The 405026-nt window shown below is 43.5% G+C and overlaps 2 protein-coding genes and 1 non-coding gene across 6 annotated transcripts; 1 reads left to right on the forward strand and 2 right to left on the reverse strand.

Annotated features, from left to right (window-relative positions):
* The first annotated feature begins 63643 nt into the window (after nt 1-63643).
* Nucleotides 63644-314088, forward strand: EGFLAM (EGF like, fibronectin type III and laminin G domains). Of its 2 annotated transcripts, XM_044387045.3 has the most exons (25): nt 63644-63820; nt 115106-115184; nt 121712-121770; nt 203195-203304; nt 204377-204460; nt 207235-207261; nt 213328-213445; nt 214714-214849; nt 232349-232515; nt 263014-263120; nt 263708-264026; nt 264655-264755; nt 265854-265954; nt 267902-268046; nt 270501-270690; nt 279301-279426; nt 280768-281011; nt 284077-284188; nt 288633-288749; nt 291187-291367; nt 299142-299220; nt 302682-302825; nt 309021-309104; nt 312020-312123; nt 312914-314088. In XM_044387045.3, the coding sequence occupies exons 3-25, from the start codon at nt 121743-121745 to the stop codon at nt 313066-313068; spliced, it is 2979 nt and encodes a 992-aa protein (XP_044242980.2). In that variant the 5' UTR covers nt 63644-63820; nt 115106-115184; nt 121712-121742; the 3' UTR covers nt 313069-314088. The 2 variants fall into 2 exon arrangements, with proteins under 2 accessions (XP_044242980.2, XP_026362628.2); XM_026506843.4 differs by lacking the exons at nt 63644-63820; nt 115106-115184; nt 121712-121770 and adding an exon at nt 134559-135333.
* Nucleotides 314089-324119: 10031 nt separating this feature from the next.
* LIFR (LIF receptor subunit alpha) lies at nt 324120-398614 on the reverse strand. 3 transcript variants are annotated; one of them, XM_026506849.4, is made up of 20 exons: nt 398316-398614; nt 374772-374932; nt 372841-372955; nt 370003-370142; nt 364114-364277; nt 358618-358792; nt 356522-356776; nt 352132-352261; nt 351522-351691; nt 349534-349679; nt 348178-348340; nt 345588-345658; nt 342742-342955; nt 340323-340502; nt 339118-339219; nt 338374-338541; nt 334512-334673; nt 333306-333399; nt 331647-331725; nt 324120-331267 (listed from the first exon to the last, which is right to left on the reverse strand). In XM_026506849.4, exons 2-20 carry the CDS (start codon nt 374911-374913, stop codon nt 330644-330646), a joined length of 3294 nt encoding a protein of 1097 aa, XP_026362634.2. In that variant the 5' UTR covers nt 374914-374932; nt 398316-398614; the 3' UTR covers nt 324120-330643. The 3 variants fall into 3 exon arrangements, with proteins under 3 accessions (XP_026362634.2, XP_026362633.2, XP_057168189.1); XM_026506848.4 differs by having other exon boundaries at nt 398303-398614; XM_057312206.1 differs by lacking the exon at nt 398316-398614 and adding an exon at nt 386041-393665.
* On the reverse strand, nt 344546-344735 carry LOC113260990 (U2 spliceosomal RNA). The gene has a single exon (XR_003318211.1). It is a non-coding gene; the product is annotated as a U2 spliceosomal RNA (small nuclear RNA).
* Nucleotides 398615-405026: the final 6412 nt, after the last annotated feature.

Consider the following 405026-nt stretch of genomic DNA (forward strand, 5'->3'; position numbering starts at 1 on the left):
GGTAGGAATATGATTATGGTTTTGAACGCCCTTAGAAAATGCTGCAGGCAGAGGGTCTTGGGCATGAGGGGGTGGCTGCAGGAGTTCAAAAGTATTGCATTGGTGTTTACAGTGAGTGTCAGTTGCTCTTGGAGTAGAATGGAGAACGGAGAGCCTGGGAAATTCCCAGAGTCAGGAATTTGAATAAGATCACCTAGACAGAGCACTGTTGAAGTGCCTTGAAGTTCAGGCTAAATAGGGATAGAAATGAAACCAGAGGGGCTGAAGGAAAAGACTAGTAGGGTGGCCTCAGTGTGGAAGGTTAGCCTCAGAGAGAGAAGACAGAGACGGTGGTCTGTCAGGATAGCTCCACAGTTGGAGCTCTTGGTAGTGAAGATGTTTGGAGTGATGTAAAGAACAAGTGTGGAATTGGGCCATGTTGGCCGGCACAAACACTGGATTGTGGGTGTCAAAAGAACTGTGAGGCTGTCAGTGATGAGTGAAGAGAAAATCCCAATAAAAATATTTAAAGAAAGTTTGTGGAAGGTATTTATGGAGTTTGTGTGTGTGTGTGTATGTGTGTGTGTGTGTGTGTGTGTGTTTTGGGGGTGGGGGAGTGTGGAAAAAGGGAAGGTTGTTACTGTATTCATGTTGTCTCATACTTTTATTGCTGCCTCCTTAATTCCTTATGAATTGAGCCAACTTGGATCTTACTCTTATTTTATACAATCCATGTGTTTTCTCATGACTTTGAAATATGCCGGATGTAATGTCTTTTTCTTTTATTTTTCTTTGTTAATCCTGTTCCTGGGGAAACTTCTATGCAATGTCTTCTGCCAACTTATATTTTTCTTAAATTAATCTTTGGTATCTCTGCCAAGGTTATTCTAAATACCTCACACCTGGCCTAAAATTTCCAATACAAAGTTCACTCCCCTGGCTGCAATAGCAAAGAAGGACAAGGAAAGCAAGAAAGAGAGGCTTCAGGTTGGAGATGGGGAGGGAGAAGGCAAGCACACAGATTTTAAACAACGGCGGATACCATTTTTTGTGAGTTCAACATTTGAAAATTATATTAAACCCAGGGTTGCTTGGTTTTTGTTTGTTTGGTGGGTTTTTTTCCCCTCCTCAGATGGTCTCAGGATGCAAAGACATGAAGTAGAGGGAGAATTTTGTCTGGACAAGGATGGGAATTAAGAGGAAAAAAAAAAAAAAGAATAACTCAGACTTTATGTTTTGCTTTGGTTCTTCAGTGCTGAAGTTCTGCACTTACCGTAGCTGGAGTGCAGCCTAGTCTATAATCTGTGTGTGTGTGTGTGTGTGTGTGTGTGTGTGTGTGTGTGTGTGTACAAACTAAGGAACCCTTTAACCCTCCAAATCCCTTTTGAGATGGTGTCAGATCCTCCCTTCACCTTTTTAGTATTTCAGTGATGGCTAAGAGAGGCACAAAGCTGAAGACGCTTAATCAGGCTCATGAACCCACTTATAATAGAAAGCTTGCCTCGATTTTTTTTTTCCACATCTCCACCCTTTCCTATTCTAAATCTCTCTCAGGAAGATTTTATTGTGGAAGAGGAGTTAGAATGACAGTTTGGTCCTACTCTCTTTTCTCCACGTCCTGTCCTGGAAGAGCCAGAAAGGTGCAGCTGATTTTTTGCAACTGTGACAAAAGGAGTTCCTCCAGGGGCGGAAAAGGCATTTTTGCTGGAGGAGCTGGCTGGGTGCCGCTCTCATTCCCGTGGGTGAGTCACCGACTGAGAGCAGAGGCAAATTAATGAGAGATAGAAGCGGCTTCTAATGAAGAGACCTTGGCAGGAGGAAAAAGTCAAAATCTGAGCCTTGGGAGCTTCTGTTTTCAGCTTATACTCTGGCTTTCACAACTAAATTTTAGCTTTGAATGCAAATAAAGAACATTAATTTTGTTCATTCTTTGTAACCTTCTCCTGCCTTTTTTTTTTTTTTTTTTTTTTTTGGCGGGAAGAAGAACCTGAAAGGAGGAACAAGTAACTTCTAAAGCATGCAGTAGTGTCTTGACTTAAGCTTCATTGTTTAAATTCTTTAAGACAATTTTCCTCTTGCTGAATCCAAGGTTAGGTGAGAGGATTGTTGTTTGAGGTTTTTCTCCCTTCATGCTAATGAAATATCTTTTTCTATTTATCTTTCATAAGCTGTGTTTCATCACTTATAAAATGAGATTTACTTTGGTCAGATGAATTTCTATAACTCAGCGAACCTTTGAAAGGTGGGGGTAAAGAAACTGTTTTTTTTTTTAAAAAAAAGAAAAGAAAACCTGTGTTGGGCTGTACTTACACACTCACACACACACACACACACACACACACACACACTACTTTTCTTTCACCTGGAGACCACCAAGATCGTATGGATGGTGGAGAGCTGGTCTGGTTTTTGTTTGGATTGGGTATTTTTATTTTTAATATTTGTCTTCTGAGTCAGAAGTGGTTATCTCTTAAAAGAAAAATTTGATGGCTTGAAAGCTGGGTGTTTGTGCTTTCCCCTTCGAATGTTAACATTTAAGTAGCCTTCAGTGTGCTTCAAAGTTAGCACCCCACTAAGATAAATTAGTGACCTTCCCCCTACCCCACCCCTGCCCCCATGCACTGGTGGGCAATTACCTCTCTGAGGCTGGCTAGGAGCCCCCGTCTGGCCTGAAATGGGCGATTCGGTAGGAGACTCGGTCAGTCTGGGTGGCTTGAATGCCTTGCCAGGACAATGGTGGCTTTTCATGAGGATTTAGTAATCTGAAGAATGCAGCAGCCTGTCCTTGAGAGGAACCTGCTTCTGTTGATATGTTTATGTGGTTTCCGGAGGTGGGAGGTGGAGGGGGTAGGGGTTTGGGGGATTGGGGGTGGGGAGTGACATGTGGATTGCCTGGAAATTTACAAGTTAGTTTGAACTTAATTTATTGGAACTTTATGAAAAGTTTTTTTTTTTTTAAAGTCACCTATCCAGTTTCCTGACACATCAGGTTAAAGATTGATGAAAACGAGGTTTTTCTGTTTCAAATACTGACCGTGATTACTGAAAGACCCTACTTCCATCACAGCATACGTTTCATGGTAGTTTCAGACAGCATCTTCTGTAAAATTCTAAATTCTACCTTTTCTGCCTTGTCTGTCTGCTGATTGAGACACTGTACTTGGTATATATTTTGCCATCCTGAATGTTTGTGGCTTGTCCAGTCCATTCCAGCATGGTGCCAGTGGTGCCAAGATTGGTATCCATTAATGTGCCTTATCCACCACCATCAGCGGTGGGAATGTGCCTCCATGCCAGCTTGCCAGCATGAGTTATGGAGGAGCATGTGAGTGGTTCCATGTATGTCTATCCCTGCTGCTGCCTTAAATGCAATTCAAATCAGATGACCTCCCAGGAACATATACATTGCTGTCTCCATAGGTGGAGGGCTATCCTTGTTTCTGCAGGTTTCGTACAGAACAAATCATCTATGTGCCCACCACCCCAAGCCTCCAGGGAGGAAATCTTTCTCCAGGATGTTGCAGGCACTCCTGTCCCAGGACACTGTAGTATTTGTAGTAGAGACCATACCATTGGGCTCAAATTTCAGCTTGGTCAATCACTTACCCTCTCTGAGCCTCAGTTGTCCATAAAAATGAGGTTTACACTTCCTAAAAGGACTGTTTTGAGCTTTAAGTAAGATAGTGAGTGATTTCCCTAGCATAATGCTTGGCAAAAAGTAGGTGCCAGATAAATGTTAATGAGAGCAGTGTACTGAACAGGTACAACTTGTGATAGAGTCAGGAGAACGTTATTTTTGCCTCCCTTGGTACCTTTCAACTTTATTTGGCGGTGGTGGTCATGTTCCCTTAATCCAGATGAAGAATCAGGCAGGCTGTGACTTCTGTGCTCCTTCACAGGAAAGTGACAGCCTTGAGTTCCTTTTAGTCACATAGTCTTTTTTTTTTTTTTAAAGATTTTATTTTTTTATTTGACAGAGATAGAGACAGCCAGCGAGAAAGGGAACACAAGCAGGGGGAGTGGGAGAGGAAGAAGCAGGTTTCCAGCGGAGGAGCCTGATGTGGGGCTCAATCCCAGAACACTGGGATCACGCCCTGAGCCGAAGGCAGATGCTTAACGACTGAGCTACCCAGGCGCCCCTAAGTCACATAGTCTTGAATCAGAAGACAAAGCCTACACTGTAATAATAAATATTCTGCACTTGACCTTGCAGCAGATCTCCCCTCCACCCTCAACACCTTGCAGTGGTCCTGCAGTTTTCCTGGTCTCAGTTCTCTTCCTTCCCTACTCACCAATGACTTTTTCTTTTCCCTGCATAGAGTGGGGTGGGGGGATGAGATAAGGGGCAGAGCAGTTCCTAATCAGATTGTTGGGACCTGGCAGATGGCTAAGGCTTTCCCTCATGGGAGCCTCTTTGGGATCCCTAGGGATCCCTGCAGGGAGGGCATCTCCCCCCTGCTCCCTGGAGGGACACAGCCCCATCTCTGTCTGACTCGGCCTTGTGCTGCCTCTATCATTGCAGGGCATCTGGCCATCCACTTCCAGCCTCCTCCATCTGAGGCCACCTGCTACCCACATGACTTCCACAGGCTCCCACAGTCCCTGGCAGTGCAGACCCTCCCAATTCTGGGATGCATTGGACTCATTGAAGGGGATTCAGGAAAGACCCTCATGGTGTACTCCTCAAACCCCTTGGGAAGGTAGAGGGAGAGAGTGCTCAGAGCACAGTTTTCTTCTAAGATTTCTGCAAATATTCTCTTCTCTCCATTCTGATTCCTGCTTTACGTTCCAGGTTCTCAGAGCTGTTACATTGAGAGAGAGAGAGAGAGAGAGAGTGTGTGTGTGTGTGTGAGAGAGAGAGAGAGAGAGAGGAAGAATCTGTCTCATATTTACCTTGTTATCCTGATATTTATCATATTGACGCCTCAGTCTCAATTGAAGCAGGAAATTTCCCCCTTCCCACATAAAAGCGGTTACTGTAATTTACCATAAAGGAAACCTTAATTGCTGGCAAAGATGTAGCAGAATAGAACCTTCGCAAAGAGTAAAAGCTGGTGTCCCAGTGCAGACAAAGCCCATGGTTAGAGCACTTGAAAGAAATTGGTATTTGGTATTTCAGAATCAAAGTCATGATGGTGAGAAAAAAAAAAATCAGAACTTTGTTGAGTTTCCTTTAATTTATTGTTTAGTTTTGTTGTTATTTTAAATTTCATAAGTTTTGGGGGCAGCAGGGCAGCTTAAAGCATCTAATATTCTTATCAGGTCCTGAGGGGCTGAGAAGGTACCAGATTTTCAGGTTTTACACTGACAGGGGCTTGGTCCAAGCCATGTACACCCTCCTCTGCTCTTCAGCCCTCAGCCCCCGCCTCTGTGGGCTGATGTCCGTGCGGCTTATGGGGCCCTGACTTATTTTTGCCCCCTGTCTTCCTGTCTTCTAGTCCAGAACCCATTCCCTGGTCCGTCAACCTGGGCAAGCCTCCTCTTATTGTGAGGTGGGCACTACGTTCCCCCAGAGCCTGCCTCATTTACCGGTAGGCTGGGAACATGTTTTGGTGCAGCCAACCAGTGGCACTTTCTCCCTGAGCCCTGCCCTTGCACAGCGTGCCCAGAGGTGAGAGGTCAAGGTTTGGAGGATCACGGAGTGCTAATCCGACTGCCCAAGGGCCGTGTGACCTTGGATGCATTACCCAGTCTCTCTAAGCCTCTGTTTCCTTAAGCCTACAAGGGGAAGAGTATAAAGAGTATCACATACGTGGAGTTTGTGTGAGGGTGAAACGAGGTAAGGTGTGTAAAGCAGTTCGCTCGGTGCTTGGCACGTAGTAAACACTGTGAAATGGCTCGCACCTCAGGAGATTCGGATTCTGGACTCTGTATTTTTCACAAGTTTCCCTGGATGATTCATCTGGCGAATCCGGTGGGCAACACTGTGGACACCTCCTGTTTGTGCCCTGCGGAGTCATCTTCATCTTCTGCAGCCAAGTGGTATGTGGGTCGTGGAGGCAGCTGTGCCCTCATGTTAGAGCTGGGTCTCTGGAGTAGGAATGTCTGCAGGTAAATCCCTGCTTTTCCATGAGCTGGTAGTGTGTCTGTCAGGAAGCTCTTCACCCTCCTGTGCCTCTGTTTCCTCATCTGTAGTTCGGGGAGAATAATGGTAACACCTCACAGGGCTGCTATGAACATTTAATGAGTTAATATATGCAACGAGCTTAGAGCAATGACAGGCACACAGTAAGCACTCACTAAATGTTAGCTACTCTTACGTTTACTTATTTTGGAGCACTCATCACATACCCTGATGAAGTCTTACAAACTAATTAACAAAAATTTGAATTCTTCTAAAAATTACCTTCATTAACTAGTCAATTCGTAAGTAATATACAAACCACAACTCTAAATACAAGCAATCCAAAATTCCAAAATGTAAATGCTAAATATTAAATAACTAAGTGTTAAATAGTAGTAACTATAAAACAATTTAATAATCTAAGCACAGAAAGGCCTGCTGCATACAGCTATCTGATCCAAGGTTTGCTTTTCCCCACATTTAAACTCTTTCATGGCTTTAGTTTAAAAGTCTTTTTTATGTTTCTCTTTAAATCTGTAGAACCTGTACATTGATTTAACAAATTTTTAGTATCACTTTTTAAGGTCAGTTTTCACTAGATGATCCCATTTAAAATATCTTTAAAAATATCACTTTAACAACATTTTTTAAAAATTTGAAGGTGAAGTAATTTTTTCTCACTAAAGGATCATGGAGATTATCAAGGAGACTTTCACTCTAAAGGAAAACTAAATAGGGCCTGAAAATTTAAATACTTTGGTTTTTTTTTTAAGTCTTTATGTTGCACAATTCATAAAATTCTAATAGGCTCCAGAACTAAGTACAACTCAATTTATAGTTAAGTTTGGTGTCTGTACTTGGAATCTACAGCCTGAGTTTTCAGTGCCATTATGAGCAACGATAGTTAGCAGATTGAGTCAAAACATCTTTGCACATGCCCTTGATGATTTGAGGGGGATGAATCATTAGAAGGAGAATCACTGGATCAAAAGGTGTGCCCCTTACTAAAGTTTTGTTGCATATCAGCAAATTGCGTTCCCCAAAATCTCAGCCAGTTCATACTCTCACCAGCAATCTATGAGAATGCTTGTTTCTCACACACTTACCCTAACACTTGTTAATGTTATTTGCCAATTTAATAAGTTAAAATGGTGATACATTGCTTAAGCATACAACTTTATGCACTTTACTAGGAAGGTTGAACATATTAAATCTATTTATTGACAATTCCGTGTCTTATCTTTATGACATATGCTCATGTTCTTTGGCCATTTTTTAAGTTTGTCTCTTTTTCTTATTTATAAAAGCTTTTTATGTATTAAAGAACAAAATCATCTTAAGGATATTACAAATATTTTTTCTACTTCTTTGTCTTTTTAACATACTAATTTTAGGTATGTTGGAATTTTAAAACTTTTAGCAACTTGAAATTTTCCTTTATGATTTTATCCCTTTATGATAGGTCTTACTAACCTCAAGTTTCTGTAAATATTGTTTTCAAAATATCTAACTCTTTAATAAATTAGGCATTTACTTACTTTGCTTTTCCAAATAGTTGAACATTTATCTCAGTACTATGTATAAATCACACCAAGAATAGTTCCTAGTACATACTAGGATCTCGAAAGAATGTTTGGGAATCCATGAATAGGTAACATAGTTAACATTCTTATTTAGGAGTTAATTTATTGGAGTTTAATCAAGCATTTGCTATATTTGCAGAATGAAGAATAGACTGAAATACTCATATATATTGCAAAAGATCACGAACCTTGAAGAAATGAGTCTGTATAGAAGGATCTAGACCATGGATATCTTGGAGTCATTTCTTTATGTGACAAGAGCCACCAATAATATCAAATTCTGAGAAGAACAGAACTATTTTGACAGGATGGCAGAACCTGTTGGTTGCCTGCCCAATGACTACTGCTCACTTTTTCTTTTTAGTAATAAAAAGAATTATTAGACACGAGTCAGCAACATGCTTAGGGAAGATGGTTCCAGGACAAAAATCATGAATCACCTAACCATACAGTGGTAATCCTCTTTCTTTTTTTGGTCAGTAGTTGGCTTAAATGTGGGCATGTAACTCAGTTCTGGTTAATGGGACCTGAGGGAAAGTCTGCTGGGGGCCTCTGGAAAATATTTATGTGTGCAGGAAAAGGAAAATGAGTAAGGGGAGTTTTTTCCCTCTGCTTTTCCCAACATGTGTGCACATGTGCCCCCCTCCCCCCACCACTTCCTCTCTTTGGGTATTGTCATGTGAGGCTGTGATACTTAGGACTATGGCAACCATTTTGCCAACACGAGAGGAAGATTTGAGTTAACTTTCTGGAATAGTCCATTCTCTTGACTTCTTATTATGTGAGATGATGAGCTCCTATTTTAAAAAACCATTTTTAGGTGGTTTTTTTTTTTTTTTTTTTTTTCCCTGATGGTGTCTAATACTGTTCTCTTGGGTGAGTTAGCCTTTCTGGGCTTTGGTTTCTGTGAGATAGCGTAGATGGGCTGCATGGTCCCGTGCAGATTTAAAACTCCGTGATGCCAGCTGATGACTAGTTGCCCTCTGGAGGATCTTTATCATCTTTATTCTAAGAGAAAGTGCTTTAACTCCTGAAATACTATGATAATTAACATCTGTAGAGTACTTTTTGCACACATTATTTCTTGTGAGCACTATAACAACTCTGAGGAGTAGGCATACCCATTTTGAAGGTAAGAAAATCGAGATTCAGAGAAGTTAGTGACTTACCCAACATTTCGCTGGTAGGTTGACTGAGACTTAAACCCAGCTTCTTTGGCTCCAATTCCATTTCTCCTTCCCCTGTGCCTCACAGCCACAGGAACCATTATCTTCAGTTGGTTTATAGCAGCAGACAAACTTCCAATGTGATTAATTTCTCCTTGCTGTCCAGATGATCACTGATCACTCGGAAAACAACTCTATGAACAGCCAGAGAGTCCAAAAGGAATTTTACCACCCACCAATGGATTCTTTTTTTTAATGAACTTACAGGGTCAGGCTCTGATGTTTATATGAAAGGAGATAAAGCACACCTGTTCTTCTGGGAATATACTTTAAGGAAAGGAGAATATATGACTTATTTTGGATAGGGTATTTATAACCTACTAATCTATAAACTAAATGATGAATTACCAAAAGTCAGAGTTCTGCAGGCTGTGGCAGAATGCAGTTTACAACCTGATCGTGCTGTCCCAGCACCAAGAGGTAGAGGAGAGAGATGGTTATGACAAGTAGGGATGGGCTCCCCATTCATCACAACCCATTATCGATGAGTCACGCTGCAGAGCTCGGGGACATATACCTGCGTCTCCATCTCCAGGGCACACAATCTTTATAGCAGGAGGGAGGTTAACATTAGCTAGACCTCCCTTTCACTTTGCGGGTGAGGAGATTGCCTTTATGTTATATCCTGAGCATCTAGCACAGAACCTGGCCTGTAACCTGGCCCGTACCCCGGCCCATAACAGGCACTCAATAAATATTTTCTGCATCCGGTTGTTGATTAATGAAGTTGAAGCCTAAAGAGGCGAAGTGACTTATTCAGAGTAAAATAACTAATAAACAGCTGAGCCCCGACTTCTTGTCTCCTTAGTTTCATCTGAACGATTTAGCTCCAGTAAAACTGGAAATCTGGACTTTGTTGGAGGTCAGAAATCATTGTTTTAATTCTGTCTCAAAATGTCTGGGATCCAGTATAAATACATTAGTCACTAAAAAAAAAAAAGGAAAAAAAAGGCCAAGTGTATCTTCCTAGATGAGTAGCAAACATGGGTTGAATGATTGGAATAGCTTTGGGAGTATTTAGTCATGGAAATCTGCCTGTCTTCCAAAGCTGTTCAGAGGGCCCAGGGTGGTCCCTGGTCAGTCTGAGCAGTCCCTTCTCTATGGCTGGCATGGCCAGCCTTGGAGAGATGCCCACTAGGTCACAGTCATAACTTTCTTATAGTGCCTGAACTTCTAAACATATGTTAATGGCATAAATGTGATCCCCTGAGCCACCTTAAAGATAAAACAAAGGTGCATACTAGAATCTTAGATTCTGAAGAGATTTTATCAAGGATCAGGGAAGGATTCAGCTACTTTGCCTTGATAATAAAGGAGATGAAGAAGGAGAAAGGACTCTGCGCTCCCTGAAGGCAGAGACTGAATGATGCTCATTGTTTTGGGCACATAGTTTGTTGAGCAAATGAAAATTACAGTTGTATTATATACATATGCATGTATTAACTATTCACATGGATGTGTTTGTCTGTATGTATGTGTATATGTGTGTATGTTTATATGATTGGTTAGATGGAGCAAACACTCTTCTCTGATCTCTACGAGCGGACTCATTGGTCATCTTTCTTTTGACAGTAACCCAGGGTCTCCCAAACATAAAGGGAGATGATCAATACAAATGGTCCCGTTCTGTGGCTCTGACTGGCAGAGAAAATGGGATCCACAAATGTAACAAGATGTTTCCTGAAGGCTACTGGTGAAGAAGTTTCTTCTCTTTTCTATGGAAGCCATCTGGAGAGATTCCCTCTTTCTGGTGGACAGAGCCACTGCATTGCACAAATCCAGGGGCACTGTGGTATTGTGATTCATAATAAGAATTATATATTTGGTCTTCATGCCCATTTCTGACACAGAGCTTCTTTTTTTTTTTTTTTAAAGATTTTATTTATTTATTCGACAGAGATAGAGACAGCCAGCAAGAGAGGGAACACAAGCAGGGGGAGTGGGAGAGAAAGAAGCAGGCTCATAGCAGAGGAGCCTGATGTGGGGCTCAGTCCCACAACGCCAGGATCATGCCCTGAGCTGAAGGCAGACGCCCAACCACTGTGCCACCCAGGCACCCCTGACACAGAGCTTCTAAATCCGTTGGAATTTCCTAAGAGATGAGTGCAAGAAAGGGATCTTTTATTATATAAATGAGTGACATTTGGAAAGCACCTGAGGTTTGGGTCTGGTTGCCAGGAGAACCAACCATGTGATTAGAGGGTTGGAACTTTCAGTCCCACCCCCTGCCCTCTCCTCTTAACGAAGCTTCCACAAAAACCCAGAAGGACAGGGTTTGGAGAGCTTCTGGGTTGGTGGACATGTGGAGATGCAGGGAGAGTGGCACTCGTTCTCAGAGAAGGCATGGAAACTTGCTGCCCTTTCCCTCTTTGTTTCCCTGTGCATCTCTTTCATTTGACTGTTTCTGAGTTTTACACACACACACACACACACACACACACACACACACATATATTTTAACAAACTGGTAATCTAGTAGGTAAAATGTTTCTTTGAGTTCTGTAAGCCACTTTAGCAAAAAACAAAAAACCCCCAAAAACCCAAGGAAGGAGGTTGTCTTTAGAACCTCTGATCTGTAGTTGGCTGGTCAGAAGAACAGGTGATAACCTAGACTTGCAACTGGTGTCTGAGGTGGGGGAGGAGCAGGCTTATGAGATTGGGCTCTTAACTGGTGGAATCTGATGCTGTCTCAGGTAGATAGTGTCAGAATTTAGTTGAATTGTGGGCACCCAGATGGTGTCTGAGAATTGCTTGATGGTGTAGAAGCCTTCCCCCGACTTCCTTCAGAATTGGGTGCTCAGATCCTTGTAGGTATCTTTGGCATTATGATTAGTTCAGTTCCATGAATGGTGTACTGTAGAGTTGTGCGATATGGTGGACCTGCCAGTGGACATGAGTGAGGAAGCATATATTCCCCAGTAGCTGTTGGTAGCCATCTTGTGACCATAAGGGAAGCCAACCTTTGGGTTCAACACAACATGTGGAAGACAGATTGGAGGACAAATGAAACTGCGCATTTGGTGACATTGTCGAGCTACTGGAGCAAGTCTTGCTGAAACTTTCTACATCGTTATCAGGTGGTACCAGATTTCCTTATTGTTTAAGTTGGTTTGAATTAGGTTTTGATATTACTTGTAACCAAAAAGGTCTGAACAGACATACACAGAGCAATGGATACCTTAGATTTGTAGCATTAGTCTAATCAGTGTAGACACCCAGGTCAGACCATTGGATCTCAGAGAGACTATTTTGTCCTGAGTGTCCAATTTCACACCCTATTTATAGTCACCAGATAATTACTGAGTGTCTGTTTCAGCTTGGAATAGACATGGGAATGTCTACACACATTTAACAATTCTCTCTAACAAAACTTTAGCAAAACTTCCTTTACTCGAGGCACTTTGTTAGGTGCAAGGCCATAAAATACAAATTTAAAATACTAAATGTGTTTAAAACATCAACAAGACAAGAACCCGGCCTTTAGGAACTTACAGTTTCATGGACAATAGGGGCTTGTAGAGGAGGTAGGAGAAAGAAGGAGGCCGCAAATGCCTCCTGTCATATAAGGCACAATTGTTAAATATAAAAAATGAAGGGCAAATACATTGCCTAGGAGGGAGAAACTAATTCCAAGATGGGGCATCAGCAAAGGGGTCAAGAATAAGTTTGCCTATGAGCTGGACTTGAAGAATTCACAGAATTTCCATAGCCAGCAGTGAGGATAAGGGCATCCCAGGCAACAAAGGGTAAGCAAAGGCCAGGAGGCAGGAAATTACGAATGAATAATCTAGTGTGGCAAATGCTGGTGTGTGGGAGTGAGGTAGTGAAGGATCAGGCTAGAAGGTAGAAGGTCCAGAGTATAGGGGCCTAAAATGCTTCTTAAAGGAGCTAGACTTCATTTAATAGTAGAATGGTATTCATACAAATAATAATAACAAGTATTTATTTTGTGTCAGGAATTGGTCTAAAAAGCTTATGTATATTGATTAATGTAATTTTTACAACACCTTCATGAAGCGAGTGCCATTATTATTATTCCCATTTTATAGATGAGGAAACTGAAACAGAGAGAGGTTAGGTCACTTGTCCAAGGTCACACTGAATCACACTGCACTGGTGGAGGCGGGAGTCAAACCCAGGCAGGCAGGTTCCAAGGTCAGATGAGTAGTTCTGTGCCTAGTGAGGACTCAGGCACTACTGTGGAGAACACATGGCAGTCAGGCTGTCCTAGTAGCTCAGGCAAGAAACAATGAGGGTCTGACTATGTCAGTGGCAGAAAGAAGGAAGGAGAGAAGATAAAGTCAGGAGAGAGATACAGAGAAGGGAGACTCCATATAAGGATTGCGAACTGGGGCATTGACCTGCAATGTTTCACAAATTGAGCTTTGAATGCATTTTGATGTTGAATGTACTCTCTGTTTTCTTGTATCACACCCAGACTGTTGCTATATTTCCCTCTCCAGCCTGACTTTTGAAAGCTAATACATTTATGACCCTTGATTCCGTAGAATTTGATGTAAGGGAAAAATGAGTCAGAGATGAATCAGAGATGTCAAACTTGGGAGTAGCATGGGGGTGGCGGTGTCATCATTGATGTGACGTAGCATGATGAGAGGCCAGAGAGAGAGGACTGACTGGCCAATCTGGGATATGAGGAGTTGAGAGATTTATGGAACAGGCTTGTGGATGGCTAGAGGCTATATGGAAATACTGCCTAGAGCTGGGGAGCTAGAAATGGTTCTAGTTGTAGGGGTAGAGAAACGAGTTAAAGTCATAGAAGAGGTGTAGGGTGATGCATGAGGGCTGGGAGAACATGCCAGGAATGGAGGGAGAACTTATTTTCATCGGCTTTAACCATTCATTTGATCCATCATACTTAGCAGGCTTTAACTATACAGGTTTAATCCAAAGAAACCAGTGGTTCTAGAGCCTGGCTGTACATCAAAGTCACCTGGGGAGCTTTCACAATGCTGACTCCAGGCCTCTCCTCCCCACTGTTGAATTAATTTAGAATCATCTGGGCATGGGGTATAATTTTTGAAGATCCCCATGTCCGAACAGGTAATCCGACAAGTAAGCAACACCTGGAAAAGTTATCCACAGATCCTAAACTTTGTGGTAGAGAAAGAGAAAAGGAAATGGAAGAGGCATGCCAAGCCCCAGTTCTAGGAAAGCTCTGGTATTGTGCCTATTGCCCTCCCCGGAGTGAAAGATAGTCAGATGTTTGGTTAGTCAGGGCAAAGGAAATTACTGGACCCGGATAATGTCTGGAGTTGACAGTAGCAAGGCTTAATGCTTAGACCCTAAGTGTTATATGGAGCCTAGTTCAGCCCTTGCTTCTAAAGCCAGGATTGGCCCCCATGACAGCAGTGGGACTGAGCCTGCAGGTGGCAGGCACATGGCCCAGCTGTGAAGGGAGATGGGATAAAGATGTCAGGAACCCGATGGAACACTAATGCCTTTTAGTGAGCACATGGTGAACTTAGCCCATCTTTGACTTTAGAAAATAAAGTCATCATCAAAGTAAAAACAGTAAATAGATAAATAGATAAAAATGCGCCAAGTGACTTTAATGTGAAGCTAGGTGGATTTTACTGCTCTAACCTGATTGAACTGCATTTCATTCACTATGGGCCAAAGCAAGTCAAACAAAGAGTTTACCTAATTCTAATTATTTAAAGTAAGATATATTTTTTCTGACTGTAAAAGTAATAGATGTTCATTGTTGAAAATTTGGAAATTGTAAAAGGATAAAAGAAAATCAGAATCACTCAAAATCTTACAACTGTGAATAACTGTTTAATTGTGTTTCTCTCTGTTCATTTTTTTCCCCTGGGGGAGCTTTTTTTGTTTTAAGTTTTTATTTTAATTCCAGTTAGTTAACATACTAACTGGATGTTAGTAGTTATATTAGTTTCAGGTGTACAATGTAGTGATTCAACAGTTCCGTACATCACCCGGTGTTCATCGCAAGTGCCCTCCTTCATCCCCATCACCTATTTCACCCATCCCCCCCCACCCACCTCCCCTCTGGTAATCATCAGTTTGTTTTCTATAATTAAGAGTCTGTGTCTTAATTTCTCTCTCTCTTTTTCCCTTTGCTCATTTGTTTCTTAAATTCCACATATGAGTGAAATCATGTTATTTGTCTTTCTCTGACTGACTTATTTTCCTTAGTGTTATACTCTCTAGCTCCATCCATGTCATTGCAAATGGCAAGATTTCTTTTTTTTTTTTTTTATGGCTGAAAAATATTCCTGTATGTGTGTGTATGTGTATGTCCATTCATCAATTGATGGACTCTTGGGCTGTTTCCATAACTTAGTTGTTGTAAATAATGCTGCAATAAGCATAGAGCTACGTGTATCCCTTCGAATTAGTGTTTTTGTACTCTTTGGGTAAATACCAATAGTGTGATTGCTAGATCATAGGGTAGATCTATTTTTAACTTTTTGAGAAACCTCCATATTGTTTTCCACAGTGGCTACACCAGTTTGCATTCCCACCAATAGTGCAGGAATGTTCCTTTTTCTCCATAGCCTCACCAACACCTGTTGTGTCTTGTGTTGATTTTAGCCATTCTGACAGGTGTGTGAAGTGATACCTCATTGTGGTTTTGATTTGCATTTCCCTGATGATGAGTGATGTTGAGCATCTTTTCATGTATCTGTTGGCCACCTGGATGTCGTCTTTGGACAAATGTCTGTTCATGCCTTCTGCCCATTTTTAATTGGATTATTTGTTTTGGGGGGTATTGAGTTGTATAAGTTCCTCATAGATTTTGGATACTACTCCTTATCAGATATGTTATTTGCAAATATCTTCTCCCATTCAGTAGATTGTCTTTTAGTTTTGTTGCTTGTTTTCTTCACTGTGCAGAAGCTTTTTATTTTGGTGTAGTCCCAATAGTTTATTTTTGCTTTGTTTCCCTTGCCTCAGGAGGCATATCTAGAAAATAATTGCTATGCCCAATGTCAGAGAGGTTACTGCCCGTGTTCTCTTCTAGGATTTTGTGCTTTCAGGTTGTACATTTCGGTCCGTAAACCATTTTGAATTTATTTTTGTGTATTGTGTAATAAAGTGGCTCTGTTTCATTATTTTGCATGTAGCTATCCAGTTTTCCCAGCACCATTTGTTAAAGAAACTTTTTCCCATTGCGTATTCTCTCTGTTCATTTAATTTTTTTAAGATTTATTTATTTATTTGACAGAGAGAGAGAGAGAGCACAAGCAGGGGGAGTGGGAGAGGGGGAAGCAGGCTCCCCACTGAGCAGGGACCCTGATGAAGGGCTCTGTCCCAGGACCCTAGGACCATGACCTGAGCTGAAGGCAGACACCTAACTGACTGAGCCACCCAGGTACCCGTCTGTTCATTTTAAAGTATATGCATATATAATAAGTGACTGACATCATGTTATAATTTTATATAATTGTATTTTTCACTTGACATTATATCATAAGCATTTCTTCATGTCATTAAAATGTCTTTGGAGACATAGTTTTAAATGGCTTCATAATTTTTAATTTGCATGGCTGAATTATAATTTAGTAATTATTTGCCAACCTTTGAACACTTAGATTTTTTTACTTTTTTATATTATAAATGATCCTGGTATTCTTCATGTCCAAATTTCAGATTAATTTCATAGACTGGGTTCCTAAAAGTAGAAACACTGGATCAAGGAGTATATTTTTAAAGTATATTCACGACTGTGGCTAGTTATGCAAAAATGGGATTGTTGGAAGGAGCCTAGGAGGAGTTCTGACCACCTGAAGTCAGGCCCAAAATTAATCAGCAGCTAAGGGTCACACACATACACACACACACACGTGTAGCCACCAGGAGGGGCATTATGAGCACAGCACCCAACTAAATCCATGTCCACTACATGAAAATTCCTAGAAATGAATTTCTGGGTCAAAAAAAGTATGGATATGTTAAAAGTTCTTAGTGGAAGTGGCCAAATATCTTGCCAGAAATGTACCAATTTATCCTGTTTCTGGCATTGATTAATATATAATATATATTTATTTAAATATTTATGTATATATAATTTTCCAAAATTTGATAGCTGAAAAATCATATCTCATTTTGTCATTTTAATGTACTTTTTTTTTTTTTAACATGTAGGGTTCTGAACAAAGTAGTATTCAGATATTTGTATTTGCCCTTCTTGAACTGAATCTTTGTTACTCACTTATTAATTGGGATCTTGGCTATGTGAATTATTCAAAAGCAACCGTCTTTACTCCTTCACACCAGAACTCCTTAGCAGGTTTTGGAATAGCCATATAGTTAAGCAAAAGTGTTTGTTTCCTCAAATAATGCAAGGGGTTTCAGTTTATACTTCATGTACCTCCTTAGTGTGCCAAAGATTTGAATCTTATTCCAAAAGAATGTTTAAAAAAACACAAAAGCTCCATATAAAAGTCTTAAAATTTCCCTTTATTAAACATGATTTAAAAGCCTTTGATTTGTAAAGTACTAAAAAATCCCTTTGCCTTGTGTGGGAGTTGCAGACACCGTTTTTCACTAGCTGCCAGTTGATTAGTACTTGGAGAAGAAAAATACTTCCCTCATGTAGGCAGAGGAATAAACCTATCAAAGATTAGCTATCAGAGTGTACAGCCTGGGCTGTTTATGGGTAAGTCAAAGAAGATATCAAAATTATGGGGTTTTTAATTACTGTTAAATAACTCTTGATGTGCCAAGTCAGGAGGTCCTTAGTTTTATGTTTCTAAAGAAAAATTGTTTGAGGCTAAACAGTTCTTGGCTCCTCAGAATTTGAGATCATCACCCTAATGAGGAGAAGAAATCTGTAAGAAAAAGGACCTAATTAACCTAAATTAATAATTTTATTAAGCAAAAGAAGACGTTGAACATCAAATGGGAATAAGACCAAAATCTCCTGTTTGACCCTCATTCCACTTTCTCCTCCATCCATACCATTCTGTAAGTTTACATGGCCAGATGGTTCAATTCATAGTGCTTATCACAAGTGTACTTTTTGCAATAGGTTTGATAAGTCCAAAAAAAGACTCAAGTTTGTTGAGTCTGAGGTCTCAAAATATTCCCAGTGACTTCATCAGTTCTTAGAATCACGTTGAGCTTGTAAATAGCTGGCCTGTCAGGAACCTCATAGAGATAGGCTCTGTTTGTATTCATGTCCAGTCCTGTCCCAAGTTTCTATCTTTCAGCTTTATAGGGTGGAAGAGGGAAGGGGCGCAGAAGGAGAGTGGAATGCTGCATACAGCACTTGGTTGTCATTAACCTGGCCCACCTGGGCTGCTCTTAAACGTCGAGAGGGGAGGGAAGGTAACACTACAGGCATTTGCAATTAATTTAGATATGTATTTTTCTCACATTAAAAAGTTAGAAAAGAAAAGTCTCCGAGGTAAGTTGCCAAGCTCCAGAAGGCCCTCTGCTGTCTTCTGTTTGTGCACTACATTTCCCTCCTGGCTACAAGATGGCTGCTGGGCCTCCAAAATCTTCACATGACATCTTTCCAAACAGAAAGGGATAGAAGAAGGCAAAACGTTTTCATTTTGTGACTGGCTTTTCATTTCATTCTGTGGCTGCTATTTCAAGAATAAAGTCTTTCCCAGAAACCTCCGGCTAACTTCTACTTATATCTTATTGAGTCACCTGACCTAGAACTTGGTCACCCGAATGCTACTGGCTTCACTGGGAAAGCTGAATAGGCCTCTTATAATTGGTTTAGACCAGTTGCACTCATCTCCTGGGGTGAGCACATTGCTACCTAGATGAAACTGGGGCTCTGCTAACAAGGAAGGTGAAGGACTGGCTGTCAGAAAGCAAGCTCCAGGTACTCTCCTGGCATAGTTTACAACACCTTCCACTGGCCACTTTACAAAGTAACCTTCAGTATGTGACACGACTTCGTAGTATACCATTAAAAATGAGGAACTGGGAGAGAGAAAACATGTATGTGCTGGTAGTGGTGGGAGGGGCATAGAGATGAAGAAAAGGGAAGACCATATGGATCAACTCAAAGCAAAGAAACCAGTTCACTGAGTACCTACCTCTTCCATGCCTGGCATGGTGCCAGACTATGGTCTGTTTCAGAAGTGCTGTAAATGTATGCTGTGGGCCTTATCTGCAAGGGGCTTGTAGAGGCGCTTTTAGGCAAATAGGCTTGGGCAGTGGAATGTAGAAAGGGCCCACAGTGACTACCTGGCTGAATACAGACCAGCCCATCAGGCAACCCATCTTCAAATATCCATAGGCCCTAACTAACCCAGGGGCTACTTACAACCAGGCATAGTTACCCAAAAAGGGAGACTTCTGTACATTGCCACCCTCCTCACCTTCCCCCTTTAAAAACAGCTCCCACCCGCTGCCTTTTTTCAGACAGCCTCTCCTTTGCTATTCAGCCCTCCACTTTTCTGCAGTGTATTCAGTAAACTTCATGTCCTTTGCTCTGCCTCAGGTGAATTCTTTCATCTCCGATGCCACCAGCTTCCACCTGATCGTTGCCCCACATTTGGGGGCCAACATCTGATCAAGAGACACGCCATTTAGACACCACAGGAATTACAAGCTGTCCTGGTACCAGTGAGAGAACATAACATTGCTAAGGGCTAAAATGTAGCAAAAATAATGACTAGAGGAGATCAGGGTGAGGAGACATCACTGTGATTTGGAGTCTGGAGATGGCTTCAAGAGTAAGGGGTTTTGGGGATGGGTGGGATTTAGCTGAGCAGTGAGGACATTCCAGGTGGGAGAACGTCACAGATCTGGGGAAAGGACAGTCAAAGGCTGAACTGAGAGTTAATGTGTGTTTGGGGGTGGGAGGACCCATCAGGGAAGAAACCTGAGTTTGGAGCAAATTTGGAAAGCAACTGCTAGAATTCTTGGAATGTTAACATTCCAAAGTGTACCTCTGAGAGTAAAATGGTGTCTGACGAGTGAGGTTTGCTTCACGAATGTTCCTGGAGGAACATTTTTGTTGTTGTTGGCAGCACAGTTTTGCCTCTAATGCTTACAGATATGAAGCCCTGAGTTCATTGGTTAAAAATGTTACAGATGGGGGTGGGGCTGGGCTGCCTCCTTCTGGGGACAAATGTCCATTTGTCTGTTGTGCACGTAGATTGCACAAATAAAACATTCCTTGTAGCTCTGAACTTACATAGTTTTGCATTCAGAGAAATAGAAATCCTGCTCTGGCCCTCCTTGAAGCATAATATCCATTTTCATTATGGGTTTTCTTAAAGGGTGCCTACTAACCTCTTTAGACATCTTGCCCTTATCCCCCCAATTTCCCCAAAGCAACATGCTTCCATCCTGTTGACTGCCCTCACTCCTTCTTCATACACATCACAACTTTCCCAAAATCCTGCACCCCCTCTCTGTGTACAAAGATCCACAGTTTTAAACTTGACTCAAGAAATCTACCTGGGAAAGGAGAGTGGAGAGCTGACCCTATAAGACTCCTACAGGGGTTACAGGGATGGGTGACCATGAAATTCATACAGATCACTTCTATCTCAGTTCCCATCCAGTCCACCAGCCTAATAGACCTAATTTTTTAATTGTGATAAAATATATATAACATAAAATATGCCATTTGACCATTTTTTAAAAAGATTTATTTATTTGGGGTGGGGAGGGACAGGAGGAGAGGGGGAGAGAGATCTCAAGCAGACTTCCTGACCCGGGGCTTGATCTAACGACCCTGAGATCATGACCTGAGGCAAAATCAAGAGTTGAATGCTTAGTCAACTGAGCCACCCAGGTGCCCAATTTGACCATTTTTAAGTGTATTATTCAGTGGCCTTAATTACATTCACAGTGTTGTGCAACGCATCACCGTATCTATTTCTAAACCTTTTGGATCACCCTGGACAGAAACCCTGTATCTTAAGCAATAACTTGCCATTCTCCCTTTGGTAACCTCTAATTTACATTCTGTTTCTCTGAATTTTCTTATTCTACATATTTCATGTAAGTAGAATCATACATTATTTGTCCTTTTATGCCTGGCTTCTTTCACTTAGCATAATGTTTTCAAGGTTCATCCATATTGTGGCATGTATCAAAATTTTGTTTCTTTTTATCACTGAATAATAATTCCATTGCATGTATATACCACATTTTGTTTATGCATTTTTCTGTTGATGGAGATGGGTTGTTTCCACCTTTTGGCTGTTGTAAATAATGTGGCTGTGAACAATGGCATGCAAGTATCTGTTTGAGTCTCTTTTCAGTTCCTTTGGTATATACCTAGGAGAGGAATTGCTGGATCATGTGGTAATTTTATGTTTAACTTTTTGAGAAAATACCAGCCCGTTTATGGTGATTACACCATTTTCCATTCTTACTAGCAATGTACAAGAGTTCTAATTTCCCCACATCTTCACCAACACTTATTTTCCTTCTTTGATTATAACCATCTTAGCAGTTGTGAAGTGGTAAGTCATCATGGTTTTGATTTACATTTTCCTAATGACTAATGATATTGAACATTTTTTCTTGTGCTTATTTGCCATTTATATATCTTCTTTGGAACAATGTCTATTCATGTCCTTTGTCTATTTTTAAATTGAGTTGTCTTTTTGTTGAATTGTTGGAGTTCTTTATATATTCTAGATATTAATCCCTTAACAAATATATGGTTTGCAAATATTTTCTTCCATTCTGTGGGGTATATTTTCACTCTTATAACAGTGTCATTTGATGTACAAAAGTTTTTAATTTTAACGAAGTCCAGTTTATCTATTTTGTCGTTGTTGCCTGTGCCTTGGTGTCACATTTAAGAAAACATTGTCCAATCCAAAGTCTTGAAGATTTTCCTATGTTTCCTCTAAGAGTTTTACAGTTTCAGCTCTTATTTTTTTTTATTTTTTTTAAAGATTTTATTTATTTATTTGACACAGAGAGAGACAGCCAGAGAGAGAGAGGGAACACAAGCAGGGGGAGTGGGAGAGGAAGAAGCAGGCTCCCAGCGGAGGAGCCCAATGCAGGGCTTGATCACAGAACGCTGGGATCACGCCCTGAGCCGAAGGCAGATGCTTAACGACTGTGCCACCCAGGCGCCCCAACAGTTTCAGCTCTTAAATTCAGGTCTCAGACTCATTTTGAGTTAATTTTTGCATATGGTATGAGGGGAGAGCCCAACTCCATTCTTTTGCATGTGGGTATTCAGTTTTCCTAGTACCTTTTGTTTGAAAAGACAGCCTTTTCCCCGATTGAATGTTCTTGGCACGCTTGTTGAAAATCAACCGAGCAAAAACGTGAAGGCTTATTTCTAGGCTGTTGGCTGTTGATCCTATTCTATTGATCTACCTGTCTATCCTTACGTCAGTACCACTGTTTTGATTATTGTAGCTCTGTGGTAAGTTGAAATCAGGAACCTGGAGCTTTAAATGCAAAGAAGGCCTTTTCCATTTTGAGAAGTCATACTTTCTCTACCTAGAAATTGTTCCAGTATTGAGTACAAACATTCCCGCCAGCCTCTCTACTTGTTGTTTTCTCTACTTGTTCCAAGATTGGCCTTCGTTTAGGTCACAGTTGGGGCCAGGGGGAGGCTCATCATTTTTAGCTGGGGCAGGACTAAGGGAACGCCTAAAATAAATGCACTGAGGTCTTTCCACGGGAGTTAGGTTGGTTTTGTTGTTGTTTGTTTTTTCTCCAAGTACAGTCAAGAAGGAATGGAAAATTCAGAGCAATCCCAAATAAGGGAGCGAATGTTAATGAGAGGACATGAATATCTGTCAGGTTCTAGCCACGAATATGGAAACCACTTCAGATATTATCACAGAGAGAATTGAATTCAGGAAATAATTACAAAGGGGTGGAGAATTGGTGAGACTAAACATAGAGGTAACCCAAAGATGAGAAAGAGCAGGAAACCCACGGCCACTCCCTAAGTGATATGAGCAAAGAAAAGAAGCAATGTTACCAAAGCCTAGGGTTCAGTATCACTCCAGGGAGGTTGGAGATTGTCAGGCAGGAGGAGGGGCCACAGAGGAGATGCAGCATCTGCAAGAAATGCCACCTGAGGCTGAACAGGTAGGGGAGAGATACCCTGACCTTCCCTGGGGCAGGCCAGACCACCAGTAGCTGAACCCAGCCAGAAGTTACCTGTCTGAGAGCCTGGGGAAAGGCAGCCTGCAGGGGTTCCCTGGTGCTCTTTGCCCTCCCCCACCTTACCCCCCAGCAGTGATGGAGAGCGGAACAGAGAAGAATGCTGCAGAATGGATCTGAGGCTATAAATTGGCCCAGGAATTGTGTACAAGGAAAGCAGGATCCTCCCCTCGTCAGAGTGCAGGGATCTGACTTGGGGCATGCCATTAAAGATAATAAATTCAGTAATGACAGCAGTGTTACAATTACTGAGTATGAGATGTGTGCAAGGCAAACTACTAGGTCTTTGCAAGTTAGCTACTTTCAATTCTGAAAGCTTCAGTGAGGTCAATATGATTGAGTAGATTTAAAGACAGGGAGAAAGAGGCTCAGTTAACTGGCTTGTCCAAGCTTGTAACCTGGAAAGCCAGAATTGGCATCTGGGCACATCTCTCTCTCCCCCAAGTCTGTGCTCTTTTTTTTTTTTTTTAAATATTTTATTTATTTATTCGACAGAGATAGAGACAGCCAGCGAGAGAAGGAACACAAGCAGGGGGAGTGGGAGAGAAAGAAGCAGGCTCATAGCAGAAGAGCCTGACGTGGGGCTCGATCCCATTTCGCCGGGATCACGCCCTGAGCCGAAGGCAGACGCTTAACCGCTGTGCCACCCAGGCGCCCCCAAGTCTGTGCTCTTAACCATGAGGTTTGCTGCAAGGCGAATAGGTCTGTGAGAACCGAAATGTGCCCTGCTGCTGCTGTTTTCCTCCTGGCTGATTGTGACAGCCAGAGAGCCATGGCAATGTGAGTTACCCCCAACCAAATTGTGGACAACATGGGAGGAAAGGGGTGGTGCCTGGAGAAGGGGAATTTAAAGAACACTCTGCCCTCTGGGTCAGCATACTACTACTTCTAGAAGTAATTTTGCCTTCTCTCCAAGATGAAGGAAAAATGAGCAACCATGTGGAAAATTCCTTCCATTCCTTAGAAGTGAGAAGCAAGAGCTCATCTCTATAGCATGGCAACTAAGAACTGCCCCGAGGAGGCCCACAGACAGCCTGGCCGGGCATCAGGCTACCGGGGTGGAAGATTTGGGGGAGCTCTGAGGTGCCCCATATGTGTTTGACCCATATGTGTGCTTTTCCATTTATTCATCCTTTTGTCATCAGTTCCCCCGTGTAAAACTCTTCCTGTGGCAGATGACTTCAGGAGTCCTTATGGAATGAGATCAGCTGGTCCACCAAAGTGTCTCCGGAGTGAAGGGAAGTGTTTTCATCTAGCAAATCAGGTATAGGTCCAGCAGGATCTGCACCCCACACCCATCCCTCGTCACCTTGTTAATTTTCTAACTTTGTTTTTTGGTACTCTCTCCCTAGCTCACTTGCTCCAGCTACACTGACCTCTTTGCTGTTCCTTGGACATGTTTAGCACGGTCCTGCCTCACACAGGGCCTTTGCACTTACCATTCCATCTGCGCAGAACACTTTTTACTCATATATCTGTTTTATTCTCTCCCTTATCTCTTTTAGATGCTCTACTCAAAAGTCACCCATGTCAGTGAGGCCCTTTCTTAATTCTTTTAAAAATGACAAACATCCTTCTCCACTACATTCCATTCTCCTCTTTTTTTCCCCATAGCACTTAGCACCTGTACTCAGACTCTAGCAGGTATCAATCAGTTGGGGTAAGAAGGGGAAGCATGTTAAAATCCAGATTCTTGGCCCCACTCTCAGTTTCTGATTCATTAGATTTGGAAATGAGCATGAGAATCTGCATTTTTCGGAAGTTCCTAGGTGGTGATGCTGATACTGATCCCAGGACCGTATTTTAAGAACCATTGCCTATCTACCCATCTGTCTATCTCTCTATTAGCTATCTACTAGTATATATATTCCAGGTTTATTGGCTTTTAGCTGGTTTTTTTTAGTAATTAAAAAAAAAGATGTTTCTATCATTGTACTCATTCTCTCTTTATATTATTTGCAATTCCCTCCCCCCATTTAATCAGGCATATGAATTTTTCAAGAAACCACCTTTCATTATTCATATTCATTATTCTCTCTCTTTGCCTCATGGTTTACATCCCTTATTTTTCTTTTTTCCTTCTTCTTTATGTATGCCCTGTTACTCCTCATCTTCCTGAGTTGAATAATTAGCTCATTTTCCAACTTTCTTGTTTTTCGTTACATATATTTAAAGATTTCACTAGTGCTCTAAACACTGCTTTAACTGGATCCCACATAACGTTGAAATGTATGGCTTTCCTTGCCATAAAATTCCATGTTTTAGATACTTTCTATCTGATTTGCTGTTACACTTAAATGTTGTTTAGTAGTATCTTCTTTCTTATTCAGTTTTTTCCTTTTAATTCCAGTATAGTTAACATACAGTGTTCTATTAGTTTCAGGTGTACAATATAGTGATTCAACACTTCCATACATCACCTGGTGCTCATGAAGATATGTGTGCTCTTAATCCCCTTCACCTATCTCACCCACTCCCCTCTGGTAACCATCCATTTATTCTCTATAGTTAAGAGGCCGTTTTTTGGTTTGTTTCTTTTTTCTTTGTTTGTTTGTTTAATTTCTTAAATTCCACATATGAGTGAAATCATATGGTATTTGTCTTTCTCTGACTGACTTATTTCACTTAGCATTATACTCTCTAGATCCATCCACATAGTTGAAATGGCAAGATTTCCTTCTTCTTTATGGCTGAGTAATATTCCATTGTGTATATATACCACTTCTTTATCCATTCACCTGTTGGACACTTGAGCTGCTTCCATAATTTGGCTATTGTAAATAATGCTGCAATAAACATAGGGGTGCATATAGTGTTTTTGAACTAGTGTTTTTATATTCTTTGGGTAAATATCCAATAGTGGAATTACAAGATTGTATGGCAATTCAATTTTTAATTTTTTGAGGAACTTCAGTATTGTTTTCCACAGTGGCTGCCCCAGTTTACATTCCCACGAGCAGTGTGTGCACGTTCCTGTTTGTCCACATCCTCGCTAGCGCTTGTTGTTTCTTCTGTTTTTGATGTTAATCATTCTGACAGGGGTAAGGTGATCTCACATTGTCATTTTGATTTGCATTTTTCTGATGATGAATGATGTGAGCATTTTTGTGTGTGTCTGTTGGCCATCTGGGTGTCTTTTTTGGAGAAATGTCTGTTTGTTCATATCTTCTGTCCATTTTTAATTGGATTATTTGTTTTTTGGGTGTTGAGTTGTTTAAGTTCTTTATATATTTTGGATCCTAACCCTTTATTGGATATGTCATTTGCAAATATCTTCTCCCATTCAGGAGGTTGTCTTTTAGTTTTGGCGGTGGTTTCCTTTGCTGTGCAGAAGCTCTTTATTTTGATGTAGTCCCAATAGTTTTTTTTTGTTGTTGTTGTTGTTGTTGTTGCCCTTGCCTCAGGAGACATATCTAGAAAAATATTGCTATGGCCAACATCTGAGAAATTACTGCTTATATTCTCTTCTAGGATTCTTATGGTTTCAGGTCTCACATTTGGGTTTTTTTTAAAGATTTTATTTATTTATTTGACAGATAGAGATAGTGAGAGAGGGAACACAAGCAGGGGGGAGTTGGAGAGGGAGAAGCAGGCTTCCCGATGAGCAGGGAGCCTGACTTGGGGCTTGATCCCAGGACACCGGGATCATGACCCGAGCCCAAGGCAGACACTTAATGACTAAGCCACCCAGGTGCCCCTCACATTTGGGTTCTTAATCCATTTTGAGTTTATTTTTGTGTATAGTGTAAGAAAGTGGTCCAGTTTCTTCTTTTGCATGTAGGTGTCCACTTTTCCAAACATCATTTGTTGAAGAGACTTTTTCTCATAGCATATTCTTGCCTGCTTTGCCGGAGATCAATTGACCGTAGAATCATGGGTTTATTTCTGGGCTCTTTATTCTGTTTCATTGATCTATGTGTCTGTTTTTGTGCCAGTATCATACTGTTTTGATTATTACAGTTTTGTAGCATATCTTTAAATCTGAAATTGTGATACCTCCAGTTTTGTTCGTTTTCTCGATGATTGGCTATTTAGGGTCATTTGTGGTTATACACAAATTTTAGGATTATTTGTTGTAGTTCTATGAAAAATGCTGCTGGTATTTTGATAGGGATTACGTTAAATCTAGATTGCTTTGGGTAGTATGGACATTTTAACAGTATTTGTTTTTCTAATCCATGAGCATGGCATATTTTTCCATTTATTTATCTCATCTTCAGTTTCTTTCATCAGTGTTTTATAGTTCCAAAACACAGGTTCTTTTATCTCCTTGGTTAAATTTATTCCAGGTAATTTATTGTTTTTGGTGCAATTATGAATGGGATTGTTTTCTTATTTTCTCTTTCTGCTAATTCATTATTAGTATACTTCATTATACTATACAGAAATGCAATGGATATTTGTATATTGATTTTTGTATCCTGTAACCTCCCTGAATTCATTTATTACTTCTAGTAGTTTTTTGGTGGAGTCTATAGGGTTTTCTATACATAGTGTCATGTCCTCTTGTCTTCTGCATATAGTAAAAGTTTTACTTCTTCCTTACCAATTTGAATGCTTTTATTTCTTTATCTTGTCTGATTGCTGTAGCTAGGACTTCCAGTACTATGTAGAATAAAAGTGGTGAGAGTGAACATCCTTGTCTTGTTCCTGATCTTAGGGAAAATCTCTCAGTTTTTCACCATTGAGTATGATGTTAGCTGTGGGTTTTTCAGCTTTATTATGTTTAGGTATGTTCCCTCTAAACCTACTTTGTTAAGGATTTTTTCATGAATGAATGTTGTACTTTGCCAAATACATTTTCTGCATCTATTGAAATGATCGTATAGTTTTTATTCTTTCTTTTGTTGATGTGATGTATCATGTTAATTGATTTGTAAGTATTGAACCACCCTTGCATCCTAGGAATAAATTCCACTTGACTATGGTGAATGATTTTTTTAATATGTTGTCAGATTCGTTTTGCTAATATTTTGTTGAGGATTTTTGTGTCTATGTTCATCAGAGATATTGGCCTGTAGTTCTCTTTTTTTTTTTTTTTGGTAGTTTCTCTGGTTTTGGTATCAGGGTAATGCTGACCTCACAGAATGGATTTGGAAGCTTTCCTTCCTTTTCTATTTTTTGGAATAGTTTGAGAAGAATAGGTATTAACTCTTCTCTCTTTATTTATTTATTTATTTATTTTTATTTTTTTTTAAAGATTTTATTTATTAACTTAGATTGAGTTTTACAAAACTGGTTCTTTTAATTTTTTTTATTTTTTTATTTTTTAAGATTTTATTTATTTATTTATTTATTTGACAGAGATAGAGACAGCCAGCGAGAGAGGGAACACAAGTAGGGGGAGTGGGAGAGGAAGAAGCAGGCTCATAGAGGAGGAGCCTGACGTGGGGCTCGATCCCGGAACGCCGGGATCACGCCCTGAGCCGAAGGCAGACGCTTAACCGCTGTGCCACCCAGGCGCCCCACTTCTCTCTTTTTTTAAAGATTTATTTATTTTAGAGAGAGAGCACATGAGAGGTGGGGGCAGAGACAGAGGGAGAGAGACTCTCAAGCAGACTCCCTACTGAGCAGGGAGCCTGAAGCAGGGCTCAGTCCCAAGCCCCTGAGATCGTGACCTGAGCCAAGACCAAAAGTGAGACCCTTAACCGACTGAGCCACCCAGGTGCCAAAGGTATTAACTCTTCTTTAAACATTGGTAAAATTCACCTGTGAAGTTGTCTGGTCCTAGACTTTTGTTTGTTGGGAGTTTTTGATTACGGGAGTTTTTGATTCAATTTCAGTCTGTTCACATTTCTTGTTCCTTCCTGATTCAGTTTGGGGAAGTTATATGTTTCTAGGAAATTATTCTTTTCATTTAGGTTGGCAATTTTTTGGCATGTAATTTTTCATAATATTCTCTTACAATTCTTTGTATTTCTGTGGTGTTAGTTGTTATTTTTTTCTTTCATTTATGATTTTATTAGTGTCCTCTCTCTTTGTCTTTCTCTTCTATGAGTATGGCTAAAGGTTTATCAGTTTTGTTGATCTTTTCAAAGAACCAGCTCCTGGTTCCATCAACCTGTTCTATTGTTTTTTAGTTTCTATTTCATTTATTTCTGCTCTAATCTTTATTATTTTCTTCGTTCTACTGGTTTTGAATTTTGTTTGTTCTTCTTTTTCTTGCTCCTTTAAGTATAAGGTTAGGTTGTTTATTTGAGATTTTTCTTGCTTCTGGAGGTAGGCTCTACTGCTATAAACTTCCCTCTTAGAACAGCTTTTGTTACATCGGAGAGATTTTTGGACCATTTGTCTCCATGTATTTTTTTGATTTCCCCTTTGATTTCTTGGTTGACCTATTCACTGTTTAGTACCATGTTATTTAACCTCCATGTGTTTGTGGTTGTTCAGATTTTTTCTTGTGATTGATTTCTATTTTCATTGCATTGTGGTCAGAAAAGATGCAACATATGACTTCTTTCTTAATTTGTTATGACTTGTTTTGTGGTCTAATATGTAATCTGTTCTGAAGAATGTTCCAGAGGCGCCTGGGTCACTCAATTGGTTAAGCATCTGACTTTTGATTTTGTCTCAGGTCATGATCTCAGGGTCCTGGGATTGAGCCCCATGTTGGGCTCTGTGCTCAGCGGGGAGTCTGCCTGAGATTCTTTCCTTCTCCCTCTGCCCCACCTCCCACTCTCTCTCTTTGTCTCTAATAAATATATCTTTACAAAAAAAAAATAGAATATTCCATGTGCACTTGGAAAGAATGTGTATTTTGCTGTTTTAAGATGGAATGATTTGAATATATCTGTTAGATCCATCTGTTCCAATGTGTCATTCAAAGTCACTGTTTCCTTACTGATTTTCTGTTTGAATGATCTATGCATTGATCTAAGTGGAGTGTTAAAGTCTCCTACTATTATTGTATCACTATCGATTACTTTCTTTATGTTTGTTACTTGCTGCTTTGTGCATTTGTATGCTCCCATGTTGGGTGCATAAATATTTACAATTATCATATCTTATTGTTCCCTCTATAATTATATAGTATCCTTCTTTGTCTCTTATTCTTGTTTTAAAGTCTATTTTGTCCAATATAAGTATTACTACCCTGGCTTTGTTTTCACTTTCATTTGCATGATAAATGCTTTTGCATCACTGCATTTTCAATCTGCATGTGTCTTTAGTTCTGAAGTGAGTCTCTTGTAGGTAGCATATAGATGGATCTTGCTTTTTTTATCCATTCGGTCACCCTGTGTCTTTTGATTAGAGCATTTAGTCCATTTACATTCAAAGTAATTATTGATAGGTATGTATTTATTGCTATTTTGTTACTTGTTTTATGGTTGTTTTTATAGTTCTCTGTTTCTTCCTCTGTTCTCTCATGATTTTCTGGCTTTCTTTAGTGATATACCTGTGTTCCTTGCTTTTTATTTTTTGCATATCTATTACTGGTTTTTGATTTATGGTTACCATTAGGTTTGTATATAACATCTTCTGTATGTAGCAGTCTATATTAAGTTGATGGTCTCCTAAGTTTGAACACCTTCTTTATTCCTCTCTCCCCCACATTTTTAGGTATATGGTGTCATCCTTTACATCCTTTTATTTTGTGAATCCTTTGACTGATTTTTATAGATATACCTAATTTTACTGCTTTTGTGATTCCTACTTTTCTTACTCCTACTTTTTAAGGTCTTTCCTTTCCTTTCAGAGTCCCCTTTAACATTTCTTGTAGGGCTGGATTAATGGTGATGAATTCCTTTAACTTTTGGTTGTCTGGATAACTCTTTATCTCACCTTCTATTCTTGGCTTCAGGTTTTATTCCTTTCAGCACTTTGAATATATCATGCCACTTTCTTCTGGCCTGCAGAATTTCTGCTGAAAAATAAGCTGACTGTCTTCTGGGGTTTCCCTTTTATGTAACTGTTCTCTCTTGCTGCTTTCAAAATTCTTTCATTATCATCATTTTTTTGCCATTTTAATTACTATGTATCTTGGTGTGGACCTCCTTCGGTTGATTTTGTTTGGGGCTCTCTGTGCCTCCTGGATCTGGATTTCTATTTCCTTCCCCAGATTTAGGAGATTTTCAGCTATTATTTCATCAAATAAATTTTCTGCCCCTATTTTCTCTCTTTTCTCCTTCTGGGATCCCTATAATGTGAATGTTATTACACTTGATGGTGTCATTGAGTTCCTTAAGTCTATTTTAATTTTTTATCATGATTTTTTCTTTTTCCTGTTTGGCTTGATTTCTTTCCATGACTCCGTCTTCTAGGTTGTTGATCCTTTCTTCTGTTTCCTCTAGTCTACTGTTTATTCCATCTAGTATATTTTTAATTTCATGCTTTGAGTTAGTCATCTCTGATTGGTTCTTTTTTATGTTTTCTATTTCATTGTTGATGGTCTCACTGACATCCTCCAGAATTTTCTCAAGTCCAGTGAGTATCTTTATGACCATTACTTTAAATTCTCTGTCAGGCATATTACTTATCTTTGTTTCATTTAGGTCTCTTGCTATGATTTTGTCCTATTTTTTCATTAGGGACATATTCCTATATCTCAGTTTGTCTAGGAAAGTCATTTATATATCCTGCTCTTGAAAATAGGGGCCTTATGAGGAAGAGGTCCTATAGTATCTTGCAGTGCAGTATCCCCTGTTCACCAGAACCTGGCACTTCAGGTATGTCCCTGTGTGTGTTGCTGGGCCCTACTGTTGTGGCTGATCCACTTTTTCCTTCAGTCATGTGCAATGGCTCTCTCTGCCTGTTAGGGATAGCGTTTGGTCCCTGTGTTGTTATTGGGCCAGTTTGGGGACATCCTGGTCTTGAGTTGTGACAGACCAGGCATTTGCCAGAGACATAGTAGCACTGAACTACAACACCCTTTCCCTGTGTTGTCCCCTGAAAAGCTTTTGTTGGTGGGCAGGGCCTGCAATGCGACCAGATGTCCACCCCCAGCCTACTGTTAGGGCTGCAGCCTGACTAGTGTGTGCAATTCTCTTCCCCTCTTCCCAGGGCAGGAATCACTTTGTAGTGGTCCTGGCCCTTCTCAGGCCTGCTTATATACTACCAGGCTTGTGACGCCACTTTGGATGGGCTCCAGCTAAGGGTGTATTGAAGGGGGCAGGTTCATAGGAGAATGTGGGGGCAGGGCTCCCAGTGCCAGCAGGGTTCATGCAGGTCTGCTGCTGGAGGGGACCTGCAGCTGGTGGGACCTTGGCTGGCTAGGTTAGAGGGGGCAGATCTACAGAAGCTTGAGCCGGGGTGGTGGTGGGGGAGACATGTGGTAGCAAGGTTTGCAAGTGTCTGCTGTGGGAGGAGACCTGAAATCAAGGCCTTGCTAGCAGGGCCACTGTTAGCAAGTTAGGTAGCCAGTGTTTGCACCACACTGATTCCTGCAGGCATCTGTGTGCCTGGGTTGGTGGTGCAGGGGGAATGGTGCCCCCCAGCTCCTTTGTTGCCGGTCAAGTCTCCCAAGGATCCCTGCCCCTCCAGCATGTACCCTGAGATTAGTAAACAAATCTCCCACTCGTTTATTCCAGGGATTTTTCAAACTGCGTCTTCTATGCCGTATCTCCACAGGCTGTTTGTTGTGCTGTTTCTTTAAGGGTGGGGATGCAGTTTCTCATTCCCCTCCCGCTCTCCCAGAGCCCAGCCTGCTGATTTTTTAAGTTCCATGTGTTAATCCCTGCTGATGGTAAGAACTCACAAAACTATGCCCCTCTAGTTTTCAAAGCCAAATGTTATGGGACTTCGGCTTCCCCATTAGAGTTCCCTGTGTGGGTGCCTGGTGTGAGGGTCTGTTTCTCTCCCCCTCACTGCTGGTGGTATTCCTCCCTTCCACCAGTGGTCCTGCAGGTCCCTTTAGCTCCCAACCACATCTTCACCCTTCCTACCGTCTTCAGTGTGCCTTTTCTCTACATTTGGCTGGGGAGACTATATTCTGCCCGTCTTCAGGTTCTTCTGCGGGTTATTTACACTGATGTGGGTGTTAGTTGCATCTGTAGATAGAGGTGAACTTAGGATCATCCCACTCTGCCATCTTCGCCAGAAGTCAGTAGTATCTTTTTTTAGTTTCCAGACACATGGAATTTTTTAAAAAAACTATCATTTTGTGGATTTTGACTTTTACTGCATTGGGTCAAAGAAGTTAGTCTGCATGATGTTGATGCCTTAAAATATCATGAATCTGTTTTTTGTTTTTTGTGGGTTTTTTTGCAGCCAAGAATGTGTCCAAGTTTTGTGAAGTTTCATATGAACTTGAAAGGTTATGAATTTTATTTATAGGGAATGAAGGTATAAATGTATATATGTTAGTACTTATATTATAGAATATATATAGTGTTGGACTTATATTAATATGTATTAGCTCTTCTTATTCATGTTACTAAACTCTCCTGTACATATACTTGTTTGCTGTCTGCTTGATCCACTATTTCCTTCCCTCTGTTTCTTCTCATTGAAATTCCTGTTAGAAAGATGTGATGCTTCCATGTTTATCTTTCATGTTTACCATGTTTACCTAGGTTTCTTTTTTTTTTTTTTTTAAGATTTATTTATTTATTTGACAGGGAGAGACACAGCAAGAGAGGGAACACAAGCAGGGGGATTGGGAGAGGGAGAAGCAGGCTTCCCGCTGGGTAGGGAGCCCAACATGGGGCTCTATCCCAGGACCCTGGGATCCTGACCTCAGCCGAAGGCAGACACTTAATGACTAAGCCACCCAGGCATACCTACCTAGCTTTCAGTTGTTCTCTTAATCTTGCCATCTCTTCTGTCTTTCTTGATGCCCATGGGGATAATTTTCCAACCTGAACATCCAGCTTGCAAATTCAGACCTTGTATCTGCTGTTTCCTGTCCTGCAGTGAGGATGGGGTAGAAATCGTGCCAGGGAATGTGAGGGAGAGAAAATGACACAAACAACAGCTCTGTCCCAGAGGCTGGCTGGTGCTTCAGCTGTGCCTCACATTCTCTCTAGCATAAGGTCATCATCGCCACCCCCCCCCCACGCACCCCACAACCCCCAGCCAGCTGGGTCCCAGTCAAGACTCTCCCCGAGGGTTTCCCACAGTGTTTGTGTTATTTGGCTGAGCACACTTGAGCTCCATCAACTTCACCATCTCTCCTGGAGCATCTACAACCCTGGGATCCATATGGGAGCCAGCAGCTCATGAAGAGTCACTTCATGTCCATCCCAGCTTATCTGTGCATCCCAGTTCCCTGTTTTTATAGCCACTGCTTGTCTTAATTTTAGCCTTTTCAAAATACTGCAAGAAAGAAAATACCAAGAAGTTTGAGATCGTTTTATTAGCAACAAATGTCTGTCAATATTAATTTATCCCATGTGTGATATATGAGTGAGGTAAGTGCCAAACTATTAAATTCAACTTAAATAACAGGAACAGCGAAGAATGAACTGAAATTCTTGGCTAGTAGAGTAGCCACATTTTTTCCTGCAGACTTGACCTGCTGAAGTTCAGAGGCCTGAAGTAAAAAACTTCAACAGAGGTTGAGACAAGTACTGAATCTGGGATGATAAATTTCTCAGGATACAATCCCCAAGATTTTAGCAGAGTACTTCTTCCATAGAGTTGCCAGACCTTGCAAATAAAAATATAGGACACCCGGGGCGCCTGGGTGGCACAGCGGTTAAGCGTCTGCCTTCGGCTCAGGGCGTGATCCCAGCATTCTGGGATCGAGCCCCACATCAGGCTCCTCCGCTAGGAGCCTGCTTCTTCCTCTCCCACTCCCCCTGCTTGTGTTCCCTCTCTCGCCGGCTGTCTCTCTCTCTGTTGAATAAATAAATAAAATCTTTAAAAAAAAAAAAAATAGGACACCCAATTAAATTTGAAAAATTGCTTTGACTGCCAAATTTTTGTAATCTAGTAAAAAAAGATGAATACAGGACATTGAAGGGATCTTGATAAGGCTAATATATGACTCAGGACAAAATCATTAAATACAGGCCGTACCCTGTATATAGGTCACCTGACAACTCGATTTCTCCATTCACTAACATTACTGGACTTTAACAGGCCTGTTGGTGGCTCAGTGTCATGATGCGAAAGGCCTTTTTTCCGTAAGTGTGATCCATGACCACCATGGGAGAGAATACTTGACATCAGGACCATTCAGAAAATACCAGGACAAGCATTTGCATAGAACTAGGTTTTCTCTATGGCAGAGGTTCCCACCCCCAATGTACATTAGCATCACCTGGGGATTGGGTTACCAGATGAAATACAGGATGTCAATAAGATTTAAGTTTTAGGTAAATATGAGTAGTTTCTTCATGTAAGTATGTCCCAAATATTGCATAGGATATATTTGCAGTAAAAACCAAACAAATAAAAAACCCTCTTCCTATTTATCCAAAATTCAAATTTAGCTGAGTATACTGTATTTTTATTTGCTAACTCCGTCAACCTTACCCAGACAAAGTAAATCAAAACAAATGGTGGGGTCTGTCTTTTGGTCCAGTTAAAAATCTCTCCAGGGGATTCTAATGTGCAACCAGAGTTGATGACTCCTCCTCTGGAGTCTAGAACAGAGCTTCTCAAGCTTAGATTTTAGGTGAATCACCTGGGATTTGTTCAAGTGCTGATTCTATAGTCTAGGGTTGGGGCTTGGGATTCTGCATTTCTCACAAGTTCCAGGCAATGTCCCACAGGTCATGGAACTTCTTTGTTGACCAAATATTTAGGAGCACCTGTGGGTTACATAGTGCTAGATGGGCCTGGGGTAAAAACCTACAATAGCTGAGAAAAGTATCAGCTCCCCTTCACTACCCACAACTGTCGCTAGCGGTTTGGTGCATTTCCCAGGTCTTCTCCTCACTTAGCACTGCAGTGGTACCACGTAAGATGGACAGTTCTTTGGTCCAACTTGTCTTTAAGAAGCTCCTAGTGGTTTTCATGCTGAGTATAGCATGTACCTGGGTGCAAGAAGGAAAATCTGGTGTGTGTGTATTTGGAGGTGTGTATTGGGATGGGGAAGGCAATGGCTGGTGCAGTCCCTGTCCCCTGAGGATCTGCGCTCTGGCCCCACCTGACTTGGCAGCCTCTGTTGGCCCAACTGAAGCTGGCGTTTGATCCCCAGAAATAATCGGACACAGAAAAGATTTTAGACGCCTTAGAACAGCCACGATAGCCCTGCAGAAAATCATGGGGGTTTGCAGAGGTGCTTGTATGTGAAACAGATAGTGTGGGATGGATGTAGGTACAAGTGTGGCAGGGAGATCTGTAGAAATAGGTCAAGTAAAGTCTTTGGTACTAGTGGTGGGGTGTGTGTGTGTGTGTGTGTGGTGTGTACGAAGTTCAGGTTTTATCCTGTTTCTGAGTGGAGTGCTTGAGGCCTTTGCTCCGTCTATCATTCGGCTCCTCCCCATCCCCGTTGCTTCAGTCATGTCTGTCGTATACACGTGTGCACACATACACACACATGCATACACTTTTTTTTTTTTTTTTACTCTTAGGGAAACTCTGAGAGTTTTGGTTATTGTTAAGATCACCAGGAAAATGTTGGCTCGTTCCTCTGGGTTTGTCTAACCTGGGTTATAATCTTTAAAGCAATGCACGTGACAAAGACCTGGTCACTGTGAAGTCTGGCAAGTGTGGAAACTGGAAGAATCATTCTGAAAGGACCATTCACCAGACCTGCCATTGGGATGTTACAGAGAGATGGGACCATGTGGGTTCCTGTTCTCATCTTGCCTGGGAGGTGGGGGCAGATTACCTGGAAAAGCAGTATTGCTTGGAGAATAAGATTCAATTCCCATCTCAGTTTTGCGAGCCTAGAAGTGGCATGACTTTAGGCAAGACACTTGACTGCTCTGACTCCGTTTTCTACTCTAAAAATCGGGCTGGTGCTACTGAAGAGGGCCGCTGGAGGGTTAACGAGAGAAGATGCTGGCAAAACCCGGCACAGTGCCTGGCACAAGGCAGCTGCTGATCAGTATTAGCCAGCTCTGCCTCTGAGGAGAGGTTCTGTTTCCACGACAACTTCGTGACCTTTGCATCTCTAGTTCTTGTTCCCAGACACGTGCTCTGAGGGAAGAAGGCCGTAGAAAGCAACAAAAGTGCAGTTCAAAGAGAACTGCAAAGCCGTGTATCAGCAGCCCAGCTCATGTTTATGAAGAATGGCATTTATAGCTGAGCATTTTCCAGGGTAGCATATTTCAATAACACAAAACAAATCACACAAAAATACCAGCACACACACACACCCCTTAAAAAGGTATTTACTATTAATTTTACAAGAAGTTGACTGAACTGTTGAAAGAATGTTGAAATGAAAAGCCACTTCTGAAATATCTCTTCATGCTCAGAAACATTTTGGTGTATTATTAGCATTATTCCTTTTAATCTGGAGGCTCTTGGCCGCCCCCGCCTGCGTGACTGAATGAGGAAATGCTCCAGTTTGGTGAGCGGGAGTATCGCTGGTTATCTCCTTGGTGAACATTTGTCGATTCCAAATGAATCATCACTTGGGAATATCAAGAAATGCCATTTACCTATTTGACCTGGCGGAACTGCACTCAGTGAATTAACTATTTGAGTTTTGTGCCAGTTATGCAGACAGAACATCTTTTCAGAGGCTGGGGATGCCCTGATTTTCTTCTTAATTTACGATTGCAAAAATAAATTTAGCGCCTCATTTTTAAGCACTGTAAAGTGAGCAGACGGAGGAGGGAGTTTTGTTTTCAGTCTGACCAGTGTGGCCAGACATAGATTGTGTTGTTTTTGTGAATAATGACCAAACTCATATAATCCAGCTTAAATGTATTTTCGTATGTGTATACACATATGTATTTAGGTTAGACTATAAATATGAATTATATATATATATGTTAAATACATTATGCTATAAATGTATAATCTCTCTTCTCTCTATATATGTCTATATGACTAACATACTACCCCTAAAAAGGAGGTAACTAAGGAATATTCAATGAATGACAAGGGGAGATAGTAAAATAAGTTGAAAAAGGTTATAGACAATATTAGAGTATGATCCTCGCTTTGGAAAATTACACACACACATACACACGCAGAAAACATACACAGCAAAAATTAGGGTACATTACAGTATGTGACCAGTGGTTATATCTGGGTGGTTGAAGTACTGGTGACTGTTTTCTTCAGGTATTCTGTATTTTTTGCATTTTCTTCAATAAACATGTATTATTTTTTACAATCAGAGAGAGAACTCCCACAATAAATGTTGGTTTTAGGAAATGACATAGAAACTCCAGTGTTTTCTCTGGCTTCAGGTCAGTAAGCCGCCTTCACTTCTTGGTTTTGCCGCTGAGACCTCACGGGTCCCTCCACCAGCGTGGCCAAGGCTCAGGGTGACCCCTGCAGCAAGATGGAGTACTTGTAGGGTTGCTTCCAGCAGCACCGCCCTGTCCAATGGAGAAACAGGTTCAACTGCCATTAGGCTTTGTACCTAAAGACCCAAAGGATAAGTGACCCCTGGAGTCACAGAGTTGAGCTCTGAAGGGCCTGGCACTTGGCTGATACTCTATTACCACCATGTTGAAAATCTTATTAATTTTTGAACAGAACCCCGCGGTTTCATTTCTCACTGTGCCCTGCAGATTCAGGCAAGACCAAGCTGGTCTTGCCTGAACCTCTGACCTCCCAAAAGCAGAGTCAAAGATTATAAAAGGAAAGCAAAAAGAGTAACGTCCTGCCTCACGTGTCTGTTCTGCAAGAACACCATCCAGGTTGTGTTTACTGGGAGCATCATATTTCCTCCATAGCATTTCACACTATTTCTGTTTATTAAAACACTGAGCAAACAACCTCAGCGACGTTGGAGGCTGGTGGTGGCTTTCACTCAGCTCGCGGATTAATTTTTTTATCCTCTTTCAGTTATGTGTTTGCTCTGGAGTGTGGCTGGGCGAGAGGATGTTCCTGGCCAAGCACCACCCTAATGGGGGCTGTGGTGACACGTATGTGGCCCTTCTCTCAAAGATTTCAGAGTGACCCTTGTTGTCAGCCACTGGGAAAGGCTGCTCTCCACTTTCTAGGCTTGTGCCCTTCAGATTTTTGCCCTAGGACAATGCTCCCACTCTCTCTTCTGTTCTTTTTGCTTAAAGAATGATTTTATTCCAAAAAATGCAATCGATAAACTTCACCTGCTTTGTTGGGTTGATGCACCGTTTAAAAGAAAAAAAAATAAAGATTGCATTTCATTTTGAACTACTTTTAAGGAAACTGAACATTTAAAATGGATGACAAACAACAGGCTCATTATTGACTCTGTATTTTGCAAGAAAGAGGCAGAAAACCAATAGTGAAGTCACCTCCATGCTTGCTGCTATTTTTGGTTTGCAAAATATTTAAAACTGCATTTAAAATATTTATATTGAATAGAACACAAGCTTGCAGTGTGCACCATATTGCACTTGCTGCATTCTGCTCCTGGGCTGAGGCTTGCTCTTAGCTGGCGAGGCTGGTGGGGTCTGGGGTCACCTCCTGCCCGGCTGCCCTGCATTCTCGGCTGAGCCCCCAGCTTGGGCTTGTCATCTCCGCGTGGGCTCCCCAGCTCCGGAGCGCTGGCCCCCGTCACAGCATGCCCTGATTAGTCTTGGTCTCACTCGACCCTGTCCCAGGAACGGGGCTTCTCTTATTACAAAGTATCATCCCACCTCAGCTGTTGAAACCTGGTCATTTCGCACCTGCTTCTATGAATTCTGAGTGACTTGTGTATTTGATGAACTGCTCACTTCATAAATTCACCCCTCCCCACTTATCAGCACTCGGTCACCACTCAAGTGTGTCCCCATTCAGCTCTCACGGCAGCACCAGAAGGAGGCCACTTTGAAAGCCTCTGTTCACATTAAGATTCCTAAATAATGATTTTAAGTCTGTCTGAAAACTTCCAAAGGCATAACTAACAGAGGATAAAAATTGGTTCCATAGCCTGACCGGGGTGGGGGGGTGGGGGGGGCAAGGGGACAACCACCTACCCTTAGTGCTCCCCTGTGCCAGAGAGCCAGCTGGAGGAGAGAAAATGCAGCATTATGTTCTTCCTAAAATTAAAGTAGAAGTCTGGTTCACCTTCTCACCCTCTCTTGGGGATTTGTTTGTTTGTTTTCCCTTTGTGAAATCAGTGCCTGGGTTCTTTTTCCCCTCAAGGATTTTCAACACCACTAATTGCTGGAAATACCAAAATGCCAGGGGTTCCAGGGCACTTCTGGCATTTTAGGGCCGGCTCAAGACCAGGAAATACTTCAACTTTGGTGAGGGAACCTGATCTCTCGAGGTTTCCAGCCCAGATAGTTTGAGTATCCCAGCCCTCTCCAGCCTTGCTGAGGACAAAGCTGCCTTCTCCCTTTGTCTCCTGGCTGAAAAAGAATCTTCTCTCAGGGCAGATTCAGACAGATTGGCATCGACTCTTTTCTAGATTCTCTAGAGCAGCAGTCATAGTCTGTGTGGTCTGTGGTATTTGATTATGTGTGTGTGTGTGTATGTGCTTATAGGTGGGTGTCTGAGCATATGTGTGTGTGTGCACTGACTGTAGACTATTTGGGAATCTTACAAATAAGAAACTCACTACGTTTACACTTATGACCCTAGTGGGGAATTCAAAAGGTGAACAGTCAGTAGCATAACCCTGAGCTTCTACTGACTGACAGCCCCAGATATCAGTGGTTTGAGAACTCCTTTCCTGACTCTTTTTCCAGCTCCTTCTAGAGAGAACCAGAAAGGCTCAGGCTCACTCCTTGGGTGAAATGTGCCAGGCCCAGGAAAAACTCAGTCCTGACATCTCTCCTCAGAGCAAACCCTTACCAGGGACCAGCCCCAGGAAGCACAGGGTGCATAAGCTCCCAGCCTGTCTGTGTGTTTCCCCTGGCTCTGTGCCCTCACCTGCCAGGGGATAAAGGTACCCACTCCTTGGGGCGCCTGGGTGGCACAGCGGTTAAGCGTCTGCCTTCGGCTCAGGGCATGATCCCGGCATTCCGGGATCGAGCCCCACATCAGACTCCTCCACTATGAGCCTGCTTCTTCCTCTCCCATTCCCCCTGCTTGTGTTCCCTCTCTCGCTGGCTGTCTCTATCTCTGTCGAATAAATAAATAAAATATTTTAAAAAAAAAAGGTACCCACTCCTTAATAAGATGTACAGTTACCAGCTGGGATCAATTTTTTGTTTCAATCCAGATGTCATCTGCCTTCTGAGTCTGTCCATTTAAGTATTCTGTACCAGCCCTTTGAGGACTTGACCTCCAGGCTTCATCAGGGTCCCCTATGAGATTGATTATTTATTTGTTTGTTTATTTGTTTGCGAGAGTTGGTAGGGGGTTGGTAGAGGGAGAGGGAGAATCTTAAGCAGACTCCACACTCATCACAGAGCCTGATGTGGGGCTCGATCTTATGACACTGAGATCATGACCTGAGCTGAAATCAAGACTCTGATGCTTAACCAACTGAGCCGCGCAGGTGCTCCTGCTATGGGATTTTAGCTGAGTCACCTCAGTGGCTCCTTCTGCCTTGGACCAGCCCTTTGGACTCCGACCCCCACCCTTGAGCACGGATGCTGGATGGGATTTTGGTCACTTGCGTGGGGTTCAGAGAAAGGAGGTATTCCTTCTCCAGTGTGAGGAATAGCCGTTCTCATTGCATTGCTGCTGCTGCCACAGACAGCCACGGGCTTTAGAGACCTTGTTCTGGTAACGCTGCCCAGCTGCTTTCTGCCCCCCACTGCCGTCCTTCCCAGAGGGCACGCTATTAGGTGTTAGCTACCTCATTGTCACCTGCCATCAGCAGGGAAGTATACTTTGGAGTAGTGGCTGCGGCCCACTGGATGAGATTCTTCTGGTTACTTCTGCTGCTGCCACTCTTGAAAGCCCCTCTCTATTGGGGACTGGGAGATAAATTCCTGAGAAACTACCAGAAACCACTCCTCACGGCCCACCACGCCAGAGACTGTCTGTGCTGCTCTACCTGAAAAGCTGAGTAGGCAAACCCACACTAACAGTTCTCTCCACTCCTGCATCGCAGCTCTTCTCTTGGCCTCTCCCAGGTCTCACGTGGGGGATCTTTTATTTCCACGCACCGAGAGAGCTAGCACTCAAGCCCCTTTAAAAGTGCTCAGCTTAGTGTGATGGGCACAATAGTCCCAAACCTTAAATTTGATATAGTGTATATAACACAACCCACCTCAAAGAAGATAAGGGGCCTTGCCCCCAAGAGGCTCCTTAATAAGAGAGCTGCTACCTATGCTCTACAGAATTATTGCTTCTTCCTTGCTAGGCTACATTTCCCCATTCAGCCTCCCTGCTACCCTAGCTGGGGTATATATACATGCAACCTCAGAGGCCTGTGGACCTGAGCTCTCCCACTCTTCTCCAGAGGATCGCCACGCTCAGACACATACACCTGGGTTGATACAGAGACTATCAAATGTTGAGTCACACCAGACTCACCTCTTGTTATAATTGCATATTACTTTAGTTCATTTCAAGAGATACCAATATGATAGCTTTGGCGTGGGGCAGGGCATCTGATAATTAGCAAGCTGCTTCTCTTCCCTGGTGGTTCTGAGGCAGGTAGCTCAGACATCCTTTTGAGAAATGATGCTTCACAGTCTTCGGGTTACATCCTTATTGTTTTTTAAAGTAAATACCAGCTAGTAGTATTAAATATCAAAATAATAAGTAGTAATTGTATTGTGAGTCTCTGAGTTAACTGAGATTTCTGAGAAGTCTGAAACTTTTCTTTTGGCTGGATGATCTGCTCTCTTCTCTGTGCTCGGATCTCTGAGTCATGGGAGCCTAGAGAGCAGGAGACCAAGAAGGTATTAAATGGTTGAAACCTAACTATACAGTGAATCTAAGTGCTGTTCTCATATCACACAAAAATGATAGAGAACCGTTTTTCTGGTATGTGTGGGGTGGTCTGTCTGGGGTGTACAAAACAGGTACTTTGGGAGTCCCCAGAGAGAGGCTATCAAACAGATGGACAGTTATCTTCCACAGTCACCAAAACCACAGTGAAGAACCAACTGGCACAGACATGCCGTTGGTATTAAGACACTGTGGAAAACACCGTGATGAGTGTTGGCAAGGATGTGGAGAAGTCAGAACCCTCCTATGTCGCTGGTGGGAATGTAAAATGGTGCAGGCACTCTTGGCCAAACGGTTTGGCAGGTCCTCAAAATGTTAATCACAGAGTTACCATATAATGTGACAATTCCACGTCTAGTTATCTACCCATCATAAATGAAAAGATATGCTTGCACAAAGCCTTGTAGGTGAATGTTCATAGCAGCATTATTTATAACAGCCCCAAAGTGGAAACAGCCCAAATGTACCTGAGGTGATGAAGGGAGAGACAAAATGTGATACACTGTGACATATTATTCAGAAGCAAAAAGGAATGAAGTACTGATACATGCCACAATATGGATGAGCCCTAAGAACATCGTGCTACTTACAGAAGCCGGTTACATAAGACCATGTATTGAATGGCAGCTCTGCTGAGACAGATCCGTAGAGACTAGTGATTGCTTGGGGCTGGAGAGTGCTAGTTAATGGGTGGGAGGTTTCTTTTGGGAATGATGAAAATCTTCTAGCATTAGATTACGGTGATGGTTGCACAGCTCCGAACGTACTAAAAACATTGCACTTTAAATTGGTGCATTTTATGATGTGCAAATTATATCTCTAAAAGCTGTTTTTTTGTTCTTCTTTAAAGAAGACACTCTGGACAGAAAAGATAGTGATTTCAATCATAAGCCCATAATAAAAAATCACAGGAGCAGACACAGGAGCGGTGTCACTTGGTCCAGGGTTTTTATTTGATTAAAGATTCGGCCAAGCAATACTATGTTCACAGCTGGTCTAGGAGAGTAAGTTATCTGGTGACAGGCTCCCTGAACCAACAGGTTCCATGTCCCCAAGTGGTTGGACCTTTGCACTGCAGAGGGTAAGCATGCACTGCTGCCCAAGCACACCCCCGAGGGCAGAGTCTCAGCAGTCCTGTGCCAAGCTCAGAGTGTTCGGCCTCTGACCTGTTAGCTAAATCTGGCCCAGGCAACAAGCCATGATCCAAAGACCATCTTCGTGAAAACTGTGTTACTTGTATAAAAACCTTTCTATTTTGAAAAATTGCTCCAGGTGCACCTGCATTTGTAACTTTATTTGGTCCATTTGGCTGGAAAATGGATGGAATTTTTCAACATGACCATTTTATAGCCTGAAAGATAAACTTTTTTTTTTGTTCTGCTTCAAATATTCCACTTGTTGCTAAGATTCTGCCAATGAAAATTGAGCTTTACCCTTAGAATTACTTACACTGTACTCTGAGTATTGTCCTAACCTTAGAAATGGAAACTCGAATTTGGCAACTTCTAACTCTGAAGCTGTAACATCCTTTTTTTTTTTTTTTTTTTCCATCTTATGAAGTTGCTCTACTCCTCAGCAAAGAACTTGGATATGAATCTGAATTCTACACCTCAGCCTTATCACTAAACTGTGTGCATTCTGTTGAGAAAATACTAATTAAAAGTTAAATAGTGCTGGACAGGACTTTAGGGAACCCTCGGTTTACCCTTTCATTCTACAGATCAGGAAGAGCTCCTTTGGAAGGTTGCGACCATGTCAGAAAGCTAGTTATTTCAGGCCTTGGTTGATTCATCTTTAAAATGGGATATATTATATTTTCCATTCATTATTACTGTTGCTTCATTCATAGAATTACAAGGATAGAGTAAGGTCATCTTTGTGGATGTGTTTTGAAAAGAACTTTAGAAGAGCTAAATAGTATTTTTAATAAACACATGCAAACTCAGTTTTATTCTGAGAAGGTTTTTATCTCTACTGAGAAAGTTTGAGACCCTCAGTGGGGTCGCAACACTAGAGTGGGAACTTAGTGCTCTCGTCTGGTGAGAATAGAAGAGTTAAATCAGTGTCTCATGTCTCGGAGGGAAACTGTATTTAATAAACTGTGTTTCCACATGTCTTTTAATACTCATCAGCTTTATAATTTTTCACTGAGATTAGTTTGTAGAAATTGGAGCAATGAGAAAAGCTTTGACGTGATTTCCTATATAAGAAGAGGAAGGCTTGAGGTGAAACTGTTCCCACCATGCCACCAGGATAAGAGTTGTCTTGGAGCAACCACAGGAGAGGGTTTGAGATAAGGCAAAGAGTTGGTTCCAGAAACTGATATTAGAAAATTTAAAATAGATGTAAACTGTTGATCTAGATATGGGAAGATGGGGCAATTTAGATGTTCATGGTTTTAATTTGAATTGAGGGAATGTTTCTGAGGACTGTATTATGTTATGAGAGCAATGACAGATTTCCAAGCCAGTACAATCATGTAAATTGTGTCAAACATACCCATAACTAAGTGAGGTGATAGGTTTCGGAGAGAAATCGGTCTGAGGAAGTATAGAAATACAGTAAGAAACTCCCAGGGAAAATACATGGAAAAAAACTCAAATGAAGCCAAGACTTTACAGGAATATGCACACCTCTTAATATATTCTTTGAAAAAAAAAAAAAAAGTGAGATGCTTGGTCAGGCTCAACGAAGCTAATTCTTCATAGAGAACCAAGGAAAAACAAATTGCGACTTTTCTTCCAGCTAAGAGAGAGAAATTTGTCATGGTAGGTTTTCTGCAAAGTTGAGTGAGCTTCAGAATTAGATGGTTATCTTTATACTAAAGCCCACAACTGAAGATGTTTTATGTACAGTTCAAGTGGAGAAAAAAATTGGAGGTGACAGCCCAAACCATGCTCCCTACCTCTTGAGAACCTCTCCTGCCACCATCATGGGGGAGGGGAGACCCTATGGCATACCTTTATTGTGTAAACTCTCCCTCATTGTGAAAGCTGATTGGATGAGTGGGGGACACCCAACCCAGGTTGAACCAAGCAAATCTTCTTTTCCCAGAACACAGAATTAGGATTCTAAGATGCTGGCCAGATTCAGCTGAACTTTTGAGCCAGACTCTGATGCAAAATTGGGTGTCAGGTAGAAGCGTCAAAGGCTAGTCTGCAAAAAGGAAAAAACAGAATGCTGCTCGTGTGCAGACGAAGGCAGACCACGTGGTCCCAGAGAGGCAGAGGAACTGACTTGAGGTCTGAAAGCTCTACAGTCTCTGGTCTAATTCCTTCTAAGCCTATATTTTTCTCCATTATTATAAAATATCCTTCTGGATCCTGAAAATAATTTATTTTGGGTATTTTGTTTTAGAAAACTTTAAGCTATAACACATTTTTAAAATGTCATATGAATATCATTCACATTATTACGTACAAATGCCACTTTAACGAGAGAAGACACAGTTCTTAAATTCCAACATAGTAGGGGCTCACTAAATATTTGTTGTTGAATGAATGAATCTTTCTTTGACAGGTATTTGCTGGGCACTATGTAGTATTGAGATAAGTCACGTATTAATCCTGTGTTTCCAAAATTAATGATTAATGCCTTTGGAAGATTGTTGTACCTTTCATCGAAAATATAAATGAAAACTTTTTATGGATTTGCTAGAACACATGGCCTACATATGCCATGCAGTTATATTTGCATTATTTCTGTATAAGAAATTTATTGTCTCATAATAGCAATTAGGAGAGGAAAAGTGATGTTAGGCCTTTGAAGATGTAGTTTATAGAAAGAACCAGCAGTTGAATTTTCTACGTGGGAAAGATTTCGTTCAGAATGTATTCATTCCCAATATTGAGATGCTCTGTAGATACCTGAATGTAAGGTTAAAATTATTTTCCTTCATTTTTGAGTTAGACCTGGAATCAAATCCTATTCAGTGTCTGGAGAGAGAAATTTAGTGCTTGTCTAAATTGCATGACATTGTTTCCAGAATCACCCTAAAGTTGTTTGTGATCATCATCTCAGCTACCCTGGAGAAGAAAAAGTTGATCTCTACTGGATACCTTTACATTGATGAGTGACCCCACCTGAGGTTGATTTACAGGGGTCTTAGGGACACAGGTGGGGTTCATTAACCTCAGCTGGCCTTCAGACTGATAGAAACCAGTCATTTGATGGGATAAATGGTGGCTTCTGGTGATTACCACATTAGCTACACAGCCTTTTGGCCTAGAAACTTTCTGAAAGTTAATATGGCAAGATATTTCCTGAAATGTTCAACTGTAGCTGCCTATTTTAAGCCCCAAATTGACAATAAAATAATTGCTATGCTGTGATTTTGAAAGGATAGGTGCTATATATTTTCTAAAGCTGTATGCCATTTGAGGGTTTTCTTATGCCTAAATTTGAGAAATTGCAGTTTTTATTAGCAATATTATTTCTGTTAAATAAAATTTAAATAATCAAAATAATGAGAGAGTAATTTAAAGATGTGAAGGAAAATCACAAAGACAGTTTTATTATTTTTTTTTCCTAACGTGCAGAGTCAAATTCTCATATAGTTCAGGGAACTAGATGGGTCTGTATTTACCACTAGTCATGGCAGCAAAGATGTGTATGGGAAAGCAAAGGGGATTTATTTTCCTCATCTTTCAAAAAGTCCGGAAGTAAGTGGTTTAGTGGCATTGGCTCAGTGGCTTAGGATACCAAGGCCAAGGTATCTGGGAAGATCTGGGAGGAAAAAGAGGTAAATGGTGCCGGCCTGAGAGGTCTGTCCTCCTCTAAGCCCCACCCATAAGGCTCCTTCTGCTCATACCTCATGGCCTAGAACTCTGTCTGGGGAGAGCTCACACCTCCCAACAAAATGATTTGTGAAGAACGGGGGCAGTGACTAGCAAGTCTGCCCCGCTATCTCCTCAAAGTAAAGATGAGGGGTAGTAGCCTAAACATCCCTAGAAATTAACACCTCGCTACTGATGTATGTATCAGAAGTATCGCCCAAGTGTATCTAAAACTTGTTTGAATCTATTTCTGTTTTCAGCCAATCTACTTAATGCCACAATCAAACTCAAAAGTGGTTGTTTCCAAGTTAGTATTTTTCAGGGGGAAGATAAGAACACAGTGGTCAGACGGTTATGAAATTTAACCATTTCGTGGTCCTTGCTCACTTCTTAAAGGACAACATGGGATCATTAATACTTAGACTTCCCTGTGTTCCCCGCTCCTCATCCCTCCACACACATACCTGTGTTCAGACCTTTCATAGAAATGAAATTCCATCTGCCGCTATGAACTAGACTCTGTCCTGGAGGCCCTTGGCGTTCCAAGGTCTGGCTGTTCTCAGAGGTTCAGGATATACAACAATTTGTGATAGAACTGAAGCAGGAATTTAAATCCGGTACGTATGCCGGACTGGATTCGTTTTCAGTGTTTCTCAAAGTTTGATTCAGTGATCACCTGCATTAAAAAGGCAGTTTCCTAGCCCCCTAGGATACCTTTGAAACCGAATCTCTGAGGGAGAGCTGAGGAAAGGTGCTAGGGTGCCACAGGCTCCAGGAGGGCAGGGGCGATCCATTTTCCCTCCCCAGCTGCAGCGCCACTGCCTGGCACCGTGCCTGTCGTGGGGCGGCACTCACAGTTATTTGTTGGAGGTGAGTCTTCATAATGCTTCCTATGGTCCTGGACACTGTTCTCAGGACTTTTTTCTGTGATAGCTCATTTAATTCATTGCACAGCCCTTTGAGATAGGCACTGTTGTTATTCCAGTGGAGCCAATGGGAAACAGAAACAGAGATCAAAGGACTTGCCCAAGGTCTCTGCTTATAGGCGGTGGAGCTGGGGTTTGAACTCAGGCTCGGAATAAAATTAATGATGGACATTGAACTTAAAAATCTTAGGTTCAGTAGAAAGAAAGAAAGAGACAAAGAAGGAAAGAAAGAAAGAGAAAGAAAGAAAATGGAAGGAAGGAAAGAAGAAAGAATGGAAAGAAAAAGAAAGAAAAAGGAAGGAAGGAAGGAAGGAAAAAAGAAAGAAATTACTAACAAATGTAGAGATCTATGATGGGTCAGAATGTATCTCTCAAAGAGTGTCAGGAGATGGTTACAGTAGACACTGCAGATACAAAGATGAATAAATGGGGGCAGTCAGACAAGTTAATGGGGCAATTACAAATAGTGTGACACGTGTGGTGAGAGGGAGTGGCCCATGTGCTGGAAGCTCTTGCAAAGCCAGAGGAAGGAGTGGGAGAGGCAGCTGGGGTGGGGTTGTGGGGAGAGTTGAGACTGGAAGTTGATGGAGGAAGTTGTTTGCCTAGATAAGGACACATGTGGAGCATCAGAGAGTGATCCAGAGCAGAGATGGGTTGCTTGAGGCTTCTAGAGGGCATAGGGAACAGAATCAGAAAGTGGATGAGCTCAGGAGCATGCATTCATCTAATACCTAGTCATTCTTATGGCCGTTCAATATGGCCAATAGTTGTTGAGCATCTATCTGTCGTATGCCAGGGACAGAACTCTACTCATATGTGAACTATGTCACCTCATCCTTGCTGCAGTCCTATGAGATTGTTAGTACCCGATTTTATGAATCTGAAAAAAATGACAGAACAATTGACTTAGCCATTTGTAGGAAAAACCAGATAGTTCATAATGTCAAACCTTCAAATTAGCAGAAAGAAAATGTCCAAAAGGTTATTATGAGGAAACATAAATGGCATACCAAATCTGATGAAGTCATCCTTTGTACACAATTCACTGTCTTTTCTCTTTAACGTACGCATTTGTCAGTGCATTCTACTGAGTGTCAATATCATGAGTGTTTCGTATTTTAGACAATTCTGAGCACTTCTCCAAAGCTGAATATTTCATATATGAATGGGATGACTTTCCCTTAAATGTAGTTTGTCACAGATGAAGTGGAAACTTTCTTTTGTCAAAGGGACAAACCAAGTCTGTATGAATCTGAATGTGCAATTTGCTTGCTTGTAGGCCAGGGGTGCCTGTGTGTGCACGAGTGTGTTTTCTTCTGCACACACAGGGCTGCTGGGTGTTTATGCATGGAGGACACATATGTAAAGGTATTCCTAGTCACAATTTCTCAATTCCCACATAGGACTCTAAACTTTTATTTCTTTGTGTAAGGCTGTAGACATAAAACTGAACAATTTTGGGAGAAAAAAAAACCTTTATTTTTGTTTTAAATCCTTCAAATTCATTATATTTTCAATGCTAACAGAAACAAGAAATTACCCCCCAATACAGTGAACTTTAAAAGGCTTCAGAAAAATACAAATTGGCATAAATTTCATAAATAATTATTAGAAACAAGTTTTAAGTGAACAGATAATTTAGGAAATTATTAAATTGATGAAAGGCTTTTACAGAAATTAGCTACAGAAATTGATTTCTGGAGAATTGACCTAGAATTCTTCCTTATGACAGTAGCATAAGATACAGGTTTATTTTTCTCTTTTGTAAAAGAAGTAGGTCTACAATCCAGATTGTTATGGTAGCTTATAAGGCCATCAGTGTTCCAGGTTCCTTTTATTCTTCTTCTTAATCATCCTTAGTTAGGGTTTGCCTTCCATCCTCAGGGTTACTTCGTGGTCTAAAATGGCTGCTAAGGCTCCAGCCATCACTTCTAGGGTTTAGACAGGAAGGAGGAAAAAGGGAGAGGGGAGCAAAGGACAGAAGGTCATATACCAGCTGCCTGTTCTTCTTTTAAGGAGTTTCCCTTAAAGTCCTACCTGACAAGTGCCACTTACATCTCAGAAGTCACTCCTAATTACAAGGGCAGATGAGAAATATAGTCTTTCAGCTGGTCACATTGTTTCCTGGAATCAAATTAGGGTTAGTTTGGTAAGAAAAAAAGGGATAATGGTGGACAGTCTTAGCCACACTACACCAAAATCCTGAATTGTTTCTGTACATCAGGGCTCAAATTTTAAGGAAGGAAGGACACCTAACACCATCCTTTGGGAACTTATAAAAAGGATGAAATCTCAGGTCACTGGCCTAAAAAAGGGCCACTGACAACCCATTAGGCAGCTATTAACCTAAAGTCACAGAAACCTTCCAACTGGGGTGAATAGTGAAACACTGGCTCAGCGATCTCTCTGGCCTTTATGCTAATGTCTGCCTGAGAATCACCAGACTTAACCCAATCCCAAGTGATATGATAAAATGTGACGGAAGAGAGGACAGAAGAAAGGACATTACTGTTATTCCCCGAACTTTCAGGGATGACCACGAAAAGATGTGTTTTTTTCCCATCACATTTGCTGAGGTGTAGAGCAGATGGAGTTACTTGTTATGCAGCGTAAATGGTCATATTAAGCTACAGCATAAACTGTTGGATCCTTTGAGCTCCTGGTTGAGTTGGCCGTGCTTCGGGACAAGGATGTGGGCTTTTTCCCATAAAGCCTCTCCTGCTTCAGCACGGGAAGTGCCGTGAGTGGAAAGTGCTCAGTGCAAAGGATAAGCTTCCTGCCTGATGAGTAGTTCATCCAGAACAACACCATGCTACTGGCCCATCCTGGGTGAGGCATGGGATTTGTGCGACATGTCCTGCAGTGGTGTCGAGTTTCCACTCCCGTATTTGTATTCATATTCATGTTTGAAATCGACTTGGGCTCTGCCATCGCTCTGAGCGTTCTGAAAATGGAATAACTGAACGTGCGATAGACACTCCACTGAAGACAGTCCCCTGCAGTCTGTGGCATGGAGCGACTTGACAGATAAGACACACCAAGGAAATTGAAGCCATTGACAATTGCTTACCTTCTTCCAAAAGTCTTTGGATTATACACACGCTACCAGTTCTACTTCCTTCCTCTTGCTCCCTCCTTTTTCCTTCCACCTGGAGCCTTTTGTTATTCTAATCTTTGCTCCAAAATCACCCAAAGTTTCTGGAGCACCCTAAACGTGCTCTGGGCCCAACTTTCCTTTGATGTGTTGTGTTCTATGAGTCAAAAAAGATTTTTATCCTTTTTTGGTTTACCCAAAATTATGCTGAAAGTACCTATGTTTGAAGGGAAAAAAGTTAATTCCTTGGAAAGGTAGCTGGGGGAGAAAATAGTGTGACAAGGGGGCTGTGAGGAAGACAAAGCCAGCGGCCCCTGGCGCTGGAGTGGGGAGAATCAGGAGCCTTTGGGACTGCAGTCAGCAATTCCACTGAGCAGGTCCGAGGACAGCCTGGTGTGACGGCCTCTGCGTGTCAGACATGGACCTGCCTCCCAAGGACTGGAAGCTGCTAGATACATCACCTTCCTCCCTAAAGAAACTTCAGGCATTGACATTGCTGTTGAAGGATTTATAATTGTGTCAGGACTCAAATTTTGGGCTGAGAGTTTGGGAGTTGTTGTGGAGACGGTGGAGAGAGTGGAATGCCATTCGACCACTTCTCCTGAAGATGGAGGACAGCACTTTGTAACAGAAACCTAACTTGAGCCACATATGTTATTTTACTTTTTCTAGTGGCCACATTAAAAAATTAAAAAGACACAAATGAAATTCGTGTTAATAATCTATTTTTATTTAGTGCTATACAATTGACCCTTGAACAACATGGAAGTTAGAAACACTTACCAACCCCTCCTCCCTACAGTCTAAAAAGCCATGTATAATTGTCTTTCTCTGCTTGACTTATTTCACTTAGCATAATCTCCTCCAGTCCCGTCCATGTTGCTGCAAATGTTGGGTGATCGTTCTTTTGATGGCTGAGTAATATTCCATTGTATATATGGACCACAGTTATCATATGGTTTTACTCATTTATGGAACATAAGAAATAGCAGGAAGATTGGTAGGAGAAGGAAGGGAAGAATGAAGAGGGGGTAAACAGAAGGGGGAATGAACCATGAGAGACTATCAACTCTGGGAAACAAACTGAGGGCTTCAGAGGGGAGGGGGGTGGGGGAATGGGATAGGCCGGTGATGGGTATTAAGGAGGGCACGTATTGCATGGTGCACTGGGTGTTATACGCAAACAATGAACCATGGAACATTACATCAAAAACTAAGGATATACTGTGTGGTGACTAACATAACATAATAAAAAATTATTATTAAAAAAAAGCCATGTGTAATTTTGACTTCCCACAAAACTTGACTGCAATAGCTACTGCTGCCTGGAAGCGTTAGCAGTAACATAAACGGTTGATTGACACGTGTCCTGTGTGTTATATTATTATATACTGTGTTCTTGCAATTAGGGAAGTTAGAGAAAAGGAAATGGTATTAGGAATATCATGAGGAAGGGAAAATAAAGATCACGAGGAAGGGAAAATATGTTTACAGTTCTGTACTGTATTTACCAAAACAAATCTGCATATAAGTGACCCACACAGTTCAAACCTGTGTTGTTCAAACCTATGTCAACTGTACGTCCCAGATATTATAATTTTAAAATGTAATCAAATATAAAAATGTTCATACTTGGTGATCTTTTTTTCTCTTTGTACAAAAGTCTTCAAAATCTGGTGTGTATTTTGTACTTAGAGCACATTGCAGTTCCGACCAGCTACATCTCAGGTGCTCAGTAGTGACACGTGCTAATGGCTGCGACATTGATCAGCACACTTCTAGGAAGATCCATTGTTTCAGTATATCAAAGCTACTTTCATCTGTCTTCCCCATGACCCCTCCCAGGATCATTCTGAAATCTCTCTTTCTACTTGCCCCCCTTTCCCCATTTTCTTTTCCAGTATTCTCTCTTTCTCTCTCTCTCCTTTTCTTTCGTATAGCAATGACCTGTATAAGTCACTTTTGGAATCATGAGAATTGAGAAGAGAGTCAGAACCAGAAAGAAAGGGACAAAGAGAGCTTAATTTCATGGGATAGTAGAAGGAATCTGGGACAAATATTATGTAGTTCTAGCTCCAACCATGCCACATCAAGCTCCAGGAAGAAATAATATTTGTAGGTGAATTGTGTATGCACAGGAGTTTATTAAATTTTCATTCATAGTGAAAAAGAAATACTAAGTCTCCTCTATGACTTAATTACTTGATGCGCATGTGTTTTTCCAATAGTAACCATATGGGATCTTTCAGTTGCATAGAATCTATTTAATTGCCCAATCTCTATGAATTAGCATCCACACCCATGCAGAACATGTAGGAAACATTTTAGATGCTACATTTCTCTTTGCTACTTGAAGCCTCCCAACTCATATCCCCATTTCTTAGCAAACAGGAACAGTATATACCCTTTTCCTTCTTCCTCTTTGATGTTCCAAGACAGTTGAGCAGCGCCGGCGGGGGGCAGGCGTGTCATGTAATGTGGTGGTTGGCTCTGAACTGTGAGGTGTAGGTTTTGCTGGGGCTGAAAACTGTTTTTCAAAGTCTTGAATGTATAGGAAGTCTAGTTTGGGCTCCCAAAGACATTAGCTTTTCCCCCCAATTTCCAAATTTTGCTGTGCTCCTATAGTACTCACTAGTACCTATTGTTAAATCCATCAAAGATCATTTTTGGTTGATTCTAGGCATTTTTCTTAATTACCCCAATTCTTCCCTCTTGTTGGAATTCATGATAGCTATAAATATTCTTTCCAGAGTTTGGATTTGGGACCCTATTGACATGCTGCCTCAAAGTCCTGATCCCTTGAATTAAAATAAGTCAAACCACTGTTCTGCTTCTTAAGTAGAAATCAATTCGTTAGGTGAGTATTTTGATTGCTCATTCCTACATTTAGATATAATTTTGGTTAGATTGCCTTTTCCTACCATGTGCTAGCTTGACATTAAACATTACTCTCATTTTGCTTTAGCCTCACTGGCTATGCTGAGCCAAAGCTTGTGTTGTTTTCTGTCTAGCTTATCCACCACCCACTTCATTTGACCTTATAAACATGTTTAAATAGATTTCTCGGATAATGACCATTTTAGCTGGCAACTTCCCGTTTAGATATTATAGCAGGCACAGTGCAAATTAGAGGGCAGAGCAAAAGCACTAAGAATCATGAGACCCTGGATAAATATAGTAGAACCGCTCAGCCTCGGTAGGACAAGGCTGGGTTCTGATCCCAGTTTACCCACTGACTCAGGGAGTGACTCTGGGTAGGCAGAGTAAAACAATCATTGGTTTCATCCACCGGTGACTAAGTCATGTTGATCTCGATAATGGGGGCCAAAGAAAGAGTTTACTGTCACAAAGACACCTCATTTCCATCCTGGGTGTTTCACTGTTCCCTGGACTTGCCTCTCAGTTCATGCTGAGGAAAACAAAGGCACCCTTTATGCACTATCGGGGGGGGGGGGGAGACAGGGTGATCACCAGCTGGCCTTATCAGCATTAAGACAAATCTTTCTAAAGGTTAGCAGATGAGCAAATAGGAAGAGCCAGTCAACCTGATATTAAAAGGGGACCTTTAAAAGGTGGCTTTGTTCAATTTTGTGTTCTCTTTTTATTTATTGATTTATTGATTTATTTTTTTAAATGATTTTTTATTATATTATGTTAGTCACCATACAGTACATTCCCGGTTTCCGATGTAAAGTTCGATGATTCATTAGTTGCGTATAACACCCAGTACACCATGCAATACGTGCCCTCCTTACTACTCATCACCGGTCGATCCCATTCCCCCACCCCCCTCCCCTCTGAGGCCCTCAGTTTGTTTCTCATAGTCCATAGTCTCTCATGTTTCATTCCCCCTTCTGATTACCCCCCTTTCTTTATCCCTTTCTTCCCCTACCAATCATCCTAGTTCTTATGTTCCATAGATGAGAGAAATCATATGATAGTTGTCTTTCTCTGCTTGACTTATTTCACTTAGCATTATCTCCTCCAGTGCCGTCCATGTTGCCGCAAATGTTGAGACCATATGCACCCCAATGTTCATAGCAGCATTGTCCACAATAGCTAAATTGTGGAAGGAGCCGAGATGCCCTTCAACAGATGACTGGATTAAGAAGTTGTGGTCCATATATACAATGGAATATTACTCAGCTATCAGAAAAAACGAATTCTCAATTTTGTGTTCTCTTGATATAATGTGCTTTACTGCTCTATGATTTCAGTAATAACCCAGGTCCAAGTGATTCAGACTTTCATGAAAAAGCCTAATGTTCTGCTCAGCACCCAGCCCCAAATTTTGCATACACTAGCTGCCTAATGGATGTTGAGAGAGTGAGTGAATGAAGAGCTGAAGAATTAGGTGTGAATAAATTGGAAATGGCCTTGTTTATATTCTTTGACACCAGCTTTACTTGTGATTTTCCAAGTGTCAGAGTTCTCAGATCTGAGCTGCTTCACGTCTTCTTTTTTCTGATTTCCAGAGTAAGGGATGACTTAGGAAGCATTTTCAGTTACTCTCTGGCCATCTGATGGGTCTTTTACATTCAGTTATTTGCAAGAGATTATACTTTTTTGACTTAGTAGGGAAATATTTGGGATAAATTTTCACCAGTCCTTATTAAATAAACCGAGCATATGCCCCTCCTCATCCCACAGAAATATATTTCCATATTTTCTGAGTTGAAACAAAGGAATGAAAAAGTATAATACATAAGACTGTACAGCAATTTAATGAACAACTGGATTTTTGTTCCAAAATGCATACAAACAAATCTGTGTGTTAGAAGAAAACACAACCTGTAAAACAAATTACAAAAAAATTAACCAATGCATATTTTTCTTTTGGAGAAAGAAGAAGCAACTTCAAATGGATGAATGATATTACTATTGCCTAGTTAATAAACATGTCACCTTATACCATTTAGTTCTTTTATACTTTTTTTTTACCCCAAATACCTTTATGCCCTCATAAAAATTGCCTGAGGCAAGTGGGACAAATGTAAGACTCTGCTTGAGCAGAGGCGCTGACTGAGCTTTGCCAGGGATCTTGCAGTTTGTGAAATGTGTGTGTGTGTGTGTGTGTGTGTGTGTGTGTGTAAAATGAGTAACCTGGGGCAGATTCTGAATGTTCATTAAATGGTAGGAGTTCAAGCAGTGGTGCTGCCACCTCACTGTATCGGGGAAGCCTTTTTGAAGGAGGGTGTGTTTATGAATTTAAAGGATTAGTGAAGCTGAAGCAAATGGAGAGAATTGATGTTGGTGGATCAGGGACACAGAGAAAGGAGCAAAACCAATGCCAGTAAGTCTAATGGTTTTCAAGATTCCTTTGACCGGATCAGTTTCCAAGTACAGACTGTAACTTAGACTTTGTATGTACTGATTGAGTTTGGGTCCTGTTATGACTGTCACAAAAACCAGATTCTGTTGGTTTCCTGAGATAGGCATTGACAGCTTTGGAACAAACTTCAGCTAAAGGATATGGCATCTCTGACCAGGAGAGTAGGGGACTCTGCCCTGCTCTACTCAGATCCCCTCTCAGATCCCCCCTCCATTTTACCATTTTGGTGTTCTTGTCTCGGGGTTCTGCATATTTTGTTTCCTTGTGACCCTCTCAGAAGACTGCTCCTTTGTTTGCCTGCATCCTGAAAGCCGGAGCACCTGAGGGTTTATATCTCCCTGTGCAGCCCTTGGCCAATGACTGACTGGCAGAAAAGAACGAAAGTCCAGACACATTGCCTCAATTTGGGATAAACTGGGAGGTTTACTCTACACTCCAGAGTTCTTTTGAAAGATCAGGCTCAAATACCCTTTGTGACATTTTCTCTAAAATCACGACTGTACTTGGCTTTTTCCCTTTCCTGTCCACCATCCATCTTCTTCTACCCCCTTATGAAACAAATCTTCAGAATTGGCATCTGGGAGAATTGCCCTAAAATAAAGAAACATGACAGTCTTCCAATGTGGGTAAAAGGTCTATAAAAGAAAGCCAAGAGGGAGGGGGTAATAATGTAGCTGAACCAGAAGTGAATCTCTTATTTTCAAGCATAGGAAGACTCTACTGTGCATCCTTTCTTCCTCCAATTCTAAAGCAATGAAAGTTTGATAACTGTTCTCTGAATAGAAATGCACAAGCCTGGGGCGCCTGGGTGGCGCAGATGTTAAGCGTCTGCCTTCGGCTCAGGGTATGATCCCGGCTTTATGGGATCGAGCCCCACATCAGGCTCCTCCGCTATGAGCCTGCTTCTTCCTCTCCCACTCCCCCTGCTTGTGTTCCCTCTCTCGCTGGCTTCTATCTCTGTCAAATAAATAAATAAAATCTTAAAAAAAAAAAAAAAAAGAAATGCACAAGCCTTTCCCTCCATCCTCAACATCCCTAATAAAATCTGTGTTCATAATATGCAATTTGGAAATGTTGATGACCAAAAGCATAATCATAGTCAAAGCCCTGTATCACTGCTCTGTACCCACACATCTTCTTGCTCATCCCGTCGATGTTTACCAGGAGGCAACTTGCCAGGAAGGAAATCAGCTGTGGGGGCTGCACAATTTCCAGGAGCCAATCCATCAAGAAGGCATTTGTGCCTTTCAGGCGTGGGGGTGAAGTAGAACAAAAGTAGTGTCTGTTTGCTTGCGTCATGAGAACAGCACTGAGAGAAATTGCTGCTGACCAACCAATGACAGTTGGTGGAGCCCAGACTTTTAACGCCAACTAGTTGCCCATCAGGAAGGATAGCCAAGAGATGAACCCACCACCATGACTCTCTTTCCTTCTGTTTGATTTTTTTCAGAGGGAGTGCCAGTCTGTAAATCCTGTCCTCATGTGATGATTACTCCGTTGTGCATCCACTGACACTAGTATTATACAGAATTTCTAAAGTTCAACTGTCCAAAAATAATACCAAGAGCATTTCTGGGTATAAGAAGAGAACTGACATATGGACCAAATCTAATGATTTGTCTGAAACTGATCAGCTGAATTTTTATTTCCTTTGTCCCCTTCTAATCCTTTAAGAAATATGAATCAATCAGTGTTCCATTGTACAATTATTCCAAAGCAAGGAATAATCAGTAGCACTTTATACTTAAAAGGGGGGCTTTCAAAGTGCATCACACAGAACAGGACATTGTGAAGTCACTGGAAAGTAACTTTGTGTCTCATGAATTTTGACTTATCGAGATGTCAGTCTTAATAATCATTATTGTTAATGACTGAATTCTAGAAAATTTTATACAAAAATTTATGTTAAAAGAAATGTCACCTAGAAGATGTTTTGAATCCCTTGATAAAATTAGGATATGCTATTATTAGTGCCTTTATCCACCATTCCAGGAGAAAGCATATTTTGTTTAAAAAAAGATTATTTTGACACAATTTGGTCATATGATTCTCTGAGTCCTTAAAGATGGGACTTTGTAATCACCACTGAAGGAGCTTTACCAATTCTTTTTTTTTTTTTTTAAGATTTTATTTATTTATTTGACAGAGATAGAGACATCCAGCGAGAGAGGGAACACAAGCAGGGGGAGTGGGAGAGGAAGAAGCAGGCTCATAGCGGAAGAGCCTGATATGGGGCTCGATCCCATAACGCCGGGATCACGCCCTGAGCCGAAGGCAGGCGCTTAACCGCCATGCCACCCAGGCGCCCAGCTTTACCAATTCTTGAGTAGAAGAATGAATGAACAAAATATAATATCATGGATCCAGCCTTTATTCATTTTATTTAGTACCTCTATCCTCCTAAAATGTTATTTACACTGTGAATTGGTTTTCTAAAATTCTTTTAAAACAAAGGAAAATTCAGTTAAATCACTCTTATTGAAAATGCGCATTTAGTAAAGCCTAAATTTATGAGATTGACAACTTTACAGTAGTTGGTATCTATCAAATAGATAATCCAGACTTTCATCAGTTCTATATGATATCTACAGGACACTGGCAGGAGAGAGGCTGCCTTCCCACATATCTGTTTTTATCTGGAAGGAAATCTTCCCAGAATCCCCCAAGCAAGTCCTTATGTAACATTGGCCAAGATTGGATCCAGGCTTCTTGGAACCAATCACTGACGAGGGAGATGAAATTATAGTAGTTTAGAGTCATCAGGATTTGCTCCCTGAGTCAAGGAAAGGGGGAAGGCCTGAGCTAAAGGAAGGAAGGGGAGGAGTGGATGGTGGCCAGGAAACCAGCACTGTCTTTTCCAGGAATTCAGCTTCTCCTGCCACTACAATGCGGACAGATGTGTTTGAGGAGTGTGATGTGACTTTTTGTAAGGGTGGCTTGTAGGTATTAAGGTAGGATTGATGGGTGAACCTGTTTGCCTTCACTTCTCACTAACGAGTCTTCTGAAAAGTCTTACCTTATTCCTTTGGGTTAGATGATTTTATCCAGATGACGTGTGCAATTCTGCCAAAAAATACTTAGGTCTTTATTTTGTACTTCACAGGTTCTTGGTGGCAGGTCCAGAGTTCTGGAAATCACTTCCCCAGCTATCATGACTCTGTTTGAGTAGAAGTTCTCACCAGGACTTACTATATATGATGGGTTCTAATTGAGGATTGGGAAGTGGGAGGTGTTATAAAATAGCAAAGATGAATTCTTTAGACCTTATCCATATACATATGTAAAAGGAGATACCTGTAATTTTTAGGACATTCAGTATCGGGGCTCACTTTCACCTGGTGTGCACTGGTAGAGTGTATTGGCCAACATCCATTCTGTCACTGGTGGTAGTCCACGTTGTACTCGTGAATGAATGGTTTGACTATCACCATTGTACAAAATGCTGAATCACAAATTTAAAGAATAAAACAAGTAGAGAAAAATAAGTTCTGAAGCCTCTAACTTGAACACTTTTATGCTGGTACACCCTGTGTTAGATATGGCACCTACCAGTGATTTTATGTCTGTAGTATTGAGTATTAATATATGGACAGAGAGGAAATTGATGTAGTTCAGACAATTAAGTGGTATGTTCAGAAGATCCTTTGGCTTATGAAATATTTTTCTCAACTAGAGTTGATAGTACAATCAGAAAAGTTTCCAGAAAAAAACATACAGATGGTATATCAGTTTTCTATTGCTTCTGTAACAGATTACCAAAAACTTAAGTGGCTTAAAACAACACAAATGTATTACCTTATGTTTCAGGAGGTCCAAGTCTGAAATGGGTTTCAGTGGGTTTAAGTAAAGATGTTAGCAGCTTGTATTCCTTCTAGAGGCTCCAGAGAAGAATCTGTTTCCTTGCCTTTCCCAGCTTCTGGAGGACGCCTGTATTTCTTGGCTCGTGGCTTCTTCCATCTTTAAAGTCAGGAGTGGCTGGTTGAGTTGCTTTCACACTGCATGACTCTGTTATTATCCTGTCTTCCTCTTCCATAATTAAGAGACCCTTGTGATTACAATAGTGGACCTACCCAGAAATCTGGGATAATCTTCCCATCTCAACATCCTTAACTGAATTACCTCTGCAAATGTAAGGTAATGTCTTGATTTACAGGTTCTGGGAATTAAGATATGAATGTTTTAGGGTGGACAATTATTCAGCCTGCCACAGTGGGTTTCCCAAATGTCAGATTTTAGTGTTTGATCTTAGAGAATCCAGTCTGGCCACCATCTCAAGCATTTTCTTTCTGAAGTTTGTGACTAGAAGACAGGATTGTTTTGTCTCTGGTAGTCATGGTGGTGGTGAATTGGAAGATGGAAATAACTATGAAAAATAGAAAAAGTTAAGTGGGCTGGAATCAAGAAATATTTATCAAAAACTTACTGTGTGGTAGGCTTATGCTAAGTGCGACGGGCAACAAAAAAATGGAAGAAAGCACAAACCTTATGTTTAAAGAGCTTCAAACCTTAGAGGCAAAACACATACACGAATAACTCAAGTTTGTACATTCACCCATCATTTGCTGGGAGGAGTACACTTCCTTGTGCCCTCCAGATAAGCTGCTTTACTTCTACCCTAGAGGCTTGTCTTGGAGTATGCTTCTCTTGATCTCAGGGTCGTGAGTTCCAGTCCCACATCGGACATGGAGCATACTTAAAAAAAAGTGTAGCAATCATTAATCTGATTTCTGATTTTGAAAAGGTGTTCTCTCCAGAATCCTGCATCCTCTGGTTTGTTAGGATGGAATGGAGGAAAGGAGAGAGCAGAGAGAGGGAATTTACATGTATTTGTCACCTACTGCATGCCGGCGGTTTCACCCAGCTTCCTTTACCCGCTCTGGGGGATCTGTCATATTCCTCGTGCTTTTATAGGTGGAGAAAGTGAGGATCATAGAGGCTTTAAAAATACACAGAGAAAACCCCCCAACCTCCTTCTACGAGGTTGTGTGGTTAATAAGTGGGAGGCGTGAGATTTGAAGCCAGAGCCCTCCGATTTCCAGAGCATGTGGTTTTCTCTTTCTTCCAACTCCCAACAGGATTTGTGGAAATATTTAATTGAAAAATGTATCTCTTTGTATTCTGTTACTTCTAGAAACTTGAAGAAGCATTTTTTTTCTTCCCCCCCCCCCCAGTCCTAGTGTAGTATCTGCCCCTTGTGTAAGATCTGCCCCTCGCAAGAGGTCTGTCTTTTGCTGTTAAAAATATCATTAGAGTAAAAGCAGCTGATTTCCTTAGAAGTGGGACTTCCTCTTCTGTAATAACCCAGAGCCTATTTCTCCTCTCCGTGCCTTTCAGTCCTTTGTCCCTCACCTTGCCTCTAGCTCTCTGCAGTCCATTTAGAGCCATCAGCATCTTTATTTTTATTCAACAACAGCAACAATGAACTTGTAGGCTGTTTTTGTGCCAAGTGTGGTGGTAAGCTTTGAGGACACTGTGCTGTATTCCTTGGACTCCCAGAGCTTATATTCTTCAGAGTGAAATAGTTTAATGCACGGGGTCTCAACCTTGGCTACACATTTGGTAACTTAGAAACATTTGGCAAGTATTTTTTTAATGCCTGGGCCGCTCCCAGAGGTTCTAATTTTGGGGGGTCTGAGGTGGGGCCCTGGCATGAGCATTTATTATTATACCCAGACAATCCCAGTGGGTAGCTGGTGTTGGTAGCTTTAATTAATTGGTAGATTTCATGTGTTGCCCATCAAAGGAATTAGGAAAAGGATGTTTGGGGCAGTTGTCAAAAGAATGTATCCTGAATGTGGAATTTCAGACATTGTGGCTTTGGATAAAAAAGGTAGTTTGGTGTTTGGCGCTGACAGCCCTTCCCACTGACCCTCGGTTCACACTGGGTAGTGACTTAAAGGGACCTCGATGCTCAAGTCAGCCTGGCCCCACAGCTCTCCGAGCACAATTCCCCGTGTAAGCTGACTGCAGGTTATGTGTCGTGTTAGTTACCGCTTACTAAGGGCTGCCTGCCCATCACTCTCACAACGGCCCTGTGAGGTGGGCCTTCTGATTTTCATTTTACAGACAAAGAAACAGGAGGGCAGGTAACAGGCTGGAGGCCACACAGCTTGGACGTGAGACAGCCAGTTCCAGTGCCGCGCTCTAACCCACAGTGCCACATCCCAGGGGCGAAGAGTGTGGTGCTGAGCAGGCTGCTTTGAGGAGAGGGACCAGGAGGAATCATTCCCAGAGCCCTGGAGTCCCTGCAGCCCCTGGGCCATGCTGTGGCCTGGCTAGGGTCGGCAGCTTTTGTACCTGGAGTTGTGCTATGTGCAATTACCACTAAGCCCCTGTCTCCCTGCTCGACATCGCTGCTCTTGGAACCTTAGCAGCATTTCCATTCTGCACTGTGTTTCCAGAAATGAGAGTCTGAGAAAGACCTTGTATGTCACATCTTCCCTTCCCCCTTTCACTTGCTTGTTAAGGCTGCCAGGAAATTTAGGGCTGTGCAAAACTGGGAAGTGACAGATCTGCGTCTTCGTCATCACCATTCTCTCTCATGTACTTTCTTCCCCTTCGTGGAATCTAGGACCTTTAGGCTTTTTAAGCAAAACTTTCTCTCAGGAAGGGGTAGGATCAATTCATTAGACTACGGTGTACATGACTGACAGCGTCCCGTGTGCCACCTTTCCCAGAGACCGTCCTATTTTAACAGGTGGCAGAGTTCAACCTGGGAGTCCGACACACATGGACTTGAATCTTGGGCTGCCTGCTGGTTATGTAACATTTGGCAAGTAACCTAACCTGCCTTAGTTTCAATTTCTTCATCTCTAAAAAGAGAGTAATATCTCAGAGGAGATATTTATGAGGATTAAGAAGATTGGAGAAGGAGCCTGCGCGGTGCGTGGCACAGGGTAGGTGCCTGTTCAGTGTTGTTCCTTTTTCTTTTCACCCAGTAGCAGAATTCATGCATCTGTGAGGCAGGAGGAAAGTTAAGCAGGGACACATTTCTGAACTCTCTCAGCAGCGAATGACCTCCTGTTTCCTTTCCTCCGTAGACGACACGGGGTATTGTGGAGGAGCACGTGGAACTTTGCCCAGTGAGTGCCTCTCTCTCTCTCTCACTCAGACACGCACACACACACACACACACACACACACACACACACACTCTTTCCATTGCTGTGAGACATAGTTGGGTCATGCAGGAAAGCTGTGACTATACTTTGCGCCTAGGCTTCTTGTCAGTCCCTCCTTCCCACCCTGAAGCCTCCCCTGAAATCTGAGGCTCTGGGGCCTGTTTGGATACATTTTGGACAAAAGCACCTCTTGGTCTTTCTTTCTACAGAGGCCGAAATGCAGTTCCTCTGAAGAAAGAGCTAGCGGCCGTGTCCCGCGCAGTGTGGCTGAAATGCTACTGTGCTCCCGAGTTTGCACCTTTATTCCAGTGCACTCAAAAGATGGCTGCTATTAGGGGCGCCTGGGTGGCACAGCGGTTAAGCGTCTGCCTTCGGCTCAGGGCGTGATCCCGGCGTTATGAGATCAAGCCCCACATCAGGCTCCTCTGCTGGGAACCTGCTTCTTCCTCTCCCACTCCCCCTGCTTGTGTTCCCTCTCTGGCTCGCTGGCTGTCTCTATCTCTGTCGAATAAACAAATAAAATCTTAAAAAAAAAAAAAAAAAAAAAAAGATGGCTGCTATTAAAGAACAAAGCTAGCCGGTAATGGCCAAGCTTTCCAGGGAGCTATGTGCACGGCCTCCCGTTCAGCGTCTCTCTGTCATCCTTATGAAACATCCCATTAGACTTTCTACTGAGGCAGAAAAACTGGGCTGACAATGGAAAGTGAGTTATTTAATTGATATTACCTTTCCAAGTTTAAAGCGCATTTTTTTCATAATTGTTTCAGAAAAAGAAGCCTGGATTTGAAGGCTAGGTTAGGTGAGCTAAGGATTGTGGTGGAGCTGGCTGCTGCATCGAAATTCTTCTGACGTTGCAGATTCTGCCCAGTTACAGCAGGATTCTGACTTCCCCTTGACTTGACTTGGAGTACAGGTCCAGGCTGGTACGCTGCATTCTGGGTTCAAAGCCCAGCTGGGCCACTTACTGGGTGGTAGACCTTGGCAGTCATGTAATCTCTCCATGTCTCTGTGGCCTCATCAATAAAATCAGCAGAGTGATAGTACCTTAAGGGTCTTTGTGAGGGTGAACAGAATTTAGGTCATGCCCTATCACTCTGCCCAGAGAAAAGTCAGCAAATGCTTCTGGCTCCTGCCCTTTCTCCTCTCTATGCAACCAAATGTAGTTGGTCCAGAGCAATTACATTTGATGACATTACATGAAGTGGGCCTCAAGGGCAGCATGGAGGGAAAGAGAAGTCACAGAGGGAATATACCCTGTGTGTGTGTGTGTGTGTGTGTGTGTGTAGGTAAGCCCCAGGTTTTGAAACTCAAAGTTTAAACTGTGAAAACTCCATAAGGAGAGCTACCTTATGGCAAAGAGTGCAAGCAGGAGCCCCAACACCAGTGCTAGAAAGAGAAGCCATTTACCTGGCCTGGCTGTATTGACTCCCTTCAAAAATGTCATGTTCATAGCGCAGGACTGGATGAGTTAATTCAAACCAAGTCAAGGCATTAATTATCTTGTGGAATAAATAACAATGGGTCATGCATTTCTGAGACATGTTTTTGAGACTTTTTTTTTCCTTTTAAACCGAAGTAGTCCTTCCTGGCTCCTGAACACAAGCCATCCTCATCTATTTCCTAAGATAATCCATTATAAATTATGACAGGTTCCCAGGAGCCTGGCGGGCAGCACGGCCTGATCTGTGCCCTGGTCTCACTTTTCTGTCCTGGTCATCTCCGACAAGTTCCATGCGTGACCGGTCAGAAGACGGCTAATTCCAGTCCAGGCATTTTTCAGATGAGCCTCATTTTATTTTTAATTTCCCCACAAATGCATGCCAGGCGCAGATTTCGTCAGTTACAGACATAGCTCTCTAATCTGTGCCGCCCTTCCGTAGCTCAAACTACCAAATGAATTAAGGTCCAGTTACATATAAAAGTGATTATGATCAGCGAAATGTCTGCCCAGAGTGGCCTTCCCCAAAAAGGGCAAAGATTTGAGGCTTTGACACTCCTGTTGGGCCATGTTGGGGCCACTGTACAATAAAAATGAATGCATCGACAACCTTCTCAAACCTCCATGGCCTTCAGATTTTAGGGCTCAGTGGCCTCTGGCCACCATGTAGCAGAGAAATAAATTATTTTCTCATGTTGGGTGAAATTATTTGTTTTCTGTCTTCATCCAATAATATTTCTTTTCAGGAGAACTGACCTCATCCTTTTGAAAACTTCCTCTTTCACCTCTACAGGCATCTGGCTTTTGCTTGTAAGCAGATGAGTGCTCGAAATCCTGACAGTTGAGGGGCAGGACTCTACGTTGTCTTTGGGATTCTTGTTAGGCTCATCTGCACATTTCTCAGAGCAGTTCGGAGCTGTGCAGGCTCTCTCTTTTCCCCTCAAATCGTCAGGGGCAGGAGCACCTTGAATAGGCGTTGCACAGAAGTTAATAAGCTAAATTAGGACCAGGGAGTGAAGGAATAAAGGCCATCCCCCTCTCACAAAAAAGTTCATAGTCTACTTCAGAGAAGAGGAAATATTTCCAACGATGCATACTTAACGTACTTTATTGTCTCAATATGTTAATGGGTTGTGTACAAGATAGAACAAGGAATGCTGTAGCAGAAAGATTATTAGGGACCAAGGGAAAGTATGTGATCTTGTACGATCTTGATCTGCCTCTCTCCAGGCGTTGGTCCTCATGAATGTAAAATCTATAATATGCTAGGCTTCTGCAAAGAGTGGCAAAAGAGCTGGGGAAATGAGGAAAGCCTTCCTCCATGGAGATTCTAGAACAGTGATCACAAAAGCGTAACCAGGCTGATCCTGAGGGGGAGATCTCAGTAGCCCCTCGATCAGGCCTCCTACTGTGGCTTTTTCCCACCTTCTGTGCAGACCACAAAGCAGATGTGGCAAAGTTTGTTCAAGCCCTCCGAAACAGTTCTGTTGGAGTGAAACGCAGTTTATTAAAGGTCCCACAAAGTTAAATCTGAACCCTGAGCAGAGCCTGAGGCGCGGTGGTAAAGGCGGAGGACATGCTGCCCCCAGCGGTAGAAGCGCGTGTTACACCGGCTCCCTCCCGCCCGCAGGGCCAGGGCCAAACTGCCCTGGGGACAAGCCAACCTTGGTAGTCGCCCAACCTGAGAATCTTTTGAGCTCTTCCTGTCGCCATGCCCCACCCCATCCCATTCCACCCTCGCCTCTTTTTTCTCCTCCCTGGCAGCCGCTCTGTTTTCAGATGTTTACCCTGAGTGAGGACCTCAGTGGCGGGCAAGAGGCCTGGTGGGGTTGGGGGGGTGGGGGAAGATGGTCCCGAAAGAGGAATTCCTCAGGGAGGCTCTAGGGTGCATCATAGGGATGCCTCCTCTTTGTCTCTCTGTTTGAGAGATGGTGCGGATGTGCTCTCCCTGGTTGACAGTGGTCTGTTTCTCTGGTTTGCAGTGTTTTAATCCTAGATTAGCCCAAGTCAGATGCTTTGGGGGAACACCGGTGTAGTCTGTGCTCCCAACGCCCCATCTCAGTGGTCTCCGTTTGATCAGGACATCCGGATTTTGTAACCTCGTTTTGTAACTGTTCCCCCGGCCCTGGTGCCATCCTTCAGAGCTCTGAGGACATGTAACTGGAAGCCACTCCGGCTCCTCTCCCCCTCTGCAGCGGACCCGTGTCACCTGCCGCCCTGGCATCATCACCCAAGCATGCACTGTCACACTCCCAACCGGAATGTCAGCTTGCTGTTTGAGATTCACACCGACACGCGGTCCCCAGAGGGCTCCTCCCGGAGCCAGGGCGGCCTGCGCTTGGGAGCACATAAAAGCACAGGAGTCCCCTGGCTTTTTGGCAGCACTTCAAGCGCTAGCCCAGTGAGGAGATCTTGACAGCATACTTGTAAACTCCACGGGCCCCAAGGGCTCAAACACCACCATATTTATGCTCACGGGCTGGAGAGCCAAAATAGTTGGGTTGTTATGCAGACATGGGTCTCTTAGTCCAGGCCAGCATTGCTGACACCTGTTAATTGGCATTTGAAAGGACTGAGTTGAGGGGGGCGGGGAGCCTTTGGAGCTGCTGCCAACCTGTACCTGAACAGCAGGGAGTCCAGCAAGAGTTTGACCCATCCCTTGGGTAAGAGATTCCCTGGTGGGATGAGCAAATGAGTCCAAGGGTTGCCAGAAGGGATAATCAGAGAAGGAAGAAAATAGGAAGGAGGGTGGGAAGAAGAGGCACCAAGAGGGAAAGAAAAAAATAGAGGGTGGGTATTTTTAGATATGCTAACACAGAGCTTTGTGTGTATAGCGCCCTGAGCCCTGTTTCTGCAGCACCAGTTCTCCTGGCCCAGGTGGGAGCAAGCCTGCCTTGCCCCTTCTCTCCTGAGGCTGTGGACCCACCTGCATTTCAAGGTCAGGAGCAGGACCACCTCCTCCAATCACCCTTCTCTGAAAACCCCAGAAGCCCCGCTGTCTTCCTCCTTGGCGCTCTTGCTATAACATACACTCCCCATTCTCCTGTGTGCCCCTTGGGTTCCTCCCCTTCAATTGTCCCCTCCCTGCTTTGTTGATTCCTTGGGATCACGACTGAGACTGTCTGGCCCACACTGCCCACCACAGTCCAAGACTCAAAGTAAGCTCTCGGTTTCCAGGCTCTTGGGTTAGTGTTCTCCTTCTGGGTGTCTTTTTCTCTTTTCCAGTTCTAGGCCTCTCACCCCAGGTCCCATTCAGCAAAGCACCCGCTCCGTCCCCACACAGCTACAAGCTGACCCAGGGGGCTCTATGAGTCTTCTTCCTCATACCTATCTCAAGGTTTGGACAGTGCACAACTTGACCTGAGGGGAAACTGGGCTTATTAAAAATTATTTCTGTATTTCATTATTAGTACACAAAAAATTTCCAGAAGATCCATAAATTTGAACTGGCTTATGTTCCAAAAGTCAGCTTGAAAATTTGTTGTTTGAAACTGGAAGTCCACAGAAACAATATTGTAAATGAATTCGTTCGTTCATTCAGCAAATACATCTTGAGCACTCCTATACGGCAGGCACTAGTCTACATGCTGGGGAACCTGCAGGGAGCACGTGTAAAAACCCTTGTCCTCAAGGAGTGTGTACCCTGGTCAGGGGAGGCAGATAAACCACACAGATAAGTAAAATATACGCTGTTGGATGATCCTAAATGCCATGGAAAGGAATAAACTAGGGAAGGGGAATGACGAGTGCCAGGATGGGTCTGGGATTCTAACTCAGGAAGGCCTTATTTGAGAGCAACCTGAAGGAGGGAGAGAGTAGGGGAGGAAAGTTCCAGACTCAAGAGTGAACTTTTATGTTCAAGGAACAACAAGAAGGTCAGAGTAGCTAGACCAGAGTGAGCATTGGGGGTAGAAAAATATTGGTTGGTTTCCGTGGACACCCCACTGGTGGTTGACTTAGCGCTATAACAAGTCTGAGCTATAATTCTCATTCAATGCAATACACATTTACTGAATGCCTTCTCTTTCCCAGGGATTAATGCTAGGTGCTGTTACTAATTCTCTCAACTACCATAACCATGGCTCTATGGGAATATCTCTTGAGTGTCAGCTGGGGAGGGTTAGGGACATATAGAGCCCACTCGGTAATATGGAGGCCAGACAGGTAAGATGCAATGCCCAGTAGACAAAATCTTCCTCCTGGAAGCAGCTTGGAAAATTAGAGCCATCTCTTCTTGATTTGCTTTTACACCAGATGGCTTCAACCATCTGGGGTGATTAGCCATCTCTTGATTTGGAGACCCTGGCACTTGATTTGTGGCTGAGTGTTGGTTTTTGACACCTTACCTAAGCTTCTTGATCCTTGATTTCCTGGTAATGATAATGACTGCTTTACCTTTTTTTAGTAAAAATTAAATGAGATTAGTATACATAATAGAGCCTTGTAAAACCAAAGTCTACTGTCTGAGTTATGATTTTGGAGTAGTCACTCTGTCTTCTACATCGGGGAATAAAGGGAAAAGGGATCAGAAATAGAATCTTTCAGTGACACCTTCATAAATGGAAATTGCTTGTCAGTTTTATGTTGGCTGTCTAATCTCTGGAAACGGTGATGGGGACAGTGAGTCTGAAGATGGCAAATAGCTCTGCTAAAAGATCCAGGTAGGAGAAGGAACAGGTCAATGAAGGAAAATTGCCTGACTCTAGAGGGGGTTGTGGAGTAGAATTTGAGGAAAGGTATATGAATCGTTCGCAACTAATGAATCTTCGAACTTTACATCAAAAACCAGGGATGTACTGTATGGTGACTAACATAACATAATAAAAAAATATTATTATATAAAAAAAAAAGAAAGAAAGAGGATGACAAGACGATAGACCCAAGTGAACCATTACAGAGGTAAAATCCCATTTCCCCTTTGGGCACTGCTCTTTTCTCTCTCATTCCCTGCATCCTTCGGGCTCCATTTTGCAGTGCGTAAGCCACTCAGATAGCTCTGGTCCTACCCCCCTGGGCCCCAAGCCATCCAGTACCTCCCGTGTCTGCCTACTTTTCTTCCAGTGCCCTTTAAAATGGGGGACTTTATGTAAGAAGAAAAATTTCTAGTGAGAGAACTCACTTCCTTATTATAAGGCAAGCTATGCATTCTGGAAAGTCCTTGTTATTAGAAAGTTCCTTCTTCAAGTCACTTAAAATCCACTTCCCTGTGATTTTTTATTCCTAGGTTCTGGGTCACCCTCTGAGGGGCTCAGAGGTATTCCAAATAACTCTTCTTCCGAGACACCGCTTTTCAGATATCTGAAGACAGGTCACTGTCCCCCTCAGCTTAGGATTTTCTCCTTATCTTTGGTGTTCTTCACCGTCACCATGAAGTATCTGGTTTTGTTTTGTTTAATTTTTTTAAATGCTTTCCTATATATAGTATGTGCTTTCAATTGGAGGATTCATGACCTTCTTCAGTTCTTCAAAATTCTTAGCCATTACTTCAAATATTTCTTCTCCCCCAACCACTCTTTTTCTTTCACTGAAATGATAGACACTATATTGGAACTTAACCAGTCTACCTCCTTGTCTCTTCCAGCTCTTTCACAATTTATCTCTTTCTCTTTCCAAGCTTTGTTCTGAGTGAATTCTTCAGAACTGCCTTCCAATTTATAAATTCTCTCTTTCACTGTGACCAATGTACCCAATACAGTTTAATTTAATTTACCTATTTTAATTCCCTATTATTCCACAGAAGCTGAACTCCAGAATTTGGCTTCTAGCCATGGATTATTTTACCATTCTGTTTTAAATATCTATTGCACGAAATGTCTCTTAATTTAGAATATAGCCTTTCCTTTTAATGTCCTCCTTTTACATTTTAATTGTCATAGCTCTATTTTCAGAACAATAAGGTCCTCAAACTGGGAACTTAACTCTCTGTCTTGACTTTCCCCCTATAGTCCTTGAACTAGCCTCATATGCTTGACCTCCTGAATTTTCCCTATCAGGATCACTGTCCTCTGAACTCACTCTCTGATGCCCAGAATGGAATGCAGAGTATTACAGTGAGTGCCCTGTAAGTCAGAGACAGAGGACACTGAGCAAGTAGGATTCTAATAACACGTTCTTTTATAGAAGTGTCTATAACAGAATAACAGGAAGACACCAGAGAAATTTCTTTGAGGCCTAACCTGTGTAAGTTTCAGGGATATTCACAAGGTCTTCAGGCTTATGGTAAACAATGCCTCCTGATGCAGGGAAAATCAGGCCAAATTCTGGGTAAGAAGAAGGGACAACACAGCAAAGAAGTCAACAAAGGCCAGCAGGAAAGAGTTTGTGCAAACAGGAGGGCCATCCATGCATTGGCTTTGGAGGTGATAATGGTTCAAAATAATCAAATGAAGCGTATCCGTATGGGCCTCAGGTGGTTCTTGACACCATATGGATCCATGTCTGTCTTCTCTCTTGTCAGTCCAGCACGGTCTAACCATAGGTAAGGTTTGCTGGAGAGCAGTTGGAGAGCAGAAGCTAACTTCTCTGCCCCAGGGAAAAAGAGTTCTCCCTGTTCTCAGCAGAAGGATGGGCCTGGAAGCAAAAGGTGATCACAGGTCATTATGATTGTTTTTCAATTTTTTGAAACACCTGGGGTGAAGCCATCTGGTGTAAGAGCATAAAGTGCCGACAGTTATTAGCTCCTTTCAAAATAGCGTGTGAAGTTGTCTGCTGAAGAGAGCATGAGTTCTTGATGCCAAGCTTTTGAAACCTCAGCCTTATCACTTACTAGCTGGGTGATGTTGGGGTGGTTTCTTAACCCCTCTGAGATTCAGCTTTTACTAAATGGGATAATGATATCTGCATTATTGTAAATGTAGATTAAATGAAGCAATGCATATAAAGGGCATAGAGTAAGTGTTCGATTGTTAATATTCTTGGTGCCCATTCCTTTTACTGGGTGTGATTTGACGGAACTGGGGATGGGGAAGATAGCAAGAAGGTGAAAAAAATGAAGGGGATTTTTAAGAATGGAAAGAATCGTTAAGGACTGTTGCAAAAGGGCCTGAAGCCACTTTGGCCGTTAGCAATGTATGGACTCCAGCGCTAAGTATCGCTCACCTCCAACAATTAGGGGCAGGTGGATCTTCATGTCTTCTTCCTACACAACCTGGCTACAGGGTGGTAGGCAACAATAAAAGCAAGTCTCAGATCCCATTCTAACCACATTCGGACACTGATCAGCAGTCAGGTCCCCAAAGGATCCCATAAGCTCAGAATGTCCCCACTCTTGGTTATTTTAGGCAATTTGTCAAGCACATTACTCCTTTCGAACAGATTGCCTGTGTTCTCTGGGTCCCCTAGTGTCCAGTGCCCTCCCATCTTTCAAGACTCAGTTCACACATCACCTTCTATACAATAGGAGCAGTGAGTAGGGGCCAAAAGCTTACAAATCGTTTATAGGGCCAGAGTAGGGAGCAAGGGAAGGACAGTGGAAAGAGTTGGAACTAGAAAAGGAAGTCTTTTCCCACTCTTGGTTTCTACAATAGGGGATTTTCCCTACCCACACTCCCAACTTCTGTCCACCCTTAAGGAGGTGCAGTGACATCTCTGATGGGCACATTGCAGAAGAATGCTTGAGCACGTTCTGTTCAGCCCTGTCCTCCGTCTTCCTCTCGGGATCAGAACTGTCTACCACATGGAAATCTGCTCCTCCGTGCTCCAGTCCACATGGCTGGAGCTGTGTGTGGGAGTCTGCCTAATGGGGGGTGGGAGGTCAGTTGACAGGCCTACTGGCTCTCATACTAAGCTATATTCTCCAGTTTAGCCTTTATCACTAATAAAGGTGGTGTTCCAGCTATGTTTGCGCCCTTGTTTTATTTCACAATTTTCCCAAAGCCCATGTGGGGAGAAGGGATGTTATGTGCTGGGTGCCCCACCAGGCAGATGACATCCAGACCCTGGAGGGCTTGGAATGCTCTGCCTTGAGTCTGGAATCACAGGAGGAGAGGGCCTACAGATGGAAGCAATAAATGTAGCCTTTGTAGGAAGAGTATGGATCCGGGTGTCAGGAGAACTGGGAGCAGGCCCAGCACTGCCACTAACCATCTGGATGACTTTAGGCAAGTTGCTTAAACTTCTCAGGCTTCAATTTCCTCATCTGTAGAATGAGTTGGTTTATAAAAATCTCTAATGGCCCTCTCCAATTATATAAACTTTATAAAGGGAGGATTTCCTCACAGGAGGAAGTTTTGAACATTGGGGCAGGTTATGGAATTTCTTTCCTTGGAGATCTTGATGAAGCAGCTGGTTTAGCATTCAATTTAGATGAGAAATGTTATTTGTATGTGCCAAGTATTTAATTACAAGCATAATGTGAATGCTTTCATTTAATCTTCATACCAACCTATGAAATAGATGATATTATCATTCTTCATTTACATACAAGGAAACTGAGACTCAAATTTAATAACTTTCCCAGGAGCCTATGAGTAGTAAATGCCAGTGCTGGGCTTTGAACTTGGGCGGTCTGGCACCAAAGCTATGCTATCCAGCACTCTACTGCACCACCTCCATGCTAAGGGGTAGCTCTGGGTTTTTTTCCCCAAAAGCCCATCCCAATTCATGGTGTCTCTAGAGGGACCCAGTTCGCAGCTTCTCAGACACGTGCAAAAGGCAGGTGCTTGGCCAGTGAGAGAAACCGAACTCCTTTTGGCTGTCTCGTAGCTCTGTGCCCTCAGGTTTGACATTCAGGGGTGAGAAGCACTTGTTTGGCAATTAATAATGCCCTGTGTGTGACATCTCTTGTACTGATGTCTTTATTGTTGTTCAGTTTCTATGTGCTTATGATTCGTCTTCTTCCTTAATATTGACTGCCTGATCACCACACCAGAAACTGTTCTACATTCTTCAAATGTGTTACTTCATTTCACACTCTCCACAGTCCTTCAGGGTAGGTACTATTATCCCCAGTTTACAGCTGAGCAAACTGAAGCACAGAGGGAGAGATACTATTCTACTATTGATAGGACATAGACATGGACTCTCTATCCTGAGTCCTAGACAAATAGTTGCAGATGGATCGATTCGTCAAGGTTCATATATTTCAAAGATTCTCTTTGCCCAAGGCTTGCATGGTCTTCTGTTTATTCTCTGTTTAGCTATATGTCCCTATATTTCCTTTGTTGGCTGTGTGTAAGATGCTGATTGAAAATCGAAACAGCCATCCAAGTGTGGGCTGTTCCTAAAGGCCTGTTCTCACCAGCCCTCGGGAACCCACAGGAGCCTTCCAATCCAGAAGGTGCAGAATAACTTGTGCTCAATAATTTTGTATTAATTGACTAACATATTGATGGCATATTGGTTTGCTTTGTGATTTTTCTGGTAAACATATTTGCTCATTCTTTTATGAATTTTAGGCCTGATAGAATTTTTCTTGCTTTTTGTTGTTATTGTTCTTCATTCCCCTGACTTTTGGCTTTTCTTGCTACTGAGAAGTAGAAATAGGATAAACTGAACTCAGCAGAATGAGGGCTGCATGAGCTAGCTATGCTTTTCTGAATTGTGTGTGTGTGTGTACACATATTTTTTGAGGGACTTGGGGGCTATGAAAAATAAAACCCTCTCCTCTCTGCCTCTTGAATGTCCTATGAATTGTGTCTCAGTGTCAAAGCTGCAACTTCTGTTTTTTACTTTGGGCTCTATCAATGAGCATTTAGTCTTCTCCAATGAGAATGTATCCACAGTGGACATGCCAGTCTACATTAGCATTATGCTTTGCAAACCAGCCCACCTAACTGTAGCTGGGATAGCAATGGAAGTGACAGCAGCAATAACTGACACAAATCAGAGGCTAGACAGATTTGCAAACTGAGGTCAATTTATCCTGTATGCCCAGCGCCTCTTGTGTCCTGATCTGTTTAAATCCCTGGTGGAAAAAATTAGTTTTCCATAAGAAGAGTTAAACAAAAATTCACACAATAGGCTTTTTGCCTCTTCATTGCTGACCCTTCTTTGGTGAACACTCTGCTCCAAAGCTGCAGGGAGAGAAATCCCAAATTCAACCTTGGGCATGTTTCTTTTGGCTTCACTTGTGACATGTCTTTAAACAAATGTTAGCATTTTGCAACTGTGAAAAATACCAGGAATACACATTTCTTCATAAAACCCAGGACATTGTAAGTATTAGAGCATGAGCCCTAACTCCACGACTCTTGCTGTGGAGAATTAGTGTGTACAGCCTCCTTCCAGTGTGTGCTTAGGCCTCTCCAGACCAGGTGATGCACATGGCCATCTGGATAGAATCAGCATCAGCTCGGCAACAAGTGCTATGAGGACCCTGAGGCTCAGTTCTCTAACTGGAGACTCAGTCTCCACCTGCACTGGCTGGTGTGAAGAAAATATGGATACACTGAATGCACCTAAGGAAAGGTGATGCGCGTCTGCAAATTCTTGTGGCACAAGTGGGAGCTATGTTAGAAATTCCTCAAGAATGCATTGCACAATAGTGAGATCTGGTCATACAATTCATGACCGTCCTGGGATAGGGAGTGAATACAGTCCATCCACATTAAAAATCAAAGCTAGGCAAAGAATATGAAGAGGCAATTCACAGAGGAGGGACATGAATGGCTGCTAAACATATGACAGAATAACTATTGTGATGATTATCAGTAAAAGGCAAGTGAAACTACAACAGGTGACCATTTTATGTCCATCAAATTGGGCATAAAATGCCTGACATTATAGAGGGATGGTATGAATGTTACATAGTGGGAAATCTTGTGCCCTGCTGGTGGGAATATACATCAGTTCAAGTACTTTAGGAAAAAATTGGCATTATTTAGTCAAGGTGAAGATGTGCATTCCCTATGCCCCAAGTAGTCCACTATTATAGCAAGTATCCTGTGAGTGCATTGTTTAAAAAAACAACAATGCAAACAACCTAATGTCCATCAGCAGTGCATAAATAATTAGTGGCCTCGTCATATAATCATTGCTAGACAGGGCTGAAGATGACCAAGTGTTACATGCATCAACATGAAAAAAGAAAGGTCACAAACAAAATGTTAAGAGAACAAAAGTCACTTGTAGACTAATAAATATCATATGACACTACTGATAAAAGTTAAAAGTAGGCAAAAATGCCACATAATTTTCATGGATCTGTATATATGTGTATGATAGAAGTATAAAGAAATGTGTGAGAATGAAAAGCACAAAATTTGGGATGGTGTATTTTTCTGGGATAGAGAACACATTTAGGGAAGGATACACTAAAGGTTGTCTATTACACTGACAACTTTTATTTTTTAAGTCAAGTAAGTAGTCATTGTATTCTTTTTATATCATTTTGTATCTCTTAAATATTTTATAATACATTTTTAAATGTTCCTTTGAGGTGCCAAAGAATTTGAGAGATAGAAAGGCCTTAGAAATAATCTAACTCAACAATCACCTTTTAACGTGATGACAAATAACTAAAATCAGAGATGAAAGAGGAGACATTACAGCTGATACCACGGAAATACAAAAGATGTCCCAGCCAGACCCATTAAACAAGAAAAAGAAATAGAAGACATTCAAATTAGAAAGGAAGAAGTAAAATTATTTCTGTTTGCAGATGACATGATCTTATACGTAGAAAACCCTAAAGATGCCACACAAAAAAGAAACAGAATAAACGAATTCAGTAGAGTTGCAGGATATAAAACCATCACTAAAAAGTCCATTGCATGTCTGTGTATCAACAGTGAACAATTCAAAAAGGAAATTAAGAAAAAAAAATACTGTTTACAATAGCATCAAAAAGAATAAAATACTTTGGAAAAAAGGCTTAACCAAGGAGGTGAAAGACTCATACACTAAAAACTACAAAACACTGATGAAAGAAGTTAAAGAGGACAGAAATAAATGGAAAGAGATCTCATGTTCATGGACTAGAGGACTTAATACTGTTAAAATATCCATACTTCCCAAAGCCCATAAACATATTCAGTACAATCCCTATCAAAATCCCGATCAAAATGGCATTTTTCCATAAAGAGAAAAAAAGTTGTGAAATTTTATATAGTATCTCAAAGGATCCCCAAATGACCAAAACAGTGTTGAGACAAAAGAACAAAACTGGAGGCCTTGTACTTTCTGATTTTGAAGCATATTGCAAAGCTGTCATAATCAAAACAGTATGGCATTGGTATGAAGAAACATAGACCAATGGAACTGAATAGAGAGATAGGAAGTAAATCCTCATATAAATGATCAGATGATCTTTGACAAGGATACTAAGGCTGTGCAGTGGGGAAAGGCTATTCTCTTCAGCAAATGGTGTGGGGAAAACTGGATATCCACATGCAAAATGAACATGGACCCTTATCTTACACCATATACAAAAACTAACTCAAAATAGGACTGAAGACCTAAATGTTAGACCTGAAACTTTAAAATACCCAGAAGAAAACATAGAGAATATCTTCATTACATTGTAGTAGGCAATGATTGCTTGTATACGACACCAAAAACATAGGTAACAAAAGCAAAAATAGATAAGCAGTACTACATTAAACTTAAAAATTTCTGCACGGCAGAGGAAGTAATAAGTGGAATAAAAAGGCAACCTCCAGAATGGGAGAAAATATTTGCAAACTTTATATTGTATGAGGGATTAATATTCAGAATATATTTTTAAAAACCTCCTACAACCCAATTTAAAAAACCAAATAACCTAATTAAATGGGCAAAGGACTTGAATGGATTTTACCCAAGAAGATAAGGAAATAGCCAAAGAGCATATGAAAAGTTGCTCAGTATCACTAATCATCAGGTAAATGCAAATAAAAAACACAATAAGATATCATTTCACACCTGTTAGGATGGCCACTATTAAAAAACAAAAACAAAAACAACCCAAACAAGAACAAAACAGAAAATAACAAGTGTTGACAAGGATGTGGAGAAATTGGAACTTTTGTAAACTGTTGGTAGGATTACAAAATGATGCAGCTGTTATGAAAAGTGGCATTGGGGTTTCTCAAAAAATTAAAAATAGAGCTACCTATGATCCAGCAATCTCACTTCTGAGTATATATCCAAAAGAATTGAAAACAGGAAAGCGAAGAGATATTTGTACACTCATGTTAATTTCCACATTATTCACAATAGCCAAGATCAGGAAGCGTCCTAACTGCCCATTGATTGATGAATGGATAAAGAAAATGTAGTATATACCTGCCGTGGGATATTCTTCAGGTTTTAGGAAGGAAATCTTGGCATGTGCAATGACATGGCTAAAACTCAAGGACGTTATATTAACGTAAGTAAGCCAATCACAAAAAGACTGCGTGACTCCACTTATATGAGGTATCTAAAGCAGTCATACCGATTGGAACAGAAAGTAGAGCGGTGGTGGCCAGCGGCCGGAGCAGGGGAAAACACAGAGCTGTTGTTCAGTGGATACAGTTTCATTAACATAAGATGAGAAAGTGCCAGAATCCGTAGTACAACACTGTGCTTGGCAGAAGGTTTAACAGTCCTGTACTGTACACTTGAAAATTGTTAAAAGGGCAAGTTTATGTTATGTGGTTTTTACAGTTAAGAAACAAAACATAAACATAATGAAAGCAAGGGCCAGACTGACAGATGTCTTGCCCAAGATAGTGAACTAGTTAGTGCTGGGACAGAATCGGGGCTAGCCGTGTCCAGATCATTGGCCTCTTCCTACACCTGACCACCTCTCCTTATTCTGATTTCTGTTTTATTTGTAACACCATTTCAGAGATGTGAGGTGGTCTTTTGTGATGATGGCTCTAGAAGAAAATCAGCTCTTTGCTGAATAATGATATGTCTGAATGTTTACTTATGTCTTTGTGAGGCTTGCCCGTCGAACTTCCATAGGCTCTTAAACTGACTTCTTGACTTTATGGCCGGCAGTCACACATTAATGTTTTGCTCAGCTTTCTATGCCTTTCAGAGGTGGAGCTCGAGGCCCTGGGGAGGCAGTTAAGAGTCGTGATTTGCTTACTGGGTGGAATGACAGCTGTATTATGGAGGGAAAACGGAGCCCCAGGAAGGTGCAAGGCCTTCTCCCACGTTACGGTGCCATCCTTGAGGGGAGCAAGCTCTATTTTAAGTTCACGTTAGGTTCTCCCCCTCACTTCAGAGGGTGATTATCTACCTCATTCTCTAGCGGTGGAAAATGATTAAAATACAGAAATAAAGACGTTTTAGGATGTGCAGGCCCACCTTTTGCCCTTGGAAATGACCTCCCCCTTACCAGTCTCTGTGTTACTCAAATCTTAAAGGTTAGGTGAGAAAAACATAAAGCATTTCCTTGATTCTAAGGACATTTTTCTGCAGATTTTCATAACCGTGGGAAGCCTTGAAGGGGAGAGGGAGCATGGGTAATGCTACCCAGAGCAGGGATATTGGTGTTAAAATAAGAAGCCCTTGCCGATGGAAGTTCAGTCAAAGGCATCCTGAGTCATAATTCAGTCCTTGCCGTGGCAGTCGTAAGTCATGATTTCCCGAACACTTCACGGGTTCCTGAGGGTAATTAGGGCTGCCTTCTCAGGGACCTGTTTGCCCAGTTTGGGGCACAGTTGGGCAGACAGCCCCTCTCTGGGGCTGGGGGCTGGGCACCTGGGCCTCCAGCCATTTGGTTCAGCTCAGGTTCTTGGTTTAGAAAACAGAGGCTGCCGGTTGTTTACACCGTCTTCCCTGATGATTTGCTTCCTTTTCGGTGAACTTGACTAAGCTGGGTTCCGGGAAAAATGCCACTTTGCAAAACACAGGCGGTGGCGGAACCGGGGTTCCGGGTGGCCCAGATGCCCAGGACCCCGCTGCCTCGCTGTGTGGGAACGGCAGGAAGCCGGAGCCCCTGCCTCCCACGAGGTGTCTGCTGGCACGCCTTGGGCTCCCGTGACCCGAGCGTCTGTGGAAAAGCTGTGCACCCTGAGGGCCGGGGATCTCGCCCCTTGCATTCCTCATTCTCAGGGCACGTTGATCCCCTTCTGGGCCTCTGGCCTGACCTCTGGGTCCTGGATGTTGGCACGGATTTATGACCCTGAGCTGCTTTTTATCTCCTCGGGAAGTAAACGTTTTGGTTGGGAAGTTTTTCAATTTCCTCCTGGCCTGGACCAAACCGCTCAGATTTCTAAGGGTGAGAGTCCCCTCTCCTCGTGGGTCCTCCGTGCACTGGAGTGTGATGGGGAGCCTCACGCTGCCTGGGGCTGAGCAGACCTAATGCTGCGCGCAGATCTCAGGCCCCTGCCTGCAGGCTGGCTCCTCTGTCCTCCACGGGACAGGACCTTCCCGAAGTGCAGGGGAGTGGGGGCAGGGGCATAGCCATGGGCCTTCCCTTCAGGTCAGCCACACCTCCCAGGACAGGGTAGAAACCGAGCCTCTCCCCAGCTGCCCAGGCCATTCTGATACACCCCAAGTTTTAGAGCTCCTGGTGTAGAGACCGTCCAGTGGATGGAACAGGGTGCAGCGGATTACGGTCCTCCTCCTTTTAATCCTCCTGAAACCCTATAGTATCATCCCCAAGAAAAGAAGATGAACCCCGGACGGTCCAACAGTGCCATACATTGGCTTCTCACCAATAACCTTACTCTATTTTTTTTTCTTATGTGAAGACATTTTCATCCAATTACACACACATCTTTTTTTCCTCTGCAGGATCCCCTCCTTCTAACTCCCATACTCACCCTCCCACGCAGATTTCCCTCCTAGCCTGGTGCCCGACACGACACGATGTCATTTGAAAGTCAGGGAAAGCAGTGAAGTCTGGGCATCCCTTTTATACCTTCGTGAATATCTTCCGTTTGGATGGGCCCTTTTATCCTGAAACGCTTCGCCCACTTTATATCCCGGGATAACTTCACCCACCACTGAAGTCCCGCCAGCCGGCCTGGGAGGGTGAGTGGCAGCTGTTGCTCTGTTTAGGGCAGGAAGTGAAGAACATGATATTCAATTAAAACTGCGGGGGGAATTCAGCGAGACGCAGGGTCTGATGGAGACTGATGGCCCCGGGAGATCTGCCGGCCTGAGTTCTATTCCCATCTCTGCCACCACTCACAGGGGTGACCTTGGGCCTGTCACTAAAACTTTCTGGGCCTTCGTTTCATCTGAAACCTGGTGGTGATGATACCTGCATCCTCACAGGGATAGTTAGGAGGATTAGGGAGATTAGGAAAATACACAGGGCTCCTTTGATCCCGTCAAAGTTAGCAGTGGAGGATGGATGGATGGTGGGAGGCTGGGTGGAATCGACTGCCAATTACAGGATGTCATTTGAGGTGTAATGAAAGAGTCTGCCAGTGCCCAGACACCTCCTGGACCAGCCGGCCGGGTGGCCCTGAAACCTGGCCGCTGGACGCATGCGGGGAGAGCACGTTAGCGTACGGTGGGAGGCACAGTCCACCCACAGCCAGCTCCCGGCTTAGTTTCCCAGGGGGGACAAAGGGCCCTGAGTGACTGAAGCACTGGAACAGGTCAGTGTGAGTGGAGGGGGGGTTGGTACAAAGAGTGAGAGCGCCAGCCTTGGGGTGATCGTGGTGAGGGACTTGCTGGGGAAGGGAGTGGTGTTAGAGAAACTGGCTTGAAAGCCACTCTAGTGAGTGTTCGGTGACCACTAACAGCAAGACAGCCTTCCCGAGGTGACATTTCCCGATGTCTGTCCTCTCTGAGACACTGTACGCACCGTTTCTTACTGACCTTCGCTCTTCCTGGAACTAGCTGTGCCGGACATACATGTTCATGGTGCCAAGAGAGACATCCTCGTGACAGCTGCGTGGTGGCGATGACCGGGCTGTGCTGGCCGGTATTACCGTTCTCATTACGTCTGTCCACGTTTGTGCGCCATCAGGCGTCATACTAGGGCGGGCGGCGGAGTCCTGGGACTTGCGCTGGATTCCTGGCTCTGTCCCTCTGCTCTGAGACCCTGAATACTTGCCCTTCTGGGAGCCAGTTTCATCATCTGGAAAAGTGGGGTAATGGTTCTACCTCACAGCGCTTTCCAGAGAATCGAATGAGGCGGTGGGATGTGGGAAGGGCGTGCGTACATGGCAGAGGGCCGTGCCAAGGTGAGCCGCGTCATGCTGCCATAGCCCCAGCGTTTAATGGCCTAAAGCAACAAAGGTTGATTTCTGACTCATGCTGCGATCTACCACAGGTCAGCATAGGGGCCGCTCTGCTCACTGAAGTCACAGTGGGACGCAGGCTGATGGAGCAGCCCTGAACTGCTGGGTCAGAGGGGAGAAAGAGCATGGTGGAGTCTGCATTGGCTCGTAAAGCTTCTACATACAGTTCATTAGCCCAAGGAAGTCACACGGTTATAGCGACTTCAGGACGGCAGGCGAATACAGTCCTATCGTGTGTCAGGAGGAGAAAGAGCCGGAGTATTTATTCACAGCCTTATCTATGGCAGGCACAGTTGCTAGTGTACAGGGATGGCTAAGATGTGGTCCCTGCGTTCAGGAAGCTTACCCAGAACTTACCTCCAGATCATTCCCAAAGGTCTCTGAAAAGTCTCCAGATTCTGCTGTGAATCCCCCTCTGCCTCACTCTCACATTAGAGCCTTTGCTAAAGGCAGCTAAAACATCCACCCTTCTCCCTGGCCTCTGGCACTGGTTGTAAAGAACCCCAAGGCCTCACTTTCAGAGCTGGTGTCCTGCTTTTGTCCTTCACCCGGACTGTGAGGAGGGGTGCCCAGGCAGCAGGCACCTCCCCGGGGTTCAGCTAATTGGACCATGCTTGAATGCTGCTGGGAAGAACATCTCTTCCCTTGCCTCAAGCCCTTCTTGTCCCAGACACATGCTGGCCTGGCTGTGGCTCAAGCTTGGGTCTGTCATTCTGGCTTTGGGAAGGAACAGGCAAACTAAGTCAGGCTTTGCCCCTTCCGACCTCCCTAGAACCATTTTCCTGGTCTCCTGCCGGAGTGCTGACATCTCTGACACCCCTTCTCCACCATCCAGAGATTCCTGGCATGGCCTGAGACTCACCAAAGTTTTCCCTCCTTTCTCCTGAATCATGTCCCTTCTCCTTGGGCAGTTCAGTTGGGACCCTGAAAGAGAAAATAAAAAGGGTTAAAGTAACATAATCAGTAACAACAACAAATATAATAGCTTATCGTGTGCCTGTTCTTAGGTTCTGTTCTTAGCGCTTGACAAATATTAGCTCATTAAATGTTCACAACAAGGCTACGAGATAGGGATTATTAATATCCTCATTTTACAAACAGGAAGGAAACAGCCCCAGAGAGGTTAAGTAATTCATCCAAGGTCACACAGCTAGAAAGTGGCAGGGCTGGGATTTAACCCAGCAGTCTTGACTGCAGAGCACATGCAGATCATTTTACAGCATAGCAATTACTTATTCAGTGGTTGAGAGAGATGGTTGAAGTTATAGATTGCAAGAGCCGATCACCCCAGGATGCTCATTTTGTGGATGGAGGAGAGCTAGCCTTCTGGAGGTATAATGAGGGCATGACTGCCCTCTGGTGGTCACTGGTATGCATTGCCACTTAGAGTGCACAGAGCCCAACCAGCCGGCAAAGTGCTTCACAGGAGAATTCAGAGAACGAGCTGGCAAATAACACATGCAGCTTACATGCAGCAATGGCATATTGACTGTTTCTTTCTCTCTGGTTTGATGCGTTTTACATTTTTTCCCCTGGAAAAAAAAGAAGGGGGGAACAAATAGCACACAAGCAGCTCTCCACCTCTGTGAGAACAAGCAGAAGAAAACCACAATTATGCAACTATCAAATAACAAGTCTATGTGTTTATTGTCATGGAAATGCTATGTAGGGTAGATGCCCATGAAATGTCATCCTAAACAGATGCAAAAGCACATTTTCAGTCGTTTATAACTAAGTTAGGGTAAAATGCTTTCCTAAATTAATCAGGGTACTTTGAAACCACTATAGAATGTTGCGTGCAGTTAGAGTTCAGCCGTTTTAGATTATCTGTGTTCAAACAGAAATCTGAGGTTGTTTTTTGGTTTGATGTAGAAAGACAGAGGTGGCCACGTCTGACGAGGCTGTAATCGGGTAGCATGGCCTGAGAAGGAGCATTTCAATACTGACTAGTTTTCATGGGGGACCCTGGCTTCTTAGAAAGCCTCAGCCAAGACCCATCAGATGAGGTGGCCCTGCCCAGTAAATCTTCAGGGGAGTCAGGGAAGCATGGATGGAGAGGAGAGGGGATCCCCACGTGTGGACACAGAACCTGATCCTGGAGGCCGTGCCTGGAGATTGGCCGGACGAAGCCCCCCCTAACAGGTGGCTGACTTGAGGACTCCTGGCTTCTGGAGCTTGGGTTTTCAGCCCCTGGGTGGGGAATGATCAGCATTTGCAGCTCCTCACTTGGCTCTTTCAAGTCTCCTTAAGAAGACGGAGCAAGGTATTCACATACAGAACCCAAGTCACACCAAGAGCAATCCTTCATTGGTCAGAGATCCTCTGTATGTTTTTCACCCCCTGCCAACACACCCCACTTAAATAAACGTGGAAATCACAAGAAAACTGCTGATAGGAAGAGTTAGTAAGGGAGACCTACTTTTAGGACATACCTTGGGATGTGTATGTACTCACCACCACCCACAGGTCATGCCTAGACCATGTACATTCGTATCCTGTCCTTGGCTAACTTTTGCTCCTCTGTGACCATGCCTTCAAATCATTATCTCAATGGGCCACTTGCAAATCCATTTTCTTACTGCTCCCTCTGTCCCAGGGTCCCGACATATCCAACTGCCCCATAAAGGACTCCATCCAGTTGTCCCTCCATACCCTCACATAGCATGTCCAAAGCCAACCCCAGCATCCTGTCCTTGGGGGTGCCTGTCCTTGACTTCTACATTGCTTTTAATGGTGTCACCGTTCTCCTGGTGATTCCAGTGCAGAACCTGAAATCCCTCAACTTTGCCTCGTGCTTCCATCCCACCCACTGGACCTAGTCACTTGCTGACATCTCTTACATCTATCCTCTTCTTACTGCTACGCAGCCTCCCCACCCCATAGCACGTTGTAGTGGGTGAGTTGAACATGGGTTCAAATCCCAACTCTGCTATTTGTTACATGTATGAATGCAGACTTTTTACTTAATGCATTTAAACCTCTGGAAAATGGAAACAATATGTACCTCCTAAGATTGATTCCTTCCATTCAGGGCTAACGTTTCTCACCAGGGCTAACTGGCTAACTCAGTAGCTTCCTAATTAGTCCTTGCTTCTTGGCTCTCAGTCATAAATACTGCTCGAATACTCACTGTTTCCTGGGCACTGGGCTAATCTCTAGGAAAAGAAACATTAAACAGTTCACAAGTCCCTGTCCTCATGAAGCTTGCAGTCCAACAGAGAGCATAAAATTCTCTCCTTCCAGTGATTTATTTTCACTCTTCTGTCCAATGAATCTTGCTGAAGCACAGATCACACCATGTCATTTCCCTGTCCAAGACTGTCAATGGCTCCCCATTTCCCATCTCATGACGTATCTATTCCTTTGCTTACATTCAAGCCGTCCTTAATTAAAAAATTCCTTATCTCCTTTTGTAGCCTTGTTTCCTACACACCCCCCACACCCTTTATGTACAAGCAGAACTACTTATTAGTATGTAGACATTTGTATTTTTGAAAATTGATCACTATTTCTGTTTTGGAGAAATCCCATGACCATGGGTCTGGTGAGAGGCAGAACTCCCTTCACACAGAAGCAGGGGCACATAGTGCTTCTCCTCTCTCCCTGGATATCAGGACATAGGGGATGACCGAGGCTCCAGCAGTCAAAAACTCTCTTCTGGGTTCTGTATTTTGAGGGAGTGACAGATCCCTTGAAACACTCAGATGGTATCAGATGAAACACTCAAGGGGTTTAGCTGCGGATTTCTTAGTGAGGAGACTATTTACAGAGGTATGGGCAGGTTTATGGGGGTTAAGAAAACCAACAAGAGGTGGTAAAGTCTCCCCCACCCCAAGAGTAGCTATGCCCTCAGGGTGCACTTATAAAGACAAATCTAGATAAAGCTTATAGAGCCCCTATCCCCAAAATGTGGCACTTTCCTAATTTTGTCAGCAAAAAATCTGGGGAATAACAAGAGTGTATTCTTGGGTTGCCTGACCAAGGAGGGAAGGGGTTAATTTTAGCTGGGACTGGGCTTATCAATAAAAGAGCCCTTACCAGTGAATTTAGTTCAATCATCTGGAAGCGATCCCTGCTGTTAGCTAGGTTAATAGTCTGAAGCCACTAAATGACGTCAAGATGAGACAAATTTCTTATGATGATGTAGAACCAGAAGTGAAAGTGGGAATGCTGGAGTACAGTTAGCGGCATCCATCCTCTGTGTCTCTCGAGAGGGTCCAGGGACCATGCTCTTCACTCACACCTTCGGAAATACCATCGGGAAGGAGACCCGCCGTCTCTGAGTGTTGCTTTTATGGCTCTTGAACGTGGAGTGGGTATGCTCGTGGGAGGCTCTACAGTTGAAATGTGTTCCCTGATTTCAGTGGGGTTGGAGAGCCACTTGGGCTCTCCATAGAAGCACTTACTGGACAGAGACAAAGGTGTGTGTTTACTGTAATGGGCAGCGGAGCTGACTTGGTAATAGCAATGATCTGACTCACAAGAATCATTGGCGGAAGTTAATTGATTCTGAAGTTCCATGAGTATATGGATAATTCACCAAAGTCCTACTTGATTTGTATAAGCAAAAGTAACTTTCAGGGTGAGAGACTGTGGATTTGCCACAATTTGGGTAATATAGACACATGGCCAGAAACTGACCTCTGAACACTGAGACACCCACTGCCCTCTCAAACCCTGACTCCCATCAGGGAATCAGGCCTAGGAACAGTGGAAGGGGGAGCCACTTCGATGTGGGCAGAGAATTGACCCCAGAGAGGCAGGTAGGGTTCCCGTGCCTGACCCCTGCCTGCAAGGCAGCAAAGCCAGGTGTCCAGGTGTCCACCTGTTGGGGAAGAATCAGCTGTGACAAATGGAGCACCCAAAGGGCTCAATTTAACTGGGTCACAGGGGAAATCCATATTTTTTTTCTTCTTGATTTCACATTTTTGGGTAAAGTGATCAGTTTAGTGACAGAATTGAGACTTTAGACTCTGTAAACACTGACGTGATAGCATGCTCTGCTGATTCACAGTTTACCTGTTTAGTATGAAGGAGGACCCCTGCCCTACAAAGAGGACTTGTGTCTGGGAAGATCTCACTTCTTTCAGATTTGGCCCATCAGATCGCAAAGAATTATAGTGTCTGGAGAGCAAAGGCCAGAGTCTTTGAGGTCTCTTTACCATTGATGAAGAAGTGTCGAACCCAACAGCACTTGATAATGGGTGACCCTCCTATTGACAGAGTGGTGAGCAAGATACTCTGCTTGGTTCAAGTACTCCAGCCCACTGACCACCTGGAAAAGTCCATCCTGTTGGACACCTGGTGGTAAAGCGACATCCCTGACTCAACGAAACACCTGAAGTATTTTGATAGACTAAATTGAGAACTTCTCTCTCAGGCTCTGATGCCTAATTTGAAAGTTATCAATAAAATTCATCCAGTATGATATTAAATAAGCAACTTCTAGATCTTGTGACCATGTGTCTGACTTGAGCTAGGCCACCATGGCAGAAAGTGACACTAGGGAGCCAGAGGCAGCACGTGAAGGAGTTGGGTGCCTTTAGAAGGACTCTGTAGTAACACGTCAAGGACACACTACAGCTCTTCCTCACGGCCTTCCAAAGATACCCAGAGACCACTTACCAGACTAACTGGGTACTGGGGAAGGCACTATTTTGACACTGACTATAAGCTAACAAATTCTTAGAGCCTGAAGAGGGGGCTTATGGAGGCCATTGAAGCATTGATGAGTGATATTTTGTCCAAATCCACATCAAATATGGCTTTGTGAGATCCCAAGCACATCCTGGTTATTTTACCTGTCCGTGAGTATATAGTTAAAATCAATATTTCAACAGAAGAATCCTTACCTGTGGAGTAAGATATTTTATGCTTGGAAGGACCCCAAAGACCCCAAAAGCCCTACCAAAAAAATTTATTTTAAAGATTTTATTTATTTGAGATAGAGTGAGTGAGAGAGCGAGAGAGCGCGCAAGAGCAAGAGCGCAGGGGAGGGGCACAGGGAGAGGAACAACCAGACTTCCCGCTGAGTGGGAAGTCTGACTCCCGGCTGGATCCCAGGACTCTGGGATCATGACCTGAGCCAAAGGCAGACACTTAACCAACTGAGCCACCCAGGTGCCCCTAAAATTCTTTTTAAAAGTAAGACAACATTCCTGGGTTGGTGAGGAAGGTACTCGTATAAATTAGTGCTACTTGAAAGACTCAGGGGTGATGATTCCTGCCAGGGATGTCCCAGTGCCAGCTGTGGGGGTCCGTGGTTCCAGGACTGTTCCAAGTAAAGGCCCCTCTGCAGCAGTCCCAGACAGCTGGGGGACACCCCCAGTAGTGCAGGAGAATGAGCTGCTGGCCATAAGTAAGATCACCCCCTCTTTGTTTCTGCAGTCATAGGGATGGAAGCTTCTTCCTTCAGCTACAAATCTCTGGTTTGCCTGGTCTTTCTGTTTTTGTTTCCTTGGCTCATTCAGTGTTTTTGTAACTAATTCCTGAATTAAATCCTCTATGTTAGAAATGTTTAGCTTGGTATCTGTTTTCCAGATTAGGCCCAGGATGATACACTATCCCTCCTCCAGAGTACATCCCTAATGCCTTCTCCTCCGTGAGGCCTTAACTTTGATCCCCCATCCAGAGGTAATCTATGAACTATTTGTGATTAGTTATCGCTTTTTGAACATCTTTTGGCACTTGTAATTTTCCATCTAGTATGTAATTCACTTATTTTATCACGTCCAATTTCCATTAGATTGTAATCACATCGTAATCATTGTATTTTCTACAGCAACTAGCTAAGTTCCACACACTCAGCAGATGTTCTGAGCAAACACTGGTTGATGTGAATTGATGTTCCAAATGGTAACCCTAAGATCTTACAGTATCATCCCTCCTCGATGATTCTACTGCTTTTGCTATGCTGTAATAGTTGTACTCATAATGTAATCATTACATTTGTGGGGGTTTTTTAAATAGTAATATTTTTTTATTATATTATGTTAGTCACCATACAGTGCATCCCTGGTTTCTGATGTAAAGTTCGATGATTCATTACTTGCATATAACACCCAGTGCACCATGCAATACGTGCCCTCCTTACTGCCCATCACCAGTCTATCCCATTCCCCCACCCCCCCTCCCCTCTGAAGCCCTCAGTTTGTTTCTCAGAGTCCATAGTCTCTCATGCTTCATTCCCCCTTCTGATGACCCCCCTTTCTTTATCCCTTTCTTCTCCTCTGCGGTTAAATTGCAAGAAAAAAAAATCTGTCCAGTAATTTCCCAAACCGAAGTGAAAATATTTGCTGTCCCTATTTCCTGCCTTGTACTCATTCATTCATACACGTCACACAGTGCTTTACACAAACATTATCTCATTTAAACCTCGCACGATGGTATAAAATAGGAACGAATACCCTCACTTCACAAAGTGCTGAATGGCCGAGTTTGGGCTCCTGATCCGGGTCTTTTGACTTAAAAGTCTGGAACTCCTCCTTGCGTTTTATTGAAACTGTGGTCTGGCAAGCCAAGGATCATAATTCTCTGAGTGCTTTCTCGCTGCTAACAGATGCCATTAGCCATACAGACTTCCATGTTTTATACAAAGGTACAAAATAACAGATTATTTGTGATTCCTTTTTCATATGAAATAAAGGGGAAAATGGCCGTTTTATCCCTTCGGCATAGAGAATGTGGACAGTCATGTTCTCACTTCCACAGTTCGTTGCACGCATTTATCAGATTAGCACTGGCTTAGAAACGCACCGTAGAACCTCCCAATAACGTGGCAGTCGCTTTTTGATTGCTTTTCAGAATTGTACTGCCTTGTTCTCCCGAGACTCTGACCAAGGTTTAGTGAATTACAACTGAAATGCTCTAGGCAGAAATTGAATCCAATCCAGGCAAAGCTCAAGCGATTACTTTTCTCCCCCTGTTTACTATTTGGTGTCGCATCCGTGCCACGTCTCGTATCAGGGGCTGAGGTTATAGAAGCAGATATCCTTTCTGGGCCAGGAGACTAGGGGCAGCATACGTGCCCTGGTACAGAGGGAAGGCTCATTCCATCACTACCCCTGTATCGGCCCCCAAACACCTGAAACTATAGCCCCAGGAAGCTCATCTTGTACTTGGCCGAGGAAGACTTCTTCCAGGGCCGGCTCTATGAGGTGTTATTTGAAGGGTACTGGAAATGTCCAGGCATGAATATCATTCTCGGCACCGCACCCCTTGTCTTACGTTGATATCTAAATTCCACCAACCATAAGTCATTTTTTCCTTTCCAGCTGATTTTTTAAATTTATTTTCCTGAGGAATTCAATACATTGATTCTGCTTATCTGATCTTGTCCAGTCCCCTTATCTGATCATACAGTTTTGGCTTCAGAACCTTAACCACCAACCTAATATAGGAAAACATGCATAGAATACTGCTTGATATATAATAAGTCCTCAAACAAGGGTCATTATTACTGTCGTTATTCTTACTATTATTAGATTTGTTTTGTTGGCAAAATCAGCTACTAATGGTTTATTGAACACATACTGTTTTAGGTATTGTTCTAGGTACTTAATTTACTATTTGAACATTGCAACCACCCTGCAAATGACATCCTATTATTTGCCACATTTTACAGGTAAGGAAATGGAAGAAGAGAGGCAAAACATTTTTCCCAAAGTGGGGGTGAAAACCAAAATTTAACACAGTGGCGAAAGTGGCGAAACCAAAATTTAACAGTCCACACCCCAGCAGTGGAGGAACTGAAGGCAGAGGGCAGCGGCAGTATTCTAGCAAGCCACCTGCGTCTGCGAGGGCTCGGAGGTAGAGCCTCGCTGAAAAAAATGTTTGAGGAATTTGTCTAGACAAAAGGAAAGATTCAAAGGCTTGTGGCATTAAGGAATAGTATGGGCCCTGGTTCGCCCCAAAACCTTCAGAATGGGGTACATAATACTCTGTGGGAAAGCTTGGACATAGTACGCCTTAAGGCAGGAGATGCATTGGAAATATGGTTCTCAACCGTTCTTTTTTCGCATGGGGTTTATTTGCTTGGTGACTCCCCATGAGTGTGCTTGGGTCTGCGCACCACTGCCAGCCTTGACCTGTGTAGCTCCCCTTTACTCCTCCACTCAGGAGAGCGCACTGGAAATTAAGTGAATGAAAGTGATGTCTTTGGACCAAATAACTTTCAAGGGCATTGTTCTGGTGGCCCCAATGGGTTATCTCCAAGGGGAACCTGAACTTTCATGCTTCCTGAAGGATATCTGTGGGTACAGTTACCTAGAGAGTTAGGAGACTTTTAGACAGAAATATGGGAACCAGGAAAAGAACAGAGGCATGATCAGGCAAAACCAGATCCCATGAACACAGTTTAGACGTGGTAGAGGAAATGGTGGTCACGTCATCTACCTACTTTCCAGCCCGCAAACGCATGCTCCACTCCCACCCTCAGGCTGCAGAAGGGAGTCCAGACAACCATGGCTTCTGAGTGGGGGCTGGGCTGGGCTGGGCTGACATCAGGAGTGCAGCATGGCTGTTGGAGCAGAATGAGTGACCATCCCCCAGTGACCAGTCTGGCTGGCTCTTCTTTCTTCTCTTTCTCTATTCTATTCTTACCACCTTACAGCTCAGTCGTCACTTCCCAGTATCAACAGTGTCGGCAGTGGGGAAGCAGAGTGGGGGGCCCACGTTGCTTATGTTGTCACCTGCCTAATTCCAACATAATGTCCCAAAGGTGGGGCAGGGCAAGGGTGGGGCGGGGTGGGTGGGTGCTGTAACTGTCTGAAATGTACTACAGCATGAAATACGGAAAGACATGAAATCAGCTACATACATTGTGAAACAGTTCAGAAATTTAGTTGTTATGCTATATCACACCTTATGTTTACAAAAACAAACATATCTGTTAGCACTCTGCAATGGGGAGAGCCGCCCTCCCAGTTATTCTCCTCATCCCCAACTCCTTGGATTTGCCAGCGAGAAATCTGCCCCTTTCCCTTTATGTCTGCATTTTCTTTCCAGCCTTCCCGTCTCCCCTCCTGTTCTTACCCACCCACCTCCTTCTCCACGTCCCTCTCTTCACACTCTCACTTGGCCACTCCTCTTTGTCATCTCTCTTACAGCTGCTGTGTGATGGTAAATGAAAATGAAAAACCCCAAATCTGAGCAAAAGTGACTTCCTTCTCCTCACTTTTTTCCAGGGGGTTGGCATATGCATGTAAACATTATTCTCTTCCCACAAGGCTTGTACATGTTGAGTTGGAAATGGCGCGCTGCCATGGCAAAGCTTTCCGAGCAGAGCTAGTAACCGAGTTCCTCTGTTACCTACAAGTTCTGTGGTGCCCTATGTTTAGGAGAAAAGTGAATGTCAAGAAAGCAAGCATAATCAATTTTCTTTTTTTTTATTAGTTTCAGAGGTGAAATTGAGTGATTCATCAGTTTTCAAAAGGATACTTCTATATAGTAACCGAGTGCCACAGAAATGCTATATAACAAATAAGCGCAAAAGCGGGATTATTTATTTCTGCTCACACAGCTGCAGGTCAGCTGGAGGCGACTGATCCAGGCGGGGCTGGGCTCAAGGCTGCAGGTTGGTTGCAGTTCTGCTCTGAGTCTCTCCTCACCCTTGGATCGGCGGGATTCTTGAGCATGTTCTTCTCCTAGAGAGGACAGAAGTCCACCTGGCCAAGCACAAGTCAAGCCTCATATCTTCTAACATCCCGCTGGGCAAAGCATGTCGCATGGCCACAGCCTAAGTCAGAGGATGGGGGAGTACACTTTGCTTCTAGTAGGAAGAACTGCAAAGTCATGTGATAAATAGTATAAATATGGAGAAGGATGAAAAGTTGGGGCCACTGAACTCCATCTACCACATTCCCATCTCCTGAGATGGGAGCTGCCACACTACAGCCATGAAGAGCCAGGATGTGGACGAAACCTTCATTTTGGTAAATGCTGGTGGCATGGGGGCGCTCTTGAGGCAGAAGCAGTGGGGCATGAAGGAAGTCAGGCACAGGAGCGGCCATGGCAATGGGACGCCATGTGATCATTCTTAACTGCTCACAAAGGATTACTTTCCAGGATCTTATCCGCTTCCTTTCATGACCTTCAGGCCGTCAGTTGTCTACTTACAGCCTCCATTTTTCACCTGTAGAATGGGCATAAGGGGAGAGAAGGGACAGAAGGAACTACGTGGACTCCAAGTTTCCTCAGACTTAGAAGTTTACGTTTTTGAAAAAAAATATTAAAACATTCTTACCTCCCTTGCCTTTCTCTCCCAACATTGTATTCACCCAGCAAGACCTCAGCCCAACTTTCTGCCTAGTGCTCCCCGGAACCCAGGCAGGCTCAGGGTTCCTGAAGGGAATCACACAGCAGCGTTGGCCAAGCCCACTTCATACTTAAGGCCGGTAGCTCAAATGGACTCTCACCACTAAACAATGTCCTGCATTTTCCTAATAAATACACAGTCCGAGCTTATCTCTCCTTGCATTGCCAATATTTTTTCCTTGCCTTGTGGTCATTAGGTGACCTCACCCCATAACTTCATAGAAAATATGGAAGTAATTAAAAATACTTCACTTTCCCTCCAGTTTCACCAGTGGACCTTCAACTCTGCTCACTTCATCCACCCGCAGCCGGTAGGAGCAGCCACAGGTCAGGCAATCGGTGAAGGTCGTGGAACACGAGCAAGAAATAGGCTTTTGTTAGGGCGCCTGGGTGGCTCCGTGGGTTAAGTGTCTGCCTTCGGCTCAGGTCATGGTCGGGGTCCTGGGATGGGGTCCCAAGTCGGGCTCCCTGCTTAGTGGGAAGTCTGCTACTCCCTCTCCTTCTGCCCGTCTCCCCCATCCATGCTCTCTCTCTCTCAAGTAAATACATTTTTAAAAATCTTAAAAGAAAAAAGAAATAAGCCTTTGTATTAGGTGTGCTCCTGAGACTTTGGAGTTATTTGTTAATTCAGCATTAGTGAAGTCATTCATAATTAGTGAAAGCTGGCTAATGTTTTTTGTCCTTTATCAGATTAATACATACGATGAAAACAGCTTTGTCATCAAACGAATCCATGATCTAGAGTTAAAAGACCCACATTTGATATCTAGATCTGACATTGGATTTATTATCTTGGACAAATCACTTGCCCTCTAAACCTCATTTTCCTACTTTGTAAATTGGAAATAATAAAATGTTGTGGGTTTTTTTGGTTTTTTTTTTGATCATTGTTGTTATTTTTTCTACTAGAGCCAATAATCATAATTACTTCCACTTTTTGTTCTCTCACTGTTGAGCGCTTACCGGGCACTGGGGCCCAGCACGGGTTTAATCAACACCATAATGTCATGAAGATTTATTATTCCCATTTACAGACTTAGAACTCAGGATCTTGAAATATTAAGGAATCTGGCAATGGCCACATGGCAAAGAAGAGTAGATACCAGTACATTTGCAGAAACTCAATGTGTTGAATTTAGCAAGAATTTCAACTTTACAAAAAAGAAACATAAAAAAGAAATTTATAAACTCCAACTCATACATTTTAGAAAACCAATATTTTTATAAGATTCAGTGTTCTGAATTAGAATACCTAACAGACAACAGCATTGTGTATAGGTGAGAATTACACTGTATTTGGTTGTGTCTGGATTACAAACCATTTTTTCTTGCTTTCACCACGAGATGGCGCTCAAGGCCAACAAGCGCTAACAAGCCCACCCTGTTTGGTCCTAAGTCACTTCCCAGCACAACTTGGCCAAATATTCTGGCACTTTCACGACAGGCCTCATACCATGCTCATTCCAGAGGGTCCAAGCTGGAACAACAGATCAGCATCCATTTGGGTTGCAGATATCTGCATACCTTAGGCCAACTCTCGGACTACATTTGGAATTTTTTCCCCGTAGATTTGTTAACATTTTCCCAAGTAAATTTACCTTGGAAACTTCGTTTTAGAAACTTCAGAGGTCCTCAGCCCAGAAATGACACACCTGTCTATTTCTGACCAAGATATGTTATTACAAATGTTACCATTTAATGCAATAAATTGAATGTAACTTAAACTTTTGAGTTTATTGTTACGTTAAAAATCGCACTCGAGCATAGCCCAGGAAGAGCACTATGGGTGAAACCTGGGAGCTTATCAGAAATGCAGAGTTTCAGGCTCTGCTCCTGACCCACAGGGTCAGAACCTATGTTTGAATCAGATTCCACAGGTGATTCGTATCACATTCGAGTTTGAGAAGCACACAAGAGCCACGAGCCCACATATGGTCTTCCTGTAAATTCATTTTAAAAAGTGCTTCCCTGCACGCAGATGTAGCTGCAGATGTCTGAGCACAGCAGGATGTCTGCACCCACAGCACTTTTCGCCAGGGGCTCTCGTGCTTGGATTTAATCTGCACCTTACACAGCAACCCTGATTATTGATTTATTGATCGTCATATTGTGTTGTCTCTCCCTTCCTTTCTCTCTCCCTCCCTCTCTCTCTGTTTTCCCTTTTTCCCTCTCTCCTTGCCATTTCCCATTCCTCTCTATGTGGAATATATACCCAAAGATCCACCATCATATATATGATATATATATGTGTATGTGTGTATATATATATCACTATATGTACATGTCATATGTATATAAAATATATAATGTATATATCATAATATATCATCATATATAATATGATGTATATATATTATATGTGATATATATCATATGATATATAATATTTGTTTAAACAGAACACAACAGTTTATCTTACAAATGTATCTGTGGAAAGCACTTAACAACTTTTAGCTACTTGGAATATTTATGTCACATCCATTAGCCCTGGTAATCAGGAGTTGGTTATAACCTGAATCCTGGGATAAACACACACCTACTCACAAACTCATGCCAAAAGGATGGAAGGGATTGATTAGGCATCCATCTTTTCCCCACCATATTCCCATCAAACCCAGTACAACTTGTATATTTCTTTAAATGCTTTGGGATCTTGTTTAAAAAATAACAATAAAATATTCATTCTCATCTTGTTCTTCCTAAGCCGTTTCTGTCTGATGCCCAGCATCCGAGGAAGTAGGTTAAATCCTCCTCGAAGGCCCTGGCCTGGGCCAGCCTTCCCTTTGGATTAGTCCCAGGGACAGTGAGCTCTTTGGTTTCACATGCCACCAGCTGAGCTAAGTGTTACCCAAAAGAAGATTAGAAAGGCCAAAAAAGCCCCTAGAGGAGCACAGACAAAGCGGCAGAGGTAGATGGGGAGAGGGAGGGCAGGAGGACCAGTGGGAGAAGGGAGGGGGGGAGGAGGGCAGAGTGATGAAAATATGGGCAGAATCGATGATGATCATATTCCCCATCTCGTGCAGAATGACATCCGAAGTCCTCCCCAGGGTCTGTTACCTGTCCTCCTCACCTTGCCCCGGACTCAGCTTTATCCCCACCGGTCCCCGCGGATTTCCATAGGCCGTAGGCGCCCTCTCACCTCCGGACCACGCACGCAGGCTCCTGCCTCAGGGATTTGCCCTTGCTCTTACCTGTGTTGACGCATGCTTGCCGCACGCATCTCCAGGAATCCACATGACTTGCTTCCTCCCTACGTGGAGTTGTCTGCTGGGAATCTTGTCCCTGCCCCCGTTGCACCTTCTGACCTGCTACTTTTCAGCCTTTATCACCTCTGGACATCTTACATATTTGCTTGCTTCTTTGTCTGACTTGCTGGGCCAGAGGACCAGTTTCAGGAGAGCAGGGACTTTGTTTTGTTTGCCACACACCCTCCAGCACGGGGGACAGTGGCCGGCCCAGAGTAAGGGGCAGTGACACTGCTCCACGGAGGGGGCTTGAGGACTTGCTGCGTGCTGGGGGCTCTCCTAAGTACTTGCACATAGCGACCTGTTGGCCCACAACAGCCCTGTAGGGTAGGTTTTGTACTGAAGAGGAAACCCAGGGAGAGGAGCGAGGTAACCTGCATAAGGTTTCTTTGGGTTTGTTCTGACTTTCCATTGACCCGGCTTTCTCCAGTGAAGGATGCTGTGGAAGAGGGTTGGGCAACGTACACCTTGCTGGTCAAATCCAGCCGCTGTCTAGTTTATCAAGTTCTAGTGGAACACAGACATGCCCACTGGTTTACCTATTGTCTGTGGCTGCTTTGTGCTATGGTGGCCACGTTGAGTAGCATGACAGGGACCCTATGGCCTGCAAAGCCTAAAACATTTACTAACTGGCCCTTTACCGAAAAAGTTGGCTGACCTCCATTCTAGAAAAGTAACCCCCTCTGAAAACAAAGCGAAACCCATCGTGGTCATCTGCTTGAATGCGGTGGTCCAATCATTGTGTTTGATCATGTCTTTTCTAGGCATTCAGATGAACTAAGAGAAAAAAACCTCCAATTTGAATTCAATAAATATGTGTTCTCATCTCTGTTCTGTTCCCAGTTAGCTGTGTGACCTCAGGTCTTCATTTCATGTTGTGGGATCTGTTTTCTCATAGAGAGCAAGAACAATAACAATAGCTTTTGCTAAATGCCAAGCTCTGTTCTTGGCATTTTACTGTAAAATGTTGATATTTGATACTCCAAGTTAATCCATTCGGATTTTCATAAATATTCGGACTGCCCTTCCAGGCAGACAGTAGAATTGTGCTTCCACACCCACATAGAAGTAAGTGTGGCCATGGACTTGCGTGGGTGAATGGAGTGTTGGAGCAACTGTTAGGGGATCTTCCAACCGTATGTTAATAGCTTGTGCACATGCTCTCCTTCTTTCCCCCCGCCTCCGTCTTTCCTTCTCCCATGGCAACCAGAAATGTCCCAGAAAGTGGATGCTCTCTCAGCTGAGTCTCAGAGCGTGGAAAATGCAGAGCAGAACCCCTGGTTGATCCTCATGGAGCATAAGCATTCAATACACTTGTTTTTGTTTTTCAAGCCACTGAGATTCAGGGCTGTTTGTTACTGAAGCAGCAGCTAACCTGCTGACTAATAAGACAGCCACTAAGATTCTTTCCAGGTCAAATTCTGGAGTTTTAAGAATACAAGGACCTCTTCCTCTTCAGGGGTAGGATCTTCACTGTTTTTGCCGTGGGAAGATAGTCCCCTGTGATGGGGAGAAGTGATAGGTGACCACTAACTGTATCTAGGATATTTCGTTCGGGGTCAGGAAAGGGTTCTTCTTGAATGAAGATGGTAACAATGCAGTTCGCCCTGTTGTTACTTCAGTTATAGTTTTAGGCGATCTTAACCCCAAATATCTGCATCTGTGGCCACTTTAAGATTTCATCACTGCTCATTCCTGTGGGGAAAGTACTAAAGGCTTTTATTAAAATGTGCGTACATGCAAATGCACGCAGGTGCGTGGTTACAGGAAGGGTACTACGTTAAGTTATTAGCAGTCATAAATAAAGACCAGCGCAGCAAGTTTTATTACCTGGAAGGTACATGAACGAGGCCTAAGAGAGATACATTTTGAAAATGGGTGTAGGAGAAGGCTCCTACATGAACATTTCCTGGAAATGGAGAAGCCAGAGCAGCCAGGGTTCAAGGTTCCGTGGCTTGAGGGAGGACTGAAAGGGAATAGAGGAAGAGGGAACAGTACAAATGTTGATCACTCTGCCACAGTTCTGAATCTCAGTCAGACCTAGAAGTGGGACGAGTTTTAAATGTGAGAAAGTAGAAGAGAAAGGTTGGGCATTTCATCAGTGTTATCAATTCAATTTTAAAAAGATTCAAATTGGCACAAAACAAGGTATAGGGAGTGTGACAGAAATTATGTGAATTATAAAGCATGATGTGTAGTCTCCATAAGCCTTTTACTTTTTTCCCTGCTCATTGTTAGAACACTTCCAGATTGCACGTTCGATTGATAGCGTAGGGCATCTGAGGTGTAGAAGAGTCTGCTGGCTCAGACCAGCAGACTTGCACCACACTTCGGCATTGGGTGGAATTATTTTACAAGGTGGAGGATTTTTGTATTGTCCTAGAATGGGCAACTGGTGTCTGTTTCAAGATGAGCCACGGGTCATTCTAATTTGTGGGTGGACTTCTGTGTGACCAGCACAGACAAAGCCAAGTGGCAGCCACGTTAGGAGGCCTGGCAGATGAGCCTCCGTGGTGTGAGCCATTGCCCCTCCCCCCCAACAATAACGGAGAGCGTGTGCTGAGTGCGTACTCTGTGCCAGCTCACGGTCCTCCTCTGCGCACGCTGGCCAGCAAGCCAGCTTGTCACATGGCTCCCGAGGTACCATCCACTTCTGTCGGGGGCTGCATGGGCACTCTTCACACAGAATGCAGCACGAGTGCACTCCCAGGAGTTGTACAAAGTGGTGGCCTTCTCTCTCTCTCACCTCTTATTGACATCTCACCCCCCAGACTCCATGTAGATGGACCAGCTTTTCCAAGGCATAGGTCAACTTTTCAAGGCTCACTCTTCTGGGGTCAAGGCAGGAGGGAGTGGGGTCCCTCAAGAAGCTGAGTGGGTGGGAAGAGATACGGAGTGCACTTGAACTCATGTTGTATAAAGGAGACAAAAGAGGCTCTGGGGCCAGAATGGGATAAGGGGCTTTGGGAAGTACAGGAACTCCCTCTTCTATTGGGCAGAGCCAGAGAGGAGGGGACTGCCCCCCAAAAAAGTCTCAAGTCAGGATGCTATGTTTCAGAGAACCCAAGTAAGTAGTACATATGGTTAACACATTTCAGGAATTTAGAGGGCTGAGAAGGCTTTGCGGACTAAATAATATTATTTCTTCCAATGTGCTTTGCTTGCTTTCTTGCTTTTTCTGTCCTTTTTTTTTAAACTTTGAGTATATATTGCTTTTATAATCTAAGAAGGTAACAGCTATTTCTTTTTGACAAAATTAACTCAAGTGTGTTGGAAAAAAGAGGTGCCAACATCAATACACACCATTAATTTATTATTAATTATTTATGGTGGTTGATAATAATGACAATATTTTACATACATATAATTATACAGTAATTATAATTTAAAACAATTAATTTACACTAATTACTGACGGCGCGGAGAATGAATGAGCATCAGCCATGGCATGGGATGCATTTACCTCTTTCTACATGTGTGTCTAAGGGGAGGACGTAATTCTGGCATCTGGACGATCAGGACATGGGAGCTTCTTATTTCTAAACGTTTGTCATGTCATGTTAACATCTGTGCTGGGTATATCTAACCCGTTAGTAATTCTGAACTGAACTGAAAAGCACCGTTTTGATATTCAATAAACCTCTGGTTTGAGGCAAGGTTTTTATTATGGAAATTTTCTTTTCCTGACACACCAGTGTTACTTTGATGTGTTCTGGTTTGAGATTCAGAGGCCAAATGCTACCCAGGTTTCTAAGCTTACAAATTTTGGAACCACCAGCATATCCACTTGAAAATGTGGCCTTTCAAATTAATAAGATTTTGTTTGAGTCGTTTGAACTCATAATACACGCAATAGCAAAGAGAACAAGTCCCATCGCATCTAAAAAGCCCTGGGCGATTGGGATTTTTAGCCCACATTATTCTCTAGTGGGGACAGAATTTCTTTATATCAGCATACATATGAAATTTGTGGGGGGAAAAGTCCACATTTCATGTTTTTTCTTCCTTGCATGTTCCTCAACCTCCTTTCTCCCCTGTCTCTGTAATTCCCTAATTGTGTGACTTCCAGAAGCTCTGTGAAGGGCCTGGGGATTCGGTGTAGAGGAAAGACGTCGTACAAAATAAAGTTGCTACGCGGGCAGCTCCACTATTTCAACGTGAAGCGTTTTGAGCATGAGGAGCACAGATATTTTCTGACAGCAAAGGAAAATGAGATGAACAAACTAGTTTTTGATTCATTCTAATAACACTGGCAAGCGATTTCCTGTGGCACTCATGCGGTTGAGAAAACCATGCTTAGTTTCCTCTGCAAGATGCACCAGAAACGTAAAAAGAAAGATTAGTCCTGGAGTGGTAGTAGCTTCTAAATTTGGAGCTATAAAGAAATTTGAATTCATTCAACTTATTCAGAGACGAGAACATTGATACCTACATGAGTTAAAAGGTTCACCGAAGACCATCCAGAGAGTGGGAAAGTCAAGTTCAGAACCTGGTCTCTAGCTCCCAGCCACTCCTGCCTTTCATTAGATTATATTGTCTCCAGCAGGGGTCTGAGTCCATCCCGCCTCTCTCTTCCACTAAGATGTGCTTCACTGTAGCATCAGAATTTGGTGCCATTTCGACATAAAGCTTATGCCTTCTAATCTCTGTAAGTTGTATAAAGAGCAGTAGAGAAAGAAAGGCAATCCCCCTGGCTGAGCCCACATGATGGGAAACACGAGGAAGAATGACAAAGAAATGAAGACATTGGATTTTAGGAAGTACTGATGAACGTTTTGGTTTATACTCATGAGCATGTATTTTTTTAAATTTTCCTGATTCCACCTCTTTGCACTGAAATGTTCAGCAGTTGGATTCCAAGTTGAAATTCCAGTTCAGGGAAGCTGAGATGAAGCTGTGTTGACTCTTGTTTTAGTATGACCTAAGTGTCCTATCTATGCCAACTTGTTCATTTTTTTCTTTTCTGTGCATTAATGATGCCTTCTTTTTGCCTTGAAATTTAACTCCATAAAAAATCCTGTTTAACTATTCGACTTGCCACAGCCTAAACAATTCTCCAATCAAATAGTCCCGCCTAGCACAATACCGCCTCTCAGAAAGCCAAAAACATCGATATGGAGCAAACAAAGTGCAACTGTATTGAAGTTGTTTGATAGCCCGCCAACGTGCAGCCCACCAACGTGGGGGGGGGGTGCGGAGGAGAAGGGCAGGGCGCAGAGGAGGCAGAGACATCCACAGTAAGAGCAGGGATTTTGCTTTCAGAGACAAAGTTAGAGAACATCTTTTTAAACACAATATGTGGGGTAAGAATGCAAAGTGTGATCTAATAATACAGGCTCCAGCATCAGCCCTCCCCAGGGAGAGAAAACTTACCTGGAAAAGTGAAGCAGATGGACGGCTATTGCCATGGAGATTGTTAGCTGCCTAGGACAAAGCTCTCTGGGAGTCTCGGTGACATATTGGGGTGTTCGTTAGATGGGTGAGGGTGTTTTACCAGGCCAGTGAGACCTGAGTAGTAAATCCCAGTGGTGTGGACAGAGAGTCTTCACATCCTTGAAATGGTTGTACGTTATCAGGAAGTTCATTCTTTCGTGGTCAGGAAAAAAGGAATGCTTGGTTGGGGGCAGGGGAACATGGAGCCATCTGTAAAAGTGGCCTGAAGCTAAGGAAGAGAGTTTTTTAACAATAAGCCATTGATGATGAAGGATTTCAGAGAGGAGGCAGAGAAGATATTAATGGAAACCATGGACGGGTGGTGGGGCAAAGCAGAATGGGATCACATCTTAAGTGCCCCCAATGCAAATAGTGTTCTGGCTTTTCATCTTTAGGCTTCTATGGAAATGTATGCTTCCTGACTCTTGCATGTGCAAATCAGCTGAATGTCACAGAAAAGAGATGTGTTCCTTCCCCTGTTGAGTTCTGTGAAGCACTGGATGTGGATGGGAGGAGTTTTTGAAGTCAAGCTGTAAACTTTCTTTTGGTGAGATTCATTTATTAAAAATGCCAATGGCAATAGGCTGTCAAATATTGCCGAACCAGGTTTTAAGGGTACAAACTGAAAACTTTGAGATTTAATTAGTCATTTCCCTTAATTACGTTTTTATTTTGAGAAAAACTTAAATCGTTATTTCTCTTTCATTGCTAGAGTATCTTTCCTCTGTATTTGATGAGCTTTGTCCTGGTGACACACAGATATTCACGCCCCTTTTGCTGGTAACGTAGTTCTGAGCCAGGCTCAATTTTATAAACCAGAGTTAGTTTCATCATCTGTCTCAGGAATTCTCAAATGTTGGGGTGCATAAGTAACCACTGAAAGCCCGTTATATTATGGCCGCACTCCCAGAGATTGGGATTCAGAAGGTGAGGGGCCCAGGAACCTGCACCGTGACACTCCAGGAGGTCCTGATGCTCATGCAGCTGGTCTACCAGCCGCACTTGGAGAAACGCTGCCTTGCTTTACCCCTTCCTGTCACTGTCCCCTTCTGCTCATCCTGTACTCCCTCCATTTCCCACTGCCACACAAAACTCTTCCAGTTTCATGTCAAGGGGAAACCCAGGTGACCCCAAACCTTCTCCAAGCCCATCCCACGTGTCAGTGGCACCCACGTACTTGCCCAATCTCTTGCACCCTTTAACATCAGTCTCCAATTCCTGCTCTAAATGGCCTCTGAAGTCGGGCAGAGAGGGAAAGAGATTGGTAATGGCTGTGCTTTAGGCAATCTCCCAATAGGCGATCACAACCATCTCTTTAGTCCTGGGGTCCATGAATTACAAAATGAAACAGCCGGGCAACACCAGTAGTTCTCACACTTGTTTGGGAGGCAGAGTACCTACAAGTCTTGTATAACGCTGTAGAATTTAACATTTACTTACTCCCAGGATACGAACTGTTCTAGGATATAAGCACGGCTAGGTCATAAAAAGAAAGCACTTCCAGCTGGTGCTCCCACCTCCCAGTGTGCTTACACTAGGAGCCCAGCCTCCACATCGTGAGGCAGCCCGACTCTAACAGGAGGCAGTGACTCTGTAAGGAAGCTGTGTCACCCAGGTGTAACGGCTGGGTTAAGGGGCAAGGAATTTTTGCTCTGTCGGCTTTGGGATAATCTCTCATCATCTACACTTGTGTTGCTGAGCTTAAATGTTTTTCATTTATGTCCATTTAGGGGTTTTTTATGGCATCCCTGGTTATTATAATACAAAGTTTTGATTTTATTCTAAGTAAAATGGGAAACTGTTTAGGGGTTTGCTATTTATATTTTATAAAGATAATTCTGACATCATGAAGCATGGTTGTGTAGACAAATAAGGAATCTGGGAGTCTGTAGGAGGTTATTTTAGGAGAAACATGGTAATGGTGTGGGCAAAAGTGGTACCAGTGGAGAAGAAGATAATTGGATAGAATTGGGATGTGCTTTGGAGGGAGAGGTGACAGGATTTCCCACTGGATTTGTCATGAGGAGAAAAAAAAAAGTGTTCTCTTAGCTTTTTCCCTTGATTTCCTGGTTGGAAAATAGACTGTTTTATTGAAATGGTTAAGATGGAGGGAGGAGTAACTTTGGGCTGGGGAGATGCAGAAATCAAGAGTTCTCTTTTCAGAACTCGTTAGTCATCCTCACAGATATATCTAGTGCAAAGAGGGCTAAGTGTGGGGTGGCGGGGACAGGTTGAGGCTGGAAATGTAAATATGAGCATTGTCAGCATACTGATGCTGCTTAAAGTCTTGGGGCTGGGTGAGATCAGGGAGAGGGGCGGTTCGGAAAGTGAGGTGAGGAGAGGCAAGGCAAAGCCATGGACAGTCTGTCTGGAGAACCGATAGGAAAGATGGAGGGGCAAAGGGGGCTAAAAGGAGAGCTGAGAGAGGGAGGTATGTTTATGTAAAGGGGGAATAAATGAATAGAGGAAAAAGAAGGCGGAGAAGGAAAGAAATTACCACAGAAGCAAAGTCTTTGAGACAGTGAAGGAGGCCAGATCCTGAGCACAAAGGGAGGAGTGGTCTTTCACTGGAACAGGGACAACTTGGGACTGACAGGAGTGGGTACGGACCAAGCAGGCCCAGAGGCTTTGTGGGAAGATGGAAGAGTTTGGCTTGAGTCACTTGCTGTGAACCCACTTGTTTGTTTATTTGGTAATCCTTGTGGCAGTCCTGTTTGTAGAAGTCAGCTGGTCTGCAGGAGGCTTAGAGAGGTTCAGGCTGGCTTTACTGGAAGGTGTTTGCATTGCAGTTAATGAACTCAGAGCTAAGACTGGTCCTGGAGCAAATGGGAAGGTACATAATGCTTATCTTTAGAAATTCTCCCTCCCCCACTACTATTCTTCACCTCCTCATCCCTTTGCTCAACATTCTCGAAGTCCTTGGATAACTCAGGTCAAAAACAGAAAGCATCCAATAAACTTTGCGACCCCAAGCTGCAAGGGTTTGAGTGTCGCTCTTCCCAGGACTGTTTGACTTTTTAAACAGGCTTTTGGGAACAGAGACGGCTGTTCCCAAAAGAAATCCCGAGAGAGGAAATTCAGGCTTGGAGAGGATTTGCAGGGAGTGGCTTTCCACGCTTAAATCCCAGTGGAGACAACAATCATCAAACAATGAGAGGACTGAGAAACAAAACATCAGCCAAACCACTGTATACAAATCTGATTACTACTCACAGATGATTTGTGTTTTATCTTTCAAAGTATTTAACTGTGACATAGCACATGAACCATCCTGGTTGGGGGGAGACAAGAAGGGGAAGGAGGAAGGAAAGAGGAAAGAAAATATATTCTTGGGCACAGTTTATCATCATAGTTTATTGACTCTCTGTGGCTGTGTAGTAATACTTCTCTAATAATCCAGTTATGTATTTAGTAGCAGCCCTGGTAGGTGTGTCCAAGCATTGGGATTATAATGTATTCTAGATCAAAGTGGACTTGGTATGAAAGCTGGCTTGGTTATCACCATCAGTCACTGCCCTTATCTTTAATAATAAGATACACAGTTTCAGACAAAGTGTTTATATGTGTTGTATCAGAGGCAAAGTAAAGAAATATAGCTTGGCTATTTCATGATAAGGAGAAAAGCAGACTCGTTCTAACATCCGCAACAGTAATGTCGATGGCAGTATAGCAGCTGTCATACTGAGCACCTACTGTGTGCCCAGCACAGGGCTAGGTAATTGATATTATCCCATCTGATTATTTTCATTTCTTATTTTTCAAAAGCCCATGATTTCATAAATAAGCACCAGTAAGTTTGCAGATTTTGGAAGGTAAGGTATAAGGTGGCCCTCGAAACTTGCAAAGGTTAAGGGACAGTGATCTTTAGCAGTAGGATTTTGTCAAGTCCAGAGAATATGTGGTCACTGTGTAGATTTCTGCCTTAACTTCCCCTTCTCCACCCAAGCCAAAGGAAACAACATACTTGCCCTCTGCGTTTGCTTTTTTGTCTCAGTTCTACATCTCTGAATTATTTCCAGACTCTCCATGGATGGTGAATGCTATGTAATGAAAATAGTTTATAGGTCAACCTACTCTTGCTGCAGAAAGTTCTCATTCAGCATTAACCTACGGCTGGCCCGTTACGGTTAACCAGCAGCTCACATAGAAGACTATGCTATCTTAGGTGGGCCAATCTGGTGGACAGAAGCTGGCAACATCCCAATCACAAAACCTGCGTTTGAATCTCAGCTGTTTATTAGCTGTGTGGCCTTGGATAAGTCCCTTAGCCTCTCTGATCCTCAATTTCCTCATTAGAAAAATAAGGAAATCCTGACCTTCTTGTGAGGATCAAATCGGAAAGTGTATATGAGCACACATACTTGGTAAATGAAAAAGAGATGTTGACTTTGCTGATTTTTAGCACCTCTCTGTCTTGGAAGGAAGTGGGCCAACAAAGAAAGGGAGAGAGAAGGAGGTGGGAGAGAAAGAAAGTACTTTGAGGACAGGGAATTGGGAAACATTTGATTACTGGCTATAATGACGAATCAATTTCAGTGAAAATAATCGCGATAACTAGCTAACGGTTCTCTCTCTCTCCCCCATCCCCAATAGATTTTTATATTTCCCCCATCGAAACGTTTGTAAAGAGGTAAAATTGCAGATTACATCATCACCTTCTAGGGCTAATCCTAATCAGGGGAAAAAGAAAACAGTGTGGAGGTTTTGGATAATTCCATAGCTGAACAAGATCCCCCAAGTAATTGAGAATTGGCTGTTTACACAGTATTGTTTCATGCTAGTTAGCGAGACGGCCAGTCCAGGTGACACATAGTCAGGCATCGCGCACCTACACCCTTGCCCCACCCCAGACACAAGGCACAGGTGTTTGACCTTGACCTAAGTTCCGCCAAGTCCAGGACAGTCTGGGCTGCATTTGGGATGGCATACTCTGTGTGCGCTCACTGTGTATGTTTCATACATGTTTAAATAGAAGTCTGCCACGCTTTCTAATGACTGTGGGGAAGATGAGGCTCCCTGTCTGCAAACATTACCTACTTGATGCAGAATCAAGAAACTCTTTCCACTAGGGTTTCTGAAAAAGTATCACTGGAATGTTTTTGGACGATGAACGTAGTAACAGGCAATAGTATAATTATTAAGTGAAAACTATCGTGTATGTATAATAGAGTTATAAAATAAATTAATGTATAATTGCATGAAATCTATTTAGCCTTTACTGGTGCTTATTTGGTGTGCCATCTTAAATTCTGAATAAGCTGGTATTTGAATTCCCAGAAGAATTTAACAAATAAAACCCTCCCATTCTTTGTATTATTCTGGACGCTACCACAATGGAATAAATAATGCTGTCAATCAATGCTTGTGCTAGGAAGGCTGTGATTTCTTTTACTCTCCAGCAGAAACCACATGTCTGGGGGCTCATTAGTAAGGGCAGATGCTGATATCATTTCGGCAGAGCGCGGCTGGAGAATTAAACGCTTTCTGACAATAAATAGGGTCAGCGGTCACCCCATACATGTCCAAATCTTTGGCCCCTCTCCTTGATCTGGGAATGGAATGAGGTGGTTTTCCCAGAGGCCACTCTGTCACTTTCCATGTCTGTCATCACACAGGAGGTGAGAACTCAGCCCTCAGCTGAGCGAGCTCGCTCACGGGGAGCAGACACTTGAATGGCTCCAAATACTGGCTGAAGGCTGCTGATTCCCAGTGAAGCCAGCCCGTATCCCTTGCAGGGCTTCATCACAGTTTCCCTGTTCATTCTTTTCATAGGATTTGCCAGGTTATGGAAGAGGCACCACCTTTGGAAATAGTGAAAACAAGCATGTGGATCGATTTGCTAAAGCCTGCCCTCCGGCACGCAGGGGAACAGGGAAAATCTCTGGGGGCCAAGAAGGGACAAGACACAGGTCTGTCTACTGGAAACAGAGCAAGTGTGTTTGCTGTAGAATGAAGCCCCGACGTTTTAATGCAGGCTAAGTGGGGATGGAAATCCTAATGCCCAGGGCAGATGGCCATTCTTCGGTCTTGGCCCTGCTGTATGCATAAATATTCCTGAGGTCAGAATCACGCTCTGTCCATGATATAGGGAATTACTGAACATTCAGAATGAAAAAGAGTCTAACACATATTTTTCCCCATTGTGAGAATAAAGTAAAAACTTCAGATTCAGTCTCCAAAACAACTGTGATCCACTCTGTTCTGTGACCCTCACATATTCTTCTTTTAAACCATTAGGGGGCGCCTGGGTGGCTCAGTTGGTTGAGCCTCCAATGCTACTGCAGCTCAGATCCTGGTGATCTCAGGGTCCTGGAATCGAACTTGAGTGGGGCTCCCCACTCAGCGTGGAGTCTGCTTATCTCCCTCTCCCTCTGCCCCTCCTCCCACTTGTGCGCTCTGTCTCTCAAATAAATAAATAAATAAATAAATAAATAAATAAATAAATATTTAAAACAAACAAACCATTAGGTGTTGCCAAAGTCCCGGGCAGGTCAGGAGCACCACAGGGAGACCTGGCAGCCCAAGGGGGGCCGTTGAACAGCCCCAAACCAGTGTTCAAAGGCTGAACTGTTACCTAGAGCTCAGATTCTAAAAAATGGTTTCTTGGTATCTAAATTACCGAATTTGGGATAAATTCTTTTTTAAAAAAATTTCATTCACGTGAAACCATTTTCCTTAAAATCGAAGTTTCTAGAAAAGAGTCTTGTTGTTTGTAGGAGACTGTTTCCTTTCTGAAAGGTACGGTATGTACTATTTCAGGACTTTCTTCCACTCTCTTGAATGGCGAAGTCTCCTGTGGCAGAAATGGGTAATCCCTCACCAAACCTTTGTCCTTTTCCTTCCAGGCACACAGTGGGGCTGCCTGTCCCAACCTCCCTGGCAGTTAGGTGGGAATGGTCCTCAAGCTTCACCAGACTGCCCAGTGGGTTCCATCACACAAAAACATTGGAGTCTCTGCCCTGGGGGTGCTGGGGTCACAAGACAGAAGGACCCAGCAGTCCTGAATGACTGCTTGGAGCAGATTCCTCCCCTTCCTTCTTTCCTTCTCCCACTCTCCCACCAGTTCACATTCAACTGTAGTATGGGTGCGAAATCAACAGACGTGAACGGCTTGTTTCAGCAGTCTCCCGTAGTGGGGTAAGTAGGGCGGAAGCTAACATTCAAGTTGACGTTAATTCTGAAAGGTTTCTGCATCTAACTGGCAGGCATCTGGCCCCCGGGCTTTCATCTCTGTGATCCTCAGCAGAAAGAAAGCACCTCATTCCCCAACATTCTTAGACCAAGCTCTCCTATGACTGTATCCACGTCCATCCTGGGAAGGGGCATAATGGACCTGGTGGGGAGCAGCATCTGCCTCCATGTGCCACGGTCGTGTGAAAAGGCAGCTAACCAGCTCTTTACCCAGGAGCCTTAAAGCAGCGAGCCCTAGAAGACTCAACAGCATTCTGTCATTTTCTTTTCAGATTGATATTTCTTCCAATGCAGAAGCCATGGCATCAAAAAGATATGTATTTATTTTTTTAAGTTGGCTTTAAACCAAAAAGAAATTTTGATGTGGTCATCAGATTTGGTAATTAAATGACTTAGGAGATTGATTGCCAGTGGTCAAGCATATGCTTCTGGCTATAAGTTCAGCTGTAAATGACTTTTTTTTTTCCCTTTGCTTTTCCTGGTTTGTTTAACTGGAAAATATTTTTCTGTGGTTCTATTTTAATGGGCTCCTAATGATGTTGTAAGTATTTGCTTGTACATTACTGGAGAGCAATGGGTTCATAAGCCTAATGAGGTTGATGGTTATAGAAATTCAAATTAAAATCACATCTGTAACACATGCAATTCTTTTTAAACTCAATCTACTTATCAGTAGCTAATGCACTGATATTTGACTTTTAGCCTTTTGCAGAGGCATATGGGCAAACAAAACACCTTAACGAGCATTCCTAGGTTCCAACACTTGAGCTTCAAGGAAGCATCTAAGGCTCTTAAAATTGGCTTTGTTCTTGAGCTGCCCAAATCTCCCTGGGGCATCTCATTTTTAAATTTTTAAAATAATTTAATTTATTGTCGAATAGATAATTCAATGCTTATAATGTCCAAACAATATAAAAGATCATCTAGTGAAAAAAATAAGTCTTTCTTTCTCCCTTGCCTTCTGGAAACCGAGTTTCCTTCTCTAGAAGTCATCACTGTTTACTTTTCCTATACAGTTGTCCCTTGAACAACAAGGCAGTTAGGGGCTGACCTTCCCCCCACCATGGAGTCAAAAATCCACGTGTAACTTTGACTCCAAGAACCTAACAACTAACAGCCTACTGTGACCAGAAGCCTTACTGATAAACAGTTGACACATATTTTGTATGTTATATGTACTATATACTGTGTTTTTACAATAAAGTAAGCTAGAGAAAAGAAAATCCTATTAAGAAAATTATAAAGAAGAGAAAATACATTTATTGTACTGCAGTTATTGAAAAAACAAATCCATGTGTAAGTGGGCTTGCACAGTTCAAACCTGTGTTGTTCAAGAGTCAACTGTATATCATTTCAAAAGTTTTCCAGATGTATTTAAATAAACATGTATATATTCATTTTCCATACAAAATGTAGGCTAGTGACATTGTCTAGAAGGTCTTTCTATATCAATACATAAGGAACTTCCTCCATTTTCTGTATAGTATTTCATTTTACCGACGTACCACATTCTGTTTAACCAGACCCTATTAATGGACATTTAAGTAGTTTCCAGTCTTTGGCTATCACAATGTTCCAGTGAGGCGATATGCCCAGTAATGCCATGTTGTGCTTGTGAGAGTGCCTGTTAACCAAATACCAAGGAGCAGAAGATAGGGGCATTTTTAATCTGATAGATATCACGAAGGACTATAGTTACATTATAATGTCTTTGCAATGACCAGTGTCAGACTTTACCACTAGGGGAAGCTTCCCCCAGAGAATTCCCATGAAGCACAGAGCCAGCAGCTTGTTCAGCCTCTCTGGGCCGAACTGAAGGGCTAAGTAGATACAACAGCCTAGACCTAAAGATCACAAATTTACAAGATGCAAAGATGGTGGGGCTTGGGCAGGGGGAGGTGTGAGAGGAGTGAGGGGGGTAGGCTAGTGACATTAAGAATTAAGGCCAGCCTGGCTGAAGGTGCCAGGAAATGCACAGGTTGGGGAAGGGCAGCTACCTGGGAAAGATCATTGTACAAACGTGGAGAGAGAGAGAGAGAGACCAACCCCACAGGGCCTGAAGTTACAAGACCTGTGTTTGAGTTCTTGCTCCACCACTTACTAGAACTGTGTGACTGTGGACAAATTAGGATAGCAATGCTTTCTTTACAGGGTTGTTGTGAGTGAGAAAGAGGACGCATGTGTAAATACTGGTAAACAGTATGAATTTCACAACTGTTAGTGGAATCTGAATGAATTAAGTTTCGGCATGTTTAGGTCGAAAGACTACTCACTATGGAAAGTTCTCAGAACATCAACTTCATAGGAGCAGCGGCGTGTCTGCCTTATTCACTGCTGTGTCCTATATACCCAGAATTATGACTGACTCTGAATCGGGCCTGAAGAATATTCACTGAATGAATGAAGTTCAGGTCATCTCTACACAACTGGGGAAGGACACGGAAAGGCAAAGAGAGAGGCTGGTTATGGCTGGAGATACAGTTTTAGGAGTTATACATTTATGATTATTAGTCCTAACATTATAAGGAGAACCTAACAATGTAGGTATTTTATGAAAATGTGTTGACTGAATGTGTGAATGAATGAATGAAATTTTCATGATGCTTTCAGAAATTATTTCATGAAATAGATGGGCTCCCTAATCCTGGAGGATGAAGGAAAGAGTATTTTTATTTGAAATATTTATATTGGGATCCCTGGGTGGCTCAGTCAGTCAAGTGTCTGCCTTTGGCTCAGGTCATGATCCCAGGGTCTTGGGATGGAGTCCCACATCAGGCTCCTTGCTCAGTGGGGAGCCTGCTTCTCCCTCTTCCTGCCACTCCCCCTGCTTGCGTGTGTGCTCTCTCTCCCTGTCTCTCTGACAAATAAATAAATAAAAATCTTTAAAAAAAAAGTGAAATATTTATATTACAGTGATTTGACAGTTAACAAAGTTACTCCATGTTTTATTTTTCTGTAGTTTTTAACTATTTTTTTTAAAAGATTTTATTTATTTATTTGACAGAGAGAGACAGCGAGAGAGGGAACACAAGCAAGGGGAGTGTGAGGAGGAGAAGCAGGCCTCCAGCCGAGCAGGGAGCCCAAAGCAGGGCTCGATCCCAGAACCCTGGGATCATGACCTGAGCCGAAGGCAGATGCTTAATGGCTGAGCCACCCAGGCGCCCCTAACTATTTTTTGACCCATGTTCTGGTTGAAATAGATGAATGCATTCTAGTTCCCTTTTGTTGGCTACATAATTTTAAAGCCTGCTTTAAGTATTAATGTGGTTTATGTCTCCATATGGGAATGTATAGATAAGGAACTTTGTCACCAATCAGGGATCAGGTTTTCAAAATTACATTAGGAAATTGGGTTAGATGGTCTTGAATGCCCTTTTTTGTCCTAAAATTATAGAATTCTATGAACAAAATCACAAGGGGAAGACTGCGGACTAAAAAAAAAAAAGTCCAAGGTCTCTGTGGGACAGAAGCCTCATTATACTTGGGAGGTGATAATAAACACCTCACATTTATAGAGTGTTTACTAAAAGCCAGGCCTCACATACTTTGTTCCACTTAATCCTTACAAGCCCTATAAAAGGGTTGTTGGAAATTCTGCCTGGTGACCAGCAGCTGGAAAGGAGGGGATCTTTCTAAGCACATACCAGAATTCAAAGCAGCAAAGTTGCCAACAATAATAACCTTTGTCAAAGTAATTGCTGCCCCAAGTCAAAGAACGGTCTTCCACTGAGTTGAAAGGGCTGTTAAATCTGGGGGTGGTCTCTCCAGCCCCAAAGACATGCAGAGATAATGTCATCTTTGACTTTGAAGGACTGGGTTCCGAATGACACGGAAGCCTGTGCTGTTATGACCTCATGGAGTAGGGCTGTTTTGCTTGCACTTTGCCTTTCTCTAGAATCAGTTCTTCTTTCCTTAATTGGTGATATGTCTCCCTTCTGTCTGTTTTCTACTTCTGTTGTGAACTGGCCTAAGCCAATTTGGCAGCATAGAGTTTTCAAGTTCTTTTATTCATGTTGGATGTATATCCATTATCAGAGGTGAGTGAGGACTACAGATCTCCAAGCCCATCATCATGCTACAAGTAAGAAAAGCAAGACTTAGACAGATTATGCTGCCACACAACAGTGATTGACAGGCAGGCATGAAAGCATGCAACTCAATGACTTCAGATCTTTGCCCTTGTAAATACACCAATTACTCCCCATTTAAATGGCACATTCAGGGCAAATGCCATAACATTGTAGAGACAGGGTTCAGTTAACCTTGTAGTTGCCATCAGGTAACCAGAATCCTCCAAGCCAACAGTGGACTTAGGACTATTTTAGAACTCAACCTTGGGAAACATTTTAATGTGTGAAGAGATCTTTATCCTTAAACCCCGTCCATTCAAGGACAGGCAGTGTTTCTACACTATTCTAGTTTAGCAGTTGACAAACTCTGGTGTACAGGCCAAATCTGGTCTGTGCCTGTCAATAAAGTTTTGTTGGAACATAGCCATGCCAATTCATTTGCATATTGTCTGTGGCTCATTCTGTGCTACAATGGCAGAGTTGAGTGACTGTGACAGAGGCCGTTTACTTGCAAAGCCAAAAATAACAACAAACCTTTACAAAACAGGTTTTCTGACCCCTGCACTAGCCAATCCACATATATTAAGCAGTGCTGTTTTTGGCAATGAAAATCCATCGCTAATATATATTTTGCTACTTAGCAAAATCTCTGGTGTGGATCAGGGATAAAGATAGCTAAAAGGCTTACAGCCTCTGAAGTATGGACTACTTATTAGTTACAAGATGACACCCCTGAAATGTGCAAGTCCTACTCGGGCAATAAGAGCTTTGGAGTATTTATTAAAACTAACATACTTTTCCAGAACGTTGCCAATTTTGGAATTTAATTGCTTCTCAGAACCCATTTTCATTAGTGATTATGATTAAACCTTCAGATACTCTTATATCAATAACAATATTAAGCCCAGAGTTTGAAAAGTATGTTATCCAAATGGATCCCAATGCAACAGCTAAGATAGAATAAGTTTATTATTATCTCGTTTTACAGAATAAAAAGCCTAAGATCTGAAAGTGTATCTCATTTTCTCACAGTTGCAGAATTGGTTGAATCTGAAGCTGTTCATTTTCCAGATGTGATAGTCCCTCGTCTACACCACAGTAACTTCCCAGTCACCACTCATGGATCATATTTTTGGAGCAAATAGCAGATTTTAATTTTTGGTCAATAGAAATGTATTTCCTCTTTCTTAGAAAGTTCTTGACTGTTTTGCAAACTAACTTCACCTCCTTTCTTCATGTGTGTTTTATTCTTGAAGTTGTGGAGCTACCATTGAGCTGCAGGATTGGTTCCTGAGGGTGGGGAAGACATTTCCCAGAGGAATCAAAGGAATGAAGGTAAATGTGGAAAATGGATCTGTTTCATCAACTGCATAAAATGAGACCCTACAGGCTCAAAGAAGCCTTTGAAGGACCACCCTGACTTAGAAGCCTATAACTATAGCACAGTGTAACAAGGCTCCAGTGCTGGTCATAGATTCATACATGTTAGTTAAAGAGGAAGAAGCTCATTATTAGGTCAACAAATTCACCCCACTTCACCCTTACAGTACTGGATTGTTCTCTCAGTTGTGTTCGGCTGCATGGGAAGTTCACTTATTATTAATTGGCTAGGGATTACTAGAACTGGTGTGGTGTCTCTCCAGCCTTTTCTTAGCCACTTATCGCGATGGCTCTGACCCTCAGTTACCCATAATTTATTTCTCCCCATCCCATGATACCATCTTGGCTGGATTAAGCCCATAGTTGGTGCTGGTGCATTTTGCCTCTTCCACCTGCAGGTTGAGTTGGGGCCTTTCCTCCAAGACAGTCTTTTCACATACATGGGCTCCAGTGGACCCGTGTTATTACCAAATCTTGTAGGGAAGGAAAAAGGGGGACAGATATTATACTCAGGTATAAGAATGTTAAGATTTGAGCTCAAGGAGTAAGTTAGAGGTCTTCTTTCCATACCCCAGAGTGATTATCTGCCAGTGACTTAGGTCATAAGTCATATAACTGTTTAGATTTTAATAGCAAGTGAGTGGCCCCATTGGAGATTTAAAAAAATTCTTTTTTCAAGTTTTATTTTATTTATTTGAGACAGAGAGAGAGGGAGAACATGAGTGGGGGAAGGAGGGCAGAGGGAGGGGAAGAGTGAGAAGCAGACTCCCCATTGACAAGGGAGCCCGATGCGGGGCTTGATCCCAGGACCCTGGGATCATGACCTGAGCTGAAGGCAGATGCTAACTGACTAAGCCACCCAGGCGCTCCAGACTTTTAAATTCTAAACAACTTTAAAGCAACAACTTAATGGTGTAAAAAGACAAACATAATTTCAAGTGTGCGTCCATTGGTGAATATCACAACAGCAATAATGTTAGAGAAATTCCCATGTGTGTTGAAAAGACTTAAGTCTCTTAAAGACAGCTTCTCATTTCTGAACATCTGGGAATCTTCTGTGTGATTCTTCTAGTTGACTTTTGATGATACGTGGAAATAGCACTCTCAGGGTTAGGAACAAGACAAAACTTCCAAAAATTTGAGTTTGGGATTTAATATTTATGATCCATTCTCAGTGGAAAGAGGAAAACAATGAAATCTTGAATACAGATTTTGGGGGAGAAAATAAGTTAATTTTTAAAATAATTTATTTTCCCTAGAATACTAACTTTGGGGTTATGTAGTGAATCTTTCAAGCTGGGTTAAGTTATCCTGTGGTAACACACAACCTCAAAATCTCAGTGGCTTTAAAAGAAAACAAAACCCACCCAGATCTATTTTTCATCCATATGATATATCCATTGTGAGTATTGACTTCACTCTGGGACCCAGGATTACAGAATTGCCACTCTGTGAAACATGGCTAATTATTGTGACGGACAGAATAAGAACTTTGGAGGGGCTTGAACCAGCAATTAAGTGCTCCAGCCCAAAGTCATGTTTGTTCTCAACTTATTTACCAGCATTGGTCACATGCCCCACTTAATCACAAGAGGCCGGGAAGTGTAATCCTACCAAGTACCCGGAAGACAGAGAGCTAAGAATATTTGTAAAATAATGCTAATGACTTCCACATGTCATTAAAATTGAAGGCACAAGAGTTGATCTGGAGTATGTTCAAATGCATGCACATCAAATGCTTCTAGTAATGATATCTCTGACTTTATAAAAATGAACACTCACCATAGCAAGAAACTCTATCCAATGGTTCCCTGCACTTGGGAGAATGAACATCAGACTTTCCCCCAAAGTCTAAAAAACACTGATGCCTGGGTCCCACTCCAGAGAGTCTAATTTAATTAGTTTGGGGTGCAGCTTGGACATCAGGGCTTTTTTTAAGCTCCCTGAAGTGATGACTAAGGTACACCTAGAGTAGAAAGTCATTAGTCTATTATATGGGTTGGGGTTTTAGGATGATTTCGAACTCCCAGTATCATCCATCCATCTGTGTGGTCTTAAGTCAACTTCTCTGGGTCTCTGTTTTATTATCTATGAAATTAGGAGTGGAATACAAAGACTTCTACAGATCCTTGCACTCTTAAAAATCTCTTATAGACCACTGACTTCCATTTAGAAAGTGTTGCAGACCTCAAGTTAACGTGTAAATGCAGCCAGATTACTTTGTAAGTTAATCTGGCTAAGCTCCTGTAGTTTCAATAATGGAATAAGGGCAATAATTGGAAAAAGTCTTTATGAGTTAAGTAGTTGTATTTTCCCACCAAACCAGGAAGCTGGACCAGACTTGAGAATAAAGTTATGTTATAAAAAGAGATACTGAGTTCACTTGATCCCTTGGTTACATGTGGACTGAGGGTGAACTTCCTGATCTGAAATGAAAAAATTGTATTACCTAAGGCTATTCAGATAAAAATAAATTTAAAAAAGCCACTTCCCTCAATTCTTCTTGCTGAAAATGAAAAGTTAAAGGTTTCACAATTTCTTCACCATGTAATCCTATCTCAGTGCTGTCAGTGTCTTAATAGCGTATTGATTGGCTCATATGCCCGCTATCTTTAAAGAAGCATTATCACTCTGTTGGGCCAAACATGAGAAACTACTTTTAAAGACCTTTTTAAGAGTTTTTTGATTTTTCAAAAGCTTCTTGGGGGCTTATTGAGCTTCTCTGGCAGCTGGAATTAACTCTACAATGCTCTTTCTCTATTTCTGACAACGTGAATTCATCTGGAGCCGGCAAGTTATCAATGACTTGCAGGAGGGAGACGATAAGGAGGCCCTTGAGATAAATTCATGTGGTAATTAGTTACATGGACACCTGTATTCTTAGGCTCTTTCTAAGTGCTACCATTGCGTTGGAAACTCGCGATAATTATCAATAGCCATCTAAAATATGTGACATTGACGCCACCGTTAAGGGGTAGAAAATGAGAAGAGAAGATGAATTGTAAAAATTAAAACTGTTAGTGCGGAAAATAGCATTAAGCTGGTTTTCAGTTATCAAAATGCCTGGCAAGCTGAAATAAGACAAAAATCTTCATTTATAACTCCACTGTAGTTATTCAATGTCTGTATCTCTCTTCTTCAATGATTAAAAAAAATGCATCAGAATAATTTTTATTGAATGCTTAGGAAAATAATTTGATGATAATGCACCAAGATGTTATCACTTTGGGTGATGGTATGATGGGTGGGTCTTTTTTCTTCCTTTGGGAATCTCTGTGTTTTACCACTTTGCTCCATGAAGCATATGTATCTTTTGGAACTGGCTTCATTCCTCACCGTATTTTGTGGAAAATTACTTAACCACCCTGAGCCTCATTCTGTACCTCAAAATGAAGATAATAATAGTATCTACCCCAAAGGGTTGTGGTAAGTATTAAGTTTAAAGCACATGAAATAGCTGATATTTGACCATCTTTTGACCGATGAAAATTGCAATTTGAAATGGTTCAACAGAATATTAAACATTTAGCTTTATACCTGACAAATACTGAGCACGCAGGAAATACTAGCTATGAAAGAATGTTAAGGAAATATAGAAAGAACAAATTAAAAAATAGAAAAGAAATAATATGCAATCTTTTAAACATCTGGCTAATTGTATAATTTAAGTACAGTATACGGTTCTAGAAAAGTTGGAAAACTCATACAATTGGGTAACCACAGCCAATATATATAACAGTTTTATATTCCCCCCACAAAATACATCGTGCCTCTCCACCCACCGCAGCCCCTGACAACCACTAATCTTCTTAATGGCCCTATAGTTTTGCCTTTAATATGGATTTCCCCCAACTTACTTTAATTACCCAAATGTGTGGATTTGCCTCCTTATGTGGATGGACAGCTGCCCCTTCAGAGGCAGAAGGGAAGCCCCATCCCTCTGGCCGGCCACTAATGGAAGTTACTTGAGGGAAGATCCCTTTCGCAGGGCGAAGGATGTGGGTTCAGGCTATGGAGGGGGCAGCGAAAGGCATTTGCTGAGGCTTTACCTTGACAACTGGCTTGTTCACAGCTCGGTGGGGTAAAGGAGAAAGGAATGTGTGCAGATAGCCCATTTCATGACTTTTCCAAGCCCCACCATGGTTTTTAAACTGATTTTCCTGTTGATTGAAACACATACAGCTGTTGGTCAGAGGTCACATGACCTAAGGATCAATTTAAACCCCAGATCTCCAAGTAGAGTTTAACAGAGTCCTCCTTTGAGAAAAATGCCCAATGCGTGGATGGAGGCAAAGCCCTCAGCTCGCGGATGCTGGCAGACTTTCAGCAGGATCTCGCTCATGTTCATGCTCTTTGAGGTATTCTTTTTTCTTGCCTTCTTGGAAGATCTTCATCATATCACTTGCATGAATGTAATTTGCTATAACATCCAATGGACCAAACTTTATAATCTTGAAATTAGAGAGTCTCTGCCCCCCCCACCCCCCACTGCTCAGCCTGGCCAAACAAGTCTCTACGGCTCCCTTGTGGTTTACAAGGTGATGTCTGGATTCCTCTGTCTAGCAAATAAACCCTCCTGATTGGAATCCATCCAGATTTGAACAGCACAATGAGCATTTGCACACACAGGTCACTTACTAGCCATAGAACAAATTTCAAAAATCTCTGAGTGTTGGCATCGTGGACAGAGACTGTTACACATGGTGGAGAATTACATGGGTTTGGGAGCCCACCTGCCTTTGGCTCCTGACTGCTTCTCTTACTAGCTCCATGATGTTGGGCCAGTTACTTAACCTCTCTGTGCCTCAGTTTCCTCATCTGTGGAACTCAAAGGCTTGTGGTGAGGAGAACGTAGTTCCTCAATCATGTCATATTCTCCTTGGCTTCTCTGCCGTTTCCCTTGCTCTTCCTACTACGGAACGTGCCTTCTCCATGCTTGTCCATTTGAAAATGCCCATTGTCCTTGGAGTTTCAGAATAAAATCCATGGCTTCCTAGTGCAGACCTGGGGCTCCCGCTGCCTTTTGGAACACACCAGGAGTCCACTGGTGGCTTCACTGTGTGGCAGCTGCTGGGATCTGTGTCTTCCACTGATCTGTATGCTCCCTGAAGAAGGCATAGCAGCTAGAACTTTCAGAAAATCTACTCAGCACGCAGTATTTGTGGAATGCTGATTACAGGCCAGGCATGCTTCTCCGCCTTTACATATTATTAGTGCCTCTATCTCCACAACAACTCTGTGACCTAGGTATTGTTATTTCCCCACTTTACAGATGGGGAAACCGAGGCACAAAGTGACTATGTAATTCGCCTAACTTCACCCAGCTAGGGAGTAGTTAATATGGAATTCAAAGAGGCTACTTTTTTTTAATCATTGTGTGGTATCAAGATTCGGATTGACAGAATAAATAAAAGGTATAGTCCAGTGCTTTTCAACCTAACTGTGCCCATGAATCACCTGGCGACCTTGCGAAAATGCAGGTTCTGATTCAGTAGGTCTGAGGTGGTACCAAGATTCTGGTCCGTGAACCATACTTTGACACTAGAACAAGGCCAGTGCTGCCAGGCCGTGGATCATATTTTGAGAACAAGGCCCCTAGACTAATGGTTCAGAGCTTTTTTTTTTGGTCTCAGGACCTTTTACATTCTGAAATATTATTGAAGACACCAAAAAGCTTTTGTTTACATGGGTTATATCTGTCGATATTTACTGTCATAAAAATTAAAGCTGAGAAATTAAAAAAGTATATTTTAAAAAGTAGTTAAATAAACCCATATGTTCATGTAAATACCATATTTTAAACTATATTTTTCAAAATAAAACATTAGTGACAATGACATTGTTTCCCATTTCTGCACATCTCTTTAACATCAGGTTTAATAGAAGAGAGCTGCATTCTCCCAGCTGCTTGTGCATTCAGTCTGTTGAGATATGACATGACTTGCAGCCTCTGGAAATCTCCGCCACATACTCATGACTCATACAAGTCAAAAAGGCAAAAATTACATCTTAATATCATCATAAGAATAGGTTCAACCTGACAGACTCCCTGAAAAGGTCTCAGAGACCCCACCCAGAAGTCCCCAGACACTTTATTTATTTATTTATTTACTTATTTATTTATTTATTTATTAAAGATTTTATTTATTTATTTGACAGGCAGCGAGAGAGGGAACACAAGGGGGAGTGTGAGAGGGAGAAGCAGGCCTCCCGCTGAGCAGGGAGCCCGATGCGGGGCTCGATCCCAGAGCCCCGGGATCACGCCCTGAGCCGAAGGCAGACACCCAACGACTGAGCCACCCAGGCGCCCCCCCCAGACACCACTTTAAAAACCACTGCTCTAGACCGCTCTTAAGAATCCAAGAGGGCTTTGAAAGTTACTGCGCTCACCATGCAGTTCGGCTTTTGGTGTTTTGTAAAATCGCTGGCTTCCGAAGTCCCATGAGGAGACTTTCTGACTCTAGATTTTGTTTCTTCTCCAGTTGCAGTTTACATCCTCGTCTTCATCTGATAATGGTGCATGGGCATGGTCTCAGCGCGGGTAAGAATCTCTTCGGTAAACCAACAATCCAAAAGGTGATACTCCCTTTAAACAGAATATTTGATAATGAAGAACATCAAAGGGAAAAACATTTTATTGAATCCCTGAAAGACTTTAAAATTGCTTTGGAATAAAAACAATACCTTTTTGTTTTTTATTTTATTTTATTATTTTTTAAAGATTTTATTTATTTATTTAACACAGAGAGAGAGCACAAGCAGGGATAGGGGCAGAGAGAGAAGCAGGCTCCCCGCTGAGCAGGGAACCCAATGCACGGTTCAATCTCAGGACCCCAGGATCATGACCTGAGCCGAAGGCAGACATTTAACCAGATGAGCCACCCAGGTGCCCCCATGTTTTTGATTTTTAAAATTGCCTTAAAGAATAGATCATCCCAACCTAATGTATCAATTCACTTAAGGCTAGTATGATTTTCCTGTATATGCATTTACTACATTTATCTTTATTTCTTTTGTCCAAATATGGTTTCATAATTTTTAAAATGTAAAATATAAAGTGTTTGAAGTCATTTGATATATTTAAATATCATATGTCCACCTCTTGTTCCCACCTTTTTTTTTTTTTTTTAAGATTTTATTTATTTATTTGACAGAGATCGAGACAGCCAGTGAGAGAGGAAACACAAGCAGGGGGAGTGGGAGAGGAAGAAGCAGGCTCATAGCGGAGGAGCCTGATATGGGGCTCGATCCCACAACACCGGGATCACGCCCTGAGCCGAAGGCAGATGCCCAACTGCTGTGCCACCCAGGTGCCCCTGTTCCCACCTTTTTATACCGTACTCTTATGCCTGGATTCCCAAGCTTACGCCAGGTCCACTCAGGAGAGTGTTTGAGTAGGCTCCTTGGCTCCCTTTGACCTCTGAAATGTTTCCTTAGCACATTTGCTTTTCCGCTGGGTCTATAGCAACCTGACTCCTCAGACTGTACAAGGAGGGAGTTATGCTCCTGGCAGATTAGTTCATCATCGTTTCAGGGCGAGGCAAATAGAATGCCCTGTGGGTTAAGCCTTCAGACTCCCTCTCTGGAAAAATATCTCCTCCTCCAGTCCTGTTGTTCTCAATTCAGAGAATCTTAGAATCTTGGGATCAGAAGGGATCTTCAGTGTCATCGAGTTCCTTGCCACTCAGACATGGCCTCTGGATCAGCAAGCAGCATGGGCATCATCTGGGAGCTTGTTGGAAATGCGGAATCTTGGGAGCCACCCAGACCTACTGGATCGTGATCTTCACTTTGACAAGACCCCAACAGATGAGCGTACACGTTGCAGTTTGAGAAGTGCTGCTACAGACCAGCCTCCCGTCTGGCAGAGCAGTCCTGGCTGCAGCGTCTTCCTCCTGACTGCCCCCCAAGTGCTCAGCAGCCTTCACCTTCCAGTTTCAGGGTCGTACCCTCTCGCTCTAGATTCTCTAGATCAACAGTTCCCAATGTCGACTGCACACTAAAATCCCTTGGGGAGCTTCTGAAAACCCCGATGCTGAGGCCTCACCCCTGACCAATTAAATCAGAATCTGTGGAGATGGAGCCCAGGCATGGATATTTTATGAAATTCGCCCCACAAGATTCTACTGTGCATCCAAGTAATGAACCCCTGGTTGAGAGCCACCGTTTGCATCTCTTGCTTTGATATTCTGTGAAAATGCAAATATCCCCTCAGAAAGGCAAAACTGTTATCTCTCATTTGCACTTTGCTTGGGAATAGGGTTCTTGTTAAAATCAGCATAAATAATTTATTGCAGACTCTTTAATATCATACACTGGTGGGCTTGACAAATCACATAGCAGTACTCTGGGATGGAGGAGCCAGAAGTTGGGAATGAAGACAGGTCGCTGAGGGGCCAACTTCATGCCTGCTGGGAACCAGTTCTCAGCTGAACTACCGGGGGCAAGAAGGGGCTGGGCCAGGCCAAGAACTGGAAGTTCTCCTTTGCTCAGCCCACTTCAGGTGTGCCGCCCATTTTCTTGCTTCTGTATTCCTGGTGCTCAGGGTGAGGGAGTCAAGAAGCTCTGTAGCTGCCAGGCCGGTGAGCTCCATCCGCTGAACATTGGTTCCTAGCACAGCTCTGGCCTGACAGGTCTAAAAGAAATTTTGCTAATGTCAGAATCTCGCTGGCCTAAAAGCAGCTGGTGGTTTTTCATCACTCAGTGGTCCTCTTGAGTAATACAGCCTTTCGTTTGCGACATGACTGTTCAAGAAACTGAAATCTGCTTTTTTCTTTTTTTAAGATTTAAGGGAAAATGATTTTTTTTGACATTTTATTAGCTTTTAAATGATCTAGTTTTATTTAGATACTGCTGCATTGACTAATTATTGTTTGGGGAGATATAAATCATGTTCCCAGTAATTCTGAACAGGCTAACTACATGATCAAGTCAAAAATTTGGGGAGGAAGGAGAAGGTATTGTTTTATTAATTTTTAAAGATTTATTTACTTAGAGAGAGAGAGTGAGCATGCAAGCAGGGGGAGCAGCAGAGGGAGAGGGAGAGAGAGACTCTCAAGCAGACTCCATGCTTAGCATGAAGCCTGACAGGGGGCTTGAATTCATGACCCTGAGGTCATGACCTGAGCTGAAATCCAGAGTTGGACGCTCAACCAACTGAGCCACCCTGAAGGCCCTGAAGAAGTGTTATTTTAAAAGGAAAATCAACTTACTACCTACAGTCATATTAATTTACATTAATGAAAATATAACACAAAACAAACCCTTAATAATACATTTGGATGAGCTACGATTTTAGATTCTAATGACTGTCACTCACATGTTAAACTATAATTTAGAAAATTTACAGCTTGCAAACTGTCCTTTATACTTCCTTGTTTTACAAACTAAATAATAGTCTCATTTGAATGTTTGAGGATAAAATACCATCACACCTTCTCCTCCCCAACATTTCCTGCTCACCTAGCTTTCAAATCTGATAAACTTATTAGAGCGTTGTTTAATCATGAATTTGACACATTTGACAGAATTTTAGATCCTTTAGAGATTTAAAAAGTTGATTCTCAGTTCTTTAACATCCCAATAATCTCAGAGATAATTTGCTATTAAAGTCTTTTTCGGCCGAGCAAATGCTACAGGAAGAGAGGACTTTGTTTCAGTGCCTTGGAAAGGTAAGGAAAGTTTGGAGTATTTCTGTTCTCTGTTACAGAACATGTGGTTTGGCTTCCTAAGCAAATGTGGGAGAGGAAGATGGAGAACATTTTAAGAATGATTTTTTTCCCCTAAGTATAATTGTTTTCTTCCAATAATCTATTAGTTACATTTAAAAAATTTTTTAATGAAATATCAATTTGGATATATATATTCCACTTTCTTCACTGGCTTATACTTTCATTTCAATAATGTTTTATCTTTATACTTGAGTACATATAAATTGAAATTAAAGCTAACACTTTGGCTTAAGTATCTATTCTACTCGCAATCGAAACATTTGGAAAAATCTCCCTGTTGTGACTACTTTCCTAAAAGTTTTTTTAAAAATCGTGAAAAAAATCCCAGTTATGCCCCAAATGAACCTTTTACATAAGTTCAGATTTTTTGTAGAAGGGCACACTTGTAAAGAGCCATCAGTTTGAACTGGTAATTTTGTTTATCTGTTTGACTTGTCATTCAAATGCTAAATAGTTAAAATTCGAAACTGTGCTATCAAACTTGTGAGCTACCATTCTGTGGACTTTTTGGAATATGGGTGAGATGTTCTTCCTGTCCGTATCTTCCACTTCTGTTCCTTTCTCCACTCTCCACTCAGTTTATTTTCTTGAGTTCTGGGTTTTTTCTTTGTCCTAACTTCCCTCCATATAGTTCTCTACTGCTTGGAAAAGTCCAGGCGTATACCTGCATGGTGAGGACGTATGGGGGCACATGTAAATATGCACTTATACTTTCTTAGGCATTCAAAATAAAGTACTTAGATTGCTGTCATCTGCTTTTCACTCCATTGAAAGTGGAGAGCTTGAATTGCATGTTGTTGCTTTTTTCCAATTAAACTCGTGATTATAGTAGAGCTCAGGAACAAAGGACGATTAAAACCATCCCTAGAGAGAGATGAAGTTCTCTAGTTCACCAACTACGTGCAAATCAACATCTCCACAACCACTTTGGTCTATTCCTTTGGCTCCAATACCAGAGCCATGGTAGCATTTCCCAGGATAAGTTGTTGGGGTCTAGACATGACTGAGAAGGATGTTCCTGGGGCCACCATGCCCAAACACGGATGCAAGATTGTCCAAGCTGGGAAGGATCTTGAGTTCTATTCAAGTTCAGCCCAGGAAACTAATGTCAGGGAAGCCGTGTGACTCATCCAGGGACATGTAATGAGTAATAAATAAAGAAGGAAATAGGAAACATGAAAAACACGCATACTGAATCAATTAAGAGGTATGAAAGCTGAGGGAAAATATGAATAGGCTAGATGTTCCCAGGAGCAGCTAGGGCTACCTGGCATCCTACCAATTGTAGGTCTGTCCTGTGTGTATCTTCATTTATTTTGATGGCTCAGCTATTATTCCTTCCTGGGAGAATCCCTATCTAGGATGTCACAATCTTTTGGGAGATGTCTTTCATTGTCTCAAAACAAAAACCTTGATTTTCTGTTATTTCCAGTTCATGTTGAAAGTGTCTGGATCAAAGCTTCATCTTTGGCCCCAAGTCTCCATTGCTAATCTGCTAGCGCTTCTGGAATTTAACTCTGGAGAGCACTTCGCTTGTCTCTGTGATAAATGTGAGTGATGAAATGAAATAAAGTCAACATTCAGAGAGTGCCAAGTGCGTGGTACGCACAGTCCACTGGGGCATCCCATCTAATGGGCACAGCCTTTCCAGTAGGTGTCACATCCCATTCCACAGGGGAGGAAACCGAGGCTAACTTCTCCTTCATCGTTCACTGTTGATCTTTCTTCGTGTTGTCGATTAACTTCATATTGTCATGAATCTAAGCCATCCCCTCCTACTTTTCAGATCAGCCTTTGAAGCTGTCCCATTCCTCCTTCATCCCACAGCAAGGCCATCCTGACAAGCCATACAACTTCTTCTCTTGCTTAAACCTTTTTCTGTCACCCCTCCTCCTCCCCTGGGGCTGGGTACAAACCAAGTGTCCCCCTCACCCAGCTATTTGTCACCTCCTTGACACCTTCTGCTTGGTAACACCGATCAGACCATACCTTCAAATCTTCCAGTCCCCTCCTCCTCCTCACTTCCTCTCTTAAGAAATGCAAAAATAAAAATATAATCAAACTCAGATGGAAAGATTGGCCTTTTGCTTCTTTCCACAGGTTTTCTCTTGGCATCAGAACATTTGTATTTATTTGCAGTGTCACTAACTAACCCAGAAACGGAGCCAGCATTCCTCTGCTTCCTACGCCCACCTCCCAGCCCTGGTCTTCCCTGCCCCTCCTTTCTCACACCTCCCCATTTCCTCTGTCTGAATGCACTGGATGTGGCCTACTTGGAAACTTTGAGTCTGCTTCCTACAGTCTTCTCTGAAGCAAGGAATTGCTTTTGTCCTGCCATCTGTGTGTGTATGTATGTGCATGTGTGTATATGTGTGTGTGCATGTGTATTAAATGTTTTGTTTCGTGTTCTATTTTTTTCTTTCTTTCTTTTTTTTTGGCAAAAGACCATCGATTTCCAACTTCCAATTTTTTTCTGAGAACAAGCCTTTCACAAGACTCCTTTTTGTTTTTAAGTAGTGACATCTGTCCAACTTGGGACAAGTCAAGAGGGTCTTCAGTGGAAGCTGATAGTTGTGCGCACTAGGACAAGCTGAGACTCATCTTACCTGGCACCCTGGGTTGATAGAGGAGAAAAATCAGGTCTAAAGAGGTCAATCGAATCACCAAAGTCCTGTCGACAGTTAGTGCCAGGGCCAGGGCTGGAGTGCAGGAGTCCTGACCTCCAGTCCCCTGAGATGTTCTGGACGTCGCGTCGTCCCCGAGCAAGCCCTGCATTTTGAAATGGCCTGCCTGCGCTCTGAGAAGTTGCCTCTCAGTGTGCCGAGCAGTTGCCTGCGGCCACTGTGGAGCTCCCGTGTTTTGTTGTGTTGTGTAGGGAGCTCCTATCTTCCATGTGCTACAGGCTCTCCCGGCATTTCTGGAAGACGGTAGCTCTTAGTTTTTTTCTTGCACATGAAATCTAGCACACCAGACAGAATCCCAGGATTTGTGAGGTCTGCTTTCATGCCCTCCTCCCCTTTGGGAGTGCCTGTCTCAAACTCTTCATTGCCTCCCTCTCCCAAGATGGGTGAGACCTGTATCTCTTCTCTCGGTTTCTCAGTCCCCATCATCCCTCCTGTTGCTCCACCTCGACTGACCTACCTTCTTTTAAAATGTATTGCACTTTATTTTTAACCCTTATAATATTTAAAAATACAATCAGTGAAAAAAATAACACATTGCCAATTTCCCCTGCATCTGTGCCCGACCGCCAAATCCCCTTCCCACCACTCTGTGAACACCTGCTCTCCGTTCCGCAGCTTGCTTTGTCCGCTTTGTCCATTTTAGTCCACGAAGCTCTAAGTCCGTCCCTTTTTAGATGACTGAATACTGCTCCATTATATTCCATACTGTGTTTTACTCATCTCTTCTTTAGTGAAATGTTTGTTTATGGCTTCCAGAGTTGTGCTATTATAACCAATCCATATCTCACATTTGGAACCTCGCCCACCACCAATTCCCCCTTCCCAAGTCACTCTCAAACTCCTGCACTCTACCGGCTATGGACCCTGGAACTGATATCGTGGGTGACCGCTAAATTAGCTAATAAATGAGTCCTTACCTCTTTGTTCACAGGCACAGTATTAATAAGCCCTTTCTCCTTTTCAGGAAGAATATGTCCGTGTTAAGAGAATCACCTGGATAAAAGTTCTTAAAGCATCTCTTCCATCTTTCTCCAGTGCTATTTGGGATAGAATGGATATAAGTCATTAACAGGTTGTACTCTGCACTCATGGGAATATTTCAAATGGTAGATATTTCAAGGAAACCAAGAGAAATATGTAGGTGAGATATTTTGGAGCAGGTGGGCTTTGTTTATGCTCCAAAACACATAATGCAAGGTCGCTATCTACTCGATACACCTGGTGAGAAGTGTAGTCACAGTGTTAGCCTTGACTATCAGCTTGGCTGATGCTTGCAGAGGAAGAGATACCCCCCCAAAGCCATACTCTGGAAGCCCCATCTCCCTGTGAAGATGCCCCTGCTCACATCTAAATCAGGAGGGAGCATCCAGTCAGACAGGCTTGAGGACTGCCCTACATCATACGCAAAAATGCCCTGCAGATCTAAATGCGGAAGGTAAGCAATAGCACTTTTAGGAGAAAACATGCACTGATGTCTTCATGACCTTGAGGTAGATAAAGATTTCTTAAACAGGATATTAAAAATGCTAGCGACTAATGAAAAAAAAATTGATCAACTGTACATTAAAACTAGGGCTTTTGTTCATTCAGTGTCATTATTAAGAGAGTTAAAAGACAAGACAGAGTGCGAAAAATATTTTCAATATAAACATCCACCACCAACCAAAAAAACCCTATGACTAGTATCCAGACCATATACACAACTTCCAAAAATCAATAAGAAATAGGTTGAGAAATCAATGGAAAAATGGGCAAAATACATGAATAGACACTTCACAAAATAGGATTTCTTTCTTTCCTCCCTCCCTCCCTCCCTTGTAGGCTCCATGTCCAATGTGGAGCCCAGTGTGGGGCTTAAACTCACAACCCTGAAATCAAGACCTGAACTGAGATCAAAGGTCAGATGCTTAACCAACTGAGCCACCGAGGAGCCCCCACAAACTAGGATTTCTAATAGCTGATATATAAGTGAAAAGGTACTTGACTTCATTAGTTTTTAAGAAAACACAAATTAAACAGCAGTGCGATATTATTACACACTCATCAGAATGACTACAATGAAAAAGACAAAACAATACCATGTGTCAATGAGATCGTGGAATGACTGAAACTCCTCCACTGCCAGTGGGAGTATAAATTGGTGTAGCGACTTTGACAGTCTGCGTGAGAATATCTTCCAAACCTAAACCCCTACTTACCATATAACCCAGGAATTGCACGTAATGGGAATGCATACTTAGGTATACCAGAGATGCATACAAGAACAGTTACAGAGACATTTTTGGTTGTAGCTCCAAACCAGAAAACAGCCCAAGTGTTCACCAGCAGTAGTGTGTAAGCAAATTGCAGTATACGTGTGTAATGGGCACTGCACACCAATGAGAGGGAATAAGCACAGCTTGGATAAAAATCTCAAACATGATGGTGAATAAAAGGGGCTGGACATAAATTATTATGTCACTGGATTCAATTACTGGATTCCATTTATATAAAGTTCAAAACAAAAACAGGCAAAACTAATCTAGATGTTAGAAGTTAGGAAAATGGTTTCCTTTTTCATTGTGGGGTAGGTTATAACTAGTAGGAAGGCTATAAAGGCTTTTAAGGTCTGGAATTGTTCTATTTCATGATCTGGGGGCTTATCCCTTGGGTTTGTTCACTTTATGATGACCCATTGAATTATACATGTAGGTAGGATCTATGCATTTTTATACTTCGTTAAAAAGTTTACTTTAAAATAAAAGGCTGGAGAATCAGGTTGCCTAACTTAACTGTAATTCCCCAGCCATTTTTAATTTATGCTTCCAGAAATGTATGCAGAAGGAAGGACAGACTGGGGACTACCAGGTAATTTGCCCTTGTTAACTCCAGTTCTGTTCCTGGCAGAATCCCATTCTGTGTAGGAAACATGATTTAAACATTTCTGAGGTCGATGGCTATATTTTATAGTATATTGTGATGTAGGTTATCATTTGTAATATAGCATTTGTAGCGTCTTCCTCTCTTGACACACCAACAGCATGTTGTTCGCACTCTTATCTAGTGCCTGTCCTGCTTTGTGGAAAAGTGAGCTGTGCAACTCTCTTCTCTGAACTGTCTTTTTGAGTGCAGAAGACATTATATTTTCTGTTCTCAGCACAGAGCCTTACACATAGTGGGATCAAATCTCAATTAATGCTTGTTTCATAGTGGGGGTGGAGAATGCTTACATTTTCCACTGATCTCTTTTTATTTGTGTAATTGTCATTTTTATTTGTGTATTTAAATGGGAGGTCTGAACTCTTCTCATCCTTCTTCTGAAACGTATGCATCTTGAGGGAAACCTGAGGAAGGATTCCTGGAGGTCTGGGAGTATTCTAGTTCTTGAGCTGGGCGCTAGTTTTACAGGTGTGCCCACTTGGCTATAATTCATCATCGGTATGCTTGTCACTTCTGTACTCTTCTTTATATGTTGAATGATGACTGAAACATGTAACATACATGGAAATAATATACAGTTCTAGTTTGACAAGCTACTGTGTTGAGATTTTGCGGAATTAGTCACGCTTCTATATTGCTTGTGGGAATGTAAATTTGTACACTCTCCTAGGGAGGAAATTTGGCCAAATCAGCAAAATGAAAAGGCATTTACTCTTCTGCTGAGCGATGGCTAGTCTAGAAATGTACCCCACAGTCTATTATAACATGTGCAAACTGTTATTCAAGGTCATGCCCTGCAGTATTGTCTATAGTGACACAATAGGAAACAACAAAGAAAGAACAAATAAATTGTGCATCACACAACAGAATAGTATTCGGCAGTCAGTTAGAGGAAGGCAGATTTGGGCAGATCTCTATTTGCTGATTTGGGCAGATTTTCAGGTTAAAAAGCATGTGCAGGATGCTCCTGCTTGTGTTAAGTATAAGCGTATTTATTTGCTTGTATGTTCATAGAATATCTCTGGAAGGATACACAAGAAACTGGTAATAGTGGTTGCTTCGGGGAGGGGCGGGTGAAACTTATTCATCACTATACACTCTGACTGATGCACATTTCAGATTTTATATGTACATTTTCAAATTTCATATGTACATATAACCTCTCCAAAAAAATAAATCTAAGGCTAATTCTTGGCTGCTGGCTCTTCCGCACTGTCATGGAGGGACTTCCTCAACATTCTGTCGTTGGTAACTTTGCCTTTACTATCATCTTAACACCCTCCAAATCCATTCCAAGGGGCAAAGGTCAGACTCTTCTCCTATGATATTGAGCAAAGCAGGCAGATCACTCTTCTGCTGGTGACCTTATTAATTGAGTTTAGACCTCTGGTGAATTTGAACAGATTTTTTAAAATGAAACATTCAAAGCCTCTTTGCCCTCTTTAGTTCCCCTCCTCCCAGAAGGCAGGAAGGAAGTGAAAGGCAAGTGTCCATTTATCTTCAGTCAGAGTTAGAAGTGCCATAAACTGGTTGTCAGACTGGTAGGAGGGGGAACCTTGGGGGGTGTGATTTGACTCTCAAAGGAAGGAAATAAGTTCAGTAGGCCCCAGGTACAGATTTGTAACAAGCAGATCTCAGGAAGTAAGGCCTTATCTCAATGGCCTGAGGGTTCAGAGCATTTGGAGGCGCTCAGAAGTAAAATATAATAATATAATTGAAGGTAATCCTGCAAGGAAGAAACAAGAGGGGCCTCTGAAGAAACCAAGCCATCTTTCCAAATCATCTATGGCCATCTGCAAAAGATCAAAGGGAGGCCTAGGGCCAGGGATGAAGAGGTAATATGGGCAGAGGTCAGGGATATGCAAGGAGGATGATACTCGGGGTTGCAAAATTCGCAATGGACAGTTCGTTCACGTTGTTTAGAAGGCACATTCCGAGCAACACTGGCTTGGATTGGATGGTGCTGTTCATCAGATGATCAAGACAAGCAAAACCCGGAAGGTATCAATGATTTCATCTAGCCCCTTCGTTTTACCAAGATACACTATGGGCAGAGCCTAAGAGTAAACACCAAGATCTCCTGATTCTTGGTCCACTTCTGTCTGCTCTCCCTCTGTCTCCTTAAAAGCCTGGACACTGGAACCAGACCACCTGGATTCAGCCGAAGCTCTGTCTTGGGAGCGGCATGATTTTTGAGAAAGTTACTTACCTTTGTCATGCTTTAGTTTCCTCATCTGTCAAATGGGAATAGTACCAATAACAATACCTACCTGGTGTGGTTGTTATGGGGATTCTAAAGCACTTCAGAGAGGGTCTGGTACATAGTGGGTGTTAACATAAATGCTGGCCATGATGGTGATTATTATTACTTCCAGTTTTTACGTCAGAGAGAACTGTTTTTAAGTGGGAAAGAGCAGAACCAACATGGAAGTTATCTTCATGGTAACGCTTGGTTCTGGGTGCTACCTTAGGTCTGATATAAAAAGTCACTTTCTCATGGGGCGCCTGGGTGGCTCAGTTAGTTCAGTGGTGGACTCGTGGTTTTGGTTCAAGTCATGGTCTTGGGGTCCTAGGATTGAGCCCCACCTGCAGGGAGTTGGCTTGAGATGCTCCCTCCCTCTCCCTATGCCCCTCCCCCTGCTCATGCTGCCTTGCTCTCAAATAAATAAAGAAATCGTTTAAAAAATCACTTTCTCATAAAAGGAGCTATCCAGCATCTTCCAGGTGGGAGATGAGCTAGGATCTCTCTGTCACACGTGGAGGTGTGAACCTGGGTAAATGACCTGCCAAAGATGATGAAGGCAGATTTCTGCGTTGGATGGAGGTAAGGGACTAGATGACCCCTGGAGGTCCTGACAGCCCCAAGGGTCTATGATTCTGCTACATTTGAGACTAGCAGTCCTGGGGGCAGTCACATTGCTGGGCTTCCAAACATGGCCTAGTTAGCACCTTGGAAGTGAAGAGCACCATCTGTTCCACTTTTCTACTCTAGCTCCGTGTAAAAGGACAAGCTCTGGTGTCACAGCTAAGACTTACAAATACTCGAGTCGGAGTCGATTTGAATTTATCATGGGCAGTTGCACACCTGAGAACGAGGACACGTAAGGGACCATAGTCTCAAGCTTTGCTAACAAGATTGGGCTCATTACAAACCCTCTAGCCAGGGCGTACTTCATTCCTAAACAGAGGAGGAGAAATCTTTGGGGGGGGGGGCGGGAGAGGTATTGGTCAACCTGGTTGCCTCCTGCTCTCCCAAGCCTAGGTTAACAATGAAGGGCCAGGACACTCACCAGGACACTCACCAGCCTCAGCTGGGCTGCATGGTGGGGCTGTTGCAAGGTCCTCCCAGCCAGCAACTGCTGACTCCCTCTGCGGGGCACTTCCTAGGGCCTTTGATCTTTCCCCAGGAATTGGCCAAGCCTGTGTTTTCTTCCAGGCTTACTCTCTCTTGGTTTATTTATTTTATCTGCTTTCTCTTCTCACTGGCGTGAAGATCGGCATGTTAGTGTGTAACTGGACTTGGGTCCCGGGGTCTCGCTTCTCGCAGCGCCACGAGGACACCCGACAAAAGGCGTATTTTACTGAGTCTTGGGGCAGCAAATGCAGAGGAGAAGGGAGCTGACCCGGGAACCCAGGTCCCGGAATCAGTGGCCAGGACCTCCCGCCGGCCCCCAACCCCAGCTCAGCAGGCGTGTGCCGGGTCGGGTCTGGTCTTCGTCCGCCAGGGGGCTTTAGCTCGCGTCCCTCCCCCGACGCCAGGCTTAACCTGGACTTTCATCTCTTCCCCCGGAGGGTCTCAAGTTGCCTTCCTCTGCAGGGAGGGGACCCCGCTCCCCCGCGCTGGGCCCTAATCTGCACCCCGCGTTTCCAGCCGAGTGGCGGGGCCTCGGCTCTCCATCTGCGCGCCTTAAATCCCATTTATCTTCTTAGCGCCCTAGACTCGGCCGGCCCCGCCCCCTCTTCCTCTTATCCTCCCCGACTTGCAAACCGCAGACACCCTCCCTCCCCCCAAGTGCGCTGGACAGACCAGAGCAACCTTTGGAGGTGTTGGAAAAAGTCTCCAAGCTGGGTGGAAGTGACCTAGAGGGGCGCGGCTGGAGGAGGGGAGGAGTGTAGAGCCGGGGGAGGGGGAAGCGCCGCAAGATTTCAGGGTCAGGACCGCGGCAGAGGGTCCTGGACTCACAGTCCCCTAACTCCCGCCCTGTCGGCCCCTCCTAGCGCCCCAATCTAGGTCACCAGCCGGGAAGGGCTGAGCCGGGGGTCGTTAGAGGGTGATGGGCGGGCTGTCGGTCCCAGAGGTGGGCGAAGAGTAAATTGTCTCAGAGCCTGCCCCTCTCTCTTCCACTCGATTGTAATTCCATCCCCGGGCGGGTCGAGCCTCCCTCCCTCCCACGGCCAGCCGGTCCCTCCCCGTCGGCTTCCTTCGCCGCCCCCGCCCCCCCCCTCCGAAAAGCCCTTCGGCTCCAAGAGGACTTCACTCCCGCACGCCGACCTCCCGGCAGCTGCCCTGCCTCCTCGGACTCCTCCGTCGTTGCTGGTCCAGCTCCCTCAGCCCGCCACCTCCTCACCCTGGTCCGGGGATCCCCGGAGGCCGCCTCCCACAAGTCCCCCCGGAGACGCCCTCTCCTTGTGCGCCCGGGACTTGGTGAAACTTTGCCGGCGCCCGCGGTGAAATGGATTTACTCCGAGGCGTCTTGCTCCGGCTCCTGCTCCTGGCTTCCAGCCTCGGACCCAGCGCAGTATCTCTCCGAGCAGCTCCCCAAAAACGAGGTAACGCGCTCGGCGCGCCCGGGGACAGCACGCCCGGAGCGCCCGGTCGCGGTCCCTGGCCGGACGCCGAGCGGGCGACGCGCCGCCCCTCTCTCGCCTGACCGGTGGCAGTTTCACTGGGTTCATCTCAGCCCAGAGCTGAGAAAAGACGCGAACCTCGCCCTCCCCGCCCCCCAGCTCAGGCGGTTCCAGGGATGTTTGTTTGTTGAAAGAATAATCTATTTTCCAGACACAGTAGAGGTGGAGGGCTGTGTATTTGAGCACAGAGAGCTGAGAGCAGGGGCAGCGATCATGCTGTCTCAATTACAGAGGATTGCAACTGTGCAGAAGTCAAACAGCTTCTCCTGTGTCTCTAAACATCTTTATTGAATTCATATTGTCCAGAGCCCAGCCATTTCCTGTTAAGTGTCTGAAGATTTGCCTAGAGTTCCCGCTGCCCATCTCTGGTCCTGCCCCGGCACTGTGTAGAGATGTGGCCTCTGCTTTTAAGGATGCTTTCCACTCCGGGGCCCTTTTCTCAAAAAGGAGTGCCTGATGGGTTAATGTTAATGTTACCGTATTTTGAACTCCGGTCTTTCTTTGCTGGTCAGTTTGAACAAAGATGTATGGTGTTGTTGGCTATTACAAAGAACTGGAGAGAACCAGGAACACAGTAACTTGGCATTTTCTCTAGTTACACTGGTAAAAGTTCTTTGTGTATTTTTGTCTACTTTGATTTAGTCTGTGTTGTGAGATTATTCGAAGAACAGCGTTCTAGACAATAAAGTTCTAAACGTTGTTGCCGGAATAACGATTTTTATTCTACTTTGCTGAGACTGTATTTTGAATGCTGAAAAATTTGTGTTTTTCTGGGGTTTTTTTGTTTTTTGTTTTCTCGTTTACTTTGTAAGCGAGGTTGTCTTATGGGATTAATTACATCTTAAGAACAATGGAAAGCAATATAACTTTATTTTAATGCAGTCTACAAAAGTCTGCAGAAAGTGCAGTTTATCTTCACAAATAACCATCCTATGAAAAAGAGACAAACCAAGGAAATTTATCAGAGGGCGAAGAAAATAATCTTGGCGGGTTCCTATATGGCTGCTTAAATATTTTCACTGCTCAAGGATCTCTTCATTTGGAAATATGACTTGTTGCCTTTCAGCTCTGGGGGACACCCTCACTCTTCAAGCTGTATCTATTGGTACCTGTCTTGAAATTTGGTCATTATCATAATCTGCAATACACTTAAATTACGAGCTAGAGCCCCTGTTCAATTCATTTTGGAGATGATAGCAGCAGTCCAAGGCAATATTATATTAAATTGTTTCTCACATGCACACGTACACATATCTTCAAGGATTTCAGGCAAGGGCTTTTTTCTAACTTTCCTCCTTAAGATAAGCACATCATGATCAATTGTATTTTGTGGGTTTATTCACATAAAACCATCTAGTCACAATTTTTTAGTGATGCCTATTGTGTCTATAGTTCTTAAGCTTAAACATTGTGTGTAATACTCTTTTAAGGATAGATTTCAATCCATGTAAGCAGAATATTTTTAACAGCATCTCACAAAAAGCCTGCTGTATATAAAACTGCTCATATGGTTCATCGTATTTCCTTTTTTATTTTTTGTAGCTTCTCTCCTAAAAATGTTTCCTACCTGGTTCATCCAGGTTCTCATTCTGATACTCATGCCATGAATATGCCATGTTGGCCTCTTTGGTTTTATTTGAAGCATGGATAGGGTTTTGATAGTGGTAACTCTACCTTTTAAATATTTTGGCATATTAAATACATCAAATTTGAGGTAGAAGGGGTGTTTGGACTAGGTTCAGCCTAGAAGAGCTTTTCATTACTTTATAATTTTCTCCAGACACTGGCTTTCAGGTTGGAAAGCTGCTCAGATTACAATGACAGCTACTTCACTTCAGGGGAAAATTTCCTCCTGGGCTCATTTACATCCTTCGGAAAGACTAGTTTTTGATCCGGAAAATTGGTCCAGATTAAAAACTGAATGTGCCCTGCTTGGCTCTGATGTGAACAGCAACCAGCTAATTTATAATCTTCCCCAGACACCAGCAAATCCTGCTAGGATCCATATAGGACTTTCTTTGTACCTCGTTTCCTCAATAGAAATTGGTCTGTGAGCAGTACTTTGAAGGGAGCAGGGCCACCATGTAGGCGTGCTGGAACAGCCCTGTTTTCTTTGGATGACCCTGTCTGTCTCCTGATGCTCCTAAAAGATGGAGAAGACTTGGATTGAAAATCCACATGAAAATTCCCCATCTCCACCTAGCTCTGGCGGGGAAGAAAGCAAGTAGCAGCTTCAATGATGAGTTTAATTTGGGTCCGACATAGGCAACCTTTCCCTCCACCCCAAGATAGCTCATCTTCTGCCACTGAGCATTAATAAAGAAACCTCTGCATTTGCCGATACGAACAAGAAATGACAGCTCTTAAGTCAAATGAAATAATAATAACGAACTCTAATTAAGTGCTTGCTGCGCTGCTCTAAGAACTTGGCAAATACGATATTTAATCAACCCAGCAGCTCTGTGAGATGGGTACTGTTATTACCCCTGTTTAACTGAAGGTGAAATTGTGGCTCAGAGAGATTAAATATCTCCTCCAAGGCCACACAACTAGTAAGTGGCGGAATGGGATTCGGGCTGTGATATTCAGGACCAGGAAGGGAGTCCTTAGCGGCCCTGGTAGCAGAGGTCTGCAGACCTGTCCTGGAGGGCATCTTCCTCCTGGCCGAACAGGGGAGCTCCCATGGGACAGAGTCAGGTGGAGGGCGTTATCCCTGCTGCTGTGCATAGATATTTGTACATGGGATCGTGCCCAGGCCTTCAAAGATAACAGAGTGTGAACAATACTGAGATGGTGTTCTGGGAGCCATTGTCTGCTGACCTCATCTGCAAGAATCAGGGGGGGTAACCAGGTGCATGAACCGCTTCCTTTCTCTTGTTGAACTCCTGGGTGCTAAGTCTTGTGAGGGCCAGAGGATCCATCCAAGGTCCTGGAGGTAGAAAAAGGGGCTTCTGACACTAGGTAGGGTATAGGACACCGTCATCTCCCTGGATCTTCCTGGCATGGGAACATCGCATAGCCTTCATTCCTTCTCAGATTCCAAACTAGAATCAGAGACCTGGAAGGAAGTGAAAAGGCTTCATTTGACAACTGGGCTGAGGGTGATTAAGGGACTTGTCCAACTTAACATCGGAAGCTGAACCAGAACTAGTACCCAGGCCCTCCCGAGTGGGTACTTCTCCCTGATATTCAGAGTCTCTCTAGGAAGCACAAGAAAGACTGGGGTTTCTGATGTGGAGCAGGAAGGTGGGAAAGGGCAATCAGACACTTGTGCTGGAAGCAGCACACAGCAAGCCACACACCTGTTCCCACAGGCACACTGGTGGCTCATGGCATTAATTTACTCTCTGGCCCGGAGGGAGGGGCTGGAGGACCGCTGGAGAGCCCTGCCTTTCTTCCTGACTTTCCAGTCTGCCCGAGGCCCCAGGGGCAGAGAGACAAGGCCAGGTCAGGGGTGAGAACTGGGTCTTCCCTAGAAGAGCTGGGGCTCCACAGTCATCTTTAGGGAGATGCACGGCTCTCATCTTTTCCTTTCCGCTCCCTCAGCATTTCCTTACCTGTCAAACTAGACTACAGGGAAGATCCAGAGAAACCCCCGAAAGAGAAAAACAAGAATCTGGAAGAGCAGACTTAGCTGGAGGGAGCTGGAGGGCAATATATTTTGCTCATTGATGGTGGTGAATCCAGGAACCTTTAGGTGGCTCTGCTGCTGCTAGCATGAGGCTCATTGGCCACTGAGTCAGGGGCCTTCCTGTTCTATGCCCTGCTCCCCGACCTGAACAACCTGCTGGTCACAAGGGACTAGTTATATCCACACTTACAGCTCTCATGCAAGTCCCCTTCCCAAAGCATGTATTTTGGGGGGCTCATCTCTTCTGCGTGTCCCTCCTTCTCTCTTTCCAACCCAAAGTCCTTCCCTACAACATTATCCAGATTATCTTGCTTCTTGGGGAACACTGGAGCTCATAAAGGCCACACATATTTCCCCCCATGAGGGCCATATATGTATATAGAGAGATATAGATATATCCCCAGCACCTAACTACTGGCATCCATGCAGTCCAAGCAATGTAGCAGAAATATTTCCTCCACTCCTCCATTTCTTCAGCCCACCTACCCTCCTCTTAGTTTCCACATCATATCTAATCCCTATAAGAAGCCTCCCTCTCCTCTCTTTCTTTCCTTGGATTCTCTGTGAGGTGAAGGGACAGAGAGGTCAAGGTCAGGAGTAAATGTCATAATATGAGGCAGTACTTGTTTCTTAGAATTCTTTCTCATGGAAGAGTGACTTGGCCAGAAAGGAACTGAGTGGTGGTTTTTGTTTTTGCTTTGTGTTTCCTGCCCGGAGCCCAGGGCTTTAATAACCTTTGAATTCTTTTGGGAGTAGTTGTCCATCTGTCTAGCTCAAAAGTGGTCCAGTGCCGCAGAACTCAGTTTCTGGAAGACAGGCATTCAGGCGTCTGAGGCCTCCGGGGTGGTCCTGTGGCTAGCTTGCATCTCCGACCTCACCCGCCCTGCCACCAGGACTGGTCGCTCCCAATCAACTCAATGAATGATGGGATGTTATGATTGCAACAGAAAATCTTTTGAGCTGGCCAGGACCCCTCCCACTGACTTTGGCCACAGCATGTCAAATTGCAGATACTAGAAGTGTACCTGCTATTCCAGGGATAGAAAAAGGGAAACAGGAAGGAGGTACCACAGAGCCTCAATGGCTGTTTGTAGCGGAAACCCCCAAACCCATCTTTGATTCCGTTCCCGTTTTGAAAAAAGACCCCAGAGTGTGGCTCCAGCCTCCTGAAATGCGCTGGAAGACATTGGCCTCTTGGACCCCCAACCTCATGGGATTGGGGGTGGGGATGGGGAGCAGGGGACACAGGGGAAGGTCAAATAAAATAGCTGCCAGCAGAGGGCGCACTTTGCAGAGCTGGCTCAGCCAACCTCGGGTCTCTGACCCAGGCAAGTAATTCCTGAACTTGGCCAGGGTGAGACTTCTTGGAGTGCATCTCACGCGCCTGCCTCTTTCACGAGAACCTCCGGTAACTTGATGAGGTGCTTTGCGGTCCACACGCTGACCCGGCAAAGGAGAGTTTAGGCTCCTGTCCGCCTCCCTTTCCTCCGGACCTTCTCCCCAGATACTCTGTGGGACACCCACGGCCTCCCCTTCCTTCCTTCGTCCACGCCACGTGGGACCGGCATTGACAACTCATTGCTCTGATCTGTGTTGTAACCCGAGGCTCCACAGGTCTTCCGAAGGTTGGGTTCGGGGCTTGTGGGCGTCTGAAGGCGGCTGAAGACATCTCCGCGCAAATCCTCCCCTTCCTCCCCCCTTTTTGCTCAACCCGTTCCTTGAGAGATGGCCGCCCAAAGGAGGGAAAGCCTGCAGTAGCACTGGTAAGCAGCTACGTGCCGCTGTGTGTAACCCATGCCCCCATTTCCCTCAGACCCACTCCACCCTCACAACCCCCGCCCCCACCCTGCCCCTGTTCCTTCAGCCGCCAAGTCTCGTTTCGTCTGGGGTGAGAAGCACAGGCTTTCGTATTTGACAGATTTGGGTTCAAGTCCTGCCACCGCAGTTGTTAGTGACTGGATGAGGTAAGGCAAGTTACGTTAGCTCTGTGGTCTCCGTATCTTTGTCTGTAAAAATGGGACAGAACCGGCCGTTCAAGGTGGCTAGAAGGATTAAGTGGGGCAGGACATGTACCAAAGCACTTAAAAGGCACAGAAGCCTGAGGCTGGAAGGAGTAGTTATGGAACTCGGATTGTTTAATGTGGACAGAGGAAAGCAACTGAGTGAATATCTGTGACTGAAAGAATATGTTCCAGGCACGATGAGAAACACGGACACTTATGATTCCGTGTTCCTTTCCCATACATATTAATGTATGATTGATTACATGTGATTTAATTGGTACTGAGTCGTAAAATTTTTCAGATAAATTAATTGGTAAATCAGAAGGACTCTCTGGTCAACCACATGCCTCGATTTTTTGTTTGGAAAACGCAGCCACCCGGTTTGTGGTCTTGCTTGAATGGATTCCTTGGAGAAACAGTAACCCCTAGGCTGTTGGACGATGTTTGCCCAGTAATTGTCTTGGGGAGGTTTTGCAGGGTGTGGTGGTGGAGGGGGAGCAGCTGTTCCTGAAAGGGAATTAGCCAGATTGATGCATGACTGGGCATCGGTGGAAATCTCCGTGAAGCTTGAGAGCCAAAAAGTGGTTGGGGTTTGATTGATCAGTAGATTGGAGTAATTCGTGAGCCACTCCCAGTGACATGGGTTGGTAGAGGCCAGGCTCCGTTGGCTCTTCCTTTCCTATGAATGATTCTTGAATTTCCTCGGCTGTGAAACCCCCCATTTATCCCAGATAACCCTACCAGCTTATTTCAGGAATAAAGGGAAATAAAATGGACAGGTGCTTTGCAAGAGCTATCATTCAACAATAATCGTAGTAATTACTATTACCTTAACCAACCACGCCAACCAAGAATATACCTCCTGAAGCTTTCGTCTCATTTCCAGTCCCTTCCTCCTCACTCCCCTAAAGACACTTGAAGATTCTTTCTTCATCTGACTCTGCAAATCCTGAGCAATTTAAATCTTAACACTTGTGTTTGCTGACAGGGCACCCAAGATCCGGAATCAGATTTAATGTAATGTTAATGCTATTTATTTTTCTTGGTGCAATAAGTTTATATTAGCCAGTTAATGGTTTACATTGTGCAAAAGGAGTTGTATCAGCAAGCACTCTTCTGTAACATCTGGGCAATTGGAAACATAATACTTAAATACAACCTGAGTTTAGAGCCTTCCTTGGACAGATGGCTAATTTTATCGATCTAATTTTACACTTAGGAATAGGTCCCATGATCCTTTGCTTGTAATTCTTAGAGTGAGCAGAGAAATAAATAAAATGGATGATGGCTGTGAATTAGATGCCTGTTATATTGCTTCTAATTTATTTTTAAAATACTTTAGTATAAACAGTCACTGTATGAATTACTTTAATCTGTACCCTAAGGGTACTTAATTAACACTCGAAGTAATCCAGTGTAAAAGGTGCCATTCCTGTGTAAGAGTTTATATCTATTTTAATCTCTCAGTGACTGTGCATTACCACTGGTCAAATATTTTGAGCTTTATCTCTGTGCTAGCCAGAAATGCACACTCCAGGCCTTTACTGTAAAGTCTACTCTCAGAGGTGGCTTAGAAAATACATGAAAATAAATGTTAGGGGCGCCTGGGTGGCTCAGTCGTTAAGCGTCTGCCTTCGGCTCAGGGCGTGATCCCAGCGTTATGGGATCGAGCCCCACATCAGGCTCCTCCGCTATGAGCCTGCTTCTTCCTCCCCCACTCCCCCTGCTTGTGTTCCCTCTCTCGTTGGCTGTCTCTATCTCTGTCAAATAAATAAATAAAAAATCTTTAAAAAAAAAAAAAAAAAGAAAATAAATGTTAGCATAAATCCAGGCTAGATGGTTTGTTAATTAGCATAAATGATGTTAGAAATAATGTTTTCATTGGTGGAATATGTGAGTAGCTCGAAAAATCATACATGTCCCTCTATTTTTGTGTAGACAAAGAATAAGAACCAGTGAACCCAACAGTCAAGCTGCTTTGGAGTTAGGCTGAAGCCCCATTCAGTCCTGTGTTTTGCTCACTTAACAGTAGACTCATGTGCGTGCTCCCCCAACTGATTTACTGGCTCTGCCATTTGGATATTGACGTATCTGCGGCAGCAAGGTGCTTGCTGCTGTAACAAGCATTTCCAAATCTCAGTGGCTTGACACAAAATTTATTTTTCATTTACTCCAAGTCCAAAGTGAATGCTCCTTGTTGGGCAGCTCTCCTGGACTGCTCTCCTTCAAATGATGACTTGAAAACCTGAGTCATTCTGTCTCTGCAACCTCTCTCCTGTAGTACTGTCATATTTAAATTGGGCTTGCAAGGTGTCATGGAAGGTAAAGAGAAAGAAAGCTTGTGTGAGAGATTTACATGTGCCGGGCCGGCACGTGGTCCCGTGGCCCCAACCAAACTGTAAGGAGGCTGGGATATGTAGTTTGGCCGTGTACACGGGAAGAAAGTGGACCAGATGTGGTGGCTACTTTCTGATGGAGTGCTTTGGAGTTCCTAAGCCCACAGACAGGGGATGTTAAAAGAGTACGTTTATGATGGTTTTTGTGACCTCTTGCCAATGTGTGTGGCAGAATTTGGCCTAGAATTTGCATTCATTTAGTGCACAACCTGGTTGAAAAGCAGGGAGTTGCCGTCTGTCTTTATGTGTTGGAAAGCAATCATCATTTAGGAAAAGATCTGGAAAACTAAGCAGTCAAATTGACTGAGATTGGTTTGCAGTAGGATGCAAAAATATGTATATGTCTATGTGAGTATATGCTATTTGTTGCTACTTATTTGCTCCATTTTATAAAAAGTAAAATTAATCCCTCTTCAAAAGTAACATAACTATCCAGCTGGTTAAATAGAGTGAATTCCTAAGGCGCATCAATTAGAACTCTGATTATTTTCCCTATAGTTTTCTGGAAGCTCCTTCTATTTGTGCCCCATAACAAAAAGGACTGTTCATGGTAGGATAATTTATTCAGTGAGATATGCATCTTAAAATATAAAAATCAGTTTTTAGACACCACAGCCTGCTTTGTTGGGTCTGAAGATGGTGTGGACTGATCCCAACAAAAATAAATTGATACATTGGGTTGAACCACCGCACATCTCAAAGCACTTTCGTAGAAATTATCTCATTTGATCTGTAACCCTCGCCCTACTTGGAAGTCAAGAGCAGATGACTTGGCAAAGGGGAAGTAGGCAGAGCCAGGACATGAACCTCGGTTGTCCAATCCCTAGCCCGTGTTGCTTTCCATCAATCCAGAGGTGTTCCTGCAGCTAATGGATAAGAACATGATCACTGCAACATGCTTGAGTCTAGCTCTGCAAGCAGGAGGAAACTTACCAACAAGATTTGTCACTCTTTCCTCACAGAGGCTCCATGCATGGCATAGGACACTATGTACAATGAACTGGTACTGCTTTCAGTCACACTCCTGGCTGGTTAGTGTGCCTTTTGCAAAGTGCATGATGACTGAGGGGCTGTTTGCAATTGAGAAGCAGCTGTACCAGCTGGAGGGTGCTCCAGAATCCCCCCAGATGTCTTCTATAGGAGACCCTTTTTGGTTTTAGGAACCACCCAGAGGACTCAGCAGGGCCTTGAAATTTTCCATTCCTCCACCGTTTAGCCATCTTCTGTAGTAGCAAATGATGTTTGCTAAACCTTCCATGTGGTGTATTTCAAGGCTTATCATTCAAGTCTCAAGGCTTTCTGTTGGTTTCTTAAACATCTCTTTGATATTCTAGGAGTTCCTAATTAGAGTAGTTAAACAAGTACATCGTTCATTTGAAAAAGAGAAGTCTTCCGGTGATAGCTATTTTAAAGTAATTGATGGGCTTTGGTCGCAACCCACACACATAACACACATCCCTTCAACTTGGAGGAATTGTAGCAAGAATCCAATAAGCACACCTGGGTTTGAATTCTAGTTTTAAAATTTATGGCTGTCTGACCCCAGAGAAAGTACTTAATCTCTTTATGCCTTAGATTTCCATCTGAAATTTAAGGCTGGTAATATCTACCACAAAGATTTTGTGTGATAAATAAATGAGATAATACAATTTCCGGAAATGCACCTAGGAAACCACTTAAACATTTGGTAATAATTGCACTCCAAAGTTAGTCCATATTAATTAGATTCATTATGGTTGATAGAGTTTATATAGTGGAAGAGATGTAGCTTTTTCATACCTGATATAGCCTCAAATATTGATAACAATGACACAAATGTATAATTGAGTTTAGGCTCCCATGAAAATGGAATTGAAAATAATTTAATTTCCTTAATTTTATATTATAGATTTTTGGAGTTTATATTGTTAGATGATGACTTTTGGTATCTAGATCAGTCATAAAGTTCATGTTATTGGTGAAAGATCTGGAATCAGCCTTACAGTTTAGTAAAAAATAGCCCACATTCATTTGGGGCTTTGTGTAAAACCAAAAAGAAAGAATCGAGATCATATATCAAGATTACGTGTAGCCACTGTAGTAGTAACAGATTTTCCTGTATCGGCTGTATGGCTCCTTACCCGAACAGAGGTTGTTTGCAGTTAGAATATACAAAAATTTTCCTTCCTTCCTTTACTGTGGGATTAAGAGAATAAATATAAAAGGTGCTATTTCTATGATATCTATTCTCTCCCCATAATGAGTCAACCATACTCTCTGCCAGAATAATCTTCCTAAAATGCATTTCTAATCCTGTCACTCTTGTGTTTAATATTCTTTTCTGGCACCTGCTGCCTTGCAAACGCTAAAGCTGAGCATCCAAGGTCTGTCACAATATGGCTCCAACTTACTTTGCCTGTCTTCTCACTGAATACACAACCTGTATTCCAGCCAAACTAGGTTATTTGCTATTCCATAGACTACTGCTTCACTTTCCCAGTATGAACCTGTCGGCTGTTGATCTGCCCCCTTGGAACATTCCTTCCCTCATCTTTGCCCAGGGAAATGTAATGACTCTTCAAAGCATGGCTCCATTGCCCCCTGTTCTGGGAAGTCTTCCTGTGCCCTCCAGGCCAAGAGCCATTTGTGATTTCTCCCATTCTCCCTTGTGGTATGTGATTGGTGTTGCCCGACGTGCCTTCGATTAGATTTGTAACTTTGTCAAGGCAAGCACCATGCCGTCTTCCCCTGGGGGTCCCCTCCATCGCCTGGTGGAGTGTCTTGCAAGCAATTGGCCTACCCCAGGCAGCTGTGGAATGGAAAGTGATGGCCTTGTTGTGGGCAAATGTGTTTTAACATCGTGTGATTAATTGGATTCTGCTCCCAGCCCCTGAATTCATTTCCTCCCTCCAGCACCATACAGGAAAGGTGTTGCTTCCATGTGCCAACGTTTTTGCTCCACCCGAGCAGACATTTGAAAACCCACATGGCAGTGTGATTTAGAGAAAGAAATCTCTCAGGACTCAGTCTGCGGCAGTCTTGTAATTTAAATCCTACCTATGTGCTGCCAAAGGCTATTGGAATTGTGGTTTTTTAAGGAGCGTCTGATCGAGTCCATACTGTGAAATATGCCATTTTTGATACGTGGAGAACAGGTAGAGTTTGAAGTAACATGCGGGGCTGCTTCAGATCTTTGTTTTATCATGTCTTGGGAGGTTAGGAAGCAAAGGCAATAATACCCTTTACTCGTACATCAAAAGATAATGGGGGAGGAGGTGTTACAGTCCAATGTTCAGTTCCCCTCCTTCCCCCATTTGTCTTTAAAACCAAAGGAAAAGGAGGCTGTGTGGAGAATAGCATTGGCGGTATGATTGAAAAGGTCAGGTCGCAGGAGAAGGGATGAAGCCAGGCCCTCTCTCGTAATGAGATCTGACTGTGAGGTTGGGGGAAAACAGTACTCAGTCTCTCCAACGTTCCTCTTCAGTTTTATTGTGCTGACCCTGGCTTGCTTAGGAAGATCAATTCTGTAATCCCTGGAAAGTAAAGCAACCCAAAGCTGGAGTGTTTGCAAAGGTTTTTCCAGTCTTTGTTTTGTAAGGACCAACATGCTTGATAAAGCGAATGCCCCTAGGCAGCCCAACTGAAAGCAACCAATTGATTGACGCACCGGCCAATTGACTTATACATGGGTATATGTGTATATATATGTGTGTGTGTGTGTGTGTATAAACACTATATATGTGTATATGTAAACATATACGTACATGTGTGTATATAAACCAGAGCTGAAAATCAGCTGCATTGTAATAGCAATTAAAATTGAACTAAGTAAATGATGTGCTGCTGAAGTGTTTAGAGACAAGTGTACTGGTGTCTGCAATTTACTTTGGAATACATGAAAAAATAAGATTTCCTGATGGATGGAGAGAGAGGTAGACACACACACGATACATATATGATACAGCAAGTAGTAAAATGTCAATGGTAGAACTCAGCTGGTGAGTATATACGTGTTCACTCTAAAACTCTTTCGCTTTTTTTAGGTTTGAATATTTTCATAATAAAGGGATCGAAATGGTGAACTGGGTATTAAGGAAACAAATGAAATACTACAAAGTTTTACCCATGAAGACCGACGTTCCAGTATACTCAGTTCTGCATCCACATGCCCGTGGGTTTTTTACCTTTGCCCTGCCCCTCACCCCACATTTACCTCCTCTCTTCTCTGCCCTGCCCCTTGCCCCGTGGGGCCGCCTTGCTGGATCGCTCCAACTGCTGTGTCCTTCCCCGCTTCCCATGGGTTCAGCCCATGGGCGGCCCTGGAAAGAGATCAGAGGGAGCAGGGGAGAGAATGTGGTATCTTTCTTCCCTGATTCCTCCTGCGTTGCCACTGTGTTTCTCTAAAGCCTCTGCTCCTGCCCCTGCAAGGCTTCCGACTCTGGCTGGCTCCGGTAACTTAATGGGGTTTTCTCCGCTTGCACTTTCTGCCCTGGGGGTACCTGCAGCATCTCCCTGGTGCTGATCTCTGGGTTGCCTTCAGTTTCCCTCATTCTCCCTTAAAGCAGCTTGTACCTAAGTAGTCTTTTAATTAAAATCTTTTTTAATTAAGTAAATTCTTCTTCCTGCTGAGACCCTTATTGATAGCTTTGGTGCTACTGCTTTGTCATATATGCCCCATGTCTGCGATTTTCCTCCTTAGGCATGACCATAAGGTTTTGATTTATGTTTACCTTGCATTCAGAATTCTCTGAGGATCAGGTCTGATTTAGCGTAAGGATGCCTGCTAGGATGAGTAAACTCATGGCAAAAGCACCAGGAACCTTGATCTTTTGAGGATGGGCTTGTTCTCCGAGAAGCCCAAATCTGCTGGCCTCTTGGGTAAGGGCACATTGAGACCGACCTGCCCATCACTGTGTGGCGTTGAGAAATGATCGCAGTGATTATCAAGGACTCCTAATAGAAATCCTGGAAATCCAGAGCTTTCTAGAACACATATGACATGAAGGGAACATAGTTTTTCATTTCTTGAGAAAGTCATCATGAACCAAAACTAACCTCTTATAATTCCAGTGAATTTGACCTCAGGGGGAAAGGCCATGGGAAGCTTGGACTTTCTCCCACTTCAGGCAGTTATTGCTGGCTTTTAGGCTTTAGATATTTTGTAGATTCTATTCCGATTCCTTGGCTATAAATATCTTGTACCTGATATTCTACTGATTACAGTGGAAAATGCTTATTACTCTAATTTAAAAGAATTAATTAGGTTACATCCATTGTCTTGGTTTGGATTCCCCAGTAACAGAACTGAAGACAAAAATTTGAATAAAAATAATTTACTTGAACGGTAAGCAGAACAAAACAAAAACAGAAAACAGGAGCATAGGGGAGTGAGACAAGGAGTCCACTGAGAAGGCAGTCCCTGAAGGGTTTCTTGTCAAGTGGGATACAGGTGGATGATAGAGCTTAAGCTCAGGGGAGAAACTCAAGGAAATGTTACAGGACACGGGGTTCCGAGTTGGCCTACCTGAGGGGGGAAGCTGCTCGGGCATTCAACACTGATTTTCATCGTCACTGCGGAAGGGCTGCTACAGGGAGGGCCCTCATTCCCCCCCACTTCCAGCCTGCCAGGCTTGTGGGCAGAGCTGATGTCTATGTCTTCTGAGAAACTCTCTGGCAAACAGTTGCAGAGATTGGTAGCTGGAAGCGGTGGCCAGCTCTGAAGTGGTGAGGCTGGAGGAATTACGGTGGGTACAGTGCTTCTACACCCATAACTGATGGATTTTATTTGGAAATTCACGGCTGACACTCCCTTTCCTGCCCGCCACAAGAGGTTTATATACATTATGAGAAGAAGGCAGCAGATGTTTAAAAATTGAACGTCTGGAGCCCTAGTTCTTAGTCCTAACCTGCACTAGAATTTTCGGGGTAGGGGTGACTCTACACTGCTGTACAAAATCCAGGCTTATAATTGAATCACTTCTCCAGTTGGAAGTATTCAGGAAGGGTGACAGCCCTCGGTTTTTAGATCAGAGAACCACCACCACCACGCAACCAACCAACCAAACAAAAAACCAGAAACTGTGCTAATGGAGAAGGCCAATAGGAATTTCAGTCTTTTTTGCTTCTCAGTATGCTCTGTTATTTAGAATTTGCGTCTAGGTTGTTGATTGTTACAATGGGGAAGAATCTGCATTTCCATTTAAAGGGGTGCATTGTGCCTTCACAAAACAATAACAATGGATGACATTTATATAATGCTTGCTAGATACCAAGCACTGGTAGTACAGCGCAGACTTCTAAGGCTGGCATCATAGAAACCCTGAATTTTAGCACAAGAAGGGACCTTAGGGGTAGATGTCTAACCCTGTATGGTCTAGTGAAGATAAGTCACTTTGCTTAATGTCATGCATCTCATTAGTGGCAGAATGAGCCCTAGGGCCCAAGTCTTTTGACCTGTGGCTCAATGCTTTGTCTGCTAGACCCACCACCTCCATGACCTTTGGAGTGGGATGGGGGGGTAGGTAGAGACTCCTGTGCAACTTCTGTTTTCATTGACTATCTCTACTTTCCCTTCAAAAGCGGTCTTTGCTTATATGTTTAGAGGTAATGAGCCCTCAGTTCAGGCTCTCAAGAGAGTGCTATGTCCAGAGAAACAAATGACCTGTAAAAGTTTTCTCCTGCTCGTCAGTCATGCCCAAGCTACCTTCTTGGCTCTGCCTGGTTAGCTCCAAACTATAGGATATGTGAGAGGCACCATCTTCAAGGCCACTGAGACCCACAGGTAGGTAGACAGGGGTGTCAGGGTGGAGAAAAGAATAACTTTATACAGGATCAGAATGTCCATCTGGAATTATCTCCATAGTATGCTCTTGAGTGAATCCTTCCAGGAGGCAGCCTGAAGGGGAAGTTGAGGAGAAATTTGTGTCATAAGACAGTGTCAGTGGCTTAATCACTTGGCTTGTCTCTCATTGTTGGGGATAACCTTGAGGAATTAATCCATGATGGCAAAGTTCCAGAACATCTTCAGAAAAGAGTTATAGTCATACCTTGTAGAGCACTGCCTAGTATAGAATTGATCCTTAAGAGCTGGATTAGAAAACTTTTTCTTTAAAGGGTCAGATAGTAAATAGTTTAGTTTAGGTTTTTTTATTTTATTTTTTTATTTGTTGGGTCTGTATCACAACCACTCAGCTTGGTGGTATTGTAAACATAGCTGTAGGCAATATGTAAATAAATGTGTGTGACTGTGTTTCAATAAAACTTTATTTACAAAATAAGCTGGAATTCTGGTCAGCCCTAAGCCTTTAGGTAGTACAGGTCAGGAGGCCTGCTGCTGTCTTTTGTATGTTCCCTCTATGATGTCTTTATTGATTATCAATATCATTAACATTGTCTTTTCCTGCTTAAAGTTTATTTTCTGGCAAATAACTTGATTTAGTTCCCAAACACCAACAAAGATGGAGCTGTTATAGTGCTTAAGAAGTACACTGGTTTTTAGAGCAAGTCCAGGGCAGTTAGCCTCAGATGGGTGTAGGGGTCTCATTCTGATTGTAAATAATCCCGAGACAATTAAGTTATCAACCAGTAGATTCTCCATTTGATGTAGATAATAGGCAATAAATGACTAAGTCTGAAACACACCGCATAGAAAGCATTATAGGTCTGAGCCATATCCTGGGAGCCTCATTCTGCTCATATTTTAAAGTTATGACAATAGCTTTGTTTTAAAGAAACAATAAAACTCAGTTGTTATCAAGAGTAACTCTTTTCATATAATTACAGTAGAAACCCTCCTATCAAGTCCAATTTGCCTTAGTTAGTTAATTGAAAGAGTCAGTTGAGGGGACAATTTAAATATAGATACATTTTATTTTCACTTGAAAGATAGTAATGGGAGATTTATTTGACAGTGTTAGGAAGTAGGGGGGAAGCTTTTTTTTCCCCTTTAGCACGGGCACGCTGGAGTTCTCGGTCATCCTGCAAGCGCACACCGCAACCATTGGGCATTATGTGAGGGCAGAAGGCTTCTAGACTTGCAGCAGTTGTTGTTGAGAATCATCGTTATTGAGTTAGCCCAAAGCAGTCGATCTAGTTTTTACAGAAACTTTCTCTTGTACTTGTATTTCATCCATTTACAAAAGGAAAGATCAAGTGATCAAAGTGAAACTGGGGACCATATGGCTGAGTCTTGGGAAGCACACCACTCGGCTGCGGGGGGAGCAAAGGCGCAGGGTCTTACAGAGATGGAGCCTTGTGGACCCCAGGCCTGCCCAGGTTGTGGGCAGCCTTCAGTAGCAGTAAGCTTTGCAGAGGAAGTGGACTCTGGAAATACGTAGACTTTCTTTTGCTCACAGTGCTTTATTTTCTTTATAATGTTCAGTTAGCCAGCATCCAGTACATCATTAGTTTTTAATAGTGTTCAACAATTCATTAGTTGAGTATAACACCCAGTGCTCATTGCATCACGTGCCCTCCTTAATGCCCATCACCCAATTACCCCCTCCCCTCGCCCCCCTCCTTTCTGTAACCCTCAGTTTGTTTCCCGGAGTCCAGAGTCTCTCATGGTTTGTCTCCCTCTCTGATTTCTTCCCATTCAGTTTTCCCTCCCTTCCCCTGTGGTCCTCTGCGCTATTCCAGATGTGTGAAACCATCTGATAATTGTCTTTCTCTGCTTAACTTATTTCAGTCAGCATAATCCCCTCTAGTTCCATCCACAATGCATCCTTTCTGATGGCTGAGTAATATTCCATTGTATATATGGACCACATCTTCTTTATCCATTCATCTGTTGAAGGGCCTCTTGGCTCCTTTCACAGTTTGGCTGTTATGGACATTGCTGCTATGAACATTGGAGTGCATGTGCCCGTTCTTTTTACTACATCTGTATCTTTGGGGTAAATACCTAGTAGTATAATTTCTGGGTTGTAGGGTGGCTCTGTTTTTAACATCTTGAGGAACCTCCATACAGTTTTCCAGAGTGGCTGTACCAGCTTGCATTCCCACCAGCAGTGTAAGAGGACTCCCCTTTCTCCACATCCTCACCAAATCTGTCGTTTCCTGACTTGTTAATTTTGGCCACTCAACTGGTGTTGAGGTGGTATCTCATTGTGCTCACAGTGCTTTAAACCGTTGTTTGGTTTTGGTTTGTTAAATCCTGCCCTCTTGTTCACACTTGTATTTTGCACATGTAATTTCTTTGCAGTAGGCTGTGCACAAGCTTCTGCCAAACACTGCTGAAATTATCAACTAACTTTGGCTTGGTGGAGTTCAGATCAATGAAATTCTTTTCAGTGAGTAACCTTCCAATTGTTCATAAAACCTGTGTCTTCTCTAAGGACACACAAGTGTAAAAAAATAGAGTGATTGGTAAACTATTGGTAAACTATTTCTTACTTTTAATTTTTAAAATTTCTTTTAAAGATTTTTTTAATTTACTCATTTGAGAGAGAGAGAGCGAGCAAGAGCACAGGCAGGGGGAGTGTCAGAGGGAGAGGAAGAAGCAGACTCCCCACTGAGCAGGAAGCCTGATGCGGGACTTGATCCCAGGACCCTGGGATCATGACCTGAGCTGAAGGCAGGTGCTCAACCAACCGAGCCACACAGGCACCACCTATTTTGTAATTTTAAAAAAGCTTTAACATTTATATAGCTTTGCTACCTGCCAAGTATTATTTTAAGTGCTTAGAAATAATTATACCTGCATTCCTTTTAACAGTCCCTTTGAGGTAGGTCTTAATCCATGGCCATCTTGCCAATGAGGGGACTAAGGCAACAGGAAGTTGAGTGGCTGAACTGGGATTTGAACCATACTGGGCTGGGCTAGAGCCTTTCTTGTCTACTTCCTTCTGCCCCTCCAGGGCTGAAGTTGCCCTGCTGAAGGTGGGCTGGAGACTTGACCTGAATGAACTCTGTGACACTCACATCTTTTACATTTTAAAACTCATTTTAATAAGCACAAACGATAGGTTCTCAGCAAAGTGTATCATGAGGCATCAGCGTGGGGCATGGTAAGCTGGTGCATGCCTAGATGGCCCAGTTCCTTGAGGGAAATGCATTTGACTTATTGGCCATGGTAGACTTCCAACCCAGAGTGAAGTCTTGCCAGGCCATGGGAAGCCTCTTTAATCTTCAGCCACGTACCCTGAAATCCCAGCATACTTAGCTTTTATGGATCTGAAATTGCCATTAGAAAGCCGCATCACTGGGCTGAATATCTGAGTGCGGAATGCTGTGCCACCTGTACCATCTTGCTGTCTGTCCTTTTAACAGATTATAAAAGAGGGAGCAAACATCACTCCCAAGCAGTGACTACGTCTCTACAAAATGATGACCCGTGGTGACATGCTCGGGCAGTCACGTGTGACCTAAACAGACCAAGAAGGAACTAAACACAGCAGGCCCTTCAGAGCCTTCCCCAGTGGTCTGGCCAAGTGAGGACTCCAGATATGTCAAGGGGTATTCATCGCTTTCAGATAGGAGATATCTAGGAGGACACTGGTAACAAGTTAGGAGATGGACAGATTCTGATGACGATAGCTCATGTTTGAATAGTGCTGCAGTTTGCAGTCTTGTCATATAGTTAGTATTGCCACTGGTGGTCGATTTTAGAGTCAGAGGGATTTACAATCCTGCCTCCTAGATCTGTGACCTTGGTCAAGTTCCTTAATCTTTGTGAGCTGGGGTTTTTTGTTTTGTTTTGTTTTCATGTGTAAAATGGGGATAAATCCTTTACATTTTGGAGTTTTATGAGTTAGGTTCTATGATGTATGTGAGGTGCCTGGCACAGAACCTAGTTTGCTGAAGGTTTAATGAAGATTTCCTTTATGCGTGCGAACAGGCGGATCCTACACCTTCTGATTCAGATTAGCAGTCTTCACACTTTATCACTCGTTGTCCAGAGGCAGGCACATTGCCACTGAATAACCCACAAGGCGCAGGAGCCATCCCATCAGAATGGACACCCAGCCAAGCAGAAGGCCGTGGATCAGTGCTCTGAGTTGAGACTTGGAAGTGTATTTCATGCCCCGGATGGGGACGATGACAAATGAATGTGCTTTTGCTAATCACTTATTTATGATTACATATTCATTTATTCATTCAGCAGTTGTTTATTTAGCAAGGACCATATGCCAGGTATTGTGCTAACTACTGGGAATAAAGTGAATAAGAAATATAATAATTTCTCTAAAACTCATTAACGCTTTACAAAATTCCAGAGATATAATGATTCCTGTTGGAAATAGAAAGTACTCAGTTTGTAATTTAACTCTATGAGATTTAAATCATCTGATTACAGGGGCGCCTGGGTGGCACAGCGGTTGGGCGTCTGCCTTCGGCTCAGGGCGTGATCCCGGCGTTATGGGATCGAGCCCCACATCAGGCTCCTCCGCTGGGAGCCTGCTTCTTCCTCTCCCACTTCCCCTACTTGTGTTCCCTCTCTCGCTGGCTGTCTCTATCTCTGTCGAATAAATAAATAAAATCTTTAAAAAAAAAAAAAAAAAAAATCATCTGATTACAGATTACAGAACTAATTATAAAGCTGAAAGGTACATTATGAGCTGCTTTTTCAGTATAACTTCTTAATATAGATCTTTATTAATGTATTTTTACATACATAAATGAAAATTCAGTGCACAGGTCTGCAACTGAAAAAAAAACCTGTTAAAGATAAAAGGGCTTAAATATATGATAAGGCTGTTTTATTGTATTACCCAATTTTTCTTGCCATCCTCTAGCACTTTCAGTATAATTAGTAAAATAGCTGTAACTATTGTGAAAGAAAGATGGTCATTTTTAAAACTGGAAAATGGAAAAAACATATTGCTGGGAAAGAAAGGACCTCCACTTTGATATTATCTATTATGCATCTTATTAGTCTCATCTTCTGGCCAAACAGAAAGCTCTCATCTCACAACTGTACTTTAACTAAAACCCAAACAAAACAAAACAAAAACCTAAATAATTTTGTAAAATGTCATAATATCAAAGAGCCTGACTGAGTAGTCCATGTTTAAGGTTTGAAAGTGGGGCTTTGGGTTCCTGAGACTTTGGTTCATAGTTGGAGAAAACATAGGGCGTCTACCCATTCTTGGGGAGAAGTGATGTTCTTCAGTTACATGGCGAGGCTGAGGACAACCTGAGTGCTAGTTTTTCTTGTGGTAAAACAGTCTCCCACTACAAGAAGGAAAAAGATGACAAGTATTTGCTTTATTTTCCTAACAAGTTACATAATTCATTTGTCTAGACAATATTAAATTAACCGCATTGTTGAGCAACCCCTCGTCTGGTTGTGTAGACCAGATGTGCGCTATTTCTTCAATACTGGGGCAGTTTTGTGTGGTAGGAAGAGCGCTGGGTTAGAAGGCGGGGGCCCCAGGGAAAAGCCATCCCACCCTTATATGCTATGATTGGATCTGTGATCACCACTCATTGTTATGAGTGTAACACTAGGGAAACCCTATGTGGTTCACCTCATTACTAACCCCCAAAACCAGGAGTCCTCTGTGGGGAGAAGGGGTAGGAAGCTTCCTTTCAGTGATAAGAAGTAGAACCCCTTTAAACTCATGTCTCATCCAAACCACTTTTCTTCTAGATTGCCTTTTTCTTCTATGGCACTATCTTCCTTTCAGTGTTCCCAGCTTGCCTCTCTGGAGTCAACTTTAATTCCTTTTATCACCTCCCCTACTTGCTGATTCTGATTTCTTGGGAATTACCCTTTCATTTCCCTTCCTCACAGTCCGGTTTCTAGGTCTTATTTCAGATCCTTTTTACTTGAGGCTTACAGTAGATTTCAAACTTCCTTGCCTCAGTCCTTCCGCCTCCTTCCCAGTTGTATTAGTCAGGATGGGCTAGGTTAGGCTGCAGTAACAAATAATCAGAAAATCCTGGAGGCTTAAAACAAAATTTATGTGACATGGTCATCACAGATTACAGGAGGCCGCTCTCCACGGCATCTTCACTCTGTGACCCAAGCTCTAGTATCTATTTAGATTCCATCATTTCTGTGTAGATACCCTGATGCAGCAGGAAGAGGGTATCTCATACTGACAAACGTTCAGTGTGCTGCGCTAACTTTCACTCACTGTCACTGGCCGCAGGTAGTCACATGGCAGAAATGTGTCACCCTCTCATGTGCTTGCAACAAGTGGAGAAATGGATATTGAGGAGCACTGGGGGGCTTCACTGTCCTATCCTACAGTGAAGGCCAGAATCCTACACTGAAGACCAGGTCCTCCAGTAAAGGCCAGGGTCCTCCAAGGAAGGCCATTGGTGGTACTCTCAACGCACTCCTTTAAATAAAACCTCTCACGGTTCCCACCCTCTGTCTCTATCAGATGGCCTGCAATTCAGGGACTTCTAACATTTATTGAATAACCAATATTTATGAAGCACTTACTATGTCAGTCAGTAAGATAATCCATTATCTTATTTATTTCTCCTCACCATCTTCAAGGCAGCCATTATTATCCACATGGGACAGATAAGGAAACTGAAGATTAAACCATGTCCTAGTTTAGGTTTCTCCAAATTCAGACCGTGTGGCAAGGACGTGGGTACCAGGAAGTCCAGTGAGGAAGGGGGTTGTGGTAACAGCAAGAGAGAAGTGTCGATACTGGGATAGTGAGTGGGTTACTGCTGTGGGCGGCTGGGACTCTGGTCCAGCTGTAGATACTCTGAGAGACTGGGGAACAGAGCTCAACTCTACCCTGGGCCAAGGGACTAGGCTAGTTTTCCACCCACTCCTCTATGTCATTTGTAGCGGGTTGCTCTTGAGATGTTAACTCCCCGGCACTTTTGGCCTGTCCTGTTCACAAGCCAAGCACACGCTATCAGCCCCAGCACACCCTTCGGCAGACGTGAGCAAGCTGACAATTTGCTAGAGCAGAGTTAATAACCCCGGGGGCTGCAGACATTGGCAGCTTCTGCTACAGAGAGGCGAAGTCACTTGCCCAAGGAATGCAGTGAATGAGATTTAATCCCAAATGCGCTCGTTCCTAAACCCACTGTTGACACTGACCTCTCCCTCCTTACTAACACAGGAGAGGGATCCGTGCTTTAGCCAAAGTGGTCACTGATCACTCTCCAGACCGTCTAGTTCTTTTTCTTCTCCAGCCCTTTGTTCCTGCCATTCCTTCCACTGGGAGTTCTCCTTGCTCTGTGCCTCCTATTTAGATTCTGTCCATGATCTCTGCTCGGCTCAAACACTGCCTTCTCCACGAAGCCTTCTTTGATCATCAGAAATGCTGCCTCTCACCTCTCCACCCTGTGGTGGGGGTAGGGCTCCAGCAGCTCTTAGCCTGCCCTGTCTTGCAGGCGGGGATGCGCTTATAGGTCTTTCTCTGGATTAGACTATGCTCCTTGTGAGCCTGGACCATATTTTTTTTAAAAATATTTTATTTATTTATTTGTCAGAGAGAGAGAGCACAAGCAGGGGGAGCAGCAGGCAGAGGGAGAAGCAGGCTTCCCGCTGAGCAGGGAGCCCGATGTGGGGCTCGATCCCAGGACCCTGGGATCACGACCTGAGCCGAAGGCAGATGCTTAACTGACTGAGCCACTGGGCATCCCAAGCCTGGACCATATTTAATTCAGTTGTTTCAAATGCTTGGTGGAGTCACACCGATCACTGTGACTGTATACACGCGTACACACATCCACAGCCACATCCAGGTCACTTTCAGTCCGTGTTGGCTGACCTTGCTGAAGGTCATGTTGAAGTCTGGATGTCGGGAGGTTTCTGTTCCAGGCTGACCGTGCCTCCATCAGCTTCTCTGCTCACCTGACTTCTGGCCCGTGCGTCGTTGCTTGCAGCTGCCATCCCAGGCAGGGACAGAGGAGCTGACAACTGAGGGCAGGCTCCCCTCCACGTGTCCCATCTGGGACATGTATCTGTCCTTATTCCCATTAGAAATGGGAGTGGATGAGGATGGCTTGCCTAATTCAGGTGACAGGACAGCAGAATGCGTCCACCTGAAGTGACACTCCAAACCCTATGCCACAGATTGCTGATGAGGAGGAGGTGACAGACACCTTTGGTTTTCTTTGGATCAGAACTGGGAAAAGGGAGATGACTCTGTGAGTGCTTTCACCTGATATGTCGAGGTGCCCCTCGGATGGGCTGGGAAAGGGGTGTAGCTGTGGAAGGGAATTCCACTTGGTTTTTGCTTTCCGAGAGACACCCTTGTGTTCCTGCAGCCTGGTGTTCGGATGTCCCGTGCACACTGGAGCTCGTGACAAGGAAGAACAGCAGGAGAGGTGGCCCTGGCCTCATCTGTGGTGTCACCTTTCTCGGTTGCGCACCCATGAGGTTCTGTCACGTGCTCGCCCCAGCCTCTCCTTGTTAATATTGCCATTCAGTTTTGAAATGCTTAGCAGAAAAAGGAACTTGTGGCCACAGATGGTGAGATTCATTCCAACAGATATCTTTCCCCCCACAAATGCAAAAACATTGCATTCTTCGTCAAAGCCTTTTCTTAAAAACGATAAAAAAAAAGATATCACATAATTTGCCTTAATAATTCCTGTACAGCAAATTCTTAAATTATTTACGTAGGGGACCAAAAAATGCATTTTCTTTGATCTGTTTTAAATAAGTTGCCTTTTGATTTCATTAACTGCCCCTTTGTTCTTATATGGCTGAGTTAAGAGTTTGAGTGAGAATGACTTTGGTGTGTTCCATGTGTTTGTCCCCACTGCTTAAATAGGAAGTCTACAAGGAAAACATTGAAAAACAAAATCAGCAGTTGTGAGTACTTGCAAATACACGTCAACTACAAGTTTGCTCTTATCTCCCAGATTCTGACATCTGTTCCATTTATAAATCACTCATGTCCCCCCATTTGCTGTTCTACACTAACCGGGTGCCCACAGTCAATGAGTTAATAATTATCCCTTCATCAAAATCACACAGAGATCCCAGATATACTAAGGGGTTAGTACACAGGTGTACACGTGTAGGCAAGTTAAGTACATCTTGCAAAGGTATGTGTTGATATTATGAGAGTTTTGAATATACATGTGTTAACAGGTTGGCCAGGGCTGGGAGGGTGAGCAGTGATTAATCAAGGAGAACTTTCTGGAAGAATCATATTTTATGCCAGTGTTAGAAGGCTAGGACATAATGCTCTATCGAGTCATGTAAACATTTATAATTATTATACTTGGTGAGATAGTGGGTATTTCTATGGAGAACCATTAACAGTTGTTTAAAAAAAATCAATTCCTGCTCTCTGTCTCTTCCTCTCACTATGGAACATACAACAGAGAGCCGCTCTTATGAAAAGCAGCTCCACTCGAAATCTCTCCTGTTTTCTGTTGTTTTTAGGTTGCAGCTTTTCCTTCTGTCTTTGCGCCTCTGACTCCATATGTTTTTCATTTCCACTCCAAAGAGTGCGAACTGCTATTGACTGAGGACTACCAGCCTAATAAGGCTTTTTGTTTTTAACCTTTTAGTTTGTCTAGTGTTTCAAACCATGACAACCCTTGGCTTTCTAACCTGGGTTGTATTGTAGTTGTCGTCATATGCGGTGTGGTGGGAACGCAAGCTTGTTCTGCTTGCCATGCGACAGGCCAGGAAGTCGAGCGGCGAGGTGTTGGGGCCGGGAAAGCGGCTTGATTTGGAAAGCCAGCAAACCGAGGAGATGGCAGACTATTGCCCCAAAGAACCATCTCCCCTCCGATACGGCTTGAGCTTCTCTTCTATTAGGAAGAGAGGCAAGCGGAAAGAGGTTGGAGTCAAAAGGTGACTGACATCTGTAGACATCTGAGAAAGGCCTTGGTCAGTTGATCTTTGCCTCCAGGAATATGGTCATGTTGTTCTTGTAAATCTTAAACATAGCATAGTGGTTTGTGCACATACTTCCTTATCTCCTCGAGTGCGGTAGGTGTCGGGTAAAAAAGCAGGGTTTTTTTTTTTTTCTTTTTTTCAAATCTCAGCTGTGAGCAAAATTCCTCAACAATTAACATGCCTATGTGCGGGTGAAGCAGAGTTTCTAAGCTATGGGTCATAGTAGCAAGGGAAATGGAAGCAATCTCGAATCAGACATGCTCAGTTTCTCCCTGTTACTGGAAGAACAAGGGATTTGAATCAGGAGAACGGGGCTTGAGTCCTGGGCCCTTTATCAGTCTCAGCTGGGTGACTTTAGATAAGACCTCAGCCTCTCTGGACTTCTATTTCTGTGTTTGCAAAATGAGTTAAATAAAGATGGCAGTACATGTTGCCTACAGAATTACAGTAAGGATTAAGTTTCATCATATGCATTAAATTTTAAGTTTGTCTTTTTATTTTTTTAATAATCAGTGCTACAACGTACTGGCTCTGCATGGAGACTTGGCTGCCAAGAATTTCTCCTTTAATGTCTTCTTCTATGCCTGAAATACTTTAATTGTAAACAGTTAACCACACAGAAAACATTCTTCCTTAGCAGTTGCCCCCTACCAGTCCTGCAAAGTGTCTTCTTATGTGGTTCTTCAGGATACGAACAATGAGCTGGAGGGTCTGTGGGGCTATTTCCTATAAGGTCAGTGCATGATGCCAAAATTGCACAAGGGGTCAACATTATTCTTTGAGTCTTTATTATTATTAATTATTATTATTCATTAAATACAGTGTATATGCTTTGATGTCTAGACATGTGACTCTCATTTAGGGAGCCATTGGTAGGAAAAGCATTTCTCTTTAAACTCTGAAATCACACTCTGTGGGGTTGATACTCACCCTGGGAGATACACGTGGGGATTGAGAACTATTAAGGAAAAATGGATCCAAGACTCTCATGTCACACCCTCTCCAGGTTCTCACTCACTGAGGACCTTTATATTGATGTTTCTTTTTTTTTTCTCTTTTTCTTTATTACTCTGCCAGCTATTACTGGATAGCAAACCACTCCAAAACTCAGTGACTTCTAGGAGCCATCATTTATTCTCATGCATGTCTCTGCAGGTTGGCTGGGGACAGACTGATTGATCTTGGTTGGACTTGGCCAGGCAGTGCTGTTTCAAGGCACGGGTTCCCCTGGGCTTGATTCCTTGTTACAGGTTAGGCTCAGGTCTGTTCCATACGTGTCTGGTCCAGGCTGCAGGGGCTGTCATGGCAAAGGCAGAGGCACAAGAAGCACACTCAAGTGCACAAGAACACTTCAAGCCTCTTACTGCTTCATGTCTGCCGACATCTCATTGGTCAAAGCAAATAATATTGCTAAGCTTCAGGACAAGGAATAGGGAAGGATATATACCCTACGTACCATGAAGCCAAAGCAGATCACATAGCCAAGCCCAACGTCAGAGGGGCTGGGAAGCACAGTCCTTCTGTGTTAGGGTAGGGAGGTTAAATATTTTTGGTCAATAATCGAATCCACCCCTACTGTCAAGCGCATAGATTGAGTTTCTATAAGTGAAACACATTATCTGTGTGGTGCAGCTCTATGGTATAAGCACCCCTCCACGGTGGCCATCACAAAGTGCCACATAAAGAATGATGCTCACAGGCTGATACTCCCATACAGAGTCATTTCCACCATAAAAAAAAAAAAAAAAGATAACAAAGACTATAGGTTTTACAAGTTTGTCTTGGTTCTAGCTATAATTCTGCTTTTCCTCTCCCTTTCAAGAAAGTGTATCTCCCTTGACTTATTTTTTAAAAGCAAGTAATTCTTCAACTTTGGCATTTTAGGTGCAATGAGTAAGTGCCTGCTTGGGATAAAGCTCCCACTGGTGGCAGCATGGCACGACTCAGAGCCACAGCTAGATTCCATTAGCGACTATCCAGGGTGTGTGGAGTTGACCACAAAACAAAGTTCATGGAGTATGGTAGTGACTTGGGCTTTTTTTTAATTCACTTTTTATCAGTTTTTACTTGGAAGGAAAAGCATTTTTGTGGTGGTCATCAAGACACTGAAGCCCACATCTGATCTTTGCGTAAATGGGTGTTTTAATGTCGTATATATGAAAATTTTCAAAAATAGGTGGCTGACGAATAAGGCCTAGGTGAACAAGCTGCGTAATGTGGGATGACTAAACAGGATGTTCCTTTTCTTCTTCTAGGCGTATGTTAGCAGAGTCTCAATATTTCATCAAGTGGAGAAAGTTAGAAAATAATCAATTACAAATAGAAATTGGACTGATTTTTAAAAAAAATTTAGGCTGCAATGGAGAGGTGTATACAGAGTTGAACTTTGCAACTGAGATAGGCCTTCCCCCAGCCCCAAACAATAAATAAGATTATGGTGCTAATTATCAGACATATACTAAAAGCTACTTTCCACATACCTAGTAGGGAAAACTCACGTAAAGCAAAATGTATTCTATTGCTGAGGAAACCTCCTGCTTCAACTGACAGTGGAGTGAAAGACCATAGCTCTACCCTGTCTCCACTGCAAAGGTGAGTCTCCCATAGGCAGCACAAGCAGCAATTCCAAAACACTGAGGACTGTTTGTTATATATTTAGGGTTCGTGCTACTATTTCAACTGCAAAATACAATCAGAAGCAAGCCCAAGAATTAGTAATACATTCTGGTGAGTTTAACAAGTCTACTTCTGGTTACACTGCACACGCCTGGCCATGCAATGCTTTAGAAATGCTGTGTGGGCAAGAACCTGGGGTCTTGATAGGGTCAGGATAGAAAGCAGAGTGTTCTCCATGCAGTCCCTTTATGGAAGAAGCCCGGGCAGGAAGAGAGAAGGGAAGTCTCTTGACTCTTACCATTTTAACAATTCTAAACCAAGCTAAGGAATTGTTCTAGAAGAGGCAAATGTTAATTTTTGGTGATGATGATGATGATAGAATCAACTTGCTGTAGACTTGCCCTACTAAGTTGAAAAGTTTGCATTCCGTAAGAGGGCAGTTTGACTCTGAAGTCCATTCTCTTTCATCTAGACTCAGTGTATGCAATGGCCTCTTACCTAAGGGGAATGGTATCTTCTTTACAGAAGACTTCCAACTACTTAAAGTTGAAGGAATGAGAGAAATAGAAAATCACCTTTAGCCAGATGTTGCAATAATAACCAATACAGGCAAGATCCATCAATTCATAGGCAAAGTTTGAAGAGAAGAAGGATAATTCATCGTAACAAAGTATCTCCCCACCCACAGATACGTATTAATTACAAAGAGAAAAATAGTAACCTCACAGTGGAAAACGTTGGCAGCCACCAGCTCATCCGAGTGACCAAGGTGAGCATCAGCCACCAGTAATGAGACATATCCAATCTGTCCTTGACAGGATACACTGAGAAGGGCACCCTTCTGTGACATTCTTGCCCAAAATGTATACCCTTAATGTAATCATGAAAAAAAAATAAGAAAGCCAATTGGAGTGATAGTCTACGAGACAACTGACCAGTCAGTACTCTTCAAAACTGTCGAAGTCACGAAAGTAAATGAAAGATTTAGGAATTGTCAACGATTGGAGGTTAAGGAGACAGAATATAATGCAATAAAGAATGCTGGATTGGATCCTGAAGCAGAGAAAGGACATTAGTGGAAAAACTGACAAAATATGAATAAGAGCTATAGTTTAGTTAATAGTATTGAGCCAGTGGTAATTTCCTTGTGCTAAGGAAAACGCCGATGTTAGGGGAAGCTTGGTGAAGGGTATACAGGAGCTCTCTGTACTATTTTTGCAGATTTCCTGTAGGTCTAAAATAAATAAATAAATAAATAAATAAATAAATAAATAAATAAATAAAGAGTTTAGAAAAATAAAGAAAATAATGGTATAGGTTAAATTAATAAAAGTTCTGAATCTTTTTGTTTCATTAAAGAGTCATCCTTTTTACTAAGTAAAGACTATCGTCATCCCTCATTTACTTATCCAGGAACACAGATATTCCTAGAATTTTTAAAATATCTAATCCCTTGGCAGTGATTTCAAATCACACAGTTGTGTTTAACATTCAACTGTCAGTTGGATATGTTATTCCTTTTGATGCTGCCCTCTGGATTTTGGATGCTTCTAAAGACTAGACTATATGGAAAATAAATGACATCAGAAGTGGGAGGAAGCTTCTTTAGAACGTGTCTGTTCTAACCTGAATTTGCTTGACTCACTGAGCCTGTCCTGACTCTGTGGTAATTATCCTGTCTCTAAAATCCTACTTCTCAGGCAAAAAAAAAAAAAAAAAAAAAAAAAAAAAAAAAAAAAGCCAGCAAGAGCCATTCGTTAGTAAGTGTGATTAGAACCAAAGGATTGCACTTACTGTTCTTGGGCTCACTAGCCAAATAACAGCAGCAGGAGATGTTCCAGTAATTCCTGGACCTTGAGAACCTCTCACCAAAGATTTAGAGTTATTTCTCGGCACCCCCGGCCTCTGGGTCTCTGATAGAGAGAGGTAGCCAAGGAAGACACTGCCAGTAGCTGGGCTCCGTGCTCCATCGGTGTCTAAAAACAATGTCTGTCCGGTGCATTCCATCTGGATCCAGTGCCATTCAGTCCAAATCCAAACCAAGTGTAGATGACACTTAGGAGGGGAATGATTCTCTAACATGCTGCAAGAACCTTTACTGATCTTTTTTTTCCCTTCTGTATAACAGTTAGCATTGTTAAAGGCTTCAGTTTTAATTGACTGTGACTCCAGCCATATCTGAGCCATGTCAGAGTCATCATGAGAGATATTTCCCAACTACTGTCTTTCAGGGCTCTTTGATGAGGGGAAAGGTAAAACATCCCAGCTTCTTGTCCCTTCTCTGCTGCTCCTTGCTAGGCCCGGTGCTCTACATATCGCTAACTTGCTCAGTCCCAGTGAGTCCATGCCGTCACAAACCCCTGTCTTTGGACCATCTCTGGGGCTATAAATCACTTATAAAAGCTCATGTGTTATCCCTAAATTCGACACCTGAATCTAACATTGCACTGTATGTTAAGTAGCTGAACTTTAAATAAAAAGTTGGGGAGGGACCTCATGTGTTAGGGTTTTAAGATGGCATGAAGTTCTCAACTATATCCTGACTACTCTACTATAGAACTGTTTTCAATGCCAATGAGTATAAAAGTCAAGATTTCCATTAAATTACCAAAATAAATATAAATATATATATAATGTGAAATTAAAAAATCAATACAAATATTAAATATGAATAAAAATATTTTACCAATTTTAGTTTAAACTATTCAGTATTCATTATATCTAAGCAGTGGTTTAAGTTTCTTGCCTTGTATTAGCTAGTTTAATCCTTATATAATACTAGATGTAGGTTCAACCATTAACCCCATTTGACAATTGGGAAAACTGAAGCACAGCAAGGTTAAAGAAATTCCCCTCTTGGGGTGCCTGGGTGGCTCAGTTGGTTGAGCTTCAGCTTGATTTCGGCTAGGGTCATGATCTCAGGGTCATGGCATCAGACCCGGTGTTGGGGTCTGCGCTCAGCGGGGAGTCTGCTGGAGATTCTCTGTCTCTCTGCCCCTCACGGTGCTTACTTTCTTTCTCTCAAATGAACAAATAAATCTTAAAAAAAAAAAAAAAAAGACAGAAATTCCCCTCCATCGTTATAGCTAGTGAGTGGTAGCAGCAGGTTGTGAACCCAGGAGACGTGGTTCCCAGACTGGCCTCCTGCTCACCTGCCCCTGGGCTATGGCTTGTATTCTGCATCACAAAAGTAAAGATGAGTGCAGGCCAGACTGTGCCTGTTTAGGGGCCCAATACTGTCACAAAAATACTTCTTTTTCTACAGTGTTCCCATGCCCACTTATTATTCTTTACTTCTAAAGCACCCATGTACTATGGGGCTTATGTAAAGAAGCTAAAGCCCAGTGAGATGGAACAGAATTCAGGACACTACGGCAAATGAGCCTTGCGTATGGTATTGAATTCTAATGGCCAATCTCCTAGCAAGGTGGTACACAGAATTCACTTGACATGCATTTATTGAGCACCTGCTGCGTGCCGTTTACTGTTTGAAGTACACGGTTGCCTCCGTGAACAGAAGCAGACACTGAGCTCTGCTGCCCTAGAGGGGACAGACAATAAATAATAACCTGGAAATGAAGGTATAAATTAGTACTGCTATAGGAAACAAGAGATACTGGAGAGTAAGGAGCACAAGGGGTGCCAGGCAGGGACAGAGACGGGCTGCAGTTTTAAACAGGATGTCAGGCTGCTCTTGTTGGGAAGGTTGAAAAGTTAAAGGAGGCCAGGGAGTTAGTCATATAAAGTACAGTTAGTAAAAACATAATATGGTGGGGGTGTGTCCAACATGTTCCAGAAACATGGGGAGGCCAGGGTAGCTGGAGCTGAGTGGGAAGAGGTGAGAGAACAGAGCTGCAGTGGGTGTCAGATCATGCAAGGTCGGAAGAGTCAGCTCCCCTTGTGTAGTCTCTGGCCCCTCGCCTTTCTCTCTCCCACTTGGGACCATGAATTAGTAACTAATGACATGTTACATGCCGCAGCCACCTGTCTTGAGGTGTGTGTGTGTGTGTGTGTGTGTGCACGTGCGCGAGCACAGGCACGCTTGTATATTTTGTTTTAATGGAAGCAAGAGGAAACAAAGACATCCACAAAACATTGTACTATGCTTACACTCCCCTCCCTACCGAGATCTTTATCAGATCCTGAATGTGGAGGAAAGTTGGTGAGCCTAGAATTGCAAATGCTGAGAAAGGAAAGGAATGCAAAACAGGCTGAGAAACAGAAGGGATGACTCCTGAGGGTCTTGGGCAATCTACACACTGAGCAGTAGGAAATAAGGGCCACAGAGGGAAAAGAGAAAAGTGTGGGAGCTGTATGCAGTGGTTATTTGACAAGGCAGTTTGTGCGGGTGTTAGGAGCAAGGGTTGGGGGAGGGGCGGGTTCCAGAATCAGATTGCCTGAGTTCACATTCAGGCGCCTTTCTTGCCAAGCCTGTAACTGTGGTCACCCACCATTCTCAGAGCCCCAGTTTTCTTACTGATCAAATGTTGTCCATAAGGTCGTTACAGTGACTAAATGCAACAGTCTCTGCATAGTTACAAGCACCGGCTCTGGAATCAGTCTGTCTGTCTCGGTTCAGATCTCGGCTCCCTCCCATGCTCACCAGCTGTGTGATTTTGGAAAAGTTGCTGTACCTCTCTGTGCATCGTTTCTTATCTGTACAATCGAGGTAATGATAACACCGAATGACAGCATAATGTAGGGGATGAATCAGAGCATATCTAGCATTGAATGCATGTTAGATGCTATACTTCTGCCTTCAGTTGTGGGTGCTTCTGCCTTGATTTTGTAAGGTCTCAGCATGGCACCTGGCACAGTCAGCACCGTTATTAATTAGTAAGATGCTTATTTTTCTCTCATAAAAGTAGCACATGCTCTTTAGGGAAAACTCAAATATATGGGAAAATAGAAAATTCATTACTTTGAGCCATCTACAATGAACTTTTGCTGAATTTTTCTCAGGGCTTTGCGTAATTTTGTATTATATATGCGTTCATTGTGTAGACTGCTTGTTTACATAACATCATAACAGAAGCATTTCTCCACGTTATTACAAACGCTTTGTAAGCATCATTCTAATGATAGACCATCAATTACATATATGTTACTGTAATTTACTTAAACATTCTTGCCTGAATTCATGTAGTTTTGAGGTTTTCAGTATTATAAACATATTGAGATAAACATGTGTGTGCCTAAACCCTTTTTTCTATATCATTTCTTTAGGAGAGAGTATCCGAAGTACTAATCCTAGGGCATGTTAGTATGTATTTGAGTTCTCATACATTGTCCCATTAATTTCCAGAAGAGTTACACCAAGTAAAACTACAATCAAAATGATAAAAAATAACATCCTTTGAAAAACTGGGTTGTATCATTTTTTAAAATTTGTTTCAATTTATAGATAAGCAATGGCTCTCAGTGTTGCAATAAGTTGTCCCTTCTTTAATTCCTCATGAGTCTTGAATATTTTTTCTGGGTTTGTGTTTAAACTTTATCTTTCTTAGTAACTTGTCTGTACATACCCTTTGTCCATTTTTCTCAATGAACCATAAAATGCTGCTGTTGTTTTATATGAGTTCATTATGCATTAAATGATATCTTTTTTTCTGTAAATATTTATCCTAGGCTGTATTTTAACTTTGGTTGTTGTTTTGACAGGAAGAAATGTTTAAAAAAATTTTTGTTGTATGATCCTTTGTGTATGATTTCTTCTATTAACAAAAACATAAAAATAAATATGCTGGGGTGAGTGGGGGTGAAGGGGGAGAATCTTCTTGTTTTATGGCTTTACAAATGTAAATTTCTCTAATTCTTTAATCCATCTAGAGTTAAAGTTATGTTGGTATGTGGCATGAATTAAGGCTAGAAATTGATTTTCTCTTCTAATTTGCTAACCAACTGTCCTAATGTCATCTGCTGAATAATTCTTCCATTCCCCATTGATCCAAGATGCCTTTCTTATCATAAATTAAGTTTTTATACATTCTAGGGCTATCTGTTCTGTTCTATTGATTTGCCTGTCCATTTCTATGCCAATACCATGGTGTTTTAATTATAGTTGAAGGGTGTTTTAAGTCTATTATTTCAAGAGCGAGCCCAGCAGAGCCAGAACAATGATGTGAATGTGAGAATACGGGCAATAGATAGTTACAAATGCCCAGTAGTTTTGCTCTCCTTGCCCATCTTTGGGCCTTGAACCGGTCACAGAGTGATTGGTGTTTGTTGAAGGGAGATACTCAGAGATGCAGATGGGACTTAGAAGCTTCGCAGAGACTAGCTCCCCTGGATAGGTCCAGACGGGGACCACTGTCATTTGCCTCTGACTCTGCTGTTTTTCTGTTCCACATGAATCCCCACTTTTCCACCAAGTGACAGCAAATTTCCTCACATCTTGGTGGAATGCTGTCGTTCATCCATGAAGGTGATCTGTCGACTAGTTGACTGTAAGGCCATGTGACTAGTTCTGATCAATAATGGTGAGTGGTCATGACCTGTGTTACTAAGAGGAAGAAGTTTGAAGAGCAGCACATGTTTCACTAGGCTTCAGAGAGAGGCTACTCTGTTAGCCTGGGCGCCACCACGGGGAGGGCATGGAGCAGAGCTGCAGTCAACCCTTAGTAATTTTGTAGCATGAATGGTAAAAAAAAAAAAATCCTGTGGTGTTAAGCCACTGTGTTTTGAAAGTCATTTATGACAGCAACATGACCTAGCCTGTCCTGATGGATTGCAGGGGTCGAAATCCTTAACAATGGGTAATGACACGCACATTGACTAATCAAAATGGATACCAGCCAGGACCCCCTGGAGGTGCAGCCAGCGTGACTCCACGCCTTGGACTTTGTTTACGTCTTATCATCCCCTCTCTTTAAGGTGACTTTGCATATCTCAAATCTCATTTACTGGGTATTGATTTTCTAACGTAGATTTTATAGTCTTTAGTGGTCCTAGCCCCTCTTCTCTATTACCTGTGGCTGCTTTGCTGTGCTGGACAACAGACAGCTCTTCATATTTTTTTGCTTGGGTTCTGTTTATCTTTCCTCATTGATATCGTTAAGTCCTGACAGGCATGGTCAATGTTTATGCAACTTCCGTCCCTTCAAAGTTTATCATTGCCATACTGGGCCTTCCTTCATTCATCCCACAAATATGTACTAAAAGCGTTTCTGTGTTTCCAAAGTCTGTGTGTGAGTTGCTCCTATTACACTTTCTTAATTGATCGTAACGGCGTCTTGCTCCTAACTGAACAGACCTGCACAGATGAGATCTGGATCTAGGACGTTAGAGGAGAGAAGGGGAATTAGCACCGTTTAACACCCAACAGGAGGGAGTACAGTAAGCCTAGCGATTGAGAGGCTTGGTTTCTGGTGTCCAGCTGACCTGGATTCCTAGCTGCCGCTTATGAGGTGTGTGATTAGGGAAGATTCTTTTATTTCTCTCAGTTTCAGTTTTCCCATCTGTAGAATGGGGTTCTTTGTGAAGATTAGATGAGAAAGTACATGCAAAGTGCAGAATCTGGTCCTTAAAGAAGTTTTTTATTTTATTTTATGATTATCATAGCCCAAATGTCTTTGGGGGCTCTCCTGTTCCTTGATTGGTTGGTCAAATCTGGCAATAAACTTCATGTTTTACTCCCCAAGGCTCTGGAGTTCATGGTCTGTCTCCCTCACCTCGGAATAACCACTTACCCTCTCTCAGTTTCCTCACCCCTAAAATAGGAAAACAGTAGTGCCTACTGCACAGGGTTGTTGTGAGGACTGATCATTAATACATCCAAAGCCTCCAGAACTGTACCTGACATATAATAAGCAGCCAATAAGCTTTCTCTATTGTTATTGTCCGTGTCCGCATATTTTAATTCTGGCAATTTTCATTAAAGATTTGACCTCCCCTCCACCTTGCAGGCTCAATTCCACTACATTCTCCTGCCTTCCAAAGCCCATGTTCCCACAGCCTGCCCCTCAGTCCCCCTGAAGCTCCTTGAGACATGAGGTCCAATTCAGCTCCTCCCACTATTTCTCTTTTGAGAACTAACCTTGCTAGGCCAGTTTGTCCTCACCCCTGCATCTGGGGAAATAAAATGTCCCCATTTTCTTATGTTACCTTTTAAGATGCTGCTAAGAAAGGGCAGAGGGCAAGGGAAGGCTTACCGCTTGGGTCCAAAGACAGAATAAGTAGGATATGCAATTGATATAATTTTTGCCAGCAATTACTGCCAGGTAGTAAATCTGTTTGTTGCCATCAACCTTCCAATGTTTATTCCATCACAAGATCCTGGGAATAATGGCAAATATCCATTTTGGAGTCAAAGAGGCCTGGGGTCAAACCGTTGGCTACTCTGCCTTTCATGACCTTGAATATGTCAATACGTTGTTCTGTTTCCTCATTTTAAGGATGGGTGTAACGACACCTGCCTTGCAGAGCTGTCGGAAGAATTAAAAAGAGTAACTTATAGAGTGTTGGGCCAATCCTGTGCAGCCAAGAGCTGCAGAAGTCTGGAATCCAGCTGGGGATGACTTTGTTAATTGCGAGTTTGGCAATTGCCTGGGGGCAGACGTGTCACCCTCTCTCCAGGCTTCTTCCCCAGCTAGAGGTCTGTGTCTGCCAGGAAGGGAAATCTTTTTCCTATGTGCTGAAAGTGTCCTATGGAGTTGAGGCTGTGGCAGAAGGGACTCCCCTTGTAAAATGCTGAAGAGCGCCAGGCTTAGAGACAGTGGTCCGTAAATTAAATTATAGCCGTTATCATCCTTCACACATTTGCGTGCCAAAACTCTGAACCTACTTCTTTAAAGTTTCCAACATTTTGGGGAAAGGTATGTAGTTGGTTTCTTTTCCATTTCAAAGTGACTCATCATCCATTCCCGGAAGGACAAGACATTTTAATTTTAAGCCTTTTGCCATTACCTACATGCTTATGCAGCCCATTGATCATGAAGCTTCATGTTCTGCACCAGGAAGGAGCCTGGTTTGGCAAAATGCCCTTTGCTGCCGTCCTGAAAACGGCAGAGGCCAGATTCTGGCCCAGCACAAGGGAAAGGGGGAAGCTGCTTGCTAAGGCAGGTGTAGCCTAGACACCTCTCCCCAGATGTACGGCCATGTGGTGCGGAGCCAGTGTTGGCAGGAGGAGACCGGAAAGAAACCCAATCCTGAGAAAGTGAGAAAGAGCGGAGGGTTACAGGGATGGTACCCCGCTTTCTGCTGTTGATTTTCAGGGCGCGTGACAGTTGTGCTCCAGGAGGGAGCCTTGCCTGTGAAAGGGGCCCTGCCTGACAGAAAAGGGTCTCCTGCTGGGATTAGGATAAAAAAAGGAAGGATCCACAGTTTTGTCTTCAGTCATTTTATTTTTGTGTTCATTTTAGATTTATAGAAGAATTCTGGTAATGGTATAGAGTTTCCATACGTCTCTCACTCAGCTTTCCCTGATATTAACATCTTACACTGCCATAGTCCATTTTCCAAAACGGGGATATTAATATTAGCATCATGCTATTAATGAAAGTGCAGTACTTATTCAAATTTTATCAGTTTTTCCTCTTTTTTTTCTGTTCCAGAATCAAATTGAGGGTACCACCTTGCATTTTGTTGTATCTCCTTAGTCTCATTCAATCTGTGGCAGATTCTTTGTCTTTCATGACCTTGACACTTTTGAAGAGTATTGGTCAACTATTTTGTAGACTGTCATCCTGATTTGGGCTTGTCTAATATTTTCTGATGACTAGGCTGGGGCTGTGCATTTTGGGCAGGAATAGCAGAGAGGTGAAGTATCCTTCACATCCAGTCAAATCAGGGGGCAGATGATCCCAACATGTCTTCTCACTGGTGATGTTAACCTTGAGCACTTGGTTAAAGTGGCATCTGCCATCTTTCTTCATGGTAAACCTACCATTTCTCCCTCTCGTACTCCATTTATTAGATCACTAAATCCAGCCCACACTCAAGGGAGTTGGAGGAAGACTATCCAAGAATTTGTGGACACATGTTAAAACCACCACAGTAATTGGTAACTATTCTTTGAGGCTATGCAGATGTTCTCTTTATGGAAGCTCCCCTGTTAAAGTTTGCATTCACCCATGGATTCTGCTGGCAGTGATACGTCACTGTGGTGTTCTAAAGGTGATTCTCTTTTTCCTCGTCAGGACCCTCATTGTAGTCACGATAACCTAAAAAGGTTGCGCATCTAGCCATCAACCAGAGGAATTATGGAGAAGGCCGCCTTCTGTGAGAACAGGTCATTTGCCTGAGGTCATCGGAGAGAACTTTAGAAGAGGCTGGTTATAGACATTATAATCCCCAGCCCTTATAAAGATTTCCTACATGGTGTGGCTTCAGGATCATGGGATGGGTAGAATTAATATTAGGAACAGTGTTCTTTGGCCCTTCCCCAGTGTTCCTTCCATGCCTTCTTCCGAAAGGTGACCCAGTTTCCTGCAGCAGACCCCCAACCCCCAGGGTCTCTGGAATGACACATTCCCTTCAGACCTCAGCGTGGAGCCTGAGCTAAGTCTCAGTGGGTCTCGGACCTGGAGCAAATGGCCTCTGGTCCCAAACAAGACAGGGGTCTAGTGTTGGAGAGATGACCCACTCATGCCGCCATGATTTCTTTTCTTCTAGCAGTCCTGTGGTACCTCAGGGCACCTGGAGGAGCAAATTCAGGTTCGTGGCTATTCGGGGGTGTTAGCACAGTTGGGTAGAAGACTGAACTAAGGTCCCGGCAGTAGTGCTAGAAGGAAGATAGGGTGAGCTATAAGGAAGATAGGCTTTCAGCATTTATTGCTGTTGATCAGACAGCAGATATTTATGGAATGCCTCTTGTATTCCAGAGACTATTGTAGGTGTCAAGAATAAAGGGTGAACACAAAGGTCCCTGTGCTCAGAGAGTTTACCTTCTATGGGCTATTGGGGGGTAGCATCAGGGTTGTATCTGGAAAGTCAGAGAAGAGGAGAAGTTAAAGAGGCTGCAGGTTTTTGAACTCTGGAGAACATGAGAGAGATTTGGAGGTTAAAGAGGATGATTTCATTCTGGAACATTGGAGTTTGGGGTGTTTATGAGCCGTGAAGGCTGAGAGGCTCACTTAGATATGTGTAGTTAGATATGAAAAGATGCATTTGGCAGGAGTCTGGAGACACTGTGGGAATGCACCAGAGCCCTTGCAAGAATGGGACTCACGGTGGGCTCAGCCAAGGGCAGGTGCACATCAGGAGCACCTGGGGAGTTTCTTCAAACTCCATGCAACAGTGTTCTTGACCCAGATATTTAGAGATTTTGAAATATCTCATAGAGGAAGCCTCCCTAAACCAGGATGTCCTCTTAGGGAGAGTGTGATGTGTGTTAAGGCAACGAAAAGGGTTGGGAGTCACTGGTACGCCCTGGGAAGAGGCCTGGGTCAAATGGAAAGCTCCCACAGCTTCATGAGATTTGGAAGTATATGCTTTCTAGCATCTGTCAAGAGATTCAGTAAATCAAGGTCTTGGTGTCAGCTCCTCACTAGCTGCTGTGACCTCACACAAGATACTTAGCTCCTCTGAGTTTTAATTTCTCCATCATTGAAATCAGAGGTTCGGCCAAACCAGTGGGTCTCACACTCTGGTTTAGGACCCCCCCCTCCCAGCACCAGCATCTCCTGAGAGCATATTAGAAATGCAAATCCTCAGGCTGCATCCCTGGTCTCCTGAATCCGCAACTCCAGTCAGGGCCATCCATCTGTTACTATAAGCTTTCAGGTGATTCTGATGATCTGCAAAGTTTGAGAACCACTGGATTCGGTGAATTTGAAACTCAAACTCCCTTCTAGCTTAAAAGCTTCTATACTGTATTCTTGTTCACATGCTTCTGTCAAGTTTAATAGCCTATGCTTCTTTGTCCTCCCTCAGTTGTTAAATGACCTTAACATTTAATCATTGTTAATGATGAATCATCGTTAAATGGTTTAAAAAAGATTTCTGCGTGGGGCCGGAAGGATGTGTGTGTGTGCTTGTGTGTATATTTATGTGCACGTGTGTGCATGAATGCACATGTGTGCATGTGCTTGTGTGTGGCAACAGGAGGCTCATGAGTAGAGACTTAGGGCCATCCCATCATCCCATCCTGCTTGCTTTCTTGGATGCCACGGTGTAAAGTGAGGTGTGTCAGGGAAAGCAAAAGATCACAGCGGGCGAGCTCCTGCACACCGTGGCGCTCAAAAGCTCAAAAGCTGTGTTTTGCCTTAACCTTCTCTAACACAGCTGGAGCTAGGGGTGTAGTTGGACCTAGAACTATACCTCTGGGATAGTTGCCGGCTCTGTGGTGCTAGTGATGTATTTTTGGAGTAGTGTTGTTGGCATCCAGAGCCTACGGCCAAGAAAGAATTCTTGAGACATCTTTGGTGCTAAAAGGTGGTTTCATTAAAGCAACCGGATAGGAACCATAGGCAGAAAGAGCTGTTGCCTCCGGATCGTGGGGAGCAACTGATTCTATACTTTGGGGTTGGGGGAAGTAAAGACAAAGGGAAATTCCACAAGGATTTTCATATGCTTAAGAAGACTCACAAGAATCCTGGAGGCCAGGCTGTTGTCAAGCTGAGGTAGTTTTCCCTCAAGTAAGGTGTTAACAATAAGACAGTTGGGAGTTTCCTGGAGGAAGGTTCTACTCTGCTTGCCTCAAATTATTTGTCAATAGGCAGCAGGTTATAAGGACATTTAATTTTATCTACATTTCCTCCTGCCTTTGTTTCCCACATCATTCCCCCCTAACAATTTTGACCCTTAAATCTTTTAAGGTTGTTGAGGGTGGAAGGTCTTATCTTCTGTACTTCTTCCTCCTAAATAGGGGCATAGAGATGTCCCTACCTATGGGTCAACATTGGTCAGTTGGGGGATTTATATATAGGCGTTATCAAAGGCAGAGGCAGCCAGTCCGAGGTAGACAACATATATACTACATACTTACTCCTTGAGTAGAAAGGATCATCTGTCAGCTGAAGGTCATGACCGTGAAGGAGTCTTGGCACCAGGCAGGGAGACATCGGAAAAGACAACAAAATAAGGTTAGTATTATAATGAGAAAGAGAAGCCCAAGAAAAACAGCCTTTGTTAGTTGACCAAAATTTTCCTCCAGTCCGGGAGTTTAAACAATCACTGAAGGAAAGAGAGAGATTGTTTAAAGCACCAATTTGAGTATTTGTATCTTTTAGCCATCCTGTTACATTTTTGTGATATCTGGAATATATGTACTGTATTCTGCTTTGGGGGATTTTTGTTTGGTTTTGTTTTGTGTTTTAAAGATTTTATTTATTTATTTGTCAGAGAGAAAGAGCACAATCCGGCGGGGAGGGGGGGCCAGGGAGTGGCAGGGAGCCCGAAGCGAGACTCAATCCCAGGACCCTGGGATCGTGACCTGAGCTGAAGGCAGATGCTTAACTGACTGAGCCACCCAGGCACCCCACATTCTGTTTTTATGCTAGTGCTACTTTCACCCTGTGCAGCAGTTAAAATATCTACTGCCATCAAATCCTCGTTTGTTTAGCAAGCAATCAGGTAATTCATAAGAGGCACCTTTTATAGAAACAAAAGAAAAAATATAGGTTAACAGTTGGAGCAAATACAAACCCAGTGTCTTGAGTCTCGAGTGCTTAAGATCTAGTATCTATAAAGATGTGTTGTTGAAACATTTTCTCTCTATAATAACTCTCATTTATTTTTATTTTTTATTTTATTTATTTTAAAATTTTTTATTTTTATTAACATATAATGTATTATTTGTTTCAGGGGTACAGGTCTGTGATTCATCAGTCACACAACTCACAGCACTCACCATAGCATATACCCTCCCCAATGTCCATTGCCCAGCCACCCCATTCCTCCCACCTCCTCCACTCCAGCAACCCTCAGTTTATTTCCTGAGATTAAGAGTCTCTTATGGCTTTTCTCCCTCTCTGGTTTTGTCTTGTTTCATTTTTTCCCTCTCTTCCCCTATGATCCTCTGCCTTGTTTCTCAAATTCCAGTATCAGTGAGGTCATATGATAATAGTCTTTCTCTGTTTGACTTATTTCACTTAGCATAATCCCCTCCAGTTCCATCCATGTCATTGCAAATGGCAAGATTTCTCTTTTTTTTGATGGCTGCATAATATTCTTTATGCATCTTCTTTATCCACTCATCTGTCTATGGACATCTAGGCTCTTTCCATAGTTTGGCTGTTGTGATATTGCTGCTATAAACATTGGGGTGCACATGCCCCTTCGGATCACTGTGTTTGTATCTTTGGGGTAAATACCCAGTAGTGCAATTGTCATAGAGTAGCTCTATTTTCAACTCTTTGAGGAACCTCCATACTGTTTTCCAGAGTGGCTGCACCAGCTTGCATTCCCACCAACAGTGTAGGAGGGTTCCCATTTCTCCGCATCCTTGACAACATCTGTCGTTTCCTGACTTGTTAATTTAAGCCATTCTGACTAGTGTGAGGTGGTATCTCATTGTGGTTTTGATTTGCATTTCCCTGATGCTGAGTGATGTTGAGGACTTTTTCATGTGTCTGTTGGCCATTTGTATGTCTTCTTTAGAGAAACGTCTGTTCATGTCTTCTGCCCATTTCTTGATTGGATTATTTGTTCTTTGGGTGTTGAGTTTGATTAAGTTCTTTATAGATTTTTTATACTAGCCCTTTATCTGATGAGACATTTGCAAATTCTCCCATTCTGTCAGTTGTCTTTTGATCTTGTTGACTCTTTCATTTGCTGTGCAAAAGCTTTTTATCTTGATGAAGTCCCAATAGTTCATTTTTGCCCTTGCTTCCCTTGCCTTTGGCAATGTGTCTAGCAGGAAGTTGCTGTGGCTGAGGTTGAAGAGGTTGCTGCCTGTGTTCTCCTCAAGGATTTTGATGGATCCCTGTCTCACATTTAAGTCTTTCAGCCATTTGGAGTTTATTTTTGTGTGTGGTGTAAGGAAATGGTCCAGTTTCATTCCTCTGCATGTGGGTGTCCAATTTTCCCAACACCATTTGTTGAAGAGACTGTCTTTTTGGACATTCTTTCCTGCGTTGTCGAACATTATTTGACCATAGGGTTGAGGGTCTATTTCTGGGCTCTCTATTCTGCTCCATTGATCTATGTGTCAGTTTTTTGGCCAGTACCATGCTGTCTTGATGATGACAGCTTTGTAATATAGCTTGAAGTCCGGAATTGTGATGCCTCCAGCTTTGCTTTTCTTCCCAACATTCCTCTGGCTATTCGGGGTCTTTCCTGGTTCCATACAAATTTTAGGATTATTTGTTCCATTTCTGTGAAAAAAGTTGATGGTATTTTGGTAGGGATTGCTTTAAATGTGTAGATTGCTCTAGGTAGCATAGACATTTTCACATTATTTGTTCTTCTGATCCATGAGCAAGGAATGTTTTTCCATTTCTTTTTTTTTTTTAAGATTTTATTTATTTATTCGACAGAGATAGAGACAGCCAGCGAGAGAGGGAACACAAGCAGGGGGAGTGGGAGAGGAAGAAGCAGGCTCATAGCAGAGGAGCCTGATGTGGGGCTCGATCCCGTAACGCCGGGATCACGCCCTGAGCCGGAGGCAGACGCTTAACCGCTGTGCCACCCAGGCGCCCCTGTTTTTCCATTTCTTTGTGTCTTCCTCAATTTCTTTCATGAGTATCCTATAGTTTTCTGAGTACAGATCCTTTGCCTCTTTGGTTAGGTTTATTCCCAGGTATCTTATGGTTTTGGGTGCAATTGTAAATGGGATTGACTCCTTAATTTCTCTTTCTTCTGTCTTATTGTTGGTGTATAGAAATACAACTGATTTCTGTGCATTGATTTTTATATCCTGCCAATGTTCTGAATTCCTGTATGAGTTCTAGCAGTTTTGGGGTGGATTCTTTTGGGTTTTCCACATAAGGTATCATATCATCTGCAAAGAGTGAAAGTTTGACTTCTTCTTTCCTGATTCGGATGCCTTTTATTTCTTTTTATTGTCTGATTGCTGAGGCTGGGACTTCTATTACTATGTTGAATAGCAGTGGTGATAGTGGACATCCCTGCAATGTTCCTGACCTTAGGGGAAAAGCTCTCAGTTTTTCCCCATTGAGAATGATATTCACTGTGGGTTTTTCATAGATGGCTCTTATAATATTGAGGTATGTACTCTCTATTCGTACACTGTGAAGAGTTTTAATCAAGAAAGGATGATATACTTTGTCAAATGCTTTCTCTGCATCTATTGAGAGTATCATATGATTCCTGTTCTTTCTTTTATTAATGTAGTGTATCACATGATTGATTTGTGGATGTTGAGCCAATCTTGCAGCCCAGGAATAAATCCCACTTGGTGGGGTGCCTGGGTGGCTCAGTCGTTAAGCCTCTGCCTTCGGCTCAGGGCGTAATCCCATGGTCCTGGGATCGAGCCCTACATCGGGCTGCCTGCTCTGCTGGGAGCCTGCTTCTTCCTCTCCCACTCCCCCTGCTTGTGTTCCCTCTCTCGCTGGCTGTCTCTCTCTCTGTCAAATAAATAAAATCTTTTTAAAAAATAAATAAATCCCACTTGGTCCTGGTGAATAATCCTTTTAATGTACTATTGGATCCTATTGGCTAGTATTTTGGTGAGAATTTTTGCATCCATGTTCATCAGGGATATTGGTATGTAATTCTCCTTTTTGATAGGGTCTTTGTCTGGTTTTGGGATCAAAGTAATGCTGGCCTCATAAAATGAGTTTGGAAGTTTTCCTTCCATTTCTGTTTTTTTGGAACAGTTTTAGAAGAATAGGTATTATTTCTTCTTTAAATGTTTGGTAGAAATCCCCTGGGAGGCCATCTGGCCCTGGGCTCTTGTTTGTTGGGAAATTTTTGAGTACTGCTTCAATTTCCTTGTTGGTTACGGGTCTGTTCAGGTTTTCTATTTCTTCCTGGTTCATTTTGGTAGTTTATACATCTCTAGGAATGCATCCATTTCTTCCAAATTGTCTAGTTTGCTGGCATATAGTTGCTCATATGTTCTCATAATTGTTTGTATTTCTTTGCTGTTGGTTGTGATCTCTCCTCTTTCATTCATGATTTTATTTATTTGGGTCATTTCTCTTTTGATTTTGATAAGTCTGGTCAGGGATTTATCAATCTTTTTAATTCTTTTAAAGACCCAGCTCCAAGTTTCATTGATCTGTTCTACTGTTCTTTTGGTTTCTAGTTAATTGGTTTCTGTTCTAATCTTTATTATTTCTCTTCTCCTACTGGGTTTAGGCTTTATTTGCTGTTATTTCTCTAGCTCCTTTAGGTGTAGGCTTAGGTTATGTATTTGAGACCTTTCTTGTTTCTTGAGAAAGCCTTGTATTGCTATATACTTTCCTCTTAGGACTGTCTTTGCTGCATCCCAAAGATTTTGAACAGTTGTGTTTTCATTTTCATTTGTTTCCATGAATTTTTTAAATTCTTCTTTAATTTCCTGGTTGATCCATTCATTCTTTAGTAGGATGCTCTTTAGCCTCCATGTATTTGAATTCTTTCCAACTTTCCTCTTGTGATTGAGTTCGAGTTTCAAAGAACGTAGTCTCAAAATATGCAGGGAATGATCCCAGTCTTTTGGTACTGGTTGAGATCTGATTTGTGACCCAGAATGTGATCTATTCTGGAGAGTGTTCCATGTGCACTAGAGAAGTATGTGTATTCTGTTGCTTTGGGATGGAATGTTCTGAATATATCTGTGAAGTCCATCTGCTCCAGTGTGTCATTTAAAGTCCTTATTTCCTTGTTGATCTTTTGCTTAAATGATCTGTCCCTTTCAGTGAGGGAGGTGTAAAGTCCCTACTATTATTGTATTATTGTCGATGTATTTCTTTGATTTTGACATTAATTGGGTTATATAATTGGCTGCTCCCATGTTAGGGGCATAAATATTTGCAATTGTTAGATCTTCTTATTGGATAGACCCTTTAAGTATGATATAGTGTCCTTCCTTATTTCTTATTATAGTCTTTGGTTTAAAATCGAATTTGTCTGATATAAGGATTGCCACCCTAGCTTTCTTTTGATGTCCATCAACATGATAAATGGTTTTCCACCCCCTCATTTTCAATCTCGAGGTGTCTTTTGGTCCAAAATGAGTCTCTTGAAGACAGCATATCTATGGGTCTTGTTTTTTTATCCAATCTGATACCCTGTGTCTTTTGTTGGGGGCATTTACTCCATTTACATTCAGGGTAACTACTGAAAGATATGAATTTAGTGCCATTATATTGCCTGTAAGGTGACTGTTACTGTATATTGTCTCTGTTCCTTTCTGGTCTACATTACTTTTGAGTTCTCTCTTTGCTTAGAGGACCCCTTTCAGTATTTCTTGTAGGGCTGGTTTGGTGATTGCAAATTTTTTTAGTTTCTATTTGTCTTGAAAGCTTTTTACTCCTCCTTCAATTTTCAATGACAGCCTAGCTGGATATAGTACTCTTAGCTGCATATTTTTCTCATTTAGTGCCCTGAATATATCATGCCAGTCCTTTCTGGCCTGCCAGTTCTCTGTGGATAGGTCTGCTACCAGTCTAATGTCTCTACCATTGTAGGTTTTAGACCTCTTGTTCCGAGCTGCTTTCAGGATTTTCTCTTTGTCTCTGAGATTTATAAGTTTTACTACTAGATGTCAGGGTGTTGACCTATTTTTATTGATTTTGGGGGGGGTTGTCTGTGTCTCCTGGATTTTGATGCCTGTTTCCTTTCCCAAATTCGGGAAGTTCTCTGCTATAATTTGCTCCAATATACCTTCTGCCCCTCTCTCTCTTTCTTCTTCTTTTTCTGGGATCCCAGTTATTCTAATATTGTTTCACTTTATGGTATCACTTATCTCTCTAATTCTACCCTTGTGATCCAGTAGTCGTTTATCTCTCTTTTTCTCAGCTTCTTTATTCTCCATCATTCGGTCTTCTATATCACTAATTCTCTCTTCTGCCTCATTTAGGCAGTTAGAGCCTCCATTTTTTATTGCAACTTATTAATAGACTTTTTTATTTGAACTTGGTTAGATTTTATTTCTCCAGAAAGGGAGTATCTAGTATCTTCTGTGCCTTTTTTTCAAGCCCAGGCAGTATCTTTAGAATCGTCATTCTGAACTCTAGTTCTGACATCTTACTAATGTCCGTGTTGATTACATCCCTGGCAGTCGGTACTGCCTCTTGTTCTTTTTTTTTGAGGTGAGTTTTTCTGTTTTGTCATTTTGTCCAGAGAAGAATAGATGAATGAGAGAACAAAATGCTAAAAGGGTAACAATGATCCCAGAAAAATATACACTAAACTAATCAGAAGAGACTTGAAACCAGGGGGAAAAGGAAAAAAAGAAAAGAATATGATCAGGCTGGTGAATAGAACAGAGTCACACACTAGATTTTGTCTGTATTTTGGTCTGTTAGAAGAAACTGCCTCCCAAAATTTTAAAGAAAGAAAAACTTAAATATATACAAAAAATAAGGTTAAATACAATGAAGAGATAGAATATGAGTGTAAAAATGAAAATTAAAAAAGATTTTAAAAAAGGAATTGATAATTGTTTGAAAAAGGAAAGGAGAAAAAAAAGAAATAGAAAAAGAAAAAAAAAGGAAATTAAAAAAAATTAGCTTTGAAGGACTAAAGAATCATGGGGGAAAAGCCATGAATTCTCTGTGCTGTATTCCCCTAGTGTTGGAGCTTTGCCGTTCTCATTAATCAGTAAACTTGGTCTTGGCTGGATGTCCTGTTGCAGGGATTCTCGAGTGACTTTGCCCCAGGCGGGATTGCACCGCCCTTGCCCGAGGCTAGGCGGAGTCTTCTGCTTGGGTTTGTGGCTTTTGTTCCCAGAAGGTTTTGCACACAGCTTTAGAGGATGAGAGTGGAAATGGCGGCTTCCCAATCTCTGGCCGCGGAGGAGCTGAGAGCTCGGGGCCCCCCTTCTCAGTGCGCCCTCAGAGAAAAGCGGTCACTCACTCCTGTCTCCCTGGTCTCCAGCGCACTCCATGCTCACCCCGCCTGTGACCGAGCGTTTCTATCTTACGCACACGGCTCTGTTTGTAGTCTCCAAACCCCGCAGATTCCTGCGGCGCGCTCCCATGCTGCTACCCCTGGGGGAGGAAGGGGAGTCTCCCTGGATCTGCCACTTCTTGGGCCCCAGCTCGAAGAGCAGTGGCCCAACTGTGCTGTGGGTCACGGTTTATGGCCACCCCAAGCTGAGAGCCCACTCCTCGGCTCACTCTTTGTGGCCCGCTTCCCTGCTTTGATGTCTGGGAGCTCTGCTGCACTCAGGCACCCCCGGTCTTCCTGTGACCCCGGTTAGCCACCGGAGCGATGTCCCTCACTAGAGCAGACTTCTAAAAGTTCCAGTTTTGTGCTCGGGGGCTCTAGCACTTGCGGGCAGCCGGCTGATGGAGGCTCCCTCCCCCCATGGTCTGTCTTCCCGTATATCGCCTCACATTCACTTCTCCGCACATCCTACCTTCCAGAAAGTGGTGGCTTTTCTGTTCACAGAGTTGCTGCTATTCTTTTCTTCGATCTCCTGTTGAGTTCATAGGTGTTCAGAATGGTTTATAACTATCTAGCTGAATTCCTGGGACCAGACGAAATTTAGGTCTCCTACTTTTCCACCATCTTACTCAGTTCTAACCCTCATTTTCATCAAAGATAGCCAAATCAAGACTAATTCGCTTGTAAAATGAGTCCAATTTTAACAAACTTGGCCTCATGACTAACATAAGCTCAACAAGAATAGTGATTGATTGTATAGATCTTTGAGAATTGGCTTTGCTGGAACTATTATGGGGCATCTAGATTGAACTTTGGGTAGCCTCTCTAGGCCAGAAGCCAAGCCAAGTGCTTGCCATCAGACATGCCTGCAATACCTGTAGATCTGGGTGAATTCCTTTTCAAGAGGTCTCCAAAGTATCCTGAGTTTCCTCCACCTGCCAGGAAGTGACATTCTTCACTCAGCTGGTCAGGCTACTGAGAACTCTGTAAGCAAAGTATCAGGCCAGCATTTCCAAGGGGCTCTCTTGGCTTCATGTTTTGTAAAATCAACCTTAGTTCCTTAAAGCCTTTTGGTCATATCTGAGTCTATGCATGTCTCTCAATAGGACATTCCAGTTAAAGCCTTGGTAAAATAACCAATGTTTCGAAACCAGTGGTGTCCTGTTACAAGGAGAAAGGATTTTTATTGCACTTATGCAAATGACTGCTATGAAGGCCAAGGAAGAAAGAATACTTAGGGAAATCTTTTGAATTTCAGAGGGTTCAGGTGGAGAGAAAAGTTAAAGCCTTCATTTTATTCACAGAGAAATACTTTATCATTATTTCCGTGTATCACTGATGTCTTAAGAGAAAGTTTCCTTGATCTGGAAGAGCAAACGTTAGAGAACCAGCATGTTTCAAACAAGAGTCACCAAAACTATAATCATCTTCACTTTAGTTAGTTCTGGCAATTCTTACCCATTTAGTTTTAGGTTTTATGATAGTTTTATGATTTTTAGATTTTAATGATATTAAAAACATGTATTTGTCAAAGCCCTTTTTATGGATCTCCTGGAAGATGAAACACCTTTTACAAGAGAATACCAACAGTAACTATAAATGACAAAAAGACTAAAATATGGATATGGTTAAAGATTTGATGAGAGATTGCAATAGAGTTGGCAAGGAAATCTGGTTATTTCTGTGACACATAACTCTTCAATAATCAGATTAAGTAGGGGCGCCTGGGTGGCACAGCGGTTGGGCGTCTGCCTTCGGCTCAGGGCGTGATCCCAGCGTAATGGGATCGAGCCCCACATCAGACTCCTCCACTGGGAGCCTGCTTCTTCCTCTCCCACTCCCCCTGCTTGTGTTCCCTCTCTCGCTGGCTGTCTCTATCTCTGTCGAATAAATAAATAAAATCTTAAAAAAAAAAATCAGATTAAGTAAAGGCCTTATACCAGAACATATTAAAACTTTAGGAATTGTCTATCATCTCTAGAATAGTTACAGCATTTACCCAAGCAAAACAACCTGAGGCTTATTTGTTTAACAGTGCTTCCAGAGTAACTTAACATACTAAATAAAAAGGCCTGAGTCAAAAAGACTTCATTTACATTTTAAATCTTAAGAAGTTTGTTAAAAAAAAAAAAAACTCAGAAAGTTATAAAGCACATGCCAGAATAGGATTACAGATCATTACAAAACTTATTTATTTAATCAAGGTGACAGGGATTTTAAAGGCAAACATGTAGGGTTATACAGTTGTTAGCAAAATTTAGCTCCTTTAATACTGAGAAGAAGTTTAACTAAGTAATCAAAGACCTGATAAAGACAAAACCTAGAATCTGGTTTTCCCAGGCAGACAAAAGAGGAAAAAAAACCTGTTTACATTTTCTTATCAAGTGCAAACCACAATTCAAGAAAACTTTGTCCTTTTAACAGAGAGCAAAGCAGAGTTTCAGTCATGCCACTGTACTATTCATTTTAACTTTAGTCCTGACCACATACAAAATTCCTTTCCAACGATTTCCCTTCCTAAACCTTTTACAACTTTTTCATTTCAGAGTTACTTCCCTTATTCCCATCAGTCTTAATTACATTAGCAAACCTACATTTGGCAATCAATGCTTTAGTATTTTATCTCATTTGGAAAAGGCCTAGATGTCCAATGAGTTCAATCCCTCCCATTTATTATCTAAGCAAAACTTTCCAAAGTTTCAGGTTATCAAAGACTTTGAAAGCTATGTTAACAATTACCCAGAAAAACTTGAGAAAGACAAAATTAACCATCATTTTAAGTCATCTTTTTTTGTTTTTACTTTTATTTTAGAGAGAGAGTGCTGGGGGTAGGAGTAGAGGGAGAGAGACAATCTCAAGCAGACTCCTTGCTGAGTGTGGAGCCTGACGAGGGGCTCGATCCCATGACTAGAGCTGAAACCGAGAGTCAGACGCTCAACTGACTGAGCCACCTGGGTGCCCCTGGTTTTAAGTCATCTTTTTGCTAACAAATTCCAGCAGAGATAACATGAGCTTATTTGACCTTTATAAATATTGGTAGAATAAGAAGTTTCAATTAGTTTAAATACTGAATTGTGTTCCACCTGGGTCCACTTAAAAGTCAGTCAACTTGTTCCACATTGTCAGTTTTTACCTGGGACACCGGTGGGGAAATGTGGAGTGGGCAGTGTTAAGTCCCCAGGATGCTCTTCGCTCCCCGACAGCAAGGGGAGGAGGAGCCCACAGTGCTGGAAGCTCCAGGGATGGTCTAGAAGCCTGTTTCACAGGCTGCACCCAAGGTGTGCAGAAACAAGAGGAGGGGAAGGGAAGAAAGAAGAGGGGAGGTGCGGCCAGAAGGCAGAGAAAAAAGGTTCCTAGTTTTAAAACTCGTCAGCTCAGACAGATGCCACGTTTCTGTCCCTTAAATCTTGCAATCCGATTGTTTCCAGTGGGTTAAAAGGCATCCCAAGGGAGAGTCCCTGAGGGCTGAAGAGAGATGGTCCATTGCCAAGATAATCTCCATCCCCCCAACCCCCCAACTCCTGGGTCGTGTCCCAGGTGCAGGATATATCAGAGGTTCCTGGTGTCAAAGCGACCCGAGGTATCCTTCAAAGGAAATTGCTATGGTCACTGCCTTCAATAAAGGCCCTGTAGGAGGGAGGCCTGCCCTCCTTCCACTTCCCCATCGCATTCTAGACTAATGGGTGTCGGCATATGGACCAAGTATGCCTTGTCATGAAGGCCACATGCGCCTTGGCTTGCCTCAAAGGTCCCACTGTGGAGGTCACACTCCCTTGGCTTGGTTTGTCCTGAAGGCCTTCTTGTGAAGGCCACACTGCCTTGGCTTGCCTTGAAAGACACGTAGAACCTGTTGGTTTTTAACACACGGAATACACTAGAAAAGTTTTGCAAGAGGAAAGTACCCAATTTTGTAATGTCAGTGGTTAGTAGAGGACATTGATGGAAAACAGTAAGATAGAAATCCATCACAATCTAAGCAACATTCTAATACATATAGTCTTTACAGACAACCTCCCTAGGAAACAGTCCCCAGTTGGGTTTTAATTCCATCGGTACTGGTTTTGGCTGGCTCCCAGTGGAGGCCTCCCCTCCCTCAGAAGCGGCTAGACCAGAGATGTGGAGGGGATCCCATTAGACCAACCAGGAAGAAACCTCACATGGGAGTCTTAAGATCGGCAGCCGTGCTAGTGACTTAGGTGGCTGTGCCTGTGCCCAGACAGACGACTTTGTATAAGGACAGGCATAATGAGAGGGCATCAAGTTTCTAGGTCTTATTACCATTCTGGCCAGGGTACTAACTTCCAACCAAAAGTCAGGCTTTCTCCCCTCTGTAGAGTAGCCACAGGCTAGAGGATTGCAGCCTGAGTGATCGGCATGCAAGTGTTCCAGTAAGACCGGACTCCTTGAAGGGCCCCTGGAATGCGAGGAAAGGGAGAGGAAAGTACTCAGCAAGTCTGCACTGTGCCTCAGAGTCCAGATGAAAAGACTCGAAGGCCCGAGTAAGAACGTCAAATGATATGTTTTTGGAGTTGTGTTGTTGGGGTCCAGAGCTGACCTCAAGAATTCTTGAGACATCTTTGGTGTAAAAAAGTGGTTTTATTAAAGCAACTGGACAGGACACGTGGGCAGAAAGAGCTGTTGCCTCCAGATTGCGGGGAGCAACTGATTCTGTACTTTGGCGTTGGGGGAACTACAGACAAAGGGAAGTTCCACAAGGATTTTCATATGCTTAGGGAGACTCACAGGATACTGGAGGCCAGGCTGTTGTCAGGCTGAGGTAGTTTTTCCCTCTAGCAAGGCATGGATGTGAAGACAGTTGGGAGATTCCTGGAGGAAGGTTCTACTCTGCCTGCCTCAAGTATTTGTCAAAGGACTGCAAGTTATAAGGACATTTAATTTTATCTACATTTCCTTCTGCCTTTTTTTCCCACATCACTGACACTCTCTCGGGCATCTTGGCATTTCTGGCATCTGTGTTCCCTTGGGCTTGTTGACTGATTCTTAACAGGAGTTGTGCTAGAGGCTCTCAGCCCAGATTTCCCTGTCAGAAGTCACCAGCGGACCCGTCCCTCCCTCAAGGGTGCTCCTGTGCACACAGGCAGATGCCCAGCCAACAACCCTAGCTCTGCCCACCACCCGTCCTGGCAGACCACCATCCAGTGGCCATCCCCCTCACCCGAGGGTGCACACTCCAGCAGCAGGGTCCACCCTCAGAAGGACAGGAAGAGGCCACTGAGGACCAGGAAACAGGAATCTGGGTGGGGAATCCAGGGTCTTGGGCACTCAGGGAGTGGTCTACACATGGCGGGGTCCTGGCTCTCGTAGGCATGTGGCCTGGGACACCACATTCCTGCCAAGGAGTGTGGTATGGCCGAGGGAGGCCCCATAGTGGGGCTTCTAAAAGAGGACCCCTGTTTGTATGGGTCTAAGGGAGCAGCCATGAATGGCTCTGAGGGATCCTCTTTCCTCTCACCTTCGATATTCTGCAGATACGCCTTCCATATTTAGGGACGTATAGATATTTAGGGACGTATAGAACATCAAAGTATGAGAGACATTAGAAAGCCTCTAATTGAGCCCATTGGTTAACACGTGGGAAAATGAAGGTGCTCTGGAATGGCGAGTTGCGTTCTGGAATGGTGGATTACTCTCTGGAATTATACTCTGGAGTGAAAAATGACACCCTGGGAGGGTGAATTACATTTGGGAATTACCTTGTGTGGAATGGTGGAGTGTGTTCTGGAATTATGCGCGGCAATGGTGGATTTCAAAGGGAAGCACCACTGCGACATGAACAGAACCGCCCACAGAGGGAAGCTGGCAGGGCTTTGGAAAACACTTCCTGCTGCTCCTCAGTGTCTGAGAACCTCTTGAATCCCTGGGTAACTTGAACAAACACTGTTCTGTCTTAAACCCACATTTTTACTGCTGCCTTGAGGGCATCACCTTGGAAGAGGCTCTGGTGGCAGATTTTGGTTACATATTCATAGTGCTGCTTGAGTAATAATAGTTGGAGCAAGCTTCAAAAAGATGGAAATGAGGTGTTCTTTTTTTTCCCCCCTGTTCAGAATTTCCTGATTATTTTTAGTTAGTCTGGGCGCTCTCCGTTGCACCAGTGAATATAACTTGGTTCATTCCGTGAAAATCAAATAACTAAAAAGCTAGCAGTGTATTTCTGTCACAGATGATATTTTTGTTTGCGTTTTAAAGTGTTTTTATGAATTGAATTACAAAACTAACTGAATCAGAGATGAATTTTGCTCAGGAAGTTGAAGTAATTTATGAAATAAAATTACCATGAGAAATTGACCTAATTATTCAGACGTTTCTCATGCAAAAACCTAATACAGTTCTGAAAGCCCTCCCAAGAAGAAAGCCCAAGAATACAGCTCCCTTGTGGCAAAGCGACACTTTTTATTTATTTATCTCTTAAGAAGTATAGCGTTTCGCTCCCAAGAACACAGCTTCAGGGAATAGTGTATAAATGCATTATACTAGTTTTCAAGACTGCGGTTCGTCAAAACTAGTTTTCTGTTGCGTAATACGTTTTTCCATCATTCTAAACCATTGTTGGTTAAATCCGAGTGTGATTTTCATATGTAACTGCTTAAATCTTTCATCCACATGTAGGTGGGCTACTATTTTGATGTTTTTTAATGTTGAGGAAGTGCTGGTATGTTTTCATATCCTAATAGATAAAATCCCAGAAGACCTCCGTGTCATAACTGTTATCTAAACTTTCTGCTTCATTAGTATTTTTGGAGAGCATAGTTTGGGCTCGACTTGCCCTGTTCAAAGACAGGATTTTCTCTTGATAGAAGGAAAGTCTCTTTAGTTTCACTCACATAGCTGGAAGAGATTTAGAGAGATACTTCCAGGCTCATCCTGGTGACGACCGCACTCCACCGTCTCCTTATCTGTGGTTTCTCTGATCCTTCCAGATCCACCACCCCGCCCTGTCTGGAATCCAGAGCAAAAGGGGCTCTGCTGGGTGGCTTTCTCCCGCTTTTAACTTCCCCCCTCCATAGGGGCCCCGATAATCTCCAATCTCCAGCAGTGTGCTAGCCCTGAAAATCCAGCTTTGGACAGCCCTCAGCTGGAGACCTGCCCTGCCCTCAAGGACACTTCAAACAAACCCACAAAGAGAAAAAAGCTGTGCTCACAGTGCACGTTTGCCTCTGGTGCTTCCTTCCATTCCTTCCAGCTAATGGCCATTCAGACAGGCCTCCCACACACAAGGTTTAGAGCCACCAGTCCTATGACCCCAACACCCTCCTGTTGCATGCTACTGCTTTGCAATTCAAAGAAAGTTTCACTTATTTACTCACACATATTCTTCAGTGGAGAATAAATGCTGTTTTCACTGTGAGAAGGAGACCATGCCCCTTAGGATCTGGAATGGGTAGAAAATCCACCAGGGAATTCTTGGCCAAATGGCAAATAGCATTCACTGCACGCACAACTCTGAACTGTTGGTAGCTCTGCTCTAGGCCCTGGGTTGAGGAAGATTCCAAGGCTTCCATGAATAGGAGAGAATTGATAATGTGTGTGTGATCAATTGGGTGCTGAAAGTGACTTCCAGGTTTTTGGAAGTCCTGGTAGATGGTGATGCTGTTTATCAGGACAGAGACTACTGATGCAGCCCAAGTTAAAGAGAAAAATAAGGAACTCAGTTTTGACGTGTTAAATTTGAGAGGTTCACATGACACTTGGGTCCACTTGGCAGTTGGGTACGTAGACCTGCCCCTATGAAAGAGAGGACTGGGCTGGAGAAATAGATGGGGAGCCACCGGCGTCTATATGGTAGTGACTGGCTGGGATGGGAACCCCAAGGAGGAGAGTGGAAGCTGAGAAGAGGTTGGACAGAATCACTAAGAACACCAACTCTAGGAGGAAGAATAATTCTACCTCCATTACTCCCTATTTCTGCCTCCTGTACCACTGATAAGATTTTACATCAACACACTCTAGACTTCAATTTCTTCATTTGTAAAGTGGGAATAATTTCTCTTTCCTGTAGCCCATATTGTCATGAGGATCACTTGATTTCTAGTGAAACATGGTGGATTGAACAAACATATTTACTACTGGTCCTTCCAAAATTCCACTGAAATGCTTGTAAATTGGGGCAAAGGGCACTAGCCAGCAGGAAAAAGGAAAGAGGCAGAAAATGGCAGTGATGACATTTTGGAAACTGAAATGCACATAGACAAGTGGCAATGGATTTAGAAACCAAAGGACGAGGGGCGCCTGGGTGGCTCAGTTGGTCAAGTGTCCGACTCAGGTCATGATCGCAGGGTGGTGAGATCGAGCCCCATGAGGTACCGTGCTCAGCGTGGAGCCTGCTTGAAATTCTCTCTCTCCCTCTCCCCCTGGCCCTTCCCCTAGCTTGTGCTCTCATGCTCTCTCCCTCAAAAACATAAAGAATGATGATCGCCAGGCCAGCAGTGAGGGGAAGATGATCAGAAGCTGGCTACTATTTGAGGGGAGCTTTAAAGTTTACAAGGGTTTTCTCCTGCATCTCTGTCTCTTTCTCTTTCCTCAGATCTCTCTTTCATTTTAAAGAAATAAATGTTCAAGGGGGAAAGATACTGGTATCTTGTATGGATAAACCACAATTGATCCATTCTCTTACTGATGGACCATTAGGTTATTTCTGGTAAAAATAAAGAAGTGTGCAGAGGAAATAAAAGCATGTAAACCTCCATAGAGATAAGACACAGTAACCACCAAATGGTTGTCACCTCTGGAAGAGAAAAAGGAAGAGGAAAGGAATGAAGAATGCAGATTTAGCTGTAATTTATTCCCAGCCCCCACATTTATTTATGTTGGGCTTTATTGAGATATAAGTGACATATAACATCGTGTAAGTTTAAGGTGTACAATGTGATAATTTGATATACGCATTTGACATAATACTGAGAAGTGGTCACCACAATAAGGGGAGCTGACACATTTATCATCTCAGGAAGAACTTGTAAGATTTACTCTCTTAGCAACTTGCAAGTATCGTAAACTGTAGTCACCACACTGCACGTTTGCTCTCCAGGACAGATTCATCTTAGAACTGGAAGTTTGTAAGCTTTGACTGCCTTTATCCATCCTCCTCCCCACCCTACCTCACCCACTGTGGCAACCACCATACTCTGTTTCTATGAGTTTGACTTTTTTTAGATTCCACATATAAATGAAATCATACAGTATTTGCTTTTCTCTGTCTGACGTATTTCACTTAGTATCATGCCCTTCAGGTTTATCCATGTTGTCATGAGTGGCAAAGTTTCCTTCTTTTTTATAGCTGAATAATATTCCATTTTTCAGTGGGGGGTGTGTGTGTGTGTGTGTGTGTGTGTGTGTGTATATCACAACATCTTTATCCATTCATCCATCAACAGACATTAGTTGTTTGGCTATTGTAACTAATGCTGAAATGAACACAGGGGTGCAGATATCTCTTTGAGATCCTGTTTTCATTACCTTCAGACACACAGTCATGGTAGTTTGAGTTTGTCTTTCTTTGGAAAATTTCAGGTTCTTTGCCCATTTTTTAATTGTATTATTTGTTCTTTTGCTATTGAATTGTATGAGTTCCTCATATATTTTAGATATTAACCCCTTATCAAATATAGTGTGCAAGTATTTCTTCCATTAACTAAAATGTTAGTTATTTTGAGGAAGGAAAAACAAAATCTTCCCGTCAGTATGCAAGGACACGTAAGTGATGGTATGTAAGGCACCATGCTCAGAGCACTGGGCTTCCCCACCAGTTCTAGTTTAGAATCTTCATGAAGACGTGAAGCCCAGGACTCTGGTTATGGGCCTGTCCCTCCTCTCTTAGACCTTGTGAGACCTGGCTCTGGCTATCCTCCAGTTTATGTCCTGTGAGGCCCCATGGTGATGCCCTCCAACTTCCACTGCTGTGAGACCTAATTTAGAATCAGACCTGCCCTAGAGAATCGGGGGCCTAGAGAGCAAAAAATTTTGGAATATCCTATTCTAGAATACAGCCAGCCGCCAAAGGAGAGAAGAACAAGAGAGTGCCCGTTCTATGTCCTTTATAATCCCAGGTGACCCCAGTAGCGCTTTCATCGCTGTCGGTCGACAATGCTGTGGGCATTGTTCATGGGAGCAGTAGCCTCCTTCCCGGGCACCTTCCTTTTCCTGTGATGATTGAGTTATGATACGGGAATGATCTCTGCAGATACATTACCTTTGGTTGTTAAGAGCTAATAGATCTGCTTCATTAATTGCCAACTATTTTTAGCCCTACCATTAAATGGAGAGACAGAATGCATCTATGAGACAACAAAGCCTGCCTTAGCCCAACTGATACAAGCTTCGTGAAGCAGAGCTTTGTGAATTTCCTTTAGTTACAGAGGATCCTGGTCATACCTGCAACCATACAATGATTGGTCTTTGACTACAAAAATACTTTTCAGAGTAACTTTTTAAAATTATAAGAAATCATATGCTAACATTCTATAAAGCTTACCAAATAAAAGAAAACAGAAGGGGAAAAAATCGTCCTTCCTCTCAGCCACCCTGATATAATAATTGCCATTTACTCTTGCCTTCCAGTTATTTTTCAAATGAATATTTCCTATATATCTAGTAATAGTATCATGACGATTGGGTATACTTTTTATTTAATGCTACATCATAATTGTTGCTGCAGTGATCCTAGCCTCACTTTTAAAATAAACTTTCAATTCTGGAATAAATTTAGATTTATAGTTAGTTGCAAAGATAATAGAATTCCTGCCTGTCTTTTACCCAGTTTCTCCTCATGCTAATGTCGTCCATAACCATGGCACATTGGTCAAGTCTAAAAAATTAACTAGTGATAGTACTAACTAGTAATAGTACCGTATTATCAACTGAACTACACTATTTGGACATCACTGGTTTTTCCGTTCATGTCCTGTTCTGTTCCAGATCCAATCCAAGCTACCACAATGTGTTTGGTCAAATCTCATTGTTAATGACTGTCTTACGGTCCAACTATGTAATACACCGCTATTGACCTATCACCCTGTTTCTAAATATCTAGATTGTTTCTGTTTTTTCTGTATCACAAGTGATCACAGGCAGAACATCATGTGAGCAGCCTTCTCTTAAGATTCTTTTCCTCACAACAGACTGTAGCCACACTTCCAAGAGCCCAAGGAAAGGAACGTATTTAGCTCCGAATACCATTGCACATTGCCAAATTGTCTTCCAAAATGCCTGTGTTCATTTACACTGTCATAAGTAATTTTTTGAGAGTAGCACATTCATGTACTCTTGTCAGCATTCGTTACTATCACTTAAATATTTTGGCTAATTTAATAGGTGAAAATGACATCTCAATTTTTAAAAATTGTGTTTATTTGATAACTCGCCATTTGAATATTTTGCCATGTGTGTTTACCAGCTGTGCTTTCTCTTTTGTGACTTGTCTCTTCCCATTTTATTTATTAGGGTCTGAATATGTTTTTTATCAATATGTATGAGTTTTATAATAAAGATAGCCCTTGGCCTGTCATTTTACTGCCGTGATTTATCCATAGATCTGTTGTTTGGATTTTCTTTTGCGATTTTTGAAGAGCATAGTGAAAGTTTTATGATGCAGAATTCATCACTTTTCTTTTGATTTATTTTCTTTACCTTTTTTAAGGTTAGAAAGGTTTCTCCTCAAGAACAAAAATCTGATTTTAAAATCCAATTCTCTTCTGTAATTTGATTTCCCATCTTTAACCATTTGATTCATCTGGAATATTTTTGGTATTTGGCCCAAATGTCTGACCTGGCCACCTCTTGCTCACCAGCTGCAGATAACCACACCTCCTTCATCATCAACAGTAAAATCCATCTTTGTGTCCCCACATGAGTGAATGGCATACACCCCTCTCCCCTCTGTTGCCCAAGGCAGAATCCCTGGAGCTCTCCTGACTCTCTCCTCTCCTTCACCCCCCACATTCACTCAACTGCAATGTCCTATGGTTCTATTGTGTGGTTCTTCCTCGTACTTTTTTGGGGAAGAATATATACTGGTTGGAACACTTTTCCACCCCCACATTGCCTCATCCCTACTAGTCTGGCAGGTGGAGTCAGGTGTGTCCTTGCTTTGTGCCACAAAAGTGCCCCATATTGCCCTCTATGTTTGTCGCACCCAATTGTAATGTCCTGCCAACTTGTTTGTGGACCTCTGTCTCTTGCATCATTAATGTAGCCTCACTGACTAATCCAGTGCCTGATACATATAGGAGTTCAATACATATTTGTTAGGTATGTGAAAAATCTAATAAAGGAGTGAATATGCCAGTAAAATAGGAGTCATACCTAACTGTGTCCCAGCAGAGCTTGATTAGGATATTTTACTGCAGGATATGAAGGTAAAGGGGATAGAATATTAGAATTCATGCTTTTTATGGTATGAAGATGTCATGGATACTGTAGCTTGACTTGTTCAGCATCCATTTATCCTCCTTCTAAGTGCCATGACTGTCATGCAAAAGCTGGAAAAATTAAAATGACACGTTTCAGACTGCCTTGCAGCCAGTATTCTGGACGTAAATTAGGTCTCACCAATGAGATGCATTCTTGGGACAAGTGGAAGGCAGGAGTGGGATGATGGCCACTTTCCTGCTGCTGTGTCTTCTGCCAAACAAGGACATCAAAACATAAGAACTCATCTTTCCAAGGTTCACCATCACTTTGTGGGTATCTGAAGTCAGTCGCAGTCTCATGGCAGGATCAAGTGTAAAGGCAGAGACTTCTTGGTTTTGAGTCACCACTAAAGTTCTCTCTCTCTTTCTCATCTATATATTTATCTATCTATAAAATAGAGTGAATGGTGAGTCATGAATTCCATTCCACTGGCCTTCTCACCAATTCTGTAACCACGCTCTGCTTAAAATACTTTGAGTGTTTTCTGTTTTCTTTGCTGAACCCTGGCAGATACATGAGGACACAAGGACTGGTGTCCCACTTGTTGACCCAAGTAGCCCACCTTGATCAGTTGTCATTTTTCCCAAAGTAAATGGAGAAAGTTCTATCTCTAGGACTTAGGATGAAGTTGTGTTTACTGGTTATTCTGTGGTTCTGTGAGGGTCTGATAGATCATTTCCACTATCTTTCCCCCCCACTTCCTAGTCTTCTTTGAGATTTTTGTTAGCATAAACCTTTTAAATCAGCAAAAAGCTACCAGTAGTGGGTAATTATACAGCTAGACCCAAAGATAACAATACACAGAGAAAATATAAGTGAATCATTAAGATATTTAACATAGAAAGAGTTCTTTTAAATCAATAAGAAAAAAATTAACTACCTAATTAAAAAATGCACGAAACACATGAACAGAGGAAGAAAAATAGCCAAGGAAGATATTAAAGTATTCAACTTTTTTCTTATCAAATTAGCAAAGACTTGGGCACCTGGGTGGCTCCGTCAGTTGAGTGCCTGACTCTTGGTTTTGGCTCAGGTCATAATCTTAGGGTTGTGAGATCAAGCCCCATGTCAGGCTCCACGCTCAGTGTGGAGTTTGCTTAAGATTCTCTCCTTCTCCCTTTGTCCTCCCACTTGTGCGCTCTCTCTCTCTCTCTACAGTAAATAAATAAATCTTAAAAAAAATAGCAAAGACAAAATAAGACTCAGATCTGGTAAAGATGTATTTCTTTTACTGGGCATCCCCATACACTTCCATAAGCATCTAAATTGGTTAATTTTCTAGATGTTAATTTGGTTATATTTATAAAAAGTCCTTAAAATATCCATTCTCTAGGATCCGTAGTTCTTAGCTGGAAGCAGTTTTGCCCCCAGGAGCCATTTAGCAATGTCTGGAGATTATTTTTGGTTTTCACAACTACGGCTGGGGGGTGCTACTGGCATTTAGTGCCTTGAGACCAGGGATGATATCCAACATCCTACAGTGCACGGGAGAGCACCCACAAAAACCCACCTATCCCAAAAGGTCAACTGGATTGATATTGAGAAATTCTGTCTTTGATATAAGAATTTTGCTTTAAGGGATGCCTGGGTGGGTCAGTCAGTGAAGCATCTGCCTTCACCTCAGGTCATGATCCTAGGATCCTGGGATCGAGTCCCACATCAGTCTCCTTGCTCAGCAGGGAGCCTGCTTCTCCCTCTGCCTGCTGCTCCCCCTGCTTGTGCTCTCTTTCTCTCTGACAAATAAATAAATAAAATCTTTTAAAAAAAGAACTTTGCTTTAAGAATTTTTCCAAATGAAAAAATCAAATGTATTTAAAAATTCATTTATTTAATCCTTTTTGGAGAGCAATAAGTCTGTAGCTATTAAAACTTAAAATGCATATACCCATACTTTTTAAAATTTTAATTCTAGTATAATTAACATACAGTGTATATTAGTTTCAATTGAACAGTTTAGTGATTCAAACATTCTATACATTACTTAGTGCTCCCCACAGTAATTGTATTCTTAATACCCTTCACCCATCCCCCCACCCACCTCCTCTCTGGTAACCACCAGTTTGTTCACTATATTTAAGATTCTGGTTTTTTGTTTTATTTATATAATTTTTAAAAAAGATTTTATTTATTTATTTGACAGAGAGAGACAGTGAGAGAGGGAACACAAGCCAGGGGAGTGTGAGAGGGAGAAGCAGGCTCCGAAGGCAGACGCTTAATGGCTGAGCCACCCAGGCGCCCCTGTTTTTTTTGTTTGTCTCTTTTTTTCCTTGTTCATTTATTTTGTTTCTTAAATTCCACGTGAGTGACTTATCTCACTTAGCGTTATACCCTCCTACCTGTGTTGTTGCAGTTGGAAAGATTTCATTATTTTTATGGCTGAGTAATATTTCTGTGTGTGTGTGTGTGTGTGTGTGTGTGTGTGTGTGTGTATACATACCGCATCTTCTTACCCATTCACCTATCGATGGACACTTGGGCTGCTTCCATAATTTGGCTATTGTAAATAATGCTGCAGTAAACATAGGGGTGTATATACCTTTTTGAATTAGTGTCTTCATATTTTTTGGGTAAATACCCAGTCGTGGAATTGCTGGATCAAACAGTAATTGTATTTTTAATATTTTGAGGTATGTCCATACTGTTTTCCACAGTGGCTACACCATCGGACTGCATTCCTACCAACGGTGCACAAGGATTTCTTTCTCTCCATATCCTCACCAACACTCATTGTTTCTTGTGTTTATGATTTTAGCCATTCTGAGTGTGAGATATCTTATTGTAGTTCTGATTTGCATTTCCCTGACAATGAGTAATGTGAGCATCTTTCATGTGTCTGTTGGCTATCTGGATGTCTTCTTTGGAGAAATGTCTGTTCATGTCTTCTGCCTGTTTTTAAATTGGATTAGTTGTGTTGTATAAGTTCTTTATATATTTTGGATACTAACCGTTTATCAGATATGTCATTTGCAGTGTCTTTTCCCTTTCAGTAGGTTGTCTTTTAGTTTTATTGATTGTTTCCTTTGTTGTGCAAAAGCTTTTATTTTGACGTAGTCCCAATAGTTTATTTTTGCTTTTGTTTCCCTTGCCTCAGGAGACATATTTAGAAAAATGTTGCAATGGCCAATGTCAGAGAAATTACTGCCTGTGCTCTTCTCTAGGATTTCTATGGTTTCAGGTCTCACATTTAGGTCCTTAATCCATTTTAAGTTTATTTTTGTGTATGGTGTAAGAAAATGGTCCAGTTTCATTCTTTTGCATATAGCTGTCCAGTTTTCCCAAATACTATTTGTTGAAGAGACTTTTTCCCATTGCCTATTCTTGCCTCCTTTGTTGAAGACTAGTTCACCACATAATTTGAGTTTATTTCTGGGCTCTCTATTCTATTCTGTTCATATGTGTGTCTAGTAGTATATCTTGAAATCTGGGATTGTTCTCAGATTCTCCAGTTTGTTCTTCTTTTTTCAAGATTACTTTGGCTATTCAGGGTCTTTATGGTTCCATACAAATTTTAGGATTATTTGTTCCAGTTCTGTGAAAAATGCTTTGGTATTTTGAATGAGAGTGCATTAAATCTCTAGATTGAGGGACGCCTGGGTGACTCATTTGGTTAAACGTCTGCCTTCAACTCAGGTCATGATCCCAGGGTCCTGGGATTGAGTCCTGCATTGGGCTCTTTGCTCAGCGGGGAGCCTACTTCTCTCTCTGCCTGCTGCTCCCCCTGCTTGTGCACTCTCTCTCTGACAAATAAATAAATAAAATCTTGAAAAAAAAATCGGTAGATTGATTTGGGTATTACGGACATTTTAACAATATTTGTTCTCCCAATCCAGGAGCATGGAATATCTTTCCATTTGTTTGTGTCATCGTCAATTTTTTCATAAATGTTTTATAGTTTTCAGAGTACAGGTCTTTCACTTCCTTGTTTAAGTTTATTCCCAGGTATTTTATTATTTCTGGTGCAATTGTAAATGGGGTTGTTTTCTTAATTACTCTTTGTGCTACTTCATTATTCGTGTATAGAAATGTAATAGATTTTGGTATATTGATTTTGTATCCTGCAACCTTACTGAATTCTGTTATCGGTTCTAGCAGTTTTTTGGTGGAGTCTTTAGGGTTTCCCATATATAGTAAGTATCATGTCATCTGTAAATAGTAGAAGCTTTACTTCTTTCTTACCAATTTGGATGCTATATATTTCTTTTTCTTGTCTGATTGCCGTGGCTAGGACTTCCAGTACTATGTTGAATAAAATTGGTGAGAGTGAACATTCTTGTCTTGTTCCTGATCTTAGGTGGAAAGCGCTCAGTTTTTCACCATTGAGTATGATGTTAGCTGTGAGTTTTCCATATATGGTCTTTATTATGTTGATGTATAGTCCCTCTTAACCTACTTTGTTGAGGGTTTTTATCATGAATGGATGTAGTACTTTGTCAAATACTTTTCCTGCAACTATTGAAATGATCATATGGTTTTTATCCTTTCTCTTGTTGATGTGATATATTATGTTGATTGATTTCTGAATATCAAACTACCCTTGCATTCCAGGACTAAATCCCTCTTGATGATGCTGAATGACTTTTTATTGTATTGCTGGATTTGGTTCATTCGATGTTTCTAGGAATTTATCCATTTCTTCTAGGTTGGGAATTTGTTGACATGTCATTTTTTAAATAAAATTATCTTAGAATCCTTTGTATTTCTGTGGTGTCAGTTGTTATTTCTCTTCTTTCACTTGTGATTTTGTTTATTTGAGTCCTCTCTCTCTCTTTTTTTTATGAGTATGGCTAAAGGTTTATCAGTTTTATTGATCTTTTCAAAGAACCAGCTCCTGGTTTCATTGATCTGTTCTATTGGTTTTGTTTTGGTTTAGCTTTTATTTCACTTATTTCTGTTTTAATCTTTATTATTTCCTTCCTTCTACTGGTTTTGAGTTTTGTTGGTTCTTTTTCTAGCTCCTTTGGGTGTGAGGTTAGATTGTTTATTTGAGATTTTTCTTGCTCTTGAGGTAGGCCTGTATTGCTCTACACTTCCCTCTTAGAACAGCTTTTGCTGCATCTGAAAGATTTTGGACCATTGTGTTTTCATTTTCATTTGTCTCCATGTATTTTTTGATTTCCTCTTTGATTTCTTGGTTAACCTATTCATTGTTTAGTAGCATGTTATTTAACCTCCACATATTTGTGGTCTTTTGGATTTTTTTCTTGTGATTGATTTCTATTGTCAAACTTGTGGTTGGAAAAGATGATGGTATGACTTCATTCTTTGTGAATTTGTTGAGATTTGTTTTGTGGCCTAATGTGTAACTGATTCTGGAGATGTTCCATGTGCACTTGAAAAGAATGTGTATTTCACTGTTTTAGGATAGATATATCCATAATTTTTAATAGGTGTCCTTCCTAGAAATACTTGGACATGTAAACAAAAAGGCACATACATAAATGTTCTTCTCAGTGTTATTATTATTTTTTAAGATTTTATTTATTTGAGAGAGAGAGTGAGAGAGTGAGCATGAGTTGTGGGGGGAGAGAGGGGCAGAGAGAGAAGCAGACCCCCTGCTGAGCAGGGAGCCTGATGCAGGGCTTGATCTCAGGACCCTGGGATCATGACCCGAGCCGAAGGCAGAGGCTTAACTGACTGAGCCGCACAGGTGCCCCCTTCTCAGCATTACTTTTAATAGTGAAATTTGGAAAAAACCTAAATATTAATCAGTGGAGTAACAGTTAGTTATACACATGTGCTCTGAGTAGCAGAGTATTTGGCCTTCCCACCTCCCACTGCTCTTTTCCTAGGATCTGATTCTCCTCTAAGGAGCTTTCAGTACTATAGGTGGGATTGGTAGAAAAACTATTCCTAAGACTCCCTTCATCCTGTCAGTTCCCAGTTTGGAAACTAGAAAAAACTGATCTTTCCTCTCTGGCCCTTTGGTCGATCAAGAGGACGTCACATTACATAAGTTTGGCCAACCAGATGGGACTTTAGATCTTGAACCAAGGCAGAGCCAGAGAGTAGTTGAAGACCAAATCCCTGAGTGACAGCAGTGTGGCAATGGTAGGTGTCTACGGGCAGGGAGGGGTGGCAGCGGCCTGCTAGCTTGGCAGTTCTTGCCAAGGGACAGTACCAAGCCTCTACTACTTGGCCCACCAGAAAGGCCTTGGTTTCTGTTATTAAAAGCATGGGTGGTAGGCCCCAGCAGCAGTCTAATAAATTGACACATTAGATCTCTGCAAATTGCAGACATAGTACCCTAACTGATATCCTGGAGAATTCTACACAGTTGTTAAAAAGAAGGATCATCATCAGGACATACTGACAAGTGAGAAATCAAACTGAAGAACATTCATCCACTCAGTCTCTTTCATTTATTAGTCTCTGTGCTCTGAACTGGACACACCTAGTTCCTGCCCTCATGGAGCACTATTTATTGATTTATTTATTTATAAAGATTTTATTTATTTATTTGAGAGAGAGCGAGAGCACAAATGGTGGGGGAGGGGCCGCGGGAGAGGGAGAAGCAGACTACCCACTGAGGGGGGAGCCCCAGGTAGGCCTCGATCCCAGGACCCTGGGATCATGACCTGAGCTGAAGGGAGATGCTTAACCATCTGAGCCACCCAGGTGCCCCTCATGAGCATTATTTAAAATCGCAAAAAACTGGAAATAAATTGTCTAACAGTAGTGGAAGGAGAAATAGTGTTAATGGCGGCATAAGCAGTATAGTAGTTCCCCACCTGTCTGTGGTTTCAATGTCAGCAGTTTCAGTTACCCACCGTCAACCACCTGTAAGCAGATGATCCCCCTTCTGATGCATCATCAGAAGGTCAGTAGTAGTCTAACACTCCATCACAGTGCCTCCGTCATTCGCCTCAGTTCACCTCATTGTGTAGGCATTTTACCATCTCTCATTATCACGAGAAGGATGAGTATGGTACAATAAGGTATTTTGAGAGAGACCATAGTCACATAACTTTCACGGCAGTATGTTACTGCAATTGTTCTATTTTATTATTAGTTATTGTTAACCTCTTACTGTGCCTAATTAATAAATTAAACTATCATAGGTATATATTTATAAGAAAAAATATAGTATATATAGGGTTCAGTACTATCTGTGGTTTTAGGCATCCACTGAAATGTATCCTGCAAAAGTAAGGGGGAACTACTGTATACAGAAGAACTAACAGCCATTAAAAATAATTAATTTAATTGATAAATATATAGTGTCAGTTATATATATATATACACACACACAAAGTGAAAATAAGATTTAAAATTATGACTATATATGTATACATATTTATTCTCTATAATGAAGACAATAAAGAAAAATAAAAATTATATATGCATATATAAATATATACATACATATGTATGTGTATATATCTATATCTACATATCTGTATCTATATTTACATATGGATGTCTTACAAAAAGTTGCATGTAACCAAAAGGAGGTACTGTATTCAAATGTCGACAGGACTTATTTCTAAATTTTGGTAATCTGCATATGTTATATTTATAAACATAAAATTTATTATTTGTAACCGTAAAATTATTTAAGATAGGGATACAGTAAAACATTTGAAGTTTCCTAACCCCATTTGACACTTAACCATATTTTTGAGATGTTCCATAATAAGAATTAGTGAACTATGTAAACAGACATCGCTATATAACACACCTATAAAACATATGTATGTCACTAAGTAGAAAGGAAAAGGTTCATCATCTTGCTTTAATACATTCCAAGCTCCTAGAGTCAAGTCGGAAGTGCTTGGCCTCCCTTTGCTGGTCCCCGGGGTGTTAGAAGCTGCAGACAGGACTGAGGAACACACCATTGCCGGGTTGGGAGGGGACAGCAGGGTTCCGGTGAGGTCAGCTGAGACAGGTGTGGCAGGCCAAGAGGGCTGATTCCCGGCCTGCGGCCTCATCCTGACGTTTGCTGTCCCTCTGTAAGTACACGCAAGGTGCACGCACAGCCTCTAACACCGTCTCTTTTGCTTTGCGGCAGGCAAGATGGAGCCGCCTCTCGATATCGTGGTGTTGTCGTTGAACTGCACAGCACTCAGCATCGAGTGGAAGATGCCAAAGCAACCCCAGATCCCCGTCATTGGCTATATTGTGAGTTCCTGGGCACAGGGTTTTCCGTCATGGGTGTCGTAGGGGTGAATCTACGCCCTTCCCACCCTGCTCCTCCTATATAGGGCCTCCTTATACCAACCCTCCCGATTAATCACTGCCCCGGTCTCCTTACCAGAAACCAGAGGAAATGTTTCCCTTTTAAGGGTATTTGTAAGTGCCTGAAAGTCAGTTAGGATCTATGGAGTCCTTGCTCTGTTCAGGGATGGGAAAATAGAAACTGAGTAGATGTGGTTCCTGCTGTCCAGCTGCCCACAGACAAGTTCAGAGGCTAAAGCAGAAACATGGGAAGTAATAGGGAGTCACTGTGGAATGTTGTCAACAAGTTCAAAATACTGTAAAATCTGAATTAAAGTAAAGACATGGACAGACAAAGCGGGGGAGGGAGCAGAGAATGCATTCCTACCTGTCAGAGGTTATATTGCACTGATTTCAGTTCACCAGCATGTTTTGTTTGAACAGGGTTTTCAAAAATGAGTCAACTTTTAGGAGTTAGGAGATTTCAGATAATTTGGAGTTCTGAAAGCTCTGGGAATATCCAGAGTACTGATCATACTGGGCCCATATTCCTGCGGGGCACTGAGCCCACTGGAACTGGGCTGCCCCCTTTAGATGGGACAGACCCACCCCCGCTCCCCATATCACCCAGACCTGTAACTCTCTACTGCCTCCATTTCACCAGAAATAGGCCCTCGTCCTATTGTCTTCTTAAGGCAGAGAAATGTGTTTCTAAACTCCTGTTACATCAAAAGTGGGACGATGGAAGATTACCTGAGAAAGTCATGGTTTGGAGAAGAAAAGCAGGGGTTTGGGCCAGCCCCCTCCCTCCCACGTCACTGATCCAGGGCTCCCTCCTGGCCTCTGCAGGCTCATGAGTGTGCAAGCCCAGCTAGGGTGGGGGGAGCTATGTTTGTTGTAGAACGGGTCGGTAGGGCCAGCGAGGCAGCGCACCTTGGAACCCATTGTGGTGGTGAGTGGAGCTAGAACCCCATACCCTTGACCTGCTGGAGAAGTGCTGGCCCCGCTGTCACCCTGATGTCCGCCTCTTCTCCAGATCTTCTACTCTGAGGTCGGCGTGGACAAATCCATGCAGGAGCGGTGGCACCCTGTGCCGCTCAGCCAGGACGGCATGACGTCGGTGAGTAGCCCCATCAAGGAAGCCCCCTCAAAAGCACGCCTGTGCTTGGCATTGTAGCGATATTCAGAAGGATTTCTAATCATGTGCGTGTCTGTGCACCGCTGTATATGTCATAACCACGTGTGTATAATTTACACACGTCTTTCATGCACATGCCCTCATCACACGCCTCGCCTCGTCTCCGGGAAGGCAGGCACGTGCAGAAAGTTCTGGGCAAGCACTTCCAGCCTCGACTCAACCCACCCCATGCATCCGGTGAGAAAACAGCCTCCGTACAGCTGTTCTTCCCCCTCTTTTCCCTTCATGAAGTTCAATTCTGACTTTTGAAAAATCCCAATAAAGCTTTATAAATAAATACGACACATCTGTATCCTCCCAAGTGCCTGCAGACACAATGCAGAAGAAAATGATGTCATTCGGAATGTATATTCAAACGGTCCAAGTTGTTTATTTTTCTTGTCAAGCTCAGCGCCTGGTCCTTCCACTAACCAGTTGCTGCCTTTCTGTCTATTTCTCTTCTCTTTCCTGTCAAGGTCTCCCTGGGTGAATTTTCCTGCCTTAGGAGTGTTCTGTTTTCTTTCCTCCACTCCCCTCCTCCTTCCCTGTTCTACTACTATTACCCGACAGGCTAGGAATCGCTCTGCCAGCATTAGCACCACCGCCCAGAATAGTGCCGCAGGGCAGGGGCAGCTGGGTGTTTGTGACTCCCATGTTCTCCGGGGCCGGCTCGGCACAGACACCCGCTTGTCCGCCAGGACAAGTAGCTACAGCGATAGCTGGGCACCTGTTACCTGCCAGCCGCTGTGCCTCCTGCTTTCCATTTGCCTTCCCATTTAATGTTCACAACTGTCCTATGACCTCATTTTGCTGACGAGGATGCTGAGACTCAGACAGGTGAAATCACTATCCCCAAACCACACATTAGTGAGGAACAGAGTCAACTGGAAACCCCTCGTAGACGGACTTCGGAGCCCCGCTCTGGCATTTTTTTTTTCTTTCTTTCTTTTTTTTTTTTTAACCAAAGCTCTTCAAAAAGAAGAGGTGTACATTTGCAGCCTGTGTGTCCTTTGCATGATACGCTTTTAATCTCAGACTTTTGTGCCACCTGCCTCATTTGCCCTAGAAGCCCTCAACCCCAGCCTCTGTGGTTTACTTTATCCTAAAAGGGGAGATTGGCTTAGCCCAGCTAGGAAGCCACCTCAGCACTGGAAATTTGAACAAGCACCTGGACCCCACCAAGGAGGCAGCAGTATCCCCAGCCACCAGCCTGCAGCACAGTCCAGGCAGCGAGGGCACTGTGCTGATGACAGGTGTCTTGGAGTCTGGACAGTTCCTCTGGAATCGAGATCCTGCCCTGAATACTCTGGCAGGGTATTCTCTGGGGAGGGCACTGCAGTGCAAACGTGAAGCAAGGGACCAGGAGGGAAATAGGTACCCTGGGCTTTCCGACATCCTTCCTGCACTTACAGGTTGGGTGACTTTGGCCAGAGTCGCCTCACCTGGCTAAGCCTTACCTTTCTCCCATGAAACAGGTATAATAATTACACTGTTGTGTCCAAATAAAATGGCATATGTTAAAGCCTTTGGTTTTAAAATGTAAAGAAGCCAGATAGATGTTACTGATCGTTCCTGATGATCATTGCCTTTATGTTAAATATATTCTTTCTGTTAATTACATCCAGGCATTAGAGTATGCTATCAAATTATACCTTGCCCATTTCAACAGACTTTCACAGTTGCTGCTATATGCCCAGCATAGGATAACACAGAGTCCCTACTCTTGGGCAGCTTTTAGTCTTATTGGGAAAATCCCATTCTTGCTGATAAACAGCTGGAAAGCAACATAAGACCAGATGTCATTAACATGCCACTTAATAGACAGACTGAAGTATCCAAAAGGGAGAGGTTAGTATAATAGCAAGTCGTCGAACTAGGGGCTGAGAATTGAAGCAGGGGCAATTTCTGGAAAGGCAGAGGAGAGGGAGGAGCACTGAAATCAAAAGGAATGGTGTGAACCAAGAGGACAAGCATTCATGTGTGTGAGCATGCCCGTGTGCTCGTGTATTCTGGTGGGGAGGTGGGGGGAGGTGCAGAATATCCAGAATGGAGAGAGGAAATCGTGCGTGAGTCAGGAAGAGGGGAGGGGTCTGGTATAACAGTGGGTTCTGGATTCAGAGACTTGCATTTAGCATGCTGTATCACAACAAGCTAACCTTACTGGACCTCAGTTCCCTCGTGGACAGAACGGGGAGCCAAATAGTATCTATATCATAGATAGCAATCTGGGGTTTCCAAACTGTGCCAGGGTGCTCCGGGGCTGTGCAGCCAGCTCACAGGGGCGCTGGGGAATGTAGCGGCTTTTCAAGGGAAAGAGAGACATCTGTGTGAACTGCCACTACCAGGGTGTTTGAGTGTAACTATGGAATGAACGGAACACTTAGGCATTTCTTTGGCATTAGAGGTGCTATGAAAATATTCCTGAGACAGCAAAGGTGCCATAAGCAGAGAAAGTTTGGGAACCTTCTGTCCTGTATCGTATCAGCCTATAGCATGAGGACGCTGCGATCAGTAAATGGGGTCGTGGCCGTGGAGCCCTCAGCACCGTAGCTGACACGGAGCAAGAACTGAGGGAGTGGTCAACAGAATTCAGACGGAAGTTGTGTGTTCGCTGCCCGTGGCTGTCTGTAGAAGGGGGGCTACTCTACGGGTTTATTTGCAACCTGTAAGTTGTCCTTTCCCTTCATGTTGTTTTGGTTTTTTTTTCTCCTCTGCAGGGACAGTCGGATCATCGGAAAATTTTTGTAAGTATGCTTCAGAAAAGTTAAACCCTTGCCCCAACCCAGGATTCAGGGGGTCTCTTTTCACAAAACATGGATTTTCCCGCATCTTGCTCACGCCGATTAAGGCCCGAGGGAGAGTGCTTAGTTCCCGTGTAAGCAGGGACTGTGGAGCATACCAGGTGAATTTTTAATCATTTAGAAAGAAGTCACTTTTATTCTCCTCCTTGCCGCTTCATCTCACACGGCAGAGTAAGGTTAAGAGGAACGTTTTTAAAGGTTGAAGTTATTTAAGCTCTGTTCAAAACTAGGTGAAAAAGACTGAAAAGGAGAGAAGATATTTAAACAAGTGAGCACCTCTGCAGGGTGGTACCCCTCCCCCCCTTCTTTCTCTTTTCCTCACTTCCGCTAAGGATTCCAGTCCTCCTTTTCCTCACTTCTGCTAAGGATTCCAGTCCTTCTCCTTTCCTCACTTCCGCTAAGGATTCCAGTCCTTCTCCTTTCCTCACTTCCTCTAAGGATTCCAGACCTCCCCAGTAAGCCAGGATCAGGTCACCTCAAACTGCTTAACTTGCTGGATTGAATGCCAACCAGAAGATGGGTTGACCACCGGTTGTATCCCTTGATGATCTGCTTATACGGATGCTTCTGAGTTGGTTAACATTTGACACTTACCTTCTTCTTAGAACAACAACCTGCAGGTTTCAACCTGGAAAAATAAGTAGTAAAACAAAGCAGGGTGATTTGGTCATATTTTAGAGTTGGAAATAACAAGCGAGTGTTTAAACTGTGGGCTCCACACTTTCTGATCATTCATATCATCAGTAAAAAGTATTTGAACACACACACACATACGTGAATTATACACATGCTACTCTACTAGTATATTATGTACATTAGAAAGTTCCACAGAATCTTAAAGGAGGAGATAAGATAGAAATAGTTCTTTTCTTCTGGCATTTCAGAAGATTATCTTGCTCAGTCAGGGGGATACACTATCATCCTGCTTTGGAGTCCACTGGTCTGGTTGACCCAGAACAGTGATTGTACTTGGGTCTTATCCAAGGTTAGAGAGAGAAGACGTAGGCAAGAATCATGTGACTTGCATGGAGTCCCAGCTCTGTCATCACAGCGAGGGTCATCTTGGGCAAGGTGACTGAACCCCTTTGAATCTCTCTTTGACTGTAAAATGAAGGGGTGACCTAGTAAAGGTTCCTAGCTGGGGGTTCTTTTGTTCCCTCTGGGGCATATGGACATAAGTGTGGACATTTTCGTAGACAAGCTTCAGGGACACTGCTTTCCCTGCAGTACACAGGACAGACCCATACAAGGAAGATTTGTACAGCCCCAAAGCCAATGCTGCCCTTCCTGTGAAACTCTGGAAGATGCTTTCTAGCTTTCTGTGACCACTCAGGGAATAAAATCTCCCGACCTCCTCCCTCCACTCTGGCCTGCATAGCCTTCCTCAGGGCCATTGAAAGAAGGATGTTTGGAAGATAGCACTTTTCTGTTTCTCTGATGCCTTCCATGTAATGATGCTAGATATTCACAACCAAGGCCCAGCCTCAACTTGTAGAGTGAGCTGTGAAGTTGAATCCAAGGTTATTAGCTACCAACAAGGTCATTTTAGAGCAACTGTAGAATTTTGGTGTTGAAACTTTGGCCCAGAGAAGTGAAGTGGCCTCTCCAAGATCACAAGGCTATTTGGCAGCAGAACCCAGGTCTCCTGGCTCCTGGTCTAGTGCTCTCCTGCTTCATGCTTTCTCTCAGCTCTGCTCCCTGGATGCCCTTATGGTATAGTAGCTCCCATCTGGCTTCATTTCTGGAAACAAATGACCTGAGTTTCCAGCAGTAGCAGAAAAGTATGGCATGGAAGGGGGTAGAGGTGGAATCTGAAATCAGGGTCAGAGATTGAAGTTCAGAGTCATTCAACATGGTTTTATCATTGCAAAGAGGTATTCAGTTAAAAGTAGTCCCATATTTTTAGGGGCTCCTTGTACATAGCTATCCAGATTGGTTTTGGACATTGGGTTACATAATGATTAGGATAAAAGTCAAACAGTCCAAAATGTCAAGATAATAGTGATTCTAACAAAATGTGCATTCATGTTTCCTTCAAGATATAACCTATCTGGTTATACCCAGTTTGGTGGCTTCTATCTGTCAGAGACCCGGAATCCTTCCATCTCATTGCTCTGCCAACCCTTCTAGCCCTCCTTCCCATGGCCCAAATTGCTTCACTGGCACATCCACATTCTAGCCAATAGATGAGGAAAAGAGGAAAGGGAACACAGTCCTTCCTATTAAGGAATAACTCAGAAATCACCCTCAGCATTTTAACTCAATTTCTATTGGACAGACTTTAGCCACATGGCCAGAGCTGGATGCAAAGGATGCTGGGAGATGTAGTCTTTGGGTGGTGCTGGCCCAACTAATATACAGGGGTTCTGTTATAAGAAAGAAGGGAATGAATATGAGGAGACAATTAGTCATCCCTGTCACAGACTGTGAATGGAGGGAATGGGACTGGTACAGTGGATGTGGAAAAGGTAGTTGGACATCTGAAAAAGAAGGTAAGCATGGCCCAGGTAAGGACTCAGGAAGTGGAGGAAGGGAGCGGGTCTGAAAAGCACGTGGAGGTGGCTGGAGGGAGGTGGGTAAGAGAAAGTCAGCCTGTCTCTGGAGTTGCCAACCCCGGGGCCTGGGGCAGGGGTACTGATAATCAAGATGGAGGGGTCAGTCGTAGAAGCTGGCTCTTGATGAGGTAATCTGCTTATATTGGACACCTTGATTTGATTTCTGTCTTTCACTCATTCACTTTGCTTCATTCATTTACTCATTCATTCATCAAAAAGCATTGCTTAAGCGCTTGCTACCTGCCGTTACTAAGCTTTAGGCTGCCAGAGGGAAAAGAACTTGCTCCTGCCCTCAAGTGGGTGCGGAGAAGGTGACAAACAGACACTTAACAGTCGAAGGTGAGTGGTGCTAAGATGCAGGTATACCAAGGACGCCAGGGAAGCATAGAGGAGGGGTGCCTAACCAGACTGGAGGCTGGGGGTCAGAGAAATGAGGTAATGTCTCAGCTGAACTGAGTCATGAAGGATGAGCAGGGGTGAGCCAGGCAAGAGTGGGGAGAAGGGCATTTCATATAGAAGGAGCAGCAGGTTCAAAGGCCCAGAGGCAAAGAATTGAATGGCATAAATTTGAGCCCTGCCAAGTTCTTACGTATGATCAGAATGTAGAATGAAAGGCAAGGAGGTGACATGAGGTGATGCTGGAAGGATAAAGAGGGGGACACAACTACGCCATTCTAAGGGGATTTTAAAATGGAAAGTGACATGCCCAGATCTGAGGTTTAGGAAGATAACTCTAGCAGATGGAGTCTACACTGGTGGTGTAGGCAGCTTGGGTGGCAGGGGGAATCGGAATCCAGTGTCATCATTATGAGGACTTGGACTTAAGTGTCATGAGGACGAGATGACCTAAACAGATTGAAGTCACATGAACGAGTCCCAGTGACAGTTTTGGTAACTGGCTGAATGGTAGTTAGAGAGGAAGTGTAAACACAGGGAGGAAAGTGTCAAGAATTTGTGGTGTGGGTAATGAGAGAGCGAACGCAAGAGGTGAAGCAATTTCTTACTTTGTTTTCAATAGTGGGAGGAGAAATGATTATTGAGCTTTGGTTATGTTGAACCTTAGTGCCGTGTGGTTGTTGGGTAGAGATATTCCACAGGCAGTTGCAAAGCAACGTCTGGACATCCAGAGGCGGGGCAGAGCTGAGAGGCAGATCTGGGAGGTGACAAGCGAAGGTGCTGCTCGAAGCTGAGGAAGTAGTGGATGAGCTTACCCAGGCAAGACGACCGAGTGAGAGGGCAAGATGGCAAGGGGTGGCTTCCTGGGAAAAACCACCATCTATGGGGCAAGCAGAGAATGGGGAATAGATGGAGGGTATTGAGAAGGAGCAATGAGAGAAGTAGAAGGAGACCAAGGAGGAGCAGAGTCATGGCTTCCAAGGGAACCAAGAAATTGAAGAGGCAAGGCTAGGCGACAGTATTGAAAGGTACAAAAAGTCAAGTTCAGAGAATCATCCCCATTGGATTTACTACAAAGTCGTGTGCTGACCTTGCTTGGTAAGAACATCTCAGTAGGTTTGTAGCGCGGAGAGGCCTGGTGAGGGGTGAATAAGATGTGAGGAAGTAGAGGCAGCTCTGTTAAGAAAGCTGCCGCTGTGGAGAGGAGGTGGGCACATGCGTGCTGGGCAGTAGTTGGCCATTCTCGGGGTGGGAGAGACTTAGCACTGTGAGTACTCACACAGGCACCGGGTAGATAGGGGAGGGGATGGAGTCACAGGAGAAGGCGGGCGACAGATGGAATGCAGAACGCAGGGGGTGGGCCGAGCCCTGGACCTGGGGTTTGTGCACCTGGCTGCCCATTAGCCTCAGCTGAGCGCTTTACACTGACACCCAGGGCCCTGCCTTGCACGGATTCTGACTGAAGTAGTCTGGAGGGGACTACAGGCATTGGTAATTTTTTTAGTGATTCTAATGTGCACTTGGGGTTAAGGACTCCTGTAGTAAGTATTCGATAACTCTTTGTTGAGTCCTTTAAAAAAGTTTTGATCAGCGGGCGAATTCTCCTTAGCAACAATGAATATTTGATCATCTGCCGAGGGGGCTGTGAAGAAGTCCAAGACAGGGTCCCTGCTCTCCAGGGGCTTACAATCCCAGAGGAGAAATAGTAATATATACTTTGTAATTTATAAAAGTGCAAAATTAGTGGCACAACCGTTGGCAGGGTGAGATCAGGTCTGGGTGTTCTGGTGTCACGGGGAAGGTTTGGGCCTTGGAGGAGTGGTGGAAGCTAGGTAAGCAGGAAGAGGAGGGGCCTCCCATAGGACAGAAATCACAACAACCCATTTCTTGAGGATATCCCTGGTCCCAGCTGCTTTACGCACATTATCCCAAATATTAGTGCTATGCAAGAGAGTTCTATATCTCCATTTTACAGAGGAAGAAACTGAGGCTCAGGGGATTTAGTTTCAAGGCCTCAGCTAGCAATAAATAAGTGGCAGAATCAGGATTCACGCTTATGACTAATTGATTTCAAAGTCTGTGTCCTTTCCACTGTAGTGTCCTGGGACCCCCAGGGATTCCCAGACTCCCACTTACTATTTAGCACTGTAGCCCCAGGGGCATGTTGCTTTTACCAAAACGTGAAGTGGAGCAAGGCTTCTTCAGCTGGGGCCTTGGGGTCAGGGACACTGTGCAGGTGAAGCTCATGTACATCCTTCATCGATGTGGGGTCCCTGGACCAGCAGCGGCCCTTGGAAACGTCTTAGAAATGCACATTCTTCAGGCCCCTTCCCAGATGTACTGAATCAACAACCCCGAGGGGCAGGCCCAGCAATTTAAGAAGCCCTCCTGGTGATTCTGATGCAGCTTAATATTTGAGAACTGAAGTGTGAGTCCCTACTTCATTGGTACAAATCAAGACCTTGATTTGCTGTTGCGGCTGGTCTCTGAGCATCTGTGACATGCAGATGGGGAGAAAAAAACTGATGGATTCCAGCCCTGGAAAGGCAGTACTCTGATCTAGGAACTCAAATGTTAAAAGCAAGATCTGGTAGGGTGACTGAGTCTCAGTTCTAGAATAGTGTATAGATACCAATAAAGGGTAATACTGTAGTTGTGGGAAATATGTGATGGTGTTTTCCTCTTTGCAAATTTTAAAACTTGGCCAATCGTAGAGAAAGAAAAACAATCTTTGTCCCAAGCAGTGTCACAGGGGCCTCGAGGTACAACCCTTATGGAAATTGTCTGGTTTGCTCTAAAAGAACTGGCCATTGGGGCGCCTGGGTGGCTCCATCGTTAAGTGTCTGCCTTCGGCTCAGGGCGTGATCCTGGAGTCCTGGGATCGAGCCCCACATCAGGCTCCTCCGCCGGGAGCCTGCTTCTTTCTCTCCCACTCCCCCTGCTTGTGTTCCCTCTCTTGCTGGCTGTCTCTCTCTCTGTCACATAAATAAATAAAATCTTTAAAAAAAAAAAAAGAAAGAACTGGTCATTGACACATTTCCCGTTTGGTCATTGACAGGAGGAAGTGATCGGATATTTGAAACCAGGTACCGAATATCAAGTGAGCATGGCAGCTTATAGCAAGACTGGCAAAGGGCGGCTTAGCTCTCCTCAGCATGTGACCACGTTGCCCCAAGGTAAAATGGGTTCAGTTCATTACAAGTAGGAAAGCAGTGGGTGCTATTCATTCATCCCTTCATTCAGTATATATTAGTGAGGACCTACTGTGCACCAGGCACCATGCTAGGCTTGGTGTGAACCAAAACAGGCACAGCCTTTGCCCTCTCAGAACTTAGTGGAGTGGGTCAAGACATTACCTAGTTAAGGTGTAGTCAGTGGATTGTGGTAGATGCTATCTAGTGGTGTAAGAACATGTAAAGGGAGATTCCATGTAGGGGTGAGGTAAGAATTCCCTGGGGAGATGGCTACTAAGTGAAGGTCTGACCAGTAAGTGGGAATCAGGAAGGGGAGGAGGGGGAGTGGGAGAGGGGATTTTATAGGCAAAGGAAACCCAACGAAGGCTTATTGAGGTACACTGTGCTGGACACTGGGGGACAAAGGTGGCTCCATCACTATTGCTCACAAACTCATTGTGGAGGGAGAAGCAAACGGTAGGTGAGTAGCTCCAGGACATCTGAGGTCGGTGCAGCAGGCTCTGGAGCACTCAGGAGGGAGCACTCCTCTACCCCAAGGCTCAGGGAGGGTTTTAGAAATATCCACTTTGAAAACTACGTAGGATTACTCTAGGAAGAGATGGCAAGAAAAATGTTTCTGGCATTAGCAATAGTGTAGGTAAAGTCTGGGAGATGTGAAAGTCTGGATATTAAGATAGTAACAGCAGTTTCCTTGAGGTGATAGGATTGTGGGTGACTCTTACATCTTTACACGTGAGGGCATGTCCCAAATGTCCTACCATTGGTATGCATTCTGATGGTGGGGGCGACACACATACACACACACACACACACACACACACACACACAAGAATTGAACATGAATGACAGTAATGCTATGCATTTCATTTTCCTTGCAGGTGTCAATTCCAATATACAGAGAAGAAAGGTTACTAGGAGGTGGGAGTGTAGTTGAGGGCTTTAAAGGGTATGCACCATTGTGTGTCCCAGGGCCAATGGTGTGGTTGTAATTTAGTTAGATTTTCAGCCAGGGCATTGGGGGAAGGAGGAAAGACCAGCTCTCATTATCTCAAATCCTACATGGTAAATCCAGTTGTGATTTTGTGTGTGTGTGTGTGTGTGTGTGTGTGTGTGTGTTTGTTTGGCTTGGATTTGGAGGCTGTTCTGAACAGAGGTGTTTAGGCTGTAGGAAGCACATGTGCTTTTTATATATTAAACGTCTGCAGCAGCAAAGACCACAGCCAATTCTAGGTGTTTGCTGTCCCGCCTAGGTTCCTGCATGCCGCCGACAGCACCCCAGCAACCGCATGTCACTGTGGTCTCTGATTCTGAGGTGGCCATATCTTGGAAACCTGGGAAGAGTGAAGGAAGCTCCCCCATTGAGTACTATTCTGTGGAATTCATCAGGTAAGTTTTGTGTCGCCCTCGAAAGCCCTATGTATTGACCTCAGGTATTCCAAGCATGACAGGATACTGCATGGAGAGTTGTCTCCACTGTATGTGTATTTAAGAGATGACAAAGGCTTGAAGACCTATATTTATACTCTGTCCCTGGGCCAGCACCTGTCCCCACACCGCTTCAGAGGCCGGTCATCTGGTAAACCGGGCGCTCACCTTATCTCTTCCTCATCTCCCCTCCACCATCAGGACTGTCCTAGGCTCTAAAAACTCCCGAGGCATCATTGCCACAAGCCTGCCTGCATTTCAAGCTTGAAACTTGCCTCCCTGGCTTTGGAACATTATACTGAAATAAATATTTGATGGTGATTTTTCTTGAGGGAGGGGGAAAACAAACAAATATAAGTAACTGTTTCTTCTGCATACTTATTGCTGTGGGACAGATGTCTTGGTTTGGTTTCCACTTTTTTCTCTCCTGTACCTCTCCAGTTCTCATTATTCAGCTTAGCAGAGGGTAGAAGAGTGATGAGGAATTCTTCCAAAAGCTTACAGATAGAAAACATGGATTCTCAATGCTGCTATGTAATTGTAAGCAAAAATAAATAAAACAAAAACAAAAACAATGCACACATACCCCACACACACATACCCCCCCCACACACACACATACATTCACACACATACACACACACCCCTAGCAAAAAGGAATTCCCAATCTAAGGCCCTTCCTCTGAACTCTAGCTGCAGTTGAAGTGTGAACCGAAGCGCCTGGCTGATGCACACGCCTGTGGAGTTAGTGTTCCCTACATTAAAGCTGGTGGGGTGTGTCTAAGGCCTGCTGCCTCATGGATTCATAAAGAGACTAGTTCAGCACCTCATTCCCGAGGCTCTCTGAAACCAGGACCAAATGACTCTGCCAAGATTTTGATTAGCCCTGCTCTGTGGCTTGACTTCCTCACCTCCTCCTCTGTGGTGGAAAATAGATACTTGTTTCTTCAGAGAGGTGCTGCACTAGTCCCTTTAATGCTTGAGGACAGAGCTCATTGCAGGCAGGACTTGTTGACTTACAGGTGGCAGAAGGCTGGAAGATGAGGTGGTAATGTGGAGGCTCCTGGGACTTCCAAGTCCAGTGGCAAATCAAGTTCAGGGAAGATCTGATCTGAGCCAAAGCAGCCATTTGTCTCCATCCATCTCTGTGCTATGCTTTCCCCTTTATTGGTTTCATTTTCAAGCAGGCTTTTCTGGTGTGGTGGCAAGATGGCCACAAGGCACCAAAGACTTGCCATCTACTAGCATAACTCCCCACTGGAAAAGAGTGGCCATTTCTCAGTGGACCCATCGGAGTCTCAGTGTCCATTCTCATTGGCCAGGCTTGGGTTCCTCCTCTCTGGGCCAATCGCTGTGGCCTGGGAGGAGGCTACACTAATTGATCAGGCATTTCTTCATATTCTGAGCTCTGGGACTAAGGCCTGGTGGTTCATTGACCCCTGAAGTACATGGATTGGGAGAGTTCAGAAGGGTTGGTTCCTCATTTTTTAATGAAAAAGGGAAGACCAGATGCTGGGAAAATGAGGGGGGGGCAGGGAAGATGGCCACTGCAAAGCTCCAGACAGACGCTCATCATTGAAGATAATCTTCAAACCCACCGTTGAACAAATTTGGTAGCAAAGCTGGGTGTGCCTGGAATAGAAAAGATTCAAATCGTGCTTACAGTAGTAGTTAAACATGAAACACTGCAAGTCCTAAAACTTCGGCTTGCTCATCCATAAAACAGCGTGTGAAACTTAACATTTCGAATGCACTTGTCTAGCACCAGCAAAGCAAAATGTAATACTTCAAAATTTGGGGAAATGCAAAATTTTTCATGGGAACCCAGCAGACCATCTGTGTAACCCTCAGCAAAGATGATGGTTATCATTTATTTTTAATTTTGTGCTGAAACATGTATTTTGAACACTTGTTTTGAGCCTGGCCTATTGGCAAAAGGTAGAAATTGCGGTTTCTTAACCTGCATGCGCCTGAAAGTGGAAGATGAAAGGGGTTCATTGAGTTTAGAACCAGAAGACTGGAAGAAAGCTCTGCCACCATCCCCTGCCGGCCCCAAGGCCCTGCGTGAGTCACTTCCTGTGCCAAAACCTCAGTGCCTCTCAGAGTTCAGGGTCCCCCATGGGCTGGCCTGTTACTAGGGCTTGAGTGCAAGTCAGTTATTTTATTTGGAAGCAGGAATGAGAAGGTGGGGAGAGAGACAGGGAAGGAGGATGTGTAACTGTGTCTCCAAAGTTACTTCTACAGGCAACAGGGCCTTCTTATGGGGGCTTGATTTCATGGAGCTCTCCCTGAAGTATGTAGAATTCCTCTCAAATTTACCTAATCAAAGGACAGGAGCCATTACCCACAGGCCCCTGTTCTCCTCAGCTGATTGGGGGTTTCCTTCAGGGGTGTAAATTCCACACTTCTAGGCTCTGCTGTCATGTATATTAAGGACGGGGTCCTGGGCTAGAAAGAGGTGTGATGTGAGCACAGCATGTGCTTGAGGTCGGATGCGGGTCTACAAGGCCAGTCTGAGCTCACATGGAACTTTCCACACCTCAGCTACTGCTGAAATCAGAAGTGGAACAGCAGGAGGTGATGTGGGCCCCACAGGCATTGACCGCCAGTCCTTATCTGCAACATATGGGGGATAACCTTCCAGCCTTACAGTGTGTAATCAGGGGGATCAGCTGCAGTGACATAGGAGAAAGAGCTTTGTAGATGTTAAAACCTATTAGAGTGTATAGGGGTGTTATGTGCCTACGTTTAATAATTATACTTCTTCACCAGGAAAAATGCATTTTAACATTCAAAACAGTCTCCAACATTTGAGGGCTCAGGTCCCAGATTTTTATGTATTGACATTTAAAAATTATATACCACGCTAACAAACTGTTAATTTTTTTAAAAATCTCTTTATCTTGACAAATATAACTTTACAGTTTTCTGGAAAGCTAATTTTGAATTTAGAGTTCTTGGACATCTTGGAGTTCCAAATGGAACATGGTGGGATGGAGACAACTGCCCCCTGTTTCCAGCCCTGTGCTAGGAACTCTGCGTCTCTTACCTCTTCCAGAATATGTAACTCTGGTCAAATGATTTTACCTCAGAACCTCCGTGTCCTCATCTGTAATAGCAAGCTGAATTACTGATTCTGCTCATTGCAGAGTTGTTGGCTCCAGTCTTTACAGACATTTAATATGTTTCTTTTCTTCCCTCCACACCACGATTTCCCTTTTACAAGGAAAGAAATTGAGGTTCAAGTGCTTACGTGGCTTTGCCAAGGTAAAGTGACTGGCTGGGGACAAAAACAAGATCAGAAGTCTCCTGACTTCCAGTGCAGTGCTCTTTTTGTGAAACCCTGCATCCCTTTCATGTCTGTGATCCACCTTCTGAGATGGAAGCCTAGACTCAGTCCGCCCAGAGCCCTGCTGGGAAGGCAAGGGGAAGCCTCATCTTAGGCTGCTGTTTGCTGTTGGTCCAGCATGAAAGCTTTCACAGCTTGTTGTGGTATTTAATGTTTGGCCACAGAATAAAACCCCACATTCATTTGTAGACGTCTCAGAGCCTATCCCATTCTAGGCGAGTGCTCGAGGATATGTTTAGAGAGAGCTTTGTGAGCTCTAAATCAGAAACTGCAATTAGTGTGAAAAGCTTTTGGGAGTCTTTAGTCATTATTCTGCTTTCCCCAGAAAGGTCTGCTTTATGTTAATATTAAATTCCTCTTGCCCAGATACCTCCTGGGTACACAAACACCTGGGATAGGTCTTGGTGTGAGCCAGAAGTTTCTTCTTATAGCCAAGAGGCAGGCCTTTGGCAAGCCAAGCCTCGGAAATTGTAGAAATCATGTTCCCGCCGGAAGTTACCTTCAGATTTCAACCCTCTTAGTGTGAAGTTCTCCCGGAAGTCCTGTCTCTGGAAGATGAGCTTCCCCTCCCTCCCTCTGCCTTGGTAGGCGCTTATACATCAGTTGTTCTTCTTATTCAATGAGGATGATGATATCAAAGGCATTGGTAAGAAATTGTCTAAAAAACTTTTTAAGAGGTATTTAACTGGCTGATAAAAGATTAACCTGAGAAATTATACTGGACCAGAGTGTGGGGGTGCTGACTGCGGATTTGCTAGTTTTAGTGATATTTCAGGTGAATATTATATATTTATGGTGCTCTCTGAGTCATGGGCTTAAGACCAAGCAAATTTTTGTTTCTCATTCAGCTTCTGCCTCCTCAAAATGGAGGCCACCCATAGGGTGACCCCCTTGAAGGGGTGCTCTCAGTGACTGGGTCTCTGGCTCAGGGGGGAAATGAAGCTGTAGATGAACGTAATCTTCTGATCTCCCCCAAAGTTGGCCTGGGGGCTATTTATTCGCTTCCTCACTAAGAGTCGATTTTTTATTCTTAATCAGTTTAGAGAAGATTTGAAGAGACAGATTCTAAGTAAGCCTATAGGCCATAAGATACTTTACAGTGTTTTAAAAAGTGCCGCATTTGAGATGAAGGAGATTTTTTTTTCCCCTAAAGTGATACTGAAAATTTCTTTGGGGGCAGCAATGCTTACTGTTTATTAGAATAAGAACCAAGCATAAATATAGCTACCTATGATTTGAAATATTTTGGCTATAAATATCTGAGAAACGTTCCTCCTTCTGCCTAGGAATTTCCCCAGGGTAAGTGCCTTTCTCATAAGCAAAATATATATACTATGGTGACGATGAAAACCAAAGGCCTAGAAAAATATTCCTTACCTCTGATGTTCCAGTTGGGGTGCCATGCCCCACTTATGCTATCTATCAGTTTGGTTAAAGTTTTCACTTAAATATAGTTTTTCTGTAAGTGTGACCTGATGGGTTAAAATTGCTTGAGCTTTGCATTGACAATTGTTGGAAAGGGTAGATTAAAGCTTTCCGTGGCTGGTTTCTTTTTTTTTAAGTTTTTATTCAAATTCCAATTCATTAACGTAAGTGTACTATTCGTTTCAGGTGTACCATATAGTGATTCAGCACTTCCATACATCACCCAGTGCTCATCACAACAGGTGCCTTCTCCATCCCCGTCACCTCACTTAACCCATCCCCCCCACCCACCTCCCCTCTGGCAGCTGTCGGTTCTCTATACTTAAGAGTCTGTTTCTTGGCCTGCCTCTCTCTCTTTTTTCCCCTTTGCTCATTTGTTTTGTTTCTTAAATTCCACATATGAGTGATAGTGGCTTTTTTAAATAAAACGTCCACCACTGGCTTATTTGGAGTCCATGTGAAAGTTCACAATATTTCTGTATATGTATTAAGGACACTGGTCAAGACATGTTGATCTCAGTCTCAGCCCAAGACAGTTACACTAATAAAGGAGCAAAAGCAGTGCTTCTCCTCTTTTCCCTTTCACACCTTTCTGCTGAAGTAATTCCCTGGTCCCTTGCACATGCCTTCCATAATAAGACTTGCCAAATTCGTCTTCACACAGGGCTGCTTCTAAGCCGATCACAGAGCCTACCTATTGGTTTTGCTTGAGAATCTTAAGGTCATACACACTTGGGCGGGTTTTTAAAATTATTTCACAATTGATATTTTCGTCAAAGTCATCTGTCTTTCCATCCCGTCCAAAACTCTTCCTTAGTCTGCAAGTAACAAATGAATTAGTTTGCTCACAAGAAGTTACCTTGTAAAGGCTGTTACTAAAATGAAGATGAAATCTGGGATTCAGAATAGAAGCTGAGTGAATTATGGATTTCCCTTGAATAGTTTTAAGGGATGATGTGATTTGACTCATGGTCAAGGTCACAGCCTATAAAGGTTAAGGTTTTTCATTTAGAATTGAGACTTTAGAGAACAAACTGATGGTTACCAGAGAGGAGGTGGGGGGTGGGGATGGCTGAAATAGGTGATAGGGATGAAGGCGTGCACCTGTTGTGATGAGCACTGGGTGTGTATGGAAGTGTTGAATCAATATATTGTACACCTGACACTAATATAACACCGTATGGGAACTACACTGGAATTAAAATAAAAAATAAAGAATTGAGACTTATAGTCCAATCCTTGGTTTCATCTTTCCAGTTGGAATTTGTTCAAATGTGGACTCAGAAAACACAGCTCGGAGCTGGCCTCTACACCTGGGCACAAATTGCTCAGTTCCGATTCTTAGCTTCCTTATGTGTAAAGTAAGGCTGGACCATCTGCGCTCTAAATCCCAGTGACTCTGATTGCTGTTCGCGTGACAAAGGTGAGGCAGAAGAGAATGGTGGTTTAACCAGAGGCTCTGGAGCTGGCTCCCTGGTCCAGCCCTTCCCCCTACCACTCCTCAGCTGTGTCATCTTAGGTGGACTATTTAACTTCTCTTTGCCTCCGACAGAAGAATGGGGATAACAGTTCATTTACCTCATGGAGTTGTTGTGAGAGTCAATGAGGTGATGCACACGAAATGTACAGAACAGCTCCGGGCCCACAAAAGTGCTCAGTCAGTGTGCACCACTGCTATCATGGCTTTGGGGATAGATCTCTTCTGCTTTCATAAAGAGCCACGTTCTTTCCTGGTTAGAAGTCTTTATGTTTGCTGTTCTCTGCCAGAATAGTTCTTCTACCTCTTTACCTGGCTAACTCTTACTCATCCTTCAGGACCCCTGCTGAAGTACCACCTTCTGCAGGAAGCCTTCCTTGAACCCTTGCCCCCTCCCCGGACTAGGTTAGGTACACCTACAACATTTACTTGCGACACTCTGCACACTTGTAGTTAATTACTTGTCCAAGGTCTATCCTCTCCAGGACATGAGGGCAATATCTTGACTTGCTCCCCTTTGTGGAACATAGCACCTAGCCTGGGGTGAACACACCACGCATCACATAGGTGCTGGTGAACATTTGGACACAGCAGTCATGGGATCGAATTGAGAGAATACCCAAACTAGCTGGAACCTTGCACAAGATCCTCAAGCTCCCTGAGCCCTACTTGCATCCACTCTAAAGTGTGGATGGTGACAGTGGCTGCGCCAGGAGGCTTGAGAAGATGAAAAGCTATCCGTACAGCACTTAGAGAGGGAGCTTATGGAAGATTTTTTTATGTTGGGTCTTTTCCTTACCCTGAGCCACATGGAAATGGAAATGTATTGGCGCATGAATGGGGTGGGCATGTCAATGAATCCTTTACCACTAATCTCAGAGGCCACAACAGGCCACCTTACCAACTGCAGAAGTAGAAGCCAGGCAAACCCAACATGGATCTGCACCTGCATCTCCCTCCTTTCCCCCCGATCCCGAGTTATTTACTGCTTTTGTTTTCTTTTCATAAAAGGAATATTGGTGTATGGCAATGCTTCAAATAATACAAAATGTAAGACTAGGACATTCCCATTGTTATTTTATTTCATACTGAATTATAACTTGTGTTTTAGAGCTCTTCATAATATGTAAGTGAATTGCCAGGTTTTTTTTTTTCTAGCATTTTACTAGAATTTATAGCAATAATTGGGTAACGGGCTGCAATATTTAACAGTGATGTAACCCTGTGTTTGTTTTCCTGCCCGAAGAAGTACAGAGCTTCAAATATTTAAAGAATTGTTCTTATATAATTAATAAATTTGGGGAAGAATGGGAAAAAAATGAAAAATCTTCCTTTCCTTTCAAGGAAGTGTTTAGGAAGTTGCACCATTTAAGTATAAGCCTTCCTTACCACCACTGCTGGAATTCGAAATAAGAATGGGCTTGCTTTGATGTCAGCTGAGATTTCATATTAACAAGTGGTGCTTCACCGTATTGCATGGTGCACTGGGTGTTATACGCAACTAATGAATCGTCGAGCCTTACATCGGAAACCGGGGATGTACTATATGGTGACTAACATAAAATAATAAAAAATCATTAAAAAAAAAAAAAAGTGGTGCTTCACCAAAAAAAAAAAAAATTTTTTTCTTATCTTTAGTTTCCAAATCCAAGATCTTAGACCCGCCTTCCAGACTGGTGCCTGATCCCAGCCACTCTGGGAGCCAACAAGTTCCTCCCCTTAGGCTCAAATGGAAGGGTGGTTCCGAACGTTTTTGCAGAAGTCTGACCTACAGTTCTACAAATCGATCCCTTAAGGATTCCATCCTTCCTACCATGAGCTACCCTGGTCAGACTAATGGGAGCTCACATAAATTGAATTCTTGTGCAACAGCATTGGGAGTCATTTGTAAACTGTAAGTGAAAGTGTGCTCTCCAGTTGTCTCGCCGGGACACATTGCCAGCTGAGTTTATCGTTACCCCATTCTATCCATCTGTTTGCATTTGGTTGGGTTGAACCAATTCATAAATAAAGAAAGAAGGCTGAAAGCTGAAAGTCAAATAATGCATCTTTTTTTTTTTTTTTTTTTTGCACTGTGACTTCTTAGTGGTTTTGGACTTTCCTCTGAAATTCATTTTAATGCAGAGCAAATCCTGCATAAAACCAGTCTACAAAATTGACAGAGAATCAGAGGCTCTTCTGTGTGTGAGGTTTTCTCTTCCCCTCCTGTGTTCGCCCTGGATAATCTATGGGATTGTGTCTCTTCTCTTATGGCAGGGTGTTTAACCTACAGTCTGTAGATTCCCAAGGGGTCCATGGATAGAATTCAAGGGGTCCTTGGACTTTGGTTGGACAAAAATTACATTCTTAGCTTATCAACTGAAATTTAATGTTCCCTTCAAATATGAATATAGTCAACAAACCACAGTAGTATTAGCAATTTCTGTGGCTTTGTCAGTAACAGAATCACAGATATGTTCTTATCCCATTACAAGTGTGGTGCATATCTCAAAGTATCAGTCATGCTTATCACTACTTTGAAATAATTGTAGTATTAAATCCATTGCTAGATATTATTACTTAATGTATTAATAAAGATCTGTGTCTATTATCATAATCATAATTTTTATTGTTTAGATCATTGTTTTCAGTATAATTGGTGTCCTTTTTGATCCTAAGTATTTTGTTTGGTGCATTTAAAAATATTATTCTGAGAAGGGTTTATAAAGTCCTCCTCAGATGGTTGAAGTGGCACAAAGGTGAAGACTGTTGTCTCCGATCAGGGGTTGGCAAACTTTGTTTCACAGGGTCAGATGGTAAATATTTTGTGCTTTCCCAGCTCTATAGTCTCTGTCTCAACTACTCAATTCTGCCATTGTAGCAAGAAAGCAGTCATAGACAATACCTAAACAAACGGGTGAGATTGTGTCCCCAAAAAACTTCATTTACAAAAACGGGCAGCAGGCTGAAGTTTTCTACCCCCTGATTTAGGACATCATGTTACTCTTAAGGTCAAATTTGGAAGCTGTTTCAATTCATCTTAGCCAGTCATTATCAGATACCTACTATGTGCGTATATTCATCCAAACATGTACATATTGAGTATCTTCTTTGTGCAAAGCATGAACGAGAGATTTAGGGGTCAAACAGCTGTGCCCCCACTTGGACAATCCAGTGGGGAAGGCAGAGGAGGGCATAGTCCCAAGTGGTAAGTGTTACAGGCAGGGGTGGGGACCAGGAGACTAGAGGAATACCAGCTTGACATCTGATGCAGTTTTGAAGGAGTCTGGGAAGGCTTTTTACAGGAGCTAAGAAGGGCACATTGGCAGGCAAAGGGGAGGGAAGACACAGCCTGAAAAGGGTCAAGCCACAAGAAGCTACTTGAGTGATGGCTTGGAGGCAAGAAGAAAATGGTCCTGGGATTGCTTAGAAAGTCTGAAGCTTTGTAAGGCTAAAGATAAGGCTAGATGGGTAAATCGGGGTCAGAGCAAGAAAGGCATAATAACGGAGCTCACATTTGTTCTGAAGGGAGCTATGGAGAGTGTTAAGCAGGAGAGGGACTGATAGTATTTGCATTTTTGAAAGATCACCCAGACTTTCCCAGGAACACAGAGATGAATAACACAGTCAGCATGGTTAATGAGCTCACTGTCTTGTAGGAAAGACAGAAATATAAAATAACATTAGAAGGTGATATAATCAGTGTAATATTAGAATCAGATTTAAGGCGTGAGAGAGTCCTGAGCAGAGTCTTCTTAGTTCTGTTTCTGAGATGACGCTTAGAAGGAATAACGTGAAGGAAAATATTTAGGAAAGAAGCCTCCAAATACTCTAAGGTTCTCCCGAAAACATTAAACCATGGAATGTTAGGTCGGATGCTGAGGGAAGGAGGCCACACATATCTCCGGCGTACTCTAATTAGGCTTTTGGTCCACTCCCTCTCAGACCAGTCAAGTGGCCTCTACTGTCAAGGCCATTCTGGATGTCCTGCTGAATCCCCTGGAGGACTGTTTTCTGCACCAACGAATTCCATTCTCAAATGTATTTTCCTAGCAGGATTTAACCATTCTTAGACCAGTTTCCTAGTTAATGTCTGAAGCACACTTGAGCTTCACTCCTCAGCCCAGCTCCAGCTTTCTAGAGAAAGGGTCTCAAACTGTGAGCAATTACTCAGTAGAAGGTAATGAGACCAGTTGAGGGGTCCTGAAGGAGAGTTTTTAGAAAGTGAAATAGGACAGAAGAGAGAATAGCAGAGATACGGTATCACACGTAGTAAAACTAGGAATTATTTTATGAGACGTATGTTTCAGTTGTGTGTGTGTGTGTGTGTGTGTGTGTGTGTGTGTGGTGTGTCCTGGGTCACAGTATCCGATGTATGTCTTACTGTGGCTCATTCAAAGACTGAAAAACAGTGCTGGAGAGCATGACATATCTAGAACATATTTGGAGTTGAACAGGCTTCATATGCCACTTTGTATGACACAGTAAGCCATAGATTTCTCTCCATGGCTGACAAAATCTGCTTTCTTTATTCTTAGAATTTTAGAGTTGAAAGCTCCAACTTAAGTATTCTAGGAAAAAAAAAGAAAAACAGCAACTTCCAGTACAGTGTTTTTCAGATTATGGGTCACAACATTTCAGTGGGTGGTGAGATTGATTTAGTGGGTTCTTACCAGTTTAGGAAAAAAAAAAAAAAAGAAAGAAAGAAAGGAAAAGAAGAGAAAGAAAAGAGCAAAGTGAATAGAGTAAGGATAAGTATTTTTCCTTGAAAGTTTTTTTTTTTCAGTTTTGTACTCATATGTAAGTCATATGCAAACATACATATAGGTATACTGGGTTACTATGCATAAACATTATTTGTTATGGTGAGTCTAGGTTCAGGTTACTGAACGACGTCCAACCTGCTATCCTGTTCAGAAAGCCTCTGTTCCATCCCTGATGGCCATCCAACTTCTGCTTCAATATAGCTCGACACTTCTGAGGCAGCTGGCTTCATTGTCAACCATTCCTAAGTGCCATTAAGAGTTTCCCTTAATGTTGAGGGATCAGTGCTGCCATTGGCTTCCCTGTAAAGGGACCACTGGGCCTCCTAGTCCAATATAGACAACACGGAGGTGTCTTGGCCGTCTTCATTTGGCACACATGTAAAGACACCATTCTAGGCTCACTGTCTCGAGCCAAGCAATACCAACCCTTTGAACTCTTCCTCGAGTGGAGATGTGTCTGGAGCACGTCCTGTTGAGCAATCAGCCTAGAAAACTACATCTCCCCAGGGTCTGGGCACGGGGCCATTCAACAGCAGCTTGTCGGGAGAATTCATACTTCGTGTGTGACCACTTTTTAAAGTCCAGTTTTATGCCCCTGCCTTCCCCATAGATTTTTGCCACACCTGGTTTTCTCTGCCTTTGTGTATGTGCTATCGGCTTTTAAAAGATTTTACATTTACCATTTGAGCTGGCTTTGCCGTGATGTTTCTATATATGGAGCTCATTTTGAATTTTTATCCTATCATGCATCTTATTTGTAAGGCCAGTTCCCAGGCAACTGTTTGCATTTCCTAAAATTCTTCTGGTTATTTTAGATTTTCTTCTTACTTTTATTGAGGTATGATTGACAAATAAAAAGTGCATATATTTAGGTTGTACAATGTGATTATTAAAAGGTGTATAATATGATGATTTAATATGTGTATGCATTTGTGTAATGATGGCCGCAATCGAGTTAATTAATACATCCATTATTTCGCATAGTTACCTTTGTGTGTGTGCATGTGCACGCGTGGGTGGTGAGAACACTTAAGATTTACTCTCGGCAAATTTCAAGAATACGATAAGTATTATTAACCATAATCACTACATTATACATTAGATCCCCAGAACTATTCATCTGAAAGCTGACAGTTTATACTCTTTGACCAACCTCTTATATTTCCTACACTCTCCAGTCCTTGGCAACAAACATTCAACTCTCTGGTTCTTTGAGTTCAACTTTTCTAGATTCCATATATAAACATGAAATCATACAGTATTTGTCTTTCTCCTTCTGCCTGATTTCACTTAACATAATGTCCTCATTTTATCTGTTCTTCTGTAAATGGCAGAAGTTTCTTCTTTCTCATGTCTGAATAGTATTTCATTATATATAATTAAATAAACATATACATATGTATGTATGTATGTGTATACACACCCCCCCCCACATCAAAGGCAATTATGTTTTAGTGGTTCAGCTTTATCAAGTCTTTTTTTTAAAAAAGATTTTATTTATTTATTTGACAGAGTGAGAGAGCACAAGCAGGGGGAACAGGGGGAAAAGTAGAGGGAGAGGGAGAAGCAAGCTCCCCCCCTGAGCAGGAAACCTGATGCGGGGCTCGATCCCAGGACCCTGAGATCATGACCTGAGCTGAAGGCAGACACTTAACCATCTGAGCCACCCAGGCGCCCCATCAGGTCTTTCAAAAACATGTAATATAACTATCACTTCTCTTTTTTTACTCATATTTCATGAGTTTATATAATATGACATTAAATAACTTAATTACAATAACAAATATAAAAGTCATAAATAGATGTGGGAATGAACACAACTGACTCTTGATAAGCCACTAGCTGAATCAGTGAGAACAAATGAAGATCATTGGTTAATTTGATAAGTTGGTTAAGCAGAGGTTGGTAAGGAGAGCTTTGACTATGTGTGATATGCACAGGGTGCCGTATACTCATTTACCTACTTATAGCTAGTGTTTTTATACGCTACACCCATCTTTTATATAGATTCATTGATCGTTCATTTCCAGGACCCATACTGGCTTCAGATAGTCCACACTGTATTTTACATGTAGCTAGTGCTTAATGTGCTCAGATCATACAGAGAGCTGATGTTGCTCTTGTCTCTCCTCCACCCACAGATACTCTATTCCTTTTCAGTTATCAAAACACAAATACATTTGAAATCTAACTCAAGTTCTTCCTGGTCTCCTAGACCTTCCCCAACATTCCAGTTCACATTGACCCATTCAAATACAGCTGACCCTTGAACAACACAGGTTTGAACTGCATAGGTCCACTTATATATGGATTATTTTTTTGATACAGTACTGTAAGTGTATTTTCCTTATAATTTTCTTAACATTATCTATTCTCTTATTTTATTGTAAAAATACAGAATATAGTATTATGTAACATACACAATATGTGTTAATTGACTTTATGCTATTGATAAGGTCAATAGTAGGCTGTTAAGTTTGGGGGAGTCAAGAGTTATACATGGCTTTTTGGCTGCACAGGGACCTCAGCACCCCTCACCCCCATGTTGTTCAAGGGTCAGCTGTATAACACTTGAAATATGCTATTTTGCTTTGGCTTCCTACTGATCCTAAGATACATTATTTCTCAATTACATTATAAACTCCCTAAGAATGGAACCGTGTTTACAGTTCCTTGGAGCCTTCTAGAATATAGCTTCTGTGATGGGTGCCCTGTTGATAATCAGTCACATCCCAGTTGAGTAGCCCAAGGCAGCCACCTGCTGGGCTTGATGGTACCAAGAAAAATGAATGTCCACATAAGGTTGAAGTTGGCAATAGGCAAGGTAGTCAAAATGCCACAGGAAAGGGAATAAGACAGAAAAATGTACCAGCCAGTGGTTCTATGACTTTGGATAAATTACTTGTTTTCTGTGTTCACATGGGTAGAATGAGAGACTGGACCAGATAAGTGACTTTTAAAGCTTTTGGGGTCATGATTATCTTCGAGAATCTGATAAAAAGCTAAGGACACTTTACTCAGGTAACTGAAATGATGCTCATACCTACAATCTTGCTTGTAATTTCTGAGAGCCCTCAGACATCTGGACCAGTTGATCTGTAAGGTATCTGATAACCAGGCTGCATGCTAACGTTGCCAGTGGTGCTGCTGCTTCCCACCAGAATGAACCAGTGAGTCTCCATTACTAGAGTCGGCTGATGGAGTTTTGAGCAGGCACTGCTGACTGCATTGTACCTGCCCCATCACGGCCACTCCAGCTGAAACACCTTCCAAAGGCATTTGCTCTCCTGGGATGCGGGATGCCCAACCCAACCCTATCCCACTATTTGGAAAAGTGTTTCAAGTGCCCACCAGGCTGGTGGCTGCCCATTTTTACCTGGGATGGCAACACATTCCTGATTTACCCCCCCCCCCCATGCCTTTTTGCTGGTGGGGAAATGGGCAGGCTGGTGTTGCTCTGAGGATTTAACTGGCAACTTTGTAGTCAGAACAGAGTGATTTTCTTCAGTGGAGAAAGATAAAGCTTTTGTTTGAGGGTGATCTAAGACAATCCTTTTGCCTAGTTATCTCTCTCTTGACTTCACCTTTGCACTTTTGTACCTCAAGAGATTCCAAAAACATTTAAATGTGAAACTCATGACCAAATCAGAGGCAAAATGTTAAAGGTTTTGGACTGGTATTCAATCTGCATAAGCTTTGCTCTCTCACTTGATATCATGAATTAAATGTTAATGATTTCAATCTCTTATTCGCTGAAAATACAGCTTTCTTTCCTGCATTTATAGCTTTCTTTCCTGCATTAAATGAACAAATACAATGTAGTCTCCTTTTTTGTGTGTGGGGGAAGGGCTGTCATTTCTACGTGAAGATCGTTGCAGATATTTGCAGGTAGTCCTGGGTAAACAATGGCACATTCTGAGAGCAGTTACATGTCATTTCCTCTATAAATGCCACAGGAAAGCTTAGCAAAGAACGGGAGCATTTTATCTAAAGATCACATCTTTTCGGTCAACTATTAGGTTTCCCTGGTGGCTTTCCTCTGTGACGTGATTTTGTTCTTTTTTTTTTTTTTTTTGAACAATAGAAATTTATTTTCTTGCAGTTCTGGAGGCTAGAAGTTTAAAATCAAGGTGTTTAAGTCTAGAGCCTTCTTCTGAAGGCTGTGACGTGATCTTGTTCTAATTTGAGCTTGTAAATGTGTTTCCGTCCACTCGCTGAGATTTTCTCTTTGATGACAAAGTTAGTTTACGCAAGAAGTCCATCTCTAGGGAAAGGATATCAAGAAAGAGAAATGAGCCGTACTTCCTCCGGTGAGCATGCCCCATGATCGCTGCTTCTCCAAACAGATGAATTCTTACAGGACGTGGGCCCCACACACTACTTGTTTTCGTGATGAGCTTGAGAGAGCATTTTTGACGGGGCTTAAGGACTCCATTTGGCCTTTAATTCCTGCCAATGAGAAGCGAAGCAAGCACATATTCGAGAAATCCACAGATCATCCAGGCATCTCCTTTCAGCAAAATAAGTCTCTGTTTCCTTGCCTGATAAGTTGTTTATAAGGGATAAACATCACTCTTTTTTGCTTTCTGCCTTTCTCTAAATATCTGTGAGCAGAGGCATTTAACGATCGTGGTCAGGAAGCAAGCTAAAGGATGAACAGCCTCCCCAACCACGACAGCCCCAAGTTTTCAGCCAGTATCAAAGATCTTCTTAATCCAGCCTTTCCTCATGCACCCCAGTTGGCCTCACGATTTATCAGCTGTGTGAACTCGGGCAAGTTACTTACTCATTTAATGCCTCAGTTTCCACTGTAAAAATAAGGGGAGAAAGGTGTTTAATATTAATCTCCTGCATAGATTCTATGAACAAGATTGGTTCTTTACAGGCATTTGATAAATGGTAACTATTATTAGCTACGAACACAAAACATCCACTTGAATTAGGCCCTTCATACCATCCCGCAGCCATGCACCACCATTTCCAAGTTTCTTTTTTTTTTTGAAAGTATATGTGTGTGTGTGTGTGTGTGTGTGTGTGTGTGTGTATTTTAAGATTTTATTTATTTGACAGGGAGAGAGCACAAGCAGGGAGAGTGGCAGGCAGAGTGAGAGGGAGAAGCAGGCTCCCCTCCAAGCTGGGAGCCCAGTGTGGGGCTCTGTCACAGGACCCCGGGATCACGACCTGAGCCGAAGGCAGACGCTTAACCAGCCAAGCCACCGAGGTGCCCCCCAAGTTTCAGCCTGCTGTTATTATTACCTGGGGTGCTCTTCTCCCCACTGGGATGCCACCCTATAAAGCAGAGCTATCCAGTAGAAATATAATGCAAGCCCTATGTGAAATTTGAAGTTTTCTAATAGTGACATTAAAGAGGCAACATGAAAAAAGTGAAATTAATTTTAATAACATATATTTTAACCCTCTGAATCCAAAATGTTATCATCTCAACATGTGATCAATAAGATATTTTACGTTCTTTTTTTCCTTTGAAATCCACTGTATACTTTACACTCATGGCACATGTCAGTTCAGATGAACTGTATTTCAAGGGCTGACAAGCCCCAGGGGCTGGATGCGCCCAGGTTTAGAGTAGTAAGCAGGTGACCCAGGGTCCTCTACTCTCTCTGTGATGTGGGCAAGTCCCTTATATAATGGCCAAAATACGCTGAGTGTTTACGATATGATGCCAGGCACTATGCTGAGGATATAGATTCATTGAATCTTCATGACAGTCCTCTTAGATAAGTACTTTTATTACTTAAAGAAGTTAAATAGCAGCTAGTAAGTAGGAGAGGCAGGATTTGAACGGCTCTGTCCAACCCCAGAGTTTGTAACCCTTACCTTCTGCTCATCGCCTCCCAGGTGGGAGCTCTAAGCAAGCGTCTGCATTCTCTATAGGGTTCTTGGAAGAACGTATGAAAATTCAGCGAGTTGGCACAGTTGTACAATTTTGGTAAGAGCAAGAATGGCCGTGGACAGAATCTTCTTGGGTTTTCCCATGGCAGTTCATGCAATTAGTCACCCTGTAAAACTTACATTTGTTTACTTTGTGAACAGATTGTGAATGGATGGAATCTGTGCTCTCCTGACCTCTGGGAATGGGGACGGTTAGGGGAAGGCTTGTTTATGAAACATCTGGAAGACAAAGTCCTTGAAAATGAACTCCTATATGGAGATCTTTTTATCAGAGTCAAACCCATGCCGAGGAAAAGCAGATGATCTTGAAACAGTGCTTAAAACTGACCTTGAAGATGATCTACTTGTTTTTATTGGCAGGGACCTAATAATTATGACCTATGATTTAAAATCAAGATGACTTTTAGATAGGAAGAGCTGACTCGTTTTTATAAGCTTTATTGCTAGAGTCCGAATGCAACGCGTTAGTTTACACAGCCAGCAAGCTGCCCTTCCTTTTTGCTCCTCCTGAATTACTGCTTCTTGTTTTGTTTTGTTTTTAATCCATAAAGACCAGATTCGAAAATGAGTTGGGCCTTAATCCAAGAGCGGGTCCAGATGAACTCCACGGTTATCAAGGACCTGGATCCAGAAACCAACTACCAGTTTGCCTTGAGGGCTGTGAATGCCCATGGCCGCAGCCCCCGCAGCCAGCCCAGCAACACCGTCAGGACCTTCTGTGAGTACCTTGGCCCCTTGGAAGGACAGACGTAGCTGCTTTGCCGGGGTTGCCTGGCAAGGACCCGTTGACTGGGGTTTCTTAGTGCCGTGCAGAGGGACAGCCTGCTGTGAGGTTATCCTCAGCTTTTGCTGCTGTGCTTTTCCCAGCACTTTGGAAGTTCGAGGCTCTCCACAGGGACACAGGCTGTTTCTATGTACAGGAGGTCAGCAGAAGGTTTATTTCTGCATCGTCCTTGGGGAGTTCGAGGTCACTGTTCTTTCACAATTACAGAACAAACCACATACCAAGATGATGTGCAGCCTCCCCCACCTCCTGGCCTTTGCATCTTTTGAGCAAATGGGTTCATCTGAGAATCTAGGAGAAACAAATAATGCTCCCAGACTCTTTGGGGTTAGCGTTCATCTGCATAACTGAGGACACTCAAGTACAATCAGTCCTGCGGAATGATGGTCAGGGAGAATCAGTCAGTGGTGCGCTGATGTGTGGCTATGGGTCATCGGATGGCAAAAGTTCCTGTGTGTCGTAGTGTCTCCCTGGGAGGCTCGGGGAGGCTTGGGCCACTGGCTATCACATCACCCAGGGATTTTGTGAAAAGTCAGATTCTGATTATCGCCTGGGGTTTGAGAAGTTTCTGCATGATTCAGGCAAGAACCACACTTTGATTGCTTAGACCACCTTGCCAACCCTGGCTTAGAAATCTTTGTCTTTTGGAAATGGGGGCATATTGACATAAACTTAGAACACTGGAGTGGGGAGATCTCAGAATTGGAATGTTGGCACTTTTTTGTTTGAAAACTCTGTAATCTTTTCAGTTTTAACAACAAATTCCTCTAGGTTCCTGTGTCTAAAGACCCCTGCTGCTACCCCAGGTCCTCTTTACGTAGAGAGGAACTCCCAGAAAAGAAGCCTACCTTATTTTGTTTTCTTTCCCTTCCCCTGTGTTCATCTGCTTTGTTTCTTAAATTCCACATATGAGTGAAATCATGTGGTATTTGTCTTTCTCTGACTGACTTATTTCGCTTAGCATAATACCCTCTAGTTCCATCCACGTTGTTGCAAATATTCCATTGTATATATGTACACCATATATATCTTTTTTGTCCACTCATCTGTTGATGGACATCTGGGCTCTTTCCATAGTTTGGCTATTGAGAACATTGCTGCTATAAACATTGGGGTGCATGTGCCCCTTCAAATCACTATGTTTGTATCCTTTGGATAAATATCTAGTAGTGCAATTGCTGGGTCATAGGGTAGCTCTATTTTTAACTTTTTGAGGAGCCTCCATTCTCTTTTCCAGAGTGGCTCCACCAGTTTACAATCCTACCAACTGTGTAAGAGGGTTCCCTTCTCTGCCTCCTTGCCAACTTCTGTTGTTTCATGAAATGAAATCAGAAAGGAAGACAAACCATGAGAGACTCTTAACTCTAGGAACAAACTGAGGGTTGCTAGAGGGGAGGTGGGTGGGGAGATGGGTTAACTGGGTGATGGGCATTAAGGAGGGCACGGGATGTAATGAGCCCTGGGCAGTATATGCAACTGATGAATCACTAAATTCTACCTCTGAAAATAATAATGTACTGTATGTTAATTACATTGATTTTAAATTAAAAAAAGAAAAGAAGCCTACCTAACCCTGCCAGTTGCTTTCTGTTGGCCAGCGCCAGTCTGAGTAAGCTCCTCCCCATCCTTCCACAGTATCTGCAGGCTGACTTCCAGGGCCACGGCTGTTTCCAGGGGTGTGGATTCACCACGTTCCCCAAGTCCTAGGAATCTTTCCTGAGAACAACCCTTACCCTAACCTTGAATTTCAGGGCTTCTTCCTTCAGACTGAACTGTTGGCCGTTATGGGGCTATGGTGAGGCCACCCCTCACACATATGTACACACTCCCCTACATACACATGCACACACACGTATACAGACCTGTACACGCACACAGACACGCATACCTACACAGTAACTATCATCACCCAGCAATTGTTTCATTCTCCTTCTTCTTTAGGATTTAGAAGCTCAAACTCCCCAGTCATATGACAAGGGATGAAGCTCTTTCTTTCCGGAAGACATGTTAATGATTCTATTTCAAATCCAGGAAGGGTCTCCTTCCACTCTTGCTGGGTGAGAGCCTTGCTATAATCTTTGGTTAAGCTCTGGGGTGTAGGGCCAAAACTGGGGCAACAGTGGCCGGGCCAGGCCCCGGGACCTGCCTGTGTTTCCACACATGCAGTTTGCCCTTTCGCACCGTGGGCTGAGCAGGGGCGCCCCCGCCCACCCGCTTCCCCAGCGTCCAGCTCCTCCGCTCCTGTCCGGGGAGCTGCCCCGCACTCTTTCCCTCGGTGCTTTCCTGTAGCTTCTTCTCCACGTGCACAAGGAGGTAGAAGGATGAGATGCGACCCCTGGCGCCGGCCCTGCGTGTGGGTGTGGACACTGCAGTCCCAGGAGGGGGCAGAGGTGGGGACGTCTCTTCAACTTTTTTTTTTTTTTTTTTAAGTAGAAACCCTGGTCTGGGCTCGCAGTTTCTGATGATTATTTCCCACTGGTGGGTGGCAGCTTTGTGAATGAAGTGACATAAGGCATGTGAAATTGCTTCACGAATATGTAACGTTACATTACGATTGGTCCCCTGTGTGAACTAAGACTGTATCATTGCAAAGTAATTATGTGTAGGGAACATGGCTGATTCAATGGGAACTATCAACTGTGAAATATTCTGAAATAAATAAAATTTAACTATGTCTTACATATATACAGCTACTCAAATCAGGAAAAGAGAAATAGAATTGATTAGAGGGCTGGTTTCATAAGTGCATGAGAATGTGCTATAATTGGCATTTCAGTTGGGAGTTTTTTTCTCATGATTGCTTCAAATATTTTAGAAAACCCTGTATTCTGCCCCATTCACACTTCTTATTTTGCGATTAGTTTCCCAAACCCATTTTTCCGTATATAAAATAACCTAATTATCAATTAACACTTATCTGAATTAGAATAAATTCTCAGTATCAGAGCTACCATTACAAGAATCTCCTATGAGTCAGGCAGTGCACTGAGCACATTAACTAAGAAATTCCATGTTGATTCTTTTTTTTTTTTTTTTAAGATTTTTTTAATTTATTTATGTGACAGAGAGACAGCCAGCGAGAGAGGGAGCACAGCAGGGGGAGCGGGAGAGGAAGAAGCAGGTTCCCAGCGGAGGAGCCCGATGTGGGACTCGATCCCGGAACGCCGGGATCACGCCCTGAGTCGAAGGCAGACGCTTTAACGACTGCGCTACCCAGGCGCCCCTGATTCTTTTTGTTTTTTAAATTTATTTATTTATTTATTTATTTGAGAGAGAGAGTGCAGAGGGGAGGTGCAGAGAGAGAGGGAGACGGAAACCCAAGCAGACTCTGCGCTGAGCATGGAGCCTGACTCGGGGCTTGATCTCGCAACCCTGAGATCATGACCTGAGCCCAAACCAAGAGTTGGCACTTAACCGACTGAGACACCCAGGCGCCTTTCCATGTTAACTCTCACAGAAACCCTGTGCTGGAGGAATAGTATCTCTTCTTATAGATTTTATAAGAGTTGAATCTTTCAAAGGTAACATATTTGCCAAGAACAGTCATTGTAAAGGTAGAATTTGAACTCAAACTGAGCGGATGGCAAAGTCACTTCCCTGAGCCAGATTCAAATGAAAGGTTCTCATTCTTCTAATGCGAAGTAGCATGAGTGCGGCAGGCTCAGCAATTAAAGTACAGGGAGTAGTTCCTGTGGACTCTATGGGCTAAGGGGGTTTGCCAGCACAGAACAAACCTATAGAATTGTTGTTTTCTTTTAAAACTTGTGAGGTATACCGTACATACAAAAATGGGAATAAAACATACACGCAGCCTGAAACTCAACTGGGAATTGTCAGCATTTACAGCCGGCAGCCCTTCTGATTGGCTAGACCCCAGCCAAGCCCGTTGCTAAGTATTTTAAGGCCACGCTGAAGGGATTTGTGAGACCAGTGTTTGTGCCAGTTGGGCGTCCCCAGTCCTCACTGCTCCTCCTCCTCCTCCTTACCTCAGCTCTGTCCCGCAGGGGTGTTTTCTTGGTGTACTACCTTCTTTGCTTCTTGAACGGTGAACTTCAGAACAGAGTGTTCACGGTGACCACCAACACTAAGGTGGAGAGGGCCCCATGGGAATCCTTGAGGCCCCACCCTGGACACCACCACGGGCTGGGCCCCTCTGTGGCTTATGTTAGGCCTACGCCCACCTCGTTTCATAAGGAGAGATAACATCTCAGCTGTACGGACAAGGCGTTGACTTCCCCTGACCTGTAAACGCCAGACCCTGTTCGCAGCTTCACTGCTCAGGGGGGCCCTCGGTGGATCTCAGTTGCTAGTGTGTGTGGTTAATGAGAGCCGGGGCCCAGTGTGCTCCTTCCTTGGCGCTCACCCGGAGTGAGGAAGAGCAGAGGTGTGACGGCTTCTCTGGCGTGGTGCCCGGTGTGCCCAGCTTCCACGTCTAACCTCGGCTCCACGAAGTTACAAGTAGAGAGGGAAGAAAATATTACGATGTTTCAGGGTCCCGGTCCTCTAATGAGAGCTAGAATCATTTTGGTGACCTTGAGTAACAATGACGCTACCCTGTATTTACTTCCGTCCTCTCGTTGGTGACTTTCCACATGTAACAGGGCCTATTCTGTTCCCCTGAGGAAATGCAAAGACAAAGGTCACGGTCTGCCACTCCTTACCCCATCCTGCTCATTTTTTTTGCCTTTGAGAAAGAAATACCAACAACATTATAATTTGCCTTACTGCTCTGTGGCATGCTTTTTCCCTGAGACTGACCTCAGAAATTAGCTGGTCAGAGCAGGGGCCTCTGTGGAGCTCAAGGACACAAGGACACAAACGTGTGGCTTTGTAAGACATGTGTTCGCCCCAGCTGGTGGCCACTTATTGGCTGGGATCCAAATTTCACTTGGTTGAGAAGGATGGAAAGAGTAAAAGAGGACACAAACTGGAATAATAGAAATGGTAGAAGTAAAAAGCTAAATTTTTCGTTCATTTTCCCAGAGACAAACAAAATGGGATGAACAAGAACTTACATGTTTGGCCAACTATAGGGTTACATAACCTTTCCTGGGAATGGAAATTGGTCCTACCACCTTCAGCCACTTAATTTCTCATGTTCAATCATCGTTATTCAGGCGGAGAAGGAACCAGTAAGTTCTTCAGTGCACTGCACTTAGTATTGTCAGGGCTGTCCCAGGGGAGGGTGCTATTTTGTTCCTCACAAAAGCCATTTTGTTATTTCCTGCCTCGGGGCTTTCGTGCCCACTGTTTCTTCTGCCTGAAACTCTCTTTCCCAGATCTTTCCATGACTACCTCTCGCACCCCTCTAGCTCAGATGTCCTTCCTCAGACAGGCAACACTGAACTTCACCCTCCTTTACCTCAGCCCCATTCCTGCTGTGATTTCCCCAGAGCACTTTCACTGCCGGAAACCATTTTAGTATCTGCACCCCTCCTCCAGGATAAGCTTCATAGTGGAGTTGGAATGCCTTGCTCGAGGTTGTGTCCCCACACCCTGTACCAAATAGGTGCTCCATAAATATTCAGTGAGTACATGAATGACTAAACGTGACTTCAGACAAGAGCCCGTGACTACTTTGGAGGCTGGAAACTTCCTACAGCCACTGTCTGGGGAATTCAAAGAGAAGATGGAAGGAGAAAGGGAGTCTAGAAACTCACCAGGTTTCCCCACTGGCAAGGTTCACAGGAAAAGTCCAACTCCAGAATTGCAGTGTGTCACAAAAAAGAAAAAGTAGAGTAAAAGAGGGAAGGAGGAAGGGAGGGAGGAGGGGGAGGAAAAACCTGGGGGTTTAAGTTCAAGACAATAAGGATGGGAAAGAGGCCTTTGAGAGAGAGTCCAGTGATCCAGAGAGCACAAGTTGCTAATAAGGGGATGAGGAAGGGAGAGACCGTGTTTACACCTGTGTTCTTTCCTGATCGTTAGAATAAGCTTTAACATTTCTATGCTAAATTTGACTGCATTTTTCCTTTGGTTCTAGTTAGTCTAATTATGGTCTTAGACCTTCAGAGATGGCATAGGAAGGTGTGAGATGTCCAGTGTGGGTTTGGTTTTCACCACACGCCACCACCCCCCCCAGTCCATTTACTATAGTAGTTGCAGAAACACTCTCTTCTACTGAACTAAGACAACCCAGCCTGGCCCAAATCAATCAAATTTCTACAGTAGACCTAATTTCATGATGTTCCCTATCCAGCCCCCCCCCTTTTACTGGTCTCTACCTTCCTGCTTACTGGGACATGGCAGCTGGTGTTGGTTGTGTATCTGTTTATACCCTCATCATGCAAATGTCCGTGAGTGAATCTGATTTTGCCCAGTTTTGCTCTGAGATTTGGACCCTTGTCTTTAGTTGTCTGTCTCTCCAGAGACCTGCTTAGCACGCTAGAGTTCCTCGATACGTGTTGTCACATACCTAGCCACAAAATAGATTTCTTTTATCCCCAGTCACTAGTAAGGGCTCCTGTTTGGTCTCAATGCCTTGAATTAGCTGCAACAGTGAGCAGAGGGGAAGTGAGTGGGGACGGAAGGTAGTGGCGGGCACCAGGGATGGGTAAGAAGCAGACAGGAAGGGACTGGAAGCCGCTTCTCCCCAAATCCCCATGACTTCTACGTACAGCCTGCTACTTCTTTTGGTCAGTGCCTGTAAAAAATCCTCACCAACCCTTGAAATTTCCTTACTGCTCCCAAATAGTGTACCTCTAGATGGAGCAGAAGCTCTTAGGCATGTCTGGGGCTGAGTGCCGGGAGAACTTTCTCTTACTACCTTGCTGTAAGAACTCAGGAAAGTCACTGAAAGTCTCTGGGCCTCAGTGTCCTCATCTCTAAAATGGGTACAATAATGTCTAAGGTAGATAATATTTTCTACTTCTAAAGGTCATTTTGAGGAAACACATGTGAAATAGGGATTATGACATCTACCCACTTTTCAAGATGAAGGAGATGTTGATACGGATGGTGTAGATGGTGTAACTGACTGGGTTACCACCAACCAGTCTGTCACTTTTCCTTTATGGCTCCATACTCTGAACTCTGCTCCTGGGACTTGAGGGCACTAGAATGTCAGAATTAAGAAACAAAGGATAAGGGACAAAAACTGCCCTGACAGAGTGGGAGAAAAGAAGAGACTACAGGGGTTAGGTCAAGTAGAATCATTAAGATGGATTTGGTTGGTTGGTTGGTTGGTTGGTTTTAAAAGATTACAGATTTAAAAGACATCAGATAATTAAAACTGCAAGGCACAATGAACTTTGCTAACAAAATTTCATCTCTCTCACCACTCAAGCACATCCTGAATTCAGGCAAAAAGAGAGAGAGAGAGAAAGAAAAGACCTCATAGTTATAATACTGTACCTCTACTTTTTGTTAGCTTGTTTTTAACCTCTGCAAAGTTAGTCATTTACTTCGACAGGGGTCAGCAGATTTTTCCGTAAAGGGCAAGATAGTAAACACTTTGGGATTTCTGAGTTCACTTCTGCTGTTGTTGCCTGAAAGCAGCCATAGTCGATAAAAAATGTGTGTGATTGTGTTCCAATAAAACTTTATCAGCGGGCATGGGAAATTGAATTTCATGTCATTTTCCTGGGTCACAAAATATTTTTTAAACTTTTTTTCAACCATTTAAGAAAGGAAAATCCACTTAACTTGTGTACTATTAAAAGGATTAAAGAAGATAATTTAGGTGATACACACAAACTTTATTTAACACTTCATGAACTGAGTAATCTCCATTCTCAAGGCCCCAGAGAGCTGCAACATGGGGTGGGAGGCAGAAGCTTCTGCAGGATAAAGAATGAACAGCAGGAAGAGAAAAATAGAAAGGGAATCAGGAAGAAAGAGATAAGTATAGAGTTCAGAGTCGGCTTGGGCGTTTGGGATTGGCTGGCTGGATATACCGCGTTTCTAGTTAAGAGGGACATTTACAGGGACTCGAAAGATACCTAGTTTTCTTTTCTTTTTTCTTTTCTTTTCTTTTCAAGATATTTATTTATTTATTTATCAGAGAGAGAAGGAGAGAGAGCGAGTGCACAAGCAGGGGGAGCAGCAGAGGGAGAAGCAGCCTCCCCATTGAGCAAGGAGCCCCATGCGGGACTCAATCCCAGGACCCTGGGATCATGACCTAAGCTGAAGGCAGACGTACTTAACTGACTGAGCCACCCAGGTGACCCAGTACCTAGGCTTCGGTTTGCCGATGTGGCACCCCTGGCATAAACAGCTCCATCTTGGACCTAGAAATTTATTTCATCAGTATAAAAACAGGCCGCTGGAGCAGATTTGACGTGAGAGCCATAGTTTGCTGACCTCTGTGGTATATATTACTGGAGTCCCCCCTTAAATTTTAGGAGACTGTCCAGGAAATTTGAGGAATCTACTCAGTAGCAATTTTGTCAAACTTGGAAAGAATCAACACGTGCATACGAATGAAATTGTCTTCTTGATGGAAATTGAATTTTCACATGAAATTTAATTTTAATTTTCACATAAAAATTCTGAAACAAATAAGAGCTCCCCGAGAGCCTACAACCTAGGTGCCCTTGGACGGGTTTGTGCTGCTGTCCGGGGAAGAGCGAGAAAACTGAGAGAGGTGCTTCTGCTGGGCGTTACTCCCGAGCTTGGGTTCGGCCTATAAATTGGTGAGCTTTCACGGATTTGTAAATCTTTAGAATGTAAGAGGGAAAAAAGGAACAGGAGGAAGAACAAATCATGTGTTTCCCTCATAGCCTAGATAAATCTGCATTTTAAGTGTGCAGTTTGTGCATAAACATAACCCGGAAGGCGAGTTTACAGGCAGGTGCCCTCCGTGGTAATCGCTCTATTGATCTGCTAATGCCTGGATGCATGTAAATCCACGGAGCGCTCATTTGCACAACTTTATTGGTTCTAAAGGGAATGATTCACTTTGCTGTTTAAATACCTGCTACCTGTTAATTGTTCTTCCGAGGCCTCTGTACCTCTCCCAGTAGCATACATTTGCTTATAATCACTGCACGGATATTTTACCCCCTCTGGCTTGCTAAGGAAGAAAGACTAAAACAAATGATAAGAAAATATAATTTCCCAAAGAAGAGTCGCTCCCGATGGTCTAGTTTCAACTGAAGCATCTGTCGAACCGGTCAGCTGCTATTTCTGGGCCACGCCGTGAACAACCGGATGCGATGTATTGCGCTCCGTCTCAGTGGATTTTGGAACATTCATCTATGGAAGTAATATGCACATGTTCTGCACTGTTTTTCCTTTTGTTTCCTTCTATTTCCTTATTACTCATTTTGTTCTTTCTTTTATATTCCTTATTTCATGGTTAGTCTTTCAGTTATCTCCTTTGGAGTACTTCTTGCTTTTACACAATTCTCCACCAGGATCATCTCTTAGCATGTAAATCCGTGAGTCACTGAGGTTCTTCAATGAGAGAGGAGGACCACGGTGGTGGTTTAGCACAGAGAGGAGGCCCATGACATCAGCTGGATGCAGGGACAGACATGGAGGAGGGACACGGTGGGCGCTGGCTGGGTCTGATGGATCTTGTCTGATTGTGCAAGTAAATACGAAACAAATGTGAAAGTAAGAAGCAACCCCTGAGACAAGATGACTTTTCTAATGATCTTGGGTGTCAGCGGAAACAGAGACATGTGGAATTGGTTCATTTGAAGTGAGTTCAGTGAAGGAATCTTTTGCAAAAGTTTGGGCCAATGTAAGGAAAGCAAAAACAAGCCATTGCCAGCACCTGGAGATAGACAGGGAGAGCCATCGGGCAAGAGCTGTGACCTTCAGACTGCGTCCCGTGACCACCCGGTAGAATGGAAGTTGGAGAACAGAGATGCTGACTCCTTTCCCCCCTCCTTGCACTCTCCTGCTGGCGTTCCAGATGGTCAGATCACAGCTGGTGGCCCGATGGGTCAGCCTCCCAGGGCCCAGGGCCAAGTGGGGAGGAAGAGAGGAAGATGCGGGGTGGGGGGGGGGCAGAAGAAAGGAATCCACCAAAAGAAGTAATAGTATCATCTCGTATAATAAGAGATTGATGCCTTTTACGTGGATTCCAAGAATATAGATTATGTTTTGCCTTTCACTCTTACTGAAAGCAGGAATCTTATCTCATTCATCTTTGCCTTTTTAGCATTTGCCTTGAACAAAGGAGATAGGTCTCACAGCCAAACTTTTGTTATCGGAAAGTTTATAAACTCAGAGCAGGCAAGGACTAATTCCTCGTTTTGCAGATGAGGAAACTGAGGCCCAGAATGACTCAACAGTCTTCTCAAGGTCACTTAGCTGCAGATCCTGGATAAGAGTGCAGTTTGGTGAAAACCTTGTTTTCAACTTGATTCCTAAAGTTTGTGGGATTTCTTTTTCCTAAAGAATCAGTTCCCCCAAGTTATTTTACAATATACCGATTTGCTTTTTCAAACAAATACTTAGTACCCACAGTGGCCAGACACTGTTTCCGATGCTGGGGACTCAGTAGTGAGCTAAACAGACAAAAAAAATCCCTGACCTTGCAGAGCCTACATTTTAGTCAAGGCAGACAGACAATGAACAGATCAATTTAAAAATGTAGAGAGTATGTCAGATGGGATAAGGGGACTATGGCAAAATGCAAAACAGACAAGGGGTTGAGCTGCCAGAGAAAGCCTCCTGAGAAGGTAATATTTGAATAAGAAAGATGGGGTGAATTTTCTGGATATATGTACCTGGGTCAGTAGATCAGTTGATTGACCTGTCTACCGATTGATCTGTCTACCTACCTATCATCCATCTAATCTATCAAGCCACCTGGGAGAAGAGAGTTCTAGGCAAATTCAGAGACCCCAATACAGGAGCATCCTGGGATGTTCGGGGAAGAATGAGGAGGCCTGTGTGGCCAGATTGGGTGTTTGAGGGAGAGGCCTGTAATGAGATGAGGTAACAGGAGAGGGAAGTCGTGGTAATAGTTGTTTAGGATCTTGGAGGCCATTGGACATTGCTTTTACTGGAAGGGAGGTGGGAAGACTGGGAGGGTTGGGGCTTGCCCAGGGGAATGAAAAGACCTTCGGTATCACTGAGAGCACTCATACTGCCATGTGAAGGGACCAAAGGAAGAGCAGTGAGACCAACCAGAGAAATCATTGCAGTTACAGCAAAGCCGAAATAGCTTTTTTTGTTGTCTTTAAATAGAAAAAGTAATCCATACCTATTATTAGAAAAAACACTCAAGCAACATTAAAAATGTGGAAAAAAATTCAAATGAAAATTATATCTAATCTCAGCATCCAGGCATAGCAGCTATTCACATAGCGGTATATAATCTTGCAGGATTTTTTTGAATCCAATGCTGAGATCATAGTATGTATAATTTTCCTGTGTAACAAAATGCTATGCACATCTTTAAATATCAACAAATATAGATCTACATCATTAATTTTAATAACCATAGTGTATTCCACTGGAAAGTTCTACCACGTTGTTTAATTCTTTATTGATGGACACTTAGATTGTTTCACTATTATATACAAAGCAGTGGGCCTCCCAATAATGCCCCTTCTGACATTTCTGTACAGCAGAGCAGGTCAGGACTGTTATCCTTTCCTTATATTTATTGACGGGTAGACTCATGTGTGCAGCCAATTGGTAATATGGATGGCATCTGAACCCTAAGACTCTGACCTGTTTTTCTAACTATTAGTGAGTATTTTGATAGGTAATGTACATAGTAAAGCACATTGTTCATACACACTTTTAAGACAAAACTATTTTTCAAAAGAAAAAAATAATCATCTGCCTTAAAGCTCAGGTCTCATACTGAAATTTTTGTTTTCAGCTTCTCATTCCCACTTGTATGGTGAGCTAGAGATCTGTCAGGGAACATGGAAGAGCGCTGCCATCTTTTCTCGAACCCCAGTGTCTACCATATTTAAAAATGTAAATGTATGTGTCTTCTGGCCCAGTGGAGTGTTGCTTCCATCAGTAGTCTGACCATCTGGTCATAAAGAAATTCCAGAGGCCAAACATCAAAGGATCACAGACACTATGGAACGACCAACAATTGCTCCTCAGGAGAAAGTAGGCCGACTCACCCAGCAGATGGCGGTAGTGCACAAGGCATCCAGCCGACTTTCGGAGCTGGAAGAGCCTTTGGGATCAGTTTGCTGTCACCTGAGGTGGTCGAGACCCAGAACAGAGAAGTTCCCTTACCTTGCCTCACATGATTGACTTCTTCATAGTTAACTAGTCCCAACCAACACAGGAGAGGACAACTAATTTTAGGTTTGCGTTTCTGCAATTGAAAGAAAAGTTCGCAAACACAAACTGAAATCTCCGCAGAGGTCTGAGGGCTTTTATAACATCCTCTTTCTAACCGATGCTGAGTCTTCATGGTACCAAGAACTGATAGAGTGCATTTCTAAAATAAAATGAAATAAAGAGCCGTCAAATTCAGAAAGAATTAGAACAATGAAAATTACAAGAGCGAGAGGTAAAAAGTGCTATGAACAACGTGAAGTCAGGCCTTTTTTGTTTTCGTTTTTGTTTTTTGCTTCATACATCACCACTGGTAATCATGTTAAGCTGGAAAATGTCTTGAGGATGCTCAAGACAGTAAAGAACTTAGTTTCTGAATCTACAGTGATTCTTTCACTTGTTCAAGCGTTCTTTTGCCAGTTCATGTTTAAAGTGGATATATAACGCCAGTAATATACCAGGCAAATTCCGGGTGCTGGGGTCTAGCAGTCCACAGGAGAGACAGTCTCTTCCCTCCTGGAGAGTCAGTCTCAGGATAAACTAAGCCTTAATTATAATACCTAAGGAATATGTCCTTAATGGTGAGTCTTAAGAGGAAAACAGGAAATAAGAGGGCACAGAGGATGGTGGGAAGGGCTGTTTGGGATGGGCTATTGAAAGAGGGATCTGAGGGGCGCCTGGGTGGCACAGCGGTTAAGCGTCTGCCTTCGGCTCAGGGCGTGATCCCAGCGTTATGGGATCGAGCCTCACATCGGGCTCTTCTGCTATGAGCCTGCTTCTTCCTCTCCCACTCCTCCTGCTTGTGTTCCCTCTCTCGCTGGCTGTCTCTATCTCTGTCAAATAAATAAAATCTTAAAAAAAAAAAAAAAAAGAAAGAGGGATTTGAGCAGAGTCCCTCCATGTGGAGGGAGCAGCAAGTGTGCAGATCCTGGGGTGAGAGCAGGCTTGGGTACTCTAGGAACGGTAAGGAGGCTCCCGTAAGGGAGACTCGGTAAGTGAGAAGGATAGGAAATGAGATCAGAAAGGTAGCCAGAGGCCAGGGGTCAAACGTTGTAGGTCCTGATGAAGACTTCGGGTTTTATTCTAAGTTAGATGCAAAGACCTTGAAGTGTTTTGAGCAGCAGAATGATGTGATCTGACTTACATTTTAAACAGGATAATTGTGGCTGTGGTATGGAGATCGACAGAGAGGTGGGGAGCCCAACAGAGAGGCAATCCTATATTACTTTAAGGAGAATATGCATGAAAAGGAGAAGTAGAGAACCAAACCAGATCATGGAATTTTGATACTAGCAGGTAGTTTCAGGACCTAGCCAAACTTTCATAATTTTCTGATAAGAAACGGAAATGTCACCAGATTAAGTGACTAATTCTAGGTCCCGGTTAGTGGCCAGGCGTGTCAGATTCATGGGACTGCTGGCCAGTGCTCTTTTCATCTCCTACCCACCTCTCTGCTGCAAAGACCCCACTTGCACATGTGGTCGGGCCATTCCATGTAAGGGCGGTGTCACTCCTTGCCACCTACACTTAATTTCCTGGGTCTCCTGCATACTTGTAGCTTCCTTTCAGAGCAAGGGGACTGTTGCTTCCATGGTCCCAGTGGGAACCTTCCACATGAATTTCCTGAGATGCTTCTTTAGCTGCAAGGCTCTGCTTCTTTCAGCGGGAAGTTCTGGAAGTCTTTCTCCACTCTTGTTGCTTCCAAGAGCGCCTCCTGACCATGGACACTTGCTGTGTCCCACTGCACACTGCTCTAGCCACATTAGTGAAAGTCCTGTGGCTAGACTGACGGTGTTCCGTGCAGTCAGAAGGTGGCCTATTGGGACCTGGTTATAAAGCTGATGGAGGTTAAGAAACTTTGGAGCTCCGTATCCCCAGACCTTCCATTTCAGGAGGCCCCCACAGGATCTTTGCTTCAGATCCATCGTATGCCTTTCTTCTCCCCCCACCCAAACATTGATTGATTGATTGATTGATCAGTCAGAGAGACAGAGAACACAAGCAGCGGGAGCTGCAGGCGGAAGGAGAGGGAGAAGAAGGCTCCCCGATGAGCAGGGAGCCCAATGCAGGGCTTGATCCCAGGACCCTGAGATCATCTCCTGAGCAGAGGGAAGACACCTAACCGACTGAGCCACCCAGGCGTCCCTCGTGTTATTCATTTCTTAAAGGCTGCCTGAATGCCTGAATGATTTGGGGGCACCATAGAGGAGTAGTTTCCAGCTGGGGTAATTTTTCCCCCAAGGGGGCAGCTGGCCGTGCCCAGAGGCATGTTTGGCTGGCACGAATGGCTACGGTGCTCCCGGCATCTAGTGGGTGAAGGCATGGGTGCTGCTGAGTATCCCGCAACACAGGGGCCTGGCCTCCACGACAGACAGCGATCCATCCCGAAATGTCCACGGTGCTGAGGTGGAGAAACCCAACTCTAAGATAAAAATAAAATGAGAAAATCTATCCTTTGCTCATGATAAAATGGCAATCAGACCAGAAAATTAACCAGCATTCAAAAAATCGGCTAGAGTGAAGTATTTGTCAACTTTTTTTGGGCTGCAGCCCACAGTAAGAAGATGTGATTTGCACTGCAGCCCAATGCACACAAATGTATGTATAAATAGGTGTGTGTATGTGCAAATGTCTCCTGGAGCAATACTCACCCACGCTGAATGCAGAGCTTTCTGTTTTTATACCATTTGGTTCCATTTAAAAAAAAAATGTGGTCATGCCCCACTGAATTATTATTACTGTTCACTAATGTGTTTGGAATCTGTAGTTTGAATAATACTGAACAAAACTGAACAGGTTCCATAAATATAAATGAGCCCCGAAAGGCATAAAACAAGGGTATATTCTGTATAGAAGTCACCAAAAGGATTGGCCATTAATTTCACAAGTAGTTATTTTGGCCAAACATTTTTCAAAGAGAATTGAACCAGTTCTTGCCTTCCTGGGGTTCATGACCCAGCCCAGGGAACAGCCCGTCATACGGCGAACTACCTGTGTCGTGACATGCAGTGTACAGAACGTGCTGTGCAGCTCCAGGAGGAGGGGGCAGGGACGGCTTTTGTGGATCAGGAAGCTGGGAGGTGGATTGGCTAAGGTTTCCCAGTGAGCTGACATTAGGGGTGGCCAAGTGGGATTTCTCCAAAGGTACAGGGGATGAGGAACAAGAGAATCCAGGCAGGAAGTTTTCTGGGTTGGGTGTTGAGGGAGATCTTCGAGGATGTGCATGAGGCCAGAAGACACAGGGCACAAGGCAGAATGTAGAACCCTCTCCCCCCCCCCCCCACCGGACCCCCTCGCGAGGCTAATGTAAAACCACCCCCATTAGCATGTTGCTTTCCTGCTCTTCCTGTTCACAGGGTAAATGCCACACTCCTTACCCTGATTCACGATCTTCCATGATCTGGCCCCAGCCAGCCTTTCTTGGTTTGTCGTCCCTGGCTTCATCGCAGAAGCCCCCCGCCCCAGCAGATGGGGGGCCAGCTGTACCCACTATCGCCACAAGTCGGTGTGTCTTTCCACACCCTCATCTTTTCTTGTTCAGCAAATTCCAACCAGATGATCATTTCTCGAGGTGTAGGGTTCAAACATGAAAAAAGGAAATTCTTGCATAGAAAGCACTGCGATGATTCTGTTTGTTATTCCGGCAGTGAGTTCCCAGCACGAGCATGTCATCATTTTCCCTCTGCTGGAGAACGGGGCGTGATGCTTCAGTGCCTGCAAACCCTCAGCTGAACCCCCAGCTTCCCCTCGCTCTCTGTGTGGGTTTAATCAATATGCCAATATCTATTTGAAAGTGAGAACAAATTACTCTTGTTTCCATTTATTTCGAAAAAAAAAGTTTCTTGGGTACAGCTTAATCCATGACCCAGAGAGGGTTTGGCTTGCTCCTGTCACAGAGTCTCTATGGGGTTTTCAGTCGATTGTTGGACAGGACTGTGGGGCAGAGTAAGGACTTAAGCCAGACTCCCTTCCCTGATTTAGGACTGGCTCTCCTCCTATGATGATATTCCTAACCTAGAAGTCGTTTTCATCATGACGGCCCACCACAGACCGTCCCTAGCTTAATTATCACCAGTGGTCTTTCCTGTAGCTCATCATTAGGGGCTGCTGTCTACTAGAGCCATGCCAGCTTTGGGAATGTGAGTTCACTCAAGACATTTGAATGTCGTTTTAAATCACTTCTATTTCACCAGTGCACAAAAATCATTTGAGGATGTCTGTATACTCAACCATACACACACACATTCACACACCGTCATTAAAAATAAATGTGATAAGATGATCAGAAATCAAATCAGAAGTATGAATATAATTGTAATGAGGTGAGACAGTCACTTAAGTCCTGGGGGTCACCAAACTCTAAACTTCTTATTAGGAAAGACAAGAACAAAATCAAGGTCTTACAGAACTCTATATATCTGACCAAAGGATACAAACCCGTTTTTCAGTGAAAATGATTTTTTTTTTTCTGGATAACGCTATAGAAAGAAATTACCAAGTGAATCATTATATAAAGAATATTGAACAGTATAATGAATACTGGCCTTAACAGTGGTTTAGTGGGTGAAGAAATATTTTTTGCATGGCTAGATTCTTACTGATCCTCATTAGAAATTGGATTGTAGCTGACTAATGGTATTTCTGTGGGGATAATCAAACTTGACAGAAGGAAAACCCTTAGAAAATTAGAAGCATTGATGATTAATATGCTTTCAGAATTATTCAGCAAATACCTCATGTATATTTTGGAGGCTAACATCTAATGCATTCTGTTATTGAATATCAAGGTTTTTTCCTTTAAACTGTTCAAAAGGATATTTCGAAAGTATCTTAATTCTTTTTTGTTCAGTCATTCTCTGAAGGTGGTAGAATGTCCTTTGCCTTCCTAACTTGTCTAAACTAATACAATCTCGACAAGTCACCTCCCGGGTTGTGTATTTCAACATCAAGTTATTTCTTTACTTTCCTAACTTCTTGTCTACACAGAAATCACCATCCTGAATCCTATGGCTTTTCTTTCTGCTGTAGGGATCTTACCGGTTTGTATCTAGGTGTAGGTCTCTTCATTTTAGCAGCAGTATTAGCTCTTTCAAACTGTAGTCTCCTTTTTTTTTCCCCAGCTCAGACAAGTCTTATTTTCATGCTTTTGATTCATAAGACATGTGAAATGTTTCCATCATTCTGGTAAAGGCTAAAGAAACACCCCTAATCCCTTGGTTTGGATCTCGTCCTCTATGTCCACATCCAGATGTAGTATTTTCTCTCCTATGTTTTCATCTTTCTGGGAACATTTCTCAGGTTCACCCCACGTCACTAATTCAAGTTTCTCTAGTATCGGTTTTGGTCTTTACTACCTTAGGCGTGCCTTTTCATTCTCCTAATAAAATTCTGGCTTTGTTACATTGCTTCTTTTTTATTATGAACAATTTCAAATGCAGTGAAAAATGTCAGGAATACCTCTATATCCATGACCCAACTTTGTCAAATCTTAACAGTTGCCATATTCTCTTCAGTGTTACAAAAATAAAACATCACAGAAACAGGGGCAGCCTGTACTCTGCACCCTGGACCCTCCCCACACCATCCTTCTGCCTTCTCCTTGGAGGTGTTTGCGTTTAGTGTTGTGGTTTCCCTACACGTCTAATCATTACGTTAACATGTATATGTTTATTTATAAACGATAGAGTATTGTTTTGAATGTTTCTATACTCCTTATAAATGCAGTGATGTGCAGGTATCCTTTGGTGATGAATTTTTCTCCACCACATTATGTTCTTGACTCTCACGCAAGTTCAGTTGTCAAGCTCTGGTTCATGCAGTTTCACTGCCATATAGTGCCCCACCGTGTAAGTACACTCTAGTTTATTTATCAGTCATTTTGATGTTAGACATTTAAATTGTTCCATTTTTTTGCCATTAAAAACAAGGTTGCAATGAGCAATTTAATGTATGTTCCCTGCCCCCCGACCCTCCCCGCTCAGAGTATGAGCTTACGAATGGAATTGCTGTGTTGTGCATGCTCGTCTTCAACTCTGTCACCTGGTAGAAAATTGTTCCTCGAGTGTTTGTAGCTACCCCACTCCACTGAGAGTGTGTTTAGAACTCTTCTGCTGTCGATCCTTGCCAGCATTTGGTATTATCATTCTTATAAAGAGTCAATCTGATGGAGGTAAAATAATTTGTCATTATTGCTTTGATTTGCCTTTCCCTATTTCTAGTGAGGTTAAATGTAAGTTTATAAGTTTTTTAGTCATTCTATGAATTGACTGTTTATATGTTTTACCTATCTTTATTGGTATATATACCTATATATAATATATGTAGATAGACATTAGCTTGTATAGATACATTAATTATATACATAGTGTATATATATATACATATATACTTACATAGTATATATTAATAAGCATTAATATATATATCTAAAAACTAATCCTTAGTCAGTAATACATGTTGCAAATATCTTCTGCTAGCCTGTGACTTATCTTTCACTTTACTTACAGTATCAGTTAATGAACAAAATTATTTTATTCAATGTAGTTAAATATCTCAATTTTTCTCTATGATTTATGCTTTCTGTGTTTTTTTTTAAGCCACTTCCTTTTTCCAAGGTCATTAAGCAAAATTTTGTTTTATCCTAAAAATCTGAAAACTTTCCTTTTCATATTTAGGGTCTCAATCTACCTGAAATTTACTTTTAGGCATGGAGAAGTAGGAGTCTAGCTTAATATATATATATATATATTTTTTTTTTTTCATATAGATAACCAGTCACCCCAGCACCAATTGTTGAATTATTAATCCTTTCTCCTACTGATTTGTAATGGAATCTTTCTGTATATCAGATCCCCACACGTTTATGGATCCATTTCTGAGTTCAGTAGTCTATTTCTTTATCTCTACATCAATACTACACTGTCTTAATTTCTGTAGGTTTATAGAATCATGATATCTGGTAGGTAATTCTACTCAACCTCATTCTTCTTCAAAATTGCTCTGTCTTTTCTTGACCTTTTGTTTGACCTTTTGCTCTTCAATATAAATTGTCTAAACTAATATTAGTTTATTAAGCTAAGAAACTGAAATTTCAATTCCATGAAAAACTCTATTAAGATTTTAAAAACCAGAATTATATAAAATAATTCTGAAGGAATTGGCATCTTCATGATATAGACTCATCCAATTCATGGCCATGTTATATCTCATTCATTTATTTGGATCTTCCCAAAGTCTTTCAGTGCACTTTTGTTACACTTACTCTCCAGTCTCTTATACTTGGAAGGCTGTTTCAAATTAGTTTAATCTGTGGAATTTTCTTTCTTTTATTCTTTTTTTTTTTTTTTTTTTTTTTTTGGTCACAGTTGTCTTTTCATGCACTTTTCCCGTGTACTTTTGAAAAGAATGTGAATTCTCTTATTTTGGTGTCTGGGGTTCTATATATGTCTATTTGATCAGGCTTTTTAATATCATTGTTCAAATTTGTATGCTGTCAGCTTGTCTATTAGATACTGAGAGAGAAACCTTAAAATTTCCCACTATATCTCCCTATACTTCTCTCAGTCTTTTTCTTGGTATATATGTGAGGTTGTAATATTAGGTACATACAGACTTAGAATCATCTTATATTCCTGGTGGTTCCTTTAATCATTTGTTAGTAACCATTTTTAACATTAATGATGCTGCTTCTCTTTTCCATTGAAGTTTATGTTGTCCAATGATAATACAGATACACTGGCTTCCTTTTAGCTATTGCTTATGTTTTACATTTTTTTACTTTTGCTCTCTCTGTGTCTGATGTTGTTGGTACTTTCTAGAAACAATATACAGCTTAACTTGTAAAAATCCAGTCTGATAAGCACTGTCCTTTAAATGGCAAGTTTTTTTAATAGTTATTGTAATTGTTAACATGTTCTATTTATTTCTACCATTTTATTTTGTGTTATTTACTCTGCTTTCTCTCTCTCTTTCTTTTCTTTTCTTTTCTTTTCTTTTCTTTTCTTTTCTTTCCTTTTCTTTTCTTTTTTGGTGGCTGAAGGGGAATCTTTTGTTGCTTCTTTCCTATTTTCTATAGGATTGTCTATATTTTCTTAGTCCCCCTCTCCCCTCTATTGGGATGAATTATACATTCTTTTATTTACCATCCATAAATTGTTAACTTTCAGACATTTATAGGGGTGCCTGAGTGGTTCAGTTTGTTAAGCCTCAGACTCTTGGTTTTGACTCAGGTCATGAGCTCAAGGTTGTGAGATGGAGCACTGCACTGAGCTCCCCACTCAGCGGGGAGTCTGCTTGAGAGGCTCTCTCCCTCTCCCTTTGCCCCTCCCCCCATGCTCTCTCTCTACAATAAATAAATAAAATCCTAAAAGAAAAACCTTTCATAGTCTAAAGTTCATCAACATCTGTTACCCTCATCACAAACAATAAAAGGACCTTAGCAGCCTCAATCTAGGTCAATTCTTTCTTATCTTACATGTTACATCTTAGTATTTTTGTCCCACCTTGTTTAGTAACCACAGGTTAGGCTTTTTTTTTTTTTTTTACAGTAATGCTTATTTAGATTTATGCATATATTTATGAGTTTCTCTGCCCACTACATTTTGCATCTTATTCTTTCCTTCTTCTTCCTGAAGTATACTTTTCAGTAAATCCTTGAGAGTCTGTTAGTGATAAACTCTCTCCAACTTTATGATCCAGTCCCTATTTCACTCTCATTGTTGAAAAACCACTTAATCAAATATAGAATTTTGTGACGGTAATGATTTCTCCTAGCATCATGTCTCAAAGTGGGGAGGAGGGATGGGAAGGTATAAGCATCTCTGGTTTAAACCATTTGGTGATGACAATACCTAAAAGAGAACCGGGTCACAGTTGATGCCCACATGTGAAGTCCCTTTAAAAAGACCACAGGAAGTCCACTGTGACTGTGGTGCTCCCCTGCACAGCATCAGTCATCCCGCGACGTGGGTGCGGGCATGTCTCCCTCCCCACTAGACCGAGAGCCCTCAGCAAGCTGCCTGTCCTCCTTCTCGTCTCGCTCTCTACCTCCTGGGTCCCAAGTGCAGGGTATGAAGTCAGCCCTGTTTTGTACTAACCCATTGGAGAGCACACCATATATGTCAGTTTTATGTTTGCTACCCCCAGTCTCCCTTACAGGATCCATCTTTCACTCCCAGCTTTTCTAGATCATTCTCATCATCACACAAATACGTATGCCATCTCACAGAAAAGACTCCATTGACCCCACAACGCCTCCCCGTCTCATCTTGTTTCTCTGCTTTTCTTCAAGCTAGAGTTATTGTGTTATCTACATTCACTGTTATCACCACTTTTTTTGACCTCTATGCACTGTTCAGCCAGCTCCAGCCTGCTTCTACCTCTACTGCTCATGTGAAGAAGGTCAGTGACCTCCATTTTCCAAACATAATGTCATCCCATGAACATATCACATGTCATCAAATGTAAAATAATTTTTAAAAATAATGAAAATTTGTGATACATCTGACTACTTTCTTAAGATAAATTTCTAATACATTTACAGAGTTGAATAACTCAAATACTTGATGTAGATTGCCAAATTATCCCACAGAAAGAGAGAAAAGGAGAGAGGGAGAGAGGGAAAGAGAGAGATCTCACTTTTTAGACAATGTCCTCCTGACACTATGGACAATCATTTTCTTTGCTACTAAACTCCCAGTGAAAATGACTGGCTAGACACTTAGAGCATTGGCAATGACCATGTGAAAACTGGGGTCTTCCAAAAAACATTTATTTTGTATTTCCCATGTGCAGAGCACACTGTAAGATTTGGCTTTTAAAGAGAACAGTCTTTCAGTCATTCTCGTACCTAACAAATCCATAGTAAGTGCCTGCTGTATACGTAACACTGAAGTTTTAATGCCAGCCACCATGTTGGATGCTTAGAAATGCTTTCATTGCCTATCTAAATAGTACACTGCCCACTCCACCTCGAGTCCTGAGGTATCGCTGTAGGATGTTGTCAGTGAATTATTATTCATTATTCTTTGAAGTCACAAAGATTCCAAGTCTGAAATTTCCAGCACAGCGTGTTGAAAATACGGCCTTGGGTTTTCCTGCTGTGTTTACAGCCACCTCTTGTGTTATGCTTTGCCTATGTATCTTCTCCATCAGCAGGTAGCAAAGAAATAGGTGCCTAACACCTTGGTTTCTGGCCATTTGCTTAACTTTTCACAGCCCCGTTATCTTTTGAAAGGGAGACTCTGAGGGAGAGAGATACAGTGGCTTGTGCTTGGTTGACTGGTTTATGTTCTTCAAAAGGCAACACCCCACAGGGGTTTGCATAGTTGGTGTGTCCTGTGTGTGTGTGTGTGTGTGTGTGTGTGTGTGTGTGTGCATATAGATAAAGGAGTTGGAGAAGCTTCGAGGTGAGGGCTCTAGAAGTCACTTGGTGCCTGGGGTATCATCTGGAGCTGTAGTCAGATGAGAGTTTCATGAAGCAGGAGCAGAAAAGAGCAAACACATCTGCTTATGGCTGGTACCTAGAGCAGCTGTCCCCCAACACCCTACTCCTACCACTATAGAAACACACCCTGGATTCGTTAGATCTATTCAGGTTGGAGGAAAACATTCAGGCAGATTATTTGGGGGAAAGAAAGGAGCAAGGGAAACCATTCAACATCCTTGTAGACGCTCTGAATCCCTGTGCTGCCAAGGCTGATGTTGAGCAGGCTAATTTTCTGCAGAACGAGAAGGCTCTCCCAGTGACTTTAAGGATCACAGGGGAGCTCTGTGCCCCACCCCTCAGCATGCACACAGTTGGTGGGTACATTTCCCAAGGAGAGGGTCTAATTGTGTCATTTGATCCCTGTTCATTTCAGTTAGGAATGCACTAAACTTCCAGCCATCACAACCACCCTCACTGGCAAAGACAACATAGTAGAAAGGAAAGTTCCGAAAGACTTCTACTTGCATCTTACCGAGACTACCTCATGGTCACCCCTAGATGCAAAGGAGGCTCAGAAATCCAAAGTTTAGCTCCTGTAGTATCTACAGAGAAGAGGTAAGGGAGGAGGGGTTAAGGCTGAATTGTCTGCCTTGCCCTCAGATATGAAGCCCTCCTTTTGGTAGATTTTTACATGAAGCCTCTCAAAGGTTGGTCTGTGTATGGTTGTCTTAGGCTCAGGCCTAGATCCTGGTTCCATCATTTTTGGCTGGGGTGGCAGGACTGACTTCACTTAAAACATATAGCCCAAGCCAAAGCAACTTAATGCTTGGAAGACTCAGCCCAGAAGGGGAGCAGGGTATGGGTGATTTTCCAGGAAAGGTCTGTGGAATGATTTCTTTAAGATCTTGGAAAGAATTATTGATAGCTTTTAAACCCTTTATGTGGGTCCTCTTGTGCCTAGAGTTTTGCTATTTAAGAATCCAGATGAATGCTGCAGTCACATATTTTTATTATGCCTAAATTATCTCAAAAGTTCACTGTTTTTATTTCTTAGACATTTTGTAAATTTCTACAATGTGCCAGGGAGTAAGGAAGGTTTTGGTGGTATAGTAGAAACTGATATAGACAGTATTGCCTTCTTCAAGGCATTTTCAATCTAACGGGAGAGTCGCAGTTATGAAATCTTTCCACAGATAAATATGTAATTACAAGTTAATAATGCTATAAAAGAGGAGAGAACCATGAGGATATATAGGAAGGGAACCTGACCTTATCTGGGGTACAGAGAGAACATGTCTAAGAAAGTGATTTTGAACAGAGACATAAAAATTAAAAAGGCAAAAAGTGGGCAATGAGGGATAAGATTTCCAAGCACAGGGAATAGCATGTGCAAAGACCCTGAGGCAGGAGAAAGCATGATGTGCCTCCCAAATTGAAAGAAGAACCATTGGTCTTTCTGGCTGGAGCAGGATGAGAAGGAATAAATTGGTATGAGATAGGGCTTGAACTGGCAGTAACACAGAGTCTCCAAAGGGACAAAGGCCATGGGGCTGACCTGTCATTTTTCTATCCAACCAACCGTGTCTTGAATATTTGCACTGGAGGAGATGCTCCAGTTTCTGTCCATGACACATTGCCTCCTAGGGGACACTTCTCCAATCATTCTTGTTCTGCTGAGTTGAGGTTTTGAGGATGCCCAGTTAAAAACACTTATCTTCTTTGTCCACTTTCTGAACCAACTGAGAAATAAGACAACATAGTCAGCAGATAAAGAATCAAATTGCCATCCTTATTTCCGATAAACGCTGGGCAGAGAACGTAGCTTACTCTAAGGTGCAAAGTGGGTTTGAGAACTCCCCTCTGACTAGGGAAGAGCCCACTTGAAGGAAAGTCGCATTTGCAGGGAAGTCACACCTGCCCAGGTCACTGCTTTCTACTTTTCTAGGTTGAGAAGGGGGGTGGGAGGGACCGAATTTGCCCCCAACTCCTCCTCCCTCCCCCAGGTCCTTTGATAGATTAGATTCACTCAGTTCAGAAATGTGGACCAAATGCTTCTACCCAGATCTAGGTTGCTGTCTCTACCTCTGTAGGGAGGAAAAGGGGTTGGACAAGAATCCCAGAAACTCTCTGCATGACTATAACTTCAGGAGTGGGGAATCAGTGTTCCTCTCTCATCCATTGTCAAGAGCTAAGTTCACGGAAAGGGGCACATATCCATGGGTGGATGGGCCCAACCAGGAGAATAGTAAGAGAAGGGCCTCACATAACCTGGTTCTTGTGAATGAAGATGAATTCTGATAAATGATATCCTACCTTCTAGGAGGCTTCTAATATTGAACACAAAGCCACAATCCCCAAAGCATGTAACTTCTTTGCTGAATTAACTCCTTTTTTTCTTTTTCATCCACATAAATAAAATTCCCCAGTTATTTCTTTTTTAAACTTTGCTTGAAGTAACAGATGCCAATAATATGTCTAAATCAAAAGTGTAAACTTCAGGGTCACAGAACATTAGTGCTGGAAAGGACCCCGTAGGTCATCAAATCTAATCCCATTCCTTGTTTTATTAGAAAACATGAGGCCCAGAGAGATTAAGTGTCTTGCCCAGAGTCACATAATCATCTGTGTCCCTCTCCTAATTATTTGGATTCCGTGACCAGGGGTATTTCCAACTACACCATGTTGATACATCAGAGAAACTCACTATTTATAGAACACTTGTGATGCTTTCATGAAAATAAACATAAAGGGGCGCCTGGGTGGCTCAGTTTGGTTAAGCGGCTAACTCTTGATTTTGGCTCGGGTCATGATCTTAGGGTTCTGGGATCGAGCCTCGAGTCAGGCTCTGTGCTTACCTGGGAGTCTGCTTCAGGATTCTCTCTCTCCCTCTGCCTCTCCCCCCACATGCATGCCCTCTCTCTCTCTCTCTCTCTCAAATAAATAAATAAATCTTTAAAAATTAAAAAAATAAACATACAGGTTTTTGCCAAATACATCACCCTTAATTTGTTAGTAGTAATTTGTATTTTGTGTGTTAGTTTTTCTTGCAGTAGAATAACCCTTGAACTTGTTTTGCATTCAGTCAGTGGTTTGACTTCTCTGGTTTTAAATACATGCCTCCTTTTTTATGCTCTCTTTTCCTAATTAACAACGTGCCAAGTAGAAAGAGATAAGTTATGCACTTTAATTACAATAACCCCAGGCTACTGAGAGAATTCTCATCACAGTCTCGGACTGTGCATTCCGTGTTCACTTAGAAACAATTGGTAAAAACTTCATGTAAGCCGTGGATTTGAACTCTGAGGTGGTGGGGCCAGCCCTGAACAAGAGCAGAGAATTTTATTCCATGTTCCTTCCAGTCATGCTGTGCTCCTTTCCTTCCTATTAAAAATGGGAAGTAACTATTAGCCCAGGTTATGATGAGGGATAGGGAATTTGAGATGCCTTAAAGGGTAGCAGAAAGCAGCATCGAGAGCCCAGAATTCTGGATCAGCTCTGCCACCAGTGAGCTGTCTCTCTGGGCAAGTCACATGAACTCTCTGAGCCTCAGTCTACCTGTTTGTAAAATGGACTTGTTGTGCTAGCTGATCTCTAAGGTCTTTTTATAGAAGTCAAAGTTTCTTTGACTCTGAGTCCTTATAATTCCATATTCCGTTCCCCACCCTTATCTCATACCCTTTGTTTCCCCAAACCAAGCAGTAGCTTCTGGCTTCAAAAAGATATGTGATATCATGTCAAAACAAAGCAGTTTTTATAAATACCAAAGGACTTTATCCAGTGAATAATATATGCCTTATTCTACTTGTTGGAAAGGACAGAATCTGGCATCATTTCCATTCTCATCTTTGTACCATTTCACAGCTGCTGCAACACATCCATGGTCCTTTTCTCTAAGAAGTTTCCTTCAAGACAGACTTCCTAGGTAGGCTAAGGGGCAGGAGGAGACCTCAGCTACCTACACCCAACTTCAGTGTCTTCATGTTCTTCTGGTTGAAGTATCTTAGATACTTGGCACCAAAAAGTGCATGATAGAGTGTTATGGATATTGAACTAGGGGTCATATGATCCAATTCTGGTCCTAGGTCTTCTAATGAGATGCATGACCTTTATCTCAAGTTACTTGTCTTCTGTGGCCTCAGTTTACACATTTATGAAATGAGAAGTTTGGACTTCAAGGTGTCTAAGGTCTCCTGCAGCTTTAAAGTGTGTGAAGTGTTACTTAAATGGACTTAAATGGGTGATGGAAAGGGTTATCAAGAAGTCTAAAATTATGGTTCCTGCCTTCAAGGGGTTCACAACTGAGTTGGGAAACATAAGGACAGCATTCTGGGGCCAGGAGTCCAGAGGTGGAAATAAAATTCTAAGCATCTGTTGATATTTTCAAGCTCTGGAAATTTGTTCTAAGCTCATGGTTAGGGGCACATATCCATGGGTGGATGGCCCCGTCCTGGAGGAGATGGAGGAATGTCCTACAGGTCTTGCCAGTTTCATCTTTTGTGGAATCGCCATCTTTTCTCTGGAAGTGTCTGATATTCTCTTTTTAAAATATCACTTGATTTTGGCCTTCTCATGATATACATTCAGCTCTGTCGCCACAGGATGCATGCAGTTGGAAGGATGGGTAAGCTATGTGTAGGATATAGGAGAGGAGGGAAAGATGGCAGTGTGGAAAAAAGCAATAACCAGTCTTGGGATAAGAAAACACAAGATGTATTAAGGAGACAACTGATCAACCAGTTTGACTATTAGGACTTTTGAAGAGGAGAAAAAATGCTGAAAACACAATTTGGAGTAGACTATAAGTAGTATGATGTAGTCAAAAGAGAAACTGAAGATAAATTCTAGCTCTGCTATTTACCATCTGGGTGCCTTTGAGCAAGTGACTTAATCTTTCTGAGCTTGTATTTCACATGGTAAAATGGAGAAAATAATACCAATGACACAGCACTTTTTGAGGATTAATAGAAATAATGTATGAAAGTTCCTGGCACAGTAAAAATGGTCCTAAGTATTCATTTTCTAGGTCCCAGGCTCTTTGCACCTCCACAGTGGCTTCTTCTCTGACAGGCAACTGGGAAAGTAGCAACCAGACAGACCTGGCTTTGAGTTGGGCTTGGCCAGTTACAAAATCTTTGCTCTTAGTCAAATCATTTAGCCTTTCTGAGCTTCAATTTACTTCTCAATGAAGTGAAATTAACCATTCTTACTTTGCAGACTTATTGTAAAGTTTAGAAATGTATTATGTTACGCACACAACCATACCTGTTAATTGTGGAGGGACAGTAGATTTCAATAGATAATGGTGATGGGGGAAAGAAGGAGGAAAAAGAGGAGTTAAACTGAGATCCTTGAACTCTTAAGCAAGAGCCTAGGATTTATCTTGTAGGTCATGGTGGTCTTTGAAAGTTTTTATTCTTCAGTTAGGGTATCATAAGATGAAATGAAGAGAATCTCGACTTTGGTGAGCACAGTACAAGAATGGCGAGAATGTGGACAGGGCAGGGAGAACACCTTGAAGGTAGAGAGAGACCAGCTCCCTGGAGACAAAATGCAGCTCTCTTCATGTATGTGCTATATAGTTCTTTTATTATCAAATGGATTCTTTCCTCCTTAATCTGACAATTGTGAATCTATGAGAGAGACAGACATAGAAATGGAGAGTGAGAAAGGGACCTAGAGAAAGAGGGAGAGTCGAGGAGAGAAGTAGAAAGGTACACAGCTCCAGAGAGACAAGAGAGAGGAAAGCTGTGTTCGAGGGCTTCCTGGCTTTTTGTGTGAAGACATCTGGCACACAGCTGTGCCGGCTGGAGGCAGGTGGCTTAAGAGAACTTGCATCCAGGTATAAACCTGGAATCAACAGGCTTGGATTTTCAGCTGATATGTGGGCTATTTTAAATAAAACTGTGGGGAGTTGAAGTGAAGGTTGTGAGAACACCACCTCCCCTGTGTTATCCCACCTTCACCAAAATGTGCCTGAGCACCTGAGAACGGTTCCTTCCCTGCTGTCTCCACATCACCTGCCCACCACCATCTCTCTCTTCCTGGTCGGGAGGAGATTTCTGGTCGACTGTGTGTCCACCGCGAAGGCTTCCCACACTGTCTTTCTGTTGTGTCCTTCAACTCTGTTTTCAATCTGCATGCTTTTTTTTTTTTTTTTTTTGTGCTTAAAGGAGGGTGAATTTGCTTTTGTGGGAAAGGTGTTTGGCTTAGCTTATTGTGAAAGCAGAATGTCTTTAAGTTCAGTTTATGTTTTTTATGTCTCCCTCCTCTCCTTTCCTCTCCTTCTTCTAACCAGTCATCCAAACACTGGATGTCTGATGGGCATTGCAACTTACAGAAGTCAGTTTCTGTTGCCAGAGTTGTTTCTGCTGTAAGGGCTGGTGCCCAGCATGTCCTGTTTAGAGAAGGCACTTGGTACCTAGGCCCAAACCAGCTGGGAGGAAATGGGGGTGCTATGGAACAGCACTTTGGAAGACTCTCAGACCCTGGGAGAGTACCACCTGTGACCACCTATGGCAGGACTTTTGGAGATCAGTAGATTTTGTGACCATCCCCCAAAAGGCAATGTCATATATTGTCTCCTAAGAGTTATTCTCAGCCCACCTTCCAGTTCTCAAAGATCCCATTGTCTTGCTAAGATGGATGGAAATGGTGGCACCTAAGATAACCACGTAGGGCCCCCTTTTGCCAGGTGTAGGAGTGTTTACTCTAATGAAATGTCTCTTTCTTGTTTTAAAGAATTTGTAATGAGATATTTCATACATCAAGAGTTTGTATAAAGATAATATGAACACTCATAGGTACCCAGCACCTGTCTTAAGAAATAGACTGTTATAGAGCTCTCAGAGGCTTCTGTGTTCCGGAGCTCATTCACATCCCTCCCCTAACTTCCCCCAAGTATTTACATCATGGTCTTACTTTTCTTATGAGTTAAGACATATGTGTGTGTGTGTGTGTGTATATATATATATATATACACACACACACATATTTAGAACTATATATATTTACATATAAATATATATATTTAGTTCTATATAGTTCTATTTATATATATTTATCCTTAAATAATATATTAAATTTCGCTTGCTGTTGAATTTTATATAAATGGCATCAAACTGGATATGTTCTTTTGAAACTTGCATTTTTTACGTGGAATAATGTGAGATTAAGCCATGCCGATGCATTAAATGCTCATTCTTTCATTTCTCCTGCAATATAGTAGTCCATTCCATAGATATAGTATAATTCACTTATCTATTCTCTGCTGACAGATATTTAGGGTGTTACTTGTTATAAATAGCAAATTTGAAATGTTTTTTACCATTATAAATTCTGTTGCTCTGACTGTGTTTTGCATGTGGCCTGGGAACAGATGTGGGAGAATTTCTCCAGATTTTGTAAGTTGGATTGAAATTGCTGGGTTGAACGGTGTGAACATTATCTACTTATTTCCAAGAATTTTTGTGAAGTGGTTGTACACATCTAACCTCGGTATAAAGAGTCCCTATGGATCCCATCCTTGGTGATATTCTTTTATTGCCCAACATTTACATTTTTTGCCAGTCTTGTCAGTATAAAATGGCAGCTCTTTCTGGAATTAATTGGCATTTCCTTAGTACTTATGAGATGAAACTTTTTTTTTTTTAATTTTTTGGTCATCGAGCTTCCTCTCTTGTGTTACTTTTTGTGTGTTTCCAATACCTCCCCATCCATTTGACAGAGCTCTGTATATGGCTCAATAACGATAGAAAAGGGAGGGAAGGCGTATGCTGACAGTGTGTGCTCTTTTCTCCGTGCAGGCCCCAAGGAAGCAGGAAGTGGCCACTACGGATCCCGCTATACAACGGGAGTCGGTGAGGATGACGAATTTGAAGACTACTTGAATTTGGATGTTTCCTTTGAGGAGGTAACAAGAATCTCTGCTCATAAAACCTGGGTGTTTTTGTTTTCATGCTGAACAAGGCAATTTAACCAATGGACCATGAACATTTTACCTAAAACTTACTTAAATTGGCCCATTTGCTCCTAACACTTATTTTCTCTGTTAGGCTCCAGGTGCTCATAAATTCGTGGTAACTAGGTACCCACCACGCTGATGTTCTGTAGCCGGCCCCTGCCTGCGGACTTCACAGTCTGGCAGAAATATATTTAGATTCCCACCAAGTGGACATGTATGAAGTCAAATATTAGGAGGAAATGAACAATTCCTTGGCAAAGTAACACATCTTTGTGATATTATAATAATAAAAATCATGTAATATCAGCTTTACCACTGATTTTCTGAATAGCACAGGGAAAGGTACTTAAAATCCTTGAGCCTAGAGTTCTTATCCATAAAGTGGGGTCAGTCCTATCTACCCCATCTGCATCCTAGGGTTTTGAGAAATCACAAAAGTGACCATATTTTCAAGTATTAGACATCACCCATAAATAAGGCTATCTAAACACTGTGCTCTGTGTTAATCCTGAACCCTTTCTCTTCTCTGGCTTTAGGTGAAACCACTTCCTGCTCTCAAAGGAGGAAATGGGAAATTTTTGGTGGAATCCGAGCTGGCACTCAGGTCAAACCCAAAGACTGCTCCAAGGCTTGCCCCCCCTACCCTAGCATCTCTCCCAATAACTACGGTGGCTCCCCAGCCCACGCCAATGGAGACGAAAAAGAAGAATGGAGTGGCTATGATGCCAAGGCTCTTTGACACGTCTTGTGATGAAACGCTCTGCTCTGCTGATAGCTTTTGTGCCAATGACTACACCTGGGGGGGCTCACGGTGCCAATGCAACCTGGGCAAAGGTGGTGCAAGCTGCTCAGAAGGTAGGCCGTTGGTGGGGAGAAGAACATGGTGGGAGCCAGGGGGCAGTTCTGTGTTCCACACATGGTTCCTCCTAGCCCTTTTTCTAAGATAAGCACCTTTTCCACGTATTCATAATTAAATTAGCTATCCAGGAAAAATGTAAGGCCACTTCCATTGCTTCTAGTTGACTAGTGCCCTGTTTCTATGTGTGCCATACGTGTACTTTTGGAGCAATTAATAAATAATCCTGACAGCACCTCGGGGAGGCAGACTTTACTTGGATCACGTCTCTACTGCAAAAGTGCAGCTGAAACATGGGCGTGAAGGTTAAGAAAGATAATAATTGAGCCAACTTACATTACACAGATGTCCAGCTGGAGGGCAGGCGGCAGTGGTCTTAAAACCATTGATTTCTTTTTCGGGTAGCAAGTTAACAATCTCCAGTTTCTCCCGGAGAATTTCAGAAGCTCAAAGTTCCCAAGAATGAGAATCATAGGTGTAAAAAGTAGAGAAGGTAATAAGCCAGGTGTAGCAGATTATTCGAGGTTTTCACTTAATGACCTCTAGGCAATGGCATGTATTGTTTTGCATTTGAAGAAGAAAGGAAATCATACAGTATGCTTTTATGTTGTCTTTTTCTCTTTTCAGATATTGTTATACAGTATCCTCAGTTCTTTGGCCACTCCTATGTAACTTTTGAGCCTCTGAAGAACTCCTATCAGGCGTTTCAAATTACTCTTGAATTTAGGGTAAGAAGGATTACTTGTTTGATGAATGCCTATCGGACGGACATCTTAGCTGAGCATTGTGCCGTATCGAATGCAGCGGGCTGGGAGTGTAGGAAGTGTGGAGACAAATAGCAAAGGTCCTTAAACACGTTCACAGGGTAGCAAGAACGATGGGCACATTCACACATAAAGGGTGCCAGTGAGTGGAGGGTGGGTTCTCTATGCTACTGAACTGTGGAAGTGGCCGGCCGGCCAGTGAGAGCGTGTAGGTCCCAGCCCTGTGGCTCATCGTCGTGACTCCTCACAGACCAGGATCTCAGAGGCATAATGCATTCCCCATTCCCAAATCCCTCTTAAAGGGAGCTCACATGTCTGCCATCCTTGCTGTGACGATAACCAAACAAATGAAAAACTGCTAGACACGCGGCCCTGGCACATAGTGAGAGCCCAGTGGAAGCTCTCTGATCTGAATCAACTGCAAATCAGATTTCAATCAGGGACTTCAGCTTAGAGTTATTCCTTTGGACATCTTAGACAACACAGCAAGGTTTGGAGATCTGGAAACAAGTCCCCTTTGAGGTCATGGTCACAGTGTCGTGTGTCCAAAAGATGATCCATCCCAGTCTAGGGCAGCCAACGTGGGTGAAAACCAACCTAGTCTATCAGCAGGACGGATGTTATCATCCTGTTCTCCTAACAGAAGGAAGAAGCAAATGTGCATGCTTCTCCAGAGGGAGGGAGGTAAAAAGAGTAAGAAAAAAAAATAGAACGCTCTTTGGTGAAGATAGAATTTGACGGACACGCAAGCAGCCTCTCTGTGACGGGGTCTCTGTGCACATGGTTTTCCTGAGGCTCTGCTGGAGGACCCACCAAGCCAAGGGCAGAGCAGGTCAAAGGCAGAGCCAGCTTTCTCTAAACTCACTGCCATTCTTCACACACTGTTTCTATTGCTGCCCTTTGTTTACTGGAAAGGAGTAGAGAACTGGTACCCGGGAGTTCACTGGAGTCCGTGCGCTTGTCCCTCCGTAAACAGGAGCACAGAGAGAATGCTCGGGTTTCATATTCATGAATGTTTCCAGGTGGCGCTCATTATTCGTGTGGCTTTTGTTGGTACAACAGGCAGAGGCGGAGGACGGCTTATTGCTGTACTGCGGGGAGAACGAGCACGGGAGGGGCGATTTCATGGCCCTGGCCATCATCCGACGCTCTCTCCAGTTCAGGTAACTCCCGCCGAAACCCCACGGATTTGTTAATGCGATTCTACATTACGTTTACATTTTTATAGTGTGAATAAAGTAGAAATGGGATGGATCCCTGCAGATAGAGGAACGGTGCGTACAAGGCAAGCAGGGAGCTGTTCACAAAATAGTGGCGTATCAGGATTGCCGGTCACCCTTGAAGCTTGAGTTCTGGAACCTGTAACCATCCGTTCATTCGACAGGAAATGTTTCTGGAGCACCTGCAGTGTACCAGGCACCGTTGTAGGTCCAGCGAATGCAACAGTGAGCCCAAGCCATCCTGTCCCTTTGCTCCTGGGGCTCGAGTAGATGTGACGGAAGGAGGCTGGGATCTTCTTGTCTCCAGGCAAATAGGACTGATAGCCACAGAGAGCAGAGAGGAGCCCTCAACCTCCTGAGGGGTCCCAGAGGCCCAGAGCCCATCCTCAGCTTCCCCCTGGGGCCGCGGCAGACTGTTTGGCACTCCTCCTCAGCCCTGGTCATTTCTCTGCCAATGTACTTCGGAATCCGCTGTTAGTTTGTGCGTGGGTTTCTGGGGGCAGAGTTTCGTGGGGGTGGGAGTGTTGAACCACCCACACAGGGTGTACACAGCACCTCCGTGAGAATGACCAGTGAGGATCAGCCTTGTCCTATCCCTTGCGCACTGGTTAAGGTCCTTGGCACCATTCCTCTGCTGCCTGACCTTCAGCAAGTGACCTCACCTCTCTGAGCGGGCATTTCCTCCCAGGACTCTTGTGAGGATGAAGTGAATGAATACATCAAAGTGCTTAGAGCGGTGCCTGGCTCATAGCAAGCACTCAATAAGCAGTAACCATTATTGTCTTCGGATTATTTCAGCCCCCAGATTACTTTAGGTTAAGCTGGAGAGGACTGTTGAACATCCCGCTTGGAGAAGACAGCGGTCCCCCATCCTTTGCTAAATGCTTTGATTCGTGGGAGTTTGATGCTGGGCCAGGGTCTGGGGCAGCAGTTCTCACACTTGGAGGATCTGTAGCATTGGCAGGAATTTGCTGGTAGCCACTCCCCAGCTCTGCACCTCGTGATTCTGCTACCCTGCCCCCCAGAGAAGCCTACTCCGCCATGCCTCTCAACCCCATTCCTCTCCACCGAGGATCGTGGAGACACAGGGAATCCATGAGAAGTAGCTTCAATTAGTGCAAGTCCAGAGAAGGATGATGCTGGCCCTTTGTCCTGCCCCACTGGCCATCTCAGGACCCGGGGGGAAGTGGCATGGCGGCCGTCTGGAAGTTGACGGGAAAGGGTCAGGGTTCTAGATGGAAGGCACAGTGACTAGTGGGTACCCTGCGCCATAGGGAAGTTAGAGAAAGAAAACAAAAACAAGGGTAAAGCAATCGTCTGAGAATGTTCCCCCTCTGCCCACACCTCCCCGCAACGCTGGGGCCTCCTGTGGAAACTGTACCTGCATTTGGGCACAGCTGAGCACAGATGGCATGCTGGCCAGCTTGCCAAGATGAGTGTGAAGACTTGTGTTTTTTACATTTTATTAATATCGCTGAGCCCATCATCTGGGAGTTGGGGCAAGTCCCCAGAGAAATACCTGGAAGCAGAATGACTCAAGTTCTAATTCGCTGTACCTGGGATCCACTTGAACCATCTGGCAGTCACCGAGAGGGAGGGGGAGGATCTTAGTTGTCCATCCTTTTCGAAACTGCAGAGAAGATCAGGTTGAGGAAGGCCCCACATTTGAAGGGTCTGTGGGCAGATTAAAGATAACTGGACTGAGACTGGCCCAGAGAGCAGGCGTCTAGCTCTTTCATGTAGAGATTGAAATGGTTCTTGATATTCATAAAAAGAACAGAACAGGTTGGCTCTCAAAGAAGCCATCGCCCCAGAAGTGGTGTCCATGAGGTCTGAACACATACGGAGCTGGTTGATCAGAGAGCCTTTTTGGCCTTTTCCTCCCCACAGGTTTAATTGTGGAACTGGAGTTGCTGTCATTACAAGTGAAAGCAAAATCAAACTAGGGGCCTGGCACACGGTTACGCTCCACAGAGATGGGCTGAAAGGGCTGCTGCAGGTGAACAACGGCACCCTGGTGACAGGCCAGTCCCAGGTGAGTGCGAGCCTCACACCCTGCCCACCCACCTAGCGCCCACCGTTAACATCGCCCGGGGTGGGGCGGGGGGCGCTGCGGAGAGCTGAGGCAGACATGGCAGGACGCAAGCTAAGGGCACCCATCCATCCCACAACTGCTGAGGAGAAGAGTTGAATCTGCAAGCATCATCACTGTGGGGGCACAGAAACATGCAGTTGGCCTTGTGCTCAGGGCCATGTTCTCTTTCCACAAGGACAAAGCCGGGGGTGGGGGGGGGGGGGAGAAGGCCCGTATGGGAAGAAAAGATGCCGTTATTAGTGCCAAACACAAAGCTTGCTTTTAAGGCAAGGGTGTTGCCATGTGGCTTTAGAAAACAGTCCTGAAAAGTTCACTTGGTTGAATAGACAGGAACGATCCTTTCATCTACCCTTTTGGGGGCCATGATTCCAGGAAGTGGTCAAACAATTTAACTGTTGGGCTACTCAGTAAATCACCTAGGTATTCACATATTGGTCATGCTCTGGGCAATTTTAGAACCCTGTTTAGAATAAACAGTTTGGATTAGCAACCTGCCAAGGAACTGAGTCTGTAATTATAATCAGGCAGGTGTCTGTATTCTCTGAGGAAAAATGTAGCAAGAAAGCTTTTGTGTATATGTGTGTGGTTTCCTCCCTGCCTGGACTTTCCACTATTTTTTACTGGCAAGACATGTTATATAAAGGGCCAAGCCTTGCAGATTCCCATTAATTTGGACCCCAGTGGTTCCAAAGGAACAAGAATCCAAACATAGTGAATATGAATCCAGTGAGGTCGCTTATGCATATACACATGTATTTCTAAGGGGAAAAAGACTATGATGAAAAATGAACTATGGAATCACATGCATGCCAGGACAATAGCCCTAATATGATTACAATCAAGTCTGATAGGAATAAAGAAGCTTTGGCCTTGGATCCCAAATACTAACAGTGAATATAAGATGGAGAAGCTGTAATAGAAGCTATACATGTGAAAATGTCTTGTGGTTGAAAGCAAGGAAATTTTGCAAAGGTTAATAAACCGAGCTGTGTGGTAACAACAAGCGAAAGAAACTATAAGTAGTGTAAGTTACACCTCAGAGTGATTCCCGCCCAAAGCAAGGGAATTGGACTTTCACACCTTGGTTCCCATCAAAACTGTTAAGTGCTGTGCTGGGGGAAGGCAAACTCCAGGGCACTTCCAGTTGTCTGCATAGCAGGCAAAGCACGCTCCAGAACCCAAAGCAACCCTCGTCAGAGCAAGGTAAAGGTCAATCTTTACCAGACTATTGCCTGGGATGTTGTAAGAGAGGCTCAGAGGAACCACCCACCCTACCACACACGTAATGTCCCAGAAAAGGAAAAAAAGATTGAGTTGTCAGGCCCCTGCTGTGGGCCTGGATCAGGGAACAGTGAAGATAAGATCCAGGAGGGAATTCTGAGGATCTGAATGAAATAAGCAACAGGGCACTCAATTCATCTAACAAAAACAGTACCCTTAGTGGCTGGTGAACAATCCTTAAAATTCACTGTAAATACTTTAAAGCTGCCTAGCTCATATTCAATATACTATTTATCAATGATTCTTATCTATCCATTAGGAAAGATAAATTAATGATTTAGATGTTCTATTTGTTGGCAACAAAAGTCTAAAAGATAAAGATTGCATTTCGGTGGCTTACATTCTGGACTTTTTATAAATTCTGGCAACATGCCTTTTCCCAGCCCACTTTAATCCAAATGAATAAGATATTTCTGTAATAAAAAAATGATGAAGGGTACCTTAATTTTGTCCTACCTCATGTTCAGGTCTGTATTTTGTAACCTCAAAACCTGCAGTCCAGATCGTGGTTTTCTCTAAGATTAGAAATGTCCCTACCTAATTGTAGATACACATACACACTCAAAAGTTGTATCCATGAGCAAGTTTCAAAGTATTTTGCAACACAGTCTGTGTGGCAATCCTGCCCTTTCCCCACCACACACAATGTTTCTTGCAGGACATAGTATAAGGGTGAGTAGGAGAGTAAAAGGTAAGGGTTGGCTCACATATACACAAAATTAGCATTATCACCTTTTGAGACACGCAAGAACCCTATGATTCATCCAAGGTACACAGTAAGTTGGTGTCAGGACTGGAAAGAGAAAGTTTTTTTTGGATGCCCAGCATGGTGCCCTGCCTGTTGGGTTGCTCTTGGCTCTGACCTACCTTCCCTTCCCTTCTAGGCATTCCAAAACCATCTCTTCTCAAAACACAGCCCTCTGAGGAGCTCACTGGGTTTCCTACGGTAACCATGGGTTTAATTTTCCAGTAGGGCAATGTTGTAAACATAAACACAGATGGAAGAAAGCAGTGGAGCTGTAAACTACATCTTAACCATGCCCCTCGTTAAAATCTGTTGTGTTTTGGCTTTCGATTTTGGTTAGTGAGTTACAGTGTTCATCTTTCTTAAAGGGCCAGTACAGTAAAATTACCTTCCGGACACCCCTCTATCTTGGTGGGGCTCCCAGTGCATACTGGTTGGTCAGAGCAACAGGAACAAACAGAGGCTTTCAAGGCTGTGTGCAGTCGCTCACCGTTAATGGGAAGAGAATCGACATGAGGCCCTGGCCCCTAGGGAAGGCACTCAGCGGGGCCGACGTAGGTAAGTGGTTGCCCAGTGAGCCAGGGTGCTCTTGTGGGATTGCCTTTCTGGTGTGGGCCACGGAGGTGAGCAGCTTCATGGATTGCAGCCCTAGGCAACTGGTTAATGCAGAAACTTCAGGAGGGAGGTGGGCCCAAGGGGTGAGGTTGGTGCTTTGCAGACCTTATGACCTGAGCCTGACGAGCAAGACATGGTAAACAATATGGCACACCAAACCCCTGGTTGTGTCCCACTGCCCTTGGCCTTCTTCATGAAGCATGGCATGGTCTCATCTGACAAATCAACAAGCAGTTCAGCCCTTTCACCCTTCCTCACTCAGTCCAGTGGAAAAGCCAACACAATAATTTAAGAAGAACCTTCATAGGCTTTCTGCTTCCAGGAGAAATGGCCAAATTCTAATTCTTGACCACTGTGTCCAACACTTTCTCAAATGCCCGCTCCTTAACTCCTCACATTAGCTCTAGGAGGTAGCAATTATTATTATGACTATTTTTTAAATTTAAATTTTATTTTATTTTTAAAGATTTTATTTATTTATTTGAGAGAGAGAGAGAAAGTGACAGAGAGCATAAGCAGGGAGAGAGAGAAGCTGGCTCTCCCCTGAGCAGGGAGCCTGATGAGGGACTCCATCCCAGGACCCTGGGATCATGACCTGAGCTGAAGGCAGATGCTTAACCGACCGAGCCACCCAGGCACCCCTATTATGCCTATTTTATACATCATGAAACTGGGGCTAAAAGTCAAATAAAACATCAAAAGAGCAGGCAGAGCTGGGACTGACTTTTTTTCTACTTTCTTTTTTTATTAAGACTTTATTTTTTCAGCAGTTTAAGGTTCACAAGAAATTTGAGGGGCAGATACAGAGATTTCCCATATACCCCCCTAAACACCCCCCTGCCACAAGCATGGCCTCCCCCATGACCAGCATGCCCCTGGAGTGGTACCTTGGTTACACCGGATGAACCCGCACTGACACATGAGTATCGCCTAAAGTCCGTAGTTCATGTTACGGTTCACTCATGGCATCATGCATTCTGTGGGTTTGGACAAACGTAGAACGTATATCCGTCATTACGGTGTCATACAGGGTATTTTTGCTGCTCTGAAAACCCTCTGTGCTCTGCTCATCTATCCCTCTCCTCTCCCCCCCCACCCCAACCTCTGGCAACCACTGATTTTTTTTTTTATATTCTCTATGATTTTGCCTTTTCCAGAATGTCACATAGTTGGAGTCATATAGTAAGTAGCTTTCTAAGATGGGTTTCTTTCAGTTAGTGACATGCACCAAGTTTCGTTCGTGCCCTTTCATGGCTTGATGGCTCATTCCTTTTCAGTGCTGGATGACGTTCCATCATCTATATGTACTAGAGGCACGTCTGTCAGGCCTACTGTAGGGCCTCTTGGTTGCCTCCATGTTTTGGCCAAGGTTTTATTTATGAATAAAACTGCTCTAAACATCAGTGTGCAGGTTTTTTGGGTGGACATAAATTTTCAACTTTTTTGAGTAAGTACCAAAAAGGAGTGTGATTGTTGGATCACATAGTAAGAGTATGTTTGGTTTTGTGAGAAACTGCCAAACTGTTTCCCAGAGTCGCTGTACCATTTTGTGTTCCGACCGGGAATGTTTGAGAGTTCCTGTTGCTCCACAATTTTGTTAGCATTTGGTGTTGTCGGAGTTCCAGATTTTAACAGATGTGTGGTGGTATCTCATTGTTGCGATTTGCATTTCCTTGATGACATATCATGTGGGCATCTTTCCATATATTTATTTACCATCTGTCTATCTTTTTTTTGGTGAAGTGTCTGTTATGGTCTTTAGACCATTTTAAAAATCAGGTTGTTTGTTTTCTTATGGTTGAAATTTAAGAGTTTTTTTAAAAATATATTTTGGACAATAGTCCCTTATCAGATGTGTCTTTTGCAAATATTTTCTCCCACTCTGTGGCTTATCCTCTCATTCTCTTGATGTTGCCTTTCATAGATTAGAAATATTTAATTTCAATGAAATCGAGCTTATCAGTTATTTCTTTCAAGGGTTGTGCCTTTGGTGTTGTCTCTAAAAAGTCATTGCCTTACCCAAGGTCATCTAGGTTTCTGTCCACACCACCTTCTGGAAGTTTCACAGTCTTGTGTTTTACATTTAGGTCTATGATCTGTTTGAGTTAATTTTCATAAAGGGTGTAAGATCTGTGTAGATTATTACCTTTTTTTTTTTTTTGCACGTGGATGTTCAGTTGTTCCAGCATCATTTTTTGAAAAGATTAGACTTGTTTTTAAAGGAGTAAAGATATTTATTCCATCACTGAGAGCAGATAGACAATTCTAAAGTCGGTTAACTCAGTGACCGTCTCAGTCTGCTAGGGCCGCCGTAACAAAGTACCACAGACCGGTGGCTTTAATAACATTATTTTCTCACAGTCTGGAAGCTGGAACTCCAAGACGAAGGCACCGGCCGATTTGGTTTCTCCTGAGGCCTCCCTCCTCGGTTTGCAGATGGCAGTCCTTCCACAGTGTCCTCACATGGCCTTTGTCAGTTCCTATATCCCTCGCGTCTCTCCCTCTTCTTATAAGGACACTGGTCAGATTGGATTAGGTCCTACTCTTAAGACTTCATTTAACCTTAATTACCTTCTCAAAGGTCCTGTCTCCAAATATAGTCACCTTGGGAGTTAGGGCTTCAACCAATGAATTTTTTTAGTAACTTCATCATAAAGATGACTTTGTCCAGATGAGTTGTGGTGCATATGAAGTACTAAGAACAAAGCCTTGCGCATAGCAAACATGTTGTAAATATTTCTTGCTATTGATATTATTATTAATATCCTGACTCCACCCATTAAGCAGGGTATAAGTTTTCTCTCTTCATTGAACTAACAGGGAAACAGCCCTGAAGGACAGATCCGTAGTCTCCACATTGCACGGTCACCTCTGACAGGTTAAGACATTGTGAAGTTGAGCAAGGACCAATTTCTGGCAGCATTTTCAATTCTCACATGGTGCGAAACCAACCTCTCCACTGAGCCGATGGCAGCAGGCGGTGCTGGCTCTGGGCTCCCTGGAAGCTACTACTGGATTCTTTGATGACTGTGAGCCTTACGGTGAACCTTAATGGCAGGCATCAGTCACATTGCCTTTTTTCATTTTTCTTCCCATTTTTCACCGTGGCATGCTGGAAAAGGGTTGCTAATCCTTCCTCAGCCTCCATACTTAGCTTTACTTTGAGTTAGTCCTTCAGAAATTCAAGTTCTTTTAAATTAAGTACGGTGCCACTATGGGGAAGTCTGGGCTCATACCAACAGCAGTGAATTTCTGGTGGGGATACAGGCATCCAGAAGAAGGTAATGACAGTGGCAGAGTCACGGTTCCTCTGTCTGGAACCTCTAAGTGGGTACTGCTCTCTGCGACCCCAGCTTTTTCTCTGTCCCCCTCCCCACCTCGCCTCAGCCTACCTCCACTCCTCAGAGGGGCCTTTCATTACGCAAGCTCTCCCACTTCATCTCCTTCATTAGATTAGTCCCAGTGATTGGACTCTCTCTAAACTCACGTTCTAGACCGGTCAGCAATCTCAGCAAAATTTTGCATTCTCTGGTCTAGACTTGCCTTTTAGTATTTCTACCCAAATTCTCAAACCTAAACCACCAGCACTCCTTTTTTCCAATCCTGTCTTTGATCTCCACACCCCACTGGGTCAACGTGACAAAGCCAGCTTCCCCAGTTAGTCGAGACTCAAGAGGTCTGAGGTGTCCATGGGTCTCACCATGGGTTTATCACTCTTTTAGTCATTCTTTCCCTCAAGATACTTACGTAAGCATCTGCTTGATGCCAGTCATGATGCTGGGTGCTGGGGATAAAGTAATGATCCTAGCTCAGCCGTCACGTAGCTGCCACAAGGAGAGACCAGACTGATCAAACAATCACAAGGGCAGATGTAAAATTACAATTTGGTGTAAGCGTTACAAAGAAGGAGTAACAGTACAACAATAATGTGTAATAAGGGAATTTAATGAGCTGGAGGTCCAGGAAAGTTTTCTGAGGATATAATGCAAAGTTGCTATCTGAAGCATTTTTCTTCTCGAGCAGATAAGAGAGGGAAGAACATTCCGGGCAGAGGAAATGACTTGTCCCAGTGGGAGTGTGAGGGGGAGGTGGGTACCCTGATGTAGTCTGTGTTTTGAAAAGATCCCTCTGGCGGGGGACAGCTTTTTGGAAGCGGTATTCAGGAGGCACATTAAACGGGCCGAGCCACTATGGAGACAGGCCGGATCAGAGATAATGGCGATTTGCTCCAGGCTGGTGGTGGTGGCAGAAGTGCGACTGACTGGACAGCTCTTCAGTAGGGGAGATAGACAGGGCTCGGTTATGGACTGGGGGACGAGGGCAGGAGGGTTTCTCCCTGTCCATGTGTCCTTAATGTCTTCTACTCCATGATGTGCCACCTTCACGTCTCTCCTCAGGGGCCCAGTTTCTCTCCTGCCCTCACTTCACTGTCTTGCATAAACACCAGCCGGCATCTAGTAGGTTCAGTGTCAACCAAAGTGATTTTATATATTGATGTTGGGGTCCCGCTAGCACTCTAGGCCCAGGATCTGGCAACCCACTTGCTTCCTCCCACTCTCAGTGGGAAGTTTCCCTCCTTTCTAAAACCAACCTCTTGTTTCTCTTGCCTTTGGAGATGTGTCATGAAGAAAGTTGCTGTGGCTGGTGTCAGAGAGGTTGCAGCCTATGTTCCCCTCTGTGTTTTTCAAAGGAACTTATTGTCACTAACAATAAGTGAGTAAGATAGAAGGGGCAATAAAGGGATGTCTAATCTATAGTCGATTTGACAGCAATAATAAACCAACTGAAAGTTGGTCTGCTTTTTATTATAACCTTTTTTAATGGCTATCCCAATGATGTCAGCAATAAATATCCCCTCCCTGGAAGGACAAACCGTTGATCATGGCTCCAAATGGAGATCTACTGGCTTGCCGTAAAGGTAATAGTGAAAATAAGTACAATGAGAACAATGTCATTAAATTCTAGTTTGACTCAATTCTGGTTTGATTCTGGCCTATCAAAATCCACCTCTCTCTTTGTGAAAAAGAGAGGTTAGTGAGTGTCATAGAAGCCCTGTCTTTTCATGAACAACTTTTCATAATGAGACAATTAGGAAGAATGAAACTTGAACAGAGCATAACTTTCTTGCCAGCCAGTATGAAATCATACTATCTAACAGCACGTTTATATATCGTTTGAACTGTCTGTTGCTTGCCATCTATGTCATGCAAGCCACACATTTGAAAACGTTGTCCTCCTCTTAATTAGCTGAAGGAATAAACATGAGTATAATTTTTAAAAAATTAATAAAACCAACCTATTTATCTCCACTCTGCACCCATCCTTCCCTACATCCCTGGACCTTGCTACCAGGATGATCACGGCTATAACCCAAGAGTTCTTAACCTTTTGTGTGCTATGAACTTCTCTGGCAATCTGGTGAAGCCAATGGACTCTTCTCAAATGTTTTTATTATTTTTTTAAGGTTTTTTTTTTTTTTTGAGAGAAAGAAAGAGAGTGAGAGCAGAGAGGTGGAGGGGGCAGAGGGAGAGAGAGAATCCGAAGCAGGCTCCACGCCCCAGCACAGTGCCTGATGCAGGGCTTGATCTCATGACCCTGAAAGCATGACTTGAGCCAAAATCAAAGAATCAGATGCTTAACCAGCTGAGCCACCCAGGCGTCCCAAGATTTTATTTTTAAGTAATCTCTCCACCCAACGTGGGGCTCGAACTTACAACCCTGAAATAGAGAGAGCATGCTCCACCCACTGAGCCAGCCCGACGCCCCTCAAAATGATGTTTTTAAATGCAGAGAGTAATATCCATGGTAGGAAACACTCACATTGAAATGAAGCCATACAGTGCTTTTAAGCTTTGTTTTTGTAGAAGTATCTGTGCCTCTCAATTATTAAGCATTAGAGAACAGGATTATTTAATGGGGGTACAATGGCTACCGTGATTTCAAAGTAGTAATTAACATAAATGATATTTTGAGATTATCTGCGACAAGTGGGCTGTGATGTGACAATAACTCGGGTCTGTTGGTCATAGGCCACAAGCACTGCTTATCCTTTGAGCTTTTGTTGCCTACATTAGTAACTGAAGAAAACACTCTGTTCAATTGGAAGTGAGGGAAAATGAAGATTAATGTGTTTCCCGTATAAGTTCACAGGCCCCCTGGCCTGGCTTCTTCACACTTGCTCAGGTCCCCCCGCCTCACACGGTCCTACTACCCTTCCAGCTCGGGAACCCTGGACGCCTCTCTCCTCTCTTTCTAGACCCAGCTCTCACAATTTTCCGGGCCCCGTGTGAAACCCCTGCGGTGGGGCTTCTGCCTTCCACTGTGCAGCAAAATTGCTCTCCTCAAACCGGGTGTGGTCATCTCTTTACAAAACGCACAGCTTCTCCTCCTGGACTTGTCAGCAGTACTAAGTCTGCCTTCTCCCTGTGCTCCTGCCCCTCCCGAGCCTCCATGACCCTGCCCCAGTCCTCCGAGTGCTCTGACCTGGTCTCCCTGTCTTCTCTGCCGGAGCCTCACCCTTCTCTGGTTGCCTGGGAGTTCCATGGGGCCCTTTCCCCATCCTCTCTCAGGAAGCCCCTCCACCTCAGGGTCACCACCTCCCCCCCCCACCTCCCCCCCGGTGTGGGGACTATGCCCGGGGCTCAGCGGGGGATGTTGGCACAGTCACCGTAGGCTTCAGCCGAGCGAGGCCAGGCCCTCTGCCCCCCAGCAACCGGTTCCTGCTCCCAGCCATGCTCACCGCCCTACTCCTGCCCCTCTTCCTGCACACAGCCCAGCTGGGACCCTGGACGTTATGCTAGAGTCTGCCTCCACCTTCAGCCTCTGGAAGGAACGGCTCTTTCTTCCTTCCCTGTGTCTTCGCTTTCTCTCCATGTCCCCTGCTACCACCCTGTCCAGCCCCAGGTTCCCTCCCCGTAGGACTTCGTTCCTCTTTCCCACGCCACTGCTCCCAATGCGTCTGGCATACCACGGCCAGTAGAATCCTGCCGAAACACGCTTTCAGCAAGGAAATGTCCCACCCCACTCCCACCTCTTAAAATATAGTCACAATGCAAATATATACAGTCATATTTTCCCATGTGCATCTAAAATAACCCAAGAACCCCGTGTCTTCCTGTGGGAGCAGTCCTTCTCTTAGAAGGAGTCGCAGCCCGGCCGGGACCGGTGGGGGCGCGGGGCCTGCGTGTTTGGCTCCCATGGAGGCACGTCACCCTCCCTGCGGAGTGGGGCTGCGGGTCGTGTTCTCCAGCTGCGGCTGCAGACCACCCGTCACTTCGGCCTGAACTTACAGGGGCCCCCGCTGGAATTCACCGAGGCCAGCCCACCCCGGCTGGAGCAACGAGCCTTGTGGAAGGGCTTGAATTCAGCTCTGTCACAGACCCCTGAGGTCAGCCTCCTCGCCTGGGTGCACACTATACCCAGCCCGGCTCACTCCCCGCCCCCCCCACCCCCCCACCCCTGCCCAGGTGAGGCTGAGCATGGAAGCAGAGACCAATCAGCTCAACAAACGCAGAGGACTAAGGAGGAAAGGATGAGAGGCTTGCAGGGATGACACAACCAGGCCAACAGGGGGCGGGGGGAGGTGAGCTTCCAGCCCAGGTGGGCACAGCATCACCACCTGCAGGGCACAGGGGTGGACCTCTCCATCAGAGATGTGCCCCTTAGCCCCCAATCCGGGAAGAAGTGTTTTGTACTCACCTATGTCGTTCTGGGCCAGATAGTAGCCCTTCTGTCTAATTTACTTCTTACATACAAGGAGACAAGGAAGCCCACAGAGGCAGAAGAAAAGCAGTGCAGGAGAAGTCCATTTGTTTCCCTTTCATCTGATGATCTTGACAATGACAATGTATGCCCTGGATGGGCCTCTCTGATATGTGTTTGGTAAAGAGAATGGACCCACCTGGTGTTGAGTCTGTCACCACTTCTTACTTCAGGCCACCTTCTTGTCTCCCATACGATTGTAACTTTGGAGGTAGAAATAGGGATTCTGGAAGGCACATGCTGAGGTATTTTGGAGCCCCCAAGCCCCTCCCTGTCCCAGACAGAGGAGTGGATGGCTCAGGCCAGGTCATACGTTAGACATGGCTTCAGTCCCTACCTTACTGCCTCAACTTTGAGCCCACAGGGCGGTAGCACTTAAGGTGATTGGGGCCACAAAAACTAGAACGCTTTTAACAGAAATGCCATGTTGACATTGGAGGGATTGAAACACACTCTTATGGGAATAAGAGAGATGAATTAAAGCAGAAACAGCTCATTCATCCTTGTCAGTGGTCATAAAATTATCCAACAATTTAGTATTTGATTTATTGTGTCCACCATGTTTTAAAGATTCTGTGGCTCTTCGTAAAGAACAAGACAAAATCAAATTAAAACAAAGGGTATGTTCCACTTATCCTGAAAGCTGTTTTGCAGTTGTGCTGGGTACCGATGAACAGGAGTGGGAACTGAACTGTATTTATTTGGAGACCTGAGCTGTTGGCATGGCCAGCGCCGCCCTCTTGGCCTGGCTCACGTGATGGATCAGTTTTGTAATTCCTGTTCTGTATGTAGGGGAGTGCAGCAGCGGACTCTGTGACGAAGCTTCGTGTGTCAACGGTGGCACGTGCATGGCCGTCAAAGCCGACTCCTACATCTGCCTCTGTCCTCTTGGATTTAAAGGGCGGCACTGTGAAGATGGTGAGAGAGAAACAAGTGGATTGCGACCTCTGTCTGCACTGTTAATCCATGTTGATGTAATTTTTCACCAATGTGCCTTTAGCAAGGTCCCATACATTTGGGGGGGATGAAAATTTATGCATTGTTGGGAGACATGGGAGAATCTTTTTTTTATGATTTTATTTATTTGAGAGAGAGAAGTGAGCATACACAAGGTTGGGTGGGGAGCCAGAGGCTGAGGAAGAAGCAGACTCCCCACTGAGCAGGGAGCCCTACATGGGGCTCAAACCCAGGACCCTGAGCTGGAGTCAGATGCTTAACTGACTGAACCACCCAGGTGCCCCCCCCCACCTTTTTTATCAGGTTGGAGTGTCTTTGAGTGTTGAAGTGTCAAACCAACCAAAGATATGTTCATCTGAAGATGCTCTTGGGCCAGGCTTTGCTGAGCACCTTTTGGCCCTCAAAAAACTTTGAAAAACCTCTGTGCGTCTGGTCTATATCAGACCATTTGCAGCTCATGCTCCTTAGAATATCCAACAGTTTCAGAGAAAAGGTTGGGAAGATACACACAGAATCATGAACAGTGGGATGGGACAAAAGTCATCTTGTTTCTCTGTCTTTATATTGCTCTAGTGAATTATTCCACCTCTCATACTGTCTGTATAGATCTCAATACATGTATGTACCAACGTGTGTATATACATGTAAACACATGCATGCACAAATCCACACATAATAATGGAAAAGTTTAAAGATTTAAAAGATTTTGGAACACCATGCAGAGTTGAACATGTTTTAACTTTCTCACCAATGATTCAAATTTGGACCTAAGACACTATCCTGAGAGAAATTCTTTTTTTTAGCACTGTATAATCTCAAATATCATTTCATCTAGAGGAGGGCCTATGATTTCCAGTAAGCCAAAGCTGTTACGTATCATCTCATATTTTGTGGCCTAACACAGTAAAGGTTGGTCCTTGCTCACGTCACACGTCACTGCAGGTCAGTGGGGGGTGGAGGGCGGGAGGCCTCTGCACCATGTAGTAGCCATTCGGAGATGCAGCCTCCTTCCTTCTAGGGGCTCTACCAGGGCCTTAGAATCCCCCCCCACCGCCCCCGCTTCCTGCATTCAGCTAGCAGATGAGGGACGAGAGGGCGCATGGGAGATGGAGGGAAGTTTGAGGGGCCAGACCTGGGGTGCTGTATAATAGTACCACCCACACTCTACTGACCAGAATTCAGCGACGCCTGCCAACTAACCCGGGGCTGCTGGGAAGTGTAGTTGCACTCTGTACCCAGGAGGAAAAGAACGTGGCTAGTTCCGCCACAGAGGGCTTTCTAATGACATGCTTCTTTCCTCAGCTTTCACCCTGACCATTCCTCAATTCAGAGAGTCCCTGAGGTCCTATGCTGCAACCCCCTGGCTCCTGGAGCCCCAGCATTACCTTTCCTTCATGGAGTTTGAGATCACCTTTCGGCCAGACTCGGGTGATGGCGTCCTCCTATACAGCTATGACACAGCCAGCAAAGACTTCCTGTCTATCAACATGGCAGGGGGCCACGTGGAGTTCCGCTTTGACTGTGGCTCTGGGACTGGTATTCTCAGGTAAGGGCTGAGACCTTCAGGCTCCCCCCCCACCAAAGCTAAACAGCAGTCACTTTGAGAAAAGAGGACTTTGTCCTAATAGCTTGTGCTCTTCCTGTCTTCCCTCCACACCTACCTTTTCTGAAATTTGTCCTGGTGTTTACAGATGACATGCTTCCTTAATGGCTCATGCTTTCCTTCTGGCAAGATGTCCTTTTCTCCAGTAACTCCCCAGCAGGGAGCGATTCTCTGCTTCAACCTATGGCGGCCGGGCTTGCTTCACATGGGGGTGCCCCTGCCTTCATCTGTACAGTGGTGTCAGGAGAGACTTGAGGAAGTGTAATTCACCGGCACGTGCTCAGAGCAACCGTCGGTGGGCGCTCAGCAAATATGCGATGACTAGGAAAGAAGTATTGACAGACATTGCATGAACAGAAATGTCCTTGGTGACCTCGCTTTCAATTTTTACTGTCCTCTTGCACTGTTTCTTTGATGCTAACCCGTTGTTGAGCGAGTCTCTTACTGTTCTCCATGTAGGAGCCTGGCCCTGGGTCAGCCATCGTGGGACTCATCCCTGACCATGATGCTCCAGAAGCCAGTGTGATGAGTGGTCTCACTAGCGTGGCAGGGGCTCGGTTCTTGTGAAGCACTTGCTGGTAGGGGCAGAATTGGCTCTGAGTCGTCAGACCGTGCCTCCTGTTATCTCGCTTGCACTATCAATTTATGTAGCAGATCGATTGTTCCCACCCTGTGTGCCACTATTTTCATGGCTCACTCAGAGCCTGTGGATGGTAGGGGCAGACATTCTTCTTATTTGTCTATGTCTCCTTCTTCTTACTGTCTTGGTCCCCTGGTAGTTTTTACCCTCAAGCCGGAGGCCTACTCATCGAAGGCAGACACGCTCCTTGTTCCTACATTTGGCGAATTGTCTTTTGAAACTCACTGCGAGGTTTCGTTCAGTGGTGCCCCGCAGCAGGCAATCAGTCGGTGATGGTGGTTTTAAAGGAAATTGCGGGCTGCGTTCAATCGTAATTCATACTGCTAGACTGTCATTTTTAGGAAGAGCGTGCGGGAGAGATGGTACAACCATACATCGCCCTTAACTGCTGGTCATTTTTCATGGCTGGTGGGAAATGCTTACTGCGTTAGGTTCCAACAGTTCTTAAAAAGGACTGTTCATTTTTGTCCCACGGCTGGATTCGTGCACATTAGTGACACTTCCTACCTTGGGGCATGGACAAACATTTTTGTACCTCTGGTTATGCAAAATCATCCTAGGTCCCAAGACAACTTTGGTGGGTATTTAATTGATTCAATTTACATATGATTATGCAAAACAATCTAAGCAATTCACGTAGAACTATTCGTCAAGTTGAGAAGGGAAGACACCTTGAATATCACCTTGTGTTTTCAAATGGCTTCCTCCTGGGTATGGAGTGACCAGAAGGAGCAAGGGGAGGGTCGGGGTTCATCAGCCTCCTCCTGACAGATGGCCCCCTGCACCCCACACCTCCGCAGTGGCAGCTCCTGCTGTGGGGTCACAGACACATAGGACCTGAGTGTCCAGCATTTCTCTCTTTCATAATTCTGTGCCTCCTTGAGGCAAGAGGTGGTTTTAATTTTTTTGTTTTTTAAACGTGCATTATCTTCTCCCTGTCTAGTAGGAAAGCACCTGGAGAAAGGATTCTGCGTAGTAGGTGTGATGAAAAGGAAGCAAGTGCTCAGAGTGTCCAAGGGGCAAAGCACCCCCTGTCCCCTCCCTCTCCAGTGTAACCTGACAACAGTGATTACTGTTGGTGTTTCAGGCGCCCCTTTGCAAGATGTTTATTTTGAAAACCATTTCAAAGACTTCCTGCTTGATTAAGAACGTCCGCTGAAAGCCCGAACCACAGGAAGTTGTGGAATTGGCCAAATCATTTTAAGTTTAGGAAAAGGATAAGGTAGTCAAGTTCATTATGAACTTGATTCAAAAATCGAGGCAATTGCAGTGAGCTCGTGATGGCTGGGATCAATACCAGCCTGCCGAGGAAAGCAGGTATTGACAGGGAGTGACCTCTGCAGGACAAGAACGCCACCAAGGCGCTGTGACTTATCATGGAGACGGGGCTGCTCTAAGAGCGCCTCTGATTTCTTTATTGCATATCGATTTAGCCAAGGTGATTAAATTCTAATTGCTAAGGACAAATCACAAAAGCATTTGCCAGAGCATAAAAAATCAAGTGAGAGGGTGGAGACCTTTCGATAATTGTGCCCATTGGTATTCCTGACAATTTTCTAAAGATGAGCCAGGATCAAAAAATAATTGGGAGGTTCAGTGAAGGCCAGGAACTAGACACCGTTAGAAATACAAATGCAATAATTATACTCTTCTTGCATACCTCACTATCCAAAGTAATGTGTAAAACTCCTATCGATAACATTTAAACTTCAAGTGCTTCCACCTTGAACTAGTAATTGAATTTTTAAGGTACCTCTGATCCTTTTCACAGTATCAGACAATATGGAATCCTCCCCTCCCAACATTTTATTATGAGAAATTTCAAACATACAGAAAAGTTGGAAGAATTATACAGTAAACGTCCTTATACCTCCAATTTGCCATCTACAATTAATATTTTGCTATATTTGCTTTATCACATGCCTAACTATCCTTACATTGATCCATCTATCCAACCATCCATCCTATCTTTTTGATGCATTTCAAAGGATGCTGCAGACATCAGCACAGCAAAGACTCTGTGTTTTGTACGAGAGCCCAGGTCATTTCCCCCTTTTCAAAGCTTGTGTGCAACGGTAATCACATCTCACCCTCCTGTCACCTCTCATCTAGAAAATCGGGCTCCTCTGACCCACATTTCAGGCTTGTTGTAATGAACAAATAGAATAATAGTTGCGATGTTCTACCATAACGGGGTCCAACAGATAGAGCTCACACTGCGGTGCTTACTAAGCAGGAAGGATCGTTGTCTTTGGACCCAATGCAATGACGACTCTGAGGTTGGCATCCGTTGCAACCAGGCAGATTCCTGAGCACAGTCCGTAACACCAGTGACGCTAACCCACGCTCAGTTTCCTTCCTTCAACAGGAGTGAAGACCCCATCACCCTGGGCCACTGGCACGAGCTGCACGTGTCTCGCACAGCAAAGAACGGGATCTTACAAGTGGATAAGCAGAAGGCGGTGGAAGCAATGGCAAAGGTGAGAAGGATGTGCATTAATGGAATGTGTGCTGCTGTTTTCTTCCTGTCCCGGTGAGAAGACCAGCAGTGTAGAAGTTAAGTACATGGACTCCAGTGCCAGACTGCCTCGCTTGACACCCCAGCTCCCACTGGGCAAGTCACTTAGCTTTTCTGTTCCTCGGCTGTGAATGGGGTAATAACAGTGGAGGTCTCTTAACAGTTGTTGCAAGGATTGAGTGAGCTAATACAAGTACAGCATTTACAGAATCGCTTGCCACCCCCACCGCCAGTCCCTGCCTTTGTTCGAGTCAGTGTCTAATGCAGTAGGTCAGGACACAGACTTGGAGGGCAGGCCAGCGGTGTGGGGGTCACACATCTGACAGGAAACACAGCTCTGCCGCCAGGGTCCTGGGTTCCAGGTCTTGCTCCATTACTTATCAGTAGTGTCAACTCAGATGGGTCATTTGACCTCCAAGTTTGTGTTTTCTCATCTATAAAATGGGGATAATGGTGATGATAATAGAGCCTCGTTCATAGAGTTGTGCAAATTAGAATAACTATATCTGTAAAACACAATGGTACCCGGCCTCCCGTCAGCACTATGCAGCTTGACTTATTATTTGTTAATAGAGTAGTCTTGTGACCTCAAGAGCACAGAGTTTCTGCTCAAGTTTATAACTTTCATCCATGATTTTATTTCCAAGGTCATGTCCAAAGAAAATAACATTTTTAAGAAGAGATAAGAGAGATTTCTTTTAAATTATAACCTACCAAGATTCTTTACATACAAAAATTTTAGTCCCCCCAAAACAGACAAGACTTGAGATTTTCTACTATTTTAATTCCCAGCAGTCTTTGTTCTGTACATCAGCAGATTTAAAGAGCACATTAATTAATGTGGGTATTCTGATAAGAAAATGGATTGGTAGAAAAAAAGAAAAGGAAGAAAAAGAGACTTTTGGTGAGGAAAGAGGTATTGGGTTGAAGAAGAGAAAAGGAAGAACACATGTCCAGAGGCCAGCATAAAGGATGGCAGTGGTAGGAGGTCCTGTCAGAACCAAGGACCTCTTCAGGATTAGAAGAATCCCAAACTGGGTTCTGCTTCAAGAGGTAAGCACACTTCAAACCTAAAAAATGTTCTATATGTATTTGAGGAAAGAAGAGAGAGAGGGAAGGAAGGAAAATGGGAGGGAAGGAAGGGAAGGAAGGGAAGGAAGGGAAGGAAGGGAAGGAAGGAAGGAAGGAAGGAAGGAAGGAAGGAAGGAAGGAAGGAAGGAAGGAAGGAAACGAATTTTAAAGGGAGAAACGGAGTCACTTCTGGTATGATCCAGAAAATTCTAACAGCTGCCTTTAGTCCAAGATAGAAGTTCACAACTATTGGCTTGACTATATGTTGAATTTATATAAATATAAATTTAAAAAAGCATTGTATCTCTGTAGGCCTTAGTTATAACCATTTATACAATAGGAACAAAAGTTCAGAATGGGGATATTTGTAGATAGTAGGGTTAAGGGCTTTGATTACAAATAAGGAACTCTTCAGGACACGGTATTTATCATTGGGATTCTACAACAAAGAGACAACACAAAGGTAACAACCATACCTCAGAGTTTCTATTGCTTACCATGTCAGAGAATGAGAATTAAACCAATATGGTAGAACCAGTACCTCCCTATTGGCCTTTGGAACAGACAGAAGGTGGAGTGCAGCTCCTACCTGGAAAGAAATGTAAACATGTGGGTAAAGGTGTAGCTATTCTGGGTGCATGTGAGGTGGTTTTTTGTTTGTTTGTTTGTTTGTTTTGAGACAGCTCTGAGACAGGTGTGGAAGGCCCCCTGCTTGATCTCAGTGAGTTGAGACTTCATCACGTCTTCCCCTGGGGATTTCTGCTCCCCAGCTGCCCATACCATGTTCAAAGGCATGGCTGACCCTTTTGGTTATACAGCAGTGGTATTGGGAATAGTGGTCTTAGGGCTTAGAGATGGTGGGATTAGAGAACACTGCTGGGGGTTAACCCAGGACGTCGGCCTCTAAGTGTCCACACTAAAGTCGAACCAAACCCTGGGTTGCTCAGCTGAGAAATACCAACAGTCCAGGGTTGAGTCTATGCCAGGCTTAAAGAGGGGATGTGCTTCTGAGGGCTCCAGAAAACCCCAGCCAGTGGCTTTGCTCAGGTTTTCCACCCACTTCCAGCTAACCAGAAGTGGCAGCTCTAGACACGAAGCCTCATTTTGGTGGGGCTATTTGCTTTTCTCCTGCGGTTCCCCGTGGGTGGGGCAGCTGGAGGGAGGTGGGGGAGGATTTTGATGAGCAACGAAAAGGAACCAGCTCTCTCCCCATGAGGCCGAGTGCTGTTCCCTGGATACAACTGTAACTCAAAGGTTTTCCAAAACAGCCTGTTTCTCTGAAATCCCTTTGACCCTGCAGCCTTCCTCCTTTCCTCTTATTATCTGACTTGAACTTTTGGGTAAGAGCTAAGACGCGGCAGTGATGGGTGCCTGTGGGTGTGTGGTGACAGCTGCTGCGTGGGGAGTATTCCAGGCAGCCACTAGAACTCCCAAAAGCCCTTCCGCTTCTTTGATGAGCACTGCCTGCCCCCAACCCTTGGCCAGTTACATAAGAACCCTGAAAGCTGCCCGAAGGTTATTGACAGAAGGCAGTGCTGTCTGTGTTCCAGTCAAGACCTCCCTGCCATAACCTGGCTGGACCTGACTGCTGTGAGCAGCCCCTGAGATGGGACACCTTCCTCTCTGCCCTCCCGGTCTCCCCGTCCCTACTCTGACCTGACCCTACATCCGTTCCCCTCCCTCTGGCCTGTGATCTGCCTAAAACACAGATAGGACAATTTCTGTCTGCTTAAAACTCACTGCTTTTTGGGTTCAGGGCAAATTTCTATGCATGCAGGATCTGGTCCCTTCTTGCCTCTGCCCTATACTTACTATTTCCCCTCAAGCCCTGACTGTGGCCAGTTTCTGTAATTCTGACTCTTCCTCGACCACCTCCCCAACTCTCTGTGTCTAGGGTAGGATATGAGACACACACACACACACACACACACACACACACACACACACACACCATCAAGTGCATTCAGAGTCACTTGAACAGTCCTCGCTGAGCTAATCCCACCTGCCCGTGTAAGCCTCTGGGCGGCAGGAACCAGGTCTCCTTACTTCCTCTTATTTGTCCAGCATTTAGTGCCTGGGACACAGTAATGCCCAATAATACTTGTTAAATCAATGACTAAATGCTGCTACTGTGTATATTTCTTTTCACCGTAAGTCAGAGGAAACCTGACTTACATTACCTAAAGAGGGCTCATCACAGAGATCTCAAATTTCAATATATCTCTATTTGTTAGAACACTTTAATTTTTGCTTACAGCTCACATCTGAAGGAGTTTAGACATTAAATATTACACCCAGCTTGCTGTCGAGCCCACGCATGAGAGTTTCGGCTGTTGAAATAGCCAGTAACAGGGAAAGCCTCTGGGGGTTGACAGGGTAAGTTTTCTCAGAATTTGGAAAATGGAAGAATTTTCTACCCTTTGTAGTCGATAAGAAGGAATGCCTCCCACCCACCACGCGGTCTTTTTCTCTTGGCCTAAAGCGGTTCTATCTTTACCACTGTGGAATAGAACAATAGCTGGGCGGACAGGAATGCTAATTATGCATCCGGTTGTGGGCCAAGTGCTAAGTAGGCAGGATCTCAGCCTCCAAGAGAGGCTAGACTGCGCTATGTCCATCACAAAGGGCTCCAAGATATCAGCAGCTACAATAAGGGCTTATTTCTCTCTTACATGTCCATCAGTGGTCAGGTGCGGCTTTAAAAAAAAAAAAAGATTTTATTTATTTATTTGGGGGGGGGCAGAGGGAAGGAAACTCAAGCAGACTCCCCGCTGGGTGCAGACCCAATCTCACCACCCTGAGGTCATGACCTGAGCCGAAACTAAGAGTCAGATGCTTAACAGACTGAGCCACCAGGGCACCCCTGGTCAGGGGTAGCTTGAATCTGACACCCAGGCTGAGAGTCCACCGTGAGCCACTTTCTGGCTCTGAAAGCTTTAGCACGGAAGTGATTCATTTCTCTTCTGCTCGTGTTTTATTGACTGAAGCTAATTAGTTACCTGGCCCCACTCAAGATCAACAGGTTGGAAGTGATCTTCCTGCAGGGAGAGGGGCTGCTTCTAGAGAATGCTGGTGGGCATTCATGCAGTCTATCACATCCGCCATGACCCCTCTCTGCAGTAGATAGTAGGGTTCCCATTTTATAGATGATGAAACGGAGTCTTGGAGAGGTTAATACACTTCCAGACACTCAAACAGGTGGTAAGTGGCAATACAAACCAACGTGAAGGTCCCACCGGCCTGTTGGTGTGTGTCCCCAGGGTTGCTCTACCAGTTGGTAGTTTTAACTGTCTTTTCTGAAGCTATACCATGTTTCGTGTCTGATCTGTTGGCAGGGCGGCTTCACGCAGATTAAGTGCAACACGGACATCTTTATTGGTGGAGTCCCTGACTATGATGATGTGAAGAAGAACTCGGGCATCCTGAAGCCATTTAGTGGAAGCATCCAGAAGGTACAGGCTTCACTTGTGTGTGTCTGTTGTGGGACCTAGTCTACAGGTGATGGACTTGAGAACTGTGATCGGTGTAATCCGATGCCTCCAAAAAAAGAAGCTTGGAGAAAATTTTAAGGTTTTCCTTTTCAACGCTAGCAACATAGCTTTCCAGCCCCACTTTCTTATAATGTCTGCTGCTGGGCCTCTGTCCAGCAGACATACCATGAATGCAACTCAGTGAATATGAATCTTATAGCCGATCTTCCAAAGGGTCCAGGCAACGCTGAGGGAGGGAACAGGCATCAGGTGGCTGCAGATGCTTCTACTGAAGGGAAGGAGGAGAATGGAGTCTCCTAGCAACTCTTGGCTCTGTGCTTCTCTTTGGGGTTACTTTGCAGGCTGCTCAAGTCAAGAGCCAACCCTCATTCCCACCTCCATGCCCATTGCCACCCCTGCAACTTAGCAGTAACCATCATGTAACCAAGCTCTTAAGAGCATAGATGAAGGAGTCCTTCCATAGAAGGTTCAGAAAAAAATCCTTCAGCTAGTTAAAGGTACAGGGCACTGACCCCACTCATATTTGTTATTCCTTCTCTTGGGGCTGCCCATGACCTCTCCGGTTATGATAACATGTTTTGTCTGTAATAGACATGCAGGCTGACTCACCAAACCAGATTTCCAGGACCGCCAAACACTGGGAGAAAAAGGATTTGAAGAAAAGCATATTGGATTCCTGGATGTTAGCTTCTTCCTGTTTTCCTTTAGCAACTAATGGTGGGTGGTGGGCCACTGATCCTTTCTAGCCTTGGGGTGAAGCATGAGGAGGCTAAAATGAAGGAGGCCCGTGAAAGGAGGTCCTATCGTGATTTGCAAATCCGGGGCCCCATGGGGCTCGGTCCTTCTCTTGTATCCCGGTGTGGGTCCCACAAAAGGGGTCTAGTCAATACTTGCTGACTCTGATGTATTTCCCTGTGTTGCTGAAGAGTGATGTCCGTGACCCTTCAGCTCAGCCCATGGTCCCCTATCAGTGGGGTTGGCCATGTTTAACCATGTGTTTGAAATTCTTACTTAGAAAGCAAGCTGAGATGCTAAGAGGCCTCACACCCTCTCCCCACCCTTGTCAGACTTTGCTGCTCCCCCCTTCACACAGTGCACACAACCCTTTCCTCCATGCCTCCTGGGAAGGCCACCCTCCCCTCCCAGGAGCTGAGTCATTGGCTGTGCCTGGTCCTGCTGTGGAGAGTAGCATCTGGGCTTGTCTCAAGTACATATGACTCAGTTTCACAGTCTTTCCCTTGGAGCATGAAGAAGGGACAAGTGTAGAAGGATTCTGACTACTTTCTCACAGCTTGGAAGATTCAAGACTGGGAAAAAGTATTCTCCCAACTCTCCCGACACCCTCCAAAGACTAGGCAAGCCTGTGGAACATGGGTTAGTGGCAGGAAGGACCATGGCCAACCTCTTAGGATCCCCTGCAGGGCGGATGTCTTTCTGAGCGGTGTTCTGTCCCCAGGTTCTGCAAAGCTGTGTGACACTGCAACCCCCACAGCTTGCAATGAACACACTCTCCAAGGCAAGGGCTGACAGCGTGGGCTCCATTTATTTGAGGCTGGAAAGCCCAGTAACCTCTCCCTATAAATTCACTGTTTTTGCTAGAGCCCCACTGCAGGGAAAAGGGGGTGAAGGCAAAGGAGCGCTCTTGTCCCGGTGAATATGCACGGCAGTGCTAAGAACATGATCTGAATTTCTTTCTTTCCTTTTTTTTTTTTTTTTGTAAGTGGTGGGGAAGGGGATGTGGAGAGGAAGGGAATCCAAGAGTGTCAAGGAGGGAGGGTAGCAGGAGTGGGTGGGACAATTGGGGAGACCCAGGTGATGGAGCTGTAGACTCCCCAGAGACCATTAGCCAGAAGAAGATAACAGTACAGGGAGAAGCTTCTCCCAGCCTCACTGCCACCAGGATCCATCAGTCCCCCTTAGATTCCTGCCTGCATGATACTTGGTTTTGTATTCTTTCCTACTTGGCTTTACAGCAGCACCTCTCAGCCTTGGCTGCATCTTAGAATCACTTGGAAAGCTTTTAAAAGGGACTGCTGACTGGATCCCACCCTCAGAGATGCTGATCCAGTGGACCGGTGTGGGACCCGGGCGTCAGTCCCTTTCTTCAAGTTCCCCAGGCAATTCTAACAGGCAGCCAGGTTGAGAACCCTCGTTTTGTATTTATTGGGACTTCTTTATGACCTCCCAGAATCTTCCAGAGCCAGGGGGTGCTTTCCTTGGCAGATTCTCCCAAGAGCCACAGGTAATGACTTCAGTTCCTGCATCACGTTTATAAGGCGATAAAAACCGGAACTGGACATTTTCTCTTTCATGCAAATGAGGGCGCCGAGGGAAGCCATAGCGGACTGCAGAGCTGTGTCCCGCGTGCCTGAACGTCTCGACCTTCTGTCCCCCGCAGATCATCCTGAACGACCGCGCCATCCACCTGAAGCATGACTTCACGCGTGGTGTGAACGTGGAGAACGCGGCCCACCCGTGCGTGGCGGGGCCCTGTCAGCACGGGGGCAGCTGCCGGCCCAGGAAGGAGAGCTACGAGTGCGACTGCCCCCTGGGCTTCGAGGGGCTGCACTGCCAGAAAGGTAGGCACTGTGCGGGAGGGGGTGTCTCCAGCAGCACGGGGGACGGACTCTTCCCGGAGGGGCTGGGAACCCTGGAGCGTATGGGGCTATGAGGCGGCATGTCACATGGTTCATTATACTATTAAAGAAGAATTTCGATGCCGAAATACCTCTGTAGCAGTAGGCGTCTTCCCTGAGAAGCCCCCGATGGGCTAGCCACCAAAAGGTTAAATCATAGTTTGGGGGGTTCCCGGGACCCTTACCTCGGAGCCATGCCCAGAGCCTGTCCTGATAGGCGGATGCCTGGGCTTTGGGGCTGATAACTATGTCTATCACTGCCTGTAAACGCGATAAGGAGAAATCTGAGAAAGTTTGCCCAGTACAGAAAAATGTAAATTCTACTAAAGTATAAATAACTTTCCGTAAAGTGCTATTTTTCATGCTGCCTCCTCTGTGCCTGGGTTTCCTCATCAGTAAAATGGGAATAATGGTGCAATAGTGTCTAACACAGAGGGTTGTAGCGTAGATTAAGTGAGGCGTTGCATATTCCTGAGAAGAGTGCCTGTTAAGTACTCAGCCACTCACCATTATTGTTATTGGTGAGAAAAAGAAAATCGACCACAAGTGCTCTGAGCTACTCAGTTTCCAACCTGCCCTTGTCTGAAAGCTAGAGCTGGTCACAGGCCTCCAGTCCCTACTGAACGGAGCTTTCCACACCTGCCCTAGGGAGATCAATGGACCTGGTGTCTGGAAGAAGCCTACTAGCATATGGCCATCATGTTGGGCCATTGGATCTTCTTGTTTCAAATATCAGTATGGCCTCACCTGTCTGGGAACTAAAAAAAAAAAAAAAAAAAAAAAGGCATCAGGCCAAAGGAAATAAGGCAGTGGGCCTAAGTGAAGGTTGTGTACTCTCTCTTTCCCATCTGTTTCCAGGTTCCTGAACTTTATCAGAATTAGGGCTTTGGGGTAGACCGTCCGTTACAGGTAGATACTGTGGTGTATGGAATGTAGGAGAAGTTGTTTTGCAGCAGTCTTGGGAAATACGAATGCTAATTTGCTGGTCGGAAGCCTGCATAGTATTTTATTTCAATGAATTTTGGAAACTGCATGGCAAATTATATGAAATATATTTATTAACATAGCTCACCCTAGTGATGAACCCCAAAGAAGAGTAATGGATCCATTTCTGAAAGATCCTGATTATAATTCTAACAAGCAAATTGTTGTTTGGCTAATAGCGTGCACTTGTGGAGATTTAGTTCAGGAGTAGCCCATTCATTCGGAAAATTGAGTTTGGATTTCACACATTAGTGTTTGAGTTTCCTGGGTTTCCAATTTAACACAGGCAATTCAGGTTTGCTCCCGTCTTAAATGCTCACCTTAACGGTCAATATATAAAGTCCAGGCTTAAATGAATGTTTAGCTTTGAGAATTAAAGGAGGAAGGACAGGATAATTTGTGATCTTGTTAACCCTCGTTTTCTGCTGCAGAACATTGGCAGTAACAGATATCAAGTGCTCACATTTATAGCTTCGTAACTGTGGGTTCGGGTTCAGTGAGAAGCAAGTGTCACCAGCACGAGGTGTCAGAGCTCCGGGGAGGGCCTGGGTATCCTGGCAGGGTCCTAGGGAAGGGACAGCGGCTGGAGGATCCCAGGGGTTGTTTAGGCCTCTTTTTTTGGAACATGCTAGGCTTGAGCCCAGAGTAAAACACAGGCTGACTATCAGCTCCCCTGGTGTTGTATCAGTATTTCCTCATGCTTTGAAATGAAGAGAGTGCTTCTGCCAAATTTGCAGCTCTTGCTGCTCGTGGGAAGGTTGACGTATGGGGGGGTGGCCCATAGTACGTCATTTCTTCTCCTGTTACATGGCTTGAGGGCATTAATGGAAGTCTGGGTGCAGGTTAGGCCTTTAAGGACAATTTTTTCCAGGCCCCAGCGGGCACGTGGTAGAGTACAGTTGCCGCACAGACTGCTTATAGTATTGGGTGAACATCTAGTCCTGGGTGAGGATTGGAAAGAGAAGGGAGAGAGATAGGCAGCTATACTATCCCACAAAGATGCAGAAGAACATTCTAGAAGTTTGGTTAGATTCTTGGTGGGAGAGACCAAGAATGCTCAGAAGCCATTCTTGGTTGTCAGGATGAATCCTGGCAGGTAGACAGGAGACAGTTTTGTCTAATCCAGCAAGGTGATCCATAGCTTTCTATATTTAAAAGTCTGGATTTTTTTTTTCTCCCTGATAACCGGACATGTTTCAAAAGCAAGAACCTATCCTTAGTATTCCCTCTGGGAGAGAAAGCGGTCCTTTTACATTGAGCAACACTGCAGACGTCACACCAGCATCAGGCCTCATTCAATCCATACCACCTTCTCCAACAGCAGTTTAGCTTTGGGGATCCCCAGTGAGTCTGGGTTTCTCTAACCTGGTCAGGGAGTTTGTGGCACACAGGCAGTTTCCACCAGGGCCCTCCTTGGGAGATTGGCACCTCTTCTCACCTCTTGGTGGCACAGGAGGATTGAAACCAGAAACTCAGGGAAATTCTGGAGTAGTCTAGACACCCAGACCATCACAGTGGTTTGGGGACCTCACCCTTTGTCCCTGCAAGGCTGAGCCCAGACAGAAGTGGGCATCAAGCTCCCCCTGAGCTCCTCACTGCTCCCGGGGCACTGCGGGCTCCCTATAGAATTAGCAGCTACGGAAAACTGGACCTCCCCACCCCAACCTGGGGAACCCACCAGGACAGGAGAAGCCAGAAGTTCTTCTAACTCCCAGCCTACTTCTAACTTCAGGTGCCTACAGAAATCATAAGGCCTGACTTTGGTGGTCCCCTCCCCTCTCATTTGGGGGTTCTCACTCTTAGGTGCCTTCTGCCACCTCAAATCTAGGTACCCCATAGAGTACCCCAATACTGAAACCCCCTTCTCATCTCACCAGAGGGGTGTCACCAAGGCCTCCCTCCTCAGAAAAGATATGCCCCATCCTTAGAGATTTCTTTTCTCCCTTCTCTCTACTCTCATCCAAGTTTATCCGTCTTGTGTCCGGTCCCTCAGAGTTTTTGTATACAAGTAAGTTACTAGTAAGTTAAAGCAGAATTTCACGAAGCTCATGTACATAATTAGGTTCTAAGAAATGTTAATGGCTGTTTTGAGCACACATGCAAAGACAGGCAACATACATTCACAAACACAAAATGGGAATGGGGTTCTGTGGTCAGGTAAGCTTGGGTAATACGGAGTAGTAACCCCAGTGTAAATAGCTCTCTCTTCTGGGGGGCTTCTTAGCACCTTGGCTGTGATCTGAGTGCCCAAGACAGGGATACAGGATGCAGCTGTCTTCCCTGGGGCTTCTCCCAACCAAGAGCACACAGCCCATTTGAGAAAGAACTCTGAGCCCTGGTCCTCCCTTCCCTTCCCTGCATTACTGACAAGTTTGGACTCAGAGCGTGCAGGACCCGTCAGGCCGCTAGATGGGGGTGTTTCTCTGCAGCAGGAGGGCACCCAGCTGACAGTGAACCGGGCTTGGGCGCACAGTTCTCAGTCCTACGGGATCAGATCTTGCCTCATCATTACACATCTACCACAAACACAACATTTCAAATGTTTTCTATTGTATGTAGTCAACTCAAAGCACATTGCTAGGTCTGATTTAGATGATTTTAACTTTCTCTGGTCCCAGTGTACAGCTTCAGTAAACATAGGCCATAATTTAAGAACACTCAGTATATAAAAACACAAATTAATACAACATATTCCTTATGCAGACTATAGGGACTTTTTTCCTTAGCATGTTGTATCATTCAACAATGGAACAATGTGGGGGTGTTCAGCCTGGAGGTCGATCATGAGAGAGTTGCAGGCTGGTCCTGGAGAGAAAGGTATTTCGTGGTTGTTACTACAGAGTCAGCGTCATGGAACCAAGGATTGTGGACCAAGTAGAACTGTCCGGCAAGGGAGGATGCTGCCTTGGCCTGGGTGGCCGTCCATTAGGTTGCTGTTGGGAAAGTCAGGTTCCAACCCCCCGGGTCCTTCCTTCTCTGGGGTCCCGTGACTAAGAAAGAGCCAGCACTCCATCAGCTCTTTATAGTCTGTTGGGAATTTCAAGTCCCTCAAGTGGAAAATTTGCTTTGCCTGGCTTGGAGGCTGCTATTCATTGGGGTATTTTTTTGTGTCGGCAGATGGCACAAGCTTTTAGGTATAAATGTGAAGACGTGACAAAAACACTTTCGACTACTGCCTTTGCTGCAGAGGAAAAGACAATGTAGGAAAAATTGGGTTAGGATAAAATATCATTATGTTTACAATATTTAAATAAACTACAAAGGGCCGGAAAGGGCTAGATGGTCACTTCCAGCTCTAGTGTTCTAGTACAGAATTAATATTTATCCATAGATACTGCCTGCACTGAGTATATTTTCACCGTTTTATATTCAGTCGGGTCATTCCTGGAGCGTTCCCCTGCCCTCTGTTAATCGCAGTATAAGCAGGGCTCTGGAATCTTGCAAAGGGCGGGTGGGGTGGGAATTGGGGGGATGTTTTTCCACTACAGAGAGAAAAGAGGCAGCTGGCTGGCTTATCGTTCCTCTTTCACATGTAGCCTAGAGGCAAGAAAAGTAATAATCATTGACAAGGTAAGTAACTCTTTAGCAAAGAACTGTTTCTCCAGGTTTAGAATAAATGGGGATTGTTAGTTCAAAGTCAGGGGAGCCTCCAAAGTCCCTTCTTGGTCCACCCCCATCCCACCCCCCCGATGAAGTGGAGACTTAGGGAGAGGAGTTGGTGCTAATTGTGCTGAGAAAGATTCCAGCGGTTCCTGTGGGATTCATACTCACATTCCCCTAAGAGGACGGGCTGGGCCCTCGCAGGGCTTTATGAGGGAAACAAGGCTGGTTTCCAGTGATCTGCAACCAAGGTGTCTGGGATTTTACAATGACTGTGGAATTCTGACTTTCCCTGTTCTGTTGCATGCTGGCACCCGGCAGAGTGTGGGAACCACTGCCTCAATAGTAAGTACAGTACGTTCCACGAGACACGGCAAACGCGCTCTGGCTCTGCCAGGGAGGGCTCTGGCCCGGCGCCGGGCACAGTGCAGGCCCCCGGCATGCAGAGGGCAGAGGGTGACCGGGGTGAGCTGTGTGCGACTCGACTCGGCCGCTCTACCGGAGAGGCGGGAATCCTTCCTCTAAAGCCACCAGCCCTGAGAGGGCACTCGCTTGTCCCCCAGCTGGACTTGGGGAAGCGCCTGAACCCCGGAGCTGGGGGGCTCAGCAGGCAGCTGGACGGCGCTCACACAGACCTCTTTGAGGCTCTCTGTGTGCACCGCTGACATGTGACAAGCACATCCTGACCATCTCAAGGAGTCCAGGGGAACATGGCTGTTGGCCGCAGGCCCAAGCCCATGGCCAGTAATAGCAGGCATAGGCCCTGCCTGTGCCTCTCACCCTGGGGGTGAGCCAGACCCAGTGGGGGAGCCTTGGCTAGGTTTAGCTCTGGGAACAGCTCCTCTGACAGCTTGAATAGCCTCTCCTTTTCCCTCCTGGGAACACAGATCCTGAAGTTAGGGGCCTGCATCCCGCCTACAAGCTGCCCCCTTTTACCTCTTCCTCCCTCGCCCTCTCCTTTCCACTTCTACTCCTCTGGGTCCTTCCCTCCCAGCCTTGTTCCTTCTCCTTCCCCCACGTGAAGGCTGCCCGTGCACCTGGCTCTCCTTTCCTTCCTTGGCAGCTGCTTTTCTCCTTTCCCCGCTCTCTCCTTCTTCCTGTTCTTTTGTCTCCCAGCTCCTGCTATTCTGCAGCCCACTCTTTCTTCCTCTCTCTGCTTCCCTTCCTTTTCTTCCCCTCTTCCTCTTACCCACTTTACCCAGAAGGGAGAGAGGCTGGTGGTGTGGGCAGAATTTGAAGCTACAGTAGCCCCACCCCCCTTATCTGCGGGGAGGTGGGGGCGACACCTGCCAAGACCCCCAGCGGATGCCGGAAACCGCAGACAGTGCAGAGGCCTCTATATTCTCTTTCTTCCTGGACATGCTTACCTACGATAAGTGTAGTGTCTGATTCAGGCACAGTACGAGGTGAACAACAATAACGGATAATGAAATGGAACACTTATAACGACATACGTAATCAAAGTTGTGTGGCTGTGGTCTCTCTCAAAATATCTTACTGGACCGTGCTCACCCTTCTGGTGATGCTGTGAGAGGAAATGCCTGTTCGGTGGGATGAAGTGAGGGCAATGACGCGGGCATGGTGACCTAGCGTGAGGCTCCTGTTGACTTTCTCACAGGAGGAGGGTCGTCTGCCTCTGGACCACGGCCAACCACAAGTAACTGAAAGCGTGGCTAGGAAGCCCACGGGTATGTGCAGGCTCCTGTACTAGAGCTTTCTTGGTTCCAGTAGGCCCCCCAGGCTGGCAGCCCCCCGTCTGGAGCTGTGATGTGTCAGAGAGCACTAAAGCAATTTCTTCAGAGTTACCTCTGAAATTATTAATGTTTCATTTCTCTTCCTTTGCTTTTCTTATTTCCTTCTTTCTTCCCTCCCTCCCTCCCTTCGTCCTTTCCTTCCTTCCCTCCTTCCTTTCTTCCTTCCTTTTTTTATTTTTATTTCTTATGAAAACACTGTGGGAACCTGCCGTGGGGGACCAGCCAACAGAGGATGTCATCCTTGGGCTCAAACCCAATGTCATTGGGTTTGGGGGTTTGCTGTTGCCTCTCTCTCTCCTTTCTCTCTGTATCTCTCTTTTCATGATTAGAAGTTAAGTTTAAGCTCTCCTACTGTTCATAGTGTCAAATAATTTTACATTTTCTCTCCTGGGTGTAGAGTCAGCTTTGCATCTACCACAGATTTTTGTGACACTCTAACTGGCTTTATAAGCTGGCTTATTCTCTCTCGTTTTGCACATTTCTTTGAAAATGAGATTCATTTTATCTTAATTTCCTTGAACGGTCACTTCTGTGTCTTTCTAAAGAGGAGAAAGATACTGCTCTGTGGAAAAGGGTGATTCCTTAGGAAAACAAAGGGATGAGACATTAGGAAGAAGGAAATACACTTCTAAGATACTGGGAAGTCCAAGGTGGGCTGAGGGCCAGAATTAAGGAGAGCCCGTCTGGTTTATGGTCTTTGCTCTCTTAGCTGTGTGATCTTGGGCAAATCCTTGATGATTCCCTTGCATCGTCTTCCTCTTCTGTAAAATGGGAATAACCAACCCTTCTTCATACTCCCTGCTACTTCATGAGAATTTGGTGAAGATCTTGTAAAACATGACACTGGAAGGTAATTTGTAAAAAAATGAGCCAAAGCCTTATCCCTAGTTCACCAATCCCTAGTTCACCAATCTCTTAAGGTCGTGGCTGAAGGAGTGGGAGTTCTGGGGCAGATTGGCTTCGGATAATGAAATCCTGGTGGGCTTTGTTTGGGATTGTTTTCTCTGCCTCCCTTGGAGAATATCTAGGGTTATTCCCAGCTGTTCCCCACATGGCCCAAGACCTGCTCTTTGGTTTCCAAGAATAATTGGGCGCAGTTCAAGTTTCAGCATACTGCAAGGACTTCTCAGCAGTGCCGAGGCCAATCACAGTGACAGCCAGCCCCAGGCAGGCGACCACAGGGAGACACCAACCCCAGGCCATGACAGGCAGCTCCAGACCTGGCCAAGTGTGTGGGCAGCCAAGAGGAAGGGGCTGACAAGTTGTTAAATGTCCCATTTCCAGGAGCTGGCTTCCTTTGTATTTTCCTGCCCTGTGGTGGAGGGCTGGGGTCAAGAGAGCCTTATACCATGTAACCTCCATTTTCTGTTCTATCTCAGCCATCACAGAAGCCATCGAGATCCCACAATTTATTGGCCGCAGCTACCTGGTCTACGACAACCCAGATATCCTCAAGAGGTAATAAGTTACAGTGGGCACCTTCCTTATCTCTGCAGGGATCGATTTCTCAAAGTCTTTCCCAAGACTTTTCCTTATCTTACTTGCCAGAGATAATTCTCAGAGAAGGCTTTTGAGCCATGGCCTCGGGGGGGGGGGAAGCCCCCCACAAAATAAACATAGAAACTAGAACAAAACAAACAACAAAACCAAACTAGACTTGAAAAGTACTGCCTTTCAGACAACACTGTTACAAACAACCCAGACCCTTTCTGGTCAAAGGGCCTGGAGAGAGGAGCATGCCTAGCCCCAGGGTTTCCAGTATCCGGGCTTTGAGAAGCAGTGAGAACTTGACATGCTCCAAGCTGAGGTTCTGAGTGTGATTCCCACCCCCTCGGGGGGGGCAGTTAGCTTCGTGCTGTCCTGTGGCCATAGCGTGCAGCCCTGCCTGGAGCCAGCAGCGTAAGTGCCCCCCCAGCCCTGCCACCAGACAGTCTTCAAGTCCATGGGCTACCTTGGTCTTCCTCGGCAAAGCTCCACGATCTTCTTCAGGCTCTGGCCAGTTCAGTGAGGGGCTTCTCAGCTCTCCTCATGCGGATACAAAAGCCTGGTCCAAGGAGATGCCCAGGTCCTAGCCATGGCTTTTCTTGCCTGGTGGCAGAAGCTCCTACCCCTGCTCTGGAGTCCAGGCTCCTGGTTTGGAATCGCGTGCTCACATGACAAGGGAAAGGCTGGCCATAGTTAGAGTCCTCACGTTAGCCAAACTCATCTGTGGTGCTTCCACCTTGCCCTTCTCTCTTTCTTTTTCCTCCTCTAGTTCTTTGTAGTTTATAGGGTGCCATCCCCCACCCTCCCACCAGCACCATCATTCTAGAATTTTCCTTCTTCTTCAGGTTGATTACATCTTAACAGACTAAGGCAAAGCTTTAAGCTAAAGGCACCCAGTTCTTAGGGTAGAGTTTGGGGGCTTTTCAAGGAACAAAAGTGGTTGAGAGAAATTTTCCCAGGGCATTGGATGTACCTGGTAACTCTGAAAGCACACCAGACGGACATCACTTTATTTCTTTAATCGCATGTTGTGTTTATCTAGGTTGTCTTTGCATGGAGCCTTAGACAAAATAGATTCCCAGCCCAGAGAGAGCTTCTTCCTTCTTCAGCCCTTTCTCCCCTAAGATGCAAGGGCATTCAGTCTCCAGAAAACAAGACCTTGTGAAAGGGGCGCAAGCCTTCAGCCCCCTGGGACTTAGTACGAGGCACCAGGTGGTTTGGGGGAGTAGAGGAGTTCGGTGAGAATGGGAGGTACAGGGCCCCAAACCAAAACAATTGTGTACATGCGTGTACGTGCACGTCTATATGCATGTGTGTGAAGCTGCAAGTAAAAGTTGAGATCAGGGTCTGTTTCAGTTGAATGCCTTTGGCTGCAAGTAACAGAAAACTCAGCTCAAATGTCTTCAACACGAAGGGCATTTATTAGATCACGTAACAAGCAGTCCAGACTTAGACTGGTTCCTGGATGGATTAATTCAGAGATTCAACTGTATCATCAAAGACCTAAGTCTCTTCCATCTTCCCACCTTGTTATCCTCAGGATATTCTCCGGCGGCACTCTCTTTGTGGTTATAAGACGGCTGTCCATAAGATGCTCATAAAATGGCTATATGTCAGGGCAATATTCAGTGGAAGGAAAAATTTTTTTTCATGCAACTCGAAAAGAATCTTTCCTAGAATCCTTCTGATAAATTTCCTCTGTGTCATTGGACAGTATCAGTCACGTGCCCACCCTTAAACCAATCACAGCAAGAGAAATGGAGCCATTATGATTGGCTTACGCTAATCAGTGTATCCAAAGCGAGTGAGGGAAGGAAGGACCCCGGAGTAAAAGATAGAAAAAAGCAGGTCTCTAGGGAGTAGACCAGGACTGGATTCTCTGCACCTGGCCTGGTGGCAAAGTCACCATTACAGACCCTCCTTCTCCCTGCTTCACTCTGAGGCCCTGCATGGGGAAGGTAAACTTGGTCAGGTTCTGGGAAGCCTAGACAAGAGTCCCCTCCACTGTTCACTGTAGATAGTCCCCGCGTTTTGATGGTTCGACTTAATGACTTTTCAGCTTCACTGTGGTGCCAAAGGAATGTGCATTCCTTAGAAGCCATACTTTGAATTTTGAATTGTGATCTTCTCCCAGGCTAGTGATGTGTGATAGGATCCTCTCTCACGGTCCTGGGCAGTGGCAGTGGCCGCCGCTCCCGTGCAGCCCGACCATCACGAGCATGAACAACCGATGCGCTTACGACCATTCTGTTCCCGTACAACAACTATTCTGGTTTTCACTTGCAGTATGGTATTCAGTAAGTTACCTGAGATAGTCAACACTTTACTAGAAAACAGGCTTTGTTTTAGGCGATTCTGCTGTAGTGTGGCTAGTGTAAGTGTTCTGAGCACATTTAAGGTAGACTGGGCTAAGCTACGGTGTTCAGTAGGTGAGGTGTATTAAATGCATCTTCGATTTAGGATATTTTCAATTTATGATGGGTTAATCGGAGTGTCACCCCACAGTAAGTAGAGGAGGGTCTGTAATGAATACACTCTGTAGCTCCTGAGCGGGTAGGTGAGACAGGGATGGTACAAGGGATAAGAAAATAGAAAAGGAGACTTTCCCAGTAGTGCCGTATCAGGAGCAATATTGAATTATGTTTACTGTTATCTCGCCTTTTATTTAAAGACCTCATGCTCGCTTCTCTCCTTATATCAGGTGAAACCCTGTTCACCTTAGTGAGACTAGATTTCTGAATTAGTCTGTTCCCAAGAATTGATAAGAACCCATAAGCGTGTGATCCTGTCCCCAGCCATGGCTGTAGGGGTAGGAGCTGACCTGTGTAAGCACCCCTCCGTTCCTCTCAGCTTCCTGTTCCTCTCCACCCTGCCTCCGCCCTAGCAGCTCTCAAGACTGTTATCCCATCTAACCACCTGCCTTGTCTGACACTCTGCCCCCTGTCCAGTCACCCCTTCTCTTCCCTCAAGGATAGTCAGTGACAGAGCGGGCCATCCCTAGCCATGACCATAGCCCAGAGAGCTGCCAACTTGAACCTCTTGGCAATTATGGAATGAGGAACGCTATTCCAAGGCCCCTTGTGGGTGGGACAGGAAGGAGGGAAGACTGAGGTGTATCTTGGATGTACAGCCTCGAGGCTGGCAGTGGCCAGAGTCTGGCTAATCTGTGACTCATCAGGTGCCCTCTCGTGGAGTTTCACCACGTGTGGGGAGGGGGATACTGCTACAAAATGAGTAATCCAGAATTTTAGGCCATCATATAGCTTGTGGTGGTGATGCCATTTTTAATTTCCTGGTAGTACGTGTCAGAAATGCCAGACTACCCTTCCACCTGGCTCCTCGGGGCCGGCAGACAAAACTGAGACTTTTCAGAGTGGACATTGGTGGAGACTGGACTGGTTGATCTGTGGCAATTGTTTATGGATTTTCCCCAGGGTATCCGGATCAAGATCGAATGCATTCATGAGGTTTAAGACAACTGCGAAAGATGGTCTGTTGATGTGGAGAGGAGATAGCCCCATGAAACCCAACAGTGACTTCATTTCCTTGGGCCTTCAAGACGGAGCCCTGGTGTTCAGGTAACCCCTTGCCAGTTGTCTTCAGCGTCACCTTGCGATCTTTCGCAGACAGTGCTGATCATGCCCAAACAGAGGGATGCCGAAGTAAGCCAGCCCCCAGTCTGCTGGAATGGACTGTTGCCTGAAGGTCCAGGCGTATTTGAGGCTCCTGGTGTTTCTTTCCAGCATCCCCCTTCTTAGAGCATCAGTCGGCAAATTTTAGCCTGAGGGCCAAATCCAGCCCATCACCCGTTTTTGTAAATGAAGTTATGTTGGAATTCTGCCATACGCATTCATTTATATATTATCTGATTATTTTCATGCTATGGTGGCACACTTGAGTAGTTTCAATAGGGACTCTATGGCAAAGCCTTAAGTATTTATCATCTGGCCCTTTACAGAACATTTTTTGACCCCTGTTCTAGTATGTTGCTGCCACATGCTCCCCACTTGCAGATTAGAATGTAGTAGAAAGAGGACTTTGATAGTGCTGAGCGTGGATGTGAGGACTCAGCTCAAACTAGCTCAGAGAGATGTGAGCAGCTAAGGTCGAGGGACCTGCCCGTAAATTCTGAGTCTGCTCCCTGTTAGCTGTGCGGCCTTGGGAAGGAGAATGCCTGCCTTCCAGTCTCTCCCCACAAAGCACGGACTCACGTGTCAGTAGATCAGCCCAACATTTGGATTTTTGTAAATGCTTCTTGGGTGATACTGATAAGGCGGTCCTGGAAGTTCTTTTTTTTTTTTTTTTTCAAATAAGTTTTTTTTTTTTTTTAAAGATTTTATTTATTTATGTGACAGAGAGACAGCCAGCGAGAGAGGGGACACAGCAGGGGGAGTGGGAGAGGAAGAAGCAGGCTCATAGCAGAGGAGCCCGATGTGGGACTCGATCCCGGTACGCCGGGATCACGCCCTGAGCCGAAGGCAGACGCTTTAACGACTGCGCTACCCAGGCGCCCCCCGGTCCTGGAAGTTCTAACCTCTTTTGAGTGACTTGAGACTGTTCCCAAATTTGTCAAATGGATAGCTGTTACCTTGGAGCAAATGCAGTAGATAAAGGATTACCTAGACCACCTCTCCCCACCACAGTGGGCGGGCTGGCTTACATGACATGAGAAAGTTTCTGTAGAGATTGTGATGATACACCCTTGTTTGAGGTTAGAAATAACTTGTCCAGACCCACGATTCTCAGAGCAGGGTCTCTGGACCAGCAGCATCAGTGTCACCTGGAAACTTGTTAGAAATGCAAATTCTCAGGCCCCACCCTTGGCCTACTGAACAGAATAGCTCTAGGGGTGGAGCCCAGCAGTCTGTTTTCACTGTTTCTCCAGGTGATTCTGTGTTCTCTAAGGTTTGAAACCCCTGCCTGGTCTCTAGATGGTCTGTCTGCTCTATGGGGGTAGGAATTTCTCTGGCTTTTCCTTCTTTCAGTCCCCCTCCGGGGACTAGCACAAATTCACTAAATATATAGAATCAGTTGGAATCAAAAACAAAGATGACTGACCTGTGGAAAAGACGAAGATTTAATTCTGGGGCTTCTGTGGATCATGCACGGGGATTACTGACAGCCTGAGTAGAATAATGTAAGTCTTTTCAGTTTGAATAAAAGGCATCTGAGAGGAAATGTCACTTGTCCAACATCACGCTTGCCCCTAAACAGCAGAGCGTGCTGAGGGACGCAATCCTGTGATCGTCGGGGACTTGTGAGAGACCGTGTGGTTGAAGGCTCCAGGCTGGCCGGTGGGAGCAGCTCTCCCCGTCTCGGCTCCCTTTCCCCCCTTGGCCCTGAGGTCAAACACAGAGCTCTTCACACCCCAGTTTCAGGCTGGCTGCCGCGAAGCCATTTTCTTGTGGTTTTCCTGTGGTTAACCTCACCAAGGCCTCAAGTACTTGATTGTGCCCAGAAAAGGGAACTGAAACAGTAGCTCAGCCGTGGGTGGGAGGCCCAGCTTCCCCCCTAAACCGCCGGCCCCGGACAGGGGAACTGTGCTCAGGGCCACCGCGCAACTCCCACCGGCTCTGGGCTCTCGCAGCTGGCCAGCCCCCACTTCCCACACCCCCGGGACACCCTTCTGACAGCTCCCCTGCATCCCAGACATTTTTCTTCTGTTACCAGTTCTCCCTCAGGATTCTGAAAACGGGCCCGGTGTGTTTCTCTTAGCCTGGAGTCGTGGCTGTGTTGTGTGTGAAGGACGCCCGGCTTTGCCCCCCACGGAGGCAGACGTCTGCGCCCGCCGGGTCCCTGGGCCTGGAGCTGCGGCGTCGCTGCCTCTGCTGCGCTTCCTTCCTCTGGGCTGTCACTTGCCGCGTCCATTCACCCTGCACAGAGGTGGGAAGCACTGCGGGAGGCCGGACATGGAAAGGAGTTCAGATGCAGGCCTTTGGTTTGGAATGTCCATGTACAGAGTCAGTGCGGGGTGGGGTGGGGGACTGGTTTCAGAGGTCGATTCCTGGGACCCCCCCCCCAGAGATTTTGATGGCCCAGGGCCTCGTGGGCACCAGAATCCGATTGGAAACGATCAGGAACCAGGCCCTAAGAAACAGGGTCTGAAATGGTCACCTGCCTGGGCTTTGGAGTCAGACATGTGCCATTTCCATGGCCACGTGACATGGGGCGAGTTACCCTGCCTCTCTGGAAAAGCTAGAAGCAAACAGTTGTGTGGACTGAATGAGTTAATTCATGTGAAGGGCTTAGTGCAGGGTCTGGCCTATCCAGCTGTTAGTGGTACTGATTATTAAAACTGTTACCTTGGAGCAAATGTTTTCTGGGTGTCTATGTACATGATTAAGTAGAAGAAAGGGAGTCAAAGTGTTCAGCTGAGTATAGTTTGGGTGGTTTTGTTTCATTACGTTTTATGATTGTGTATGGGGTCTAAAAGCCAGTGAACAGGTTTGTGAAAACCACCTGATTGACAGGCTTCCCACTACTTCCATGTGACCTTGGTAACATTCCCATGCAACAGATGAAAGGAAGAGATCTGACATTAGCAAAATGCCCTGTGGTGCAGTTCAAAGGGGGTACGACTAAGTTGGGGGGGGTCACCACATGGAGACAGCCACATGGTTTCCAAAAGACCTCACCTGGTCGCCCTTCCTGGTGGCCCACCTCAGTGCTCAGCCCCATAGCCTCCTGTGCACAGCAAGTTGAGCAGGTAAATTTGGATCAGAATAACCAAGTTATGCTAACCAGATTCACAAGGCATTGATAGAGAAGCCAGACATGCTTTCATCTGTGCATTTATTCATTCATTCGTATGTTTCTACCTTTTCTTTTTAAACTGAGGTATAACTTACATGGAGTGTAGAAATGTTAGGTGTACAGCTTGATAACTTTGAAAAATTTTTAAGCATGTAGACACCTGTGTAACCACCACCCAGAACAAGATAGAGAACATTTCTCACACCCAGAGAGCTCCCCCATGCCCTCTCCCAATGCAGGTAACCATCTGTTCTTGGTCTTTATTATTGTTAAAAAAACAAACAAACAAACAAAAAAACACAAAGAGATATTGCAGGGTGACAGGGTGTCTGGGGAAGCAGGAGGGTAGTTGGAGGGTGGGATAGAGTGGTGGGGGCTGTTGGAGAGTCAGGCCGTGGAGAGGCCAACTGAGTTGCCTCCCCAACCTCCACCCCCAATGAGGGCTAGATTCCTGGCTTCTAGGGTCATTGTTGACTCCCTTGAGCACGTTCTGGCTCTTTGCATGAACAGGAGCGTTACCAGGTTGGAGAACAGAAGAAAGCCTGTCTTTTGTCCAAACACACCTAAAAGGTTTCCATTCACTGGGTCACAATCATGTTCCAGTCTAGCGTCCCTGAGATTATCCCCAAGTCACCTTGATTCTGAGATCTGGGTTTTCCTGACCTTTTTCGTTACATATTTACAGCCCGTTGGTTCACTCTCACACATGACTACTCTTCCAGAAGAGGCTTGATGAGTTTAACTGTTGGTGGCAACTTTCCCCTTACTCCTGGTTCCTCCGCATATATTGTCAACCTCGAATGTGAGCTGCATTAAAGACTGCATATATTGGGGTGGTGGGGTTGTTTGGATCTTACTATTGCCATCCTCTTTTATGTACTATTCCCTACAGTCCTTTAGGGAAGGCATTGTTACCCCCATTTCACAGATGAGGAAACAGTCTCAGAGAGATGGGGCAAATGGCCAAGGTCACAGAGTTAGTCATTGACAAGACTGGGAATCAAGGCAGGCTAGTCTAATCCAATGCCCATGCTCTTTGTACTGCCCTGCTCTGCCTTTCATTCAAGCCACGCCTGGTGATTCAGCTCCATTGTGCCAACCAGCTCTCAGCCCTGCTTCATCCTCATTCGTTTCTTCCAAAAGTTATTTGGCCACTAAATAATTAAATCTGAAAATCCCACCTCCAGGCTGCTTCTTACAAGGAGACAATGGATGTGGGAAAATTCATTAGGAAGCCCTAAACTTTTCAGGATCAGAGTGACAGCTGTGTTTCCTAGCTTGTCAGGTCACCCAAGTTGTGTGCTTGGTTCGGTATTAATGGGCTGGGTCACTCCTTGGAGCCTCCATGATTACAGAAAGGACCCATCATGCTTTCCCTGGGGAAAGCCAAGTGCTTTCTCTTCTTGCTCCTTTCTCAGAGTAAGTGCATGGAAGAGCTCAGTAACTAATCCAGGTTTCCTTTCAACATTCCTATTTCTTGGCCGATGAAGTCACGGAGAGCCATGTCCTCTTATAAGCTGAGGAGAGAGGTGCCCTGGTGGAACACATTTTCTTTGAAAAGCGTGATTATGTTAGGCTTTATTACATTATCAAGGGGAGGTCTAGGCAGTTGGCCCAGTGCCCAGCCTGGAGTAGTCACTCACGAAATATTTGTTGAATTGAATTAAACTAGAATTATTAAATGAGCACTGGACTGAGAGGGACATTTCTCTCTGGTAAACAGCACGTGCACATCTTCTGAGACCCGTAGGGTATGAGGGCATCTGGAAACTGACGTAGAAAATACAAAGTTCCTGAGGGGGGCTGGTATCAGAGTAACGGGGAGGGAGGAGCAGATCAGATACCAAGTTCAGTCCTATCCATTAGCCTCGGGATTTTAGGCAGATTCTTCTGATCTCTTTGGGGCTCAGCCCACTCCGCCGTGTTCTGTTTTCCTTTGTTTTTCAGAAAGTGAAAACACATGTATTAGTTTCTGAGAGCTGCCGTAACAAATTACTACAAGTTGGGTGACTTCAAACAATAGAAATGTATTCTCTCAGAGCTCTGCAGAGAGAGGTCCGACACGCGGGTGTTGGCAGGGTGGGTTCCTTCGGTGGGGGGGCTCTGAGGGAGAACGTTCTATCCCTTTCTGCCAGGTAGTGGTGGTTGCTGGCAATTCTTGGTGTTCCTTGGTGTACGGATGCACCATTCCAATCTCTGCCTGCATCTTCATGTGGCGTTCTTCCCTACGTGTCTCTGTCTCTGTGTCCCCCAAATTTCCCCTTTTTTATGAGGACATATTGGGTTTAGGGCCACCCTAACCCAGGATGACTTCATCTTAACTAATTACATCTGCAAAGACTCTCTTTCCAAATAAGGTCACATTCTGAGGTTCTGGGTGAACATTAATTTTGGGGAGATAGTATTTGACCTAGTACAACACATTACAAATGATGAAGCCCTTCTTGCTCCTGAGGCTGTAGGACTGATGCTTCTGTACACGGGGCCAAAACAAACCCACCGACAAACACCTTGAGGACGTTGTGCTGAATGAAAGAAGCCTTTCACAAAGAGACAAACACTGGTTCTACTTCCGTGAGGTATCTCGAGTAGTCAGAGTCACGGAGAGAAAGCAGAGCGGTGGTTGCCAGAGGCCAGGGAGAGGGTGGATGGGGTGTTGTAATTTCAGGGGTGTAGAGCTTCAGTTTTGCGAGATAAAACGAGTTTTGGACATTTCTTCCACAGCAATGTAAACGTCCTCAACACAACCTAACTTACCCTTGAAAATGGTTAAAGTGGTGAATTTTGTGTTACGTATATTGTACTATGATTGGAATTTAAAGAGAACTTTTTTGTTTGTTTGTTTTGGATCATTCATGGCCTAGCCTGGAAACCTAATGCTTTTTACAAATAATTGTTTTGTTTTGTACTAAGGAAACTGCATTCTGAGTTCCAAGGAATATTTGCAATGACAATCGTTTGTGGTTGCCTGTCTGTCTGTATGTGACTTGATTCTGTCTGTTTCTCTCTCGTGCTGTTAGCTACAACCTGGGCAGTGGAGTGGCCACCATCATGGTTAATGGCTCCTTCAGTGACGGTCGGTGGCACCGAGTCAAGGCTGTTAGGTGAGTCCCCACCACAGGCTGAGACAGAACCGGAGCCCAGCAAGAAGTGGATGTGCTGTCCACGTCCCTGTGGCCCCAATGTCCTGCTCCCCAACCGGCCTGGCATCCTACTGCTTCTGACCCGGGTCGTTCAGGGCGTTTTGTGACTAATTTTCCCCTTGCTTTTCCCGAACACCGACAGGCCAGAGAGCCTGACCTTCCAAGTCTGTGCTCGACAGAGATCTTCCAGAGACAGAACTTTTTGATGGCTAAACTGGAAGAGAGCCTTGCTGTCTTGTGAGATCTAGATCTCCCTAGTGGGATCAGATTTCAGGGCCGGTGGACTTTGAGGAAAGCTTCAAATCTCACTGTGTAGGCAATTGTCCACTATTTTTTTTTTTTTTTGACATTTCATTACCTGAGCTTTAGAAGCTGTGTATGCCCTGCCCCAGTGACCTTTCTCCCCCTTCACAGAGGTCACTACCCTGACTTCTGATTAACTTTGGGTGAATCATTCCTTTAAAATTAGTTTTAGTAACCTCTGTCCATATTCTTAACAGTATATTCTGAGAAACCAAAGAACAGGCCCAAACTTAGCTCTGTAAAAAAATGTCAGTCTTGCCATGTAGGATGAAGGTTGCAGGAGTTGAGCTGAATAAAGTCTGTGGTTCCGGTTCCCTGAGCATTTACCATAGCCCTTCCCAGGGAGGTCTGTGGGTGAGGTCATGAGTGAGGCAGGGGAACCATGGGGCTACCATGGTCAGTTTCCTTCTCAGCTCACATATGGGCTGTGGGTGGAGTGGTCTTGCTGGACCCCACTCTCCCGTCCATTACTTATTACCTTAGAAGTTGATACCATGTTTTTTCAAACCTAAGAGCCATTGATTATAAGGCATAGCCTCATTTCAGAGATGTAAAAAAACGAAAAATTCTTAGATAAAATAAAGTGGGGGGAAATGGAATTTTTTAGAGTAATGGTAAGGGGGTGGAAAAGGCAGGTCAGGCAAGGCGAGCTGTTGGGGGCATTGCCCATGACAGCATTCAGGTATGAGATTCTAAAAAAGCATATCCGAAGTGGGGAGGCAGCGTACGTTCTCGAGGGTGAGGGCAGAACACAATTACCTCTAAAGCTCATTACTAGAAGAGTTCCTACCTAGATGTGAGGCCTGGCCAACTGGATTTATATTATCGTATCCTCCAAAAAAGGGTAGAGCCAGGAACCTCTGGAAGGTGAAGGAAGGGCTAAAAGCGGGAAGATTGATTTCAAAATATGTACTTGAATTTACTTGAGGACTTAGAACCCAAGCCCCTTTTCTATCTCATCTAGCTGGCACACTGCCCTTTCCCTGCCCATGGGAAAATAACGCAAGGCAGTTCTCTGGAGAAAGTAAAATAAGGTTCTGAGCCGGTGGCACTAGGCATAACTAAATACTGGACCACTGTGTACTGTATAAACTAAATAAATTAAAGCTCGGGACTGTATGCACACTCATACGTTGAATATTAAGAACCCCATAATTCTTCCCTCAGTGAGATTCCGGAATGCTGGGAGCCAGGCCTATCCCCCACAGTAAGGAAAGTAGAAAATTCAGGTGTCCCCCAAGAAAATGATTGAGCCAGCTCCCAGTACTACGAAGCCCCAGTCAGCAGAACCCATCCTGCTCACAGAGCTTCCAGTCTGCTTTTTAGTGCTTTTCTTCTTTTTTAAAGATTTTATTTATTTATTTTAGAGAGAGTGTGCACACAAGTGGGAGGAGGGGCAGAAAGGGAGGGAGACGGAGAGAGAGAGTCTCCAGCAGACTCCCAGCTGAGCGCAGAGCCTATAGTGGGGCTCGGAATTGGACGCTTAACCGACTGAGCCACCCAAGCACTCCAGTGCTTTTTCTCTTCACTTAACTGTGAAGCGGCAGTCAGGAATCAGTAGGCATTTGAAAAAATCTCTGATGTAAAAGACGGATAGCAGAACAAATCAACATAACAAAGCAATTTGAAGGAAACAGAGACTTGAATGAAAAAAATGATAAAACATATTACTACTGTCAAAGAGATAAGAGAGACTAGTGATCCAAGAAACAAGAACAGTTTGCTATAAAAAAGGAATATTAGAAGATCAGTAATGAACTCCTAAAAAGAAAAACAGTACAGCCTGGGTTGGTACAGCCCTCCAAGAGCCATACAAACAGCTGGTTTTTTGAAGAAGGTCCCTGGGACTAGATAGTTTGGGAAACCAGCTTAGAAAATGGCAAAGCCCTTGCCACAGATGAACCCCTCCACTCCACTGTCCTCTGAGTCACTTTTGGGCGGCGACTCTCTGGGTCCTTTAGAAACTTCTCAGCCATTCTTTGTCCTCCCCTAGAGTAATCCTTTACCTGCTTCATTGCCTTCCCGTTTTGCTTAGAATACTGTTCAAACTCACCCCGTGTCCCCATGTCCCCACCACTCTTCTCCTTACAGTTCTGTTCTTCTCTGGCTCCTTTCAGGAGAAATGCCCTTCACCATCTGCTTCTGGCCACTCTCCTCCCACCTCCAGAATTCTCTATGCCCAGCCTGTACCAACCCCCTATCTTTTCTCTCTTTGGCATTGCCACTTCCTGTTTGCGCTACTCTCCTCCTTCACCTGACCCTACCCGGCCTTCGAAGCCCATCTCGGACCGAATCTCCCTTGAAGCTTTCCTGACCCTCTCTCCTCCTGTGTTCCACAGCATCCTGGCATTCCTCTGCCGTGGCGTGGTGTGACACAGTGTTGTCACGGACAATTTGAATTTTTTTTGTTTGCTTTGGGAAACCATAAACTCCTGAGGGCCAGGGATTTTTTTTTTTCACTTTTGCACCTCCATCATTTAGCATAGTGCCTGGAACAGAGTAGGTACCTAAATACAGTTTTATTAAAATGAATGAATAATTGAATCAAGCACCAACGATGGTGGTTTCTACAGGGACGGCCAATCTGGAAAGATAACAGTGGACGACTATGGGGCCAGGACAGGCAGGTCACCTGGCATGATGCGGCAGCTCAACAGCAATGGAGTTCTGTATGTGGGTAAGTGACCTTTGACCAACTCTGAATTCCGCCAGTGGCTTCTTGTTAGGCCTCCATTTGTCATGGTGGGGTTCCCCCAAAGAGGTGCACTTCCCCGGATCAAATACTAGGAAATTGGGAAGCTTGCCAGATAATTCTGTTCTTCCATTTTCTGAACTTCTGACTCATGGCTGAGGGGGCAGGAAGCACTTAGATGCTTTTGTGCTTTGGACTGATCCACCAGGAAAACCACGCTTTTCTTGTTTATAGAACAAGAACCTGCTTAATATAGCCCCAAAAGTTCCCTCTGAGGAAGGAGGAGCTTTCTTGTTCCCTCTCAAAATCAGAATGAGTAGTATTTCTGTAAATAGTTTGGAAACCGCTACTGCAGACACATGCACACGAAAATAGATCTCTATCCAAATGATATTTCCTAAGAGTGAACTTAATTGAAAGCTTTCGGTATCAGTGTCTTTCTTTCGGTTTAAGATGACATCACCTTTAACTACCTGCTGCATTCCGTTGATGTTATACAACGTTTCGCAATTGCCCAGGCACTGTTTGGTTTCAAGTGGTCAGCTGGGTCAGCGGTTACACGTGAGGTGGGCACTCTGGTGGAGTGTCGGGTCGATACGATGTTCCTTCAAGGGTTATTATGAATTAGACCGATGCTCTGCCCTGAGCAGTCGGAGGGGTCACAGCCCTCACTCATCCTGCCAGCCGGGGGACACCTTGGTCAGTAAACACTCGAGTGTCCTAACGAGACCGGCTCCCCTTTGGCTCACCCCGTCTCCCTCTTGCTTCCTGGCAGGTGGAATGAGGGAAATCGCGGTGCACACTAACAGGCAATACATGCGAGGCCTCGTGGGCTGTGTTTCTCATTTCACCCTGTCCACCGATTACCACATTTCCCTCGTGGAAGACGCTGTGGATGGCAAAAACATCAACACTTGCGGAGCCAAGTAACACCAGCTGGCCTTGCCCAAGGGACACAGCCTTCTATGCGGAGACTCCCCGGGGCCCTGCGACCCTGTCCTGTGCCATCCACAGAGGCCCGGGGACCAGGTGTGTTTCTTCTCATCAAGGAGAAAGTACCCCCTGATGAGAAACTAGAACCAAGACAGGAGTCCCTGAGTGGCCTTTCCTGCTGACACGCTGTGGGCCAAACCCAACGGAATACTCTGTGTAGGAAGCGTCGGACTTTGTCTATTGAATGTGTAGGGGCTGCCAGAGATCACACATCACTGCATATTCCAGAGCCCGTCTGCTGCGGCTCAATGACTATGTTGTGATTCATAGTGCATAAAAAAAGAAAGGAAAAAAAAAGAGAGAGAGACCCAAAGGGCAGTATTAAAATACTTCCCTCCTTCTCTGACTCATGACACTTTTACTGACAGCAGAATGACTATCTGACCTTGGACCTTGAATTTCTCACCTTGGCCCGTGAATTATTAGGATTAATCCCTTCCCTCCTCAGTGGCTGGTTCAGTGTGCTTTGACATCCCATGAAAATCGGGAGGAGGGGAATCACGGTTATACTGCTGCCCCCCCCCCCTCAAAGTTTACCTTTAATGGAAAATCCCTACTTTTTGTAATGCAAATCGAAGAAAGCGGGCACCATGATTTTGTAGCTGTCTTTTTGTATGTGTATATTTTTATAGCTGCAGATTGTCCACGCGGTATACTTTTGCAAGTTTGTGCGGACAACCCTGCATTCTTTGCACACTTCCTAAAAATTGTCCCCCCGAAGAGACTTGTTTGGGCCCTTCGTGGCATCAGTTGGCGTGGGGTAGCTGTCTTGGGTGGGCGGCTTGGGGAGGCTGACTCTTCTGCGGGAGATGTTGGCGGCTCGCAGAGACGAACGTGAAGCTTCCCAGATAAGCAGAGTAACAGGCACGTGCGTTACCGAGGAGGGCCACTGTCATTTTTGTTTTAAGAGGGAGCTTCTGTAGTGAACCTGAATAAAGGAGATGAAGAAGGCTAGAACTCACGCATTCAGTCTTCTGTTCATTTGGGGGAGATGTTACTGATGCCTGCGGAAGCCGTGTCCACAGATGGACACCGATACGATTCGTCACAAGCTGTAGACGCGATCCCTGCAAGTGGAGTCTCACAGTTGGTGATTCCAAGGCTGTTCTGGGGCAGGGGTGCCCTCAGCATGGTCTGAGCGTCTGGGCGAGAAGCAGAGAAGCGGGGTGCTGCCTCTGAGCCGTCGGCGGTGACCCTGCAGACAGCTGGCTCACTGGCACATCCCCAGGACGGCACTTGCCAAGGGAAAGGTGAGATGGACACTGTCCCCGAAGAGGAGGGAAATAGGCTCCGAATCACATAAGAGCCTATAATTAGTCCGTCAGGACTCGACCCTGGTGTGTGCAGCCTGCGTTCAGCGGAGACTTTGAGCACGGCGGTCAGCACTTTGAGAATTCTGCAAAATGAATAAATAAACTAGAGATGTTCCCCTCGTGCTTCAGCCTTCTACCTCCTGCCTTGGGGCCCTCCAATGATCAGGATCCTCCCGGGGGAGGACAACAAGCACGATGGTAATAAGGACAGTGATCACACCAGCGACAGTCCTGGTAATTCCTCTGCTCCTCCGGATGGCGGCTGGGGAGTGCGGTTTGCAGGAAAGCCACATGGTAGAAAGTGGGGTGGTTTTTTTTGTCTTTGTTTGTTTTGTTCCCTAGTTCAGTTAATTGCAAACTCTTCCTGCTCATTCGGCTTAGAAAATACAGAACTATCGTATTGTTACATGTGTTCCTGTACCCTTCGATCTATAGTCTGCATGGTTTCCTGAACTCTTCCTGGACTTTATGTCTTTGCACAATTTTTTTGTGCTGCTTCCTCAGCCCAGCATATTCCATTCCTTAATCCGACATGTCTGTGTTCTCTATCCCCTTCAGGGAATCGATCAGAAGGTTCTGCGTCAGGATGTCTTAGAAAGCAGGTTTTGCCACCTCCCAAGCACCGTCGCCTGCACACCTCTTCCCTAGAGACTGCTAGGACCCGTGCTTCCCAAGATCGAGTGGGCTCACTTTCATAGCACAGTCTGAATCCATTTCCTCCAGCCAAAAAAACAAAAACCAAAAACCAAAACCCAACAACAACAAAAAACCCCAACTGCAAATAAAACATTGCGATTTTAGCAAAATATGCAGCTGAGCGGAAGCCAGAAGAGTCGCGTTGTGGATGAGCTGCAGTTCCCTGCAGGTGTTCTCTGGATAAAACCGCAATGGCTCAGGGACAGGGACCTGGGAGTGTGTGTCAAAGCTGATGAGAATTGTGGGCCACTGCCCCCTGGATGGGATGCAGAAGGGGTTAGAAAGGGTGACCCAGTGGTGGGCGGGGGCACGGGAAATCCTGCTGACAAGAGGGCAGCAGAGTAGGGAGGCCCCCACAGGTGCAGGTCACCTGGGGGCTCAGGGTTAGAGAGCACGGCAGGTATATCCCAAGCCAGGAGCAGGGCTCTTGCACCCTCCCGGTGGACAAAGCCCAGGAGATACAGGACGGATTTACAGGGGAGGTGGTGATGGGGAAACACACGGCATTCCGAAGCTGGGGACTTGGGCCTGGGTTCAGTGGCAGGAGACTGAGGCCAGCTCAGGCTGGCTCTGTGGGAGCCCTGGTGTCGTCTCCAAGTCTGTTACGTCTTGCCACAAACCCTGCGTGCTGCGCAGCCACAGAGCCTCGGGGCCTGCACTCCGCTGGAAGGGTCTAGTGCTCACAGGCCCTGGTAGTCGGCTTTGCAGCTCTGCTGAACTTGCCGGGCTTGACCACCTGGTTCTTCGGGTATCAGCCGGACCCGTTCACATGGGTGGCAGTTGGCTCATTTAAGATGGCCTTGGCTGGGCCGGTGAGGTGACTTGAGTCTGCTCCGTGTGGCTCTCATCCTCCTCGTGGGCCCAGGGGATAGGCTGACATGCCCTTCTCGCTAGAGAGGAGGGCAAAGAAACTCGAGCAGAGGCGTAAGACCTTTGACATCCTACGTTGGGCACTGCTCATGTCCCTTCTGCCACATCCTGTTAGTCAAGGTCCATTGACTGAAGTGACGAAGCAGCAGACCGGACCTCTGCAGGGGAGAAAAAATCACCCAGGGAGGGTGCAAGGTCTGGGCCATTAATGCCATCCGGCCAGCACAGCAAGGCATAGGCTGTTGAGAGAGGTGGTGCGGTCAGAGCAAGGTGCCCCCGGCCGCGGTCCTCCTGGGGGCAGGGATGAGGTCTGTGAAGCTGTCAGTGGCCTCCCAGCCAGGCAGGGCCCACGGGGCAGCCTCCGTCCCTCCTCCCGCCACACCTGCTGTGCCCTGTGCCGCCTCTTTCTACCTGTTGCCTGACACTTGGCAGCTGTGCTGTTATTCTGAGGAGGGGGACTAGCAGGGGGACAGGATAGCTTTTGGGGAGTGGCTCTGTTGAAAGAATACTGAAGAAGTTGCCTGGGCCCTGGGGTCCCGAGAGAAGTTTGGGTAGCCAGGGAGGTCGGGGGTTCAAGCAATCCCTGTCCTGCCCAGGAGGGCTGTCGTGAAGCCCGGGTTCCTGAAAACCACCTTTTGTGCCATGGTCAGGATCGGAGAAAATCTCCCAGACTTCATGTGCCCTAAGCGAGGTTGGCTGAGGGGGTGGGCGGGGGGTGAGGACAGGGGTGTTCTGCCGTTCCTATTAAAACTGACTTTCACAACCACACGCTTCCTCTACGCCTGGTTGCGGGATTTCTCTCAGGAAGGTCCGTGGGGTCTTCTTTGTCCCCACACTGTCCCAGAAGCCCGTGAGTGGCAGCTTGATGACCCCCGGCCGACGGGCACCACTCTGAACGGCTGCCCGGCTCTCCCACCCTCTTATTTGCTCTTCACTTCCAGACCCGGTCCCGTTCCAGCCCCCAGGCCTGAGCCAACACAAACAGGCCTCGGGCTGCCGGACGCGAGCTGCCTGCCGGGGCTGCAGAGTAACCGGTGCTTTCCTTCCGACTTCCCTCCTCGCCTTCCCTTCACCACCCACCTCATTGCTTCTCCCCCTTGCAAGCGAGCTGCCTCCTCCCTGAGTGGGAGGAAGGATCTCGGAAATGTGCCCGGAGCTGGCAGGCCCGGCACTTTCCACTTGGAGGAAATGCTGCATTTTTCACCTTTAACCCAGAAAAATATGGTTCTCAGAAAGCTTGTTTTTAGCACTGAGAGTTCCCAAAGGAAGAAGAATGGGGAGTAGGAGCGGCTCCCAGCCCATCTCAGCTCTGACGGCCAACCCCCTGCCCCCGAAGGCTGTTCCTCCTTGGGAGGGAAACGCCAGGGGCAGCCTGCAGAGGCCCAGCTGCTGGGGGAAAACAAAGGCAGAGAATTCCAGCTCCGAGGAGAAAGACGATCTTTGAGGAGAGAGGTCTGGACAAAGCATTAACCGTCCCGTTCCCTTTCTGGCCTCTTCCCGCCCCAGCCCAGTGCAGCCCGTGGGCATGGAGGCGGGGTGGGGTGCGAACCGCACCAGCCCAGCCCTTGCCGGTCCGGGTGTGCGACGAGCTTCTCAAAGGCAGGAAAGGCATCCCCATCAGAATGCCACACAAGGGATTTGAGGCGCTAAAGCCCACGCCCGAGTGCCTTTTCCCCAGATGGAGAGCGGGGGTCACTCCCTGGCCCTCACTGGGTATCTTACAGCACACGAAACAAAGCAGGAAGTAGAAGGGTCCTGCTTGGGTGCAGTGCGGCCGCGAGGCCCGAGGTCTGCAGGCATCAAAGCCGGCGGGTCTTGGTGGAAGTTCCAGGCTGTGGTTCGGAAGTTCCAGCTTTACAGGTGGCTACATTCAGGCAACCGCATGGACTGGCTTCTGGGGTAGCCCCGGTGAGTCACTACGCTCCAGCCCCACGATCACATGTTCAAGCTTAATAAGAGCCTTCCTTTGACGGCGGCCAGAGCAGATGGCATGGCCTGTTGGGCTTGGGAAGACAGAAGCTGGCCAGAAAGACCGGGCGACTTGCCGTGGTCCTACCATGAGGACACAGCCATGATGCTTCCTTATGGAACTTTCCCACCCCTTTTCCCGGCCTGCAGTCAGACGCGACCGGCCCAAGGACCCCAGGATTGTTCGGTGGCCTTTTGGGCCTTCCTCACGTTGGCTGTGACGGGCAGCATAGGCCTGTGGGTAAGGGGATTTGGACAGAGGCCAGTACCCAAGTGTCTGCTTGCCGGTTTCTCGTCAGAGCTCCAAGTCTGCCTTCTTCCAAAGTTCTCTTATCTCAAGGACTCTGGAAACAGAAACACCAGCCATTCCGTCGGAATGGGATTCGGGGACCCACAGCATGTGATGAGGTCTGGGTTTGAAGTGTTTTCCCTTCTCTCCCTCGCCTTCCCCTCCACAAATAACCTCCAGAACTCAGGGGGGTTGTTGCAAACTATTTCCAAGCAGCAGCGTGCTCCCCTGGGCCCTTGCCTAGCCCCGGCCAAGCCAAGAACCGAGAGTGCAGGACAGGCAGCAGAAGAAACTCCCTGCCACTCCTCCTCTTCTTGCCGGCCCTTGCGGAGACGTCTTTGGTCCTAGAAAGTGCACGGCTCCTGGAGCACTTGTCTTTTCCTGGAAGGATGTGAGAGGAACACTATGTCTCAGTTTTTGGGATGAGGTGGCTGCTTTCTATTTGTCTTCGTCTCGCTGACCTGCTCAAGGGCCAAGTGGTTTACAAAGGCTTGGAAGTCTCTAAGCACAGGGTCTGACCCGCCCAGTGTCCCGGCTGCCCGTCTCCCAGCAAGGGCCCAGCCCGGGGCCACGGCCTCCTGGGACGGCCCGGTGACGGGGCTGTAGCTTTGTCTTAGCTACAAGACGACTTGGGTTGCAATGTCTCTGAGAAGGCAGGCCAGGGGAGCTCAAGAAATTTGCTCAACTATCCTCATTTAGCAACAAAATAACAGGCACCCGGCCAGGGGCTGAGCTGCGGAAAGCCCTGTTAGGAAATGGGCTTCAGGAAGGCAGAGGCCAGGGGAGGGAGCTGTCAGACCGAGGGAGCCTGGAGGAGACCTGGCCCCGGCCGCAGAGGTCCTGTGTTCCCAGTGGACTTCAGCTCTCAGGGCACCCGGGGGAGCGTGGGTGTGACAAGGTGGACTATCAAATAGAGCAAAAAATGGGCCCACGGGTTGCCCGGGCCACGTAGCTACAACCAAGCTGAGTGATGGCCGATCTAGCCCCTCAGACAGGGCTGGGGAGCTAAAATGATTTGCCGAGTGTTGGCGTCTTCTTCACGGTGACATGACTGCGTCTGGCCCGGCAGCCTGAAGCCCTTGCGGTTTGTTCAGGGGCTTTGGGGCTGTTAGGATGGAAGGAGGCAGAATGAGCTGGGTCCTCACGAGGGCTGCTTTGGCGCCCCCTTCACAGACACGCGCCAGCACACATTCAGTGCGTGAGCGGTTACTGAGGGTGCGCTATGGGGGATCCAACCCCGGGATGAGACACGGGGGAGAAGATGAAGGATAGAGAGGACGGCTCCTGAAATCCAGGTGTCGGCCGGGGCTGTGGCCTCGTCGGGCGTGCTCACGGGCCACCCGCTCCTTCCAAGTCCGCAGAGACGACTGCAAGGCCCGGTCGCTCCTGCTAGAGCTCTTGATTAGGCCAGGCCCACCCCGGATGATCTTCCTTTTTATTAACACAAGTCAAGTGATGAGTCACCTCATCATGACAGTGACATCGCGTCTCCTTCACGGGTGGGGCTCGCACCCCAGGGAGTGGGATGGCAGCAGGCCTGTGCAGCAGGGGCCGAGAGTCGTGGGGACCATCTTGGAATTCTGCCTACCACAGCTCATCAACCCTCAGTACCGCGCTGTGCGCCCCCGCGCAGTACTTCGCCGGAAACCAGACTTGTTTGCCTAAGACACCCCGATGTCATCCTGTGTCTCCCACTGAAGAACGTGTCACCGTCTGCTCCTTCCCCGCGCTAGGAGTCAAAGGCTCCCAGGATAAAGGGACTTCTATTCCCAGGAGCATCAACATATGTCAAAACCCCTGTTCTTGTTCCTGAAAGTCCTGTTTCCCTTGGGCCTAGGGACCCTTCCCCATGGCTGAGGGCCCAGGATGGAGTTCGGCTGTTGGTGTGGGTGCCCTGAGGACTGGCTGAGGCTGAGCCGGGCCGCTGCCTCCTCCAGAGGCCACCCAGCATGAGCCCGCAGCAGTCCCCACTCCCAGCTCCTGCTGGCCACCCCGTCATCTTAGAGGAAGTACATGTGAGCAGAACTCGGCATTCGGATGGAATCTCCGTTAGTCAGTTGGTAGGAAAAAGACCACATTTTATGGCATAGAAAAGTCGATTGCAGAGCGCGTGAGTAGAGCGTGTCAACGGCTCCTAGTGTAGGGAAGGAGCAGTGAGGAAGCTCGGGTGCTGGTTTATAGTCCCAACCAAATCAACGCCAAACATCTGTCTGGCTTTTAAAGTCATCCATTACTTAATGAAAAGTATCAACACTTTTATAAATGAATAAAATGAAGGAATTCAATAAGGAATAAGGAATAGGAAATTTAAATAATAGATCCATACACTAGAGTGTTATACAGCCCTGAAACAACAATGCCATATCAATATTCTAGTGATATGAAAAGATTTTCAAAAATACGTTGAAGAATCAGGTTTGAAAACAGAATATACAATGTAACCCTCATATATACGCACATGTATATATATATATGGAAATGTGCAAATATTTATATATACACATTCACATAGGAAAAATATCTGAAAGGGTAACAGGAAAAGTGTTAAAAATAGCTAATGCTGTAAAAGAAAGTAGTGTGATTTTTTCCTTTTCTTTATTTTCTAGTTTAGTGAGCCTGTAGTGGATATTGTTTTGTTCACTCGGAATATCACCCCTCTTCTTTTGGGGGACTGATCCTCCTGACTCGGAATGTGTGGTTTTTGTACAAGTGGCCTGTGAACAGAACCTCTGTCCGGCCACGTGACCGCCCCCAGGGATGGACACGTGACACAGGCCACGCCCACCAGAGTCCTCACTGGGCGCTGGGAGGAATAATACCACCCCCCACCCCCCCACCCCCCCCCACCCCCGGCCCGAACCCTAAGGCCGTAAGCTTGGAGGCACCTGGCACCCCAGGCCCAGCTCTTTGCGGCCACCTGACCTGAGAGAAGAAAGTTTTGGTTGTAGAGAAGAGATGTGTCAGGCCCTGGGTGGAGCAGGAGGCTACGGCCCGGAGTGGCCGGGGGAACTTACCAGGACCTCCCTGCCCCACCTAGTCGATGTCTGAGAGGTGACGCAAGGCCTGTCTTCTGGAGAAGCAGCTATGCAGCTGGGGGGGAAGAGAGGTGGGGACAGAAACGGACAACGTAGTCATGCAGACTAAGAACGACACCAATTTCGAAGCGGGGAGGAGGTGCAGGTGTTGGCGGACGGTGTTAGGAGGGGGGCCCGCACCTGCGGTCACTTCGGTAAAGCCTATTTATCCTTTACGTGCGGTTGTCAAAGAGATACGAGGATCAAGGCAATTTCCTTGAGGGAGAGCAAAGCGTAACTGCAGGCAACGAATCCTTGCGCCCCTCGGGTGAACGAAGCCTCCCCCCGCCGACCTGGGAAGGAGCGTCCCAGGCCACCACAGGGAGCCTCCGTTCCTTGTCTGAGGCATGCGGGTCAACGAGGATCCCTTGTCTTTCCGTGGCTGGACACCGGTCCCCAGGGGGACCACCTCTCTGTACGATAAGGGAGTTCTTACACCCAGGGACAGTAAGCCATGCGTTGGTCCAGTTAGTTTTCAAGGTCCAGTTAGTTCAAGAATCCGTACCAGGCACTTGTCCTGTGGCTGCAGCGGTAACCGAGATGCCCCTCAATTTCTGTGTCAAAGAAAGCGTTGGAATTGTGCTCGGTGCTTGGAGAGGTGGGGGGAGCTGCACGGAGGCGGGGTGCACGGAGAGGTGGGGGTGCTGAGGCACTGGGAGAGACTTCTCTGAGCCAGCCATGCTTAGCCTGAGACGTGAGGGTGGAGAAGGTTACCAGCTGAAGAGAGGTCGAGTCCAGCATGTCAGAGGGTGGAACAGGCTCTTGCCATGGAACACCCATCTGGGTGACCGTGGGATGTGACCTCAGGTGCATCTGACCCGAGTTTAAGGTATTTACACCTGGAAGGTGCTGGTCAGAAAGCCAGAGGCATTCCTGAGGTTTCTGGAAGGGCAGAGGCACGGGTAACAACGCCACATCTACCCTGTTGGGAGCGTCGCATACACTATCCGGAATCCTCCCAACCCTTTGCAAAAAGAGGTCCTCAAGCCCCACCATTTTGAGCCGAGGAGACTGAGAGGTTGGCCGACTCCCTGGGGCGGGGTTGGGTGGGGGTTGCGGACTAGGTGGTGAAGATGGCCGGGAGCCAGGCCTGCGCAGCCCGGGCAAGGGGGCAGCCACCTGTCCTCACTGGAAATCCCCCCCACCCCCCATCTGCCGCCACAGCAAAGGCAAGGAGCCACCGACGGAACAGAAGATTGGACTCCAGGCCCATTTGTGCAGGGTGTGTGCTGTTGGCGGCTGGTTCCCGGGCGATCTGGGATTGGGAGGGTGCGGGGTCTCGCTGCGCTGCTCGCTGCTTCCGGCCCTGGCCTGGCCTCTGGAATCAGAGCCCGCCCCGCGCAAGGTGAGCGAGGGTGTGTGCGAGCACGTCCAGGGACAGGAAGCTGAGGCCTGGCTCCAGCCTTGGAAGGCTGTCTGCAGCGAAGACATGTTTCCACGGCAGTGAGAAAGCGCTGGGCCCGGGGAGACCGATTCCCTCTGAGCTGGGCCTCTGCTCGTCTCGCCTTTGGCAAGTTGCGGGGACGGAGGAGCGGCCGGTGCACTGCGCTCGCACTCCCCTAACACGGCTTCCTCCTCCCGGTTCTTACCGGAGTCCTCCTCAGAAGCTCTTCCTGCCTCTTTAATCTGAGGCGAATCACTCCGGGATAAAATCCACTCCAACTTAATCCAAATCAGTTCAAGACCGGTCTTGTTAAATCAACTTCGCTGGTTCCCAGAGACTGAATAAATACTCGTAATTCCATTTTTCTGTTAGTCACTCCAGGGGAAGGGTAATGGATCAAATTTATAGGCCATTCAAACCTAATTCTTACACAGCTCTTTTGTAAAGAACTTGAGTTTGTAAACTAATATTTTAGTGACGCTGAATACCGTAAAGAACAAATTCATACAGCTCTCCTTTCCTTTCCCCTAATACTTCTACCATTCCTCTCCTTCTGACCTTTTCAAAGTTCCTGGGGTGGATGGTCTATACATTTTGGCTCCAGAATCCACCATCTGGGAAACAAATTATGCATGGACACCTCCCCAGAGGACAGATCATATGTATGTGCTTTTCTAGGCCTTAAATTTGAACATGTGCTTCACAACTAATTCCAGATTGGTCTACAGTTTCTTCAGGTTAAATTGTAGCCCATTCACATTTTAGTCCTGACTCTGGGTAAAGCACAGGCTCCACAGGACTGAAGACTTAATTTCTCCCCTTAAGAAATGCTACTTACGATCACTTCATACTTTAAAATTACTGAGGTTTTGCTGAATTAATGACTGTGTTTCCAAATTCAGGGACTTGAAATTAAACTGATTTTGTTATATTCCCAGAATCTCCAGAAATGTTTAGGTTGTCTTCAGAGGAAAAAAATTAAAAACCATACACTCACTCCTCCTGTTTGTGTTCCCTCTCTCGGTGGCTGTCTCTGTCAGATAGATAAAAATCTTAAAAAAAAAAAAAAACCCACAAAATAAAAAACATACCTTCAGGACCAGTACTCATTTTTTGTTTTATGATGTTGGATTCCCACTTTTTGATTATTTCTATGCTAACTTCTCTGGGACACGGAATATAGATTTAGTAGAACATATGGAAGATTCTGTCAATGGCATACCAATGTATAAAAGCATTAAAAATTTAGTTAGAGCCCTGTGTGATTGCTTCATAAACCACCATAATTCTTATGAGAATTAACAGAAGTATTAACAATAACAAAGCAGAGGCTACTTTTTCCTAAGCGCTTAAAACAGGAGAAAAAACAACAGTAATGCCCAAATCCATCAGTGTAAGTTGTAAGAAAATATATTTATTTTTCCATGACAATACTATGATAAAATTGTTAAATACATGCATTTTAAAAACAAACATAACATCTTTAGAGTTAACAGCCAAGCATACTAGTTTTATGTTTAAGGTGTCTTAGTAATAGGTTACTTATATTCTATGTTCTTAATATAACCATGTTCTCCAAAAGATATGGAAACTAAATTCTGAAATTATATGATGATATAAACTGTTCAAATTTTCCATTCTAACAGCAACATAATCTCCAAATTTTCACAAGGCAGGAAATACTTCAGTTGTCATCTCTGTTAAGTGGAGTTGTTCTATTCCACATTAAACTCGGAATTCTGGGAATCAGACTGAATCACACCAATATACTGCAATCTATACTTTGCTTCCTCTATGTGTGTATTTAAAGGTTTCCTTATATGACGATTAAGCATCATTTTAGGTACAGAACATCACAAATGATAATTCGGGTTAAAAAAAAAAGTCTGTAGTGGTAACTTTTCAAGAAACGAAAACGGGACCAGTTGTGGACGTGCAGTTTCTCCCTATCTTTCAGCTACATTGGCACACACCTGACCAAACAAAATTAGTAAACAGTTACTAGTATTTATAAAAAAAAACAAAACTGAAAATATTTAACATATAACAGCCCTTTTAAAAAGACACTCATTCTACAGACAACCTTATAAAAGACAAAAACTTCTGTCTGTTCACAGTATGTGTATTTTGTAAACAGTAATTCACTATAATGCAATTTTGAGAGTAAAAAAATGGCAATTTCCTAAACATGAAGACGACCTCTGGCTTGAGGCCAACTAGTGAGAGAGAAGAAACGGCAACACATTGCTTTGGGATAGTTGAGTATTTTTAAATGATTTTCAACCTTTGGACATGCTTGTAAGGTGGTACCATCTCAAATTTTGGATGTCTTTCTATCCAGGCCAATCTTTTTCAAGCAATTCTGAATTGAAATGTATTTAAGGAAAAGCCAGGCTCCTTTCTGAGAACATTATAGGAACGCACAAATGCCCAGGCGGCACAGAATACCCACCCTCCACAACGACGAACTGAGTAGGGGTTTCTTATTGTGTTTTGTCTTCAACTATTCATAACATAGTCACCTTTTCCCAAAACATTATGTCGGAAGGAAAAAATTAAATAGAAGGGTGTATCATAAATAACAGGAAAAAGTTTTGGAACCAAACTAGGGGCTGAATATTTGAAATTTTTTAATGAAAATCATTATTTAGTATTGTTTTCTATGATCAATTGCCAATAGACTAATGTTAAACCTAACAGCTAACTTGTCCATGTTTCAGTGAAAATTGTTATTACCACCTATAAATCTTTCTAATATAATGGAATGTTTAGGAGGAACAGTAAGTTCAGAAATTGAAAGTGACCCATTTTTAAAATGGAATAATTCTGAAGGGAAGTACATTTTAAATGTGTAAGGAAATTCAATACATTTAAATAAGCCATTCAACCAGGTATACCAAGTATTTTTGGCTTAAGGGCAGCGTAAGATCTATGTTGTTCGCTGTTTGGCTTTTTAAAGTTCTGAGTGGCTACTGCAAAGGAAATCTTAGAAAATATATGTAAATGTAACACAAATTAATTTCCTTATCAATGAAATACTCATTTCTCCCATCACATCTCTAAGTTTTTAGGGCGTTCAGTTATAACAATCAAAAAGTAATGTAAGTTATTACTGTTTTGTATTTGGTTAATATTCAATCAGTGATAGCTTACTTATTTGAGAGATTTTGAATTTATTGTTTCTATGGTTCTTCAGCTAGGCACTTGTAGATGAGAACATTCAGAAGGTTCCCCTCTTAAAACACTACTTTAAATTTTCATAAAAATGTTGCACAGAGTCTATCTTGCATAGGTAAATTCTGTCTACAACTTGGACACTTATAATCCAAAATATTAACATTCTTAATACAGGGAGAAACAAGCACTACTCATGGTTAAAAATAACAAACCTGTCATAACTCAGTATCATAATTCTAAGAATTTGAATATATTCTAGATAAAATCACATCCCGTGGAATTTGACCACACACAATAAAGCCTGACATATCAATTAACTGAATGCTGTTCTTAATCCTCCATACAGGCATTAAAAATAGCTCACTCGTATTATGACTGGCATGAATATGATCATGTAATAGTTAAGACAAAGCACAAACTGAAAATAAAAATCTCACCATTCTATCGAAAATAAGAGGTTTAAATATTAATAGCCCGGGTACATAATCAGACATAAACAGACCACCTTTACTCCAAGTGATTTCCAATGATATTCTAAGCTCATGTCTAAAGGAAGCATTTCCAGTAAGTTTAGAAAATCATTTTCTGTGAAAAATTTTCTTCTGGATATAAAAGGTAAGACGGGCAGGATACCATGGAATTTTGTTTCAGCGGGAAATACCAATTTAAAATAAATGCTCTGAAGAAGTAGTTTATCAAGAGAATGAAGGAGTCCTTCTATTAATAGTTAAGCTCACACACCAATGTCTTGTTGCTTTGCTGGAACAATGCTGGTTGGTACAAACGCATCCCAAGGTTTGTACCCATCAAACAAAGACGCTACAGAACCTCGCAATGAGGCAGGGAGAGGAGATCTAGCGAGGCTTTCGCCCGAGTCTGTCCCAAGTTTTCGCTCAAACTGGAGCTACCCTGAGTAGATCTGAATCTTTCAGCCAATAGTCTTGGGTCTACACAGGCTAGATGCTGGTACAAACCACCCTTCGTGAAAACCATTTAATGTACACATTCTGGAATGGGACTCAGTCAATAAACAATCACTCGTTGAATTTCCACCATGTACCTAGTTGTTTAGTTGTTTTGAAATTAGCTAATGATCTCACAATGGACTTCTGGGATGCCTTTCCAGATAAGACTTTCCAGATAGACTTTCCAGATAAGAAAAAAGGGCATTTTATAAAAGGTATGCAAATTTTAAATGGTTCAAAACAGAAAACAGTAAAAATTGCTCTAGAGTAAATACAAAAAAAAAAAAAAGTCTTATCAGATTATGTGCCTGAGCAGTCAAAAAATTTGAGATAACATTTTCTGCATTTTGCTATGTTAGGGAGTACTTTAATTTCAAAATGCCATAAAACTGATTTCAAATTCCTCTTGGAAGAAAACATTCCCTAGTCTCCTTCACTAACCTACATCTAATTATTCAAATGCAGAAAGGACTGTCATGTTTTTACATGGACTGTATGAGGACAAATTACAGGACTAATGATTTCCAACAAGAATACAAGTTGCCTGGAGCTTTAACAGTGAGACTTTTACCACAGTTTCTCAGCGCAATAGTACTCGATGTTCTAGATCCAGTCCTTCAGATCCATGAGCTGCGAAAGTAATGCTGGTATGGAAAACGAGGCTGATCCTTTTGCCCTTAACCCTTCCCGTGAATGGCTGCTTCAGAGTCTAAGCTGTAGGAACACAGCATCTCTATCACCTAAGCACATGAACACACAACCATCCGGATACCCAGGGCCACAATCTCCAATCCAGGCTTCTACAGTTCCACACGCTGATGATTTCAACTGGATATGGGTACTGATCCATGCAGTACATAACGTACGAGCTCTATCTAGTGTCGAAATTCTAGCTAAGTCTTCTAAGAATATGTTTATACTACATACTGTTTATCTAGGAGGGCCACTCACAAGAGAAATGCAGTCATGATGACCACCAGAATCGCCATTCCTCACAAGGGAAGCTTGACCTGAAACTGGTTTGTAAGTGAACTGGCTTGTACGGGATAGGAAAATGTGTCCTAATACGGACGACTATTAAGCAGACATAGTGGGGCATAACTGAGTTCAGATTCTTAAGAGTTTTCTAACCAATGACTAGGCCTTAGTTGAGGAAAGAGGGATCTCCCAATTATTTTGCCTGTCAGGAAGGGCTGAAGGGAACACATCTAGCCCCCCCTTCCGACTAGCCTTTAGTTTCCCCTCCCCCAGGGAGAGGAGCTAAAACGGCTGGACAGAGCGGGACCAACGGCAAGACTGCTTTTCACACTCGAGCACGGTCCCGGCATTGACAAGCAGTGCACATCTCCCAGGGTCTCCAGTGCCACAAGCAACCGGATATGTGACAAAGGGCAGTGTCTTCTCTCCGTGTTAGGCTGCCGCACATGCCCAGGTAGGGCGGCGGGGGCGGGGCGGTAATGACTAAAGGCATACATCATTAGTTCCGTTTCACTCCTGCTTTGGCTCAGCCCTAAACCACATACTTCGGGACACATGGCAGGTTATAAAGAGCTTGCCCAGTTAACAGTTGCTCCGCTTCCCATCCACCCCGCGATCACTGTGCACGGAACTCCAGCGCCAGGGGAGAGGTGGGCTGCACTCTGACCCTTCCTCGTGCAGGCAAAGCACCGGAGTCTTGGCGAGGGTGAAAGGACTCAAGAGCCCAGTGACATTCACTGTGAGCCAAGTAGATGAGTCATTATATAGGTTAGAAAGGGCACCGATCCAGATGGCCACAGCTGCAATGCACATATACTGATGGCAGAGATCCAGCAGTCGCTTCTGGCCTTTTCCCTGTTCTCAGTTTAGTGTAGCTCAGACCAATCAACTTTCACCCTAGCCAACACTTATCCTAAAGAGATGAAGTACAGGATCCACTGGTTTTAATGGGGAACGAGGCAGGAGCTGGGGACAGGAGGGGGATGGAAAGGACAAGCTTCGGCAGGGAATGCGGGCAGCCCCAGGTCTGAGTGTCCAGGGTGCAAGCTGAGGAGAGGAGCTCAAGAGGATAAATGAGAGCAGCAAACGGTCAGGGACGGCTCTGGCTGGAGACATCTTTCATGGCTGAAAATCTCTAGGAGCTATTACATGGTTTTAACATACACTAAATGCATACGTCGTTAGCTCTGTTTCATTCCATGTGTCCATATTTCATGAAGTTGAATTCTAGCAATTAAAATCAGGATTCACAGAGTACCCAAATGGATTTTGCCCCTTGTCACCCTGTGGCTTTTTTCCATGACATGGTTTTTACAAAGAAACATGAGGACCTAGAAAAAAAAATCCATTATAATCACAGAACCTCAGATGATTAAAAAAAGAAAAAACAAAACAAAACAAAACCAGGCACATCTCGATGTATTCGGATATTTCAATTTTTCTGGTACTTTGCCTTAACTATCAAAAGACAAAATATATAGATGACCTGGGGGTAGGGGAAATGTAAGATACGCTTTTTAGTTTTTCACTCCGCTTTTCCAAAAACCACATTCATTCTAGACATCACGTAGGCCGGGCAGACGAGGCTGTGAAGACACCCACGGAGTCTCACGGACTTTGTGCGGAACAGCCCTTGAGGAACTGTTCCCGTAGGAAACATTGTCTTTTTAGTTTTAGATTTAAAAATTTGAGGACTGGATCAAATAGTCTAGACTGACGATCATCTCACAAGGAGAAGCTGCCAAAATGCCTGATCAGGAGGAACCTTCGCTATGAGGTGTCAAAGATCACCACTGCCCAGGGGACCGGGGCTCCGCGACATGGCGCTCTCGGGGGGCCCTGCAGCCACTCAGAACTGCACACAGAGCGAATGCAGTGAGTTCAGATAGTCAATCACTGCACTTCTAGGTTTATCGGTAATATTGGATTTGCTCCTGTCTTTATAAAACTGACACTGTGTCACAAAAAAAAAAACAGATTTAAAAAAAAAAAAACCCAAAACTCAGATCTCCAGTCTTAAACAAATTTCGGTTTTAAATATCAGGGTAACCAACGGCAATAAGGGAAGTTTGCACGCAAGCTACAGAGTAAGGGAAAGGTTTGCAAAACCTCCTAAAGCCAGACATGATCCTAATTTGGGCTGGTCAGTGTCACGCTCATTTTCAAAGTTTGTACCCCTGAGAAAACTGTTTGATAACCATTATACAGTAGGCACAGAAATCAGCATACTTTATCAAACAAAACACTAAATAGCTGTCACTACATCAGAAATTATATTAATTTTTTGTAAGTGCTGTGGATAGAGGAGACTAATGTTGAAAGTTTTGAAATCTGTGCTTGGTTTTCATCTCGAATGGAGCAAGTGTCAGGCAAACAAACATCATGTTAGTTCGACATTTTTCTCCCGCGCCTGTAAGTTGGCTTGCAATTCCATAAAGTATCCGTACAAGAAAACCATTAGCAGAACAGAACACGTGCCTGGGGATTCGTTTTGCATGGACGGACCGGACAGTATTGGCCATGAAGTGCTTCCCGAAGGTAGAGCACGAGAGAATTCTTTGGCTCCAATCACAGATCGCTTCCAAACTTGAGTTGCATGGACTGAATTTCTGAGTTCTCTGCTTGGGCTGTGAGACTACATTAAAAGCACATGAACACTTGGGAGTGTGACTTGCGCGCAGTGAGGTCCCCCTCGCTAACAATACTTCACAGGATCCCTCCAAGATGCCCAGTGCTGGCCCGGGAACGCCAGGACGGAGAGCTTACTGAGATGGCAGACTGAAGTGACACGGTGACTGTTAGTCGTTGGGTTTGTTCTGAAAGAAGTTTGTAAAGGACCACCCGCCCCCATTCGATTTCGGAGAGTCTTCATCTTTAGGAGGAATCAAAAATTGTCGGGAGTTAATGGAGCAGGGGCTTCCGAAAGAGACAATTTCACTGTTGCTGTCTGTGGATCGGGGAGAGTCTGGAGATACTAAGTTCCAAGTAGTTACATCTGCCTGAGGTCTGTAGCCTGCACTTTTATCGAAGTCGTCCTCTGCGGCGAGGTCTTCCACGGCAGCAGGGACGGGCAGGTGCATTTGTGGCTTATAGCCGGCGCCCCCCACAGGGTCGTTTTCTTGTTCCTCCTCTGGTTTCGCCTGAGGCTGGTACATAGACTGGATATCAATGTAAACGACCTGAGAGGTCCCTCCGGCCTCATCCGCGCCCGGGTTCGGCGTTTCCTCCTCAATGACAGGGGGGCAGTAGGACACGACCACGTGGTTCTCGGGTTCTGCATCAGAGCTTTCTTCTGGGCGCTCGGCTACGGGAGAGATTATTTCTGTGTCTTCTATTTTCGGAAGTGCTGAGCGAGTTTCCAGAACCTCAACATTATTTGGGGTACAAGGATTCATTTCCAATGTCTTGAGAGCACTGTTCCCCTAGAAACAAATTATAAAGCAATCATTAAGAAGAGCGCTAACAGCTGCCACAATGCCCTTCCCACAAAAAGCGGCATTATCTGACGTAGTTTTCGCACAGCTACTTATTAAAATGTGCCTCTGCTGTTCTGTAGTGCGCAGTAGAACACAGTTACTTTGTCACATATCGATACGTCCCCGGCTATCAACAGCAGTGGAAAAGAGAGCATAGTAAAAACACGCTAAGGTTCATCAGTGCAGCAGTTCAGCACATGTTAAAGATGCTCTTTGCTCAGTACATTCCCGCTGGATGATATTCGCATGTTAAAAACTTCTCACAAAAGACTAAAAAAAAAGGAAGCCAGTACTAAAAGATAAACATAAGAAAGGAAGGGATTACCTCACAGACACTCTTTTGAAACTGTAGAGCTTTACAGTTTTCTGGATTTGGAATATCAGGGTAGAAGGTTTCTTTAATCCTTTAAATAAAGATGATTAAGTACATTTAATATATATGATTACCAATCAGACAACAAACAAGTTAGCAAATCACTGGGCTTATTCTGACACTTCACAGGATGCCTCGGTGAACGTCTGAGACAACAATGCCAGATCATTTCTCGTGTGACCATTCACTAAGCTCCTGTACAACCCACTCAGAGGCTCCTATCTGGAAACTACAGCAGTACTTCTATTTCTAGAACAGCTTATGAATCCTATGAAAATGGAAAGCAAAGGATTCAAATGGTGACTGTGCTCTCAGGTCAGAAGTACCACAGAGGCACTGCTCGTCTAACTGAATGTCCACAGTGCGGACGGGACCACGCAGGTCCGGCACTTCGGGAGCGTATTTGCATTATCTCCACGGCTCCTAACGGGGTCTGGACTCTGAGGGGAAAACCAGAGCTCATTTTTCATGAGCAAAACTGAAATGCAAACAAAAAGGAGATTTGCTCAGTGCCATGTCATATGTACAGCTGTTAAAAAGTTTAGTATTTGAAATTCCTGCAGAAAAAAAAAAAACTTTGTTAATCTAAGTCTGAAATGCCCTAGCATTTTTTTTAACCTTTTGTATTAAAATCATTTTTAAAATGTGATTTTTGGTAATGAGAATATGGTCACCAAAACAGGGTATTCTACAGTTCTAAACTATTATTACGTTAACTCATAAGCCAGGATTACTAGAATACATTCTCCTCTTTGGTGTAAAGGAGGGCATTTTTAATGCCAGTGAGGGCCATCTATGCGTGAACGCTGCCGTCTGCCCCAAGCCCGGCCCAGGACAGCTTCTGGCAGCTGACCGTGAGGTATTCTCTCCCACTGAGTCCCGGCTCACCACCTCCCCTCAGGACCTCACCTGACCTCCTGCCTCTCTAGCTTCACTCAGACACACAGTTCTTCTCACTGTCTCTTGATGACCAAGCTCTTTCCAATTCCTGGGCCCTCACAGGAGCTATTCTCTCTCCCTGGAACACTCTTTCTCCTCTCCTCACCTGGTGGGACTCTGCTCAAACGGAGCTCCCACAGGGAAGACGTGGTCAACCACCTCAGTGACACGGTTCCCCTGTTACTCCCCTCATGGTGCCCAGTGACCTTCCGGGTACACACACTTTGTAAGCACGTATTTACTGATGACTACGGGTTTAATGTCCACCTTTCCCCACTATGCTCTACGTCTACAAGGATCACTCTTCACGCGGGAGGAGGCATTCATATTTGCTAAATAAATGAATAAATGACAATATTTTCTAAATAGGTCATCAGGACAAGTGTGATCCTCATCATTAATCTGGCATATAGCTATTGCCCTATTTATACCTGTAAGTATTTTTAGTACATCTATTATTTTAAATCATTAATACAGCAGGAAAAAATTTACCTTTTACTTCATTACTTTAAAAACCTTTCAATAATTCTTAATATTAAGACCAATATTAATTCAGACTAAGCCAACATTTTTTGTCAACTAGTTCCAACCAAGTACTTATTTCTTCACTCATGAACTGAACAGTCATGCTCTTCAGAACACAACAGGAAGAGGAAACGCGGGTACCATTACCATTCTCGTTTCCGATAGCAAAGGATACTCGTTACCACTCCCACAATGACAGCCACCGCCACTGGGATGAGAATGGCAATAATTAATCCCACAGCTGCAAAAAGAGAATATTGGATATATTCAAATCACTATTTTAAGCAGCACGTACAGAATAAATCCATATTAGAAGATGCTTAAGTTGACAGATTAAAGAAAAAAAAATCCTAACTGCTCCAGGGACACTGAAAAACTATTAAAATATGACCTTCAAGCATTTTAATAATTTTTACACTAATACTTAAATTCTTTAGAACCGGGCTGAGCGCTACTGACAGGTGAGACCGGGTTCTTCTTCCTTGTGTGCGGGGCTACCCTGCGCACTGCAGGAAGTTGGCAGCATCCCTGGGCTTCTACCCACCCAGTAGCGCCCCACAGTTCTGAGATCCAAAACTGTCACCAGCCATTGCCAAGCATCCCCTAGGAGGCAGAACCTCCCCCAGCCGAGAACCATCTCCTCGTGGTGCTTTTTTTAAGAGTGTGTGTGAAGTCCAACTTGGGGCTAGACAATATGCCACGATCCAACTCAAGCTCTTCACTGCGGACAGTCAAGCCCATCTTCCCGACTCTCCATCTCAAATTTGTGAATGCCGGGGTTTACAGTTTTTTAAAGGATATTTCTTTCACTCCTCCCTGGATATGTTAAAAATCACATTTAGAATAGGGCAAAAAAACGTTCAAGTGGGGAGCACCTGGGTGGCTCAGTCGGATGAGGGTCCGACTCTTGATTTCGGCTCAGGTCATGATCTCGGGGTTGTGAGATCGAGCCCCACATCGGGCTCCCAGCTCAGTGGGGAGTCTGCTTGAGATTCTTTCTTTCCCTCTCCCTCTGCCCCTCCGCCTGCACACCTGCTCTCTCAAATAAATAAAATCTTTAAAAAAAAAAAGTTAAAGTGGGTCAGCTTTATATAGATTCAACATGAACACAGAACTCTGGACTTAAGATGTATCCTTCATGCATAAATTTCTTAAGTACTCTTAGGAAATAGCTTCAAATAACTGACGGGAATAAATATGAAGTCATCCCGTGGCCTTTTCACACTGCTGGCCACCCGCTATAAACATGCAACACATGAAACTTTAAAAAAGGGGATTCCTACATAAACAAAACTTGCTAAAACCTTATGCATTTAAGTACAGAAAGAACCCCAACGGCAGTAACGGACTTACAATTTTCCTTCGTCACCACAAACATGCTCTTCTCCGGGCCCATGCCGCCATCTGTATAGGCTCGCAAGACCAGGTGGTAACTTGTTTTACCCTGAAGAGCAGCAATTCTCAGTGTCTTCTGGGACAGGTCAGTAATATTCTTAACCTTTATGTCAGACCGACCTATTTTTCAAGGGAAGATTACTATTACCGATCTCTACACCATTTTTTAAAGACCTAGTTATTCACCCCTGTTCCACTCACATCCCTCTCAAGTGAGAGGTTGCTGGCCACCCTCAAGGCCAGGGCCTCTGGAGTCAGCCAGACCCATGTTCAAGTCCCATCTCTGCCAGTTAGTAGCCACGTGGTCTGGCCGTAATATTGAAATTACTCTGAACTTGAGTTTCTCTAAGCGTGAAACAGACGATCATGTTTACCTCCCCAGGCTGTGTGACGTTTTCATACATTCTCTAGAATAATCCTGGCATGTGGCAGATAATCAGTAAAAGTCCCTTCTCTTCCCCAGGGCATGTGGGCGCAGCACCCCCCGCTGGGGCAGGGTCGCCGTAACTAGGGCCCATCCTGCCTGAGCGGAGTGAGACCCGAGGGAGAAGAGCGCACCTCGCTACGTGCTCGCTCCGAGCAGCTGGGCAAGAGAGGCAGCGCGCCGGAGTTCTCGAATGAGCCGCTAGCCAGGAAGCCTTTGAATCATTTCGAAAGAAGTACGAAGAATTGTTTAAACTATTGTTTTAAAGTCTTAATCAAAATAATGGAAGACGGTAGTTGGAGAAACTGAACAGTACCAAGCGGCCAACACAGAGCAGTAGCTCCCTGCTCGCACCTGCCCTGCCAACCACGTGGTCTGTTCTCGGGGTATTTACTTCCGTTTTCTGAAAGAAACTCACACTGGCAGTGCCAGGGTTTAAACCTTTCAGACGTTATGTATGCATGGCCTACGGAGAAGGGGAAGCTTTGGTTCTCGGCACCCCCTCTCCCTCCCATCCCACATCACTCACACAGACACACCGCAGCGTTTGGGAAATTCAGTGTCGATGTTACCGTGATCATGTAAGTATGGATCCCTGCTCATGCTTCCCTTCTTATTTTTCTGCTGTTTTAATGACGTTTTTCCCTCATTTCCTTGATGTACCAATTCCTAATTCCTCCCACATCCTCCTGTGAATATTCAATGCCATTTTCCACACGGCCCGACGCAACAACATCCCAGTGCCCTGACTGGCCGCCCATCCGCAGCCCACGTCCCCTCAGGGCTCCCTCCCCAGGTATCCGCTCTAGACAGAGGCCTTCCCAGCTCCCGCCCTCCTGGACCGCCCTGTCCCACCTGCTTCCTCAGGCTGACCCACCATTCTAGAACCACCGCCTGCGAAGGGGACTCAGGGAAGGAAGTATCTGCAGCTCTAGAGTCTGAAAATGCCTTCATTCTGCTCTCACAATGGCTGCCACTGACCTAGCACAGACTTTTAGGTTGAAAAGGATTTTCGCTCAGTGTCTTGGAGACACAGCTGTGCTATCTTCCAGCATCTGCTGTGCTGAGAAGTCCAAGGCCCCTTTCATTCCTGCGGCCGTGCACCTGAGCGACTTTTCTGTTTCTGGGACTTATTCTTTATGTATCAGGTGCTCGGGAAATTCATGACAACCTACCTTGTTGTAGATTTTTTTTCTATTTATCTTACTGCATACTAAATGGGTGCTTTTACTGTGTATCTTTTTCTGGGAAGTATTCCTACACTCTTTCTTTGGTAATTCCCTTCCATTCCCCCCACCCCTCAACAGAACTCCCGTGAAGCATGACAGCACAGGTCTCCCTGTACTCCAACTTCCTCATCTTTTTACTTCAAGTTTTCTCCTCTGCATTTGTCTATTTTGGGGAAGAATTTCTGTATCTCCCATTTAATTTCCCTATCTTCTATTTAATTCTTTAAAATTTTCTTTGATAACATTTTTAATTTTGATGAGTTCTTACCTATCTTCTGACCTTTTTTTAATAACATCAGGTCCTTTCAATAAATAGAGTGTATCTCAACTATGCGAGGATAGTTTTGTTTCCTGTTTTAAATTTGTTTCCCTACACTGAATCTGTTCTCTGTAATTTCTTCTGGTTTCTGTTCCCCCTTTCTCAACCATCTGGTTATCCCTGGCTGCTAGTCACAGTTAAGAGTGAGCCACTGGAAGGTCACTGGGAATGGGTGGAGCTTAGTGGTTGGTGGCCTTCTCTTACCACTGGTGGGGCAATGACCATGTCAATTTCTGGCCTTTCACTGGGATAGCCCCCCAATATCAGCACCTTTTGTGTCTTTCCTCAGGAACCATTTCCTTTTTCCAAAGAAAGATCCTCTAATCTCGTCTAGGGAAATAGTCCTAGGTGAAGATGTCCTTTTAGTTTCCTATTAGAGGAAGGCGGAGCAGGGAAGGTCACACTGTTCACTAGGTGTCCCCCTCTTTGGAGGCCCTCTGGTTCAGTTTCTCCAAAGAATAAACCCCTTGTCTTCAGGCAGGAGAGTGGGCATTCATATTAGCTGCATGAAGTCAGTGTAGGACTTGGGGGTTCTCACTGCTCCTCACAGACTTCCAGTGAGCCCTCACTGTTCAGCCCATACCCATCCTAACCACCTGCCTCCAATCCTGGCCCAGAGGCTGAGTCAATTATTTCCCGCTGAAGCCTGAATGTCCACCTGAATTCACCATCCTCCATCCTCCAGGTCATCTGTCCCACTCCCATCAGCCCCAAAAATGTCCAAATTTGGTATTCTGTTGCCTGTCTGGTTCTCTTTGTTTTTGTGGCTTTATGCTTTTTTTTTTCTTCTTTAACTTTAGAGACCAATCCACCATGTCTAAATGGAAAGGTCTAGATGCTTGAATTTTAACGTACAAGTGTAAAATTTCTGAACGTTTGATAAAAATTTCACTAGACTCTGGATATTTGTAGAACTTTATATGTAGGGTTTTTCTCATTCACAGGCCACTGCGAAGGTTCAGGAAACGCAGACCTTAGTAGTGTAGGGGAGACGCACATCTAATGCGGCTGCCCTGGGAAGCGCCTGAGCTAATGCCCGGCCGGCATCTCCATGGGCACTGCTGTTCTCCACTTGTTGGACAGGCATTAAATAACTAAAATGGCTTTTTTCTGAGGAGAGGTCATTAAGGGAAATGAGAGCTCTCAAACTGAAAAGATGATATGCTTGTGTTATGTGGCTATGAATAGGGAACATCTGACTCCCAACAGAAATATAGTTTAGGGAGAAGCCAGAAGTCTGCATAAACATTTCTGTATATTTGAAAATTCTCAATGGTCTTTGGACATACGCTCACCGAACGGCACGGACTGACTGTACTTTTATTTATTTATTTTTCTTTTTTTTTTTTTGACTGTACTTTTAAAGATCTAATGGATGCACACGTCCCTGGTCAAGTCTGTTAAGCTCGCCAGCTCACCAAGGCCACGGCGAACAGTGTGGACGGCTCTTTGTCAGGGAACAGCAGAGACTCCGGAGCCCTTCTTTGGGTTCCTGAGCTTTTCTCCTCCATTATTAGAATTACAGAAAGACCTTTTTTTTAATAACCTTTGTAAGATGCTATGTTATGCATCATACAAGATTGCTAACAGATGGTCTCTGTCCTACGGGGCTTATATCATCAAAGTCTAAAGAATAAATGAAAGATGGTACATGTCGTTTATCACATACTAAAATCCTAAAATTCTCATATTCATACATTTTCATTTACCTATTTCTCGGTTTTGGAAACCAGTATTACATTACTCAACAGCACTTCTTTTTCATTTTTGTTTTTAATTTTTATTTATTTTTGTGTGGTTAATGAGAATGTCTAGGAAATACTATTCTCACTGCAGTAAGTGACTTACCAGATTCCAAACCCCTTATTTTAGATGTGTCTCTCTCTCCTTTTTCAAAGTAAAATAAATATCCTCTTAAAAAGCCTCTGAGCTCCTCCACAGGAATATCTTCCCATTTCACTAATATCGAATCTGCAGATGTATCCTCCACAGTAAAATTTGGCGCAACGATCGGAGCTGTGAAAGCAAAACGTCCACAGCTGAAGGCGAGTTCACGGATACAGAGTAAGACATCAACACCGAATGGGAGTTCTAGCCTCAAAAATCACTGAATCTGGAATTAGAACTTTACTCTCTATTTGGTCACACGGTGAGAGATACCATCACAGGCGCTGCTCCTGTGAAGCTTGCACGCTAATGACTAGAGACACCGGGGCGTCTCACAACATCGCACCGGGGAAGCCCGGCCGCAGCCTCGGCAGGCGGCCCCCCACATGGAACTGTGCTCCCCCCGGGACACGGTCTTGAAGTTCATGGTTTTACTAAACATATTTAAGTGCAAATTAAGTCTTTCTGACAAAGTGAAGACTTCCTTTTCTCAGTGACAACAGCAAAACTGTCAAATATAAACATCAAAGAAATGAAGATTAAGTAATCACAAGTAATTTTAAATTTATCATACAAATTACTTTTCCTTCCTTGAACTGAACATCTCAATTCAGTCTATTTTTAGAATTCAATCTTGCAACTGCTATTGATTTCTAAATTCTCATGGTACCTTGGACTCTAAGAAAACCGACCCATTTAACTTACCCAGTTCTTCTATATATCCAATTATAGAACGTAATAACTGATATCCTTGATTTCTGCAGCCATACAGAAAAAAACTGTATCTTACACCCGGTCGAAACTGATCTACGGGATGAAACAATGAACTTTCGTAAGTACGCATTACTATGAACGTCTATTTTAGAAATACCAAACTGATAACCACTTATTCTGACATTTCCAAAGCTCATTTTAAACCTGGAGCAAGCTAGTGGGTGGGACTCGTCTTCACCGCTTGGTGCTGAGACGAGTAAGCGAGGAGCACTGGCTCCTGGGAGAGAAGTAGCAGCAGCTGCTCGTTCTCCTGAGCTTCACCTCAACGTGAGGAGAACCAGGACAGAGGAACGACCTCGAGGAGCATCACTACCGAGGCCGCAGGTTCCAGAATTCCCAAGGGCAGAGGCACGAAACACTATCAGCTACCCAGAGGGAACAACGATGGTGGAAAGAGGGCTGGAATATCCAGGACCAGGCCGGCGTAGCCTGCAGGTTACTACAAACTCCTCACGGCTGAACTTCAGGCTGCTCCTATCAAAAGCAGCTCCTTAGAAGACTCCTGGCTTGTCAACAGTCAGGCACTGGGAACTGTCACTCCCCGCCCCCACCCTGCCCCCTGCCACACGGGTGCCCCTTGGCCTACATCACTGGTGACGGGAGCAAGGCCTTTGTTCTCGGAACTGCCCAGTAACCTACGCTTAGGCAACAATGGCAAAGGACGAAGGGTGAGACAACAGTGCTTAGGGCTTCGTGGTCTTTTTTTTTTTTTTTAAGATTTTATTTATTTATCTGACAGAGAGACAGAGAGAGCATAAGCAGGGGGAGCGGCAGAGGGAGAGGGAGAAGCAGGTTCCCCGCTGAGCAGGGAGCCTGATGTGGGGCTCGATCCCAGAACCCTGGGATCAGGACCGGAGCTGAAGGCAGACGCTGAACTGACTGAGCCACCCAGGTGCCCCTTCGTGGTCTTCTTTCTTCAGGAGCATTCCTCCATGTTGTTGCAATTACTACAGCAGAAGACAGAACCCTTTCACATGCACACTGCTACAAAGCACTTTCCAGAAAGGTCAAACCACTTCACACCCACCCCAGTGGTAAGGGGGAAATGATCACTCATTATACCCGGTCACACTGTGTACTGCTCTTTTAAAAATATTTTTTAACAACTTGCACTGAGAGGCATGAGTTCATCTTACCAGATTCTATTACAGTTTCAGTGCTGTTTGAAGGGACTTTTTTCCAGTCCATAAGGCAGGGTTCAGACCGAGATGAGTTACACCATTTAATAACATAGTCACAGGTCATATTGGGATCGTAATTCCAAGTGAGGAGAATTCCATTTCCCATTCCGACAGCCTCCTCTACTTTGAGATCATCTTCAACAAGGAAAAAAGTACATGTTACTTGTATTAAAAACAGTAATAAAAGGTAAATCTCATGAAAATGGGCAGAAGTTAAATTGCTTCACTGGACAGAAATTTTAAGAGTGCTCAAACTAGATAAACCTCCAGCAAAGTTTAGAAGTGTTGCTCTTTACAAAAGTGTTACTTTTGTTATAAAAAGGTAATTACCTGTATATACAGATAAACTCAGAAGCTGGAAAAAGTAATGAAAGGGCACCTAGGACAGGTGGGGACGCAGCAGCAGGTCGGGGTGTGAAGGTCAGGGCCAGGGGGCACAGGGTGGAGGGCACACGGGCACTGGAGGGGGGTAGCAGAGCAGGGGGCAGGCAGGTGAAGAGCACGAGTGGACAGTCCCAATCTTGCCTCTCCTCGCCCACGACAGATGTGAGCTCCATGAGAGCAGACAGGGACCTATGCCTGTAACCCCAGCCCCAGGGCCAGACCTACAGAGTAGGAGCATGATAACGTGTGGTGAACAAGGAGATGGACCAGCCCTCTCTTCCTCTCAAGCCTATGGGTGGGCAGAAGGGGCTTCTGGAGACAGGCAGAGGAATGGACAAATTGGTTGACACAGAGAGGGACCAAAAGCTGTGGGATGGAAAGGCCAGTGCGCGCACAGGGAGGGCAAAGCCTACACAGGATAGAGGGGTGAGGTGCAGAGGTTGGCGGGAAGGGGGCTGTGCCGAGCTTCTGTTTCCTGCCAGATCTCGGCCTAGGGATGACGGGGGCCCAGGGCTGGGGGTGAGGACTGGGTAGGTTAGGCCCAAAGGGAGAGGGAATGGCCCACAGTAACAGGAGAAAAGTTATTTCCATAACCGAATTCTATACAAGGGTTTAGTAAAAAGCCACAGAAAGGTTTTTTGAAAAAAAAAATTATATTCATAAAGCAATTACTACCTAACACAAGACAATAATTTGGCTTAGAACTCAGGAGACCTTGGACGTAAGAGTGTTTGGGCTCAATGTAATTAAAACCCCACAGCATGAACCCGCTCTGAGGCCGCAGGGCCTCCCTCTCAGGAAATCCTCAAGGAACAATGCTTTCTTCTGAGGCTTCCGTAACTCTCTAGGAGCTGATGCTAGACCATTGTTAGTTCTGTAAATTACTACCTTCTGAAGGCCACATGGAAAAGGCAGGAATACAGCTGAATGAAAAGACAACATAGCTATTGCCTATCATTATAAAGCAACAAAATGCAGAATATGAATCAGAAGGCTATCTTCTTAAGGGTGTTCTCTCTTCTCCTCTCCCTCCTTTTCTTTCTGCCGTCACACCTCTGCCTGACGACCGCTCCCCTCTGATGCATGCTGCTCTCGGGGCTGGGTTCCATGTGTCTGAAATGTGTGGTGCTTTCCCTCGTCCTTCCTCCTAATTCCCCTACAGTCGACTGCAACAAAGCCAAGAACCAGCTAAGCAACAAGCAGTAAGAAACGGCCTCAATCAAGGGTTGAAAAGATACTTGGAGGACCCTAACTGGACCAACCAACTTTTCTTCCTTTAGGAGTAGGTGGTCATAGACAGGTGCTCCCATATTGGGGCAGGACGGCAAAGGAGGTGGGGGGAGCAGGGAATGACCTGGAAGAGGAATGAACTGAGAAAAGAGGCAGAAGTGGCTACAGGTGAAATATTATGGATTACTGGTAATCCGTAACATTTAAAGAAAGGCACTACATTATCTTGAAAATTGCACCACCGTGACTTTTTAAAGCTTATACTGAAGATCTAATTTAGACTTCAAGAAGAATTTCTTATCAATAAAGGATTCCTATTAATAAAGAATATCTTATCAACAAAACTGCCATTAAAAATACGTATTTTTTTTTCCTGCCTGACAGTCTGTAAAAAAGCCCGCTGATAGAGCATCAGCTCCCGCGGTCGTGGGAGAGATGTATGGAAACGGTCCTTAAATGAAGGGCTGAAGCATTTCTTGCTCCGAGCACTGTTCGCGCCACAGCTCTGCAGCGTCATGCACTGAAGTAACCGGGCGCACACCCTTTTATCCACCAGCGCAGGGGTTCGGAGTCCTCACTGGTGACTAGCGACTGCTGTCGCGCGATGAATTCTGGACATTAATCGGTTTGTGCTTCTTTACGGACCAGCAGCAGCAGGGGATATGAGAAGAGAGTTCACCTTGCAAGAGTGCGCGAACACCTTTAAAATGTTTCGCTTTAACCTCCTGTTCTTATATCCCACGTTACCTTAAGGACTCACCGTTTGGGATCTCCATACTAGCTATCTTAGAAGGCGGCGACGAGCCGACGGAATTTTTTGCCACCACACTGATGATGTAGTCGTTTTTATCAAGTTGTAGTTCTGCCTTGTGTTGGGGATCAGGGATCTCAGAAAGGGACTGTGTCTCCTCATCGAGTGAACATGATACATTATAGGAAAGTATTTTCCCATTTGCTTCATTAATGGGTAAGGGCTATGAGAAACAGAAAAAGAAATTCTGTCAAGAAACCGGCAAAACCGGCCGGGGGATGAGGCGAGACCATCAAGTCTAAACCAGGCACCGCTCAATCATGACAAGGTAACATCAGAATCGAGGGAGTTGTTAACAATGTCCAACACAGACTTCAAGGCACTGAGGCCAGGAGAAATCAGGGAAGTCAGCTGAAGAAAGACTGTACTTACCGTAAGCAAAGAGCACACAGCAATTTAAAAATTAGGTAAATACAATCCAGCCTTCAGCCTCACATTTTTCAGAAGCAAAGCAAAAAGTAACAGGAACGACTGCTCTACCAAACAAAACATAAAAAATTACGGCACCGGGGTGCCTGGCTGGCTCAGCGGAACATGTGACTCTTGATCTCAGGGTCATGAGTGTGAGCCCCATACTGGTAGAGAACACTTAAATAAATAAAACTTAAAAAAAATATGGCATCATAGTTTTAAAAAAATATTTATTATTTTTTCAAAATAGTACATGCCCATTACCAGAAAATTTGGAAATGATACCAAAAAAAAAAAAAAAAAAACAACCAAAACTGTAAAATGCTCCCTTATTTCCATCTCTTAGATACTCTTACGTTTTGGTATTTTCTTCAAGTTGTTTTTCTAGGATGTAGTTTTTTTTTTTTTTTTTTTATTTAAACTGTTTTAATCACAATTTTATCTTTTTTTCACCTTTCTATTACATACTTGTCCATAATATATACACTTTAATGGCTTTAGATTTTATGTAGTACTTTTACTAGTTTACTTAAATATTCCTTAAATAAATGAAATTTAAGTTGTTTCCAACTTTTCACCATACTAAAATAATACTTCAGTGCACCTTTTCGTGCCACTTTTTTCTTTTTCATAGTTAGGATTAATTCTTTAATGTGGATTTCCAAAGCAGACTTACTGGATATAAGGAAACATTCAAACTTTATTTCAAGACTACTGTTCCAATTTATACGACAATGCACGGGACCCTCTGACCTGCACTGACCTTGATATTAATACTGTGCTGAAAACACTGCTCCGTAACAGTGACTCTCTGACGGCCTGTTCTATTATCCTCCTAAGGCTTCATTTGATGCTGCTGACCGCTCACTCCTTCACAGAACTCCCACCCTTGGCTTCCGCTTTACCATTTTCTTCTGGGCTTCCCGTCCTCTATCTCACCTTCCCACTCTTCTCTGCTGGATCCTCCTCCTTGCTGATCCTTTATACGCTGCTATCAACTAGGGGTCCGTCCTTGGCCTTTTTCCATCCTGCATGCTCTCCCTGAGTGATCCCGTGTTACCTGCTACTCAAAGCTATGTCTTTAGCTCTGACTTCTCCCCTGTATTCCGGAGCCTCACATCAAACCACCATCTATCTATTAGACTCTACTTGGATATCCCAGTGGCACATATTTTTAGAACACATTTTTAAAAAGTCAACCTCAAACAATTTAATTTTCCACCCAAATATGCTCCTCCTTGGCAAATGGCAGAACCATTAACCTCGTCTTTGAAGTTACAATCACTTCCGTTATTTTTCATCTTTGGTTAGGCATTCATCTAGTTTGAACAACATCCCAAACTTTCTCTGCATTGAAGTAATGGTACTGCAACACCAGGTCGATGTGTGGAGTGGGCAGAGTAAGCTCCTATTCCATCTCCTAATTCCAGAAATCCATGTGATATATTGTCTTTGGATAGAGGACAAATCACGTATTAAACCATTAAGAACAGATACTACACCTGATTTTAGCCAAAAGGCTGAGAAGTGACACACTGAAGTGGCTGTATAATTGTTACTACATCATCAAGAAACCTGACAGACAAATGTGAGTAGCCAGTGGATTTTCTAATCAAGATTAAGAGGGGTACACAGTCATATACAGACCATCACAAAGCAACACAACTTACAAAGAATTTGCACACAGACGTTACTCAAAGCTGGGCTGATGTCAAATTTTTGTAAAAATAATGTTTTACTTTCAATAACAAAATTCACTATTTAAAGGAATCCAATTATGACTGCTCTTATAAAATCTGATGTAAAAAACAGTTGTTTGTTTTTGTTTTTGATGTTTGCAAATCAGATAAAGAATATAGCAACAAGAATGTTTGCTCTAGTAAGAGAAAAACTAGTGAAAACATAATGCAATTTATATTATATCTAAAAATTGTACAAAGCCATGAAAACCTTTTTAAGTGGCATATAATAATGTGATTAAGGGAAACAAATTACACATGACGTATGTAAAAAGCTTCCTATTCACTGAAGAAAAAAATGTAACATCAACACAACTGAGATTCTAACTTGTAGCTTCTTGCTGTGTTTCTGACTCAAGTGAGAGAAATGGAATTCATGAAATCCTCAGGTCCTTTACAGGCCTCAAGAAATCAAACTAAAAAATGCTCAGCTCTGTCACAGAAGATCCTCACCAAACTGACTGCGGTGAATTGGGGGTGATGAGGAGTGTGGGGGTTGGGAGGAGCCAGGTTAGATTCTCCGCAGGACTGCAGAGAGCCAGTGTGGGAAACCGGGGCTCCTGGTTCATCCAAGTACCATACGAACAGTAAGCAGTTTAGCACATTATCGTTATTTGAATATTCAGGGAAAAATCAGATACTTACCTTCCAATAGATTATTAAATTTTTTCCATCAGAACTCCACTCTCTCCACGTGTCTGGTCCCTTTGAAGGAACTAGGAAAGAGATTTAAGAGTTAGCATTTGAAGATGTGTACTGTACATCAGTTGATAATATCAGTGACTGAGACTGTGGTGCTTGAGATTTTTTTCCTAGGCTTCTGGAATTCTCCATAGAAATGTGAAGCCCTTCAGTGGCTTCCCTTCAGAAATGAAACAATGAAAAAGCTGAGCTCTCAACGCCTGCAGAACAAGAGGCCCCTCAGAATGGATTAAAATTGCCCTTCAGGCCCTAAGGGACGCTCCACGCTGCTCCGCCTCACATCCTGCCTCCCCTTGCTCCAGTGGGCTCTGGCCGAGCACAGGCTTCCTGGTGCTCCTCAAACGTGTTGCAGACACCTGCCTCAGGCTTCCTGCACTTTCTGTGACCTCTCTCCCTGTGCACAGAAACTCTCCTCCTGGATTATCTCACGTCCTCCATATCTCAGCTCCATTGTTACTTTACTAGGGAGGTCTTTTCTAGCTACCTTATTTAGAATTGGAACTCCTCCTCCCCTGTCACCTTCTTTCCCTGGTCCCCTTTCTAGGCTTTATTTTCCTCTGTGGGATTACCCAACATACTATTTTTAAAAATTTCTTTCTAATCCTCTATCCTATAAACTCCATGGGCGGAGACTGTTTTATTCAGCGCTATCTCCCTGGTGACCCACAAGTGGGTGCTCAGAAAGGTTTTTTTTTTTTTTTTTTTTTTAAGATTTATTTATTTGAGAGAGAGTGAGCATGCACGCAAATGCGCTGGGGAAAAGGGAGAGAATTTTCAGGTAGACTCCCTGTTGAGCACGGAGCCCGACGTGGGGCTCAATCCCATGAGCCAAGACATCATGACCTGAGCTAAAACCAACAGTCAGCCGCTCAACCGACTGAGTCATGCAGGCGCCCCTCAGTAAGTATCTGGAAAGTGAATTAACGCTATCGTCTCAGTGAGATATAAATGACATATTTTCTCTTGGCAATAGCAGCTCATCAACTAAAGGCAAAAGCTCCTGCGGAAGCCAGTCTCCAAATGACCGATGATATTGGTCACATCTCCTGGTATGCCCGCCCGTGTGTGGTCCCCTCCCACACCATAACAGCATTGGCCTGTGTGACCAACAAGGTATGACAGATACGATGGTAGCTCCCTTCTGAGGTGAGGTCATAAAAGGCACTGTGGAGGCTGCCACGTTCTGCCTCTACTCACCAAGCCCAGGAGGAGCTAGCTGCCATGTTATGAGGACACTCTGCAGCACTATGGAGAGGCCTGCATGGTGAGGAACAGCCTCTGCGTGAGCCCCAGGCAAGCCTGCAGCCGCCATCCACATCCACACTGTGGCCTCATGAGAGACTGTAAGCCAGAGCCACTCAGCTAAGCTGCTTCCTAATTTCTGACCCACACTCATTGTGAGATAATAAATGTTTACTGTTTTAAGCCACTGAATTGTAGGGTAATTTGTCAGGTAGCAACAGATAACTAACACACTCCCTTTCTGGACTCGTGCACAGGATTCAGTTCTGATGATCCAAGTAGGTTTTTGACATGTATCACAAAGATGCTCTCATCTCTCGCAAAAATCTGGATTAACATCTATCATTTTTTGTTTTATTGTTCATTAAATTTTTGGTGGAAGTTTTTTAAAAAAGATTCATTTATTTGAGAAAGAGAGAGAGAGAGAGAGAATGTGCACATGAACTGGGGGAGGTGCAAAAGGAGAGGGAGAGAGAAAATCCTCAAGCAGACTCCCCGCTGAGTGTGGAGTCCAATGTGGGGCTCGATCCCAGGACCCCGAGATCATGACCTGAGCTGAAATCAAGAGTCAGATGCTTAACCAACTGAGCCACTCAGGCGCTCCTGAAAGAAGTTTTATATTCCTCATATTATCTAGTGCAAATAAAGCTTTTGTTATCTTTTGTTGAATGACTCCTGAAAATTATACCTATTTCTAAGTTTTTTGTTCTTGACTTTTAAAGCTGACATCTGATTATTCGAGGATAGAATCTCATTCCATCTTTGGAAATTATCATACTCAGAAAACCAGTTACCTACTTTTGTACCTATTTTGACCTCCATGTACTGCAGAAACTGAAGTTCAAGACCTCTGGCCCCATCCATTGCTCAGGCCTAGGTCACAAATAAAAATTCCAACAAATTCTCTTTATTGACAATTGTCTTCAGTAAAGTAATCTAAATAGGTTATTAAAATTCTAGGAAAGGAGGAAAAAGTGTCAGAGAAATCACCCAGAATCTCACCACAGTTTCGAGTTTGTTTCCTCTTCATCATTTTAGGACAGCTGCAAACAACCTGCAGACAGGCCTAGTCTTTCCACACAACACAGGCCAAGCAGCTGTTCGTATTACCACAAACCTTAAAGAGCCACCATTTAAGATGTCTGGATATTTTACTAGGAGATATTATTACATAATTTCACAATTCAAGCATTCTCCTTTTACTCACTTTAGTGACATTTTCTTTAAAAATAAGTTGTAAAATTTCAAGATCCACAGTAATAATCAGCTATGAATCATTTCATTAACTTACTGGCTTCTGTGGTTAAATATTTCTTTTCATTGCTCCATCTGCTCCATTTCCAGAAAGTTTCGGTAGAACAGCGAATCCGAAAAGTATATATAGTGTATGGATTTAACTTGTCCACAGCTACAAGATAACTTGAATTTTCTACTCCTTTGATTGTGACATTCCGCTATTAGAAAGCAAATCAATATGCGTATGTATATGTAATGTCACATAAGAATCCATCCATACACACACACACACACACACACTTTTTTTGATAAGAAAGCCACCCAAATTTATAACACACTGACTAAATGTCCACATGAGTATACCTTTGTAAAACTAAACACAGTTCATCCACCAAAATATTTTAATTTTTACATAAATATGAAATCTGTGAAATTATGCTCTGTAGTAACAATAAACAATATTTAGGTGTCATTTTAATTCAAATACTGGATCTAAGTAACAATGATCAATTAAATTATGCAGAGAGGATGACGGAGTCTTGTTCACTGGTCAATGGCTACTGGCAACACAACAAGCCTTAATACACTTTAGTAATCTAAGATGACCTTGAGGATTAAATACACTAGTCAACTATATTTGGAAGCTTCTTTGAGGCAGGCATCATCTTTTGTATCTTTTTAATAGGGCACTGAGAACCTCTAGTATGGCGCTAAACATGTAGAATATTCAACAAATTCTTATTTAAATTATATAAAATTAAAATGAAACAATTTAAACAAATCTGAGGATCCGCATGCCTCAGGAAATCCTCTGAGCTACCAATTACAAATTACAAAGGAGTTTTTCGGGTTATATTCTGGCATTTTGACTGATTTTCTAGCAATCGTCTCAGTAAGTCTCCAAATGAATATTTTCATTACAATATCTTTTATTTTGGACTTACCACAAATTACAAGATGGTGCAGAACAAAGTCAAGCTAAGTATCTGAAATGTATTAAAAAGTCATGTTCTGACTTATAACATCCACACTCTGACTTAGAACTTGCTCTTACTGCTGCACTTGGCACTTTTAAAAATCACATTTCTCTGGTGCTTATCAGTCCATTAACTGATGCTAAAGGTTATGGCAAAAACTATTCATTCATTTACAAATGTGCCATGTACTACAGTAGACCTGGAAACATTCTGAGTATAAAAGTCAAGCTCATGTTCTATAATACCCAGTATTATAACTGTTTTCAAGGGCTAAATATAATGCTGTCATTACATCGATATACAGAGTCTTAGTTCTTAGTAAATTTCTATAATAAATCATCTGAGAGCTTATGCATATCAATTCCCTTAATTCTTTCAAAAACTATTTTATCTAAAGTAACCTCAAAGGAAGTTTATAGAAAAATCTTACTCACCAATTCTTGGACTGAGTTAGTTTTGTTAATTTCAATTTGACATAAAAGTTTAATCTTTGCAAAGTTGCCTGGTAAATGCCAGGAAAGTGTAACAGCTGTTGAATTAATATCCTTCACTTTGACTGAAGTAGGAATATGAGGATAGACTGTAAATATAATTTGTAAAGATTATTTTAAAAAAGATACTACTATGACAAATGACAATTAAAAACAACAACAACAAAAAAACCAAGAAACAAGAGAGGTGTCATTAGTACCGATCAACAATACTCCACTCAGTACTCGTGGCATACACGAGCCTCACTTTTACTGCTGGTATCGTGCCAACAGTGTTCACGGACCAACCACTCTCAAGGTTCCTAGGCTGGCATCAGGAATACTAAAAGGTAGTAGGATCATAACCTCTATCTTTACAGAGCCCCTAATTTATTTGGAGTGACAAAGGAAAAAAAAAAGAGACACGATGAACAAGAGTATATATGCTAAGTTGGAAATGTGCAGTATTTCTAGTGGCTACAGGAATTGAGATACAAGTGTGGTAAGGAAAGTCTTAGAGTGAAGATGGGACTGAAGATGAGCTTTGAAGGAAGAATCTGACTAAAACTGGCAAAGCGGATGCAGAAGAGAGCTTCCGGTTGGGGTCCTGGCAAGAACACGGTACGACAGTGGAAGAAACTGTGCATGATGCGGTGATACCTCACAGGCCGACGTGAGTGGGAAGAAGGAATCGTGTGAAAGTAATGTTGAAAGGCGGAGGGCGGACAAGTACACACAAACGCTAACCACTCAAGTACAAACTGTAGCTGTTCTGACCTTAGGAAAAACCAGGAAATAACAAAAATGATGAGAAGGAATAATTAACAGAAGTGTACTTATATTTACAAACGGGACAACAAGACCATCTGATAAGCACTTGCTAGTCCCTATTGCAATACACTTGGTTTAAGCCTTTCTCCATGGACTGCGAGTGTCTATGAGAAGGCCTCTACGTAGGCCAGTGCTCTGCGCTCTGTAGAGCCCGCTAGGAGCCGATGCAGTGGAATGCCCACAGGAATGAATGCTAAGAAGACCGACCATATTTTATTCCTATTTTGAGCTATATAATAGGGCTGGTAAAAATTCCAGAATCATCAGCAATAAAAAGGAACAAACCGTTTACTGATATACACAGCAACCTGGATGGATCTCAAGGACATTACCCCTAGTAAAAAGTATCAATCTCCAAAGGTTAGGTACTATATGATACCCTTTATACAACACTTCAAAATCCAGAGACGACGAACTGAGTAGATGTTGCCTGGGGACAGGGATGCAGGAGCATGGGGGGCGGGGGGGAGTGGGAAGGTGTGGCGGGGGGTTGGCTAGGTGGGCAGCAAGAGGAAGTCTCTTTGTGGAGCCTGAACAGTTCTGTTTCTTGACTATGTTGGTGGTTCTGTGAATCTACACACGGATCCAACAGCACAGAAGCCCATCCACGCACACGCACTCTACATGCGCACAGAAACTTGTGGAAACTGAGCAAGGCTAGCAGTCCAGTTCACTGGTCTAGTTTACAGTATGGTATCACTGTCGCCTGCCTCATTTGGAAACTACTGTAGTTAATGAGACATCACAAATGCGGAAAGCCGGGTGAGATGTCACAGGGTTTATTATTTTTGCAACCACTTGTGAGTCTGTAATTATATTAATATAAAAAGATTTAAAAAAATAAGTTTTTAAAAATTGGGCAAAAATGTTTTTCAATAATCAAAAACTATTAGAGAAAAGCCATCTAAAATTTCTATGCAAATGACTAATACAAATTTTTATCTGAATTCAATAAAATGGTGAAACTTGAAATTATACATTTTAAGGATTTTAAAATAAAACTTATAAAATTAACTATAAAAAATTATAAAAAGGAAGCCTTAGAAGCACTTTTCACTAATTTCAAAACATTTTACCACTCTAAAATTATTTTCAAGACACTAGTTTATGCAGCAGCTTACCTTTTTCAGTTATGTTAACTAAAATAGTTGATTCCGATCGACCCAGAGGATTGCGAGCATTCAAAGTAAAATTATATATTTCTTGATTTGGACGCATTTGAAAGAATAACTGATAGCTTTCATTTGTTGGTGCTTCAACTCTTTTAAATCTAACATATTTCCCTGAAAAACTATGAATTAAGAGAGCAATAAGAAATATTAAAATCATTTCAAAATGGCAAGAGCGATAAATACTTCAGGAAAAAAATGAATGGGTAAATTTCTAATAATCTTTTTTAAAACTTTATATTTCTAATTCTAGATATACTATGTACTTGATGAAGAAAATGTACATGATTCAGAAAATAGATGAAAATAATCGACCAGAAGCCTACTACCTAGCAACAGTCTCTATTCATATTTGAGGGTTCTTCTAGGGTTTTTTAAAGAAGCATACGAATCTAGTCTATGTGCACGTCATTTGCAGTATTTATGGTATATCCAATTTTACACAGCATATTAGGTTTTATATTTTACTCATAACATAAATGAGATACCGCATTTCCCTATGTCATTTAATACCCTCCAATGTGCTCCTCGCTGTCTGACATCTTTCCTTGGTGACGTTTACCTTTCAAATAAAGTATAACTTGTATTGCGTGGGCCCACCAATGCGGTTGGTCTTCCTGGATTCCAAGTACAGACAATCTCTTTTAAATCATAGGTCTCACAATTCAGTTTTTGAGGAATATCAGGTGGATCTAATAGGAAAAAAAAATGTCGTTACTTATGGGTTACATATATTTTCCCTGAAAACATGTTTTATAATGTTAACTATATTTTATACAATTTCCTTTAGAAATAACTTGTTTACATTTTACCTTTTGAACAATGCAGGAATTGCCACGCTTTCTGTAGCATGTGTTTCTTATTATGAGTTTTTCTTATTTTTCTTATGAGTTCATATTATGTTAGAAATGATGGATTAAAATATACTGCAGAATGACTACTAGCTTATTTGGAAATTTCCCGAAAACAACCTGAAGACATTTTTCCCCCTTAAATCCTACCAAATCTCTCAAAGCAAGCTGTATACAACAAATCAGAAAAATCTATAGGCTAAAAGTATTATTATGTGTCGTGTAAATACTGTGATTTGAAAAGAAGTACCAACTCAGATTAAAGGTCAGCACCAGCCATGCTGCAAGTCTGAGTTCTTAAATAAGTTACGATGACTATTATTTACAAAGTATCTCTTGGTAAAATTCTGCATCTTCCTATGTTCAAAGTGACTATTGCTCTTCTCTTTCTGTTCTTTATTGGAACATTCCCTCTGGTTTTGCAGGAGCAAAACTAGAAAAAAGAAAAATGTTTGTTTTTTTGTGTGTGTACATGTGTCTTAGACCTTTAAAGTAATCATGGAAAATTCTGCAGTTGGACACTAATTATAGAAATTGATATTTCTGTATTCATGTTTAATCAAGCACACATAGAAACTGGTATTCTCTGTCATATTTATCTTATCTACCAAATTATCTTTCACTAAGTTTTTAAAAAAACAATTATCTACTTGTTGCAAATTCTATAAAATAATTTTATTTTTTAAAAACTAAATCTAATCTTTAAAACAGTTCTTAGACTGTTTTAGAGACTTAAAAGGAGATAGAAAATTTCACATAGCTTCCCGAGGTAGAATAACGTCCGTCAATGATATTTTAGGTAATATTAAGAGGAGTCATGAGATTTTAAAGTCTAACAACTGCATAATCAGATAACACTGATATATTTGTTTTGAAAACTGTTTTTAATCTAAGGCTAAACTTTCAGTCATTTTATTAAAATGACATACCAAAATTTGGGGTATACTTAAAATGCTGATTGTTTTAGTATTTGGCAGATATGTTAAACTGAAATAGTTAAAATCCAAATAACTGGACTCTGAGAAACAAACTGAGGGCTTCAGAGGGAAGGGGGGTGGGGGAATGGGATAGGCTGGTGATGGGTAGTAAGGAGGGCACCTATTGCATGGTGCACTGGGTGTATATGGAACTAATGAATCATCGAGCTTTACATAAAAAACCAGGGATGTACTGTATGGTGACTAACATAATATAATAAAAAATATTATTTAAAAAAATCCAAATAACAGAAGCGAAATAGAAAGACATGGAAGCAAAGATGGAGAAAAAATATGAGAAGTCAATATTTGAAAGGTAATGTACTGACTGTTCTCAAAGAAATTAACTTACAAAGGAATTAGCTGAAGCTGGATAAAAACTAGGTATAAATCAATTGTATTACCAGCAAATAGAAAATGCAATTTAAAAAACAAAGCCATTTTTATGAAAATATTTTCAAATGAGAAGTATGAAACTTGACATGTGACAAATATTTACATGCTCTATGTCACAGTGTAGTATTTTAAAATTCTTAAGTATGACAAAAGATTAATACTTAGGTCAATTTTTATAATGCTGAGATGGCATTATCTATGAAAATAACTGAATGATTACTGAACGTACAGTGTTTATAAAAGATTTTGCTTATAACTAAATTAGCTCCCGCATAAACACTGACAAGTATTGGTAAATAACTGTTCTGTCTGCTGGATAATAAATGTATTTGCAATTACAATAATAAAATGAAGAGGAAAAAAAGCCACTTTTATTAGCACCAAACATCAAACTCTTAGGAATAAATTTACTAAAAGATATATAAGACCTTCTCTATCACTAAAATAAATCAAAGAAGACCTAACTAAATGAAGAGATATACATGTGCCTCGTTTGGATAACTCAGCATAGTGAGAATGAAAATTGTCCTAAAGTGGTCTCCTAAATTAATAAATCTAATGTAACTCAAATTAAAATCCTGGCAAGTTTTGATTGTGTCTTTTCAATATATGGTGGGTTAACAGGATATCCATAAGGGAAAGAAAATAATGAATCTTAATCCCTAACTCACACCACAAACTGCCCTTGCTGTTTTAAGTTCCTAAAGAAATTCCTCTGAAGGGAAATTCTATTACTGCTTCTGAGTTGACAAATATTGAGTATTTCAACCCCCAAATGCTATAAATGAATGTTAAATTATGAATTAAATAGGCTTGTTCTACTATTATGATAGAAGAGTAGAACCCCACTGGAAATAATAAAAACCTGATGAACAGTCTCATCTTCTGAGTTTTAATTTTTGTCTTTCGTACTTTTAAGTGGATCTCTCACTTTCTGATATCATCATAAAGTAGCCTCACTCCATGTACCACTGGTTCTTAACTTATACTCCATGATCATTTGTGAAGAATGTTGCAAGTCCTTCCCTAAAATTCCATTAGGAAAGAAATTTTCTAAAGTTTAAATTTGAACATAATCTCACTCTCACTTGAATTCCAAAATGCATTGCTGGGAAGACAAAAAGAGATTAAGGTTACAGCCATCAAACTGAGAAGTTCATCTAATTCTGGTTATTCCCTTGGGAATATATCAGCAATGCAACATAATTCATCCTAAGTTTCACTGGAAGGAAAAGAGAAGTGGAGAGCTGCTGGTCTAGAGCACAGCTGAGAATCAAAAAAAAAAAAAAAAAAAAGGATAAGAAAAATCACCACACGATCAAAAGAAAATCACAAACCCACTCACTACATTCCACACACTTTGACCGTTCGGCCACATGACAGTTACCACGGGAGAGGGGACAGAAGCACTCGAAACACAGAATTCTCTGTGGACATTCGACACAAGCTACAGAAATAGGGCAGCCCGTCACACAACTTTTGGAAATGTGGAATTGTAGGACTGCAGGAATGACCGTGTTAAGGAAGAAGTCCCTGCACAGGAAGCATGTGTTACACACAGAACACAGTGAGAGAGGGCCCCTCCCGCGCCTGTCCTCCAGCTACCCTCTTCCTCTCAAATATATTACTTTAAAAGTTAGAGAAGCATATATGACACTATTGAAAGATTTTGTGTAAAATCATCAGTTTCTTTAATTGGGGGATGTTTTAAAAGGTATGTTTTAAATTTTAATTTTAATTTTAAAAGGTGTGTTTTAGGTGGGAAATTGACTTTGAGCAGACCCTTGAATAACACAGGGGTTAGGAGCACTACCTCGTATGCAGTCAAAAATCGACATACAGGGACACCTGGTTAACTTAGTCAGAAGAGCATGCAACACTGATCTCAGGGTCATGAGTTTGAGTCCCACTTTGGGTGTAGTGATTACTAAAACAAATAAACTTAAAAAAAAAAAAAAAAACCCTCTACATATAGCTTTTGACTCCCCCCAAACTTAACTATTAGTAGTTTATTGTTGACTGGAAGACTTACCTATAACATAGACAATTGATTAACACATATTTTGTATGTAATATGTATTATATTCTTACAATAAAGCTACAGAAAATGTTAAGATCATAAGAGAAAATGCAATTACAGTATTGTACTCTAGTTACTGAAAAAAATCCATGTAGTGGCTTAGTCAGTTAAGCGTCTGACTCTTCGTTTCGGCTGAGGTCATGATCTCATTGGTGGTAAGATCAAGCTCCATGTCAGGCTCCACGCTCAGCAGGAAGTCTGCTTGAAGATTCGCTCCCTCTGCTCCTCCCGCCCCACCTCTTGCGCACACATTCTCTCTAAAATAAATAAATCTTTAAAAAAAAAATCCGTGCAGGCCCATGGAATTCAAACTTCTTTTGTTCAAGGGTCAACAGTATATGAAACAATTCCTAAACAATGTAGGATTAAAAATATATACAAACTACCCTTGACTCAACAAACTGTTAACTAAGAATTTAAAACTATGCAGCTGGATGTTTCAAATCTTTTTACAAAAACTACAAGTTATATAAACACAAATATATAGAAAATGAGCTTAGGACTCATCTTAAAACAAACAAAAATTCTGGTGTCTTCATAAAAAAAAAAAAAAAAAAAAAAAAAGAACTGTTCCCTGTCCCTGGAAACAGCATAAAGTAAAGAGGATCAAAACAGATCAATAGGAACTCTTTAATATTATATACTTACATCCTGCAAAAATAACTGTCCCAAATATGTTATCTTCTGTTGTGAAAACCACATTTGTTCCACTACTTGCAGAAACAGAAATATTATGGATCTTGATTGCCACATTTTCCCCATCAAGATGGATAAGGGGACAATTTGTTTGGCCAATCTGTGCTGATAACACTTTTTCTTGAGTCACACAACAAAATGTTATATCTGAACCTACTAGTATTACTTTGTCTTGAGGAAAAACCTTAGTCTGAGAATCAGGTGACCCTAGAGAGAACAAAAGGAATTACAAATACTTTAGAAGTCTTTTACCATAAGATAGCCCAGTGTATATAAAACATACTATAAAGAGTTTTGTAATAATGGTGGCCCAAAAGAGCTTTCAAAGGAGCAAGACATATACAAGAAATAAATAAAAACCACGTATGTTTTATCTACTTATGGCCAATAATGGGGGAACAGAGGGGATTGCAGGCCAATGCCCAAGGTCACAGGTTAATGTCTAAGAAGTCTGCAGGTTCAAACTAAATGGGTTTATATCCACATGTGAAAATTTCACAACAAGAATAAGTCACTCATTAAATAATTCCATTCCTTTGAAATGATTTCTACGTATTTAGGGCAGCCTTCCTACTTTCCATCAGCCTGAATATATGTTTAAGTATTCCACATCCTAAACAGCACTTTTTCTTTAACCCCAACTCTCTGCAGGTTAAAGCCACACCTTTGCTTTTATTTTCCTAAATGTCCGATCTTTTTAATTATCTCTAGTTTCCTTTCTATCTACTTATTACTCTTTAATCTACCACATACTGGCTTCTACCCCGACCATTCTACTAAAGTGGCTCACTGATATATTTGCTCAGTCCAGTGACCACTGCTCAATAACCCTTGCCTTTGACATCCGCAGCACCGCGTATGCTGCCTCAGCTCTAGCTTCTCAAAACTCCCTCTCCTGGGTTCTGCACCACTCTACTCTCCTGGGCTACTCTTAACTCTCTGGCTACTGTCCTCCACTTGGCTGGCTCCTTTTCTTCCATCCTACCCTTAGACATACAAGCCTGTAAGACATGTGTCTCTGGTCCCCATTTCTCTTTCTCTGAGTATGTTAACCTCTAGACGTAAACAACTGCACATCACATACATGTTGATGACTCTCCAATGTGTCTCTCCAGCTCCTAGTAATCACTCGGATGCCAGACTTGTATCTCTGACTGCCTGAGACAGTGCTACCCATACGCTTCATTAAGTACCTCAAGGTCAACATATTAAAAATGAATTTATCTTTCCCACCTAAGTCATTCATATATTTTCTGTCTCAGTGGAGGGCATCACCAGCTACTCAGCTGCCCAAACTAATAGTCACCTTTGGCTTTATTTCTCACTTACCAAATGAATAGTCACTAATTTTTATTCTGTCTCTTCAGTGTTTTCACACCTTTTCCCCCTTTTCATTTCCAGACCTAAGTGCCCTACTTTAGCCTTCACTGTCTTTGCTAAACTGCAACAAGATCCTCATTACTTATCTATGTGCTTCCACTCTTCCTTCCTCTGATCCATTTTTCCACGTGGTCATTACAGTGGATAATCTACAATGATAACCAGCCTTTGGAAGGACTTCATTTGACCACCAACAATTTTCCAGGCCTCTCTCACACTGGCAACATTCTACCTGCATACAAGTTTCATTCAATAGACAGGTGATTTGGGGTATACTTACAGATCCCCATGTTCTCTGAAATAACTCTGCAACTCATAGAGATCTGCTCTGTGGGCAAGAAACTAGGAGCCTTTTTTTTTTTTTTACTATAGACTTGATCTCAATAATATCTATGTAAAATTTTTAAAAATGTTCTTCATCACCTACCACAGTGATTTTCAAACCTGGATGATTATCTAATCACTTCAGAAGATCTTTAAAAATACAGATTCCTGAATCCTATCTCAGAGTTTTTGAATCAAAATGTTCTGGGACAGAGACTTGTAAGATCCCCAGGTGACCTTCATGAAGCCAAATGGCATCTGGAGAACTGAAAGCTTAAACTAGACCTTACCCTTAAGACTAATCTAATTCATTTGAGACAAAATCTTTTTAAATGCAGGCTTACAAGAAACGTTCTTCAGTGGGCTCCAGTCACTCCACTCTTTGCGACCAGAGAAATGAGGATCATCAACATAGCATCTAATTCCCACAGAATGAGTGGCGCACTCCAAGGGCATGTCTGAGGTCCAACTCCAGTGATGAACTGCGTCTTTCCCATTCATAGTTGTGTTGTGGGTCAGCTAAAAAACAAACACAAACACAAAATAAGATTGCTGAGTAGTGATATGTTCTGCTTCCCTTCTGATTTAAAAAACACAACAGACTGTATACAGTCACCACTAAGTTAAAGGTCTGCCTTTTTGTACAACCATCTCCGTTTTCTATAAGGCATAAGAGGAGAGTTACAGGAACAATAATCGTGATTCATTTATGTTTACTTCTTTTTTTTTTTTAAATTCCAGTGCAGTTAACATACAGTGTAATACAGTCATTCAACAATTCCACACATTACCCGGTGCTCATCACAACCAGTGCACCTGTTTACTTCTTCATCGTTAGGCTCCACTGCATGATTATACATGACATCAATATCCCAAAACATCCAATACAGTTCACAGAGAAATGTACCATTGCCAAAAATGGTCTCCATTTTTCATCGAGAAAAAACTGGTACTTCCAAGAGTTAGAGGCAGTGAGGAGGAGCATCCCAACAAAGTAACTGTTTCAGATTAGACTTTTTTATGTTACATGTTTAAAATTTTATTTTTAAATATGCAGCTTATAGTAAGATAAAATATTAATCTCAACTGTAAAAAATGGGAAGGATTTTGATCAAATATCGAGGACCTACTAAAATAAACCTTGGGGCCTCCAGTTAAAGACAACAGATTAAATAACTATATTCCCCCCTCTTACCTTCTGAAATGTCTCTAAAGCAAAAGTACACAGATGATTTTTTTTTTAAAGGCACAGATGCACAAAGGCAAAAAACAGAAGAAACAAGACCAATGAAATTCTAAATACTGGAGAGCTGACGGACAACAGTAATGGACTCAGAAGATCTGAGAAAGCTGAATCTTAAGCCTCCGATGGAAAAGGCAGAAACAACCTGATTTCTATCATGGAAATGCCAAAGGGCTCCAGAAGGGGCTGTACCAGGCTCCCCTGGAAATCCACGGTGAAGGTGAGGTGCAGAAGACTGCTTCAAAGTTGTCTGAAGAGATGTTAGGTACCCATATATCCCGCCCACATTCTGTGCTACCAAAAGACTACCCTTCTTCATTTTGGCAGAATGGAGATTTATGATCTGGAAAAGTAAGACAGAACACCTCTGGAATGAAGAACCTCAGAAAGAGCAGAAAATGGGGAATACTGTACCAAATACAAGGGATTGCTAACCTATGCACTATGAAGGCTGGGGTGCTCCTGCCTTTTCCTCCTACTCAGCCCCCAGGATAACTGATGGCAGAGTCGCTACTTACCAGGTAGGGATCTAAATCAACTTTTCTGGGGCATATGAACAGGTCAAGATCAAAATTTAAAAAAACAATATTAAGATTTTGCCAACTAGATAGCCCAACCTAATCACTTATAATGAAGTCCCAGGCAAAAGTCCCTGGACGGCAAACAAAAGTTCCAATCAGATTTTTAAAAAAATTTTAAGAGCCACTCACATATGAGCAGCAACCAGGATGACCAGAAACTGGAGAAAAAGTTCTAATATGAGAGTCAAAGATCAAAATAAGAAAAACAACTTGAAGAGACAGACTACATAGAAAGAACAAAAAATTAAATAACTGATATCCTCAGAATGAGATATTGCATCCATAAAACAAACAAAAAGAACAGACAAAAGGGATCTCTTGTACATTAAAAAAAACCTATTAATAGAAATTCAATAGCAGGAATTCAAGATAAAGTTTAAGAAAAACTGTTCAGAAAACAGAGCAAAATAAAATCACAGATGGAAAGGAGAAACAATTAAGAACAGTAGAGAAGCAGTCTAGAAGGTCCAATTTCTGAAGAACAGTATTTCTAAGGAAAAAAAATAGGAGAAAACAGATATGAAGAAATTAAAGCCATAAGACATAAGAAAATTTCCCAAGCTGATGGACATGTGTTTTCAGACTGAAAGGGGCCCAATGACTGTCTAGTACAACAAAGGAAGAGAGATCCACAAGAAGAAACAAATGGAACAATGTCTTCCAAATCTTGAGAAAATCCCCCAACCTACAATTCTATACCCAGCTAAAGTAGCAATCATGAATGAGTGCAAAACAGACATTTGTAGAAATGTCATGTCTTAATGTACACTCCCATCAGAAGTGTATGAAAGTTCCAATTGTTCAGTATCTTCTCAATATTGGAATTGACAGTCTTTTAAATTTTGTTAGCAACCAATTTAAATTAAAAAAACAAAGTATATCTGCAAGCTACCATTATAGATAGCAGAGAGTATTTATAATAAATAGCAAACACCTACTAGAATATACGCTCCCAACAAAATGAGGAAATAAGAGGAAGAATTCAGGAAAAAGAGGATCCATCACGAGAAAAAGGTAAAAGAAGTCCCCTGGATGATGATAGAGACCTCTTGGACCACAGCTTCCTAAGAAATGTGCCAAAAAAACACACAGGTTTGTCCTAAAAGGGTTACGGGTATACCCAGGTATTAATCTTTTCAAACCTAGGGTTGGCTGGTAGGAATGGAGACTGCTGGAGTTCCTGAGAAACCTATGGCCACAAAGAGTTCTCAGGTGTTTACTATACTCCTGCTATAAGAACATTGCACCTATGTGAACCCTATGTAAGCAGGGTTGAGAAGTAAGTCAAAAGGCCTCAGAGAGAGCTATTCACAAACATACAGCTGATAAAGAACTAGTGTGTTTGAACATTTCAACAGGAGATTCATACAACTTGGAGATAATTTAGGATTGAATTAATGGGGCACAAAAATAAAACTAAAAATATAAGACAATACAAGAAGCTGTACCCTAAAAAAGAAAATAATAGTATATACTACTCGGTTTAGCTGTGGATAGTGTTTTATATAATCATAATACAATGAATGCCACTCTACCAAAAATTATCACAGAATGATATAACAGTACTAGAAAAAGATGGGAAATGTTAAGAGAGAGAGAGAGCAAGCACACAAGCATGCAAGTGTGTGCGCCCAGGCCAGGAGGTGACAAGATTAAATTCTCATCTCCCACTGTTACAATAAAACGTTGCTCAAAACTGAAAAGAAAAATTAAGGAAGAGCAATAAGTGCATGCTATCTGGACAATGGAAATACATAATAAAAGAATCAGCTAAAAGAACTGAAATTTGTTGTTCACGTGGAGAGCAGAATGGGAGGGGCCGAGGGTGCTGCAGAGCTCCCAGGTGTCATTCCCATCCTGTCCTCGCAGCACCAGCTTCCAGGCCTGTATGTGAGGCCACAGGCAGAAACTGTCAAGTTCTAACCGAAACCCCAATGTACAGTATACTTGATTCTTACACAATCACAAAATAACAGCAAAGTGACAGGTTAGAAGCAACTCTGCCTTAAATAATGATATTAATAACACAGAATTACAAACAGAAAGGTCACATTTTACTATAGACCTGAATCACTTGCCCTTTCAATCTCACTTCTTAAAAGTTCATTTGTTCTATTTTTCTGGCCTCTTGCTCTATTTCCCCATGCAAAGATTTTTCTTCAAAGATCAGATCCCCAAAGTAGTGCTTTGCCACGGCCATCACGTGATGCACCTTGTGGCCGTGAGTTGCAGGACCTTAAAAACAGTGATCCTTTCCATTCCTATATGTTTGGTTTTTTTTAAAGATTTTATTTATTTATTTGACACAGAAAGAGAGACAGCCAGCAAGAGAGGGAACACAAGCAGGGAGAGTGGGAGAGGAAGAAGTAGGCTTCCAGCGGGGCAGGGAGCCTGATGCGGGGCTCAACCTGAGCCGAAGGCAGACGCTTCACGACTGAGCCACCGAGGCGCCCCCATTCCTTTATGCTTGATCCCACTTACACTTCAGAAGAGTAGCCCTCTTACTCTAGCATCCCTGAGGTAGCCCCAAAGGAAGTAATGACAACTCGTAGTTGTTTAGCAGCTTTATAGATACTGTTATCATTTACTAAAGTAAATATCTGGCACCACTTCACCAATGAGAACAAGGAGGTTTGGGGAAGTTACCTGAAGCCACTAAGTGGTAACCCACCCAGCACAAAATGTCAGCCATCATAAAAAGCTACATGGTACAATTTTAGAGAAGCAATAGTTTTAAGACAACAATGGTAGAGCTGAGTCAAAGCTACTTGCAAATTAGGTTGCAGGAGAAAACTGCCATTAAAATTCCAGAAAAGGGAGAGCATTTTAGGCTGAGGTCGTTAGGATGGGCTTTAAAATACGGGGTAGGATTTGACTCAGGTCTTGAAGTGCATGTTTGATTTGCACAAGTGCAAAGGAAGGGAAGGCATCTTATAATAATAATAATCTTAAAAATAAATAGATCTATTTTGTAACAGAAATTGCAGTGGTTAAGAAAGAGCACAGACTCTGTAACTCTGAGTCCTGGCTCCACCACTTCATGTCTTCCTGTGTCTCTGGAGCTTCATCTATTAAGTGGGGATGATGCTCAGAGTGCCTCCCTCACCAGTCTGTGGTGAGGATGCAAAGAGCGACCATACGCGGAGCTTTTACGGGGCTGTCGGCCACGCGGAAGCGTGGCACGCACACTGCTACAGTTAGGCTGCCACTACTTTAGGAATGCCACACACAGAGTGTCAGAAAGGAAAACCAAGACAACTATGAAATACAGAGTAATCCTCTTCTTTATCTTTATGATCTATCTTATCTATGCACTTAGGCAAATCATTGTAAAATCTTAAGATAGTCTTCTAATTCTTAAATCTATGAGTAAGCATATTTCAAATTCATTAAGGAAGAGTGAAAAGACAAAAGAGGGAATTCCCACATACCCGCTGTCAAAACGTTTCACTACTATTCCTCATCCTCCTTTAGGTTAATAGGAAACTAGAGACAGATCATAAGGAAACTATTCATCAACAAAGTTTAAAAAAATAAGAGGAAAAAAGCATGTACTATTAAATGTAAGAACGTTAATTCAGATTCAGATAAATTCAAACTTAGAAGCTTATACAAAATTTCTCAACAATTACTGTTTATAGTATTAGACAAAACTAAAAATAATAAATTACATGTATTCATATATTTCATTTATGTAAAAACATGCACATACAAAAAGCTGGACAGAAACACAAAAATAACATTTACTGTGGTCAAGTGGTGTGGAATCATGGATTATTCCTCCCTTAATTTCCTAAATTTACTATAATTAGTAAGTTATACATTATTTTAAGTTATACATTATTTTAGTAAGTGATTTGAGTAATAGCAAATAGTTTATAATGAACCCTGAAAGGACAGCTAATCTACTTCTTTAACTATGTGAAAGTTCACTGACATCACCTTAAAATTTTTTTTTAAATTACTTCGTTTCTTTAATGTCACAGGAAAAAAAATCTATTTTGGTTCAAACTTACTAATTTTACGATTTCCATATTTTCTTTACGTAGAATTTTAATTTCCCAGATGACATTTAAGTGATGTAGAAAAACAGAACCCCTGTCATTCCACTTTAGGTGTAATGTGGAAGTTGAGAAATCAGCAGACAGATTCAAGATCTCTGGAGTATCTGGAATTAAGGCTTGAAGAAAAGAAAACAGACATGACTTAGTAAAATAATGATTTTCATATTGTAATTCCATTAATCAATTACTTCAAAACTCTATTCCTTCTTGACCAAAAAATAATCAAGAATTAAAAGCAAACTCTCGGGGCGCCTGGGAGGCTCAGTCGGTACAGCATCCACTTCTTGATTTTGGCTCAGGCTGTGATCGCAGGGTCATGAGACGGAGACCCTTGTCCAGCTCCACGCTGGGCATGGAGCCTGCTTAAGATTCTCTGCCTCCCTCCATCCCTCCCCCTGCCTTGTACACATTCTCTCTCGAAAAAAAAAAAAAAAAAAAAAAAAAGAAAGAAAGAAAGAAAATTCTCAAAGTGACTACTGAAAAAAGAGAATATATGTATTTATTTGCATAAGCAGCTCCCAATGATTCATCCCTCAAATCTGAGAAAATTATTACCAAATCCCAATATGTCTTCTAATACAAATAGCCACTGGGTTCCCACAAAACTCTAGTGTCATCAGTCTGGAATCTGTAAGGATTCCAACATCAGAGAGAAGTAAAGGAGCTTCCTCAGTATGACTGTAGGTCAGGCCTAAGAAAATGATGGAATATGGAAAGCTTGCTCTGGTAGAGCTTCTCACCTGTTTTCTCTGCACCCTTCCCACTCACCTGGCAGTGTCAGAGCCCCTGATGCTGGCACAAGTCACCATTTGGGGATGCTATGAACCATTACTGGTATATATCTGTAAATAGCAGCAAGACCACAGGAATGACCAAGGCATTGAGTGAGGGAGCCAAAAGGGTACTGTGCAGATGTGGGAAGTACTCAGCAGGATAAGAAGGCCTTCAGAAAAGCTAGGTGAGCTGTGGCCTGCAGGGTGCTGAGAGAGATAAGGTGATTAAGTGGAAGACCACTGCGGAAGGCTGACCAGAGTAGCAAGGATACGGATCATGATGCATCATCACGTGCATGAGGGATATGGAAAAGGAAAAACTCTAATGGGCGTTTCAAAGAAGTGACTGGATCAAAGAAATGAAGGATTAGTATAATAAGAAAGGGAAACATCTAAGATTACCTCAAGTTTCTAGCGTAGAAAGCAGGCAAAAAGAATCACGGACATTGTGAGGAAATGTGAGAGATAGGCTGTCGATGACCAAGCGTCAGGGGAGGGACGGAGGATCAGTGGAGGGGACTGCTGACCGCGAGTGAGAACAGGGCCCATCAGCACCATGGACACAGATTCGAGGAACTCGCTGAGTGTAGCTGAACAGACTTGAACACATGATTCAAAACAGCCAAAGCTTGTTTGACAGCTGAGAGCTACCAAGAGACAGTCACACCTTCAAGGAACCAGAGAACCCCAGCAAGAATGCTGAGAGGCAGAAGGAAACCAGAGAAGATCCAGCAGCACTGAGAATAAAATAAATAGGTTGTCATTTAGGCCCAAATCAAAGAGAGTTCACAGAGGAAAAGTGAGGAAAGACCATTGGCATTGGGGAGGGTCCTGTCATTGGTGAGAAAGAAGTCTGGGAGGGCAGAGGGCTCTGAAGCTGCAATACAGAAGGTAAAGGAAAAAAACATGCTCAAGGATATAGTAGCTCACAGGGAGAAAATGGTAAATTATAAAAATAAAAAAGGCAGAAAAAAAGCAAAGTATTCTTTAAAATCTTCAAGTCTCTACTTAAAAGGGATGAGTAAATTACTCAAATAGTTTGGATCAATGAAAAACACGTAAGGTATGAGCCTGTCCCGCTGTATGAAACGTGGCTTCCTGGTGTGAAGGGCAGACAATGTGGGGACTGTCTTACATGTTCTCGCTTCCAATCACAGTAAGTGAAGGTAAGTTAAGACAACTCCAGAGACACATACATGCTCTTGGGCCATCCCTATCCTAGCACTGCCCCATGAAGCACAAGGGCTGGTTAAAGCAGTCACAGCAAGCCCAGGACTGCAGGACTTTACAGAGGTAGGGGAGCTGAGTGTGCTAAGTAACAAAAAATGGCAGAGCAAACCAATATAAATTAGTCTTGGAAATTAAAAATAAGTTCTTAATAAATTGAACTAAAATGTGCTGACCATTTTAGTGCTCTATGCTGGATCTGTGTAAAATATTTACGGCTGTACAGGAAATAGTCCCTGTGGCTTCAAAACCTAAACACTACACAGCAAAGTCAGCGGTTCCACAGCTACCTAAGGACAGTGGAGGATGCTTTCTAGGACAAGTTTTAAGTAGGAGCTGCTTTTAAAACAGAAGGAGCCACTATATCATATACCTGAAACTCATGTAACAAATATTGTATGTTAACAAATTGGAATTAAAATAAAAACTTAAAAAACAAAAAAAAACAAAAACGGAGCAAAGGAGGAGCAAGAAATTGCTTTAGTATCCGGAGAGGGAAAGTTCCAGGTGCCAGTGTGATCACAGAGCAGAGGCTTCTAAGAACATTGTTCTTTCAAATGCTTCAGGCTGTCATGATATAGTAACTTAAAAATTATGAAAGATGGGAGCATTTACACGAAGGCAATATTCATCTATTAAAATACTCCCTCCCTCTCTGGAAAGTACACGTAATTTACATTTTACCTAAATAGAAGTGGGCTATTCTTCAAAACACAAGTCATAGCCAGTATTTCAAGCTAAAAGACAGTAACCACAATTATGCAAATGAGAGGATTAAACACACATGCGCGCACACGCACGCGCACACACACACACACTTTTTCACTACTTCATAGTACACTTCCTCACAGTAAAATGGGAAGTTTCCCTAAGATCCCACAAACTATTATCTGCATTTCTTTACAGCTAAAATAGACACTTGAGGACAATATTAACTTGCTTTCCAGAAGACAGGAACTTTTCAGCTGGGAAATAAATTTAAACACTTGTGTTTATTTTTTAAAGCTAGTACGTCTTTACCCATAACCTCCATGCTCTTTTTCGCTTAAACATCAGGAGATGGGAGCTTTCCCAGCTCATTCATAGGATCCACATTATTTATTCTGCCTCGGCCAGATCCATATTTTCAGGTTATTTTAAGAAACTTAGACACTAGAAGTCTTATAAAGACTTATTTTTGTGTTCGCCCTTGTCAACTAGAAGCGTATTATGTATGTGTGTATATATTAAATGCCTGGTTTGCTTTATATGTATGGTGTTGGAGAAATCTTGATTCTTCATACTTTTATTCAGTAGCAAATTGCCAAAGAACTCAGATCCTCTAATGCACAGGTACACTACCATTTCATAGCTTCTCCCAAACACAGTAGGGACTCAAAGAATTGCTAATGCATCCAACCGCCCTTTTATTTTCCTCTAGTTTGCTTTTCAATTTTCTTAACAGTATTATCATAGTAGTAATAGTAATATCTTATTACTGGGATACTGTTAACCTAATAGTCTAATCATAATCAGACTCAGTATTATTAAAACTGCTATCAACAAATTACATGGTATGTAAACACAATGGACTATTCACCTAGTAAGTCATCTAGAGTCTGTCTTGATTCGCCCCTGTAGTTCTTTCCATTGACCACTATCATCTTCAAGTAGCTTCCCAGGCAGCACCTTCTCCTTAACTATTGAAAAATCAGGCAACACCAACTGGCTCTCTGACAGAGTCCTAAGGAATTTTTTTATAAATCTGGAATAAAATTAAGTTAGATTCCTTATACTTTACTACACAATAATTCCAGATGGTAAAATATTCAAATCAAGCATGATAACAAAATCAAAAGCTCAAAAAAAAGAAAAAAAAGAAAAAGTGAACGATTCTATTTATATAAAAATGAAAACCATGAAGTTTAAATTCTAAACTTGGAAAATTATCTGTAGCAAATATGATAGAATTAATAACCATAATATAGAGAGCTCTTGTGAACCGATGAGGGAAAAGATGAGCTTCAACACAAGAGAAAATTGAGAAAGGATACAGACAGTTCAGAAAAGAACAAAAATGATCATTTTTTTAAAAATAATCACAGAAATGCAAAAACAAAGTGCTACAACTGGGGGGCCATGAGATTGAAATGGCAAAACTAAGAGAAATGGACAATACCCAGTCCTGGCAAGAAGTAAAGAACAGGGAGCCCCTCTAATAGGATGTTTATGGAAATGCAAAGAGACTCAAAAGCTTCAGAAAACTATTGGCGATGGATATCAAAAGTCCTAACAAGGGGATTATCTTTAATGCAGCATTCCCAATTTTAGGAATTTAGCCTAAGGAAATCATCACACAAATTAGAAACACACATGTGCAAAACATGCTCATTAAAGCATTGGTTGTAATACTGAAAAACCAGAAATAAAAATCTCAATGTTAATAATCGATCACTTAACATAATTACAGTACCTCCATTCTATGGAATACTATGCAGCCTATAAAAATAATACAGATTTAGATAACAAACGGAAAAATCTATGTCTTCTGTTAGGTTATAAAGTAATATGAACCTTACTGTTTATATGTATATACATAGCGAATATATTTAAGTGTTAACAGTATTTCTCTGTGGGTACTGAAATCATGGCTGATCTGTACAAAGACATTCTCACATGGATCTCACATTCAGCTGCAGAAAGAAAATAACAAACATGGCTCTTCTCTCTTCATCTTGAAAGGCAGTGAGACAGAGGTGAAGTTCCTGGAAAGCTCGCTTTGTTTTTATCCTTTCACAATCTGTTCTATCTCAGACACAGACCACTCCAAACAGGCATCTTATCCATGAAATTGGACAGGTCACCCAGTTAATTATATTTTCCGCCTTGTTTCAAAGTAAGTCATCCTTATAAGACTCATTATAATATCATTATGATGCCATGCCATAACAGTTGTCAGGAGCAAACAAACCCGCCTCTCCCACCATTAAGAGTCAAGGCTCCTAGGGTTTCTAAGGTCTCGCTGTGTAGCAAAATTTCCATCTCCATCAGCCTGGGTCTATTTCATGACTCCACTCAGCCTGTAACCTAGGTTGTAGGCATTTAATCAACACCTCTGTAAAAGATGCTTGCCACATGCAAGGCAGTGGGCTAGGTGCTAGGTGTAGAAGAGAAACTCTCTGCCCTACGGAACCTATTTTCTTGCGAAAGCAACACACAGTAAGTGCCTTATCACATAATATATTAGTAATGCAACCATGAGAAATGCCATGAAGGAGAAATACACATGGCCTTTGGGAATGTTTAAAAAGGAACGGGTATGCTCAAAGAGCACTTCCTAGAGCAGGGGACACCTGAGAAATTCTGAAAGGTATGCAGGAATCAATGAGGCAAAGAGGGGACAAGAAAAGTATCCAAATATGGAAAGGATCGTGAACTCTGTGACATGTACTCTGATTGACCAGACGACAGTCTGCTTCCTTCCCCATCTTGGCTGTGTTCTATAAGCCACAGTATGGTTGCTGGGGAAATGCAAGCATTAGTCTAAGAACGGAAATTCAAAAGAAGAGTAAATTTCTGCCAATTATAAAGCACTGCAATACTAAGCACAAAGGCACTGTGCTGAGTTACTTTCTTTTTTTCTGAAGATTTTATTTATTTATTTGAGAGAGAGTGAAAACAAGAGAGAGCACAGAGGGAGAGGGAGAAGCAGACTCGCCACCAAGTGGAGAGCCCGACATGGGCTCGATCCCAGGACACTGAGAGTATGACCTGAGCTGAAGGCAGATGCTTAACCGACTGAGCCACCCAGGAGCCCCTGGGCTAAGTTATTTTCAAATCAATTTTCTTTTCAAATACTTACAAACATTTTTTTCATTTAATGTGAATTTACTTATAAGATTTCCAAAATCATATAGACGGTTTATCGTTATTTCATGATCACCAGGTAAAAGAGCAGGGATTTTAGTATTTGTTTTCTCTGATTGATAGCAAGAATAAGACCTGCAATAGAAAAAAAATCAAATTTTAATTAGCGGATAAAGTTAATCGTGCAATTGTCACAAAAATATGATTAACACAAAATGCACTAGAAAATACTTTGTTCTTTCGTACAAAAACATGATAGGTTATACTGCATCTAAAGACTGAAAAACGAGAGGTTAATGGTAAGTGCATCAATGTGGAGGATGCATAACCAGACTGTACCAGAAAGTCTCATGATAAGCAGAAATGATTATTTCAAGAAACTCAGGACTTTAGCACACCCTTCAAACTCCCACCAACCTTCCCTCTGCAGCCTTACCTGGCGCCACACACGCCCGCCCCGCATCAGCCCTGCACGTCTATACAAGACCATCATTCCGTCTCAGGCTGAGACGGCGCTCCACAGATACTGAGGACAGGAATGAAACTGGCTGCTTGTGGTCCCTCAAACACACCCTCAATCTGCTGTTCCTCTGTTTTCAAACACACCCTCAATCTGTCTGCTGCTCCTCTGTTTTGGCTCGAGGGTTCAATGTCAACAACACTTTCTCTTCCGCTTTCAAACTCTTCCAGTTCCCCACCCATTATCTCTTTGACTAAAGTCGGTTTTTTCCCCTTGGTTCCACAGCTCTTTCAACCTTCACAGAGCACATTTACATTCTTTTTATTGTTTTTCACATACATTTCTAACTCCCCATGCAAATATGAGCTCAAGCAAAGGGACTCTGCAGCGCCTCGTGCGACCCTGCCCAGCACCCCACGCAGACCCTCTTTCTGTTCTTTACTCAGGACTCCAATTTGACCAGGTCGGCTCACCTCCTGTCACCCTCACTGGGGGAGGCTTCCTTAGGTGCCAGTAACACAAAAACACTTGCATTTGCTAAATCATGCTATGTCCTAAGTTCATGCCACTGAACCCATATTTTTTGAGGCTGGAATGTCCTTCTGTCCTTTTTCTGAGAAACTGGGTCTTCACACTACACAATTTCGTCTCTGACAGCCTCTGGAGCCCCACACTCCTCAGTCAATGCTCCCTCAGCCCTTCACATATAATTCCGTCGGCACTTAACCCACAGTGATTTGTTTCTTGGGAACTCCTGGAAAGCCAGAACAACTTCCTCTCTGTGTGGCCTGAGGTAGTCACTCAGGCGATTTACCACAACTTTCAGGTTATCCCCTTCTGGATTCACAGCAGGACTGTACTTCCTGCTCCTCTGGAGCGAGGCAGGCAATGGGACTTTATTTGCAGAGAAATGTGAGTGAAAGTCACAACTATCCCTTCCAGAAGGAAGCTCTGGAAGCCAGCATAGGCTGTGCCCCCTCTCCTTCTCCTGTCTTCATGCACTGGAGGGTGAGGGGCCCCTAGACTTGGGGCCCCGAGGAGAGACTGGGGACAGAGATACCAGCTGACCCAAGAGGGACACAGAACACAAGCAGGAAACAATCCTTTATTTTCACGGCAGAGAATGAGGAAATAAGATTTTAGGGCTGTTTCTGCAGCACAACCAAGCTCCTCCTGGTTAACAAATTACCACAAAGCTTACACTAAGTGTAATAAACTTAGTCGCTCAATAAACTACACCAGGGGCGCCTGGGTGGCACAGCGGTTAAGCGTCTGCCTTCGGCTCAGGGCGTGATCCCGGCATTATGGGATCGAGCCCCACATCAGGCTCCTCTGCTATGAGCCTGCTTCTTCCTCTCCCACTCCCCCTGCTTGTGTTCCCTCTCTCGCTGGCTGTCTCTATCTCTGTCAAATAAATAAATAAAATCTTAAAAAAAAAAAAAAAAACTACACCAAAGGGGGAAAAAACACCTGAGTAAAGTTTAAATGTGCACTTATGTCGATTTACATGAGGGCCACCCAATGGCAAAATGAGACTTGGAGCTGCTGTGCTGAACGACTCTGGTATTGCTGAACCCCTCAGAACCCTGCTGGAATCGGGGGAAAGGAAGAGAACGCTCAGTTTGCAGACAGCCCCAAGGCCTTACCTCTAGGCTTTGGAGCTCGTGGCCCTCTCCAAGATCACTTGAGAGGCGAAGGTGGGGTGACAGAACCTGTCACTGGCCTCCTAAAGTCCATTCCCCCCTTCCCTTAATAACATTAACTCAAGGTTTATGCAGGCACACTGCCCTGCCTCTTATGCAAATAGACTCCATCACTTGACTAAATTCTGCCAATGAGATGCAAGCAGAGGTGTTGTGTGGGACTTCTCAGAGGTCTCCTTAAAGAAAAGCATCCTTTTCCTCACTGCTTCCTGGAATGCAGACACGACAGCCACTCTTCAAGCATCCTTGAACCATGAGATCACACGCTGAAGCTGGCACAGCAGCATGACAGAGAGGAACCTGGGTCTCTCATCAACGACCGTGCCAGCCTTGAACTGCCTACTCCAGACTGACGTTTTCTGTTAGGCAGAGTCAAAACTTGAACCCAACTCATCTAGACAGACCAGTAAAACTTCCCTATAGTAGATCAGAATCCACAGCCTAGGAAAGGGGTGTTCTATACTTAATATTCATGTAACACAAGAATCAAAGTTTTGGCCAGGAGAAGGGTTGTTTCTACCTTGATTGAAATAAGATTCAGATATTTTTAGGAAACAGAGAGCTAAGATTTACAATTTCATTAAAAAAAATTTCTAGAATAAAATCTCTATGCTCTACTATTAAAGACCTTTAGGTTATAGCTATTCATTAACCAAAGTATTTTTATTACCTGTTTTCGATGCAAATTTCATAAACAGTACCATGGCCTGCTCCAGAGGGTGCTCTCCAAGAACAGTCCCACACTTGCAAATTGTTAGTTATACACTTCAAATCACGAGGCGCCCCTGGAGGAGAAACACACACAGAACATGCTTAATAATTTAACTGCACCAGAGAAGGCCAACGTATCAAACCATCTTTAGTCATGAGTATGAGCAGATATGTCCACGCAGGATCCATGTTCTTTGTGCAGGGATGAGCCTACAGTCACAGAAGGGACTGGTTTTCTATTTCTTTTTGTAGCTGTAGACTAAAAAATGAGAGGAAACCAATGGAAGTGGGCCAAAAACTCGACCCCTTTGGGACTGAGCCTCCATCAAAGTCCCACCTTCAGCCACTAAGATAAATGGAGGGAGTCAAGGATGAGACCCAAAGAGGGCCTAGAAGAATTTTATCTCCAACAGCCCCATTTGCCCCCATTCCTCCCCCCAAATAAAGTAACTCCAAGTAAAAATTACGTGTTTCCCATGCCCACAAACACAGCTTCTAAGCACTCCTAGCCACTGCTGCCCCACTGCCTGTTATGAGACTGCCACCTACACAGAAACCCCATGGCCAATCTTTACATTTTTGTGAAGCAGGAGTGCCTAGGTGGCTCAGTCAGCTAAGAGTCTGCCTTCAGCTTGGCTCAGGGGTCCTGGGATCTAGCCCTATGTTGGGCTCTCTGCTCAGGAGGGTGTCTGCTTCTCTCTCTCCCTCTGTCTGCTCCCTCCCCTTGCTGTTGTCTTTCACTCTCTCTCAAATAAAATCTTCAAAAAATGTTTTACGAAGCATATTATGTTTAGATAGTAATGAACTCACACAAGTCTCTGAAAAATGTGTCTTTTGCGTAGGCTGAAACAACTGAAAAGTAACAACTCAGAAGACTATAATCCTAATAGTATTTATTCATACCTATAAAAGAATACTAGGTCATGGAATACATTCGCACTAGACAATAAAAAACTGTCATGCTAAAAAGAGAATGAAAGGAAAGGAGGAGGGGGAGAAGAGGGAGAACAAAAGGCAAAAGGAAGGAGGAGAGGGAAGGAGGGAGGAAATAGAGCAGTTAGAATGTAAAAAAGGTTATTCCATCTCAGACTCTCTCTATAAATGTCTTTGAAAAGGTTTTTTTAAATTTTCACACAACTGACATGACATTTACGGTAGCAATAAACTACAAAGTTACTTATATGTGACAAAACAAAAACATCGGAAGCACTCACATTAGTAATCATCAGTAACCATACTCAAGTTATTTAACAGTGATCTCGGGGAAAAGAGGAGCTCTGTTTCATCATGGAAATAATATAAAAACTAAACTCAGGGGCAGAAGGATGATAATGTTCTTTACAGAAATAAGCTAGGTAATAACATCTACACAAATATTCTTAATATATAAAGAAGATGAACACGACATATTATTAAAGAAAGAGATTTAGATTTCATTTATATGACATTGGGAAAAGCAAAATTATAACAGAAACTAGGCCCGTGCTGGCTTGAGATAGGGAGGAGAGGAGCTGAGTACAGAGGAGCATGGAGAATTTTCTGGAATGGGGAGTGTTCTGTATCTTGATTGTGTTGATGGTCACATGACTGTACACACTTGTCAAAACACACAAAATTTCATCCCAGAAGGGTTAACTGTATTGTATGTAAATTATACCTTAATTTTTTTTTGGGGGGGGGAAGAATATTTAGATCTACCTTTATGGGCCTTTTTAAAAGAGACCAATAGTACATAGAAAAAAAAAGGATAACAAAGAAATGGATTTTAACCATAGAAAACCTGAAGGGGTCAATAAAGACACAAGAGCACCTCATAATCAAAATAGTAATGGCAAAAAAAGAGCAACGGCATTGCAATCAGTTCATTCTCTAAGACTCAGATGCACTTACCCCTTTTCTGGCTATTTACTTGGTTCATTAAGTACAGGAGAATAAATGTTAATAAGAGCCACTGGAAATGTGAAGTCCTCCTCATTCTTTTACTATCCACCATCCAGGATGGTCTTCTCAAACGTAAGGAAATGTCCATCATCCGTGCAAAGTAGTCAGTCCTAGACGAGGAGAAGAATTTTGAATGGTGTTCAAAGTGCTGCAAAGACACCTCTTGTACTCTGTACAGCCACGCGGAAAACGGATACTGACAAATACTGAAACATACCGTACGTTAATAACTTTGCAGACACTAGACTCAAGCTGCCCTGGCTCTAGGAGATGTGAATAATGGAATCCATTATAGCGTCAGTTTTCAAATGACAGGCTTCAAGTTCGAGATTATAACCAAACACATATTTCTCAACTCTCCATTCCAGTACTACACAGTATAGAAAAGCAGTACATGAAACTGAAGTTTTGACAACTTTCAAGGATATATGGAATGACATTTTTAGTTTCAATTAATAGTCATTTATGATAAGTAATATTTTTCTTTTTCATTTACACTGTGATATAAAGTTTCTATTTCATGTAAGTTTAAATAAAGAAAAAATTAGTATAAATAATAGTATAGGAGGCTTGCAGATGTGGCAAAAAGAGTGTCCAATACACACACATGACTAAATTGTAACAAACACTACAACAACTGAAATGGGAAAGTGACCGCTGGTAGACAAGAGATGTCCACACATGTAGGCGAGCAGGGACTGAAGCCAGGGTGCCTTGGGGAGGGACTGCAATGCAGGCAGGCGCTGTTCAGCCTAAGACCTCCCTGAGATACTTGTCAGCAGATGACCAGAAACAGCCTACCAAGGCCAGGTCCCCATCCAGGCGCTGGAGGTGCGCACGGAACCAAAGTCCCAGCCCTCAAGGAGCCTGGAATCTTGTTGGGAGATACATATGCATAAACTACTAAGAAATTTAAGATCTTGATATGTGCTTTAAAAACCAGGATAAGTCGATGTGTGTGAGTATGAGTGAATGAAAGTGTTACTGACTAATGAGAAGATGGCGAGGAGGAAAGAGGAGCAGCAGCAAATACAAAGACCCTAAGAAAGGACATGCTTACTGGGTTCAAACGTCAGGAGGAGGAGCCTAGCCCAGAGGAAGGGGGCTGGTCAGGCCACAGGAGGCCTCCAGGCCGTGGAAAGGATTCAGAGTTTAACACGGTTGAGAGAAGAATCCACTGTTGTGTTTTAATCAGGGGGGATCCATGATCTGATCTGCACTTCGGGAAGATTTTGGGAGCTGCTACATGGACGGTGGCCTCCAGGGGAATAAAGTGAGGTAGAGAAACCAGAGGCCAGGTGAGACTACCAGTGGTGAGGACAAGGGTTCTGAGAGCAGAGGAGGAAGAGATGGTCAGATTCTGGATCTGCTCTAGAGATGGAGGGTCTTCCCAATGCACTAGAGGCAGGACAGTGTGGTGATTTAATTAAGAACATGGACTGGACATTTGGGTTCTTTCCATATTTTGGCTACTGTGGGCATTGCTGCTATAAACACTGGGGTATGTGTGCCCCTTCAAATTACTATTTTTGTATCATTTGGATAAATACCTAGTAGTGCTGTTGCTGGGTCATAGGTTACTTCTATTTTTAGCTTTTTAAGGAACCTCCATACTGTTTTCCAAAGTGGCTGCGCCAGTTTGCATTTCCACCACCATGTGGATGGAGCTAGTGTATTATGTTAAGCAAAATAAGTCAGGCAGAGAAACACAAATACCACATGATTTCACTCATATGTGGAATTTAAAAAACAAAACAGATGAATACAGAGTAAGAAAAGGAAAAATAAAGTAAGATAAAAACAGAGAGGGAGGCAAACCATAAGAGACTCTTAACTATAGGGAACAAACTGAGGGTTGCTGGAGGGGAGGTGGGTAAGGGGATGGGGTAAATGGTGATGGGCATTAAAGTGGGCACTTGTTAGAATGAGCACTGGTGTTATATGCAACTGATGCACCACTAAATTCTACCCCTGAAACCAATCATATGTTAACTAACTTGAATTTAAATAAAATCTAAAACAAAACAAAAATGGACTGGGGCTGAATCCTAGCTTTGCTACTCATTGTGTGGCCTTAACCTCCCTGTGCCTCAATTTCTTCATCTGTAAAGTGGGGATGATAACTATATTTTCCATAAGTTGTAAAGATTAAAAGAGTAAATACGTGTAAAGCACTTAGCAGAGTGTCACACATTTAGTAAGTGGTGTAAGTGTATTTAGTGTGCCGTGTGAGATATAGGGAGAGGAAAGGAAGCAAAGATGGCTATAGATTTGGTGGAAACACAACAATGGATGGGTGGTGGTGCCATTTAAATCCTCTCTGGGTACATAAAGAGGGAGGCAGGGATTTTCTGTTTATAGGCTGTTTATAGACGGTCTGTTTATACGACCTCAATCTTGACATGTTCCTACTTCCGAAACAGAGGCATTCCCTACAGAATGTAAAAGAACTGCCCAGGAAATGAGAGCAGCTAACAAAGACACAGGTGTCCAAGAGGGAAGGCTTCCACATCTGACACTGAGGGCTTGCTCAGAGTAACGATGTTCCCATTCACTCTCGCTGAATGAGGCCCGCCAGCTGACAAGTCCTCCCAACGCACTGAGAACTCCTTGTCAGACTTAATAGTGCCTCGTTTTTATACTGGAACAGACAACCAAGGATCATAAAACATAAGTGAAGCCTAAAACAATAAAAAGAAATTCAGAATAAACAGGATTCCCTAGAAGGAAAATAAAAATTGCTCCCAGAGAGAAGAGGGATAATGCAGAAAAGAGGAAAAGCAAAAAACAGAAAACTACCTGTAAATAGTATTCTCAGAGTGAATATGGCATAGCCATAAAGACTAGAAGAGGATGGGGCACCTGGGGGGCTCAGTCAGTTAAGCATCTGCCTTCAGCTAGGGTCATGACCCCAGGGTCCTGGGATGCAGCCCCGAGTCAGGCTCCCTACTTAGCAGAGAGCCCATTTCTCCCTCTCCCTCTGCCATTCCACCTGCTTGTGCTCTCTTTCTCTCAAGTAAATAAATAAAATCTTGGGGGGAAAAAAACTAGAAGAGGATGCAATGAAAAAGGAATAATCAGAAATAAAAATAGCTCTTACAAGTTAAATGTACTGGCTGATAGTAACAATTTTTTAAAGACAGATAAAACATTGAGCAATTTTCCAGGAAAAAAAAAAAATCAAAGACAAAAACAGAACATGGGAGAAGAGATGTAAGAACGGGGACATGACAGAGGAAAAAAGATCCAACATCTAAATAACTGGAGGCCAGAAAGATAATTCAGAAAACTCTTTTCTTAGCAATAGCAGATGGCAAGATCTCTTCTTGGCTATTGCTGAGTACTGTCAAAAACTCAGGAGACAAATCTCAAGTAGCTTACATAATTATAACCAAAACAGACACAAGGCACAGGCACACATTTCAAAAGCGTTCAACTATTTTCTGGCCGAATGACTCCCTAGTCACTTCAGTGTCCCTGAGCTTACATAGAATGAAAATGTACTCATGCAATGTCTGAAATGCCAGTTGCTAAAGTTCTAGAATTCCAAGCATGTGCAGGAACAACTGAATAAAGAAGCCCCAAATGTGACCAAACCATAACTGAAACAATCACAAACCATATTCACCGACTGGCTGAACATTATTTTGAAAACAGTCCCTCACTACAAGTTCACACTTGTTCCAGGAAAGAGATGTGTGTGTCCCATGAAGTGGCAAGACGGGTACGGAGGCTGCCGAGCTCTGGACCAGGTCCTGTGGACACAGACTCTCACCCTGGCTCCACTGCTAATGAGCAGTGTGACTGAGGCAAATCACTTAAGCCCTCCCGGCCTCAGGCTCAGGAGCTGCGGACAGAGTCCAACTCTGCTCAGGGTCCACAGGAGAAACTTCCCAAAGTTAAGGTGTAATATTGCACTCCTGCTGGCAGGCCACAGGCAAGCAGACAGACCAGCACAAGGTCAGAGCCAACAGCAGGTGCCGATCAAGGACACCGCTGAGGAGGTCAGAGAGTGGCAGGCCGGGGTGCGGGGTGTGCTCGGGAACAGGAAGATCAATGACAGTGTCGCCAACACCTGCTTACCTGAACACAGGCAGGATGACAAAGAAAATTCTCTTCTGTCATTAACACTTACGTAGAAAATGGTGAGCGAGTCACTTAGGCCATATGATCTTATGCTTCTAATAGATCTAACTTCTCTATGAAGCAAAAATTTCAAATGGATTCACTTGAGGCCAGAACAGTAAACGAACAGAGCTTTCTAATGTACTTTAAGGGAAAAAGGACACGTGAAACTTGTCTCTCCACCATTCGAATAGAAACATTGCCAGAATTTACTTTTTTCCCCATTGATGCCTTATTTCTAGAGAACACATTTTTAGAGAGGTTCCAAAATTAGGATCACTGTCACTCGCAGCAGCAGCAGAGTGCAAATGCAAATACCTGGAAGGCAAAACAGGTGAGAACTCTCCACAGGCAGGTGCAAACCAGAGCTCACCAGCCTAGCCTAGAGGGGGCAGCAGTGGGCCTTGTTTTGCCAGATTTTCTCATTTTTCAAGCCAAGATAGAAACCTGGGAATTTATATGAAAAACTCAAATGCATAAATATACAGAATTAATTTGTAGCTTTTAAGTATTCTAAAGGCCAAACAAAATATATGTCTTCAGACTGTTTCCCACCTGCGGGCCACCAGTCTGTATCTTATGCAATATAATTATGGTAAAGGATTAAAATATGTCAACAAACCTTTTTAAGAAAACTGATCAAGCAGAATCAATTTATAAAACTGTTGGAACGGAAAGAAAAAATAAATCTGTTCTTTGCTTGTTTTGTTTCTTTATGTTGTATCCTAACCTCAATCTTAGGATGTCAGGAAGATGGGCCAAGCCCGCATGCAGAGCTCTCTGTCCCCTCTTGTGAAAATGGAACAGCCACAAATGCACCCTGCTTTGCTTTCTCCTCAGCTCTGAACGTCCAGCTCCAGTCACCATGAGGTTTCGGTCCTTTCCGTCCAGGATAATTAGTAAAGAGAGTTCAAAGAGGAGAGTAGAGGCAGAGGAGGACCAGAAACTGTGGTCCAGATATGTTTTGTTTAGTCTGTTTTTCCTTTTTGGTGGGGTGAGATGAGAGGGAGGTGGGGAGGGAGGGGGCAATATGGCGGAGAGTGAGTGCATTTTGCTGGTGGGACTCTCCAGTCTTGCAGCAAGGCCGGTGGGAAGGGGCCTGAGAAGCACCTGTTTGGTCAGGAAGGCAGAGGACCCAGAGCACCTTTTATCTCGAGAAACTTTTTGTCATCCCCATGAGATACTCCCTTGTCACTGACTCACAAAAGGAACTGCACACTGGAGGGAGAGAAGCCAGTTAACCACAAGGCAAGATAAACACGTCTGCGTCTGCGGATCACCAAACCTACAGGAGAGGAGATGCTGGAATGTTTACCCCTAGCCCGGGAGACTGAATGGAAAGTAAACAGTATCCATATTGCTGATTCATACTCTTCTTAGTGTCCCCTTCTTTACTCATTTCTATCAGGGGACAAAAACATTGTTGAAAAACTGTGACCAGCAGCTACTCTCCTAACTGCATTCCTCACCTCCATCTCCCCCACACACAAGATCTTTAGTTCCTGGAGCACTGCCTTTGAAGAAAGCTTTTCAGGAACATATACTTTGCAGTTAGGGAGATGCCACTGTATTGTAAAGTGAAGTGTGGGGATCTAAGCAGAGGGAGACATACCTATGAAAAACACAAACCTGGCCGGTTTGGGAAAGCAGACCGAGACGAGACTGTGTAGGGAGACAGTAAAGGTTTTTTCAGGAAGAGAGAAGCTTGAAGGAAGCGGTGTTTTCGGGGGATTATGAGACAACTGCAATAACAAAGACATACAAAGGATGATGGCTATATATACTCAGGTGCAAAAAAATCTAGTTCTCAAAGAGCCGACCAAGGACGCAGTACAGTGAATTTACAAAGAGTTATACCAAAGTACATCATGGAGAATAACTGTGTAAAAGAAAATCTTAAGAGCTTCCAGAGAGGGGAAGGTCAGCCATACAAGGGCTCTGAAACGAGAGCAGCATGGGACTCTGGACCAGGACTCTGGAACTTGCTGCCGTGAGCCCGACAAGCCCTCCACTGTTGTGCAGGGATGGTGCCAACGCTATCTTCAAAGCAGGCTGCGGGGGCAGAGGGGACACTGGGTGTTTGGTCCCCAAACACAGTGGGGGAGTGGGGTGGGGATATCAGACTTCCTGGCACTGAAGGCTAAAGAGAACATCTCCAAAATTTCACGTGAAAATTATTTTCACACTTGAATTCTATATTCAAACTACTACTTGAGAGGATAAAATACATTTTATAAAGATATGCCAGAACTCAAAAAATATACCTTCCGCCAAAAAAGTGAGGTAGAAAACAAGAAAATGAGAAAAAAATGATCCATGAAACTGTAGCCCGGTGCCCTTGCCTCCGATCCTTACCATTTCCAAGCTGTCACATCCCTTTATGACTCCCTACATTTGCACCTATTTTCCTTCTGCCTGGAACGCCTTTCCGTACTGCTTTCTGCCCCTTCCTCTATTCACCTGGGAAACCCTGGTAGGAGGGAGGAAGAGCCCACCTGGGCCTCTGAGATCCCTTCTGGGATCCCCCAGCAGGTCAGCTGCTCCTTCTTCTGTTTCCAGGACACGTTAATTACTTCCGTATTTCAGGGCTTTCACAAACTAGGATGGGGGGGGGGGGGCAGCCCTGAATCTGTCAATGAGGTTTTACCAGGACCCAGCCAAGCACATGTGTCTACGGGCTGCCAACGGCTGCTTTCACATTACAGTGCTAGGACCCAGCAGCCTCCACAGAGGCTTGCATGGCCAGCAGAGCCCAAAATACTCATGTACTACCCTGCCCCTTACAGAAAGCTGGCTGACCCCGGCTCCACAGCAGCACTTCCCAATTTTATAATTCCTCCAACAGACGGTAAGAGGATGATGCCTCCTCTCGGTTCACTGTAAGCCCCCCCACCCCCAGTCCAGCGCAGTGCCTGGCGCTGAGCAGACACACTCCAGAGCTGGCCGATGGCTAACCCAAGCTCTGCCCACACTGGAACACAAGTCAGACCTGGAGTTCCCACAAGGCACAGAAGCAAGTGAACTGGGACAGTACAGTGTACTTTAAATTTTAAAGTAAACGAAGCAACATCACTGTCCATCACTGTCAGAACCTTTAGCTCAAGGTAGTTCAGTTTCAACACCAGGCCATGCTACATTCCTCTCAATGACCTCGTACCTTGCAAAGACAGGGTCATCGGTTACTGTGATAAAACACAGGTACCATCCACTCAAAAATCAATGTCGAAATGGAAACGAGGGTGGCAGTGTTCGATCCGTTTCCAAGAAAAAAACACTATTTTTCTTTTAAATTGTTATGCATTATTTTTCCAAACTGCCAGTACCGTGTTAGGTCATAAATACTTAAGTTGTTTGGAATTAAGAACTTCATACGAAGAATTCTTAGGCATTTCTTTTGACCTGGGGGCACCATAAAAACAATGAAACACCAAGAGCACTGTCAACCAAAAATGTGGTTAGAGGCCAACTCAACTGCCTAGGGATTCCATTATCATACTCTAATCTGAATCTGCTAGCAGGAAAATAATCCTGAAATGTAACTTTTGCTGTGTTATTAGAATAGATCTTTGTGGATTCTGCAGGATAGCATTTCCCCAAAAGAACTGCAGTTACTTCTTGGTCTGTGACTTAGTTTTTCAGGATCCTGACATTCCTCCCCTTCAGTTTGGTCATCTTCCCTCTAGAGAGGACTTCCCTGTTAACTGAAGAGCCTGTTCACTAACAACTTCGGCATGTCAAAACAAATTTGAGTACATCACTCCGGTGCTTAAAATCCTTTGAAGACTCCCCATTGCTCCAACATCAAATTCCTGGCCAGCCTGGTAGACAAAACCCTTCAAACAGTCTTCTCCACTCCACCCTGCAGTGGGCTAACTACGTCCAGCTCCCCATACTCCCCACAGGCCTCACGGTCTCCCCTCAAACCACTGCCTCTGTGGAATGTGCCCCATGATGTTCTCCACACCTCCAGCTCCTCCTATGCTCCGGGGTCCACCGGAAGCTCCACCACGCTGACCAGCGTCTGTCCACTCGCCTCTCAGCGCGCTGAGATGTCACAGTGTGTGGCATGCCACAGCCTTCAGTAAATGCCCATAATGTCTATCACACAAACGAACCTGCTTTTGCCTTCGCTCACAAGGGTGAAACACCCTATTATTATACAAAAGAAACGACCTGAAGGACACTCCTTCTTATTCCAAAAACTGCCAAGGGATCTTTAACATGCTGGGGAAAAGCACAATAGCAGCTTACCTTCAAAAACTATCAGGAACAGTTCTATTCCCCCGTACATGCTGCCCCACACTCTCACCAAGAGTAAGATTTTTTTTTTTTTTTTTTCATTTTAATCTCTTCCAACTGTTAGGCCATAAATGGCATTTCTTTTTTTTTTTTTTTTTAAGATTTAATTTATTTATTTGACAGAGATAGAGACAGCCAGCGAGAGAGGGAACACAAGCAGGGGGAGTGGGAGAGGAAGAAGCAGGCTCATAGCGGAAGAGCCTGATGTGGGGCTCGATCCCATAATGCCGGGATCACGCCCTGAGCCGAAGGCAGACACTTAACCGCTGTGCCACCCAGGTGTCCCCATAAATGGCATTTCTTGATTATGGAGTCAAAAATACCTTTCATAGGTTTATTGGTAATCTGCAATGCTTTGCATATAAGATGCTTATTCTGCCTTTTGCCCATTTTTCTAATTAGACATTGATCTTTTCTTCACTGCTTGATAAGAAACAAATCCTAACACCATACCACAATATGCATGTGAACTGTTACATGCATTGCAAATATTTCGTTTGTTTTCTTACTTTTCAGTGAGGTTTCTGTTTGACTTTCATTAAGTCAGATTTCCCAATTTGTCCTTTATGGCTTCTGACCATAAACTCTTTCTCATGCCAAAGCTGTATAAATTCACCTATATAGTCTTCCAGTACATTTAAAGCTTTGTTTAACATGTGAAACTTTAATCCATATGAAATTAATTTTGGTGTACGACAGGAGTCGGGAAACCCAGGCTCCCCTAGCCCCCAAAGGTTACACTTATCCTAAGACCATTAATTAAATAATCTATCACCGACTAGAGATGCCCTGAAGACAGCATTCTTACCCCGCTTCCTTGTGGGACTCCCTTAGCCCACTGCTTTCACCCCATATTTCTTCAGTGAACTGCATTATCTGTTCTGTGGCTTTCATCATTCACAACTCATGACTTCCAAATCTGTATTTCCAGGACTGGCCTCTTCCATTTACAGATTACCATCTGCCTCCTAGGCAACTGCTTGCTTATCTACTGCACGCATCCAATTCAAATGAGGTCCATCAGCAACGACAAAATATTTTGATGCTACATGTCCACTGAGACATCTCACAGATCCCTCAAAATCCCCACAGGTATAGGATTACACTCACCTTCCCTTCCTGACCTGCTCTCTTATGCCCCGGTCCTTGCTCATGACACCAGTCTTCTCCTGGGTCACCAGAGCAAGAGTAACCCTTAACTCCTCCTCCTTCCCCAGCCCTTCCACCTACTGGTCAGTTTTACCTCCTAAACAGCACCTGTCTTGCTCTCTACCCCAACCCCTGTCTCCACATCCGCCGCTCTGGTGGGCTCTCAGCAGCATCAAGGCACAAGTACTTGAATCACAGCTTCATCTACCTCGTGGCCTCTGGCTTCCATCTGGCTTTGATTAGCTTCTCAATCTCTAATCCTCACCGTCCCTTCCAGCTCCAGGCCAAGGGTCAGGAGGTGCCTGACCAACTGCTCACACTATAGGTCCAAACTCAAATGCAAACTTCGGCCCCACAATCTGATCCTCCTCTTCAGCTCCCTGTCCTTGGGGTATCTTTGCCTCCTGGCTCTCTGGCAGACAATCACGCCCAGATCCTGGCATTCTCTCAATGTTCCCACTGCACTTTGCTCAATTTCCACTTCGGGCATTTCTTATACCGCACCAGATATTATGGACATGATTCTTTCCTTCCTCCCACCCTCTCTTCCCATTAATTATGAGCTCCTAAAGAGCAGAGATTTAACTTTATTTTTTTAATAATTTTTCATTATGTTAGTCACCATACAGTACACCCTCAGTTCTTGATGCAATGTTCCATGATTCATTATCTGCGCATAACACCCAGTGCACCATGCAATATGTGCCCTCCTCAATACCCATCACCGGCCCATCCCAGTCCCCCACCCCCCTCCCCTCCCAAGCCCTCAGTTTGAGATTTAACTTTAAAACTCTCTTGCATCTAAAAGGGCTTTATATGCACTACATATTCAAGATCTATTTAGTGAATTGAACAAATCCACCCAAATGGCATCTCTGGTGAAGACTGAAAATATTTTGATGACACCCAATTGTTTCTTTACTTTCTGAACAGAAAGCTGAATGTATGCTTTTGAATGCGCCTGTCTGCTACAGAAAAATTTATGAATAGAAAGATAAAATTGGGTCAAATTGTTGGAGGCTTTAAAAAAAATACATAGGAGTAAAACTATCCTAAAAGCTCTTTCTAAATTCTAAGAGGAAAAAATATATATACTATGTGATAGTTTTGTGTGGTTGAAATGCTGGTTTTAGCCAAGTCAACTGTGATAATACAGAATTTACAAATATTATTTTTCAGACATGCGTGGTCAATGCACTATTTACTATAGGCAGTCACTGTTTTAAGGTCTTTAAACAATATATCAGATTTAATCCCCATAACTACCCGATGAGCTCAGTATCATTATCCTCCCCTTCTTTATAACAAGGAAAATAAGGCACAGATAGGTTTTTGACACTTGCCTGAGGTCACACAGCTAGTCAGGGGCAGAATCTGGGTTTGAATCCAGGCCTGATTACCAACATCATCTCTAGACCATGACACATACATGAAAAACATAGAGTGGAAAATTCATTGAACCAGGGTCACAAGTCCTGGGCTCTAGTCCCTTGTCCACCACTGCCCAGGTGGCAGGTATGTGACCTTGGACAAATTTCCTAACACCTCTAAAATCACACAACGATGACCCAGGGCCTACCTTCCCTACTTTCCACATGCTAACAAATGCAGAGCTGTTTTATTCTTAGGACACCTTGCTCGTCACCTTGAACTAGCAGATCTGGAATGCCATGAGGGACGCTGCTCTCCTTCACACTGCCTGGCTGAATGCGTTCCTGGGGGAAAATTCCACCTGCTCTCCCAGCCACGGCCAGTCATCACATCATGCCCGAGGTCAAACAACCTATGTTCAGGGAACAAAAGAGCAAAAGGCTACCACCTTCCCGTTCTCCTCCCAACTCTGAAGCATACCCCTAATTGGTTAGCTCTTTAACTCGGCAGGTGCAAGCTCAAACCTACTCTGAGGCAGATGAAGTGAGTGAGGCTGGCCACAGGGACGGAATACGGAGCGCAGAGCTGCGCTGGGTAGCCTCCAGCTCCCGTCTTACTTCTCTACAACCACCATGGAGGAACACGGGTCCAGTGCAGTCACAGACCTTCAAGGTTTTCAAAAAGGGACAGGGATGCAGGTCTGGTTTGGTTTGGTTTTGTAACGTGAAATCTCCTTATTTTTAAATGCTGGCAACTAATTCTTTATGAAACACTATGTGGGCCAAAGAAAACACACTTGTAGGCCAAGTACAGTTCGTAGGGCACCAGTTAACAACCTGTTTTCAAAATGTATTGCCATTAAAAAATTCCTGACTTGCTGTTGAAATAATCTTAAAATATAAACCGTTTGAAGATTTATATTTCAGTGCACAGATATTGACCAAAATGTGCCTGAATGTTTTCTTAACATTCTTTGGGGTTGGAATCTCAAAGCTCTCCTCTCCAAAAGAATTCAAATGGTCCTTTTCTTTTCTTTATGGTATTATTTAATTCCAGATCTCAAAATCCTAAGCATTATTTTAGAATGCAAATGCTTCTCAAAAGAAAAAAAGGAAAAAAAAGAATTAAAACAAAATCTTTAGCTTTTGACCATAATCAACAGCATCTTTTAAGTATTTGGAAACACAGTACTTCACCTTACATTCACTTGAAACTTCTAAATACAGCAGAACAGAGAATGAAAAATACAACAGAAAGAACTGGTCTCTGGCCAAACTGTTTTGGAAAGCGATGCTCTGTGGAACGTTCTGTCAAGCAAGCAGATTCTACAGAGGAGACACGTGTGAGCTTGACATTGATCCTGGGTAAGACTACGGAACATATCAGGAAAGGGACCCTACGCCAGTGTACCTCAGCCCCACCTTACCCCCTCACCTGATGAAGCTGCTGACCCAGGAAAGCAAGCGTCAGAAAGAGACAGGAGGTATTCGGTTTGAACAAGGTCTTTTCTAAATGCCTGAAAGATATTTATGAGCAAGATGAAGAAATACAGGTTGTATACAAAGGAGTAAAGGGGGTTCTTTCACCACCACATGCTCATCCTTGAGGGGTGCTCATTATTGGATGTCAACCTAGACAAAGATTACTAACAGAAATGACCCAGGTCTGTTTTTCTTGACCTTTTCATTAATGAACTGGATGATGACACAAGACTCACCTTCATCAAATCCGTGGATTAAAAAAATGGGCAAAATAGCAAATATATTGCATGTAATAATGAGAATTCTAATAAATTAATCCAATAAACTAGTACAAAAGATAAATTTAGCACTGATAATTTCAGGGTCCAAAATAAAATGATGCTGATGCTGATGATGGCATCATGTGCAGAAAATGAACAAATACAGGTTGGAAGAGACACGATTTAGTGGCAACACGTGGGACAAACACCAAAGACTGATCAGTGAAATGGGCCAATAATGGAATATAACCTCCAAAACAGTAACAAGGACAGCTCCTGTGTCTCCTCATTTTATCACAGTGCCTAAAATCCTATCCTCCAGTGGCATTAGAATGGGAGGATTCACTTTGAGTCTGAAAAACTAACAGGTAGGTAATCCAATAATAATATTAATATAGTACTCCAATAGTAATATTAAGAATATTAAATATGAGCGATTGTTGTCTTTACTACTGCCCAAATTATTATAAGTTCTTGCTTCAGTATAAATCTCACTCCATATCCTTATCCCATCTCTCCACGGGTGTGCCTACTGCCGATTTATTTCTCAGCTTCACTGCGGTATAACTGACAAAACGGGATACATCTCAAATGCACAACCTGATGATTCGATATACACTGTGCAATGACTACCGCAATCAAGTTAATGTACGTGTCTATCACCTCGCAGTTACCTTTTTGTGTGTGGACGGGGTAAACATGCTTCAGATCTATTCCCGTAGCAATTTCCAAGCATACGATACAAACTTAACGACAATCACATGCTGTCCAAGAGACCCCCAGAACTCCCTCATCTCGTCACTGAAAGTTTGTACCCTGTGACCGTCTTCCGGACGTCCCCGGCTCCCTAATTTTACAATACCACCCACACTTAGGGACCCCTTGAACATTTAGCAACTTAAGGGTAGGTCCCAGCAGACCTGTGCTGGGGAGCTCTGAACACACGGAATGCTTTGGTGCCGAGTTTACTCAGAAGCTTTCAGAAAGGGCATGGCAGACGGGGCATGAGAGGAGCTTGTGGTCTTCGCCACTCCATGTGTCACCACCTTGACATTATGAGGAGAACACAGCCAAACTTGAGGAGCCGGGCCTGCTGCGGGCCTCTCCTGCAGGGCTCCGCGCTGGTCCCTGCATTCCCAAGCCCTCCACAGCACAGCCGGGAGTCAACTTTCTGAAATGCTGCTCTCACGTGCCTGAACGCGTCCATCACTCGCCCTGGCCTACTGGAAAAGGGGCCAACGTTAGCTTGACACATGGGGCTCTCCACTGTTGCATGCCACCTAAGCTCCCACTTCCACCTCTGCCCACGTCGCCCTTGTGCTTGGGTCCCACCAAACGTGCCAGGCTGGGCCGTACTCTTGTCACTGCACATGCTGCGCCCTCTGCCCAGAATGTCTGTCCCCCTTGCCCTTGTCCACTTAACAAACACCAACCCATCCTTCCACACTAAGCTCACACTGCCCCACATCCAGCCTCCCCGTGTCTTTCCTTACCGGTCTCCAGGACGGAGACAAATTTCAGTTGCCATTTACCATCTAGATGATCACCGTTGTCCACCTCGTAGTAAAAAAGGTATTTCTGATTGTCTCTACCAAAAGCACAGACAGCAGGCAGATCAGACCCACTCAGCAAGGTGCATGACCCCCACTGCACCTGCAAGCATTTGAGCTTTTGATCCCAGCAATACATCCCTTGGAATGTGTGAGTATAGCAATCACGGCTTTGACTGTTCGCCAGTGAGCTGAAAAGCTCCCGAACAGAGACATCTGTACTTTTATTGACGCTGGCGTTGGAGAAAGGGCAAGTGGGCTAAGTTCAATGTCTAGCCAACAGGCTCATGTCTGCATGTCAACACAGCTTGGCTGCTCTCCACTCGCAAAGGCGTACTCATCCCTCTCACTGAGAGAGATAAAAGGTTTTTCTTTCTGAAAAGCGACCTCCCCTCAACCAAATGAAAGAAAGCTAACTGCTGGTTCTAGTGGGGTCGGAATGGAGGGGGGAAGGGGGACCATGGAAAGCAAGAGTGTAGACAGAAAAAACGTGAGCTACATGACGAATAACATGTTGGCTCTGCTGATGCCTCCGACCTGTGACATGACTTAACCTTCCTCGCATTCGACATAGGCGCAGGATAAAAAGATTCGTGAAACCATCTTCTTTTGTTAGGCCGGATGAGGGAAATGAAATGCAAGGTCACTGCTTGTCATGAAAGTTCTGAGGCTTCCCTCATGAATGCTGCATCTACTCTACGTCAGAATTTGTCAACCGTTGCCAACTGAAAAACCGCTCTTACATTAGGAAATTACAAAATTAATGTCGTTTCGTATATTTTCAGCTGCATGCTTTATTGCCTTCATCCTCAGGAAGATTACCTGCTAGACTTTCTCAAATGGGATCTCCATGAATTCCATTCGTCCTAAATTTATTAGTAGGAACCCATCTCAATAATTTTATAAAAGATAACCTCAAAAAGGCATGACCTTCACAGAAGATATACTGCAGCAATTTTGAGATTACCAGCCTCGGATATTCTCACACAGGTACAATGTAAAATCATCAGTAAAGGAAATAACCTCGTTGCTCCTCATGTCCTTTACGGAATAAGCAGGAGGTAATGTTTGTGTTCACTGAAAAGTAACCTCACGACAAAGTTTCTTCCAGAATTGCAGGAGAGAAAATAAGGCCTGCCTGACCGTCAGCTGTGGCAACGCCATTTACCAAGTGTGCGCACCTCCTGGCCCGGCCCTGCACGCCACTTCCCCCGTCGTGCAAGTGAGGGGGCACGCCTGTCCAGGGCACTGCTGTGGATCTGATGCCAGCCCACCACCTGGGGGGGAAAAAGGCCCCTACCAGTTACTGAAGGAATGAATCACATTTCATTTGAACTCCACAAAAGGAAAAAAGATCGGATCTTGACCTTTAAGAACCTATCATACAGGACTACTAAAAACAAAAACAGAAGAAAAAAAAAAAGCCTTCAATTCAAAATAAAATTTCTTGGCAATGGAAAGCATTTCAGTTTTAAAGTAAATAAAAATTCAGCAAGATATCTCCCAGTGACCAAAAGCAATGAAATATTTTGTCAGAATGTCCTGAAATGCTTTTCACAACAGTGTGATAAAACTTGTACAACAAGTTATTCTGCTTAGAAATTCTGTATTAATAGGAACATAGTATTGGCCTTAATCATATCCGATTGGTGAGGTCAAGGTAACATTTATCAAACACTACCTGCAGGCACCTTGAGCTGGATATTATTATTCCCATTTTACACACAAGGAAAGACACACAGAACTTGCCCAAGTTCACACAACCAGTAAATGGGAAATAGCATCTAATTCCATTCTCTTAACTATATAACATGCTTTATATAATGGAAATCAGGAAAATGATAATAAAAAGATAATGGTCACCTGTAATTTCAACACACAAAAATAATCTCACCTAACATTTGGTATAAATTTTTCCCAGCATTTTACAAATTGTAAACACAGACAGACAGACACACAAGCTCACTCTCTCACATTCAGCCACCAAAACAAATAGCCAAAAACCTCATATCAATTTACAAATGCCATTTTGCAAATCTGCTTTTTCAGTTTGCAAATTTTGATTTCCTTTCATATCAATAAATTACTCCCCTACCTCACTGTTAATAAAGGGCTCTCTAATACATGTACCTACCACAATTTATGTAGCCAATCTCCCTATTATTGAGCACTTAAATTGTTTCTAGTTTACAACTATCATAAAGGAAACTACAAAAACCATTTTTGCAAATTAGAGGTTGTTTTTTGTGTATACTTTGTGGGGAAGTCACCAGAATCTGGAGATGTGTTCTTCCCAAACTTCAGAGAGCACCCCCTTTCCAATTTTGAGACACTCCACGAAGCAGACTTCCCACAGAGTTAAGAATCAGCGTGGTGGAGAAAGCTACGTACGGGAATGTGGTACCTACAGGCACTGTGTAGGTAAGAACCCACTGCTATAGACTCCTCTCTGTACACATGCTTATTTCTTTTTCCTTAGTTTAAATTCCTAGTGATGGAAATGCCTGAGTAAGGGACATGGCACATTTTTGAGGCTTTCCATGAGTAATACAAAATTGCCCTCCTGGAAAGTTGTAACAACTGAAACACCCACCAGCAGCGTTTGAAAGTGACAATTCCCCAAACCCTCCAGTTGGCTAGACTTGTTTTTAAACAATCAAATCCCTATATAGCCTTAATTTTTAAAAATAGTGAAACTATTAGTAAAACATATCTAGAAAAACAGCAAACAATTCAGACAACAAATGCTATATTTTAAAATACGCTTTCAAATAGAAAATATAAAACATTAATGACATCAAATCCCAGCAGGCTGAGGTTACAGAACGACAATTTGAAAATTTAGTGAAAGCAGGCTCAGAAAAGTGCCAAGCTAGTAAGTAAAACCTCACATCTTCATTTGCCCACCTGGCTAATGTTAGGCTTAATATTTGAGGCTTTAATAGCAATATGCCATACTTTTTTTTTAACAAGAAACTCATGAAATTATACATTCTTTCAAATTTTATAAATACTGTACTATCTTATTGCCAATATGACGATCTGAAGTTGTTAAAATCCTATAGATACTCATTTATCAACAAATATCTGAATATCTACTATGGGCTGGGCAATGTTCTCTGTTGAGGACACAGTGGTGAACTCCACAAAGTCCCTGCCTTCAATGAGCTGCTGTTCTAGGTGTCGGGGGAAGGTCAGGACCTTACAGGAAAGAATCAGCAAATCATGGTTACAATGCCAGTCTGGAACCACTGGATTCTTGGGCAAATTATAACCTCTCTGGGTCTTGGTTTCTTCATTAGTAAACTCAAGAAGTTGACCAGATGACCTGAGACCTCTTCCGGCTCTCAAATTCTAGACTTTCTTTTGCTTTGTTTGAATGTTTAAGTTCTTATTACTGATAAGAGCTTTGCATTTTAAGCTCTATATAGTTCCACAAATTCTGAACATGGATCTCCAAAAAGATAACTTTACATCTACAGTAAAACTCTGGCAGGTCCAGGTATCTTCAAAGAATCAACACAGGACAGGTTCCAATTAGATGAAGATGTACGCTCCCAACTTCCAGTTTCTTTGAAGAGGTTTCTAAAATGCCCAAGCCTCCTCCCCTTCTGTACTGTACTATAAATACTGAGGATTAGATGTGAAACAGGACCTCACTAGTATGGCAGCTTGTGGTCAGGAATGGCTAGCACCCCAGCTTTCAGGTGGCACCCCGGCACCCTCAGGGGCTGTGGCACTGGAGTCCCGGTGGATGCTCACTAGGCTGCAGCTTACGCCCACCTCAACAGACACACACGATTCTGTCTGCACAATATCTACAGCTCACGGCCCCATTAGCATTTCTAATATTAGAAATGGGAAGAACTACTTCTGCCACCACTTGTTATTTTCCACCAGATGTTCCTGCCACCACCATTTCAAGCCTCAGATCCAGAGTCTCCTTGCAGGCTGCTTCTGATAGCAGTCAGAGGAAGGCACAGCAAGGCGCCTCAGCATCCCAAGCCCCCCTCTAGGGAAGCCCCCCCTACACACACACTTTCAGGAAGGGATATCGCCTCCTTGTGGTCTGCCAGAATACTGCCACTCAATAATCTAGATAAAGTCTTTTTTATTTTTTTAATAATAATTTTTTATTATGTTATATTAGTCACCATACAGTACATCCTTAGTTTTTGATGTAATGTTCCATGATTCATTATTTGCGTATAACACCCAGTGCTCCATGCAATATGTGCCCTCCTTAATACCCATCACCGGAGATAGATTCTTAATGACAGGCACATATGGATGAGTCCAAGTCTTCTTTGGGACCTGGCCTACAACGGGTAAAAGCCAAGATTTTTCTCACCTCTGTGCAAAATTCCATGAAAAATTCACCCACCAGAAGTTTGTTCTCAACTTCCAACATAAAACCATAGAACGGCATCTGCTAAATACCACCTTTGCTCACGTGAGCAACATGAGCAGCAATGACTGGCGAGAAAGTCTGTGCTATAATTTTAGACAATGTAAGACACATTTGGAACTCCTGCATCTCTATAGTTCACAAAGGAAATAGAAAGGAAGTAGTAAAAGTACTTTAACTCAAACGTCTAAGCCGCTAAATCACCAAAACCAGTTACAAGTAACATAGATGCTTACGTGCTTCTGCTAAATGAAGAGCTTTTCCTGCAGGGACAGTGACAAAGGACAAAGCCGACCTTACTTAAGCCTTAGGGGAGTCACAGAATCCGCCCTTGACACAGGGTTTGAGCAGAGCTTATATGAGAAAAAGTTGCAAGATAAACCCAGACACAACTTCATGGTTCTGGTATCAACCAATTAGATTCTGCAAGATGACAAAACTCCTAATGGCAAACAGAAGCCAGAAAGTCACAGTCGAGAGAAAGATAACAGATTCTTATTAGACATCTGTAACAATTACTTGGCACAAAATTCATTTCCCACGCTTTCAATTAACATAAAGGAACATGTATTTAGAATGACAAACAGATTAGAAGTTGGGAAGAGGAAATACCACAGTTCCTGATATTCCCTAAAATAGAACATGCACACATTCTTCCTGTGAGAATAAAAGTACCTGCATGAAGTACATATATTTTACTTGCTCATTAGTCTGTCATCTGCCCAAAGGAATGAATGCACTCATTCTACAAAAAAAAAAAAAAAAAAAGGCATCTCTGAAAATTTTACACTTAAGCAATTAGCAAATCTACTGAAACCAAAGATGAAACTTCTGATGAAATTACTCAGAAATCACTATAATGTCCTGGAAAATTAGGTAGATTGCTAAGGCTTCATACTTTGACTTCATGGAAAAGCAATCCAATGCAACCAACGTAAAGCAATACTTCGGGAGGATGTGCGTAACAGATTTGGTGACGTCAAGGGCCAGAGCCAAGACGGAAAGCTCAAATAAGATTCCTCAATCTAGGTAGTTGGACCAAAATCAGGCAAGATTATTTTTTTAAACTCTCAGGTTATTCATTAAGTCAACAGCTATTCCCAGCCCATCCTGGCTGAGGCTGTTCCTGGGTGCTGAGGAAGGATGGGGAACACTCAGACCCTGCCCGCCCTCCTGGAGCTTCCAGCAGGTGGAGGACCGCCACCATCCAAGGCCTCTAGTCCACGTGTGCAAACACTCCTTCACACACACAAATACCCAGGGCACCAACTGCAGTGCCTGCTCGCTCCTGCCTGCCACTCTCCCCATCTCCTTCCCATCATAAACCCCAGCCACAGAGACAGCCCTCTGCTTTTCCAGCAAGAGAGGCTCAGACGTCCTGCAGGGCCCTTGCACTCACTCTTCCTCTGCCTGAACCACTCTTCCTCCAGACCTCTAAACACACAGACTTCTTCCCTCATTCAACTCTCTGCTCAAATCTCTCCAAGAGAGACTGTTCCAGGGCTACTCAAACTGAAACAATGGCCCCCATCCTGCCCCTCTTTATTACAGCAACTCTTACCACTTTCCCAGTACACAGCACTATTTGCTATTACCTCCTTTACTGCTTCTTTTCTTTTTGTTCATCTCCCCCAGTAAGATGTGAACTCATTATAGCGGGGTCTGTCCACCCTGTGCGCTGCTACATTTGCGGTCCCTATAAAGGTGCCTGCAATATAACAGATGCTCTATATATACTTATTTAAGAAGAGCAAATACAGGCAGTATTAGCAGTTTTGTACTACAATGGCAGGTGCCACATAATGAAGGGAAAACACCTTAAATGCTAAAAGAGTTGATCAGCTGAAAAAACTATAGCTTACAGGAGTCTTAAAACACTCTAAAAAAATAAATGTAATGAACATATAAAGGTCAACACTGGCTAATACTCAACTTTTATAATGTATTAGACACAATTTCTAGGATTAGCAGTACTTCTACAAATTATTTTATTAATTCAACAAATATTCACAGCCCATCCTGCCTGAGGCTGTTCCTGGGGGTGAGAAAGCATGGGGAGCAACCAGACCCTGCCCCCCCTCCTGGAGGTAGGGTGTTAAAAGCACTCTGAAACATCCATTTTTAATTTAAATGAGCCAAATATTTTCTGAAAGCATACCCCCCCTTAAGACTCATACCCTTTTCCCAAACTGTACAATTTGTAACCATGTTATAACAACATTAAAATAGGAGATATTGGTGATAATCAACAGAAGGCAGGCATTTTAGTGCCTAATGGTAAACAAGTCCTATGGAACAAAAACACCCTTCATCTTCAATTTAATCAAAGGCACAAGCCTTTTCTCCATGTTCAGATATACTTAATCTCTTGTGAACTTTTCTTACAGGTTATTCTTAAAAGTTTACATCTGTTCTTTCTTTTCTTGAAACAAAGAGGTAGGGTGTTAATCAAGGTGTATGACTTCAGTTCCTGGCCATCATGGCTCAGGCTTCACCACATGGGACACCAAAGATCCTTATGGATCACTATGAAATTATACAAAAGCAAAAGGTGTATATTGGAGAGAAGGGCCATTTGTTTCCTGGAATGTGAGTCAAAGAAGTAAGTTACTATTGCCTTTGGGCCTTGGGGAATAATTGGAATCCACTTACAAACCTTAACAAACTAATGTTTCACAAAAATTTTATAACAAAATATTAGAAACAACCTACACATATCTCAATAAAAAAGGAGGCTAAGTAAATAATGGTTCACCGGTATTGGATTACTCTCATCAGCTCTTACAGAATGAGACAGCTCTCTTAAGTACTGATAGAGGGACTGCCAAGACTTAGTACTCTAAGGGAAGGGCGGGGAGCTGGTGCAGAACAGCATATACAGTGTGTCCTCATTTGTGGAAAGACAAATAAGAAAAACACATACAAAATGTTTATACTAGCATCAGCTATATCTGGAAAGATATATACAAGGAACTAGTAACCCTGGTTCTTGGGGAGAACAGGGTGCTGTGTTTCAGAGAGGGGAGAGAGATACACTTTCTGCTCCAGACCTTTTTTATATGTATTCAGTTCCTTACAGGGTGCATAGATCGCCTGTCCCACAAATTAATACAACAAATTTTAATATCAGAATAATTCATACTATTGCCAACATATTATTCAAGGATGATCATCAAAAGTACAGGCTTTCAGGGCACCTGGGTGGCTCAGCTGGTTAAGCGTTTGCCTTTAACTAGGGTCCTGATTCAGAGGGGAGCCTGCTTCTCCCTCTGCCTCTGCCTGCAGCTCTGCCTGCTTGTGCTATCAATAAATAAAAATCTTAAAAAAAAAAAAAAGGACAAGCTTTCAAAAATTACAAAAGTTGTTCCATTCGACAGCAGAGTTCCTGATCCTTAATTCCCAGAAGAGAATCCAAGTCTTCACTAATTAGAGAAGCTTGCTTGTGATCTCACCTATTACAAAGCAAATAAGCCTCAATTCAATTCTTGGAAGGGAAATAGCTGCTAAGTTCACCTTGAAAGCATACCTCGTATTTAAATTGAGCTTGTTACTACCTAATGAAGCCTCCAAATTAACAGTTTCTTTCCACCTGGCGATAAAACAAAGTCAATGTAAAAAACAAGAAGAGAGTCTGGAGTTTCTGAAAATACACTGTACTTAGGTTTCCCCTCTTCTGCCAGGCTTAGACAAGGAACCCTCTGATATTAGTGAAATAGGATTTCAAATCTGTGGCAAAATAATAATTTTAAGGGGAGGGGCAAGCATCATTTGCACTATACAAACGCTTTAATTTTTCATTTGTAAGGGATGGGAATTTGCTTTAAATTTAACTTAGGATTCATTGGTGGACCCATGACTAAATGATACTACTAAGTCACATCAATTTTACTCCAAGCAAAACTTTTAATGAAAGACAAATCTGAAACTGAAAACGAACATGTCAGAAGACAAACCTTAAACTGAAACCCTTCTGTTAAAAAATGTTAAAAGAACACATAAAAAGAAATGCAAAAAATTCATTTCCATACAAATGCTACTCAATAATTGTACACGTTATATCAGCATTCGATTGCATTAAACACACCCACACAAAAAGGCACACAAAGATACTCAAGTGAGAATAAAGGCTGGCGCTCTCTCTCTCTCTCTCTATATATATATATATATAAATTTTTTTTTTTTGGTAGTGGAAGGTGGAGACCAGAATCACATTATTCAAGCACGGAAGTAAATGCACAACCACTTGATATGCAGTTTTCTGTCGGGGTCAGAATTCAAGATTCCAGCTCCATCCTTTTAGACAACATATCAGAAGTGGCATCTTTCATGAAACCCAACTTTAATCACTAACACTTCAACTTTGGGTTTTCCGAGTTTAGCGCCTTCGGATATAAGCACATAAAAATACAGGTAAATCAAATACACTATAAATAAGGGAAGAGGGAGGAAGAAGTGATTTCATGAAGAGGTGAAGTACGGGGTCACGAAATCAATCCGTTGATTACATCTCAAAGGAAAATAAAAATCAAAGCTCCTTCCCATCCCCCAGGTAGCCTCCGGTCTCAGAACTTAACTGCCCTCCTTGGGGCAGAAGTTCGCGACCCGGGAGTCGGCGCCCTCCGGGACGCGAGGTGGCCCAAGGGCGCGCGGAGAGCGGCGCGACCCGGAGCGCTCCCCCTCCCCCGTCACTCCTCGCGGACGCCCCCAGACCAGAGCCGGCCGGAGCGCTGCCCCCCACTCCGCCCGAGCCGCCAGGCGCTCGCGGCGACGCGCCCACGGGACCGGGCTCCGGGCTCCGTGGCTCCCGCTCCCCACGCCCCGCGCCGCGCCCACCCACCTCCGGCACTCACGGGCCGCTCCCGCGCCGCTATCTCGCCATCCCCCGCCGTCCGCTCCGCCGCGTCGGCCGCCGCCCGGGGGCTGCCCGGAGTCCGCAGTCGCCCGGGGACTGGAGGCGAGGAGGAGGGGGGCCGGGCACAACCCGCCGCCGCCGCCGCCTCGCCTCCCCTCTCCCAGCGCCGGGCTGCTCCAGGCGGCCACGGGCTTGGGGCGGCCCGCTGCCCTCCACGAGCCCCGGGAGTCGCCGCCGCCGCCAGAGCCTCCTGGAGGCAACGCTAACGGCCACGGCCACGGCCGAGACGCTTCAGCCGGGACTGCGGCGCGCGGGGGCGGTGCCTGCACGCCGCTTGGCTGGGGGGAACTGCTGTCCCGGCCCCGCCCCCAGACCCGCCCCGCCGCCCGCGCCCCGCGCGCCCCCGCCGGAAGCCGCCCGCGCGCCCCCGCCGGACCGCCCCCCCGCCCGGCCGCGCGCGTCCGGCGCTCGCCTGAGGGGCCGCCCCTGGGAGTCGGAGGAGCGCGGCGGCGCGCGGGGCTGGAGCGCCGAGGGTGGTGCTTCCGCGGAGAGTTCTGTCCGGAGGCCAATCTCGGAAGGTCATGGAGGAGCCGGGGAGATCGAAGCGGCCCGGCCACTGCAAATCCTCACGGAAGGCCGGCCGAGCGCGCGGCGGCCCTGCGGGGAAGGAGAGTGGCCCCCCAAATGCTGTCAGTCCTCATTGCCAACATTGCATAGAGGATTGGAAAGTGTGGAGCCGTGCTTTAGCCTTCCCTGTAAAACCACATGAAAACCAGCTTCTGCGCCTCCGCAACGGTGGCTGTAGGGGGGAGGGGCGATGGCTTAGATTTTATGAGTTACCTAAAATGCGCCCAGGGCTGGGGCCCTGCCGCTCAGGCCACCTTCCTTCTCGGTGGTGCGGGGCTCCCTCAGTCCGAGAGGGCCCGCGGGGGCATTCTGATAATATCCTGGAGCCATCTAGTCTTGCCTCCAAGGCGTGGTGGGCTTATTTGTGCAGAGAAGAAACGGATCCCTTAATGGGGTGAGATTTTTTCCTCCGTGCATTGTTCCCATTTCCGCAGTTTCACTTGGCCTCGATTTTCTTCCAGAGTAATGCACCAAATGAAATTAGTTGGAGAGCGCTTGATGGCGCAGAATCATGGTTTGAAGATGTTTACACTCCATGCCGGACGCGTTTGATGGTGTTCTCGTCGGCACAATTAATTTTGCAAAGTTCAGAAATGTGCCAGATAGAGCCCCTGGCACGCAGAGTCACAGGGCTCTGCAGACACACCTTCAATAGGAAGCCAGCTTGTTTGTTTCATTTGTGATTTATTTGATACACCAGCACCAAGGCCAGTGTGTTTTCTAAAGACCTTTGGGTGACATTGTCAAGCAGTTTCTAAATTGGCAAAATGAAGCCTATTTTCTGAAATAACATTTCCCTGTTGATAATGTAACTAAAAGGGGCAACAAAACATCTGCAAGAATGTTAATGGAAAAAGTAAGCTTCGGAGACAAAAATATGTGTTTCACAGTAAGATATGGTCCCTACTAGTGTCCTAATGGCCAACTCCATCCATGTGCATGTTTTATTCCACTTTTTTTCCATGTGCATATTTTGAACACCAAAATTAAATGTGTCCTATTGTCCCTAAGATCTTGTCCCTAAGATCTATTGTCCCTAAGATAAGCGTACCTGAAGTTCTGTTTAAGATGTACAACATTGCTTTTTGTTCATCCCCATTCTTGAGTCCATGATGGTTTGGGAAATTTATCATTATTCATATTGGAGAATCCTACAACTGTCTTTTCCCAGAGGCACAGTGCCTAGGGCCCATAATAGTTTTAGGGGCCCACAAAAATCGTCCAGTTTCAAATCAGAAGGGAAAAAATTAACATTAAAGTTTAAGAAAGTTTTTAAAATATATATTAAAGTATTTGTCTTTATACTAGTACAGTGTTAAAATATGTTTTTTAATTTTTTTAAATGGAGGAAGGTATTCAAGAGAGGCAAAAGTGTCTAGGGCCCCAAAAATCATGTGGTCCTGTTGCCTGGGATCGAAAAGTTCCTTTTTATGAAACAGATTTGCAGTTTTGAGCACATAAAATGCTAACCTCTGTGACTTCGTTTTCCAGATAGGAAGAAAAAAAGAAAGATAAAAGGAGAGAATTTGGGGGAATAATGCCTAACCTAGTATCCGCTGGGTACATACCACGTACCCGGAACTATTACTCATTTAATCCTCCCAACTCACCTGTAAAATAGGTATTATTATCATACCTAGGCATCGATGCAGCTTTTTGTGAGGCCTGAAATTTATGCAATCGGGTAGTCCTCTTAAAGAAAGAGAAAAAACAAATGCCACATACTCACGCTCCTCCAGCAACACCCAGCACGAAGGAAAATGACAGAGGGAAAAGCCACGTGGAAAAGGACCTCAATCTCAGCTGACCATGGTTAAAATATCTTACTTTTGCCAACTGTATAAAAATGTACAACCACGTGAATGTATTGCTAGGGTTCCTGCCAGGGCCTTGAATGGGGGCCTGGAAAAGATGCCTTGAAGCTTAGCTTTAATTAGCTTCACAGAAAACTGCCTCTGATGTATACCCAGTTCATAGGTCAGGAGACTCGGGAACTTGCAGCTCCTAAGGGCCGCCATAGTGTCCCCCCACCCCAAACCCAGGTCTGGTTTGAAGAGTGGGGGTGTGCACACTTCTCACAAGAAATAATGGATTTTATATTTCCATAACAAGGCAATGGCTTTAAAAATACGTTAGCAATATTCTGATTATGACCAGGCCATCATTCAGTTTGCAGCACTCGATATGATCCTGTTATCTGTGCTGACAGGAGTAAATTTTTCTTACCTACCGTGTAAAAAGGTGCGTTAACCACTGTGGATTCTTAAAGGAATCTCAGCTTAATTCAAGTGCCATGGATTTCGCTCAACTTCAAGTGTCATAGGCCAGTCAATCTGTAAATACTGTTCTATGTAGTATTTACTTTTTTACAATTTCCTGAGATGTTGCAAAATAAATATCAGAACAAGAAGTTGTTTTGGTCGATGCTTATATCTTCTAATATGAAGAGCCTGACACAGAGTTCTCACTAAATGTTTGTCAAAGAATGAAAGAGAAAAGATCGCGTAATTAGAAGTAAAAGGGCAGGTTATATTACAAGCTAAAATTAAATGGGAATGAAGCAGCAAATTGTTAAACTTTAACTTCTTGCTGAATAGCAGAATTTATCTTCTTAGTTATTTTGTGCCCAAGATTTGTGCTCTTCTTTCCAACTTTTGGCGAATCTCCCTGCTTTCCTGTTCTGTTCATTTCTCTTTTTTTGTAAATAAGATTTCATTTGAAATACTTAAAATAGAAAATGATCTCTAGGTGAAACAAAAATCATAATCACACCTGTAATGCAAGTTCTGGAAATGAAAGGCTTTGTTCTTTGAAAAGATCGATCACCCACAAAAGGAGCAACGTTGAGATGATAAGGTTTTCTTATTAAATTACTTCCATTTTGGCCCTTAAACTGACTTCTTGCGATGTGTGATCTAACATATCTAGTGTTTATCAATTGGCAAGATGAGACTTGGCTGTGTTCCTGAAAGAAATTTTGGAACTGAATAAATCTACAAATTAAGTATAGTTATTAACCAGTGAATAGTTGAAATGAGTGAAACTATTCTTTGTTTTAAGCCTGACTGATAAATGTAGATTTAAATTGGTTTATTTTAGAGCGCAGTTTTGGACAAGATTCAAAACTTTAATTAGATCCCTGTAACAAGAAGACATATGAGAGCAATCAGCTAATTTTCTCTAGATGTTATGTTCTTTTCCCAAAGTGGTCTGGAATGCTATTTGAGGGGCATGAAAAATGCGATAAACACCGTGAAAGATAGTATCTGCCCAGGATTCCGTTTTGAATATTCTCTTTCGGATAAAAAAGATTTCGGGGGTGTTATGTAAACTATTTTGGTAAATTATTATATCCCTAGCATAGCCCCAACAGGATTACATTTTGTCTCTTGTTTATTTATACGGTGCCTTCTTCCAAAGAGACTTAAGGTGGTTTACAACAAAAGGCAAATATTAAAAAAAAAAAAAAAAAGTCAAAAAAACTCTGGCTGAGACAGACAATAGCATTTGAGCACAAAACTTAGCTCCAAGTTTCCTCGTAACCAAGTGAAACAGGGGAAATGAAGATTTTTATAACTCCCATCGTCAAGTAGAAGGAATCATACAATTTCTTTAGGAGAAAGTCTCTCCTTTGGTCCAAGTTCTGAGAGGAATTTATTATAAGGGTCTTTATATAAGGGATATTTAAAAATCTAAGTTAAGACGGCCACTATACAACAACAGTTTTGGCCAACTTTTGGTGGCAAGAAGAGCTAATACATGTTTTTTTTCCTGGTGAATAGCTTTGAAATTGCTATTGTTGAAAGTAAGTAGCAAGACGCCCACAGAGTTATTATTATTTTTTATACTGTCCTTTGAAGACAAGCCAAGGATGTAATATCAAATCTTGGTTTTCCCAGTTTCCTTCTTATAAAAGGGAGTTATTAAAAAAGTACCTGCCTCATAGGGTGGTAGAGAGTTAATATTATGAGTTAATGTCTATAAAACCATTTACTGCTGTGTTACTTTTGTTGGTTTAACTCAGCCAAAGTGTGCCCGTATAGTTCCTCCTCTCCTCTTACAGCTTGTCCTGCATTGTAAACAGCCTCAAGTCCCTTTTGGAAGAATGAGTTGTGTATGCACCTGACACAGAGTAAGCAAGGACTATTAGCTATGAATATTCTCATTATTATGCTTTCTTTTATTCCTCCTAAATCTATCAAAGCAGATGGAAGAGCCTGTTCTGGGGCTAAGTGTGGTTGTGAAGTGGTTATAAAATCTTGCTATCCTTAGTGGGTAAAGCTTAGAGGGTGAGGAGGGGTAGATAGGTATCGCTAAATGCCCATAAAATCATCTCTGTTCTCTTTTCTTCTCTTTTATTGTTTGCCTATCATCTCCTGTCCTACATGACTTCACTTAACTATTTGATTTGAGGAGCCCTGAGTAAGGGGCCTGTCCCCTAGAAGACTAACATTTAGTTAACTCCCTAGATCTTAAGACCTGTCATCTTCAAGAATCATGTGAAATTTCTTATGCTTCTGAGAGGTTAAGTGCCTCAAGCTGTTAAGGCTAACTTCCAGAGTCAGAGCCTAAGGTTAAAGAAGGGCAAGTCCCAGGAATGGAGAGAGCCCCTGCAAGGAGTAGGGGGCACCACTAGCAAACCCTTCTTTCTGGAATAAACCCTGCCTGCTGCCTCCACTCCGCGCTCTTCTCCATGCCTCCCATTTGACCCCAAGGAACTGCTGATTGATTAGAATCTTCCTTTCTAATCCTTGCACTTCCTCTCAGCAAGCTCATTCCCCTTCCTGCCTCTCTGGTCTTCTCTTTCCTGGTCTGCACTCGTGCCTCACGTCTTCTCTCATGGTCCTCCATCCCTCCACCTTTTATCTCTTCTTTCTGCCTTATGGAACCCTCTCCCCTGGTGCTGTTTTTCTCTTTCCTCTCTGTATTCTTTGTCTATTGTCTCGAGTCATTGTGGGGCAAAGCAAGACATTAAAATTGATGCTACCTTATTCCATATAGTCCATCATCATCCCAGAATCCTGTGCTAATATTCTCAGTTGAGCTAATGGAGCCCACAAAAGAGCAATTTACTCCATTCTCAGTGGTGATATTAAGCCCATTATTTAATTTATTCCTACAGCTACTGCACTCAGTGTGTTGCCAGAGGCCTCTTGCACAGATGGAGAAAGAAGCCAAAAGATTAAGGAATTGAGCTGAGGTCAAGCCAGAGGTAGCGAAGTGGTTCGAAATTGGACCCAAATTCCTTAAATCCTTGAATATATTATTCTAACTAATGCACTTAATCCACAGACTTCAATGGTCTGTGCAAGACCAAAAACGTAAAACCAAAAGAAAGTTTTTGTTTCCAGTTTCTGACTGTGAAGAATTTTCAATGGTTACACATTTGCCAACAGACTTAATTCAAGGTCTCTAACACATTGGAAAATAATGAGTCAGTTAAATAATTAATTTCAGCAATATCCCTGGGGTTTCCTCCAGATACCTAATCTGGTATACCGCCTGGGTCTCATATCAGAAAACAAAAGTGGCCATCACTATGGCAGCTCTGGTCAACAGGGACATTTCTGTTGATGATTTGCCTACTGGAACTAGAGGTAACTGAGGACACCACTCTCCAAGGAAAAGTCAGCAACTCTGAGATTCTTTTCTGTGACATGTCCAAGAATTCTGGGGTTTCTACCTAGTCTGTTTAATCACACGGAAACTTATGCTCAAAGAGCAGATAGAAAATTCACCACCACCCAAATCCAGCTCAAAGTCAAGTGCTCGTGGAACCTCATTCTACCCACCTAGGTAGGCCAATCCTGGACTACACCAATTAATCTAAGCTTGCCAGATGTTTTTCTTAACTCTAGGAGGAGAAACAGTTGTACATATGACCCTCAGATTGGGAGATTGATATTAATTGATTATTAAACAGTTAATAACCATGAATAGTCTCAGTGCCAGGCTCTTACTCTGTGTTAAAGGTATTAGTCCCACTTTACAGATGAACAAACCAAAGCTCAAAGAAGTAAAATAACAAAGATTCGAACATACCCATCTAATTCTGAAGTTATTTTAATGATTTTGAAGATAT

Source organism: Ursus arctos, unplaced genomic scaffold (assembly GCF_023065955.2).
Source record: "Ursus arctos isolate Adak ecotype North America unplaced genomic scaffold, UrsArc2.0 scaffold_15, whole genome shotgun sequence".
Classification (NCBI taxonomy): domain Eukaryota; kingdom Metazoa; phylum Chordata; class Mammalia; order Carnivora; family Ursidae; genus Ursus; species Ursus arctos.

Coding starts and splice junctions, on each gene's coding strand:
- LIFR (XM_057312206.1), bottom strand. CDS start 386,153: ATGACTGGCCGTGGCTGGGAGAGCAGGTGGAATTTTCCCCCAGGAACG. Junction 351,692..352,131: donor AGTTATACTTTATTTGAAAG/GTAAACGTCACC, acceptor CTTAATTCATAG/TTTTTCAGGGAAATATGTTA. Junction 338,542..339,117: donor TGGATATATAGAAGAACTGG/GTAAGTTAAATG, acceptor TTGCTTTCACAG/CTCCGATCGTTGCGCCAAAT.
- EGFLAM (XM_026506843.4), top strand. CDS start 135,237: ATGGATTTACTCCGAGGCGTCTTGCTCCGGCTCCTGCTCCTGGCTTCC. Junction 309,105..312,019: donor CACCGAGTCAAGGCTGTTAG/GTGAGTCCCCAC, acceptor TGGTTTCTACAG/GGACGGCCAATCTGGAAAGA. Junction 312,124..312,913: donor CAATGGAGTTCTGTATGTGG/GTAAGTGACCTT, acceptor GCTTCCTGGCAG/GTGGAATGAGGGAAATCGCG.